Source organism: Cololabis saira, chromosome 14, assembly GCF_033807715.1.
Source record: "Cololabis saira isolate AMF1-May2022 chromosome 14, fColSai1.1, whole genome shotgun sequence".
In the NCBI taxonomy this organism is placed as follows: domain Eukaryota; kingdom Metazoa; phylum Chordata; class Actinopteri; order Beloniformes; family Belonidae; genus Cololabis; species Cololabis saira.
In genome coordinates, this window is record NC_084600.1 from 33,245,456 (window position 1) to 33,822,171 (window position 576,716).

Sequence of the window (576,716 nt, forward strand, 5' to 3'; positions counted from 1 at the left end):
GGCCGAAACCGAACAGGAAGTCGGCCATTTTGAATATTTTGAATTAATGTGGACATCTGAGCAATAAGTTCAGTCGGGCTCTGTGCAAAAAATGTTTTCTTCTACTCAGGGGTATTGTAATAGGTTTTCTGGGAACTGGGAGTGGGAATTGATGTGTGTTAACTGTAGTATGGTTTGATTGTATATGTGGGTAAAGACTTTGGGGTTATGTTTCTATGTTTATTGGAGTGTGATTGTCGCCTGTGCCTCTGTACCGTAACGTGCACCCAGGTGTGTTATACATCAAAATTTGCATCTTCATCCTGCGATGACGCACATTACTTTTCTCTTTCAAAAGCGTTACCGTGGCGACGCTAGACGCCAAAAAGCGCTATCTATCTATCTATCTATCTATCTATCTATCTATCTATCTATCTATCTATCTATCTATCTATCTATCTATCTATCTATCTATCTATCTATCTATCTATCTATCTATCTATCTATCTATCTATCTATCTATCTATCTATCTATCTATCTATCTATCTATCTATCTATCTATCTATCTATCTATCCACTATCTAAACTGAAGCAGTGAAAGTACCAGAAACATAGCAGATCTTCAGGGTAGCTGCACATACCTGGGATCCTATAAACAACCTCATGACAATTATGAAGAAGCTGGATGGAAGTCAGACACAGTCCTGATAATGATGTCAGAACCAAAGACCTGCCTTTAAGGAGCCTAGGTCTACCTCAGCAGACCACAGCTACAGCAGAGACCAGCTCTGCCACACCAGAGAAGACCCCAGCTACAACAGAGAGCAGGTCTATCACACCTGACGATTAGTGTGTGATCAATGACTCAGGTTAGTCAGGTGTGTGGTCAGATATGTGTGACGGTTAATAATCAGGTGATAATCTTGTGGACTTTGACCTGAAACTCCAACGACTTTCCCTCTCTGTCTCCCTGCAGTGTTCAGAGCTTGACCACCCAGAGAGCTGCAGGCGACATGGAAGACAGCTGTCAGGTAAAGATGATATTGATTGGTTGTTGGTCCCCTCAAATTTTAAGACTTTGATTACAGCTATTAAACTGATCATTGTGTGTGTGGGGCAGCTCGGTGGCTTGGTGGTTAGCACTGTTGCCTCACAGCAAGAAGGTCCCCGGTTTGACTCCCATGTCTTTCTGTGTGGAGTTTGTGTGTTCTCCCCGTGCTTGCGTGGGTTCCCTCCGGGTACTCCGGCTTCCTCCCACAGTCTAAAAACATGCGTAGTAGGTTAATTGGTGATTCTAAATTGCCCGTAGGTGTGAGTGTGAGTGTGTCTGGTTGTTTGTCTGTATATGTGGCCCTGGGATGGACCGGCGATGTGTGTGTGTGTGTGTGTGTGTGTGTGTGTTGCCTTGCAGAGGTCAGAGGAGATCAATGATTGACAGTTTCTTTGGTCCGGTAGTAAAAGTTTATTGAAACTGAACAGTAACAGTTGTATTGAGTTACATGACCAGAGGACACCTGCTTTGTCAGATAACATGGCCTTGCATCCGGAAGCTTCCAGATTACACTGCCAGCAGGAATCTTTCTGTATGGATTTTCCATGTTCTCCTGATGTTGAGTGTGAGTGTGTGAGGTTGTTTGTCTATTTGAGGTCCGGTGATGGACTGGACATCTGTCCAGGTGTACCCCTGCCTTTCACTGGAAGACAGATGAGATGGGCTCCAGCAGACCCCAAGACCCTAAATAGAAAGAGGCTGTAATAGACCATGGGTGCATGCTCTGTTATTTATTCACAGATCGGAAGCCAGGTAAGTGCTAAGTAGATAAAGTGAAGACAGCTAACACGGGCTGTGCTGGTCATCAATAGGTTTAGGTAACATTAGCAGGGTAAAATCATTGTTGCTTTGATTTATCTTAGAACAAATGTAGACATCCTTGTTGATCATCTGGTCATTCATTCAATTCACTTCAGTTCAATTCAGTTTTGTTTATATAGCGTCTAATACAGTACAAGTTGTCTCTAGGTGCTTTCCAGAGACTCAACATGACCCCTGAGCAATTATTACATGAACAACACTAAGTTGGAAGATTAATCAAAGCAGACATATCTGTTTGGTTTGGATTGAAGAATTTTTTATGCTAATTTTAGATGGTGGTGCACTAGCTGTTATGAAGAACTTTCAACAGGCTAATAACATTCCTGCCGATGGCTGTGATGTTGACTGGTCTCCCTTTGGATGGTTGTGTGGGCCTTCACAAAGGACAGAAATGATGTAGAGAGCAGAAGCAAAAGTTAGGCTAAGGAAACAGCTACACAGACTTATGCTACCGAGGCATTTTCATTTCAAACACCAGCTCCCTTTTCAAGAAAATGAAACTGCAGTCGGCAGCGACAAACATCTGCTGGTGAGATTTCAGCCTGCTTGTAATAACAAAGACCTGGATTCACTCAGCTATCTCTGACCGGTTTGTTTTTCTATAGCTCGGGGTGCTAAGGGGAGCCACGTCATTACACTGTCATGACGTGGCTCCCAACTGACATCACACGTCACTGCAAATGTCAGTTACGTCGCTGCGTTTGCATTGGCGCGAAAGTTCAAGCAACAACAGCGTATTTGCTCTAACACGGACTTGGTCCACATAGCACCCTGCATGGACCAAAGCGCTAAAAGACAGGTTGTCTACTCCACAAACCACTGCTGCTTTGCTGCATCCATATTAATTTGTCGCTTATTTGAAAATGTCGCAATCTCGCAGCATTGGTCTTAGTAACTCCACCCCCTCCTCTTACATAAGCGGTTCTTTCCTCTAGCCCAGCAAAGGGTTTATGCTACCTTGGAACCGTCTTTTTCTGGCCCAGAGCCAGTTCTTTGTCTGTGGAAATAGAAAGCCCGGTTCCTAACTCAGCACTGGCCCAGTGCTGATCTGGAAGACCAGATCAGTCATGTTCTGACAGAAGATTGAGCGAATGTTGAGAATGGTTGCAGTGTCTTACCTCGACCAAACACTCATATCTGCAGGTGTGTACATATGGGACATCCTGACACAGAAAGCAGTTCCTCGTCCACGTTGACGATTCAGTGTTGGCATGTTCATGACTGAACAATGTTACTGCATGTATTCAGTGACTTGTTGAGTTTGTTTGGTCATTAGAATCCAGGATTCTGCTGGAAAATATATTTGTTTTCATTCTTTGAAACGAGAAATTATAAAAGTATTTGACAATTTTACTAAAGTTTTATCTGCTTTTGCCTGAGATAGGATTAACACCTACAAAAAAAAACACATTCACCAACCTTTTTCTTCTAATAATAAAGTTTTTTATCACTCAGTAGTGACAAAACTCAGCGATCAATAGTGGCACCTTTCCCTGTCATTGTAGCTCCTAACTGATCTACCATGTGTCCATTGAGGCATTCTGTCATTAGGTCTTTTTCCATGAAGTCCAACTGGACACAACCAGAACTACAGTTACCACCCTCCTGTGGACCTTTTTAAAGTTTTATTCATGTTAACATCCATCCATCTATCATCTATAGCAACTTATTTCTATATAGGGTAGGGGGATCTGTTGGAGTCTATTCCAGCTCTCCCCAGATGAAATGCAGGATTTCACCTGGGGAGACAGGTCACCAGTCAATTGCAGGACCACATAGAAAACAAATAACCACACACACTCACACACACCCCTACGGGCAACTTAGAATCATCAGTTACATAACATGCATTTAGTACCCAGACAAAGCCCATGAAAGCCTAAGGAGGACATGGAAACTCCACACAGAAAGACTCCTGCTAAGAGTAGAACCAGGAACCTTCTTGCTGTAAGGCATAGTTCAACATTTTCTACATCTACATAAGAGTACGCACAGTCGCTCCCCTCCCAAAAAAGAAAAAGACGTTGAAATAGAGTAAGTAAGTAAGTAAGTAATTGGAAGGAGTCTGTTGACTCCTTCAAAAGGCAACTTAAGACCTTTTTATTTGTGCAGGCTTTTGCCTAATTGTCTTGGGGCTGTTATGATCGTCAATGTGTTGTCTTGGCCTTTTAAACTTAAATGTGTATGTATCTTTTAACTGTGTTTTTATTGTAACTGTGAAGTGCTCTGTGACCATGGTCTGTGAAGGGCGCTGTACAAATAAAGTTTACTTACTTACTTGAAATAGAGTATATTTTACGCAAGTTGGAGCTGATTAATGTTGAGCATCAGTCGTTCTTACAGACATTGCAGCACACTATCATACTACCAGACTTGAAAATGCCAAAATAGTTGGCATATTCAAAAAAGAAGAAGAAAAATCTACCAATTGTGTTTCCTGCGTTATGTGTCAATACATATAGTGAAAAATGTTTGAGGTGTATGTCAGGTGACATAGAGCTCTACGGAGGAGGGTTTGCGTCACGATTCGATGGAGAAGCATAAATTAGGCATACAGTAATACAGATAATTTAGGGAGGTTCAATGACCTGTGGACTCAACAATTAGTAAAGAGGGAAAGGGCTGAAAGAAGGCGTGAATTCTTCACTGTATCTGAACTTTGACTTGAATTTCTACCAATATATCTATTAAATAAAAAAAAGTGTACACTAGGCTTTGTCGTAAGCAATGCTTCACTAGGACTAATATCTGTGTTTGTCTCTGTTTAATAAGACTCATGATTACCCGGAGGAGGCGAAGGGCAACAGCAAAGCCAGGACCAAATTACCAACGAGAGAACAAGGAAAAAATGAGCCCGTGGCAGCAGAGCAGCCGGGGCTGGATATGATTTACACCATTGAAGATGTCCCGCCCTGGTACCTGTGTATCCTACTGGGACTACAGGTGAGACTGGCATCGAACTGGCAGTTGTGACTGGGAGTTGTAGGATGAGACTGGGGATTCTTAGTTTTGATTGACTTCTTTCAGATTTCAGTGACTCAGCAGCTGCAGGTTTAGTGACAATGAAGTTAGATGCTTTTTTGTTTTTATTCCCACCACTGAGAGCCTAGTAAGGTTTGATATTCCACTCATGTGGGAGATATCTCAGTTGTGTCCTTTATCCACCAAACCCGCATGCTCTACCCAGCCTCATCTGAGGCTGACTAATACTATCAGTAATTTGTGCAACACTATCAGAGCTATGGAAAGAAAATTGCATTAAACCTGTACTCCTGATGATCTCAAATACTTTCAGTCTCTGTCTCATTCTGTACTGTCATCACTAAAGCAAAAGTGGCTTATTACAATGATAAGATGTGCAGCACTACACATATACAGAATTATTTTCCACTTTCAAGTCGCTGCTCAACCCCCTAAAAGGACAAAAAGGTCCATCCCACTAAAAGGTCTCTGCTGTCTGTGACAAAAGCCCTAAGGACAACGAAAGCAGCAGGCCAATCCTCTGTGTTCATCCTTCCTGACCTTCTGCTGTCTTCAATACAGTTAACCACAACTTGCTGCTATCTATACTCTCAAACTTGGACAGTTCAGGATCAGTGCATTCTTGCCCCAAAGCTCAGTACTTGGGCACCTTTTTTTGGCCGTATACACCACCTCGCTTGGCCAGATTATTCATTCCCTGATCTGGCTTCTCATATCCCTGCTATGCAGATGATTCCCACTGGATGTTGGCCGTGTCAGTGAATCTCTGCATGAATCTCAGCTTGTCCCAGCTCCATATTTCACCAGGTGGTGAAAGGGTGGTGCAATATGGAGCTGGTATCATGTTCCTTCCGGGATCGGTTGGAAAGTTTACGGCTCTGTTTGCCTCAATACCAGATCCCTGTCTTCGTGGATGAAGGATCGCCACGTTCACCTAATCTTATCTAAGGCTGGATTCCTGGTCCTGCCTATCATTCCATCGGCTTCAACATCAACAGAAATATTGCCTCTACAGCTGTCTGTCCTACCAACTTTACAAAATACCTGGGTCTCATGTTTGATGACCATTAATCAGGCCTTACCTGACTCAATATTCACCTCAACTTATGGTAGAGATCATGGTTATATCCCACCTCCATTACTACAAGGTAATTCAACACCCATAAAACTTGTGATACATAACACCGATTGTTTTCATTAAACCTCATTAAATCAGCCCATAATATGATTTTATAATAATTACTCTCTTGTGATATATAGTCTAGATGACCATGAAACACATCACAAGCAATATGACCAAAATCAGTGGTATGTATCACAAGTTTTATGGGTGTTGAATTAATTAAACCACATTAAATCAGCCCATATATATGATTTTTAAATCAGCCCATATATATGATTTTATAATAATTACTGTTTTGTGATATATAGTCTAGATGACCATGAACACATCACAAGTGGTTTGACCAAAATCAGTGGTATGTACAAGTTTTATGGGTGTTGAATTCATAATATCCAATATCCAATATCAAACCAATTCAACCGCGGTCACACACACACAGATGCGCTGTGTGAGACACATTAAGCAACCCAACTGTCCTTTTTAAGCCACATAGATGTACTACTTGTATAACTTTTACCATTATACCGTTGTGCTGTTTATTGTGTTTTTGGAATTGATATGAGCGCGCAGCGGTGCGTAAAAGTATATATTTATTTGTTACAGGTTTGCCGGAGCGCGCTCCGGCTTGCTCCCCTCAAATTAAGCCCTGTCTAGGCCTATACAGTGGCACACTGGCACAGCAGCCCGTCATAACTATAAAATACAGTAGCCTATGCAGTTGGCACAGCAGCCGGCCATAACGCAACCCGCCACTGACTGATAGCACTGACTGATAGCTGTCATAGCGCGCCGGCAACGCTTTTTGGTATACGCTGATTCGCGTGATGATAAAACTAAAGTGTAGTTTAAGAATATTTATTTCTAAAATAGTATTTTATTCCCCAACCCAGTCCAACTTATTATTTATTTGAATAATGTGACAGGTTTTATTTTATTTTATTTTTTCATCATCCCTCCCTCCTGTCTGGAGGGGGGGCGGGAGCTGGGGGAGGGGGTGCGGTACCAAGAGGAGAGGGTGCTGCCGCACCCCCAGCACCCCTACTAATAAAACACAAGTCTGACACTTACCTGCAACGTGATCTTAGGGTCCGCAGGTGTTTCTTTCAACGTAGATGTAAAGGTTTATGCCCCTTCCCAGGCGTTGCACTTATCAGAAGAAAACTGACTGGGCTTGTCCTCTCTTCACAAAAGGAGATCTCAGTGAGATTGTTCTCCAAGTGGTTCTTCAATGATGGAAAAGTACCAGTGGAGACAAGCAGAGTCGTCCCTCTCTACATTCAAGAAGCTCTTGAAAACTCCCCTCCTCTTGTGAGGATGTGAAGAGTACTTCACATCCTAAAACAAAGTTATCTCTCCAACTTTTAACCCGCACCCCACACCTCTTACTCTGTGATTTACTGGCTTGATTATTTTTCTCATCTCAAAGTCGCTTTGGATAAAAGTGTCTGGTAAATGTAGAGTACAGATGTTCCCATCCTTCACTTTCTGGATTTTTCCACAGCATTACCTGACATGTTTCAGTGGCACTGTTGCAGTGCCATTTCTTCTGGCTGAGGCCATGTGCGTCGGTCGAGACCAGACCACTGTGAGTCAGCTGATTGGAACCATCTTCACTACTGTTGGGGTCACAACTCTGATCCAGACCACTTTTGGTGTCAGGTGAGTCTGAGTGAGGCGACTCTGAAGGCGTCATGTGAGACTAAGGGCCTGATTTACTAAAGGTTTGCGTGCGTAAAAACGTGTGCAAACTTGACATCACCCGCAAACCAATGTGCAAGCTGATCTATTAACAGCGTGCAAAGAGGACTGCACCTCTCAAATGAGCAAAATAGCACACACTGTTCATTTAGTACTTTTGCCCTGATGAATAATCAATATGGGGCGTACCCGGCAGAAATCGCTAAATACTGGGAGGGGAAAATGCAAATATGTCCATTTACCCCCCGCAATGAGATTTACCAAGCCTGAAAGTTTTTGCGGGGATTGTGATTGCGTCTGTATTTAATACGTTCGAAAGGAAGGTGCTAATCTGCCCAGCATTACGCAGGGATGCTTGTTGGTGCCTGATTTGAGGACTGGGGTGGGGATGGCTAAACTTATTGTGAGGATTCTCCACATGCAAAAGGAGAAATATTTTATTTGAATGTTAAATCGAGTATTATTCAGCAAAAGGTTGCCACAGGAGGCACATTCATTTTTTTATTTGTGATAATAAATAAATCACGTGTTTTCATGGAGAAAAAAGTGTTTCTTATTGTGCGCCTATACTTGTTCTGCAGTCATACCCCGATGTCGTGCCGTATTCAGCACCCCTGCCGTGAAAAGCACCCCCTCATCTGACAAAAATGATATTCTCATTCCGTGTCACGTTCTGTTTAGCGTCCAGTTTTGTGTTAATGATTCATGTTTAAATGCGCTCATGGATTCCACAATAGTCATACTTTCCCACAATCACAGTCACAGATAACAAAAATCGGGTAAATGGTTATTGATGTCATTAATTAATAGCCTGCTTACTGTGTTGTCTTCCATAATATTTGTAAATATATATAATATAAACTCCTAAGTATGTGTTTGTGTGAGTGTGTATATATAAATATATTGAAGTGTGAGTGTGTTGTTTTTTTTCTTGGTCTACTTATCATTGAATATACGAGGGGGTGCTTTTCACGGCAGGGGTGCTGAATACGGCACAACAATTTGCCTCTTCCACTAATATCTCTAACTCCAACTCGTCAAATTTCATTTTGCGCTCGCAAAAGACACGCAACACCTCATTTAAATACTGCGGTTTGCACCTGTTATCAATTGCGCACGCAATCTTAGTTGATCACCCGCAAAACACACAACAACAGCACGTGCAAACTTTTTCAGTGCACACGCAATTTAGTACTCTTTATTTAGGATCTTAGTAAATCGGGCCCTAAGTCAGGTGTTTCTGAGACACTCAGGTGAGACTGAAAAGTGTGTCTATGTTGTCAGACTTCCTCTGTTTCAGGCCAGCGCCTTTGCTTACCTGATTCCTGCTCAGGCAATCCTGGCTCTAGACCGCTGGAAGTGTCCCAGCGAGGGTGAGTCTCCTCCATTCATGATCTTCTTTCATGGAAACAGCCCAGTAATCCTGGAATTCTCTGGCTTTTATCTGCAGAGGAAATCTATGGAAACGGGACTCTTCCCATGGACACCTCACACATCTGGCAGCCTCGAATGAGAGAGGTACGATTCTGAGCATTTCTGGCTGGTTGGACCTGGACCTGGTGTGCTTTCAGAAGCTGTGTACACTATTTTTTTTTCTATTTAACGTTCATTAAATTAGCTTTGTCCCATCTTATCAACAGCTTTTGGTTTTATCATTTACGACCTTCATGGCAGCAGTAACAATGGGATTTTTGAAATGAAACCTAACTGAACAATAAAAGAATAGTTGATGGTCAGAAATTATTTTACTTGTTCACTCACTAAAGATTCAAGCATTTTACCAGAACATGACACTCCATGACTAAGTCTATGGAGTGTCATGACTGGTTCTCAGGATTAGGTGTTAGGACTGGATCTGCTGGCGGTTCCTCTTTGGAATAGTGCCTCTTGGTCTTCTTCTGGAAACCTGTGGACAATCGATTTTGTATGAGGAGGGCAACTCATATTCAAGAATTCCAGTCACCAGGTTCTGGACCAGGTCCTCTTGAGGAGCGAGCTGTTCTTCATAAATGTGCTTGTGTGTTCATAGATTCAGGGCGCCATCATCATGTCCAGCTCGATAGAGGTTCTGATTGGTCTGTTTGGGTTACCTGGTCTCTTGTTGGACTACATCGGCCCACTCACCATCACACCGACGGTCTCATTGATCGGCTTGTCCGTTTTCACCACCGCCGGAGACCGAGCCGGATCCCACTGGGGCCTGTCTGCACTGTGAGGCCTGTCTGTCACACCTGTGTGTCACACCTGTTTGTCTGTCTGTCACTTGTGTGTAATATTCTTAATGATTAAACACAAGTGTGTTGCTGTCTTCAGGTGTATCTTTCTGATCGTGCTTTTTGCACAGTACCTGAGGACAACATCACTTCCTGTTCCTGTTTACAGCAGAAGCAAAGGGCTGACCTCCACCAGAGTTCAGATTTTCAAGATGTTTCCTGTAATTAAGAACCAACAAACAGGTGTTGATATCATCAATGATCTCAGGAAGTGATGTCATTCATGTCACAGATCTTTCTTCTTCATGATCTCTCAGATTATAATGGCCATCATGTTGGTTTGGCTCGTGTGCTACATCCTCACACTCACTGACCTGCTCCCCACCGATCCGGATCGTTATGGATACAGAGGCCGGACCGATGCCCGTGGTGACATTATGACGTCGTCACCCTGGTTCAGGGTGCCTTACCCCGGTAAGGCCTGAGTACACACAATCATGGATAAGAATAAACCCTCAACAGGATGATGATGATGATGATGATGATGATGATGATGATGATGATGATGATGATGATGATGATGATGATGATGATGATGACAGTGATCTCCCATAGGCCAATGGGGGTTACCGGTGGTCACAGTTGCTGGGACATTGGGGATGCTGAGTGCAACCATGGCAGGTATTGTGGAGTCTATTGGAGATTATTACGCCTGTGCCCGTTTGTCCGGCGCTAGCCCCCCACCTGTCCACGCCATTAACAGGTGAGACAGGAACTGCTCTGAGCAGGCAGGTGTTACATTTGATTGTTCTTTTTTTCCCTTTCTTTTGAATGTTTTCTTTCCAGAGGGATCTTTACAGAGGGTGTCTGCTGCATCATCGCTGGTCTGCTAGGGACAGGAAATGGCTCCACCTCCTCCAGTCCAAATATAGGTGTCCTGGGTATCACCAAGGTATCTAAGTCCACATGACTGAAACGTATTGGTCCTGGACTAACTGGTCCTGTACTAAGTGATTCAGAACTTACAAGTCCTGTAATTGGTGGTCTTCTCCTTTGCAAGTCTGTGCTAACTGCTAATGTAATAAGTGGTCCAGGACCCCTCAGTTATTCGCTTTGTCTCAGGTCTCAAACTGGTGCAGAACTTATTGGTCCTGTCCTCAGTGATTCTGGACCTACTGGTCCAGAACTCACTGGTACTGTCATTTTGGGACATCAGTCTACTGGTCTGAAACACAGAGGATCACAAAGGACCAGGATTGCCTACAGACCCACATATGCCATCCTCATGTGTGCAGGTGTTTAGATATTTGATTCCTGGACTCTGTGTGCAGGTGGGCAGCAGACGGGTGGTGCAGTATGGAGCTGGTATCATGTTACTGCTGGGATCGGTTGGAAAGTTTACGGCTCTGTTTGCCTCAATACCAGATCCCATTCTTGGAGGAATGTTCTGCACCCTGTTTGGTGCGTCACAGGTCACACTTGTTCATGAAGCTGTCCTGTTGAATTGTTACATTATGTCACATTAATCTAGATGTGTTGTTATGTTTCAGGTATGATCACAGCTGTCGGTCTTTCAAACCTGCAGCTGGTTGATTTAAACTCGTCCAGAAACCTTTTTGTTCTTGGGTTCTCAATGTTCTTTGGTCTCACGCTGCCAGGGTACATGGACACGCACCCCAACGCAATTAGAACAGGTGAGTGCATATTTACCTTTGTTCTGGCCTCAGTTCCAACATTAGTTACAATTGGTAAAACAATCAACTTAGTCAAATCAGTTTCATCTTTTAGTATAGCTCCAATCCATAAAACACTCTAGCTAAGGATTTTAATATGTTCAAGACTAACCGAGTTAAAGAGCAACAAAACACAACTTCACTTTCTACAGATCAACTCTGAATATAAACTTTGGTGCTTCGCCGTAACCACCGGACTCCAGTAGAAAACTCCAAAAGTCTCCATAAGGAATCCAGATCCCTCCAGTTGTCAGAGTTGATCCTGAACCTTCTTGTGAATCCTGCTCTAGCCCTGTTAAGTCTTAAACATGACCACTTCTCTGGTTCCAGGTGTTCCAGAACTGGATCAGATCCTGACGGTCCTTCTGTCCACTGAGATGTTTGTGGGAGGTTTTCTGGCTTTCTGTCTTGACAACACAATACCAGGTAACACACACACACACACACACACACACACACACACACACACACACACACACACACACACACACACACACACACACACACACACACACACACACACACACACACACACACACACACACACACGCACACACACACACACACACACAGACAAGTCCAGGAATACTGTGATGTTCTACAATCTTAAACTTGCATCCATAAAGAAATAGATGATGTTGGTCAGCTTTTGCCATGAAGACTCCGTTCAGATGTAACACTGATGGAGAGGAACAAACATAAAACCATCACAGATGAGAAGAAGTGGGGGACATAGCTGAAGCTTTGGGAATTGAAGTTCTCTCTGACAGGGGACTCTGCCAGATGTTCCCAGTAGTCCCTCAAAATACGTTTAGGCCTACCAACTAGGATACCAGTCAGACTCACAACTCTGCTCCACTCTTCCCCCAAGTGTCCAAGAAATGTGGCTGCAAGTCCAATGACACTACAACAAAGTTAATTATCAATTTATGACCTAGGGTGTCCTGGTGGTAAAGGCACATGTGAACATCCTTATGCTTGAACATGGTGTTTAATATGGAGAATCCGTGATAAGCACAGAAGTCCAGTAACAGAAGACCATTCGGGTTCGTATCAGAAAGGCTGTTACAATCCCACCTTTCTAGTTCTCATAGTCATTTCCCACATGAGCATTGAAGTTCACCAGAAGAATGAGGGAGAAAAGAGTGGGTCATCTGAACAGTCAGAACCTTCACCAACTACAGGCAGAGGGAGGCTAGCCTAGTCATTCACTGGTGTGAACCCCAATGTACAGGAACTGAGCTAGGGGGGCAATAGGCATGCCCAGCAGGGCATCTTACGTTGGACAACTCCGGAGTGGAACAGAGTCCAACCCCTCTCATACCTCTTTTCCACCAAACTGGTTCCAGGGTTGGTTCTGGGCCAGTGCTGAGTTTGGAACCGGGCTGTCTGTTCCCACTGACAAAGAACTGGCTCCGGACCGGAAAAAACAGTAATAGAGGGAAGAACTCCTTACGTAAGCAGAGGGGGCAGAGTTGTTAAGACCAACGGCAATAGCAAGACTGCGAGAAGGCGACATTTTCAAATAAGCGACGAATTAATATGAATACAGCAAAGCAGCAGTGGTCTGTGTAGCAGACAACCTGTTTTTTAGCGATACGATCCATGGAGGGTGCTATGCGGATCAAGTCTGTATTGTAGCAAATACGTTGTTGTTGCTTCAACTTTTGTGCCAATGCAAACGCATTGACGTAACTGAAGTTTGCAGCGACGTAACTGATATTTACAGTGACGTAATGATGTGGGTCCCCTTAGCACCTGAGCTATGAAAAAACAAATCGGTTTTCAGCTGGTTGGCAAGTTGAACGAGTTGTGAACCAGCAACAGCACTGGCCGAGAACCAGCCCTGGAACCGGTTTGGTGGAAAAGGGGTATTAGGGAGATTGGTTCCAGATCCCAAGCCATGTGTCGAGGTGATTCCGACTGTATCTAGCCAGAACTTCTTGACCTCATGCACCAGCTCAGGCCCTTTTCCTACCAGAGAGGTGTCATTCTATGTCCCTGGAGCCAGCTTCTGTAGCTGAAGATTGGACCATCAGGGTGCCTGTGTTCATCCACTACCCAGCTCACACTGCACCCGACCCCTATGGCCCCCTATGATCTGAAACATTTCAGCAGAAACCTTTTAGATCAATAATGTAATCAATTAAAGACCAGCTGTGACGTGATGTTTCACATTTTCTTCCTCTTGTGTTCAGGTTCTCGACAAGAACGAGGTCTCATCGGCTGGAGCACCTCACACCCTTCCTCTTCTTCCTCCTCCTTCTCTTCCTATGACTTTCCTGTGGGGATGGGCATAGTCAAGCGGACACGCTGGCTCCGGAGGTTTCCCATCAGCCCCTCTTTCACGGGTTTCGGGATGTCTAATAATGCTCAGGGTCTTGAGCAGGTAGTGGAGGAGGCAGCAAATGAGGAAGAGAAAGAGGCAGACCTTCATCTGTCTGGCACCAAGGTGTAACTGTCAGAGCCCATCAGAGCAGCACATGATTGGCTTGAGTATCATGCTGATATCACCAGTTTCACTAATCAACCTCATTAACCTCATTGACTAAGTGTTGTTGTCTTAATAAGTCAGGGCAGCGCACCTGAGGACAGGTGGATCACACTTACACACCTGCTATTGTCTTTATCCTGAATGACAACCACACCTGGACAGTTGTTTCTTACTTGAGTCCTAGACTACTTCCTGTCCACCTGGACCTGATCACCACCAGCACAACAGAGTTTTTAAAAGTGTTTTCATAAGTCTTTATTTGTGATGTCACAGAATTAGTCAAAGTAAAAGAACAGACTGAAAAGACAATTAAAAACATAAATAAATTTAAGGACATGTAATATTCAGACTAATCAATGGTTGTGATCAGCATGACAGCATGAATGAATGTGAATTATTATTTTGACATAATTGTTATTATTTTGACATATTTTGACATAAGTACCTATTGTTTATTTTATGTTGATTACATAAAAGTAACATATACACACTATATATGTGTAGACATATACAGACATATTGTAGCTATATATATTTAAATGTTCATAAATATGTAAATATACCAATATAACATCATATACAAGCTGTCAGCTATATCCTCAATTATACATACATAAGCCTATATCCATTTGTGTGTATATACATATAAATTAATGGTTAAAAAATGGTGCAGTCCTCAATAAAGACAAACTAATGTTGTATGTTCACGTCTTAAGTTAATCACCAATTAAAAATGTATTGTATGGTGTGTACTATATGGTTAGCACATTCATATTGAATATTATATATATTTGTGAATGTAAGATGCGAGTAATGATGTCTTCTCAAGAAGCAGGAGATTTTAGAAAGAAAAGAAATGAGAAGGTTTTTTTCTATGTTAAGTTTTAACATCAAGACGAAAAATGACTTCAACAGGAAGAGGACATCTCAAAGTAAAATATCTGCTGGAAACAATAACATGATCTCTGAAATTGGAGACATCTTCATCTGATTGAAACGGACAATACACAGGAGTCATCAGAAACTCCGAAGGTAAACTTCTACTGGTGTGTTTTATCACTTGCAGTACCCAGTTGTGTTTCTGTTAAAACATGTGTGAAGAAACATAATCTAAATCCAAAACATATGAAAGTCAAATAAACATGTTGTATTTCTAATTTAATTAATCGTGTGAAAAATGTGTTTTAAAGGTATCTGCATGTCAGCAAAGTAACATTTCCTACAAATCCGTTGTAGAGTTGTAAAGTCTGACCAATGAGAGTAATATTTATGTCACTTTTCATTTTCTGAGGACCAGAAGGAGGTTTTGTTTGTACCTATGAAAAGTTCAGAACTGCTAACACTTTAGTAAATGCTGAAACATGCATATTTAACTCTGAGAACACTGCACAAATTCTTTCAGTTCACGTTTCATGAATAAGGCCTGTGACCGTTGTACCTAAAGGTAACATGGAAAGATTTTCCTGGTGACAGTTGTCAGGGAAACATGCTCAGATGTTCGATACTTAAAATAAACTGGTGCCCAGTACCATGTGGAACACCACGTATTTTAAAAGTCTTATTTACACCTAACAGCATGGATAAATAATTGAAATACAGCTTGAAATAGATTTATGAGAGAAATAATAAAGACAGTAAAATTGAGGTGGTTACAAGCACATTTGTGATGCTTCATTTTCATCTTGTTAAATTATACGAAAACTAAAAAGCAGCAACATTCGTACAAAATTGTGTAAAATAAAAATAATTAATGTGCAAACAGGTACAGTGAAATGAAATAAATAAAAGATTAAACAAATCTGCAAAATAAAACAAAACTGAATCTGTTTTACCCAGTTGAATGTTGTATTCTAAGCCTACGTATGACTGTGATGTCATCATATGATGTCATCGTGGTGCAGCAGGTGCCGTCATGGTGATGGGTATGCAGGGGGTGCACAGTGAGGACAGAGCCTTCAGCGGCTGGAACGGCAGCACTGAGAGGACAGTGGGGTTAGCACTGGCCACATGGAACATGGTTGGGGTGTGGCTAGGAGGGCTCACTGGGAACAGAGAGGGGTTGGGGGTGGAGCTGACTGCAGGTAGGTAAACCTCCACAAACTGTCCTGTTTCTGGATCCAATAGCATCTTCCTCTGCGGTTGTGGAGGTGTGACCACGTAAAAACACTGCCCACTGTTGGGGTCTAACATCAAGTGATAGGAAGGAGGAACACTGAGGAGGGCTCCAGGTCTGACTCCACAACCAGTGAGGTCAACAGCAAAGTCTTTGGCCACCTGTGCAGGTTTAAGATTACACAGAAATGGCTTCTGCTGCTGCTGCTGATATTGCTCCTGTACTGCAGGTTTCGTTGAGCTAGCGTGTCCATCCAGGTCTCCTGCTGTTCTGATCTGGTCTGGTTGGTTTGAATGATTCTTTATGGATTTGTTCTGATTCTCCTCAGACCTCCTCATTAGCTGGAGGGTTGCAGCAGGCGGGGTCTGTTGTAACTGGGTTTGTTTGTAGCTAAGGGGGCTGTGGACAAAGTTGACAGGGTGTAGGGCAGTGTTGTTAACACGGGTCAGGCCAGGGTAAAGGGCGGGGCTGCAGAAGCAGGGGTGGAGCACCGGCTGGGAGGGTCCTGGGGAAATCTCACTGGAGGAGTCCAGGACAGTCTTACAGGTGGAATTGGAGGCAGCTCCCTCTGATTGGCTGACTTCTAACACATCATTGTTCAGTGTTGGACTGGGTGGGCCTAGCACTGGGACATCATCGTTTTTAGACTTGCTCATGATTGGCTCAATGGCTCGTCTCTGCCGTGTGGTTGGATGACCGAACCCTTCACTGTGGTTCTTGTTTACTGATCTGCTAAAAGGTGCAGTAAACATGACAACACGACTTTTGACCCCCACAGCCTGCTGGTAGGTGGGAGGAGGGCTTTGCTCCTGGCTAATCATCTTCACGCTTGTTGATCTATGGGTGTCAGGCTTTTCTGCAGTCGTATTTGTGTATGGGTCTTTAACTGACATCCTTATAGAAAATGGAGCTTTAAACACACCTCCTCCTGGGCCCCCTGCTTGCTCTGCAGGTGGGGGCAGGGGAGGTGCCCCCTTCGGCTTCATCTCCACGTGCGCAGTTGCAGAGACATTCTGATCCGACTGCATCTTCCTCCAAAGGATGTTTTTAATGAAGCAGGATGCCATCTTGGTTTTGGTTTCATCCAGAGACAAAGATTTCTGAAAACGGCGGGAGTTTCCAGGACACAGGCCTGAAATGTGAGAAGAGAGATCAGACATCAGCCTGAAACCAGAACAAATTGGATAACATGTCAATCTGAAACCAGCAAAAGTTGGATAGATGTCAATCTGAAACCAGCAAAAGATGGATAGATCTCAACCTAAAACCAGATCAAACCGGATCAGACTGACCATCCATCCACTTAGATGGGGTCATGGGGGTAGCAGCCTAATCAGAGAGGTCCAGATCTTCCTCTCTCCAGCAACCTCCTCCCAATCTTCAGGGGAATAATGAGGTGATCCAAGGCCAGTCAAGAGATATAATCTTACCATGTGTCTTGGGTCTGCCACAGGACACATGCCTGAAAAACCTCCTGGCAGAGAAGCTGTGACTCTCCTCAGAGTCTCTCCTAGATGACTGAACTCCTCTTCCTATCTCTATGAGAGAGTCCAGCCACCCTGCAGAGGAAACTAATTTCTTCCACTTATGTCCTCCATCTGGTTCTTTCAGTCACAACCCACAGTTCTATAGATGAAGGTAGCAGAGGTGTCAAGTAACGAAGTACAAATACTTCGTTACCTTACTTACAGTTTTTCACAATTGTTTAAACACATTTATTGGAACATCAGACACAATGTGCACAACCTGAAACTCATGTTTCAGGTGGCTGAACCAATCCTGCTGAACTCCAAGCACATTTACTGATCTAGACTCAAATTCCCATTCCATACCACACATTTCTCACAACACTACACACAATTCCCAATATCCTGCACACTCTTCCTGAATTCCCTCTCTTGCTGTTCACACAGAACACACTGTCAATCACATTTCTAAACTCCAAAGGCTGTTGTGCAATATGCAACCAGCAATTTGACATTGAATTCATATTCATCGATGCAGCGGGGTTCAACCTTGTAAAAAGAAGGCGCCGAGGGAGGAATATCATCGGCCAGCGTGCCATCACAGAGGTCCCTGGCCAACGTGGAGGGAACATAACAATGTGTGCTGCCATGTATCACCACGGCGTCCTCCATCACCATGCCACCCTTGGCCCCTACAACACTGCACTTCTTCTAGCATTCCTGGACCAGCTCTACAACATCATTGTCCAGCCAGACCAGATGGAGGACACAGAGGTGGTCAGGGTCGTTGTTATCTGGGACAATGTCATTTTCCACCGGACTGCTCTGGTCCGTGAATGGTTCAGGGTCCATCCAGAAGTTGATGTCCTATATCTCCCTCCATATTCTCCCTTCCTCAACCCAATTGAGGAGTTTTTTCTCTGCCTGGAGATGGAAGGTATACGAAAGAAATCCTCAGAGACGGATCCCACTGCTGCAGGCCATGGAGGACGTGGATGAGGTCCTGTGGCCAGCCAGGGATGAAAGGCAGGATGCAGCCTAATACTCTTGTTTTGTTTCTATTTTCTGTCAAGTTTTCATCCACAGCTTGCTGTGATGTCCAGTGGACTGCACATTTTGAGTCCAAATACTGTAAAATATTATTTGTTGTTACAGTAAAGAATTGTGTTGTTTTCTATTTGAGTAGCCTATACATAAGAATACTATATGGTGATATATTCCATCCAACAGCTGAAGGTGTAACACTGATGATTGACTGATGATTCTACTGAGGCATTCATGTAGTGTTTTCCATTCATACTATAGTGTCTTCCATTCTGCACATCAGTGTTCAGTGGGTGCTTAGAAATGTCTACTCAAATGATGTATGTGTTTGGCATTTGAGAAGGAAATACCATTTAGTGAAAAGTTAACACTGTTTTGAAGGTAGAGTGTGCTTTTGCAAGAGAAGTGTAGGATTTTGCATTTTGTGTGTGAGTTTTGTCATTTGTGTTTAGAGTTTTGAGAAAGTGAGGTAGTCTATCAGGAAATGTGTTTAAACAATTGTGAAAAACTGTAAGAAGAATTTTTGGTTATCTATACTTCACTGGAGTAATTATTTTTCAGACAACTTTTTACTTTTACTCCTTACATTTTCACGCAATTATCTGTACTTTTTACTCCTTACATTTTAAAAACAGCCTCGTTACTCTATTTCATTTCGGCCTTTAAAAAAAAACTATCCAGTTAAATTGCTCCATCCGGATAGAGTGAATTTGGTTGTGGTTGTTTTAGATGTTCGTGTCCAGTTTTGTTCTTGCATCCATTGTCCTCAGATTCCTGCAACTAAACTTGGATGTACTTTCCAATAAATGTTAGGATAAATGATAACATGCCTCTGAAGTTAGAATTTTTGCACCATTACAATACTTATAGGCAACTAGTCCTCATATCTCCTGCTCTCTGAAACACATGTTAAAGGGATTGTGACATGAAAAACACATTTTTCTTGATTTTTTGTGTTTTGTTGGGTGTCTTGACATCAATTACACCCAAAAAACAACGAACTTTTAACATTCAGTGTATTGTGTGCTTTCTGGGATTTTCCGCATAACTGTGCAAAAACGGCGCATGTGGTTTGGTGGCGGGCCGTTACGTAACGGCCCGCTAAATCACCGCCCCCTCCACCCAGCTCCCTGCCTCCGCTCCTCTCCAGCGCACCATAAAGGCTGATTTATGGTTCCGCGTTACACCGACGCATAGACGCGACGCGCAGCATACGCTGAACCCTACGGCGTAGGCTCTGCGTCGATTTAACGCGGAACCATAAATGAGGCTTAACACGGAGCTGTTTAGAGTGTCTTTTGTTCTAATCACCGGAGGAAAACTGCTAAGAAGACCCGCGGCCACTGACTGGACTTAAGATAAGGGGACAGTGCTGCTTGCATGCCTTTATTTTTATGATTGTTTGCTGTGGTTCTCCCTGCTGCTCTTCCGTGCATGCTTCGCCTGTCGCTCCGACGCCGCTGTGAGCGTATGGTTGGGCTGGAGGAGGTTTGGAGGAGGAGCGGAGCAATGATTGACAGGAAAGGGGGGAAAGGAAGCATTTTTCACGGCGCAAAAAAACACTGTAATAAAAAGCCAGGAAAAGAGTACTAAGAGTGAAGTTTTTCTTGTTACACTCTTTTAGACACATTTGAGGGATGTTGGCCAAGACTTTTAATAGTGTTAAAAGCATGTTAAAAATTATGTCACAATACCTTTAATGCTCAATAGTACACATATATGGTTCTTTAATATATTTGCATTATACTAAGATGCATTCATTTTCAATGGCTTTTGTCCTTAATGGCTTTTTTCCCCCTTACATTACTTTTACTTTTATACTTTACAGTAAGTAGTTTTGAAACCAGTACTTTTATACTTTTACTTGAGTAAAAAACTTGAGTTGATACTTCAACTTCTACAGGAGTATTTTTAAACTCTAGTATCTTTACTTCTACCTGAGTAATGAATGTGAATACTTTTGACACCTCTGGAAGGTAGGAATGATCCACGTGTAAACAGAGTCTCAGCTCTCTCTTCTCCACAACACACTAGTACCGAATCCACATCACTGCAGATGCTGCACTGGAAAACCTAAACTTGAAACCTGAACAAACTGTATCCAACTTTAAACTGAAACCAGAATAAACCAGATCAGACCTTAGTTTAAAACCAGAACATATCAGATTAAACGTCAACCGTACAACCTGAAACCCTTTTTTTTTTTTCTAACTGTTGACACCACAAGAAAAAGAAAAATATCAGACCTAAATCTGTAACTCGAACTGTGTTGGACGTCAACCTGAAATCTGAAACCAGAACAAACCAGATCAGAATGTACTTAAAACCCAAAACCAAAACAAACAGGATCAGACCTCAACCTGAACCTGACACCAGAACAAACTGGATTAGATCCGATCAGAGATTAAATGCATTGAAGGTTACAGTTAGAGGAAAAAATAGGTTGACTGTTCCCACAGGTGGTTTAACAACTCAAATATTTCTCTCAAAGTTTAATCTGGTTCAAGAGTTCAGAGTACGACGGAGTATTAGGGCCAAACAAAAAAACAAAAAAAGGAAATTACGAGAATAAAGTCATAATGTAATGAGAATAAAGTCGTAAAATTACGAGAATAAAGTCATAATATTACGAGAATAAAGTCGTAAAATTACGAGAATAAAGTCATAATATTACGAGAATAAAGTCGTAAAATTACGAGAATAAAGTCATAATATTACGAGAATAAAGTCGTAATATATTATAAATATATAAATATAACTTCACAAGATGCTCAATATTCCTCATTTTAACACAGGGAGAGAAGCTCTTCCTGTTAGAGTTCTCATAAATTATATTCTCATAATATTACGACTTTATTCTCGCAACATTACGACTTTATTCTCGTAATGTTACAACTTTATTCTCGTAATTTTACGACTTTATTCTCATAATATTGCGACTTTATTCTATTACGACTTTATTCTCGCAACATTACGACTTTATTCTCGTAATGTTACGACTTTATTCTCGTAATTTTACGACTTTATTCTCGTAATATTACGACTTTATTCTCATAATATTACGACTTTATTCTATTACGACTTTATTCTCGCAACATTACGACTTTATTCTCGTAATTTTACGACTTTATTCTCATTATATTATGACTTTATTCTCGTAATTTCCATTTTTTTTTTTTGTCTTAGTTTGGCCCTAATACTCCGTCGTATTCAGAGACTTAACAGATCAACCGAGTCCATCCAACATTTAAAGGTTCCATATTCTGCGGTATTGATCCCGGATTATATTGATTAGTACAACAAATTTCTCAAGAAAAAAAATAAACACGTTAACGGCTTCAGGATGCAGGGTTTTATGTGCATTTTGTAAAGCGTCACCTTTGCTCTTCCCTGCAACCAGGCCCTGGTAGACCCTGCAGGTGTCAACATCACTGCCAGTCTTGGAGGATCTGTGAAAGGAGGTGGGCAAACTGTGCTGCCGTAGCAACAAATCTGGGTGGTGATTGGCCGCTTTGTTAACTTTTTCCCCATCTGGATGTCCCTCGATCGCCTGGACAGGTGGACAGGTGAAGAAGTAGATGAACAGATCAGTGAGCAGACAGTTACAACATGCAGAAGTCATACCTGGTCAAAGATGTTCTGTTCTTGTTTCCTCTTTAACTGAACCTGTCGTTTAGGGACCATCTTTAGCTCCTCCCTCTGCTGACCGTTCACCTGGATCACAGGGGACACGGGTTCTGTTAATAAGTTGTTTCTATTCATCTGTCTCAGTGGTTGTCATCAGGTGAGCTCATCATGATATCACCCTCCCTTTACAGGACAATCACCTGTGTTTCCACAGAAACGTCAACACACTCGAAGTCCGTCTCTGGACCAGAGTCTTCATCGTCTGATTGGAAAATGACAGAAGGAGAAAGGTGGAGCGACAGATCCTCCTCCGACCAGTCACTGGTGCTCCCTTCATCCTTCTCCTCTTCTTCATCATCATGGAGCGCAGTGGAGAGGACGCTGATGTAGTCTGCCTCACTCTTACCTGAGCAGGTGAGCTCAGAGCTTTTCTCCATCAGGACGAGTGAACGCTGAGGCAGCAGGTCAACACCGGGACAGCGGTGATGGCTGAGGACGTGTGTCCTCCCTCCTCCTGTCAGTCCACTGCTCATCTTGTACAGCTTATACCAATGTTGAAGTTTGTCTGGAGAGAGAGAGAGAGAGAGAGAGAGAGAGAGAGAGAGAGAGAGAGAGAGAGAGAGAGAGAGAGAGAGAGAGAGAGAGAGAGAGAGAGAGAGAGAGAGAGAGAGAGAGAGAGAGAGAGAGAGACTTGCGGTGCGTCCGAAATTCCATACTAAACAGTATATACAAGATTTATGAAAAAAATCCGTATACATTTTAAGTTTTCTAGTAATAATGTCAGATGAAGCGTTCCAAACCCAAAAGAATGAGCCCTCTAGCGTATCTCTCCTTTGCCTTGAACAGGCTGTGTGCTGCAAAATGTGCTGCAATTCGGTCCCGAATTTCCCGCGCTGGGCTGCGGATGTGACGTCACATGACGCTGCATGTGCGTTCTCCCCCGTTCTCCCGTGCCGGCTTCACTGTTGGCTGCAGTACCCCCAACGGCCGTCGTGGTGAACGGTGGCGCTAGAGAGTCTCATTTCTTAAAAGGAGCCTCATGCTCCTTTAAGTTCGGCACACTTTTGAGTAAATATCAGTAGTATGCATTAGTTTGGACGTACTACTCGGAGCAAAACGGCACTTCCTGCCATTGGGAGGGAGAGTTGTTACCATGGTAACAACTCCTGTCACAGCAGCAGTAGCAGCACCGCTCCATTACCCTCCGCTCTACCCACACAATAATGTGATAAATGATGAACTCATCTGGTTAATATCTTATGGAAACCAAAGCGAAATCACACCTAATTCCTCACATTTGAATTGTAGCGTGATGGTGCTGCTGCTGCTGCAGCTTTGCTTGGTACCTGGAACGTTATCCTCCATTTTTGTTGGTTGATAAGTATCTGCGCAGCACTTAGCAACCAAACACCGCTGCATTGCATTGGGGAAAGTTTCTGCTTAGCTAGTGTCCATCAATCCATACTAATACATTTCTCCGGAGTATGAGTATGGATAGCACATACTATTGTGTACGTAACAATGTTTCGGACGCACTAAAATTTCGGACGCAGCTTTGGACAGGTCACCGGTCCATCACAAAAAACATATGGACCAACAACACCCTAACCACACTCACACAATCCTATGAACAGTTCAGAACCACCAGTCAGCCTAATATGGACGTTTGTCTATAATGTGAGGAAACCAGAGTACCTGGAGAAAATCCCCCAAATTTGCAAAAATTTCAGTTTATCTTAGGTCTTCGGTGAACTTCCGTGGTGCAAAGGTCCAGAAATGCCCCCTAGAACCAGCCCCAGGTCCAGTATTACATACACACATGAACTTTAGTGGATATACAAATCTGCTGAGATGAGAAATTAAGTCTCTCGCATGCCACCCAAGAAACCTAACAGAAAGAGGAAACTCCTCGACTGCGGTGCCCCCACTCACGGCTAAGGCAGCGGGTGTCTGCTCAGCACTACAGCTTTAACCAGAGTCTCTCTAAGCAGGAGAATGAATCAGAACATTAACCGTTACCTCAGATGGTTGAGAAACAGTCTCACCTCAGACTCTGGTGGACTGAAACAATCTGGATCAGGACCAGCTTGACTTGTTAAAAGAGTTCCTGTTTGTGACTGAAGCTGGGGATGGTGGTCTGGCTCCAGCAGAGTTCAGGACCAGGCCCAGTAGGAGATCCTCTTCAGCTGAAAGAGTAATTGTGATGTTTTCTGTCTGCTTCAATTCCATCAATTCAGAGACAGTTCTGGTTCCAGATCTCTTCAAATGGAGCTGTAGCCGGGATAAGCGACATCGGATAAACTGCAAGGGAGAGAGATCGGTGCTGCTGACAGATTCCAGATGGTCGAGAGTCCAACAGATAAGCAGAGAGAGAGAGGGGTGTCGGACTGCAGCTTTCTATTTCTGGAAGTGACTGACAGACAAGGCTGCAGCATTCTCTCCCTGTTTATGTTAACCTCACTAACACCATGGAAATAACATACCATAAATGTTTACACCCTGTAAATATTTTTTTAATTGTATTAAACTCTGAGGCTATCAACAAAAAGACAAGTTTGAATTTCTTGAAAAAGTTAGTGGTTCAGTCCTAATACAGTTGAGCCCCAAGGCAGCCAAGAGGTCAGTAGGAAAACATGCAGTTCCCCGTCTGACCACTAGGGCCTGGAACCAAAGGACTAGAAGAACTGAACCCAGGACTATTGGAGATAGGGTTGCCACCCGTCCCGTAAAATACGGAATTGTCCTTTATTTGAGAAAAAAATGTTGCGTCCCGTATTATTATAATACGGGACACGATTTGTACCGTATTTTCATTAACTTTTACACCATATTCTAGTTGAATTATTGAAATAAATGAACCTTTACACATATTCTAGTTGAATTATTGAAATAAGTTAACTTTTACACCATATTCTAGTTGAATTATTGAAATAAATGAACCTTTACACCATATTCTAGTTGAATTATTGAAATAAATTAACTTTTACACCATATTCTTGTTGAATTATTGAAATACATTAACTTTCACACCATATTCTAGTTGAATTATTGAAATAAGTTAACTTTTACACCATATTCTAGTTGAATTATTGAAATAAATTAACTTTTACACCATATTCTAGTTGAATTATTGAAATAAATTAACTTTTACACCATATTCTAGTTGAATTATTGAAATAAATTAACTTTTACACCATATTCTTCACCTGTAGGCTATATTATACATCTGGGCTGATGTGGGACATACGTAGCATAGGAGGATATTTCAGTTGCTAGTATGGTTGTCTGTACAGTCATGCAAGTTCAATGCTATTAAAGCACTTTAAACTTTAAATCAAAGCATTTAGTTTTTTCATATAAAATAAACAAATTTTTATTCAGTTTAGAAGTTTTGGGGCTTTTTTTTTTGGCTCCTGCGCTGCTGAAATCAGGGCGTCCCTTATTTCTATTTCTGAAAGGTGGCAACCCTAATTAGAGATGAAACCAGGACTATTAGAGATGAACCCAGGACTAGTAGAAATGAACCCAGGACTGTTAGAGATGACACAAAGACTAGTAGAACTGAAACTAGAACTAATGGAGCTCAAAACAGGACTAGGAGAGCTGAACCCAAGACTAACGAAGCTCTATCTCTTTTTAACTGAACTCTGATTTACATGAAAGCGTTCATGTGGGGAAGAATGATGCCAACTTGCACCCTTTTCCCATGTTTGGCACCAGGGCTCAAGTCTTACCCATTAAGCTTGGGCTCATGCATTTTAACAAGTTCAACAAGCCTGCCCTCCATCCAGGACCTGTACCTGTGCAGAGTCAGGAAACGGGCAGGTAACATCTCTGCAGACCCATCACACCCTGGTCACAATCTTTTTGAACTTCTCTCCTTTGGGCAGCGCTACAGAACTCAGGACGCCAAAAACTCAAGACACAAGAGCAGCTTCTTCCCTCAGGCTGTGTCTGTATTAAACAGCTAAAACCAAGACTCAAACAAAAACTCTCCAACACAGATATTTATGTGTATATAAATGTATGTATATACATTTTAGTTTACCTACAGTACTGTTTTTTTAAGATAGTTTTTGTCATTTTTGTTTTATTTATCTTATTTTTATGTTTATCATTTTCATTGTATTATTGTTGTTGCTTATGTTTATATTTCCATTGTTTTTCTCTTTTTTTTCAATTAAGAGAGCAAAGGCAAATTTGTCGTGTGTGCTTTAAAAAAAAAGCGGTTCACACGCTAACATGCAACACATGACATTTCTCACACCGAGAAATTAACTTAACTACAAATCCCAACAACCCACAAACTAGTCAAAGGTAGAATACGCTAATGTGTGCTGAGCTCTCATACAGCTCAGAGCCGCTGTCTGGAGGAACCAACCTATTGGCCAATCAGAAAATAGAATTGTGTGTTACCAGGTAACGTCTAAGTTTCAGCTCCAAGCATTCCATGAATGTGTACAGGTAACCTAAGTTACAACACGCACATTCACACACACACATACACACGCGCACACGCACACACACATTTGGGGCTAAATGTGTTTTTCCTTTATTTAATGTTTTTGTTTGTTTGTTAAAAGCAAAGTGAGACCATTGCTGTTAAAGGGGCCCATTTGGTTTTGTTATTATTATTAGATTCAGATTCAGACGACTTTATTAATCTCTTTCGGAGGTTCCCTCGGGGAAATTGACAATTATTATTTTGGAATTTATTTTTATTATTATTATTTATTATTATTATTATTATTATTATTATTATTATTATTATTATTATTATTATTATTATTATTATTATTATTATTATTATTATTATTATTATCATTATTATTATTATTATTATTATTATTATTATTATTATTATTATTATTATTATTATTATACATCAATAAGTCAAATTATTGAACATAGCATGAATATTGTAAAGAGACAATGGCCACTACAGTGTTTTCCTTTGTTATGGAATTTAAAAAAAAAACTGTGTATTTGATATAGTAAAATGTGTTCTTGTTTCTTAAGAAGCTGGGTCAATGGGTCACTGGGAGAGAGACATCCCCCGCGCGTTACCATAGTTACCATGTATGTCAGGGCTAATGACACCTGCCTACAGCAATTGGAGGTCACTAAAGTTAACATTGTGTAACTATCCCCAAACTGTGTGGGGCCCATGTCATCGCTCCATCGCTCCATTTCCTATCATTTTCTGTTGGCCTGCCAATAAGTCATGTGACTGCCCGCAGCTGCCTTGTAAAAATGAACAAGGCGGCCATCCTTGTTTTTCTCTGTGAAAAATGCTTTATTTTAAGGTGGTTTCAACATATAAAAGCGTGTACATATATATATATATATATATAAATATATAAAAGGTAGCTGTAAGCCATTAAATTAAAAAAAAATTTAAGCAGTTCCCTTCCCACCCAATACAACAGTCCCTTTATACAAGAAATGCTACTGACTGAAGCTACTACTGATTTAATGCCATGTTGTGGTGGAAGCACCAGGCACTTTTCACTGGCTGAGCGGAGCTGTTGACAGATTCCAGCTTGTCCATGTACATGAGGTTTCTTTAGAACAGAAGAAGGTCTGCTATGGTGTTCAGCAGGGTTCACTGCTAGGACCAATGTTGTTTAGTTTACACATGCAGCCCTTGGGAAACATTATCCAGAAACAAAATGCATTTTAATCAGGATGGTAACACAGCGTTTATTCATCACTGTAATATGCAAACATTAAGAGCATTCTCTCCCAGGGTGATGCTGAAAAACTACTTCATGTGTTTATATCTTCTAGATAAGATTATTGCAATCTTTTATTAGCAGGATTTCCAAGTAATTCTATGAATATGAATCTATGAATCCAGCTGATCCAAAATGCAGCAGTGCTCCCCATAAAATTTACAATCCAATCCAAAATTCTGTTATTTGCATATAAAGTCCTAAAAGGCCTAGCTCCTTGTTATCTCCAAGACCTAATAGTACCTTATAAGTTATGTTCCTAACAGAGCTCCCCATTCTCAGAATGCATGTTTACTTGTAATTCCTAGAAGATCCAAATGTAGATTTGGAGGGCTGGTCTTATCCCATCAGGAAACATTTTTATGGAGCCAACTCCCAGTTTGGGTTAAGGAGGCTGACCCCACCTCCACCTTTAAATTCAAACTTAAAACGTTTCTGTTTAGTAAAGCCTCTAGTTAGTGTAAACTCTAGTGTGTTAGAGCCAGTAGTCATAGCTGCAGCTGCAGGACCAGCCTAGAGTAGTTGGTTAAACAGAGTTTCATCCTAGATGTGCTCCGCAGGCCCGCGGGCCCCCTCGGCCGCCGCCGGGTGGGGGGGGGGCCTCGCGGGCGGTGGGTTGCCTCCCTCCTACTTCTCCCCTCTGTGGGGTTGCCGGTGGCCTGGGTTCCGGGCTCTTCCTTGTCGGCCTCTGGTCTCACGGGTGGCGGGGTTGCCCCCCCCCCTCCCCCACTATAGATACACTTCAGGTGGAGCTTTGTTTGGTTTATTACACACACACACACACACACACACACACACACACACACACACACACACACACACACACACACACACACACACACACACACACACACACACACACACACATATAGTCATTTAGTCACATGCATACACACACACACACACACACACACACACACACACACACACACACACATGCATGATCATATACATACACACACACACACATAGACATACACACTGGCTTGTTCACCTGCATGCTGGCTCTCTAGTTTTTGGGTTTAGGTAGCGGTAGCGATAGCTTAGCTCAGACTGCGATCAGATCTCAAGATTTAGGTCGATTGCTGTTCGTGTTTTGGATGGCTCCGTGCCGGTTTCGTGCTTTGTTTGTGGTTTTTTTTGTTGCAGATTTCCAGTGCTTGACGTGTGTCTCCGTGTGTTCCTGCTTCCTGGATTGGCAGTGGATGTCGTCATCTTATTTGACAATTTTCACCTGTTTCAAGTACATTTTCACTTGAAATAAGTAGTAAAATCTGCCAGTGGGACAAGATTTATCTTCTCATTACAAGCAAAAAAATCTTGTTCCACTGGCAGATTTTTGTACTTATTTCAAGTGAAAATCTACTTAAAACAGGTGAAAATCATCCAGTGATGAGTCTTGTTTTAAGTGTAATAAGATTTTTTTTTAAACTAGAAATAGGACAAATATTCTTATTTTGAGTTTTTGCAGTGATCCGTTTTACTTATCCTGTGAAGGACAGAGTCATATTGATAAGTTCAGAAAACTGTTTTTTATTGTTGTGTTTTGATGTATTTGATGTAAGCCCAGTGGATATTTAAAGCTTACAGAAGGCTGCATTTAACTGCTGCTATGTCATTCCTGCCGTATTTCTGCAGGTGTTTTGGTCAGGGCTATTATTTGTAATAGATTATATTATTTGTAATCAGCACAAATTATCTGTCCCCATATGATAAAATCCACCATCCCCCCTGTTTTTTTTTTTTTTACAACTCGAGTACTGGATACCAGAGGTGTCAAGTAACAAAGTACAAATACTTTGTTACCTTACTTAAGTAGAAATTTTGGTTATCTATACTTCACTGGAGTAATTATTTTTCAGACGACTTTTTACTTTTACTCCTTACATTTTCACGCAATTATCTGTACTTTTTACTCCTTACATTTTAAAAACAGCTTCGTTACTCTATTTCATTTCGGCCTTAAAAAAAAAACTATCCAGTTAAATTGTTCCATCCGGATAGAGTGAATTTGGTTGTGGTTGTTTCAGATGTTCTTGTCCAGTTTTGTTCTTACATCTGTTGCCCTCAGATTCCTGCAACTAAACTTGGATGTACATTCCAATAAAGGTTAGGATAAATGATAACATGCCTCTGAAGTTTGACTTTTTGCACCGTTACAATACTTATAGGCAACAAGTCATCATATCTGTTGGGATAGGGATAGGGATGGGTTGAGGATAGGCTGACTGCTAGCGTGCTTACATATTTCCATAGCATCATTAACACTCAAATTCCTACATTTCTTTATAATAAAATAACTTACTGTTCAGACACTCATTCATACAACACTCAGAGGGCAAATAGTGGTCAGATAACATTACCCTTACCTAGGTCTGAATCTATGAGGAGGACAGTGTTTTACAGATCAGATGCACATTGGAACAGTCTTCCAGGTGAAATTGTTGACATTAAAAGAAAGGTTAGTTTTAAACAGGAACTAAGAATGTATTTGTTGACATCACTATAGTTTACATGATATGTATGATGTTGTTTCTTGTTTTTATTTGTGATTTGGTATTTATGATTCTATTTAGAATTGTATTTCTATGAATTGACTTTGTAATGTTTGAGTTTGTATGTTAACGTTTGGACCCCAGGAAGATTAGCTGTCGTTTTGGCGTCAGCTAATGGGGATCCTTTTAACGTCAGCTAATGGGGATCCTTTTAAATAAACAATAAACAATATCTTCTGCTCTCTGAAACACATGTTAATGCTCAATAGTACACATATAAGGTTCTTTAATATATTTGCATTATACTAAGATGCATTCATTTTCAATGGCTTTTGTCCTTAATGGCTTTTTTCCCCCTTACATTACTTTTACTTTTATACTTTAAGTAGTTTTGAAACCAGTACTTTTATACTTTTACTTGAGTAAAAAACTTGAGTTGATACTTCAACTTCTACAGGAGTATTTTTAAACTCTAGTATCTATACTTCTACCTGAGTAATGAATGTGAATACTTTTGACACCTCTGGTACTGGATACACCTCTGTTAAACTGGCCTTTGCTGGGTTTTTTGTTGCTGTCTGTAATGACAAGAAGTGACCGGGAGAGGTCAGTGTTCCGCTCAGAGACGGTCTGTGTCCGTGAAGGGCATGAAGAAGACAGACAGTTTTGTTCTGTTTTTTTAATCTTTACGCTAACTAGAATAAAAGCGAACACCTATAACCCCCGTGGCCTGTGAGCATCTGCCTATGAGAGACATCTGAAGACGCTACAGACTCGGGTCGGGTTGTGCGGTCTGGTCCGGACTAGATGCCTGACTTCAGGATCTCAGGGTCGCAGGTAAATTGATGATTGCAGCAAACCGACTTAAAACCTCTAAATTAAGCGCAAGCAGAGTTATTTTTAGACGCAGAATCAGAGGATTATTCCCTCGGAAATCCGGAATCTTCTGGTACGACGAAGGGACCAGAGCTTCTATTTCATTTCCGGGTTCTCTGATCAGCTGTTAGCATGTTAGCAGCAGGCGGCTAACAGCTGATCGGACCGGAAGCGGAAGCGGCGACAGAAGGTACGCATCAAGAATTTCGAGTCGCACGAGCCAACGGCGCTCATCGATCACTGAAATCAGAAACTTTATCGATCAGACGATGACAGAGATAAGCCGCACATGCGCAGAACTCAGGATCCTGTTCAGCCCGGGCAGCGTGCAGCTCGTTCAGGTGAGAGAGTCATTGATAAAGTGCAGCAGTGAGATCAGCTGGCTGTCATTGATCACTGGGATCAATCATGTAACCAGGGCCGGTTCTAGAACATGATGAGGAGGGCTGCATCTCAGATCAGAGGGGGTGCACATGCCTGGCACCTTATTCAACACTAAATTATAGGGGTGGGTATTGGGAAGGACCTCACGATACGATACGCATCACGATACTTGAGCTACGATACAAATTGCGATATCCCGATTATGCGATATATCGCGATATTCTACATAGTTCACCGAAAAATTTAAAAATGCATTACACATCTTAAAATCCAAGTTGTATATATGTACATCAGATGATAGTGATAATGCATTGGACAGACTGAGTCAAAACAATGTAATTCAAACTTGCCATTTTAATTATGCAACATATTTGCATGAAGAAACACAATGAAAAGTGCAGTGTGTGCATTATTCTTAGATACAAAATACTCAAAATAAAATGCAGTGTCTAACCCACACTGATATTGAAATCACAAAAATACAGTACAGCTACTTGCCCACTGACTTAAAGTGACAAAGATAAAATGCAGTGTCTCACCCACACTGAAATCACAAAATAAAGTGCAGCTAGGGGTGGGCAAAAATATTGATACGGCAATATATCGCGATACATACATTGAATATCGATATCGTATCGGGAGACTATGTATCGCGATATATTGCCGTATCAATATTTTTGCCCACCCCTACTAAATTATGCATTTTCCCATAATTTATAGCGGAATGATACTAGCAATACAAGAATATTTAAAGTGTATTTTAAATGCTTTATTGCAGCAATATTGCTGCAGAACAAAGACAATGTTACATTTAGTCTTGGCTACCTCACCCATCAGGCAATCTAGCAACAGATGTTTCTTACCCTGAAAATAAAACATAGAAATTCAAACTAATTTTATCTATACAGCTCAAAACCATCACTAAACATGACAATCATTTCAAGTGGAATGATACCAGTCAAACAGTAATAATTAAAGTGTCTTTCAAGTGCATTTTTGCAGCAATATCGCTGCAGAAGAAAGAAAATGCCACATTTAGTTTGGGCTACCTCACCCATCAGACAATCTAGCAACAGAAAATAAAACATAGCAACACAAATAAATATAACCATAAATATACAAGACTGTCTCAGAAAATTAGAATATTGTGATAAAGTCCTTTTATTTTCTGTAATGCAAAAAATGTCATACATTCTGGATTCATAAAAAACTCAAATATCCTATCTAAACAAAATAGAATATTCTGGGAATCTTAATCTTAAACTGTTCGCCATAATCAGCAATATTAAAATAATAAAAGGATTGCTATATTTCAGTAGATTTGTAATGAATCCAGAATGTATGACATTTTGTTTTTTTTAATTGTATTACAGAAAAATAAAGGACTTTATCACAATATTCTAATTTTCTGAGACAGTCCTGTAAACTTGCTTGCGTGGTTGTGCTTGAACCACTTCCGAACATCCATCGTTACTTTGTGTTAACCGAGCAGCAGAGAGCAGCGTCTTGCTGGTGCAGGAAACTGCTGGAAGCAGATGAGTGACGGACACTGGCTGATTTATGGTTCCGCGTTGCACCAACGCAGAGCCTACGGCGTAGGATACACGGGGACGTGAACGTACGGTGCGCGTCGCCGTGTACCCTACGCCATAGGCTACGCCGTCAATTTAACGCGGAACCATAAATCAGGCTTAACGCACGAGCATTTGTCAGTTTTCTTTTCGTCTTTTCAACTGAGCATGCAAACACATAAACTGAGGATGCAATGCATGCTGATGCACCCTCGTAGAACTGGGCCTGCATGTAACCCCTTATGTGTCAGGTCACCTGACACATAAGGGGTTACATGATTGATCACTGTGATATTCAGTATTTCCATCTGACTCAGGTGGAGATACTGAATGAATGAAGGCTGATGTGACAGGATCAGTCTCACCTGTCTCTGGGTCAAGGTCTGACCCGGTGTTCTGCCAAAAATTGATTGCCTGCCAGAATCTGATTTCTTCTGATTTGTGGCCGCGGGAGCGCGCACAGCAGCCCGTTGAGCGATAGCGCTAAAACGTCAGATTTTCAAGAATGAGATCAAGAATTAGATCAAGTCATATTTAGGCAGAAACAACTTTTCAATAATTGCATTTGGTCTTCAATCCATTTTTGGCAGGTGAAAAGGCCTATTTTGTGTTGTAATGGTCCTTTAAAAGAGTTAAAAGCAATCCTGTGAGCTCTAGTGTTTATATTATGAAGCTCAAGAATGAGATCAAATCATATTTAGGTAGAAACAACCTTTCATTAATTGTATTTGGCCTTCAATCAATTTTTGGCAGGTAAAAAGACCCATTTTCAGGGGAGAAATCAGATTCTGGCAGGCAATCACTTTTTGGCACGACACCGGTGTTCTGCCAATTTCTGCTCCTTTGCCAAAAAATGCTACCTAATGGTTTTCTACCTTTTTGTAGAGCTACAATTGTACTGTGTTTTACTCCCTAAACCACGTCCTTTTCCCCCCAATTGGCCCTATCACTTGCCAGGCCGTTATTGTAAATAAGAACGTGTTATTAATGACCTGCCTGGTTAAATAAAGGCGAATGACTGAATGAATATCAAATAAAGCCATATAATTGGTTTTCGTTCTCTCTTTATCGTATAATGTTCACAAAGTGTAATGCAATTCATGTCATGGGTAAGTGTATTTTGAAGGATCAAATACTCAACATCCCATATTATCAATTTTACATTGTGCAAGAAATTATGCAAACTTTGAATGCGCAGAACCACAAAGTAGCATTTCTCGGCAGGTAGCAGAAATTGGCAGAACACCGGTTCCTTCAGGTCAGGCCTGTAGGCTAATAAATCTGGAGCAGCAAACATAAGTTAAAATTCACATTAAAAGTCACATTAAAATTATTAAATGTGACGGTGCTGCATTACTGTCAGTAATCTGATATAAAACTGTCATAACTTGGACGTGATGGAGGCTGTAGGAGTTTTCAGGTGTATGATTCTCACTAAAAGTACGATTGGTTATTCATTGATGTACCGAATCAATATCTAAATAATGTTCTTATTTAATGTGCTTTCGGATAATGTCTGAGTTGTCCACATGTGAAGGAGGTCGGTCTCTCCTCACACTGAACCTTTTGCCCACCCCAGCCCACACCACCACACTACTTCTTCCTCATGGATACCTCAATTTTATAAGAACTTTATTTATCATTAATATCACTGCTTCTACAAAGCATTCCTTGTACTTACACCCACCTTACTCATATATTTTTTACTTTTTGCGTGTGTGTGTGTAAGTGTACTGCTGCTAACACGTGAGTAACACGTGAGTTTTAAAGTAAGTGAGTAATAAAGAAATATCTCATCTCTTATCTTATCTCATTCTTGTTTATAGGGCTGGAAGTTTTTAGTTTTACTCCGTGAAGTAGCAACGTTAGCACAGCGTGCTCTGCACACTTGACGTTGTCAACCTTCACTTAAAGCAAATGAGAACTTCAGCAGCCCTGATGCATTCTGGGAGTTTGTTCCACAGCTGAGGAGCATTAAAGCTGAACGCTGCCTCACTGTGTTTGGTTCTATCTCTGGGTACAGAAAGTAGGCATGACCTAGGGTTGTCACGATACCAAATTTCTGTTTCGATACCGATACCAATATGTATTTCGATACGTTTCGATACTTTTTGTAAAAAGGTGGAACACTCTCAAATGTCAATATTTTCCTTTATTTTAAAGCAGACTTTGGGAACAATAACAACAATGAATAAAATAAATAATTGGCATGGGATATTAAAATTTTCAAACCTTTAGAACAGTGAGAACAAGTAAAATAAAGCAATGCCATTCAAATTAAAGTCACCCATGTTAAATAAAATACTGTAGCAGCAAAAACTCCTAGGGTGGCTGGCTGGCTATCATTGTTTTTCATTTTTCAGGTTCCTAGCCAAGAAAACAAGAATGTCTACATTTTCCTCGGTCAGTCTAGAACGCCTTGGACTGCAGATATTCCCAGATGTGCTGAAGACACGTTCAGATGCACAGCTTGATGCTGGAATACACAGATACTGCCAGGAGCACTAGACTTCTGTAATTTGGGGAGGGAGGGGGTACAGTATTTTAATTAACATGGTCATTTTAATTTGAATGCCATTGCTTTATTTTACTTGTTCTCATTGTTCAAAAGGTTTGTGTTTTGAAACTATAGGCCACATGAAACATTAAATGGGCATAACTAGAAAAATAAATTGAGGCTCATTCTATCATCTACAGGACTGTCTCAGAAAATTAGAATATTGTGATTTTCTGTAATGCAATTACAAAAACAAAAATGTCATACATTCTGGATTCATTACAAATCAACTGAAATATTGTAAGCCTTTTATTATTTTAATATTGCTGATCATGGCTTACAGCTTAAGAAAACTCAAATATCCTATCTCAAATAATTAGAATATTCTGGGAATCTTAAACTGTTACTGTATAATAGGGCTGCACGATTAATCGTTAAAAAATCGCGATCTCGATTCATGCTTGAACGCGATCTCATTTCCAAATGACGACGATTTAAATTTTTTTTTTTTTTTTTTTTTTTAAAGATGGCTGCATAAAAAAAGGACTAGGCCTATGTTCTAGGTTGTTGTAGTCCTGTCATGGTCAACTATCATGGTGTCATGTTTGTTATATTTTGTTAATGATTGTGAGATTTGGAGAAACATCTACATTACCTTTCTCATCACCTGACACATATTGCACATAAATATTGTTAAAATTGTTATTGTTAAAATTATTTAAAGACAAGAGAGATGTTTATTGTTTTTATGTTCAATGTCAGCTGTTACAGCAAAAAGCAGCCAGAGGAATAATTTGTTGCCTCAGAACTACAGGATCTGTTACAAGTCCCCTTTCTGAAAGGGTGTTCAACTCAGGGAGGAACAAATATTGTTCAAAATTGTTATTATTGTTTAAATTATTCAAAGGTTTGTGTAAAGAAGACAAGAGATGTTTATTGTTATTATATTTTTGTTCAGCTGTTGCAAAGTTAAAGTAATAAGTGCAATACATTTTATATTGGAAAAAAATCGTGAGAGAATCGTGATCTCAATTCTAAGCAAAAAAATCGTGATTCTCATTTTGTCCAGAATCGTGCAGCCCTACTGTATAACAATTATTTCTGACTTTATCCACCAAAATGACATTTAAACCAGGAGGTCCTGTTGCAAGTATTTACCAGGAGCCCCACAGGTCCTCCAGCATGGAACAGCTGAAGGAGTCTGGTGGAACCAGCACCCTCAGTTAGTCAGCCTGCAGCTCTGATGCCAGTCAGCTTCCTCGACTACCAACTGATTCTGTCTTTTGTTGTGATGCTGCAGTCAGGTTCAACTAGAAGTTAACCTTCTGGTTAAATTGAGACTTTTCCGGTCTTAGTAGGACCCCATTGAGCTGCACAAAAGATAGTTACATGCTAACTGACAGTGAAACTGGGCCTGTGTGTTTGGGCAACATGTTGTTAATGTATAACAGTAATCATGTTGCCACCCCATTTTGAAATGTCTAGATTTGCCACGTTGTTCAGAATGAACTCTGATCATCCACCAGGAGGAGGCGCTGGTCCAGGGTCCAAGGGTCCTGGTTACCGGGGCAACAGGTCTTCTGGGCCGGGCCGTCTGCAGTGAGTTTCAGACTGGTGGGTGGATGGTCATCGGCACCGGATACAGGAGAGCCAGACCTCGCTTCCTGCGCTGCGATCTGACTGATGAGGACGCTGTCAGGAGACTTCTCCATGAGTACAAGGTAACTTTTACCTGCAGGACTATGGGGGGTTAGGGTTAGGCCAGGATCTGCAACAGAACTGGAAGAGTGTGTAACACTCTAAAATGTAAATACCTGTTCGTTATTGTTTGAGATGGTTATATACTGAGGGATTCTGCATGCATGAGTATAAAACATTCAAAAGGAAGAAAAGGAAACAATTGGATTTTAATGTGCCATGCACAGGTTATTATCATCATAACTTAAATTAGTTCAGCACTTGCCATTTGACAAAAAATAAATAATTGCTTACCCCACGAATCCCAACCCTTCCACACGTTTAAATTGAAAACTTCCATAAACAGATTCTTGATAATCCAAAACCAAAAGAAAGACTGCACCGATTCTCCAATCCCACATTGAGGTGAAAAATATAAACCATAAAAAAACAAAACAAATAAGGTTTCAGCAGATTCCAGCGTCGTTTAGCAGTCCGGGTCGTTCATCCACTCCTTCGTCCGGGGATGAAGCGCTCCACAGATCAATACATGTCGCATTTGTTGCATCTACGAAGAACCGATCAAGGTGTGTTGTTGCAGAAAATCCCAATCCCTGGCACGCACCTCTGATCTTCAGTGCTTCTGGGAAATTTTGAATTTCTGAAAGACACCCCCGCCCAATTGCTATGTCAGCCTTTTAGATACATTTTTCCAGTGATTGACTCCAAGGGAGTGCGTGTTTAGCTATTGAAGGGTTATTAACAATTGACTGACGACAGTTAATAATATCTTAAATAGATTGTCAAAATGAATAAATAGAAATGGGGCACCACCTGAATATCGGGAATTAATAACCAAACATTAATAACCAAACTATGCGTGCCAGCCTGTCACCATGGGAAGCGCTCTAGAGTAACAGAGAAAGGAAGGAGTCCGAACACAGGCATTTAAACCAGCAAATGTTACAAATGCGTTCAAAAGGACCATAAATGACTCCTCTCATTCAAATGCATAGACCAGGGCCGCTGTACATCAGCAGGGACTCCTGCTGGGGTTTGGGGTCAATCCCCACGAGAGGCCACTTCTTTATCACCGAGGTGTCATAAATGGAGCCCAGCCTGCTGGGGTTCTGTGTTATTTTAGAGGGTTTCTTTGTCGCAAACCATGTGGTCAGGCTTTGCTGCTGATGTTGGGCCTTTCTTTGTGTAACACATGGCTGTGGCCCAATAATGATCTATTCAGGGTTTACACATCACTCATCACTATTTACATTTAGTTTTTGGAGATTTTTTTTGTCTTCAATATAAACATTCACATTGTTATCTCTCATTTTGTTACACCCAGTGTGGCACTGTCACAAGTTGAGTAGGAGGAAGAGGCATCACATGACCTTCCTGGATCCAGAATCAGGGACATCACAAGTCTAAATAAAGTTTTTGAATGTGTTTCAGCCTGATGTGATCGTTCATTGTGCAGCAGAAAGGCGTCCAGATGTTGTGGAGAGACACACCGAAGCAGCAGTCAGTCTGAATGTGCATGCCACAAGCACACTCGCAAAAGAGGCAGGTAAGTAGTCGCCTAATGATTCAACCTCATGCCTTCATTTTGGTCTTCCTGCAGCACCTGGTGATGTCACTGTAGTACATGGTGGTGTCACTGTAGTACATGGTGGTGTCACTGTAGTACATGGTGGTGTCACTGTAGTACATGGTGGTGTCACTGTAGTACATGGTGGTGTCACTGTAGTACATGGTGGTGTTACTGTAGTACCTGGTGGTGTTACTGTAGTATATGGTGATGTCACTGTAGTACATGGTGGTGTTACTGTAGGAGGTTAGGGAAAATGATGGTAGGATGCTGCAGAAGGAGCTTCCAAGTAGTAGCAGAAGACTAAGGAGGAGACTTGACAGTCTTGTGACAAAGTGATAAAAGTGCAGTAACCGTGAAATCCAAGTTCCTACCAGCACCGACCCCAGTCAGTCTTTTTACCGGGTTCTGGTTCCGACTCTACAGATACTCTGCTCTGTTTTAGACGTCCTGTCCAGCAGCATTACGATAATCAGATCAAAACACTTCCTCACACAGAACTAACAAGTCAACCTTTGGGTGTTTGATAAATGCCCAAGTACAATCAAGCATTAGGGTGATGTTGAAATGGCATTTAAACATAAAAGATATCCAGAGTAGCAAAATATAAACACTTAAGAGTAAGAAAAATGTAGTAGTAGTGTCCCATAGAATTACGTGTTGTCGTAGTTCAGCATAATTCAAGTTCAGCAATAAATTTGCAAAATTTTCTACATTTCTGTTCTTTTCTGTCAAGATGGGTTGCTTTTTGATTTTAGAAAGTGGCTGCAATGAAACAAAGAGGGAAGTATTTAAAGGGGTATGAATACTTTCCGTTCCCACCGTATATCAGATTGGCCAACGTTCCGTTCCCACCATATATCAGATTGGCCATAGGCGCTGGAAGTTTCCAGGAAGTGTTTCTCCGATGATGGCGGCTGGTCTTTCCTCCTGCGGCCGGAACACTCCTATTCGCAGAAACTCTTTTTTTTTTTTCACGTCCCACTACCTTCAGTTCTGGTGTTGATTCTTAAAATACAAACATGTACATAAAAACAAAGACACAAAAAGGTGCCATACAAAAAGAGTGTAATGATACACTAACGCTAAACAAAGATTCACAAACTTTGCAGACTGCACAAAATTGCCCCAGAAACAATCCCGCACATAATAGCGGGATGCAAAATGCCAGAAGGCAAAGCATACATGGGATGACACAACCAGCCAGAAGTTATAGTGTACAGAAACATCTGCACTGAGTATGGGTTGGAAGTCCTAAAGTCAATGTAGGAAATACTTCCAATGCTGGTGAAGGGACAGGATCCTGTGGAAACCGCCCACAGAGGAATGAGTGATGGAGAAGGGTTAGTACTGTAGTCTAGGCTATGTATATGGATGTACTTTCCTCACTACATACAAACGTGGAAATACACACACACACATAGCTGCATACCGATTTATGTATACGGGTCAATGACGTGACGCCTATATTTTCTAAAACACATTTTTTTTTTCAATTCAAAAAAGGTTTAAATGGATAAAAAAATACCAAATATATGACCTACCTGTCCCACATATGGACTCACTTGAATTTTACAAAAAATACTAGTTATTTGGGATTTTGTTGTTGTTTTAAACATCAAAATGTCATGTGGTGCAACCGTCCGACCATGACTCTTGTTTTGAAAACTTATTTCAAATCACTCTAAATGTTTTTAAATCAATCTTCTGCCCTATCTGGCATGATTTCCAAGTGTCTTGTAGTGTGTAAGATTGCAACACATTTGTATTTATATTTCCATCATAATATACAAACAAAGTTTGACTGATGTCCATTTTATGAAATATCATGTGGCGCGACCATTAAAAAACAACAATTTTTGTATAATACTGAAAGCTTGTAAAAAAAAAAAGATGTCAAGATGTTAAGGAAATTAATTAATTTTAATATGAACCATGGTTGCACCACATGACCTTTTTTCAGGCTAGTGCCAATTCATTTTGACAAAAAACTCTGAAATCACTTAATTTAACATTTTTATATGAATTTATGTGTACACAACATTCTTAATGTTTGAACTACTGCAATAGATGATCTTTTTTTTTTATTATTTTAAAATTGAATTGTCAAATAATAATGATCATAAAGATGTGGCATGGAGGTTATATGATCCCATATATGCTGCAGTTTTCCCCGTAGGTAGAGTTTGTTTTTGTTTTTTATGGGAGGGGGGGTTGTTGAGATAGATGCATTATAAGGAGGCAGGCAGGTAGAGGGGTAAAAAATCCCCCAACCATTGATGGATCTGAGAGCGTGTATGTTACTGGTCATATATGTAACATGTTTCTGCAGGTGTGTGTGGAGCTCTGCTGCTCTACATCAGCACCGACTACGTGTTTGATGGGAGGAATCCTCCGTATGGAGAAGATGACTCCCCCAATCCACTCAACGTGTACGGAAGAAGCAAACTAGAGGGAGAGAGAGAAGTTCAGAGACACTGTCCAGGTAGGCCCGTCTACACCCGTTTGTCTCCATTCGCCTGTTTGTGTCCCGGTTGTCTGTGGTTTTCAGATGACCCAGGAAGTTGTTCCTGCTAGTTGAGGACACCATCCAACAGGACCTTTTATTGGTAGCTACCTGTTTGTAAAAAAAGAATTGAAACCTTTTTTTAACCAACATCAGATTCAAAAAACAAATATTTATTGAATAAGGAGCAGTAAGAGATGCATCTCCAACCTGTAGTACAGAAACTGTACTACAGCTCCAGATCTTCAGTTATGCAGTGAAAGCCAACATTCCCAAAGACCAACAGGAGCTGATCCACTAGGACAAAGAAGTCTACAAGTTTCTATATTATTGTTCTGATTTCAGTTTGGTCCAAGTAATTCTCTTAATATCCTCTAGCTCATCCAAAATGCAGCAACGTGAATGCTGACAGGAATCAACAAGAGAGACCACGTCTTTCCAGTGTTACTGTCTCCCCGTAAAACTTAGAATTCAATTCAAAATTGTATTACTTGCGGATAAAGTCCTAAACGACCTAGCTCTGCGATATTTGCAAGACCCAATAGTACCTTATGTTTCTAATAGAGTTATCTGGTCTCAGAGTGCAGGTTTACTTGGAGATTCAAATGTAGATTTGGAGTGCGGGCCTTCTGATATCACTCACCATTACTTTAGAACCAACTTCCAGTTTGGGTTAAGGAGGTTGACACCAGCTCCACCTTTAAAACCAAACTTAAAACATTTGTGTTGAGTAAAGCTTAGTTTGTGTAAACTCTAGTGTGTTTGGTCCAGTAGTTGCAGCTGCAGCTACAGGACAAGACTAGAGCAGCTCGTCTTAAACATAGCTTCGTTGTACCGTATTTTCACGACCATTCGGCGCACCGTGTGGAAAGGCGCATCCTCAGTTTTGTGTGTAATTTTTGGATTTAAAACACACATACGGCACACCGACTGAAAAGGCGCCGACTACAGACACGGAGCGCGCACACACGCACGCCGCAAAACACACCCGCGCGCTGCAGAACACATACACAAGCACACAAGAGTGCTTATTTAAAAATAGAGCGGGAGCAAAACTTAGTCCCGTCCTCTCCACCGCGCTAGCCTACGGCGTAGGGTACGGCGTAGGGTACGGCGGCGACGCGCCCCCCCGTCCTCTCCACCGCGTTATTCACCGGGATGTCGAACATGTTGGTTATGTGGCTGGGCTGGATGAGTTTGTCGGTGATGTGTCGGCTGCAGAATGAGCGGAAGCTCTCCATCTTTTCCATATAATCTGCCGGGCGCTGCTGCTGCGCTGGCACCGTGAAGCAAAAGCGAAAGCACCAAGACGGACCTCCATGAAATTGTTCAATTTTCATTTCTTCCGCCAACACTACGGCTTTCAGTCGAATGAAACGCTGAAACGCTCCTTCCACCCGCTCTGTGCTTACACCAACTAACCATCGTGTGTGTGTTCCTCCTTTCTCTGTTCTTCATTCTCTCTGTCTGTTTTCTCTTTTCCTGCTCTGCCCAGCTGGTCTCTGGCACGAGGGTCCCCCCTTATGATCCAGGTCCTGCTCAAGGTTTCTTCCCTCCTAAAGGGGAGTTTTTTTTTGCCACTGTTTGGCTTAAGGTTTTTCTCCCACTAGAGGAGTTTTTTCCTCCCAATGTTTATGTAATAAATAGAGACAACTTGTGTTGTAATAGACGCTATATGAATAAAATTGAATTGAGTTTGGAAACTGTAGACCTCCACAAGGAGCATGTTGCAATCTAAAATAAACCTATATTGCTAACCTTATTGTAATGCTCGATGGCTCAGTCAGATAACGTATGTGCTGCAACTTCAGGCGACTCAAAACAATAATTTCCAATACAGAGTAGATGAACAGCCTATTGCTTTTAGTGCGATAAAGAATAATTTGAATTCAGTCATAAAAAATGGTCATGGTATGAGATTGTGCACAGACATACAGGACTGTCTCAGAAAATTAGAATATTGTGATAAAGTTCTTTATTTTCTGTAATGCAATTTAAAAAAAACAAAAATGTCATACATTCTGGATTCATTACAAATCAACTGAAATATTGCAAGCCTTTTATTATTTTAATATTGCTGATCATGGCTTACAGTTTAAGATTAAGATTCCCAGAATATTCTATTTTTTTAGATAGGATATTTGAGTTTTCTTAAGCTGTAAGCCATGATCAGCAATATTAAAATAATAAAAGGCTTTGCAATATTTCAGTTGATTTGTAATGAATCCAGAATGTATGACATTTTTGTTTTTGTAATTGTATTACAGACAATCACAATATTCTAATTTTCTAAGACAGTCCTGTAGATTCTCAATAAAACGCCTTATTTTGGACACTATCGGCGAATATTTCTGATATTGGTATTAACAACTCCAACTTGATCCATTTTAATATCAATCACCAGCTTTAATGCCTCATTCAGGTTTATGTGGATTTTGTTACAGAAGAGACCAAGACTTTGGTTTTCTGGTGAGGAGGAGAAATCCATTTTTCTCTGGTTCCAGTAAACCAGGATACCAGCCTGTCCAAGTGACTTTCCTCCTCACGTGTCCCTGTTGCCCTTGGTTGGGATGACTCTCCTCCTCACCCGTGTCGTACACAGGTGCCCTGATTCTTCGTGTTCCCGTTCTGTTCGGGGAGGTGGAGTCAGTGACAGAGAGTGCGGTGACGGCGCTGTGGCTGACAGTTCTGGAGGCCACGGAGGAGAGCTACACATTGGACCACTGCCTCCAGAGGTTCCCCACTAACACTCGAGATGTGGCTGCTGTCTGCAGGAAGCTGGCTGAGAGAGCCAGACAGGTGAGTGTTGGCAGGCCCCCCCCCCCTCACCTATCCACCCACACTCACTGTTAGGGGTGGGTATTGGGAATGACCTCACGATACGATACGCATCACGATACTTGAGCCACGATACGATACACATTGCGATATCCCGATTATGCGATATCCCGATTATTATATTCTACATAGTTCACCGAAAAATTAAAAAATGCATTACACATCTTAAAATCCAAGTCTGTACATCAGATGATAGTGATGGATCTTAAAATCTGAGTTGCACGTTCATCAGATTATAGTGACAATTCATGGGACAAACTGAGTCAAAACAATGTTTTATTATAACTATACAAGCTAAAGTTACAACATATTTGTTTATGTTTTTCATATTATTTACATCATATGAAATTAACATTAAATTTAGTATGAGGTTGCTTTAATTATGTGGCAAATGATAATAAACACAAGAAAGATGGGTACTAAAACCAAGGACAGGCACAGTGATCAGTCAGTATAGATATAAATCCATAAATAAATAAACCTCTGTCCATTATTTTTCATTTTTTAAGGACAGGCAATTGTGTTATATAAAAAATAAATGAAAAATGAAATAAAACGTGAAATAAAACCGGAGCTCAGTGCAGGGCCCTCCCAGGGTTGGTAGAGAGTGGCAATGCCCAGGACTGTCACTTAGGTAGGAGCACTGGGTGATATAATGGGGAAAAAATCGGGGATAAAAAATATTAAAAAAAAAAAAAAAAAAAAAAAATCGATATTCAAATTTTGAATATCGATATTGAATCGGCTGGAAAAGTATCGCGATATATTGCCATATCGATATTTTTGCCCACCCCTACTCACTGTCTACTCTCCCTCTGTAGGACCCGTCTATCAGAGGAGTCTTCCACTTCTCAGGTAAAGAGCAGATGACCAAATATGAGATGGCTGTTGCCATGGCGCAGGCCTTCAACCTGCCATCCAACCACCTGATACCTGTAAGTGTCTTATTTCATCATAGCACAAACATTTAAATAGAAAAAGTATCAGCAAGTTCCATTCTTCTCTTTTATTTCAATATAAAGACTGAGATATGTGAGCTACTAATACTATACTTGTAGTACTACTGTGGTAGAGCTACTGCTAATAAAGCTGTGGCTTTGTTTCTGCAGATGACAGAGCAACCGCCCCCCTCGACTCCTCGTCCAATGAACAGCCAGTTAAACTGTTCTCGTCTGGAGCTGTTGAACCTCAGCGTTGAGCAGCGACCATTCGCTTCTGCCATCGGCGACTGTCTCTGGCCGTTCACCCCCGACAAACGCTGGAGACAGACTGTCTTCCACTGACTGCAGGGGCTGGACCAGGAATGGACAGCAGACACAGGACAAATGTGGGACGGATGGGGCGGCGGAGGATGGGATGGATGGGGGGGGGGGGGGGTCTTATAAGCGAGTAGGGGAGTCGGGGGAAATAAAAGATAGAATGAAGTTATTTCTAAAAGACAAAGCTAAAGGTTGATGAATTTCTCTAGCATTTATAGAGGGGGTTCTTAGATTTTTGTTTGTAGTTTGAAATAATGGAAAAGCAAAAGTTTGGGCCCCAACCAGGAGGAACAAACGGCTCCTCAGAGTCTTTCGTTTACTTTTCCCTTTATTCATCATGAAAAAGGTTCCTAGTCGTGGGCTGTCAGTGTGCTCCTCTCAGTTCGGATCACGGATTCTTGATTTTTAGAGCAGGAAACCGTGACGTCTCCGTTGCGGAGTTTCCACTGATCCTGCTCATTTTCAGGGTTTTTAAAAAGATTGCTCTCAGTTTGTTGATTTTTGACATAATCACTTATTCCACCTATGAAGTTTCATGAAAAACAAAACACTGCATTTCACTGTACGTTATTTTGTAATAATCTGAAATGGTTAAAAACAAACAAGGCATAACCAAACTCATTTAAACCAATCGCAATAGCAGGAGTGTCCAAACGTTTGTGTTTCGAGCTGAATTGTGAGTTCTATCTGCAGGCAGTTGGTCTGATTTGTTACGGTATAAACGAAAAATTCCAAGCTTTGTTTTTACATTTGAAAGGAAACTGGAGACAACAAACTGTGGAAGAAGAATGAAGAAAAATGCCACTGAATTGAAACTGAGCATCTGTCCGACAAATTACTTTGATACTGATTATCATTTCAAATACATCAGTGCACTGAATAGTAGAGGAATACCTGAAACTGTCATCTGATGTGGAAAATAAAATGTTTTAATGTAAATACATTGATATTAAAGATGTGGGTCAGTAAACCTGCCTCGTGATTTTTTGTTAATTGATTAGTTGATCGGACCCTCGCACCTATGGCCACCGCCCCCGAGTGTAACCATGTGAGGAACCAGAGCGGCCTCCCCACGTACAAGGGGACAAGGCAAAACTGGAGATGGGTGATGAGGTGTAAAAAGAACCTTGCAGAGCGTAGAATGCCAAAAAATAAGGCTTTTTATTATAAAAAGCACAAAGACATACAGGGGAAGGCAAAAACAATAGTCTTCAAAAATGGCACATGGGGCATAGCCTTGCAACAAGCTATCCCAAATCAGCAGAGCCTCTTCCGGTATGCAGCTGCTGTTTATAAACCCTGGCAGGGAGGAGAGGTTGATTGGACACAGGTGGGCTCCAATTGGCAGAACCAGGCACACCTGTGTGCTGCTCCCCCGCAGACCACGCCCAATCCTCCACTCTGCCACACACATTAAAAAAAAGTCAGGTGAGAAGGGGAGGGGTTGCTCACTTTCTCACACTTCCCTCCCCCTCTGGAGTCTCGCCAACCCCGTTGCGAGACAGGAAAACGGCCATTTCCTCCGGTTGCCGGCCGCTTCCTCCCAGTTGCCGAGGACACTTCCTTCCGGTATCCGAAGACGCTTCCTCCCGGTATCCGAGGACGCTTCCTCCCGGTATCCGAGGACGCTTCCTCCCGGTATCCGAGGACGCTTCCTCCCGGTATCCGAGGACGCTTCCTCCCGGTATCCGAGGACGCATCCTGCCGGTTACAGACCTCCTCCTGGTCACCGGGTCTCCCAGACTCCTGCTGGTCACCGGGTCTCCCAGACTCCTGCTGGTCACCGGGTCTCCCAGACTCCTGCTGGTCACCGGGTCTCCCAGACTCCTGCTGGTCACCGGGTCTCCCAGACTCCGCCAAACCCACGGCGTCGCTTCCCACCTCTTCTCTCCAGTTTTCAGGTGGCGCCAAAGATCCCACCACTGCCACCAAATGTGAGGAACCAGAGCGGCCTCCCCACGTACAAGGGGACAAGGCAAAACTGGAGATGGGTGATGAGGTGTAAAAAGAACCTTGCAGAGCGTAGAATGCCAAAAAAAAAGGCTTTTTATTATAAAAAGCACAAAGACATACAGGGGAAGGCAAAAACAATAGTCTTCAAAAATGGCACATGGGGCATAGCCTTGCAACAAGCTATCCCAAATCAGCAGAGCCTCTTCCGGTATGCAGCTGCTGTTTATAAACCCTGGCAGGGAGGAGAGGTTGATTGGACACAGGTGGGCTCCAATTGGCAGAACCAGGCACACCTGTGTGCTGCTCCCCCGCAGACCACGCCCAATCCTCCACTCTGCCACACACATTAAAAAAAAGTCAGGTGAGAAGGGGAGGGGTTGCTCACTTTCTCACAAACCACCTTCCTACACTATTCTGTAAAGTCCTGTCCATCTGTATTGCATGAAGTTGGTTATATACCAACACCATGACAGCCATGCCCTTCAATGTACACACATAAATAACTTCCTACAATATCTGACATTCCTCTAATCCTTTTGAGGGTAAAACAACCAACCGTTACAATATGCAATATACAGTATGCAATACTCAGAGGTCATCTGAGTATTGCAGATGACCTGCAGATGACAGGACTCCGACTTGTACGGGAAGTCTGAGGTGTGTAGAGAAATGGTACAGTCCCCTGTGGCGCTCCTGTGCTGCTGACCACTTGGTCAGCCAGACAACCATTCATGTCTTGTTCAGAATTGCCATGGCAACTCATAAAAATACAGCAGCAGTGCCAGCACTGCCACATACAAGGCAAGAGTTATTTTCCATGACAATGCATCGTCAAGGTGTGACTCCTATCACCTCTTTAGTCCAGACGGCAGAAGAAAATCCCTTCACTGTCAGCCATGCCCCCACTATATTTCTGTTTGTTAACTTCATCCAATTACTTTAATATTTGAAAAATATTTGTAATTATAAACCCATTTGTAAATCCATGTTTAATTGTATGTTGCGCTGATCTTCATAAACTTTTAATTACCTGTGTGTTTGTTTATTGCACTAAATCTCAGCTCCTAAAAACCTGGGGCCTCATGTACTAAGAGTGTACTAAGAGAGCACAAAAAACGTGCGTACGCCACTTTCAACGCTCACGGTCGGATGTACAAAGAATGACGTGAACGTAGAAAGCTGCGGTCCTTCACTCACACACCAAGGCTGTTGTACGCACTTTTCTGAGGTTTTGTCCGTTGGCGACACTCACTGGTGATGCAGTGAAGTGCAGAATATGAGGAAACATGACGTCAACAATAAATTCACGACCACGTGAAGGACATGACAGTCGGCCGCTCGGTGGCGCAGTGGGTTAAGCAGTGGGCCATATGCTGAGGCTACAGTCCTCCTCCTGCAGTCGCGGGTTCGAATCCAGCCCGCGCACCTTTGCTGCACGTCTTCCCCGTTCTCTCTCTCTACCCCTTTCCAGTCTGCATCTCCAATAAAGGGCCACTAGAGCCCAAAAAAACCTTTATAAAAAAAAAAAAAAAAAAAAAAAGTCCCCACATCACCAGATAAATTACACAAGAGTGGAGCTGCAACAATCTCACAATCAACCACATGATCTGAACAAACAACTAAAGGAGCTCAACGATGGAACCTGCAAATCCCGATGGAGCTTTGGCTCCGTTAGAGGAACCTGCTGATGGCAGGATCAGGAGCGAGTCCTCAGGCACCACACCGATCTGCTGGTCCAGGACTAAGACTGGACCATCAGCTGGTTCAGGTACCTACCTGGACCAGCTGCTCCGGTTCAGACCAACATGATGCTTCAGCTGGAGCTGCAGGTCGGACATCTGTCTGTCGTCATGACGACCGTATGGGAGGACTACTGATAAAAGCCAGATCCTAAACATCCCATAACTGTGTCTGGACAGAAATACATTAAAATTAATTTTGAAGCAAAAACCGCGTTGTGCCAAAAAGTGATTGCCTGCCAGAATCTGATTTCTTCTGATTTGTGGCCGCGGGAGCGCGCACAGCAGCCCGCTGAACGAGAGCGCTAAACCGTCAGATTTCAGATTATGAAACTCAAGAATGAGATCAAGTCATATTTAGGCAGAAACAACCTTTCATTAACTGTATTTGGCCTTCAATCACTTTTTGGCACGAGCTGTCTCTCCTCCTGCGGATGCAACACTCCGAGTTACAGCAATTTTGCTCTTTATTTCTCACGTTTGCACCTCGATAATCCCGTCGGCACAAATTGTCTTTATTTCTGCAGCGGAGGAATCAGATCGTAATGCTTCATGTTTTAAATATAAATGTATTTTGTTCACATTGTTATACTTATGAGAGGGGTGATCGTGGACATCCATAATGTGTAAGACTATTTAAAAGTGTACATTGGTCTTAATCCGTTAGTATAGCTATAATATGCATGACAATAAACAACGAGGAGCCGTTTTTCATCCACCAAAAATTCTGGTGTCGGTTCTTAAAATACAAACAAGAAAAGCAGAGTGTAATGATGCACTAACGCTGCCCATAAACATTAACAAACCCGTACGATCATAATAAAACCACAACTCTTCACCGAACGCAACGCAAAGCAAAGAACACCATAATTTAGGTGTCAAACTGAATCCCAGAAGGGCCGGTGTCCTGCATGTTTTAGATGTTTCCCTGCTTTAACACACCTGATTCTAATTAATCATCATCACCAACTTGTCATCAAAGTCTGGATAGTTCTGTTGATGACACAGTCACTTGTATCATGGTGCAATGAAGCAGAGAAACATCTAAAACCTGCAGGGACACCGGCCCTTGAGGACTGGAGTCCGACACCCCTAAATGCCCCAAAATGAATTATTTATTCCAGCTCAGAGCATTTTCTTGTTAGGATGAGCGGTTTTTAATGGATAATTATCTTCATATCATATTCAAACATATATTTGAGGGAGGAGACAAGGCGGAGTGTTGTGCTCCCGCATGTGCGCTCAAATCCACGCTGATTGGGATGTACAGAGAAACCTGCGTGGATTTGGGCGTACGCACAGCTTTGTACATATGAATTTTTGCGGTCTTGTTAATTCCACACACGGATTCACGTTGAAATCCACGCACTCTTAGTACATGAGGCCCCAGGACTGTGATGTTTACTTAGCTTAAAGTGGGTTACATAATATTTGCTTTCATTGGCTCATTAAAAGTAAAATGCTAAAATAAAAAGACACAAAAAGTATTAACACTTTCTTCCAGTTTTGAGCAAGTTGTTATACAAATTTAACACCATGATCTTACACACTTTTCCAGTACAGAGTACAGAGTAACCAACAGGTTTTGTATCCTATTGCAACTCATTTTTTTAAAGAAATTGAAATAAAAAAAAAAAAGGAATAGTTACTGATCTTTATATGTTTTGGGTTTGTGATTACTGAATTACTGTTGACAGCTTCCTGGGTGGAGGACATAAGACTGGATGTGTGTATGTTGAGACCTGTCTCTGCTCTTCTCGTGGGAAAGCAGGAAGTTGCTCGGGAGGGAGAAGCAACTGTAGTTAGCAGCTTCCCAGAAGGTGTCGCTTCTTCTGGATGTGTGTGCGATCAGTCAGGATGTGGTTAAGCCTTAAATGCTGCCCCTACCTAGTGAAAAGTCAGTCAATCTTGTACTCTGATCAGCGCTTGTAATGAATCCTTGCAAGTAAAAATTTGAAATGAGATTTCAGCGACTCTGTCCACTTATTTAATCTGTTTTTTAAATAAAATGTTGATTCCACAATTTCTTAAACCCCTTAAATAATCACACAATGCAAGCTGCCAATTTTAGCAGAGTGCTGTTACATTGACTGTAATTAAATCTAAACTTATAATAGTTCAAAAATGTTCATCATGTCTTAAGTGTTTGTAAGTTGTTTGTTCTTTTGTTTAGACATACGGTAGAACTGTGTAACATGCTTTCCCATGTCTGGGACACCCCACTACAGGAAAAATAGCACAGCGGGGTTCACGGAGTGCTTGGGTGTGAGCCGAGGGGCCGGCTACCACATGCCACCACGGTGTGGTTGGCCTGGTTGTCCTGGCAGACCTGACGGCTTTGGTGGGATGCCCACATGCTCTCAGTGAGACGCTTCTGAAGAAGGTGACAGCTGATCACCAAAACCGTCAAGGTAACATCTTCTATTTACCCTATGTCTGAACAATAGAACAAACAACTTTAGTTAAATCTAACCCATTTGTAATTATTTCTCTTCCTGTATGCTCCTTATGAGCCTTTCAATTATTTCTTATTCTAACATTACCCTTAAATATGAGCCAGGTTATCTCACACCTTAATGAGGAAACGCAAAAAACACAGTGTAGTTTTTATTTATTTATCATTCTTTTCTTGTTTTTTTTTTGTCTCATTATCTAGGGCAGGGGTCACCAATCCTGGTCCTCGAGGGCCGGTGTCCTGCATGTTTTAGAGTTTTCTCTGCTTTAACACACCTGATTCTAATTAATCATCGTCATCAGCTTGTCATTATAATTTATATATATATATATATATATATATATATATATATATATATATATATATATATATATATATATATATATAATTTTTATAATATTTATAATTAGAGTTTTCCTATGTTTGTACATTTAATTTTCTGTTTACAGTAGATGACGGGAGTGGAACTCTGTACAAGCCCTCTGGGCTTCGTTCCCTCCTTGCACTATTTTTTAAATTGTGCTAAATAAATAAATACAAATACATTGAGGTCTAAGCAATTCTCTTAATGACACAGTCACTTTTATCACGGTGCAATGAAGCAGCGAAACATGTAAAACATGCAGGACACCGGCCCTCGAGGACCAGGATTGGTGACCCCAGGGGCCTGTACTACGAAGCGGGATTTGGGGTTAGCGAGGTAACTTCAGGTTTAACCCTGGGTTTTCAGGACTACGACGGTGGTTCACTTCTTACCGGGGTACATCGCCATGGTAACTTATGCTGAACCGCTAACCTGCTCCGGAGCAGGTTATGTTCGAGATACAGATCGCCGGGTGTAAAAGCACCGCCCACTGACCAATCAGCTCTCTTGGAAAATGGCATGCCCTTTTGAAGAGAATCCAGTGGAGCTTGGTGCGCGGATCGTGAGAGGATCCCTCCGAAGAGAACGCATATTCAGGGACCACCAAAACCCCTTTGCTTTCCCTGATGAGTACTGAACGATCCAAAAAAAAAGGAAAAAAAGAAAAAAGAGGTGGAGGAGAAAATAAAAAATAAATCAATCAATGAATAAATAAAACAAATCATCACCCAAAATCCGATGTACAGTCAATCCAAAACTAATACCAATTAAATAAATAAATCAAGAAGAAATGAAAAAGAAGATGCATTTGTAAGGGGATAGCAAAAAAGGGATTTTCAATTTCGTCCCTCGAACATTCTGAGAAGTCACTTTAAAATACTAAATACCCCCCTCCTGAAAAAATAAAAAATTAAATAAAATAAATAAAAAAACCCAATTCTTTGGTACAGCATCAGCACAAGTTATCGGTCAACAACAATAGTTATAGAACCAATATATACAGGACTGTCTCAGAAAATTAGAATATTGTGATTTTCTGTAATGCAAACACAAAAACAAAAATATGTCATACATTCTGGATTCATTACAAATCAACTGAAATATTGCAAGCCTTTTATTATTTTAATATTGCTGATCATGGTTTACAGTTTAAGATTAAGATTCCCAGAATATTCAAATATATGTTTATATCCCTATGAATTTACGCATTTATACAGTCAGCGATCTTTTGCCAGCTGTCTTTCCTGCATTTTGCAGCTGCAACTGTGTTGCTTTTTGCCTGTATTCTATGCCTATACTCATCATATTTCCGTAAAATTATTGTTTGCTCTTCGCTACTGAAATAAGCGGCTCTGACAGCGGACTTCTCCATGCTTGCGATTGGTCATGCGCTGAAAACACCGTCCCTTCTATGTGCACGCGCTCATATCCAGATTGGAGAAACCTGGGTTGATATACCGAGTTGATAACCACCGTCGTGTGACCGCTTAGCGTGATTGCAATTGTCCGGGTTAGTGAATCTGGATAAGGAAAAGATATCCTGGATATGTTGAACTTGCTTCGTAGTACAGGCCCCTGATCTAGGGTTTCTGTTGGGTTTTGGGTTTACTTAACATCCTATTTTATTTTGAAGATCTGTTTACTTGTGTGGTGCTACTTGTTAAACTTTCATAGTCACAATCTTCCCTGATTGTTTGCACCTGTGTCACTTTTGCCCAGTTTGTGTATTGCATTGTTATCCCATTTCTCTTTGGCGCTCAGTTTGTCTGTCTTCCTGACTGTGGGGTTTTTCCAGTCTGTGGGCTCGGTGGCCCTGAGTTTTTTTAGTTTGTCTTCTGGTGGTGTACGGTTTGTTTTTTGTTTGGATTCGTGCCTACTAGAGATTTGTGTAAACATGAAAGGACTTTTCTGCACTCCTGACCATTCACAATTTCCTGCATTTAGGTCCTCACTTCACAACTAGTGATGGGCAAATAACGCCCCATGAACCACTGAGGCTTTCCAGCTGTTCCCCCCATGTACTCCAGCTTCCTCCCACAGTCCAAAAACATGCATAGTAGGTTAATTGATGTTTCCAAATTGCCCGTAGGTGTGAGTGTGAGTATGCATAGTTTTTTGTCTCTATATCTGGCCCTGCGATGGACTGGCGACCTGTCCAGGTTGAACCCCTGCCTCTCACCTAAAATTAGCTGGGATAGGATCCAGCAGACCCCCGTGACCCTGCAAAGGATAAAGCGGGTATAGATGATGAAGGTTTTTTTTAAACCTTGAATAAAAGCAATACAACCTTTTAGCATTTTTATTTATTTTTATTCAAAAACATTTTTTTTTTACCAAAAACCTGGGTTTCTTTTTGTTCTGCCTGGTCCCTCCTCCGTCCTGTCAGGATTTTGGGTTTAGTTAGTTCCTGTTTTACTTTGAAAGTCCATCTGTACTTTGATTTGACCTGTTTTACTTCCCTTACCCGATCTTGCCTGGTCATTTGCAGCTGTTTCTCATCGACTCCAATGAGTTTGTCAGTATATTGTCTTTTCTTTCCCTTCCTCCCTGCTGGTCCATCTGCTTTATTCTTTCTTTCATCTCATCTGTTTACCAACTTCCTGTTTGTAACATTTGAGAAGTTAACTTCTCAAATGTTACAAGTAAATTTCCCTGTCAACTATTTATTTTTATTTTTTTGCACTGAAGCATTATTTAGTCAGCACATGAAAAAAGAAAAAAAGTAAAAGCACTGAAATGGTTTGCCATTAAAGCTCATTATCCACTCATGAAAGTTGCTTGTATTCTTCAAGCGTTGACCCAGTGTGGATTTGACATTGGTCAGAGGTAAAGAAACAACACTACAAGCGCGTGCTATAAAGCTGAACGTGCTGAAGGTTAAATGTTGTGGCTCTCTCTGTAGGATAATGCATGTTCTCCAAAACTTTTTCATCATTAAATTGTAAATCAAAATATCCAGAACTGGGAAATTCTCTGTGTTTTTTCCATACATCATCATTTTCTTGCTTGTCCTCATTCTCCTCACATTTTCCTTTTACTCCTCTCTCAGGTTTGACTCTTATGCTCTCCAGTGATGGTCTGAGGCCTAGAAGAAAGAAAGACATGATTCGATGTTCAGCAATAGATGAACAAAAGAATGAAGGAGGCAACAGAAAGAACAGAAAAAAACATTTACCTCTGCATCGTTTGCACCACAGGGTCACCCTGGTGATGAGGTTATCCAGAGGCTGCAAAGAGGTCATCCAAATGGGAAGAAAACCCCAGTTCTGTAGCCTTGATGGCAAACAATCCGGCCTGCGTGCTTGGAGGAGGTTTATTGTTGCGACAGATATAATCACTATGATGACTGGTACGCCAACCCCAGTCATCACCTTCCAGCCAGCCATGGAGAGAGCAAACACCAGAGATGGGAAGATGAGAAAGCACAGGAGGAGGTACAGGACAGCAAACCAGCGGTACCTGGGTAAGCGTGGGCTATATTTATTTATCACACCCTTTTTATTCATTGTGATAATTAGTATTTCCCTTGAAATTGTGTGTAGAAATGATATTATTTATTTGTTTTTGATAGTAAAAAAAAACAATAGAAACTATTGGTCACCATACCTGGAAGTGCGCTTCCCGAGTGCACAAGCCATACGTATGGGGAAACGCATGACTGGTATAGGATACCACAACAGGATACCAAGGAAGTTAAAGAAAAAATGACATAAAGCAACCTGAAATAAATGATGATGTGAGGTTAAAACATGTCGTCAGAACAAATGAGACCCAAGGAAAAATAGGTGTCATCATGGACCATAAATTAAATTGGAAGATGCATATTAATCATGTCAAATCTAAATTAGCTAAATCAATAGCCATATTATACAAGGTAAAAGCTATGTTGAACCAGCGTGCTTTATATATTTTGTATTGTACTATGTTTATTCCCTACATTACATACTGTTTAGAAATATGGGGGAGTGCATATTTTACCCATACTAAACCGATCTTTATTCTTCAAAAAAGAGCGGTAAGGATTATCACAAAATCAAATTATAGAGAACCTTCAAATGAATTATTTATTAAATTAAGGGCATTTAAATTCATGGATTTAGTGGAATACAAAATAGCATTGATAATGTACAAAGTGTTCAACAGATTGTTACCTAGTAAAATTGTAAGCATGTTTAAAATAAGAGTAAGTAGATATGAGCTTCGAGGGAAACATGATTGAAAAACCAAAGTCTAGGACTAAAATTAAAGATCAATGTATTACTGTAAGGGGTGTAAATATATGGAATGCACTTGATGAAAAATTGAAGATGTGCCAGTTGATTCATGCATTCAAACATTTGTTTAAGTTTAATGTGTTTGAAAAATATGAGGGATCCAGTAGATGATACTATTACGGAATTATGTTCGGGATTGTGTAAACAATATGATTTATTTTTTTGTATGTTTTGTATGTTTGATCTGGATAAGTTGATCATGTGAGAAGGGTAGGCGTAAATAAGCAATAGCTTCAGCCTATTCCTTTTCGGTTAGGTCTCTCTTTTTTTTTAAGTGAACTAATGCTTTCAGTTGGTGTTTATATTAAGAATGACCTGACCGAAATAAATATATTTTCATTCATTCATTTTCATTCAGAGAAAGCTGTTTTAAACAGGGACAACGGTTAAACACTGAGAAAAGGCAGAACTTGTATGATCCATCAATGATTTATCGTCTAGTTGTCCGTGTCTGCATACCTGTGTAGATGCTGCGAGTCTATCTCCAGGACTGGCCAGGGCTGCCAGTAGAGCTGTAGTAGTGGTCCCAAGGTTGGACCCCAGGGTTAAAGGATAGACTCGTTCAATACTGATCACACCGATACCTGTTGGGCAAGGGCATCATAATTATTAATCTCATAAATAATCAAAGATTTACACTGTACCTATTTATTTGCTCTAGTCTAAATCTAATCATCAATCTTAGAGGGATGTATTATCTGGAAATGCTCTTCCAGTTGGAAAACACTCAGGATAACTTTAAGTCTTGTCAGGAGGAATCTCCCAGAATGCCCCCCTCCCATGTCCACGATATGATGAAGACATTGTAAAACATTAATAAAAGTAAGGCTGTGTTACTAGTCAGGATGTTATAAGCGAAAGCTCAGAACAGTACATTTTTAAAAGAACTGAACAAGTGTGAGTTAAAGGCTTGTTAAGACGGAGCCTCTTCTCTCTAAAATAGAACGTGGTATTACGACCAAACCACAAAACCTCTGGAACGATGTCCGTTGGAGATATGAGACCAAAGTGGATCTGTTTGTTCTCAATTTGTAGTGTCAGTTGCTGCCTGGCATTCATTGACCTGACCCTTAACTCTCATCTTGTTATAGTGTCAGGTGTTGGACTGTTTGGGTTTGACCGTTAAAGCTCGCTCACTTGTGCCTGGTTTCCGAAACTTGTGTTTTTAATATGAGACACCCTGAAATCCATTTATTGGTTTGATTATCCCTGAAATCTTCAAACGTTTGCAAATGTACGCTTGTTTTTCTGCTCTGGATTTTACCTCGACTATGTGAAAAGGCTGCACTTTGTGAACAGAAGTTAAATAAATGCACAGCCGTTTCCTTGCTTGACAACCTGCTCTCAACCCCTCCTCTAATCCTGGTGTTCATCTGAAGTTGAAATTAGTTTGTTTTTTTTCAACTGAGTAAAGACTGAATTAATTTTCTTATGTGTGTAAAACCTTATTATTGAAGGATGTACTCTCATTGACGTACTGTGTTCAACTAAACGTATTTTATAAACAGATTCTTTGCCAAAACATTTGACCTTTTACACTTATGCTGTACCTTTCCAAACAAAACTGCTCCATGTGACTGAAAGTAATAATGAAGTTAGCGACAAAAAGAAAGGACAGCGTCGCTGCAGTTTTCATTAGTCCAATGTTGAGATTGTATATAAATGACTGATAACAAATGAGGTAAGTGGAACAGTCAACAGAGGTGTATATTTTTGAGTATTACCTACGAGCGGAGTGATGGCAGATGTAAAGACAGAGCTGCTCTGAACCAAGAAGGTCATGCCTGCACCCACTAACAGAGCCATATACCCTGCGAGCCAAGTGAATGGGGAGGGGAAATCTGGAGAACAAGACGACAAAGAACTCCGTATTGTAGACATGATTGTCGTTGTATGTGTCTGTGTTTGTTGTTCACATTGGATTTTAAGAACTTTAAAAGTTAATGAATTGGGCTCAGAACTGCGTAATTGAAACTCTGAGGCTTTAGTCACATTACCTGTGTTAATGATTTTGTGAATTGCAGTTGCCACTTGGCCCCTCAGCAGCGAGTTTAACAGTTTAACCAGCAGGATCAAGCAGCTGCACAGGACCAGCAGGGAACAAGTCAAGAGGATCACACCTATAGCCACGTCTGACAATGAGCAGTCCACAAACAGATGTCCACCTGAGAAGAAGGCCATGTAATGACAAGAACACCGTGAGAAATATGACATTTTTCTACCAAAATGTAAAAAAAAAAAAAAAAAAGAGAGAATGCTTAGTTGTTTTCTCTATGGAAACGTGACTAACATTCAAACTGATATGGAGTCATATGGGGTTTCTGTGAAGTGAGTATATATTTTGATTATATTTCGCCCTTTTCCTGTCTGTCCATCATCCCTTTATGCTCATGTATCCCAGTTCACAGTTTGGCTTTGATTTTCTTCCAGTCATTGGTTTTATTTTGGTTCTGGTCTTCCTGCCTCTGCTATTGTTTCAATAAAAGACTTTGTGACACTTCTCATTCTCCTGCATCTGGATCCTTTGCACTCTTCATCCCCTGACAACAGAGTAATTATCTAATATTATTATGCACACATTAAAAAAAAGAGAGGAGTTAAAGATGTTTTCCGACCTTCAAAATCCAGAAACATTGATAAGCTAACAGGATGACGTACATTTGTATCTGTGTTCTGACGGGTTGCATGACCCACAGGATGTTTCATTGTCCTGTTAATGACAAACAGATAGAAGACAAATACAAAAAGATGACTGAATAATGCATTTGTCAAAATCTACACCGAGTACCATTGTAATTATGAGTGGCTCATATGTAATGATGGAAAATGTTTACTGGTAATATAATCTACATCACACCCTTTTTTTAACATCAATTTGTGTAGTATGAGTGTATAAAATATCTTCTCCTGGCAAAACATTGGGTATGAGTACCTTAAAAGTAGCGGTTTGACACCATTGTTTAACCAGACTCTTATTCCTGGCGCTCTGGTCTCCTGTGGCGATGGCTGTAATGACGGAGCGATCCAGCTACACAGAGACAGTCTTGTAAAAACATCTTACTGTGATGGTGTAACAGTTACTGCTATGAGTGCGCTGCAGTTTAAGTACAACGAGAGTCGGTGCATAATAGTTCAACCTTTTTTTCTTCTTTGGTTTTTCAAATAAATTAGTAGGACGTGATGTATATTTGTGTTCAGTGGGTTAATTTGCCTGTGGAGGTCTAAAGAAGTGGAACGAGGATCTTGTTTTTTTTTTATACCTGTATAGGTCTTGGCTTTCTTATGAGGTATAAAATGTTGTGAGCAATCTTTGTTGCATCAAAGGTTTATCTAAGGGACACTTTGCTTTTGATTTCAAACTTTCAAACTTCCCTTCAGGTTGATTGTTCACTCTTTGAATTTTTTTCAATCTTGTGTCCAAGTCTCTTAACTGCAGTTGGTTTCAGTTACTGTTTTGTAAAATGACTATACATAATCTGATTAAAATGCAGAGGTGTCAAGTAACGAAGTACAAATACTTCGTTACCTTACTTAAGTAGAAATTTTGGTTATCTATACTTCACTGGAGTAATTATTTTTCAGACGACTTTTGACTTTTACTCCTTACATTTTCACGCAATTATCCGTACTTTTTACTCCTTACATTTTAAAAACAGCCTTGTTACTCTATTTCATTTCGGCCTTTAAAAAAAACTATCCAGTTTAATTGCTCCATCCTGATAGAGTGAATTTGGTTGTGGTTGTTTCAGATGTTCTTGTCCAGTTTTGTTCTTACATCCGTTCCCTCAGATTCCTGCAACTAAACTTGGATGTACATTCCAATAAAGGTTAGGATAAATGATAACATGCCTCTGAAGTTTGACTTTTTGCACCATTACAATACTTATAGGCAACTAGTCATCATATCTTCTGCTCTCTGAAACACATGTTAATGCTCAATAGTACACATATATGCTTCTTTAATATATTTGCATTATACTAAGATGCATTCATTTTCAATGGCTTTTGTCCTTAATGGCTTTTTTCCCCCTTACATTACTTTTACTTTCATACTTTAAGTAGTTTTGAAACCGGTACTTTTATACTTTTACTTGAGTAAAAAACTTGAGTTGATACTTCAACTTCTACAGGAGTATTTTTAAACTCTAGTATCTATACTTCTACCTGAGTAATGAATGTGAATAATTTTGACACCTCTGTTAAAATGTAACATTGTGATGTAGAAAGAGTAGGCCAAATGTCCTTAATAGGTAATGTTTTCAGTGCAGAAATCCCATTTTGTGGTCATGAAGGATTTAGTGTTTGTGCATTATTTTTATTAATGCCCTTTGCTCTGTAGTTTAAGAGATTTGCCAGGCTCAGTACCTGGATTATCAGTTTAGTCAGTGGTTCAGTGAGGACTTTCAGAAGTTCTGGTGCATCTTCTCCGCTACTGAGCTGCAGCGTGTTGACCAGAGCTTGTGAGACTCGTCTCAACAACCCAGTCAACGCTTCCAGAGGCAGAAGTACCAAGACAGACAACCAGTTAAAGCAGTCATGCACCGTCGCTCCAGCAAACGCCCTGGGAAACCGTCATTTCAGATTTAATTCTATTTTGATATACAAGATAGACACAGATATAAATAAATACACAATACATAGGAGTTGTACCTTTCAAACTCCTCTCTCTCTGCAGCCTGCATTAGGGCCACGATGGTGTTGGTAACCGATGTTCCAATATTGGAGCCCATAATGATGGGAATGGCGGACCTCACATCCAGCACTGTCCAGAATGCCACAATCAGACAAAATATTTCTGGTATAAACTGATTTTAATCTGGTACACAAGGAATACGTGGGAGTCTCTTAACCAGATCCTTTGCAATAACGTGTAAACTTACAACCAGAGGACACGAGGCTGACTATGATGGAGGTCGAGGTGGAAGAGCTCTGAACTAACACCGTCACCAGTATCCCCACCACCAGGCCGGCCACAGGGTTTGACAGAATAGCGTTTTCCTGGAAAATATCCCCAGCTACCCTTCCTGGAAGAAGACAGTTGTTGAGAATCAAGTTTTTAACAAGTAACTAAAACAAACCCTTAGGCGCGTACCTCCAGCTAGTTGGAAGGCAGAGCTCAAAATATCAAGGGAGCACACAAAGATGTAGAGAAGAAGAAGGAGGAGGGCGATTTTGAAGGAAGTACATGCCACCCTTTTCACCCGCTGTGCTCTTGACGAAGTTTCCATCGTGGTCCTTAAGGGTATCAATTCGTGGTAAATGTGTGCGAGCTGAATAAGTGCTGTGACTCAGTCTAACAAAGAGGAGACGTTTCTTATTAATTGACCTTTGAATAAAGTATGACATCCAGAGAGACACATAAGTACAAAAAACTTTAACTTACCTTGAGTTTGGTGAGCTGATGGCTTTAGAGAGTCGAGAAAAAAGGGTTTTTGCCAATGAAAGAAAAGGACAAGACAGAATGAGACACAGAAAGATGAGAAAGGTAGAAGAAAAGAGAAAGGGAGGTGCTAACTTTTGGTGTTGATTAACAATATCAGTAAAGCATGGATGACTGTAATGGAGAGCTAAGTAGCACTTGCTCTTTTTTCTATTTCTATGTGTCTTTCAGTTACTGTGTGGTCCATATTGTTCCAACGGCTCAGTTTGTTTTCCCTTTAGAAATGGAATTAGGAAGCTGGAAAATTGAAATAAGAAACAAAAACTGCTGTATATAATAAAAAAAAGACTTTCATTGCAGATGACAATAAAATCTTGTGTAGTTCAGTGATTGAATAACTATGTGAACAATAATCTTTTTTTTTACATCCTGAAGTAAATCAGTTCCTTTGTGCTGAGCATTTTGTACCCGTACCATCCAAGTCTCTAAGTAAACACTTTAATTATACCAAAAACAGGAAAAACCTGCATGACTGATTATTCAAGAAATAAAGGTTGCATAGAAGCGTATTTTCACACGCTTCTAACAGACCTTATTAAGAACTATTCATTACATTCATGGATTTGCAGTTATGCATCATAATAAAATATCCTGCACTAAAGACACTGGATGTGTTAAGAAAGACAGGCTAGACAATTTTAACTCTGTCCTCCCCTTCTTACATTTATCCTTACCACTATGGGTAACACGACAGCCTTAACCACAACTGCAGCATGCCTGCAAACTGAAATGACCAACCAAGACTCTGGTGTTTCACAGTGCATCAGACCAAAGTGAAGTGGAGATGCTGAAGAGAAACTGGAAGCACTGGAAACAGAATCCAACATATTAGAAGTTTATGAACATGGACGGAAGTATCCGCCCTTAAACATTACATCTTGAATCTCCATGAGCTCGTTGTAGAAACTCACGGAAACTTATTTCTGTCTATACTAAATCAACCAGAATCAGAATCAGAATAAAACTTTATTGCCAAGTCAGACATAGTCAGACGAGAGAACTTGACACCGGTTAACACCGCTGGCACCATTTGTTCCTACGGACGCCATTTCTTGGAGGAAGGATGACACTGGGATGGAGGAGGGAAAAAAAGGCATCTTCACACTGTTATGTTATGAATCTTTATTTCGGCTTGTACACACTTTTTTGCAAAACAAGATGAAAAGGTGTAGGCTGAAGCCGTAGCTTATAGTGCCTACCCTTTTTTTCTTATGATCAGCATAAATATGAGACATTGACTTTACTCCGTGGAAACAAACAATACATAAAGAAGACAAAAATAAGTAAGACAAAATATAAAATTGACGTTTCACATTCTAGAATGTTTTTGATAGTATACTTTATAATTATAGTGTTTTATATTCATTTACAGTATTTTCTTTAAACATTTCCTTAAACTTGAAGATAGAACTACACATTTTTTAGGTTGTTATTACAACTATTCCAAATTTCTCTAGCCTTAATTGATGTACATCTCTTTTTAATACTAGTTTCTGCTGGGCTTTAAAGGAAAATATAACAGTTTTCTGCTCTACTATATCATGGAATTTTAAAGTATTATATTTAATAAAAAGATTAGTTGTTGGTTTATAATAGTCAGATCTATTAATTATCCTTAATCTTCATCTTCACACTGTGTATTAAATACACAGTGTCAAGGTGCAAAAAACAACTCGGCACAGAAAACAACACACAGCAAAACAACATCATAAAGAAAACTTGCATGGGTATGGGGGGTGGGCAAGTGGGGGGGGGGTCCCGGCACAGTTCATCCAAGTGAGGGCCGTGGCTTCGTGGCTCCAACCTGGAGACTGTGTTGGGGGGCTGATAAGAGGGGAGCTGGAGCCGGGGAAAGCGTTGAAAATGAGGGAGGTGTGGTTATCAGCAAGTGTGTGTGCGTGTGTGTGTGTGTGTGTGTGTGAGCGGTAAGTCTGTGAACTTTGCCCCAGAGCTACTCCTCAGCCATTGTCCTTGATGTTATCGAACGGCTCAGTACAGTTCTGATACAGGTCCACAGATCTCCTGGGGGAAGGGGAGGGCTAGTGGGGGCAGAGCATCTTGTTTTCATTCCTTCAGGGAGATTGTGACTGGATCGGCCTGCCAAGCCGCCCTTTCAAGGTCAGATTATAGAATCAACAACCTGCGATTCTGTTCAAGAATCGCATCCAGCTTGCAGTTTTAGTCCCCCAATGTCAGGATGTATTGACAATGAATGCACGGTGCACAGCATCATTGATTATCTCAGCTTAGAAGAGGTTGAGAGGATATGGAAAATAAAAATAGAAAAAAAATTACAAAGAAAAACAAACAAAAGTGCAGCATTTCTCACATTTGCTTTGAATTCTGTTTATTTGCAAATAGTATGAACCCAATACATTTGGGTTTGTTTTTTCAATCAAGTTAATTTAATATGTTCATTTACTTATATGAGGGTTTGTTTTCTCAGGTAACACTCGGGGGAAGGAAGGGAGGCGCTTGCTCTCCATGTTTTGTTCCAAATATCAACAGCGGTGACATCGTCCAGAAATCCCATACCCTGTCTTTAAGCCTTAACCTTGTGAAGAGGTGGCATCAAATTGGCTGGACTGGAAGGTACTGTATCTGGGAAACACCGTCCAACAGGGGAAATTAGTTCTGTGTTCTTTGAAGAAGAAATGGGGGCCCCTGCGCTCCGGACCAAAGGCAAAAAAGGATTCAGATTGTTAACAGCTACATGTCCAAAAGCCAGACTCTCTGAAGGTATGGAGTTGTACAAGTACCCTCAAAAAAGGTCAGCAGCACTGCAGAAAAGTACATGAGATTTTAAAGCAAAATGCGCTGCCTTCAAGATCCCATCTTTTCCAGGGACATCTATCTATTCCTCCAAGGAGCCAATGCAGAAAAGCAGAAAAAAAAGACTGCTGGAGTCGGAGTCAATCAAAGTCACTCTAAGAAGAAAACCTCTCGTTTTAACACGTTATGAAAATGTCCTTTCATCTGGTTGCATGTACAGACAGGTATTAACATAGTTAAAGGCACTAGGGCGGAGGACGCTCTTGCTCTGGATTGTGGTTTAGCTGGTTCAACTGTGCGTGCGTGCGTGCGTGCGTGCGTGCGTGCGTGCGTGCGTGCGTGCGTGCGTGCGTGCGTGCGTGCGTGCGTGCGTGCGTGCGTGCGTGCGTGCGTGTGTGTGAGAGACTCTAGAAGTATTGGGATCAGCTGCTTCCTACCTGTAATCATTCTGCAGGGCACATGCATTCATCACCGGGGGTTATGCTCTACTTCCCAGGCTACCTGTTCAGGTAGACGGGAAACAGCAGCCTCCCTGGGAAGAAAAACACTTTTTGACAATGAAGGATTATGCTGATGCCATTTCTTTTCTGGGCGAGTGGGGATGTTTCCAGCAGACTGTCTTTTTCTTGCTGTGTGCCAGCATCATGCCGAATGGATTTGGGGCTTTTAACCTCGTTTTCCTGACCGACACACCAAGTCACCACTGCCTTGTACCTGGGATCAACCTAACAGAAGACTGGCTGAAAAGTATCATACCAATAACCGTAAGTCATGTCCATAATGCCTTGTGAGGCATGTTGTTTTTATTCTGAGATTTAGGGATTCTCTCAAATCAGCCTCTGGCACTCAGTACCTTTTATTTAAGGTAAGCAAGTATAAATGACAACATATTCATTATTTTATGCACTTCTGTTTGCATGAAATGTTATTCCAAATACCGTACCTGCAGTTGTGTACTATACTGTGATACTTACATGTAGTTCTTGTAAGGCTACCAAATTTGTCCTCTAAAAGTTTAATGGACAGGAAAAGCTCTCAGTCTCAGAAAAGCTGAAGACCACAAGGAATTCTTGTTTCATTCGAAAGACGATAAACGTACAGTATTTCTGCCAGATGTCAAACACAATAATCACAACAAGCGTCTGCTCAATAAACTTAAAAAGGTCAGTAGTCCGTGCAATACTTGCGTGCAGGATAATACTTGTGCACACCTTTCCTGTTTCTGTGCAGCTCAGCTTAAAAAGGATCATGTTACTGAGTCCACTAATGCAGTTTTTGTTCTCACGATTGTGAGGTGGTGAATGGGAGAGAGGAGCTGAGCAGGTGCCGCCGGTACAGACTGGATTTGGTGAAGAATCTCTCTGCTCAGGGCTATATTCCAGGCAGGGACGTTAACCTCACTGATTTGGAGGAAGAAAGTTGCGTGGATGGGTGGAGCTACAGCAAAGACATTTACCAATCAACTATAGTGACCGAGGTGAGTTTCAAAACCTTGTTTTGCATCTCATTATTCAACTTGGTTATTTGTCTTGCAGATTTTCTGTTGGCGTCTGTAGCATGTTTTTCCACCTCTCTTACCCCCCCCACCTGCATTTTCTTTCCTTTTCCCCTGTGGGTTTATCCCCACAGCGTTTAAGTGTCTAAGACCTTCAGCTCACATTTTCAGAACAAGTAAAACAAACTGTCAACACATCACAACAGTTGTGGTGATTCATTGTGCATATATGTGGTGACAGTCTACAGTATATTCCTCTTTATGTCAGCATGACGACATCGTTTTCTCAAATGATGATTTATGAACTTCTGAAATTTCATTGACATTTACAGCATGGGAAGAGAGATGCACCCTCTCTTTTTTAAATGAATCTATCACTCAAGTCTAGGAACGTGACGTGAGCTTTCTTCTTTTCTTCATTTGAATTTTACTTAACCTTCTATTTTCCTCTTCTGTCATGCAAAGGAAACCTCTCATTGCCGCCAGTTATTACTGCTTTCACCATAAACTACAAACGAAAGGCCCCGAGACTAAAACAGGTTTTATCCAGATGATAACGTCAACTTTTCATGGGGGCAATGAATGGAAAATACTTTTTTATCATCTACTTTGTAACCAAATTTAAAAAGAAAACTCCCGCACACCTTCTTCTCACCGTATACTTGTTTATTAGGCTCAAGACTCACCTTTTTAAACTGGCTTTTAGCTGATTCCTTTTAGTCTTTCTTGTATATCCTTGTTTTAACTAGCTGTTCTTGTTGTTTTAACCCAGGTTTTATGGTTTTAAGTTGTTCTTATGCATGCTTTCTAGACCTACTTTTAGGATTTTATGTTATACTTTTAAACTCTTTTAGTGTGTATTTTAACTTCATAGCCTATCTTATCCTGCTTTCTTGTAGCTTTTAGCTCCAGTGTTTCCTCATGGGGAGCCTCCATGCTGGGAGTGACTCTGGCCTGCAGGGGTGTCGTCCTGGGGGTGGTTCTGGCCTGGATGGTTGTGGTGCTCTGCACCACGGCTTCACCGCTGTGGTGTGGACTCCTCTATCCGTCGGGGCCGGGATGGTCTCTGTGGAGGAACCCCTTGTAGCTGCGGGCTATGAGACCTCCTGGCGTGGACGGCTCCCTGATACCGTTTCCTCACCTGGATCCTCTGTGCTCAACCATGTCCACACCGATATTTATATAGATGCGTGTGTCTGCGTGTGTGCCTGTGTGTGTAACTTTTGTGAATTGTAGTGTGCTTGTGGCTTTCTGTGTGTCTGTGTGTGTGTGTGTGTGTGGGGGGGGGGGGGTTTGGCAATAATAAGTTTTATGTTTTTTAACATTTCATGTAAAGCACTTTGTGTTGCATTTTATACATGCATGTAAAAGCGCTATACAAATAAAGTTTGATTTGGTTTGATTTGATTTGATCACCCAGTTTAAAAAAAAAAAACACATGTATGTCTCCTGAAGATACCAAATGTGATAACTTGTCCGCTAAAGGGCTAATAGTGTCCAAGGTTGGGAGGAATCTTAGTTTATTTGCTCTTTGATGATGTAATTAGGTCAAAATCAGAGACTGTATCTAAATGACTGCATGAAGCCACAGTGACATCACACATTAGTTTTTGAACTGATGTTTTGAGGTTTTATGTTCAACTGCAGATGTGACCTTATTCGAGGATGCAGACTGATCATTGAAAACTACTAGTCGATAACAGGAGATTCTATCTTAAATAGTATAGTGGCCTTCACTCTTAGCATTTTTAAGAGAGAAATTGATGATTTGGACTCTATGTCAACGGCGTGCGCTTAAAAACACAAATTAATCTCGTTTGAAGCCGTCTTTTACGCAGTCTGTGGTGTTAAGTTCGTAATGCCTTTGTGCACTCTTTATTTCAGCTACGTGTGAATCTCTCTTGCTGTTTAGTTTGTAGTTTTATTTAGCAACATGTAGGGTAGAGCTGCATGAGCAAAATAACAACTGTGATTTACAATGATTTGAAATAAAATCATTGCTGGATGAAATGAAATAAAATCTGCCTGCAGCAGAGCAAGGATGAAAGGAAAAGCAGTTTGTAAATGAGGTGAGGCGAGACATTTGAGAAGTACTTCAAACTGGTGACATTATTTTCATGGAAACTATTTTTAAAAATATGATTTTAACAACTAATCATTAGCTTTTATCATGTTTGATCAATGATCACATACAGACTTTTGATGTATCGATGTTTCAGTTTGACTTGGTGTGCGGTGAGCAGTGGAAGGTGCCGTTCACCTCCACGGTCTTCTTCGTGGGAGTTCTGTGTGGGTCATTTTTCTCAGGACCATTAGCAGACAGGTAAAGAAAACACCAGCTCGGGGGTTTATCATCTATAGTAAATGCCACACTAGTAACTCACAGTCAATCAAGGAAATTTAACCAGTCTTTTTATAACATAATGCATCAATTTTCCTAAGCAAATCTGCCGATCACGTCCATCATGAAGGGTCCCTGATGCTGCTGCCTCATCCAGGATTTCCTCCTTTAATCGAAGGGCTGCTCTTCTCTCCGTAGATATGGAAGAAAACCTGTCCTTTTTGCAACCCTGGCAGCGCAGACAGTTTTTACATTCGTTGCAGTCTTCTCTACATCATGGATTATGTTTCTCATCTTCCTCTTCTTCAATGGATTGGGCCAGATATCCAACTTTGTGTCTGCTTTGGTGTTGGGTACATATGAAAAACATGACATGAAACATTTTACACACATCATTTTGTAAATAATAGCATGTCCAGATACATTTATCCCAAAAATAAAAGCAGAGGGAAAAACTGTATGCACCGTGACACTCTCTTATTTTTTCGCAGGAGCTGAGATCTTAACTGGAAACATCCGCATCCTTTACTCATCTCTGGGCACCTGTTTAGCGTTTGCTTTAGGCTACATGATACTACCTCTCTGCGCTTACTTTTTAAGGGACTGGAAATCCCTCCTCTTGGCTCTGTCTGTTCCTTGCCTGGTTTACATCCCCCTCTGGTGGTAAGTTTCCCATGACACATGCTAGAAGAAACGACCCTTCTGAAATGTTTAGTCACCATTCAAATCAAATCTGCATTGGCTCTTTCCACGAATCCAAAAGTGTTTAAATGGATCGATTGCAATTGAATTACATCAAACCGTAAGGTTTGTAATATTAGGTGTAAAGGAAAAAGGAAATTTTGGTAATCTATAATCAAACTGCCTCCAAAGGAAGGTTTTATGGACCTATGTCTTTCTTGATCCGTATTCTAAGTGTAGCTGGTCCTCTCAGTACATCTGTGTGTCTGTGTTCAATAATGAGCCAGGATCCTGCCCGAGTCTCCTCGTTGGTTACTTTCTAAAGGCAGAAATGAAGAAGCCGAGGCCGTAGTGAGGAAAGCTGCTGAGTGGAACAAAGTTCAAGCTCCAGCAGTCGTCTTTGAGGATTGTTATGTAAGTGCATGTTCATTTAAACTCCTGCGTCTACTGCTGGTTTTATCTCTATTTTCTCTATTTCTTTTTTTTCCGAAAGAGGTAAAAAACATTCAATAAATACAAACTGTAATTAAAGTCCCATATAAATGAATGTTTGAAGAGAAAATTCCCCTTTAGGTTTGAGGAACTGAAGCTTTTTGTTAGTGAGCGCCACAAAACACTTGTAGCTGTGCACTTATTCAGTCAAATGTGTAATAATGAAGCATAACAACGCCATTAAGGCTTGATTGTAAGATGCAAACAATAAATAAAGTAATTTATAGTGCATTGTGCCACTGCAGCTTGTGTCATGGTCTTTATAAACAGTTCAAGGTACCACAAGCAGCCAAGAGTCTCAGCAACAGCAGCAGTCAGAAAGTCTTGTTTTCTATCCCACTGCAGACGTAGGAGCTTTGTCGTTCGTCTGTCTGTTCCTAAAGTTACATGAGACCTAACCAGACAACTTTTTTTACTTTAGGAGTTAAAGCCTGGAACTTTTAAAATGTTGCACATCCTGAAACCTTTAGATACATTTGCAAAAGAAAAATACAAACTCAGTTACGTTAACTTAGTTTTGGACAGAAATGCACAAATAAGGATTTTTGTTGGATGTTTTAAATGTCATGCTTGCCAGCAATAAAGATGAGGCAAGTCGCCGTATTTCACAAAGGTTGAAAAAACTGTGTGAAACGCTTTGCAGATCTGGAGCTGTTACTGAACTTCAGTTTGTCTCTTGCAGATCCCAAACTCTCCAAAGGAAAACTACAGTGCTTTAGACCTGTTGAGGGAGAGCAGCATCAGAACCACAACGGTCGTCCTCTGCTTGGTGGCGTGAGTAAACGCTCTTAAATCCCTGTAAACCTCCACTGACACTGCAGGATTTACTGAGGCAGGGAAGATTACTCAGTTCAAAGTGAGGACATGCAAATGTGTTTCCTGAATGACATGGACACCTTCCACTTGTCTGCTATGTAATGTCTTAAATTGGGGTGTTAGATTTTGAATGCATATGGCCAGGCACGTAGAGCTGTGTTCCAGGTGCTAACTCAGAGTCCTAACTAGATAATATATACTTACAGTATTTATTTTTTACAAATTCATAAAAGCTTGGTACCAGAGGTAAAGCTGCCAGTACATATAAAACAAAGGTATAATACACATAGGCATGCACCTATGGACATGTGTATGTATATGTGTGTAGGTGTATGTATGCATGTACAGTATATATGCGTATGTATGTATGTATGTATGTATGTATGTATGTATGTATGTATGTATGTATGTATGTATGTATGTATGTATGTATGTATGTATGTATGTATGTATGTATGTATGTATGTATGTATGTATGTATGTATATGTGTAGGTGTGTGTATGTACTATTGTATTATTGTATTGTTGCTTATATAAATACTGTATGGAATTATATTTATTAATGACATTGCACTATTTTATAAAAGCTAACTTTTTTTGCGAAAAGGGTAGTTGTCATAAGCTTAGGCTTCAGTCTACACCTTTTGGTCCTTGGTTTTTAGTTAAAATTGTATAAAATTGTATATATATATATATATATATATATATATATATATATATATATATATATATATATATATATATATATATATATATATATATATATATATATATATATATATATATATACTGTGTTTACCAAAAATGATATATATTTTTTGTATAACACTGACGATTTACACCTGTACTTTGGTTTATTTGTGTTGTGGAAACTGAAACGACCAATAAACTAAACTAAACTAAACTAAACTAAATACTTGTCATCTTTTGACTGGAAGGAGAAATCCGAGGCCTGTGGATCAGTACCTAAAGCCATGACTGATTTTCTTTAGTCCGTGTTCAATAAATCGTTTTTTCTATTATTGCATTTGTCAGTTTTCAGTTATTTGTGGATGTGCATGGTGATAATTTGCAGTTACAACTCGTTTCATCCAATGCATTTTTATGCAGGTTTCTGTCAAGGTTCCCTTCAAACATCTTTACAGTCAATATTGTTGGTTTGCAGATTCACCCTGACTACCGGCTATTACAGCCTGAACTTTAACACGGCCCAGCTCCATGCTGACCCCTTCCTCAGCTGTTTCATCTCAGCAGTAGTAGAGATCCCAGGTTACGTTTCCAGCTGGATATCTCTGCGATGTTTTCCACGGCGGCCATCTGTCATTGGTCTTTTGATCTGCGGAGCAGCGTTTCTTTTCCTGATTCAACTGGTCCCAGAACGTAAGCACAAAATTGTTTGTTTAGTTTTCTCGTCGTTGTGTTTTTTTTTGTTTTTATCATCTATGCTGTGACACTCAAAAACTGTCTAGAGTTACTTATTTGGGTAAGAATGATGATTTTTACCAGTCGAGACTCTGTGGTATTCAGTGAGCAAATGTAACTTTTTTTTAAAAACCCTTTAGATCTATCCAGTCTGGCTCTCACACTGGAGATGATAAGCAAATATGCTTTTACCACCGGTTTCTCCCTGATGTTTGCCTACACCACAGAGCTTTACCCGACAGTGCTCAGGAACACAGCCACAGGAACAACTAACACTGTCGGCAGGTTGGGAAGTTGCATCACCCCTTTCCTGTTGAGTCTAAGTGAGTACAATGGGTTTCAATTTATTTGAATTTGATTTTAATTTATTTTGACAGTTAACCAGCTGCACCTATATATTTATACTAGGCCTTTATATCTTTTTAAATAGCTTTTTTTCTACTACTTTTTTTACTACTACTGTCATTTAGCAGGTGCTTTTATCCAAAGCGACTTACATCTGAGAGAACAACACAAGCAAGAAATCACATAGGAGGTTCCAGCTGGATAAGTGCTGGTCAGACTGCTGTGAGTCCAGTTGGACGCAGGTGCTGCCATGTTAGTGCTAGAATTTTTTTTTTTGTTCCCTTCCCACCCAACACAGCAGTCCCTTTATACAAGAAAGCTACGTCTAAAAAGACGTCATCATATGATCATCTTGTCATAAGTGCATGCAGTTTACTCGCTGCTGAGTCCTGCAAAGAGCTGGATCTTCTAACTAATTCTGATGAGCAGAGAAGTTTACTAGATGCAGAAGGGCTCCTTAAAGAGCTGAGTCTTTAGCTTGCTCTTAAAAGTAGGTCCAGACCCTGCAAACAAGACAGTTTGGTAGGTTATTCAATCATCGGGGAACAATGGAGGAGAAGAGTCTGGCTGCTGATTTCACACCACGTTGTGGTGGAAGCACCACAAGTGCGTACTAAAGTTTTGCATATACTCACACGTGCATTTATGAAACATGTTTATAAAGAATTTTCAGCTAATCTGAAGCTCCTTGCTCGTTTTAGGTTCATACTTTAAGTCCTTGCCTTACATCACGTTGGGGATTCTGACTGTCGTGACTGCTTTCGCTGCCCTTCTCCTCCCAGAGACTTATCAACAGCCTCTACCTGAGACTGTTCAGCAAATGCAAGAGAGACAGAGGTGAGTGGTTGAAGGCTATTCTTTCCTTTCATGAAGCTTTAAACCAATGCTCTAAACCTTTGTTGGTACCCCTAAAAATGAACAGCAGTCAGTGTGGCTAATCGGGGGTAGAGTGGTTTGATGAGTGCAGATTTAGCCTGTTCCTGAATGATAGGCATGGGGGGAACTGGCGACGCAGATGGTTAGGTGGTGAAATGAAGCCAGATTCATGTCATACTTTTAATGTCATCACATATCAGACTTATAGATCCATGTGCACCCAAGCCTGCAATGTTATAGATCTATGTGTTCCGTAAGTGAGCCATTACGCCTGTATTTGCAGTAGGTACGACGTTCATACATCATACTTCCATCTTCAAATGGTATGGAGTGGTGAATAGCACCAGAATGATTATTTATCGTGACAAGGTGTGTAACAATCAGTCCAATTGCTGAGTAAGAATATAAATTGCGTGGTGACAGCCGTGTGTAATGCTGCACAATGGATGCGCTGGCACTGCTTGAGGATCATGTAAATGGTAGGATCAGGATGGAGAGAGTATTTAGGGACCATGAAGATTTCCTGGCCGATGATGATGACTGGCTAATAAGCCGATTTCGATTCCCTAGAGCAATGCTCTATGTGCTGAACTGGGTCCAATGTTAGACAGACCGACCCGCCGGAATCGCGCCATCCCGATGCACATACACGTGCTGCCACTCACTCGCTTTCTTTTTGTTAGTGATGCCACTACTGTGACCACCAAATAATGTCGTTGTCCTGGCCTCCACCTCATCCACAAGCATCTCGATCTCGGTCTCTGTGAAATTTAGTGGCACGTGGCTCGACACGTCTCATTCATCCTGAAGCACAGCAGTGTAGGAAACAGACTGCAGGCAGGCGCTGCGCATGATCAGCAGGATCATTCATATGCAAAAACAGTCATGAAGTACTTTGCATTGACCATTCATGGTAGAACGTGGGCGTGTAGAAGGTGGGATATGAGGCGAATTCACTGTGTGGACTTTGATTTATAAAGAGAACATTGCGTGCAGATGTGCGTGCACACGGTTTTATAAATCAGGATTTTTTTGTGCGCACGCCATTTTCGGCTTTTGAGCGCATGTACACTTTTAGTATTCATCATACGCACTCTTTTATAAATGAGGCCCCAGGTTTCTCCATCAATGGGATTTTTCCTTCCCTGATGGTGCAGAAGACAAAGCTAGAATTCATGGGGCTCATATTGTGAAAGAGTGGTTCAGGAAGCATTAGACATTATTCACCAAAGAAAGCAAATTAACGTGACTTTGGACAAAAATAAGAAGCTTATTGAAACGACACCACAGCAAATGTGTGCCCTGATCAGAGCGAAAGGCAGTCCAACGAAATATTCACCTGTCTGACTTTCTTTTTGGACAGGAAGTGTATTAAGTTGAGGGGTATATCATTCCTGTTTTTATTTAGTAAAATATTTAGTTGAGTCAAAAAGTCTGACAAGAATGAAACCTGGACTAAATAATGTGGGTGCCACTAATGTTTGACATTTTCTAGTCGTTTCAAAGACGCACTGTGGTTTTTATGGACTCTTTCTTTCCCCCATAAGAGTATCAAGACATTTGTGGCAGTCTGTACAAATACATTTCCTAAAAAGTTAGAAATCATTGTACATTGTTCATATTCGGTTTGGAAACAGAAATCTGGAAAAGTTATAATTTTGTTACACAAAAATAACATTTTAAAATTGTAATTGATTAATTTAAAAAAAAACCAACAACTTCACCTGCAGGAATACCTCACATCTTACATTCTTTTAAAGTTGATTACAAAATAGTGAAAATTTTGATTTCTTGACTAATGGGAATTGAAACTCTTGACTAAACAGGGAAGTCTTTAGGAATTTACCAACCTTTAAGGTCCTTTGTTCAATCAGATAGTGGGGCTGTCTTTTGGTGAAAACATCAATAGTCTGAAGCATTCTCTATGTAGATGAGCTAAGTGACTTAATCAAACATGCCTGCTTGTGCTGATAATGAATCTGAGAGCTGCAAAAGCAATACTTATCTGACCTCCTCGACATTGTGAACAGACAACTGCAACTTATCATTTCTCTTCGTTACAGGTTTAAATGTCCATCATGCACCAGAAGAAACAAGAGCGCAACACCTAGGGTACTACTGGACAGTCCTTTATGATGAGCTGCTTTCCATTTGTTTCAAATGGAATACTGTTATTGTTGAGTTTCTTGCAGATGAATGTTACTGATGTATGTGCAAAAATGTGGAGTTTCTTGCAGATGAATGTTACTGATGTATGTGCAGGTGGGACCAAGTATGATACTGATAGTCACAAGACTGCAATAAAACACTAATAAATAAAAATTGTCATTACTTGTAAATTGTTGGTGCTCAATCATGAAACAGTAAAATCATAAAATGCTACGGTGTAGTTTAGAGGTTTGATGGAGACATGTGGAAAACATAAACTAACAGTACTTCTGAATGACCTTAAATAATTTGGATGGGTTTTTTGGTTGTTGTTTTTTTGTGTGTTTTTGCAAATTTCATTCAACAGTCACATCATATTGATTTAAAAAAAAAAGATGCAACAACTCTAGCGGTGCTAGACCCATGGTTGCTTCAGACAGACAAAGCTGGCGCAGGTCAGTGGCACACTGCTCACACGCAGTAAATCAGCAACGCTGAATTAGAGACGCTATCCTCAGTAAAAGTGAAGGCAGTCTTCTGCTGTGCCAACATGCTGTTATGCCCATGTGTAGTTTTAGATATGCCTCGCTTACATTGCTGGCTCAAAGGCGCATCAGCAGCCACATCAACTGTGAATCACCATTCCACCGCTTTAATTTAGGACGGATGCGCAATGACGGCACATCAGTTCCACCTTAAAGGTGTTGAGTGAAAAGTGCTGACGTTAGCACGTAGTGATGTTAATCCAATCGTTCTCAATATGTAAAAATGTGAAGATAAGGCTGGTGTCCAAATTACCACTGTTAACAGAAATCATACCTACTTTGTGATAAGAAATGAATGCCAGCTGGCTCACTTTGGGACAGTGGTTACCCCTAATTACATTACAAACTACCGGTAATTACATCAACAAATGTGTCACTCAAGCTGCTATCAAATGTGTGGAAACATGACCAGATCCCAGAGGTACTCATGACGGCAGTAGTCATACTTTTCCATTCATATGTTTGGGTCACAGGGAGAGCACCTTACTCAGAGTCAGAGAAGCCCAGACCTTACACCCTGGTTAACTACAGGGACTTTCCAAGGCCACCCAAGAAACATATATCCCTACATGTTGCCCTGAGTCTGCCTCAGGCCATCTTAAATGCCCAAAACACCTCATAAGGGAGGCGTCCATCCTGACTAGATAACGCAACCACCTCAAGTGACCTCTTCTGGTGTGGAGGAGCTAATATTAATTTTGACAAACTTTCCATTTTTGATAAATAAATTAATCCTAGTATAGAAAGGTCTCGTTGGAGTCATGAGTTAAGTTTGAATTTATATTCTTTAATTTTGTTTGATTTTTGTTTTTTGGTTATAATAGTTCCTAAGTATTTAATTTCAGATTTAAAAGGAATATTTGATATTTATTTTAGGGATGTATCATGGATAGCTAGAAGTTCACATTTTTTTTATTTTTGTGTTAGCCCTGAGACCTCTGAAAATTATTTTATTTTATCGATTACCGCACTATGGGAACCTGCTTGTGAGTTTTCAAGAAAATGGTAGTGTCATCTGCTGGCTAATAATTAATTTTGTACCAAAAATGTCTAATTTCTAGTTTTGAAGATAAATTACTAGTATTTCTGCAACTAAAATAAAAGATATGGTGAGATAGGACACCCTTGAGGAATTCCAAAATGAATGTTGACTCTAGTTGTGGTGCCTTTGGGTAGTATTACACAACTACTAATGTTTTTATGTAAACCTCATGAAATTAATACATTTTTCTCCAAATCCTAAATATTCAAGAACTGAAAATAAGAATTGGTGTTCCAACGAGTTGAAGGCTTTATACAAGTCTAAGAAAAGAATAAAGTCATCATCACTGATTATCTCCCTATATTCAATTAGGTCCATTACCAGTCTAATATTGTTGTGGATTGATCTTCCTTTTAAGAAGCCAGATTGTGATTCTGTAATGATCTGGGAGATCTTGGTTGAAGCTTGAAGACACATGACAAAAATTAGGTTAGTAATTTATATCTGAATTTCTGAGTGTAAAAGATCTTCTATTCTCAATAAATGTGGGGGTTTTATCTGGTTTGGAGATAGAAATAATCATTCCTTGTCTCATTGTACGGGGTATAATATAATTTTTTAAATTTCTGTAAATACTTGATCTATTTTCACATCTTCCCAAACATGTTTATAAAAGTTCCCTGTAAATCCATCCGGTCCAGGAGCTTAATTCAACGATAAGCGATTTACAGCCTTATCAAGTTCTTCTATTGTAATATTGTCGTCACACATTTGTTTGTAATTTTCTCCTATTTTAGGAATAAACCTTTCAATTTGGGTTAGAAAAATGTGACATTTTTGTTCAGAGAATACAAGTTGTTATAGAATTTAAAGGTCTCTGCTATTAACTTTTCATTATTGGTTTCTACATTATGTATTATTAAGGATTTAATAGCATTTTGTTGTCATCTTTTTTCCAAATTACAAAAGTAGGCAGTGTATTTTTCTCTCTATTCAATCCATCTGGCTCTTGATCTGATAAATGCTCCTTTGGCCCTTTGGATATACATTTAATCTAGTTTAGGTTGGAGGATTAGTATATTTTGTTTGTCTTGAGGGATTATTGCAATATATATTTAATTGCTGTATAATATCAAGTTATTTCTTAATTTGTTTACTGAATGAAATAGAAAATTGCCTGATCTTGTATTTTAGGAATTCCCAATTTTGGACTGGGCTATTTAATTCTTCATAGTCCTTTATATTCAGGATTAGGTGTCGTTTTTAAGAAGACTGGAGTTAAATTTCCAATATTTATTTGATCCTGGTTTCCAGTTTTGGGGGTTCATTTGTAAGGAAATAAGGCTATGGTCAGAGTTGATTTCATTGGTCAATAATTCACTTGTTACAAGCCAATAACCAATTCTTGATTTGCTATTTGATCCGAGCCATGAGAATTTTATTAAATTGGGATTGAGATGACGCCATGCCTCAACTAGATTTTGTTCTTTGCAAAAGTTGTTGAATATTGTATTTGGGTAACTTGAGTCATGTTTAGAAGGCTGTCTGTCATAAAATTCATTTTGAACAAGGTTGAGTTGTTTGTTGAGTAAGTTGATCCGCCAATTTCCGGTTTTATGTTTTTGTTTTGTGCGACTTCAAAGATCAGCGCCGCCTGCAGCTCCGGGGACGCATTACGCCCTGCGCATGCGCAGAACAGCCGCTCTAGTCGGCGTGGGGTTAGTGTGTTCGGGAGTATTTACACACAGACCACTCAAACGGTATCTACCAGGGTCTGCAATGTAAACTTTTATTATCCTTGCTATCAGTAACTCAATCATGACAGTAAGACGGAATTCGGCTTTGCTGATTGAGAACTTAAGGACAGCATTTGACACAAAAGTTCAGCGTTCAGCCTGGATCCGTTTCTCTAAATGTCCTGGCACACCCTTGATTTAGTTTTTTGTTTTTCCGAGTCATAGATGAAGTTTCTGAGACTACGTTTCTGAGACCATGCAGAGTTATGAAGAGAGCACAGCATTTCTGGGCTCCTGGGGACTTTTCCAGCGGAGTGTCTTCTTCATGCTCTGTGCCAGCATCTTGCCAAATGGATTTGGAGTGTTTTCTCTCGTGTTCCTGACTGACATTCCCCCTCACCACTGCAGGGTTCCAGAGGACAACTTGACCCAAGAATGGCACAAAGCTGCCATCCCAACAGAGGTAATTACCTTTATGACTTTATAGATGTTGAGGTGAATGTACTGAAAAATGTCCGATTTTGCAATAATACAACATGTGCAATAATATAAGATGTGCAATATCTGTCAATCTGCCAGTCTACCTCACAACACTCCACCTGCTTTTCTGCACTGTTTCTTAACTGTATATACTGTTCATATCCTGTGTTTATACATATTTTATACGTATCTTTTTGTATTTTTTTATATATTTTTTATTTCTGAGTTTTCAGTCTTTTTACCCCTCCCCTACATGTGTGTGCTAAGTGTACTGCTGACAACAAAATACGTTTCCCCACTGAGGGAGAAAATAAAGGATATCTTATCTTATCTTATCTTATTTCTTTTTTTCTGTACGTTATTGACAGTTTCAATTAACATTACAGTTATGCCAAAAAAAAAAAAATCAGCAGTGTTGTAACTGAAATGTATGAACAAAAAGTCTTCAAAGTGGATAAATGAACTCGAGCAATAGTCTAGCAATTTAATCATTCACAAGGCAGGTAAAAAAAAAAGAAGAAATCACCAGAAATTGTTGCAAAACAAATTCTACATGACCTTTTAGACTGATCGTTTGCAGTGTTTGCAAGTTTATTTGTATGGGACATTTCACCAACAAGGCAATTCAATATGCTTTCTATAATAACAAAAATGAAAAGTTAAGAGGGAAAAAAAACTGCTGATCTTGAAATTATATTTAATGCTGAAAAGCAGAAGAAAAGGCCAAAGCAAAGATAAAGGAACTAATGAAGTTCTTGGAAAACAGATAAACTGCAACTGTTTATCTTCTTGGGAAGATGGTTCAGGTGGTGCAGGAGTGGGAGGTTTTCTCTGCGTCATTGATACACAAACAAGAAAACCTGTAATATCATCATTAAAAAAAAACAGCTCGTAGAAGTATCTACAAGCCTCTTTAATCATGTTTGCATGTATTTGTCATTCAATCTAATGGAAGGTTATACATTTCTCAATGTAAAAAATAGGAGTATGCAGGCATTGGGAGGGTGGTTTTGAAAAGAATATCTATCTAATACAAAAATATGTTTACTGTAAAACTCTTCTGCTTCTGTTTCTGAGGTGGTGAATGGGGAAGAGGAGCTGAGCAAATGCACCAGATACAGACTGGATGTGGTCAGAAATCTCTCCGCTCAGGGTTATATACCCGGCAGGGACATTAACCTCACGGACCTGGAACGGGAGGGCTGTGTGGACGGCTGGAGCTACAGCAAGGCCATCTACCAGTCCACCATAGTGACTGAGGTGAGTCTGAGTTTGTGCGTACAAATGTCTGCTGAATGCAGAAAAGCTGCTGCAGAAAAGTCACAATGGCAATGCTGTTCATAAATGTCATGAGTGTTAGTTACTGTGTAATCAGACCTTTATACTTATACAGTTACTTTCAGATTATATTGACACCCATTATGACTTCATAGGTGAGAAACAGTCATGGAGTATAACTTTTAGTCTGGATAGTAGCTAAAGGGTTCTTTTGATCAACATCATTAACAACACTATTAACAACTGTTATACCATGTGTGCTTTATTCTTCCTTAAAGTAAAACGAATACAGTCGTAATGATGCTTTTATATACTTGTTAATAAGTAAATAGGGCAGATACATTAACACATTTAAACCAAGAATCCAGCAAACAAAGTGTTGATAAACTGTTTCGATTATCAGGAATGACAGAATAATTTAATATCATTCTTCATAGTTAATTGCAGCCATTGGTAGTTACTTTAGAAAGAAAGAAAAAAGATGAAGAAGAAAAATATTGGTACGGGTAGCTACATGTTGCACCGTGACTGTATTTACTCAGTAATTATCAGTTAAAAGGCATTACATATTTAGGACACTGACATGATGTTGAACTCTTGATCGTGAGCTTTAAATCTTGTTAGAGTTTGTGTCCCTGAAGGATAAATTCAACATTTACATTAATTTGATAAGATTAATTGGAATAGTGTTGTAATAACATAGTTATAAAAATGCAAATAGTCATTCAGACTTAAAAGGGAAGAGAGGGCAACCCGAAAAAAAATCAACATACTCTGTATATGTATGTATGTATATATATATATATATATATATATATATATGTATATATGTATATATGTATATATATATATATATATATATATATATATATATATATATATATATATATATATATATATATATATATATATATATATATATATATATCTCATCTTCACATCCACCTGACAACAACAGGTTTTTCAAAAAGCAAAATAGCCACCCTCCCCTACAAAGCCGGCCTTGCCATTTAAATTGCGATGGATTTTAACTCAAACTTACCAAATTGTTTTGTGCAAAAGTCAACATGATATAATGGTTATCACCAAAAAAGCCAGAAGATTGAACTTCCCCAGCCCCTTTAGGCCACTGCAACACTGCAGGAAACCAATAAGCATGAGGGGAGCGACACAATCAAAGAAACAATAAAACACTCATGGATGGCTAGCATGTGCATTATGACAACAGCAAGTCTAATAATATTACTACATTAGCAATATACAGTAATACATTACTCTCGTTTTTCACGCCTACGCATATACTGTACATGTAATAAATCTGCAGAATTGAAGAGCTAAATCAATAACTGTATCTTTATCACTCTAACCATTAGGAAAAATGAATTACCTGTGGCACGTGCATTTAATTGTCTTAACGGTTATGATGTGTTTCAGTTTGACCTGGTGTGCAGTGAGCAGTGGAAGCATCCATTTACATCCACAGTTTACTTCTTGGGAGTTTTGATTGGGTCCTTTCTTTCAGGACTCCTCTCAGACAAGTAAAGATCAAATTTACTTTATTGTTCATTTTTTCTCTCCCTTTAATGAAGTTGTTTATCTACCATGCATATTAGATTTCTTGCTTTGCTTTTGCCTGAAACCACTTCAGACCTTTATATTTATACCTGATTTTGTTCTTCTTTCGTCTTTAGATTTGGAAGGAAGCCTGTGCTGTTCGGGACCATGGCCATTCAAGCAGTTTTTACTTTTGCTGCAGTCTTCTCGCAGTCTTGGAAGGTTTTTGCCATCCTCCTTTTCCTCACTGGTTTGGGACAAATCTCCAACTATGTATCTGTTTTAGTGCTAGGTAAACATGGCTTTTTTATGCTTCCACTGCTGAACTAACTAACTAAAATAAATGTGAATAAATAATAGTAATTAACTAACTAAAATGTGCTGCACATTTGAGTTAGTTACATGTAGGGGCGGCTGAGTGAGCCGTGAAACTGCCTAATTCATTTTTGCAGTAGTGACCTACAGTAAGTCCTTAACATGCCAAAGTGAAATGGAGAACACAAGCAAAATGGAAAGAAAGGAAGAATTGTAAACTATTTCTTTCTTTTAACCAACATGAGGAATGTGTGTTCACTGGCCAATGACTTGGGTGCTCGTGGAGGATTATTACACCTTACAGACTACGGGCAGAGACAAAAGGACATGAAATGCTTGTTAATGAAAAACTGTCCTCAACATGTGATGGAACATCGAACCCTTTGATAGCCGATGGCCAGAGGTGGACAGAGTACCCCAGTACTTGAGTAAGAGTACAAATACTACTGGTCAAAATTTACTCCGTTAAAAGTAAAAGTAGCTCAGTCAAAATATTACTCGAGTAAGAGTAGAAAAGCACTTGCTTTTAAAGGTACTTAAGTATCCAAAAGTAAATGCTTTTAAATGTACTTTAAGTAAAAGTAAGAGTAAGAGTAGATTTCTTATTTTCCACATCAGTAAATTACTATATTTTTTCTAAATTAATTTAAGGATCTTTTAACTCTTGTTTCTGAGAATTAACTCTTTGAAACCAGCTGCACTGATGTGCTGCTTTTAGAACCACAATGTTATATAAAACCTGCAGAAACACCAAAAACAAATCAAATGAATGGAATCATAAGAGGACAGCAGATGATGCAGAGTTTATTAACAATCATGAACTGAAACCAAATGAACCTGCACCATCCAACTAAGTCTGGATCCCTCAAAGACCACTGCTTTACAAAAAACTACATCTCTGCTTTCAATAACTCAATGTTGAAGTCACTTAACTTTAAAGGAAGGACATGTACCAGTACAATATAGCAATATAGAGCATAACAAACTGTCTCCCCATTCAGCCATTCAGAGGCTCGACGTATTTCCGCTTTACGTACATCCCAGTGGAGAGCGTGCACTGTGATAGGTCTCCTCCTTTGACAAAAACAGCTTGTGTCCAATAGGATTTTAGGGAAGAAGAAAAAAGAGCAGACCTGAAAGTAACGAGTACTTTTCAGCCTTCTTAGAAATTTACTCGAGTAAAAGTAAAAATATTTGTCTTGGGAATGTATTCAAGTAAGAGTAATAAGTACCAAAGAAATCTAATACTCAAGTAAAGTACAAATCCTCTGAATATGTACTTAAGTACAGTACTCAAGTGAATTTACTCCGTTACTGTCCACCACTGCCGATGGCCTTTCTGTGACCTTTGCAACAGCCACATCCACATTATTTACTACATTTCTTTGTGTTTTCTCCTCTTTTTACATAGGGGTTGAACTGATGAGTGGACGCGTGCAGGTCCTGTTCTCCTCGCTGGGTTTATGTCTGGGCTACGCCTTTGGCTACATGTTGCTCCCCCTCTTCGCTTACTTTTTAAGAGACTGGAAACATCTCTTGTTAGTTTTGTCTATGTCTGGTTTAGTCTTCCTTCCCCTCTGGCGGTAAGTTGTACTTGTCAAAAACAGAATGTGTTTATTACAATTTTGCCTTACGTAGCATCTGAACCATCTCCTGTATTATGTTCCTCTTTTGAGAAGTACGAAAATGTATTTTCAGCCTCTGCGTTTAAGCCTTTCTGATCCAGACTGAAGCTTTTAATCTTGGTGTGTTGAATCCCGTGGCAGGTTCATCCCAGAGTCGCCTCGGTGGCTGCTCTCTCAGGGACGAGTGGAAGAGGCAGAAGCCATCCTCCGAAACGCTGCTAAGAAGAACAAAGTTGAGGCCCCAGAAGTCATCTTTGGTGACAAGACTGTACGTCCATATTGCTAAGGAGTTCAGCTGTGTAGGAGCAGAAGCAAATTCAGAGACACCAATGAAAATTGAGGAGAGCGTGTTTTGTTATCCCAAGAGTCACATGAAAATGCAGATACAGGAAACTAAAGTTTTTGTGTCTTGCAGGCAGGTGGGGCACAACCTAAGGAGAGTTTTCATATTTTCAAAATGCTGAGGACCAAAAACATTGTGTGCACAACCGCCACTCTGTGCCTCCTGTGGTGAGTTTCCAGTCAGCTGGTCAACCAGTGAGACTTTAAAGATGATTAGCAGCAACTTATTTATAACAGTACATTTCCCTGACTGATCAAAAGGTTAAGAATAAATTACATTTGAACTAGGGCTGTTCGATTAATCAATTTTAAATCGTAATCGCAATTATGTAATTAGAATGATGTTAAAACGTGAAAATCGTAAAATCGATTTTTCAAAAATTTAAATTTTTTTTTTTTTTTTTAATTATTATTATTATTTTTTTTTTACCTTGTCTGCAAACATATTAATGATTGATACCATATTAATGTTTGATGGAAATACCTCTCAATACCTGCGACAAGTGCCCCATCGGAGAGGCTCTTTAGTGTAGGAGGGGGCGTTGGAACATGCCACCGGGCATCCCTCAAGCCAGATGCGGTAGACCGGCTCGTGTTCCTTGCAAAAAACTTGCAAATGTGAATAGCAAATGTGATGACTGACATTACACACCTCTACCTCCTTCATGGGTTGCATTATTATTTAGCATTGCAAAGACCCAGTTTAGTTTAATTAGAAAATGTCTTGTTTTATTTAATTGGAAATATAACTTACTGTATGTTTGCAAGTGCTGATTTGCTGATTTTTTTTTCAGAGATAAAAATTTATATTTTATTATATTTTTTAAAACTTTTTTTCAACTTATTTTACAGAGTTTTGCACTTTATTCATTCATTTTTGGTTTAATAAGAGCAAAGTTTGCACTTAAAGCCCAATGGGGCAAATGTTCAATAAAAAAACAGCATATTTGAAATCATTTCTTTGCCTTTTGTCAATTCACAAAATAATCGTAATCGTAATCGAAAATCGGATTTTGAGAGAAAAAAATCGAGATTTTATTTTTGGGCAAAATCGAACAGCCCTAATTTGAACTGATTAATTTGATTTAAAAAACCAAAGGCTTGTTTGTTTGTTTGGTGCATAGATAAGGTTGACTTCACTAAATGCACAGGTGTAAATCTTTGGATCCTATTCTCCCTTAATCAGTCAAAAGTAAGTCTGGTGGTAATGATGATGATGATGATAATTATGTTTTTTGCATGAAAATGCATCTTTTCATACCAAGAGGCTGTTGCAAAAAGCTTTCAAGATTTTATTAAGGAAAAACGTTAAAGCTTTAAAGGAGATTCTCAACCTCAGTTCAATTAATAGTTGGTAGAAAATGAAAGAAGAAAATCATGAACATGCTTCACTTTGCAAAGCTGATCGATCAGCTGCTATGGAGACATTTGAACCTTACTGAATAATTTTATTACAAAATAAACTTATAATTTGCACATTCTTTCAGAGTAATGATTTCTTTCTTTCTTCCTTCCAGCACCATTTTAATACACTTACACATCATTAAAAGACATATTGATGTTTTGAACTTCTGTATTTTCAGACTGGAGTGGGTCTAAAACAGACGTCTAACAAACTCTCCCTTCTGCCACTTGTCCTACGTGGTGTCTCCAGGTTCAGTCTGAGCACGGGCTACAACAGTCTGTCCCTCAACACGCCCAGTCTTCACTCCAACCCGTACGTCAGCTGTTTCATCTCAGCCGCTGTCGAGGTCCCAGCATATATTTGCAGCTGGCTGGCTCTGCGCAGCTTCCCACGACGACAAATCGCTATGTCCATTTTGCTCCTCGTAGGGGCATCGCTGTTTATTATACAAGCGGTTCCTGAAAGTAAGTTAGAAAAAAAAAAAATCCCTGCATGCACTAATACAGGGGTCTCATACTCCAGTCCTGGAGGGCTGGTGACCTGCGTGACTTAGATGTTTCTCTGCGTGATTTGATTTAATGAATCATCGTCAGCTGGTCCTCAAGGTCTGCACAAGTCTGTTAATGACAGTCATTTGTATCAGGGACTGTTGAAACAGCGAAACATCAACGACAGGAGAGCGTCCCTTGAGGACTGGAGTTTGAGACCCCTGCACCAAGAGTAGAGAAGAATTAAGCAGAAAACCTATTTTTTATATTAATTTAAAACAGAATAACACCCAGTTAGTCTTCTACGGAGGAAATCTACATACCATGTTTGGACAAATCATCTCTTTTCTTCCAGGTTTATCAAATCTGTCCATGGCCCTGGAGATGCTGGGTAAATTTGGAGTTACAACAGGTGCAGGCCTGATGTTTGCATACACGGCTGAGCTCTACCCGACAGTGCTAAGGAACACGGCAGCAGGGATCTGCATGTGTGTGTCCAGGGTGGGGAGCTGTATCGCACCTTTTCTGTTACACCTGAGTGAGTAAACTGGCCTCAGAGAATAAATTACTGCAATTTCTAAAATCTTGATTCAGTTCTGCGTAGCACAAAATATATACATTATATTTACACAATACTCTGTATTGCTTCTCACTTTACCTGTGCAGGCGTTTACTCTAAGTTCCTACCGCATATAATTCTGGGGAGTCTGGCATTTGTTTCCGCATCTGCCGCTCTCTTCCTGCCAGAGACCTTTGGTCGACCTCTGCCTCAAACTATTCACCAGATGCATCAGAGAGAAAGGTGAGATGTTCGGAGAATACACGTGATTATTGCATGATTGTTCTGTGTCAGTCTCATAAAAACATTCTTGTTGAAAATAGAGCAATTCATGTTTTTGGCTGCAATCAGTAGTCGCAAACAAAGCCTGTCGTCTTTCATAACGTGTTGCACCACATACAGTATGTACACCACATACATACTGTACACGTGTCCTTTTCTTTTTCTTTTATCTATGTACTTTGTTTACTCACTTATGTTTCATGCCTGATCTTATCGTAATAACCCACAACACATTCATTTACAAACACCACAACTCACCAGTCAGCATGCTGCACACACTGTAGCCATCACTGTCTTGTATCTTTGTCTGCCCTGCACTTTCATCTGTAATTTTAATCCTCTGTGACAGAATCCAGGTTTCAGCTACTGTCAGAGCAGGCTGGTGGAGGACACGCTCACTCTTGCTCACACCAATGCAAAATTCAGTTCAATTCAGTTTTATTTATATAGCGTCTATTACAATAAAAGTTGTCTATTGGTGCTTTCCAGAGACCGAAAGCTTGACCCGTTAGCCATGATTACATAAACGACGGCAAGTAAAAACTCCCCTAGCAGGAGAAAAAACTTGCACAAGAAAACTAACATCTGCTGCAGGATTAAAATGCATTTATTTGACTTTAAATACATTTGCCAATTAGGTCACTGACCTTTTAATATATATCCAAACAGTTGCCATAAGGGAAAAAATTACTATGCTTTCTCTTATGAAATTATCAAAAGTTTGAAGCATTGTCTATGTCGGGGGTCGGCAACCCGCGGCCCTAGAGCGGCATGCGGCTCTTTAGCGCTGCCCTAGTGGCTCCTGGAGCTTTTTCAAAAATGTTTGACCTTTTTTTTCTCTTTTTTTCTTTTTTATTTTTTTCTTCTTTTTTCTTCTTTTTTTCCTTTTTTCTCTTTTTCTCTTCCTTTTTCCTTTCCTTTTTAATCTCGACATTTCGACTTTTTTCTCGACATTTCAACTTTTTTCTCGACATTTCAACTTTTTTCTCGACATTTCGACTTTTTTCTCGACATTTCAACTTTTTTATCAACATTTCAACTTTTTTATCAACATTTCGACTTTTTTCTCGACATTTCAACTTTTTTCTTGAGATTTCGGCTTTTTTCTCTCGACATTTCAATTTTTTTTCGCAACATTTCCACTTTTTTCTCGACATTTCGCCATTTGCCTTCATTCTAAGGCTTATACAACACTTTTTTGCGGCTCCAGACATATTAGTTTTTTGTGTTTTTGGTCCAAGATGGCTCTTTCAACATTTTGGGTTGCCGACCGCTGGTCTATGTGGATGAGTTAATGTGATATCTCTGACCTAAACATGCCTGTTCGTGCTAATAATGAATCTGAGGGCAACAAAAACAAAACTGTCTTTTCTCAACTTGTCTTTTCTCTTTTTTACAGGATCAAATGTCCATCATGCATCAGAAGAAACAGTGGCACAGTACCCGTGACACTACTGGACAATCCTTCATGATGATATCTTTTTGTTTGTTGTTGTTTTTTTTAATATTGAAAACGTATTATTGTTGGGTTGTTTCCGGATGTACATGCAGCTGGCACCAACTATAGCTGGCAGTCAAACACTAATGTCACCATTTATAAATTCAGAGTTTTGGTCATACAACAGTCACAGCCTGCACCAACACGCCTGATTCTAATGAATGGTCATCATCAGCTTGTCATCAAGGTCTGCACAACTCTGTTGGTGACACAGCTGCTTGTATCACGGTGTGCTGAAGCAGGGTAGCATCTAAAACATGCACCACTGACCTAAAGCAGAACCCTTGATCACAATAAGGTGTTTAAGTCTTTGCAATAAAATAACCCCAGCTTTCTAACTAGTGTCTGTTTTCAACTAGTGTTACTCATCATGTAGTGTTGTTGTTTCCACTTCACGCCGACTTACCTGCGTCTCTGTGTGTGTTTTTACGCAGTGTTTCCTTCATTAAACCCTCCTTTAATCACGTCTGCGCTTGTGTCCGCCTGCTGCTTTTAAAACCTGATGTACATAAATGAAGTTTGATTTGATTTGTCTGAAACAATCATCTATGCATGTAATGCTTAATGCTTAAATGTAATGCTTAATTACAAAGAGGAATTGACGGGTTTTCTTTATGTCATGTCATTATGTTACGTTATGTTATTTCAATTTATCAAATAAATAAAGGAACTATATACATTAACATATTACTTTATTTTTAGAAATGTCATTTTAATGAAAACATAAAAATACAGTATATTCTGTATTTTATATACACACGTATATCACTGGACACTTCATATATAAGGTGTTAGTGTGTATGTGTTTATGCACCACCAGTCCTAAGTTTATACACACCTTTCCTGTACATTTGATTGGGAAAGGTGTATTTAATCTTGGGACTGGCGGTGCATGTTTGTATAGGTAAAAACCAGGTATACCTCGTGGCCAGTGGGTGTATACTTGATGGCTGTACATATTTACGTGGACAACGACTATTATCAAGGGTTTCTTATTTGTCAGATGCCTAACACACTGAACACTCAAATGATGTCTATAGTACCAGGGTCTGAAATCTAACTTTTTATTACCTTTGTGATCATTAACCCAATGATGGCAATAAAATGAAATTTAGTTTTTTAATTTACTAAAAATGGTCTGACAGACCTTTGTTGTTGTTTTTATCTTTTTCTGCCTTAGATAAAGTTGCAGTCCGCAAGATTAAAACAGAAGAGGATAGTTACGCTTCTGACTATGCAGACTTATGAAGAGATCACAACATTTCTGGGCTCATGGGGACATTTCCAGCAGAGTGTCTTCTTCATGCTCTGTCCTACCATCTTGCCAAATGGATTTGGTGTTTTTTTTTTCTCTTGTCTTCCTGATTGACATTCACCCTCACCTCTGCATGGTTCCAGAGGACAACTTGACCCAAAAATGGCACAAAGCTGCCATCCCAGTAGAGGTAATAACGTTTATCTTTAGTATTGTAAAATGGAACATAGGCCATAGTGGAACATGCAGTCTGAGGCCTTTTTTCCCCTTCTTTCATTATTACTCCAACAATACAGCTATGCCAAAAAAATTAGTCAAATAATAGATAAAGAATTTCAGCCTTTTTTATTTCATACTATCAGAATACCAATGTTGTAACTGTGGGTCTACATGTATAAAAGCTTGGAAAAAATGATATTCATTAATTTGAACATTGGTTCAGTGTATTCATGTAGAATTTGTTAAAAGGTTAAATAATGGCCAGCAAAAAAAAAAAAAAAAGATAAGCTCTAAGACTCCACAGCACTTGTAATATTTGACAACCATGAACTTCTAAACATGCAAAAACCTCACGTCTCCAAAGGTTCAGTTGGCACAGTGAGTTTTTCTCTGCAGCATGGATGTGCAAAGGAGATTTCAGTGAAAAAGTCAGAAAGAGAAAACAATATATCATTATATAATAGTCAAAAAGAAAATAATCTACAACCCCAGGAAATGAAAGAGAGGTGGTAACTGAGTTGTGTTGAGTATGAAAGTGACAATTTAAGACACAGAGAAGAAGCTGATTTATACAACAAGGGTAATGATGTAAGTCAGATTACAATCCATTAATCGTCAGAAGAAACTCAAACCGAAGCATTTCTACATCACTCTCATAGAAATGATCCAAATGAATGATCAAAACCACTTTATGGTTTTCTTAATTTTTCATGCATTTCATTACAAGGTAATACATTTCAAACAGCAAAAACAGTTTCTGTGTTACATGGGTGGTTATAAATACCCTAGTTGCATAATAATATGTTTACAGAGAAGGTATGGACAAGAAAACTGGTAATAACGCTTATAAAGTGTGAGTCTCTTTTTCTTTCTCTTTCTTCTGCTTCTGAGGTGGTGAATGGGGAAGAGGAGCTGAGCAAATGGTCCAGATACAGACTGGATGTGGTCAGAAATCTCTTTGCTCAGGGTCACATTCCGGGCAGGGACATTAACCTCACCGACCTGGAACGGGAGGGCTGTGTGGACGGCTGGAGCTACAGCAAGGCCATCTACCAGTCCACCATAGTGACTGAGGTGATTCTGAGTTTGTGCGTACAAATGTCTGCTGAATGCAGAAAAGATGTTACTGGAAAGTTAAATCAGTCACAATGGTAATGCTGTTTATATACAGTAGGTCCTTAAGATGATTGGAGGTTAATTAGGAATCAGACTCTCATACGCCCTAAAAAGGTTTACTTGCAAATGTAATGAACCACAATGTCTAAATATTATTAATAACCTCCAACAGAAGTTTCTTTAAGTTAAATGAATGTATGCTTAAAGATGCCATTACAACAAATATACTGATAACTAACTTGATAGACTAACTAAAGGGATACATTTAAACCATAAATCTTCCAAACAAAGTGTTGATAAAAAAAACTCAATCATCAGAAACAACAGAATAGTTTTGTATTACCCTATAAAGCTAAACATTGGTAATTATTTTAGAAAGAAATGAAAAAACGATAAGAAAAATATTATTACTGCTCTGCAGCTACATGTTGGACTTGGATAGTATTTATCGCTGAAATGGAGTCAGAGTCAGAGTTGATCTCTTCATCATGAGCTCTTTCATCCTATTAAACTTCTTGCACTGCAACATTTACTAACTGCAATGAGACAGTTTGACAGATATAAAAAAAGCATTAAGACTCCCTCTAATCATTAGGAAAAATGAATCACCTGAGCTTTTGTTAGGATCATGCTGCACGTGCATTTAATTGTCTAGTGGTTCATGCATGGATATATTTCAGTTTGACCTGGTGTGCAGTGAGCAGTGGAAGTCTCCATTTACATCCACAGTTTACTTGACTGGATCCTTCTTTTCAGGATTTCTCTCAGACAAGTAAAGATCAAATTTACTTTATTGTAAAATTTTTCTCTCATCTTGCGTTAAATCAAGGTTGAAAACCTATTTATTTACTGCTGCATTTCAGTAATAATAATGCACTACAACCTTTATTTATTGCATCTCATTTGTTAATTATTTTTAACTTACTGTATGTCTGTCTGTCTTTAATTATTGCTTTTCAACTCTTTTCTACATTGGCACTTTTAAATTTGAGTTTCAAAACTTAATCATATTTTAAAATCTTGTAAATCCTGTTTGGATTAAAGTCCCTCAGGTTTGGGTCCTGTAAATTCTATTATGTTTTATATTATTTTATGTGGCTTTAGGGATGTGGAACGTCACCTCTCTGGTGGGGAACCAGCCTGAGCACGTACATAAGGTTGAGAATGTCTGGCTAAACCCGTTGATGTGGATCTCTGGAACTAGTCTCCTTGAGATGGGTGTGACCTGTTCTACTCTGGAGTTGGCCACAGTGAGAGGGGCCATGCAGGGTGGGCATACTCATTGCGACCTGCCTTGACGGCAGCACATTGGGGTTCAGGCCAGTAAATAAGAGGGTAGCCTTCCTCTGTCTTCTGGTGGGGGAATAGCTCCTGACTGGAATTTGTGCTTATGCACCAAACAGGAACTCAGAGTACCTTATTTTGGGGGTCTTTGGATGGGGCCCTGGAGAATGCCCCTGCTGGGGGACAAACGCTCACGTTGGCAGTGAAAGTGAAACCTGGACAGGCGTGATTAGAAGGAACACTCCCCCCTCGACCTGAAACTGAGTGGTGTTCTGATATTGGACCACAACAAGCACAATGTTACAAGCAAAAGCACTTGGCATATGTGCACTTGGCACCAGGACACCCTTGGTGCCAAATGGATGATCGACTTCTTGTTATGTCATTAGACTTGGCTATTGCATGTCAAGGACACTTGGGTGACGAGAAGAGCAGAATGCCAACTGCTGATGAGTTGGCTCCAAAGATGGGAAGGATGCCAGTCAGATTTTTGTAGGCCCTAACATTGTGTAAGGGTAAGCTGGGAACATCTGAAGGAGTCCCCCTGTCAAAAAGAGCCACAACTCCCATCACTGGCAGAGATTCCGCCACATCTTGAGGGAGGTGGGGGACATTGAGTCTGAGTGGACCATGTTCCATTCCTCCATTACTGAGGCAGCTGACCAGAACTGTGGCTGTAAGGTGGCCGGTGCCTATTGTGGCCCTAATCTAAGAGCAAGCTGGTGGACATCAACAATGTCCATCAAGTTGAAGGAGTTCTATTGGCAAAAACTCAGGTGTTGGAGGAGTTTGGAGAGGCCATGGAGAAAGTGCCATGAGCCACTGTGAGGTGAGCTCTCCTTTCTCTGGGGCTGAGGTCACTGAGGTGGTTAAGAAGCTCCTTCGTGGCAAGGCACCAGGGGTGGAGGAGATCCACCCAAGTTGCTTGAGGTTGGATGCTGTGTGGCTGTCTTGGTTCACACACTTTTGCAACATTGTTTGACCATCGGGGTGCCTTTAGATTGGCAGACTAAGGTGGTGGTCCCCATCTTTAAGATGGGGTAGCAGGGTGTATGCTCCAACTATGGATGAATCACACTCCTCAGCCCCCCTGGTAAGGTTTATTCAGTGGTATTCAGAGTATGGGGTGCAATAATCCCTTATTACAAATGTGTCAGAGTTTGGTCTGCATTGCTGACAGTAAGTTTAATTGGTTTCCAGTGATGGTTGCACACTGCCAAGACTGCTCTTTGTCACTGATCCTGTTCATTACTTTTAGGGACATACTTTCTAGGAACACCCGGAGAGTGGAAAGGGCCTGGTTTTGTGATCTCAGAGTTAGGTTTTGGGCTTTGGGCTTTTTGTTGGAGATAATGTTGTTCTGTTGGCTACAGTATATCACGCCATGACTTGCAACTCTCATTGGAGCAGTTTGCAGCCGAACATAAAGTGGCTGGGATGAAAATCCGCATCTCCAAATCTGAGACCATCATCCTCAGCTGGAAAATTGTGGCGTGCCCTCTCTGGATCAAGGATCAGATCCTGCCCTAAGTAGAGGAGTTCAAGGACCTCTGGGTCTTGTTCACAAGTGACGGAAGAATGTAACGGGAGGTTTTGGACCGGTATCCACAGTGATGCAGACACTACATCGGTCATTGGTCTGTCATGGTAAAAAAGCTGCTGAGCTGAAAGGTGAAGCTCTAGTCAGTCATCTTCACCTATAGTCAGGAGCTGTGGGTAGTGACTGAAAGAATGAAATCACGAATGCAATCGGCCGAAATAAGATCTCTATCTTAGAAATAAGGTGAGAAGCTTAGTCATCTGTTTCAGAGTAAAGCCGCTTCTCCTCTGGATCTGGAGGAGCTAAATAAGTTTGCTCGAGTATCTGGTTACGATGCCTCCTGGACACCTTCCTTGTGAGGTTTTTTGGGCACGTCCCACAAAGAAACCCAGGACAAGCAGGATAAGCTGTCTCTTACCCTGCCTGGGAATGCCTTGGGATCCCTCCCGATGAGCTGGACAAAGTGGCCAGGGACAGGGACAGAGAAGTCTGGGCTTCATTGCTTAGGCTACTGCCTCCGTGACCTGCAACTCTTGATAAGTGGTAGAAGATGGGTGGATGGTTGGATAGATGGATAGATCCAATTTCAGAATTGGCATCTCCAACGGATCTCTTTGGTGCAACTGTTATTTCAATAGCCACATCAAAATACATTAATGCAGTATAATATATGTTGAAACTGAGTGTTTTGTCATCTTACAGGCAGGTGAGCAACAAGGTAAGGAGAGCTATGATATCTTCAAACTGCTGAGGACTAAAAACATTCTGAACACCACTACCACTCTGGGCCTGCTGTGGTGAGTTTTGAGTCAGAGCAGGTCAATCAGACATTTTGATCACAAATTACGGTAACATTTCTGCACTATGTTCTTAAAACAAATGTTTAATAAATTCACCCTCTTATATGGTGTATCCAGATTCAGTATGTGTACTGGCAATTTAGGCTTGTCCCTTAACCAGCCTAGTTTTCACACTAATCCCTATATCAGCTGATTCATCTCAGCAGCTGTAGAGGTCCCAGCATATATTTCCAGCTGGCTGGCTCTGCGCAGCCTTCCACAACGAAAAACTGCCATATCTATTTTGCTCTTTGTAGGAGTGTTGCTGTTTATTATACATTTGGTTTCTGAAAGTAAGCAAACAAGAAGAAAAACCTATGACCATTTGCATGCACTCAGTTTTCAAGTTTGTCTCCTCATCCGTCACAGAAATTGCATGCGCTGCTGGCCCCTCTTTACAAGGGAGCCAGTGTGGTTTGACCAGGTGAGTCAGTTATCAGCGGTCCCAGGAACCTGATGCTGCTGACGAGCTCGACTGCAGAGTTGTTTATGGTGAGAAGAGTGTGGCTGGTCTGGTTCTTCCTGAAGTCCACGATGAGAAATACTAGTTACTAGTCTACTACTTCTTAACAGGCAGCATAACCCTCAATTAAGTTTAAAGAAAAAAAAAACTGATAAAATACAATAAAGACAATAACACTTGCTTATTTTCGGACTGCTGCATGTTGTTGGAGACGTGGACGATGTACAAAGCTGAACGGCCATTTACTCCCACAGGAAGGAAACACCTGGGTCAATGGGAGTGGCACTTCTGCGCCGGGATGACGCAATGCCTCGGCCAATGGCGTTGACTGTATTTTCTTCTACAGTTCAGTTTAACGCACTTGAATTATTTTTTTTAGTACATTTTTTTAGTACAAAATATAACTTTTATTCAGAAATTAATTAAAATGTGTTCATACTAACAACAATGATAATACTTCATGTCAATTCCTTGCACCTGTAGACATTGAAAAAAGTGAGCTATCCCAACGTTCGTCTTCAACTGCAAATTGATGTCGAAACGCCGTCATAAATAGAAGTCCAAATAGTTTACCTATTTTGCAGGTGGAGAAAAAGTCCATAATCTTGGACTGACTGACGCTGAACGTCCATAAGACGTCTAATATTTAGTGGGTAACTTATCCAGAAGCACCAATATTGCAAGGCTGGATAGAGGACATGTCGCAATAAGCTTTGGCATTCCAAAAATATTTACACAGGAATGATGCGCTCGCGCCTTTCGTGGTGACTACACCACCTCCTTGGAACTATAACTGCAGCCATTTGTGCATATTGTGGCAGTTAACACCTGTCTTTCAGGCGTGCTAAATATGGATGCAGAAACAGCCATTGCAGTCAGTTTCAGGTTTGGTAAATCACATTGCGTGAGCTACATTGATGTATTTGCATATACTCTGCAATATTTTGCACATTCTGGCAGGAACGCACATATTCCATATTGCACGCATTACAGTTGCAATTCTCATGTGGTGCTGCAGCACATTTTTGCACGTTTGCACACTGTGGCAGGGTGGAGGATTGGGCGTGGTCTGCGGGGAGCAGCACACAGGTGGCGCTTGGTTCAGCTCATTGGGCACACCTGTGCCCAATCAATCTCTCCACCCTGCCTGGCTATTTAAAGAGCGGCTGCTCGGCTCAGAGGGACACAGAGCTACTGAGTGTGCTGATACTCGTCTGTGTCTGGCTGAAATAAAGAATCACAATTTTCCCCCGAAACCCCGTGTCCTCTATCCTGTCTGGTGACCCCCGGTAGCACGAGATTGCTACACACACGTTTTTACACACGCACATTTCTAGTAAATCTGAGCCTTGGTGGGTTACAGTAGTGGTAATAACGTTTTTGTGATAAAAGTGGTTTATTTTTTTCCTTTTTTTTTGTCATTGTAGAATCAAAATTGTATCAGATTTAAGAATGACTTAACAAAACTGCAATTTATTTAAAAAAAAAACATACTTTTAATATCTTTTTCAAAGTTTATTTTATTATCATTATCAAGGGGTTTTTAAATCACAAACATGAAATAAAGTGAATTATGAAAGTGTAGATATCCCAAGATAAAAAGGCTAGTGCTTTATATGTGACCTGTAATAAAATAAAAACCTTTTTCAATGTACTGAACTGTGTCAACACACACACACACACACACACACACACACTAAAAAAATACAGAAAGTGGTACAGTAAATATCCTTCTTTTCACAGTATTTTGAATGTGTGGCAGGAAAAAAAACACTATTCCTTTGTTAAAAACTTTATAAACTAATATTCCCACTGCGCTGTTGTAGACACACGATATTCACATATCCAGTTGTATTTTAACAATGTGTTTAGTTATTTCTGTACAGTTTAATTTCACTGAAAAGTTCGCAGGGATCATCTGGCCTGCCAGTTGTTACAGGTGAAGCTTGTGCACTGACTCTTGCGCTCAGGTTTTTCCTTCAGCAGCGTTTTCCTCTTCCTCTGTGTGTGTGAGATTATAAGGTGTTTTCCGACAGCATCTTGAGAAACAAAAAAACAGAGATCCATTAACAGTAATATTTCACTGAACCTTGACTGGAGGTCAGACAGGCTTCTCCATGAACTATGATGTGTGCAGATGACCTTGTGATCTTTAGTGAGTAGGGAGCTGGAGGAACAGAACCTTGAGAGGTAGGGATATGCTTTAAGAGAGAAGACGAATGAAGGTGAGTTGCAGCAACACAGAACACGTCTAAATGAAGGAAAGCAGGTAGAATGGTGAGGAGTTGAGGTTGAAAAGGATGCAGTAGCTTATATACTTACCCTCAACTGTTGAGCGCAGTAGGAAGTGTGCAAAAGAGCTAAATAAGTGAGTGGACACAGTGGACTAAGTGTAGATGGGTGTCTTTGGTAATTGATGATAGAAAAGTGACAATGAAGGTAAAGTTTTACAAAACAGCACCACTTACCAAGAGACAAGAGTAGGAGCTGGAGATCACTGACTAATTTGTGAGTGAGAGGGATGAACAGCATTAAGAAAGGGCACATAAAATGAACAGTGAGGATTAGAAGTCTGGGACATAAAGTAAGAGGGGCTTGATTGACATGGTTTTGAAAATGTAAAGAGGGTGGATGGTGAATAAATCAGTAGAAGGATCCTACGGTGGAGCTAAGCAGAAGAAAAAAAGGGGGAAACCCCTTTTTGAGGTGGAACAAACTGTCCAGTTAGCTGGTGTGACAGAGAAAAATGCAGGAGACAAGGAAAGATGAAAAGAAATGATCCTCTGTGACAAACGCTTCACTGCAAAAACAGCCCCTTTAGAAATAAGCCTCATATTTCATAAATATAGTCAAAATTGTCTTTTTTTATTATTTCTTGTAGTTCTCTTGCTGCATTAGAGGGAAAGGTTAAAAGCAGAAAAAATGTATTTGTAACGAATATAAAATCCCACTACATTGACGAAAATATATTTTTTTACATTCATTTGAATGTCTTATCATGTTTTGTTTTTTGTTTTGTTTCTTCTTCTCAAAGTATAAAACAGATCACAAAGATAGCTTTCTTTTATTTACGTTATATTAGGAAAATTGCAAGCATCCTGACCCAAGAGGATGCAGAAAAATTGATACATGCCTTTGATACCTCGGGTCTGGAATATCGTAATGCATTGCCTTCTTGCTGTACAAACAGTTGTGTTAAAATCCCCTTATTGGTCCAAAATGCTGCAGCACAAGTACTAACTATAGAACTGGGAACTGTAGTCTCTTAGACCATCTCTTAGTGTTGCTGCTAAAGGGCCTTGGTTGCTGGAGGTACTCCCGATGTGCATTGAGCATCTTCACCCTGTCCCTCTTATCTCAGTTTAAGATTGTCCTGGATCATTTAATATCATTAACATGTCTTTCTTCTGTCTGTTTCCCATCTCTTTCTGCAGGTCCCACCGGGGTGATGCTGGTTCCTGCTACAACTGCTGTTCCTGTTTTTTCCCTGTAATTCTTTATGACGCACAGCATTGTAGTGCAGTTAGGAGTGACACTTTACAGCAAGAAGGTTCAACTGGACGTTGGTTCACCCGGGTCTGTCTGTGTGGGTTTTCTCCGGGTACTCTGGTTTGCTCCCACTCCAAAAACATGTCGCTTGGGCTAACTGGTACTACTAGGCCTAGGCTTTATTCACATTAACTATGATGCCATTTGATGTATTGGAGTAATCATAAGGATAATATGAATAATTATAGGAATCATTTGATCTAATAAATAAATCGATCTAAGAAATGTGTGTGTTTGGCAGTGAGAAAGCTGTTTTAATTGGTCTTTGGAATAGAAAGTACCAATTGGGGTGCTGCTGCGTTCCCAGATGTCTATATGAAGCAAGCATTGGCCCAGTGGACGGCTGGATGCTGATGTGTGGCACTGGCAGGATTGTACATAATAGAAAACAGCAGCTGTAGTTCAAGCATGTGATGAATGTTCTTGATATTTTCTGTTGAGGTGCACGCGGAGTATTAGGGCCAAACAAAAAAACAAAAAAAGGAAATTACGAGAATAAAGTCATAATGTAATGAGAATAAAGTCGTAAAATTACGAGAATAAAGTCATAATATTACGAGAATAAAGTCGTAAAATTACGAGAATAAAGTCATAATATTACGATAATAAAGTCGTAAAATTACGAGAATAAAGTCGTAATATATTATAAATATATAAATATAATCACAAGATGCTCAATATTCCTCATTTTAACACAGGGAGAAGAAGCTCTTCCTGTTAGAGTTCTCATAAATTATATTCTCATAATATTACGACTTTATTCTCGCAACATTACGACTTTATTCTCGTAATGTTACGACTTTATTCTCGCAACATTACGACTTTATTCTCGTAATGTTACGACTTTATTCTCATAATATTACGACTTTATTCTATTACGACTTTATTCTCGCTGTCATGGTTTCTCAGTTTGATTTGTTTTTTACTTGTTAACTCACTCTCCTGTCATTCCAGACCCTGCCACCCTCATCAGCCAGAAATCCACTCATTCCCTTCACCTGTGCTTCCCCTGCCCAGCTCCACACCTGGTTTCCCTCATCAGCAGTTCCCCTCATATACCGGCCCATTTCCACCTTCTAGTTTGCCAGATTGTCGAGTGTTTGTGCCTCACTTTCCAGCGTTCCCGATTTTTGATCAGTTTTCTGCCTGCCTGCCTGTCTGCGACCCTGCCTGATTCCGGTTTTTGGATTTTTGCCTACCCCCTTGGATTGTTTGCCTGATCTGCCTGACTACCCGGTTTTGACCCCTGCCTGCCTTTGACCCTGATTAAAGCCTCTTGGACTCTGATTGTGTTTGGTGTCGTGCATTTGGGTTCTCTGTCTTTGAGCCGTGACAGTACAATCTGGCCAAAAGCATGAACCCAGCCGACCCAAATCCAGATCCAGTACAGCACGCGCTGTCTTCTCAGGCTGCTGCTATTCAGCGTCATGAGGAGGAACTCTCCAATGTTGCCGGAGGACTTCAGGAGTTTGCCGCTCGTCAGGACCGGTGTTTAGACGCCATCCGGGAGCAGATGAACCAGCTTTTCTTTTCGACCCGACCTCCAGCACCTGAGGCTCGGCTTCCGCCTCCAGAGCGGTACTCCGGTGAGCCACGAACATGCCGGCCGTTCCTCACTCAATGCTCTCTCCTCTTCGAGCTCCAGCCGTCTTCCTATCCGTCGGAGAGGGCCCGGGTGGCCTTCATCATTTCCCAGCTCACAGGGAGAGCCAGGGACTGGGGAACCGCGGAGTGGGAGAGGCAATCCCCGATCTGTTCCTCAGTGAAACTTTTTTCAGACGAGCTGAAGAAGGTTTTTGATCACGTTACACCGGGGAGAGAGGCGGCTCGTGGTCTCCTCACCCTGGCTCAGGGGGGACGAAGTGTGGCCGATTATTCCATTGAGTTTCGCACGGTGGCAGCTGAAAGTAAGTGGAATGCTGATTCACTCTATGATGCGTTTTATCATGGTCTCTCTGATTCAATTAAAGATGAGCTGGCAGCCAGAGATCCGCCCATCGGCCTGGATGCCCTGATCGCCCTCGCCATTCGGGTGGATGGACGCCTCAGAGAGAGGAAGAGGGAGAGAGCCCAGTCCGTCGTACTCCGGGGGTTCCCTCACCTACCGGCCGCGGTTCCTGTCTCAGCTCCCCCGTCCGCTTCTAATGATTATCCGGAGCCCATGCAGTTGGGGCGGACTCATCTCTCCTTGGCAGAACGCCAGCGCCGCCTGCGGGAAAACAGGTGCATGTACTGTGGCCAGGTTGGACATTTTGTGGCTTCCTGCCAGGTAAAAGGGCAGGCTCACCAGTAATTCCGGGGGTGCTGGTGAGCCGGATCTTTGAGTCAGAAATGCCCTCTCGCCCTTTGGTCTTTGGAAGATTGACTGTAACTGGTCAGACTCATGTGGTGACGGTCTTCATCGACTCTGGTGCCGACGCCAATTTTATGGATAGTTCCTTGGCAGCCCAATTGGGAATCAAGCGGGAGCTCCTATCCAAGCCTGTCCCGGCCAACGCAATTGATGGGCGTCGGCTCTGCTCCGTAACTCACCGCACGGCTCCGGTTCACCTTGGCATGTCAGGTAACCATCATGAAACACTTACATTTCACTTAATTCATGCACCCAGTTTACCTGTCATATTGGGTTATCCCTGGCTGAAACAACACAACCCTCACATAAACTGGTCTTCAGGGATCATTTCTCAGTGGAGCTCTCATTGCCATGCTGTCTGCCTCAGATCTGCTCTGCCTGTCACTCCCTGTAACTCCCCTTCATCTGAGTTTCCAGATTTGTCTGAGGTTCCTCCAGAGTACATGGACCTCAAGGAGGTGTTTAACAAGGCTCGTGCCTCCTCCTTGCCCCCGCATCGGCCCTACGATTGCGCAATCGACCTCCTGCCTGGCACTTCTCCACCCAGGGGCCGTATCTTCTCCCTGTCCGCTCCAGAAACCAGGGCCATGGAGAAGTACATCAATGACTCGTTGGCAGCAGGCCTCATCCGTCCATCTTCATCTCCTGCTGGGGCCGGATTCTTCTTTGTGGATAAGAAGGACAGGACGCTGCGCCCCTGCATTGATTATCGTGGTCTGAACAACATTACTGTGAAGAACAGGTACCCCCTCCCACTCATCTCCTCTGCTTTTGAGCTGTTGCAGGGTGCCACGGTGTTTACCAAGCTGGACCTCAGGAATGCGTATCACCTGGTACGCATTAGGGAGGGTGACGAGTGGAAGACGGCGTTCAACACTCCCCAGGGCCACTACGAGTATTTGGTCATGCCATTCGGGCTCACTAATGCTCCTGCGGTTTTTCAGGCTCTGGTTAACGACGTCCTCAGGGACTTGCTCAATACCTGTGTTTTTGTTTATCTGGATGACATCCTCGTCTTTTCCAAGTCCAGGGAGGAGCATGTTCAGCATGTGCGAGGTGTCCTCCGCAGGCTCCTGGAGAATCACCTGTTCGTGAAAGCCGAAAAGTGCAAGTTTCACGCATCGGAGGTTTCATTCCTGGGCTCCATTATCAAGGAGGGGGGCCTCCAGATGGATCCTGCCAAGGTAAAGGCTGTTCGGGATTGGGCCTCTCCTTCCTCCCGGAAGGAACTGCAACGCTTCTTGGGCTTCGCCAATTTTTACCGGCGGTTCATAAGAAATTACAGCGCTGTGGCAGCCCCCCTCACAGCTCTCACTTCCATCAACTCCCCTTTTGTGTGGTCCCCCGAGGCGGAGAGGTCATTCGGTGAGTTGAAAGTTTTGTTCACCTCTGCTCCTATACTCACCCTCCCGGATCCCTCACTTCAGTTTCTGGTAGAAGTGGATGCATCTGATTCTGGTGTGGGGGCTGTCCTCTCTCAGCGGTCTGCTAGGGATCATAAACTTCACCCTTGTGCCTTTTTTTCGCGCAAGTTGTCTTCCGCAGAGAGGAATTACGACATCGGCAACCGTGAGTTACTAGCCGTCAAGCTGGCTTTGGAGGAGTGGCGGCATTGGCTGGAGGGGGCGGAGCTGCCGTTTGTCGTATGGACCGACCACAAAAACTTAGAGTACCTCCGTTCTGCCAAGAGACTGAACTCCCGCCAGGCCAGGTGGGCGTTGTTTTTCAATCGGTTCAATTTCACTCTCTCTTACCGCCCAGGGTCCAAGAACACAAAGGCCGATGCCCTGTCCCGCCAGTTCCAGGTCATGGAGCCCCAGGCCGCACCTGAGGGGATCCTTCCGTCTGCCTGCGTGGTTGGTGCCATTACTTGGCCTGTGGAGGACAAGGTCAAACAGGCAAGCTCTCAGTTTCCTGCCCCCAGTAATTGCCCCAATAACCTCCTCTTTGTGCCTGCCAGCCTTCGCTCTGAGGTTCTTCAGTGGGGCCATTCTTCACCCCTGGCCTGTCACCCCGGTGTCGCCCGCACCCTGGCGTTCCTTAAGCAACGGTTCTGGTGGGCTTCCATGGAGAAGGATACCAGAGAGTTTGTCGCTGCCTGTCAGGTCTGCTCCCAGAATAAGAGTCTTCGGCAGGCTCCTGCCGGCCTCTTACTTCCTCTACAAGTTCCTCATCGGCCTTGGTCCCACATCTCCCTGGATTTTGTCACCGGGCTTCCTCCCTCAGATGGTAACACTGTAATACTCACGGTGGTTGACCGTTTCTCCAAAACTGCTCACTTCATTCCATTACCCAAGCTACCATCTGCCAAACAAACTGCTGAACTGATGCTTCATCATGTGTTCCGTCTTCATGGCCTCCCCAGGGACATTGTCTCTGACCGGGGGCCCCAATTTACCTCTTGTTTTTGGCGTGAGTTTTGCAGGCTCTTGGGTGCCTCCGTCAGCCTCTCTTCAGGCTTCCACCCTCAGTCCAATGGCCAGACGGAGAGGATGAATCAGGAGATGGAGACGGCCCTGCGTTGCCTCACGTCCCGCAACCCCTCATCCTGGTCCAAGCAGCTGTTGTGGGTGGAATACGCCCACAATACCCTTCCCAGCACTGCTACTGGACTCTCACCTTTCCAGTGTTCCCGGGGATATCAGCCTCCGCTTTTCCCGACTCAGGAGGGAGAAATCACAGTCCCATCTGTCCAGGCCTTTATTCGCAGGTGTCGGCGAACCTGGCTGCAGGCCCGCTCCACACTGCTTCGCACCTCTGACCGGTACCGTAAGGATGCTAACCGGCGTCGCGTCCCAGCCCCCCAGTACGCCCCTGGTCAGAAGGTCTGGCTTTCTACCCGGGACTTGCCATTAAGGGTGGAATCCAAAAAGCTAGCGCCCCGCTTTGTGGGTCCCTTCCCCATATCAAAGGTTATCAACCCAGCAGCCGTTCGACTACGCCTCCCTCGTTCCATGAGGGTTCATCCCACATTCCACGTTTCTCGCCTCAAGCCTGTCAAGGAGAGTCCCCTTCAACCCGCCTCCAGGCCCCCGCCGCCCCCCCGGCTCATTGGGGGTGGTCCTGTTTACACGGTGCGGCGCCTCCTTCGGTCCCGTCGCCGTGGGAGGGGCTATCAGTATCTGGTGGACTGGGAGGGCTACGGCCCTGAGGAACGCTGCTGGGTTCCTACACAGAGGATCTTGGATTCCACTCTCATCCGGGACTTCCGCCGTGCTCATCCCGACCAGCCTGGTGGGACGTCGGGAGCCGTCCCTTGAGGGGGAGGTTCTGTCATGGTTTCTCAGTTTGATTTGTTTTTTACTTGTTAACTCACTCTCCTGTCATTCCAGACCCTGCCACCCTCATCAGCCAGAAATCCACTCATTCCCTTCACCTGTGCTTCCCCTGCCCAGCTCCACACCTGGTTTCCCTCATCAGCAGTTCCCCTCATATACCGGCCCATTTCCACCTTCTAGTTTGCCAGATTGTCGAGTGTTTGTGCCTCACTTTCCAGCGTTCCCGATTTTTGATCAGTTTTCTGCCTGCCTGCCTGTCTGCCTGCCTGTCTGCGACCCTGCCTGATTCCGGTTTTTGGATTTTTGCCTACCCCCTTGGATTGTTTGCCTGATCTGCCTGACTACCCGGTTTTGACCCCTGCCTGCCTTTGACCCTGATTAAAGCCTCTTGGACTCTGATTGTGTTTGGTGTCGTGCATTTGGGTTCTCTGTCTTTGAGCCGTGACACTCGCAACATTACGACTTTATTCTCGTAATGTTACGACTTTATTCTCGTAATTTTACGACTTTATTCTCATAATATTACGACTTTATTCTATTACGACTTTATTCTCGCAACATTACGACTTTATTCTCGTAATTTTACGACTTTATTCTCATTATATTATGACTTTATTCTCGTAATTTCCAATGTTTTTTGTCTTAGTTTGGCCCTAATACTCCGTCGTACTAAAAAGCAGTCTAGAGAAGAAAAACAGTTTCAGGTAAGCAATTTAAAAGCCTGACAAATGTAAAAGAAAGGGGAGGTAGGTTAATCTGATCATTTCTGTTTGTCCATTTATAAAATAAACAAGGCTGCATAAAAGCACATATAGTTCTTTTTGCTATTTGAAAGTAAAGCATGTGCCAAGATATACCAGCTGATAAACAATCCCGGAGACATGATAATGCTGTCCTTTATGAAAGAAGTGGGGGAAGTGTAGTTTTACCCAGGGAAGTCCTGCATGCCGGCGATTGTGTCAGGGAGAGGCATTCCATGGCTCTCAGGCAGCAGGAGGCTCAGCAACCCTGACAGAACTGTGAGACTTCCCATCAAGATGTAAGGCAGTGAAACGGAATAGCTTCCTGTGGCAAAAGATTGAAAGGGGGAGTGAGGGAGTGAAAAAAAAAAAACTTGTCTACGGAAGTACTAAAGACCAACCGCAAACAAAAAGACCTAAGCAGAGTCTGCTCTCTTGAAAAGGTTTCAAATGAGGGCTTTAAGGAATTACACAGGGGTGTGGCGTCTGTTCTGATTGCTAATCAAGCCTGCTTTTACGTTTTATGTGTGGTTCCTCCAAGAGCACAAAGATGGGGAGTTTAGATCAAATAAATCTAAATTGAAATTATGAGTGTCAGACCAAAGGGAGTGGTCCTGCACAAACCTGGATAGAAGGACCAGTATAGATAACAGATGAAAGGCTCATATTAGGGCTGGGCGATATATCGAGATTTTAATATATATCGATATATTTTCAAACGCGATATGGTACGAGACAATATCGTTTATATAGATTTTAAAAAAAAACATTTTTTTTTTTTTTTGATTTTGATATAGCTTATTTTGTGACAAATTGACTTGAATGTTTTATTTGAGATTTGCACAAATGTTTTGTTATTTGCACAACTGTCAACCTCAATGGAAAAGTCTGCCTGTTACTGTCTACATTGTATTAATTACACAGTGTATTTTAATTGTTATGCAGGAAAGGGATATTTGTTTTATTTTATTCAAGAAGCATTTTTATGCAGGCAGTTTATTTTTATTTCATTTGTTTTATACATTTTGATATTGTGCAGACCTCTGTTAATAAATGAACCTGTGTGACATTTGGCACGAGGCTTTGTATTAAAACTGATTGTTTTTTTAAGGGTTTGCCTCAGAAAAAAATGAAGCTAACAGAGATGCTATGCTATAATGCTTTGGGGGAAACCCCAATTATGGCACAGAAAAAATATCGAGATATATATCGAGTATCGCCATTCAGCTAGAAAATATCGAGATATGACTTTTGGTCCATATCGCCCAGGCCTAGCTCATATATACAAAAATACTGTATTTCATCAAGCAAACCAGGACATCCCTGAAGTCGACGCAGGATATGAGTAAATTTGACAAATATGAGTACATGGAAATCAGAAGAAAGTATTGATAATCCATGGTTTATGACATCAGTTGTGACTGCACATGCATGGAGCAACATTCACTCCATGTGCATAACAAAAAGAGCATTCTTACGTAAGTAAGTGAAGAACGGAGAAATGATGCTGCCCACTCTGGAAGCCATTGAACAGGCACCGATAGCAGTGTTCCTCAAGACGGTCGGGTAGAGCTCAGCAGAGTAAGGGTACACAATAGCAAAGGCTAGCGTCACTGCAAACTTCCCCATCATTTCAAGCGTGATGGCTAGATAAATCAAATCTGCAGGGAACAGGATATGACATTGTTCAAGGTTAAACATTAGTTACTGGCTAAATAAGCCGAAAAGATGATTCAAATGATCAGAATAAGGTTCATATTGAAAACACTGCCAGGTACGGTGACCTACACCCTGGTATGAGCTGTATGACGAGTAGCAACAACCCTCCCGTCATGAGAGTTGAAAAGAGACTCAGTCGTCTGGAACCCCAGTGAAACATAACCCACGACATAATGTAGGCTGGGATCTCCACCACTGCTGACAGGAAACAGTTGAAGTATGAGTTCCCATGGAGGTTTGCCGTGTTCAGTGAGAGAGCGAAGTATGCAATGGTAAGGGTGTTCCTGCAGGGGAAACACAGAGTACAAGCAGAAAATCATAAAATGTTTTTCCGTGCATCTCAAACACATGGTATTGGTCAGAAACTGAATGAAAGATGTTGAGTAAAGTTGAGATATGCTGCTAAAAGCTTACGCTGCAGGTGGACACCAACATGATCAACTGAGTGATGCCCATCACCCCTCCTCTCTTTCCTTTCTCAGTTATTAATTATAAGTATCTCATAACCATAATTTTTCTCCATCGTTCCTGTAGTTTGTTGTGCTGGTTTACCCCCTCCTTTTCTCTTCTGTGCATGTTTGCAGGCCAGAGCTTCAGGAGCTGCACGCTGACCTGCAGCCCGCCCCTCTGACCACCTCAGTTTCTGCTGTCTACACCTGTTTATATAGTCTTCCTTTTAGTACACCAGTTAGCCAGTCTGTGTCTCTCCTCTGTCTGTTCTTCATTCTCTCTGTTTGATCTCTCTTCTGCCCCGCTGGCCTCCGGCAGGAGGGTCCCCCCTTATGATCCAGGTCCAGCTCAAGGTTTCCTCTCTCCTAAAGGGGAGTTTTTCCTTGCCACTGTTTGGCTTAAGGCTTTTCTCCCACTAGGGGAGTTTTTACCTGCCATTGTTTATGTAATAATTATGTAATAATTTGCTCGGGAGTATTTTCTCTTTCATTCAAGAGCAAAGCAGGTACGTTGCATCTGACATAATGAGACAGAACCCGTCTTAAATACCTTAAAGATGGTACATAAGATTTTGCATTAGTGCTGTCTTCACAGATGTTCAACGTGCATATAATGTGCCATAATGCACCCATGACATGTACAGGTTTTTAAATTTTGCATTAAAAACAAGCTGGATTGTCTCTCTCTTCTTTTGCTATCCAAGATTTCCTAATACGTTTTGTTAATCCGACTACATAAGTTTTCCATTTTCTCCCCCAACTGTCTTTGGGCTTGGTAAAAGTGGTGACGCTCCATCCTTTCAAGTCACTGCAAGCACAAGAAACGTATACACATATACTGTGCAATTACAAAAAACCTCTTTTTGATCTTAGCGGCAGGCTTCAGGGCACCTGACAGATCATTATTTATTGTTAGTCAAACAGGCTGACATGTGTCTGAGACGGTGCGTGAACAGGCACAAACTGTGTGTGAATAACAAGCAACAGTGTGTGTGTGAACTCAGTGTCCGTTTGTGAGTGCTTGGTTGTGTGTAGCTGTGTTTGTGTGCGTGCGTGTGCGTGGTCAGAGTATGGAATGTGGGGGTCAGCTGGGACAGCAGGGACTCACCAGACTAGCCACAGCGTGATCGACATCCAGCGGATGTTTGGGGTGCGAAGCAGGTCACAGATGTTGTGGGCCCTCCTCCCTTCAGACTGGACTTCATTCTGCGGGGAGGCAGGGCATGAGGAACAACAAACATTTAACAAGCAGAGCTATCCATCTAGAAATAATGTAATAACAGGGGTGCTTTTGAATCTGTGGCCACCTGGATGAACACGTGCAATGTACATCATATATTTAAGAAGCTTAAAGTTCATCATTACTAGAACTGTAATTGAACTGAAGGAGTTAAGGTTTGCAACAATTAAGATGCATCTCAAAAGTTGCCAATCCCACATAAATCACAGCAAGGGTAAGTAGTACAAAGAAAGCTAGATGTATGAATTAAAATGTTTATATGCTTCTTTTTTGGATTTAAAATGTTCCCGTGCACCAATCCAGAAATTACAACATGCATGCACAGATCAGAGAAAGCTAACCCATGCTTGAACAAATTGCACAAGCAACACTTCCCGACCCCTGCGGATGGGTGTTTACAAAGAGTAAAGGTCAGGATTTGAAGTAGTTTGGTTTCTGGAGAAAAGTTCACTTGTCGGGTCTTATGACACAGAGGCCAGGAGGATGGAGGAGCAGTCGATGTGTCGAAAGAGAAAAAATACAGAGAAAGACAAGGGCATTACAGTTCATCAAAATCCTTTCCTTTCTTTACAGCTGACACTTTTCTCCTTAAATCCTAAATTTCCACTTTGAAAGAAGTCCTTTGTGTGCACCCTTATTGCATTAAACAGATAATGTCACATGCGACAGTTGCCACATTTTCATTACACGACTATAAACAACAGATACACGGGAAAAGCTTCTTAGGTTGTCAAAAGACTGTCGGAAATCCTATTTTAACATGTTTCTAGAAAAAAAGTCCCATGCATGTTCTTCTGAAAACTGCATGAACATGATGTTTGAGTGCAGCAAAAGTAACCCAGCCGCTGGAGATCATTAGGACCAACTTGGACTTCTTTCTTTCCACTTTTCTTAAAAAAAAAATGTTTTTAATGGTTTTACCATAATTGGCTTACGTAATGATGAGTGTGATTAAGGCAGTTCTAATGTCCAATGCCTCGGTTCATTTATCTAAAGCCTCAAAAATTTGGAAACCCCAACTTTTTTATGGTGCTTTTTTAATTCTGGAAATTACCAAAATAAAACAAATATATAAAATAATTAATTACTCTTGGCTAACAACGTTTCCATTAAAGAGAATGTGCCGCATTCGTCTTGACATGTCTGTCGACTGAGATTCAGGTTAAATTATGTGGAAAAAAAACGGTAAAGGATTAGTGTGAGCAGTGAACTCTGAAAGGTTGGTCAACCTTTGCTTCCCCATCACCAGAAAAAGCTGTCTAAGCTGTCTTTATGGTTAAAAAACAACAACGTGAAAATGAGCTGTGTCACATTAGTTGTTCGACACTTTGGACATTTTGTTGTCATTATGCCAACTTTGGTTGAATAAATTACAGCTCTGATTTTCGTCCAAAGGAGATTTCCTCCAACCTGGACAAACAATGTTGATGTGTACGTGCAGTTGGATGTGAGACATGTGTGTTTGCAGGATATCTAAGAAATACAATGTAAGGAATAAGGAATAAGGAAAGGTATAAGGAAAACTTACAACAATGTTGATTTTACATGCTGCAGAGTCAGAACACTGCTTTCTGGGTTTGCATGTTTTCTCGAGCTGCAGAGCTTCCTCAGCCACTGCCTTTCTTCTTTTTTTTTGTTGTTGTAACTTCTGTCTTTACTTCCATTTACTACTACTACTGCTACTACTACTACTACTACTGCTACTACTACTACTACTACTACTACTACTACTACTACTACTACTACTACTACTACTACTACTACTACTACTACTACTACTACTACTACTACTACTACTACTGCTGCTGCTGCTGCTGCTGCTGCTGCTGCTGCTACTACTACTACTACTACTACTACTACTACTACTACTACTACTACTACTACTACTACTACTACTACTACTACTACTACTGTCATTTAGCAGACGCTTTTATCCAAAGCGACTAACATCTGAGAGAACAACACAAGCAAGAAATCACATAGGAGCTAATTCAAGGAGCTAATTTGAGCTAAATACCTTATTGATAAATAAATTAAAATGAGTGAAATCAAACAAAATTCCCAATATAAAAACAATGGATATTATTAAAAAAAAAAATACTTATGGATAAATGTATTATTTTTGATATTTTGTGTCTTTTTATAAGTTATAGATTATGACTTGTGTTTTCCTGACTTTAAAGCATTTAGCTGATGCATGTCTTTTGAACTTTTTCCCTAAATCATCAATGATATCCTTCCGGCAGAAGAGTTTTTGCAAAATAATCTTGACAGAGAGAGAAATTGGTCGCATTTTCAGAACACAGATTTTCTCAAGCGCCAGTGGTACTGATACATATGTTACCATGTTTACCAAGTAAATTGTGTTGACAAATTTAAAACATCTTTATCACAGCAGTGAGGATGCTCTCACCTGCAAAGACTTAAAGATGACCTGTGGAGGCTCAATTTTGTTCTTCTTAGCAGCATTTCGGATGACTTTCTCGGCTTCTGCCACTCTTCCTTGAGAAAGCAGCCAACGAGGCGACTCTGGGATGAACCTGCCCCGTTACACAAAGCAGAACCAACAGTGAGGGAATACGGAGGTTTAATTCCCAGGTACTGAAGCACATGTGCAGGACGAGTGCTGGCAAGACTTGCTTTTTGCTTTACTCTGATTATCATCACTGGACAACAAAAGTCAAATCCAAACGAGACATGCTCTCACACCTTCATGGAGTTGTCACTGGTGTATATATTTATGAATGAAAAAGCTGCAATCTATCTGTAGTGAATGCATTTTTGCAGGACTTTAAATTACGTTGGTGATGTAACAGGAGAAAAAAAGGTGAGGCCAAATAAATAATCAGAATGTGACTTGTTTCGTGTTGCTGAAAGGAACAACAACCTTTCAAAAACAAAGTGTTGATTAATGTCTTAATGTATTAATTAGTGTCTTGTTCAATGTTGTACCCCTTTTTCACCAAGGATACTGTTGTTTGGACTCTGCTGAAACCAAGCTGGATGGTCTCAGAACCCTCAGCAGTTTCCCCCTTTAATGAGCCTCTCACAGTTTCCCTGTACCAACCATTTACATTTATACTGGGATGGCTTAATCTTTGAGTCAAGTATATGCTACAGGCTCGATCAGCAGGGTTTCCACGTCTGGCTAAATACCCAGGTCTGACAACCAATGTACACATCAGGATTGCTACGGGTCTCCATCACATTTGGCTGCTGAGTTTCTGCTTCTGAGGGCCACAAGATCCCGACTATTCAGTGTTTAGGTAAATGTTAAACAGTTGGAGAGGAGTGCCGGACTCCTCCCCATCTTCTGAAACACTCAGCTTCCCTGGAAAATGCTTTTCTAATATCAAACAATGTGAGCAAACTTGGGTTTTCTTTCTTAATTGTTTCTGGCATCGACTTACAAATTCAAAAGGGAAATCATTGCAAAAATTAGGTTTAATATTTTGATCAGTTATCTGACCATTTTTAAGGCTTGAATGGTTTACAAATGGATGCGCCCTCTTGCCAAAACATTTGAAAGATCCAAATTTAAAAGAAAATTAGAACTAAAAGTCTAGAACCCTGAGAGTAAAAAGAAAGAAAAAAAAGAAAAAGATAATTTATTCAACTATGATTTGGGTGGCTAATTATTAACCACATGCCTGTAAATAATTTACTTGTAAATTGTGATTAGTTGAGTGGACTGTGTTGGTTTCTGCTGTAGTGACAATGACAAGAATGAAATTCATGAAGCTTAATTTGTTTTACAATTGTATTAACAAGCAAACGACAAATCTAGTCTAAAAAAAAGTCTCAAAAGTTCAAGATGCAATCCATCAACATACTTGATGACTACAACTGACCAAAAAAGTATTTTACAGATATCTTAATCAGAGAAAAAAGCCTTAGGCATGAAAAATCATGAATACAGATTCAGCAGTTAGAAAAAAAAATAAAAACACACACAAACACACGTACCTACCACCAAAAAGGCATACAGAGGCAGCTTGGCAGCGTCAGGCTGAGGAGAAGCATCCTCCAGTCTCTGATGAGGAAAGCGATCAGCGGCAGAAGCATGTACCCCACAGCGAAGAACGTACATACTCCAACCGTGGAGAAGATTGTTCGAACGCGTGGACCAAGTATCTCCGTTCCTTAAAGTTCAAGTTCAGGCACAGTTTGAGGCACACTCTTATTGCATCAAGTCGTATCATTTCAATAAGGGATTTTACTAGTGCATACCTAACACAAATGCAGCCACATAATTGCTAATCTGCCCCATTCCGGCCACAAAAAAGAGAGCACAGAACACGGCCCAGCTGGGAGAGAAAACCTGGATGAATGTGGCAACAGTTTGGAGCGCTATGGCGACAAACATCACCAACTTTCTCCCATATCTGAATTCACAAAAACAAAAAAACAATGGTCAAGTGAACATGATATACAGATGATTGAGCTGTGATAATTCACACAATGTCTCCTCATGAAAGAAAATACTTTATTAACTGTGTTACTGGAATAGATTTACAAATATGTCCCATTTATATCTGAATTTCACTCTCTTTTTAAGAATCAAGATTGCTTCACTGTCCTTCTGTAATATGTGTGTGCATGTCTGTTGTTAACTGCATATTTGCTGCACAGAGCCCTCCCGCTCCTATCTGCTTCTGTCCAGCGTAACTGAAAACTACGTTGTGATGAAGGTTACAGCAGCTGTAGGGAGAGTTTTTTTTCTCTGGAGCGGGTAGATATGAAGGAAACTACAAGTCTGGATGAAAGTAGATGGATATGTTGCGATGTGTGATAAAGCAAGCCTTACCTGTCATAATCAAGTACCAAACCTCAGGTATTCTGTAAATTAACTACAATATGTCAACACTTATCCAGAGGAGAGTTTTACAAAAAGTAGATCACTGACAGAAGTAGTGATTGATTGGACTAGACATGTGGGGCTCAAACAGGAAACAATTAGCTTGCAGTGGGAGTTGCCTCTCTTTTGATGAGCACCAGTATAGGTACAAATGTTTTACCTGTCAGAGAGCTGTCCAAAAACAAATGAGCCAGTGAGAACACCGCAGAAGTAGAAAGACGGGGTCAAGGGTTTCTTCCAGCTGTCATCACACACCAGGTCCCACTATAAAACAGGTCACACAAGGAAACTTGAAGAATAGAAAAAAAATGTTTTGTTTGTTTGTTTGTTTGTTTTCTTAATCCAATTTTTTTGCTTTTTTTGGCTGAGGAAACACACACATACAGAGATATAGATATACATATGTGTGCATATCCATGATGATATTTAAAGGGTTTTGCACAGTGGATCATGCACTGATACAAATATTGTGCTTGATCTACTTTAAAAAAATAAGTCAACTTTTTGAATGAGATTATTATGTAGATCAAGAAAGACTAGTCTTTGTATGAACTACTTAATTTTTTGTATGTAAATAATACATTTTGCAAGTACAATCAACTAAATTGTGTTAAATTTAATTTATTTATCAAAATTAAGTTGACTTTACTTGCAAAAATTAAGTTGACTTTACTTGCAAATGAATTTTGTACATACTTAAAGTTAAGTAGTTTATACAAAGACTAGTCTTTCTTGATCTACATAAAAATCTCATGCGAAAAAGTTGCCTTCATTTTTTTAAAGTAGATCAAGCAAGATATTTTTCACTGTTCTACTTAAACAAATAAAGCATGTTTCATATAAAGCATGTTTCATTGGTCAATCTGCTCAATAGATAAAAATTGTTAAAGGAAAACACATTGCTTGTTGTTTGTGTGTAAATGAAAAGAGTGCCTGGGATTACATAAATACTGCTTGTTAAGGAAAAAATGCACAATGTCTTGTGTGTTCTTTTTGAACAAATGCAGATTTGCAGAAGTTCAAAACTAGATGTATTCATGTAAAGCAACAAACTTCATTTTTAATTGTTCATATCACAGATTTAAATATGTGATTATATGATTATATGATGTATTTTTTCCAGTGTGGTGTGCTACTTGAGAAAGGCGGGCACACGCACCTCCGAGACGATGGTGGACGTGTAGACGCTGCGGTCATACGTCCATCCGTCCCCGCAGCTTTCTTTCTGCACCATGGACAGATTCACGTCGACGCCGGGCAGCAAGCCTCTGTGTGAGAAGCTGAGCAGCTCCTCCAGCTTGTATCTGGAGCAGCTGCTGGGGACCAGCGGGCCCCCGCGGCCCCCGCGGCCCCCGTCCTCCTCCAGCGGGATGCTGCTGTTCCTCCAGGCGGCGGTCAGGTTGAGGCGCGCCGGCACCACGCACCGGTGCGCCGGCGTGTCCGCCAGAAACACGATGGCCATGCTGCTGAACCCGTTGGGGATGACGCTGAGGCAGAGCAGTAAAAACAGCTGCTGCTGGAAACGTCCCCATTCTCCGACGAAGGAGGTGGAAGCATCATAGTCGTTGGCTGCGGTGCTGGATGCAGGCTCCGCGGTCATGCTGGAGGAGAGTTAACAAGCACCGACCGATCAGTCCACGGTGGACATTTCTGAAGCAGGGCTTGTGCTTCAGCTGCAAAACCATCCCACTCGCCACCCACTGTAATACTTCTTTTTAACTTAAAGGGACAATCGGTAGCTCGGGCGACGAAAAGGTGTGTGGGGGGATTCTAGTGCCCATGATTGAGGGGGGGGCAATGATAATGAAATGATAAGACAGAAAAAATAACGACACTAAGTTATTAACTATCATACAATCACAAATGTTTTGGAAATGTCAACGCCTGCAGGACACGGTAATGGTGGTCAAACATACTATTAAAAAACACATAATTAGGGCCCGAGCACTTGCAGTGCGAAGGCCCTATTGTATCTGTAGGTATTGTTATTTTTTATTCTTCTGACGAAAGGAGGGCCTTTTTTGCCCCCCTAAACGTGCCCAAAAGTCACCAAATTTTGCACGCAAGCCAGGCCTGGCGAAAAATTTGATATTTAATGGTTTGCATTAATGGGCGTGGCAAAATGGCTCAACAGCGCCCCCTAGAAAAATTTGTGCCTCAAGCCCCACAATACGGTTTGACGTACATGCACGAAAATCGGTACACACCTGTATCATGAAGTAACTTAAAGAAAAGTCTCTTGGAGCCATGGCCGAAACCGAACAGGAAGTCGGCCATTTTTAATTAATCGTGTTATTTTGGCGAAATGTATGCCATTCCTTCGGCAGTTAATCCGGCCTGAACCTTAACGTGCACCCAGGTGTGTTATACATCAAAATGTGCATCTCCGTCCTGCGACACCACGCATTACTTTTCTCTTTCAAAAGCATTACCGTGGCAACGCTAGACGCCAAAAAGCGCGCCCCCTCTTCATCTGATTGGTCCATATTTGATAATTCCCCAAAAGTCACCAAATCTTGCATGCAAGCCAGGCCTGGCGATAAATTTGATATTTCATGGTTTGCATTAATGGGCGTGGCCTAACGGCTCAACAGCGCCCCCTAGAATACTGTTCTCTGCCATAACTTTTGAATGGTTTGACTTAAAGAGTCGTGGGTGGTGTCATGGGACTTGGTATTGAGTCCTTGAGCATAATTGGTGAAAATTAGCCCCGCCCCTTCTTCTGATTGGTTGTCCCTATTTTCTGAGTATAACTTTTGAATGGTTTGACATAGAGAGTCGTGGGTTGTGTCATCGGACTCTGTATTGATTCCTTGACCTTTATTGGCCTGAATTAGTCCCGCCCCTTCTTCTGATTGGTTGTCCCTAATTTCTGCTATAACTTTTGAATGGTTTGAAGTGGGTGGTGTCTTTTTCTGATATGCGTATGGGGGATGGTGGCCATGAGTGCGAGGGCCCGTTCATCGCTGCTTGCAGTTTTAATTGTATGTAAAATAGCATCATAAAATGTGTTGGTGGCCCTGTAAAGATTATTCTAATGGGGCCCAAAATCTGTAGCGAACCCCTGATCGGGGTAGTCCTACTGTAGGCAGCCCTTAAAGGGGACCTATTATGGCATCAAATACCTATTTTAAAGCAGCACAACGTAACTTTCAGCTTTTCTGAGTTTGGCGGCATCTTTTGGACAAAAGCGGTAGTGTTTTGCCAGAAAGAACACTACGTTTCCCATGAGCACCAGCGCGTACTGCCGGAAAAACTCCTGTCCCGTTGCGTGCATTTGTTTTGAGAGAAGACGGGACGCTTTTCTGTTTCACCAAGTGAACAGACGGAACGCAAAAAAAAAGATGTTAAACTGCTGGAAAGGAACTGGAATTTACCGGGATACCTTAAACAAGGAAGCCAGGGAGCAGTATATGGAGAAAATAATGATTATTAACGGTCTGGATCCATATGAAATCCTTACTAAAGTTCTGCACAACCCACGTCTTAGGCTACCTTGTTTAGGAGTGTTTGGCAGCTGCTTTGGTAAATGTTTGACTCGCCATGTGTTTCAAAAAATTAGTATAATAGTACAACATACAGTACATGTTTTGTATTACTCTTACTTTTCTTTTCTTTTTTTTGACTGCTTTGAAGAGGCTCCGAGGCGTGAGCAATATTTTTTTTTCCTCGTGAGATTATTTTTTTCCTCTGCAGCTACAAATCAAATAGTTAATGTTTTCCTCAACAAAATTAATCGCACCGCAGAGAGCTGGCCAACAACTGCGTTTAGCTGGAGAAGTGGGGAATAAAACCCGTTTGAATGATCCAACCCCGGTCTGTGAGTGTTTGTTTGTGGTTTAATAAACCTGTGTTTTGATCCGACGCCCGTCTGTGTGCGTGTTAGTTTGTTTACTGAGGAACGTTATGTTTGGTCGGACTCGTTACAGCCGCGATCCAACCGAGCCGACGACTCTTTTACTCTTTTAATTAGTTATCTCAGATACTTGGCCTCCGTGGTTCTGCCTCCGAGCAGGAAACCGGTGAAAAGTTAAACCATTAGCGATCTTTTCCCCACGTCTGTTGTAAGGAGCTGCTGCAGCCACAACGCAGCAACGGGTTACCAGCTTCTGCGGAGCTCTGCGCTCCAAGCCCCGCCCATTTTCGTCTCGACTACGAATCACGAAGGAGGGGGAAGTGACGTATGCCGTAAAGGAGTCAAAGCCGTAAAAATGTGTAGTTTTTTAGTGTGGCAGGGTTCCTACCATGCTCCTCAAAGTTACATAGTGCCAGTGAAGGTGATACAGACCCCTCAGACCATGACAGAGGTGTCATTAAACCTGTTGTAAGTTGATGTACCATCACAATGACTCTGGAAATATGATATTAAGGTGGAAAAGTTACGTAGTGTCGCTTTAAACAGGCCTTGAATGTCTTAAAAACAAGCTTTTGATTGTTTTTGCTAAATAAATTAGAAATTCAGCCTCTGAGCCACGTCTTTATCTTCCCATTCTCTAACCTCATTCTCTATGCGGGATTCTGAGTGGGCGGGGAGGCTATGATAATGAGACACTGTGCTGATTGGCTGCCTGAATGACGCCATACACCGCTACGGAAAAATGGCGGAAGCTCCGGCCGGCAGAGTTAGTTTTGGGCGTGGTTTCACCTATGTAAATCGCATTTTCGTTACGTAACGAAAGGGAGCAGAATCTGAACGGCTCGTAGAAGCCACATCACACTGGACGGCTCATCCGGACGGCTGTACAGACACTGCAGAATTTGGTTGCTTTCCTCCTTCTCTGAGTTGGCAGGCTCAGGGGAGACCACTTTATATATGTTAAAGTAAGAGAAAACGTGTTTTTCATAATAGGTCCCCTTTAACATTACTTTATTTTTTTTGGAAACTTCAACGCCAGCAGGACACGGTAATGGTAGTCAAACATACTATTAAAAAACACATAATTGTATGTAAAATAGCATCATAAAATGTGTTGGTGGCCCTGTAGATATTATTTTAATAATGTTGGTTCAAGCGGGAGGGGATGGGGGTGATACTTAGTGCTGAATGGATAAACTCCCATATAATTTCCCATAGACTGACCTTTCAGAGCCTTCAGTTTCATCTTTACAATAACACATCTTTGATATTACATAACATGCTCACGCAAGTCATTTGATCAATCACAATCAAGAGGGTAAATGATGCTTTCTTAAATCAGAAGCTACTAAACTGTGTTGTGTCCGAAAAAGAGAAAATATCCAGTGAGTGGCAGTTCTGTGGTCGCAAATGCCTTCTTGATGCCAGAGGTCAGAGTAGAATGCCAAGGCTGGTTCCAGCTGATAGAAAGGCAACACTAACTCATATACTAGTTACAACTGAGGTATGCAGAAACGCCGAGAGCCGCAGTCACAGGGGAGGTCACAATTGTCCCTGGCAAGGTCCCACAACAGAGGCAACAACCCAGGCCCCACAGAGCCACCATGAGGCCCCCAGCAGAGATGGGCCCAAACACACCACATAGTGAAGTTAGTTCTCATTTGGAGTGAACCAGCTTTCCACTGCATTTTAGAGCAATGAGGTACCATGTCCAGGTTAAAAACCACAATGCTTAGTATGCTCAAACTTTGCATAAGTTAACTTTTAGATTGTAAAGTATATCTAAAACACAGTTTGTGATTTGTGAAGCCTTTATTCTACTTGTAAAAATTTAAAACAGGGCAATTTCATTGAACTTAAATGTATTTATTCTTTTCTTTGTATGATCGTCATTGTTTTGTCACAAATTTCTCTGGATGTCTCTTCGTAATCTACTGTTGAATCTTTGGTTCAAAGCTGTTGATTGAACTTTAGTTTGAAGTTGAACCACCATATTTTAAATTCAGCTGGTCCAGTGGCCAGATCTCTGTCAGGTGATATAGAAAGTTGAACTGCATTGCAAGCGTTGTGTAGTTTTATGTGGTTTCTTCTCAGTTGTCTGGCGAGGCATGGGCAATGGTTCAGGGAACAGTGCTGAACAGGGCAAATTATTAGTTACCATAAATCTTTAGGATGCCAGCAGGATGAAACATTGGTCAGGTGAAGACAGCAATCAGCAGATAACAGTGTTGCTCCTTGAAAATGAATAAATCAAAGAAACATTACCACCAATTAAGTTGTCTACTTGTGTGGATGAGGAAACTGGGATAGATGGTGATTAAGACATCCAACACTGTTCACCACATAGTGCATGTTCCAATGTACAAAATGTTAAATACACAATATTTATATGTAGCCTTGTTGCTTTATAAATTGAAATTGTAAAAGAGAAAAGATTCTGATCCACTTTCTCAAAGGTCACTTTCAGATCAGTGAAATTTGAAACATAGTGGTTCATTATTAATATATGGTTTAATCTACTTGATAAAAAAAACATATGTACCAAATATTTGTGAGTTTTCTATTTTATGCAATTATTTTGCAACCAAAACAATAAAATAAAACATTTAAGGTGGCCATTTCTGGTTGAATAGATGTGGAATGGTCTGAGTTTTTTGAGTATCCAAGAAAGGGAAGCACACTGCACCCTATTACCACGTCTAATGTGACAAATTACCTTTCCCCCAAGATAACAATACAAGACCTTTCTCTTTCTTACTTCCAGGATTACGTTCTTTACCGTCTTGTCCAGTGCCTCTCAACCTCACACTGAAATACCAGATGAGAGGAAATCTTCTGCAGTTGTCAATTCCTGAACACCTGGTTATATGATAATTACAAAACACTTCTCTATAGCGGAAATGGGAATACTTTTCCTGAGAAAAAATATTAACTTGTTGTAAAGAGGTAACATAGTTGAGGAGTGGATGGGAAAGTTGGGTAACACTTTCCCATCTACTCGTAGCAAAATCTGCAACAGCCCTTATAAAGATCCCTGAGTATATATATTTTAATGTTTTTATTCTGTATTTAAAAAAGTACATGGACACATGAAGTAAATTAAGTTAATTCTTGCAAAAGAAACTGGAAAATTCCTTGAAGTGAATTATTGTTTACCAAAGATGAAACAATTCAGGTGATATGGCACACCTGAAGGAAGCAAACCTCTTTTTCTGCACATTTAAAAACAATGTTGTGTTAACGCCAGTGGGATTATAGTGGAAACTGAACATTATACTTATACATCAATTCCCTTACCACCTCCTAAAACAAAATTTGCAATAGCAATCACATCATGAATAAAAATATGAAAAATAAACTTGCATTTTATGTGAAAATTTAGTAATTTTTTTCATTTACCTTGTTGCTGGCTTGACTGTTGCTAAACTGAATTTCTTCAGTTTCGATCCTATTTTCTCACCCTCTGTGAGCTCTGCAAACTAGACTTATTATGTTCCATGACTCATACATTTTTACGGTTATATTGTTAGATATCAGCTCTGGCCCTTTCAAAATAAGAAATATAACCAAACTTTCAAGTGCAGCTCTTCAAATTATTATTCAGTCGTCAGTGGGTTTAATATTACGGGGTTTTATAGTCACTCAGCAGTGTGACCGAGTAGATCACATGGTGTGAAACATCTGCGTAGTCTTGTCCCCCTGAAACTGCCATGGGGTGACAGCAGGGTACCTGTAAATTCAAACAATTTCAGTATAAGATTTGAATATCTGAAGAATACACAATTGGTTAAGTGATTTCCATCAATTTGTTGTCTTTTTACTTTATAAAAACAGTGAAATATGATAGAAGTATATGTTGTACGTGAAACAGTTTCTCAGCCATTTCAAGGCACAACTCCACAGAGTAATCAGACTGCGAGTTGAGACGTTGATGCAATGCACACTTTGATATTCATGATGACTGTAGAAACCCTTCCACAGCCTAAAATAAGCTATTTTTACCTTCTTTTATTTTATCGCAATACGGAAAAACATTTATAATCACAGTTCAAGCTAAAGCATTTACAAAAATCTCTTAGATAAGCAAACAATAAATAGACCTGAGAGGTTCGGATTGTAAACGTGTGTTAAGAGACCAGTCAAAATCGGGTGTCAAAACACAGGTTAATGATTACGCAGATTGTTACGGTTTCTGTTTACAAAAGGGAGGAGGACAGCAGACAATAACGCTTTTGAGCATGCACTCACCTCACCTATCTTTATTAATTAATGATAAAATAAGACCACTTTAACACAAACAGAGGATACAGTGACCATTGTTTTATAGACAGTTCATTTCAATGTAATGATCTAAAGTTGTGATGTGTTTAAATCTTGGTAATGTGACTTAAAATAACATTTACTGCTGCCTTTAGTTGATCTTGTTCTCTTTAAAAGAAAATTCATGCTGAGCAAGATAGACAACGATCATAATGTAGACACCTCTTCTGTCAAAACTCTTCCTCTAAGAGGTAAACGTTCGGTTACATAATACGGCTATTTGCTCTGCGTATCCTGTACATTTTGGTCATGGTTTCCAAAAAGAGTAAAGCATACCACTATTTGTTCAGCAGTAATTTTCTCTCAAATAAAAACACAAACACAGTGGATGTTTACTACGAAAGACATCCAGCTGTAGAGGCTGCAGTACACGGCAAATAATTTTACATTGTTGCATGTGAGGTCTCCGTGAGCAGAAATAATGTATGTGCTGATATAAAGTGCATAAAAATGAAAAAATGTGTAATAAGTTGTTAGAAACAGCCGCTTGAATATTTTTTATGCACACAATGTGCATTTAGTGAACATATTTCTGTAGTCAGCTGAAGATGTTGAAATGCGAAACTACGTGTAGTTTTTCATGGTTTGGGTGTTTCGTGGTCTATCTTTGAGATAGTAAAGCAAACACGCGATTGATAAAGTTACTGCTGAATTTTCCATAAAGCCTTGCCTCTGCAGTGTGCCTGGAAATAGTCTGACAGGAGCTCTTATGCTACTTAGCAACATTTAGAGTACAGGCACGAGGACTTCTTTGGAGTATTTAAAAGTGTGGAATGCTGTGTGGAGAAAAGGCCGCTTAGGGGGGGTTGGGTGCCTACAGTAGATTAGCCATTCAGGAGCTTACAATTATTTTACGTTCCCTAAATGAAATCAATGAGTCAAGGGGATTGCGTGATTTAATCTAAGATAATTTCATTACTGTCTAGCCTTCAGGAGATTTCAATTTGTGGTGAAAATTTGCGCTTTCGGAAGGAAGTTTAATTCTCTCTCAGGCCTGGAAATGGAAAAGTTTTTATTGTGACTCCGTCCCACTGAGGGGACCAGCTCATTCTACCCTACAGAGAGCTCAACCCCATTTCTTTGAAGACTTTAAGAGGAACACCACATCTCACACTCTGAAAAGCAGGAAATATTTTCTTTTTCTTTTTTCTTTTTTTTTTTTTTTAATACAGAATGGGAGACTATGATGTAGAAACTGCATTTCTCGGACAAACAGGTCCATTCTTCTGGGCCACGTTCTTTCTCTTAAATACAGTTTTTGTGTCAACGGGATTCAACGGACTTTATATCATCTTTGCTGGAGCGGCTCCGAAGCACCACTGTCTCATTCCAGATGTCAACCTCACCGAGGAGTGGAGAAATGCCATCATCCCCTTTGCAAAAGTGGACGGCGAACCAGTTCAGAGCCAGTGCAGCAGATATAAACTAGATGTGGTTAGAAATCTCTCCGCTGAAGGATATGTTCCTGGAAGGGACGTTAATCTCACCAATCTGCCTCAGGAAGGATGTTTAGATGGATGGCACTACAGCAAAGATATGTACCAGTCCACTATCGTCACTGAGGTCAGTATAGAGGTACACCTGTGTCCGTTTCTGTACACTCTGAGTGGTTTTTGTTCATAACTCTTATTTTCACCTCTTTCACAGTGGAATCTTGTTTGTGACAACCAGTGGAAAGTTCCCTTTGCATCCTCAACTCTCTTTGTGGGATACCTTCTTGGTTCCCTAATCTCAGGACAGCTTTCTGACAGGTATTTCTTCCTTGATTGTGACTAAATCTATGAATTAAACTATTCTGAATAGATTATATTATTGAATCAGAGCATTTATCACACGTTACAGGTTTTATATTCTGTCTTTCTGCTCGTAGTTGTTAATAGCTGCTATTTGGGAACAGAAAAAAAACTAACAGGTGAACAAAGTGTGGTGACTGTTGCAGCCGTGGGCTGATTAGCTCTCATGAAAGGCAACAGCTCCATCTACTGTTGAGTCATCGGCAGATAAAGTATTACTAACGTGCCCTGCTCAAATTAACCTTGTTGTATCTTGACTGTTTATATTTGTTTTCTTCAATCGTTTCCTCTGCAAAAGAAATGAGTATCTCGTTATATTTTCTTAATGTACCGCATGTGTGAATATCCATAAATTACTACTTTTTTTGTTATACTTCAGGTTTGGGAGGAAAAAGGTTGTGTTTCTGTCTCTCGGTGCCCAGTGTGTCTCAGTCTTGGTGCAGTCCTTCTCTCATTCATGGAGGATGTTCTGCATCATGTACCTCTTTGTTGGCGCCTCACAGATCTCCATTTACATTTCTGCATTTGTACTGGGTAGGAACGTTGAATATTTAAATTAATTGATAATATCATCATATTTAGTTTATAGTCAGAAATGCTGTTTTTTTATGTGTTTCAGTCATATGGTCTGAACTGAATATTCATGATTTTATCTCTACAGGTACAGAGGTGTTGAGTAAAACTATGCGAGTTCTCTTCACAACCCTCGGGGCCTTCCTTTTTTATTGCATCGGCTACATGACACTACCATGGATTGCATACGGCATCAGAGAATGGAGGACGCTGCTTGCGGTTCTGTCTGCAACATCTGTGGTTTACATCCCACTGTGGTGGTATGTGTCCCATAATCCCATACAGGATTTCTTAACTAACATTCTTGGAAAGTTTTCATCTTCATGCACACCTTGAAAGCAGACAAAAACATTGACCGTGCAGGTTCATCCCAGAATCGCCCCGGTGGCTGATTACTCAGGGAAGAGTGGCAGAGGCAGAGGTCATTGTGAGAGATGCTGCAAGGAAAAATAAAGCTGAGGCGCCGCCTGTAATCTTTAAAGAATCTGAGGTGAGCGTGATGTCCCATCACTGTTCTGTAAAAGCCTGATACTAAAACTGTGATGCCCATTTCAACCAACAATTCTATTAACCAATAAGGCAATTAATCTCTTTTAAAATATGAGACCACAAACATGCTATCTTAATCATTTATCTTATCACGATACTAGAGTGAGACATACGTAGCTCAAAACCAAGTGTAAAAATGAGACTGCAGAGACCAGTGGATAATAGTTTTCCTTGCCTTTTGTTGTTTTTCTTTTATAACTTAGATATGACAAAAACAAAAAAGCATATGTTTAAAGTTAAAAAGAAAAAAAGAAAAGCCCATGTAACAGATACTGGCATGTACGTATGCTACATACAGAGCAAGACTTTTAATGGTATTTCATGGGAATGTAGATATTTTATCAAAAGGTAATTTCTTGATCCCAAACAGCTTGAATCAAAAACTGAAATTGAGCCGAAGTCAAAAAATGATGTCTATAATCCTACCCCTAAAACAATTTGTGTGCTACAACTGTCCACAAACAAAACTGCTTAGAATATATTTGAGATATTTGTATGAATAAAAAAGCGTTCTTCTTCCCCACTTTGGTTTTAGGTGCAGGATATGCCCTGTAGCAGGGTATACACCATGATCGATATTCTGAAATCCAAGAACATCAGATGCATCACACTCATGTGTCTCCTTTTGTGGTGAGTGCGGCTGAGATCAAATGAAATATGTCAATCATGGTTTTCAAACCTTCGTGGCTCAGCGATGATAGAGATGATACAACCTGGCTCATTCAAATGCAAAGGAACAACTAAATATGAGTTTTATGAACGCATACTCCTTGTAATTTACTTAACGAAAAGTTCCAGTGCCCTTCATACTGACAATGTGTTTTTTTTCTGTTTTCAGGATGGCAATCAACATTGGATATTTTGGTTTATCCCTAAATACGTCTAACTTGAGTGGCAACCCCTTTATGAACTGTTTTTTGTCAGCTATCACTGAAGTCCCTGCCTATATTGTTTCTACTTGGCTTCTCCGGAAATGCCCAAGAAGAGTACTTCTGTCAACATTCCTCATCCTCGGCGGAGGAGTTCTTCTGCTCATCCAGTTCATTCCTGACAGTAAGACTCCAGACTTCCACCAGAATTCACGCCACATTTCTTTCATGCCAGTTTAGTTTGCTTATAAATGTCATTATCAACGGCAAAGCTTCAAAATTATATAATTTAAAAAAAATATTACGATATTTGATGTAAAGAACCTACATATTAACTTAAATATCTAAGTATACATGTGTATGTCTTTTAATCAAAAGTTTACATTTTATAATAAATTAATTGTTATTAAAAAGTTAATTAATGCTTAATGTTGTGGAATAGAAGAGGAAAGTATCTACAAATAGAAGAATGAAAATATAATTGAAATATTATGAACTAAAACACTGTAGTTGTTTTATACATCTAAACAGACTATGTCCAAGAATCATATCTTTATTTGATAGACTTTATCTGATATGGAGGACAGTGTGACTTGTCAAGATAACACAAGATACCAACCACATAAAAACAATCTTTCTGTAAGAGCACTCCCTTTTGTATCTGTATCAGCGATGGCATTGATATTATGGACACTAGGAGAGGTACCATCAAAAAGAAACAAACAGAACAGTGCTTTTAAACATGGAACTGGTACCAAATAAAATCTTTGGACAGTCCAAAGGAGTGCACTGTCTTGTTGGCATTAAAGCCAACACTGAAAATATGACCTTTGTGATTGTTCTCCACCATGCAAATCAGGAAGTAGAAACAACTCCTCTCTCAGACCATTGAACCCATTTTCACCTGATAACATACAGGCCAAGATGAATTTCACAATTCAATTTAATTACCATTTACCCTCGTCTGTTCTGGAGAAACCTCGTGTACATGAACAAACTGGAATCTGTCAGATAGATATGATTTAAACAAACCTAGGGCTCTCCCTTTAATCCCAACAACATGCTCTAACCTGTGCGGTAAAATGCTGATCTACAGTGTCAAAAGCAGCACTGAGGCCCAGTAGAACCAGTATAGACACTAATCCCTTATTATAAGAAGGTCATTCATGACTCGAAAACGGTGCTGTTTCTGTGCTATGATGTATTCTGAACCCTGACTGAAAAACTTCAAATAAATCATTAATGGGGGGAAAAAAACAGTAGAGAAAAGATAAACCTTGACCCCAATTAGTGGTATCTCTGGCATCAATCATATCTTTATGATCAAATATATCTTTATCTCCATGTCTGAAAACGGTCTACTGCCTTCAATGAAATCTTTATGGCATCTGTCTGCACACTTATTCTGCTGTCTCACTTCCCAAAACAAATAAAATGAAGAACCCAACATCTCAACGTGCAGTACATGGCTATAAAATGAAGCCCTTAAATAAGATTGATACACTTGTGATTATCCAAAATCAACTTAAAAGAGTCAATGCAATCAATTGTGTCTTCAGATTTTAATCACATATTTAAATGTATAAATATCATAAAGCAGAATGATAACACTTTTTATTTTGATTACTTTTGAATGCAGAACTTTCTATGTCTCCACAACTAATGACATAAAAGAGCAAATCATTCCCACTTTTCTCCTCAGCTTTTCATAATGTCGCTCTGACACTGGAAATGACTGGGAAGTTTGGCTTCACCATGGCCTTCAGCATTGTGTACATCTACACCGCTGAGCTCTACCCAACTGTACTCAGGAATGCCGGCATGGGATTGTGCTCCTCAGCTGCTCGCATTGGCAGCATCACAGCTCCCTACGTCATCTATTTAGGTACTGGAATGCCATGTCTCTTGAAAAGATACTGCATGTTCACTGTAGTGATATCATAAATTGACAAAAAGATCTACGCAAGATAATGTTTCAAATATAATGAAGATTTAGTTCAAAATAAATGTATACCATTTTCTAATATTAACTTTTTTTCCTTTGTCATTTGAAGGCACATATAACAAAGTGCTACCATATATTTTAATGGGAAGTCTCACAATGGCCTCTTCAATGGTGAACTTCTTCCTTCCGGAGACCCTTCATAAGGATCTTCCAGAAACAGTTGAGCAGATGCAAGAATATCGGGGGTATGTCCATTCTGCCTGAGTTTCATTTGATAAGAGAAATGCACTAAATCAGTCAAATGAGCACAGTAGTTTAACTAACTGTGCTAACGTACGCCTTGTTCCCTGCACTAATATAACTAATGTGTTAATTTGCCATACTGTATGTAATATCTTTGTATTTATTTCAGGTTTTGTGGTGGGCCCAAAAGGAAGAAATATATTCAAAATGGAGCAACTTCCAACTCATCCCCTCTACATGAGACCAAATCTGACACACAGGCTCTCACTAATTAATTTATCTGGTCTTTTTAACAAAAAAAGAAAGTTTCCCTAATAAAGATTATTCACTGAAATCATACAAAAGTTATGGGAAATCATAAAACCCACTGACAAGTATTATTACTTTTTGTCTCTCCTTAGCTGATATTTGTTAATTCAATATGTTTTCTAGATGCAAAGAGCAAAACGGATTTGTTTTTCTTTTTTGTTTTACAAAATTGAAATACATGTAAATGATTTCCCACTGATTTTTATTTTTCATATAATACCTACAATTCAAAAGTAACATAAATCCTCTCAAAACAGAAATTCAGTTTTTGGGTGTTTTCTTTCCCTAATCCATGATTATAAGATTTTAAGTGAAAATGGTTGTGTTTTTGTGGTTGCCATCTGCAAAAAGAAGATCAATTTTATGGTTTTTTTCTGTGACATAAGGAATTATATAACTCACATGCCTTTACAGTAAATATGAGATTAAAGCCAACAGTCGGTAGCATAAAGACTCGAAACACTTAAACAACCTACAGTTGACTGAGCATTAAAATAAAAGTAAAAAAAACTCACCTGACAGCAGATGGTTTGGTAATTTGCTGAGCTCAATTATTCAGGTGTGTGCTCACATAAAGCCAAGATGGAAAGACGCAAGCAATGGTCTTAGAGAAGCAATTGTCGATGCATTTTAATCTGGAAAGAGTTATAAACCTATTCTGAACATTTTGGAGTTCAACATTCTACATTTCGAAAGATAATTCACCTGTGAAAAGCATTCAAGACAGCTGCCAGTGGACATCCCAGTAAATTTACCCCAAGGTCAGCCCATATAATTCTCAGATATACAATTATGAGAAGAAGGTGCAAAGCCATGACAATAAAACAATAAAAATGACGGTTCCCTTAATGCACTCATGTGTCTCAGATGGCAGAAATCCAATGAGGAAGAAGAGAAATAGAAACCATGTTGAAAGGAGAAGCCCTCATGAATGTTGCCTCTGTCCAACCACTGAGACGGAGACCACAAGCTACAAGCCAATTGTCATCCAAACTAGACCTAAACTGCAGAAAAGACGTTGATGCAACTGGATGTATGACGCTGACTTAGGGACCATTTAAAAAATTGCGATTCCCATATGCGCTTTCGGCACTCCGGGTTGTAGCCCCGCCTGTTTGGGACAAAATCCCGTCTCACACACACATACTGCAAGCCTTCATTCAAACTAGCATCAGCTCAAGCATGCACATATATAACCGCTCATTTATACAACTATGCCCTCACACATACACATATATAACCTGATCAGCTCCCACATACACATATAAAACCTCTCACATACAATACTGTTATTACTGATTCAGATGCTTATAGTGTCTTGTATGTATGAGTGTGAAGTTTTAGTAGTATGTATGTGTTAATTTTCACTAGTTTATAGGGGAGATGTTGCTCATGTGTGCATGTGAGTTGATTTTATGTCTATGTTACTTTGTTATAGTAGTATGTGCATGACTTCAGAGGTGTGTGTGAGAGTTAAAAATGCTTTTTGTCCTATACGGCCCCTCATACATTTCAGCCTGTGCCCAAATAAGTTATTTCATGTTTCATGTATTTAGTGCATAATGTCATTACAGTCAGTTTTTTTTCTTAGACAGCAGTACAATGACAAATCGAATCGGTAAAATTGGTTTTATTCATTTTTTCATTATTATTGTCCATGATATAAGGAACACTGAGCAAAACCTCTCCTGCGTCACTGTCCCTTTGGACTTCAATCCCCTATAATAGTTTATGGATAGCCGTAGCTGAGAACTTTATCTACAATTGCCCTCTTGCATTCACAACCCAGGAATCAAGACAGCGACGCTGATGAGTTTCATTACTGTTTTACTTCTTCTTGAAAATAATTAACTTTTTCCTTGTTCCGTTAAATAACTGCTTTTTTTACCTACTACATAATGATTCCTATTTGTTTTGGAAAAAAAATATCAAAGTACGTCTTTTATTCACCACTAATACAATGTGCCAAAGGTTAAGGGGTTACAACCTTGCTGACAGTATGCTTGTAACTCTATAACTTCTCACATTTAGACAAACCACAGAGAGAGAAAAAAGCTGAGCTCAGCTCTCCTGATCCCATGGTCTTGTAACTCATCACACAAGAATGAAGAACACTCTCTCTTTTTCAACTTAGTGCTCACAAACGCTTGGCGTTTGTTTTTTGAATCCTGTTTTTTTTTATTATCTACTTTCTTTCTTTTTTAATAACCCAGGATTTTTTTTGAAAAAATGGGCTATGAAACAATCCGAGACTATGACTCCATTACATCTTTCCTTGGATCTTGGGGACCCTTTCAACGCACAATATTTTTTACACTGGCCATCAGCATGTTCCCGAACGGTTTTACTGGTATCTACATAGTATTCGTTGCTGATACTCCACCACATGAATGCCATGTCCCTGAAAACCACAACATCAGTGAGATGTGGAGAAATGTGACGATCCCCATGGAAACAGTCGATGGCGTTGCAAAGCGCAGCTCGTGTAGGAGGCTAAACTTGGAAGCCGTCAGAAACTATTCCCAAAGAAATATCATCCCAAATGTGGATGTGAATGTGACTGATATTCCCTGGGAGACGTGTCAGGATGGGTGGACATACAGCAAAGACATTTACCAGTCCACTATTGTTACAGAGGTAAGCAACAAGGCAATTGGTTCATTTTCCTTTTCTTTGTTTATGTTATGTTTTATACATACAAACACACACACATATATATATATAAGTGAGCTTCTCGAGAAATGAAAGTTATTATTTCTATTCCTATATGTTAATTTAAATTAAGAGTTTTGGTGGATTTTTTCATGAATTATTCATGAATTGTTTTTATATCTTATTTTTTCATATGCATATCTTTAGCTGGGATAATCTCTGGCAGACCCCCGTAACCCTGTACAGAATTAAACGGGTATAGAAAATACCCTTATGACCTCGGCTACAAGAAGCTACTAGTAACGTCTTACAGGCACACTTATGATAAAGTCAGACTAAAGTTATCTTCCATACATAAATCCCTTTAATTATCTGATATTGGATCTTCTGTCTTCAGTGACATAATAATCAAATTAAATGTAAGAATTAGTTGTTTCAAATTTAGTACAAAATTATTAAGACTCATATTATTCAAATAGTTAGGGATTTCTAGTGTTCCAGTCATAATGGGTTCAAATAATACCAATAATCTTGAAGTCATTCATAATGCATAACATTTTTTTAATGCATCAAATAACTTAGCATTATTCAAACAGAAAGAGCAAAACACCAAAGAAACTGAATAAGAAAATGTCTCCCTAAAGTCAATGCCATTACTGACTTGTCTATATAACACAACATTTATCTTGTATTCTTAAACTTGTATTTACATTGCTATTCTTTTGTTACCCTTCAATCATGTTGATGAATGAATCAATGATTAAGTTAATGATCAAATGACTGGAGCCAACCTTTTCTTTTTTTTTTAAAAACAATAGTGAGCTTCTAAAAAAAAAAAAGTTATTTATTTTCCTACAGTATATATTAATTTAAATGGACAGTTTTTTGTTTTTCATAAATTTATATTTTATTATTTTTATATCTTATTTTTTATGGGCTCCGGCAGACCCCCGTGACCCTGTACAGGATTAAACAGATATAGAAAATAGATGGATGGATGGATGGATAATCTCTGTAACTCGGCCATAAGAAGCTACCCTTCAACAATAGTTATGTCTTACAGGCATGCATACTTGTGATGAAGTCAGTCTAAAGTTTTTAACTTCTCTCTCCCATACAAACCCCTTTAATTATGAGATATTTGGAAATACTGGATATTTCAGTCCTGCGGGCATTGATGTGATAAAGTTATTGTTATAAATTGTAATAAAACATTTGTGACTATATGTTAGTTAATAACGTAGTCTCATTATTTTTTCTGTATTATAATTCCATCATCATTAGGGTTTCTCTGGGGCCCCCCCTAAATCATGGGCCCCTAGAATCCGCCTCCTTTACCCACCCTTTTTGACGCCCCAGCTAACATTAGATAAGAAAAGAATGAGACTTGGAAGGAGGAGGGGAAAAAAGGCATCCCACCCTGTGTCCTGTAGGAAACAGGGTGCAATAAAAAAACCCCACCTCAGCACAAAGAGCAACATACCCAGACAACAACATACAGGGGGCAGCAAAGGCATTGAAGTGTGGAAGTGGAAGTACGTTTATAGTTTTATGCATGTGTGTGTGTGTGTGTGTGTGTGTGTGTGTGTGTGTGTGTGTGTGTGTGTGTGTGTGTGTGTGTGTGTGTGTGTGTGTGTGTGTGTGTGTGTGTGTGTGTGTGTGTGTGTGTGTGCGTGTTTGTGTGAGTAGTACGTCTGTGAACTCTGTTCCAGTTTATTTATTTCAGCCAAAGTCCTTGATAGCGATAGACTGAGGTAGCGGGGGCAGAGCATGTTGTTAGCGTAACATTCAGGGGAGATTTAAGATAAGCAAGCTGTGCCAAGGACAGGCAGCCGGGTACCCAAAAGCCATGACATTGTGTTGTTTTGGGTCAGGCCGACTCCAGTAATTTTACGTCTGCCTTAAAGTCTCTCTGCAACATCATGGCGACTCAAACAGCAGAATTTGTGGTCAATTTCCGCCAAACCGAGCTTTCAACTTCTCCATTGTTTTTTCCATCCCGCCAATGACTTTGAAAACCGCAGCTAGCCTGCGATTCTGTTCAATAATCGCATCCAGTTTGCGATTTTGCTCATACAGCGCCTGAGAGAAAAACTCAAGCAAGAAATCACATAGGGTACAGCAGTCCAGTTGGATGCAGGTTCCGCAATGCGAGTGCTTTTTTTTGTTCCCTTCCCGCCCAACTCAACAGTCCCTTTGTACAGGAAATCTAACTCATAAAAGACACCATCATATGATCATCTTGTCATAAGTGCATGCATCTTAGTCAGTGCTGCAAAGAGGTGGATCTTCTAACTCATTCTGATGAGCAGAGAAGTTTACTAGATGCCGAAATGCTCCTTGAAGAGCTGAGTCTTTAGCTTGCTCTTAAAAGTAGGTACAGACCCTGCAGAATGGACAGTTTGGTAGGTCATTCCACCATTGAGGAACAATGGAGGAGAAGAGTCTAGTTACTGATTTCACGCCATGTTTTGTGGTGGTAGCACCAGGACTCTTTCACTGGCTAAGCGGAGCTGTCAGGAGGGAGTGTAGCTCTGGATGAAGGAGTGAAGGTAGGGTAAGAATTGTTTGGTAAGTCAGAAGCAGAGCTTTGAAGTTGATGCGCAGTGCAGAGAGATTAGCAGCAGAGTGACATGAGCTCTCTTGGGTTGGTTGAAGACCAGGCGTGCTGCTGCATTCTGGATCATCTGCAGAGGTTTAACTGAACATGCAGGGAGGCCAACCAACAAGGAATTGCAGTAGTCAATGCATGACATGACCAGAACCTGAACCAAAAGCTGTGTCGTATGTTCTGTCAGGTAGGGTCTGATTTTCCTGATGTTGAAAAGAGTGAATCGGCAAGACCAGGAAACCGAGGCAACATGGTCCTTAAAGGTCAGCGGGCTGTCTAACATGACGCCAAGATTCCTAGCAGAAGACGTTGGCACAAGTGTGGTGGAATCCAGCTGCACGCTTATCTGAGGAGGTAAGGAATGATTGGCTGGACAGACAATAAGCACAGTCTTGGACAGATTTAGCTGAAGGTGACGGTCCTTCATCCATGCAGAAATATCAGAAAGGCTGATATTTGCATTGAGACGGCCGTGTCGCCAGGTGGGAAGGAAAGGAGGAGCTGGGCGTCATCGATATACTTGGCTGTAGTAGGAAAAGCCATTAGAGCTGATGATTTTACCTATTGAAGTGGTGTATAGTGAAAAGAGAAGTGAGCCAAGTACCGATCCCTGTGGCACCCCTGTTGCCAATTCATGCGATCTGGACACTCGTCCCTGCCATGATACTCTGAAGGATCTTCCTGCAAGGTAAAACATGAACCACAACAGGACAGATCCTGAAATGCCAAGCTTTGAGAGTAGATAAACCCTGTTATAAGAAATCCATTTTATATATACATCTTCAGCATCCTCGACTGACTGTCCACAATTTTCCACTTCTGCCAGGAGTCCATCGTGTATCCGGCAGCAAACGTCCCGTCGGGGCTAGAGGGCTCCCCTCTGCCCAGTCTTCTCGTCAAGATAATTTGGTCAATTGTGTTTAGAGACCAGCGGACCAATTACATGACCTTAAACATTTCAGAGGATATGCAATGTATACTGACAAGACAGCACAAGTCAAAGAGCAGCAGCAGATGAAAATAAGGAGGGAAAAACAGAAGAAAAGCAACCATCTTCGCCAGGGGCAGGAAGAGAAACTGGTTTTTGGAAATGTACTTGCGTAATTTTATTGGCTCCAGCTCTAACCAATTTATATTCGTATTGCTCCATGGATTTCTTAGTGTGTAGAATCCTTATTTTCTGAGTAAAATTTAGATTTTTTTATTTTTAATTAAATGAGTGACAAATTGTCTAATAGTCAGCAAAACAGTCCAAAACAATGAGCCAGTCTGGTATGTGCCTTTTAAGATGTGCTTCCAGTAACAATGGGGCCAAATTACAACTAAAACACATCATTGCTTGATTTCCTCAGTGCTAGAACACCTTGTAAGTAAAAAACAAGGGCAAGGAGTCGCTTTACATTTACCAATTAATTATGCGTTTACAGAACAGAACAGGGGATATTTGATCTTCTGTCTCCAGTGACATAATTATCAAATTAAATGTAAGAATCATTTGTTTGAAATCTATAACAAAATTATTAAGAACCATTGTGACGGAGCGGGCCCGTCACTGACGCACAGCGACGCAGACATCCAGTTTGGGGGAGATGAAACGTGTCAGGCAGCTCATCTACACGCACGCACACTCCACCACTCTCTAACGTCCTTGTAAATATATGGTTACTGAAACTCACCCATTATCACCCATTTCCATTTGTTTTTGTTGAGGGCTGTTTCACAAAAGTAGGATTCAGAAATCCAGGATAAGAGATAAATTCAGGCTTGACATACAGTGGCACAATCAGTTCATCCTGGATTCTATTCATCCGTTTCACAAAAACCAAACCAGGTACCAGGAACCAGTAGGAGGTGTGGTTTGTCAGGGCAGGTTAAGTAATTAACCGCCATACTTCTCACCAGATGAGCAACATATTTTGATGGAGGCTTATGAGGAAATGCACTGCCATTATTATTATAACTAGGATCGCCTCAATGTCTAAAGAGCCTAAAATACACACTTTCTAACCACTAGCCCATTCTTAATAATGTTATAATCATATCATTCAAGCATTTACCTTTGCTCAGGTTAACAGCTTTAGCTACATTTATAAATGAACAGTGGAAGTATATGTAGCTAGCTGACTCTATATATATAATCCTATAGGATTTTTCGTAGAGGAAGGTTCTTAAAGGTTCTTAAAGGTTCTATTCTTAAAGGCAGAGAGAGTGTGTCCGCCTTTCGGACCAAGAGACTGGAAGATTATTCCAGAGGTTAGGGGCCGGAAATTTGAAGGCTCTGCCTTCAGTTCTGCTTTAAAAATAAAGTTTGATTTGATTCAGTTCTGCTCTTGGAGACTGTAGGAACAAGCAGTCCTGCACGCAGTGGTCTAGCAGGATAGTAGACTATAAGTTATTTGAGGTAGGATGGAGCCTGACCATTGAGGACCAAGTGAGGAGGAGGACTTTAAACTATATTATGGCTTTAACAGGGAGCCAGTGTAAGGAGGCTAATATTGGGGTGATATGGTCTCTTTTCCCAGTTCTTGATAGTGCATGAGCGGCGGCATTCTTTCAGACTTTCAGTCTTTCAGACAGTATTAGTAGTAGTAGTCTTGCATTAATGGGCGTGGCCCAATGGTTAAACAGCGCCCCTTAGAAAATGTTGTGCCTCAAGCCCCACAATACGGTTTGATGTACATGCACGAAAATCGGTACACACCTGTATCATGTCACAACTTAAAGAAAAGTCTCTTGGCACCATGGCCGAAGCTGAACAGGAAGTCGGCCATTTTGAATTAATCATGTAATTTTGGCGCAATTTATGCCATTCCTTCGGCAGTTAATGCGGCCCGAACTGTAACGTGCACCCAGGTGTGTTATACATCAAAATGTGCGTCTCGATCCTGCAACAATGCACATTACTTTTCTCAGCATTACCGTTACGATAGACGCCCAAAATCGCGCCCCCCCCCACCCCCCCCTTCATCTGGTTGGTCTATATTTGATAGTTCCTACTTTCTGCCATAACTTTTGAATGGTTTGACATAAAGACTCGTGGGTGGTGTCACCGGACTCGATATTGAGTACTTGACCATCATTGGCATGAATTAGCCCCGCCCCTTCTTCTGATTGGTCGATATGTCATAGTTCCTATTTTCTGCAATTACTTTTGAATGGTTTGACATAAAGACTCGTGGGTGGTGTCATCGGACATGGTTTTGAGTCCTTGGCCATCATTGGTGCAAATTAGCCCCGCCCATTTTTCTGATTACAGAAATACAGACGGGCATACATGTAAACACTTTGGTATGTTACTTCCAAGTTATTTGAGGAGCTCGTTTGTGATTGCTTGAAGGTTTTTTTCTGTATCTTTTTAGTAGTTTTACTGTTGTTTTTTTGTTTTTTTTGGTCACTTCTACCTTGCCTTATGGAAACCCGGCAATAAAGGCACCACCGTCCTTTGGCTTTTTGTGTGTTGCTTCAAACAAGAACCCCACGACAATCATATTATTCAAATAGTTATGGAGTTCTAGTGCTCCAGTCATAATGGGTATACTTATAATACCAATAATCATGAGGTTATTAAAAATGCGTAACATTTTTTAATGCATCAAATAAGTTAGCATCATACAAACAGAAAGAGCAAACCACTGAAGACACTCCCTAAAGTCAATGCCATTACTGACTTGTCTATATAACACATACAGCATTTATCTTGTATTCTTAAACTGGCATTTACATTGCTACTGTTTTGCTACCATTCAATCATGTTGATTAATGAATCAATGATTAACTTAATGATAAAACATGTGGATTTTGCAGTGGGACTTGGTATGTGATAACGCATACAAGACTCCTCTGACCTCGTCCATTCATTATATTGGCGTGCTAGTGGGAAACGTTGTATCAGGCCAGCTGTCTGACAGGTATGTAATGAATAAGACGGTCTTTGAAATGTTGTCAAACAGCTTATTGCACTGGTTCATGATAAAAGAAAATGATGAAGCATGGCTCAAAAGCATTTTGTCCGCAGGTTTGGAAGGAAGCCAACACTCTTTGTCATGATGGCCGTTCAGAGTTTGGCGACCGTAGCACAGATCTTCTCACCAAGCTGGGAGATCTTCACCTTCATTTTCTGTCTTGTGGGTGCTGGCGCATTCTCCAACTATACCATTGCATTTGTGCTAGGTATGTTTTTATCCAGTAAGCAATTAAATAATCTGTTTAGGTAGTGTATGTGTGGCCTGACTGCTGTGTTGCTTCATTTTAAGCTGGTCCCCAATACACAAAAACATGGCCAGACAGGGACACCCTCCATTTCCCCTTTTGTCATACAACCAATCACATTTTTTCCTGCAAGGTAAACAACAAAGTTGGCTGTTACGATATGACTCCAAAGTCAGATCATATAGATGGGCTGTTTGCACATTGCAACAATCCGATTTTCCTCAATTTTGCTAAGATACAACATCCTTTTGCTGCTGCTGGTGCATCCAGATCAGTACTCGAGTTGAGGGGGGATGAGGGGGGATGGCATCCCCCCTGAAATAAAAAGGGTCAAAATCATCCCCCCTTTCCATCCCTTATGTCATTTTATCAATGAATGTGGTTTTACTGCTATTTCAACATTTAGAGTCATCACCAGAAAAAGAACACCAGAAAAATAAGTTATTCGACAATTTTCACCTGTTTCAAGTACATTTTCACTTGAAATAGGTAGAGAAATCTGCCAGTGGGTCAAGATTTATCTTCTTATTACAAGCAAAAAAATCTTGTTCCACTGGCAGATTTTTCTACTTATTTCAAGTGAAAATCTACTTGAAACAGGTGAAAATTTTTGTTTTTTCCAGTGATGAGTCTTGTTTTAAGTGTAATGAGATTTTTTTACTAAAATGAGACATTTTAACTAGAAATAAGACAAATATTCTTGTTAAGATTCTGAGTTTTTGCAGTGATCCATTTTACTTATCCTGTGAAGGACAGAATCATATTGATAAGATCAGAAAACTGTTTTTTATTGTTGTGTTTTGATGTATTTGATGTAAGCCCAGTAGATATTTAAAGCTTACAGAAGGCTGCATTTAACTGCTGCTATGTCATTCCTGCAGTATTTCTGCAGGTGTTTGGGTCAGTGCTATTATTTGTAATATATTATATTATGTGTAATCAGCACAAATTATCTGTCCCCATATGATAAAATCCACCATCCCCCCTGATTTTTTTTTACAACTCGAGTACTGATCCAGATGGACAATTTCATTGACTTGCACGAAGGCTGTCACCACAATTTGATTGACAGAAGCATTGACGCTGGAAAAGATGCACTTTTCTCAACCATTAATGCAATATGACAAGAATGACCCACATTTCAGCATAGCAACACTTGACATCACCTCATTCAAAGTCAGCAGGCAGCAACATTGTTGACACTTCTGTTGTGTCCAGGGGGACAAACTTTGTGACGAGGTGAAATAAAACCAAGTAATTTTGTTTTATTCACCTTTGTTCTGACAAGTTGTTTTTTTGTTTTTTTTTGTGTGATTCTTACAGGTTCAGAAATTCTCAGCCCGCAAACCCGTGTGGCTTTCTGTTCCCTTGGCTGTTTTGCGGCTTCAGCCGTAGGGTACATGTTAATGCCCGCAGTTTCATACTTCCTCCGTGACTGGAGAACGCTCCTGATTGCAATGGCCGCCGCTGGTTTCATCTACGTTCCTCTGTGGTGGTGAGAACAGTCATCAAAAGCCATTACATTACATGTTTCTCTTCATTTAATTGCAATTGAATGCAATTATTTTTTTATTTATTTTTTTTATTATTAGATAAATTATTTACATTTCACTCAAGAAATTTCTTTTTGAAATGTGCACCCTACAAAGATGCTATTTCAGGTCAAGCTTTCCCCTTGTTACGTTGCTGATAGGGGAATCATCTAAGGCATGCTTGCGGACAGAGACTTCTGGATTAGTCACAGTCAGCGTCCAGAAAAGCTCAACATTTACCCTAATACAGTAAAGAGTGAAAGCAAGATAGAAGCTATAGGTGACTCACAAGGCTTCAGTAAGGACACACCTCTACAGTTAGGAGTTCCAGTTTTAGGATGATTTTGACTTGTTTTGCAGCCACATGGCCTAAGTATTGGGAATTTCATCAATAGATACATAGATACGCTTCGCCACTTTGAATTGTTTATTGAATTATGTTTACTGTTTCTGTATGTGAACTGGAAAAGAAAAAAAAAAACAAATAAAAAGATTTGTAAAAAAAAAAAAAAAAAAAAAAAATAGATACATTTTTGTCCAAACGTCTGATTGACACTAAATATACAGACAGTGCTGTCCCTTTCCTGTGTAGTCTGTAATGTTGCATCACCGTGTTTCTGCAGAGGCCCAGAAGGGAGGAGGCAAACACGACTGTACCTCTCGAAAGCACATCTGTTGTCTTGCTTTTTATTTTAGTTTTATTTAGTTTAGTTTTAGTTTCTCTTTCACGGTAGGAGAGGCTGATCTTAGACCAAATTAGAAACTTTAGTGAACATAACGGAACCATCACGTGACATGATACTTCAAGCCTAGAAAAATAAATAAAGGCCACAGTTTAATTTATCTATGGTGAAATATCTAATTAAAATATCTTATTTCACACTTTCAACTTTCTGAAATTATCCCCCACATTTACAGCAATACACTCTACACAGTAATATGGGATGTAGGAAGAATTTACAGAAATATTTCTGCACAGAAAAATCCTGAAGTTGGAAAAACACAACAAAGTGGAATCTTTAGTCTTTAAAAAAAAAAGAACAGTCTGAGATCTGTAACTGGGATCAAACCATTGTTCCTCCAAAGTGTACAGAACCCCTTATGTGGGTATATAAATCCTCCAGTTTTGAAAAAAGCACCAACTACACTGGACGTCTTCAGCTGCCCTAAAATTATCCTTCAATTTCAGGTTATTAAATGCTTGTATTTTTACTTTTTCCCAACTAAACCACTAAAGATCAAACGTGTTAGATCAGTGTCTCCCAACCTGGGATCCGGGCCCCCCCTGGGGGGTCGCCAGAGATCTCTGGGGGTGCGCGAAACTTTATCTGCTTTGAGGATATGCAGTTGTAAAAATTATATTTGCACATGTTAAATAAATAAAAAAATCATAATAACACACCTAATGGAATACAGTAATCCAAGTCTGTATAAACCCACTTAGAAATATGTTTTGGTCATTTTAAAATAATAAGTTATTTATCAGGATAAAAACGTATTATATCATTATTCAACATTTAATCATACTACTACTCCGACAGGTTGTTAAAGGAAAAATGTAAAAAAAACTTTGCTCTTATATTAAAAGAGACATTTTTCAGAAATATTTTTATGTCCTTGCAATTATTTTTTGTGCGTATTTTATACATTGGTGACACAAAATGAAGGTGAGAAAAACAAAGTCATATGTGTACAGGGTAAACCAAAGAGAAATGTATCAAAAAAACATAATTAATGTTCATTTTTTCAATTAAAGGTTTGTAACGAGTAACTTTACTCTTTTGCTGCTAATACGTACGGGTCGGGGGGCCCGTTTGGTCTTAGACACAAGTAGGGGGGGGGGGCAAGGAAAAAAGGTTGGGAACCACTGTGTTAGACGACTGTGGTTTTATATTTCAAAAACAGATCCCTGCTATGGATTGTTTAATGTCAGCATTGCTAATATGCCATCTGGTTTGGTTGTCTCTTCAGCAGTTGGTGTTTCTCTGTCCAGGTTTCTTACGGAATCCCCTCGCTGGCTGCTTTCTCAGGGGAGGGTAGAGGAAGCTGAGGCCATCCTCAAAGCTGCGGCAAAGCGGAACAAAGTAGAAATTCCCCAGCCTATTTTTACCCCAGCTGAGGTATTCTAAGTTTATCAGCACAAACTGTATCATCCTAATCTGTACATGTGAGTAGCAAACTGCTGCCACTCAGGGTGCTTCTCCAGCAGGAACACAGGAACACATTGTCGGTGTGTCATTTGTTTTCCATTTGAGCACACATTTTTGCAGCAGTCCTTGCATCAGGTGTTCCTGAATAGAAAAAGACAGCTGTTGAACTGAAGTGGATCATCTGGTTCTGTGTCATTGTTGCTGTTCCCTGAACCACTCGCCCACCTCTTTCTGCCGCAGAGAAGAAAACATGCCCCACCTGACCAGGCTCCAACACTCCTCAGATCTTTGAAGTTAACAAAAAGAAAAAAAAACGTGCATCACTTTTGCAGTTCAAGTTGTTCACTTTCTGTTCAGTAATCTGTTCTGGCTAATTTTTAAAAGACCATGTGTGTCAGAACTCTCATGTATTTTATCTTCAGCTGTCAGTATTTACTGTGACGACCCACCATCCCCTTGTTTACGCAGGTTGCAAGTGCTTTGGCTATGAAGGAAAACAAAGTGAATATCATGGACATTGTCAAGAGCGGCAACACTTTATCTATTACATTGTTGTGTGCAAGTCTTTGGTATGTCTTCCATTTTCTTGCATCTTTCCCTTTTATTAATGCTTACAGCAATTCTCAAGTGGTTTATTACACATAATCATTACAGTTGCATCCATAATTGTTTGGCTTTTGTTTGTATTCATTTAGTTTTTCAGTGCATCTAAGTTTTTCTTCCTGAATCTCTCGCCAGGATGATCATCACCATCAGTTACTTCGCTTTAATTCTCAACACCTCCAACCTGCACGGTGATCCCTACTTTAACTGCTTCTTGTCTGCTGTGACGGAGGTTCCAGCATATCTACTAGCCTTGTTGCTGTTGCATTACTGCTCCAGGCACCTCTGTCAGTCTTCCACACTTTTCCTCGGCGGGGTTATGATCCTCTGCGTTCACCTCATTCCAATAGGTAATGCTCAAAACTTCCTCCGCACAGTTTGTATTAACCCTTTAAAGCTTGATAATATGAAATAATTCCCCAAAAAATGCATTTTATTTCCCATTGGTTGATTCGAAGTGCTTATTATATGCTGAAATTAAAAACACCCCCTGTTGTTTTGTGGCATTTGACTTTCGATGTCTTTAGCATTTCCTGTGGTGTCATAAACTGTTTTCATTCCTGTGATTTAGCTGGTGCGGCTGTGTTTCTTGAGATGATGGGAAAGTTTGGAATAACGGCCGCATTTTGCGTGGTGTATTCGATCACGTCAGAGCTCTTCCCCACTGTTATCAGGAATACAGCGATGGGCTGTTGCTCCATGGCTGCACGTATCGGGACCATCCTTTCCCCCTTTATCATTTATTTAGGTAAGAGTTTTGTGGCCTGAAGCAGGGTAATGAAGATCTGGGCAATAGCAAGCAATATGTGAATAAAGAGACTGTGACATTCACATGTTTTAAACCACATAATTTATCTTTTTCTTGCATTCAGGAATTATGAATTTGCATTTCCATTTTGGTTATTATGCATTTTTGTGCATCCCGCATGACATGTTTACATCCTTTGTTTTTAAAGGAAGGTACTACAAGATGTTGCCTTACATATTGATGGGCGTCCTAGCTCTCTGTGGTGCTGCCATCTGCTTCATACTGCCAGAAACATTTAGGAAACCCTTGCCAGAGACCATATCAGAAATGCAGAAGATATGCGGGTGAGTTTGTGCTAAAGCATCCAGCTGCCCTGAGACGGCTGTCACGTTTTACCAGGCCTGCTTAGACACAACCATTTTTTTTCCATAGTTGCTTAATGCTTTTTTTGTGTTAAACAGGAAAACGGGAGAAAAGAACGCTGAACCTGGCGAGAAAATGTCCATTTGCCTGCCCAAAGAAACAAAGTTATAGTTATGTGGTCTATTTGTGTGGCCCTCCTTTTGGGTTTGTTCTCTCTTTGTGTGAAATATCTCTATGAAAATGTACTGACTGTCTCACACCATCTTCATTAGGTTGATTTTTTTTTTTTTTAAACTTACACATACTGTATGTCTATTCATATTTAACTGAATGGAAATGTGATGTCACTCAGCTTTTAAAATTTGATCAGCATGAATATTGTGTAACTAGACTCAGTTTTTCACAGTTTCTAATTTATTCACACATTAATCAGTTACTAATGTTAATATGTTACTAATATTTAAAAGTTCAGTATTTGATTATCGTTTACCTTTCCAGATAGTTATAGCGATGTGAACATCATTTTGATGTCCTCCTTACGGTGGCATCTCCAGCTTGAAAAGTCAAGTTGGGCACAACAGACTGCAGCTTCTCATTTTTTGTGACGCTGACTACAACTCAAATATGCTCAGTATTAAATGCAGGGTTTCCGCTACATGTAAATAAAATAAAAATAAAAGCCAAAAATTAAAGCCACCATGTCTTCAGAATTATGATCTTTTTTTCAAATGTTACAAATGTAAATTATATTGTATGAATGGATCCATATAAACATAAAGTCTAGATTTGTGCACATTTACAGACCATAAATATGATAATATTCCTGTGGCAGGGTGGAGGAGCGGCAGCCACTCGGGCTGATGGGACACAGGTGTGTCCCGTCAGCCTCTCCACCCTGCCTGCCTTATAAGGCAGGGCTGGACAGCAGCAAGGTGGGGGGAGACTGAAACTGAGAAGCTGCTGGCCGTGGTGCTTGTGCACGTGTGTCCTGGGTGATTGCAAATAAAAGGGTTCTGCACTAAACTCCGTGTCCTCCCTATCCTGTCGGTCGGGCCCCGTAGCACTCGCCCTGCTACAATTCCGTACTGATGGAAGTAATCCCAATATTTTATTGTCTCTGCATGGGGCCGTCGCCCACAAAGGCATCTTACCCAGCGTTGACGCTTATCTGGAACAAAGATTTGTTGCAGGTTCTCAACTGGCCGCTACAAGGTTGCTACAAAAGCGAGTCGATCTCCTCCTCCACGTTAAAATATTCGACTTTAGAGCAGAAATAAACATATTTACAATCTGGTTCAGAAATAACGTTTTGATCTCAATCGTTTGATTTCACATCCATGACAACTCTGAGGGGGGTGAATTTTTTTGTACCACGCCAGGAGAGTTGATATCAAACAATTCATTATTTCTAATATGATTGATTGGCAGATGGCTCAGCCAATGGCTAGCCGTTATCATTTTCTTCATCTGTAATTATTATGCTCCCAAGCTTCATGAAGCAACCAACCATTTGTATTAACCCAGCGTTGGCTAAACACAACGGTCATTTTTAATTTCACCTGAGTGTCAAATGTTAAATGGTATATCCTGCTTTAAACATCTGATGGCAGTTCTACAGATATACAGGGGCTCCGTGGAAAGAGCTGAGACCAAAGCTAACTTTGATTGGCATCCAGTGGGCGTGTTCCCGTTGGCTTGCTGAGCAACATGGCTGCGGCCCGTACGAAGAAAAACTGGCTTCAAAAGCAGTTTTCAGAAACCAATGGTGACCGAATGCTTCGTCCACTGTTATATACAGTCTATGGCCCCACAGTGATCTACTGAGACAGTGTTGACTCAAAGTCAGCACTGAAAACTCTTGTTAATGTGAAACAACAACACTTAATTTCCAAAGGTGTTCCCATCTAGAGGCCAGGTCAGGTCATACTTACATATTTCCATTGAATTATTAACACTCAGACTCCTAAATTTCTCTATAATAATATAATTTATTGTTCAAATATTCATTCATATAACACTCAAGGGGCGAATAGTGGTCGGATTATGTTCCCCTTACCGAAGTCTGACTCTATGAAGAGGACAGTACTTTATAGATCAGTTGCATATTGGAAAACCCTTCCAGGTGAGATTCGTGACATTAAAAGAAAGGCTGATTTGAAACGAAGACTAAGGGCCTGATTTACTAAAGGTTTGCGTGCGTAAAAACGTGTGCAAACTTGACAGCATCCGCAAACCAAAGTGCAAGCTGATCTACAAACAGCGTGCAAAGAGGACTGCGCCTCTCAAAGGAGCAAAATAGCACACACTATTCATTTAGTACTTTTGCCCTGATGAATAATCAATATGGGGCGTACCCGCCAGAAATCGCTAAATACTGGGAGGGGAAAATGCAAATATCTCCATTTACCACACGCAATGAGATTTACCAAGCCTGAAAGTTTTTGCGGGGATTGTGATTGCGTCTGTATTTAATACGTTCGAAAGGAAGGTGCTAATCTCCACATGCAAAAGGAGAAATATTTTATTTGAATGTTAAATCGAGTATTATTCAGCAAAAGGTTGCCACAGGAGGCACATTCATTTTTTTATTTGTGATAATAAATAAATCACGTGTTTTCATGGAGAAAAAAGTGTTTCTTATTGTGCGCCTATACTTGTTTTGCAGTTGTCATTACCCGGTGTTGTGCCGTATTCAGCACCCCTGCCGTGAAAAGCACCCCCTCGTCTGACAAAAATGATATTCTCATTCCGTGTCACGTTCTGTTTAGCTTAGTTTTGTGTTAATGATTCATGTTTAAATGCACTCATGGATTCCACAATAGTCATACTTTCCCACAATCACAGTCACAGATAACAAAAATCGGGTAAATGGTTATTGATGTCATTAATTAATAGCCTGCTTACTGTGTTGTCTTCGATAATATTTGTAAATATATATAATATAAACTCCTAAGTATGTGTTTGTGTGAGTGTGTATATATAAATATATTGAAGTGTCAGTGTGTTTTTTTTTTTCTTGGTCTACTTATCATTGAATATACGAGGGGGTGCTTTTCACGGCAGGGGTGCTGAATACGGCACAACAATTTGCCTTGTCCACTAATATCTCTAACTCCAACTCGTCAAATTTCACTTTGCGCTTGCGACTATATCCTGCTTTCCATCCACTCTCCATGGCGCAAAGTTTGCACCGCAAACCGTAAGACGCGCAACACCTCATTTAAATACTGAGGTTTGCACCTGTTATCAATTGCGCACGCAATCTTAGTTGATCACCCGCAAAACACACAACAACAGCACGCGCAAACTTTTTCAGTGCACACGCAATTTAGTACTCTTTATTTAGGATCTTAGTAAATCGGGCCCTAAGAATGTATTTGTTGTCATCACCTTAACATCATATAGCGTATCTGATTGAGTGAGATCAATACATAAAATTATATATGATTTGTATGATGTTTTTCTTTATTTTTTTTAAATGTACTTTATGAATTGAGATTGTATGTTTGATTTTGTATTTTATTGTCTGGACCCCAGGAAGACTAGCTTTTGTTTTGCCATCGGCTAATGGGGATCCTTTTAAATAAACAAATAATGAAATACTGACATCTGGGTTAATGTTTGCTTATGTCGCCGTGACATCTGTAGACACATGACACATCACATTCTCTGTATTGTAGAGAAGGCCAAACATTGTGCTTGTACATGTGGATGTTGACCAAAGGCCTTTCAGCTCCATCCTCTCGATCAGGAAACCCTTCAGTGAGCTGGCATGAAAAGGTGAAATTAGGTTCCCACCAGTGCAAGCAGTGAGCACTTTAAATGTGTAAGATTTCAATCAAACTGTCAACATTAACAGTTTGCCCTGTACTGCATGGCTAGAGGGTCACTGATATGATATTCCAAGTTCCCTCTGGAGTCCGACACAATGAGGACCCTGTAGGCCCTGTAAGGGCAAAATATAATTTTCCTGGACTGGACTATGTAGCCATATGAGATTCATAGTTAAGTAAGGTAAGAACATAGAATATTAAAATACATTCTGAATCAAAGGCACATACTAAAACTTATTATACAGAAACCTGGCAATCACAGTCTTAAAGTTAAAAAGTGAGTTACATAGAAACAGTACTAGATCTATAGTCATTTGAGGAACAAAAATAGAAGATGACAACAGTTTCTTTGCCACCTCTGTGAACAATGGTCTTCGTCTTTCTACTAGGAAATAGTACACAGCTCTCATACCACCTTTGAACAGAATGGTCAGTAATAAGTTTGTCTTACACATTTCCATTATCTTTTTACTGAATAATGTGCATATGCGAGGCTTCCACCAAGGTGTTTTACATCTCAGACAAATGAGGAACACACTGCGAGGCAGCCTGACTCAATCTACTGCCTTTCTCTCCACCTAAATCTCTCCCATATTGCCAGACTTTTTCCAGTTTTCTACTCCCTCACCAGGAAATCCAAGCCCTCCACTTATCAGCTTGATCCCCTCCCCACAACACTGGTCAAATCCTTTCTCCCCAGAAGATCGCTGGCTGCTCTCTCCCCTGCCTGGATGACATCGCCGGCTCTCACTACCTCAGTAGAGCAACAAATGTTGTCAGAGACCCATCCCACCCACAAACTGTTCAATCTGCTCCCTTCTGGTCGGCGCTACAGGTCCCACAAGATCAGGACAAATAGACTCAGGGACAGGTTCTTTCCCAGAGCAATCACTGATTTGAATACAAAATGAACTAAATAAGAAACTTCAACTCTTTTACTTTTTCTTTTTTTTATCATCACCTTCTTCATGCAAAATCGTGGGCAATACTCCCCACACAAATTGTATCTAAACATATGCTCTTTTTACTTTGTTATTTAAATTGCATTTTATTTTTATCCTGCTATTCAATTTTTATTTGTATTTTATTTTTTATCTTTACCAATGCACCAAATGGAGAGCGCTCCTAATCTCGTTGTATACTGGATGTACAATGAAAATAAAGGCTTTACTTATCCATAACCTCAACACACCTCCAGATTGCCACTCCGGCCCGGTCCGTCAGATCCTCACCCTCCGTACACCTCACTGTCCCCTCTGGACGCCTCAGCCCCGAGGACAACAGAGCTTTCAGCTGCTCTGCTCCCAAACTCTGGAACTCCTTACCACCTGACATCCAAAATATCAACTCTCTTCCCATCTTCAGATCCACACTCAAGACTCATTGTTTAAGATTGCCTACTCATCTTAGTCCAACTACACTGTCCTTCTTTCTGGTACTACTGTATATGCTGATTTTATCCATTGTTGTTGTTGGGTTTCATGAAAGGGGATTATAAATATAATGTATTATTATTACTATTAATATTATTGCCACAAGATGAATACATTTACATTTTCCTAATGCAGACCTTTATAAGAGAGCGGCCGTTCTCTTCAGTTTGTTATTTAAACGATGATAACTGTGGATTGCTTCACAAGGGTTAATGCCTAAAGCCTGTGGGTTGCATTGTTTTGCATTTTTTTAATATATTGTTTTTACCTTTAAGTTTTTCACACATAGATCTACATTGGTGTTAGAATTGTGATTTTTATAGAAGCTGTCTCGTTTAATTGTATAAGTTACATAATATTTGAAGTATATAATATAATATAATATAATATAATATTATATTATATTATATTATATTATATTATATCATATTATATTATATTATATTATATTATATTATATTATATTATATTATATTATATTATATTATATTATATTATATTATATTATATTATATTATATAAAATAATGTAATAGCTACCATGTAGTTGTGTCTTTCTGCTGCAGCTTGCACACAGATAAGTTATTAGTTATTAGTATCTAACAGTTAAAGCCGTGGAGCTGCACATATGTTATCTACTGATACAAAAAGAGAAAGGGTATCCCTCTGCATAGGCGAGACCAAATTACAAGGCAGTGTTTTATGGAGTTCGGGGCTTCTGTTCAGTTGGAGTAAGTCTGAGGCCTCAACTCTGATTCTGTAATTATTCTCTGCATGTGGTAATCAATATAATGTTTGATTGATTCAAAAGAATAGGAGTCTGTTGTCTTCCTGGTAGGTTCAAACACTTAACATTCGTATCATCAAACATTCTGGAGACACGAGAGACACGGACACAGTTAAGTATCTTTTTGACTTGCGCAAGGAGAGCAGTCGAGACGTGTAAAATCTCAAACTTACTCTAACCCGTCTCTGCTGCTTCCTTTGCTTTTATTCACTCTGGGCACTCCCTAGTTTACATAGCTGACTGCGCCCCTAAAGGGAGGGGAAGGGGAGTGGTCGCAGTCAGTGGACAGGTATAGATTGTTTTTGTTCTTGTTCGTTAGTAACAAGAAGTTTCCTCTTCTCTGCAGACTTCTGCTTTATGCTGATAAACAGGAAACCTCTTGTGCAGCACTTTTTAATCACTTAACACAGCATTGTTTTATCAGTGTGTCACAGGCGTAAGCAAATTATCATACGTTCTGTTAATAGCGAGCATGAAAACTTACTACTTATTTACAATAATTCCAACACTTTCTATTAAAGTTATAATGATCCTGGGCATAAGGAGATATCATCCTTCAACAATGGGAAAATGATGGTCTCATGATGAAAAATATAACCAATAAAAATTACGACTTCTACTGTTTATATTTCTTTGTTTATATTTTTCTTGAAAATGAAACCCTGACATTATATAAGTTGTGATGATATTGTGTAAAAGCTGTGAGACACGATTATGTGGTTTGATTGGGACAGTGGGACATTTTTGGCCTCCAATGACCTGAAAGAGTAGTAACCACTAGTGAGAACAAATATCAAATACAGTTTAGTGTCAGTTTTGGAGTAAAACTGTGGAATGAACTTTACAATTATTTGAAACTGAGTCAAAGTTTTTTGTTGTTCAGAAAAAGTTTGAATTGTGAAATAATTATAACTTACAAAATGAATTGACTGTGATGATTCACTGTTATGTATGTATTTTCTTTGAATTACTGTTTTCTTTTTCTTTGGACTTTATACAGGATAGGCAACAATGATGAATGAGCTGCAGCGTATTCCTTTTTTGACTATTGACATTTGTGTTAAATGATTTTGGTGTATCTTCTTTACTATGTTAACTAAACAAAATAACTATGACTGGTAGATTTGGGGGGGAAAAGTGTGGAAAAAATATGAATCTGTATGTTTTTATAAAAACAGGAAGGCCTACATTTTAATATAAATTTTTCTTAAAGTCAACTATTCATCTGGGACAAATGTACTTCCCTTAACATGTGGGCACGTTAATATAAACCAAATGAAAGTATTATTTGGTTTCACTTTTGTTTCTTTTCATTCTGTATTCAAATTGAAACATATATGTTGGGAGCAGAGGTCGTCAGCGGTCTGGTTTGGATATATCAAGCAGGAAGGCGTCATCTGTTGCCGGGAAGAATCTTTCAGTCCAGTTATGACATGGAGCTTTAAACGCAGGCTGTTTATAAATGGCTTCTTCGTTGGTTATTTTTTAATCTCTGCTTAAAAAATAAATCATAGCAGTTGGATTTACGGCACATTGGTTTACGAATATTATTTTGGTGTACAGAAGTATAGAGAAAAGAGAAAGTGGTAACAGCAGCCGAGGATTTGAGTTCATGACCATTCTGTCTTTCGAGGTCGATCAAAGCAAAAGTGAAACCAAATATGAACAGTTGTTCGTTTGGGTCTTTCTTCAATTTGTGGAACCATAACGGCTTTTGCGGATGGATTTAAACCAGTTTTACTTCCATAAGGAAGAATGTACTGGACGCAAGACTTGAGGTGAGTTTTCTTTTGATTGTTGACGGTAATTTTGTGATGATGCTAAAACAATTTCGTAATAGGTGTGATGTTGCCTCACATACAGAACGAAACGTTTTCCCCTAATAATGGATTAAGATAGTTTTGAAAAGATCATCATCATCATTAGGCCTGCTACAATTATAAATAGATCAGTGCAGTAAAATACCAGTATAACCTATTTGGAAGAAAAAAATCCTTTTTTGTGTTTGAGTCCTTTTTATTGTAAGCTTTTTTATTTATTTATTATAAATATGTATTATTGATTGTAAGTTTCGGTTTGTCATATTTGAAATGTGGCATTTATATTCGATGTAAAACTAGGCTTTAAAGGCTAAAATTGCTCCTAAAGGGCCTATCAAGGGATTTCCCCAGACGTGAATAGCCTGTCTTTGAAGAAATGTAGGCCTACAATAACACAGTCTCATAACATATTCAAATTTCGAAATCAACAAATTTAATGGGTTTTAAATGGCTCATTCTATATCAGTAACTTTATTTTAAAAACTGCACTTATGTCACATGTCGCTTCGTGTTCCGTTGCTCCAAAGATTTACATAAGCCTTCCGTAAACGTGGCGCAGCCTACTAAATGTCCGCTAGGTGTCGCCAAATACGTGTTCGAGTTTCCGCTATGGTTTATTATCCAAATTAAACGTAACAATGCTATCCGTATCTGAATTATGATTGTTAATTGGTCTAGCGTTATTTTATTTTTGTGTTTTGTTTTTAAAATTGAATTTGAGTGATGTTCTAGTTTTAGTATGGTCAACGGATTCTTCCATTCTTTATTTTACTTGTTTGCATGTTTTGTATAAATAACTGAAGAAATATAACAAAAAAAAAAGCTTTAGTCCCAATGGTATATGTTTAATTTAAATAAACCAACATTTTTTGGAAAATAATCAGTGCATTTAATGCATTTAATAATCAAATAACTTAAGGTTTTGTGATAGAATATTATTGGTACATTAATATTGATTTAAGTTCTTTTTTTTTAATCTTTGGAAGTTTTTTTCTGATATTTCCTGAAGGGGTTGCCTTTCTTTTTTCACTTCCCTGACGGCCTCATCTAATGCAGGGGTTTTCAGTTCCGATCCTCAGGCCTCCCTCCCTGCCCTGCATGTTTTAGATGTTGCCTTTCATCAACACACCTGATTCTATTTAATGGTCCTCATCAGCTTGTCATCAAGGTATGTACTTCTCTGTTAATGACACAGCTCCTTTTATCACGGTCTGCAGATGCAGAGTAGCATCTCAAACATGCAGGACAGGGGGTCTGAGCACCGTAATTGAAAACCCCTGATCTAAAGCATAATTTGATGCATTCACTGTCCCTCCTCCTTGTGGACCAGACTATCTTAGTCTAGCCTTCCGATTTCCAAGACATTCAGCCCTCGTTGTTCTACTGATGGGGCTTAATCATATTTATCCTACTCATTCCTGAAGAAAATCTTAACATTGTAAAGTCCGCCAGCTCTACTGCCTGTCTCTTGATCAGCGCTGCCATCAGCAAGCCACATGGAAGTGTCTCACTATCGTCTTGTAAACCTTTTCTTGTAGTTATTTTCTTCCAGTTTTTTTCTTTGTTTTTAATCTTCACATTTTTACACACTCGCAGGTTCTTTCTAGGACTTCTAAGTCTTCTCTTTGACACAAATCTCCACCAATCCAGGTTTTTTCCCTCCTGTCACTTTAAATCACAATTTTGAGGTCGCTCTCTGATTTTTTTTTTTTTTCTGGGACTCAAATTCAAACGGTCTCATTTTTACTAATTTATTTGATAACTTAATGAACTGATTTCAAATAAATAATAGAAACAAAAACATCTAAAGCACATTCATTTTAGAATGAGCAGTGAACAACTGAGTTTATGTCATCACCATTAAGTTATATATTACACTATAACAAAGCTATACAATTATAAATCTTATAATTCACACAGTGCTGTAATGGTAATTTTCTTCTATAGTCTCAATAATGAACACCAGATGACGCCATTGGTCAAAATATGGAGAGACTGTGTTGGAAAGTGATTACTAGATGGCGCTAAAGGCCTTTCCATGACAAACCTGTGCTCCTTGCTTATTTTCTTTGAAGTAAAATGAAGCATTTCAGCCTTGGTGTAACTGATTTATCTGTTTCTCACCAAATCTTTAGAACTTAATTCTGTGTAAAAGAGCATTTGACACAATAGATAATCAAAGAGGCAGTTCTGTCTGACATTTTTTGGCCAAGTCTCTGTGTATCTAAAATAGTTTTAAAGAGAGGCAAACAGGAAAAGCAGGAAGTAAACATCTCAGTGTGGGGGAGTGACACAAGAGCTACTTTCAACCTGACAGGCCTCGCAGGGTATTTACACAACAACGTTCTAATTATATTTGTCATAAACAGAATCATTTTCAAGATTCCTCATATAATCGCCTGGCTTAACTTCTACCTAGAGACTGCCAACCAGAACTAATGTTGCAGAACAGCTCCTATCCAGTAGGCCATGTGTGCAGGCCGACAACACAGATGCATGAGAGTGAATTGTGCCTTTGTCTTGTTTCTTCCGAATTTCTTTTGCACCCGCATTCCTCTTTTATCAGTTACCATCAAATGCAATGACACTATCTGCCTTTGAGGTACATAGTAAATGATACTGCACAGGATACTTCACTGATCTGGGCATGGGAGAAAGGATTACGTTTCAGGATGTCAAGAATACTAACTTCAGTCATTTTATACAACTTTTCAAACATGAAGACAAATCATCTCTTTTCAATACATGTTTGCTGTGTTGCATGATTTCTGGTAAACCTCAAACGACTGAGGTGCAGGCCACATCAGTTTACATCAAATCTGAAAAGCTCAAGAATGAATCCCTGCCAAGTAAGGCATTCAAGAGAGAAAACAATTGGAATGACTAAAATGTCATTTCATGTCGCTTTTTCTCAACTTATATAAGGTTAGAAGATCCAGAATAATCAGTATGTTATATTTATTTATCCAAAAAGATAAGCCAGTAAACCAGTAAATCAGTTTCTTCTGCGATTGTACAGACTGACCTTTAGTATACCTCTTTAGTAGCCAAACACTTTTATGTCATTCTTGCTCCTTTCTGTAATTCTTGCATTACTTAAACCTAAATCCCACTTCACGGAGACTCAGAGGAGTATAACGTTGTCCTCATTTACACGTCAGAATGAAGCCCAGTTTGGCACTCAGGAAGGAAAACAAAGAAAAAAGAGGAAATATTCATAAATTAAATGATTGTGAGAATACTTAGCATGTACAAGGGTTGCTACATTTTTCTAGAAATGTCCTGCTGTAAAAAAGCAAATGCTGGATTGCACCAGAGTCTCAGTATTTGTGTAAGAAGACAGGATTTCCCAACTGTTGAGGCATTTCTTTGAAATGCCTCAACGTTTACTTCTCAATAGCACCACCTTTTGGTTGGAAACGAGCACTGGCGGCTTCTCCAAAGTCACGTGATTTATAAGAAATCGAGCCTCAGTCTTTACTAGGTCATACTTTGGCACAGAGTCTAACAGGGACTGCAGATGCTCTGAGTCAGCTTTATTTTTCCTTCTTCAGTTAACTGCATAACTTTATGCCTCTTATCTGAGGAGTTACACGTAGGACATGTGCACATACCCTATGATTAGTTCATCTGTCAGCTCTGGAGTTTCATGTTGCTTGTTTATAAGAACTGGGAGAGTTTTGGTTAAAGCATCATGTGACTTCAGCATCTGCCAGCAGTGTCATGATGGGGGAAATTTTACTTAGATGCCTTTATTGGGGTTTTGAAATTATATTCAGATTTCAAAACAGTCAGATAAAGTTCCTCTGTTGAAAATCAAATAAAATAATGCTTGTTTTTGGCTTGACAAGTGTTTGTCTTCAGAGCGATTCATGTTTGTACCTCAGAATAAAAAATACAATATGAGTTCATGAGGGCCGTGATTGGTTGGAGTATCCATCTTTCATCAAACTTCCTTTTACAGGTTGTTTGCTGTTTTTTTTTTCTTTTTTTTTTTCATTTTTCTTTTCAAGTTCTGGTCACCCTTATGTTTATTCCTACCCTTATTTGTTTTCTTCTTTCATTTGTTGCCATGGAGTCAAACCTCCTCACCTGTGGCCACACCCTCAGAAAACGGGGAGGCAATTGAAGCGCATTCCATAAATGGCATCACGGCATCCGCACTTGAATACGGGCTCTGGCGCAAACAACTTTTGCTAAGTCAAAATGAAAAACACACATCTTACTGAAAATCTAAAACCACTGGTAAATTTTGAAAGCAGGAATGGTTTTAAATGATGCAAATGTAAGGGTTCCAGACCTGCAGCCATGTTGAATCAGCTGTCTGCATGGGTCTTTACAGCATGTCACGAGTATGGGGACAGATGTTGCAAAGTGGTGCAACCAGTGACAGTGTTAATATTTACAGTGTGGAATTAAATAGTTACACGGGTGGGGGTAATGGTATGTCCGGTTTTGCAGAACAAGGCACATGTCAACTCTGATTAATAGCAGACTACATTGTGGGGAATGGCTGTAGCTCATTTCTTGACTGCCGTTAACGTTAACAGTCTTTTTCTGTGCGTAGCGTGCACAGGAATCTGCGTCCTCAGATAACCTTGATGCTCATAAATTACAACACATATTGTATATAGCTTTACACTGTGACACGTAATTATCGGTTGCTGTGTGTAAACTCTGTTAAAGACCGCCAGTTAAAAGCTTTTAGGCCTTCTTGGATTAGAGAAGAAAACCTTATCCGGTTACAGATGCCACCCAAAATACAACTTGAGTAATTCAGAAAGTAATTTCTAATACACACACACAGACAACATTTTAAGGATTACACACAAGCAAAAAAAAAGAAAAAAAACCCACAGTGTGCAAGTTCATCCCACAAGGAAATCAGCGACTAGTCTTTGATGGTTACAGAAAGTCAGCTGACTTACTAAAGTGCAAGGCTGCCTCATTCACCCTACAGCCACTGGCGTGTGTTATCTCCTCCTCGCCGCCCTCCTCATTCAATGCATGCATATAATAATCATACCTCATCTACTTTTCTCAGCAAGATAACTAATCTTTACAGACTATCGCTGTCAAATGTGCCTGATAAAAACAGGTATATTTCACATAAATCATTTTTAAAAGGTTTTTGTGGCACTAGTGGCCTTTATTTAGAAAGTAGGTAGACAGGAAATGAGTAGGGGGGGGGGGGGGATTGCAGTATAGAGCGACAGGCCAGGACTCGAACCTGCGTCGCCCTTCAAAATGAAAAAAAAAAGAATTTGAAGGGACTTTTGCATTATTTATGTTTTTGGTTGAGCCAAAGATTTAAGTCCACCGTAGGACGGACTTTACGGTCTGCTGTAGCCTGACGTGCCCCGCAAACTTGTCCTTATACACGCATAGTTACCAGGCAGAACAATGAATCATGTTTTAGGAAAACACAATAGCACTGCAAAGAGAATCCTGTCATGATCACGTATGAGTTATGATGCTGGATAAGACTCCACACATTACCTATATACAGCGTTATAGTTGCTGTTTACAATTATCCCTTGTTTGTGATGCTCTACTAGTACACCATTAAACTTAAACTTAAACTTAAACTTTATTTATTTATATAGCACCAAATCATACAATATGAATGCAACACATGGTGCTTTACACACAGAATAAAATAACAATCCGAAAACACAATTTAAAACATCCCATACGACCCCTACCCCGACCCCCCACGCGTACATACACACTCACTCACACTCATACACATGTGCACACACTCACACACACACACACACACACACACACACACACACACACACACACACACACACACACACACACACACACACAGTAAGTGGACTGGTGACATGGCTTAGCACTAACGATCCAGGTGAGGAAAACACTACCTATGGGTGGCCGTCCACACTGAGAGGCATCACCGACCATGACCACAAAGAGCATCGCCACAGAGTCCCCCCCAACCCGGACAGACCGGGGCAGACCCCACACAGAAGGTGGAGTCAGGCCTGAGGGATCCCCATGACGACACCCCCATGGGCGGAGCAGGCACATCTCCCAGTGTGGACGACCCCCCTGAGGAAACACTGGAGCTAAAAACTAAAAGATTAAAAGAAAGTAAAAAATGCCTAAAAGTGTAAAATTTTAGAGAAATCTATACAAAACTTAAGATGAATAATAAATAACATAAAATAGAATAAAAGTCATTAAAATGGATTAAAGGTTTAAAGATAATAAAAGAGCTAAATAAATAAACACAAATAGATGAAAAGACTAGGTAAATGAGATCAGATAAAAGCCAAACTAAAAAGGTGTGTCTTGAGCCTCCTTTTAAAAATATCAACGTTCTCTGCGGCCCTGAGGTTCTCTGGCAGGCTGTTCCATAAAGAAGGGCCATAATGGCTGAATGCAGCCTCACCGTGGGTTTTGGTCCCGGTTCGGGGAATGGTTAAAAGGCCGGTGCCAGAGGACCTCAGGGTCCGTGAGGGTTGATACGGTAAAAGCAGGTCAGATAAATAAGATGGCCCAAGACCGTTAAGACACTTAAAAACCAGTAAAAGAACCTTAAAATCAATCCTGAAGCGGAGGGGGAGCCAATGCAGCGATTTTAAAACAGGTGTAATGTGCTCCCGCCCTCTGGTCCTCGTCAGCACGCGAGCGGCTGAGTTCTGTAGTAATTGTAAGTTCTTAATACTCTTTTTAGGAAGACCAGAGAGCAGGGCATTACAATAATCTAAACGACTAGAGATAAAAGCATGCATCAGTACCTCCGTGCTGGCCTGAGAGAGAAATGGGCGGACTCTGGCTATGTTCTTAAGATGGTAAAAACCTATCTTCGTAATATTCTTTATGTGTGGAATAAAAGTGAGCTCAGAGTCAAAAATAACACCCAGGTTCTTTACACATTGCGAAGGTTTAAAATCTTGTAGTTTTGGTAAAAGTTTCTCTCTCTGGCCTTCGGGACCAATAACTAAAACCTCTGTTTTGTCCTGGTTGAGCTGTAGGAAATTATCTGCCATCCATGACTTAATATCTAAAATACAGTTAAAAAGGGCGTCAAGTGGCCCTGTGTCATCAGGAGACACGGCGATGTACAGCTGTGTGTCATCAGCGTAGCTGTGGAAGCTGATGCCGTGTCTCCTGATGACGTCCCCCAAGGGAAGCATGTAAAGGTTAAAAAATACCATTAAATACCAGGACGCGGTCTGGGCTGGGTCCCTGCTACAGTACACCTATATCATGGGCTCGACACAAGCACCAACCATCTAACACCATCATGCGGCGCTAAGTTTGTTGTGGTTCCTTGACTGGCGACTAGAGGCTGGCTCCAAAAGGGACTCAATCTCAATTGACCTCCATGTTCAAATATCCAACATTACAACAGTAATAAACACATTTACAGCCTGGTTTGAAAAACCGTTTGGTCTCAATCATTCGATTTCGCATCCCTGACAACTCTGGGGGAAATTTATATTTTTTACCACGCTAGGAGAATTTATATAAAGCATTACATTTATTTCTAATAGTTGGCTCAGCCAATGCCTAGCCGCTGTTTTGCTGTAAATGTCTGCTGGGAGCTCGGGAGATATTTAGGCGGGGGGCTCAGTGAAGGAGCTAGTAGCCAAAGATAACTTTGATTACCATACCGTGTGTTTCAGCCGACTTCCTGAGCAACTTGGCTCCGTCCCATACTAAGAAAAAGAGGCTTCAAAGCCACTCTTCAGAGCCCAACTCATACGACTTAATGCTTACTCCACTGTTTTTTACAGTCTATGATTGTACCGCACCCATTTTTCGTTTCCTCCGCCATCGCAAACCTTCCTCTTCCTCCACTTCATACATGTTATTTTACTTCTCCTCCTTCATTTACTCAACATCTGATTGGATCTCACTGTCACTGTGCTGTATCTGATGTGTTGTTTCTGTTGCAGTACGTTTGCAGGATTTCTAATTCCCCTTATTATAAACAACTTTGTTTTTTTTTTCTGGTGACAATATGTTAAGATATCAGAAGTTGCGGTTTGTTTTGGGCTTGTTTTCCAGAGCAGTGGGCTGTTTAAGGCATGAACCCACCTGCCGCTTCTCATTTCCCATGTGTAAACTCTTTACACACAGCATGAACCTCACGTCACTGTGCTCGAAATATAACCAAACTGCTGGAGCGGGAAGCACCGCAGCAGCGCCTGGCAGCTCTTTACATAGAGGCTTTTCAGTCTCACACACTGCACTGTATACAAACGGGCTACTTTTAACTGTAACAGGATATTAAAAAGGGTGTCTCTGTGAGTCACCTATATCTCAAAGTGGGCAAGAAATTGCTCTCGTTCACTCTCTCAGCCCCTCCCTAATCTGTCGCCCCGAGCCAACATGACTAATATTTGAAATTTCATTGATTCATATTGATCTGTACTCTTTTCAAGAAACGGGTCGCCATTTCATTGCAGGTGTTAATATGTTGTTTTGTCCAAATTCTGATCGTATCATCAAAATGTTGCAGCTGAAGTTGAGTTAGTTTTTTCAGTCTTCTCTTGTGCAGTTTGGTGACTCTTGGCCAAATTTAGCCATATTTTGAGTTCCCAGCTGATAACAACTGCAGCCAGTGTGCTCCTCTGCTGCTGTAGCCCATTTGCTTCGACTTTTGTTGTGTTTTGCATTCACAGGTGGTCCTCTTTAAACTTTAGTTGTGATGACAGTTGCATTTTATTTTTTTTGCCTTTGCATCATTTCTTGCCAGTCTGGCCATATTCTTCCAAGTTCTGATATAAACATGGCATTTTGGCTCAGGGAACTGCCACTCACTGCATCATTTCCCTTTTATTCATCCTCTGTAAACCAAAGACGTGGTGGTGTGAAAAAGAAAAACACACAAAATCTTAGTAAGTCAACAGTTTCTATGATATTCAGTCCAGTCCAGTCCAGCTGGCACCAAAACGAACCACCTACCCTGTTCTGATGCTCTATTTTTATAGTTTAGAACAGGAGGAGCTAATTGTTTTTAAAATTTAATTAATTTCTTTGTATTGAAAAGTCTGCACAAACAACAAACAAATGCAGAGATTAAACATGCACAACTCTTACAGTTACAGGATGTGGCATCCTACAAGTTCACAGCAAGTCTCTTTTGCTCTAACAATTACAGACATGTGTTAATATTAATCTGCTGACTTACTGGAAATGCTGTTTGTTTCTCTTTTCTCTCTCCCTCTGACACACACAGTCTCTGTTACTCCCTCTTACTCCTCCCTCTCCGTAGTACACAAAACCACAAACCTTCACGGACATGAAGAAATCCAGCATCAGTATCAGTGTATCGTGCACTTGAGCACCGAGGTGGGGTCTCAACCGGTTCGTGTCACAGAGGGGGGGAAATCTATATGTTTTTCATGCTGGTGTCAGTTTATGTGGTGCTAACGCTGGATTACATTTTTACCCTTAATGTTCTGGATTCTCTTAGTCTCACAACTTTAAGCAATGATATCACACAGTCGTATATTATTGGAACGAGACGTGCGAGGATTGGAGTCCAATTTTAATGTCAGCTATTTTATTACATTGGTATGCAGATCCCTAGACTGGATAAACTGTATCTCCCACTTTGAGCTAATAATTAATTTCCTAGACGAAAAGATCCTTCACACTCTCCTGTGACATAATAGCCCCAAACTTCTGCTGCAACAGTGTTGCTCCCACCACATAACATTTGAGTTGTGTCTACTGAAAAAAAAAAACAATAAATAGACACAAATTGCAACGCAGTAGATGCATTTCTCTCAGTCTGGATAATTAAAACTCAAATAAACGTGTTTGCCAGCACTTACACTGACTTCAAACATGAAACACTTGTGCAATGCAACAACAATTTGACATGTAAACTATGCAGAGAGTTGTGCAAGGCTTGATTTTGGTGGGATTATGTCCCGTCATGCAGTGTGCTTTGGCACACTGCATAACATTTGTAAATAAACAAAAAGGAAAATCAAGAGCTCTGCTGTAGCTTTTATATGTGCCGGAAAGGCTTTAGAAGACTATTTGTGAAGGGGAACGTGTTTCCGGTTATGAGACCTATGTGGGATGTCAGTTTAGTAGAGAGCGCGGGGTGTACAGTCACACGGCCTGCAGACACAACTTGCAATGTCTTTGTGGTGTTGACTTCTCTTACCACAACTTCGCCAATTCGGATTCTTTCTCAGTGACTCATAAAGCTTGGTTTATTTCATGTTGCAGTTCCTTGTTTGTTCTTTTTAAGGAATTGGGGGGACTCGTCATTTTAATTGGTGCATAGGATCACAGGCATACTGTAATAGATTGTATCAGGCGGTCTTTGGAGATCATGGCATATGATGCAGTGTTGGACCTTCACAACAATAAGGTCCTGAGCAGTGGTGTAAAGTAACGAAGTACAAGTACTTCGTTATTGTACTTAAGTAAGATTTTTGAGAATTTGTACTTTTAGTGATACTTTCATTTTTTTACATTTACATTTTCAAGGAAAAAATCGTACTTTTAATCCGCTATATTTAAAATTGGACACGTCGTTACTCGCTACAAATTAATCTTACATTAAATGAAAATGTAAGCTATTGCCGTGAGAACTGCACAGCGGGGGCTGATTTATGGTTCCGCGTTACACCGGCGCAGAGCTACGGCGTAGGGTACGCGGCCACGCACACCCTACGCCGTAGCCTACGGCGTAGGCAGACAGGAAGGAAGTGGGGCGCGTGAATTGCCCGTGGTTGCCCGGCAGCGGCTCCGTGACGAGACACCTGGGGCGGACGGGGCGACTCGGCCTCCAGACGCATCTCCCGGGGGAGTTGCGCCGCAGAGGCGGGCCGGAAGGCCGGAGGAACCGCCGTCGTGTCGAGGACCGATGAGGACTGAGCAGCAGCCGACGCGTGTCCATGGGCACCATTCTTTCATTCCACCCCTTCTAAGGTGGTTTTGGCATTTAAAAGTTCAATCAGTTCAAGAGTCTCCTTCATCGTTGATACTACAGGCTGGGGGTGAACCTGTCAGCGGGGCCAATGGGGTACAGCAGCAGTGATGAGCAAAGGGAGAAATGAAAATGGGGTAATGGAAACAAACGCTAAAGGAGTCAGAATCACCATTATTTAGAGTTGTAAGCAAATTCTTGGAATAAAGCCACTTTCGACAGCATGACAATGTTGGGACTTCATTTCTTTGCAATCCTTTTGAAAATAATTTTGTACTTTGAATTTTGTACTTTGTACTTTTTACTTTTGTACTTAAGTACATTTTACACCATGTACTTTTGGTACTTTATTATATTTAATTTGAGGTACTTTTATACTTTTACTTAAGTAATGTTCTTAATGGGTACTTTTTACTTTTACTTAAGTAATTTTCAAGCAGAAAATTTGTACTTTTACTTAAGTACAATATTTTTGTACTTTTTCCCCCTCTGGTCCTGAGGACTTTCATATTTCACACTACATACTGTAGATCAGTGAGGAAATGTGGTCTCGTCGCTCTGCTCTTCAGATACCCAGCTGGACAGATAGATGTTATTCATCCAAAATTAGGAAATGTAAGAAAATATTTTATTTTACTACACGTATGTTATAAAATCATGTCTCCTGTAAAGAAAAGTCAGACATCCTAACATTAAACAGAGTGAGTGAGATGCTTGTTCTGCCCTTTTTGTCTATACTGCATGTGACTGTTTGATGGACTGGCAACTTCTCCAAAGGAGTACCCTTCCTCTCACGTAATGACAGCGGGGATGTGCTCCAGCGCTCCCACGGCCCTGAAGAGAAGGTTGCAGGTGTAAGAATCAGCGGCTGAATGCACTCTTGCACTCACGGTAACAGTTGTGTGCCTACGTGGGTGTTGGAAAACCATAACAATACAGTTTCTAAAAAGACAGTTTACAGCTTGATCTGATTTTGTGGCAACAAATGATAGTTAGTTGCTTTAGGTTTGCATGGCCTATTTAAAGATCAGTCAGTCATATCCCATCTGGAAGTGTGTTCCTTCCTCCTAATCAGAACGGCTGCATGACCCCATGTTCATGCTGATTTGTGATCAAACTGTTTATTTGCCTCTCTTCCTTACACTTAACTGTCTCAGAATAGAGTTTAAGGGTCACGCCTACTTTCTGTACTCAGCGCTAGAGCCAAATACGGTGAGGCAGCGTTCAGTTTTTATGGTCCTCACCTGTGGAACAAACTCCCAAAATGCACCAGGGCTGCCTAAACTCTCATTTGCTTTAAGTGAAGGTTGAAAGCCTTTTTATTTACTGCTGCATTTCAGTAATCTCCCAGAATGCACTACAATGTTTATTTCTTGCTCTCATTGGTTTTTTAACGTTTTAACTTATGTCTGTCTGTCTTTAACTCTTACTTTTTAATGCATTTTAATAAATATAAATATAATAAATTCCCTGTATAAATAAAACTGACATTGCCTTGCCTTAAGCTACTTTATTTATTTATTTTCTTTCTTATTTGTTTTCATTCAGCCTTAAGTTTTTGTTCATGATTTCATGAAAGATGTTTTTTTGACTGATGAGTGCTACAGCTTCTCATTTGATAAAATTACACGTATTCTTTGTCTTCAGTCTCGTGTCTCGAGTTTACTTGGGCTTCACGTCTTCATATTGGAAATGTTCCAACACCATTTCTTTCTTTCCCATACCTGGTCTTTGGGTATAAGCCAAGACTGAGTAAATTAAAGCAAATTAAAATAATATTTTTCTTGAATTAATGTCAAATAAAGAATATTTATCAACTGAAGTAATCCAGGAAATACAAATTTAAAGTGGACATACAAATATTTGAAGTAAAAAGGCCTTTTATATTTTGACATTTGAACATGTTGGGTGTCAAATATCCGTGATCAAGCTGGTGGCCTGCAGCTCTTTAGTTGAAATGTTAAAAAACCTTTTGTTCATTGTTTCTGTGACTTTCTGGCTTTCTTGGTGACGTTTCATTCGTTTCGAAAAGATTTCAGTCTTTCTGTTTGACTTGATGAACTTGTGTTTTGTCACATGACATCTCCTTAAGACTTAACAAGGTTGCTCATGTTATTTTAGGAATATTCAAACTACCTCTGGAAACCACTGTTTTTCTTGTGGGAATGTTCAGCCTAAAATAATGAGGTTATAATTTTATAATTATTAACTGAACGCTTACAATAGATAGCTAGCTCTATTCAAAAACTCATGTGGTGACTGGAAACAGGTAGTTACAAGGCAGTATTGTGTAACTTCTTATGCTGTCTTTTAAAACAACAAAGAAAAAATTGGATTTTGCTCGTAAAAACATCATGGCAACAGAAGTGAATATACTGTATACCAATACTGGTATTGGTATTGGACCGACTTTGTTTTATATGCAACTGATGAACCAGGAAGATCAGTGGCTAAAGAATGGACGTAAAATGAAGCTCATGCACACGAGTAAAATGTCTGATTGAATGAGATCCTTAAAAGAGAAACACATGTATGAAAAACTCTAGAATCTGATGAGAAAGCAAAAAAAAGCACTTTTCTGCTTGTTCTTGTATGTGCACAAGTAAACAGTTAAAATTTTATGTATCTGGCCCCAGGTGGCATTGTTCATAGTTTTATCGCTGTGTGTGACTGAGTGAACTCCCGTGAGCCATTGTTGGCTTTCAGTGAGAGTCATTATGAGACTGCTGCTGACTTTAATTTTGGTAGTTTTATTCTCCCTGAGGAGCTTTCAGTCAGTCAGACAACTAAAGGCAAGGCAAGGCAAGTTTATTTGTATAGCACAATTCAACACAAGGTAATTCAAAGTGCTTGACATCAACATTAAAAGCGGCAGGACACAATTAAACAGTAAATAACAAATAAAATGAAATAAAATGATAAGAAAACAGGTGAAATAATAAAAAGCACAAGTTGTTAAAAAGTAAGGGCAGTAGAGTACAGCAGGTACACATCACATTCTTAAAATGGCAAGAATTACGTTTCTATACGGTGAAAACGTACAAAGACCGGGTCAAATACAGTATTACAAAAGTAATCTGTAAGAATTCGTAAGGTGAATTAAACCAATTTGACAATTCTATGCCACAATGCCTGTTTTCATGTCTTATTTCACACAACTGACGAGAATTATGTTTTTTATACGGTCAAACCGTACAAAGACCAGGAAAAATACAGTATTATAAAAGTATTTAATTTAAGAGTACGCTTAAATAACAAATAAAATGAAATAAAATGATAAGAAAAGAGGTAAAATAATAAAAAGCACAAATTGTTAAAAAGTAAGGGCAGGAGAGTACAGCAGGTAAGTATTTAATTTAGGATTACGCTTCAGTAAACAGTAATGTTTTTAGGCCTGATTTGAAGGAGCTGACAGTTGGAGCAGACCTCAGGTCTACAGGAAGTTTGTTCCACCAGTGAGCAGCAGAATAACTGAACGCTGCCTCACCTTGCTTGGTTCTGGTTCTTGGGAACCACAACAAACCAGATCTAGATGACCTACTGTAAGTATGTTAATTGATTTAAATCTGGCCTTCCTCCTCTAAAGCTTCATGGGCCTACCCGATCAAAACTTTACATTACTGGGGTTTTTTGTAATTAACAGAAAAACAATAATTACTCCTTATTTGACCTAATTAGTTGCTGTAACAATCATTTTTATGTCCACATAGTAACCCTCTGTGATCAAACACACATGGCAAAGTTTTGTGAAAGTACTCGAGGCTCTCCTGTTGCTCAACTTGATACCCACAAATTCATAATTTTGTGCAGTTAATGGAAATGAACAATTCATTTGTGAAGATATAGCTCTATCTGCACAAAGTAGCAAGAGATTGAACTATAAACAGGTTGGATGTTTTCTTGAACCTCGTTACATTGAAGTTAGTCATCAGACAAACATCTGTGATCACTATTACTCACGCCTTTAGGCAATTAAAATAATCTTCATGTGTTGAGTAACAGACATATAGGTCAACAACAATGTTTTATCAAAGTAAATAACATCGCCAAACCTGAAAATCCACCCGTCGTCGTTCATCTATGTTATATTTGGCTCTGACGTTCATCCAGTTTTGTCAGTTGACCCAGGAACATTCTGAGCCTCAACCTGGCATGGCACGAATAGTCAACACCCATGTGACTTTTATTTGTTAAGTATGTAGTAAGAAAAACATTTTTAGTTTTTAGTTAAATCTAAATGCAAAATCTGCATGTTTTTCTGGATTTGGTTCTAGAAAAATAAGAGACGATGCAACGTTTTCCACAAAAAAGCCTGCTGTCTCGTCTTCAACAAAGTTGTACATCCAGCAATATCTGTGTCGTCCCTACGTGAGGGGAATGCAGGACGTGTTTAACGTTTGGGTGTGGTTCATTAACAACCCTGAAACAATCATTGACCACCATTAGCCCCCCCACACAACCAGAACCGCCCCAAACACAAGCAGCAGCAAGAGGCAACAAATGCAGGCATGCAGGTATCCAAATTTCTAGTTCATTTTCTTGTTGCTTCAACTTTTAACCAAAATGTTTGAGCACGTGATGTACTCAAACTATAAAATGGGATTTGGTACAACAAAATGAGATGTTGCCTTTTTTCTCCCCCTTAGTCTGTCCAATGTTGACCCAGTCCACTTGCAGCCCCCTTTTTGCTGATCCATCGCTGATCCATCACTGATCCATCTCACTCCAGTACTGCAGACATGACCTCCGTGGGCAGCCACAGATGAGGGCGCAGTTATCAGAATCAGAATCAGAATCATCTTTATTGGCCAGGTTTGAACATTGTCCAACGAGGAATTTGACTCCGGTAATTTCGCTCTTTAGGTAGTAAATAAACAAATAAACAAATGTGGTATTTCTTGACATATATACAGATAAACATCTAAGGTGCAGCAGTTTGAGGGAGAGAAAAAGAGACAGCTCTGAATAAAATAACGTATTTACAATTATACAAAAAAATTATACAAAAAATACAAAAGTGAGAGGTGCAGCAGAGTGAGGCAGACATGATTATTACCGAAGGTGCTTGTTACAGCATGTAACTGATATTGTAACTGATATTGATATTTGAAGTTGCAGTTGCTATTGTTATTTTTATTGCACGTGTTGGTTACTCTGAGACTGTTAGTTGTGGGAGTTCATCAGAGCAACCGCTTGAAGAAACTGTTCCTGTGTCTGGAGGTTCTAGCGTACAGAGCTCTGTAGCGCCGTCCAGACGGGAGGAGTTGGAACAGACTGTGTCCTGGGTGTGAGGGGTCTGGTCCTGGTCCTGGGTGTGAGGGGTCTGCAGAGATGCTACCTGCCCGTTTCCTGGTCCTGGACCGGTACAGGTCCTGGATAGATGGGAGGTTAGTCCCAATTATCCTCTCTGCAGACCTGATTGTCCGTTGCAGTCTGTGCCTGTCTAGTTTGGTGGCCGATCCAAACCAGACATTGATGGAAGTGCAGAGGACAGACTGAACGATGGCAGTGTAGAATGTGACCAGCAGTTCCTGTGGCAGGTTAAACTTCCTTAGCTGACGCAGGAAGTACAACCTCTGCTGAGCCTTCTTCCTGACGGAGTTGATGTGGGTTGTCCACTTCAGGTCCCGGGAGATGGTGGACCCCAGGAACCTGAAGGAGTCTGTGGTGGGGACTGTGCTGTTGAGGATGGTGAGGGAGGGGAGTGGCGGTGGGTTTTTCCTGAAGTCCACTGTCATCTCCACAGTCTTGAGCGGGTTCAGCTCCAGGTGGTTCTGACTGCACCAGTGGACCAGCTGTTCCACCTTCTGTCCATACACGGACTCGTCACCCTCCCGGATCAGGCCGATGACGGTGGTGTCGTCCGCGTACTTCAGGAGCTTCACAGACGAGTCCCCTGAGGTGCAGTTGTTAGTATAGAGGGAGAAGAGCAGTGGTGAGAGGACGCACCCCTGGGGGGCGCCAGTGCTGATGGTCCGGGTGCTGGATGTGATGCTCCCCAGCCTCACCTGCTGCCTCCTGTCACTCAGGAAGCTGGTGATCCACTGACAGGTGGAGGCAGGCACGGTGAGCTGGGTGAGCTTGAGGTTGCCTGCAGGGCATGGAGCTGTTCTTTTGAGCCCTGTGATGTTCTGCAGACCTCTCCACACAGAAGAGGGGTCAGGGTTGGCAGAGAGGCGATTCTGCAGCCGTTGGCCATAGGATCGCTTCGCTTTCCCCTCGTCAGCGTGTTCTTGGCCTGTTTGAACAGGGCTCGATCACCGCTCCTGTATGCATCCTCTTTGGTTTGGCGCAGCTTCTTGAGGTTCGGTGTGAACCAGGGCTTGTCGTTACTGTATGTGCAGAAGGTCTTGGTCTGCACACACATGTCCTCGCAACAGCTGACGTAGGATGTCACAGTGTCAGTTAGTTTATGCAGATCTGAGGCCGCAGCTTCAAAAACACTCCAGTCCGTGCAGTCGAAGCAGGCCTGTAGCTTCAGCTTTGACTCCTCTGTCCACTTCTTCATAGTCCTCACTACAGGCTTAGAGGTTTTTAGTTTCTGCCTGTAGGTCGGGATCAGATGAAGCAGACAGTGGTCAGAGTGTCCTAGAGCTGCGCGGGGAACAGAGCGGTATGCGTTCTTGATGATGGTGTAACAATGATCCAGAGTCTGCGTGTCCCTGGTGGGACACGTAACATGTTGCCTGTATTTCGGGAGTTCGTGAGTGAGGTTTGCTCTGTTGAAATCCCCCAAAACAATAAAGAGTGAGTTCGGGAGTTTTTTCTCCAAGGCTGTTATCTGGTCGGCCAGCCGCTGCGTGGCTTCAGTCACACACGCGTCGAGTGGGATGTAAACGGCGACCAAAATAAAGGATGAAAACTCCCGCAGTGAATAAAAAGGTCTGCAGTTCACAAAAAGTGCCTCTAAGAGAGGGCTGCAAGAGTCTTTTAACACTGTGAACTGTATGCTGTGGTCAAAAGCAGCGGTGATCCATTATGCAAACCATGTGCTGTTGGATGAAGATGGTTTCATAATGCCTCTGCATTACTCAGACAGAAATTATGAGCAGTGTGTGTGGGGGGGGGGGGTATTTGTTGGTGAATGACTCAGCTCATCCAAACTAAAACATCCATTAAGTAAAACTTTTTCCAACTTGAAAAACCAGGTCCAGATGATCTGAGGGGTCTGGAAGGTTCATACTGGGTCAGGAGGCCCCTAATGCACTCTGGTCCTGGACCCTTCAGAGCTTTAAAGACGAGCCTCAGAACTTTAAAGTCTATCCTCTGATGGACAGACAGCCAGACGTTGGTCTTGGTGAGGACTGGAGCAGCAGAGTTCTGAATGAGCTGCAGTTGTCTAGCTGACTTTTAAGGTGGACCGTAAAGATGCTGTTTGTTTTTGTTTAGCTGGAGAAAGTTGTGTCTTACAACATACGTTTACAATTCATTCATGCAGTAAAAACCAACGTATGTTCAGTAACTCCACGTTCACTGTAAAGCATCCCACACGTTTTTAGTCAAAAAGTAAAGGGAGTAATATCAAACAAGCATGTATTTGTGCAGCATATTTTTATTCATAGTGCTACTAAAGACCCCTTCATCTAGTAAACATAAAATAAAAATGTATGCACGTTTCTAGATTTCTTCAGATTACTCTCACAAGACAGTGAATAAAAGACACTTGGTTAACTAATATTGGCCTTAAAAAGGATAAAGAAGTGATGATGGGGTCAGTTTCATTTCTCCCCACCTGGAAGCACAGTGTAGAAAAATAATCTCTCCATGCTGAAATCCACAAAATGTAATTTCACCAACCATAAACAGACTAAAATGACAACAATATCACAATAGGGATGAATAATTTGTTTTAAAATGTTCATCTGAATAAAAAAAAGATTCCTCAACAACCTCAAGATGGTTTTCCAGCTTAGACATTGTTATGAGCCGTGATGAATACGAGTTATTGTTCATGTCAAAAAGGCTCAAACGTGGTCTTGAGATCACGGATAATCAAATGAATAGTCTTCATCTGCCGTAAGCATCGCGTTTGAATGCCATGACTGATCGAATGGTCGGATCTTTGACCTTTGCTTTCAACCCCGGAGAAATGCGCCGTTACACACAGCCTTTAGAGAGAAAAGTCATCACTTCAGCAAGTTGCTCATTTTTTACTGAACTGTGTAAAAAGGGGCAAATCCACAAAATCTGAAGCCGGTTTCAGAATAATCTTAAACCGGTTTCAGAATGCACGACTTTGTCTGTCGCTTGATTGCTGAGATTCGCCGACCACCATATTGCTCTCTTTCAAGCTGCTGTCTTGTAGTCATCACGGTGTTCACACTATGTGACGGATTAGTGACGAGCAGTCACACATTAAGTGATCTGACAACAACTCAGTCCACCAGAGACTCTTTCTGGCGTCAAGTTTTATCCCAAAAAAAGATGTAATAAGTGACGCAGTAAATTATATGAAACTGGATCTTTTGGGGGAAATGATCAGGAAAAGCTCTTTTAAATGATTTGTTACCATCTTGGTTAATTTTCTTCATTGTTGTTTCCTAGTTTAGTGTAGCACAGCACCCATAGGTATCCCTTTGTCGTGTGAACTGAACTCCATGCCTTGCTTTCTCATTGGCATTATCTCTGATATGGAATCGCCTGAGGTCTGAATACGTAGTTTGCTAAAAACCTGTTTGGCAGGAGATGGCCCACCCTGCACCTTTCATTACGACTGAATAACTATCATATTGTTTTACTGCTTATAGTTTATATAAATCATCTTTGTCTTTACAGGTAACTTATGAATCTTACGCTATTGAAGACAAAAGCTGTACTTTAAGAATCTGTTTTTAAAGCTAGAGTAAGCAATGTTACATAATTTCTCAGACAGAACTGCTGTTGTCACATTAAGGGAATACATACACACACACACACACACACACACACACACACACACACACACACACACACACACACACACACACACACTCAGAATGCATTTCATACCATGTCATGGCTGCAGTTTGCTCTATTGAAGATCAAATTAAATAATTAGCTTTTGATTATATATTTGTAATAAAAATATAATGCATCCAATGCATCTGGTTGCATTTGCCTTTTACTGCATTCAATTGTACATGAAATTATTTATACACACACACACACACACACACACACACACACACACACACACAGGGGCGTCAATTGGGTATGGCAGCCGCCACACCTTGGCTTCAGGGGAAAATGTAAATGTTTGTTTTTTAAATACATTTATGGAATTACTCTGTGTCTATTTGTATTGATTATTCTATTATTTAATACATATAAAATAACTACTAATGCAAATCAGAACAACATGATCGATTTCACTAGGTATTATCTTTCCCAACACTTACGGATGCATATTGCGTAAAGGCGCATTGACTGAATTGATAAACACGTTGTTAAAGTGTAGTGTTCATAGTTACATTAGCAGGATGTGAGTGAGACTGGATTTGAAAAAGTTCAAATTATTTTGACCACACAGATCAGCTCCATAGACTTCTGTGATGAGTATTTGCTGGGCATGTTGATTGATACTCTAGTTAAGTTCTGTGACTCTTAACCTTGCCATACCTTAGCTTTGTCTGAATTGACGCCACTGCACACACACACACACACACACACACACACACACACACACACACACACACACACACACACACACACACACAGCAGTGTATAATTTCTGCTTTTATGCAAAGAAGAAATACTGTTACCTATTCATATCAAGAGGTGCAGCCTTTAGCTACAGTCATTCACGTTTAAATGAAATTGATCTCATTTAAACAATAAATATACCGTGTGTGCCCCAATGTTTAGCAGCACGGTGGCTTAGTGGTTAGCACTGTTACCTCACAGCAAGAAGGTTCGACTCCCTGGCCCGGCAGGGTCTTTCTGTGTGGAGTTTGCATGTTACATGTTGCATGTTCTTCCCGTGCTCGAGTGCATTCCCTCCGAGAACCCCAGCTTCCTCCCACAGTCCAAAACCATATAAGTTAGATTGATTGACAATTCTAAATTGCCTGTAGATGTGAGTGAGCGACAGACTGGTGACATGTCCAGCGTTTACCCCCCCTGGCCGTTGCCTGTAATGAGCTCTAGCAGACCCCTGTGACCCTGTCCAGGACTAAGGGGGTACAGAAAATGGGTGGATGTGCAGACATTTAGAATGATATTGTTTTTTTGCTGCTCTAGCTATGATGTACATTTTTGTAATACCAAGACAAACATGCTCAGACGGGTTTGAAAATAAAAAGATCAAAGGTGATACATTGGGTGGCGAAGGGAACAACTAAGGGAAGCTCGTAGGCTAGAAAAGCTGAAACTAAACAAATACTTTTACTTAAAAGCATTCCCTCCATTCTATTGAGCCACAGATTACCGAGAAAAAGCAGATTGAATTTTGATAGCTTGAACTGGGAGGAGGCACACGGCAGCCGGTACAAATGCTATAAGTGTATGAAGCAAATAAGTTGGCATCTAATTATATATATATATATATATATATATATATATATATATATATATATATATATATATATATGTGTGTGCACAAAACCCCTTTGACTCCAAAGACAAGTTTTTCCAGTGTTTTCAGTGTAGACAAGAATAAAGTCAAATCAATTTGTGTGTTGAATCAACAATTTGAAAGCTGTGTAAACAGGCGATGAAGGCGAGGTGCGTGCAGCGCAGATATTCTCTGGCATGGCAGTCTGCAGTGTTTATGGCAAATTAACATTAGCAAAGTCTCCGTATCCTACACCCTCATAGACTTTATTTTGACCTGAACCACAGTCTTATCAAAAGTTAATACAACATTTTTAACTAAACATGTTGAAAGTTAAGCTATGTAGCTTTTTGATCCTGAACTTTAGTTTTAAATGGCAGATTTTTATTTCTAAGTTGAGACATCTACAGTATCTATTTTATTTTTTAATAATCTATAGAAATGTTAGCTCAAAATTTATGTGAGCTATATGTACCTGGTATACCAATCATAAATTATTGAAATTTAAACTGACACCTGCTATATCAGTAGCAGTAGCACCTTTAAGGTGCAGGCATAATTAACTACCGTATTATAAACCAATGAATGAACAAAAATAGGGATTTGTTGTTGTATGTTTTTACGTGCCTTGGCGTCAGATTGATGCAGAACCTGTAGCAAAGCCAACATTGGTGACTGCTGTCAGTATGAACCTTGACTTTACGTCAAGGTTTGGCCTAGTCTGTGACGCCCAAATGCAATGAAATGTTTTATTTGTATTTCTCGAATAAAGGTAAAACGTAGCGCATTACATTCACAGTGTTATTACACATTTTGATTGCTTGCTGTCCCAACTTATTAAGTCTCGTTACAGACAAATTACTGCAAAGATTTACATTTATATGCATCACAAATTTTTTTTTTACTTATTTTGCTGCAGAGGATTAAAGATGCACCATCTTTGGTGCCAAAGATGGAACACCATCCTCTTTGTTTCCTCCTTTTTTGAGTGTGTGACGGATATCCGGTTCTCCACACCAATTTGGACCATAGCCTGGACTCTTCTCCTCAGACTTACCTGAAAAAGAGACATTTAATGGTTCCTGTGAATTTTTTGGAAGATCCAGCAGCTGAGATCAAGCTGACCTTCACCTGCAAGTTGAGTCGTAGGAGATCACGTGACTTTCTTAGACAAGATTGTATTTTTATGCACCTTAAAAGTAATCAAAAAGTCCTTCAAATTAAATTGAAATTGATATTTCAACCACAAAAAAGTATTATATGCTACTTTAATCTGGACCAAGGACAGCTCAGAGTACAACAACCTAAGGCACCTTATAAAGATATAAATTGATTGATTTATTGGCTTTTTAAATAGTTTTGCATCCCTTTGGGACAAACTTTAAAATCAGATTACAAAAACTGTAATTTGACATATTTCTATATTTATCATGCCTAAACATGGGTGAAATGTAAAATGACCTGTGCAGTAGACTTTTGACACAACTACTAACTGCAGTGTGGAAGTTGTTGAAGTATTAAACAATGAACATCAGCTTTACCCACTGAGGAAATAGCCGTCAGTGTCACGAGTAGTAAATCTAGGGAAATACCAAACCGGCCTGACTTTTACCCCGATGGTTAGAGTGTAAGCTGCAGGGGGAAGTAACTTCACAGTTATGAGTCTTGCGCAACTGATAAAAAGCAACGCTGAGTGACTCAGACAGTCTTAGAAATAAGCAAAAGCTGAGTGAAATTACAGTTGCCTGTTGAGTCCCTCTCTCATATACCCCCTCCCCACCCCAGCCCTTTCTTGTGGTGAGGCGTTTTTCACCTCTTCCTATTCACTGCACGGGCGTACAATTTTTCTATGCATCTACAATATTTATGTGTAGCGGCGGCCTACAGAACAGAGCTGGTTGCGTGGTCCTGGTCCTTCTTTAATACGGTTAAAGACATTAAAACTGTCAGGAACCCGTGCACCACTGTAATATCTGAGAGTAGATTGGTTTAGTTAACCAGCACATGTGGAATGGGTATGGAAGGGGTAAAACAGGCTGTTAATGGTTACATTACAAACTCAGTCTTCATCCTCCACATCACTTCGATAGAATCAACGCTTTGGTAGTAAAATTAATCTCAGCAGCTGAAGCACTTCCTTGACACTGTTTTCCATTTCTTTGCCCCACCCTCTGTTCGACCGCCTGTGTCGCTGTGGTGAATTTTTATCACTACGCCACAGATATTATTACCACATTACAGAGGGGATGGAAGTAAAATACACAACTACAACAAACACATCAATAAGATATCACGCTCAGAGAGTACTAATGATACAGTTGACTACTTTTTTATGGAAATATGTCAACTTAAAGATGAAACGGATGTTTTACTACAAGGTTTTTTTTACACTTTGATTGAAGTTTTTACGTTTGCTGATTGTTTACGCAAAGGACGCATAAAAATGCCTTTTGGCTGAATTATTCTTCATCTCCTGTCTGTTTTTTGCTGCATTCTCAGTTTAAGTATAAAAATGGGCAGAACAGGAGAAAAGAGAAAGAAAGTACAAGATTACAATACTGTAAGACTAAAAAATGTTTTTACAAGAGGAAAGGAAAGCTTCATATATTGATTTTAATTCACACTGCAAAAGGGGATGTCTGTGATTTTACAATAATTTAGACATTAATAATCAGAAGTGACTTTTTGAGGCCTTGCGTTATTTTTAACCTTTTATCTAGCATCTGCTCAGACACTCAACACATCAATTCTAGACATCACATCTTATGAGTGACAAAATCAGAAAATGACGTACTCAGAATCAGAATCAGAATCAAAAAAGGGTTTATTGTCAAGTTTGTTAAACACACACAAGGAATTTGTTGTGGTGATTGGTGTAATACAATACAAATATAAAAGCAAATACTCTACTGTATCTGCCTGCATGTTTAAGTTGTCATGGTAACAATAAACTAAGTGGTAAATGTAACTGGAGCTTTCATTGAAGCTCTAAAGGTTTTGTGCTGTCAGAAGGGGCTTTGAGCTTGATGGAAGTCAAAAGTTTCTTACTGCGAGACGCCGCCACGCTTGTCATCATGTTGCTCTTCTGCTAAGCAGGGATTCTTGCGGAATAAGTTTCTTTATGTTTATCCACCAGAAAAGATCTGACTATTTGATTATGTAGGGGATATGCTGTTGTTGTAACATAATATCACACCATGTATGAATGAATGAATGAATGAATGAATGAATGAATGAATGAATGAATGAATGAATGAATGAATGAATGAAAAACTTTATTTCGAACATGCTCAAAAAAAAAAAATATATATATATATATATTTTTTTTTAATATATATATATATATATATATATATATATATATATATATATATATATATATATATATATACATACATACGGTACATATATTTAAACCAAAGAACAATAGTTAAATAATAATCATGATAAATACAGTATAATACAAATCATAACAATCATAAACAAAAACATGCCTCTCTGGCTTTTTTTTTTCCTTTTTTGCATGCTTGAAATGGAGCAGGGAGAAGTTGAAAAACGTATTTAGCCCTGCCCCGGTTATCCACAACACAAAACATAATTCGCCACCCTGGCATACACCAGGAAAAGAGGATAAGATGACGGAGAGGATTTATTTAAGAAAGCTTTCTCCCCACACATTAATTGGCATATTCCTTCTCGCATGATTAAAATGATCTCATGACCCTGGTGTTTGCTAATAAAGGTGTAAGTAATTTGTGGTGGAATTTTTACTTTACGGTTCACAGACACGCCGCATTCGCACTGGACGGAAATCACAAAAGTCCTCTGTAATTATTACAAATTACCCAGATAATCGAAATCTAGTGGCGAGTAGTCATCAAAACTTTCAATTTCCATCCTGCACTTTCTCTCTCAGAATTTTCATTTTATACATTCCCTGGATTGTTTGACGCTCTTGTAATAACATTATCCCATTGCACCTTCTTTTTCTGTTGTTATTCTAAAAACATAAATAATAAATAAAACTCTTCTAAAAGGTGAAGAACGCTGCAATACCTCTGGTCTTTAACCATCTAAAAAAGGGTGCATGTCACGCCTCTGTTCTTTTTTTTTTTTTTTTTTTTCGGATATTGTTTTCGGATATTGTTCAGTGCAACAATCCACATAAATTTAACCAACACCAAAAAATAAGTAACGTTCTAAGTTTCTTGATGTTATAAATTCTGAAATAACTCAATATGTTTTTTATTGTGTAAAATACAGCCTCATTTTTACAACAGATTTTTTTTTATGACTATTTAGATTATTAATGCACACATTGTTTGAAACTGAATAAAATAAAATATGGAACATGATTGTATTTTTGTTTTTTGTATTTTTAAAATGGAGAAATGGCTCAGACCTCCAGTCAGGCAGCTTATCGGCGCGTGCCGGTGCTCCTGCTGGGAACGAGGAAGTGGCAACCGAGAAACTTAAAAGCCTGACGAAACTGGTTTAAGTGTGGGAATGGTAGAAGGTTAATCAGATAAATGTTGGGCAGCTTCAAAAGTAATTCAACCTCCCAGCTAGTGTCGTTTTGGTTGCTCTTCCTGATTTATTATTTTCCGCTTATGTCAGTTATTTTGGTGAAAATACAACGGACCTGACAGACAGCTGCAAACAGTGCTCTGTAGCTGCGTTATAGTGGTGAAACATACACTTGACATAGCTATATTATGATGACTTTCTTCTTTTGCCTTTCTAATTTTATTACCAACATGTTGACTTCTTTTTGTGTTGACAAAAGAGTTTATGTGTTGGCATAAAGTGGGTGCCATTATTTTCTCTCTGTGGATGTCATGGTTCACATACCAACCGCAGCAGTTAAAAAAACAACAAAAACAACTCTTTGTGTATACATGCTGAAAGTATGTGTAGCATCTGCGAGGCTGCGACGATGTGTGATGAGGCATGTACTCAAAGATAAACCTTTTCGTTCTCTTTCTTAAGGACAAGCGTCTACGATGGATCCAAGAATCAGGGGCTCCTGGGGGCTCATCACCTCATCAGCAGTTGTCCGTCTTCAAGAAATAAGTCTGAAACAGAGACACGCTGCAGGACTTATACAAGTATTGAGTAATGGCATCCTCGGGACATGGAGGCCAATACTTCATTTTGAGTAGAGGATTGAACCCAACAGAAGGTATATGTGTGTATTTCCACGGCCATCATTCATCACAGGTTTTTATCGCTGGACTTTACCCTCAGTGGGGAAAATATCACCATTTGAGCCGCCATAAACTGATTATATCAAATGTTCAGTAGTATCAATATGCCTTCTTTAGTTAATGATTATTGCAATTTACTTTGCTGCTCAGCGGGCATATTTGGGGAAATATATAAGACACTAATATGTTGTTCAGTAAGCATGTCATAAGCTGCTACTATCCACATCTTCATGTAAGCCGGTTATGTCATGTTAAACTTGTTCTCTTGATATTTTTTTTATGTAACTGGTTTGACTGTTCACTTCCCCTTGTGCTCAACATCATTTAGTGATTACACAGGTGTTTAACTGGTTTTCAGTATTTCTAATTCCCTTTTCAACAAACAAGATCATCTTTCAGCGCAAGTAAATTGCAATACGCTTTTAAATAGTCTCTAAAATTGAAATTACACTATCATCCATTTATTTATTCATTTATTTATTCATTTATTCATTTTCTATTCTCGCTTAATCCTACACAGGGTCCCAGGATTCTGCTGGAGCCTATCCCAGAATATTACATTATCAACAACCTTATATTGTTTGCCTTTAAGTAGTCAACAGATTAAGTATGCTTATGCAACACGGTAAAAAGCATAGTTTTAGTCCTGCATTGCAAATTTCTCTTTAGCCTTAACTGTTATATTTACTTTCAATATAACAAGTAGCTTCTCTTCTCAGTTTTTTTTGTTGATTTTGACTAAACTTTATATTGAAGAATTTAAAACTATAACTGTTATAGCACTGAATGTTGCAGTTACAGGAGAAGAATTCCAGAAAATGGATAAATATACTTCCAAATGTTGTAAATTTAGCTGAGGAAAAGTAAAGTTCAGTGTAGAATAGAAGTTAAAAGAATCATAAAGTCAGTATACGTTCTTCACCCAATAGCCTGAATGAGTTGGTGTTTTCAGTGAGATTCCTTCCTCATCCATCGCTATCATTTCTTTTCTGATATATGAAGCAAAAGCCCACAACCGAGTCAGTCAATGGTTGCTTGATTTATGACACCGCTCTTCTGATTCCTCTCTTGTTTGTTATTTAATCAAAGCAAAAAGTGTCACATGTCAAAATAAAAGGTGAATAATAAAAAACAAAGTTTGAATATGTGTATATTGGAATGTTTCATGTATGTTTTTTTGCTTTAAGATAATGATTTACATGTACAGTAAAGTTTAATGTAGGTTTGTCGTGTTATTTCGTTTTCTTTCTTTATGTCTTGTTTTTAACAGTATGTTTTAAATGTATTGTTTTTTAATGTGGACCCCAGTAAGACTAGCTGTGTTTAAGGGCATAGCTAATGGGGATCGTTACAAATAAACAAATAAACAAATGTGAAATCTGTAGTTGCTGGTGATTTCTGGGATGTGGGAAGGAGGGAATGTATCTTCACGCTTTGACCTAACCTTGATTCAAAGAGAATGAACTATTGAGCGAAACTCCCCATCCACTGTAACGCAATAAACCAGGAAGCAAATGCAGGTGCAAAACAGGAGCTTTTGTGTCAAACAAGCCTCAGCAGGTGCAGATGTCATGTCCACAAACGGTAACACCAGCGAATTAAATTGCCTTAATTAAGCTTTTTTTCTATAGGCTAGGACTTGTACTGAATTCTGATGGAAAATGTTTTCAAAAGTGATTACACCCCGACCCTCCTAAAATGGCAGCTGCAGTTAGGTGCCAGCAGCCTGCAGGGCACTGCCTGAGATACAGCAGACAGTGACAGATACTGTTAAATTATTAACACTATAATGCCAGTTGCGTCATATTTGATACATGCATAAGAGACATAACCAAAAAAGGAAAGCAAAAAGTTTTGACAAAGCAAAACAATTCTATAAAAAGAAAAAGAAAACAAATACGACAAAATACATATACGTATCTAATGTAGTCGTAATTATAAGAAAAACGATTCTTTGGAAATTATCATATACAATATTTCAATATATAATTAACAACTCATATGCCAGGCATTAAAGCGTTAATTGAAAATACCATGTACAGTAATTGTTTTTGGCACAACTATGTGCAAACTGCAGCTACTTCTAATCTGGCAGTTTAATAGGAAATGTGTTGTTCTCCCTCCAGCAGGCTTCAACAGAAAGCAAGCATGAAGTCACATGATTTACTGTAAATAGGTTTTACCCAACACTTAGTCCAAGCTATCAGATGTTATCTACGTTTGGAAGGGATGTTTGTTCTCACATTCTCCTCTCAATGCTTGAACAAAGACTATTATGACTTTATTTATTATTACTTTTATTTATTATGACAAGAGCTGCAAAACCGTCTGCCGACAGTTCAAATGCTTAAAATCAGCATGATCGAGGTGGCTGAAAATCCCCACATGAAGTGTGTTTGAAGTAGAAGCCTCTTCATGCAACTGACAGCCACCAACAAACACTTGGACAAATCTGACCAAACATTATCCCATGTTCTCTAAAGGAGCTGTAAATATGCATTTATTCATAACTCAAGTCGATCCACAGTAGTGCGCCTCTTGGTAACTGTTGTCGCGTTAAATGTTTTCAGCAAGTGTAATATAAAGTGACACCATTGGGGATTATGGGGGAATGCCAGATGAAGAAGGAAAAAATATATGATGCAACTATTTGCTTTTTATGGTTTTAAAAGAGTGTATACCTATTTTTTTTTTAAAAAGGGACATGTGACATGGGGACTTTTGGGTTTTCCCAAGTTCTCCCTGTCTGCTCACATGTTTTTATAACACGCAGATGTCACACATTTAGAGCAGTAGAGTTAAAAAGAATAATAATAAAGGATTGGAAGTGTGATTTTAAATGCTTGTCCATTGTTTTCTGTTTTACGATTCTGGGGTATATTATTATTATTTTTGTTACGGGCAAAATAATTCTCATCATTTATCCACTGTTTGTTGCATCTTTGGAGCAAAGGTCATCTTTACTAAACTGAGGCTCAAACGTCTATTAGAGATCATCAAACAACACTTCATCTGACTCTGGTTGCACCAAAAGATGGCATTCAATCACACACTTACAAGAGAATTTTTTTATTATATTATTTAAAAAATACAAACACAATATTTACAAAACGTGTGAACATTAAAGAAGTGCTTTCACCAGAAGTGGATAGATGTGTAATGGGAGGTAAAAAGTTAAAATGCCTTATTTGTCCACTAACAAAATCTTAGTTGCACAAATAACGGAAACAGAGAGAGTGTATATGATTATTGTTAAGCAATGCACACTGATTACCGGGCAAATGCTAACAGCAAGGAGTTCTACCAAATTTGCAATTGAGGTAGACATACTTCCTAATTATTAAGGGTTATTATGATGTAATGCAACTCCAGATTCTATTTTTACAGATGATTACACAATGAACACCAGAAATGCTTTGAACCAGTCAAAAGCATGAGCAGTGCACAGCATCTTCTTCAAACGTAGCAGTGTCCTTAAACGCTTCACATATTGGTCCACAGAGGTGTGAACGACTCTCCAAATGGCCACCAACAACCAGCAACATGGGAGCTCCTGGCTGCTGATTTAGCTTAACGTACGGTGGGAAGATCAGTTGATTGAAGGGTTTGGTTTCAAATGCAGGAAGATGGCAGCTGGGAAGAGCTCTTTACAAGTCCAAAGTCTCAAAGTAAAGTCCAAACCAGCTCTGTAAAGACCTCACAAAAGCATTGGGAACGGGTGAAAATTGTTCAACCAGTTGTCCTCTGAGGGGTCTAAGATGTTTGAGTTCAGCGTTGTGTACTGCGGCGTTTCGTCTAGTTCTTCGGCTGCAAGACAAGCACAGAAATCCATGGTTAGTGAAAGGGAGAAAAAAGCCCTGTCATTGATTAACACTAATTTAACCACAGCTACAGGAAAAAAACGGATTGTGTGTTCTTAATTTCACATCCTGAGTAACAGTGACATTTCATTTGTGTAAAAAAAAAACAACATCTGCATTGCCACCACAAATTGTAATGTTCAAGCTGCAGCTAAATGGACGTCATCAAGATGCTAACTCTTTTCTAACTTTTTTTTACCTGATGAAGAGTCACTCCACTGGCTTTCTGGACTGCATGATTCATTGCCCAGGAACCCACTGAGGTCTGACCTGCACCGCCATTGGGATTCGTTCTCCAGTTGCTTGCAAATCTGTAAGAGCAACACCAGTCTTAGTTATTGTGCCCAACTGGAGTTTTTCCCACCAGTAGTCTTTAACAATCAACTTTATAGTTTTGGGTATGACTACAGAAACCAAAACAGGCAGAGCAAGACACATATGGGTGTTCCTGTCAATGAAAAAGGCATGCAGGTAAAAGTGGGACATAAAAAATGCGTACTTACTTCAACAATGTCTGATGAATATTCGTAGTCTGGAAGGTCACAGCGAAGGAAGACAGGGAGAGAAGAAAGGGACAATATGAGCATGATGCTGCAAAATTAAGCCATCCATGTGATCTTAAGTTAGTGATTTTTCAAGTCTGAAACTTTAGTTCTTGGCTTACCAGAGCTGTGCTCAGGGGAAACCTCAAATCTGTGGGGAAAGCTGGATGAAAAGGGGGCTGACGCGATCTCCACCGACAAAGACCAATCGGGAACTTCAGATGGTATCACAAAAGGGAAAGCTGCAACAGCACAACAACCCCAGCACTAAGTATAAGTCACTCATAATGTTTCAGTTATTGATCCTAAAATACGAGGCAAAAATGCTGTTTCAGTATGTGTCTTCTTGCTCACCATCCGGGTCTGTCCGCACTGTGCTGTCGATGGTGTTTTCCTGAGGGGACATGGTCTCATCTGGCAGGCTAATGGGAGACTGGGTGTCACTGTAGTCTGTGTCATCCTCCGTCTTGACTGCTGCAGACTGCGGAGTCAAAAAAAAAAAAAAACAGATTCAGTGAGACTCGGGAAGCAAAACGTAAGACTTACTGATTGTACATCACTTTTATTTTCAGCACAGAAACTATTTACATAACATCATCTAGGTCAGTGGCATCATTTGAATAGGCCTTTGAAGCGACAGCACAACATCAATTGTATTTACCTTCTTCCTTGACTTTGACTCCCTCGCTTTGCTCCGTTTATCTGTGCAGAGAAGAAACATCACGTTAAAACTTACACCTCTTAAAGTAGTACTGCAGAACAAACTGATTTCATGAGTAACACCAGATGAACAAGCATCAGATGTTAGAAGACATAATAATTATGCTTCATCAACTTAGGTGGTTTTCTTACCTTTACATTTGTGAACAGCAGGCAGCATCCTGAAGACCCTCATGGCTCCGTGACCTTTGTTTATGCTCTTATCTTTCACTTCACTGATGTCAGGCAATGAGTTCATAGCGCAGCGAAAGTTGGCTTTCCATGTCTTGGGATCACAAGCTTGACCATCACTGTATTTCCCTGCAGAAAGCAGTCAAACATGATAGTTTTGTTACATATTTCATCATAAAAATATGTATATATACACTTTCTTTTTGAGTATTCGCGCTTGCTCACCAGTGTGAACGGCCCATAGTTTGAACAGAGATGCGTCTTTGGCCATCTCCCAGCCATGTCGGGCTGCATGTTTCCAGGGAATTGAAAACATTGTTTTCTCCTGTAACAAAGAGAGGAAACATTGAGTTGAAAGGAGAGGAGCAGGTGCACATTAAAAGTAAGATTAATTCAGAATCTAAAATATTTAAGGGGGCTGTAATTCATGTAGGAGGAAACAGCTCAGAGTTTCCACTTGTATGTCCTCAGTTATGTAAAATATGAATGCAGGAAATAAAAACAGGAAATAAAAACAACACAATAAATACATATTTTTAGCCACAATTTTTTTTTTTTAACAGAGCACAACATGTTTTTGTCAAAGTAGAAACTCTCATTTCTAACTTTGGGTTTGCCTAAGTTTCCAATTGTGTCTCCTCTGTACAATACCGAATCAAATAAGTATTTCACGTGTGCACAATTATCATTTCATTACACTGGCTGTAGATAAACCTGAGCCCGTCTCGTGTGCTGCGAGGCTCTCACCTTATCTATCCATGTCAGACCGTCGATGGCGTTGGATTCGATCATCGACTCCAGCCACGGCCGCATCCTCATCCTTGACACGGGCATGTTGGCCTGAAACGCGCAGGGACAGAGGAAATGAGTGCAAACTGTTGACAAACGAGCAACGCTTTGTGTGACATATATAGTGTAGTGAGAGCATCTGCCTCTTAACAGTGTAGATTCAAGGCTGATTTATGGTTCCGCGTTACACCAACGCAGACCCTACACCGTAGACTACGCCGTAGGGTGCGTCGATTAACGCAGACCATAATTCAGCCTAGACCGCAGCGGGGTGAGCAGGAGTTCAGCAGGCGCTGCGCGGCGCGCACTGGGGGCGTTTGCACTTTTAAAAGTGTTCAGCAGCCAAAAAGCAATGAATGAATGAATAAAAGTTCATAAAAGCCCCATGTGCAGGGAATTGTAACGCTTTCCGACCCGAGCAAAAACCACAACAAAAAAGGTTCCCATGTGCGCTTGCGCTCATTTTCAGTCATATTTGAATAGAGTTTTAATAAAAGTAAGACATTTGGAGACTCGTCCGGAAGCATGCACGGGGGAGATAAAGGTGCCAGCACCTTCTCCTGCCATGCATGAGGAGGATGCACGGCATCCTCCACTGAATCAGTTACTGTCGATGAAAAGGTTCAGGTGGACGAGAGATAAGCAGTTTTCCACCATGAAAAAATAATCCAATAAAAATAATCCAATGCAACATTTTCGCCATCAACCCGCTCTGGAAAGCCGTCACAAAATGAATGTCAGAAAATGCAATCACCAACTAATTATTAATGTCATTTAAGTATCATATCAGGTTACTTACAGACTACTTTGTGTTTGAAGAAAAATATGTGCAGAAAAATAGTCCGAATGTTGCAAATTGTGATTCCAGAGCAGTTTCTTCTTGCTCTTCAGTCACCTTTGTGCAGGACTGACAGAGTCCGGTGAGTGAAGGGGTTTTTATATGGTACAAGTAACGCTGGTATTCCCCGACTTGTTGGTCGATAATCAACACTGCAAAAAGAGTCCACGCCTTCAAAAACCAATGTCTGGCGCGCGCTGCAGCTTCAGTTTATTGAAAAGGAGTTGGAAAAAAGAAAACGATATTTAATGCAACGGCGTTGTAAGTATTTACTAGAGTAAGTTTATCTTTCTGGTGTGGGGCGTTTTCAAATTTCAAAAGATGTTTGATAACTTTAAAGAAAGGTTCAGGAGTTGAAACGTATTTAATCCGGTAAAAAGACACTTCTTCAAGCACAAGTGAGTTGCACTGCAAACATGTTAACCTGTTTATATATTTGCTTTCATGAGTGGTAGTTTAACAAGAAAAACTCTCATTTAAGGACGTGCAACATAACAAAACATAGGAATTTAGTTGGGACAGCATCGTCACTTTTTACAGCGTGGTGCGCATGCGCTCGTGAGCGCTCTCATTCCTGCCGCGGACCTATTTCCGAGAAATCACGCTGTTACAGAGCAAGAGGGAGACGGGGTTTATAGTATGTTACTGCATTTAGCCAGAAACATCCCAATCACACTGAATGGCCTGAGCCTGATATTAACATGTATTAATCCATCCTGCAGACTTCGTAGGTGACATGCTTTTTCGCAAACATTTAGATGTCTGCTATGGATATTTCATTATTATTCATTGTATTACAGATCAGATGAGATCAAACCTGAGGTTTATTGTATTTTTGATATATCAGCCTGTATAAAGTACAAAGTTAAAAGAGGCTGGGGAATTTGAATGGACATAGTTCATTATTATACACTGATTTTATGCTTAACATGTGATAATTGCAGGTGTTTTTTATATTGCTTGCATAAGTCTCTATAAAGTAGGAAGTTGAAATAGCCTGGAGAACTTGCATGAACTTAGTCGTTATTCATATGACTATATACTTATATGGTGTACTGCACGTGACATGTAAGGTTATTTTTATTATAATACCTACCTAATGTTCATTACAGTAGAAAATTGTAATAGGCCCATTCATTCTTTTAAGGATAGAATCATAAAAGTGAGAAAAGGCCGTGCACACTGGCACAAGCACGTTCTCCACGTGTCAAAGTTCACTGCAACTGGCATGATCAACATGTGCACGACCAGCCTTTGAGATAAACAGCAGCCAGTCTGAGAAGTGGAGCATTTACAAGAAATGGTGTAGTAATTATTTGTCGCCGCTGAGGGCAGTGTAGGGAAGGGATTTGGAGCAACTGTCTGAGGGATCATCAGATGTGGGCCAAGTGCAGTCTACGGTGCTGAGGAAGCACACACGTCAGAGGAGGCGGGGCTGCTCGGGCTCGCAGACAAGTTGTGCAAGATTTAAACATGACAATAATTCATAAAAAATATAAGATATGCATATTAGGGGGACAAAGACGTTTCTTTAACAACTTCTTTGTATATATGTATGTACATGTATGGATATGTGTGTATATATGTATGTACGTGTATGGATATGTATGTATGTATATATGTATGTACATGTATGGATATGTGTGTATATGTATGTACATGTATGGATATATGTGTATATATGTATGTGCATGTATGGATATGTGTGTATATATGTATGTACATGTATGGATATGTGTGTATATATGTATGTACATGTATGGATATGTGTGTATGTTTGTACATGGATATATGTGTATATATGTATGTGCATGTATGGATATGTGTGTATATATGTATGTACATGTATGGATATATGTGTATGTTTGTACATGGATATATGTGTATATATGTATGTGCATGTATGGATATGTGTGTATACTGTATATGTATGTACATGTATGGATGTGTGTATATGTATGTACATGTATGGATGTGTGTATATATGTATGTACATGTATGGATGTGTGTGTATATATGTTTGTACATGTATGGATATTTGTGTATATATGTATGTAGGGTACATGTATGGATATGTGTGTATATATGTATGTACATGTATGGATGTGTGTATATGTATGTACATGTATGGATATGTGTGTATATATGTATGTACATGTATGGATGTGTGTATATGTATGTACATGTATGGATATGTGTGTATATATGTATGTACATGTATGGATGTGTGTGTATATATGTATGTACATGTATGGATATATGTGTATATGTATGTACATGTATGGATATATGTGTAGGTATGTCATAAGTAGATAGGTATGCATGTAAATGTGCATATGTTTTTTGTGGTTGTTAGCTATTATTCATTTGTTGTATTTATTACAAGGAAAATGTATCAAACATGTCAGACAAAAGATATTTTGAAATGTAAGAAGGGGGGGCATTCATAAGCCGAGGCTTCAGCCCTGACCCTTTGGTCGTGACCTAAGTTTACATGCTTGGTGGTGACCAATACATTTTTTTTTCATTCATTAATTCATTAATTCATTAATTAATTAATTCATTCATTCTTTAACAACAAATTGCAAAAGAAAGACTTAAAATGACTCATGGTGATCTATGTGTTTTATTTAACTGCTTAGCCTAATTCCTATTTTTTATTGTGTTTTATTTATTTGTCTTGTTTTATTATTATTATTATTATTATTATTATTATTATTATTATTATTATTATTATTATTATTATTATTATTATTATTACTATTTTTGATTGAACCCCCTGCCGTGTCCTGCTGATATCTGGCGGTTATCTCAACGTGTGAGCGAACAGGGAGAATTTGGGAAAGCCCACGGTCCTCGTGTCCGTGGCGGGGCTTCCCGCGCGGCGCGCGGCGCGTTCACGAGCCCTCGTGCCTGCCGCGCCTCCAGAGCGCGCGCCCGCAACACTGGAAGCGGATCTCATCGCAGGGAGTTTTCCGGCGGAGTTTACATGGAAGTACATCATCTTCGGAAATTCCCACATTATAGCAGGTAGAAATCTGGACTGCGAGGGGAAAATCATCCCGATTTTCCAAACTGCTTATTGCTTTGCACAATAGGCCTGATGATCTGAAAGCACTCCGGCAGCTACTGTCAAAGGGGACTAGGAATTGCAGATGAGTTACATCACTGGAGCTGGGGCAACACATGCGCAATTATTATTAATAGTAGTAGTAATAGTATACGCTTAGTTTAGAATAGTTTGTTCATTTAACCGGATGAGATGAAAAATAGCAATTTAAGCAATTCAACACATTAAAGTTGTTTATTTTCTGTAATGCAATAGAAAAAAAAAATGTCATACATTCTGGATTCATTACAAAGTAAGATTCCCAGAATATTCTAATTTTTTTGAGATAGGATATTTGAGTTTTCTTAAGCTGTAAGCCATGATCAGCAATATTAAAATAATAAAAGGCTTGCAATATTTCAGTTGATTTGTAATGAATCCAGAATGTATGACATTTTTGTTTTTGTAATTGCATTACAGAAAATCACAATATTCTAATTTTCTGAGACAGTCCTGTATATCCGGACATCATTTGACAGGTCAATGGCTTCAACAAGGTTTGGAGCTGATTTCATAACATGAGATTGATGAACTGTGAGGTCACACCCGAGCTGACCGCGTTCCTGTTGCGAAGTCATTCAAAACATAGACCCTAGTGCACCACGAGCTTTGCCAAGCGTAGCATTACCCTTCAATAGCAATATCAAGTCATATCAAGGCTGCATGTGCCATTTAGCAAGCATAAAAGTATACTTTTTATCGTGTATGCGCTCAACATTCATAACTGACTTGACGCCCGGTGTCGTACCAAAAAGTGATTGCCTGCCAGAATCTGATTTCTCCCCTGAAAATGGGTCTTTCTACCTGCAAAAAATTGATTGAAGGCCAAATGAAAGGTTGTTTCTGCCTAAAAATGATTTGATCTCATTCTTGAGCTTCATAATATAAACACTAGAGCTCACAGGATTGCTTTGAACCCTTTTAAAGGACCATTACAACACAAAATAGGCATTTTCACCTGCCAAAAATTGATTGAAGGCCAAATACAGTTAATGAAAAGTTGTTTCTGCCTAAATATGGCTCTATCTCATTCTTGAGCTTCATAATCTGAAAATCTGACGTTTCAGCACTATCGCTCAATGGGCTGCTGTGCGCGCTCCCGCGGCCAGAAATCAGAAGAAATCAGATTCTGGCAGGCAATCACTTTTTGGCACAACACCGGCTTTCCAACCAAACCCGTAACTTAAACCCGCACTATGGTGCATGTTTTAAACACATGATAACATTCCTTGCACTTTACGCGTGCCTTAGCGGTGAATCTGGTTATTTAAGCCACCTGAAAGGATAAAACAGTAACTGAGCCTTTGGCATGAGGCAATCTGTTGAGCATCCAATATCCCCCTGGACCATCTGCTTTGACAGCTCCCTGATCAAGTCAGAGCTCTGACACGTCTCATGCCACACCATAACAGTGTGACCTCACACAGGTAGAGGACAAACAGTTTTTAAGGCAAAATGTTGTTGATGTTATGTTATTAGTGTTGAGATCAGCCTAGCTGCTTCTCACCGAGTTTTTTCATCACATAGAGCCAGGACAAGATATAAGTTTTAGTAGTTTCATTTAAGCAAAATCACCCGGCGTTATAGTAATACAGAATGCATTCTGGAGATCATGCCTGCAGCACATTTTCTGCCTCCGAAGTGATCTGATTTGCGTGGGGGCCGCAGACTGAATATAAAGCTGCACCTTATCAGTTCAAACCAAGGCAGTTCCTTCTCCAAGGCCATCTTGGAGCCTGGCATTATTGCATAGTTTTTATAAGACAGCAGAGTTTAATAAGTATATGAGGACACGTGATGATATATGAAATAGACATCCAACATTACAAATGACTTATTTGACATTAATCTTAACTAGAGTTGTTTTGTTATCGTAGACAAAGGTGTATTAGGAGGAAGAGGAAATAAACCAGTCAGTTGGTCATGGCTGGTGGTGCAGGGTTTCACGACTTTAGCGCCCCCCTCGGCCAACTCCGTGTATTGTTTCTGAGAGCTGCAACAAAGCTATGGATTACATCACCCGTTTGTTTCTCCTCCAGCCAACGTGTTTATGGAAGCAAATATTGAGTTAAAACACGAGTGATAGCTCTGACATATGTTTCAGACCATCATGACTCTTGGGCTGGGAGGTTTATTTAGTTAATTGTGTCCTAAGCAGAACACAAAAAGGAAAGAAAACAATTTAAATAAGCAAATTGTTGCCAGGAGGCACAAACTTGTTTGTTTACCAAATGGTTAAAAAAACATCAGTGTCCATATCCTGTCATTCCTCGACTAAATAAATGAATCTCTCCCTATTCACCCTAGTCTGTTCATCATAACCTTCATCCCTTAAGAAGTACAAACTATTCAAGGCTTTGACCCAAAGGTCCGTTAGACTGAGTCCAGTCTTTCACTGTCTTGCAAATCAGTACATTTCAAGCCAAGCAGCCGAACAAGATTCGATTTCATTGGAGTTTGTGATTTCATCAGAGTTAGAAGTATTCCTAAAAAGGAGTTAAAAGACACCTGGTGTATCTCTCAAAGTTGGCCCTCTAAAGGAAAAATGGTCAATGATTATTGGGATGGCAATAAACCAGGTCACAATGACATCACTCTTTTAATGGACTTTTTTATCAAGTTGTGTAATAAAGGGTTATAAAAACAAGTACAGAAAATGTATTAAGTATCTATTTTAAGTCAGTTTTGTTAATTGCCAATCCGCATAGTTATTGTAACATAACCCTGAATAATCTGCTTCAATAGTTATTTGCTGGGTTTTGTTCATTTTCTTTCCTTTTCTATTCTCTCAATCGTTATGGTTACAGAAATTTTTGTTGAAAGCCTGTGACATCACGCAGCTTTTTCCATGAGGATTCCTTTAATCCTTTGGCTGATAGGAAACCATTCTAACTCGGAAAGACAGCCAATAATGCAAGCAGTTTTTCTAGAGGATTTCTCATCAACCCCCCCCCCCCCCGGATTAAATACAATTCATTACTCAGGTCTGTGATAATGATACATCGCCAAGGAGGAAAGGCAGTGATCTCAGAGGACCAATTTCGACTGCTCTTTAGTTTATGAAGGGTTAAAAGGGTGAACAATTTAAAGTATATCATTCTTCACTGAGGCAAAAGTACTTTCAAACGGAAAATGCATTAGGATGGTGATCAACAGGAGATCATACAACAGGACTATGATTAGCCACACCAGCATATCTAGGACAGAATATCTGAAAAAGAAAATAATCAAGACAAACCCAGTCCTAAACTGGATTAGATGTGGATTGAATAGGTTGTCCTTTAAGTCCCATCAGAGTCAAAGTGTCCTTGGGTAGAGAACCGAACCCCACATGACTCCACAATAGGCTCATTTGGGATATATATATATATATATATATATATATATAATATATATAATATATATATAATATATAATATGATAGTAAAGAAAGCACTGCTACTGTATATGAAGCATATAGGACCAAAGTGCTGTTTGAGTGTATTATAAACACTTGTGCTTGTAGAACCTAGAGGAAAAGATACTATACCTGCAAACATTTACAATTTGGTTCTACAAGCTATTCATTACTGGAACGTTCTTAGTTTTTTCACACACTAATTTGCATGCTGTCTTATTTTGTATGAAATAATGATATATTGTAAGGTGTGATGTTCTATTGTACAGCTGGGCGTGTATTACAGGGACTGTAAAATCTAGTAAGGACCAGATATTATGTCCTGATACACAAAATTCTAAGATTACAAAATGCACGACTGTGTGTAAGTGCCTAATTAATTAAGGAACCCAAACTTTTTCCTCTTTTTATTGATAGTAAAATAAATACGGACTGGCTTTCAGATTTGTACATGCAGTTGGTAAATATATGCCTTTTTCCTTCATATTTTTTAGTTTTTTTTTTTATGGTCAAATTACATCTATCACAATCTCCCCTATGACTAATAAGGGCCAGTCCCAATACACCCCCTACCCCTACTCTTCAGCACTACCCCTAAATTTTGCGCATTCCCGTGAGGGTAGTGGTGTCCCAATTCCTCTTTGCATCTAGGGGTAGTGGCCTTAACGAGGGCTAGTGTGTATGAATCTACCCCTTCACAGCGAGGGATTTCAGATGCTGACTTTGCGACCGAGGGCCAGAAAAATTTCCCAGAATGCTTTACGTTATCATTTGGAGTCTGAATCAAACAAAAAAACATGGCGGACATTTCTAATTTTTTGTGAATAAAATCAATATTTTGAGTTAGTTTCTGCATAAAAATGCATTTTGATTACATTTCTAGTAAGAAATATATATTTTACTTTCATAATATTCACTCAGTGGATGTACATAATCACTCGCTTGCCCGTTGTTGCGAAGATCTCGCCAGAATAAAGGCTGATTTATGGTTCCACGTTACACGAACGCAGAGCCTACGGCGTAGGTCACGCGGCGACGCGCGCCATACGGTGCCGTAGGCTCTGCGTTGATTTAACTCAGAACCATAAATCAGCTCCCGACCCAGAGGCTCTTCTCATCCCGAAAACATCGCAGCAAATTTCTTAACAGGCGTTATTTGGATCAACTGAGCCCAGGTTGGGGATCTTAACGGTTACTTTTACGCTTGAAAAAATATTAAAACGTAATAAAGTGGCATATTAACAGCGCTACAGCGGAAATTAAAACAGCTTCTAGCTCTCAGCTTCCTGATATGGTGTGACGTATGTGCAAACGTAACTATGCAGTCGCTTACGTACCCGAACGTAAACCACACAGTTACGTAGCAAGTGGTGTCCCAATCCCTAGGGAAGATTACAAGGGCTTCATTTTTAGGGCTAGTGGTAGTGAGTGAGGGCTAGTGGTAGAAAGTAGGGGGTGTATTGGGATTGGCCCTAACATTTGCCTATATGATAATACTCCACATCGTACCATTTAAAATTCCTGTTGTGTCATGTTTTGGCCACTAAACAGGCTTTGCTAAACTTATCTTTTTTTCCTTTGTGTGCACTTTGATTTCACTACAAAGTAAAAAATAACTAACCATTGAAATGTGATGTCCTGCCGGCAGATCCTGGGTAATTTACATTTTCAACTTCCTTTAGGTAAATGGACATTATTAACTTTAACCTCAGTGGCCACTCTGCTGGGTTTTCAACCTCATCTTGAATGAACAGCTTAGCTTTGTTTTTTTTTCTTTTTTTTGCCTGTGGGTTTGTTTGTTTTTTTTGGTTTTGTATGTTGTTGTTTTTTTTACTCTGCTGAAAGGCAAGGATTACCGGCTCTTACTTGTAATGTATTAAATAGGGTCAGTGACATGACAGCAGCACAATAAGACGGCAGACATGTTGTTCACCCGGAAGACACATTGAATTGGGTTTTTTTTAATGACCTTGTTTTCCAAAATCCTGTAATGGGAAAAAAAACTAAAGTCATAACAGAAGGATTTCCGGGGCTTTCACATATTAATGTTTTTACACTCCTGCTACATCTTTTCTTTTCAGTATAGTCCTCATTTCTTGCCCTTTATTTGTGTCTTACAATGCTGCCAACGCTCCGTGTTTCTATGTCAGCCTTTCTCAAGGTTACTTTAGTTCAATGGGAGTGTCTAACTGTACCACGTGATGCTGATACAAAGTTACTCCATGTCACAGTGTGCTCAGCTGCAAGGGTGGCGTGATGTGCCAAATATTCCCTTCAAGGGTTTTTTTTTAGGCAAAGGATACATTATCATGACACATTTTGTTTGATCGCATTTTAAATAAATCAATAATTTGAATGTGCAAAAAAAAAAAAAAAAAAAAACAACCAGCAAACTATTATGGGTCCTCCTCATACTAATATATTTGATTATTATTTTAATCAATCAATCAAATTTTATTTATATAGCACCTTTCATCCAGGTACATGAAATACAAGGTGCTTTGACATTTTGATTGAAAAATAAGCATAATAAACAAATAAATAAAAACTGGGAGACCAAAAAAATAAATAAATAAAAAAAAAACTGGGAGACCAATGCACCCTGACATACAATATAGAATATATAAAATTTATAAAAAGATAAAAGTTCAAGGATTAAGGCTAAAAAATAATAATAAAAACATTATAAGAGATAGATAAATAAATAAAACAGATACCTTTAAAAAAATGTTAAACAGAATAAAACTATAAAAATGTGATGCTACATAAAAGCCAGACCAAAGAGATGAGTTTTTAGTCTACGTTTAAAAATGTCCACATTTCCAGCTCCTCTCAGATCCTCCGGCAGGCTGTTCCACAGTTTTGGAGCATAGTGGCTAAAAGCAGCATCACCAAGTCTTTCATCAGTCAAGTATTTTAAGGCAGCTAATGACTCACAAGTCAAGTTCATGATTAATAAAACAACGTTGGGAATAGAAAATGTAACCCTCAATAATCTTGTTCTGGATCAGATCATCCACCTGGCTTTATGCCGCGTTCCATTTGTCCTCGGAAGTGTGGATTTCCCAGTTCCCAGTCGGAATTTTCAACTGGAACGGCCCTCGAAGTGGGATTTCCCACTGGGGAAGTGGGAGAATCTTCACCACCCCCGAGTTCACATTCCAAGATGGCTGCCCCGGTTGTAAACAGTAGAAGAGAGCTCCGTAAAAATTCGTAGCACTTCATTCTAGTTTTGGTCACACTAAATCAGTCGTATACAAGTATTGTTCGGCATATATATGCTGCTATAGTGTAATTTACATTTTTCCTGTGGTATATGCGAACTACAAACTTGTTTACACTACTTTGTAACTGGAACGCTGATAACTCGGCTGTGACGTCAATACCAGTTCCGAGTTCCGAGGTAAATGGAACGCAGCATTACACACAAACCCTTGTGTCTGCCATTGCATTGATTTATGGTTCCGCGTTACACCAACGCAGAGCCCTCGCCGTAGGGTACGCGGCGACGCGCCACCGTACGGTGACGCGCCGCCGCGTACCTTACGCCGTAGGCTCTGCGTCGATTTAACCCGGCTCTGTTTATTCACTCAACACGTGCAGTTTTTTCAGGCGAAAGCTACACAGTGAGACCTGCTGGACATCGCCATCCCCGTCCCGAAACCCCACCGAGGTGGGTCTCAGATGTGCCGTACCCCCCCCACCCATCCCTAACTGCCCTCCCCCCCCCTCCGCCTCCTTAATCCCCCAGATCGCCGGCGACTTGCTGCAGTCGCTGCTGCAGCTCTGAGCCGCTCCTGCAGCCACGGCCACCGGGACTGCATGAGAAAGACATGCTCGCATTCGTTCTGGTGTCTGGGTCGCTCTGGATTATATTAGGTGAGTCTTGAACAACCTTTTTTTTTTTCTTTAGTGTTTTTGCTTCATTGTTTGGCTGTAGCTTTTAGCCGGGTCGCGGCTGAAGCGACGCACCTGCCTCTTGGCTGCGGCTCAAGCGCATCGTGAGTCACTCGAGCTGCTGTGTCGGCTTTCCTCACTTTACCGACTAGCTGTGGTGCTGCTTCTTTTTTTTTTCTCCTATTTAAGGATATTTATCTGCAGCTGGAGTCTCGCCATGCGAATGAATGAATGAATGAATGGATGACGCCGGTGACATTTTGAATTGTTCTCAGACAAACACGTGTATAGGCTACTGACAACATTAATGTAAGTCTGAAGTTATCACTCTTGTCTCTTTTATTAATTTTACTTCAAAATGTTCTCCACAATCCTCGAAGTAGGGTATTTAGGGGTGACTTTAGGTGTGCTTTGGGTCGGATCAGGTATTGCTTCATGGCCAGGTTGCCATGCGGTAGCATTAATGCGGGCATCCTATAAACAAGTGATTTAATCTTTCATGTCAAAGGTTGTTTTTTTTTGTCTTTTTACAGTGAAATCCAGATTTTAATCTTATTCTTGCTATTGTGAAGCAGATGGGAAAACGTGTGTATTCAAGGCCTCCCAGCTGCTAAGGTCGTGTGACATTGTGCGTCGAAACCGGACACACGTCATTTAAAATCCTCCTCTCACGTCTTATCTAAAAGTCTCCGAGCCGCCGAAGAACGAGGCAGCACAGACAGCCACCTCCCGTTCTGGTATGCGGAACAAAACATGGCCATTGGCCGGGAAGCCGGCTGTGAAAGTCAGCATTTTGTGTGAGAATGTCCTCCGCCATAGCTGGCTGATGGAGGGAGGATGAGGAGGATGAGGAGGATGACGCGCCTCAGAGGAGGACGCTGATTGGCTGGAGCTGTCCAGGAGCGACGGGTGCTGAAATCCTGCGGCCTACCGGCAAACTGGAGAGCATGCTGCTGCCTCAGCTACACCACCCCCACCCCGGTCTATACACACCAGTATTTAGCGGTGCCAAGGGCGTAGGTTTGCATAGGGACGGTAGGGACATAACACTACAAACTTTTCAGCAGGCTCAAATTGTCCCCACCAACTTTTAAGCAACCTTATTTGCATTATATAATGAGTTCCGATATATAGGTAATTTAGATTGTCTTCCCAAATGTTGTAAGGATAGAATTGACCCTACCATTATTAAGTGAATTATTTTCATTATGTTCAGACTTACATTTACCCCTTTTCACTTGCTGAATTTGCCGGTCCATTTTTTTTCCCTCAAACGCACGTTTGATTGGCTGATGACTTGACCATTTTTTCCATAATTGCTCAACCCACTGATGCATTTTAGAGATGAAAATAAGGGAAAAGAAGGTGAAAGAGACAACCAATTAAAGCAATGTATTACTTTTGTGGTGAAGGACAATGTAGGCTAACATGTAGTTCCATATATAGGTTAAGTAGTAGTTAAGAGATTATTAATAATTTTGTATTTATTGTGTATTTTAATATAATTTAAGTTATGTTCAAATATTGCAATTTAAATTGCTAATAAAATCATGGAATATTCTGGAAGTTTTCAAAATGTTTCTTTAGTAGTTTTTGAAAACAAAGGTCTGAATCGAACCGTGTATCAGGTAAACCAATACACATGAAAGTTAGTATAAGTCAATACAGATTTATTTTGCATTGATCATTTAGCCTATCAATTAATTAGGTTCATATTCGTGACAAATGGAGCCCTGACCCCCGTTCACCCAATCTGTTTGGTCTTATTAATGTCCCGTCCCCAGCAAAAAGTGAACATGCAGGTTATTCTGTTATATCGTCCCTACCAATGTTGAGACCAAACCTACGCCCTTGGCCGACACCACCCCCACCCCGGTCTATACACACCAGTATTTAGCGGTGCTGAAGCTGAGCAGAGCGGGGACAAGCTCTGGGGCGAGATCTTTTTTTACAGAATACAATTCTTTTGTTGCAGTTGTTGGTTTCAGGGTATTCTGGTCTTCAAATGAACTGCAGACAGGTTTTGCACCACTAGAATGCTAGGTGGTGGGATATGTGCAGGGGTGCACACAAGCCGGTGTTCTGCCAATTTTTGATTGCCACGACCATCATTTCTTGCACGATGTAAAATGGATAATATGGGATGTTGAGTATTTAATCCTTCAAAATACACTTACCCATGACATGAATTGCATTACACTTTGTGAACATTATACGATAAAGAGAAAAAAACACAATTCTATCGCTTTATTTGATATTCATTCAGTCATTCGCCTTTATTTAACCAGGTAGGTCATTAAGAACACATTCTTATTTACAATGACGGCCTGGCAAGAGACAAGGACCACTTGGGGGGGGGGGGGGAAGACGTGTAAAACAGTGAAATTGTAGCTCTACAAAGGTAGAAAACCATTAGGTAGCATTTTTTGGCAAAGGAGCAGAAATTGACAGAACACCGGTACTCGAGGGCTAGTCTACTGCATGTTTTAGATGTTTCTCTGTCTTCAACACACCTGATTCTAATCACTGGTCGTCATCAACATGTCATCAAGGTTTACACAACTCTGTTGGTGACACAGCCTTGTCTCTCAGGGTTGTGTTGAGGCAGGGAAACATCTAAAACGTGCAGTATACTGGCCCCCGAGTCCCGGCTTGTGTGCACCCCTGAATATGTGCCAGCTTTGATAGGAATTCATCCATTACAAAGTACTGTAGGTCCCCACTGCATGGTTGCTTAGTGGCCAACATCCACTAACAGCTGGCAGTTTACCTGGTGCATTAATATTAAAGCTTAATGTTGCAAAGGTGTAACGCTTGGTATTTAAAGACTGAAGCAGCCAGTCAGGATAAGGGACTAAAATAAGACCACAATGTATTTGTTTAGTTAACAAAGGAGGAGCTTAGAGGGACCTCTGGACTGAACTCATGACATCTCTCGCTTGTCATCACATCCTAACACCCTGCTGCTTTTCAGTATAAATAATTTATTGTGATCTCCATCTTGTGTAGTTCCACATAGCATGTAAACCTATTCTTTTTCCTGCCTCAATATTTAATTGGAACTGGTTTCATGGTTCCCAATGCCCACCAAAAGAAAACTGACATGTTTAACATATTACCTTTTCTCTTTTTGTCAGTGTTATGGATGATTGTTTTAATGGAATGGAAACTGAAACAAGAAGTAGGAAAGTAAATTGTTTAAATTTCAAACCTGGAAGTTAAAGATGGCTTGCTTGACTGCATGGTATTCGGCAGCATTTTCTCTTCCTGTTTCGTAAATGTCAGCTGGATCTAGTGATGCAGCTTTATCAAGCCAGGAACAAAATGTCTTACATCTACATGCATGCACAGATGTATAAAGTAATACAATCAGCTAGTTTTATTGTCCAGTCATGGTGCCACTGGAGCTATATGGCAGCTTTCCCTCTGAGAACCTTCCTGCCATTTCAGCATTCCTTTAATGGTAAGCTCCCCCTAAAAGTCTGAACCGAATGTGCAAACCTTTTCCTTATGAATTAAGGCTTTTGCTTTTTATGTTTGTGATTAAAAATGTAACTGTCAATTGAAACCTAGCAATGGTTCCCTTTTTTAGATGGCAAAAAGTGTAGGAAGAAAAATTAAAAATGAGGAAGTTGTCAGAATTTGATGGCTCAGAAATGTAACAGTTCATGTAGTTGTCCTACAGCATCAAATACGGTTCAGTTTCAGACGGAACTGTCAGCTAAATTAGCCATTTTGTTCATTTGAAATTACACAGGAAATGAATAAATATTTGTTGTGTTACAGTCTTGTTGCCCATTAAGGGTCTTGATATAAAAAACTGTCTTTCTTTGCAATTTGTTAGACAATTTAAACTCATTATTGCTTCGATTTTATGTAAGTCTATCATTTGTTTAAGCTAAACAAATTAAGTATCAACTGTGAGTGAAAGAGTCTATTTGCATACATGTGTTTGCGCATGCATGTGTATTTTTTTTATCATTGGTGGCTCCTCTTTCTCTCTCTCTCTCTTTCTCTCTCTCCCTGTATCACTTCCATGTAGTGAAAAACAGTGAGCCTGCGCATTTAGTGACGGAGACAGAGAAGGGGTGGAGGGAGGGAGGACTGGGTGTGGTGAGTGTGCAGCGTCTGTTGAGCTCAGGGTGGTGTGATACGGAAGCCAGCGAGGCTCAAACTAGGCCAGAGCACATCTCCTCTTGCTTGCCTCAGCTTAATCTGGCCAGTGCCAACTAGAAGGTAATCACCAGTTTGCACAGGGAGATGTAATATCTGCCTGATGCCCCCCCGGCCGACACACAGCACGCGCATACACACACGCACCTGCTCAGACACACATCACACCTCACCGGCCGCCGGACGCCTTTGTAAGTGCCTACACCACAGCTGCTTTAATGATCCTGCACTGCAGTTGCAGTTTAGATCTCCTGCTTGCTTTGCTCCTTTTTTAGTTTGTTTGCTCATTAAGTCTCCTTAAGCATAGCAAAACCTTCCTCAAATGATCCCTTATATTTGTGTTTCTACATCTTGTTTCTGTTGCTGAACTACATGAATGATGCTTGCAGTTGTCTATTGTGATGTGTCCCAGCAGTTATCTTGTAGAGTCAGTGACAGGAAAAGTTGTGGTTTTAATCAAGGAGGGCGGTTTAAGTTGAGAAATGGACTTGAGCGATAAAGGAGGTTGTTTTAAGAACAGCTTTGGAAAAAATTAGTTTTTAAGCAATCTTGTTTTTGTTTTTTTTTTAAAGAAGAAGAAAATAATTTAGAGAACAAGAGAAAGGTGAGCAGGTAGTCTTTGTGATAAATAATGTATAAATAGAGTGCTGTTGTGAGGTTACTACTGGTCATCTGTCTTTGAGCTAATAGGCTGTAATCTGGCCACGCTGGAGTCTAATCATTGGTGACGGCCCTCGGATGGGCCGATGGGGCGGGACTTAAGGCAGAAAGGTTGGGTTCCCTCTACCTTAAGCCTCAGAGGACACAGGAAATGCCCATTCACCAGCCTTCGCCACTGCAGAGCTGCCATTATACTCACGCTGGAGAGAAATCTTTGCTAATTGGATTCTTCCTGGAAGAGAAACATCCAGGTGTCACAATAAAATGCCAACGCTCGCCTTTAACCCACTCTGAGACATTGCTTTAAAAAAAAGAAGAAGAAGAAAAAACTCAAGGTTGTGATTGATATCATCATCACAATAAACAACATTTAAAAAAAAAAAAAGCTTTTGTGCCTTGAAAACACTAACAATACATTGAACTCAGTTTGAAAGTTAAAAGTACTCCTGGAGCATGACGGATCAGCCCGTAATGGGTTGCTTTCATACAGAGTTTGATGGGTCAAATCTTTCTTGCAGTCGTGTAATTTTACTGGCGGTGACTCTGTTCGCTTTTATGGTCACGTGTTCCTTCAGCCTTTGACAAATTTTGAGGGGAAGTAACGACCTGGTACAAAATACATTTGTGGAAATGTTTATAAAATGTATATAAGGGCTGTCATTTCCTAAATGCTAAATTATGAGGACGACAACACAGTGAATTTTTCCAAGTTCCATGTAATTATTATTTAAGTTCTGTTCCTCGGGTGACGTTTTCAACCCCCTTTTAAGTGCGTGTTTAGCCTCTTGAATCTCAATTCACAGATTAGAATAGTGTGTTATTTTCTGGTAATTGTGACCTTTAACCCCGGCTCTAGAAAAGGCCTGTATGCTGCTGACTTCCACTCCTGTAGCCCGCCAGCATGTATGAAAAGTTCCAATGTTTATTTTTACCCAGCTGTTCCTGCACAGTATGTGCACTTAATGTTTCGTAATAGTTATGATTTAGCCAGTTTTATGTTCCCTCAGAACGGTTCCTCTCGTCTGTATTTCCGGCCAAGTATACACTACTATACGCTTTTATCCAAAGCGACTTATGTCTGAGAGAACAGACACAACATTTCGCCTGGGGAGCAATTAGAGTTAAGAGCCTTGCTCAGGGGCCCAAGGTGGTTCATCTTGGTTGCTATTCCGGGGCTTGAACCTGGATCCTCCAGACCCAAGCCCATAGAACAAAATTTTACATTTAAATATCGAGGTTGGTTGATGCTGATCCTGATCCTGTCTCCTGAGAAAGTTGACAGATGGTTTAAACGGAGATCTTGTGGAGAATCCTGATTAGCATTACTGTAGTCACTCACACATACAGCTATATAGCACGCCTGAACAGGGTGAAGTGATACGGAAAATAAAAACTACTGAATGAGTAGTTTAGTTTTCAACAGAGAAACTTGGATAAATGTCTACTTGTTTGCCGTATTCAGAAGTCTGTAGTTTCAAAATATGAGCGTGATTAGAAAAATTTGACGGTGTAGGTTAACTACAAGTCCTGGGCTGTGCTGACATCCCGGGAAAACAATCAATAAAGCATCTTAAATGCACCCTCGCCTAAATCAGTATCAGATATCAGGTTGTACTTAAACCACACCGAACAGAATGACACTTGAGTTTGTTTGCCAGGCGTTGTATCTCGTTAAATGGGATTTAGTACAACTGGTGCAGCAGATCAGTTTTCCTCCATTGATTAAAATGAAATCTGTGTGCTGCTGTTGAATTTTTTAAAAGAAATACTGACTTTGTACACAAGGAGCATTTTTAACTCGTCACTAGAAAGCAGAAATAAGGTCAAAGAGATCTGGTAATCATGCTTTAGTTGCACGAAGGTTGCCTGTTTGAGCAAGTCTCTCACCAGTTGGTGGTAACCAGCTCACCGAAATGGGATGATGTTCTTTTTGGTATCATTAATATCCCAATTTTCTTTAAAATGTACTTATTTATTTTGCTATGACAAGTTAAAATGTCAGCTATCAAAAAAGGAAATTGATCTACACATAAAAGTGGCGATAATACGTCAATGCATATTTTAGTAGCAGGATGTATCTATGTTACCGTGATTTATTGTTTGCATGTTCTGGCATACTTCTGCTCTTTAACGTGATAGTACTGAAGTACTGAAGTTGCTTGGTCCTACCTTATTGCATTAGAAAAGCTTTAGGTCTGTTTGTGCAGACTTACTGAGTTAAGCTAAACTCCTGTAATCTAACTATTATATCCTCTACTATTAAGATAAACATGCTTTTCATTCAATGTTGGCACTAAAGCATATCATCATAGTATTATCATTACACGCTTCAGTGACTCTCAATGACTACAGCCAACAAGGAAGCGGCCTCCCAGTCACATGGAAAGACAAAGAGAAGATTGAGTCTGCAGGGAGGGAAGTTGATGCACGGTGTTTGTTTGTAAACCGAGCACCTGGAGCGTGGACGTGCCTTGGCTGAGCTTTCAACACCCCTGGACTAACTCAGAAAGTCTCAATGAGATTGCATAATTTATACACATGTAATCCAGTGACTGAAAACTTCAATAACATCAACGCGACTGCCACATTTAAATTCATCAGCACAAAGCCTGAGGGGTTAATGCAGTAACATCCGTATCTATTCACGGCATGATGTGTTTGATTCCTCAAATTTATGAACACAGATGTCGTTGAGTTCTCATGCTGATTAACGTGCCATCATTGGAGGGAAGGCTGTTGGCCTGCTGCTCTTCTTTTTTTCTTTTTTTTTCTTCATTCCAGCTGAAGCAACAGTTCTTGAACCTCAACTTGAAACCTTGTCTGTGCTTGTTTGGATGTGTGTGCCCCCCAGCCGTGCATCACTGAGGTTACTACAGGACAGAGAGCAGGACACTTTGTTGAGAGACGACACCGTTTATGCAAAGCAAGCATGCAAATGTGTGCGTGCGGCCTCATCCCTGCTCCTGAAAGAAATCTCTTCCAAATCAGGTTTCACATCCCTCTCCAAGCAGTGGAGATTCATCCTGCGGGTGGAGGGAAAGACCTGAACCTGAACTGAAGGGTTTGCACCTCCTTTTCAAATGAGAACACTGACTAACGCATCTTAGAGGAACCACTTGACTTTCTCTCTTTTAAGCATCATCTTTTTAACCTATAGTCATTTTCCATTCTGAGGCAAACAGTTTGTTTTGTTTCCTTAAGGCGCTCAGCCAAGAGTAGCCATACAAGTGTAAAACGGAGAGGCAGGAAAAATTATGGACATGTTTGCATCGCTCTCGGAGCCCAGTTAGGGGTCAGTTCGATTTATTTCAGGGCAGGAAAACTTGCTGCCATGTCTTAAACTCGAAGGTCGGTAAGTTTGTTGACGCCTGCTAGTTCTGCATCAGAGCTCAGGCCTTGACAAACAAGTGCAGAGTGGGTGTTCACAAGTCACAGCAGATGTGGATTATTTGAATGTGCAATCTTTCTTCAGCCCGCAAAAGCTGATGTTAGGATTTTACAGTGTAAACGCTTTAAATCTTTCAGATTTTCAAAGTCTTGCACGACTTTTGCTGTTTTTGCAATTATGTTTCTGTACTTTTAGTGCTAAAGAGATCATGTCACGCTTTCTTTTTAATTGAGTATATTACTTACATGTGTAATTGGGCCAACCGATATGCCTCGCTATCAGTTAAGGGTTTACTTCCCTTAATTTACTTAATTCACTCAGTACATCTGGTCTGGTGACTAATTTCACGCTTAAAACAATGTGCCACATGTCACCACCATAGCATCACAGCAATGTGGTTCATATAAAATGTGATAAGAGGTGCTGTAACAACAATAATGTGTGGGCTGACCTGAAACAAGTAGCCTACATAGTAGGGCTGCACGATTAATCGTTAAAAAAATCGCGATCTCGATTCATGCTTGAACGCGATCTCATTTCCAAATGACGACGATTTAAAAAAAAAAAAAAAAAAAAAAACCCCTTTTTTTTTTTTTTTTTTTTTTTTTTTTAAGATGGCTGCATAAAAAAAGGACTAGGCCTATGTTCTAGGTTGTTGTAGTCCTGTCATGGTCAACTATCATGTTGTCATGTTTGTTATATTTTGTTAATGATTGTGGATTACATTTGGAGAAACATCTACCTTTCTCATCACCTGACACATATTGCACATAAATATTGTTAAAATTGTTATTGTTAAAATTATTTAAAGACAAGAGAGATGTTTATTGTTTTTATGTTCAATGTCAGCTATTACAGCAAAAAGCAGCCAGAGGAATAATTTGTTGCCTCAGAACTACAGGATCTGTTACAAGTCCCCTTTCTGAAAGGGTGTTCAACTCAGGGAGGAACAAATATTGTTCAAAATTGTTATTATTGTTTAAATTATTCAAAGGTTTGTGTAAAGAAGACAAGAGATGTTTATTGTTATTATATTTTTGTTCAGCAGTTGCAAAGTTAAAGTAATAAGTGCAATAAATTCTATATTGGAAAAAAATCGTGAGAGAATCGTGATCTCAATTCTAAGCAAAAAAATCGTGATTCTCATTTTGTCCAGAATCGTGCAGCCCTACTACATAGTTTTGAGGCAAAAACAAAGAAAGAAAGATCACAATGGTACGTTGCAGGTGACTCGATTTCAAATAAATAGTAAAATTGAGTCATTTGTGAAAGTATGTAACACTCTCCTGATCCCTGTTTTAAAATTAGATTATTTGTGGTAACGCGTAATAAAAATGAAACGATCATAAGTAAATGCATTTTGATTTTTGCTGGGATTACTGATGGTAGGTTGGAGCCTATTGTTGGCGGATGTTCAGACCTCCTATAAAAGCAAATATTTGGGCTGGTGTGGTGAGGGCTCACACAATGCCCAGACGGAAACGCGGAAGTGGTGGTCTCTGAAAAGCAATGTTGATGCAATTCAGTGTGGAAAAGGTTAGAAAACCATTCTCAAACAACCTGGAGTTAAAGTTTTAAGAGTTCTTGTTGAATAAATAGTGGAAACGTGAATAAAACATGTTCTTCATTCCAGGTGGTATTATTTCCCTATTTCCCATCCCAATAATATTATGCCTACTATGATCCGGTGATTTTTATGTTTTATTTTTTTAAATGCAAACACAGGATATAGTAATTTTTAAAAGTAATGCGTTTCATTATTAGTGCTATTTGATCTCCAGTGATATGTTCCCCTGTAGTACGATGTGTACTGAGTTGTTTATTTAAGCAGCAACATAGTGAAACAAAAACAATCATATTTCAACTCGCTCTAAATTCAGTAACAGATCAGATGTTAGATCAGCCCTATTAAAACCAGTAATGTCTGCAAACGGGGCGTTTATCCACTCCTCTTCATCGTTTCCGGATTGACATGGAGCATGTATGGATGCAGAGGTGTGCTTTTATCAACCAGATACAGCTTTTGTTATTTTCCAGATCTTTGCACACTGGGTCACGGAGTCTTTTATTGAGAGCCGGTCCAGGGCTGTTTGCCCCATTCTGCTTCCCCGCCGTCAACACTGCGGCTAGAACTGCAGCCAAAGCAAACAAAATAATCATTGGAGACAACCCAAAACAATCCTGGGATTCAGATACCACTTTGAACCATTTTAATTTACATATTTCTACAGTGATGCGTTTAAAATGTGTGGAGACAATCTGGATTTAGATTGAGTCACTTATTCTTGATGGCCAGCAGTTGCAGGAAACTAATAAACTTCTCGACTACGATGGTGAGTCATTTGCATCATACTTCTCTCCCTTTTTAAGAGACAAAAAATTCAAAAGTCAAACCTTTTTCTTATAATATCAGAAAACGTGTCAAGCTTTCTTTATTATTGCCAACAAAACATCTTGTATCCTAAACTGTAATGTGGAGCAATATAATATAAGAAGTGGAATATAAATAATGTAGAAGACGGCTGTGACGGAAAATAATAACTATTGATTTACCTTTTGTAGCTACTGAAATTAGTGTATTAAACACTACTTGAGTGTATTATAACAATATGGTTTTAAAAAGGGTCATTGTTTGTCTCTTACAGTTGCAGACTGGTTTGCACTAGTCAAGTAGATATTGTGGAGTGAATTGGTGGATTGATGAATTATCTGTGAATTTTGTTTAAACTGTTTATAACCATGTTATTCTGTCTTAATGAAGTTAAGCTCAGAAACATGCAGAGTACTCATGCTTCCCAGGAAGTCAAAAACTGTAAATAGGAAAAGGTTGGGGGTTTTTCTCGCTGTCAGTTATTGTTGGAAGTATTTGCAAACATGTTTCTAACGTTAGGAAAGCCTATTTTTCCGCTCTGTTTCAGCGAGGCTGTCCTCAGAAACATCACCATTATGTGTGTTTCAATATATTGGGACTAATTCCTCCTGAATAATGACATTTGCATGCTAAAGAGAGAGCTAAAACACCAGGTGGAGTGGCTTATTTATTCAGGATATAGTCAGGAGGCACACATGACGAGTCTGCCGTGTTTTCCATCACTAACTTATGTTGCTTATGATTTACCAACACTCAAACAGCTTCAATTCCCCAATTGTCATTCCTGGAACTGCAGACATCTTTAAAAATGGACACCAAAATAGAAAACAAAAAGAGGAAATATCCGTCTACTCTTACGGGTTGCAAACGAAGGGGGAATCCTGCAGAGTTAAAGGCACAGTAGCATTCTGGTTTCAGACACATCAGAGGGACACGGTGGTTCTCTGGGCACAGGTGGTAGTTTCAGTCGCAGCAGAAACTTGATGATGCTTCAGGTCCGGGTAGTTGTTTGGGGAAGAAGTGTCAGGGAATTCACCAGGGAGCGCCTGGTGGTACTATCCTGTAGAGGTGATGAGCTTACAGCTAAGGAGTTGTAGAGTATGACAGGGGGTTGTAAAGTGTTGGTTCTGCTTTACAAAATGTAGAGATGACTGGTGTTTTCTTTGCACATGCACGCTTGCGTACGGGAGTTTGTATCGTAGTACAACTTGAATGTTAAAACATTATTTCATACAAGTGGACATTTTATCTAGAGAAAGCATAAGGACCTCTTTTTTTTTTTTTTTCTCTCTTTTCTTTTTTTTGGATATATTATTAATGTGCTAACCCACAAGTTTATGTTCATGTTTTTCTACTTATTTTTATTAGTTTTTGCACGGTGAATATACAGATAATTTTTGTAATCTGGTAAAAATGTGCATTTGTAATAACCTTAAAATCCAATAAAGACAAAATAAGTGACAAAAAAAACAAAACATTATTTCATAAGTTTGGTATGCAAAGATTATGTTGGGGGTTACTTTATAAAATGCACTACATTAAAACCCTTCAAGATGCAGAGGTTCCTCGTTTGACTTACGGCGTGGCAGGTTGACAGCGCACAGGCTCAAACAGTGCGGTATGTGGCCTCTGAGTCTTTGGATGACCTCTCATGAGAACAGACAGATCTTGTTATCTGCTTCTAGGAGACATCCTTTTTACCTCCCTGCAAAGATACAGACAGTTTTCTTAACAAATGTTCCCAAAACAGACCCAGTTTTTATTCAAGTCACCTGCTTTTTTTCTTTTAATGAAAAGAAAACACTCATCCATTAAAAACTAATATTTAGTTTATATTCTTTCATTGGCTGATTGCACTGCAAAGTCGTTCAGGGTCAGGTTCTTGGCGTGGGCAGTCAGAAATTTGGCACCTTAAAGAGTTAAAGACAAAGGAAGCTGCCTTCAGCATTTTTTTAAAAGACTGAACTTTTAGCAGTTTGTTTTCATGACCTTCAACTGTGCACAAGGCACTTAAACATGGCCTGCATAGGTGCTGATCAGTACCAAGTTATCATGTTTATTTTTCAGATATAAGGCTTCTTGCATTCCAGCGTCTCCTCTGCAACGTAAAGGAAAAACATGGTGACTTGAAATAAAGGCTGAAGTGAGCAAGGCAGCGTTCCCACAGCCTCAGATAATTCATACTTCTCTCTTTGACTGTCTCGTCATGTTTGAGGCGGGTTGTACGTGCACGTGTGTGGGAGACGAGGAGGAAGTAATTCTGATAGAGCGTGAACCGTGGGAGAGAGAGAGCGCTAATAAGCCGCTCCTACACTAACAGCGGGAATGTTGGGTAAAAAGTCCTCACTCCACTGATTTTCAGATATTCATTTTGGTGGAGGAGTTGAAAGGTCATGAAACACTGTTTTTCAGATGAGTGAGCCAAATAATTTGAAATACAAGAAAGAGAAACCCGCAGACGGGTGTTTTGCACGTGTGCTACTTTATGCAAGTCCGTTAACTTCCGCTGAAAATATCAAAAGCTTCCTTCGCCACTTCCGGGCCATGTGCCTTCAGATGTGAGTAATGAGCTGCTTTTGACTCTTGCGCCATTTAATGTGTCATTATTACATAATTTAATCACACATTTGTACACCTTCTGCTTGCAGTCCCAGGTAACGTAGGTGTACTCCTGGATCTGTAAACCACTTGGGTTAAAAGATGAGTAAATGTACAATCGTAGGGTAACTGGAGTCAGTGTTTTGTTTTTTAGTTTCACTGTGGGCAGCTGCTTACATTTTCACATCAGTAATTTTATGCTGATGTTTGCAGGCGACTGCCACCTGCCAGACAGTGGTTCAGCCTCTGTCAGTCCCTCGTCTTCTTCTTTAGGGTTTTTTGTTTTCTTGTACCGTCAGCAGAAACCATGGTTGTCTGGTCGTCTGTAGATGGCAGTGGGTTTCCTGCTATGCTGCCAAAACATGCAGATCAGAAAAAAAGTGAAAACCTTTGCAACTGACTTGTTAAAGTTTTTTTTTTTTTTTTAATATATCAGTTCATAGACTTTAAACTTTGGACAGTTTCCTGTTATGTTCGAATTACCTATGTAACCTAGTGAGTTTTTTTTTTTTAAACATCCACCAGGACTCTCTAAAACAGGACTGACTTTGTGGGTTATACAAGAAATCGTTGAGATTTTGATAAATTTGCACACGTGGTACATATATAAAATGATTTTTTGCCCTTTTGGTCCTTTTCCCTGCAGAGCTGAGTTCAACTCTGATGGAGAAGATGCAGGCCCAGGAGATAATGAGCAGCCTGAGGATACCAGAGATGGACGAGCTCAGCCAGTTCTTCCGATCCCTTCCAACGTCCACGCTCGTGGGCATCGGTGCTTTGACTGCCGTGTTGGCGTACTGGTTTGCCACCAGACCTCGTCCCATCAAGCCTCCCTGCAGCCTGAGGCACCAGTCTGAGGAAGTGCCGGTGAGACTCCCACGTGCACCGTGCTGCAGATTTGAATGCACACTCATTCTACAAAAATGGATGAACTCAGTGGACGTTAGCAGTTGTGTTTTACTTCCCCTCCCAGAAAGGCGTGCCTCTTCTTGACTCATAGCAATAGGCTTCATGAGGAAGGAAAGAGTGCATTGGGTTTGAAACAAAACAAAACTGCAAATATGCTCACAACCTTGCACACGCCACAAAATGTGTGTGAAGTTGGTGAATAAAGTCTGGGATATGCTTGCAGTTCAGACCGCGTACGCATCATGGCCGCCACGCGTATCCTGCGTTCATTTGACGCGTCGACGTGCACGTTCTCAAAAAGACACTGAACGCGTACGCGACCTGCAGTTCTCGCTGTGGCCGCGAGTGGAGCTGGTCCCGGTCTGATACCAGCTGGTCCCGGTCAGATACCAGCTGGCCACAAGTGACGACGCGGAGGTCGCTGGCGCCGTTTCCTTTGCCAAGATCGCAACCAAAGCAATGTTATAATCTCCTACATCAGTGGTTCCCAACCTTTTCCAACTCAGGGCCCACTTTTATGTCTCAAAAATGTTCGCGGCCCACCTCCGAACTTTTTAATTCTCCCTGTTGCTAGCCGGCTATCCATCTTTATACTCCAGTTTCAGGTATCAGCATAAAACGTAAATAAGTCAAGTGCAATGCAGTCCCGCTGCAAAGTGGTCCGACCGATCACAACAAAAGTTCCTATCGCTCATTTGCTTGTCACATGTCTAATACTTGAAGGAAAACAAAACAAAATAATGAAAATAATATTTAAACATTTTTAATATCATTTTAAACATACGGTAACTGAGTTTTAACATTTAAAACATTATTTCTGTGTATTTTTATATAATTGTATTCCCCCCCCCACAAAAATCATACTTTTTTGGAATTGATTTGGCAGCCCACTTGCAATACCTTCGCGGCCCACCAGGGGGGCGCGGCCCCCAGGTTGGGAATCACTGTCCTACATCATCCAATGGTGTCATGTTAACTTGTTTGTTGTTCCAATCCGCTACTGCTACTAGCGCTGCTACTAAATATTTAATCACTTTTACAACTGTTGCTCTGCTTACTGCCCCCTATCGGTCACCGCCGGTATGGCGCGCTCTCCTCGCGTACTACACGAGCAACGTTGTAGTTGGTGGTGCACGCGAACGGACGCAAACGCAAGCACCAACAGCAAGTATATCCCAGGCTTTAGACTAACCTGGTTCCCTTTAACCACCATGCCCCAAACACTTGCTGACAGGTGAGGGTGACGACACTTGCGGTCAATGCATCTTTTCACCTAAGGATGTATTTAACTCGTTAACAGCTTATAGCTCATATGACTGTTGCAATTGAAGTTGAGTATAAAGCATAAAACTGTGACCCTGAATCGGTTGGAGGTCTCTGGGGTCACGGCCTCATGAAACACAGTTTCCTCAAATCATTTTTCCATTATACACACCTCACATCACAGAAGAGGTTCGGAGAATTATATGTAAAAAAAAAATAAACGGATACAGGCACTATGACTCCACGTGTTAGTTTTGATCATATCTGCATACGTCTAAATGGATGAGCCCCCCCGCGGCGTTCCCACAGGAGGGTCCTTCAGGTCTGAATGGTTTGAGCAGTGAAACTACAGTTGAACAAAAAACTACACTACAAATTGCTGTGCGTTTTGAGTTACGAGTTTCATAACCTGCTGACTACTAAATCTAGTCATCTCAAAGTTTGCTTCAACCGTTTTTTTTTTTAGTTTTTTTTTTTTTACTTCTCACCCAGAATCCATCAGCAGTAAACACCCCGGGGGACAAACTTTAGTCCAGCTCAGCTGGGATATACAGGACTGTCTCAGAAAATTAGAATATAGTGATTTTCTGCAATTACAAAAACAAAAATGTCATACATTCTGGATTAATTACAAATCAACTGAAATATTGAAAGCCTTTTATTATTTTAATATTGCTGATCATGGCTTACAGCTTAAGAAAACTCAAATATCCTATCTCAAAAAATTAGAATATTCTGGGAATCTTAATCTTAAACTGTAAGCCAGAATCAGCAATATTAAAATAATAAAAGGCTTTCAATATTTCAGTTGATTTGTAATGAATCCAGAATGTATGACATTTTTGTTTTTTTAATTGCATTAAAGAAAATAAAGAACTTTATCACAATATTCTAATTAGAGTAGAGGTATTTAAGAAGGGACAAGGGAGATGGATCATCCATCTGTCTGTCTGTCCTTCTGACCCAGAAGAACTAGATTCAAAACTCCTCGTGTTCACAGAAAAAGAAGTGGCGCTCTGATGTTTTCTTCATATTTTGTCTTTCTCCTCCGGTTTTTGTCAGCATGAAGATGGCGGGCGACGCTCCATGATGGGCGACCCCTCCAAACTCCTGGCCCATTACCACGACGACGCCAGGACGATGTACGAGGTGTTCCAGAGAGGCCTCCACATATCTGGTGGGTTGGATGTAAGGAGGAAAACCAGAAGAATCATAGCAAGCTGGTGCTGGTGGCTGACTGTATAAATTCATAAAGGGCAGCATTTCTGTCTATTTTCTTCCACCAGTAAAACTCCCAAGAGATTTTTAGAGTAATTAAAGATCGAGCATCGGCTTGTGTAACATAAACATAAAATAAACATACACACTCTGGCCAGAAGCCATAATCTGAACCCCTGCAGACAGGAGGTGAACACGGTCTGACAGAGTTGGATGCTCGCTGTGAAACCACCAATTATATCTCTGCTAGAGATACAATGTCTCTTCTGGTTTCCACGGCAATGGTCATCTTTGTGTCACAGCTCACAGCCAAAGAACCTAAAATTGAGCGATTGATTCAGCATATAGGCTTCCAGCTGCACCGGCTCCATTTATACACGACTCTTGTGTTTATTTATAAACCATTTAAAGATTAGAGTAGCGAGTGGCAGAAATTGAGTGTGGCCTCATCATACAGATGATTTGTTTTTTGTTGTTAGATGGCATGCTAAAAGCACAAAACGGCTCACAAACCACACTGTAATGAGTCTATTATGTATTTGAGGCTATTCATTTGATCCTCGTAGTTGTGTCAGACGTGGTCGTCTTAGCCAGCATGGTGGATTTTTTTAAGTTTTTGGTTACAGAGTAATATTTGATTTTGCTTTGGTTGGAAAACGAAAAAGGAAAAAGTTCCTGGTTTTAGCTCCCTGTGTGTTCAACAGGTGATGGACCCTGCTTAGGCTCGCGACTGCCCAACCAGCCTTACAAATGGATGTCCTACAAAGAGGTAGGTGCCATTCAGACATTCAGGGGACGGTAAATCTCCGCACTTGACAAGCTGAAGTCGTAGCTGGGAAAATGACAAAATGCATTTAAAAAAAAAGGTGCTCAGGAGCCGCCACAGTCGAATGTCGCAAGATGCGTCTCGTGTGGGAACGAAGCGAAGACGTGGGCTGATCTTTGTTTATCGTAGTAATCCAGCAGCTCATCCGCATTTTCACTGATCGACGTGTCTCTGGATAAGATACCGGATGCTGTAAAGGAACAAAAGACAACGTAATAAGCGTACAGATGCGCTGTTCTAGACAGACAACCACCACCTCAGGAGAGCGGAGCTGGTATCGACGACAAGGGAAGAACGGCAATTTTGCAGAACTGAACACGGGTGTAATGTTATCACCTTAAGGGCTACAGAAACTTTTATTTCAGGTGACGGCTCCTGCGTCCTGGAGGACACGTCTCCGGCCCGGCCACTGTGTTGGGCGGACCTTTTTTGATTTTTGATATAATCTGTCATTTAACTCCCAGATTGTCTGAAAACTCCCCTCATCCCTTGAAGCAGTTTCAGGCTCCAGCATCTCTGAACACAAAAGCTCATGTTTTGGGGAGTCAGCAGGTGCCTGGAGGAAAATTTTATTGGAAAAGGTGTGTAGAAGTCGGAAATGGTGTCATCCTCGACTGTGTTTTTTTATTTTCTTGTTTTTCCTGCCATCCCTCCTCCCACCCCAGTTCCCGGGATAGCTTGACAGATCTGGGCCTGCTCGATGAAGCCGATGCACAATTAACCTCAGATGGAAAAATAAGTCCTGAGACCGCTGGTGAGAAGGGAGACTAGTCATCTTTGCTCTCCAAGTGCAGGAACATCAGTCATGTCTTCTTTTATGTCTTTCACAATCGCGGGTACTTCTGGCGGCTCTGCGGTTTACGTAACAGTTAGATTATCTTTGCGTTTCTCCTCAGGGGAAAACTCTGGATGTTTCCAAAAAGAGTCTAAAATTAGGCGCGTGACCTTTTTCCGCTTTTTATTGTGAAAGAATTGTTGAAAAATAATCACGGGTGTCCTCTTTTCTTTTTTTTTTCCTTATTTTGGACATAGTCATCATAATCATCCAGATTGCATCATAATCATCCAGATTGCTCATTACGATCGTAACCAAAACTCCTACCATGTATTCTCCAAGACAACTGAATGAAAGTGACGGTGGTGTTCTCGTTCCCCAGGTGACGGCCCGGGCGGAGCATCTGGGTTCGGGCCTCCTGCACCAGGGCTGCCTGGCCAACCCCAACCAGTTCATAGGAGTGTTTGCTCAGAACAGGCCGGAGGTGACCGCCGCTCTTTAAGCTTCTCTAATGATGATGATGATGAAGATGCACTCCGACCATTTCACCTGAAGGTCCTGCTTTGTTTGCTTACGTTTTCTTCTTTCAATGTGTGTGATTTCAGTGGATCATCTCAGAGCTGGCGTGCTACACCTACTCCATGGTGGTGGTTCCACTTTATGACACATTAGGCGCGGACGCGATACGGTTCATCATCAACACCGGTAGGCACACGCACCGCCAAACACACCTCAGTACTTAGAAGAGGAAATAACTACTAACCTCTTAGGTGTTCAAGTATGTGACTGACTCGAGCAGGAGCTTAGTTTAGTTTAGTTTATTTTGCACATAAAACATAACAGTAAAAAAACAAAGGTCTAATGAAGCATTGTGCAGGAGAGGTGGAAGCCAAAAAGGCTTATGAAAATGCCTCCCTTTTATAAAACAACAATAATAACGGCAAAAGCAAAAATACAATATAGAAATAGATAATATAAGACAGAAAAAGACAATTTAACATGAAAAAGAAAAACATTACTGAATTATTGAAAGATGGAAAAAAAAATGAAGGAAATGTAGTATAATTGCATGAAAAAAAGTACAATTTAAAAACTCCAGATGCGTTTCTGATCTTAACTAAAAAAAGATTTTTTTAGCTTCCATCACAGGACCTCCCTTCACTGGGGAAAGCTTTGTTTCTTCTTTTAAAAGACGACAGATGCCGTGGAAACAATGCCAAAGGGGCTACCGAATGTGTTAATAGGAAAACTGAACTGAATTTACCAACGAAGTCAAGAAAAGAATGCACATTATTTATTTATTTTCATTCAGGAAAACATGTCTGGCCAGTTCAAAGAGCACACTGTTTGTGTTCTCTGCTGCTCAGTGTATCTAAGTGAACCCTGGCCTGCCAAAGTCAGGTCCTTCATTATAGCGGGATAGGGTCGTCACCAGCTTGTCTTAGGTCCAGTTCAAAGTGGCCTCAGCATGAAGGAGACAAGAATTGGCATTGCGCGTCCCTCAAATGTCGGCCGGCTCCGTCACACGTGGTTTGAGTTTCTCGTTACAGCAGTTTTCTGCGGCTCCTTCTCGGGATGTTGCTATAGCAGCCTAGCACTCTTCACTGTGGTGCCACTCAAAGTGACAAAACTTGCTTATAATTTTTGAAAATATCCATGTCTGTAGATGCTATTTTGGTATGATAACCCTTCCTGAGTGGCAGCTGTATCATCCTTTATTTGCATGATAAAGACCAGTTTGTGACATTAACCTAGTGGCTGTTATAGTTTCATAGGAGCCTAATGATGTTCTTTTAGTTTAAGACTCACAATGACCTGTAACAATGATATAGTATGGGTATATTATACATTTCCTGAATCCTTATGGTCCTGTGAGTATTCCAGTTTTTGTATTGTGTGTCTCTGTTGTTCCTAGATAACACAGGGCTAAAAGATAGTATATCTTTTAGGCGAAAATTGTGTAAAAATGTGTGTTTATAGTTTAAAGAGCTGCAGTGACCTCTATGTTGGTCAGAAAGATTCACATCTTAGCTTGAATGAATGCTTAAAAGGTCCCCTTTAAAATGATACCAAAAACAATATTGAAACATTGACAGATATCCTGTACATGAGTCTAAACCAGGATATACACCAACATCTAAAATGTAATTTTCTGAAAGGGGTGGGTAACTTCATGAGCTGATAACTATGATACAGTTGTCACTCAGGAAGGGTTATTGTAATAAAATATAATCTATAGACATGGATCTTTTCAAAAATCACAAGTAAGTTTTGTCACCTTGAGTGGTACTGACAAGTGAAATTTTGGGCTAAATGTCTTTAGTGTCTCATCAAGATGTAAAGTCCACTTTTATTCCTGATTATAATCCAGTTGTGTTCCACTTCAGTCCAGTTCATAAAGCCTCAAACAGAATCACTTATCGCCAGCTGGGATACAATATTATAACCATTAACTGTTTACTTTGTTCAAAAATAAGTAAGAAACAGATTGTGGATTATCTTATTCTTTGGATGTTGTCCATCAAAAATCTGTTCAAATTTGCACTGAATTTCCACTCCATCTTTGCTTTTGTTCTTTTTTGTTGTCATTATTTTGTCTGATATTCACACAAGGGTGCATGTGCACTTGTGTGCTTGCTTAATTTCAGCTGACATCTCTACGGTCATCTGCGATAAAGTGGACAAAGCTCAGGTGCTTCTGGACAACGTGGAGCGGAAGGAGACCCCCGGCCTGCGAAGAATCATCCTGATGGACGCCTTTGAGTCCGCCCTCCTGGAGCTGGGGAGGAGCTGCGGCGTCCACGTGCAGAGCATACAGGAAGTCGAGGTGCAGCATGCACAAACGACACTCCCAAACTCTACACAACTCATTTCAGGAAACTGCTTAATGCAGCCGATGTGAAACATATATTTTAAATGATGAAAGGAATTACGGAGAACACGTGCTGGAAAACAGTCAGCCGCCTCAGTGTCTCCCAGAGCTGTCAGCTCTGTCACCTACACCTTTCTGGGAATAGGTGACATTACTGGATTGCAAATTAAAAATACATGCCCAAAAAATCGAGAGCACCATCTGACTAGATTGATTGATTGATTGATTGATTGATTGATTGATAGATAGATAGATAGATAGATAGATAGATAGATAGATAGATAGATAGATAGATAGATAGATAGATAGATAGATAGATAGATAGATAGATAGATAGATAGATAGATAGATAGATAGATAGATGACTTTATTCACCCCCAAGGGGAAAAGTTTGTTGTCATAGCAGTCCGGTATAAATACAATAGAATAGTAGAATAAAAACAAAACTGAGGTGGAAAAGAAAGGACACATGGACACTTGAAAAAACACAAGATAAATAAATAGGTAAGGTGCTATGGCAAGAATCAGAGTGCAAGGTGACAGGCAGATTCAGTCCAGGTGTGTGATGATCGTGGCTCTGACAGACGTGGATGAGTTATAGAGTTTAATTGCAGTCGTTAGGAACGATTTCTATGGCTTCCGTGTGTTTTTTTTACCTGAGGTTGTATCTACCACGACAGGTGTTTTATTGGTTATACAGTGGGGCAAAAAGGTATTTAGTCAACCACCAATTGTGCAAGTTCTCTCACTTAAAAAGATGAGAGGCCTGTAATTTTCATCATAGGTTCATTTCAACTATGAGAGACAGAATGGGGGGAAAGAATCCAGGAAATCACATTGTAGGGTTTTTACCGAATGAATTGGTAAATTCCTCAGTAAAATAAGTATTTGGTCAACTACAAACAAAGGAAGATGTCTGGCTTTCACAGACATCTGGCAGTGGGAATATTTGCACAACTGGTGTCTGACTAAATATTTGCCCCACTGTAAGTGTAAACGGTTCACTGTAAAAAGTATGTTGCACACTGATGGCTACAACTTCCTCATGTAGACTAGTGACGGTTAACAGTCCCGAATTTGACTACAGTATCATCCCCTGTGCATCGAGCCACAACAAACGGAGGCTATCTTTAGCCTTGGTAGACATGTACGCACGGGCCGGGTTCATGCCGGGGGAGATCTTTATCCGCCTTTGCGCTTCTTGCTCATTTGCAGTAACATTCCTCTGCTGTTTATTACCAGAACTGAGACGATTTCATTAGTTCTCTTACAACGGAGAGCCACATGAAAGTGATCCAGTAGATAATTGCGTTTGTCTCCGCAGCAGTTGCAGGGAGACAAGATTTCAGTCACACACGCAGATAACCATCTTTTTCTGAAATGTTCAACATTTATGGGATGGCCGGCTATTTCCCCACATTGTAGCCGGAGCCAGTGAGCCACCAGGTCGGAGATAAAAGCACTGGTTGATCTCTGACCCACTTTCAGAGATTTAAGATGTCAGATAAGGCAACATGCACAAATGTTGACATCTCCATTTTTTTAAGAAATGACTAGAAGGCTTAGTGGTTAGTACTGTTGCCACAGAAACTAGGTTTGACTCCCAGAGGTTGCATGTGTGGGGTTTTTCGTAGGGAACTCCAGCTTTATACCCAATCCAAAAACAAGTATGTGAGGTTGATGGTGTTTATAATTAATCTGTGATGAACTGTTGACCAGTCCAGGGATGTACCCCTGAAAAGAGCTGGGATACGGCCGTATATTCCTCTTTTTTTTTCTTCCATAAAACTATACATTCTAGTCTTGAACTGCCAAATGAAGACAGAAATGTCGAATCAAAACCAGTAAATCCAAACTGATTTATTAAAGGTGCCGCGGGGAATCACAAAATAGCTGTTTGATGATGTCACTGTCAAACTATTTATGCACTCTCAGTGATTTATAATTATTTTCATGGTGTTCTGTTACAGGCTCTGGGCAGAGATCACTACAGGAAGCCCATAGTAAGTACAACACAACAACTTTTTGTCACAATTATGAATAAATGAAGTTTTAGAAAATTACAAAAAGAGACGTATTCCCTTTCACAGCGTCCCTTTCTTGTGTTTAAGAGGAAGTGTGCATCATGGTCAGACTGCTCGTCACATGCTATGACCACTCCGCAGCATTTTCCCAGCAGCCTTGCTCAACTCCACGAGCAGTACCTGGCAACCCACTGGATGTTCCCACTGCTAACTAGTGTTGTAACACGTGCAGGAGTATTATCAGTACTCGAGTTGTAAAAGAAAATCAGGGGGGATGGTGGATTTTATCATATGGGGACAGATAATTTGTGCTGATTACAAATAATATAATATATTACAAATGATAGCACTGAACAAAACACCTGCAGAAATACTGCAGGAATGACATAGCAGCAGTTAAATGCAGCCTTCTGTAAGCTTTAAATATTCACTGGGCTTACATCAAATACATCAAAACACAACAATTAAAAACAGTTTTCTGAACTTATCAATATGACTCTGTCCTTCACAGGATAAGTAACATGGATCACTGCAAAAACTCAAAATCTTAACAAGAATATTTGTCCTATTTCTAGTTAAAATGTCTCATTTTAGTAAAAAAAAAATCTCATTATACTTAAAAACAAGAGTCATCACTGGAAAAAACAACAATTTTCACCTGTTTCAAGTAAATTTTCACTTGAAATAAGTAGAAAAATCTGCCAGTGGAACAAGATTTTTTTGCTTGTAATGAGAAGATAAATCTTGTCCCACTGGCAGATTTTTCTACTTATTTCAAGTGAAAATTTACTTGAAACAGGTGAAAATTGTCAAATAAGTTATTTTTCTGGTGTTATTTTTCTGGTGATGACTCAAAATGTTGAAATATCAGTAAAACCACATTCATTGATGAAATGACATAAGGGATGGAAAGGGGGGATGGCAGTTTTACAGGGGGGATGATTTTAGCCGTTTTTATTTCAGGGGGGATGCCACCCCCCCTCAACTCGAGTACTGAGTATTATACCATACATTAGCCTCTAGTAGCTGGGGAACCTCGTCTGGTCCTCCAGGTGGTCCCATCCCTGCCCGGCTATTCTGGACCATTTCTCTAACGTGGAGCAAACTGATAACATCTTATCGCTCTGACTGGATCCAAGTCTCTCCACTTGGCATCTTGGAGATATCGTCACTTGGAGAGTGACGATATCTTGAAGACCGTGGAAGGGAAAATCCAACAACACTGCAACTCGACTTAATAAACAAACTCCAGTTTACGTACCGTGTCCAAAGACTGCTGTCTTGGTCTGATCAGGAATGAGGATGCTGCTTCGGCTTTTCTTTTGAGGGCAAATATCAACTCCACTGATTTACCAGCTAAACTCAAATGACGCGTGTCAACTGATTTTTAAAGTAGGAGCACAAAAGTAAAGAAAGATCTGGTGCCTTTTGAAGGTTTTTTTCATGGATCTGCAGTTCATCCGAGGACATGCTGGGTAGTAAAAGGCCAAACAGCTCTGCTACTGGTGCGATGGACAGAAGAGCCGGAGCCATGTGGCTGCACCGATGGGAATTTCAAGCATTTTTATAAAGAGGCAGCAAAGTTGTCCTTCTCATATTGATGCTGAATTTCTTCTGACCCATGTCCCTCTTTTCTCCACAGCCACCAGCACCAGATGACCTGTCCATTGTGTGCTTCACCAGTGGAACCACAGGTAATACGCGCTTTTACTCGGTACTGGAAGTCACTCAGGGCGGGCAATGCAGCCTAGGAAGTTTATCTGTGCACCACATTTCAACAACGAGGCAAGTCAAGGTGCTTTACATGGTAAAACTGTGAATAATATCAGGAGTGAAAGAGGAAGCAATTTAAAAAAGTACAAATAGGAAAAAAAACTGTCAAACCATCCATCCATCCATCCATCCATCCCATCTCCAAAGTGAAGAATGCATTTGATGTTTTCTGTTAGAGCCTCCGTGATTTTTTTTTTACTAGAGATGGAAAAAAAACAAGTATTTCGGAAGAACATGGCAACCAGTCAGTACAATGTAAGGTGGTCCGTGCAGATGTACACACATGTGTAACCAGAGTGGCTGCGGGTCCTTAAAAAGTCTTAAGTTCCATTTTTGCTAAATAAGGCCTTTAAATGTCTTAATTTGTGTTAAATCTCTTAATTTTAGAGGGAATGTATCCAGTCATCATTAAAAAGTTTATTTCATCGTTTTGAGGAGAATCTCCAGAGGAGGTTCTAAATCTGTGTTGCCAGGTTGGGCAGGTTTCAGCCCAATTGGGCTGAAAAATATATATTTGGGTTGCTTTTCCTGGTTTTTACTAAATATTCATCCATCCATCCATTTTCCGCCGCTTATCCGGTCGCGGGGGCAGCAGTCTCAACAGAGATGCCCAGACTTCCTTCACCCCAAACATTTCCTCCTGTTCTTCCGAGGCGTTCCCAGGCCAGCCGAGAGACATAGTCTCTCCAGCTTTTATTAAATATTTTGGAGAAATTATTCACAAAAAAGTTGCTATTATGGCAGAGAAAAGTAGAAACATACACAATAAACTCACTGATATTATATTTGCTTTAATCTACTAAATTTAATTGTAGTCTTTGTTTGGAGCCTGACGTTGTTTTGGGCTATTAAGTGGTGTTGTGAAGCTTGAAATCCATTACGCCTTTAATAATTGGCGGTTTTAACAAAAAAAAAAGTATGATTCAGGCTGGTTTTTCATTATTTTGGCGGGTTTTACATCGCGTCTGGGCTGGAACCTGTTAGCCAGATCTGGCAAACTCGACCTCAGCGCTGCATTTCTTAGTGACTGTCTTTTTGGTCTTAAATTTGGTTTGAACATAACATAAATTACAATCTAACTGAGGGTTATACATGTACCGGTAAACCTAAACGTGGCACGAGGCTGAACTGCTTCTCAGACGCAGGCTTGCGTCTGAATTTGGCCACCTGACCTGCTTTTCAGAGGAATCCAACTGAAATTTACCAAAATGAGTAAAAAGAAAAAAAGCCCAACCAGAATGACTGTTTAACCGGTTCTGTCAGACCCACAAACAGTAAAACGACCTAAGCTGCTCCCGTCCACCACCCAGCAAAGCTTCAAATGGTGCTTTTCGGGGTTAATGATGTGCTGAACTTGTAAAACACACACACACACACACACACACACACACACACACACACTTCACCTACTGTACATGTGCTCCATGCTGATAATGCTTTTATAGGGAAGACTATAAAACTTATGTTGGGTCCACTAATTTCAAATACCATGTTACATATGAGGCTGCACACACACTTCCATTTATACGCTTTTCATTATTTCTACAAATGCTAAAAAAAGCAGAACACACACACACACACACACACACACACACACACACACACACACACACACACACACACACACACACACACACACTAGTGTGTAAAGGAGCAAGGGCAGGGCTTCATAGCTGTGAACTCTATGCTCTATGCTTATTGCATAATGCTGCATGTCTCTGCAAACAGGAAGTTGGCTGAAACACAAAGCAGCTGCCCTTTGTTTTACACAGTTGAAACCATGTGACTTACTGGAAACAGCATGTCTCTACCATGGAAGTCTGCAACTGCTGCAGACCCATTACACCCATACTGAGAATAAAATCCCTCGCAGGTTGTTGTTGATTAAAAATGTATCTAGTGATTGACTGTAAAATGAGCTTTGCATTGTTCAGAACGCCACTTACATGTACGTTACCCTGTTTTAGTGTCTGAAGATGTTTAATTTGTGCTTTCATGACAGACTGCCTTTGGCCTCTGAGCGGTAAAAAGTTGAAATTTTGTCTGGGGGAGTTTACGTTTTGGATAACAGGAATAGATAGAGGTTATTTTGCCCCTTCTTCATCGTAAAAAAATGCCCTCCCTGGATTCCCCAGCATGTTGTGTCATGTAAGGTGAAGGCACAGTAAAGATTCAGAAGGAGGAAGTAGAACAGCTTTTCAGGAGGGTCTCATCCGCAACCGGCAACAGCTACTGGAGATAAGCATACGGAGGAGGTCATTTAAGGACTCACTGGTGTCATTTTACATGCCAGCCCCAGCAGCAGCAGCCCCTGCGTGCAGGATCTGGTGAAGACGGTGCCACCTACTGGCCTGAGACAGCACTGTGGCCTCTGTTTTGCTTTCCATACGTCGCGCTGCATTGCTGCAAGCCGTCTCTATTTGGGTCTTGGCTCACCGGATCGCCCACGACTGTCTGGGACTGTTCTCAAAAGAGGAGCGCCTGATATCAGAGTTATTGCTTCATATGAACCTCAACATATGCCGCTGCATTTGAGTTAATCAGTGGGACAGAGCTATAAACTGACATTACTGCCATTGTTTTTAACTCTCACAAGAGGCCCGTGGAGCAATAGGTTGATTTATTCAGATATCTTGTATGACGGTATTGTGCAAAGTGAGTGAATCTAGTTTAGTAATCGTATTAAATCATTTTTCCAGTGAGAAAATATGTACATATTTAGTTTCTGCTTTGAATGTTACCCATTTTGGGTAACCCACCTAATACGGTCCCCTGCAGTGGTGGACAGTAACGGAGTAAATTTACTTGAGTACTGTACTTAAGTACATATCCAGAGGATTTGTACTTTACTTGAGTATTAGATTTCTTTGGTACTTATTACTCTTACTTGAATACATTTCCAAGACAAATATTTTTACTTTTACTCAAGTAAATTTCTAGGAAGGCTGAAAAGTACTCGTTACTTTCAGGTCTGCTCTTTTTTCTTCTTCCCTAAAATCCTATTGGACACAAGCTGTTTTTGTCAAAGGAGGAGACCTATCACAGTGCACGCTCTCCACTGGGATGTACGTAAAGCGGAAATACGTCAAGCCTCTGATGGTGGCTGATGTGGAAAATAAGAAATTTACTCTTACTCTTACTTTTACTTAAAGTAAAATTAAAAGCATTTACTTTTGGATACTTAAGTACCTTTTTAAAAGCAAGTACTTTTCTACTCTTACTCGAGTATTATTTTGACTGAGCTACTTTTACTTGTAACGGAGTAAATTTTGACCAGTAGTATTTGTACTCTTACTCAAGTACTGGGGTCGAGTACTCTGTCCACCTCTGCCTGTGCACGCCCAGAAATGCATTAGAAAAAACATTTTAATGGTGTAAAATCAGTCAAGAGTTTCAAGACATGAAGTGTGAGCTAAATTTCCCCTGAACAAGCATGCTTTCCTCTATCAGATGCGTTTAGACCTCCACTTGGACGACGTTGCTCTTGTGGCTCTGCTCACGGCGTGAGAGGACGCTGTCGGTTCAAACATTTACGGCAGTTCATAGTGATAAAAGGAGTTTGCAGAGTTTGCAAGACATGCAAAATGAATCAAACGTGCGTGTGAACGATGTTATTTCCTCCACATGGATAGGTGTGAGCACCTCTGGCCAGTGAGCTTGGCACACCTGTGTGATCTCCCCCTGTGTTTTGTGTCTGCTGCCCACAGGAAACCCTAAAGGAGTCATGCTCACCCATGGAAACGTGGTGGCAGATTTCTCCGGCTTCCTCAAAGTGACAGATGTGAGTAACCGTCTCTCCTGTTCACTTCCACCGAAGTCCTCCCCGTTATTTAGGGGTCATTTGAATAAACTTGCGACTTTGTACCTCGTGATTTGTTGGTCGGAAATGCTCGCTTTTTAGATACAACTTTTTATTTCAAGTTACTGTGTCCTCTAATCGTTTCCTTCCCCGTGTGTCCTGCAGAAAGTCATCTTCCCGAACCAAGACGATTGCCTCATTTCCTTCCTCCCACTGGCCCACATGTTCGAGAGGCTAATTGAGGTAAATGCACTGATCCAGAAGCTGAGGCTGCAGGAATGCCATATATGTGCCTTTTTTAGGGCGTGGGCAGAGGAAGAGACTCGGTATGAAGTATGACATCGTAGGCAGGAGTTAATTTGTGAGTGCGTGGGCTGGAGGAGGAGATGCTTGATCCTCACTGTTCCTCTCCTTTCTTCAGTTTCGTTTCCCAGAGCAAGGGACGTATGCCACACCTGTGTTTTACAGATGTTTACTGCGCATGCGCCTAAAATGCCCCTTCAAAGTGAGAAGGGTTTTAATGATATTATTTAAAGTGATCAGGTTAGACGTGACATCACAGGTTATATCTGCATGCACAGGTGTTCTCTCCATTTTATCCCTCTCTAAGGGTATTCATGCCACACAATTCCCTGGGGAATTTTTTGTGTCTTTGGACTAAAACGGGATTTAGAAAGGATGATTCACTCCTAGTTTTTATGGGCTTACAACATCTACTCCATTCAGTGGAAAAAAGCAGGGGGGGGGGGGGTTAAGTTTCATTTTTAGTCAAGAGTTCTGGCTCAGTCTTTGTGTTTAAAGGAAACCACAAACCTTTCCCAAACCTTTCCAGACTTTCCATCCATTCTGTTTTGCCTGGAGGTGTTTTTTTTATTATTATATTTTATATATATTATTTATTATATTATTTATATTTATTCATTTTCAAAGGGTCAGACAGTCAAGAATTAAACGGTATTACAGAAATATGCACCCTCTTATAAACACCACCCAAAACATGGAACACACTCTCCACACAGACAAATCAAAGTAGAAAAGTAACAAAAAATAACCGTAAAATAAAAAAGTCAAAAAATAAGTTAAAAAAATTTAAATAAATAAATTAAAAAAAAAAAAAAAAAAACGGGGGGGGAAACTTAAAGAGCTAAAAGGCGCACCTACCAAAATTTGTGAACATAAATAAGATAAGTAACAAGTAAATAAGTGCCTGGAGGTGTTTTGAGGGGTGCACCCGCCCCCTGATATGGGATATGAAATGATCAGAACCTCCCCTCTTGAAGGAAACTTTGATTACCTGGGATCAAGTGTGAGAAGTCCTCACCTGTGCTGCACAGCGAATTAAAACCTAACTTCAAATATGAAACGGCCCGAGGCTCCCTCGCTTCACCTGTGTGTGTCAGTTGGAGCTGCGTCACGTTGAACCAGCCCGGTTTGTTTGGACGCAGAGTGTAAGTAGCGTGAGACTCGGCGGCAGGAAACCACCTGCTTTCCCCAGACTCGAGCGCAGCAGATTCAATAGTCTCACACACATCCCCATATCTGTTAGCTGTCATGTCTAACAGGAAGGAGGGAAGTGCGGTACTTTATCATTCAGACACTAGAAGTATGAAACAAAGCAACAAGCTATTTTGTTTTTTGCAACTGTTGCTAGACAGCAGTCCTGATCCCAACCCGTTACTGTCCGGATCTGAGGGTGTCATGGTGGGAAAAAAAAAGCTTAATTCACAGTAGAGTTCCCATCACTAAAATGTGCACGACATGAGTGTTGTGTGTTTTTATCAGAGTCTGAAAGGCTTAAATACCTCTCAGCAGCACGACTCGCGTGTTCTTCCTGTTTGGCGGGAGATCGGCAGTATCACAGAACAAGAGTGCGAAAGTGACTTTGCTTTGCTTACTGAGTCACTTTATGTGCTGCTTATTTGAGCGGATCCCCTGGCTGAGCTGCTCAAACGTACTGCAGGAATGTTGCATGAAAAGTCAAGCCAGAAATGATGCCTTTGTTGTCGAGCACCTTTTTGTAACACGGACGTAGAGTTGTGACAGTTGCCAGGATTATAATAGTAATTAAATCCAGATTTAATAAGTATCTAGATTTTACAAGTCTTTTTTTTACTTGTATCATAGCATGTGCTCGTCATTTAAGTGATTGATGATGCGGCAGTGTTCTGAACAACTAAACTGTGGTTAGAACCTTGTGTAACGTAAGATATTTTGTGGATTAACGCATCACTGGTCACTGGTGTCATCCTTTTCTGCAGGAGAACAATTTTCTCTCTTATTCCTTTAGGCAGTGAAGTACATTAAGTCTGTGCTCACACCGCCAGCCCATATGTTGATTTTCAGATATTTCGTTATATTTTTTTAGTGTATCCACGGGGAAATGTGTTCTGTGGAAATTTTCACAAGTTTTAAGAAAGCGAGACGGGCGAGGCAGCTGTCTCTGCCGGAGACCCTTCAGTGGGGCGAAGTGTCCCGGCAGGATGGATGTTACATAACGAGCAGCGAAGGCCTGCAGGCTGAGGAATCCTGTCACGGAGGGGATTTTTGTTTCACACATATAACGCTACTTTAAATCCTGCTTGTCCTGCCAGACCCTTCCCACTGAGACGCATTTCTACATCCACACGCACACACACACACACACACACACACACACACACACACACACACACACACACACACACACACACACACACACACACACACACACACACACACACACGCCTCCGTATGGGATTCAAATAGCCCCCAAAAATCCTAAAATGTAAATGTTTTATTTTTCCCGATACATTCTTCTCAAGATGTTTGAACGCATCTTTACACAGTTTTGAGGTGCTTTATTACCTCCATGTTTTCATACTTTAAACTTCCACTAGTGGGGGTCATTGTACTTCTCATTGGTTGATTTCAGCATAAGTTCATTTTTTATTTTTGAAAATAATTAATAACAGTGGATTATATAAAGTTACAAGTTATGGGTGTTACCAAAAATAGGGTAATTTCAATACTTTTGTGTTACAAGTTTTTCAATTGTGGGAATTTCTAGGAAGAACGTTTGAAAGACACGAAACAATGAATGTTACCGTAAAAGTTCCTCTTTTTCTAAATGATGTGAAACCTGTGAAAAATGACAGCTGTGACTTTTACGATAAGACCAATGACGTGTGTGTGTCATGCACCAGACCCAATAAATGGTTCATTTTTTTTAATCAATGAAGTGTTCTTAAAAAGTGCCGCACTAATTACAAGTAGAGTAAAATAAATACAAGTGTATATATAAAATGAGGTTGTTTGCTGTGTTGCAAAAGATGGTTGATGGTATTTGTATGACGTCTGTCTCCGTAGTCTGTTGTTTACTGCCACGGAGGACGGATCGGGTTCTACCAGGGCGACATCCGTCTCCTGCCGGACGACATGAAGGCCCTGCGACCCACCATCTTCCCCGTGGTGCCTCGACTGCTCAACCGCATGTACGACAAGGTGAGATGAGCAGATGCGGGGGTGCCGGAGTTGGAAAAAGAGAGGACACTCCCATCTAAACACTTCTTGTTGTCTGTTTCTTGTCCAGATTTTCAGCCAGGCAAACACCCCGTTGAAACGGTGGTTACTCAACTTTGCTGCCAAGAGAAAAGGTGCCGAAGTTAGCAGTGGAATCATTCGCTGCGACAGTATCTGGGACAAAATCTTCTTCAGTAAGATTCAGGTGACTAACGTCTCCCACCCTCACTTCCAACTCATGCCCAAGCCTCCCCAGGCGGTGGGTAATAATGAAACTGGAGGATGGAAAATGTTTTTTGCCAGCCACATCAGGAATGATGTGAGTAATGGGGGGGCAGTCAAGTGGCTGACTCCACCCCCTAAAGATGGCTGCAATGACCAGAACTGTAAAAAAACAAATAGGGGGTTTCAGCATTGAATCCTTTTTGATATTTTGACTGAATCATCTCACAGTCATTTCATCAAGACTTCAGGAAACTTTGTAAGTTTTAAAAACAAAAATAAAGTATCTTTTATCTTTCTGCTTTGTGTAGGCCAGCTTGGGAGGAAGACTGAGGATGATCATAACAGGAGCAGCTCCTACCTCACCCACTGTCCTGGGCTTTCTCAGAGCTGCCCTGGGATGTCAGGTCCGACACACACACACACACACACACACACACACACACACACACACACACACACACACACACACACACACACACACACTGCATCTATGTTTATTTAGTCTTTTTTGAAGTATCAAGCTACCACATGAAACTGTCCCTCAAATCGCCCCCTTACAAGGATAATGAAACTGTTTAAATAAATCTAAAAAAACACAAAAACAATTGCAATTCCTCAATGTCTCTTGCCAAGAACCACTTAATTTATCACTACTTGCAATTTATAGTATGTTTTTTAGTTTTGTTTTCGTCTTTGTTTTTTTGTCTTTGCTTACTTGTTACTTGTCCAATATATCCATTCTTTTTCAATGTTTGAACCCGAATTATTTGTTTTGTTTTGTATAAAACCTCCTGAGTCGAGGTTTATAAAAGGGTAGGCATAATAAGCCTTGGCTTCAGCCTATACCTTTTCGGTGCCACTTAAAATATTGGACCTTTTTTTTATGTTGTACTATGTTGTATCCAAATGGACCGAAATAAAAAAAACTCAAATCAATCAAATGTCAAGTTCTAAAAACACACACCATGTACCACCAAATAATAACAGTGCACACACAGACACCGTCATCCTGATCAGCGGCCTTCATGGAGACACTATGATTCTTTACACAAAGCTCTCCTCTGCTTTACGTTTCTCTGAGTTTAGGTGTACGAGGCGTACGGCCAGACAGAGTGCACGGCAGGCTGCACCTTCACCACACCTGGAGACTGGACGTCAGGTCAGTGTCTGTGTTTACGTAAGATAGCACAGCTGGGAATTAGTTTACTCGGCTTGAGTTCCCGCTCAAAGGTCTCGAAAATTTATGACGGTGGATCATAATTTTTGGGACTCAACAAGGTCATTGTGCGCATGGAGCTGCCCGCGTAGTAGAAGCTCCAAGCTGGACACTGTAGTTTGGTGTGTGTGTGTGTGTGTGTGTGTGTGTGTGTGTGTGTGTGTGTGTGGGGGGGGGTGTGGTCAATCAGTCATCTTCTGGGTGGACTGCCTCTCCGAGGAGGGTGGGTTTGATGTATTCACTGCAGTGTGCGTTGTGATTGAGAGAACACTTCCCCGGCCAGGACGGTTTCTAACAGGAATTGCTAGTTGAATGTTGAACTTGGAAGAGTTCAACTTGATGAATGAACAATGAAAAGGTTTCTCAAGAAACGCTGGAGCTTGTGGTTAAAGTAAACGCTTTGTTGACGTTTGAAAGGGCTTAGTAGGTCATTCACAGCAAATAACATGATCTTTATTTAAGTCTGCAGGAGGGTGCAGATTAAGGTGATAAGTAAAGGGTGTAGTCGTTCTAAAAATAATCGCGTTACATTTGTTACAAACAGTTTTTATTCTTTTACTTTCTTACGGCATATAATTGAGTTGTTAATTAGCAGTGTTGAATATTTGAAATCTACTGGTTCTGCTGGAAGCTTGCGAGGGTGTTTTCAGATTGATTTGTGTGTGTGATATTATTGCTTTGAGGTTTAAAAAAAAGTCTTTAATTGTAATGCCTTATTTAGATCATCAGCAACAGTGATACTAAAAGAGTCCACAAAGCTGTTTGTGGAGCAGTTTTTAAAGATAATTCCCCAGCTGAACTTGCGATTGAGAAATAAATCCTCTCCTCCATCGCCTGATGGAGACTTTGTCAAATAACTGCACTGAAAGCCTGACAAGGAAATCAGGTGGTTCCCTTTTGTGTCACATATTTTTAAGGGTGGGGAAACCTGAAATGAAGACGGTTAGTTGTACATGAAAAATACCACAAGGTATCATAAATGTGAAAAATATGTTCCTCAACCAGTTGTGAGGCAGTAAGTTAAACACCTGCTGAATGGACTGGGATTGAAACGTAGCCCAGTACTGCCCCCTACTGGCCAATATGTTTGCTATAAGGTGAATTCGTTTTTTAATATTTGTCAGAGTTTTATCAAATACATGAAAAAATGAAACGACTTTCTTAGCAGAAACAAGATTTGTTCAGATTTTCAAAGAGTTTTTGTTTATTTTCTGCACGAACCAATAGGTCACGTCGGGGCTCCGCTACCATGCAACCTCATCAGGCTGGTAGACGTTCCTGAGAAGAACTATTTTGCCTCTAAGGGAGAAGGGGAGGTGAGTAAAATGACCATCTAGATAGAAAAAAAAACAGTTTGCAATTATTCATTGGGGAGTTTACAAATGTATTTTATTTTATTTTTAATCTGTGATTCAGGTTTGTGTGAAGGGACCAAATGTGTTCAAAGGCTACCTCAAAGACCCGGAGAGAACAGCGGAAACTCTGGACGTAGACGGCTGGCTCCACACGGGAGACATCGGCAAATGGTTGCCTGTGCGTTCGCAGCTCACGTCACACTTTAAACATTGTTATAATAGTGGTTTTACTAGGAAATTTAGAGTACGGTGAAGCGTTTTCATCATGTTTGTGTTTCTTTTCTAATCACATTGAAATTCAACTCCTGCAGAATGGCACACTGAAGATTATTGACAGGAAAAAGCACATATTCAAGTTGGCACAGGGGGAATACATCTCCCCCGAGAAGATTGAGAACATCTACATTAGGAGTCAACCTGTGGCACAGCTCTATGTACATGGAGATAGTCTGCAAGTAAGGACACAGGTGTACTGTGATGTCACAGAAATCTGAATATGGAGGGGAGCATATTCTTGGTTTTCCCTTGGTTACCTGAAGTTATGTTTTCTCTGCTTTTTCAGTCCTGTTTGGTAGGAATTGTGGTCCCTGACCACGAAGTTATGCCTGAATGGGCGAAAAAGAAGGGCATCTTGGGGACTTTCAAGGACCTATGTAAAAACACGGTAGGCTTAACCATCCCTGGACCATTTATACTGCCATTATTACTAAAGGATAACAATAAAACAGTCATTTATCATCTTTTTTTAAAAGGCATTAAAGAAGGCAATCCTTGAAGATTTGGTCCGTCTGGGCAAAGTCAGTGGCCTCCACTCGTTTGAGCAGGTAAGAGGACAGTATTCAATTATTTTACCATCAAAATTAGTTGTAATATTTAATTTCAGGAGTTTTTATGTCACTAAAGGTTTCTGCCAACCATGTTTTCTTTTCAGTTTAATCTAGAGACTTGCAAATAGTAGGTAAATTTAGCCTTTAGCCATTCACTTTCCTGATGGGTGTGGTGCCCAATTGAAAACAACCGTGATGTTTGCCATCACAGTGATACCAGAGGCAGCTTCTTCTGCACCTGTTGGGACTACAAAGAACTGATTTAGTGCTTTGTTCATATGAACAGAAAGAAATGAATTGCCAGCTGTGGATGTATCGTTCACAGCCTATGAATTCTCAGTCTAACTTTTAAGTAGGCAAAGCTATTTCTGGTAGTGGCAGATTTAGTCTGATATGAAAGTACTTCCTCATGGATACAGGCACGAAAATATTTTGTCATCTTGTATAACCCTCTTTTTTTTTTTTATTCTTTTACCACTTCCTCTTGAAGGTGAAGAACATCTACATCCACAATGAGCTGTTTTCCATCGAAAACGGCCTCCTGACTCCGACGCTGAAGGCCAAGAGACCAGAACTGAAGGAGTTCTTCAAGACAAAGATTGACGACCTCTACAGCAGCATCTCCATGTGAAGGCTGGCTGATCTCATTTTTCCTCAAGCATCCTTGACACAAAGATTTGCTTTGACCAGTGAGCTGCAGTGGGACAAAGATGTGCCTCATGAGGCTGATCATTCTTTGGGAAAGTAAACCAAAACTAACCCAACTGTGAACAATTTAAAATGACTATTAAAAAATAATCAATTAAAGGAACAAATAAAGTGACAAACAATGTACATTGTCATACCAATTTCCATCTTATTTATGCATTTACTGTCATAAATAGATGAAATTATATGTTAAAAGGACACTTATTTAGGTATTTTAATGAATTAGTTTTTTCTTTGTGACATGACTTCAGAAACCAAAAGCAAAGTGGCGGGTGGAGTTTAATTGTTGTCCGGCAGAGGGCAACAGAAAGCTGCATGTTTTGTGACGAGCGCTTTCTCTTGCCATGAGGTGCCACTAATCTTTGCGTTTTGACACGTCATCAATGCCAAAATGAGCAACAATGAACTTCCCAATCAACAATAACGAAGTCACTTAAATAGGTTGTCCTTTTAACAGATTTTTTTATCAGCTTAACTGACACAGTAAACGTATACACAAAGGAAATATTTTATATTGACATGTGCATAACATTTTTGTTTGTTTTTATTTAGGCATGTTAAATTTTGCCCTACAGTCCCACCTTCTATTCATCCAAACAAATCACAGCTTAAGTACCAGAAGCAGAAAAAAAATGTCACACTAGATCAATGACCAGTCCATCTTTTTTTTTTAACCCCCCCCATCACCCTCTACTCTCCTGCATCAGTTTAAACCGTCCAGCCAATAAACAAGTGTACACTAGTAACTGAGTCGTATATCAGGAAGAGTGATGTCCTTGTGTATAGAGTAGCTCCAGGAGATATCTAAGTGTGCACCTTTTTGTAGGACAGTAATGGACATCATCCCTGGTGTTAAAACAGCAGATTTGCATTCAACCAAAAGCAAGTTCAAAGCAGTGCCCGTGGGCAAAACTACCTAAAGTTAAGGTAAAGGTTAGGTACGGCCCTGACAGTATGCACTGAGACAAAAGAAATGTACATCCTGCCGTTGGAGATCAGAATAGTAGCTTCTGCCTTTCAAATCATTTTTCTATCTGCACTGTTTAATGAGGAGAATCACGGTGTCAGAGCTACATAAAAAAAAAATAATAATAAAAACCAAAAAAAAAAAAAATTCACCCATTCATGACATTAACACATCCATTGCAGTAAGTCATTGCTACATGGCTGTAGTCAAACATTCAGCATGCATGTAGTTTGTTCATGTAAAAGACTGACCTAAAGTAACAGTCACTTGACAGCTGGTGTAGTCACAGCTTTCCTTTCCCCCATCTCTGCACAAAGAGATGTCAGGTTAAAAACAAAGAACTAATGCAAAACCAGGGCTCAGGGCAATGCATGCAGTTTGTCCTGCAATGCTGGGACCACTGGCATTTAAACTTGGTGGTTAAAAAAAAACAACAAAAAAAACAGTCTTTGTGGTTATTAAAAGGAGGTGGTATGCAGCTACTCACAGCCACAGCTGCAAGTTCGGGACTGTGTAACTTAGGCCAAGGCGATAACGAAATCCACGCTAGAACAAACTTTAAACAAAAGAAACTTTTCTTTTTTGATGTTGTTGAAGGGGTTTACACGTAGAAGTAATGTACACGCTTTTAAAGTTGATTTCAGTCCAAAAGCATAAACAGTGCAGATGTACATAAATGAGGACAACTAGATGTATACATATTTACAAAATGACCCATTTAATGGTTCTCTCCTCTCTTTTTTTTTTGTTTCTTTTTTGCGTGTAGTATGATGAATTGTAGTTATTTATTTATCTATCTTTTTGGCTGTAAAATGGAATCAGCACCATATCCTTGTAATGACTGAGTGCAGCAAAAAGGGACGAGGGAGGGTGAGGAATGGGACACGGGGATGTGAAATAAAAGAAAAAACTATTCTGGAATGATTTTAAACTTGTGCCATGTGTCTTTTTTTTATGTGTTTTCAGAACACAAAAAGTTTTTCCTGTGTCTCTACTCATGCTCACATGAAAAGTTATCAGATTGTTTAAAAAAAAAAAAAAAGGTACGATGAGCTGAATGTTGCCACTGACTTTGACTTGCATATAGTGTGTATATATTACATCATTAAATTGGTCCATCCATTACATTTTAACCTAACCCATCATGGGTGGGTAGATTTGTCTACGGATGCAAAAGGTTACAAGAATATATTAAACTGTACGTAGCTTTACAAGGAAGATAAGAGCATGTAGTTTTTTTGGTACAGTTGTCATGGATGTGAAATCTGGCTATATGAAGACCAAAATAGTTTTTTGAACCAGGCTGTAAATATGTTTATTTCTATTGCAAATGTGGACATTTTAACATGGGAGTCAACGGAGATTTACTCACTTTCTGAGCCGCCCCTTTTTCCTTCTCCCTTTTCCACATTGGCTTCGATCTGGAAGTTAGATTGTAGGCTGATACAAAGTGGGTTTGGACATGAAATGGGTCAAGAGAACCTTTTATGGTTTCACTTTTGTGGGCCCCAAATGGGAAGTCTATGGGGCCGAAATATACAGGACTGTCTCAGAAAAATTAGAATATTGTGATAAAGTTCTTTATTTTCTGTAATGCAATTTAAAAAAAAAAAAACAAAAAAAAAAAAAAAATGTCATACATTCTGGATTCATTACAAATCAACTGAAATATTGCAAGCCTTTTATTTTAATATTGCTGATCATGGTTTACAGATTAAGATTAAGATTCCCAAAATATTCTAATTTTTTGAGATAGGATATTTGAGTTTTCTTAAGCTGTAAGCCATGATCAGCAATATTAAAATAAAAGGCTTGCAATATTTCAGTTGATTTGTAAAGAATCCAGAATGTATGACATTTTTGCATTACAGAAAATAAAGGACTTTATCACAGTATTCTAATTTTCTGAGACAGTCCTATGAGCCCCCCATGAGGGTTAACTGCACTACATGACCATGAGCTGGGACCTAAAGCAGTTTTGGGAACACCCCACGAATCGGACCCCAAATCCACATAGAGCCAACATGTTGTCTCTTTGCATGAACACACCTGATCGAAAGTAATAGTCGTCACTTTAAAAGTACATCCAGGTTGACGAACGTGGTAAAGTAAACCCGCTATGAACTTGTCAGGTAATTTGACAACTCTCTTCAGGTGCGCTTGGTTGCCAAGCAACGCGCAGAACGGAGGGAGTTAAAATCAGCATCCAGCGATGTATTCACAATTAAGAGTAATAGGGCAATAAATTAAGAGTCTCCTTGGATGAAAATGAATCGATATAAACGAAAAGAGCGCCTCCGTCGTGGTGGTTGTCCTTACAAACAAGACACGCCGATGAAGTTGAACCTGAGGACAAAAAAAAGTAAGAGACTGACGTCCAAGCACACAGATGCTATGTTAATCACTAGAAACTACCTGTAATTGTGTCTCTACACGTTTAAATCCAAGGAGCTTCTACCGCGGTTGAATTGGTTTGATATTGGATATTCAAAGACATCCATTTAACTTGTGATAGATACCACCGATTTTGGTCATATTGCTTGTGATGCGTTCATGGTCATCTAGACTATATATCACAAGAGAGTAATTATTATAAAATCATATTATGGGCTGATTTAATGTGGTTTAATGAATTCAACACCCATAAAACTTGTGATAAATAACACCAGAATTCACAATTCAGAATTGTGACAGAATTCATTAAACCTCATTAAATCAGCCCATAATATGATTTTATAATAATTACTTTCTTGTGATATATAGTCTAGATGACCATGAACACATCACAAGCAATATGACCAAAATCAGTGGTATGTATCACAAGTTTTATGGGTGTTGAATTCATTAAACCACATTAAATCAGCCAATATATATTATTTTTTAATCAGCCCATATATATGATTTTTTAATAATTACTGTTTTGTGATATATAGTCTAGATGACCATGAACACATCACAAGTGGTTTGACCATAATCAGTAGTATGTATCACAAGTTTTATGGGTGTTAAGTTCATCATAAAACCACATTAAATCAGATTCATCATAAAAACACATTAAATCAGCCCATAATATGATTTTTTTAATAATTACTCTCTTATGATATATAGTCTAGATGACCATGAACGCATCACAAGCAATATGACCAAAATCGGTAGTATGTATCACAAGTTTTATGGGTGTTGAATTCATCATAAAACCACATTAAATCAGATTCATCATAAAAACACATTAAATCAGCCCATAATATGATTTTTTAAATAATTACTCTTGTGATATATAGTCTAGATGACCATGAACGCATCACAAGCAATATGACCAAAATCGGTGGTGTATCACAAGTTAAATGGATGTCTTTGAATGTCGAATATCCAATATCAAACCAATTCAACCGCGGTGGAGCTTCTTGACATTCCTGCTTCTGAACTTGCAGGGAAGAAGAAACCTCTTCCAAGCAAACGTTATGACACAGTACATGAGGAACCTGAGGTTGACACAAGTGATCTCCCTGTCAAACCTACTGACCTAGTGGTAAGCTGGTTGATTTGAGGTGCAGATGTCACTTTTTTCCTGTGAATACACATAACACATTGGTGTAGATAGTCTATTTTACTCACAGTTACTAAGTGGATACCAGTTGGGACATTGGTTGTAGCTAAATTCCCATTTAGTTTTACTATGACTCTAATTTTGCAAGTTGAAAACTGCTGTGGTGCCGCAATATCTCCTTACTTTCCATGGTCGCCCTCTACATTTGCAGGTTAGCTCTGGGCCAGCTCATTGTAAAATGGGCAAATCTGTGTCCTGTTTTGGCGACCCTGTATCTACTGGGGACTCCAGAAACCGAAATATGTCACCCCTCATCATACCAGTTAATAAAGGATCATACAGCCATAATGTGTCACAAGCAGGCCATCCATCAGTTCAGGTAACACCCACCCAGGACACTCTCAGCTCAGAGGAGGATGATGACAATTGTTATTCCTCTACCTCAACAACTTTGAGCAGTCTTCCCTCCCCAGAGATCTTCAGGAAAGAAAACACCGGTAAGAGTACATGTGAATGTTTTATTTATTTATACTGTATGTATAATCACTATTTATTCTAAAGAATGTATGTATATATTTTTTTTTTTTCTCATGCCTTGTTGGGGCAGTGGAAATGCTGACCTTCCCTCATAAGGAAAAGTTGCCAGATCTTCAAATAAAAAACTCCACCTTGCTGGATGTTAGCCACGCTGAGAACATCCTCACTCTTCATCCACCCAACCTTTCTAATATCATGGGTAATGGTAAGATAAAATTGAATAAACTTTTTTTTTTTTTAATATTAAATTAACAAAGCATCCAAAAGTATTTGCTGTCAAAGTGCTGTGAAGATTGTTAAACAGTTAGCATCCACCCGGTCACAAATGCCTTTCTGTCTCTAGATGCCTCTACGATTCTTGCTGAAAAGAAATGTGAAAACAGGTGAGGATGCAAATAAAATTCCTCTTTCAACATCTGACATGAGAACATTGAGTGCTGATATGTTAGGATGAACAGCTGTAGTGTGAATGGCCGAAACCCAGTTTTTTTCTTCCTCTCCTTAAAGCCACCATATAAACCCTGAACCTGAAAGTAAGATAGAAGCGGGGGGTGAGTAATTTAATGGCATGCATAACTTAATCAATATTTATGTTTTTTGTCTTAGGTTCTATCAGTTTCAGCTGAATGTGACCTCTAACAAGGTGTTTTTTTTTGTTTTTTGTTTTTACTCCTACAGACAAGTCCCTTAGAAAGAAACACTCACCAGAAGTAAGAAAACTTCCTTGGGGCTTTTTGTACTCGGATTCAAAATGTTCTTTCTTTTTTCGAACAAAAATAAGGTGATTAAAGTCATGTTGAAATGTCAACTTTCTCCCTAGCCCACAGTGGGAAGGCTTAAGCTGTTCAGGAAAAAGGTTTGGTTTAAAAGCCCCGTCACCACGATGACCCTTGAAGCAAAGCAAAGTCCATCCTCCATTCACACCATTGCTCTGCCCTCCTGCCCTCCAGAGCAGATGATGACTAATGCAAAGACACAAAAAAGGAAAATAAAAAGTGAATTCAGCTCCAGAGAAGAAGCATTACCTCCGAGGGTGAAAACTGGTTCAGAAAAAAACAAGTTCTTTGTCTTTGCCAGTGACAATGAGAGAGATGTCTTTTTTCAGATGATGAGAGAAAGGTGTGCCAAACTCAGAAGACATTTTTTATTTCCTATGGCTTTAGAAACACAGAATCCTTTTGTGCCGTGAAAACAGATTGGAGTTGAGTTACACTTTGCACTGGTTAGTTTATTTCAGAAGGTAATGGGAAAAGATGCACACCATGGGTAGTTGGTTAGTGATTACAGAACGGGTGGATGAATTGCTTTTTCATAGAGCTGAGGGGAATTTAACTTTTGTGCTCAAAGTGCTCACTCAAAACCAAAACAAACAAACAAACAAAAAAACAACAAAGAATAGTATTTGTGAACCTTGATATAGGGTGTCCACACCGAGTCTAAAAAGTTAAACCCGCCAATATGTTATTTAAGAATATTTAATGACTGTCTAATTGTCTTTGTTTTACTGACATTTATTTATATTTAATACAATCCATGGTCCAATGTTTGCACCAATTTATGCAAATAGTTATCAAATACATTATTATTCTCAATACACTGTATTTTCGTTAAACTCGACTCACTGTTGGTGCTGTTTTGCGTGTATATTGTAAATTACCACTAGATGGCGTGTTTGTACTTTTCATGATTTTTCTTGTCTGTTTTTTCATTTCTGTTTTGACTGCAAAATATATCAGCTGTTTTCAGTGTCATTGGTTTGATGTCAATCTGAAAGTAAGCTAAAACTAAAATTCAAATCCAGTTAAATGTGTCAAGTCTTTTTCTGTTTGTATTCGCATGTCTGTCATTCTATACATGTACACGTTTATGAACATTAAAAAAATAGGCTAAATCTAACAGAGTGGTGACTTGCGTGTATATCTGTCGCTGAATACTTTTAAAACCTTATTTTTTCTAGTTTTGTACAGTCCTCTACACAGTACTGGAGTTGAGAGGGGATGAGGGGGGATGGCATCCCCCCTGAAATAAATCCAAATCATCCCCCCTGTAAAACTGCCATCCCCCCTTTCCATCCCTTATGTCATTTCATCAATAAATGTGGTTTTACTGCTATTACAACATTTAGTCATCACCAGAAAAATAACTTATTTGACAATTTTCACCTGTTTCAAGTACATTTTCACTTGAAATAAGTAGAAAAATCTGCCAGTGGGACAAGATTTATCTTCTCATTACAAGCACAAAAATCTTGTTCCACTGGCAGATTTTTCTACTTATTTCAAGTGAAAATCTACTTGAAACAGGTGAAAATTGTTGTTTTTTTTCTAGTGATGAATCTTGTTTTAAGTTTAATGATTGTTTTACTAAAATGAGACATTTTAACTAGAAATAGGACAAATATTCTTGTTAAGATTTTGAGTTTTTGCAGTGATCCATTTTACTTATCCTGTGAAGGACAGAGTCATATTAACCGCAGTTGAATTGGTTTGATATTGGATATTGGATATTATGAATTCAACACCCATAAAACTTGTGATACATACAGGTACCACTGATTTTGGTCAAACCACTTGTGATGTGTTCATGGTCATCTAGACTATATATCACAAAACAGTAATTATTAAAAAATCATATATATGGGCATATATATGGGCTGATTTAATGTGCTTTAATGAATTCAACACCCATAAAACTTGTGATACATACCACTGATTTTGGTCATATTGCTTGTGATGTGTTCATGGTCATCTAGACTATATATCACAAGAGAGTAATTATTATAAAATCATATTATGGGCTGATTTAATGAGGTTTAATGAATTCAACACCCATAAAACGTGTGATATATTAACACCGATTGTTTTCATTAAACCTCATTAAATCAGCCCATAATAGGATTTTATAATAATTACTCTCTTGTGATATATAGTCTAGATGACCATGAACACATCACAAGCAATATGACCAAAATCAGTGGTCTGTATCACAAGTTTTATGGGTGTTGAATTCATTAAACCACATTAAATCAGCCCATATGATTTTTAAATCAGCCCATATATATGATTTTTTAATATGATTTTTTAATAATTACTGTTTTGTGATATATCGTCTAGATGACCATGAACACATCACAAGTGGTTTGACCAAAATCAGTGGTATGTATCACAACCAATTCAACCGCGGTGTCATATTGATAAGTTCAGAAAACTGTTTTATTGTTGTGTTTTGATGTATTTGATGTAAGCCCAGTGGATAAATTATCTATCCCCATATGATAAAATCCACCATCCCCCCTGATTATTTTTTTTTTTACAACTCGAGTACTGCCTCTACATCTTTACGTGTCTCCATGCCCAAGCAGTTTCCTACAAAACATCAACACAGCGAATCTGGTTACCACGTGGTACGTGACCAAAAATATCAGCCAATCAGGTGATTCCTTATAGCGGCCGCCGCGTCTGGCGGACCAATCAGAGCGCTGTAGTGGGTTACCGAGCAGCTCCTGTGACTAATGCCTGTCATATGACTGACACCCATGGAGACAGTTACAAGGAAAACACTTTGCTGCTGGATTTGAAAGAAAAGGGAACCTGTACCGAATTTATATTTGGTACAAAATGCCTCCAACTCTTTTCCAAAAACTTTTTAACAAGAGAAACGCGCTTTCATCACCGCCCCCGAGGTGCAGCAAAGAGGACCCAGCGTTCAGGTACGTGTGTGTTTATGTGTGTGTGTAGGTGTGACGTTTGTGTTGTCTGGAAGAATGTGACATTTTTTTGGTGATTGTTTTTTTTTGAGTTAGGGGGCAACTTGAACATGAATCCGGCTGATTTTGACACCAGGTGATCGCAGTTTAAGCAGCTTAAGCGCTGCAGAGGCGGCGGGCTGCCCTCGTCTTTGTTTCTCCTCGTGTTTCTCCTCTCAAGCATGCGTGGCAGCAATAAAACACCGAGGCACCGCTCCCTTTCCCAGGCTTATCTCCAGCTGACAAACGAGCAAATGTACAAATTACTTCCTTTTCGTGTGTGCTTTGATGGTCTCTGGCAGTGCGGCCAGACAGCAGACGAGGACACGGTGTGCCCCGTCTACAAACATGTGGTAGCTGCAAGGATACTTCTTTCTGCGTCAAATCGACGCAGAGCCTACGGCGTAGGTACGCGTAAGTTATGCTGCGTTCCATTTACCTCGGAAGTCGGAACTCGGACCTTGGAATGACGTCACAGCCGAGTTATGAGCGTTCCAGTTACAAAGTCAGAAAACAAGTTTGTAGTTCGCATATACCACATGAAAAATGTAAATTACACTATAGCAGCATATATATGCCGAACAATACTTGTATATGACTGATTTTAGTGTGACCAAAACTAGAAAGAAGTGCTACTACGAATTATTACAGAGCTCTCTTCTACTGTTTACAACTGGGGCAGCCATCTTGGAATGTGAACTCGGGGGTGGTGAAGACTCTCCCACTTTCCCAGTGGGAAATCCCACTTCAAGGGGCGTTCCAGTTGAAAAATCCGACTGGGAACTGGGAAATTCCCACTTCCGAGGACAAATGGAACGCGGCATTACGCCGTAGGCTCTGCGTTGGTGTAACGCGGAAGCAAAATCAGCCTTCAGTCCCGGCTGCTGCATCTGCCTCCATGCAGACCATCACAGTACACGAATAACAGCTGCACTGATGTACAGCACACTTGCGATTAGGTTGTGCACAGATAAAATATAGTACTCGGTTCTGCACTGGGCTTAACGAAAAAAAACACCATCATATACTAATTTGCACCTATGGTGCTTGCTGCGAATGCAAGATGGCAATCGTGTACATAATTTCAGGACTCTTTGCAGATGTTTTATGTCGATTATCACAATAGACGTGCGTTTATTTAGATAGATAGAACTTTATTCATCCCCGAAGGGAAATTCAACTGTCCAGCAGCTCATCAAAACATAAAAAGCAACCCCACTTCCACTCAGACAATAAAAGCACACTAATATTAAAATAAACATGAAATATAAGGTTAAAAAAATAAAAAATAATAATAATTATGTTTCCATCCATAAGACAGAAAGAATGGCTTTTTAATATTAGTCTAAATGGAGTATTCAAAATGCATATTAGGAGCTAATTTTGTTGCTGAGATAATCTCTTGCATATTTAAAGGCGATTTCAGACATTTAATAGCAAAATGTCTTGTTATATGTAACTGGAGATTTCATGGTTATAAATCTTAATATTTATGGTAATAAATATTTTAAAAAATCACATTTTAAGGGAAATGTTTTCTTAAAAATATTATACACTTTGATTTAGATTTCTATATAAGGCAACACGTGCTAATGATCCTCTTTAATGTTATTATTATTATTATTATTTGTAGATTTTTTGGGTGTTATTACTGTCAGTATAGTCTTAAATCTCTTTTCTTTTGGCCTACTTTCTAATGAGGATTCAATGAGTTTTTATTCTCATTCCAACACGTTAGACATAACATAGAATGAAAATTGTTTCTCTAGTCCCAGAGCAAACCCCAACAAAAAACAAAAGTATATACAGTAAATAAAATAAAAATTAGAAAACAAATAAATATTACAATTTTCAAACAGTAAAAAACAGCAGGATGACAATAATATGACAGCAGCGATAAAGTGGCAAAAACGTGATAAGTCAGCAAAGTGTGGAAAGAACCTGGAGTTATTCAGTTCAGATGCTCAGTGTACAAAATTGTACAAATTATTTCTTACTTAAAACCTTATTACGTCATTTGGCCATCTAAACATAAACAAGAAAGCTGATGTGTAAATTTTTTTTGTCCTAATGTGAGAAATCACTAACCCTGTTCTGTCTCACATCTATGACAGTACTTTGACATATTACAGAATTTGACAAATCAGACACCACACAGGGTTACAGTGGCCCCTTGTAAACCGGTCGTTGAACAGTACTGAAATATTATCTGTGATCATTGTGTGCTCTAAGCACCAAGAACAAATTTTATACAGCTGAATAAATGATCACATTATCAGACCATGGTTATTATTGCAGGCTATAAATCTATTCAGGAAAAGCAAAGCCTGGACTGCAATGTCACAAAACAGCACAATGCCATGTAAGAGCTTTTTGAGGTGACCCGCTTGATTGAGCAGTGCATCAATGAGCTAGTTGGTAGAACTAAATTATACTTTATGAATGCCAAAGGGAAACTTATAATAGTGTACTTTATACACATAGGGTTGGTTTGACGTCTCTGCGTGTGTTGGTATGTTCTTGTGTGCATCAGGTCAGATATTCAAGCAAGTGTTCTTAGTAGGTGTGTAAATAACTTTTCATTGGAAATTATGGCTGTCAGTGGATATATTTACCAGTGGGCATGAGAGCTCATCTCCTTGTGCTGGTTGAACTTTGGCCCATGTCTGCTCCGGAGCACGTTTCACGGCCATAAAGGTGCCCTGCAGCCAGCGATATAAATGTTGTTGGTGTGTGTGTGGCCTGTGTGGGTGGAGGTGGGGGCAGCTGGCATCCGTCCGAGAGCAAACAGACAGGCAGCAGGCGTTTCTGTTAACTCAGTGGTCAGCTGTGCTCTTCATACCTTTGGCATAAGCTCCTCCATTCATCAAGCATGAAACAGCTCTGGAGGGGGGAAATCTGTGTGGAGAGACGGTAGAAGAGGCATTACGAGAGTCTACAGACTCAAGTGGACTCCAGAGATGTTAGATACTTCTCTGATCCTCAGAAAATAATGTTTATTTTTCATATAAATCCTTCTGTTGCTATTATATGTAGAGCTGCCTAAAGTGTCAAGTCTGCTTGAAGTCTGAAGACTTCTAGCAGGTTGTGATTGGAAAATGTTATTTCTAAAGATTTCAGATAGATGTTTTGTTGAAAGCTACTCCCTTATCTAAGTTCTTAATCTCAATCTTGTTGCCTTGCATAATGCATCCCCCAGCCAAAGCTCTGTCAGAGCTCATCACCACAGCTTCCAGAATACCACACAGGGCAGCAGGTTGGCTCACCCTCGGAGGAAAGCCTGAAAGGCCTCTCCTGTTCCCCTAGCTGCACCACTTGACCACGGACGGCATACTGTACATTACACTGAGAGTTTTTGGCTCGTCCGTTGGTCCAGTCAGAGGCTGTTAGCCTGTAGCTTTGTCTTCCACACACAAACTTAGATGTCTTGTCCTGGCAGCCTGTTGAGGAAACTTCCCTCTTGATCTGGACCATGCAGCTCTATATGAATCTGTTTATACTGACAAGTGTCAAGGAGGGAATGGGTTTAAGTCGGGGGTTGGCAACCCAAAATGTTGAAAGAGCCATATTGGACCAAAAACACAAAAAAAAGAAAATATGTCTGAAGCCACAAAAAATGAAAAGTCTTGTATAAGCTTTGGAATGAAGGCAAATGGCGAAAGGCGAAATGTCGAGAAAAAAGTCGAAATGTTGAGAGAAAAATTGAAACGTCGAGAAAAAAGTCGAAATGTTGAGAAAAAAAGTCGAAAAGTCAAAATTTTTAGAAAAAAGTCGAAATGTCGAGATTAATGTTGAAGTAAATTTTGAGAAAGAAGTCGAAATGTTGAGATTAAAAAAGGAAAAAGGGAGAAAAAAGGAAAAAAGAAGAAAAAAAAAAAGAAAAAAGAAGAAAAAAAGGAAAAAAAAGAAGAAAAAAAGGTCAAACATTTTTAAAAAAAGCTCCAGGAGCCACTAGGGCAGCGCTTAAGAGCCGCATGCAGCTCTAGAGCCGCGGGTTGCCGACCCCTGGTTTAAGTAAACCGACACAAACTTTAAAAACTTTACAATCAAAAAATATATAATTTCCTCACATACATCTTTTGAAAACATCTAATTTAAAGGCTTTATGTAGTTTCAACATTTCTAGGAAAAATATTTGACTTTCCTGTGCAAAGTGTTTTATTGAAGCCATGATTTATTGTTTTTTTGTTGGTTATGAAGTGGTCATATTTACCTAAACACTGGTGAATGCAAGCACCATATACATTTATGTTAATTGCATTAGGATGTATCAGCAACTCCCCCCAACAGTGGAAATGCATGACATACTGCTTTAGTTAATTTTATGCAGCTTTTGATTTATTTATTGTCATATTTCCTTTGCTGATAGTTCAGTAGAAGTAACATCTCAGGTTCCTGATTGGCATGGCATCCTTCCTCCACTGCATGCTTTCATAACGTGGTGTGTCATGTGAGGCTTTCATCAATCTTGGCCTGTCACATTTGCGGAATGATCACATGGCTGCCTGCTTAGTCACTGGTACAAAGCCATGAGTTGGATAAAACAAGAGGCATTTGTGTGTGTTGATAAAGTTTGCGCATTTTAACAGTGTACTAACTCCTTGGAGATTAGTGCAATTACTTTGTTGTAACCTGTTGTATCCTGTTTGACCACTTTTCTTATACTATTTTAACCCCTTAATGATATGAGTCCTTCTGTCAGTGTAACCTGTGAGTTATTTTATCCGTACAATCTATCATGTGTCTTTCTATCTTACAGTTGTGTTGTTTGCTTACTCTCTGTGTGTCACTTTTATATAGGTAAGCTAAGCACCTAAAGTGTTACAAAAGAAGCAATGTCTCGGGTTTTGTGACACCTATTAGAGATGTTACAAATTGCAACCAACTGGATACTCCACACTTGTCTTCCAAGCGTAAAACCAGGATTTATGTGTGCACAGGCTGCAGCTGTCACAATTCTCATTCACTTTGAATGGGATGTTGACTTGTTTTTTCCACTTTAAATGTGGTCACGTTGCCTACTTTGCCTGTAACCTTTTGAGTGAAATGTTAAGAAACGTTCTGATGGACCTGTTAAAGTGTCTGTTCAGGTGTTAGTCCACAAATTGTACTTCTGATTGTCATAAAAAAGAAAAATCACATACCTTTCACTCTTGCCTAAAGGAGAAACTGTGATGGATGGGGAAGAATAGAAAAAATGTATATATGTCCCTTACTAGTTCGATGATGACAGTGGCTGTCATCAGGTTCCTATTAGGGCTTTTTTGTGTTTCCACATCAGGCAAAGTTGTGTAGCAACTTGTGTAGCAACAATGCAATTCATGGTGCTTTACATGATGAAAACCGTTCTTAGAACTGTAGGGGTCATGGCAAAAATATATTGCGTAGAAATCACATTTAGATGCGTTCTGAAAACTGAAATATGCAAGCCACGTCTTTTAGAAGTTGACTCATCCAAAAAAAAGCAAAAAAAAAAGCTTTTGCATGTTCTTGGATGTTTTTTCTGTACAAAGTAGGTTGAACATTTCAAAATCCGAACTTTCGTAAGTTATACACTCTGCATTTAAGATTTATGTTCTTCCTTCTGCCTCTTGTGTTTGTTTTTACTGTCATACCATTTAAGGGAAGCAACCCATTGAGCAGACAGTTATGTGGCACTGAATGTTCACAGATAATTATTTCTGTGAATAGTTTGTCTGTTGGGAGCATGAAAACCAGACTTAAAAAGTCGACTCCATCACATCACCTAATTAGCCTACTTTCAGTTTCTTGATAAGCAAAAGGAAGAAAGAAATGACAAGGGGGGCAGTAAGGGTTGACTTTGTCATAGTTACAGACTTATGTGGCTGGACAGTGTTAATGCTTTGCTACCAGGCTGAAAAAGTCATATGATGTGTCCTTTTGATAGAAACATCTTACTTTTTAAGGTGTTTTTTTCTACTTGCAAAGCACATTTGGATGCAGATTTCCTTCTCATGCAGAATTGATCGCATCACCTGATTGCAGCACAGTTTCTACCACTCCCATTCAACTCAAGAGCTTGTTCATGTGATTCTCTGTGAGACACAGTCATGCACTCATTACAGTCAGCACTCCCATCATTCCCTTTCTGTCATGAGCTGCTGATTCAGAAGTTGTAAAACAGGAAATGGTAAGAACCAACAAATAAAGAAAGGTGTACAGTTGAGATGATCATAATGTGGGTTTCTAATCATAAGCATGTTCTCTCTAAAACATGAATGCATTTTTGACTGATTGGCCTTTAGATTTATTTTGTGATTGCAGTAACCTTTTTAAGCCTCTTTATATAATTTTTGCCACATGCTTATTGGAATGCAGATATCCCTGATCCTACATAATGCATAGGTAGGAACATCAGGTGCTTTCAAAAAATATAAACAAGTCCCTTCTGCAGTTTCGCTAAAGGTTATATATTTTACATTTCTAATTGAAAGAGAGATTTGACTTTAGACAGATGCATATGTGAAATGTGGTGGTTTTTGTTTATTTATTTAAGCTTCTATGTCAAGTGTTTAGCGCATTCACACTGGCTTTACAGCATGAATGCCTCATCTTCAGCTTGAGCCACTCTACTGCCACATGTCATGTAGAATTTTGACACAATGGTTATTTCTGACACAATTAGAGTAGCGCATAGGTAGAATAGGTCATCTCAGCAGCAACAATACACCTACCATTGCAGTTTCAGTCTTTGTAGCCCCAGCAGAGCTGACTGTGGCTTTACACATCTTCAGGAACATGATTTTCGTTCTCAGTTTTAGTCTCGTGCATTGAAACCCTAATGACCTCAAACTTGCATTTCCAAAATAATTATTGAGTAATTTATTGTTTAATAACAGCGTTGGGCCTTTTGCAGCAATAATGCCATAGAAAGCTATTAAAAAAGCTTAACTTGTCCATGGGGGTGGGGGGATGTTTTGAAAAAGGGGCACAGAATGCTTTGCAGCATACAGCCGGAAGAACGTCACACTGCTTTGACTGAAGGGATGTTTATGCAACTGCCCCTATGTCTCTGACCGACGCATGCATGCACAGATGTTTCAGTGGCGGTGGAGAGGGAGCCAGGGCTCTTTGAGGTCAGTATAGGCTGATGTCAGACTCACAACAGTCTAAGAAACTAGACTGCATTGTTTCAACCAGGGATGGTGTTGTTCACATTTAAGCAGTTCAAGTATTCTCAGATACTGATGATTGATTCCCCATTTATTTTTCTTATGAGGGAAACCCAGGCTTATCAATACTTCATCTTTAAAAAAAATACATAATGTAATGCTGAATGAATAGTAAACAACTTTTAAGAACTGTTAAATGAAGCACAGCAGATTATAAATACTCTACCATGCTTGAAGACGTACCCACCAATAGTTTTGTCCTTGGCTGCACCCTAGTCTGTTCTGTTCTGCCATTATTATAATAATGATAATAATAATAATACCATGGATTGTATAATTGTTGGAGGAAACAAATTTTCTTAGTTTCTTATTATCCATCCATATTAAGGTTAGATTCAGTTACAGAATAGGCTTTTAAATCCCCAAACCTAAACGTTAATCCTTCTCCAGATGGATTGTGACATTCATTGATATGCATGATGTTTTTGAAAACTGTATTATCTGTTTTGAGTTTTCTTTTAATTGATGAGTAGCTTTAACTGATGTCATTGGGGGACACTTGTTACCTTATGTTTTTATACCAGGAATTGTATTTTGGTTGTTAAGCCAAGAGTGATTGACCTTCTGTACAAGAAAAATCTTGATTATGCAAATATTCTTACTGAGGATAAAGAATTAGAAAGTGCAGTCTGTAGTTTTATGTTTAAGCTATTGAAACAATAGGCTATACATTTAGGTGGTGGCCACTGGCCACACTTTACTTATATGTACAAGAAAACCCATAAAGCATAAGCTTAAGCTGACTAATGGTGAAAAATAGTATGGTACATAAAATCTTATGTTTCAGTGCTCCACCCTCTGAACTCCTCCTTACTTCTACTTCCCTACATTTGTAAGTAAGCTGATGCTTTCATTTAAAAGCAAAAGGGTTTTCTTTTTACAAATGCAATGGACATCTGAGAAGCTTTCCTTGCAAGCGTCTGGCATCTTTAAGCTCTTTGTTTCCATTTGTCTTCTAACACTTCTTTGTTAAGAGGAAGAATTGTAAATTTACATTTATTGGACAAAGAAAGATGGAAAACGAGTGAGAGAGGGGCAAAAAGAGAAGGGATTAAGAAATGACACACAAACAAATCCCCTCTGTCACTCTCTTATCACAGCGCTTTCTGGCTGTCAGCAGTCCAGCCTCGCCACTGGTGCTGCCTCTGTAGTGTCCAGCGCTCACAGTGTTTCTGGGATCACCTGATAGTCTCATGTTGTTGTGTGAATTTAGTTCACCGCTATTCTTAGACCCTTCTTTGGCTGGCAGAGGAGGAGAGAGGAATAGAAAGAGGGAGAGGGCTGAGGAAAGACTGGGAGACTCGCAATGATGCTCAGGTAGGAGCTGGCGATAGTTATCCTGACTTGCGTGCATTGGAGTGTGAATGTTGATGGTAATGAAAGGTTTATGGACAGTACTTGAGCTCTTTTGGTTCTTTCTTTCTTTTTTTGCACGAGTGTCAGCAGTCTCTGCAATCCAACGTGTCGGCGGACATGCAGTTTTAAGTAGCAGGGCTAGAGTTTTTGTCTTCAGCTGCAGGGTGGTGAACCGAATTGATCAGAATTGATCAGCTGCAGTCGCGTGGGTTACTAAGACTGCACTGAAACATTCCTGTGATTTTTATCAAATACATTTTTGGGTAAAAATTGAGTTCCAGGAGTCTGTACTTTAAAGGCTGGTCCCATCATACTTTAAATCGTGGCTAAACAAGATGATGCATCACTGACTGAAATCAGAGCTCTGCTTTTATTCCCCTTTGAAGTTTTTAAAGGAAGAAAGTAACTGGAGATTTTTTTCTATTCAAGATCAACAGGTTGTTCAAGAGAACTGATACTTTTCACACCTGTGTTTCTGAGAAATTTTAAGTAACCACTGCCAAAGACAGCCGAGATCCAAGCGGTACAAGTATGTAACAGTCATGAAGTCATGTGCTACTTTTATGAATGACTCCCCTCTCTCCTCTCAGTACTGTGACTGTCACACGCTCACTGATGGATACTTCCTCCTCCGCTCTCTTTCCGCCCTGCCTCTGTTTCTGATGTTTTCTGTCTTTTATCACAGGTTTTTGCTTTCACTGACTTTTTTTCCCCTTCATCTTTGCATCAATTTTTCCCCTCTGTTTAGTGCCTCGTCACATTAGCTGGCTTTTATAGTGGATTATTTATTTTCTGATGTTACTGTTGCTTGTTGTTGTATTTTCTTTTAATCCTGCTCTTTTTTTTTGAATCCCATATTTTATTTCTCTTGATTTTTCTTTAATAAATGTGGTAATGATGTTCTTATGTTTGTTTCTTGTCTCTCATGTTTTTATTAGACATCTTTGCTTCTCTCACTTTCTTTTCTCACATGTTTTTTAAAAAAAGGAGAGTGGGGTGGGAGGTCAATGAATCTCATACAGTTTCTAGCGTGACAGGAAAGTAATTGCCTTTTTAATTTAAAATTAAAAAAAAAAATTCTATATTCGTGGCGAAGGTATGAATGGATTTACTTAACATATGAACATTTAACACATGGCTTTTGTTCATTATAGATATTTTCAAACATTTGAACTTGAATGAGATTTGATATTTAGGATGTATTTAGGTATCGTGTATTACATTAAGTCCTCAAACTGGGTAAGTTTGGGCTATTAAAGATGTCTATTGTATTTTTAGTGTTTGCGAAGCAAGCAATTTGTAGGTAATGGATTACCATTGTTTTCATATGATTATTATTATTTTTTTAATGAATGTTGTTGTTTTATTTGTTTTTGTTTTTATAGAAGAAGACCTGGCACTGTCAGTGCGGTCAGACAACATTACTCAGCCTGAGTTAAGACGATTTAAAAAAATATGGTATTGGTAATTTTTTTTTCTGAAAGCAGTTTTAAAATGGTATAAAATAAAATACTTTACATTTTATAAATGCTTTACTTGTGATATTTTGATTTGCACATGATTGGACAATTAATCAAGGGAGGCACATCACAAAATTCCTCATAGAATCACAGGTTTTTCACATCATGACATTTGGACAGTGCAGTTATTTAATTAATAATGGAAGATCAGAAGCCAAATGAATCCATCACTGCTATCCATGGCTGTCTATTAATGTGACTGCAGCATTTTTGACTTAAGATGTCTTGAAAGTGATGCATGTAGGTCTGACAAAACCAGATTGTCTTTGCAAAATGTTCTGGAAAAACCCCACAGGGGTCATTTGGACACAACAATGTCACATTCAGTTGCTGCCCAATTAATGGAACATGGTGCATGTCTGAAAGGGATGTCGTACTTTTCACGACGACTCCTCCATTTGCTCCTTGGTGCATGATAGAATATATTTCCCTCCGAAAAAGTGGGTCATACTTTGACACCAGCATTTGATAGATAGCATCTCACAAACACAGGCATGATATACATGGATCATCTCTCTCTCACACACGTAGCTAAGGATCAACTGGTATTCCCTGGCCTGTCAAGGCTTTTGAATGTGGGCTTGTGTATGTTTGTGTGTGTGCTATTTTGTTGGCAAGTCAAGTGGACTTAACTGTTCCTTTTTACCCCCACCCATTTACTATTAGTAACTGTTTAGGGATGCTCTCCGTCCCCCAGTAAAAGACTATATTTAGGTTGAACCCTGTCTACCTCTGAAAGACGCATCTGTCTTTTGGATCAGACGGAAAACCTTGCCCACCATACATTTGGTCACCTCTTTTGCCCTTTGTGTGGACCATTTATTGTGGCTAAAAAGTTGGTTAAATGGTCAAGTTTGATGGATAATGCAAGAGAGAATAGCAGAAAATAAAGACTCACCATGAAAAATTACATTGTGTTGATGTCCTCTGACTTAGCTCATTTAATAGAAATGTGGACTGGGTACGCCAGTTCCTCGTCAAATGTGACTCCATGTAAAGCAAGAAATATGTGCCTCTGCACAAAATTATCACTCCAGGATATTTATGATATTTATGTGGAAATACAGACAGACATAAAAACAATGATTAGTAATTATATATATACACATACACACACATACTGTGTATATATGAGCTCCTTTGAGTGGCTGCTTGTTATCTGGGTATGATGCAGGTCTGTGGTGGTAGGTTAGCAGTACGTTTAGTGGCACGCTTTGTGGCTCCCCACCGTTTGCAGTGTGAGTTGGATGAATGGCAGCTGTGGCATGGCCTCAATGGACCCTGCCTTGCCAAATGGGGTGGGTGGCAGTTGTAACAGTGTTTATTACAAGCTTGTAAGTACATCATATTTACATTTTCCCCTCATGCTTAGCGTCTGAAGAGTCTCATTCACCCAGGTTATGGTATGTTTAAGTACTCAACCAAGGCAGTTGCAGTAGTTAATGGTTCCTAAAAAGTCCCACCCGTAATTTGACTAATATGTTAGAAACTTAAAATAATTTTTTTTTTGTATTTTGCATACTTTGATTTGGTCTGTATGTATAAGGAAATACTTTTAGTACTGTTTATAAAAGGTATTTGTAATGCAATGTGCAGGTACCTCATGCTGGATTGCAAAAAAAGAGAACGCCAACTTCTGAGGAAAGCTTTTCTTGTTTTTGTACCTGCAGCTTTTGTGGTCTAATGAGATTTGGTTTTGTTGGGATGAAAAGTGGGTCAAAGGGCCAAATTTGATGAAGAATACAAGACAATAGCACAAGATAAAGGAACCCTAACATGAGAAACTGAATAGTGTACTACTGCTACGTCCACTCAGATTACAAATACAGGGAAGCCCACAAATAATTTTGGAGTGACTGTGTTAAGATCTGCTAATAAACAAGTCAGACATTGTCTGAAATCATATTTCCTGCTAAATCTGACCCAGCTATAATATATAAGGACATGACATATTACAAGTGTGTAGGACGACGGAGTTGTTATGCGCCAGTGCACTGTTAATAGTCGCTAAATGTATTTATCTTTTTTAGAGAGCTGTGGTCATCATTTTGAATTGTTGAGTAGCTATCGACGAGGACATGCGTTTATCCCTTATCTGCACAGCTTTATCAGTTTATTTGTACTAATTTAGTGAAATAACTTTTTCCGTCACATCTTCCATCCTCTGATTCCCTTATTTTTTACCCCTCTTTCCACTATCTCTTTTATTTAGCTGGCCACTTCCACATTTGGAGCCCAGTCAGATCAGGCTGATAGTGTACCAGGACTGCGAGAGGCGTGGCAGAAATGTCCTCTTCGACTCCAATGCCAAGAAAAAGGGCACAGAGGAAGCCCCCATTACCGTGAGTCACTTGTTTATTTTGTGCACATCTGTGTATGAGTGTATTGTGTTTAAGAAGCCCATCCTTGTCTTGATTACCGTTGAAATCAAATCAAATTATCAGATAAACTGTTGTTTCTTTTTTCTTCTACTTTTGGCCCATTTAAAAGGTTTTGAAAGATTTTAAAGAGAACAACCAAGAAAACAACCAAGTGAATAGTTGAACTAATTATTATCATTTCAAAATCTGCGATCAGTTTTCAGGGCATTTCCTAAAGACAACATTTGTAAATAAAAGCAATTCAGTGGTAGAACAAGCCACTTCGGGTTAGGGCTGCAACTATTCTGATAGTCAGTCATTGACTATTGAAACAATTGATCGACTAATCGGATTATGAATTTCATAATTATTAAATGGCTCTTATTAAGTTCTCAGCTTTTACATTTTTCATGACGTTGTTTAAATGATGGGCTGATAAAAAAATAAAAGATAAGAAGAATGGACAGTTCATTCAAAAATACATTTTTCAATTAACTTTGCTGCCATTCGGCATGGTGTTGCATCGGCACATGTGCAACAGAATTTACAGGTTTAAAATATGATTACGTTTTGAAACTCAAATTTAAAAGTGCCAGTGTAGAAAAAGAGTTGAAAAACAATAATTTAAGACAAACAGACATAAGTTAAAAAGAATGAACAAATGAGATGCAAGAAATAAAGGTGGCAGTGCATTATGGGAGATTACTGAAATGCACCAGTAGGTAAAAAGGTTTTCAACTTTGATGCATAAAAGCTGAAAGCTGCCTCACCACGTTCTCAGCAGAGATAGGAAGGGAGGTAGATGCCTGATTTTGTTAACAAACACACGTGGTGACAATCACGTCTGAAAGTTACTCTGCATAATGCAACTTTCAGCAGATAGGAAGGAAGGAGATGCTTCATCCTAGGGCTGGGCGATATGGACCAAAAGTCATATCTCGATATTTTCTAGCTGAATGGCGATACTCGATATATATCGATATTTTTTCTGTGCCATAATTGGGGTTTCCCCCAAAGCATTATAGCATAGCATCTCTGTTAGCTTCATTTTTTTCTGAGGCAAACCCTTAAAAAAACAATCAGTTTTAATACAAAGCCTCGTGCAAAATGTCACACAGGTTCCTTTATTAACAGAGGTCTGCACAATATCAAAATGTATAAAACAAATGAAACAAAAATAAACTGCCTGCATATATAGAATAAAAATGCTTCTTGAATAAAATAAAACAAATATCCCTTTCCTGCATAACAATTAAATTAAAATACACTGTACAATTAATACAATGTAGACAGTAACAGGCAGACTTTTCCACTGAGGTTGACAGTTGTGCAAATAACAAAACATTTGTGCAAATCTCAAATAAAACATTCAAGTCAATTTGTCACAAAATAAGCTACGGTATATCAAAATCAAAAAAAAAAAAAAATATATATATATATTTTTTTTTAATCGATATAAACGATATTGTCTCGTACCATATCGCGTTTGAAAAGATATCGATATATATTAAAATCTCGATATATCGCCCAGCCCTACTTCATCCTGTTGCATTTTCGTGTGTGTCCTTTCTCGTATGTTTGTGTAGGTTTTTATTCATCCAGGTCATTGTAATTTTAAATAATTAAACAGAACCTGTAAACTGTATTCCTACCTGATCAACATGTGAGTTGGTTTGTTTGGTTATGTGAATCAATGTCTGGATGGATGTGAAACTATCTTGGGGAGAACCAGCCTTGTCTGTGTTGATGTGGGTCTAACCTTGGGCCACCTCCACTATTAATGTTAGTTGGACAGCAATGTGGACAAGGAAGACCAGTGATTATAATAGAAAGGTGCCCTCTAGCATCACATGTTCAGTCCCACAAATGTTGGCTTAACACCTCTCCCCCGCCCCCCTTTTATCATTCATATATGCACACCTTGAGTGATGTGACCAAAATATTTAACAATTTGAGCAGTTATACATCCTACAGTTGACAATGGCCCTAATGACCCACAAAAGGAGTGGGCTGGTCAGTGACTCGCAAGCGAGTTTGATGACTCACAAAGTATGAATGTCCCACCAACAATCGACAACTCCACAGCAGCCAGTTAAAATGGAAGAAGCCTTTGAATCAGACGTTAAAATTATTAAAAATAAATCAATAATAATTATATAAAGAGGCTATATTGCCTTTTATTTAAACACTCGTCAATAAATCAGTCTTTTTTTCCCTTCCTTCCCCACATGTTCATTGTTGTTGGGTCTTTGTTTTAAATATGATTAATGTGACTAATATTTTCCTAACGCTGCTATGGGCTGGTGTTTGACCCTGACCGGTTTGTTCTGCTGCTCTTATCTCCAATAATAATAGTCTCAGCTGACAACCCGCGTGTAAGCAGCATTCTTTCATCCTCACATGACAGGCGTGTCACTCACTGTCTGCCTTTTTCTCTCTCTCTTGTCTCCTTATGTCTCTCATCCTGTCAAAATGTTCCCTCATTCTGTATTTGTTTTCGGTTCATTTTATCTTCTTCATTTGTTGCTTTTTTCTAATGCGTGATTACTGTGTTTTCCTTTTCTATATTAATCTGTTCATCTTCTATTAAACTCTATAGCTTTTGTCCACGAAAACATTTGAGGATTTCTATACCTTCCTACATACGGGATTTTTCAACCCCGCACCTCCATTTCTTTTAAGTCCGGTTTGTCTTTAACATTTAAAGCCTCACATTTCACTGGTTTTTTTTTTTTTAAGTTTTTGCCATTATACATCCATCTTATATGTATGTGCACAAGTCTTTCTGTTCCTCGTTTGGTCAGTATCTTTACTTACAAGCCAGGAGTTTTCCATGTCACTGGCGAACCCTCTTTCACCTGTGTTTCAACTTAAATGGCATTAAAGTAAAGATCTTATGCTTGCTGTACTTTCTCAGTTTATTCCCCAAAATATACTGAAGCGCTAGATTTCAATTGGTCTGGTGCCAAATAAAACATCAGACATTTGCTGCTTTTATTCAAAAATTAGGACTTAAAAAAAATGTACTTCCACAGAAACAGTGAGAAGATTCAGTACAGTATGTGCTTTAGTGTTTTAGTATGCGTGCTTGAGCCAGTGCCAATATTTTTGGTGCATTCTGCAAAGTGGGGGCTTTGCCAGATACTTTCATATCACATGATTTCTGTTTTTGCAGCTTGTTTTAAATTAATTAAAAATACACCAACAACTTGAACATGCATAACAGAATGACTTAGAAAAACAATGACAAGGCAATAACTGGAGTTATATCAGATAAGTAATAAAGAATCTGCAAAATGAGAAGACAACAGAGAGTGGTGTAGGTGTAAACTGTAAGGAAACGGTTGCAGAATTCAAAATGAAAACAAACAGAAAAACCCCAAAAGGCTTTATAAGAGATGGAGAAAGCTGCTGGAACAATAAAGGGATGTAGTTGGAGTGGTGGAGGGAGGGTAGAGGGAGAGAGAGAGAGAGAGAGAGAGAGAGAGAGGGAGAGAGGGAGAGGGAGGGAGTCGTTGCAGCGCTGCTCAGTCACGAGTTCACTAGGAGTCATATGACTAGCAGTCACATGCTGCTGGACTGTGTACAGACCTCACACTGCACTGCAGCAGAGCTGCTCGCACACCCATGTGCACACTCAAACATACACTCACTCAGTCACAGTGACTTCATGAGGGCATACGTGTCTACATGCACGAAGGTCATTTGTGCAAATTAGAGAACATAGAAAAAGTAAACAATAACTTGAACATAATTTGACCGTAATCTTTACATCACAATGAGGCGATATTTATCTTTCTTGCTATGTTCTTGTTTTCCTGTTTCTCTCTAATTCTTCCTGCCGTTGCATTGGCTGCAACTCTAGTGTCAAGCGAGCCATTAGAGCCCAGCTCTCACACACTCCCTCACTCTCCCGCCCTTGTCCACCCTCTCAAATGCTTTCCGCCTGAATAGCCTGCCAAGTTAAGAAGGCACATGACTCAGGCTGATTGAGCTCACATTGCTGTTATTTTGCCATTTTGCCAAATGCCTCTGGATTCGGTTTCTTTAGGTTGAATTCATTTTTATATTTCCATGAAAAAGTTTACCTTTTAACCAGTAACTTCTCCTTTTTGTTTTAATTTGAATTTATTTGTGTCTGCATGAATGTTTTTAGTAATTTAGTTATTTACAAAAATGAGAAATGTAGGTGGTGTAAGGGTTCTTGCAAAAGAAAAGGGGAGAAAAACCTACGTAGTATTTTTATTTTCGTCTGTTCATGGGTGCAAATTAAGCAGTAGTGGATAGTGTTTCACAAAGATCAAAAGATTATGCTTTGAAAGAAATGATATGCAGTCTTTAGAGATAAATGAATGTGTGCTGGTTGGAGCTTGCGTGTGAAGTTTTAGTTTTTTTGTTTAACCCACAGAGCACTGATGGCCAGGTCAAGATGTTTGGGAAATGCTGCCAGCTCCGACCTACAGGAGGCAGCAGCAGTTCCCTGGACAGCTCATCCTCCTGCGCTTCTGAAACCAAGGAAACCAAGGAGCAGGGTCTCCGCTTCCAGGTAATGCACACAGCCTCCTCTGCAGTTATGTGTTCTTGCACATGTACTCAAGGCACACTTACGGCAGTGATGCGCAGGTAAGATTAGAAACAACCCGCAATCGCCCAACATTTTCAGCCAACCTGCGCGCAACCTCAAATTTTGATGAACCCGAACCTCTACGCAACCCACAGATTTTTCTTTAAAGAATAAAATCAATGAAAGTAAGCACTTAAATGAACAGCAAAACCGAGTGTTGATATGTTAATGTGCCATTACGCATATGTCGTGCGCCAGAATGATCACAGGGCTATAACCCAATGTCCAGACTATAAAAAGGGCTTTTTGTGACCAATTCTTGGATATATCTGAAACATTTGGTGGCTGTTACTGGCATTTAATTTCAAAATAAAAGAAAAAAAGGGGTCTTGTTTCCCTGCGCTAAGAATAATCATGGTGTGTCTTGACCTAAACGTCCAAACACTGATGATCCATCAGACCAACAAATATGATCTTGATTCACTATTTCCTCAAATTCTTACTAGACTTTACGTATTCTATCTGTGCATATTTTTGTTTTGAATTAGCCCATTTTCAACTTTTCCGTGGTGTCTCCATCACCTGCCTGGTGTCACACACGCTTGCGGAAACTCGCGCTGCATCCTCGTGTCAGTCAGCCAAGGTTGTTGTAGTATTTATGACTTTTATAACAATTGCCTTTTTTAAATATGCTTGGAAATGTTTTAAGTATTCATTTTCAAAGTGCAATAAGTATTCCAACCAGCCCGACCGAACCCGACCCAAATATCATTCTGCATATTTTTGTCTGACTCGTCACCACAGGTGACCGCGGTCAACCGCGCAGGTCGGATCAGCCCGCGCATCATTGCTCAGCGGAAAATAGGACGGGCAGACTGTCAGATTCCTGCGGTGTTGTAGTCAGTTGATTGTTTTTATTGGAAGGGTAACAGCAGTAAAAGATTGCTTTCCTCTCTAGGGATCGAGGTGCTCATCTGATGTGGTAATGCTGGGGGAGATGATGTTTGGCTCTGTGGCCATGAGCTACAAAGGCTCCACACTCAAAATCCACCAGATCAGGTGAGAAAAGTACAGACGAGGTAGAAGAACATGTGTCTTACAGTGGTGAGGCATGTACAATATATAAAATGCAGTATAACAGACAGATGATCTCCATATCAGATCACCCCCTCAGCTGATGTTGAGTAAGGTCTTCACCGCCAGGACAGGGGGCAGTGTATATGGCAGTCTCAACACGTAAGTACAAACACTCACACACACGTCTCGCTCTGATTCTTGTGTTTCTGTTATGCAACAAAAAAACACACACATACTCTCATCTTCCACTCACATGCATCATGTGTCTTATTTTCCTTTGTGTTTATGTCAGTTTAGGAAGCTTTCTTAGTTTCTCTGCATTCAGGAACTTGTCCTCTTGCATACAGATTTTAAAAATAAAGTCATCATTGGCAGTAAAAGAAACTGTCATGTCATAATCATGTTGGAGATTAAAAAAAAAAAAAAAAAAAAAAAAAAAGCTCCACAAACTCTTTCTAATGATGATTGGCTTTCTGTGTCGTCCTCCCACAGGTTACAGGACAGCCTGGAGTTCATTGGGCACGACAGCAACACCTTAAGGCCAGAACAAAACACTGGGGCCAACAGCCTTCTAGGGAACATAGGTAACCATAGCAACCCAGTATCATACTCAACCCGTCTGATCAACAAATGATAGTTGCTCTTTGTCCTTAAATCATTTGAAGAAAACTTATTAGCTGAGTAGTTCACAGTTCAACATTTTTCTGGAAATCCATGTGATAAGTTTATTACACAGCGGATGTGCTTGGTTGGTAGCAGGTTGTTGTTTCTCGCTTCCAATACCTTTCAGCATCCTTGTTTAAATGCAAACCATGTTGGAAAGCCTCTGCCAAGAACTCTCTTTTGCTGCGCCACTAAACTCGTAAACATTTGGAAACCTTCACAAAGCGTTCGAAGACACATGATTCCTGAGCAAATGGACTGAGTCAACTCCACCGTCACAGTGCTGGCACTCTGTCTTTCTTTGGACTTCATGCCTCCACTCATTACTGCTATTAAAGTAAATATAGTTTTCAAAAGCAGGCTTGAAGGATAAAGTGCATCTAATTAAAGATGAAATGATTTGATATCTAATAATGTTTTTGAAGAACAATGCATAGAACCTTTGGTAAATTCTGCATTTTTTGTGTATTTGTTCGTTCATATCCTCACAGAAAAAACAGAAAAGCTTTAGTTCTGCATATCAGAGTTGGAAACCCTGTTTTTATAAATACACAAGTATTGATAAAGACTGCTTTTGATTAGCTGTGTTTTCTGTGAGTGATACAAGCTCTCTTGTTTGTCTAACTTACCAACAAAAATAATCACTGTTTCTTTCCAGACTGTAAGCTACTGTAACTAACGAGAGGGTTGGACAACAGGATGCAGCCAACCTTTCCTCCTTACCCAGTCACTAATCATGGTTCATGTCTTTCTTGTTTTCCTTTCCCTCTTCTTTTTTCTCTTCCATGTTTTTGTTTCGTGCTGCGCAGGATTTTCTCAGCTCTGCAGCCCTCGACGGGCCTTCTCTGAACAGGGCCCGCTGCGGCTCATCAAGAGCGCATCTTTCTTTTCAGGTTGGCGCTTCAAACTGGCTGCAATTGCTGTGTGCCAGTTGTTTGTGTGCATAGAGGCTGTAGGCTGAACACTAGCGGCTGCTCGGGGACGTGACTCAGTGGGTGCATGCCTATGTAGTGAATGTTGCACTAGGAATAATGGTAGTGGTGAAAGCATGCAATAGTACATCATGTCTGCAAATAACCTGGGTCATATAATCAGTGCTGGGGGAAAAAAAAGAAACATTTGATGTGGTTTTTTATCCCATGTATTAAGAGTGTACATAACTAAGCCACTGGGTTTGGATACACAACACAAGTACATAAAATTCACCTATAATTTTCTTATAAGTTTAGAGTTTAAACTGTCCAGGTGACAGTTTAAACTGTCATCCGGTGTCACACACACCTTCCTGTCCTTCGTTTTTACTGTGGCTGTGCCCCGTATGAAAACTTCAGCTGTCAGCCATTATTTATTTCCTTTTTTTCAAAGAAATTATAAATATACCAGCCATTATAATTTGACCCAGGTATATTGCATGTGCACAAAATGCATGAGGGTTCACTGGTGTCAGCTACTGTAGTATTTTCTTTTCTTTTTGGGTGTTCTTCTCGCATACTATGATCAACATGTTTTTGTGCCTGTTGCATTTGAAGTTTTTCTTTTTTTTCCTTTTAAGAATCTATTAAGATTTGCTGAAATGTGCATGAAAAGAATGGGATATTGTTTCTGACCTTCATGCAGCTGCACGTAGACATCCTCCAAAGTAGCAAATTCATAAATGCCTTTCAATTATTTATCACTTAAAGGGTACAAAAATAAATAATGATGAATAAATAAATAGCACTAGTATTATGTTGAACTTTTCTCAACTTGTTAATGTTGTAAACTACTTATATTTAAGGAACAATCCCATTTCTGATTACTGCCCAGTAAAGTAGCTACAATGAGATCATACAGCCTTATAAGGTTAGATTTAATTGTTTTATAACCATAATGTCACATTTGCTGCATACTTCCAACAGCCAACCCATGTCTGGTTGTAATCTTGTTCGTAAATCATCATTGTAAAGAAATTGACCTAATTTCTTTACAAGATAGACAAGATGGGTTGTCACCTTTTGAATAAAAGACATTTCATTTGCTTTAGTTTCACGGTTGTTCAACAGTAATTTCAACCAGTCTATTCTCCTGTGGAGATCTGTCGCCTTGGTCTCTAGCCTTTCTGTTCGACTCTGTGATGCTGAGATCAGGGCTGTATTTACGCCACGCTATCTGTAACAGTCTCTTAACACTATCTTTTGGGTCGTTGTCATACTGCTGAATGAATCTAGGAGCCGATCAGACACCTCTGTGATGGTACTGCAGGATGGGTCAGAATCAATAGTTGTACAGGGCTTACAACTCCAGCATAGCACAGTTTATTCACCTTGATTGGAGAGCTCATCAGCCTCAAATATAAGTGGTTATTCTCGCCTGGATCTCCCAGCTTTGTAATGGGCATAAATCCCTAATAGCGCATTCATATGCTGCATTTGTGGTTTTAACACCTCTCTGTTGTATGAGGAAGCATTAATGTTCTTTCTGTTTAACTTTATAACTTTGATAAGAGAACAAACGGGTGTGGTCTGTTCTGAAAAGATAAATCAAAATTCATGGTAGCTGATGTTGTTGATGGTAAGTGAGGGGTTGAGCAATAGCTTATCGTAACTGTAGTGCCTTTCGTCACGGTTTTACTCTGCTTATATTACTTCTTCACGTTTGACTCATAAAACAAAGGGTACACTAACAGCTTTGCACTTGCTGTAGTCCTGAAAGGTTGGTGCTGATGATGTGTGAGATATCCCCAGAAAATCCCTCTGATTGGTGATAAGAGCATCTTTAGTATTTTTTTTTTAAAATCACACTTATCTGTTTTTTTTCTTATTTTTTGACTGTCCATTATCACTCCATGCAATTTTCCTTCCCACTTTCTTATCATCTAACCCAACGCATCCCTTTTTCCCTTCCACCTCTTCTTCCCCTTCCTTTCCTTCAGGCCACAGTCATCCCATGGACATGCCGGGCCGAGGTCCGTACGACGAGAGGGACAGTGGCATCGCCAGATCAGGTACGTTAATGAGGCTAGAAGCCAAAGCCTGGATTGACCTACACTCAGTGCTGCAGCTAAGCCCTGAATGGTACTTAGACTTTATTTCTTGTCGAGAAGAACTAGTGAGTGGAACAGAGAACATGCGCAAATGTATTTGCAGCCCTCTATTTCCACATCCAACACCCTGGGTTCCTCACAGCTTTTCTCATGGTTTGGACTCGTGGTTGCAGAAAGTGCGTGTTACAGCCAAGTGCCTCTTTCTTTCACAACCACTTCCCATGTCAGTACGGTTGACCTGCTTTGACTTCCCTCAACAAGGTCAAGATTTTAACAGTTGCAAAACCACAATTTAGTTCAGTTGGTGGCGATTACGATACATGCTTCACACTTTTATGGAAGGAAAACGTAAGTTTATGTATGCATGATAACAGTTCCTTTTCTCTCAAATTCTTGCTACTTTTAGCAATTTAGTTATTTATATATAATATAAAATTTGGACACAATAGTAGGCAGAAAGAAAATGATGCTTAGTATAATAGGGGATGTTTTCAAATCCTCCAGAGACTGGGAAACCTTGTCCTGTGGAAACTGAGCTTTACCCCGCCCCCCCCACCCCCCTCCACAAACATCACATCCCCTTGGCACAACTGGTATTGCACTTTCTGCTCATGCACAGGGCACATGCAGAGGATTAAATATAGTAACTCTCTGAACCCCCGGCCAGTAAATAAACTTCTAATTTAAGCTTTGTCCCCTCTTCTCCATTTTCTTCCAGTCATTCCCTGTGTTTCCACAGTAGAGGTTTTATTAGTATTTTGGTTTATCTGACTGACATGTATATGCATGCATACATATACCTTCCCCCTGTGTAGCTTAGTTTTCTCTTCCACGTGACACACATTCACGTTTCTCCACCTTAGCTCTTAAACTCTGCACACAGTCACAAGATCACACTCCATCTACGTGGTTCATGTGACCATTGATCAGCGCCTACTATCTGGGTTGTAAATAACCCAGTGATCAGGGGCCTGCACTTTGTGTTTTGTGTGTCCATGAGTTGTCATTATCATGCCAGGCCTAGTTTAAAGCTTGATTGCTCAACAAATGCAGCATGTTACTGATATCAAGGTGACTGATATGTGAAAGCTGTTCAGTAATAAGAAGCTGTGTTTAGGGAAAAGGGAAAAATAAGTATTTTGCTCTTGTTAAAGTGTTTTTTTTTCCTGTTTTATAAGGAACACTAATCGTTTCTATTTAACTCTATGTGACCGACGTGTCATTGAGAATGAGTAATCCTACAAACCTGCTGTCTGATTCACTCTTGTCCTTTTGCTCTTTTTTCACTCACCATTACCTCCTTCTGTCCCCTGTTACTCTCCTTTTCTTGAGTTGTCTTTACTCATCTCTCCTCTCCTCTGTTCTCCTCTTAGCCTCTCTGAGCAGCCTGTTGATCACTCCCTTCCCGTCCCCCGGCTCCTCCTTGACCAGCAGCTGCGCGTCCAGCTACCAGCGCCGATGGCTCCGCAGTCAAACCACCAGCCTTGAGAATGGCGTCTTCCCTCGATGGTGAGCCGCATGTAATCATCCATCATAACAAAATGCTGGGAGGTCATTTAATTCAAATTAAAATGCACACAAATGGAAGCAAACTGAAGATAATCTTAAAACCTACGCAGTCACATAGTTGAGCACAAGCAGCAATTATTTTAATTATTGATTTATTTGAAAACTCTTGCCTGAATATTGGTTTTAATATATTTAGCTTTTAGAAAATAAAAGACCTGAACAATGAATTCATGGACTATCTATGGAAAAGGACCAGAGTCATAGTAAAAGAATAAAAATTGGTGGTATTGGCTGAAAAAGGTACAAATACTGACTTTATACCCAGTACGTTAAGAGAAAATGTAAGAACTCAATCCCCCACCTTTTCTTTTGATTTTACTGTGGCGTCTGCTTGTTCTAACGAATTCGTTGTTTGACTGTGAAGCGCATGTAAAATGTCCCACTTAAAACGATAATCTGAGGGGAAGAGACGACTTCCGCAACAGTCTCTGCGTAACTCTGGCCCAGCTACCAGAGACCCTGCGCCTCTTCCCTGTTCAGGGCCTCCGTCTGGCTTTTGTGAGGTTTATCCTCCAAGGACTTCCTCAGAATCCAGCAGGCAGTCAGGAAACTGACACACACTACTGCTATGTGCTATAATCGTGTTCACAAACGCACAGTGCTGTGACTAGACAGGATGCTGTGTTTGCCTGTTAGTGTAACCTCAGCTGTCAGACTCGGAGCGTGCGCATCTTCCAGTTCAGCAACACCAGAGCTTCTCGTTAACACCTCCAACAGCAAAAGAGTCTCCTTTTTAAAAATAAATATATAAAATGATTAACATAGGCCTATATATTTATTACACTGCAGCTAAAGTACAATAGATTTACTTAGGTTTCATGAAAGATGAGCTTAAGCCTTTTTTTTCTCAATTTGCCAGAATTCCAGCATGAGATTTTCCTGTCAGAGTTGTTGCACCCATGTTTCTGCCTTTGTCTCTGCTGTGAAGTCGACTCTGAACTCTGCTCTGATTAGGTCAGCGGAGGAGAGCTTCAACATGTCCGATGAAAGCGGGGGTCCAAGTCTCGGCGTTGCCCGGAAGAAAAAGATTGCCATTGGAGTCATCTTCACATTGTCCCCCAACCCTGAGGAGAACAGCCGCTTCCAGGAGTTCTTCTTCTCCCACTTCCCTCTCTTTGAAAGCCACATGAACAAACTCAAGGGTGCCATCGAGCAGGTAAATTGATATAGAAATGTATCTTCTGCCACTCCAGACACCATAGCAGGGTCGCACACAATTGCAAACGTCATACCCTTTGCTGCCGTCATGGGCAGAGTTATTGTCAGCTCAACCAGTCAATTGTAATGGCTCGTGTTTCTGTGGTTTTGGTTTACTGGTTGCACAGTGTTGTTGGCACTGTGCAGCTCTGGATGACTTCAGATTTTGTCCTCAATCCCGCTTTCCATCCCTCCCAGTCTTCTCCCTTACTTTTGACAGCTTCAGTGCCAAATATCTAAAAGTCCATGTGTGCTGTTCTACTTTCAAGGCCATGAAGATGAGTCGCAGGTCAGCTGATGCCAGCCAGAGAGCTTTGGCTTACAGCCGGATGGTGGACGGACTCAACGAGTTCAGGTGGGACAGCATCTCATATTCACTCACACTGCCAGAGAAATCAGTCTGAAGTGATTTATCCCCCCCTTTCCTCATGGCGTCAAGCTCTTACATAGTGGAGGAAAAATCTTCCAAGCACAACATCTTAATGGTTTCTCAGAGCACAATGTTCACTTTCTTTTTACTGCATATTTATTAGCAGACTAGGTTCCCCCCCCCCCCCCCCCCCCCCCCCCCCCCCCCTTGGTACATAGCAAACTCTGCACGTCATATAAAGTCAGGAAAAGATGTGACATTTAAAATCTGTGTCAAGGGAATTTATGCAACTCTTAATAGTAGCTTGCATCAAAAAATAGCATGATTTATCTTTTTATTGAAATATTTAGGCACTGCAAGTGTCACATCTTCCTTAATGTATTTTCCCCCATTTTTTAATATCACAGATTTAAAATTTCTTAGTCTGACAGTTTGCTGTAAAAAGAACTCACTATAATATAAAAGATTGACGTTTATTATGCTTATCTGGCAATGATCCCGCCATAAAGAGATGCTGAAAGGTGCAACAGGGAGGGAAAGGCCACATGGAAGGTAACAGAGATGAAGCGATTCTGTTATACTTGTCTCATTAATGTCTCAGGTGTCCCAGCAGTTAATAATAAATAAATGCTCCTGATTAAGAGTAAGGGTAATCTTATAGTGGTACATGTTCTTTTTTTCTGTTAAGTAATGATTACAATTAACAATATGCCTATGTAGTCTAATAATTAATACTGCATGTCATGTCAAGTAAAATAAATAACCATGGTGCATTCTTTAGTGCTTTGGCTGTGTTTAAGAGTTTTTATTTAGACTTTTCAGAAGCATCAGTTCCAAGAAGGATTTGCTCTTTATTTGTATTGATATGAATTATACAGTCATTAGTTTATTCTAGCCAGGATGCATAAATAAAATGTTTGCAGGCAACTGAAGTGTTTGCCAATATTGAATGACTGGTGCGAATAAAGCCACCAAACCTGTGTAAGTGTTGGAACATGCCTGTCTGCACTGCTACTTTCACTTGGTACATACGCGCTGCCAAGCAGTTCCCCCCGTTTTGAGTTCTCTGCATTGCTTCAGTCATATGCCTGTTGACACCTGGTCTCAGCAACCCAAGCCTCCAGAGTAGCAACCCTATCTGCCTCAGACGCTGGTCACAAGCAAGCACCAGAATAGTAAACACAATGTGTGTGCCAGCAGGACAAACACTAGTGCCCGGGACTTCGAAAATATCTGTAAGATCTCACCCCCCAGACAGCAGCTAAATTTACACAAAGCTACCTTTGCCCTAAAGAGGTTTTGACTTAATGGAACATTACAGAAGTAAACTGGAATAAATTCCTTTCCTCGATGCTGATGTGGCTTTGACGTCATTGGAGGGAGGTTCGTGCACGCATGCTGCCAAAGATAAGCGGTGCACTTAGCAGTGGCATCTACACATAAAAGTCACACCAGGCCACTTTGGGGTTATGTTAGGCTCGAGTTAGATTTCTGAGCAAACACTTAAGACAGGGTTCAAGTTAAATCATCCTGTGTCCACACATGTACAAAAGTAAGGTGCTTTGTAAGAAACCGTAGAGTTCATGTTGCTGGTATTGACATACAGGACTGTCTCAGAAAATTAGAATATTGTGATTTTCTGTAATGCAATTACAAAAACAAAAATGTCATACATTCTGGATTCATTACAAATCAACTGAAATATTGCAAGCCTTTTATTATTTTAATATTGCTGATCATGGCTTACAGCTTAAGAAAACTCAAATATACTATCTCAAACAATTTGAATATTCTGAGAATCTTCATCTTAAACTGTAAGCCATAATCAGCTATATTAAAATAATAAAAGGCTTGTAATATTTCAGTTGATTTGTAATGAATCCAGAATGTATGACATTTTTTTTTATTGCATCACAAAAAATAAAGAACTTTATCACAATATTCTAATTTTCTTAGACAGTCCTGTATACTGAACTGAAACAAGGCACAATTTAACATGTCACAGTGTCTGTTTCATCACAATATCCACCCATTTTCATACACAGGCTGCTGGTATGGATAGTACCTTTTTATAAGTGCTGTGGAATAATTTTAGCAACAAGTATCTGTATCATAACTTTGATTCTTTTTATAAGGTTATCAAAATTGGCCTGTAAAACCAAACACGTTAAATGGGGTCAGAAATGCTGCCCCCCACCATGGTTGGGTAATTTAAGTTTGGTCTGCCAGCTTGACACATCATTTTAATTTCCCATCACAGAGGGGCAGTTTAAAGTTCACCTGAACAGCTGCTGCAGAGAAGCCGGGACTGGGTTTCGCTGCTTGTATGCCGGGACCTTTGCACAATGGCAGGCTCTTGGTGCACGATCGTACAGCAGACACTGCCAGGTCAAGTGGGTTCCTAAAAAAGCCTCAGACCAATCAACCCGTTCATAATGCAGGAATGACTGACGCATTATTAGGTCATTTGAAGCTGTACTCCAAAGGCAGATCATCTCTGCGGTCTTGCTGACGCAAAGAGAGAGAGGGAGTAGAATTAGTTGTGATGAGTTGCATCTGGGTTCACTGTTGGTTCCTGTCCACCCTTTGCTGTGTTTCCCTGATAAATTATTCATGCTTAAGAATTACATCTGTAAGCCTTCAACTCTCATTTGATGGTGGGATCATTATAATATAAACTGTACAAAGTGTTACAGCATTAAGGTCTATGATGAAAAGATTTTCTCTAAACATCAATTGTTGTTTTTGCAGGACAGTCACAGAACTTTGTGTCAAAACTGTAACATTACAATGTGGCCACTTTTTTAAATGTTACCAATTTGAAGTCGTGTTGAGGGTTGCGTCAGTAGATCGCTTAGTTGTTCAAGAACGTCTTGCATTCGCTGTATTGCAAGACTGTTTAAGTTGATGGTTTTTCACTCATTTTGTTGTTGATGGTTTTTGATAAAGTGTTTGTACTTTTATAATATTTAAGCTCAAAGGAGCTCAATAATTTTAACTGCTGCACTTGCAGCATTGCTTACTTTCACAACGAGACCCCTGCGTTTTCCCTCTGTGTTCAACCTGTCTGTATCTCTCATTGCACTGGCTTCTTCATAGGTCAGAGGTTGCATGTTAACTTTGTTTTTACAGCGTGAGATCTCTGCAGGAAAAAATTGATCAGCACATGGTTTTTTAGTCCTCATCAGCAGGACCTGGAAGTCTTTTATGTTGGCCAAAGATTACAAGATTGAATTTTGATAATTGTAGAGCTTCAGAATTTCAAAGCCACTGGATACGTTATATATTTTAAAGATTCTCCACATTATTCAGGCTGCAGAAATTGCCCGCTGGGCCTGTGTGAAAGCTTGGCCAGTGGCTGAGACATTCTCACCACTGCACCATGTTCCATGGAAACTCCGGTCCTCGTCAATGAACAAATGCCTCAGCTGAGCCACATACAGACTGATATACATGCCCGCACGTACACACTCTGTACATACCAAGAGTTGTCTGTGTGTCAGAGCATGCAAGTTTGCCCGGCTGTTACAAACACACGCACACACACGCACACACACACACAACGAGGGTCTCCCAAGGCCTGAGTGTAGACAGTGAAGCTCTGTGAACTGAGATCTCCTTTGTTTTCCCTCACAGACAATAACGTGTCTGTTTTCCCTCTGTCTGTTTGCTCTTTTTCCATCCTCATTCCCTTTTATTTTTTTCCCCCTTCATTCCCTCTCCCACTTTCATCCCTCCCTCCCTTGCCATACCTCATCTGCAGGATGACCATCTGTGACCTCTACACAATGCCCCGCGTGGCTGAGCCAGTCTGGCTAACTATGATGTCTGGAGCGTCAGAGAAGAACCAGCTCTGTGGACAATTTATGAGAGAATTCTCTCTGCTGATGGAGCAGGCCTCCAAGAACCAGTTGAGTATATGCTCAAGTCCACACCAGAATCCCCACTAGTTTCCCAAAGTACTGGCAAACTGTCACGCCTTTTAAATGTAGTATCTCAAACTGAGATCAAAGAATGCTTCCGGTGCTGGCGTGGCTGAGTCAAACCCATACACAGCACAAACCGATCATGCGTTATTGTTTTCTTAAGGCAAAACAGGAGTAAGAAAAGACATGAAGCAAGCAGGCGCACAGGCACAAAGAGAGAAAAATGAGCACATTTAGAAAATTGTCCACATGCACTCCATTTCCTAATCGCACTTCAATGACAATCTTATCAACAGAGAAACATACAGATTGACACATACTATTCATTCTCTCCCGAACAAATGTCTTCCTTACACTTGGTAACACTCAATCACACAGTGACTGCTTCACTCTTCTTTTTTTTTTCTTTCATTTGCCTCAAAATGAGCTGTGAATGAGAAGATCCCTGCCAGTAGAGCTGCTTATTGTTGCCGTTACAAAGCCCCGTCAAACCACAGTTAATTGTATGTGCAGTATATGAATTGGTATCACAGGCTTTATTGAACATGGCACTCGTGCTGATTTTAGTAGGATTCACTACACAGGACTGAACTATTGCAGCAAACTGACCTTTAAAAAGTAGGAGGTTGTACAGGACATGCTTAGTTTTTTTTCCCCCATTTACTCACAAATAGTTTTTATTCCTGAGGTCCAGTTCATGTTTCCATAGGAGAAATGTATATTTACATCTTGCTTGTTCTATCCCAACATTTTTATTTATTTTTTTTTCTTTTTTTTCTTTTTATAATGTTGAGATCAATCAAGGAAATTGAAAAGAAAAACAGTTTTATAAGTATATTGTGGCTTACGACTTAAAGTCCTGCATTAAAACTGTGAATAAAACTGATGGAAGTTAAACCAGAACACGAGGATTAAAGTCCATGATTAACCTTAAAGATCTAACAGTTGCAGATACATGAAAAAGGAGTGTAAATTCAAATGCCAGCTACATCTTTGAATAAGCACTATGATCGTTTTCATGAAAACATTTCTAGTATACTAAATGGCCCAGTGAGTGTGACTGCACATTGAAAGCTCTCATGATCTCTAAATCCCTTCGTGCTCAGCAGTTGTATGCTGGGAATAGAAACTGTCTCCTTGGTAACTATTTGTCCTTCCTTACATCATGATTTTGATATTGTTTAAAAGCATGATGTCCTTTTTCTTCTGAATAGAATTGACTCAGTGAGGCATCATGTTTCCATGGGAACAGTCAGCCTTGCTATATCACGTCTTATCTTTTCCAAGATATCTCTGTTCCCGTGACTGAAACTGCTGCTTTCACTACTGTGTTCTGGCACGTGGAGAAACTAGACTTCCCTGACTGTTTTAGTCATGAGACAGGAAGAGAAGCAGACACTTGTGGTTTTGAAGTGAATCATGCTAATGATGTGTGTGAATGAGTTTGTCTTCAGTTTGTGTGTGGGTGTGTGTATGTGTATGTGTGTGTAAAGAAATATTTAATTTGTCTTGCAATGATCTAAAGTTTTATTTGTAGTGATTACATTTTTCTGTTTGGGAAAACCTGGAATTTATGTTGGGTGGTAATTATCTTCTTATGACTAATTTTCTCCCAATATTCATTCTAGATTCCTCCCGGCGCTGTTGACAGCCATCCTGACCAACCATCTGGCTTGGGTGCCCACCGTCATGCCCAACGGGCAGCCTCCAATCAAGATCTTTCTTGAGAAACACTCTTCCCAGAGCGTTGACATGCTGGCAAAGACACATCCCTACAACCCACTCTGGGCACAGTTAGGTGAGAATGTTGAACACAAATGCACAGACTAGGACTGGGCGATATATCTCTCTATTTATCTGTGTTGATTTATACTGATATATTTTTGCACGTGGTGTAGGATTATATAGTACCCTTTATACAGTACTTGCATTATGATTGGTAGAGTTCCTGTGGCTGTTTCCTCTCGGTTGGCTTTGAGTCGGGTAGAACTGATAGTTTTCTGCAATGTCTGTGAAAACAACTGATGCTCAATATTTATGAACTCCAACATATGTAGGATATACTTTTATTTGCTCCGTTGCTATGTCTGAGCTACATTGCTGCAGAATAAAAACCTACACTGCCACCTAGTGGTATTTGGTGTCATTACAGAGCAATTCAGAGGTATAAACGCCAGAGAACGCGTTGACGCTGTGCGCTGTCAGAAAGCTGCTTGGTAGAGGTTTGAATCAGGTTAAAGCTTAATAATATCTGAACAACAGGCCTTGGGTGATGTTTATTTATGTTGTAAGAAGGTTTCAGAGACATCCCTATGATTTCATTTATCCCTTAAAAGGTTATTTATTTTGTACAGATTTTATTTATATTGGCAGCTGCATATGTTTGCTTTTTATTCTTCATTTTTATTTTCCTTGTTATATTTTTATTGTCCTTGGATTAAGGTATTTTTAAAGGTAATTTATTTTTTCTTTTATTTACATAATTGTAACCAAAATATTGTGGGATTGTGTACTGTCACTGTGTAGAGTTTGCATGTTCTACTGGGCTTTCATGGGTTTTCTCCAGGTATTCAGATTTCCTCTCACAGTCGAAACACGTACATATTTGGCTGGTAATTGTACATTTACCTGTGCGCGTGCGTGTGTGCGTGTGTGTGTGTGCATGTGCGTGTGTGTGTGTGTGAAGGGAGGCAACTTTTAACCCTTTAAAGTATTGCTATGCTGTAACTTACAGGAAGTCATGGGACTATTGTTTTACTGTGGACAAAGCTGCACTGATTGAAGTCTCTGCTGTTTCTGTAAATGAGTTTTGTTGATGTGTGAAAAGATGTAGCTGGCTTCATGGATTCATATAGAAAGTAGTGTCACACAAAGGTATCGAAGCCAAAACCAAGTTTCCAGTCTTTTTTAAATGTGTTAATGGTGACACCTAATGTTCATAATTGGGAACTGCAATTTAATGGCTACATTTTAAAATTATTTTTTTTTAAATTTTATTTAATTTTTTTTTAATGTTAAGTTTAATTATTTTACTCTCATAGATCACAGACAAGGTTTTTGTTGTAAATATGCTCAACTTTTGAAACTTGATACGTTTCTAATAATTGAATACTTATCTTTGAAGATTTAAAAAAAATGTTATGGGAAACATAAAAATCCAACGCATTTCACTTCAACAATAAGGCGATTCAAAGTGCTTTACATTAAAACATCATCACATAGTAAAAAATAAGAAAAAAAAACATGATTTAAAAATAAAGAAAGGAAAAAATAATCCATAAAGAAAGAATTTAAAATATGGTCAAGTTTTGAAACTCAAGCTTAAAAGTATCAGTAGAGATTTGGGAACACTGTTTTAGGGAACTGTTTTAGCTGATTTGAGGCTTTCTCAGAGTTTGTTCCAGACATGTGGAGCATAGAAGCTGAACACAGCTTCTCCATGTCTGGTTCTGATTCTGGGAACTGATAAAAACCTGGATCCAGATGACCTGAGGGGTCTGGAAAGATCATACTGGGTCGTCAATGATGATGTCAATACATCAAAAGTCCTGCTTGACAGTGTTTTGTCTTCTCTTTGTCCGTATTTCTAGGGGACCTATACGGAGCCATTGGCTCACCTGTCCGGCTGTCGAGGACGGTGGTGGTCGGCCGCCGACAGGAGCTGGTCCAGAGGCTCCTCTACGTCCTCACCTATTTCATCCGCTGCTCAGAGCTGCTGGAGACCCACATGCTGGACAGTGCTGAGGACGAAGCCATCGTCATGCCAGGCTCCCTCATCACCACTTCCCTCAGGAAAGGAGAGGTGGAAGAGTCGGACTATGTGCTAGTTACCGTCCATAAACCTAGCGGGGATTACCTGTCCCAGGGGGCCAACAGCCAACAGAGTATGGCTGAGGACAGCAACTACCCTTCCGACAACAGCCTGCAGAGCAGCACGTACACGGACATGGAGGTGGAGCGCAGCTCCTGTGAACCACCCAAAGAGGAAGAGGAGGAAGAAGAAGATGAAGTGGAAAGCGGCGAGAGTCAAGGGTCCAGCAGCAGTGTGCTCCGGTCGGTTCTAAGTGAGAGCAAAATTCCCGTTATCAAGACTGCAGAAGTGGATGAAACCGAAGAGCTGTGCAGGGAGTCTAGCAGCCCCGTTGCCTCACAACCGCAACCGGAGACGGTGCTGCACATCGGCTCAGTTTCCCCCAGAGAGAGAGACTGCATGCTGGATACAGAGACAAAGGACGACTTGAAACTTGCTTCTCCATCTGTACTCTCATCCCTTTCCTCGAGTGGAACCGTAACCCCCGTCACCATAAGTGGTAAAAACAATGGATCTGAGGCTGGGACGGGCACTACGGTAGGGAGCCCCCCCACCCAGATGCCAGCTCCTCGATCTTTGGGAATCCAATTGGAGAAGAAGCCGCCAGATAAGAATGTGGTCGGTGCACCAACACTATCAGTGACGATAGGAAACACGCCGTCAGGACGCATGGTTTTGATTCCAACACAGGAAGAAGAACCAGCAGCAAAAGTCACTTTCCTCATTGGAGGATCCATGTCTCCCGAGTCCGACACGGAAAGTCGCAGAAGGAAAGTGGAGGAGGACTTCAAAAAACACAAACAATTCATGGACAAACATCCGCTTCACTTTGATCTGTTGCATCAGAAACAGCATAATCAAGAGCAACATTTTCACGCGGAGCGGGGGGCGCATTCAAAGACCAGCAATACCTGTGTGTTGGAGGACCAAACCAAACAGACCAAAGCAACTCCAGCTCTGCAGCGGGTGTCCAGCAAAATTCCCGAGTGGAGCCTGAACTGTGTGGACAATTTCGATGATTATTATAGTTGTGAGGCCCCTGTTGAGGCTAGGACTATAAATCATGTGGCCAAACAGCAGGAGGCCAGCACCACGGACAATATACACAAACATTTGCTGAACCCCTCGGGTAACCATGACCTGGGGGATCACAGCTTTCAGAGCAGGGTCAGGGGTCCGACTTTAGACATCTGTTTAGGTTCAGGTACTGGGGAGGTTGGGTCCAGCAGAAAGGTAGACGCTGTGTCGGATGTTCGAAGGAGGTGCAGGTGTAGTTCCACCGGCTCCTCCGACACTTCCTGCTGCAGGAGCTGCCCCTTTGAGCAGGAAAAGGACCTCGTGTTATCTGTGCCTGTTCCCCAGGATGGAAGCAACAAAAGCATCAAGGACCAAAAGTGCAAGATGACACCTCTCAATGACTGGGAAATACCGCGCAATGAGAGCTCGGACAGCGCCTTAGGAGATAGTGAAAGTGAAGAGACGGAAGACTGGCAAGAGGAAATGCTGGTTCCCTTCCCCGGGTGAGTGGACACCTCCTCACAGCTGTTTGCACACTGGGCTTCAGGCGTTTCAGTTGATCTTAAGTGACTTAAATCGACCATTTAAATAAATCTCTCATGTCTTATGTTTGATTTTCAGGTCAAAGTTGGTGGAGAACTACTCTAAACCAGCCATTGCTAATTTTGGCCGGTCCCTCTTTGGAGGCTACTGCCCCACCTACGTGCCAGACTTTGTACTACACGGGGTCCCCAGTGATGAGAAGCTACGGCAAACCCTCATGACTGAATTAACGCATGCTGTTCAGGTAAGCCACAGCAAGGCTTGTATGGGCAGAAATATGTGCCACTAGAAACTGAATTTGAATCATTTATATTTGAATTTGAATTGCTCAACTCACGTGGGTTCTTTGTATCTGCACTCGATTGCTGTTCCTCCAGAAGACCCGGATGTCTGGCACAGTAGAATTGAAATTGAATTTCAAGAACTGAATTTTAATTGTGAGAGCTGAATGTAGATTCAGTTTTTCGGAATGTAGATTCAGTTTTTCAATGCAATGATTCAAATTAAACAATACAAATTCAAATTATGTGATTCAGATTCAGTTTTTTAATGCAATGATTCAAATTAAACAATACAAATTCAAATTATGTGATTCAGATTCAGTTTTTTAATGCAATTATTCAAGTTGAGCAATTCAAATTCAAATATAAATGATTCAAATTCAGTTTCTAGTGGCACATATTTCTGCCCATAGGCTTGCTCCTTATGGAGCTTTATTTTTTTTAAGTATCAAAACAGAATACAAAATCTTTATTTCACATGAAAAGTTAGGTGCAACCCAAGCAACATTTACACTTTTTTTTTTAAAAGGAATCCTGACTAATAAGAAATGTTTGCTGTAATATAATCCAGTTCCTTGTTATTTCTTTTAAAGAACACATTAAATATTTTGGGTAATTTAAGAAATATATAAAATATTGATATTTAACTTTAGTTCTTAATACCATCAACTGAAAAATGTGCTTATTTTCAGTGACACACAAACAGGACATCTTGTACTTTAGGTGTTTCTACTACTCTAATGCCACTCAGTAAAGTGTGCACAGGAGCCGCAGGTTAATTGTTCTCAGAAATGCTCCGATAAACCTCTCACCGTTTCCCACACAAATCTTTTGTAGTGGATGTTAAACTTCTCGCTGTTCTCAGCCTCTTCAATTACACCACCCTTGAAACATAATAGCCAGAGTCAACGCACAACAAAACTGAATGCCATTGCGTAACAAATTCAAATTAATTTAACAGTCCTAAAGGCTCTTTTTTTTCTTTTCTTTTCTTGCCAGTGTGAAACTGTCCTCACTCCGTTTCCGTTTCTGTATTTCATCTCTGTTTTTCCTCTGTAGCATCCTGTGCTGGATGAGCCCATAGCCGAGGCCGTCTGTATTATAGCAGACACTGACAAGTGGAACGTACAGGTGGCCAGCAGTCAGAGACGAGCCACGGACGCAAACAAGCTGGGGAAGGAGGTTCTGGTGTCCAGCCTGGTTTCCAGTTTATTACAGTCCACTCACCACCTCTACAAACTCAACCTTTCACCCAACTTTGTATGTCGCACTCTTCAGCCTTTTCACTATGACTCCTAGACAGATGGAACAGATTTCTTTCATAGTATTGCATCATTTTGATCTCTGTATTGAACCAACCATGCTGCTCTTTTTCTTTTCTAAAGTGTATCATGCACCTAGAGGACCGACTGCAGGAGATCTACTTCAAGAGTAAGATGCTCGCTGAGTATCTGAAGGGCCAGACGAGAGTCCATGTGAAGGAGCTGGGCATGGTCTTAGGGTAAGCAGTTAACTTTTACTCTCAAGTCAGGTTTTTTAAAGTTTTTATGATCATTTTCACAAGTTCATGTGCACGCAGGTGTAGAGCAGTTATTTACTAAATGGTTATACTTTAATGGAAAACTAAAATTCAGTTTTATATTAGAGATTGGTATGTTCCACCTCTGATCCAGTAGATATGTGGTGTATATTGGTTCTCATACGAGCACATGATAGATTCATGATATGCTACCCAGAGTTATTATCGTTCACAAAAACGAACGAAATAACGAAAACTAAAATTGAAAAAACAATTTAGTTAAGTGAACTAAATAAAAACGAAAATTAAAAGACAAAAACGATAAATAACTGAAACTATATTGCGTGTTTAGAAAACTAACTAAAACGAACTGAATTATAGATATAATTTCCTCCGTTTTCGTCCCTGTCAATATAAGCCTCTTGGTATGATCAATTTATTCCGCTCTGGCCGTTTATCTCCAACTGGCAGCTACGGCACCTTAACGCCTCACGGTGCGTGACGTCAAAACTAAAACTAAAACTAATAAAAACTAAACTAAAATTAAGCATTTTTGAAAATATAAAAACTAATAAAAACTAGCAAACCCACACTAAAAACGAATTAAAACTAACTGAATTGAAGGAGAAAAAGTCAAAACGAAATAAAACTAAACTAAAATGAAATTAAAAATTCAAAACTATTCTAACCCTGATGTTACCTTTACCTTTACCTAGAGTGTGTATGGATGTAATTTTTACGTTTCTTTTGACAGCTATCATCTTTGACTCTGCATATTCCTCCTTATCTGTACACCTTTAGCATCAACGCTCACAGAGTCTCATTTTTTTTCCAAAGCCTTGCAAATTATGCTTTTTTTTTTAATTGTTTAATGTAATTTTGCATAAAATTTGGTGACTTACTTGCACAGTTAATGTGGAGATTGTTGCATGAACTATACTTTACGCTTAGAAAATGGCTTCCCGGTCTAACCTTAAACAGCTTTTGACGCTTTTTGATCTTGTTGTGTTGTCTTCCTAGAATCGAGTCCAGTGACCTGCCCTTGTTAGCCGCAGTGGCCAGCACTCACTCCCCCTATGTTGCCCAGATCTTGCTATGAGACTGCACCAGCACTAAGGTCCCACGCCTGGCCAGACCAGTCGGACTCGGGTTTTGTGCCGTTCCGGACCCTGAAAGCGGCTGTCCACGCTGCACAGCTGAACCCTGACATGGCTTCCCTACACGTGTGCCTGGCCGATACGGGATTTAGTTTTTTTTTTTCGCCCTGAGTCTGAGCAGTGTGTATCTTCACAGACCAGAGTGTCATCTAGAGCTGGTGCTGACCGTCATCACCGCTGCTGACTTCGGAGCAACGTGGGTGTTGCACCACAGGGTGGAGGTAGAGACCAGAGAAGGAGCGAGGCTCTGCTGATGACTGAAGCTTCCCTGAAATTACCTGAATGTTTCTTTTAAAACAAGACTCTTTTTATTTTGGAAACAAAAGCCAAAGACTTTATTTTTCCAGGTGCAATTGAAATTTTATAAAACCTTCACTTTAGTAACGATGGATTTTATTTCTTCAACTGCTTTCTTTTCCTGTACAATCTTAAACATGCCTTCATGAACCGATAAACTCCACGTTCAAAGGAAATGGGGACATTTGTTGTTAATTTGAGGTAAAAGTCCTGGGAATGATCAATCCAGTGCCAGTTATACCACTTTCATTCTCATGTTTGTGTTTACAGGCGTCATATATTGTTATATCTCAACAGTTTATTTGGTAGACTAAATTAGTAGCCCAAGTTACTATAAAGGTTTGTTTTTTTTTGTTTTTTTTTCCACAAATTGGCACTCACCAGGATTTTGAATTATAAAAACTGTTGTTTTTTTTAATGGCTCAAAGTGGTTTTCAGATTCCTATCATTGGTACAGCACTACCTCAGATCTTCATATGGGCAGTGGATGATTGACAGTTGCGCCATAGAAAACCCTGAGGTAAACTATATAATATTTTAATCGGAGGAATTTCAGCCTTTCAGACTTCTTGCTGTGTTCTCTGAAAAAAGGGAAAGCCGTTTATTTTCTTCAAATGGCAGAAAACGTTTCTTTCTTTCATCAGTGTGATTGATAATGGTCCCTTTATACTGCAGAGTAACCTGCAGCCCATGTTGTGTTTTTACAACCAAAATGCTGAAGTATTTTCACACTTTTCTAGTTCCATCACCTTCGTATGATGTTTACTGCCTTATCGTGGTTGTGTATGTACTGGATAACACTATTACAAGCTTGTTTCTGTAACAGTTCTTAACACAAACTACTAGAGGCCATGTTTTTCTTTTTGTTTCTTTACATTTACAGACATTTTAGTTGCTATGCAAGCGGGATGCAGCTTGTGGAAGTGGAGCCTTAGTCTCTCAGCTTCTGTTTGGGTGTAAGGTGGAAGCTGCTGCAGGAAACCATGGGCATAAATCTTTTCATTTGAGCCTTAAATAAAATAAAAAATCTTTCCATCTAAACCAGAGAGGAACTTCTGAGCTTCAGATACATGCATGTATCCTGTTCTGTTATTGTACTGGGCTTTTTAATCCAGCAAATTTACTTTAACCGAAGAGGGGTGCAGGCATTTGAATCACATGACAAATCACAAAGCCTGCTTGGGTTTTGAAAGGAAATAAAATGGTCTATATTCATAGAAAATGACCCTGAGCAGTGGACGGTGTTTGTAAATCCAAACTGCACCTCAAATACGACCGATGTCTTAATGAAGAAGTGGCACGAATGCTTTACAGATTTATTCATAACTCATTTTGCTGTTTGAGTTGGTAAATACATGCTTATGTGTATTGAAGATGCTCCAGTATATCAGCCTACATTTTGTACAAGCCAGCCATTATTTTTAAGATGTATGGATTTATAGGTCTGCTTTTTTCCCTCTTTGTATATGAATAAATTATTTAGTTGCCTGTAAGTGTAACAGTTTGTGTAAACTGTACATACTCAGTTTATTTCCATGTATTTGTACAGAATGTCTTTTACGAATGGTCACCTGAAATTATTTTTTTCCCAATTTTCTGGGAATGTTGTGCAATAAAAATGCTGAGAATTTATGAGCGTCTGAGAGTTTGAGTCAAAGAGAAAAGCGATGCTGGTATCTAAGTTCTGTATCATGATGTGTGAAAATAAGTGCTCACAGAGGCGTTACCAGGGGTGACTGTTAAGAAAATATGACTATATTTGGGTTTGTACCTGTTCAGAAGTCACTGAAGCAACAAGAGGACCGCGAAGCTTTGAGTCACTGCAGCAGCTTCAGCTTTCTCTTTTTTTCCACGTTGGATTAGTAGCTGTGGTTTCCTCACTGTCATTGCATTCCTCTGTTTACCAACTCCAGTAAAGACATTTAAATATAAATATTTTAATTTTATATGATTTGATGACACTAGTATAATCTGTGGTTTTGACATGGATAATTAAAAACAGTAATAATTAGCAGCAAACGTTTATTACAAAACCAAAAAAAAGGAGAGATTTGTTCAAATAACTAGTGGTTTGACTTCCAGTCAACATCTGGGCTCCACGTTTTATCCAGCATTGAATTCACCGGCGGCCTGTGACTCCGCCCCGCTCTGCTTTAGTGGAGGTAAAATGAATCAACACAGTTATGCAATAAAGAAAGGAAGTAAAGAGTGCCCATGATGATTGCAACTATACTGGAGGGGTGGGGAGGAATATGTAGACCCGCTTTCTTGTATTTCACGACCACATGGTGCCATGAATCGGTGATTATCTAATAAAGCGCTTACTTCATCTAACGTGAGGGTGAAAAAGAAACAAACAGAACCCTGTGGTATTTTTTATTTGGGAATTTACAACATATGTTCTTCAAAAATAATGCGAAAAGGAAGTGTATAATAAGAGAAGAAAAGCTTTTTCATGAAATTGCGGTAATCTGATTACTATGACTACTCCCCGTTTTCAGTGGCGAACAGGACCAGAAGCGAGCGTGACGTGTTGCATTTGAGTACACATTGACAAGGTCGTATAATTGATCATCAAAATAGTTAAAAACTGGATTATACAGCAATGAACCTAACCCCTTAAATTTGAAAATCCCAATTATCTATGGTATTATTTTGAATAATTTATTATTTTTGTAGAATTGAGTTTACGCAATATTTAGTAAAAAAAGACAAAAACTTTTTGTTTGTGGATAATTAATGTTTAGACATTTCTTTAGTAACTTTAATGATGGCCCTAACCTACATTTGCTCTAAAAGACTGAAAGAAAAAACAAAAACAAAACAATTTTCAGAAAACAGGACTGTTACAACCAAAAACGTAATAATGGCCAATAACGTAATAACTGCCAATAACGTAATAATTTTGGCCATTTCAAATGTAATAAGGCCAATAGTGTAATAAAACTTTTGAGCCAATAACATAATAACTTTTTGCCGATAATGTAATAAGGCATTACATTATTGGCTGGTTATTACGTTATTGGCCTGGTATTAAAAAATTATTACAAAATTATTACATTATCGGCAAAAAGTTATTACATTATTGACTCAAAAGTTTTATTACATTATTGGCACATTATTACACTATTGGCTTTATTACATTTGAAATGGCCAAAATGATTACATTATTGGCAGTTATTACGTTATTGGCCATTATTACGTTTTTTGGTTTTAACAAGGACAAAACCACGTATTGACAGGGCAGCAAACCTTAAAACTTCAAGAAACATGTCAGGGCTTATTCATGTTTTTCAATGTTTATTTTTTTTCTCTTCTGTTTTGTCTATTTCTTTTGTTATACTTTATCTACCCAAATGGAAAATACAAAGAGAGTTTTCTGAAAGATATAAAGTTATTTGAATGTATCTTGTTAATCTTCTTTTCTATTTTCTACTGGGTTTAAAAAAAAAATCAAACTTGTGTTTTGTGTAATGTTGGCGTATCTTGCAGCTCGAGCTACAGTTTAAAAACAAAACAAAACATTGTGTCTCTATCAGAAGTGGGTAGTAACGAGTTACATTTACATGTACTCCGTTACATTTACTTGAGTAAGTTTTGGGAAATTTTGTACTTTTAGGAGTAGTTTCAACTATACTATTCACTATACTTTTTACTTTTACTTGAGTAGATTTGTCAAGAAGAAACTGTTACTCTTACTCTGCTACATTGAGCTCGTTACTTTTCTTTTTTCCCCACCACGTACGCGTCAATCTCCTGACATCACTGAGTGAATCTTTGGGGAAAATGTTTGTTTTTGCATGTTTTGTCACATATACACAGACTCAAACACACACAGAGTTTATATGAGTTCATGGGCTTGTTCTAGTTCTGCCTGGTTAAAAAAGAAAAGTACTAAGGCTTGAAATTTTGTGCTACTTGTGCTTAATTTATTTTTTTATTCTTTTACTATTTTAAGTACTTGAATTTACTTTAAGATTATTTTAATTGAAGCTATTTTTTATTAATTTTAATTAATTTTATTGATTTAATTTGCCTGAAGATGATTATTTTGTACTTTTGTCTGTTTGAATGGTTGTGTTACAAAAATAAATCAGACTATACTCAACAGTTACCCAGTACTTGAGTAGTTTTTTCACTAAGTACTTTTTTACTTTTACTCTAGTAATTATTTGGATGACTACTTTTTACTTCTACTTGAGTCATATTATTCTGAAGTAACAGTACTTTTACTTGAGTACAATTTTTGGCTACTCTACCCACCTCTGGTCTCTACAGGACTGTCTCAGAAAATAAGAATATTGTGATAAAGTCCTTTATTTTCTGTAATGCAAAAATGTCATACATTCTGGATTCATTACAAATCAACTGAAATATTGCAAGCCTTTTATTATTTTAATATTGCTGATAATGGTTTACAGTTTAACAAAACTCAAATATCCTATCTCAAAAAATTTGAATATTCTGGAAATCTTAATCTTAAACCATAATCAGCAATATTAAAATAATAAAAGGCTTGCAATATTTCAGTTGTTTGTAATGAATCCAGAATGTATGGCATTTTTGTTTTTTTAATTGCATTACAGAAAATAAAGAACTTTATCACAATATTCAAATTTTCTGAGACAGTCCTGTATCAGCAATATTAAAATAATAAAAGCTTGCAATATTTCAGTTGTTTGTAATGAATCCAGAATGTATGGCATTTTTGTTTTTTTAATTGCATTACAGAAAATAAAGAACTTTTTCCACAATATTCTAATTTTCTGAGACAGTCCTGTATACAAACTGAGATAGAAATCTCGTCCGTGCAAGTCATACGCCAGTCTTGATTCCGACAGACTTGAACGCAGCACCACGTTGGGGCAGCCAGATGTCGTCGAGTCTCGGCAGCGCTGCGGGAGGAGGGATCCGAAAATCTCAACTCCTGTATGGGACTTTCCTGAGCTACCGAAGTGAATAGTACATCAAAGATGTGCCGAAATAAAGCCAAAAGGTCACATACGTTCGACTTTCTGTCACGCTTTAGCGTTTTTTACCTCTCCTCGGACGTAGTGTAACAGTGAGTTTGTTGAAAATATTTTCCCCTCTAGAAGTGGAAGGAGTTCCCGGTCGGTTCGTTTGGAGTAAACGCCTCGCATGCTCGGCTGGGCGAGGACAAGATCCACAGGGATGTGAGTTTTGTCCAGCCTTTTTCACCCGAAAGAGCGTGTAAGTGGCATAAAAGTGAAGATCGAGAAGGAGAAATAACGTGACGTGGACCGGAGCCAAAGTAATGAAAATGACGGGAGCCACGGAAACTTCTTTCAAGCTGGCGTTGAAGAAGCCGCCCGCGCTGCGGACCGCAGAGGTAAACAAAACCAACGCTCCCCCGATCAGCCTTTTCTAGCTAATGTTAACCAACACTTGGAACCACGTTGGGGAAAACTCCCCCGACCTCAGCTGATGGTGAAGTTTAACCAAAAAGTTGAAGTCACTAAATTGCCTGTTGGTTTGAAATACCCTCCTAATTGAAATATGTAATCTCAGTTGTATTATGATTTAATTTGTACACCATGTACACGCCTACAGTCTGAAAAACAACTGCTATGTAGTTTATCTGTGTGGTCAAGAAAATGTGAACTTTTTCAAATGCAGTCTCACTCACTGCAAAAACTCAAAATCTTACCAGGAATATTTGTCTTATTTCTAGTTAAAATGTCTCATTTTTAGTCAAAAAATCTCATTACAATTAAAACAAGAATCACACCAGAAAAATAACTTGTTATTTGACCATTCTCACCGGTTTCAAGTAAATTTTCACTTGAAATAAGTAGAAAAATCAGCCAGTGGGTCAAGATTTATCTTCTCATTACAAGCAAAATAATCTTGTTCCACTGGCAGATTTTTCCACTCATTTTAAGTGAAAATCTACTTGAAACAGGTGAAAATGGTTGTTTTTGAGTCTTGTCTTAAATGTAATGAGATTTTTTTTTGACTAAAAATTAGACATTTTAACTAGAAATAAGACAAATATTCTTGTTAAGATTTTGAGTTTTTGCAGTGTAAAATAACTAGTGAAATCGATCATGTTCTGATTTGCATTTGTAGTTATTCTATATGTATTAAGTAATAGAATAATCAATACAAATAAACACAGAGTAATTCCATAAATGTATTTAAAAAACAAACATTTACATTTTCCTTTGAAGCCAAGGTGTGGCGGCTGCCATACCTTGCCATACCCAATTGACGCCCCTGAATGTCATTCGAGCAGAAGTAAAAGTAAAGTGGTCAGATCCAGAGATGGGTGTGTAAAAGGGTTCAGTGGGACCTAAACTGGGGATCAGGGACGTCTCCAGAGATTTGGCGCTCTTTTGATTCAAAACTTGCATGACAAACTTAGTTTTACAAGAGTGAACCTGAAAGGTCTGTCTCGGATAAAGTATGATTCAGCCCAGTTTTAGCAAGCTCTTCCATCACAGAGCTCATGCATTAACCCAGGATGAAGTGTGTAAACCTTAAGCTTGAGTGACGCCAGCAGCATTTGATCATTGCTGTTTTCCCATTCTTCCTCCTCCTCCTCCTCCTCCTCTCCTCAGCCTCCTCCCTTCATGAAGCTGTGGAAACACAGCTGGCTTGTCATTGCTTTAGTTGCACTCTTTTCCCAAAAATAGCCCCTGCTGTACTCCCTTCAATGTTCAGCTGCTTCTCAAGAGATTCGAGGAAGGAGCACTTTTTCAAAGAGCGATCAGAAAATGTTTAGAAAGAAAGCCTTGGGGTTGACTCCTTTTTTTTTTTTTTTTTTTTTTTTTTTTAAAGAAAAGGTCTCTTTTCAAGGCTGCAATTCTCTGTTTGTTTGTGGGTGTATGGTTGAGAGAAAGGCTCTTTGACACTTACAGAGGGCTTTTGTGCAGACCCCGACAACTACGTTTAGTCCATAAATATACGGCATGGAGACAAAGTAAGACATTTAGGCTAAATTCTGGGATTCAATGGAAAACTTTGTTTCTGCCTCACTTCATTCACTTTTAAGTGGCTTTACTTTAATGTCTATGGTACATTATGGCCACTTGGAGGACAAAGTGCAGTTTTTCATGATAATATTTACATGTTACTTGCATTTCATTTAGTTTTTGGCAGTGATAAACTGCTACAGTATACATCAGTACTTTGAAGGAACACCACACACTGGCATAAAATCATTAAACACACCCTTAAGCAACCACAAAAGCAACATGTCAAAACTCATGACATTCTCTCGATTAATTAAGACTACAAGATGCAACAGGTGAACGGTGGCGAAATCCTCAGACCAGATTTCTCACCGTCCACATGATCCATGAAATGCCATTGAAAGCTGGACTGGCTAGATGCCACTGTGGTGCACATCGACGCTGACGCAGGTCTCCTCTTGTTTTAATGTTTTATCAACATGTTTCTGTAGCTACTGTGTTCTACTGCTACTGTGTTCTGCTTCAACAAAACAGAGTAGATTATGTGTAGCTGTTGTACGTCAGCATGAACCTGCTCAGGAGTACAGGTGTGTGACTGAGCGTTTCTGTTTCCTAGCAGCTCAGGGGATGTTGGGGATGAACACGTGAACGCACACAGGTTTGACTCTACACAAGACCTTTAGGGACTTGTGTCTGAAAATACCACTGGCACTGTTATAATTGGTGTATTGTGAAGCAACAGTCACTAAAGTTGTTTTTAAACTTTTTTAATAATTTAATACTTGGCAGCATGCAAAAGTAGCATTACACAAAACTTTATTATCCAGTTTAGAGGAAATGTGCTTGCAGTCATGCAGATTTCTTCTTCTGGGGTCTTTCATGGACTCCTGCATATGCTGTCTATTAAAGGAGACGTCTGTCAATATTTCAGTCAGCTGTCTTTGGAAGGATGGAAAGGTGCATTCAAACAAAAAACTGAATAAAAAATTAGGATTAGGGTGATCAGAGAGCTTTCCAAATGCATACATATAATTGCAAATAGGGGCGGGCAAAAATATCGATATGGCAATATATCGCGATACTTTTCCAGCCGATTCAATATCGATATTCAAAATTTGAATATCAATTTTTTTTTAATTATTTTTTTTATTTTTTTATTTTTTTTATTTTTTTCCCATTATATCACCCAGTGCTCCTACCTAAGTGACAGTCCTGGGCATTGCCACTCTCTACCAACCCTGGGAGGGCCCTGCACTGAGCTCAGGTTTTATTTCACGTTTTATTTCATTTTATAATTTATTTTTTATATAACACAATTGCCTGTCCTTAAAAAATGAAAAATAATGGACAGAGGTTTATTTATTTATGGATTTATATCTATACTGACTGATCACTGTGCCTGTCCTTGGTTTTAGTACCCATCTTTCTTGTGTTTATTATCATTTGCCACATAATTAAAGCAACCTCATACTAAGTTTAATGTTAATTTCATATGATGTAAATAATATGAAAAACATATACAAATATGTTGTAACTTTAGCTTGTATAGTTATAATAAAACATTGTTTTGACTCAGTTTGTCCCATGAATTGTCACTATAATCTGATGAACGTGCAACTTGGATTTTAAGATCCATCACTATCATCTGATGTACATATATACAACTTGGATTTTAAGATGTGTAATGTATTTTTAAATTTTTCGGTGAACTATGTAGAATATAATAATCGGGATATCGCATAATCGGGATATCGCAATGTGTATCGTATCGTGGCTCAAGTATCGTGATGCGTATCGTATCGTGAGGTCCTTCCCAATACCCACCCCTAATTGCAAAGGCTTCTTGAACCCTTGTTTTATTCACACAATTTATGTCAAAACAATTTACGTTTGTTTTGTGACATTTAAGCAAGCTGAACCTCTGGCTCCACTATTGCTCCGCTCACCAAACGGTTATTCTGAAGTATGGACTGAAGAAAGAGACGGTTTTTAAGGAGCTCTATGAACTACATTTGGTCTCAATTCCTGCTGTTCAAAACAACACGAGTGGAAACCTCCCCCCACCAGTAATGAGAACTATGAAAGCAATGCTGTGACTGGATGCTTTTATGATTTATTTGTTGTAAGCAAATATGCAAGGTGCTCAATAGCTCCTTGCTAGTATTTATTTATTTAAACGCCAATGATTTCTATTTTCAAAGAAAGCATACTATACAAACTGGATTTTGAGGAGCAGTAAAACTAAGGATGTTCAGATGTTTCTATTACTCTTAAAACTACACAAAACTGGAATTTTGAACAGGAAACATTATTATTGAATTATATCAATTAGGGCTGTTCGATTTTGCCCAAAAATAAAATCTCGATTTTTTTTTCTCTCAAAATCCGATTTTCGATTACGATTATTTTGTGAATTGACAAAAGGCAAAGAAATTATTTCAAATATGCTGTTTTTTTATTGAACATTTGCCCCATTGGGCTTTAAGTGCAAACTTTGCTCTTATTAAACCAAAAATGAATAAATAAAGTGCAAAACTCTGTAAAATAAGTTGAAAAAAAGTTTTAAAAAATATAATAAAATATAAAGTTTTATCTCTGAAAAAAAAAATCAGCAAATCAGCACTTGCAAACATACAGTAAGTTATATTTCCAATTAAATAAAACAAGACATTTTCTAATTAAACTAAACCATGAAGGAGGTAGAGGTGTGTAATGTCAGTCATTACATTTGCTATTCACAATTGCAAGTTTTTTGCAAGGAACACGAGCCGGTCTATCGCATCTGGCTTGAGGGATGCCCGGTGGCATGTTACAACGCCCCCTCCTACACTAAAGAGCCTCTCCGATGGGGCACTTGTCGCAGGTATTGAGAGGTATTTCCATCAATCATTAATATGGTATCAATCATTAATATGTGTGCAGACAAGGTAAAAAAAAAAGGAAAAAATCGATTTTACGATTTTCACGTTTTAACATCGTTCTAATTACATAATCGCGATTACGATTTAAAATCGATTAATCGAACAGCCCTAATATCAATTTCCCAAAGATCCCATATACCGTAACACCAAAAAAATGTGGTTTTTCTGATGATTTGAAGAAGGAATGTTTTGCAGAACTGCAACAGAAACACCTTTCTTTGCATGACATGCCTAGTAGTGTCATATTAGCTAATTTCTAATATGATTGATTGACAGTTGGCTCAGCCTATGGCTAGGTGCTATCACTTCCTCATCCGTAATCGTCATGGTTCCCCGCTTAGGGAAGCAACCACCCATTTGTATTAATCCAGTCTCGGGCAAATGCAACGGTAATCTTTTTATTTTGCCATCGAGTCAAAATGTTGAACTCTATATTCCGCTGTAAACGCCTGACAGCAGCTCTACAGATGTTTCCGTGGGGTTCAGCTGAAGGACCTAGGAGACAGCAAAGCAAATTTTGATTGACATATAGTGGGTGTGTTTCTGTTGGAAGAAGAAGAATGGTCCTCAGAAACCAATGGGTCACGTGACCTAATGCTTCATCCATTGTTTTATACAGTCCGCGTTCCCTCCTTGCCTACCTTTCTCATATGGTGCAGTATGACAAGTCATGCTGGGGTGATTTATCGTGGTTTCTGCTGCTCCCAGCACAGATCGGACTTTATGGGAATTCCAACCAGCACAAAGCCGCAGGCTCCCAAGGGAAAGTGTAAGAGAGGGGGAGAAACACACACTTAAGTGGCGACTTGTTGCTCTCTGAGCAAGCGTGTGAGCCGCCGTGTACAGAACAGGACAAGCAGAGCAGTGTGTGCTCAGAAATGAATTTCAGCAGAGGTTACAAAAATAGTTCAACATGCTTTTATATTATCTAATTTATCAAACTTTCTCGTTACTTTAAGACATATCAGCTGTGTATTTGTTCTGCTGCGTCCTTTGTTGATTTCTCCTCATTGGCAGGTAAAGGGCACTCACAGATGGCAGTGTCACCTTATTTGTTGACGAATCCATATTTAATGTAACCACTACATTGTGATGGGTTAGAGACGGTGACATGAAGCCCTGAAATACTTTAAGACAGTCGTTTGCTATTTGAAATAACATCTTCTGCCCTGCAAGAGACCATCCTCGACTTTCTTGCTCCCTCACTGTCTGACCTGCACTGCTGCGAGTTGCATGTTTGAACAAACCTGTAACCAAAACGCAGACAATGTCACGCATGATTTTTATCAGACAACACTACATTTGTAAAATCAGTCACTGCTGATTAACTGTTGCATTCACAGATGGTATTTCAGTCCATGCTGCCCTGTCCAGTACTGGAAACGCATGAGGGGAAAGAAAGAAAATAGCTTTGTTAGGAATTTGGTCTCATTAACACACAGGGCTGGTGGTAAGGCTGCAGCTAACAACTATTCTGATAGTCAATTAGTTATAGGTTATTGAAATTATTTGTTAAGTAATTTGATTATTAATCTCATATTTATTAAATGGCTCTTATTTACCTCTCAGCTTTTGAATTTAGCATGAGGTGGTTTTAAATGATGTGCTAATTAAAAATAAAAGACAAGGAAGATGAACATTTTAATTCAAAAATACATCTTTTAATGCTGCCAGTCACTGTGGTGTTGCATTGGTCCCCACCATATTGTTTACCTAGTGCAGCACATTGTTGCTTGTGCAACTCTCAGCAGAGATAGTAATGGAGTGTAATGTCTCACTCTGAAATGTTTTTTTTGCCGACAATAGTCGTCAATTAAATTCATTGGCGGCTTTTTTTATTATTGATTTTTCTTTTTTTTTTTCATTGACTAATCGTTGCACCGCTAGCTGACAGCGTTGCCAGTAGGTAGAATGGAATCAATTAGTATATTGATATTATATCTGAACCTCTTGAGGGTTTTTAAAATGTCTTTATTTTTAAGTACACATTAAAATATGTCGACCAGTCACATCTGGGGTGGCCTCAGTTGAGCCAAATCGAAATGACACCTATGTTCCTCTTTTCAAAAGATACAGTAAATGCCTGTTTTGTGGCAACACTGAAAGCTCTCTCGTTAGTTTGAAGTGTCTTTTCTTGCGCTCAGCTGCTTGGTTACTGCAGTTCACAGACGACTGTAGGAAACAACAGTCTGCACCCAATCAGGTGCAAATGTTTATTAAGTATGATTCATGCACATCTCTGACCTTTTTGAGTTTTGATTTCTTGAACTTTTAAGTGCAATGCCATTTGTCTGTTACTGTGGATATCGTTCATGTACTGGCACATTCAAACACCAGCAAACCACCAGACGGAGGTCCTGGGGCTGGTCTTTTAAAATGACTTGTCGTATTTAACGTATAATAGGACAGCTGTTTTTTAAATTTATTTTTTAAATATATAATCACAAAGAAGGTTAACCCCTAACCTAATTTATGAAAAGATTTGACATTACTGGTAAAAGTTTGAAGCAAAATCTCAGATTAACAGATCCTGAAAGCTGGCATGTCACGGTCTAGGGGTTCAAATCTTTACTAAAAAAAAAAGGTTAATTTGTTTTATTCTTTCTCATGTGCTACTCGGCAACTGTTAGATAAAGAATAAATGTATCAATATAAAGTTGGTATTTGTAAAGATTTTGTAGAAGTTTGCCATGAAGTCGCTTTGAAAACAAACACCATGTTTGTTGTTTCCTCTTGTAGTGCAAGAAATTCTCTCATGTGTGGTTTCAGCATCTGTTGATGTGAAACTAAACCAGTGCACTTGCTGTCTAGGTCACACATTTCTTTATTTACCACATTTAACATCTTTTACCTGACACACCAGACACAGAAGCCTTTCATTAGTCTTTCGGCAAGGCACGGTGTGCAAATAAGTGAAAAAGTGCCAACATATAAGGTGATGAAGAAAACTAAAATTGAACAAAAATAAATGATAGAGCGACAGAAATGAGACAAAACTAGGTTATAAGCAATGGAATAGAATGTGGTTGTGGTGTAGCGTGCATGAGAAAGATTAGCTGTCTTAGTGAAAGGGTTTGTGAAGTCGAGGACCCTTTTAAAAGTGGCGGAAGAGAGATGAAGTTAAAGTGAGATAATCTAACAGATGCTTTATAGATAGAAGGGAAGTGATATGTACATTTAAATTTAGAAAAGCGAAGAGAAACGTGCCGCAGAAAGACCTGCAGTGACGCAACATCATAACATCAGAGGTGTTGGATTTTACTCCCTTGGTTAGTATTAGCTTGGATGGTCTCTCATTTTTTGCACTCAGAAGCGGATGTTTTTATTGGGACGACCATGGTTACACATGATCGCATCTAACCACACGGCAAACACTACATACCGGCTGTCTTCTTCCTTATCTGAGATTAAGCCATATCCAGAAACCTCTGCCGCCTTTCTGTGCATTGTTGATGTTTGGCTTCGTCCCTGGGAATATGGTTGCAGGTGTCATTTTTGAATGCAGCAGTGAACCACAGAGTGTTAATGGTTTTCTGAGGCCGTGTTATGTTGATCGAAGTAGCATTGGCAATTTTGCATCCAATTTAAAAACATCCATCCATCCATCCTAGTTCCATTCAATACAATCCCCAGAAGTCTTTATTATACAGCTTTATGTTAGATTTGCGACATACCAGCAAGAGACGTACTACGTTGGCCAAGATGATACTGATGCCAAATGTCGATACTGGCCTTTAGATCTGGAGCCGGACTCATAAAACCTCCTAGTAAAGTGAGTGAGGTTTGAATAGCATTTGAAGAATTTACCATAAAAGTTAACACTCGGTAAATATAACAGTAGTTCTCCAAGTTTTCTGGCCCTTAACAAAGCTGCTGAAGGGAAAAACTTCAGCTCAGCCTTGTAAGGGGTTTTCTCAAAGCTTCTCACCAAATAATTCTATTTCTAAACCTCTGAAACTAAAAACACAAAGAAAAAAAAAGATCTGAGAGGTTAAACCTTTTGCTGAACTTGTCCTTATAAATCAGTAAGTGTCTTTTAATTATAATCGCTGTCAGAGTTGAGTCCAAGTTGTTAAAGAAAAATCTGAGTCAAGCACAAGTCCAGTCCAAATGACACACCTGTCGGCTTTTTCAACAAATGCACTGCCTTTAAAACATATTTTAAACATCTCTAAGAATACATGTTTGTGATACGTTTTAAAAACGAGGTGTGTGTTATTGCGTTATTGTATTCAGTCTGTCTGTGTCCATTTAAAAACACATAAGCACGTTACAGGTTTAGCCCCGTTTTTAGCATCAACAGGCTGCAGCGACGGATCTGCATCATAGCAGCAGGCGTGTGTGGTAAAAGTCAACAACAGTGATCCTTGAAGGCTTGAATCCTTTTCCTGGTTCTTGAAAACATTTTAACTTCCACTTTTTCAGTTCACGTTGACTGACAGGGAGTTTTGATCTTAAAAGCTTCAAGCGTCAAGAAAAATAAAATGCCTTGATTTAAACCTTTGAGGATCACCATGACCTGGAGGACTAACTCCGGCCCCACTCGCAGCCTATGAAAGTTTCCTCTACCTTTCTGCCCTTTGCTCCTGATATAAACTAAGGAAGAAACATTATTGTATTTTATTATGATCTTTCTGGATGTTCTCGCCAAGTGATGATCAAAGTTAGAAGTTTTCCCCATAATCTCCTTAATGGTTCTTTTATAGATGGAGGACTTTTTACCACTACATGAGAAATCAGTAAAAGCAAAGTGGGCAGTGATGATTTAAAAGTCCAAATACATTTGAGGCACAAATCCAGGGTGATGGTGCGTGTGTGCGTGCGTGCGTGCGTGCGTGCGTGCGTGCGTGCGTGCGTGCGTGCGTGCGTGCGTGCGTGCGTGCGTGCGTGCGTGCGTGCGTGCGTGCGTGCGTGCGTGCGTGTGTGAGATATAACAAGCCAGTAGTCACAGAAGTCAGTGAAATCTAAGCCAACTATGTAAATAATCAGCATGATAAATTAAAACAATCAAAGCGTGTCCGTGAGCTTTTGTGTTTAATGGTTTTGTACCGCCTTATGCAACAGAACTGTTAATTACATGTACTCATTCTCACATTATTTGAATAAATTCTATGGTCGGACCTTTTCAAGTTTCCATCTACAATCCTGCATCACTATTAAATGTAGAAGGTCGGTTCCAGTCGTAGCGCTCTGTATTGCTCTTTAGTTTTTTTGTTTTTTTTTAAGATTTTGGAAAATCTGAGGTGACTGCAGTGAATGAATTATTTACTGTGTTGTTATGCTGTGCGGTTTAATAATTTCTGAGGCCGCAGCCATAAAAAGCAAAAACTAGCTAATCGTCACTGATCTGGGGATTATCTTATGAGGAGAGCTTGGACTGCGGTTACAACCCTCAGATCACAGAGCTGTTGTCAGCACATAGTCTGCAAGACAGGGGAAGGTGCGTCAGCCAGTCAGATGAAAACCACCCAGCACTGAGAAGAGGACTTTCCAGAGAGTGTTTAAGCTTGAAAGGTGCGCTGGAAGCAGTTAAAGATGAAATTTGCAACCTGCACGGGGACATTTTTGTCATTTTCAGACCCTGACAACTTCAAACACACTCAACCTGAGGATGATTTAGTGGAGCGTGATGTACCGTAACTCGCATTGACACTTACTTTGACAACAGAAGCTCCCACATTCAAGACACAAACTGCGTTTACATGCACTCAATAACCCTTTTAAAACCCGAATATTGGCAATAACCCGAATTTGCACAACCATGTAAACACCAATAACCCCTTTGAATAACCCGAATTTGCTCATATTCCGGTTTTTAAAAACCCGAATATGACCCCTGAGTTACTCCTTTTAAAACCCGAATATTCGGTCATATAAACGCCAAACGGAATATCCCGATCAAACGGAACATGAATTTGTTTTCTGCGCATGCTCTGTTTGCAAGGAATCCTGGTCTTTTGAGTCCAGGAAGTTCTTATAAACACGGAGAAACGCAAGACCACGCCACACTTTTGGAGTGAGGAGGAGACTAATCACTTCATAAATGTAATGAAGGATATGAACATTTTGACATTTGTAGGCGGTAGAAAGTACGGGGGATAGTGAGATTTACAAGAATGTGAGCGAAAAGTTGCGCGAAGCAGCATTTGTTTTGAATTTGGATACAGGAAGAAGAAGCGGAAATGGCGCTAATTGCGTCATCACGTTCTCCGCGCGTTGCTAGTTTGATCGGGATATCCCGAATGATTAATTACCATGTATACAGGGATAACCCTGTTTGCTCACGCATGTAAACGGAATATTACGAATGTTTCAGTAACCGGAATATTAGCAATAACCCGAATTGACTGCATGTAAACGTAGTCACAGATGCATAGACATATACACATGCTAATGAAAACACCAAATTACCCCCCCCTCCCACCCCGGGCCCCACAGACACTGAATAAATGGCAAGGATGTAAGACTCTGAAATGAATGTAGTATGAGAGGATTCTCCAGGACAACGGAGCGTTTCTGTTGAAATGGTTGAGTAAGCAGAGCCGTCCTCTGACCCGGCTCTCTGAAAGCTCTCCTTGTGGATCCAATAAAGGTCCCTCCTGACTGAGCTGAAGGGCCTGTGTACTGGGAGGCAGACAGACGCTTCAAAAAACCGGGGGTGACTCAAGTTTTTGTTTACGAGTACTTGGTTGTCTCCGCTGTGAGGTTTGTGGCTGCTGGTTTCAGAGATCTGCACATCAGTTCACTTTGTGTACTCTGTGTTTGGCAGCACTGGCAATTGACAGGGGCAGGGCTACAGGGCTACAGGGCTCTCTGAGTGAAATTAATGACTCATTAAGTGTGCATTTTCACTAAAGCCTGTTAAAAGTGGATTTTAATGCCCTCTTTGGCAGCACAAACTGACTTAGGAGGGTTACGGATGAGGAAATTATTGCATTGATTCAGCAGTAGCCCTAATTAAGACTTTTTCTTTTTTTCCTTAAGGATTTAATGTGTGAAAATCAGTTTTCTGACAGAGACATTTATACATCTTGACTGCATTTGTAAGTGCTGCATCCACAGATTTTTTTAGTTGCCTGTATTTAGTCATTTAATTCTTATAAGGCAGTAAACTCATTGCAGCGTGTGTTTACCAACCTAATCCTCTCGTAATCCACGTCTATTCTATACACATTTGTCTTTAAGCTCATGTTTAAAGCTCTTGCAGGTAATGGCTTGGCTTTTTGAAAGCCTGTTTTGAGGTCCCTCTTTCACACGGCGGCTCACAACAGCAGCGGCACTTTGTTCCCGCTGGGTATTGTTTAAAGGTAAACACGTCAGCTTTTCCTGTGGGTGCACCAGCCTCGGAGCCCAGCGGACCAGGCTCCCCACCGCTCGCATGTTTACCCTGATGGGCACGCACAACCATTGTCACATGTCACTGCTACCGTGCGTGTGTGCGTGTCTGCAATGTGAGAGGTGTAGCTGCATTCCACACATGACAGCAGGTGTGGCCAGGCAGGTATTATAAGCTCTGACATGCTTTGTGCAGCGGGAATGCAGATAAAAGCTGCAGATAGACTCATTTTACATACTTTTCTTCAGTGACAGTGTTGATCATTTCCTTTACCACAAATTGAGTGGTAATATATATATATATTTTTTTAAGATTTGTTTATTCAAAAAGAAATCCTGTACAGCATTGCTCACAGTAGAGTACAATACAAATATCTTTTTTCTTTTTTATAACCCCCCAAAACACAAATATATATAAAATAGTAACATATTACAATAATATATTATAAAGGTAAAAAAAACAACAAAAAACTGCAATAGACAATATTACCCCAAGAGGAATAAAATAAAATTGAAAAACTAGAAAAAAGAAAAAAAGTGCCCCTCCCTCCCCTACTGAGTGGTAATATTTTAATAGTTTTTAAAGTTTTGAAATGAGTCAGTAAAAAAAAACAAAGCGTGACGTCAGTATTGAAGTCTTAAATTCTGCAATGTCACGTTGTCCATGTCTTCAGATATTCCTGTTCTGCCTGCTAGGCCTCTGGTTGGTGGAGCTCCTAAGAATGACCTGATGATTTTATTTCTGATGATTAATATTACTAACAGTAAGTACTCAAGAGCGGAAAAACCCGAGGTATTCCTGTGACTTCTAAGTAATCACATGCTCGAGCAGGACCACGAGTGTGAAATTGAAAGTAGATAAAATAATTAAAACTTGCATCATAAAAACTCATAAAGTTCAGTGATTATTACCCAGTCATTTCATGTATTTTATTTCTCCCTCTACCATCAACTCGGTTGACGCTTCAGTGAGACTTCGAAACGCCACCTCCTGCACATTTTGTTCTGGTACTCAGAATCTGATGCTGTTTTGTTTTTTTTCTTTCTTTTTGAGTAGACGTGATCATGCAGCTCCGTGTGTATGAAACCTGTAGCCAGAATTTTATGAGCTCGTACAAACTGTCTGGAATGTGTGTCAGAAATGTAAAGCTGGAGAGGCTTCCGGCTATGCATCCATGTGTGCTGTATGGATGCATTTGAACGGCATCTGGTTATGTTATACATTATTATATTATATTGTATGCAGCGCAATATTGATATTTATATTGATTATATTGTATGCAGCGCAACTTGAGGACAGCGCACCTTGAGTACTGGACATTGTGTTGGCTCGTTTAAGTGAGTTTGGTAAGCAGCACGTGGAAAGCTTGAGAAAAGAGAAGGTGTACTGATAGGAAACTTCGTAGACTCTATTTTTACGTCTTAAATGCCTGACATCATGCTTTACATCATGTGTTCACAAACACTTGGCTAAACGACTATTCGATTCTGGCAGAGACGATCCTTTCTTGCCAAGGTTAATTAAATTTAAACATCTGATCTGTAACATTGCTCTGACTATTGTAATGTTGCATGAGCATAAAGGAGAGAAGGGACTTACCTACAGGTTCAAAACATGCAACTTCTGCGCTCGCACTGTGTGACCTGATCACCATGATCGGTTTTAGATCTATAAAATAAGTAGCAGTGATTGAATGAAGACACAAACGTTATCAATTACAGGTAAAATATTTGCTTCATTAACCTCAAGAGAGTTTTCCTGTATTTCTTTCTTTTTTTTAAAGATTTTTTTTGGCTTAAGTGGACTTTAACAGTATTAGGACAGGCGAGGGAGGGAGGGAGTGGGGACTCAAACCTGGGCTGGCTGCCCGCCTCAGGACTGCCGCTTCTGGACACGGGACGCCTGCTCAACCCGGTGAGCTAACTGGCACCACTGCCAACCTGAACTTCTGACGTGCTGCAGATCCATGTGATTCATGTGATCGCCCACAGAACAAATTGTCCATTGTTCAGCCAGTCAATCTAACGCTGTAATTACCCACAAACTACAGTGCCAATCAATGCTTTTCGCTTCTGCTTTCTTATTTTGTACCTTTGTCTGCATCTTTGTTTTTCCTGTTGATGTAGAAATGTAAGCAGCTGCTGAACGTGCTGCTTACCAAGTGTAATATTGAGGTCTGTGAAGTTGGCAGCTGTATTAAGCAAAATAGCGGTGTGTCTATCTTGTTTGTGTGACTTTATAGTTTTTATTCACACGTTTTACAGATAGACAAAACAGTTTAAAGATCCACCTTAACAAAAAACATCAGACAAATAAGTCGTTGAGAAAGTCTTACATGGTTTGAGTCTCTGTTTTTAAAAGTTTTGGTGTGTGCTGCATTTTCACTTTTTTGGAAGCGACGTTGTAGATCTTGGCTGATTGCTGGGGTAGAAGGCTATGCGTTTGGACACACCTGCCCCACATCCTCTCAAACTTTATACATTGCTCAGCGTTTTCAGCCTCAGACTACAGGACTGTGGTCTCGCCAGGAGGTTCCAGCTCAGTTACTATTATCCTTGTAAGAGGCCACACACTATGAGCTGTTTCTGACCTTAATCCACAATGTAAGAGGAACTTTAAGAGAGGTTAAACAATCTTTCTTTAGTCGGCATGTAGATAATGAATAGGGGTGGGCAAAAATATCGATATGGCAATATATCGCGATACTTTTCCAGCCGATTCAATATCGATATTCAAAATTTGAATATCGATTTTTTTTTTATTTATTTTTTTAATATTTTTATTTTTTAATTTTTTTTTAAATATTTTTTATTCCCGATTATTTTCCCATTGTATCACCCAGTGCTCCTACCTAAGTGACAGTCCTGGGCATTCCTACTCTCTACCAACCCTGGGAGGGCCCTGCACTGAGCTCAGGTTTTATTTCACGTTTTATTTCATTTTATAATTTATTTTTTATATAACACAATTGCCTGTCCTTAAAAAATGAAAAATAATGGACAGAGGTTTATTTATTTATGGATTTATATCTATACTGACTGATCACTGTGCCTGTCCTTGGTTTTAGTACCCATCTTTCTTGTGTTTATTATCATTTGCCACATAATTAAAGCAACCTCATACTAAATTTAATGTTCATTTCATATGATGTAAATAATATGAAAAACATATACAAATATGTTGTAACTTTAGCTTGTATAGTTATAATAAAACATTGTTTTGACTCAGTTTGTCCCATGAATTGTCACTATAATCTGATGAACGTGCAACTCAGATTTTAAGATCCATCACTATCATCTGATGTACATATATACAACTTGGATTTTAAGATGTGTAATGCATTTTTAAATTTTTCGGTGAACTATGTAGAATATAATAATCGGGATATCGCATAATCGGGATATCGCAATGTGTATCGTATCGTGGCTCAAGTATCGTGATGCATATCGTATCGTGAGGTCCTTCCCAATACCCACCCCTAATAATGAACCTTCATCACACAAGCATAGCAGAAAATTAACTTTAAAAACCTTTTCTTCCCTCAGTCTGCTGCCTACTATGAGGGAATATAAATTTGTTTCAGTGGTTTCCGGTTGGCTCAGTTGAATAAAGGTATTGGTGTGGACTTCGATTAGATTGTCAAAATGATTTTTTTGTGGTTAGCTTCAACTTCCGACCCAAAGAAAAACAACTGTATGACTGAATGAATAGTTGAGGTCGGCCATCAGCCACCCCTTTGGGAATAACTTTGTCGAAACTTTAACATTGAATTCTCTGCACATAAAAAAAATATATGAAAAATAAAAGTGTGTTAAGAAATCAACCAGTTTTGCTGATCACAAAAAGTCTACTTTTTATTAACTTTATAGGTGGAGCTAGCCAAGTTTTTAAGATCCAGCATCATCTGCTGCATCATCACATCCACTTAACTCTGACTGGAAGCCAGTTGCTCCTATATAGTACGATTAAATCTGGAATGCTGACAGGAACAATGTTGTTGGAGGCCTCCTGTTTGAGTCCACTCTGGAAACACTTAGTCACTGTCCACATCACGGCACAAAACACAGCCTGATGACCACTGCCCCCCCCTGCTCTCCTTTGAGCCCTTTGCCCCCAATCTCCTCTACTTCCAAAACATTTGAAGCGGAAAACATATTTGTTTTGCTTTGATGAAGAAGATGGTTGTTTTAGACAACAGTTTTTGTTTTTGTCATAATATCTTTTTAGCGAGATGCGACACGCATCTCATTCACGCTGAATTCAGCAGCTTAAATCACATCCTTGTGAAATGTGAAAATATATTGCAGGTGTAGTTAACTTTGTATTTGAAGATAAGAGATCTTGATGCAGTGTTTTTGTTAAAGTAAAAGCCCGACACTTGCTACAAGGACTTGTACTTACAACATTCCTGTCCTGGAGACTGATGCCAAAACCATTTAGAATGCTATTCAACCTTCAAGAATGAAGGCGGACTGGATGTGAATTTTACTCCACCTTGTCATTTCTAAAGCTTCATGTGCTCGGTCTTTAGGATTATACGTGCCCTAAAAGGTTTGTATAGTAACTAAGAGTCCATTAGATGCAAATTTGGCCTGCGTGGAATTCAGTGGCATCCACACCTGGAGGTGTCATCCAGGGAGCGGGGTTTTGCAACACAAAAGCTCTTATTCCCGCAGTAGTTTGTCATCATTTGGAGCGTCACTATAGTCCTCTCAGGCCCGAGGTGGTTTGGTTTAGAAAGGCCTAAACAGCTTTGGCATGCAAACGTAGATAAGTTACTTCAAGTTATTTTGTAAACCTGATACATTTTTATCAAGTACCAATTTGGCAGTCATTCTATAACTTTATTTTCCGTTCTTTTCATTTTCCGGCTTGTTTAACATGCTCCCTCTCATGCTGTCATTCATCTAGTCATTTTCATTCTCGCCCCCCGTCATCGCTCAGGTCGCTTGTTTTCTTTCTCACTCCACTCCTTTTCTGACAGGTTTGAGACGTAGGCGTAGCACTCGTCTCTGGAATGCCGGGAATGTGAAAAACGGGATTCCGTGAATTTCCTGCCTGCCTCACAAACACGGTCGTGTTCAACGGTGAAACATGGCAGCCATTTGATATGATATTGTTCCTACGTGTAGAATCATAAGCATGTCACGTTTTTATGTTGAATCCCCTCATTTAGAGAGATACTTTTATCGTGTTTGCCTCTCTGGAAATGTGAACTACGTGAAATCTCTGATCGGCAGTGGGGAGTTTGTGGTCTTTAATGTGTGAAAAACATTTATTAGTGAGAGTTGGAAAAATAAAATGGTTTTTGAAGTTGACATGTTTCAGGTCACATGAGTTTACAGGGCAGCTGGTTTACTGCAGACACAAAAGTGGCTTCATTAAACAGGTATTCCTTAGTGGCATAAAGTTCTTCTTATAATTGTTCCCCCTGAGTTTGGCTATCCGGACAATAAAAGTGGATGACTGCTACCTTTTTATATTTTTACTGGATGCTACTTTTGAAGGCACCGCAACATAATAAAGTCATACTATCTGATGTCATAAAAATAATATATTTAACAACCTTGGGTAAAATTGTTGCACAATTTGATGATAAAACTTACCTGAAATGACGTAAGAAGTTACATCCTGTTACAACAAAGGTAGCTTTCTTAGTTTAACAATTTGTTTTAGGCCCTGTCGAGACGTGGGACGTGGGTTTAAACTATCTACAGTAACTAATGTACCATATTTTCTGCACTATAAGTTAATTTAAAATCCTTAAATCTAACTAATGTACCGTATTTTCTGCACTATAAGTTAATTTAAAATCCTTACATTTTCTCAAAAATCAGCAGTGCGCCCAATAATCCGGGGCGCCTTATGTATGAATGTTGTTGAGCTTACTGACCTCAAACCTGTTTTATGTGGAACACCGCGCTCAAAAATCTGTCAAAATGTTTTAGTGCGACTTTAGTAGCTATGAAGGTTGATTGATTGATTATCCGACCATTCAACGGACACATTATAGACGGTCCTTGGTTGGATACTGGTTGCCACGTCAGACGACGTTAGATAAGTAATTATGTAGCGCTGGCAAGCAACCATCATCCAACATCTAGTAATGTTACCTTTCTGTAATTAGACGACAAGCCAACGTTACGTTTTAGCGTAAACCCAATTTTAAAATCTGTATCCTATTCCAATTTTAATCAAATGTTGGAATACAATGTTGTTCCAATCTCACACTAACTTCAGGTGTCCCTCATCGCTGGCAACGATGAACCAATCAGAGAACAGGACGTAGTACGACGCTTAGCTCCGCCACTTCTTATTTGTGGATTCGTGGAAGACGAATGATTTAAAATGCAAGTTTATTTTTCTTTATTAGTTACAGCTGAACGATGTTCTGAGTTTTTGTGAATAAGTTGAATAAAGTTCGCCTCACCAGACTGCTTTGTGCGTCCAATGGTCCGCAAAATACGGTAGTAAAAAAAAAGATGTAATAACTTATTTGTGGTTATTTCTGTTTCACGTTGCTTTAGATTAAATTTTTCCTACAACTAGAAAGCCACATTATAAAGTCATTTTTAAATGTCACTTTCAATATATGTATATACAGGACTGTCTCAGAAAATTAGAATATTGTGATTTTCTGTAATGCAATTACAAAAACAAAAATGTCATACATTCTGGATTCATTACAAATCAAGTGAAATATTGCAAGTCTTTTATTATTTTAATATTGCTGATCATGGCTTACAGCTTAAGAAAACTCAAATATCCTATCTCAAAAAATTAGAATATTCTGGGAATCTTAATCTTAAACTGTAAGCCATAATCAGCAATATTAAAATAATAAAAGGCTTGCAAATATTTCAGTTGATTTGTAATTAATCCAGAATGTATGACATTTTTGTTTTTTAATTGCATTACAGAAAATAAAGAACTTTATCACAATATTCTAATTTTCTGAGACAGTCCTGTATTGTGTATATATATTTCACTTCCCTTTTTCTGAAAAGTGCAAGAAGACCCCCAGAGTTTTATGAGAGATCAGTTTTTATTTATTTTTCAAGATCTACAAACACCAGGATGTGATATTAAAGCGCTTGATAGTGTTTTTGAATTAAGTTAGTAACTCTTCCCCCTTTATACAGATGTCAGGAAATGCTCTTGCAGCACTAAGGCGGTTTTCCTGAATGCCTGTAGCTCCCCAACAACAATAAACAATAACACTTAGAAGAATTTCGAGTCTGAAATGGAGCAAAGTGCTTGGTGTGTTGTGACCTGATGGTGTGGCAACATAAATAATGACACAGCTGCTGTGTGAAGTATCACTGACTGATTAGAGCGCCACAATCTGTCAAACTTTTTCCAAGAAAACATTTGGAAAGAGAGGTGGCAGGAAGCTGGAATGAATGTATTGAAATACAGGAACGTCTGGCGGCTGAGGTCGGCAGCGAAATGTTCTCAGTGGAGTAGTGTGAGCTGCAGTCATGTAATGACATTGTTGAAACATATATATTAATAATAATAATAATAATCATTGTTGCCAGAGTAGCCGTGCACCACAGACGTCCATGTAGGTTACCGGCTGTCGGCAAATCAAACAGCTGTGGACCTGTGGGACGTAGATATGCTATCAGGGATTTGAGAGGCAGGTGACAGGAGCTGTCAGCCGGGAGAGTGTGAAGAAGAGGATAAAGGTTCCTCTGTGTCCTTTGTAGTAAAAATAAGTGTAAATGTTGGCTAGCATTATTTAATGGTACGTAAAGGTCTATTTATTGATCGCTTTTCTTTATACTGCTGTGTTCGGGACTTGCAAATAAACAGGATTTGTTTCTGAGGCAGCATGTTTCTCAATTGTGTTCAAAGCTCTCGTTATTCCACCACTTCTTCAACTTCTCTTCCATGACAATGCTTACAGCTCTTAATGTCCTTTTTTATTCTCTTCCAAGTTAAACAGACCCCATCGGCTCCGTTTAAAACATGGCAGCTGCAAAGTGCTAGTTGTTCTGTTTGGCCTCTATAACCTCCCCTCCAAGCCCCTAATGTAAGCATTTTTTGCTATGAGCCAGCAAACACTTGGTGCAATGGTTGCAGCGGTGGTTGCAGCAGTGGTTGGAGCATAGATTTGAAAAAAGAAAACAGACAAAGGGGTAAAAAGGTTCTCAGTTTAGCTGGTTCTGAACTAATACTGAAACCTCTATGGTGGAAAAGAGGTCAGAGAAGGCAACAGTTTACTAGGTGAAAGTCCTGATTTTTACATTGTGTGTGTCTTAAATCCAAGAATATCACTGGACAGAGAAAGTTAATTTGAAGTATCGTCCATATTTAGTGATTTCTGCAAACTTATGATCAGCACTTTCCCCCTTTTGTAGATGATTTAAGTCCCGCTGTCTGAAGTTCTCTTTCATCTTTACTGTGCAGGTTGAACATTCGTCTCCCCGCATGCTTCCAAACCCTTTGACACAGTTCACAATTACGTTTATCAGATCACAAATTGGCTGCTCGTTCCAATCTTATCAGTTATGTAATGCCATTAATCATAATCCAGTTTGTTCAAATGTGAAGTCACAGGGCACTGGGAGAAGTTCAAACCAAGTCACAGTACTTTTCTTGACACACGGTGCATTAATGCATCTGTGCATGTACTATCCATGAGACTGTTTTACCCAAAAATGTACCAACTTCACTAAATGCAATGATGTTGCTCCTGTGAAAGTTTTTCTTTTACTTTGTTTTCAAAATATAGCAAATAAAATATTCATTTGAGGTTTGTTTATACAACTTTAATCATAATTTTTAACTTTTATCTTAAAGGGATTAATACTCCAACATTAGATGCACACAGGAGCTTGTTTAAAGAACTTTGTTGAGTGTTGCAAACATAGATATATTGAACTGTATTGTGTAAAGGTGTAGCCTCCAAATGTCAGGTATATTATAAACATACAGTATCTGGGCCCAATCAAAAGCTGCCGTATCTTTCATGATTCAAAAGCATCTACATTTTGCATTTACTGTTGATTAAATTGAAATACTGCCATTATTGAAATTGGGCACTAAAATCCAAACTTGATTTTCTGTTCTCGTCTATTTTCTAACCAGCGTTCCTATTTGAAGTGGTTTATCAGTATGTTATGACAGTCAGCAGTAACTCCCAGCTGGAGTGCCGCCCAGTCCAGATCATCGTTAAGAGGCAGATAAACTTCAACTATTGCCGAGGAGGGGATAGATTACACGGATGTGCTGTAGAGTCGGAGCAGGCAGCTGATATGTAGTCGTGTCAAAGGAATACATGGAGACAGATTGATCTATGCATATGGAAACAGCTTGCACACACACATCCTTAGAATATTAAAGTGAGGTCAAGTTTTAGTGATTTCAAGGATCATTTACAGTATGGTACAGAAGAAAATGAGATGACTGTGCAAAACAGTGAGTGGTATGATGCTACAATGAGTTTTGGTACTTCCATTTTTGTCTTTGGATACTGCTGTTAACATGCACAGGTATTTGGGCATTTGCTTTTTCAGAGTTTTGTTAAACCACCATATTAATACTCACAAATGTTTGACCTGCTACTGAACGATCTCACCAGCTAAAAGTGACCATGGGGTCCCCAAGTTTCTCTACAGTATTGATGCTCTGCTATGGATGGATTTCCTCCTTACTGGAGTGGTCTGGACTGCATTAGCCCAGTTTAACTGGTTTGCAGGGGAGGAAATATTTTTCCAAATGTCAAGAAAAATTGGAGTGAAAGTCTTTTTCTTGTCAGCCTCTGCGGCTGAACCTTCAGTAAGATCGATGATTAGTGAAATGGACTCGTGTCTATTGTAAATTATGTCAGGTCATGTGTACCTACAGTTAAAAAGAAATCATTCATAGGCAGAGGTTTTGTGTGGCTATTGTGTCGGTGTAAGGTCTGATATGGCGAGGATATTGTGATTCAGCATGAGACACCATAACATGTTCCATGCAAACATAATAAAATAACATGTAAATGTTCATGAACTGGGTTGCCAATGGTCACGCCCTGCAGAGAGTGTTTTATTGTAGCATCTGCGCAAAGTTCACACTTTCTGGTCTAATCCACAGCTTAAGTACCTCTGCTAAATCACTTTTGAACCCCCTGACCCCCAGCCCCAACATAAATGTTAGCTTTGAGGCCAAACCCTTAATTTACTCTTCAAGGTATTAATGCTGTTTCTTTTTCCCCTCCATCTAATCCAGAATAATGGAGCCTGAATCATATTTGTTTATTGTCAGTGGCACAACTTTGCTGATGTGTGGACTGCTCCCACCAGAGAACCCATGCACACCTGGTTTCCACACAACCCTGGGGGCATCAGAACCATCTGAAGCTCCCATGAAATTTAACTGTATTGAAATGGGATTACGTTTTCCTGAACCATAGACGAAGTAAAGCTATCTGGCCTGGTTGTAAGATTTTTTTAAGATTTGATGATGCTGCTTGCTTCTGTTTTTGATTGATGATGCTGCAGTGATGGAGCAAAGCGGAGCAGAACTGCTTGTCTGAACTCATAGGTGAAAGAGATACGCTTTCCAAACTTTACTATCTGACAGCCCGCCTGTGGCTACGAGGCCTTGGAGATGACTGTTGTGTGTGCGCCTAGTGGGTGCATGCATTACCAGCTTTGATTTGACTGCTGCGGTGTTCGTTTACAGTACAAGCTTCTTCACGTTTCCTCATTTTCTGTTTGTATGTCGGCCTAAACTCAGCAGTCCACCCCCAGGGTTTGCCTGCCAGCTGAAGTCAGTCTGGCCTGCTCCTTGACTCAGAACTGTGCGTTCTGTCTCTGACTTTCACTGTTTCAAACAGAAATACCTAATCCTCTGCGGCCGCTGCGTCCTCATCCATCACTGGGACCAGAAGAAATGGAGATGAGTAGTAACGGAGGAAGTGGATGGATGAGTTAAAGAAACAAAAACGCAGCTGAAGATGAAGAAGTGATTGAAATGCTTAAAAAAATCCAACAAATAAGTGTTCAAGCATACAACAAAGCTCTCTTCTTCATGCTTGGGTCTCGATGTTATAATTATGGCTCGAATTGCTTGAATTACACAATTCAAATGTCTAAGAGAGCAAGAATCATTCATGATTATCGGCAGCTTCATTGTGATTCTGATATTCTACATTGCGGCCATCACTTTAACTTTCTTTAATGTTCTTCAATGTTGCCTAGCAAGCTGTTAAACAACAAGCGCTAACAAAAAAAAAACTTCAAATGAAAACAGAAGTTTCATTGCAGACATTAAAACAAAACAAACAAAAAACCCCAACTTCCTAAGACTACTAAATTCATGTCTGCAAAAGTAACTGCAGTTTAGATTACACAAAGCATCAGATTTTCCATTTCTGTGTGTGGCAGTGTTTTTGTGTGTATGTGTGTGGCTGTTTGGTTTGGCTGGTGAAAAGATGGTAGCTTGTGTGCAGCTTTCTTGGCCAGACTGCTCTTTACCCTCCTTTAGTGAGAGCAGAAGAAGCTGCAGACATTCCCTATCCAGTCATTTTAATCCAGTACTTAAAACATGACAATCTGAAATGTTTTTTCATAAGGTAGTTTACATAAAGCTGCAGGGGTTGACTTCTGCTAACTTCTAATTAAGTTTTTTCTAAAGTGGAAGTAATGCCTGCTGTTGCATGCCCATGACTGGTATTTTCATGGGTGTCGTTTTTCTGGAGCGCCACAAGTTTTGACGTCGATGTGTGAATCAAGTCTGGTGCAAGTGCAAGTTTTTCCTGACCGGCCATGATTTTTGCCTCTCCCTCTTCTCTTTCCCTCCTCCCCGCTGTTTCCGTAACCCATTCCACCACCAGCACCACGACTGTCGTCACTGGGCTTTTTATGAACACGACTCCAGAGTTTAATAGTGTGGGAACACTCCAGGGCTTTCTCTGCGCACTTTTTCTTTTCACTGTTTGTGCTCGGCAGACATCGTCTAGTGTCGGTCGGTGCTTGAAATGATTTGCTACAGATTCACGCATGTTTAATTCTGCTAAATTTCACTGTGGTTAAAGCTTTAAAGCATTCTATAAGAACAGTTTCAAGCCCCCCACCCCTATCTTGCCTTTTTAGCTGGGAGAAGAAGAAAAAAAAAGTTTTGCCTTGTCAAGTAGAAAAGAGGCTAAGCTGCTGGCAAAAATAGGAGGTTTAATTGCTTCAAGTGCACTTGAAACCTCACATTGATGCTGACAGTAATGAGGCTTTACTGCACAGTGGAGCAGGGGATTTTGGTGAGCTGCTTGTTGTTTGAACAATGATCCAGATATTAGTTATGAATGGACTGGGACATTAACGGGTATCAGTGCGGTGTCAGCAGTAAAGCAGTGTAGCTGGACTCTCTCCTAGAGAGAGAGGGTGACAAGTTAAGTCATTGGGGAGAGACTTCTCTCATCAAGAGAGAGGTTAGGTTGGGTTGGGCAACTGGACAGGATGCCCAATGCACCCCCTCCTGGGATGTCCAATCACAAGCAGGCCCCGGGATACATTTAGGACACCCTGGAAATATTATATCTATTGGCTGGTCTGGGATTGCAGTGTGTTCCTCCAGAGGAGCTGGAGTTGTGCCATACTATTGTAAACATGGCAGATAAACTTAGACTGTGGTCTGCCAGGACTCACTACAAAGAATTGTCTCATGGAGGATCCTCAAACATCCAAGCTTGTCATCTCTTGGTTGGCTCCATATGATAAGGGGTGTGTTGTATATGTAATTATCTAAGTATATGTATTTCTTTCTTCTTTTTTCTTTTAAGTCTGTGTTGCCACAAAATGTGTCTTTGCACATTCAAGACACCCAAACTGCCATTGTGAAACCTATTAAATGTCATTAAATGTCGCTGTTGTTAACATGATTGCATATCAGGTTTTGTTGGTTTTCTAAAGCAGAACTGGTGCCTCCAGGTGTATTGCAACTTTAGCCTTAAAGAGGACATATGGTATTAAAACAAATAACTATTTTTTTCCTTCTACTTGAGAGCGTAGATTTGGGTCTCAACCAAGCACAGACATTCATGTGTCATTAGAGGACACTGTTCTCCTCATCTTCGGGAGCTTCTGACGAGCTGACATTTCTGGCTACCGTCCCTGTGTACGTTACAGGAGCTGAAACGGACCATGTCCGTTGTAGTTCTGCTCAGAGGTGGGTAGAGTAGCCAGAAATTGTACTCAAGTAAAAGTACTGTTACTTCAGAATAATATGACTCAAGTAGAAGTAAAAAGTAGTCATCCAAATAATTACTTGAGTAAAAGTAAAAAAATACTTGGTGAAAAAACTACTTAAGTACTGAGTAACTGTTGAGTAACGTCTGATTTATTTTTAACACAACCATTCAAACAGATAAAAGTACAAAATAATCATCTTCAGGCAAATTAAATCAATAAAATAATAAAATAAATTAAAATTAATAAAAAATAGTTTAAATCAAAAAAGTAAATTCAAGTACTTTAATAAATAATAAAATAATAACAATAAAAAAATAAATTAAGCACAAGTATCACTAAATTTCAAGCCTTTGTACTTTTCTTTTTTAACCAGGCAGAACTAGAACAAGCCCATGAACTTATAGAAACTCTGTGTGTGTGTTTGAGTTTGTGTATATGTGACAAAACATGCACAAACAAACATTTTTCCCAAAGAATCACTCAGTGATGTCATGAGATTGACGCGTACACGGATAAAAGGGATAAAAGAAAAGTAACGAGCTCAATTTAGCCGGAGTATAGAGTACAGTTTCTTCTTCACAAATCTACTCAAGTAAAAGTAAAAAGTATAGTGATTCAAAACTACTCCTAAAAGTAGAAAATTTGCCAAAACTTACTCAAGTAAATGTAACGGAGTAAATGTAACTCGTTACTACCCACCTCTGGTTCTGCTGGTATGTTTTGAAAGGGATCAAGTGTTACAGATTATTATTATTATTTTTAATGCGGGCTTTTCAATTTTGGGAATGTAAAACTATTATTTATTCATAAAGAGGTTAATTCTTTCTTGGAGAGGTTGCTTTAAAGCAGAGGTTTTCAACTGGTTTTGTCCCAGGGACCACCATTATAACCAAGAAGCCACTCGGGGACCACTGCTTTTGGGGATGTTTGTTTTATTTTGCACCTTGCTTTTAAATAAGAGTACGGGCCTATATTGCCTATTTATTTGCATCAGTGTCTATTTTTCTTTGCACCTTTTGCTATAAAAAAAACAAAACAAAAAACAGTCAATGAAAATATAATAAATAAATAAAAAAAAAAAAATATATATATATATATATATATATATATATAATAAAATATAAATAGGAAGCAAAGAGGGCTTATAATATTACAAAGTTCACTCTCACTCATTTGACATAATTTGGATGGGTAAATTATTCACAAAAATGAATAGTAAATGGAAAATAAATTGAGTCTAAAGAATATATATATATATATATGTTTAAAATTATTATTGTGTTCCATTTACCGGTACAATTTCACGGACAACCTGCAATACCGCCACGGACCAACAGAGGGCCACGGACCACCGGTTGACAATCCCTGCTTTAAAGTATTTACAGATTCACATCTCTTAAACACTTTGAATCAGTTCACCAAGCCACCTTTGTTTAGTTTCTAACTTGCAGACCACAGGGTGGAGTATTTCTTCTCGTCTCATCTCAGTAAGTTATAGCACATATTTGAAAATCGGTGTTTCGCTAGACTGAAGATATTTTTGTAAGTACCTATTGGCCCTCTTACAACATCCCTCACTATAATGTTGACAGAGTCTCGGGGACCTTGGAGTTAATGTGATGTAAATGTTCAGGGCCGTTCAGGAAGGCAGGATGTTGGCGAAGCTGTTTGTTCTTCCAGCTTGAATGGACTTGTTGTATCGCCTGTCGACAATATCCACTCTGTGTTGGTGACAGAACCAGACTGCACATTCTGGTGGAGGTGGGAGTGGGCTGGCTGGCAGTTGATTGCACAGTCTACCAAGCTGGAGTTCATTCTTGACAAGTCACAATGAATATTTTCGCAAAGAAAAACAACAGCAGCCTGTTTTTACTTGCCATCAAAGGATTGTGAGGTTGGAATTACTTTATTGGTCCCCAGAGTCACTATGAGTACTTAATAAGGCAATCATTAAGAGGAATAATATGCTAAAATTAAAAGGTTTTTTGCACAGGAGTATTTTTTTTTTTTTAATCCTTACTTTTTTACCCCTCCAATGTAGGAGTGACTCCCCAACTCTGTTAATATGCCGGTTCTTGAAAGAAAGGCAAGAAAGATGGAGGCTGGGATGAAAACCTTCTGGCATTCTGCAACAACTTGTTTCTGCTTGACTGGTTCTAGTTCTGTGTTGCTGACATTTAGGTTTTCTGATCAAGTTCCTGATCATTTGTCAGGTTTAAGGGTGAGAGAAACGCGACACTCTGCTGTTAAATGTGGACTAATGTGCTTCACCAGATTACTGGGCAATGTCTCTCCGTTTCATTGCTGTCACGTCCCTGCAGTATTACTGGATGTAACTTATAATAATAATAATAATAATGATGATGATGATGATGATAATAATTAATAATAAAGAGCTTGTTGTCTTATTTCCTCATCAGTAAATTTGACCAGTCATTCTGAGACAGGTTGAATCTGTCAGTAGATGGATGGAGGACATCTATCTGTTTGGATAAAGATTCATAGCAGGTTATCTGCCAGGAGGTGGCAGCAGCACTGTAGCTATACCTGAGACACACACAAACACACGCACGCACACACACACACACACACACACTAGCCCGGCTGAACAACCTGCATCGCTGATCAGCTGTGTCTCCATTTATTTTATTATTGTCGGGGCATATGACATGTGGCTGTCAAACCACTGTCTTCTGAAAACTGCATTGTCCAAGTCAATGTTTTTGATGGTCCTGAAACTCAACACTTGTGGTTAAAGGGGAAATGACAAGATATTGAACACGGATACAGTAGTTTACTGTTCAGAGTTGGCATTTCCTGAAGCAAATTGCTTTAGATTGTGTTTTGTTAAAACTTGAGTGGTGAAATCTGACTTTAGTTTGTATTTTTGGTCATTTGCGAAAAATATAAAAAGGTCAAAGGAGATTTCAAATACTAAAATCCTCCACGGAGACTGAGTTACAGCCTCTGTTGGTCTACAGGTCCTCTGGTGCAGTGCGTGTATTCCCAATGCATTTTAGAAATGGCTCCATTTTTAAAAGCGTCTTATAGACTAAGGTAATGCATCATTAATTTATTAATAAGGCCCATAAAGTTCATTGTGGACAGTGGTATTTTCTTCTGTCTGTGCACTCAGTGCTTTTCTTAATGTATTTTTAATCATTTATTCTGATGATATAATATAATCAGGTTGAAAGTGTGCATGCATTCAAACACAGTGATACAGGTGGAGAGAATTGTCTCTCCATCATTAGGCTTGTGTTGTTTTGGAAGACCACTGGTCAGTGACTCGAATCTAAACTGTTTTATTTGACACTGCTGATGAAACTGACAGAATCCAAATAGATGTCATCCACAGAAACTGGATTAATACAAGTTTTGCCCGAGTACTTTATCTGAAATGCTCAGCCTCAGTTGGTGAGGAGATAATGGATGGCTCTCCTGAGGTTTAGGCGTCCTAATCACACATGGGGTCGTAAGGCCACCTCATTAGGCTCTGGGGAGGACAGAGGGGAGGCCAGAAACTGGTGAGGAATGTTGCTTTTACGCTCCTGAGGGAGGACAGCATCACACCGCAGCACTGCACAACGCATGCCCTTCAGCCTAATGAAATTAGAGTCGCTGCGGCGATAGTTGACCGTTGCACTGTTTAGTTTTTTCACTGTTCAAGGATATTTTTGTGTTCCCGATATCTCAGAACGGTTGCAACAGAGATGCATGAATGTTTACATGTCATTACTAATTTATGCACATCTTAAGATCAGCAAAAAATGGTGCAAAAGGTCAATATTGTATTTAAAAATAAAAAAATAACAATACTTCCTGCCAGCAAAGAACAACTTATGTCCTGCTTATATTTTACAACATTTTTTTCCTTTTTATTGTATCTTGTGTAGCTTGGTTGTTTTGGCACTTTTTTTTTGAAAGTATAGGGATTTCCTCCCTTGTGTGGTCCAGCAAAAGCCAGACCGGAGCCACCGCACCCCAGGTTCTGGCCCAGACCCGGTGCTGTACTTACCTGGAGAGATCCGAACTACCGTGGTGTGTTCATGGTACAAACCTCCCTGGGAGATCACAGAAGAGCAGAGATCCCATCCCAGGATGCCCTGCTTGCTGTCTGTCTGTGTGTCTGTCGGGGGATATTGATGACCCACTTTCTGCTTGTCAATACATGATAGGGGAACCTTTGATGTCATGGCTGCTCATTTGTTATTGCAGTAGTTGTAATTGTTGTAATAGCAGTTTAATTCTAACAATAAAGAAAGTGGTGTCAGTTGAGCGGTGTGTGGCGACATTATCTGCAGAACTACTGGTCAGCGCTACGATCAGACTTGTAACTTTATGAATCTGCTGCACTATTTAATATAAGAAAATCACTAACAAGCGGAGGTCAGGAGGATATTGGGTCTCTGTGGCTTCCTCACACCCCCACTTTCCCCACCGCCACCCCAGCTAGCACCTCAGGGCTGTATGTTTCAACATGTGCATGCTTGCTGTATCAACACGCACACACACACGCTCGACAGAAGTGCTTGCAGCAGCATTTCTTTATCATGTTTACTAACCCAGTTAACAGTGAATTTAAGTCGCTACACTTCCACCGCATCTGCTGTGAACCAGGATTCTCCCTCCTCTGCTCAGCATCTCTACTTCTGGATCAGTAAATGGAGGGGTTGACTTTTACTGTAACACAGTCGGCCAGTTCAACTTCCCAATTAAATTTTTACTTGGATCTAACAGGCCTTTCTTCATTAGGCCTTTGGAAAAGTTAGTTATACCTGAAGATTTGCAGTTTTAATTGTCTTAATTGAAACTCATCACCACCATATCAGAAATGACACCATCCACGACTCTATGTCAAAGCATTCAAAAGTTATGGCAGAAAATAGGAACTATGAATTATCGACCAATCAGAAGAAAGGGCGGAGCCAATTTGCACCTATTATGGTGAGAAAAAGTAATGTGCATCGTCGCAGGATTGAGACGCACATTTTGGGTGCACGTTACGGTTCGGGCGAAGAAGCAGCCGAAGAAATGGCATACATTTTGTCAAAATTACACGATTAATTCAAAATGGCCGACTTCCTGTTCGGTTTTGGCCATGGCGCCAGGAGACTTATCTTTAATTTGCGTCATGATACAGGTGTGTACCGATTTTCGTGCATGTACGTCAAATCGTATTGTGGGGCTTGAGGCACGAAGTTTTCTAGGGGGCGCTGTTGAGCCAAACAGCCACACCCATTAATGCAAACCATTAAATATCACATTTTTCGCTAGGCCTGGCGTGCGTGCAAAATTTGGTGACTTTTGCAGCACATTTAGGGGGCAAAAAGGCCCTCATTTCGTCGGAAAAATAAAAATAAAAACGAGAGGGAAAAAAAAAAATCCTACAGATACAATAGCACCCTCAGTGCTTGGGCCCTAATGAGAGGTGAAGCAGATCGGATGATCTCGTTACAGTGCAAAGTTCTGGTTCTGCTTGAAACGTAAGGTCCTGGTGTTCATCTGGATCTCACTCTGACATGTGCCGCTGCCATCGTCCAGCCAGCCCGAGGGATGTGACAGATCAAATTTAATGATGCGGCTAATCGGTAGATTAGTCCACTGTGAAACAAATGTGGTTTGTAATGCTAACATCTTTTACTGATGATTTCCTTCCCAGGAATTGACCAAAGTTTAATGAAATATGTGCCACAAATTAAGAAAATGTCCAACCTGTCAGTCACATTAAAAAAAAGTCACTTGGGAGACAGAAATTAACCTGACCTCCTTATCTTTTATTATCCTATCACTCCCTCCCCTGTTATTTCCTTTTTTCTCTCTTTTTTTCATGGGGTTACTCTCTCTGATGCCCTCCTTACCTTTCGCACTTTCTCTCCTTGTGCTCTTTCACCTAAACCTTCCTTCCTGTGTCACACTGAGCCAACAACACATCAAGTGTGTTGGTCAATTCCTCTGTGTTTTGCCCTGTTTTTTCAGGGTTCAGGGCTCAGATTGGTTTACTCGGGAAAACATGTTAACACATTTAAAAAGATGTGCCTCTCTTCACCGGCTGCAACCATATTAAAAGTCAGGATTGTTAATGATATCTCAATTACACTTGTATTTATTTATTTACAATCCACCTGTTGAGCTTTATTCATATTGATGTCTTGCATTCTCAAATTGCACACATCTACTTCAAATACACTCAGAATTAATTGGATCCACTGATAATATTCACTTTAAGTGTTGGTCACATCCGTGCAAACTGCATCAAGTGGGGTACCTTCATTTATGATGCAGAGGTCAGATTGGGGTAAATGTGGTGGAGTGCAATTCCTTAAATTAGCTGTATTACCAAACTACTCAAATTTTTGTGATTCATGCTTTACTCACTGCATGTATCTTGTCCATTTAAGTGGGTTTATAATATCCAAGTTGTGGCTGGATATCAACTTTCAGAATGTTTTTTTTTTTTTTAATCACACGCTGCTGAGCTTTGCATTCCTGTCATTAAAAATATCAATATAACTTTAGTACTACTTAACGAAAACCTTGTGTAACCACCTCTTGTTTAGTGTTTTCAGTGTTGATGTTCCTTAATATTTCAATTTAGGTGCTAATTTATTATGTCGTATAATTTTGTATAGACTACAAACATTTGCATCTTAGAATTACTAAAGGTTTCACACCTCTAATTAGCAATAAATGTTAAATAAATGTTTATGTTTCACATGTAATGTTACACGTTTATGCATGTAATCCAGCATTTTGTTGGGGCTTACATTGTGAGGACCTCTGTGGAGTTCCTGGGAGTGGTTTATGTTGGGATAGACACTATAAACATGCACTTTTTTCTGTCCATCACTACTATTGAATAAATGGAATACACTTCTATACCCTGCATGGAGGTTTAGTCATCTTTGCAAGGCAAATATTTACTTGTGTCTTGCTCAGTCACACGCTGTTTTTCTTTTCCAGTCTCTTACCTCCTCTGTCGTCCTGTACGCTATCGCTCCGTGAACTGGTTTCATCAATACTGTTGTGCGACATGGCCAAACACAGTTGTTTCAAGTTATGACTAGGAGAAAGGGCCAAAATCAATTTGGTCATTTTGAGCTAGATGGCTTCCAACAGGTAATCAAAAGTTCCCCAATTAAAATTGATATTTTAATATGGAAAAACTCCTTTTGTGCTTATTCAAAGCGCGGTACAGCGTTTACCTGACCGATAACCTCCTAGTTCAAGCAGGGCATTTCAGTGGAACAGAAAAAAGTGTATTTAAACGATGTAAATGCAGGATGTTGGACCTGATTAGTGATTACTGAAAGAAGAGTATCAGAGCGCGTTAGCTGCGGTGTAAAGGAGAATATTTTTGGAAAACTCAGAAAAGGTCAGAACGCTCCTACACATGTCTGCACAATGAGGATTTCTCTACTTCCTTGATGTTGAATTGTGCAGTAAAGCTTCTGTTAATTATTACACCACCGCTGATATTTAATTGCCATGTTGTGCTGTGACGTCCTGACGTCTCCATCAAGGCACAACATGGTCCATTACACTTTAACTGCTAAAAATGTAACTCTAAATGTAATGCTCCTGGAGTAATTACACACACACACACGCGCACACACACACACACACACACACACACACACACACACACACACACACACACACACACACACACACAGTTGTTAGTGTTTGTGCCGAGTTATTTTGGCCACCATCTAGTGATTTATCTATTTGTTTATTTTCATTTCACCGTAAAAGCTGCAGTAATGATTTGTGTCTTTTAATCAACTATTTCCCAAGTGTGAAACTATCTCTATGACTTGTTAATTTTACATTTAACGATGTGTGTGTGTGTGTGTGTGTGTGTGTGTGTGTGTGTGTGTGTGTGTGTGTCTTGCTCTGCAGTCCACCTGTTTTAAAGCCTCCGTCTTGCCGTTTCAAAAGCCACTCTGTTTGTTTGATCCAACACATGCTCCTGAAGTCGCTCTCTTGAATATATACTTTGTCATCCTCTGTGTTTTGACAGCTGAGCCCGATAGAGGACTATTTTAAGGTCGCGGGTGGTTATATCTGTGCGTGTCCCACTCCCGTCATGTGAGAGCATAAGTGGCGTGCCAGTCTGACGGCTTTGAAGGTGTCAACTTGACAGGCGGTGTTTGGTGTAGGCCCAGTGGCTTCTGTCAGTTCACGGCATCTGATGTCATTTCCACGGCGCCCAAACATTCCAGTCAATCTAATCTGTTGCAAGTTTGGGATTATTTAAATTCCTGACACCAACCAACTTGGCAGTTTGGGGATTTTAGAAAAGTGTAAGACGATGCACTCGGACTGTAATCTTTTCGTTCGTTAAAAAGGTCATAACAATGTTTGTTGTGTGGAAAAGCTACAATATTTAAGAATTTATTAATGGATAATTTTTTCTATCATTATTGATGTCATTGCTTCTTTGTTCTGCAGGATCTGCACACCATCTACTGCCGCCTCTATCACATGGATGTCCTCTCCCACCTCAGGGAACACCAGCTGAGGTGAGTTATTTCCTTTTCTTCTCAAAACATGGAAAATAATATCTCAAAACAACGTTCAGAGCAAACACTTGAGCTTGAAGAGCCACTGTTAAAAGGACATTCAGATTGGACTGAAGTAAAAAAAAAATTGGTAGTTAATCATCTTTGAAGCTGTCAGACAGTAGTAACAGTGTTTTCTGAGAAGGATTAGCCTCTCTCGTAAAATGGGTTCATGTGTGACGGGCTGCAAGAGCAAGAAACGTATCGAGGATGTCTTTAAAGATGGAACGCTAACAGATTTGCCTGTCGGGTTTCAGGTCGATGTGTACCTCTGCCAGGTATGAGAGACATGAGGCTAACCACGTCCTGTTTTAGTAAGTACACTTCTCACACTAAGCTGCTCCAATCTGCTGCATTTATGCTGTTTTTCTTCTCTCATCTCCTGTCCTGTTTGACAATCACTGCATCCATCACGTCCAGCAATATGATCTCAGGCATGGATTCAGTGGGGATGAAGATTCAAGCCCACCGTGTCAACTTTTTAAAATATTACCAGCAAAATAAAGTTAAATTACTTTTTTATTCAGCATTTTCTTATGTACTAACTTGGTCCTTTTGTAACTTTACATCTGTTTTCTCTACAAACTGACAATCAGTGTAACACAGAGCCAAGCTTGTTGAAAATATTAGCATTCACCCTGGTGGTAAAAATGGGTAATCAGAGCATCGTGTAACATTATCCCCATAACAGAAGTGGCAAAAGTATGGATTTTTATTGGTTTGTTTTTGCTTTCATTATACCTCACTGTGCATAAATGAAGGAAACTTAATGTTTCCAGTAAGTTTCACTTATCAGCTTGGAGGAAATGTATCAGTTTGTATAGAAGAGCTTCATCTCTTAGATGTTGGTAAATTTCCACACTGTAGCTCATCCCTTCAGGTTTTACTTAAACTTTTCTGTTAGATTAAGGAAAGGTCTTTGAAATTCAACAATCTTCTGCCTTCTCCACATATTCTTGAGCAGACAGATGGACAGCAGTGTTAGGTTTGGAGACTGGTGACCTTCTACCTTTCCACTTCAGTCTCTTTCACTACGTAGCCCAGAGCTAAAATACTTGTAAAATGGTTTGCGACCTTTTCAAGTAGTAAAGTAAATTTTACACTGCTGAAAAAATGTAAAATACCACTTTGAGAACTTACCAATTCATAGAGGGAAAAAAATGTATGCGGGATATCTATACTGATATGGACTGGAATGAAAGGATGCCACATCATTTGATGGAAATAAAGATTATCAACCTACAAAGAGCTGAATACAAAGACACCCAAACATCAGAGTGGAAAAAATGATCCGGCAGGGTGGTCCAATTTCCTAAAATTTCATTACAGCAAATAAAAATGGTATATAGTAGTTTGTAGGCTAGAGGATGTTGGGCCCTCAGGCAACCCTCACGAACCCTCACTGTTTGTTTACTCTGAGTTAGTCACACCAGTGCCCTGCTAGAGGTCATTGTGTAGGGCCCTGGCAATGCTCATCCCATTCCTCTTGCACAAAGGGGCAGATACCGATCCTGCTGGTGGGTCAAGGGCCCTCTATGGCCTTGTCCAGCTCTCCCAGAGTACCTGCCTGTGTCCTGGAATCACCTCCGTGCTCTTGAGACTCTGCGACACAGCAAACCTGTAGGAGTTGAACTACCTGGTTAACCTCTGTAGCGTCATAGTATCTAATGCTACCAGTAATGACACCGGCCCTAGCAAAAGAAGAGATAAGGAGGGAAATGTAATGGGCCTCCAACTGTAATAAAGACAAACACACACAAAAAAAATATATAGTTTTGTGAGTTGAATCATTGTTGGCCCTCTAGTGCACCTGTGGTTAATTTCGTTAACACCAGAGCGCTGGAACTGATGAACAACCCTGCTACCTAACTAGCCAGATCAATATCCCAGACGGTGATGCCACACGCTGATTAAAAAGTGTATTATTATTATTATTATTATTATTATGATTATTTAGCAGCATGCTTTCACGTTAGCCACTAATCCTAGTTGTTCACATACTTTGACCACTGACAGATGTGTAATGTGATGTATTATTTTCTTTGAGTGATGTATGATGCAAGTATAATTTTCCTGTGTCCATCTAAGTACTGCTGCCTGCAAGTGAAGTACATTTTATATACCGCACTTTTCACAGACGTGAGTCACAAAGTGCTGCACAAGGCAGATACAAACAACACAAAAGATCAAATGGAGGACATTAAAAGCACAGATCGACAACAATATTCAGGTTTTTGGGACCACAAGTCCCAAATCTGTCTGCGGTCTCTCTCTGTGAAACTCACAGTATAATCACTCCAGCGAGGCCTCGGTCTGCCCAGTTGTCTCATCCCAGTCAAACACACCTGAAACAGCTCAGTGTTGCTCGAATCATTTGTAATGATGCAGATATGCAGACGTGTCTGTTAACAGGCTTTTAATGGGATTTTATTTGTAATGAAGAGAAATGTGCACTCTCCAAACTTTTCTCTTTTCAAACACACACAAATGGGCTACTTTCAACCTTCTTAAATTTGAGCAGATATGCTGAACAAGCTGTCATGTGCTTATTAACATTTATAATAACATCTTCACACAAGTTAAAGAGGATTCTACATTTGTTGCCTCTGAAAACCTTTTGGTCTTTTATGGAGGTACTACATGTCACATGCAGGACTCCAGCTTTTACCTTCCATTGCTTTATACCATCTATTGCTGGGTGTGAATAAATGAATATGGAGGAGATGGATGAGGCAGATGGTGTTTTAAGGAAAAAAAAAAATTTTCGCATCATACACCAAGTGGAGGGAAACTTGTCAAAAAGAGGGTGGAGTAGACACCAGGAATGAGGGATGAATGACAAGCTGGAAAGAGGGTTGAGGTAATGGATGGTTCTGACAACGAGATGAAAAGGGAAAGTAAGAAGTGGCAGCCAATGAAAATTTGTGAGGTGTTTTAAAGTGGGAAGGTGGGTGGGGGTCGCATGCAGAGGAGGAGAGAAAACAAGGCACGGGAATGCTAAGGAGGAAGAAGGAGGACAGAATAGCAATGTCAAGACGGAGGTGAAATGAGAAATGACCTGACGGGAGACAAAAAAAATAAAAGGTGTAATAATGATGAGGGCGGCTGAGATGTGGAGGAAACGTGAGGGATGGGAGGAGGACGGAGATGGATGAAGAATGAGAGACAAGCTACATATGTTGTTGATGCATTATCATGCCCCCTGTAATCCCATTAGACACTCAGTGGATTAATTTAACATTAAATAAATGAGCACACACATGCTTTCTCTCTCTCTCTCTCTAGACTCTTCCTGCCTCTCTACCAGAGGGAAGTCTTAAGTACATTACAACCCAGACCAAAAGCAGCTGCCATGTTCGATTAGTCTTTGGTTTCACACAGACGGCAGATGAAAGCAATCAAGGTCTCTTTAGTGAAATGAGAGTAATAGTTGATCACATGGACATCACGTATGTACCAATGAAGAAGAAACTAATATTTACACATGCTGATGTGGAATAACAGTTTAATTTCCAACTAGTTGTTGTTATTAACAAGATGCTTTTAGTTCCTGGTACTGGTTAAAATGTTTATTTTACTATTATACTGTTTATTGTCTGGTGGCGTGAATGATTTCTTTCAGCACCTTTCATTCCAGACATTTTAATAAACCGACTGCAGATTCTCACCACTTTGCAGCAGTCACTCATTGTTTTATGGCTCAGTAGTGCTGACCTCTGAAGAGTGCTTTATTGCTCACGTGAGACACAGGACTTGCGATTCGGCGCTGGTTCAGAGATCTTGCTCCTGCTCTCAAAGCCTTAAAAATGTCATGCCTATGTCTCTTGCTCGCAATATAATTTTTTTCTGTCTTTAAATCAACCATTTAATTCAGTTTTCATGTCATTACTTCTTAAAATGACACTTAACAGCAAAATTAACCCAGAAATTCAAAGCACAAGTCCACTTGTCCTGCAAGTTCCTACGGGAGGAGTTTCATACTGTGGACTGCAGTAATGAGTGTTGTGTTGAAACCGTGTTCCTTCTTTCTGTTCCAGCCCAGACAGCATCGCTACCTGTTGGTACATCCTGCTCTCGGGGTCCGTCTTCGTCAAGGAGCACATGTACCTGGCAAGATGCTGGTATGTACCTGCAGTCACATATGCATTAATTCAGTATCAGCTGAACTGTACACTATAAATTAAATCTAATTCCCCGCAGGCGTCCTCTCTCCTGTTGACTTGTCTTTTGACAGAAAGTATAATACATCCTTACATCGTCCAAGTTACGGGGGGCTATAACACCGGTGTGGGAAGGTAGCATATTTGAGTCCTACTGGACTAGCAAGGTTTTTTTTTATTTGATATACTCATAGCAAAATATCGCTCTGTCCTCCAGAGATCAGTAAAAAAGAGAGAGAAAGTATGAAGCGCACGCACACACACACTCTTAAAATACCTCGGTGTGAAGTGTTGCACCTGTTTAAACACTGGAAATGGTTTTAATTTGAGAAACTCTGTTTACCTTCACTCTGCTGTTCTACTTGGACTGCGATAGAAGTCGTTCACGCCAAAAACTGAAAGGAGGGGAAAATTGGTCTTTATTTTTTTGGTAATAACATAAAAGAAAAAGTGAATCTTGCTGCAAATTGATGACGGCTCACAGACCAGCATGCAAACATATTAGTTCCTGTTATTGTGGACTTCTGTCAGAGTAAGCAACTCTTTGAGTGAAGACAAACCGTGAAGAAGTTTCAGGCACTTTTCACAAGTTATACAGTTTTGCTGTTGTAGTTTGCAGTATTCATCTGAATATCTGCAATCTGGAGCTTATTTACCGCTCCGCCACCAATCAGCAGTAACGGAAACCTGTCACTCTCGTGGACAGATTCATTTTTGGCACCATATTTTCTTTTGCATGACCCCGGCTCTGAGCAGATTGAGGGCATGCCGTTTTTGTCTGAAACTTCTGCAATTCTGTGTCATCTTGGCCACGACTTTTGTCTCTCTTTTGTCTCTCTCTTTTGGGCAGTGCACGAACCTTCCTCAGTCAGCATCAGGGTAAAAGATAACACCAACCCCGGTGTTTTCTGGTGTGATCATGATGTCGAATGTCATGCAAAAAAGGCTTAATTAGAAAATGGCATATCAAGTTTGTTTTCATTTGTGACTTCATCTCAACTCAGTTAGATGAGGTGTAAAGGGATGACTTTTATAGGGGACTTGCTACCATACAAATGAACTGACTTGTTTTGAATTGATACATTATAGTCAGAGGCGTCAAAACTATTCACATTCATTACTCAGGTAGAAGTATAGATACTAGAGTTTAAAAATACTCATGTAGAAGTTGAAGTATCAACTCAAGTTTTTTACTCAAGTAAAAGTATAAAAGTACTGGTTTCAAAACTACTTAAAGTATAAAAGTAAAAGTAATGTAAGGGGGAAAAAAGCCATTAAGGACAAAAGCCATTGAAAATGAATGCATCTTAGTATAATGCAAATATATTAAAGAACCATATATGTGTACTATTGAGCATTAACATGTGTTTCAGAGAGCAGACACGTACAAACCAATAGGGTGTCGGAATGGTATTATGTTTATACTTCTCATCCAACCACAACCAAATTCACTCAATCCGGATTTTAACGGCAATTCGCAATCCGCAATTTAACTGGATAGTTTTTTTTTTTAAAGGCCGAAATGAAATAGAGTAACGAGGCTGTTTTTTAAAATGTAAGGAGTAAAAAGTACAGATAATTGCGTGAAAATGTAAGGAGTAAAAGTAAAAAGTCGTCTGAAAAATAATTACTCCAGTGAAGTATAGATAACCAAAATTTCTACTTAAGTAAGGTAACGAAGTATTTGTATTTCGTTACTTGACATCTCTGATTATAGTGAGAGTAGATTATGTTTTTGTGTTCTTTCTTTTATTATTTAACTGTTTGAATATCATCAACAGTGGCAACAATGTAACACAGAGCACTCAATAACTGGTTGTGCCAGAGAGAAAAATATGGTCGTCAATAACGTTGGGGGAGCTTGTGTGTGTGTGTGTGTGTTTGGTTGTGTGTGTGTGTGTGTGTGTGTGTGCGTGCGCGTGTGTCCAGTGTGGGTCAGTTGATAACTGAGTGAAGGGTGGGAGTGTGGGGGACGTTTGGTGCCATGCAAAGAACCAGAGGGTGTTGGTGGGTGTGCATCTGTGAGCTGGAGTACTCGTAGCAGCAGGGGAGCTTGGAAAGGGTCATATAGGGAGCTAATAGGGGGAGTTGTGTGTGTGTGTGTGCGTGCGTGTGCGTGTGTGTGTGTGTGTGTGGAATGCGGAACCCCTGGCAGAGCAGTGGATGACCATGTGTTCCCGAGCAGCCTGCCCGCCTGGAGCCCAGAAGCACATCCAGGCAGGAAATGAGCAGAGTGCACACACACTTACACACTGGCAAACACACACCTCATTGGAGCCAGCAGACAGACAAGAGTGAACACAGATGGAAGAACTCCTTTCTCAGTTAAAGACAAAGTAAAAGCATGAGAGTCAGCTTCTGCTTTCTGAGGAAGCTTCTCACTCTGCGCTCAGGCGCACAAAACGAGCACAGCTGGATTTGGTGCCGGATTATTTGAATTGTGGATAATATGCTGGATGTTCAAAGACGTGGACCCCTGGTATTCCCACTCCCGGTTAGTAAATCTAAAGTTTCTGTTTCCCTCCATCTGTCTTGTGAGACTTTTACCATAATGTCACAGTGACTGAAGGCTAATTGAGTGGAGATTTTTCAAAACTCCCTCGCTCTTTCTTTATGCATTCTTCAACTCGCCGTGCTTCATTTCCTGCCTGCCATCGTTTAAACAACAGGATGGCCACAAACTCCCCACGGCACTGTGGCAGGATAACCTACAACTGCTGGGCCTTTTAGCTCTGAAAACACAGGACAAGCTCCTGCGTGTTATCTTTCTTTATCTGCACTGATTATCTTAAAGAGATGGAGTCCCCGTTTTTTTTTTGGTTTGTTTTTTTGGTACAACAGCCGCCGTTAAACACGTCCGAATAACAAAGTATTTATGCTGACGGCTGCAAAATTATTGGTGAAGCAGAGAAAAAGGAGGAAGTTCTGGTGATAAGAATAGACTATAAATGCACTTTTTGATCTCTGATCCTTTTGACAATGGGCGGGGAATGAAAATAAATCCAGTTGAGACTTTAGTAAATGAAATACTGTTTAAATAATAAAAATAAATGTTGTTGAAGTTGAGCACGAATGAGCCGCTACATCATTACTTGCAGTCTGGCTGCAAATTCTTGTGTGTGCTGGTGGTCTGGTAAAGTAAATGACTGTTGGGGCGGCTCTCTGCTCTTGTTTAACATTTGTGCGAGTCAGCAGGGCTGCTGTTGGCTAACCAAGCATTCAAGCCTCAGAGACGGAGAAGTTGGACTGGGTACTTGTTAGGGGTGTAACGATACACTAATCTCACGATACGGTACAATACACGATATTGAGGTCACGATAACGATACAATATTATAGCAGTATTTTTTTAACAACCTTGAATGAGGAAAAATTGTCTTTTATTTGAAAGACACAAAATACAAAACAATGCTGTGAATTTGCCCTATTGTTCCGGTTTGTAATGCTTTATAACTGTTTAAGTTTTAAAGAGAAAGCCAGGCCAACTATTTTCCAAGTCAAATATTTTGCCACAAACTGAATTTTCTCTCATGTATGATTTGACTTTTTTCTTTTCCAGAAATTTAACAACTACAATTAAATACATAAATAAAAGTAAATAAATAAATACATACAATTTTACATCATAAAAAAGATTGATTCATGCTCACCTTATACGTGTAAGAGATTTATTTTTGTTAAGAAAGTTATTTTGGTAATTCAGGGTTCATTATTTTATAGATATATTCTTTATATTCTGATGTAAATCAGGGACTATAATGACACTAGTCAGTTTATCTGTAGTGATTAGTCTGTTTTAGATTGGGCGGAGTGATACGCCACAGTACGGCACTAGGTGCTTTTGTTGGTGTTCTAAAATCCTACACTGTTGAGTGGACATTAAAGTACACTGGAACTCAGCGGAAGTTGTCCCCGTGTTTATCCTACTCACGACCCGAAAAGGGTTTAATTTAATAAGGTAAGGCTTAACTCTACACCAGCCTTACATAAGTAAAGGTTCAGAGCTCAAAACCCCGCAAGAGCCCCGTGATCGGGACCGCAAAACGGTACTAGTTTCTTCTGAGCGGAGTAAGATTTTGGTCCGCGGGTCGAGGCGTGATCGGATGTGCGTTACTAATCAACACAATAGATTAATATTAATAACCCAATATCGCGATACACTTTGTCACCTCCACGACACGTATTGTGACATTTTTGTATCGTGAAATTTCGTGGCACGATATATTGTTACACCCCTAGTACTTGTATGTACCAGACTGCGGTTTTCTTGTCTTACCGTTGGGGATAGTTGGCTTAGAGGCATTGATGCCATTTTAAGACGATTGTCCTTGTTCATGCTCAGCCACACACGTCGGTGGCAATGCAAGGTATTTCATTACAAAAACAAACAAACAAAAGAGAGTGGAGGGTTACAAGTGATTTTCAGAAGTGGCAATTTTGTAGCAGGTGGCTTCCTACCATGTTTCCTTCAGAATGATAGCATTTGTAATTTTTCTGTTAGTTTTCTTTCTTTTTTTTTTTTTAAATAGTGATGTACGCGACCATTATCAGTTTACTGATTAGAAGCAGACTCTTTTAAAAAGAAGTTGCTCATAAAAAATGCACGATCATGCACATTAACACCAACTTAAACCAAATAAGCCAGGCTGTGTTTTATTTAAAGTTGAAGTACATGATGTGTCACACGTGGTGGTCATAAGAAACACTGTAACGTTTTTCTATAAGACCGACGAGCCAGAAGCGGCCGCCCCGGACTCAACTTTTATCCACTGAGCGAGACTGCAGTTAATTTTAATGTCTGCAAGTATTGGCTATGTTTTTTGTTTTTTTTTGGCAGACGTGTAAACAGCTGTTCACGTAAAAGATGTCTCATACTTGTACTAAAATGAGAATAAACGCTTACATGTTTTATTGTTGTTTGTGTCCATTAACTTACAATCCAACTGAGGCCTTTTGCTGGGATGTTTAAAGCTCCGGAGTTGCTGTATCTCACCGTCATTGGAATTAATTATCTTCAAAAACATTCAAGTGTGATATTTTTATGAGTAGAAGTGAAATGAAAACAACATGTTGTCATCCATATAAACTATTTATATGGTTTGTGAAAGAAACCTCTTGTAAATAATTTAACTCTGACATTTTTGGCACGCTGCTCTTCATGTCGGGCTTTAGAAACAACCTCGGGGTGAGCGTGTCTGTGTGTGGCCGTCGTTTCTGTGCAGGCTGTCATGGTTTATGGGCCGTGATGCTGCAGCTGTCACTGGATCAGGGCTGAACCTGTTCTCCTTTCTGCCTGTAACTTGTCCCTGCAAGAGGAGAGGGGAGAGAGATCATTAAAGTCATGGACCACACAACCAAGTTCTGCCATATGAGCAATAGTTTTTAAGTTTTTATCAGAGATAAAGGAGGAGATGCTATTCTTGCTGATGATGTATGTTTGAAGTTTGAAATTGATCAAGTCAGGGTGATGTGATTTGTTTGTGAATTAAAAATTGAATGTATCCCTGCTTTATTTTGCAAGGCATGATTGCAAAGTGAACCATTGAATCTTGAATTTGGATTAGTAGTAGAAGGCATCAGTCCATTTAAGGTCAGTGAGTTGGAATAAGTTGGAGAAAGGAGAAAGGGGAAATGTTGGCGTGTGAAGCACTCAAGTCTGTTTCTGTCTTACGGACGTTATCGTCACAAAAATAATACTTCTGATCTGATGTTTGAGATATAGTCTTCAGGATGATGCTACTCTGAGTTGAGTCATAGACCTAATAACCACCTCCAAATCTGGACCTCTCACTCACCTTTACAACCCCATATGAGTTTCAGGCTCGACTTCACACAAAGTTGACTTCACACACTCAAGTGAAATCTCTCAAGCACAGAAAATGAGACGTGTTGTTTTTTTTCCCTCCTTTACAAGATTCCCCCCTTTTTAATTCATATATAAAATGTAAGTAAAAGTACAATCCACAAAGCTTTTTTGTTACTGCTTCGCAATTCTCAACCCTTCTGGGACAATGTTTTTTGTTGAAGTTATGAAACAAAAGTTGAATATTCAGAAAGAGCGCTGAGCTCTGCGTATGGTGCAAAAAAGGGGCAGAGCTTACCAACATCGAAACATCTTCCCAGGGGTCAAATACGGCTGAGGGAGCATCATGATTTGGGCTTGCGTCGGCTCCCTCGGGGCCTGGACTACTTGGCATTAGTGAGGGGGGAAATGAATTCCTAAGTTTACTAAAGTACCCTAGAAAATAATATTAGGGTAGATGTCTGCCAGCTGAAACTTAGTAGGAGTTGTGTGATACAGGAAGCAGTGACCCCAAGCTAGGAGGTAAATCCCCCACAGAATGGCCTCAGAATAAGAAAATCCTCCTGGAGTGGCCACCTGACCTTAACCCCACAAAGATACTGGAGCTTAGTAAACTTTCAGTATCTCTAACAAAACAATGAACCTCAGCATCAGAGTAATCCACCACAGAATTGTTTCAGAAAAAATGAAGTCTATACCTCTCTCTCTCTCTCTCTCTGGAGATGTATGCAGAGATATTTCAGTGTGCTATGTGAATCGAGGATCAACATGGCTCATATTGTGGATTTCCACCGTGAAACGCAGATTTACATCGACTGACAACAGACACCTATCATGTTACAGTTCAGTCGGTGCAGCAGCATCGTTTGTGGCTGCACATGCATCCACACATCCTGGTTAGTTACTAAATGTTGACTGATTCTTCTATCGCAAGCATGTACCTGTTAAAAGAAAACACCCAGGGTGACACGGACATGTGTGCCGCAGTTGTCATTCACAATCTCTGCTTCGTCTTAAACCCCTTCATCAGCAGCAAACTGTGTCTCTCTGTTGTGTTTCCAACACGAGCGATCCCAACACTGCGTGAGTAACTAGACGGTCTTGGCAGGCTTTTTGCCGCGCTGACAGGGGCCAGGCGTCGTGCCTCAGTGGAGTGAAGCGAGATCTCTGAGTCGAGCTGACCTGGAGCTGAAGGGCTCCGAGGGAGAGCCCAGCCCAGCCCACTGCTTCCCTCCTCAGGGCAGCACGGAGTTACAAGCTCATACAGACGTTGTATTAATGTCCTTCTATTTGTTTATTTTCTAAATTCATCCTCATCTCTTTTCTCTTTTTATTTATTTTTTCACAGATGAACTTTTGACCTAAGAGCATACGATTTCTGTAGCATGGAGAAATTTAGGTCATTTGAGCTGAGAATAACAACTGATGTGTCAGCAACAGATGTTTTTAAACCTCTTGAAATCGTAGGAATATTTTCCTCAATTAAGTCTGGTTTCTGATCTTAATGGACCGAGGCGGCAAACAGCTGGATCCTTTAAAAGGGGACCAAAACATATCCTAGCCTGAACTAAAGTAGTCGTGACGTCTTTGCCTCTACTTTTCTATCCCTGGCAGTGATGTCAATGCTGTTAAATTTAGAAAAAAATCAAATTAAATGGCATGGACGGGTTGAACCGCTTTCTACTTTCCAGGTGATCCCTGGCATGTTTGTAGATACAGATTTATTCCTCTTCGAGTGTTGCACACCAAGGTCTTGGCACACGGCAACACTTCTTTGAAAATGTATCAGAAATATTTGAAAAGAAGATGTTAAAAAGGATCCTAAATTTGATGGTGATTGCTGTCTGCGCCGGCGTGAAACTGCGATTCGGCAGGAAATAAGATGAAAGTTTGCCTTTTTTTGACTTCTAGAAAGACCAGCGGTAAGAGGAGGGAAAGAAAGGATGAAAGGGAATGCAGAATGAGATGTGGCAAGAAGGGAAGAAAACAGCAAAGCCGGAAATAAAACATGAAAGCCAGAGATGCAGTGGCGTGAACAGGACAAAGAGGCAAGGGAAGGAAAAGAGGACAAATAGGATAAGTACTGATGGACAGCCATGAACCGGATAAAAGATTTAGGAGGAAGGAAAATATGGAGAATTGGCACCATATGTTCAGAAAAAAACCAAAAAAAGCAAACCCGACGATAGAGATTACCAAAGGAGGTGATGTACACGAGGAGGGGGGGATAAGTCAAAGAAAGGGGGATGCGAGCCAAAGAGATGAGACTGTTTTTAAAGACAACACAAGAGCTTAATGGAGTAGAAGACATAGGTGTGAGAGCTGGCTTTCTCCCAGTGCGGCACGCTTCCACGATTAAAACCGGCCGCCTCCACGGTCCTTCAACAATGCTGAATCAGCACTTTTACGCACCAAAGGGGAGGGAGACATGTTGGCAGCCCAATCTGTTCTCCGGGGTTCACCACACTCCCTGATTGAGCTGTTCCGACCGAGGATCTCTCTCTCGCGCACACCCTTGCACGGTGCGTGGGAAACACGGAGACATGAGTAATTGCTGCATGCATAAACACAGGCCCTCGCTTTGGGAGGGATTTTTCACAGATGTGACAAGCCTTAAAATTTAAATCGATTCAAAACACTGCCCCTGGATGTCTTAACAGCTTCCAGGATGGCATATATTTCAGACCTAAGAACGCAAACTGACTTTCTGTCAAAAAGTTGCATTCTTCCTCCGGTAATCCCATGGAGGTTGATTTTATGAATGATGATGTGCAGTTCAGTGTCCTGCCAAAGGAGACTTTAAAATAGTAGTGGGACTGGAGATCAATCCACCGATCTTCACTTCCACTGATCCACGACTGCCCTGAAAGTATTTTCTGACGGATGTGCGCCTTCATGTTATCATGTGGTAGCATTTTGTACCAACGCCTCTCATCAAGTCACCAACAGATTCTTGTTGTTACAAGTTTAGAGAAGGTTAATTGCTGACGTTGTTTTTAGTCTCTGTGAACTGTCAGAGGTGTTTTGAGGTGTTAACTTCCTTTTTCCCCTCCTTCATAAAGCTCCGACAGAGCTGCACTCCTCTAACGCCAGTAAAACCACGCCGCATACTGCTGACCGCGTTGAGGTGTCTGATGAAAAGGCGCACACTCTCTTCTAACGGCGGTGATGGACCTTGATGCTCCCATGTGCAGTAAAAGTTTTATGAAGATAACACTGCAGTAAATCAGTGGAATTGCTCTAGAAATTAACTTCAGCCTCTTGGGGGCACCTTAAAACTGCATTTACAACAGTTTGAATATTACGGGCACTAAAATGTAAAATTCTGCCCTTTTTAATAGGTTTTAGCTCATTAGATCTTAGCAGGATTTATTGCTGTTGACACACTTTGGCTGTGACTTGGATGCAGCAAAGTCAGGATCACCAGATGCATAAAGCTGTGCCCCAAATGAGCGTCACAAATAATTTTGAATCAAGACAGGCTGACAGAAAAGCACGATTTTTCGAGCTGCCTGTGAGCCTGGACTTTTCCCTTTTAAATATCTCAATCTTTGCTGAAGTGGGTGCACATTGATAATCGGAGCATGTAAGTGCAGTTTTTCACGTGCGTTAGAGAGAGGTACAGTGAAATCAGTATATCATCATCAACCAAATGCAACACTAAAGTACTTCAGTGCAAATGTACTCTACTTTAACATCACTCTTGGATCATTTCTATTCAGTAAATTGCAAAAATCGGACACACAGCGAGTCTTGAAAGCTAATCTTTGCATTTTGAGGGGTGCACAGATACTTCTTTGTGCTCTTCAGCCTCAACAGATGTTACTTCTCTGGTTTAAACATCGTTGAGTTCTTACGTGATCTGCACGGCCTCAGTATCATGTTACGTTTAATGCGGGGCCAGCTTAATGATTTGGGCGATTATTATGATTTAATGGCCTACAAGGCTGATGTTCATCTGTGGGTGGGCAGATGTGAGGAAATACATCTGTCGTCATTAGTTTTTATTTTATACTAACTTTTTTTGTATGTGTCTTCTTGTGCTTTCTCTGCAGTTTTGGCAAGCAGCTGGGGGGTAGACGCGGCTGTGAATGCATCACTTTGGAGCCATCAGAAATGATTGTGGTGAGTATAGAAGTGACAGTATAGTCTCAGTCTGCCTTTGTCTCGTTCCCTGCGTACCTCACTTTCATCCTCCCACCCTCCCCTTCTCTCCTCTTTGATATTAGTCCAGTTTTCTCATCTTCATTTGATGTCTGCATTACTTTTTTTCTATTTGATTCTTCTTCTATTCATTCTTTTCTCCCCGTCTTTCATCATACAGCCTCGTATGAGGATCATTTTGCACTTTCACAGACAATTTTGTCTGGAATTGGATTCATTGTGTTGTATGCATTTATTGACCCGCAGATTGCCGCTGATACTCTGATTACTTGCCAGTTCAAAGCCAGCTTGATTGGATGAAAGGCGGGAAGGTTCTCTCTCGGTTCTCTCTTCTCTCGCATGGCCATAAGAGAAATCACCTTTACAGGGTCAAAGGACTACATTTCTAAATTTAAGTAAACAATTGGACATCCTGTATTGGCAGTTTTCAGTATGAGAAAATCTAACGGGTTTGCATAGAGACTTGTACTATCACTTATATTGGGAGAAGGTTGTATCTAAGTACTTCATTTTATTTTGAAGATGGGTACATAGAAAACACATGTGAAGTCTGCTCTGTGGAGCTGTAAGTACTGAATATTGGGTATCTTTTATTGGAGGATGAACAACTGGGTATTATAAAGCTGAGCTTTAGTCAATCACTGATGAAGAATATTATTTGCTTCGGTGCTTACAAGTCTGTCCCCCTCCCTCTCCGTCTGTCATGCTGTTCGGTATCGCTTCTGCCGAGCCTCTATGAATACAGGAACACATTTGGCATCATCTGTTAAGAATTACGTCAGATAACTCGCAAATGTTACAAAAAAACATTTTCAAGACAATATAATCTGAGATATTTGTTGCTTTGACTGTAGAGAGGGACAATTATTACTGAGGTACGGTGATGAAACCTTTCCATCATTATCTGTTTATTTACAACTGACACAAGGATGTGCAATATCTTCTTGTGAATGTTTTTCACTTTTACCCCTCATCGACCGTTGTTGCAACACAATAATGAAGACGTTCCTATTTAGTACCCCCTCCAGGCCTCTGTTGGGAACAACCCGCTCGTTTTGAGGAAGTCCTTCTTCCTCCAAAGATAAAAAAGAATAAAACTGAATTTCTTGCAGAGAAATGAACCCTTGATTTTACTGGTGCATGAATTGAACAGTCGGTACGTCTAGACGATGTTACAAAACGGCCAATTATTATGTTAATCAGACAAAAACAAGACCGTTTTTTAAAACGCATTATAAACCATGTGACCATGAAACCTTTATTTCTGGAAGTAGGCAGACCCCGGTGAAGCATCTGAGGGGAGAAGTACCCGAGCATGTTTGTTTTCAGATCGCTCCACAGTTTCCATCCTGGGGAGTAGCAGGAGAGACCAAGAAGCCAGTAACAGGGCGCATCTCATTCGTCTACAGAAGAGGAGGGATACAAAAAAAATCAGAAATTCAATGCTTGGCACTTGAAATATTTGTGACTTGTTCTGCTTTGTGAAGGGGAGCTTATTCCCACCTTTCACAGCAGAGCTGGCCGTACACAGTCTATAAATAGACTCCTCTCCCATGCTTTTTCCACTGGGACAAAGGCAGGGGTCTACAGCTATGATTTGACCTAAGTGTGCAGTTTGAGAGTTTGAGAAATATGGTTTTACACCTTCATGTGAGAACAACACCTTAAGGTTTCACGGGGGTTACGTGGCACACGCCGCCCTTGAAGTGGAGACTCCAGGAAGTTACTGATCAAAATGTTGAAAATGAGTAAGCTGTTCCTGGATAATTACATAAGCGTTTATAGTTATTATGTAGATTTTAAATCATAAAGGAGGGAGTCGTGAGCAAGGAAAGTAAGCTGAATATAGTTTATTTTCTTTTAAATGAGGCTCTTTCAGATATATGATTGTTGAGTGTGAAGAAAAGACAGAAAGGACCAGAAATGAGGAAAGAAAGGAAGAAGTAGTATAAGAAATGAAGAGGAAAAGAGAAACTAAAGGAGATGGAAGGAAGTAAGAAAGAACAGGAGTTGTGGATCAGAAGGTGATAAATAAAGAGAGGAATGAGAAAAGGATTAAGAAGAGAAAAGAAACAGAGGGACAGAGTAGAAGAAGTTGAGATAAAGTACGAAAGAAAAAGGACAGAGGGACAGAAAAAAAAACAGATGTAAAGGGAAGGTAAAGAGAGGGGGAAGAAAAGGCATACAGGACTGTCTCAGAAAATTAGAATATTGTGATAAAGTTCTTTATTTTCTGTAATGCAATTTAAAAAAAAAAAAAAAAAAAAAAAAAAAAGTCATACATTCTGGATTCATTACAAATCAACTGAAATATTGCAAGCCTTTTATTATTTTAATATTGATGATTATGGCTTACAGTTTAAGATTAAGATTCCCAGAATATTCTATTTTTTTGAGATAGGATATTTGAGTTTTCTTAAGCTGTAAACCATGATCAGCAATATTAAAATAATAAAAGGCTTGCAATATTTCAGTTGATTTGTAATGAATCCAGAATGTATGACATTTTTTGTTTTTGTAATTGCATTAGAGAAAATCACAATATTCTAATTTTCTGAAACAGTCCTGTAAAAGAACCAAAAGGAAGGTAACAAAGAATAAAGAGACTGGTGAATGAGTAAAAAATAGATGAATGTGATGAAAAGGCAGTTGAATTACGGAGCACCGACAGCCTTCGGGTTATCAGAGATGAGTCACAACACAGCTCAGACTCGGAAAAGCTAAGAATTAATTAGAACCAACCAATTAACCAAAAACCCCTTTAAATCAGCTTGGTACAGGAAATGATGAGCTCCGGCAAGGAAATCTGAAAATCCCTTCAGCTCCCCAGTTCACTGCCACAGAGAGAACTTCTTCCACGTTCACACAGCATGCTTCTCTGTATCCGTTCAGCTCTGTCACACCAACTTAAAGACTGTTATCATATGGCAAGAAATGTAAGGGCTCGATTTTACAGTGTGAACGAAGGGAATCGTGATAAACTAAACTGCTCCTTTAGAGTCAGTTCGGTGACAGTCGCTACAGTCCGAGAGTGGTGGTGCCGACCATTCTGAAGGTAAGCTGGTGAGATATTGTTTGTGAAGTAGAAATGTGAAGTAGGATCCTGCAGGAACAGAGTTCAGTCAGCTCGGCTGCAGGGGGAGCAAAAGACTGAGCCGGCTTGATCAGAGGAGAAAAAAACAAAAGGGGGACTAAAAGTTGTTTGAATTCAACTTTCCTCTGAATAAAACAAACGATGCACCGTGTAGGTCTCTGAGGAGGAGTGTTTAGACACCGGCAGCAACGAGGCAAAATATATCAAATAGAGCAAACGGAGGATGTCAGGTTTTTCACATATGTACGTATAAAAATGTGTTTAAGTAAACAAAGTATTTACTTTTTGTCCGAGGACTAGGAAAGGAGATTATGAAGAGGATGTTACTATCTATTTACATTTATCAGTTTCCTTGAGCTGCAACTCAGCAGTACAGCAGGGGGGTCAAACTAATGTGAAGGAAACAACAGGATGAAACTTGTTTCTCAGCTGCTTACATTTCACATTTTTCTTCATTTTGTGCACCCCGCTCAAAATGAATTCCTCAACGAAAAAGAAACTGGTTATTTATGCGTTTTTGCTTGTTTCTGTAGTTGTTTATGTAAGATCATGCTTATTTTATCTCTTTTGATGCCTGAAATACATCCCAAGCTAAAATATTGCTGCGTCTTTCATCATCATACATGAAGTGGTCAAGAAGTCTGATTAATTGGTGCTCTTTAAAAGATTAATTTAAGAATATTAGGGACTGTTCCCGTCTTCAATTGGTCTGTAGCAGTTAATAATGGCTGTGAACGGCAGTTCAGATCGATTTTAAACTGCTGTGTTTATTTCACCTCAAGATGTGCTCATGTTCTTTCTTTAGAGGGCTATGACAAAAACGTAGTGTAAATATTTATGCTGTGAAAAGCTGTGTCAGTCTACATTGAGGCTTGACTCTTCTAGCTGTTGGGTATCAGTCTTCGACATTTCAAAATAATATTAAATGTCACTTTTGCCTGATATGCAACTATCCAACCGATACCCTCTGATTGAACGCTTTAACATTTTCTGTTTGATGATTCTTACTTGGGAAAACTGTTTTGACAAAATGCAGTAATGGATTCATGCAGATTTCAGGCAGAAGTGACTTATTTTGAAAATAACTGAAAAACCAGGGAGTGAGCTTGAACGAAAAATAATGAATCATGGCAAGCCAATCGAAAGAAGAGGAGACCGTTGCCACAGTGGTTTCATCTCTGTGAAGCCCCGTGCTTTAAGAACTTCACCTTCAGAAAAAAACGGAAAAACCTGCATTACACTTAGGGACACAAGTATGCACAAAGATGCACGTGTTTCAACTCGCACGGGCAGAGACACTGTGGGCTAGTCACACTGCACTTCAGCCAATCAGCTAATTGGGGCCTTGGGAATCGTAACGGGAATGTGATCTGTAGCTGCCGTCATCACTCTGGTCACAGGATGGACAGAAGTGACATTCACAGGCTAAGTGGGTGGCGTTTGTGCGAGTGTGTGTTCGGAATGGAGAGAGAGAGAGAGATTAGGACTGAAAACAGAGCAGCGTGAAGATAGGAATAACGGATGTAGAAATAAAGCAAAAAAAATAAAAGGCAAGCTGGCAGGAAAAACATCAGATAGAAAGGAATGTAAACTGAGGGATGAGTCAATGTGAAATACATCACAGAGGAATCAGGGAAGATGGTCGGTCAGGGGATGGATGAGATTTGTATTTAGTAAGGCAGACACACACACTGAGGCGTAAAAAAAAAACATGGCAGACAAAAGCGTGGGACCTTTCTAAACCCCACTCCCCCCCACACCCCTCTATCGGTCTCATGAGGCTCATTAAAGCAAGAGGACATTTTCTGCTGTGAGCAGGGACACAGATTGAAATACTCGCCCCTTCTACAACTATAATTTGGTGTTTTGTCGCTTAGATTAATGGTTTAATGGCATCGAACCTGAACTACTCTCACTGCTTTAGATACCGTTATTGCAAAAATTATCACTGTATTTTTACCAAAATAGGAACTGACCGCCGCCACTGAACTTCTTTAGACTTTGATAGTTTATTTAAAAGCTGTTTTCTGATTAAAGTTTTTTTGTTGTTTCGAGGTGAATGTAGCGGAAGGTTATGCAGACATCTGTTTTTTCTGCCACTCTTTGTCTCATGCGTTTATCGCAGCACAAACACACCAGTCATACAGTATCTTTGTCAGGCTTTGAGGCCTGTCATGGGTCTTGTATTCAAGATTTTTTTGAAAGCGCATGACCGACCCGAGGAAAGAATACACCCCGGTCACTAACAAAGGCGCTTTTTGTGATGTATGTTCACTATGACGAAACTTTTGCCTCCCATACCAAGTGCTTTAGCGCACATTTACACTGGGGAGATTTAAAGGACCCACATATACATCTACTGCATAAGGAAAGAGATGTAAATGTGAAGGTTGCAAAGAGGAAGTTTGACAACAAAGATTTGTGTTGCTGTGATTGAGAAAAGAGGCATAAATATTTCAGTATCCTGGACATAGCCAAGGAAAAGCATCAGTGGTGAAACCCGACGTTACCATCTCCGAAGGGAAATTAATTGTTATACACACACATATATATATATATATATATATATATATATATATATATATATATATATATATATATATATATATATATATATATATATATATATACTGGGATCTAAAGGAAATGTTTATGTTTGTCCTGTTTTACTCCAAACGGGGACTGTTTCAACCAGACATTGAACTTGAGCTTTTCAGCAGGTGGAGCGGGTCTGTCTTCTCTGGTATACTGACTGCACTTATTACATTCACTGTTGAAGAATTGAAAAGAGCAAACAAACCAAATAGTTGGACCTTGGTTTTAGGCTTTGAGGTTCAGCATCAGTCCAAAGTTCACTAGGAACGTTTTATTGCCATTAAAATAACATGAAGTTGTCTCCCATTAGCACAACCTCTTGCTGGGTTTAGCACATTTTCTGGCTGTTTGATTGTAGTTTTAAACATCAGAGGCTTGATAAAGTGGGAATTTTTCTAAACTGTAGCAGCTAGTGTAACTATATTGGTCAAGCGCTTAACCCTAAGTACACTAAGCATGTAAATGCAGAGTATGAAATGCTGGTATCTGAAATGAGATGCAGTGATGGTGATGGTGGGGAGAAGAACATTTTTGCAGCTGACCCTGTTGGTCATGGCTCCTTCATGGCAGCAGCTCATTGCTGTGTTGGATGTTACCACCATTCTACAGCCAAAATTTCAACCAAACTCAGCTCTTAAGTTGCATATATTGTAATGCAGTTTCCGGGAAAAAAAAGAATAAAAAAATTATACCACGTGAGAACATTTTATTTACTCTTGATATAGAACAAATAGATTGTTCAGTTGTTTTCAACATTTCAACAGAAAGAAGAAAGTCAAACTCAAGTTGGGGTAAAGTACCTTTTAAAAGGCATCAGTTTGGTAACGTGTGATCATTTGTTGAACAATAAAGTCATTTGACAAAACGAGCGTATTGACTTGTTATTATGTAACGTGAAACCAACAAACACATTCTTTGTCTGACGGCGTCTTCAGGGAATGCGTCGTATGGCCGGAATCTGTGTGCTGCGCTGCTTTTTTCTGCCTGCTTAGGAGATTTGTGTATTTACGGTTTCCTGGAGGAAACCGCCGGTTGAATGTATTCTCTGTGCGTGTGTCAGACGGCGACGGAGCGAGTAAGGAAGCATGTGAGCGAGTCAGCATGCAGCAGGTTGAGCAACTGTCTTGAACTTTTGGGTCCTCGGACAAAGACGTTTTTGCTCAACTTGAGACAGAAAAAGATGCAGCACTCATTTTTCTTAGTTCATCATTGATCCTTTACTCATTTTGTTTTCGTTTTTCTTCGGTTTTGGATGGTTACCCCAGAGGATATAATGACAAAAAACCTTTTCTTGTTTTTTTTAAACTTTGGGACGCAACCCTTCTATTCATCTTTTGTATAGAGGGGTTTTCCTGCTCTGTCATTCCATTCCCTTTTGGTATTTCCTGCTTTTATGTGTTGTTCTAATCCCGTCCTTGAGTCCAGATGAGTGTGCTCCGCTGGCACCGGTTGTCTGCGCTCTGGAAGAGCTGGATATTCAGCCAGGAGCCAGCAGAAGACCAGGACCAGATCTCAGAAGCTCCTGGGCATGAAGAAGAGCCATGCGAGAAAGAAAGCAACACAGTCGAGGTTGACGGCTCAGACGGGCAGAATCCAAAAGTAGTTGGAAGCCAAAACTTGGATTATAAAAAGCAAAACTCTCAAACTGACAACCAAAACGAGGAATGTATACAACTGAGTGTGGTTCCCAAGTCTGAAGTGCTGAAACGCAGCTGCTCCGAGCCGTGTTCCCAGGTCTCCATCTGTGTGGATCGGTCGTTCAGTTGCCCCCACGGACCTGCCGGTTCTCTGTACCAGTCCCAACGAAGCGGTTTTTCTGAGGACAGTGTTGACTGTGTATTACAGGTGGATAACGGCAGCGAAGGGGACGACAGCTTCCTACAAAGAGAGGGGTCCCAACGGCGGTCTAGGCGGCGCTTTAGGAGGGTAAACCCCAGAGGAGAGCGGGAACTTATCACAGATGGCCAGGAACCCGCCAGCTACAACACTGTAAGTCAAACAGTTACTAGCAGTCAAGTATTTACCTGTGGTGTCTTTTAAACACTGTCTTTTCACCTGAACACGAATAGCTGGTGAGGTTTTACTAGTTTATTCAGTAATTGCCATTTATCTTGGGAAGGGTCTTTAGAGTAATAGCTGATTTCAAATATCACCAAATATCAGTTTGTTTTTCTGAAATCCCGAAAGTGCTCTTGGCCTCTGTGTACTATCTATATAATAGTGTAACATACTTCCTGTAAATGTATACACAGATAGAGGCTGGCGTTTCCTTCCCATTTAGAAATGACTTGATGAAAATATTACAAAATCCGTGTTAATTACACAAGCTTTTTGGCAGTTTGTGTGCACAGTAGCAGCAATGAGCATTATTTTCAGAGTCATTATTGTGTCACTAGTGTTTCTGGTATAATAAAAAACAGAATTACGTTCAGTCCGAGCAGAAGGCCGGTTTTGTGGCTTTGTGTTTTTGAACAAATTCTGCAGAAGAAGTATTGAGACTATGTACTTTGTTGCTCATGTGAGGGACGTGCTGTGAGCTTCCCTCCCGCTGATAGGATCACTGGGGCCAGCATTGTGTCAGTTACAGTTTCAGCTAATCATCAGATGCCATACATTGCCACACACATGCACGCACACACACACACCCCCATGCACAAAGACACTCATATAGAAACTGCAGCACAGACTGCAGAACTTGATTTGCTCACACATTTGTCCCAGCTCATGCACACGTCCCTTGGGTGTTACATAGGGGCTTAATGGAGAGCTTAAAAGTGCCCTCTGTTGACCCCACCTGCCTCTGTAGTCTCCTGGTGATTGTTCCACTTTTCAAAATTACATTTCGAGCCTTCAGCGCCACCAAATCCCACCACATTCTGGTCATTGGCTGTGTTTCTTGAGTTATGCCTACCCTCGGTACCGGCACATCAGTGCTGCAAAGTAGCAGGACAAAGACAAATGTGTGTGTGCTGAAAATATATTGGATTTCTAAAGGGCACTGGGAACGTATGATAATGTGACACAAGATCACTGGGCTATTGACACGAGTGGGACTTTGGCATAGTCGTGTTTCTAAAGACTGAAACGTACTTTCCGGTACTACCTTCAAACTCAAATGCTCAGATGCCGATTCGTATACCTTCCTATTCTGACTATATTTAGTTTGTTTTCCCTTGTTTGTGTGTTTGGGGTGGGTATCTGTTGGTGTCTGCCATCCTCAGGAATATGTCAACAGTCAGGTAGGAATTAATACACGTTTACAAGCATTAATGCTCGCATTCAACTCTTCATACATCTTAAAGTATGTAATCAGGATTTTGAAGTGTGTGCGTGTGTGTGTGTGTGTGTGCGCGTGTGTGTGCGCGTGTGTGTGTGTGTGTGTGTGTGTGTGTGTGTGGTGAATTGTGTGTGTGTGGTGAAGTGTGTAGGTGAGTTGCTCCTGATTCAAGCACCTGTTGTTTAGAAACTGTCATTTTGAGGCTGCCGCACACACTGCTGTCTGTTGACACTGTGGGTGGCAGATAGGAAGAGGCTAACAGGGGTCTGAGCAGAAGCATGCTGGGAACGACGTGTGTCTGGTTAACAAATGGAGGATGTTTCTGTTCAGTTTTCATAGTTAAAATCCACAGGTGAATAGGGATTTAAGAAGCCTCCTGAATGGAATAATTTGGACTTGAGTCACATTATTAGCACATATCATTGTGCGTAAGAATGTGATTTGTTTCTTTCCACGTGCACCGTTAGTCAGTTTCCTCCACATTTACTGTGCTGTAAAATCCTCCCCTACTCTCTGAAGTAGCTGTCGATAAATCAAGATCAAATTGATCTTTATTGGCATTTTGCAACATAAATCAGTGTCTAGTGAAATGTTTACCTAAATCATAGAGCAATAGTTGGAAAAAAAAGTTCCCAAGATTTGATTAGATCATGATTCAGACTGTGTCGAGACTGAAAATTCAAGTCTTGGCGTTGCTTCTACTGCCGTTGAATGGAAGAACACTTTTAAGAAGTAGTTCCTTTTACTGATTGATTCTTGTCATTTAATCAATCAAGTACCTACAGCGATACAGTAGTTGTGATTTTCTTGACTTTCTTCTTTGGAAATGGTGGGATCCTCGTTTGTGGTGTTTTTTAGACAGGCAATAAAGGTTATTTGTTCACATGCTCAGACACACACACACACACACACACACACACACACACACACACACACACACACACACACACACACACACACACACACACACACACACACACACACACACAAGAACTGGAGCCTGTATTCTGGCAGTGGATCGGAAGATGTTGTTTGGAGGTCTTATTGAACCATAATAACATCAGTATCCATTATCGCTGCTCTGGTGTCAGCTGTCTCTCTCTAATGAACAAAAAACAATTTACACAAAACATCAGAAAAAAGAATAAACAGTCATTAAAGGTGACCTATTATGGCATTTAATGTATATTTTAAACAGGCCTTGAATGTCTTAAAAACAATCTAAAGCTTGTTTTTTCTACATAAATCATAAATCCAGCCTGTGGGCCCTGTCACTAGTTTTACCGCTTCTAACCTCTTTTTCTGCGCCTCATTTTTAGGGAAGGGGGGGGTATGATAATGAGGCTTTGTGCTGATTGGCTCCCTGAATGACGTGTAGCAGGGGAGGAGAATAAACCCTCGCTCCGCCAGAGCAGCCCGAGCCTGTAAATTATCACAACACTGAATTTTCACAAATGGAAACTTTATTGTTAAAAAAATAAAATATGAGTTGTATATAAATAACATTTATGCACTATTTAAGCCGGATCTACCCGGCGGATGCTGAACGCTGGCCCCGGAGCCACACCGGGCGCCCGGGAGCAGCGCGCATCACCGCGGCTTTAACGGGGGAATCTGACTGGTTCCGACCGGCCGGGACCGCAGGAACCGGCCTGGACTGGTAGCAGGGACTCCCAGGGACCGACCAGCGGAATTTCAGCCGGATCTACCCGGCGGATGCTGCGCGACGGGCGCCGCAACGCCACGGCGGGCGCACAGATCGCTCCGGAGCGCATCCTGTGCGCATCGTCGGTTACCGGTGATCAAACCGACAGATTTGCCTGAAAATCTCGGAGGGGGAAGCTGGTCCAGCCTGGGACAGACCCCCGAGGACCCAGCTCCCAAACCACCCGGGAACCTGGATCATTTAACCCGGATCCGCGGCGTCCGACTGGCTGAAGGATGGAGCGCTCCAGCAGCGGAGAGAGCTGGTTGTGGGCGTGGTTTCAGCAGCGGAGGCTGAACCTCTGGAAATCTGCTCCCGTCGTGACGTCACGACGGGAGCAGATTCTAATCGGCTCAAAAAAAAACCACGTGACACTGGGGGACTCTGTCCGGCGTGGGTCAGAGACCTTGCAGAAATTCATGGTATTTTGTCTCCCCTGTGCTGGAAGGGTGAGGGGAGACCACTTTATATATGTTAAAACAAGAAAAAACGTGTTTTTCATAATAGGTCCCCTTTAAACAAAATCAAAAAAGAAGTAAACCTTCATGCCCAAAAGGGAGTAGGAGGAAGTAAAAACTTATGAGGTCCTACCCCTTGTTTTTATTTCAATTTTACTCGAATACAACATAGAAAAAATAAAAAAAATATAACAGCAAGCTTTACTTTATCAAAAAAATATACCTATTATTACATTATTACAAATATAAAAATATTACAGCACTTCATTACAATATTATACCTGAGCATTCTAAATATTATACTATTATACATTGCTCAAAAACAAATTAATATGGAGAAAGTTTCTTCCTGTCGACATCAGATGTCTCACTGAGTTACTGACTTTTGCACGCCAGGGAGATGGATAGTTGAACCCATCACCTCATTTGCCCTGCAGGAGCATCCTGCCTGAAAGGCTTTTACAGCCGGGCTGCTTCACAGCATCTCTTTATCATTCATTCAATGCAGGTCCAGCTATATTAGAAAAAACCCAATGAGTGATGTCATTGTGATTCAGAATATTCCTTGCAGACTTTGAATTGACTAAAACATTGTAACTTCCTTTACGTTTTGTATTTTTATAAGTTATATTGAAGCAGTTTCCTCTCGTCTGTTTGGAGTGTCTCTACACGTTACACCGGAAACACAAAACGTCTCTCGTCTGTGGTTAGCTAGCTTCCTGTGTCGGAATGCAAAACGTCTGGCATGTATGCTGCCAAACAAACAGTCAAAAGATTTATTTCATCGCTCTGTGCAACCACTCTGTTTATGGGCCTAAGATCCATAAACAGATTCTTTTTGCTTGAGTTTGATGTTGATGCGGCTCGAGACGAGTGCGGTTCAAAAGCAAATTCTCTTCAATGCCGTCATGATGGTGCGTTGACTCACTGAGCGGAGATGGCCACAGACCGGAAGCAACCAGTTAAATACTTAAAACCACAACTCTGAACAATAATAATCCCAACAAGCAGCGCAATCAGGCATTTATGGCTACATAGCCTTTAAATGTGACTTCTTCCTTTAGTTCACACCAGCCGTTCAGGCAAGGCGAGTTTATTTCTATAGCACATTTCATACACAAGACAAAAGTGCTTTACATAAAAATATTAAAAAGCGTGCTTAGAAGAAAGATGGACACAAGTTTAAGAAAGAAAAAAGTTATAGTGCATTGTGGGAGATGAGGAAAATGCAAAGCACAGAGATCTAATGACTAACTGAGCCGTTGAGCGTTTTAATCATGACATGCTGCTGTTCAACACAATAGAGAACAGTGCCAAAATCCAGAGGTTTGCAGCTGGTTATTTATTAAACGTAGTTTGCATACTTGACATATTTTCTGTTAAGCTTTGTTACACAAAATGTCTTTGTTCTTTTTCTCATTAGCACCACATTTTTGCTTGCCTTGATTTCACCTGTGTCTGCTGGATAGAAGCCAGACGTTCTTATTAATGGATGGTTGGCTTGTAAATGTTTTTTTTTTGTTTAATTGGTCATTTAGTTATAAAACCATGAATACTCTTCCCCATTTAAAACTGACCTTAAAGTAGATTAGTTCAAAATGGACAGTAATTGTTCAAATAATGACTTATTTTTAGAAACACATTAGTGGTGACTTTCTCATAATGACGCTGTTGCTGATGGTATCACTTTATGTTGATATAATGAGCTTGTGCTCATCGGGGAGCTGCATTACTCAAGTTACCCTGATGTCACCGCTGACAGTTGGGTCAAATCTGAGGTTTCATCTCACTTATAGATGGTAAATCACAGGTGTGACTCATGGGCATGCTTTGTGGCGAGACCCCTGTCTGAAGAGTGAAAATGACCCTGCATCATCGTTCAACATCAGATCTGAGAGTAGCAGTAATGGAATGATGGAAAGAGCCCCCTGATTTGCTGCTCTTTTGAAATATATAAGATAAATCTGCTAACCTGAATGGAAACAATTAATTTGCTTGCCTTTTGTCTGATGAAACCTTAGTTGAAGAGGCTGGTTATGTACAGAGCACTTGCTAGGGAAATCAGTAGAGCTGTGTTGCTGAAAGAGTCAATTTCCTGTGGTGGTTGTGTTGAAAATGGCTTTGTGTATGTGTGCATGTGTGCGTGCATTGTTTTGGAGATCAGTGTCTATACAAGACATTCAAAAGTGGTTTGTCTTTTCTTTTTTCTTTCCCTTCTGTGTCTGTAAGAGTGAATACATAAATGTATTTGTTGCTGTGCAGCGTTCCTTCTTCTGCTGTACTTGTGCAGAACAAAGATATTCTGGGCTGCTTTGTATTTTAAAACATGCTGATTTACTGCATCCAGTCCTCTTTCTGGGCTCATCTGGGCTCATCTGGTCTCATTCTATCAGAATTCAGGTGGGGGCCAGTTCAGCCCCAGGGGCCTCTTGCCATTTCTGCCACAGCTATACCAAGTGGGGCCCCGGGGAAAAATGGGGAGTCAGGAGTAGTGGCTCTGGAACCGAGTGAGAGCCACAAGCTCAAAATCTTATTTTCTCACTTAGAAAGTGTTCAATCTTCTTTGATTGGTCAATTTATTTATTTTTTAAACCCTTTTCTATGTTTGATATCTGCCTGATGTAGTTCCCCCTCTTTGTTTCCTTTCCCTGAAAAGATTTATTGTATCTTACTTATCATTATCAAATGTTAAATATTTGCTCAGTTGTATTGGATGGAAACGCGTGCGGATGGAAGTCGATTGGGCCACTTTTGTTAAAGATTAAAAACAAGCTGTAAAAAGTTACAAACTTTTACTTTAAACTATTTAATACTGGTGACTCTGCAGCAAAACGCTCAAACTGTTTTAGCTGCACAACTTTATTTTGTTGTCAACCTCTTTCACCTCTGGCAAATGTTCTTCTCTTCTGTTTCTTCTTTCTTCTGTCTTGTGAGGCACAGATGAAGTAATGGCAGTTAGAGGAAAATTAGAGGAGAAAGAAAGGAGATACAAGAAAAGCTAATGGTAATAGGAAAGTAATAATAATAGAAATCCCAGTTTTTCTTTAAAGATGATTGTTTGCAAAGAAGTAGTCTGGAAGATGTGTGTTTTTCTGAAAGATTTCTGAAAAGACATGAAAAGCAGAAAGATGCGTTTTCAGTTGGGATGAAGTAAAGAGGCACAAGCGTGAAGGTTGTGAGAATGTCAAGTGTGGATTTAATGGCAGGATGAGATGCGAGAACGGGAAGATCAGGAGGATGAAGGGGGGGATGTTGGAAGATGAGGTGACTAAGAGTAGATGTTACCTGCAGTTTCCCAGGCCAGACCTCCTTCCACGTCTTCTTGTTTACTCGTCTGACAATAAAGCTTCTTTAAAACTCCAAGCACAAGTTTCTTTTCATACTTAGACATCCAAACAGCTGGTATGGCGTAGTTCGGTGATCTGGTGCAGATCGATAGCTCGTTTACTTGCTCGTTTGCTCAAAGTACTCGGCCTTGGAGTGTCTCAGTCTTCAAGCATCCAATGAAGGGCCTGCCTCTGGTCTCCTGCTGCGCCCCTCATTTAGTGGCTAAACACATAAACATACGACGGTTTGTATAAGTTCCCAAAAACACAGAGTTTTGAAAGGTAGTTAGTGACATAAGTAGCAGTTTTCCTTTTGTATGACCTGTTTTGTGAATAATTGAGAATACCCAGGTCCGGAGTTAATTTCAGTGTGTTTGGTTTGCGATTGCATTACAGCTTTACTTATTTTTTTTTTTTTTTTTTTTTTTTTGTGATCAAATTTTTATTTCTTTTTTTCCTTTTTCTGAAAAAACAACATGGTGCAAAAAAACACCAATACATAACAACAAAAAATGAATAGATAAATGTAATAACAAAAAAAAACAAATACAAAACAAAAAAAAAAGTAATGCCCATATTATTAAGTATAACAATGCAAAATTAACTCATAAATTAAGAGCAAAAATAAATAAATAAATAAATGAAAATAAAATCACAAGCTTTACTTATTTTATTTTATTATTTTTCCCCATACAAGAGCATCTAAAGTCATTACTAATGTAAAAGGTTGTTTGCATTTAAAATAGCCTTCAATTGTCTTGTAATCGGCTGCGCCTGAATCTTGCAGGAATGCTGACAGGAGTACAGTACAGTGCGCCGGGCAACGCTGCTTACCAGTGGGATACTGTCTGTGTCTGTTGTTGCTTCTAATTTTAGGGATTACATCACCGGTGCTAAGATGACAACCTTGATGAACTCCTACTACATATTCCTCCCTCCCTTCTCTTCTCACCTCACTACCGTCTACTCTCTTCATCATATCTCTCTACTGTTTTCTCTGTCTAACCTTCACCTTCTGTTTTGGGGAATCTGCTTGTCAATATTTTAAAACTGTCCATTCTTTCCCTTCACTCTTTAAAATGAGTAACAGTTTAATGATTCTCTTGTTTATTAAGTCAACAAAATCTGAACATTGCAAATGAGCACACGCTTTCAGCCATGATGAATGATAACTTACATCCACAGAGAAACAACAGCCTCTACTCTATCTCTCCCTTGTCTCTTCTTCACCTTGTTAGAGTCAAATGGCATTCCTTCCCGTTCATCCCCTCCCACTTCCTCCTCTGTCTAAATTTTTCATCCATGAGTCTTCTGCTACAACCAAACCTTTTTTTGTCTCTTGCGTGCTCGTCTGTGACACACAGTTTCCTCTTGTTTGCTTTACGTGTATCCTTCTCTCACAGTAGCACTCTGGGTTTTACACACACCATGTGATGATGCTTATCCTTTGTGATCATCATGTCAGGCACCACTTGTCATTTTTTTTTTTTTTTTTTTCATCAAAGGAAACTATGTATCAAATTCACACCACAGTTGAAAGTGTTTGTAGCTGATCAGTGCTTGGAGCTCTCTGTCAGGCTCCCTCTGCAGGGACTAGTCGGAAGGAAGGGCTGGTTTAAATAGCAGGAATTCCTGTTCTGTCCTTCAGACAAACAAATACACACACATGCACAGAAACTCCTACCGGCCTATGATTTGATAGCAATAGTCAGCTGTATTTACCTTGTAGATTCATTGTGGAGGATGAGCAGAGCTTGTCAAGACCTGCATACAAGACATGTTCAAGTTTGGCTTTGAGCAGTGATAGCTCTGTGTTTGCCAAGCGAGGCTTCGGTATTTAACTCACTACTCGTATATATGATCTGTTTCCATCCAGGAACACTGTCAAATTTTCTGGAAAATGTGTGAATACTTTCATCTGGATATTCTCTGCGGTTTCACTTCACGCATTCACTTCAAAACAGGAGATTTAATACTTTAGATATCTGAACACATGGAAATATGTGAAGCAAACATGCAGAGCCTTCAACCGTCTCTGGAAAATTTCACGGCTGTTGTGTGAAAACACTTATCTGAGCTGTAAACCGTCAATTGTTCTGTGTAAATTTGAAAGAAAGAAACATACTTTTTTTTAATAGAGTATAGAGACCTTCCACTTTTTACACTCACTTTAAAACTGTCACTTTGACATTAAATCCAGACTGCTGTTGAAATAAAATCTCTTTTAAGCTAACTGCTTGGATTCTTTTTGTTATCAGCCTTTTAAATCAGAACTTTTTTGCTGGTTTTCTTCTTCTTTTGGTAAATCACACTTGGTTTCCATCCAAATTTACTCACATAAGTGACATATTCTCGTTTGGAGAATTTCAGTGGACATTTGATACATGAATCATCACCAGTAAGTTTGTTAGCAACTGACCCATGCGCAGGAGAAACGTGGCGTGCACTGTCTTGAAACACCGTTGTGTTCTTTGGACCAGGCATGGAAGCTATTACGGACGAGCAAAATATCAGCCAAGAGATTCGGAAGTTGGCCGTATTTTGGAATCACTGTATTATTGATGATTTTAGGAAAAACCAGACTTATTAGAGGAGTGCACTGTCTGTTTGTGTATGCTCAAGTAGGGGTATGATCACACTACTCCTTTAGGTACCTGATTTGCTGTCAGCTGTGTTTGCACCACTCTGTGCAAGCATGGGAGATTACACAAGTTAGTGTGTGTGTGATCCCATGGGGCCACTTGTCCCCAAAGCATCAGGTTAACTGATAAACGAGAGACGAGCGCTCCAAAGTACTCGCATAGCAAACCAGACCGCATGCACAGGATGTGATGTGTGTGTCTAGCCAGTGCAGGCTGCACAGAAACGGTGACTGTCTCTTGCTGTTTCCTGTCTATGAGCCCATCTAAAGTGGGTTTTTTATTCTTTGTAGTGTGTTTATGAGTTTAAAATTCAACCCCCCGTTTCAAACTTTGCATACCTTTCTCACTTTTTGACCCTCTTCTTTCATTCCCTGACGCTTGTGACATCTCAGTAGTGCTGTTTCTAAGTTAATTTCTGTCTGCTTGGCGCTTCAAACCCTCACCTGATTTCACCCGGCAGAAACGCACAAACACAATCGCAGACAGGCTGTTCCAGGAAGCATTTCCTGCATGACGTATATCCGGCTCTGTGTTTTGCACACAGATTCCACATCTTCATGTGCAGTTACTTAAATGATTGTGTGAGAAAGTGGGAGTATGTTAGACTCGCGAGACGAGATGATTGACATTTAGAAGCCATAAAAGTGTTTCTGCTAATCTGCTAGCTTTCCCTCTCAAGGGGATATAACACATGAATGCATCTGCAGTGTATTTGTGGTGGTGTCCTTTACTTTTGTCTTATTGTTTTAAAGCTTTTTATGCATTTTGTTTCTTTTAATCTCCCTGTAGCTCTTTGTCCCTGTGGTATTTTATTCTGTTAATTCTTTTCCAGAAAGCCACATCTTCATGTCTTCAGGTGTGATCAAATGATTGATTTTGGCAGCTCTCCTTATCCATTATTTTCACCGCTTTGTTGTGTTGTGATGCACAGAGCAGCTGAGGACAGCCGTGTCTGCAGAGATGGTAGTTTGCATATAAAATATGTCTTATTAGTTACACTGAACGAGTGTCTTCTGTCACTGCACAATCCCTTCACGTCAGTTAGTGGTGCACTTTTCTTTGCCTTAAGTTACTACACCATCCTGTACAACCAGAATTGTTGTAAAATGCATCAATATGTGGTTTATCTTCTAACTTGTCAGAGAAAGAGCATGCAGCTACTTTTCCACTTCAGTATATACAGTATTTTGATCAGCTTTAATCCTCTTTGATGTGCAGAGAATCACTGCTGTATTTGTAGGTTTTTCTCTTTCTTTACAGTTGCTCTTTGTCTTTTCTTTTATCGTGCATGTTCTTAACAAATCAGTGGGTACAGAGATTGCTTTGCATGTTTCCTGCCGTCTCTAATCAGTCATGTTGCTTGAACATCACAGTAACCTCAACACTTCCCGGTACAAAAAAGTGAGTCGTAATCTGCTGATGTTGTCTTGTAGTCTGAAAGGTGCCTGTAGAAGTAGAATGTCCTAAGACAGAGCTGTCCAATTTCAGTCCGCGTGGGCCACTGTCCTGCATGTTTTTCGATGCTTCCCTGCTCAAACACATCTGATTGCATCACCACTAGCTTGTTATCAAGCTCTACACAAGTCGGTCCACTACTTTGATCCAAGTGTTGAAGCAACATCCAAAACATGCGGGACAGCGGCCCCCAAATACTGGAATTGGACCCTCTCCTCCTAAGACATGAAGCATGAACATCTTTCACATTTTCTTCGCAAAGTAAAACAATACATAATTCTTGGATCGTTCTTTGATGAAGCATTGCAGTAAACGCTTCTGCTCCGTGTGCGTGTCTGTGTATTTTATCAGACTTGGGGATTGGATATCAGGGAAATTAGAGAAGGTATTACTGTGCATACTTGCATGCAAAAGGCAAAAACACAATTTGAGCTGCAAACACACACACACACACACACACACACTGTTGGCAAGGCTTTTGTTTCTTCTTCAGCCTGAATCACACAAAGACTGTATACACTCACTGACAGACCCCTCCATTAGAGCCGGAGTCTTTAATCCATTCAAGGTTCAGTAATTTCATTCATGTGTAATGGTGGGGGGGGTGAGGAGGATGTGTTTGTTGGTCGGCCTGCATTTGTTTCATCTTTTCAGATGGCTAACCACCTTTATTCTGTCCGTTGGTCTTTCTGTGCGTCTGTCTATCCAGCTTATCTGTTTCTATCTTTCTCTCTTTCCCTTCTGTTTCTCTTGTGTACATAGCTCTCCTCTGAAGGCAGGGCTCCATGTGCTTGCGTCTGATTGGCTGCAGAGAAAAAAGATGATGTCATCCCTGTTTGGGAGGAGGGGTGGGTTTCTCCACACACGCACAGAGGAGAGTGGATTGAGGGTAGATATCCATATGCAGAGAAGCAATCAGAGAAAGTAAAAATGGCAGCGTGGAACGATAAGGAAGTGAATGTTGTAGGAGAGAATACGGCATTTGTATTGGGAAAAAGTTGGTGGTTTGAAGTGCAGCACACTGTTTGCAAAAACTGGGGTTAGGGGTTTAAGTCATATTAAGAGAAAAATCGCAGGGATAGGAAAAATACAGAGTGAGGGAGCTAGGAGAAGATTGTGAAACAAGATTTCACCTGTGTTACATTTCTCTCAATAACCTTGCAGCTTCTGTCGTCCCTGCTCTTAGTTCTTCCTCCTCTCTCATCTGTGTCTCAGCATTATGAATGCTACACTGTACAAGGTAGAGGATGTAAGAGGACCAGATAAAGATGGAAGGTTAAGTGGAGAAAGGCAGCGATGTTTCAGATGAAACTCTTAAATAAAGTATTCTCTGCATCAAACCTGTTAATGTTTTTATAGAATCCTTGAAAAAGATGGGTTTAAAGTAATTTAACATTATCCGGATCAGTTATCGTGTTTTCTAAATTGCTAATTGAATTTGCAATGTAACCTAACTGTGCTTTTATCTTTGAGACGAATGTCATCATGCATGCTTTATCAGTCACTTATATTGATGTGGTCGCTTGCGTGATATCCCCTGGAGGAGCTGTTGTCACCTACAAGTGTGGTCGAGACATTAGCAGGTATGTGCGGCGGCAGCATTTTTAATGAGCTGCAAGACTTTCCTCTATTAAAGGTAAGGTTGGATGCTGCTTTATGTCACTGGTTCACCAATCTCAGCTGCAGTTGTTTTACTTGGTAATAAACCTAGTTGTTTCTGTCACAGTTTGGTTCGTTTTTAGCAGCTCGAGTAGATGCTTCAGTAGCCCAGGAGTTTGACTTAAATACTGTTTTTTACTTTCGCTTTACATCTGGTTTGCATTTTCCCCTGTCAAACGTTGTTCGCTGAAGTTTTTGCCGACAAAATAGTCTTTCACATGCTGACATCAGCAATTTTTTTTTTTTACGCGCCTCCCTTCGTGCAGCTCTAGGAGGTCGCCTGTTAACTTTCTGATTCCCAAAAATCAAATCAGTTGGTAACGCCTGCACGAGTCTCCCAAGAGGTGTCATCTGTGACTTAATCAGGTAATAACACCTGATGGAGGTTTTTATTATAGAGGCAAAAAAGAGCTTAAAAAAATATTGTTTTTGGTTGTTTTTTTCTAATTTAAGATCGGTGATTCGAATAATCATGCAGGTGTGTTTTTATTTTGTGTTAAGACAGTTGTTTACAACAGTAAGTTTTTACAGTACAAATATTTATTAGGCATGTTAAAGGAACATTTGCCCCTTGTCGATCCAACTTTCCTGGGTGGGATAATGCGCGTGCTGCCCGAAGGGGAATAAACGGCTTTCTGGATGAATTGATGATCCTGTGAGCCAGAGTTCTGCTTTAAATCATCTACAGTTACAGACAGTTCAACTAAATGCCCTTATTACTTCAATATTGTGCCCAACAGGGTACTGTATGCGAGTGATTTACTGTACTTACTGATTAATGTGCCTTTCCAATAAGTCAAAGACAATATTCTGTGCTGCAGATCTTCCAGAGTCCTGTGTTTTTTAGAGACCTATTGTCAGCTCGTGCTATTGTGTCGCACGTTCATATTTGGGAAAATAGCCCCAGCATCTGTCATTGTATCTCTTACGGGCTCTGTGATTTATGCCCCCCTCCTTTTTTGTAATTTATGCATCACACTTACCAAGGGGAGGGGTAGCCTCAATACACCCAGCTTTATGTTACCACAAGATCAATAGAGATATTCCCTTGCTTTCTTCTCTATCCCCATCTCTCCCATTCTCCCTCTCTGTCCGTCTCCCACTCTCTCATCCACATCTGCTCAGCAGCCAATCCATCTAATGCAGTTTCCCCCTGCTCGCCTCATTTGTGCCACCTCCCCATCCCCTCTCTCTCTCTCTTTCCCTGTCTCCCTCCCTCTTCTGCACAGGTGATGTCATTCTTTTTCAGCTGGATTCCCCTCCCTTCTCCTTCCTCTCCTCGCTCCCACTCTCTCCATTAGCAGCCGGCTCTCCACAGCGCAGCATCCATCCACGGTAGCTTCTCTCCAAAGGTGGGAGGGAGAGGAGGAATACCGGCGTGAGGTGTGAGCGCTAAACGGGGATGAGAGCTTAAAGCTGGGGTAACAGGAGCAGGATCACTGGCCCCTGGAGCTGCACCGCTGGGTCCCTACATGTACCGCTGGAGCTTCACAGAGAGAGAGGGAGAGTTGCAAAGAGCCGGAGAGTTTTACAGATGTAGACAGTGCATGAGGAGCAAAGAACTGCAGGCAACAGTCAAGGCTTTTGTGGGGTGAAGGAAAATTGTTTGGAATACTTGAAGCAAGACCAGATTCGTCTTCCTCTGGGTCTGCAGATGCACAGACAAGCCCCTTTTTTATTCAGCATTGACTCATCTTTTAAGAAGAACCTCTGCTTCCTCCTGAAATAAAGTGTCTTCAAGGGGACAACATTGACTCAATGAGCTTCTTCACTGGCCTTTGGACAGAAATATCAACTAAACTTGCATGTTAAGTTTAATGGCTTTATCTTTCACCATGCTGCCTCCTTCTTTTCTGGATAAAGCTTTGAATATTCTGCAGAATATATCGACTCCAGGAGTGTTGTGAGCTTCACTGTTGCAGTTCCATTGAATTTTACATTGAAGACAACGCTTTGCAAGGAATAATCTGTCTTGACGTAGCATCTCCCAACACGGTGACGTCTGACAACCATCCAACTGCTCTTCGGCCTTTAAACATCATTGAAAGACTTTTTCTTTTCTTTAAAGACCCCCTTCTGGACATTTTTTCTTTTGCAGTAAAGAGAGTGGCGTCAGCACTTGTTTTCCTCCTTTACTTTTTTCCTTCATCTCTTGCCGAGCGGGGGGAACTTCCCCTCACTGGCACCCTCCATACTGTGGAAATGGCTTTCCTGGTCCGTTGCTATGCCAACTGCTTGCAGCCATGGTCCTCCAAAGTAAGCAATGTCGTAATCCCTTTTCTGTCCAGTGCCTCTGGCTTAGGATGCCACCGCCTCTGCGAGTGTGTGAGAAAGAGATAGGGTGGGGATCAGTGAAAAAGAACTTGATGCATTTGCATATAACAAAATACGTATTTATCTTTTTAAGCCACACTTGCATGCCCTGCCTTTTTCTTTAGCTAAAATTTCAACTATATTGGAAAGTAACCGTATCCACAGACACTGGTCTTTTAAAAATGAAATGATCACATGCACAAAAATCCAGTTATCATCTTTATGTAGGAGATCTAGAAAAGCAGCTCTGTTCCATCCTTTTTTTTTTTTCCTTATACAGGCTTTAGACTCCAGAGACGATATACTTTATCTCTTCTTCGTATTAAAACATTGTCCTGCACAGCACAGTGACTGAAGAGCTGTGATTTGTTGAAGGCGTTTCACCAGTGTTTTATTATTCTCAGAAGCTGTCACAGCAACACTTCTGATTAACTTAAGTCATTTAAAGGTTTCCCAGAATATTGTTTGGAAAGCAAAGCGCTCCGGTTGTGGCTGAGTGATATTTTTTTGATATTCTTTTTTCTTTTATATTACACGATCAGACAGGTTTTAATTTATTTAAATTTTCCACATGAATTTGCAAGCAATGAAGATCCTGCAACAGCATGGTGTTGTTGCCATGACAACACATGATGTATATCGTATATACACAGTATACATGTTTCTATTTAATTATTTATTTATTTTTTTTTTTTTTAGAATTGGTAGTAGCTGCATTTGATCTATCTGGTCTGCCCGTGTCCTCCCAGTAGTCGGTGCTAAACTGGTGATGATGTAGCTGTGTGTATAATTAACAATTTGATGACCTAGTTTTAGTTTCTGAAAATAATCTGCTACAGTTAGCCTCTGGTGAACTTTATGATGACGTCGGTAAAAGCAGCTCCACTGCTCGAAGTCTAGCTTGCATCTTTTTTGGGTTTCATTTTTTTATGTTCTATTTTTGTATCCAAAAAAAAATGTCTGAATGTGATGAAAGATCAGGTGTAGAGCTGCATGTCAGGACCGCTCAGCTGTGGTTGTTCCAGCAGGAGTTCTGCATAGATCCTTAAATGTCTGTCATTCTGGGATCATCTGTGCAGGTGTTGAAAGCCTCAGAGATGCTGTCTTGATAATGCGTGTGCGTGTGTGGGCTTGCCGCAGTGGGTCATCATGTTTTTGCATATTTATTTGGCATAGCTTTTTTTTTTTTTCATTGGATCCCCTTCCTGACACAACCATTCCCATTTAGCCGAGTTTGGGTCCAGCACCATGAGTAGCTGGTGCAATGTGGGATTCAGTGACTTGTCCAGGGCACCTGGCGGGACTGGGGATTGAGTCAGTGACCTTACCCACTATACCCACTTTCTATTATTCAGTTGATTACTCCAACTCAAAAAAATTCTACAAGTACTGAAAAATGGCACTTTCCTAAATCCCAAGTTGATGTTTTCTGTTGTTTTAGTTCAATTATCAATCTTAAACCAAAAATTTTTATTTTACTACAACCCTGCACATATAAAAATGTCAAATCCCTACAGGTAACCAAAAGAAAATAAATAGAAAAGTAGCTTTTATGATCAGTTAAATGTCTAAGCCTCTGTTTAATTCATCTGTTGTAACTTTTTTTGCTTTCTTTCTGAGTAGGTGACCTTTCTGACTTTTATTTCTTTAATCCTTGAATCTCCGCTGGGTCTGCCCAAGATTGGGGTTTTGTTCCATCAAATGTTTCCTCATTAACTTGGCTATTAACTATAATTTTTATAATTACTGGCCCGTCTACGTATATTTATTCTCCATGCAGAGTTGCTTAAGTTTCATCCAGCGCGTCCTGTTTGATGTTCACGTTAATTGGCCAGCGCCTGTGATGAGCCCACCTTTTGTAAAGGTTAATTAACTTTCCTTTTTCATCCCGTTTAGCAACTGGTGCTCTGTCAAGGTACAGCAGCAATCAGAAGGGCTAAAGGAAGTACGGCAAAAGTGAGAGTATGGTCAGCAAAGGGATTTAAAATCTCTCAGACAATGTTGAAAATTCACAAGGGGCGAGGGCTCGATATGATTAGAAGTTTGAGAGAGAAAAAAAAGGCAAATAAAGGAGGACTCATAAAAGTAAATCAATGACTATAAGAAAGCCTCCAAAGAGTTGGGTTTTATTCCAGAAGAGGTTTTCACTTTTTTATAATTGACTGCCTTCACAGAATGGCAGCCAATTATTTTCCCCTAAGTCTGCCTGGTTTGATAGTTTTGGCTGCAAGAGCTGGCCGGGGCTGCTGATATTTTTCATAGCAGTAATCTTGGATTCATCTAATAGTTTAACAGCACCCCGTGTAGCTTTGCAGTGACTGGATTTAACGAACCAATCACGCTACGAGATCTAAAGCATAAAAACATAGTAAGCTGGTTGTTGGACTCAAATGAATAATTTAGTTTTGCTTCTCTGCAGGGAATCGTGGCTCCCACTTGTTTTTTATTTTTTTTATTTCTTTGTTGCAGAATTTCTACATTTTAGTTTATAGTAAACTTGAACTGGAGGCTGTATTGTCATGGAAAGTGCACCGTTTACTTTGCCATCAAGCAGCAGCGTACCAGACTTGTGTGTTCTTATTTCTGACATCAGAGAGTTGCTATTGAAATATCGACTGGGTGGCTGGAAATTTGGCATCAGATGACAGGCGGCAAAATGTAGGCCAGCGAAGCCGCTTTGTGAGGCCAGGATGGCTTCTCATCCGAGACGTTGAGCGTTTATGAGGCCTACAGTTATTTATTTCTTTCATAAACAATCCAAGACTTTAACAGGTCTATTTTTGTGGGGGCTGGGGCAGTTTTGTTCTTTAAGGATGTTGAAACTCATTGTGTAGTCGTACTTTTTTTTTTTTCAAATCTTTTTTAATCATAACCTGCTCGTCCCGGCACAAAACAATCAAGAGGACTTTCCACAATGTTACGTGGTTTACTCTGGAGCTTCTTCATGTGTGGACTTTTTTTTTTTCCTTTTCATCCCTTTCTCCCCATTACTTTCCCTCCCTTTTTGTACCTTTTCTTTCTCTTAAACCTGTCTGTTGCCTGCTACTGCTCCATCTTTTGCTACTTGTTCACCTCCTCTTCTTCTACCTTTCCATTTTTCCTGCCCCATCTATTATTTACACATCAATAACAGGCCCTGTTGTTGTTCTTGCCAACCTGACATTGCTGCTGCTGATGTTATTGTTTCCCTGGTGGGCTGTATTCTCACTTATCTGCTCCTTCCGCTCATATAAATCACACCAACTCCCTCTCCAACCATCTGCATCCTCACAAGTTCAACCTTTGCTCTGTATCTCTGGACCAATTTGCACGCCTCGCTAAGTGACTGTCCAGACTTCTTGTATTTCCTTTGAACTAATTTCTCAGCTGCAGATATCGTGGGTATAGTCCATCAGGTCCAGCCTCAGTCCAGCATATACTGCTACCTTTGCTTCCCTCAGCAATCAATGGACCTTGCTGTATACTGGCGTTATCAGTTTGGCTGGTTCCATTTTCCGTTGAATAGTAATGGGACTGTTGAGGGATTTTTAGGGGAAAGCTTTACTTTGAGGATGGATTTAACACCAGGGTAAAAAGATTCAGGCTTGGCAGCTCTGAAAAAGTGACAGGTTGGTGGACACAAGCGCCTGGCGCAACTAAACAAGTGCCACTTTTGGAAATTCAGTAAGCCACCAGTGCAGTATCATGATATGAGTGTCTGAGGTGTTCAGATGAACGGCTAGTTTTTAAATTAGTATGGACATTTTGAAAGTAAATCAAGACTTTCCGTTTAAACAGGTCTCGCCTTGAGTTTCTGGTCAGCCATTTATCACCGGAGCAGAGATACAACAGTTACTGTTGCTTCATTAAACTGTCCATCCCCTTTTCAGTGGAATAAGGAGCTGAATTAATCCCCGGTACAGTGTATTGACTACTTTTTGGGCTCTGTGTCCAGACAGCAGAGTCAAAATAAGAAATCAGCAACGCATCGTGTCAAGATGGTTCTGATGGTTTGATCATGCCTCAGATTAGCAAGAATTATCAAATTATTTTCAACCAGGTATGCATATACCTATAGTTTTAGAGGAAATCATGGTGGAGGTCAAAATTCCAAAAATTGGTCATTCAGCGAGATATATCATCATCAGTCAAATCAAATCTTCATAACTACTTCAGTTTGTAGAAAATCAAGTCAAAATAAGAATTGTAGCTTTTTCATAACCTCAATACAGCAATTTCTTTCTTTCCCTTTCTGCAATGGTGTTTCAATAACCCAAAGAGACAAACTAAGTTCTGGTTCTAGAGCATGGCTTTTATGATTTTAGGGGGTTTTAGTTGGTTGCAGTTCAGAATTTGCGCCTTTAGGTGTCGCTCTACGTACACATTGCTGGATCTTTAACTGGAACGATGACGGTGATGAAGAAGGACCGCATCATACATTAAATGTAGTGATTGTTGGACCATTCCCAAAATGACTACATTTTTTAAATTACTTTACTTTTACTTAAAACGAGAAAGAAGAGCATACAATTGGAATAAAACCGTAACTTTTTAAACACTTGAATGGTACTTTGATGCCCAAGGCTTCTAAAAAACAATAGCCTGTACAGTTGTTGTTGTTCCAGACCAAAGGCAGACTATAATAGTGTATTTAGTGACAGTTAGAAAACAAACAGTCTGCTTTGGTGGTTGTCATCGGTAACTGTGTTGTCCGTGTCGCTTCTGAAATAAAACCCTGCTGCTTTCATCATCTCACAGAAAAGCCTTTACCTTATTAGAAACTGCTGAAACCAAGAAGTCGACTGTTGTCTTTCACAAAGCGCACTTTCTGCTGTAGCTGTCTGCATCATCACATCAACAGGAGATAACAGCAGCTAGCAAAAAAAAAAACACTAGATAGTCGCCCTGTGACTCCCAGGATGCATGAATGTGTTGAGAAAACCGTCTCGTTGCTCTGAGAGGATGGTCTGGGTGACCAGGTGAGGTTAATGCCACTACCTCTTCACACTGGCCTTGGCTGATTTAAGCTGACCTTAACCTTAAACTGCATGCAGCCTGACAGGTGAAATGACCAAATCCAACCGGGAGTTAAAGTAATGTGGCCTTTGAGCTTCAAATGGTGGGGAGAGGGGTCTCGGTCCAGATAAAAACAAACACACGGAGGCCAAGAGGACTTGAGCAAGCAACAGTAGAGAGAGAGAGAGAGCTTTTAGCATGCCAAGGGAGGTCTAGAATATCATATGAACAGGAAGTGGGGGTGATAAAGATCAATGTGGATTGCATTTAGCTAGGCCGTGACCTACTCTCCTCCCATAAGTCATAAATTACTACCCGGGCCTCAGACATTGACGTTCATTTTTTTTTTGTTCCTCATTTCCATGGACTTCTCTTCCACATGCCTCTTACAGGTTGTAAGTGTGGAATTTGCATGAAACATTATGTCATCTGTGTAAGTGCAGTTTTCGGTGTTTGCATGACATAAATTTTAATGCTCCGTTATACAGTTGACATCCCTGAAGTCATCATGCTCACGAGAAAAAGAAATGGCACATTTTTCATTTACATTCTATTTTTTACTCCTCCTTTTACCTTTCTGCTACAAAATCACATATTTTAATTGAACATTTATGATACTTTAGTTCAGTGTTGCATCTATGAAAAATTTACACATGAATCTATAAATCAGGATATCGGCCTATGGAGAGACGTATCTGCCAAAGAATTTCAAAGCCACGATGCAGTAAGACAGAAAACAGAGCTGCTGAGTGTTTCAGTAGACACAGCGGCATAAAAGGGCTCATGTTGCGTCTTTTTTTATGGTGTAATTATTGGCTTTTAGCGACGATAGGCCAAATTGAGTGAAAAGCCCACTCAACATTACAAGGCTGAATGGCCTAAAAATGAAACCGCTCATGTGCACAACACACTCATTCAACACACTCATTCATTATCCGTACACACTTAGACCCTTGCATGTGCACTTCAACTTGGAGGTCCCTCACTCTTGGACACAGTTTAATAGTCTAAACACACAAAAACACACACGCACACCCCCAAATACTACCAAACTGTAGCAAACACTAATTATCAAGCACGTGCAGGCGTACACGTAAATGACTCACCCTCAGTTTATATGCAGACTCCTCCTACCAGCTCTGTCAGTCCCCACTCCCATCATGCATGCACACCCAACTGCTGATATTTCACCCACTCAGGGCCACTCGCTCGCATTATCTCACTACTATTGATCCACATCCCCTCATCTGGCCACACAACCAGAGAGCCTTTACTGGATAATTTTCAAGGGCATTTATAAATACAGGAGGGGGCTGTTGGTCGACTGCTCTTTGGCTGTTTGTGAATTTGTGAGGGAAGCAAAGAGGAGACTAGTGTGGAGGAAGCAGATGGTGCAGCAAAGATGTAGTGAACTGATTAAAATAATTTGCTTTTAAATGTGTTTTTTTTTTTGCTCCTTTTCCAATTCCATCCTATAATGACATGAAAGTGCTAATCGACTAACAAGAACAAGTTCTTTTTATTTGTTGAGTTGCACATTTCTGATTTCTTTTATTTCCTATGGGTTCAGTGGAAGTTAGGCGGTGAACATGAGGCTAAAGGTTCCGTCAATCTCAACTGTGTTCCTGAGCATCAGCAGGTTTCTCCTAACCGGAATGGAAATAATAGCCTTTTTTAACAATATGAGCAGCAGTTTATGTCTTACTGACTTACTGTTATCAGGAGTGTTGTTGAGCAGGATGATAAAAAAGCCATTGACCTCTGGAGTTTAGGATTAGTTACAAAAAAAAAAATAATAATTTCCTGTCCAGCCTGGCAGTGGAGCTAAATTTTTAGTTTGCTCCGTTTGGTCTGGCGTGAGTTGGTCAAACCAGGGGAACTAGATCCAACATAAACAATAACACTAAAGAGGGTGGAGATGCCCCTCATACTGGCCCCTGGGTCAACTTCTCGGGGTACCAGGGGCATTTCTGTGTGTGTGTGTTTATATGTGTGAGGAACTGTGGAGGGGGGCTGCAGGGCAGGAAGCATCTGTTAGAGGGTAGGCACGAGGTTATGTGTTGTATGTGTCTGTACTGTATGTATCTGCGCACATGTGTTTGCATCAGTGTCGGAGCCGAGTGTTTTCCCCTCCCCTCCTGTATCCGGCAGAGCTGGCCGTGGCCCACCTTCCTCTGGGGCTCCGACTGAGACGCCTTGTAGCTTCCTGTAACACACAATCTGCACAGAAGCTGTACAGACAGTACAAACGAAACAAAAGAAGATTTTGGCAAACGGACCAAACATTTGGAGGCAAGCGTTTCACCCCCGAGACCTTGTTTACAAACGGGTTTGGAGGTTCGGCGCTTGTACTACTCACCACTGAGTTATTATTCAGACGTAACAAACCGAACGCCGCCCAGAAGATGTGCACGTGAGACACTGGGGCTCCATCAGTGAAGGTAACAGAAGTGCGTGTCATCCTCTTAGCTAACGCAGATGAAACTATTTAAATCCAGCATCAGTCTTTATTTAGGAACAGAATGTAGAAGAAATGTGGAGTTGCAGGATGTAGAGGGGGTGGATGAAAAGAAATGATAAATGAAGAAGGAAGTTGACAGATGGGGAGGACGAGACTGAGGCTGATTTATTTCTTCTCTCCTTTTTTTTTTTTTTTTTTTTTGAAAGACAGGCAACGTCAGACAATCCAATAACTTCCAAGAATGGCCGTCACAAGGGGAATAATTAATTCTGACTGAATCTTGTTCGAATTGTTGGTCTTAACTGTTCTGATGAGTTAAAGCTCAGACACTCACGCTGCCTCTTCATGCACCCCGGTGCTGCTGCCAGTGGAGGAGGGCAGAAAAACAGTGACAAAAGGATTATTCCTCAGAAACACTTTTTGATCAGCAACCAATGCCTGCTTCCTGCCGTTAAACACACACACACACACACACACACACACACACACACACACACACACACACACACACACACACACACACACACACACACACACAAACACAAACGCAGTTACTCATGCCAGATGCTACCTGGAGGGAGTTTCTACTTAAACCTTGTTATGATTTTCTGTCCTCCAGTGAAGAATACCTGCAGGGGTGCCAGCGCCTGCCAGTCACTCCTCTCACTATGTAAACCACCAGAAAACTGAAGGAGCGTTAAACATTGCGGGGATGAATGAGAGCTCAGCCAATGTTGATCTCCAAACTGCTCGGTTTCATTTACGTGATGGGAAGCAGGCTGCAACTTTATCATCACTTCAAACCCAACTGTCTACTGGGATGTTGCCTTTTCTTTTTTCTGTTGTTTATGCCTTAACAAGTTGGCAGGAAGTTTGCACAAAAAAGCCAATTTTGCTTTTTGATTTTCAGCTCCAATTTCAGCTCCAATTTAATTACGAAGCCAAACACGAAGCAATTGACCTCAACGACACAAAGAAATATTGACTAGGAAAGCAGGGGGAGTTATTTACTTTGATTGTTCCCAGTCCTGTATATTCCTCTTTATTTCTAGTTGAAATGTTGTGGAATGATGTTTATCCTGCTTCGGAATACAATATTTAAACAGCAACACAATCACCTATGAGTAAATGATCATTGTGTTGAGGAATTTATATTCTGTGCAGGATTCATCTATAATGCCAACGAGGACAGAATCTTAACGTACATACAAGAATTAAAACCCTCCCTCCGTCTCTGCCCATCCCTGCTTGTCGTCCTGTTCCAGTGCTTTCTCTGGGTCTCTTTCCAACCTCAGACAACTGGGGCAGAAGTCACAGGCCTTTGGCACTGCTGATGCCATTCAGCATCCCGTCTGTCACAATACTGGCACAGCACAGCGTCGAAGCTGCCAGCTAACGGTTGTTGATCCACTGCAGAAAGCTGCCAGCCAGAGTCTGTCCAGGCCAGGAGCTTGCCAGCCAGTGATTGTTGAACCCTGTGTCTCACTTATCAATGTCTGCCAAAGCACAGGAGGACATTTCTTTTGGTCAAGTGAGATAAAGCTGAATTTCAGAGAATTTTTGAGGTAGTTTGTTGCTATGCAAAATACTCACCTCATTTTGAGAGGGAAAAAAATGATTTGATGTTGTCCCACTTAAGGCCTTTGTTCTTGGTGTGTCCTCACTTTTTCAAACCTTCCTCGCTGAAGTCTCTCAAAATATTCTGTAGGGGAACTTGGTTTGTGCATCATTACTGGCAGTTGTTTCATAATGTGCATTTCATAATCGTATCAACGGTACTGTAACATGATCACCACCTGAATATTTTGCTGTTTTGTTTTTGTCCTTTTAACCACTTTAAGGTCAGAGTGCTGGTTAAAGAGACATACAGTATACTAGATTTGATGTTCCTCTCAAGTGTGATTCAAATCTGGTCATTTAAGTGCACAAGTGCCCCCCCCGCCCACTTTCTGGAATCCCCCCAGAGCTACAGAGGGCATAATTAGCACTCATGTTGACAAGTTAATTGGTCTTCACACATTTATCAGTGGATACCCATGTAATAATAAAGAATATACATCTTATAGTGCGCTTCTTGTCTTGGGGTCTGAAGATGCTTCACACAGCTACACTGACCCATTTACACACATCCATAGCTTTTCTTTTTTCTTTTTTTTTAATTATACATGTAAAATTCTTATTGTAAAATGAACCTTCACATACCAGTGGTCACCAAAGGAACTTTGACCGTTGGACTGAAAGAGCTGGTAATTCAATCTTACGACTAGTGAACCAAACACTGTCTGGTGGACCCCAGAACCTCCCGACGTTGGAATAAACAGAAGCATCACCCTAATATGAGAGTCAGTTCTCCGAACAGCCTAAAAGTCTTCCCTGTGTTTGATCAAGCGCGGAGGGCGTCTATCCTCATGAGCTGACTTTTCTTTTCTCTTTTCTTAATGTGTGCTGCAGTGGAATCAACTTGAAGCAGTGGTCACACACCTCAGTTTGACTTTGTTAAAGATTTTCCTGCAAGTGAGAGCCAGGTTTTTGGGAGTTTGGTCCAGATGCAGTGGATTGGTTTCAGTGTACGAAGGTCAGGAAGGCGCGTGTGAACCACAGAGAGGAGAAGGGATGGGGGGGTTCAGCTCTTGTTTGTATATTTGCACAGACACACGTCTCCTATGCTTGACAGTATTTGAGTCCTCATCTCCTCGTGTGTTCCCCTGCTAACTCCAGCCCCCGCCCTCCTCCCTCTGTTACATGTCTGTCTTTGCAGTTGTCACCTCCAATTTCAGCTTCAATTCATTACATCTCCTCTTGCTCCAGCTGGTACACACACACACACACACACACACACACACACACCGACTGGTAGTCTGGACTGAGGTAGAAGTGGAATCTACAGAGAATATTGGAGACTTTTTAATCTTCCTCCTTTGCCTCACTCGGACCTCAACACTACGCTCACCATCTGTATTATTTTCTGCCTGTCTTTGCTACCTTGAGCTTACCTTTACTTTTTCTCTCACACACACACACACACACACACACACACACACACACACACACACACACACTAACACGATTCAGTCTGCATTTGCGCCTGTCGCCTGTTTACTTCCTCTCTTTAAGCCTACTCTCTCTTTGTCCAGGTGCCTCAATTTCCTCCCCTTGTCCATTTGTCTTCCTACATTGTATTTTAATCCAACCCCCAGTAAAGTTGCCAGTAACGGAGAGGATCGCTCTCAGGCGTTCAGCCTGTTTGATCAATTCGGTTTTCATATTGAAAAATCAGTACACATTGGTCTGCATAAAGGTGTTGTTCTTCGATGGGGATGTTATACAATTCTCTGTCCATAAAAGTGTGTGTGTGTGTAGATGTGTGTGCATGGAATATCATCTGCGTGTGTGTATTTCATGACATCGTCCACTGCTTACCACATTAAAGCCAACAGTGGCCTGGATTGATCAAAGCTTTCTCCAGCACCACAGGCTAAATCTAGAGCTGTGTGTGTGTGTGTGTGTGTGTGTGTGTGTGTGTGTGTGTGTGTGTGTGTGTGTGTGTGTGTGTGTGTGTGTGTGTGTGTGTGTGTGTGTGTGTGTGTGTGTGTGTGTGTGTGTGTGTGTGTGTGTGTGTGTGTGTGTGTGTGTGTGTCCCTTTTCAGACATCAGAGCCTGATTTCTCACCTAGCTAGTCTTTTGAGACTTCCTGCAATCCTTTTACTCATTTTTGAGAAGAAAGTAGCGACAGGGGAGCTGCAGGGTGGGGGCTGCAATACGGGAGGCAGACAGACGGAGACAGCAGACATAGTTAATTACCAAAAAGACGAGATGGGCCGAAACAAGATAATGCAAAGAAATGGAGCAGAGAAACCACGAAATGGGAGGAAATCAGATTCAGGCACCAAGTTAAGTGCTGTATGAAAGAGAGGCTAACTCATTTGTGTTTGGAGACAGCAGCAGCATTGTTCTCTTGTGCAGAGGAGCATTGCTGCCGTCTGTGATGTGGTTTCTGGTTGTGCCAACCTGCTGTGTGAAGTAAATCAACACAATGACAGCTGTTATGAGTGAAGACATGCAGTCGACAAGGCTCGGCCTTTTAATGTGTAAGAATGCACCAGAGCGGGGAAGCCCTGCGTGGAAATCACCCCACTTGAATCTGGGATGTTATTTGCACCTCTGACACATCCTTAATTAGAAATATGTTGCCAGTATTGACCCACAAAGGGATGTAAGTAATTGTTTCAAGATCCCCTTATGCAAACACCATTGTGAGTACTTACACATAATAAGAAGAGTCATGAACATGCTTGCTCACTGGCGTTGTCTCTGCACCCGCGATGCTTGTTTAACTTGGCTCTCTCGGTATGTGGAGGCGGTTTGTCACTGCTGACATCTACAGGCCAAACATGTTAGTATCAGGTACCCCAGCAATGACCTCATTATCTGTCACCATGCCTGGATTTACCGATCGCTGAGGTTATTGACGAGGAAGAGCCAGAACTTTCGGCAAAGCAAGGCAGCAGAAATGAGCTGGATATGTGACTTTGGTCAAACCTTCTGTCCATTTTATGAATCAACTCGACCCAATATAATTATGATGGTATCATATTAGATACTACTCCAGTTAAGTATACAGTTTATTTATTTAAGATTCTTCCAAAGATTGGATTTAAATCCTGCAACACTGCTGGAGGCAGCAGTTCACTTAATTGTGGTAAAGTGTCACACCCACACAGTGCTGCTCCTTTGTTGTTGTTGTTCTTTGTTTGCTCCCTTACACCCTTTTACTTTGCATACAAACAAAGCTTTACCATACAAAATCCTCAAGAAAAAACACCATAACGATATCTTTAATACTTCCACAACCGCGTAGTTGTCTTTCAAATATTCATCGAGCTTTGTTTGTCATTGTATGTTGTACCGGGTTTAATTATAACCGTCATCAGGATTCATCAACCAAATCATATTTTAATTACTTAGCTGTGCTGTTGTTCCTCTTTCCTACATATCTTTATGTATTTATTTTTCTGCTTCTTTGTCTCTGTCTGCCGTGCACGTCTTTGCGCATAGTTTTATCTCTGCTCCATCTTTGCCGCTATAACCTCTCATTAATCTCTTTGGTCTCTGTGTCAGTAGTTATGGCAGTATCTGACTTTGCAGAAGACTCCCCTTCTTCCTACTTATCAGCAGTTTTCAGTTATTTCCTGCTATTTCATTTTTAAATAGCCAGAAGCATGCAAATAAACCTCTGCAAAATACAAGGTCTAGTTTGAAGCAGTGCATTACTTTCAAGCTAAACGTAAATAAAGGCAGTGTTGTAGTATTGGAGAATCTGCATTTACTTCTTTCTGTGCATCGTTTGTGTATTAATGATTTGCCATCTTAAACTAGTCAAATCTAAATATCTTCAAGATCTCTAAAAGCCAAAACATCTCTGTACATGATGGCCTACAACGCAGCAAAGATTATCCCAGCCAATTAAATGTGTTTGGGGAAATGTCATCAGTGTAGCCAGTCTGGGCCGTAGAGCCCACTTTAGTACGGGGTAAATGGGTAGACAAAGCCTTCAGGCTCGCACATAATTGATCTCAATCTACAATAAAACTATCATTTATTGATGCTTTTTGTTTGTTTTTTTGTTACAAGAACTTGAGTTGGTTAAATTGAATTGAAATTGTGATGACTGAATTACCAGACACATATATGGGTAGATGTCAAGATGCTACTTGTGTAAAAACATAACTGAGCGTTGCAAAATTATGATCCGCTTGACTCGTGTTACGAGGAAATGTCCAACCCAGCTGTATTTTTCTGGGGCTAAAATGAATTGATAAGTGGACGTGTGGGCATAGAGTTTCCTCTTTCCTCAAAGATTCTTCTAATTCCAACATTCTTTGCTGTATCTTGCTTAAACTACATTATCACAGCCATATCATGATGGATGATTCTTCCAGTGGACGCTGCAGTGAAAGCTCAGGCCCCGTTTACACGTAGCCGGGTATTTACAAAAACGGAGGCGTTTTCATGCGTTTTGGCCGTTCGTTTACACGGAAACGGCGGTCAAAGTCACCAAAAACGATCATTTCTGAAAACTCCGGCCAAAGTGGAGATTTTCAAAAACTCCGTTTTCCCGTTTGCGTCTAAACGGAGGAAAACGGAGGAAAACGGAGATTTAAGCTTCAGAACGTCACATTATGCACCAGAAACTCACCAGCGTCATGTGTGCGACCTGTGTTTACAATTAGTTTGGCCACCGTCAATATTTTCTTGTATTTTACCTGTTTAATATTCTAAAGTCACACTTAAAAGTAACTCCCCCCCCCCCGTCCAGCCTCCTGCTCATTCAAGCCTGTGAGCGCGTCAGCCAGCAGCATGAAGCCTTATGGTTCCGCGTTAAATCGACGGCGTAGGGTACGCGGCGACGCGCAAGGTACGTGCGCGTCGCCGCGTACCCTACGCCGTAGGCTCTGCGTTAATGTAACGCGGAACCATAAATCAGCCTTAACTGGAAGTTACACACGTGTCATTTGTTGATGTTTTTCCAGGATTCTGATTGGCTTGCATGACGTTAAGAGCGTTTTCATGCGGGTCCGTGTAAACGAGGATTTTTTTGAAAACGTAGAGGGGAAAATATCCGTTTTTGTAAATACCCGGCTACGTGTAAACGTGGCCTCAGTGTTCCCATCAGTCTGTCCACTCCTTGACATGATAAAATCGTACAGCTGAAGGAACCTTACACATTTATATTTAATCTCCTGACTCTCATCCTTAATGCATGAGGAGAATGGGAGACCCCATCACCCCATCCCCCTCCCCCAGGTTAGGCCTGCTGGGAGAGGAGAAGAGGGGGATTAGAGTAGGATTAAGTCAGTGAAGTGAATGGCCACGAGACCTCCACTTCACTCGACTCCTCCCTTCCACCCGTCACTCCAAACTACTCCCACAAACATTAGGGTACCTTTCTTCTACCACTCTCTGCTCTGTCACTACATCTAAAGACACGCATCAGAACCGATCTGCAGCCCGTACAACAACAAAAGAGGGCGTCACAACTTGTGGCGTAGAGACTTTTTAATGGATCTTTTAAATGTATCGCTTTTTCCCTGAGCCTTATCATTTCAAACGTATCTGTATAACCATCAAAACTCAGAAAATCCAGTCTTAGTCAGGATATAAAGGAGGATAAACTTGTTCTTGTGTACTCTTAACAGCGTGACGCAGACATTGACACTTTATACATAAATGACACTTTATATACACTTTATATATAAATAATAACACGATTATTTATGATGTCAAGACTCTTTTCTTTTCTCTTTTCACTTTTTTATTTCTTTTGTAAAATTTGTAATTTTTTATCTTGTACTTTTGCATAATTCTTGTCTGTAGAAATTGTAAATAGGTCATAATTATTCTCACTACCTCAAACTGCTGCACCTTAAAATGTTTATAATTTTTGTACATAGAAATTCCACATTTGTCTATTGTTTATTTGTTTATTGTTTACCTTTAAGACCATAGAGAGCGAAACTACCGGAGTCAAATTCCTTGTTGGACAATGTTCGAACCTGGCCAATAAAGATGATTCTGATTCTGATTCTGATTTTTGTCAGGTATCTTAATCTAAGTGCCCCCTCAATTAGTTCTAGCCCAGTAAAAATTATTTATATTCTAAATAAAATGTGGTGTACTCGAGGACAGGTGTTGTTGCTATGTCTACGCCAGTATTGCTCAAATTAGCTTTTAGGAACTCTACATGTAGTTGTCATGTTGAAAGAAGATTTTTTTCACGACCCGTTTCGGTGAGAAAGTACCAATCCCGCTGGCCTGTAATTGAGAATACCTGTTGGAAGAAATTTGGCTTAAATAAACTGTCAGGCTGCCATCTTGCAGAACCTTTAAGTGTGTGAGGAGGGTTAACTCATGACCCCAGTTTTATACATTTTCTCCCACTAAAATCGTGCAGTATGTGTGGTTGCTGAAAGGTGGTGGCCCTCTGAAACGCAGAACCAACGCTATATTTGCCTCATGCTGCCCCAGTAAACTTACGGATGGATGTGCGATTTTTCTCTCTTTAACTCTGGTGTTGGATGTTGTTTTTGTCTTTCATTAACTTCTCCTGGACTCTGAATCAGGCCTGCAAGCTCTGACATCAGCTGCTGTTTCTGAGTCCTGCTCAGTGTACTACAGCTCATAACTGCACCATCACACTGAAATCAATATGTATTTAACTTTGATGAAATTAGCACTCCGTCTCTGTCCTCCCCGCCTGCTTTGTCTGCCTTTTCTCATTCACAGAGAAACACTGCAAAACTGTAATGAAGGGTGCTGGTTAAAAACCAGGCTGAGAGTGCAAAGCTCTGTATGTGTGTGATTGGATGAACTTAAATCAATATTACGAGCAGTGTTAAGATAACAAGTTGTCTCAGGCTCGATATGTATATCTATCACGCAGTATTAAACACTGCTATGCTTAATAGGAAATAGATTTCAGTTTAATACTCCTTCATTTAAGACCAACAAATCACTCACCGGCATGTGTTTGTGTACTTGTTACGATGGCACACTTTGAGATTAAATCCTTCTATTAAAAGAATATCTTTATTTTACTAGCTCTATTCAAGTGTCACCGTGAGACATTTTCATTTACTTCCGAGTGCACTTTGTTGTGTTTGTCATGATGACATCACAGATGAAGAACAAGCCGTAGAACTTGTTAAAGCCGAGCTCTCGTGACTGCGTGTGCTGTGGGTTTGAATGTAGGAGGACTTAAGTGCTAAACGGGTCGTACAGTACGACAGGCCTATTAGGAGAGAGTGCTGAGGGGGCTGCACCCCCAGACTCAACATGTTTAATATTGCATGTGAGCACCATGCTTCTTCACAGCCTCAAACAGCTCCCAAGCTTCATTTTGGTTTGGTACATACATGGTTACGTGTGCAGCGGTTGGTGAGGGTTTCTTGATGGTCTAACGTGGCCATGGAGGAGGTGTGCTGTAGGTTTTCCTGGTGCCGCAGGAGGACATCCTCCCTCACCCTGATCCTGCCCCATCTGGTAAGACTTGAGTTCATAGGCGGTCAGGCTTTCTTGTGGAGGAGAGAGGGTCGGTGTAGGGGGAAACCTAGCTACCACACTTTAAAAATATTACATCATATGTTTCTAACACCTGTATAAACATGTTAGTTTCATGTTGTCATCAATTTCACTTAACTGTGAAAGACATGGAATTTTTCACAATTCCTCTGAGTATATCATATAATTACTGCAGTTTAAGTGTGTCACATACGAGAAATGTGATGTAACGTGACGGATAAGGTTAAAAAAATTTTGATATAACAAGAAATGTTTACCAGCAGCCTAATAAACACTTTAACATATTTTAACAAGCAGAAAGCATATTTAAATTAACATCTAGGCATTTAGTATTATTATAGCTGTTATCCTTAATAGCAAATCTGTAAACTAGCCCTAATGTTTAAGCTCATGTTAAATATGTTATTGTGTGATAGCATCTTTAAATAGGGTAGGGTCACGTGGGGTTTTTCAGTGTTTGTAGCTGATTATTCAGGAAGCAGTGGAGCTGATGGTTAATATATGATTACGACATCATGTGATCCCCATTTGATAAGAAATACTAAAATATATTTTGGAAATGAGACATGAAACTGCTGAGCTCAAGTAGACAAACATTATCTTTGAAAGCTTTAACTTTAAGGCCAATATGCTTCTTTTTTTTTCTATGTTCTTGAAGCGGTTTCATTGTCCATCGTCAGTTCTCGTTGCCTGGTTGGGAGTTTCAGGCTTGTAAACTGTTTTAGTCAAATGTAAACAACCGATCCTCCGCCCGGTATTTGGTCACTCTAATTGTTTCAGATGGTTTCGTCTCAAGAATCAAGGTGCGAATGGTTCAGAAACCTGAGAAGGAGGTTCAAAGCTGCGTTATTGGTATTTGTGGTGGTATAACCTGAGCCCCTCTGCTCTGTGTAAAAACGACCCAGAATGACCAAAGACCTACACTGGCATATCCAACACTTTTGTGTCTGCAACATCTCCATTTGTTCAGGCTGCTTTCAGTGCTTATGGATTGATTTACGTACGTACTTACCTCACAGCTTTGTTCTCAGAGGGAACTCATCAGCTGGCCAACGCATTTGTTGTGACCCTAAAAGACATCTTTGTGCAACTTGTCTTATCATATTGAAGTGAATCCAATTAAACACATTTATTCAGAGAGTTTGTTGTGTTTATGGTTGTTGGATCTATTTGCTGCTTTATTTGCTTGGCATTTTCATTTGTGTGTGTTTGTGTACTTAACAAGCATGCTGATGTAGAACTGTCCGGGTGTACTCTGAATGTGAGAAAGTGTTTGCTTCTTTTGAACTCATATCCATTTCACTCTCTCTTTTTCCCCTTGTTCTCCATCTCTGTCTGAACAGCTTCCTGCTGACCTGAATAAGATGCACTTAACAGACCACGCCCACCACCAGGTGATGCACATGGCTCCCAGCCAATCAGGATGCAGCATCGCCAGTGATTCAGGGAGCAGCAGCTTGTCAGACATTTACCAGGTGAGTACATAGTTGCTTGTATAAATGACATAACAAATCATCTTCTTTTGGGGTGTTTTGATTGTCCTTCCTGACTAATTGAAAATATACTTTTATATTTTCTAATTTAAAATTCTTTAAAAAGAAAAAAAAAAGCTTCAGATGAATAAAAAAATGGCGTTTTCTCTCCCGTTACCACTAATTCATGAATTGTAATAAATTATGAAGCCTTTTTAATCCTTTTACAAAGCTACTTTCAACCACTGTGCATCATCTCCTCTGGAAAATGGACTTTAACTCCGAGCTGGTTCACCTCATCTTGATCGTCTTCAGCTCCTTCTGCTCACCTGTCAGTCGTCACTTAACCTTCCATGTTTCCTCATTATACTCCCTCTCTTCTGGCTAATTATTGCTTGTGCATCCTGGTGATTCGTCTCCCCTGTACGTCCTGCTGTGGACTGAAGGTCACATGTAGGAAATTAATCTAACCTTTCAAGCGCCATCTTTACCTGTGTTGCAGGTGTGTGACTTGTACAGTCAGTGTGGATGGGTTTGTGGTCATCAGATCTTTTATAGGCGTCATACCATGAAGGATAGCAGAAAAGATTAAGAGCATGACAAGCGATCACAAATTATCCTGGTTAGAATAATCTTAATGGCTTAACTTGGGCTTCCGTAAAGAATCTTTGTTGAGTGGACGTCTGTAATATTATTTAGAATATAATGGAAAATGTTATAAATAAGTCTTTTACAAGGACATATTGAAACAGATTTGAGGCACTCGAGGCATTTTACCATTTATCTTGTGTAAATCCTAATAAAAACAAACAAAAAATGTCCATCAGGCACAATAAGAGCTTTTATCTGCAGATTAAAGAGCATTACAGTGGTGTAATACCAAGGCTGGCTGCAGGAGCACAACGCTTTAGGTGGTGTTTACCTGACAGATGGACTTGTTTGCTGATTTATATTTTAGTGTGAATACTTGGCACCACTTCTTGTGTGGATATCAATTTAAAATAATACAGTTCTCTAAGTGGGCAACACAGTACCAGTAAATAAAGTCTATGAATGCCTGCAATCACTCTTATCAACAGCTCAATATAAGTGCAGCCGGCGTGAAAGATGACGATCCCGAACAATCAAGGGAGAACCCAATATAAAAAAAACAGAGTTTTTCTCTTTTTGTCCCTCCTTCAGGTTCATGTACATGACTTTGATGGAGCTGGCACAAGGCAGACATTTACAGTCCACTCGAGCACTGGAAGCCGGTGGCCCTGTGAACAAATGGGGTGTAAAAGTATTCACCTTAAAGTCCCTTAGCCTTTTGTGACTGCGCCTCTCCTTTTGCTTCAATGTTTGCGTCTTTCCACCGTTGCATCCAGAGCCCGTCCAGGAGCTCTTTACCTTTTACCCTCTTTCACTCTCTCCGCCTCACTCTTTATGTGACATTTCCGAGGAGTCGCCAGACGTGTGTTCTGGGATACAATGGTCCTCTCGAGTGTGGGATGTCTAAACAGCTGCAAAGCAGTAACGCTAAACGCTAAAGCTTTTCTTTACCCTTCACTCTTCCTTCCTTCCTTCCTTCCTTCTTTCCTCCCTTCCTCCCTTCATCCAGTATTCTGCAGATGTTTGTGAATACACGTATGAATGGCAGAAGAGGTTATTTTTGACACCAGCTTGTTAGCATTGCCGGCGTTTGCCAGGGGAAGTGGTGAGGTCGCCTCGCTAATGAGCAAGTTTATGAGGTGGTGTGATCTATGGGCACAACCGGCCACAAAACGAAGGAGGTTTGTTTCGGTGAGGAATGTTAGCAATTACAGCAACTTCTCTCCCTCTTTCACTGAGGTAGGAGGCAGGGGTGTGTGCTAGGAGCCACATCAAATGAAAAATCGACAAAGTAAAATATCACCTTCATTACCCAGCATTACAATATGTAGAGCATGATCTTGTTTTATTAGGTGCCAGTACGTACTATACGTTTTACTCTGAATTACAGTGTATTTTGAATAAACAAGCAGATGATTGAGGAAGAAAAATATCTGGTCAAAGCCCAATTTATAAAACGAAGAAATGCCATGCAGTCAGAGAAAAATCTGGATATCTCCGATATTTCAGCGTCCTTCTCTCCTCCCTCTGCAGTATCTGCCACAGGCGGTCCTCTATGCGCAGCTCGTCTGTGAGCGATCATAGATTGATGCGGCTCAGGTTAACTGAGGTCAGACATTTTAACACAGAGATCAGATCTTTTCATTCTCAGATTAGGTATTTATCACACGGATCTGATCTTATCAGCTTGTCACTGACTCGGCTCCGGTGTTTGTTTAGAGCTGTCTCAAAGAGCTGACCTTCCAGTCAGCCGTGGACCTCGGCTGTCAGGCGGCGCACTAGTTTTGTTGTGCTTCTCCCACACGCTCTGTCTCTTATTTGAATGCTTCGCAGCTCATTTTACTCTCTTTCCAACTTCTCAGCCTTAACTCACTTGTCATCCCTCTTTTGCCCTTTCAGCTCTTGGCTACTGTACATCCCAGACTTTTACTCAAACCAGCACTTTTCACTTCTCTGCTCCTCCACCACACCGCGGCAGTGGTTCTTGTCGATCTGATGGCCTTTATCTTGAAGAAATGTGCTCCTGGCTCAGAGGGGTTCAGAGACCGGGGGTATTGGATTGAAAGGGCAAATCCAGCATGTGAAATGGACTTGGCTCTCTGTGGCTCTGAAAGATGAAGGCGGCTGGGATGAAGAGACGTGTCTGTTTTACACTGCTGCTCTTTTATTGTCCACACAGGGCTCATGTCAAACCTTCTTTTCTGTTGTCCTCTTACTGGCAAAATAGGGTATTTCCTCCAATGGATGGTTATATACCGTAGATGACCAAATAGTCGCCCGCGCGCAAATACGCGCCTGTGCTCTAATAGCCGCCGGGGATCCGAGCCCATTTGGCATAATAAACGCCGGTTCAATTAAACGCCCGGGCGACTATCGGTAATAACCTGGTAATAACACTGTATTTGCATTGTATTGTGTACAGTATCGTTCATACTGCTCTGATCAGCTCCGTGTGTCGCCGTTACACAGACAAACTGTCTTTGTATATCAGAGCATGTGAGCGGAGTGGAGCGGCGAGAATTTCCGCTCCTCATAAAGGTTGTCACCGCTCTGCTCCGCCTTCTTTATTATTTATAATTAAATTTTTCTATATATATAAAAATCCCAAAATATCTGTAGCGTTTCTGATTGGGTGTGTGCACTGCGAATCATTTCAAGTTGTGTCTCGGCGGAGGAACCCGACGTCCCAGCAAAATGAGAAGAGAAAAAAGAGTTCAGCAGACAGCGCACACACTAAAGGCTGATTTATGGTTCCGCGTTACACCAACGCAGAGCCTACGGCGTAGGGTACGCGGCGACACGCACCGTACGTGGAAATGCGCTCTTTTTTTTTTGCTATTAAAACATGATTTGTAATGTGAATTTGCAAAACTTAAACTACAAATAATAGTTTTTGACGTAACATCAGAGATTGTGCATGCTCTCTGTGAAAGGATGAGTCAAATCGGGTCGCAGCTGCTTCAACTGTGATTCCTTCACGAGGAGCGTCCAGGATTTCAAACACGCTTGATTTTCTTGGGACCTCACGATTTGTGATCGGGAGCTCGTCGTGAGGTGTTGTGTTGTGTACAGTGTGTACAATTTTAGTTCCAGTGGTACTATGGTGATCTCATATGTTCTTTGTAAGTAATGGTCTGGTGCTGCTCATTGCAAAAATAAATTGTAGCCTGGTGCAAATACCCGCCTGGTTCTTATAAACGCCTGGGGTCCAAGTGGATTTAGCATATTAAATGCCCGGGCTACTAAATGGTCATCTACGGTATGTACCCTTTTGACTTTTATCTTGGTCTTCATATTGGTGCGATGATGGTTTTCTTTTTTTGTAGAACCTATAGTGGTGTTATACAGTGGATAATTTTGCAAAATGCCAGTTATTGAGTTCTTTTGTGATCGTAAACCTTGCTGCATGACAAAGCGAAAAAGATGCTCCGCCAAGTCAAATTCATTTGATAATCACAGGTCGTTTATTCTCCGGTTATTTTATACATTGTTCATCGGTGTGATGAGGATTTGTGTTTTCCTCCGGCTTGTCTGTTGACATATATTAGACCAAATGAATTGCCTCCGGTGTGCTGGGAACAGGAGAGACTGAGCAGCTGCTCTCTTTCTGCGGTCTTCTCAATGGCTTGTCGTACTTAATTAATGAAAACAAGAGTGGACCTGAGCCTGAACTTGGGATGGGCCATGGACTCAATCACCTCGCCCCTGAGAATCCCGTAAAACCTTTTGGGTGCGCTCCAGATCTCTAGGGAACCTAACAACTCGACACTATTGCTCATTAGAGAGTCCATCTTGCAGTGTGTAGGCCAAGAAATTAGCTTTGTCCCAGCAGGTACAGCAGCTCATATATCCCATCTGAAGCTTCTCTTGACACTCAACTACTGAAATTATGTTAGCGCATGTGAGTCTGTTGCAATGCATGGATGGAAAAGTTGTTTGCTTGATCCTTGACTTTAAAATTGTTGTATATTCAACTATGAAACCTGAAGGAGCAATTGCACATGAATAGATTTCAAAAAGAAAGAAAGTGGAAATTGGACACTGGCACAAGCACAACTACATTCAGCTGTTCAGTACAGTTTAAAAGCCCTATCAATATCTCTTAGACACTGGCTCTCTGTGATTCTTGGAGCAAAATATACTTGGATTTATCCAGTACAACGTGTCAGCAAGAACAACAGTGAAGTGAGTGAGTTCTCACATTAAATAAGTGCGTCAGTTAGGTTTTATTACTCGAGAGAGAGTTGAAGTCAGACCCACTTTGCAACTCAATTGGCTCTTAGGAGTACCTGTAAAAGCCAACAGATGGCATGACCCGAAAGCTCCCGTGCACTTTCACATCCACATTCTGCTCACCGTCTGTCAGCCTGCACATGTGGACAGATGTAGGAATATTAATGCTTACTGCTGGACTGGAATATCTGTTTTTGAGGTGATTGGGTTTAGCTGAGGGTTGCAGTTACAGCTGCTCACTCAAAGGTTGTTTTTTTTGTTTTGTTTTGTTTCAATCATGAATCATGCATCAGTAAAAATACAAGACGAGAATCAAAACGGAGCTGGGAAATGGAAAGCATTGATTAACAACAGTTCTCATCCACTTTGCCCCGTCTCTTTTGTTCCTGTCGATGTCAGAAAATGACAGGATATATTTGAAATCACCTCGAATTTGGCCAGTTTTGTTACTCAAAATGTCTTGTGTTTCTGTCTAGTCATGCTAATTTCTGTTTCTGTATAGAATTGGTCATTGAGAACTCTTAAATCTGCCCTTTGATGTACTTTTTATGTGCTATGTTCTTACTTTTGGGGCCCAAAGAACGGTTCTAAATCATTTGCACTATATGTCTAGAATCCTATAAAAAATACATAAAAAGGGATTTTAATAGTAAATACATGGTCAAGTATTCTGCGGTTCAGTCCTGTAAATAAACAGCAGCGTTGTTTTCTCCAGGCCACAGAGAGCGAGCTCGGAGATGTGGATCTGTCTGGACTTCCAGAAGCTGCAGTGGACAGCGAGGAAGAAGAGGAGGAAGACGAAGACCTGGAGAGAGCCTCGGACACCCTTTTGGGACGAGATCTGGTCCGAGAGTGTCTGGAAAAAGATCCAGCTGACCGCAATGACGACGACATTGGTCAGTGCAAAGTCTTTGCTGCCCAATTTGATCCTTGCCTAAAAGACCAAGACTAATTTTCCCTAAATTACAGACTACGATACTCTCGAATGAATGATCCTTTGAAATAGTTTACATCTACGTGGAATTGCTTCAAATGACCTTTAAAAGGCAGCTTGAATGAATATGGATCTCACTGTTTAATACTAGATTTAAGTAGGCCTGTGTTGAAAAAATCGATTTTCCGATTCTAAATCGATACTCATATTTATTCCTAAAAATCGATTCTTATGTCCAAAGATCGATTTTTTTTTTTATTTTTTTTTTTTACTCCATCATTACATTTTCGCCCGGGGGAACTTTAATCCCAGTAGTCGGACACAGTTTGTCATGACACTTCTGAAAAATGCCAGGTGCTTCATGGCAATATGTGTGTCTGGTGACAGAATAAATTAGACAAGCTAAAATTATTTGTGTACTGCATGAGTTGTTGCAATTTCTTTCTTTTTTTGCACTTTACATGGATATTGAAAGGCCTATTTGAGTTATTTATTTCTTAGTTATTTCACAGTAATTATTGTGAAATTATTATTTCACTAGTTATTTTATAGTCATATAATTCAGGCAATAGCTCAAAAAACATTTTTAATAACACCAACCCAAATCAATATCGGATCGAATCAATATCGGATCGAATCGGATCGAATCAAATCGTGAAAATCGATTCTGAATCTTAAGAATCGGAATCGAATCGATTCTTGACATTTGAATCGATCCCCAGCCCTAGATTTAAGGTCTATTTTTTGATTTTAAGTGATGCTTTCAGTTATTCATTAAGCACATAGAGGGCAGATACATAAGTGGCCCTGTGTATTATAGATCACCCTGTAGTGGTGTCTAAACAGCAGTGTCCTTCCAGTGTTTATTTTTAAGCTGGCAATCAGAGATACAACCTCATTAGTGGGGCCCAGCAGGGTCCTGGAGGAGAAGGTGACCACATCAGAGAGCTGGGAGAAGTTGTAAAGGCCTGGCCTGCTGCGTGCCTGCTGGGGGCTTTGCCATTGCAGTCAAATCACATTCAGGGGAAATGCATAATGCAGAGGGAGGTTGAGGGAGCAACATATCCAACAAAAGTTGAAACCTGGCTCCCTCAGGTACAGTTGTCCAGAGTATTTCTATTTTTATTTAAAGTGTGGGTTAACTGAAAATCAATATGCACTCTGAGTTTGTCACATTTTCAGAAAAGTGTGGTATTAGTCGCTGTGTTGGGGATGTTAGCAGGAGAGGGAAGTGAGTCATTCTCACTGAGATACGCTGTTATTGCAGCACATCAGCTAATCTGCTAATCTGAAATGGAAGCTGGTAAAACTATCTGGATAAACGTGGGGCAGGTGTTGGTGGTAATCTTAAGTTCTTTTTCAAAATGGCTTTGCTCAAAATCAATACGCCAAATATCCACTCAGGAAATGTTCAACCCTCAGACCTCTGCAGCGCAATATTAGCTTTACACGAAATGAATCCGTGGGATTTGTTTCTCCAACCAGTATGCACACACATAGTCCTGCACGAGCAACTGTAAAAGACTGTTGATTTGGCCCTTCACCCCCCTGAGCTTAAACCTTATTCACTGAGCTGGTTGGCAGCTCATCCAATATCTGTGCTGCTGCGTTTCATCTTCAGTCTCTGCAGAGTTAATCTGCTTCTTCTCACTTTTCTGCACTTTATATTGACTGACCAAGTTCTGTTAATTCTGCTATGCAGGGAAGAGGGACGCATCCTGTGACAAATGCAGAGCTTCATCTTGCAAGTTGTTGCAGATGGTGTAGTCTGGTTGTCTGAGGCTAAATGAATGGTAGCAGGCCTACTAATAGTTTTAGTGCTGGTTAAACCCCTCCTACTGGTTACAGACCTGCTGTTGAAATTCTGTTTTTCATTGATTGTTTTTATTTTATTTTTTAACTCCTCAATACAGTATAATTTCTCAACATGTTTTTAAATAAGCTATCGCCTGATACATATAACATGCTTCCATGCAAATTCCTACATTTACCGGTACTTTAATGAATTCTGTGTATCCCATTCAGAAACTATATTTATTTTTCTTTATAAAGCTGAAAAGTTATGTTTTGTTGGTTTTGAAAGTGGGTTGTAATGAACAGCCACCCAAATCGTTCACTAAATGTTGCTAAGTGGCTGATAAAAGGGTAATTTAATTTAAATTATTGACAATTACACATCTTTAACTAGTAGATGCATAAAAAAGGAGTCAAAAACTAGACAAAGGAAAGAAAAACCAGGCTCTTAAACCCGTCACCACCTAACAAGTTGGAGTTCCATGAAAACGTAGTTTTCTCTTTGTATGTGAGAAGCCAGATGTCGTGAGCATGATCAAAAAGTGAATGTAGTACAAAGTATATAGAGTATGTAAGGAATACTACGATGGAATAATTCCTTGAAGCCCCAGGCAACACCTCACGAGACACAGTCGTGCCACCTTGATCGATACAGACACGAGGGATCAAGAATACCTTTAATGCTTATAATTAAAGGTATTAGACGTGGAAGAACCCACATATCCCCTCTGCAAAGACGCTGCAGCGTTCTGGAAGCACAAAAATATCTCAGAAAATGGAAAGACAATGGACACGTGTTCTGCGATCAGATGGGTCCGTGTTCAAACTTTCTTCTTAAGGAAAGCTTAATTTAGCTTTCTAATTGCTAAAAGTCTGAAAAGCCATCCAAGTTGTTTTCATAAGGCAAATAAAAACCTGCTAAAGTGATTTAATGGTCTGCCAGTAGATGGGAGACCAGTGAAAATCACAAGGCAATCATCCTGTCACATATCGGTATCAGCTCAATAAATCCTTAAATACACAATTACTGTGTTCATGGTCTTTTTTTTTTTTTATGTTAATGTTGTACTAATGCACCAATCCACCCAATTAATGCCTACTTGCGTCATTTGGACCAGTCCGTGCACAGTGGGGTTGTTTCAACCAATTGCCATACAGTTGCATCAACCTCATAATAAGAAAGTCTTTAGCTTTCAAAAAGAACCTATAAGATCATCGCTGTGGAATCTACACTATTCATTGTGGTGCAGCACAAAAAATAAGGGGAACTGCTTTTTAATAGTTTCCAGAACTATGTAAAGTACTCCAGCGGTTGGTAAACATCTATTGAAAAAGCCAGAGCCAGCGTGTTTGATGGACACTGTCAGACCCCGACCTGCGGGGCTTCCAACTGTCAGTGGTTGACAGCACAGTCATAGTAACGATTCTGGTTTGGCATCTTTGATTTTCATATCTGATTACGAGATGGAGATGAAGACACGTTGTTGGTTTTTAAAAGACCCCTGATGCCCTCTTTCTTGGAGCTTTCCTTGGTTGTACCAGTAAATAAACCAGCGTTTAACATTTCACTCCTGAGAGGTGTTGCCTTTGTTGGACATTAACAATGAACACTTCATGATTCACAACCCGCTCGTCAGTCAATTTCTAACCTTTCTCTAATTAAATTTTCTTATTTCCTCTCACTTAACAGAGCAACTGCTGGAGTTCATGCATCAGCTGCCTGCCTTCGCCAACATGACCATGTCGGTGCGGCGGGACTTGTGCAGCGTCATGGTGTTCGAGGTGGTGGAGCAGGCAGGCACCGTCATACTGCAAGACAAACGAGAGGTATGAATGCACCCAACAGGAGACTGAAACCATTTTGAGTTGATTTATGATTACTGCTGGTGCTCATTTAACTTTTCATATTCACTTTTTCTGCATGCCCCACTTATGTTAATTACCAACAGGGTAATTATTAATTGTTGTTGTTAATTATTGTTCATATAATCACAGTAACGCCTCATATTATGAGATATTATATTACTCAAATGAATAATGTTCCTATTAAATGAATGCATTTTTGGTTAAATGTTTTAAAGAGTTATTGAATGTTGAATGGGGAAAAAAGGACAAAAAGAGGTTGAGATATAAAGGAACATATACACATTCACTGATGCTTGTTTCCTTGCTCACAAATGCACACATCCCCACCATCGCCCCATCCGTCCCAAGCTAATTCGCATATATAGGCCTGTATGCGCAGAGCCGCTGGAGTGAGGATGTCCTGTCAATCACTTGAGTGTCTACACAGCTAATTAATTAAGTTACACGCCTGAGAAACTGGAGCTCCATCCCCGGCATTTCCAAACGGCACCGTTGGAACAAACAAGACGATAAATGGCAACGAACTGCCTGATGCTAAGCCCAGGAAAACAGGAATACACACCAGCAGCAGGAAATCATGAACACACACACATGTATGAAAGTATATGTGAATAGGCAAGGCATCAGATATGGGTGTGTGCCTGCATGCTGTGTGTCTGTCGGGTTGATTGATGGGCAGTTCTCCTCCACTCCAGTGTCTCTCTGTGGACTCGTGTTGAATGTCAAAGAGAATCACTTGGATGCAGCCAGAAGTCAGAATGACTGGGCTGAGTGAGTATGAGAGGGAAAGCACAATAAAGTCTTAAGTGGTTTAAGAGAAAGTGGGGAAAAGAGAAAGAGAAAAAGCACTTGAGAGGGCTGAAAGGAGGAGAAAATGGACTATCGCAGAGCCAGCAAGGTGCTGTAAAGACTGAGACCTTTTTCTTTACTTTGTCATATTAGAAATGATAATTGTGACCAACTGTTCTCCCAAGGCTGCAGGCTGCTGTAAATATTCATGAGGTAAAGCGAAGGGATAAATACTATAAGACGTATTATATTTACGTGAACTTGGGAGAAACAGCCCCATAGGACGATTTTGTTTACAATAAGGGCCCACATGTGGCTGATTACCCTTCCTCCTCTCACTTATCACCATTTCATCACAGATCAGGTTTAAGGACAGCCTTAGGTGGGATGAAAAATTAGAAAAGTTGATAGAGAGAGAAAGTGGGAAGCAGTGAGGGTAGAACTGGAGATTTGCTTACTGAAAAGGAGCGAGAGAATGAAAAATGAAGAGAGTTGAGAGTGAGCCGAGGACTCGCCCACCCACCCTCCATCATCCACTCATGGCAGTACTTAGTACTCCAGTCCAGCGTGTTGTCCAGGTGAACATCCCAGTCCTTGTTCCTACATCATCCCTTCCATGAGCCTCCAGTCCTCCACGGATATGCCCCAGAACCATGGAGTTATATGGGTATTTAAGTGACCAAATGTTTAAAATGATGATGATGGAGGTTTTTAACAATGCAGGACATAGGCGTGCATGTACATGTGCATGACTTAGATGGCGAAAGACCACAAACAAGCAAGAGTAACATATTGTACTCACACCAGTGTATCATTGATCACACCTAAGCAGCAACCCCCCCCCCCATATATCATCTCTGTGTATCTGTCTGCAGCTGGACCTCTGGTATGTAATCCTGAATGGAGCAGTTGAAATCAGCCATCCAGAAGGAAGAGTAGAGACTCTTTGTATGGGAAACAGTTTTGGCATCTCACCGTCATTGGACAAGCAGTACATGATAGGAGAAGTTCGCACCAAGGGGGACGACTGCCAGGTAAAGATGACCATTTGCTGTTTGAGCTGCTCTCTGCAGGAGTAATCACCGTAAACCTACTGTGAAATAGTCAATAACAACGCACTTGGTGACACTTATCGTGTTATTGTTACTTAGTTTGGGCTAACTTTTAGGCTAGACTTGTCCTTATGAAGCTAAATCTGTGTTACAGTGCAATAATATCTTGTTTTCATTTCTTCTTTTGTTTTTGTTAAAGAGCAGAATCTTAATTGCAGAATTGCCCTCTGTAAAGATGTGGGAAGTTCCTTTATATATATATATATATATATATATATATATATTACCTCGCAGCTTTCTCAGTCAAACAGTCCTAATATAGTGCAGTAGATGAAAAGTCCCTTCTCTTACTTGCAGGCTTTCTGTCTTACTGCCTAGTTCCTCTCCTGCACACATCATTTCCGTTCCTCAGATACAGAGGAAGTTGCAGAGGTAGAGCTTGCTGAGACAAATACAGAAACTAATGATTTAGAGAAGAAGAAGTCACAGAGTCAAGTCCAAGTGCTTTCTGTTCAGTGGGATATAATGGGAGGTTTGTCGCGCTCCTGCGAGGATGCCTCTGCAAAATTGCAAGCGGCAATGATTTGAAACCATCACTTCCTCTAAAATTGATCTTTAATCAGTTTTAGTTTAGTGAGGTAGTGCTGTTGGACGTTGTTTTCTCCATAATTCCTTCTCTTCCATGCCTCTCGCTGCACGCCCTCATGCTTTTTCTGTGCTGCTGTCTGAGTACCCGGTTGTGGTGCAGAGCAGTGTTTTGCTCTACTACAAGTTCATCCGCTTACCCCATGTCATCCTCGACCAGTTTGTGTGCGTCGCCCAGGAGGACTACTGCCGCATCCTCAACCATGTGGAGAAGAACACGCACAAGGTGGAAGAGGAGGGGGAGATCGTGATGGTGAAGGAGCACCGCGAGCTTGATCGCACTGGGACAAGGAAGGGGCACATTGTCATCAAGGTTTGACATTTTTAACAACATCTTCTGAAAACTGTAGTGAAACTTCTGAAGACAGTGAGGTGTGCTTGTAGCCCTTTTAACTGATAATACTTTACAATATGTTTATTAATCCATGAAAACATATATAACTAGTGGATAAAAATGAAAATATTGATCATTATCTGTGAATAGGCCTGGATGGATACGTCTTCACACCGTTATCTTTTTATCGTTCATATTCTTTATAGTTAGAATACCCCAGATCACGTACTTCATTAACACTGCATTCACTGTTTCTAAGCACCTCTTCTTTTAAGAGTTAACTAATACTTCCCCTATGAAACCGACTATTCTTGGCCACAGCTACCACTAAACTGTGAACTAACAATATTTAACTGAAAAATTGCTCGTCAAATTATTTGTCAAATGACCTGTGACCTACCGCGAAGCAGAGGTGGAAAAAGTACAAAAATATTGTACTTAAGTAAAAGTACAAATTTTCTGCTTGAAAATTACTTAAGTAAAAGTAAAAAGTACCCATTAAGAAAATTACTTAAGTAAAAGTATAAAAGTACCTCAACTTAAATATAATAAAGTACAAAAAGTACATGGGTTAAAATGTACTTAAGTACAAAAGTAAAAAGTACAAAGTACAAAATTCAAAGTACAAAATTATTTTCAAAAGGATTGCAAAGAAATGAAGAATCCAAGAATTTGCTTACAACTCTAAATAATGGTGATATTATTCTGACCCCTTTAGTGTTTGTTTCCATTACCCCATTTTAATTTCTCCCTTTGCTCATCACTGCTGCTGTACCCCATTGGCCCCGCTGACAGGTCCACCCCCAGCCTGTATATGCAGTGACAACATTAAGCAACCCCAGCTGATAAAGGATGAGACTTTTGAACTTTTAAATGCCAAAACCACCTTAGAAGGGGTGGAATCAAAGAATAGTGCGCATGGACACGCGTCGGCTGCCGCTCAAGGCTGATTTATGGTTCCGCGTTACACCAACGCAGGCCCGTACCCTACGGCGAAGCTCTGCGTCGATTTAACGCGGAACCATAATTCAGGCTTCAGTCCTCCTCGGTACTCGACGCAACGGCGGTTCCTCCGGCCTTCCGGCCCGCCTCTGCGGCGCAACTCCCCCGGGAGCTGCGGCTCCTTCTCGGTATATTCACGCGCCCCCCTTCCTTCCCGTCCTCCTCATGGTTCCGCGTTAAATCGACGCACACCTTACGCCGTAGCCTACGGCGTAGAGTGTGCGTCGCCGCGTACCCTACGCTGTAGCTCTGCGCCGGTGTAACGCGGAACCATAAATCAGCCCCCGCTGTGCTGTTCTTTAATTTGTAGCGAGTAACGACGTGTCCAATTTTAAATGTAGCGGATTAAAAGTACGATTATTTCCTTGAAAATGTAACGAAGTAAAAGTAAAAGTACAGAAAAATGAAAGTATCAATAAAAGTACAAATTCTCAAAAATCTTACTTAAGTAAAATAACGAAGTACTTGTAGTTCGTTACTTTACACCACTGCCGCGAAGTGGCAGCGTTGACGATCTCTCCGTTTTCACACCGACATGCTCTTAAACAGGATGTCACCAAACTAACTTTGATGCTTTCTAAAGTGTAAGTCATGTTTGGTCTCAAAACGACGGCTCTGGTGGCAGAGTGGTAGATTCTCCTCTTGTTTTCAGTCAGTTAAGTTTACTGGCCCCTGTGGTTGTTTGGCTTTTTGTGTACGTCACCAAACGGATCACCAGAGTCCATGTTAGGACTTGGATACAGCATGTGCTTGATCGTCTGCAGAGCTTAAGTTGTCATTCTTGGTGTTGACATACCTTTAGACTGGTATTTTAATGTATTTCTCTGTTAAAAAATGAGATTTTACACCGGTACAGAAAGATGACCTGAAGGCTTAATGTTAAGATAATAATGTTGCATAAGCAATTTTAATCCAACGTCTTGGATTAACACAAAATAAATTCAAGTTTTTACCCTCCGTGTTTCTCACTTCTCCGCTCTATACATCCCAGCATGCTTTGCATCGATCTGACCCCCACACCCATACCCTCACATAAAGCCGTTTGCAGGAATCTCAGTGCAGCTACTCAATGTTCTATGTCGGCCGTTACAAGGCGCCGCTAGCGCTATTAGTGTTTGCCGCAACCTTTTCTTGTACACTGTACTGCAGAGCCTTCCAAAGCCTTTTGATCCTTTTCCTAAAGCTACAGAGGCAGTGAGGTATCGATCAGATAATGGGCCTGAATGATTCTCTCGGCTACTGCTCAGAGAAAAGCTGTCGGTTCTAAAACGCATCCAGTGGAGATGAGTCAATCCACAAGCGTTCGCATTTCCGCTTCTCTTTTCTGACTTTGTTCTTTTTGTGTCAGACAAAAGTGGATGCCTTTCTGGTTTCTGTTCCCTGCCCAATGAATCGCTTCCCCAAGAGACCTTTGCTATGGTGATATTACCAAACTCACTTGGGAAAAGCGTTGTTCACCTGTCGTAAATGTTTTAAGTCTTATGAAGAAAACTCCAACTAGACATCTGTGTATCATACTTGATGCTTTTTATTCCTATTAAAAAATCCAAAGTAGTCATGTCCATGAATCTTATATTTGCTTTTGTTTGTGTTCATTGTTTTATGAATGGATGTCTGACAGCTCAGTTCAATAAATGCACAGTTAAAGTTTGTCCTTGTCACTTTTATGATTAATGTTGACATAATGTATTCAGACGGGTGTGTGCACGTGTGTTTGTGCCCGCCTGCCTGACTCCATGTGTGTCTCCTCCATAGAGTATGTGACCTTTCTGCAGTCTTACATGTGTATGTATGAGGGTGCAGTGTCCATTGCAACTTATACTCACGCATTTATTTTTCACCCCAGGGAACTCCAGAGCGACTGATCATGCACCTGGTGGAGGAGCCTTCGGTGGTGGACCCCACTTACATAGAGGACTTCCTACTGACCTACAGAACCTTCCTGTCGAGTCCCATGGATGTCGGGAAGAAGCTGCTGGAGTGGTTTCAGGTGGACAGCCTGCGCGACACGGTCAGTATGCAGGCTGGTGAGAATAGTCTGTCCAGTCCTTCCCTTCTCGTCCGCCACCGGAGGTCTAATTCAAGGTGATAGGATGCAGATTAGAATTAAAAACGTGAAGAACGATGGAGAAGTTTGGAACATATGTGGAATGTGCAAAAGGCCAAACAGTCTACTTTTGAGGGATGTGATTTGCAAGGGATTACAGCATGTATCATGTTCAGCAGTGGTCATGATGCCCTTATCAGCTCTCATAATGTTATTTATTTATGCACGTCGATGGAAATTCATGTGTTGTGCCGCTCACATGCAGATCAATACAAGTACAGCAAGCTCAGCTCTCCTCGAGCCAAGTAGCGATTTTCTTCGTGCCCGACAGTCCTTAAGTCCATAACAGCTTCAACCTAAGATTAGTCTTGTCCTGTCAATAGTCTTTATGCGGTCGTCATTCAGACTTATAATCTTTAGCTCCTCTTAAACAGGATCAAAACATATGAATGTTAGAGAAATCAGGAAAGAGAAAGGAAGACATGGGAGAAACCACAGATTGAAGGTGAATTTTGTTATTCAGTGTATCGTAAAAGTTAGAAAAAGGGTGATTCTTAGACCTCTCTTTATTTTGTTTTTCTCTCCGTTACTGTAACATGAAATAAAAGTCAACTGTGCTCACTAAACAGCCTTTTCTGTTTTTGTCTTTTCCTACTAGTTTTAATATATATATATTTCCAGAAAATAGAGACAGATAGTTTTGCAGTTTATCAGCGATATCAGTGTATATGATCAAGTGTTCGGCATGTGAGTGCAGTAACTCTATTTAGAGCACTGAACTTGACATTTACCCTCCGACTGTGTTCAGAGATAACTCGCAGTAAAAGTGCAGTGCAGCATAATGAGGCCTCTGATCCAACACCAACGCTATCGACAACCTTCAAGAGCTTTTAAGAAATTGTTTGTCAAAGCAGCTCTTTCACAAATGGCGTCAGGTCTCTGAAGAAATAAATCATGGGGGAGAAGCGTCCTGATCAAAACCATCATTGTGTCACAGGTAACGAGAATAGTGTTGCTGTGGGTCAACAACCACTTCAACGACTTCGAGGGCGATCAAGCTATGACGCGCTTCCTGGAGGATTTTGAGAAACGTCTAGAAACCACAGTAAGATCAAGTAATATTCTAAACTTGAGTGTGTTGAAGCTTTATCTCTGTTTGAGATATGTTTAATGTTGTAAGTTTTTACTCGGCTTGATTGTATTCAAAGTGTCGTCTCTAATGTGCCCATTAAAGTTTTTACTGTCTTATCAACATCGTAGAGACAACAGCAAATTCAAATTTCAGTCTCCTCCAGTTGCTAACTGTGTCATTGCTCCCTCCCCGTCCCCCTGTCAGAAAATGAAGGGCCATTTGAGGCTGTTGAACATTGCGTGTGCAGCCAAGGCGAAGTTGAGACAGATCACGCTGCAGAAGGCATCCAGGGAGTCGCCGCTCTACTTTAGCCTGCAGGGCGGCAGTGAAAGAGGATTTGGGATCTTTGTTGAATCGGTGGAAGAAGGAAGCAAAGCTGCAGAGACCGGACTTAAGCGGGGAGATCAGGTGAGACCACGTAGTGTGAGTTCATATAGTAAACGGCCAGTGGGGCTCTATGACACCTTTTTGCAAATAACTATAAATAATGAGCAAAAAAATACATTATATTTGTAAGTGAATCATTTTACTAAAACGTCAATGTAAAGTAATTACATAGAAAAGAAAATCAACACTGCAACAGAAAGGAGTCACACACCACCATTTGTCTAACAGGGAGTAAAGTCTGAAGTTAAAATTAGCTGAAAAAAGGGAAAATACTTGATCTGCAGGATGCAAATAAGGGAAACCACCAAAAAACACCTGCAAGCACATGATACGTAACTTTAGTAATGATATTACTTGTTGAAGTAATGCAGCAAGCAATGTTTCTTTCTTTTGTGTGTTTCAACATAATAAATACATAATAATTTATGATGTTGACGGTCCAGTTTATTGCATTTATATGATTCCATAGATAATAGTTGCCCTCTAATGAAGCCATCAAGCCTTGCATCAAGCACAGAATTACATAAGCTACTATTATAAGTGGCAGAGCAAAGTATGACACAGATCAGCTTGTTTGCAAGTAAACCAAGTCTAACTACTGAACAGGAACTGGTATTTTTACCGCACCAGAAAAAGAGGCGTTAAACAGCCACCTCTTGTACAGAAGCTTGATGATTCTCATCACACTGAGGCCAGTTTTCAGTCCCAAGCAGTGGCTCTCTGTGACCTATCTTTCCTAAAAACTTAAATAAAAGAAAGTCAACCTGTATATTCATGCTAAATGTCTACACACCATTTTCCCAAAAGTAGTATTGATCTTTTACCCGTTTGTAAAGTTTTAGATTGTACAGTCTTACGACGTGATCTCTCCCCTGGGTGAGAAGTCAGCAGTCTTATTTATAGCCTCTCATGTGACCGTGTGGTTAAACTGTGTAGTAAAAGACACACCATGTTTCCTTGCTTGTGCAGGTCTTTAGTGCAGAAGTAATGTGTAACGCCACTTTCTTAACAGTTTGGATTTCCATCCAGTTCATCAGGGTGTAAATTACAAGTCAGAGTTCTTTTGTTAATAAAAAAGACAGGAACAAAGGGACCTATTACTTACTTACCAATATAAAATTTATTGCACTTATTACTTTAACTTTGCAACAGCTGAACAAAAATATAATAACAATAAACATTTCTTGTCTTCTTTACACAAACCTTTGAATAATTTAAACAATAATAACAATTTTGAACAATATTTGTTCCTCCCTGAGTTGAACACCCTTTCAGAAAGGGGACTTGTAACAGATCCTGTAGTTCTGAGGCAACAAATTATTCCTCTGGCTGCTTTTTGCTGTAACAGCTGACATTGAACATAAAAACAATAAACATCTCTCTTGTCTTTAAATAATTTTAACAATAACAATTTTAACAATATTTATGTGCAATATGTGTCAGGTGATGAGAAAGGTAGATGTTTCTCCAAATGTAATCCACAACCATTAACAAAATATAACAAACATGACAACATGATAGTTGACCATGACAGGACTACAACAACCTAGAACATAGGCCTAGTCCTTTTTTTATGCAGCCATCTTTAAAAAAAAAAAAAAACATCGTCGTCATTTGGAAATGAGATTGCGTTCAAGCATGAATTGAGATCGCGATTTTTTTTAACGATTAATCGTGCAGCCCTACTTGCAGGTACTTTTCAGTAACACTTTTCTGACAACTTGGCAAGTGCAAAGTGCCGGTGAAGTCAGAGTGACTCCTCACATCCTTATTTGACTTGTGATATATTCTGTGCAGTAAAGCTCCTCTAATAAGATGACTGTGGCGGCGGTGGTGGTGAACATTAGTGGGTTTCAGTTTATTTTCTGAACAGCTACACCATAACAACTACCAAACTGAGTTGAGAACGAGTTCACTGAAGTTAAGTGGGTTTGTGTTCCAGATCATGGAGATCAACGGCCAGAACTTTGAGAACATCTCCTTGTCCAAAGCCCTCGACATCTTTAGAAACAACACCCACCTCTCCCTCACAGTCAAAACCAACATATTTGGTGAGTAAAGTTGTAGATCAGATTAAGTGGTAATTGTAGCAGGTATTGTTGATAATAATAATATGCCAAAAGAATTACAATGCAGTCAGGCACCAACCAGTCTTCTGCTTTCATCCATCCAGTGTTCAAAGAGCTCCTTAGTAGGATCCTACACGAGAAGAAGAATGGGGGCCCTCACATCCCCAAGATCCAAGAGAAAAAAGGGAATCGCTTCTCCATCCCCGATCTTCCTGGAGACATGGAATTCCCTACAGACCATAAGAGCACTCGGAAAATGAAGGCCAACACTGTGTCGGGAGGGCGAAATAAGATCAGAAAGATGCTGGAGAAGACGCGTTTCAGCATACTCCCCCCGAAACCCTTCAGGTAGGATGCTGCATGCACCGGCTAATGAGGATAGACTGGATGCAATGTTCAAGGCGTGGTTGCAAATATAGTGGTAATTATGGTAATTGACTGTGGTGGTGACGCATGGATATAACCTGGAATGAGTGGGATGTCAGGGAGGCTCTCTGGAGTTCTTTGCAAGATTATAGAGCTTAATTTCAATCTAAATGATTTTTAAAGAGGTGGAGTACTTTTCTGCCTGTTCATTACTTGTTTTTGCTGTAGAAAATTGTCTTGCCATCTGTGGATGTCTGGCTTTCATGTTGCTTTTATACACCAAACACTTCATTATAACTCCAATAATCTCCTGTGTTGTTTGTAAAGTGCTGGTTTGCAGTCTATCCCATGCTAGAGATTCACAAAATTTGCTGTTAAATTAAATCCGCTGCATGATTCCCTGCTATATGCAGCCAGTTCCATCCATACTAGTAATTGAGCTGGCACCATCTGGGGCATTTGTGTAGATGAGGCTCACATTCAATATTTCCACCTGTAACATGGTGATACAGACTTGATTTCATTTCTGTATTTCATGCCTCTCCAGTCCTCATTTACCTCCACAGTGTGTCAGTGCCGGAGAGGGAGCAGACGCTGCTCTAGCCCTGTTAATTAAGGCGCTAACGTGCAGTCTAACTCGCACACTCGCAGACACTGTCATGCTTATCATCTAACTTTGCTGTCTCGGTTAACAGCTCAGCCTTGATTGTGTCCACAAAGCCACACAGTTTGCACGGAAACTGAATGTGTTCAGTCTCGCAGCACACGGCTTTTGTGATCCGATTGGGTGCACAGCTTCCAAAGGCTCTCGGCTGCCATCAATTTATCAACCAAACAAAGACTTTTACTGCTCTTTCTTTCAAACGGGTCTTTGGGTCAAAGGAATTAATAGCTGATTAAATGGCCTGTAAATGAGAATGGAAGTGAGACATGGATTAAAATTGAACAGGATTCAGCAAAGCAGGGTAATGTGGGTAATGATGCGAGGAGAGGACATTGTGCATGTTGTCAACTATGTGTGTGTCCTTTGTGTGCTTATGTGTTTAGAGGAGGTGCAGGCTGGTCTGAGCACGGTGTAGATTAAAATGCCATGCCCTTTTAAGTTTATCACACACTGGATCCAGTGGCGTTTTTAAAGGAGCATCAGCCCTGAGAACGGTGCAGACCTGTCTCATAAATGCTACAGTTCTAGATCTTTACTTAGTTTGTAAAACATATACCAAATTAAGTTGTATTGACATGTTAGAGGAAATTGTGTCAAATTTTGTTGGGGGTAGAAAAAAAAAACCTTGATGGGAAAACTGATGTTTGTAAAGATTTTATATAGTTTTTCCATTAATTTATCAGTGTAAATAAGGCAATTAAAGAGTTCTCCCTACATTAGGTAAGAGGAAATATTGATTAGATATTTTCACTCACCTGCAGCATCGAGTCATCACAATTTTTTCCCGATTTTTAGCACAAAATTTGTAGACTTTAAAAACGGTCTGTATGGCAAAAAGTGACTATTTATAAATATGATGTGAAATTCAGATAAAGATATTTAAATAAAGATGCCTTGCTTTTTATAATATTTACCACAGAAAAAGGTTTGACGGATAAATCCCTAGGGGAAATAATTTTTCACATTATTACCTAATTAAAAAAGATTCATGTTTATGTGCGATATAAAACCAAACGCCTCATAAACACAAGATGTATTTGATCAAGCTCGCAGTAAATTGTTTCTTGCCCAACACACCTCAGTCAAACAAATGGATCACGAACAGACAAACGAATCATTTATACAGGTGTGTTATTGTGTTAGTGAGCCCACACACACTTTTGTGATTATGTTAAATGTATAATCTGTTTAGTTTCTTACAACTTTTGACGTCTCACGTTTGTCGTCTGAAACCCTCCCTCACATTTTTCTGCTCATTTTCTTTAACAAACCTACCAAAAGCTTAGTCTGTTGTACACTCAGCCCGCCTAAGAAGTTGTTTTGGTTTCTAAGGGTGTGAGAGGGTGATGTGTTGTCACACAGCTGCAAATGTTTTGCTGAATCACCTCAGTTTTCTTTTTTTAGTTTGTGCTTTTTTCACGCTTTTAAATGTTGTCTCTCTCCTGTCTGTCTCCGCTGCTTCAGGGGCCTGTTTGGGTAAGACCTTTTGTGTAACTCCCCATCCTCCAATTACTTAGCTGAGCATCCATCTTCAGCCGTGCACAAAGCAGCAGCCAGCCGCACAAACACACCAACACACAAACATACAAACATACTCATGAGCTTTGCTGACCTTCAGCAGCCTGTCTGGAGGACTACACCTTTTACATGTGAAAGTGTTCACAATTCCCTGGAGAGAAATTCCTGTTCTGCATCTTTTTTCTTTTTCTTCTCTGGACTCCTTTAGAGTGAGATGTTCATATATTGATATTTTAAGAAATATAATAATAATAATAATAATAATAATAATACAGTCTTGAACAGACTTCTAACTAAAAGAGAGGTTTGCTCATGTGCTTTCTTTAATTAATCATTTTTATGAATTCATATTTCACATTAGAAGGCTTTTAAATCCAGATCCCCAACTGTTACAGTTTTTGTTGTTTTAAACTTATGGATTCACTTAATATCTTGTCTCATCATTCTGCAGATGCTTTATCACAATGGCAAAGGAAAAACAGGAATTCAGAGTTATTTAGACTGAAGAGAACGTAAACGTTGAGCTTTTTCTGACATAAATGCTAACTAATATATGTGAATGTGTATATGTATAATAAATGTGTGTCAGAGCAGCAGTTGGGTAATATCGTCTGTGCTCTGTGACACGGTGATGGCAGCATCATGCTGGGTTTTTTTTACAGTTTAATTTGTAGTAAGTTCACAAAACTTTCCAGTTTCTGCTTTGTCGTTGTGAAAACTGTATGTAGATTGATGAGTAGAAAGAAGAAAGAAAGAAAGAAATGTGGAAATGGACATCAAATGTTCCATCTCTGGGCCACTGTCTTCACCTTTAACATTATTACAGTTAAATTACCTGGCAACGTTTCTGTGCAACGTTATCTTTCGAGCTGAGTCTCGTCCTTATCCTCTAATTTTCTTTTTCCTTTATCCCCCGGTTCCCCTTTTAACAGCCTTCCCGTCTTTTGTTCTGTTCTGCCCGTGTGTTAAGTATGTTACCCGTCTCCTGGTGATTGCCATATTACAGAGGCTTCACTACGCCGGCGCACAGCCGTGTCAGAGGAAGTCCTGGATTACTTCACACACAACTACTGTAGCTGTAATAAGACTGTAGGCAGAAGGAAATGAACTCTTACCCCCTCAGACACAACAGTCACCAGAGGACGCTCAAAATTATAAGAATTTATATATATATATATATATATATATATATATATATATATATATATATATATATATATATATATATATATATATATATATATATATAGTAATGTCCGTGGAGCATGTTTACTATTATTTAATTAAAACATTATTTTTTATTTTTTGTACCCTTTGTCTGTTGTCTGTTGTGCTATGGACCTTGTGTCCTTAATAAAGTTTATTATTAAAACAGCATTTAGGTGATGATGTCCCAGAGTATTTTACTTGGTAATAGTTCATTTTTAGTTTGTAGTGCTTGAATTTCAGTGAGTTGCCACAGTTTTATAAGAAAATGTCACGAAAGCTTTAAATTCTTCATTTCAAGTTATAGTTAAAATGCAAACACACAAAGATGTAATTTAAGTATACACAACAACACTCCTCATGTGATTTGTGGTTTTTGACATTTGTGACGTTCCAGTGGGCTGCTTTGTGTCGTCGTCTTGTGTGGACATGTTTCTTTTCATCAATACTTATTGTCACTTCCTGCCAGTCCTGAATCCTCCTCGCAGCTGAATATCCGAAGACGGATGCGTTATTGACATTTTGTCGTGTTATTTTGCAGGAGTGGACATTTCGATTAAATCTCAGCTTTTCCACTGTTATGAGTTGTATTTTTTAATATGTTCCCATAGTGGAAAAAAGGTTGTTTTTTCCTTTCCTTGACTTAAAACTCATAAGAGGAACAAGCTATAAAGAGAAATGTCCACTTTTGCAAAATAAAATTTTGTATTTGATGGCATAACTTTACTCGTCTCTCTCTTTTTCTCATTTTCCCCCGTTTCATCCCTTTGCATCTTCTCTCCAGCGATGGCGGCATTGGCCAGTCTCAGGATGACAGCATTGTGGGAACCAAGCAGTGTCGTCACAGCGTGGCCATCATGCCGATTCCCAGCAACCTCTCATCCAGCAGCCCAGACCTGCTGCAACCGGCAACCAGCGTCCTGGACTTCTCCAACCCCGCCGGTAAAAACACACAAGTTCAATCAAAGGGTCCCTGTATGGAAACGGGTGGGAATCATTGTTCAGTCTGATCTTGTGGCATTAAGAATAACTCCAACCTGCTAGCACACCTTCATCTAAACTTCAGACTTCTGTGATACACTTGGATTTTAAGTTGATGAAAATGAGTGGATTCAATATTCTTTAACTATAGCAAAGGGGAATTTATAGAAAATGTTTCTGTTGAGAAGTTGCATCACAACAAGACAAAGACCTGAAACTGTTGAAATAGTACGAGGGAAAGAAAAAAAAAAAACAAATAACCCAGCTTGCTCAACAGGAACAGACTTTTGCTGATTGATGATTTGATGGTTAGGTAATTTTTATTTTAGCACGCATGTTGAGGAAAAACAACTACCGTATTGGCCTGAATATAAGACAGGGTTTTTTGCATTGAAATAAGACTGTAAAAGTGGGGGTCGTCTTACATTCGGGGTCTAGACGTTATACCCATTTACACCGATAGATGGCGCCAGATATCTTTAAAGCGAATGCTGAACTTAACTCCCCAGGCCAAAGCGAACCCCTGTCACGAAGAAGAAAAATAAAAAATAGTATAAGAAAGAAAAGAGAAGAAAATAAGAGAAGAGATAACAGAAAGTGGAGAAACGTAGCGACAATCTGGAGAAAAGTGGGTGGAAGATCGGCAGGTTAACCGGCAGCTGAGGAGAAGTTATGATGCAAACTTCAAGATAATGATTTCAAATAGTCAAAATAACATGCTTTTTCTCTCGAATATATTGTTATAATCATTTGTTTCAGATGTACTGTCATTATTTTCTGTATAAAAATTGAATTTGGTGTTCAAAAAGTCTTTCTTCAAACTTGAGTCTTGAAAAAGAGGGGGTCGTCTTATATTCGGGACAATACGGTAAAACCTGCTTCTGACAGTGAAACTGAAACTTGAAAACAGGATTAAACCAACACATCTAATCAGATTTGTGCACTTGACTGCGTGCACTGTGAACGTTAAGGAAGCAAAGCTTTCATTACTCTGGCTGGCAGCTGTTTCTGACCTTCCGTGGCCTCAGTCATCGCCGAGCGTTTCCGGTGTCTCGCTCGCCGCTGAAGGCTTCTCCTCTGAAGCTGTTTGTCACACTTGACCTGGCTCGTCACCCCCACCCAACAGTCCAACCACTTGTGGAGTTAAGGACTCCGGCGCCGAGAGGCACGGTGCAAAACAAGCTGTCATCTTTGAGCATAATAGTGAAAAGGCAGCTGTATGAGGAGAATAAATTGTACTTCCACTTTTATCTTGCTTTCTCCTTTGAAAACAAGATTAATCCTTTAAACGTTCACTTGTGCTGGCAAAGCAACAAATATCTGTCAGGCGTTTAAAGGAAGCTTACACATATCCTAGAGTTGTTTCTTTAGTTTCTGTCAGACAAGAATTAACCTCTTAGACAATTAGTTTGTTAATCCCTTCCTGTCCATGGGGTTTCTATCCCATAATTATTTAAGCTAACACGGAAGCGTCCCTGTGAAAGTCTATGTTATGACTGTTTGTGTTGGCAAACGACTGAAAGGGACTGCAAGGGGGGGATGTAAAGATGAAGGAGACAGAGGAAGAGACATTATGGTCTTGATTCACTTCACTTGTGACAGAAATACAGCCCTGCCTGTAGATCCATAGTTGCTGGACCTGTGTGACGCACGTGTTTGTTATACTACAGTACAAATACACCTGCCACGTTGTCCTGTAGTACTCCAGCCTCCTATCAGATGGAACAGTTGAGCACAGAACTGCAAACAAAACTTGTCTCTCCAGATGCTCTGCAGGGCTTGCAAATAATCCCTGCAAGCGATTAAATAAACATAGATATCTGAAACATGCACAAGCCAGCATACAGACTACGTGCGCACACGTCTGGCTGTTGGTTTATTTAGATTTACTGTTGTGTCTTTATCTAATTTTCCTATTAGATGATCTGCAGAGTTGTTGTTTTTTCAGGGCCCGTGATGGTTTCAATGTCATCATTCATTCTTTTTTGTGGAAAATCCACATCCATTTTCATGCAAAAGCTTTTTTTTTTTTAAACGACAAACAAAGACAACTTATTTGAACAATGGATTGTTTTTCAGGTCAGAATATTACAGTTGTTCTGTTGTGAAGTTTATAATGACTCGCTAACATTTAGTAGACCATGTGATTACAATTCAAAGGATGAAAACAATCAATAATCAGAATGAAAATAGCACCTTGTTCATCCAAGCCTTTACGTTGCTGATGAACTTTTACGTCGACGATCCCGAGCTGAGACGCCCAGGGGGACTGCAGGGCTGCTCACACCGTAGTTTTCTTCTCATGCACGCAGCTCTGCGTGAAGCCTCATAGATCCTCCGTTTGCTCTTTGTTATGCATCTCTGTTTCTCTTTTTCTTCTGTCTGTCTTGTCTCTTGCTGTGATTTTGAACAGATGCTCTAGTGTCGACATGTTGAGTCATACGCCGGCTCGCTGTTTTTCCGTGAGCAGATTAATTCTGCAGTAGAAACTCCACTGACCCCCCCCCTTCTGTCATGATGTTTCCAGCCTCTGTGCATCTTTTTTGTTCTACAGCTTGTAATTACTGTTATTTCTCTTTGTCTTTCCTGCTTGCCTAGCCTTGGGGTTGTACTGTAAGTATAAATATCTTCAGTGTCACTTTCTCGTTGCACCCTGAGCCCCTCTGCATCTTGTTAAGTCTCCTTTGTTTTCCTCACTGATTTTTCAGTCTGCACACACGTGCTTTCGTTTTCTTTTTATTGAGAACACACAAGTATCACGTTGAGGGCTGTTATTTGGTTTTCATGTTTTAAGGAGTCAACTTTGGGGTGAATGTATCATGTTTATCAGCCAAACAGACTCTGATGTTTGCCTGCAGATGCAAGATGAAAATGAGCACAAATGGTTTTGGGTCCTAATGCGGTTTTTATCCAGATCTTCTGTTAGTTTGCTGACAAAAACTCAGCTTTATCGCTCAAAGACTTGATTATTATTAACCACCGAATTACAGAGGCATTCCTTATAAGAAATTGATCAAGAAGATTTTAAATAATCCTTCAAGGCCCAACAATTAGGAGCTAGTCTTAATTACAGTAGGTTAGTTCCAACTACTAAACTGCCTTGACCTCAAAGTGTGAGGGACAGGTCTTTTTTTATTATTTACATGTTTTTAAATGTGATTCATGGATGCAGACAGTATGATTGGGTTACTGGGGGAAGCTTCAGCAAGCAGTATAAATGAGTATGACAGGGGGAAGACTCTTGATGCTTTCGGGAAGTGTGTATCGCCCTTCAGTGCTGTGTTTGCAAAAAAATTTAAAAAAGGAAGACCCTGTGTAGAAATGGTGTTTGGCTTCAGTCCCTAAATAGATTCTCTGGTGTTGATGAAAATGAATGACACTTTATTAAAGATGATAATTGATTGGACGTGTGGCTGGGTGAGCAGTGTTTGTCCTCCTGAGTGCAGGTCAGGTTGCTGCTCATCCACAGGATTAAACATGATTAGCCACCCAAGGATATGATAGCCAGCTATTTATCTGAGAGCTTCACATTCTCCAATCACAAATCACAGCTAATGAGACAAAAAGCATTTAGGTTTTTTAATTAGCTCGCTTTAACAATCCTGCAGCACATAAACAAAAGCCCTCTTCTACGGCAGCACAGAAAGAAGAGGGAAAGCTGCAGGATCTGGTGCATATCTCCATCGTCACCATAAAACTCAGTCAGCATTTAACTCTCATCAAAGGTCTTTATGCCTTGTGATAGAAACCAACAAATGTAAACGGGGGAAAACCTGATTAATAGGTTTCAAATTAAGCTCTTATTCAGAAATAAATGTGTTTATGTTCCATGAAACTGATTTACAGTGCACCTTTTAAAAAAAAAAAAACAACAAAGGTTAGAATAACAGAATACTAAAGAACTGAGCATCCAAACAGAAAACAATCTCATGGCAACGGTAACAGGACACCAGAAGCAGCAGCTCGAATGCTTCTCTCGAGCAAAAAACACCATGTCAGAACAGGCATTTCAGTCCTATTTACAGACACAGATGAAGCACATCCAACACGAGGAATTGATTGACCGTCCACATTCAGTCGAACGGTGTCGTTATTGGTTTCGACTTCAACAGTTTGTCGCGACTTATTCTGCTGCTGTAGTGATTTTATTAAAAATGTCTTTGTCTGAACACACACCGTGGAGACGGAGAGAGCACATGTTTAAAGGGGGAGGATAATGGCGCTGTGCTTTAATCAATTTCTTCTTGATCAACAAGAAGTGATGCTTAGTCACGTGCTTCAACGTCATAACTCAAACACAGCTTTTACTTTTCCCTCTCGCGGCTTCGCCAGGTCAAACTGAAAGAAAGGAACATATAAAAACACGCAAGTGCGTTGCATCACTATAACGTCTTCATCTTGAAATGACACTTGACTCTGTGTAGGGCCCATGACTCTTTCTTTTGAGGCGCTCTGGCTGTCTGTGACTAATGAAGCGTACACTCGGACGAGGGATCTTTAACGCAGCAGAGGAACCATTTCCATCATTAAACGGGCTGTTAGTAAGTCGCGTGCAGCTGCTCCAACATCAGCAGCTCCATTAATGTCCGATTACAACTAGCATTTACACTTTATTTAGGTTTGATTACACCTTTTTGTTTTTTGAATATGATTGAAGCTGTATTTTAATTTAAAGCCATTAAATGGTATTATATCAAATTAGACAGCTTACTTACTATTTACATTAAAATGGCAATGTTTGAGGTTCCTTTTTGCCAATCTTGGCACTAACATATATATGCAGACAGTTGTAGGGAGAGAAATAAAAGTCCCTCTCACATAAATGTCACAGCAGAAATATTCTTATTAGATGAGGGTCAGAAAAGGGATGAGGAAACGAATGCAGAGTTGATGAGTTGTGCAGGAATTCTGCTGCCTCGGCCTTTCCGGCTTCTCTCATGTGCATGTATTTACTCATTTCTCTGGGTGGATCCGTCCCCCTTTCTGTCTCTTCTTCAAATTTGATCATTACATAGATGAGTTTTATATACCTTTTTGTATATTTATGCAGAAATTTTAAAGCAGCAAAATATTCAAAAGTTTCAGAGATCAGAAGGAAAAAGCAGCTCGGTGAGGAAATGAAGCAAAATGCAAAAAGACTTAAAGAATTACAAATTATAGAAGCAATTGTCACTTGCACTAAATTCGACCCGTCCGACGCTGTATGTCGTCATGAAATATGGTTTTCATCTGTACTTTCAAGCATGTCCCCAGCGCCAGAAATAGCTTTTTAGTATAATAACAAACATGGTTATGGTTGTAAGTGTGATGTACACAGAGTACAAAATTAAAATCTGCTGAAGGGAAATTGTGGATAAACTTTGGTAGAAGCATAGAAATAAAGGGGGCTCGGTTAGCAGGCAGCTGCCATTTCTAATTACTGTGCTGTGGAAGATGTGTTGTTCTGCACCAACACCGCCTACTTTCAAGGTGCACGAAGACCTCAGAGCTGATACAACCTGATACAACACTTTCTGCATATAAAATTACGTTATTGTTAGCCTGCTTTCAGCATGACGGTTATCGAGGGTATAAACCAGGATTTATGGCGTTAATGGTATACTTAACCCCTAAAAGGGTTTTTAAACTCTTTCAATTCAGAATAAATGTATACATATTATATAAGTAAAGTCATATTTAAGATCAGTTTGTATTATAACAACTTATTTTTTCATTAAATAATGCATTTTAACCAGAAAATGCAGTCAAAATCAGCTGTTGTTATCAACAGTTGGACCTACACTTTTGGATCCTCTATATCTTCCTCTCTGCAACATTTTAGGGATATTTGTTTTATACTTATACACTTTGCTGAAGGATCATCTCCTCCTCCTCCTTAATGCATCTGCAGCTGAGCTTTTTTCACTAACAAGTAGGAAGATACTAAAAAAAAATCTAGTTAATAATATTTACCAACCATTTTCGGGAACACTGTTGGGTTCATGAGTCTCGGATCCACAGTTGAGACGTTCGTCTCGTGAGCAACACAGTAAAGCTGTTTAGACGGGGGCACGAGTCTTGTCTACTGATGAAATAATGACATTTGCTTTACTTTAACTCTTCTTAACACATATTCAAACAGAAACAATTCTTAAAGAATTATATTATGGTGAAAAAAGCTGGATTAAATAAGCTATTTTTGCATTATTGAGATTTTTACAGCGTTCACTTGTTAATTATCTCTCCTGTCCTTCCTCCGTCTTCCCCCCTAGACATCCCAGACCAGGTCATCCGGGTGTTCAAAGCGGATCAGCAGAGCTGCTACATCATCATCAGCAAGGACACGACTGCCAAGGATGTCGTCGCCCACACCGTCAATGAGTTCGGCCTGCTCGCAGCGCCTGAAACCTACTCTTTGTGTGAGGTATCGGTCAGCCCCGAGGGAGTCATAAAACAGCGACGCCTGCCCGACCAGCTTTCTAAACTGGCTGATCGGATTCAGCTCAACGGCAGGTGAGCAACGTGAATATTACACTTGTGTCTGATATCATATTTTGCAATAAAGGCGAGAAGCTTGTCATCTTGTACTTTATAACCATGTAAATCAGTGGCTGTAAGCAGATTTTGTTTCCCAATTTGAGCTGAATGTTGGTATACTTTTGAGTATTTCACTTACAGTTCAGACAGGGACACCTCAACGCGGTTTCACGGTCAGGAAAGCGCATTTGTTCAGAAACAAAGGCACTTAAATCTGATCCAGAGTGGAGAATTTTGGCCGAAAATCAGCTGGAAGTGGAACACAGATAGTGAAACTTTATATAGACCCTTGTTGCGTTTTTAAAGCTTGAATGACTAAAGTAAGGCCGCGACCCGTAGCGTCTGGGTTCAAACAGAGACACGAGTCTCACAAGCCTACGTGTTTTATGCATCTGTGACTTTACAGCTCTCTTCTAAAAGCAAATGTCATCCGTATCCCTTACAGAGCTGACTCCAAACATTGTACCGCGTGCTTAAGTTCAGCTCTGTCGGGAAGTCCATCGTGTCCAGCACATTTACAACCCTCTGAATGCTTACCTCACATCTGAAAAGCAGGCAGAAATTCAAAATGGCATGCAACAGCTGTGTGGTTGGAACTTATTTTTCGAGAGTGGAGCTGAAATGTGAATCATGACGGTCAGCACATGTAGCTCACACAACCACGCTGTTGGACAGTTTAATCCTATCAAGCCAAGACTTCTTTTCTTCACTCTGTTATCTGTATTTACATTTGCGCATGTATTTCCTTTTATCTTAGCTTTTCTATCTTGTTGCAAGACGCTTTCCCTGATGAAAGTTAGCAGGACATGGAGGAAAACTGGACTGCAGCTCCAGAGTCTTGACTCCTCCATCAGCTTTTCAGTCCTCTCCCTCTCTCCTCTCCTCTCCTCTGGTGCCTCATCGGTCCCCTCCCTACTAGGCTGGCATGAATTTTTCATCCTCTGTCAGGGGCGGAGGCCTCTCTAGACAACATGGCATCTCTGGAATTATTCATGCACACGCTCACATGTACACAAGCGCATACAAATGTATTGATACAGTCACCTTCTTCTCTAAACAGTCATGCATATGCAGTCGTTCATAAAGGGCTTGCTCACAATTGTTGAAATATGTACATAAACTGAGCATCCATATCTAGCTGCCCTTCAAACTCAGAGTCACGTTGGCTCATGTGGAGGATGGCAAATTGACAGTATTTTTGACATGCGTGCAGGCTCTCGTGCACTGTCACGTGGATGTGTAGTGTATTCAACTCCCTAGTCAGAAGCATTTGGGTGATATATTTCTTCCTCTGTGTATCCGTGCTCTCGTGGTGATTGACAGAGCGTGTTAGAGGAGGGGGGGCGCAGGGCGAGCCAGTAGCAGTCCTTGTTCACGCTGCCATATTTCACTAACATACAGCTCACGCTGCCAACAGCTCGGCTCCAGTAGCTTTGATTCACACTGTAGTGGCAATTTGTCTATATTAAATTTAGACTCCTCACATCTTGTCTGTTGTCCTCACTTCTTTTCTTTATTTAGTTTTTTTTCTTTCTCACTCTATGACCCCTCACTGTCTGGCCTCTCTTTTCCTTTTCTCTTCATCTGATTACTCCTCTCCTCTTGTCATCACTCCTCCTTCAGTCCCGGTCTTGTTTCATATGCCCTTATCTTTTCCGCTGTCCTCGTCTTCCCCGGCGAGTTACAGAAACACCTTTATCTTCCCTTATCACTTTCGCTGCTCTTTATTGAATCTACAAACATTGTAAAAGTCATGAAATGTCTAATACGTGATTTCATGTACAAGTAAAGTTGTTTTCTTTTATTTCCTCTCGTGGCTTGTAGAAAACCTGACCGTGTTTTTATGTTTTGTCTGGAATGTTAATTGGGCTTGATCACGTCACAACCCGCGGTTTCTCTTCTGGCAACGTGAATGCAGAAGTTGGAGCTGCACACATGCCAGCAGCCTCTCCTGAGGATTGCCCGCTCTGGGCCTGAGGTTCTGCGTGCTCAGATGACCACACTGCAGCTCCAGAAGAGTGGAAATGGTTGGGTTAGATTTATAAACATGGAAGCACAGAATGAGGCAATGGTGGTCTAATGTTGAGAGTTTTCCCAGAAAACTCGAGGAGATCAAGTTGCTCAGATGCCATTTTCTTCTCCTCTGTTTTGCTGCGAGCTTCCCTCTCTCCTCGTTCTTCCCTTCATGGCAAAATATTACTATGATCTATTTAAAGTGAAAAGCAATGTTATGAGAGCATTCAAGGCAGTTATTTATCTTTCTTTCTGCTTGCTAAGACAGAATATTTTCATTACAGCAGATATTTTTACCTGCTGTGCTAAAAATACATGAGAAGATGTTTTAATTTATTTTAGATCAAGTATATCTTGTACCCTGTTCTGTCACTCTGGCTCTTATAATTCAAGCATGACTGCCTTTTTTTTTTTTGTTCTGACTGTGTACCGAGAGAGTTATTTCTGACAACACCAATGCTCATCCCACCATTTTATGCCTCCTCCCTGAAGGTATTACCTGAAGAACAACATGGAGACGGAGACGTTATGTTCAGACGAGGACGCCCAGGATCTCCTCAGAGAGAGTCAGATCTCTCTGCTGCAGCTCAGCACCATGGAAGTCGCTGCCCAGCTCTCCATGAGGGACTTCGAGCTCTTCAGGAACATCGAATCCACAGAGTAATTGAGATTTGGACATTTTATTTAATTCATATGATTTTGCTAAACTGAATAGGTTCTACTTTTTCTTTTTTTTTTTTTTAACCTTAATTTCTGCGTTGTGTCTCTCAGGTATGTGGATGACTTGTTTAAGCTCGACTCCGCCGCTGGAAGTAGAAACCTGAAACAGTTTGAGGAGGTGATAAACCAGGAGACCTTCTGGGTCGCCACAGAGATCCTAAAGGAGCCCAACACCCTGAAGAGGATGAAGATCATTAAGCACTTCATCAAGATCGCCCTGCACTGCAAAGAGTGCAAGAACTTCAACTCCATGTTTGCTATCATCAGGTAGGATGGGTGCAGAAGGTGTGTGTGTGTGTGTGTGTGTGTGTGTGTGTGTGTGTGTGTGTGTGTGTGTGTGTGTGTGTGTGTGTGTGTGTGTGTGTGTGTGTGTGTGTGTGTGTGTGTGTGTGTGTGTGTGTGTGTGTGTGTGTGTGTGTGTGTGTGTGTGTGTGTGTGTGTGTGTGTGTGTGTGTGTGTGTGTGTGTGTGTGTGTGTGTGTGTGTGTGTGTGTGTGTGTTTATGAGGCGATGGCACATTCTTTCATTATTTTTCCTTTTATCTTTTAAATCGGCTCCGGTTTTTACAGACCACACGAAGTCTGCCTCTGTAATCTTCCAGCATTTAAACAAGTCCCATAACAGCAGTCACGCACATTATTTATGGAGATTATAGAGTCCCTGTGGTTTCTGTGGTTTGGCTTTGGATGGCTGTTTGGTCTGGAGGTGATAATGCGGTCCTTTTCATGAAATAACACACAAAAAAACATGAATATTGAAATGAAAAGTTGGAGATCTGTTCGTCATTCCACACAAGATATTCCAGGAATACCCAGCTAGAACGACAGCCTGTTCCTCACCGGCTCCTCCAGTGCAATAGTATTATTTCAAATAAATAGTTAAAGAAACTACAAGCTACTTAAAGTGACCTTCTTAATAAACATCCACACTGAGCTGTACACTTCCAATTTTGTATTTAGATAAGATAAGATAAGATAAGATAAGATAAACCTTTAATAGTCCCACAGAGGGGAGCAATTCCTAAATAATATTTTTTTAATTAGGTGAGTTCATGTATTTTTTTAAATTATTTTTTTGGTTTGTATAAAATGTTTTTGTCCCCTTTGCTGATTATCGGGTTGTGCAAAGGTCTCAGAAATTTGTGTATCAAATATGATACACCTGCTATTGAGGGGTTAAGCTCATTTAAGTCTGAAAAGTCAGGTGTGGGAGGAAGGAGTTCATCATCATATAGTTGTCCAATAATTATCTGTTTGTGTCAAAAATGTAATACACTGAGACAAAATACATTTAAAAAAAAAAAAAAGGCACATGCTCCTTTCTTGCCTCAGAATCCAATCAAAAAGCAGGGGCCACCTCAGGGGCTTTCACAATTTCATCTTCTAATTTCCCTCCGGAGCCCAGAAGGCATCAAGACTGTTGTCTGCTTCATAATCTGGAAAGTAGTGGGGCAGCTTAGCTAGAAATTCCATAACCATTGTGCATTTTGTGATAAAAGCATCAAATTTGGTACACTTGTAGCCAAAAGCATAATGAAAAAAATTTGATATGGAGCCATCATGGATTTTCATTATGGCGCCCATTTTTCAAGATGGCCGCCGGTGACCACTGTTTTAGATACAATTTCATATAAACAATGGATAACATGTGATAGAAACATCAAATTTGGTACAGTTATGGCCAAAAACATGAAGAACAAAATAAAGATATGCAGCCATCATGAATTTTCAATATGGCTGCTATTTTTCAAAATGGCCGCCATTGACAACTGTTTTTAGGTCAATTTTCATCTTAAAAATTGACATAATGTGATATTGAGGCTTTAAATTGAATTTATCTACTATGCATAGCACTTGGGAACTATCGTTAAGATAATACATTTTTCAAGAAGGCGGCCAAGATGGCAGCCAACTACCTGTTGCAATATAGCTGCATATACTCGTCTGATTTGAGTTATCTTTGAGTCGATTCACTTTTTTTGGGGGGTGAAGTTCAAATTATGAACTTCACTATTCCTCAGAAGCTACAATTCAATACTCAAAATATGTCATGACAATATATTTTTCAAGATGGCGGCCATGCCAGTAGCCTATCAAAATTGTAGTTGCATTACAATTGCATTTATCAGATTTGGATATCTGTTAGAGTTAGGGTTAGAGTTCGGGGATTGTGTGTAGAGTTGTGTCCATTCACATTTCTATGAAATAAAATTGCACAAAATAGTTGGCTGTGGGCCTCACTGACAACCCCTCAGCACTGCTGTGTTGGATGGTAGCAGGACCAGAAGTTTCCCGAACCATACAGGAGTTTGAGACTAGCTCCAAGAAACCAGGAAGACCAGATGACACACGTCACCATGATCAAACAACAAGTGTCCAAGTTGCATTCATCAAGGATGTACGCTCTCTGGTCAGCGCAGTGGAACACCTTGGAAACCCCTTTGAAGAGGAAAGCAAGGACCTCATTGCAAAAGAAATTGCTGGGCCTTCAGCTGTTGAGACAGTCAGCAAGGTGAAGCAGACAAGACAGCACCAGTTTGAAGCTTTTACTAGAGAGTGTCTTGTGAAAAGAACAAAGCCAATAGATGATCCCATACCAAGGAATAAGCTGATGGTGTTTGGGACTTCACCTGTGAGGAGAGTATCAAAAGACAAGCAGAAATTGGTCTCTCTCAAACAAGACATGCAGCTCTTTTCAAGGCTCTTCATTGCTTACCAGACCAGAGATGGAAACCTTCATGAGTTCTTCAGACACGAGAACCAGCCATGTCCCCCAGCACTATATAAAGGGGGAGGCATTCGCTTCGGAATGAAGAGTGATCTTCTTTCATGCCTGGAAGCTGTTCATAGTGCATATCTGCTGGCATCTGATGGCCCCAAGGTTACCTGCACTATTGTAGATGGGGCAGCCATTATCCAGATGCTCAAATGAGTACACCCAAGAGATCTTCATTCCATATCTCAACAGAAAACTTGGACATGTGACCAGGCTTGATTTAGTGTGGGACCGCTACTTGTAGTCCTTGAAAGCTGCTACAAGAGCAAAGCGTGGAGAAGGGGTGCAGAGACGTGTGGTAGACTCTGCACCCATTCCCAGGAACTGGCAAAGCTTTCTCAGAGTTGACAACAATAAGACTTACTCTCAGATGCTCTGCTCAGGGAGTTTGTTGCTGGACAACAAACAGCTTGTTGTCACAAATGATGTAGATGTCCTCAGCAAGCCACCACTTCAGGATCTTTCTTCAATTGCTCCATGTACACATGAGGAAGCTGATAGTTGCATGTTATTACATGTGGCCAACGCAGCAAGAAATGGCCATCAGAAAATCATGATACAAACTGTTGATACTGATGTTGTAGTGCTGGCTGTCCCATGAAATAGCAGAAGGGCTGGGGCCTGAGAAGGCACGTGCACTTCCAGTGTTCCATGCATTGACGGGCTATGACACTGTATCCAGCTTTGCTGGCCATGGGAAGAAGACTGCATGGGCTGTATGGACTGTCTTTCCAGAGCTTACACATGCCCTGTTAAAACTATCTTCTGCCCCAGATGACATACCACAGGAGGTAATGGCTACGATCGAGAGGTTTGTTATACTGCTCTATTACCGAACCAGCCCATGCACAGAAATAGACACGGCAAGGAGGAAGTTATTTGTGAAGAGGCACAATGTGCTGTCAATCCCACCAACAAAGGCTGCCCTAGAGGAACATGTGAAGAGAGCAGCTTACCAAGGAGGGCATGTGTGGGGCCAGATGCTGGTGTCTACACCAGAGCTACCTTCACCATGTAGATGGGGCTGGTCTAAGACATCTGAGGGCTACTATGCACCGTTCTGGACATGCCTACCAGATGCTGGCCAATGCAGCTATGAACTTGTCTCCTGCCAATGTAAGAAGGGTTGTGTTAGGCGGTGCAAGTGCAAAAAAGCTGCTTTAAAGTGCACAGCTCTCTGTTACTGTGAAGGGGAGTGCTGAATAGACTTTCCCGCGCTGGACCTAGTTAGACAGTATTGCATATTTTGAGTCTTGATTTGCAGCTTCTGAGCAATTCTGAAGTTCATAAATTTGAATTCAGAATCATAAAAAAAAAAGAAAAAGAAAAAAAAATCTCATTCAGAATCATAAAAAAAGAAAAAGAAAAAAAAATCTCCTCCTTGAGCTACCACCTTATCGTGGTGGAGGCGTGTCTCAATGATCCTAGGAGCTATGTTGTCGGGGCTTTATGCCCCTGGTAGGGTCTCCCAAGGCAAACAGGTCCTAGGTGAGGGTCCAGACAAAGAGTGGCTCAAGAAGTCCCCTATAATGAATACAACATGGTAGATCAATTCAACTTATATTCTCAATATCACATTATATCCATCATAAATATGAAAATGTATCTAATGCAGCCATCTCATGATGGCTGCATATCTTTATTTTGTTCTTCATGTTTTTGGCCATAACTGTACCATATTTGATGTTTCTATCACATTTTATCCATTGTTTATATGAAATTGTATCTAAAACAGTGGTCACCGGTGGCCATCTTGAAAAATGGGCGCCAAATTGAAAATCCATGATGGCTCCATATCTAATTTTTTTCTACATGTCTTTGGCTATAAGTCTACCAAATTTGACACTTTTATCACAAAATGCACAATGGTTTTGGTTATCTGCACCACTAAAGTACTTTAGCCGGCGGAATAATTTCTGCTCCCTTCTTATTTCTCGTTGTAAAATACATTCAGTTTTCTTCCAACTCTGTACATCCAGATGTGAGTGTTCAGCTCTTACACCTGGTTTATCTAAATAATGACAGCTAATTAAAAATATCCTTTCGCTGCCGCTGCTGTATACTGACACAAAAAAACATCTCCATTTCTTTTTTTTTTTAGTGTTTTAGTTTTGTACTACAGTTCATATAATCTCCCTTTCGTACAACTGCTGGTGTCTCTTCTTCAGTAGGGAGCTCGTCCACTTGTTATGCTGGACAGAGCTTGTGTTCACTTCCAGATGAAGGGGCTCAGCAGTATGGTGATCCTTTGTTGACTGCTGTAAGGAGGGACTTGAGAGCAGTAGTGTCTGACCTCCACGTCCCTCCTACACTCCTTTTCACAGCAGGATGTGCATGGCACATATGGCTCTCTGATGCATAGCCTGCCAGGCGACAGGAGCACAGCTGCTGCTGCAGTTGGAGCGTCTATGAGAAACATGACATGAGAAGTCTGTATATAGTGCTGAAATAAAGTGAAAACTAAGCCAAGCTCAGCAGGTTTCAGAGCTGTTTCTGCAAACAGTTTACTGTGTGATTTAGGGCTGGGCGATATATCGAGATTTTAATATATATCGATATATTTTCAAACACGATATGGTACGAGACAATATCGTTTATATCGATTTAAAAAAAAATAATAATAATAATTTTTTTTTTTTTTTTTTTTTACATTTTTTTTTTTTAATGATTTTGATATAGCTTATTTTGTGACAAATTGACTTCAATGTTTTTTTTGAGATTTGCACAAATGTTTTGTTATTTGCAACTGTCAACCTCAGTGGAAAAGTCTGCCTGTTACTGTCTACATTGTATTAATTGCACAGTGTATTTTAATTTAATTGTTATGCAGGAAAGGGATATTTGTTTTATTTTATTCAAGAAGCATTTTTATTCTATATATGCAGGCAGTTTATTTTTATTTCATTTGTTTTATACATTTTGATATTGTGCAGATCTCTGATAATAAATGAACCTGTGTGACATTTGGCACGAGGCTTTGGATTAAAACTGACTGTTTTTTTAAGGGTTTGCCTCAGAAAAAAATGAAGCTAACAGAGATGCTATGCTATAATGCTTTGGGGGAAACCCCAATTAAGGCACAGAAAAAATATCAAGATATATATCGAGTATCGCCATTTAGCTAGAAAATATCGAGATATGACTTTTGGTCCATATCGCCCAGCCCTAGTGTGAATGAGCTACATGAGTCTGCTCGGTTTATATGGCCTTGGTGTGTTTTTGGAGGATAAATTATAAATTGTAGCATTGGTGTTAGGCATACATGCTAAAACTAAACTCTTCTTTCCTCTCCATGCTTGTTTCCATTTACCCGCTCCTCATTTTCTTTCCTCTCATTTTCCCACCATAACCCATTTATCTTCTGTGCCCCTCTTCTCCCTGCCCTCCTTGCATCGCTTCCTTCTCTCGCACAGCGGGCTGAACTTGGCACCGGTGGCTCGACTGAGGAACTCGTGGGAGAAATTGCCCAGTAAGTACGAGAAGCTGTTCGGGGACCTGCAGGACGTCTTCGACCCATCCAGGAACATGGCCAAGTATCGCAATGTGCTGAGCAGCCAGAGCATGCAGCCACCCATCATCCCACTGTTCCCCGTGGTGAAGAAGGACCTCACGTTCTTACACGAAGGTAGAGGATCTCTCATGCACTGTCCTTTAACTTGTCTTAAATAAGCTGTTAGAGAGTTAAAGTTCAGTTTCTTTTGTTCACTTCACTGTTGCCTGCTTCCTCTGCGTATTTGTGAATGTCAGACTAAACTAACTTACTTCTGCTAAAGGATTGCTCCTCCTCCGTTTTAACAAAAGTTACCCAAACAGACTTCTCCTTAAAGACCTTGTCTACATAAAACAGATTGATGACCTTGTTGGGACTGAAACACAAAACTTCCCTATTTGTGCAAGGTGCAAAAAAAAAGAAAACTTACACTTCCCTGGGTGATTAAATATTAAAGAAAAGACATTGATCTCCAGCAGGAATGACAAATAGAAAGACCAGGAAAAGGAAAAAAAACGTATTTTCTCTTTGAAGAATGTTGTTGCAAAATGCACCAGAATATTAATCATTTATACGACGTTAGCTGCTAACTGTGTGCTTGTTGTGTCTGCCTTGTGTTTATGCATGCCATTCTGTCCTCTCAGGCAACGACTCCAACGTTGACGGTCTCATAAACTTTGAGAAGCTGAGGATGATCGCTAAAGAGATCAGGCACGTAGTGCGGATGACCTCGGCCAACATGGACCCCGCCCTCATGTTCAGACAGAGGTTCGTGGTCGCGATTCACACAGAGACTCGCGATAACTTTTGTTTCATATTTTACGAGGAAAGGGATTACTGTAAGTTTGCGTAGTGTGATTATCTCCTGTTACCTTTTAAATGACCAACCAAGGTGGTGTAGCAAAGCAGTTCAGGCTTCCTCTGAGCTTCCTCTGTCTTTTACCTCTTCTTGTTTCCCATCAGACAGACAGGATTAAAACTTCTCAGACAAAGAATGCAAACTTTGCATTATTCTAATTTATGTCAGTATTCAAGATCTTTTTGGGAAGAAATGGGAACTTTGTGCTACAGATTGAAGACCAAAAAAACATCATTCAGAAACGAGGTGAAAAGCCAGGCAATGTGATGGTATCAGTTCTCCCACCAGAAGGGTTTTCTTTTTTATAAGCAGTATCAGAGCAACATTTGCATACCTGCTCCCGAGAGGAAGTGGAGATGTGTGGAGATGTTTATTAACAAAAAAATGGAACAAGTTGCTGAAATACAAAAAAAATAAAAGTTAAAATCACCTGTTTTTCTTTTAAGCTTTTTATTTTCCCGTTGTAATGAAGAGTTTTGGTTATAAATGTACCTCTGAAGACGGCAAATGTTGGCAAAAAGGGAACCACACCTATCATACCCCCACAAGACAACCTAGATCCCTCACCAGAGGCATCAGGTGCTCCCGTGACGACTGGTCCCATCAATCCCCATTCACTTCCTGCCTGGTTCATGGCTCTCTGTGTTTCAGTTGCGTTCCTTCGCCAGATTGAAACCACCTGAGAACACAAGACATGGATTGAATGGAACTGGAGGTGGAATTGATGCCAGCTGCAGTGTGTGTAGTTGCATCACTCAGTTTTGTGCGTCTCTCACAGTCTGTCACTGCTGCAGTGCATGACTGCCCCCTGCAGACACTCCCTTCACAGTACAAGATCCAGAGATCTTAGACGAACGCTTCCACTTAAATACGTACATTCTTGGTATCAAATAATTTCACATAAAAATCTGAAACTCAACAGCTGTTGTTTATATTTCAAGACACAAACAAGACCATAACACTTTAGGTCCATATGGGGAGATGTCCCATGTCTGCTGTCCTCCCATCTCCCAAATCATTTCCTGTTTGTCTGTGGTGGCATGAACTCCACATAGTCTTGTCTCCTCCTTGCCCAGTCCTTGAACTTGTCCTTAAGTCACACTTCAATCTTCACACCTCTTGCTTGCAGGAAGAAGAGGTGGAAAAGTTTAGGGTAAGTTTGTCCCAGTTACCCGTTTCACCCCGTTTCTGCCTGGACCAGCAGAAACTCTGTCCACCCTGCATCCCCACTGCCATAAGCTCTGCATGTCTCCCCTTACCATATCCCGGATTTGTCTGCCTGTGCTTCCGTGTGATTAACCCTTTCATTTGCAGTGCCCATTTAAACAAACCATACAGATGTTCATCATTGACCCATTACCTGTCTGCCATGTTCATAAGAGTGTGTATTTGAGTCATATAGTAGCTTGAAGTAAAGCTTCTTTATGGAGTAATTCAACTGCAGGAGCTGATTTCAAATTATTGTCCTGAAAATAATGCAAAGCCATCCTGTGCAGGAGCCATGAATGAGAAGGTGCATGAACCAAACCTTAACAGTTCTTCCCCCAAGGTCCATTTATCCTTTCTGGGAGCTTTTTGTCGAACGATATAATGGTCTTCATAAGCAGATGGAAGTAACCTGTTACAAACCGACCGCTTGGGTTTAAAGTGAGCTGAGCTCATTGTAGATACTGACGTGAATAAGCTGCAGGCTTAATCAAAAAAGAATTAGAATCATTTGCATCCATCCGGTTGAGAAACCTGTCAAAACGGACTGCAAAAAAACAAAAAGGCCATTAACTGTGATCCATGACGGATGGATCACAGTTTGCCAGGTTATTCAGAACTTACACACATTTAAAAACCACTTCACATACACACACAAGGAAGCTTTCAGTTATGGCATATGATGCAGATTACCATGTCTTTGCGTTTGCAGAAAGCGTTTCTGGTTTTTATTGTATACGGGTGAACATGGCCGAGGAGGGCCTGTGCTCGAGCTTTGGGGAAAAAAAAAACATTTGTTATTTTAAGACAAAAGAAAACACAAGAATTCTAAGAATATTATATATCACTGTGACTGGAAAGAAAGAGAACAATGCCATCTGCTAATGAAACATGTAACGTGATTGAAAACTTCTGGAGAACGACTAAATAGACCTCTGGGGAGGATGTGTTGCTTTTTCAATAAGTCAGACAGGACGTCTCAGCTGTACTGTGGTCTTTGTTGGACGGGGTCTGCTGCAAAGAGTCAAAGTAAAAAAAAAAAAGTACAAAAAGTATTTGCAGATACTATTTGACTCAGGTTTGGCGTGTCCACATATCTGCATCCTGGCATAATATTCCCCATGTTGAATATTGTGCGTCCGTCGTTTCCTAACCCTTTTTGCCTCCATCTGACAGAACTTCCTGCTGCTCTGTCCTGTGACAGCATGGCACATTAGGGAGTGCTCCTCCCCTCCCAGTTGCATGGTCCCGTTTTAAAGTCCTGTGCTCCAAAGCAAAGCAGATGTACAGATGTTACAGTAAAAGTGAAATTAGATTGAAAACAGTTGCCTTTCTTGATTTTATATTATACAACTAACTGACATGTATCTTTTTATTTTTTTCCTCTCTCAATCCACCGCTTTATCTGATTCATGCATTTCTTCTCTTCCTTATCTTCCTCCATCCAATTTGATGACTTCACTCTCCTCAATATTGCTCCTCTTCCAACCTCTCTGCATCCTCATGGTCCTTCTGCCTCCACCTCCTTTCCTCTTGCTCTTCCATCCCTCCTCCTCCTCCCCCTCATCAGGTCTTTGAGTCAGGGCAGCACCAACTCCAATATGCTGGATGTGCAGGGCGGAGCTCACAAGAAGCGAGTGCGTCGCAGCTCTCTCCTCAACGCCAAGAAGTTGTATGAAGACGCTCAGATGGCCAGAAAGGTGAAGCAGTACCTGTCCAACCTAACGGTGGAGACGGACGAAGAGAAACACCAGATCATGTCCCTGCAGTGCGAGCAGTCTCACAGCGCCCGTAAGTAGCAGACACTCCGACCGTTTCTTACCTTTGATCTTCACCTGGTAAGCTGCGTCTTTGCGACTCTCCTGCAGAAAATGCATGGAGAAAGGAGGAGTCGGCTTACAGAAGCTGCTCTCGCTTCCTCGTGTAACACGTCTCACTGCTCAGCTGCAGCTGATAAAAGAGTCTTTGATCCTAGTCATTTTATTATCAGAGTTGTAGATGAGGGAGGAACCTTATCATTTAACATACGTTGAAATGATCATTTGAACCGAGCACTTAGAGAAGAATCGGTGTGGAAGGTAACATCATCTAAAGTTACATGTCCTGCCTTCGGTTGCAGCGGGGAAGAACTTGAGCGAACGGCGATCCACCAAGTCGGACATGTCGCCAGTGTCTCTGCGATCAGCTCTGCCCTCTGGGAAAGCGCAGAACAGGGTGTCGCAAGTCCTCCAGGTCCAGGTGCCGCTGAATCCTCTGCGGAAGAAGAGTAACGCCAAAGACATAGGAGTCTCTAGTGAGTACACCTGACTCACTGCCATCATGTTCATTTGAAGGTGCCTTTTCATCCGTTGTAATTGTTGGAGAATAAAGCTAAAGCATTATCTTTTAATGGGCACCAGTCAGTTTTATATATTGAAAAAAGCCCACTACAAGTACCGTATTTTCCGCACTATAAGGCGCACCGCATTATAAGGCACACCTTCAATGAATGACGTATTTTAAAACTTTTTCCATATATAAGGTGCACCGCATTATAAGGCGCACTAAATATATGGTAAAATACTAAATTCTATAGTGGCTGGGGTTGAGTTACGTATCTACCTGATGGAGCTGCGCTACAGGAAATGCTACAAAATCCTACAGCAAATCCCCCCCAAAAAAAAAAGAAGAAGAAAAGTACCGTATGTCAAACTTTATTAACAAAATAAAAACCAGCTTTGCTCCGTCTCGTCAAAGTCGCCATTATGCGAGTCAGTGTCGCTGCTGTTGTCTTGAACATCTGTGACGATTCCTGACGTTTTTAGCGCCATTAATTTGGTTCCTACTAGGGGTGTAACGATACACTAATCTCACGATACGGTACGATACACGATATTGAGGTCACGATAACGATACGATATTATAGCAGTATTTTTTTAACAACCTTGAATGAGGAACATATGACTGGAAAAAATTGTCTTTTATTTGAAAGACACAAAATACAAAACAATGCTGTGCGTTTGCCCTATTGTTACAGTTTGTAATGCTTTATAACTGTTTAAGTTTGAAAGAGAAAGCCAGGCCGACCATTTTCCACAAACTGAACTAAAAGTAAATGTCAGGTTTGCATTATGCATCTTCAGTTTCATACAAGTACAAATATTTTGCCACAAACTGAATAGTTTCTCTTATGTATGATTTGACTTTTTTCTTTTCCAGAAATTTAACAACTAAAATTAAATAAATAAATAAAAGTAAATAAATACATACAATTTTACATAATAAAAAAGATTGATTCATGCTCACCTTATAAGTGTAAGAGGAGATTTATTTTTGTTAAGAAGTTTATTTTGGTAATTCAGGGTTCATTATTTTATAAATATATTCTTTATATTCTGATGTAAATCAGGGACTATAATGACACTAGTCAGTTTATCTGTAGTTGTTAATATGTTTTAGATTGGGCCGAGTGATACAGCACTAGGTGCTGTATTGATGTTCTAAAATCCTACGCTGTTGAGCGGACATTAAAGTACACTCGAACTCCAGTAAAGGTTCAGAGCTCAAAACGGGACTAGTTTCTTCTGAGCGGAGTAAGATTTTGGTCCGCGCGGCCGCGGTCGGATGCGCGTTTCTAGTCAACACAATAGATTAATATTAATAATCCAATATCGCAATACACTTTGTCACCTCCACGACACATATTGTGACGTTTTTGTATCGCGAAATTTCGTGGCACGATATATTGTTACACCCCTAGGCGACACCAACTACATTACCCACAATCCCCCTGACTACAGTAACAGAAATTACCGTAATGATCATATATAAGGCGCACTGCATTATTAGGCGCACTGCCGGTTTTTGAGAAAAATTAAAGGCTTTTAGGTGCACGTTATAGTGCGGAAAATACGGTATATATTGTACAAAGCTATAATGTATTTCAACACCTTATGGAGTATTTTTTTTATTTTTTCAGTTAAATTACATGCCAGTGAGAGTTTTGCTAAAACACAAATTCGTAACTGAAACCTCAGGATGAATTATTCAAGCACATGGGGAAAGCTGTTTCATATGTGGTTGAGTTGTGACTCTCAGGTTTGTAATCTTTTTAAAACCTTTTTTGTGTGCTTTTTTCATCCCTTCAGTTTCCAACTCTCCGCAGGTAGTGAAGAAACCTCCAGTTAACTCGTCAGACGACTGGAACAGCAAGAGACCATGTGATGACACCGTTTCCATGGTTTCATCCCTTCACTCCAGCCCCACCGTGTCGCCTCAGGGGTCCCCGCGGAAAGGTACGCAACCGCAGCTTTTTACAGCGAGCTGTGCTCGACTCCACTTGCTTCCCAGCTTTAATGCATCCTCACAAGCCTTTCGTATGACTTTCTTTCAGTGGGAGGTGTGGCAAAGTCTCACAACTCCAGCCAGATGAACTTATCAGGATCTTCATCATCACTGACCAGCGATGCCAGCACAAAGACCGGCACCGTCAGCCTGCGTAGCTACGGAATAGGTGGGGCTCTCCTCCACAAGAGGATCCTACTGATGACCGGGCAGCACAGCCGAGGGAGCAGCAGGGAAAGAGAGACAGAGCTGGAGGAGAGGATGCAGGAAGAGACAGTTCAGAGAGGCTTGTGTTCATCAGAGCAAAGGAGGGGAAGATCCAGGCAGCAGAGCAGTCAGGCCCCCCACATGGATGCAGGGCACGTTTTACAGAGGCCAAGCCCAGGAAGCCCGTTACCGATACGCATGAGAACCCATAGGGGGCGTCCCGTGTTCCACACAGGGTCTCCACTCAGCCCAGCAGGGTTGGGAATCATGAGTGTACCGATTTCTCCCCAAGCCAGTTTCATGACACCCAGGCCCCCAGAGTCACCCATCAGGAAGAGACTGTTGTCACCGTTGAGGGCACTGAGGAACAGGAGTCAGTCCAGGCAGAGACCTCACGAGAGCAGTGAGGGGGAGGCGGGAGAAACCTCCTCCCCTCAGGATGAGACACAAGCAGACGCAGAGCAGAGAGCCAGGAGATCAGTCAGCCCCAACCCCTTCCTGTGGCTGTGCAGAAACAGACACGCAAGGAGAAAGACAGTCTGAGCCACTTAGGGCAAAATGGGTTATAACAGGAAAAACTCTAGTTTATATTGGTTGAGATTCAATCCCTAGATGTGCTGTGTGTGTGTTTTTTGATGTAACTTCATTTTTCAGCACAGAAGCATAACATAAATGAGCCTCAAACCCGCCACGAGTTACAGAAAAGTAATGCCTTATTATTTTCTACGTGAATATTTAAGAGAATTATGAAGCAGATAAAAGAAACTGGCTTTTTGAAGCAGTAACAAGCACTAAAAGACCCAATTCTCTCAGGTTTTACCCATCGCTTTTTTGTTTTTTTTAGTTCTTTTTGCATAATGTAGTTTGTTTATGCTCCACAAAATGTTTCAGTGTTAAGCCAAGAGTTGTATTAACTTTAATGTTTAAATCACAAACAAAGGACTTTTGTCACTGAGATGGTCCTTACTGAGTTAGAAAGTTAGAAATGCACTTTTCTGAGACATCAAACTTGACACTTTATTGTTGTTAACTTTAGGTTGTGGTCCTTTTTGTTTGCACGTGCAGCATTGAGCTCTTTTCTGGTTCTGCAGATTTTTGTGTTATAAAATGTAAACTGTTACTTACAGGATGTCTCGTAATCATTCCCAGCACAGTGTACACAGCTTCAGAGCATGTTCAGCTGCACATAAGTAGTCATAACTTTCAAGTCTTTGCAGTTTCCCAGCTCACCTGCTGCACTGGACAAGTGCTAATGATCAGTAATGACAGGGGTTCATGAAAAAAGGAGTATTCTTGATTAAAGGGTGATTTAAAGTTCAGCTGTCTGTGGGTTTGACTCCAGAAATCATCATAGGAGTGAAGTTCCCTTCATTCATGTTACTGCACTTTGCCTTTCACCTCACATCCTTCACATTTTTACTTCTCCTCCATATTTCAGTCCACATTCTCCCTCCCCTTTTTAACCATCTGAAATTCCCCTCTCTCCAGGTTACGCTCTCCTTCCCGCTGGTAAAGCGGACAACCTGTCGGATTCGAGTCACAGTGAGATTTCGTCCCGCTCCAGCATCTGCTCGGTGGACTCGGTGCCGGCCCCGGGGCTGGACGAGCGTTGCAACAGGACCTGTACTACTGCTCCTACTACTGCCACTGTCCCTCCTGCTGCTGCTGCTACACCCACTGCAGTTCCTGAGAGCGCGGCCGCATCACATGCACACTTAAATGCTGATTACAGGCAGCCCTGCACAAGGTCATTAGTTTCATTTCAGCTCATTTCATGAAGATATTATCTACCTGTTTAATTAATTAACATTGAAAAGAATATTTGAAACTTGACGGTGGACAATTTGCCTTTAAAGAAATAGGTTATCTATTTGCCCTCAAGGTCTTTACACTTCATCATTGAGACGTGTTAAAATATTGTCAGAACGGGGAGACCAGAGATTCGAGGACTGAAATGCTTTCAAGCTGTCAACATGCAAAGTTTCTGCTTTTTTTCCCCTGTAAATGACTACGTTTACATGCAGTCAAAATTCGGGTTATTGCTAATATTCCGGTTACTGAAACATTCGTAATATTCCGTTTACATGCGTGAGCAAACAGGGTTATCCCTGTATACATGGTAATTAATCATTCGGGATATCCCGATCAAACCAGCGACGCACGGAGAACGTGATGACGCAATTCCCGTCATTTCCGCTTCTTCTTCCTGTATCCAAATTCAAAACAAATGCTGCTTCGCGCAACTTTTCGCTCACCTTCTTGTAAATCTTGCTATCCCCCGTACTTTCTACCGCCTACAAATGCCAAAATCTTCATATCCTTCATTAAATTTATGAAATGATTAGTCTCCTCCTCACTCCAAAACTGTGGCGTGGTCTTGCGTTTCTCCGTGTTTATAAGAACTTCCTGGACTCAGATTCCTTGCGAACAGAGCATGCGCAGAAAACAAATTCATGTTCCGTTTGATGGGGATATTCCGTTTGGCGTTTACATGACCGAATATTCGGGTTTTAAAAGGAGTAACCCAGGGGTCATATTCGAGTTTTTAAAAGCCCGAATATGAGCAAATTTGGGTAATTCAAAGGGGTTATTGGTGTTTACATGGCAAATGCATGTGCAAATTCGGGTTAATGCTAATATTCAGGTTTTACTAGGGTTATTGACTGCATGGAAACGCAGTCACTGACTTGTTGCTTCGTTGACGCTCTGGATCCCTGTCAGCTCCTATTACACTCCCACCCGCAGCACAAGTTACATGTTATCAGAGCTGCACCATTTGTAGATGCAGCGGACACACTCGACCGCCGCTCGGTTCGTCTGAAGGACGCTCGAGAACAGAAAAACAATCTGAGCCACTTTCCTCAAATAATTGACAGCAGGTATTTTTCCCCTTCCCCTCCGCGGTGACTCCTGCAGAGATCCACCTCAGACCTCGCCACAGAAATCCATCTGCCGCCATTCGCCATTATTCCCATTTCCTCCCCCTGCTGCATTCCAATTATGTCTTTCTCTTATTAAAAATGGGACAACAGGAAGTCCTGAAAAATACTTTTTATTGGCCTCACAGATTTACTGCCGTGCTCTCTCCCTTTTATCCACGAGCCAGGTGTCAGTTTTCACGCAGAGAGCTTTTTAATCCGGCCGAGTAAACAACACGGCTTTTTATTGTCTCCCGTTTGTTTATAGTTCCTTTGTAATCAGGTTATTCTTTCTCATAAAGAGGAGACCAATATGCCTCCCTATCTGATGTTACCTCAGCAGCCTCGCTGTATAACGCCAATCTGTTCTATGAAATATGGCTCGGTTTCATAGACGGCTGCTCTGTCCTGTAAAATAACGTCAAAGAATCAAGTTGCTGGTTTATAAAACGCTGCCAAGGAGAACGCTTTCTCTCCTTACTTTCCGTCTTTAAGCCAGACGTTGTGATCTATTATGAAAGACAAACTGTCAAGTTGTTTTTTTCAATCTTTGTTGCATCAAAATGTGTCCTTTTTCATTTGTATTTATTAAAGGTATAGTCTGTAATCGTATTCAAAAGCATTTATTGTTATACTGGGTGAAATGGTCCTTCCATCCTGAGAGTAGCCAGTGAATAATGTGTTCAGAAAAAGGAAAGAAAAAAAATCCGACCTCTCTGACAGCTTTAATCCTGTAAAAACTCTGACCAATCTGTTTTATTGCGCACCGAATGGCACGGATTAGTCAGAGGACCAGAGGATTGGCAGGGGGGAAAGAACCAATCAGATGCCTTCATTTTAAGTCCCGCCCACGCCCCCCTCTGTCCCATGCGCGCACTTGTCACGTCGAAAATCATCCCGGAAAACTTCACACACTCGAGTCACGTTTGCTGAAGAATGGCGCAGAAAACGAGAAAACGCAGCCAAAAATACCACCTCCCCAGTATGGGGGTCCGTGGGGATGGAGGCGTCTCCATCCCGGCAAGGGCGGAGAGCGCCGGTGCGGGTGGCGGTGCGCTGCGGTGCCGTGCAGGCTCTGTTGCCACGGCTAAGCCGTAGGGTACGGCGTAGCCTACAGCGTAGGGTACGCGGCGACGCGCACCATTCTGCGTTGGTGTAACGCGGAACCATAAATCAGCCTTCAGTGTGTGCTCTGTGTGCTGTTCTGAACACTTCTCTGTTGTGCTCATTTTGCTGGGACGTCGGGTCCCTCCGCCGAGACACAACTTTTGCGGTATGCGTTCATTGTTGTGTCTAAAAATGATGCGCAGTGCCCACCCAATCAGAAACGGTACAGATATTCTGTGATATTTTTTTATATTTATAAAAAAAATTTATTATAAAAAAAAAAAGCATCCCCATAACTTTGATTGGGTGGACAGGACGCACGTTTGGGTGGGCACAGCCCACCCCTGCCCCCCCCTAAAACCGGCCTCGCTTACAGGTGAATGAGACATGGGGTAGTTTTGTTGAAAATGTGCTGTCCAAAATGTCCAGGGAAACTCGACTCCTGCAAATGCGCGTTCCCCAAAGTTTGTGGGGGCGTGGCTTTGGACGGAGCACTGACGGGAGTAGGGATGGGTTAAAAATATCGATATATTGATATTTTATCGATATGCATGTGTAGGAACGATTATCGATACATGAATCCAAGTATCGATTTAATTTTTTTTTTTTTTTTTTTTTTTTTTTTTTTTTTTTAATCCCGATTTTTTTCCCCCATTTTATCCCCCAGTGCTCCTACCTAAGTCAGTCCTGGGCATTGCTCCATCTACCAACCCTGGGAGGCCCTGCACTGAGCTCAAGTCTCCTCCTTACTTGAGGAGTGAGCAGGCCGCTTCTTTTCACCAAACAGGGTGGGGTTTCTCTGGCCGGACGTAGCGCGTGGAAGGATCATGTTACTCCCTTATTGTAACCAGAATATCGATATCGAATCGTATCGTATCGGAAATCGTGTCGCCTTGGGACCTAGTGTATTGGAATCGTATCGTATCGGGAGGTCAGTGATGATACCCAGCTCTAGACGGGAGGGGGAGGAGGGGGTGGGGCTTAGAGGAGGTGCCACTTTCAAATCTTGCTAGCTCTCCAACATCACGGACTATACCTTTAACTGATGATGTATTGGTAACTGTTTAAGCCGTGCATCAACAGGCCAGTGAGGTTTCATGTACCGACTTGTGCTTCTAAAATTTGATATTTTTCATCATTAATGCCTCATTTCTCTCTGTGCTTTTTAAAATCTGCAGTAGTTCTTCGTCGTTGGCTCGAGGGTGCGTGGCACGAGCGTGCACCTTCAGCTCCTCCATCTCGACGGAGGAGCTGACCCCGGAGCACGGCTCCCTGGACCTGGTAGTGGACAGCGGCCGCGGCAGCTGGACGTCCTGCTCCTCCAACTCTCACGACTCCTTCCAGAGCCTCCCCGCCTCGTCCTGCCGGCCCTGGGACCACGGCATCCACGGCCACCCGCTCTCCCTCCCTCACACGCACTTGGGCTTCAAGCACACGCAGCCGGCCAGGCCGGCAGCGGAGGCGGAGGGCGCCAGGCCCGCGTGGGCCGGCGAGAGCCCCGTCAAGCACCACTCCAGAGACTCCAGCTCGGATCTGTCCGCTCAGGTGCGGCAGAGCTGGGCGTCGTCCAGCTCGCTGTCGGACAACTACGACGGGAACTTTGGCACAATTAAGCGACGAAACACCTCAGAGCACCCCTCCTCACCGGCCAATGACGAAGGAGGGCAAAGCACAGACCCCGTCTACAAAACGGTGACGTCAAGCACAGAGAAGGGCCTAATAGGTGAGGGGGACAGGTTGGGAGTTTGATTCCCTGTAAACTCTGTAGTCGTCTGTTGAAGGAGTTTAATTCGTAGCAAACCATCAGCTTTTACTGAATCTGATCACAAAGATAGCCGTCCATTCTTTATTTCCACCTCACACGGAGGTGCTGAAGTCAGGTCTTATTTCAGGGCAGCTGTTAAAGCTTTGTTTTGTCCCAGTGAGCAGCTGGTTAAGTGATGCGTTCCCAAGATCCTGGCTGTTGGTTTTTACTCTGACAGGCGTTATGGATCATACTCAAAGGCTATAATGTAAATCTGTCTGCAAGAGGCTGCACTTTCTTAAGTTTATGAGGACAATAAGAGTCTTAGTGTATTTTTGTAGACTCTCAACACACAGTGTGAGAGCCGGCGTTTATCCCCTGCCTGAACGGTGATACAGATAGATGTTTACAGAATGTTTTAGGTCAGTCTTTGTTTTCCTGAATTATATCCAATTTATATCCAAGGTTTTGGGCTGTTGGTTGGACGGATATGATACTGTAGGTGTTTTTTGTTCTTTTTTTTTTACTATTTTCTAATACCCTCGCAACATCCGTTAATCCATTAATCTGATGATTAGACCAGACCAACCAACGGTTGTTAGTTGAAGTCTCAGCTGTGTCTGTATGCACTGCAGCCATCCCTCTCATTGGTTTCATGGTTTCTTTATCATTTTGGACACGTTAAGTCATGAGACGTTTGTAAAAACATCATATTAATTTATTTTTCCATTATTTTCTTTTGTTTCTTCCCTCCACCCGCATGTTACTCCTCCCGTCACACTTTCCTTTTTCTTTTCTCCATCCTTTTCTTTTTCATCCACACCTCCATCCAGTGTACTGTGTCACCTCCCCCGCCAAGGACGAGCGTTACCGTGCTCCCCCTCCCACCCCTCCAGGCTACCAAGGTCTGGCTCTGGGAGATCTGGACGGAGTGGTGGGAGGCCCGGGAGGTCTGGTCCCGCGGCCCCCCCACCTCAAACCTCCGGACTACAGCGTGGCCCTGCAGAGGAGCAAGCTCCTGCAGAGTCCGGCGGCGGCCGGAGGTCTGGCCGAGGCCCGGAGGCTTCACTTCCAGCACCAAGACGGCCGGACAGCCGGCTCCAGCGAGGGCCACTCCAGACCCGCCAGCATCTGCTGCCCACCGAAGGACCTGGCCGAGAGTGAGGACGGTACGTCCTCGCCAGAGATCTGATAATAGTCATGTGACATCATTAAACATATCACTTACTAGCTGATGTCGTACAGTTCTACATGTCCGTTAGCGCTGGGCGATTTTGGACAAAAATAAAATCCCGATTTTTTTTTTTCTCTGAAAACCCGATTTTCGATTTCGATTTCGAGTTTTTTGGTAAAACTACAAAAGACAATGGAATAAATTGTTTCAAATATTTTATCTTTATTTTTAAAGAAAAATAGAAAACAAATGCAATTGAAAGATACTGTAAATCCTCCTTGAGTTTAGTAAAGTGACATTTACAATTTTCTTGACCAAACAAAGATGACTATGAGCTCTGTCTGTAATGCAGCCAGCTGCAAAAAAGGAAAATCGATTTTCCGATTTTCCTTTTTTTAACATCTTCTTGATGAATAAATCCGATTTAGATTTAAAATCGATTAATCGCACAGCCCTAATGTCCGTATATCTTCATGTATGAACCCATTAAGACCCGTGTGGCTCTTTTAAGACCTGAGGGTTTACTGAGAAACAGAAAAAGGACCGTTTATTTCTCAGCCTTTGAAGAAAGTAGGAACCTGAGCTGGAAACGGCTACATAGCATATATTGATAACATTAACATGAATTATTGTGAAATACACTGAGATTTCACGCAAAAATGTCCCTGTACACTTTATTTAATCTTTCTAGTGCCGTGTCACCTCCATGACGTCTTTGTTAATCACCATAACGCACACCTGTGGTCGCTTCAGGTGTTGAATAGGCATCAAAGGCATTGATCATTATGACCTCTGACTATTGATCATTTTATTTATTTATTTATTTATTTATTTAAAGGACAATGTTCAGGTACATTAAAAAGATGGCTGCACCAGAGTTAGCCACAAGCTAATTTCCATCTGTAGTCCTTGGCAAACAAATACTACACATTAGGGTTTACAATGACAGTGTTCAAATACAAATACAAGAAACAGACTACTGTACAATGTCCTGAAACCACAATAAAATGTTAACATTTAAAGCACTTAGTGCAAGTACAAAATACAGACTGATTAAAATAACATAGATTAGAATAATTGAACCTAAAATAAGGTTGGGTCAAGATAAATAAATCAGAAAATCCAAATGCCATCAGATGGTACCCACAAGGGAACCATCTGATGGCCAAATACCCGTACCCGTATTTTCAGTAGTCGGTAATCCATCCATCTATTCTCTGCTTCATCAGAGTTTAATTCATATTTATTTTTGATTATATCATTAAAGATAAATTCTATACGCTGTTGTAAAAAAAACAACAAAAAAACCCATCTCATTTCAAGTTTTTTAATTACTACATTTTGATTAAAGTGCACTTTTCTCGTTCCAGATGAACAGGTTTCAGCGGTTTGAAGACAGCAACATGACGCGCGCACACACACACACACACACACACACACACACACACACACACACACACACACACACACACACACACTCACTCAATGATGGACCAAGTCGTGCTGTTCAGGTTCGGACTAAGCTAGCGGCCTGCCGTCATCACGCGTCAGAGCACATTCTCCAGGCCCCGCCCACTGACCGCTGGGTCACGTGACCTGTCTCCACCTCCCAGGACTCGCACTCACAATGTCTTTCTGAACTCATTTCACAAATCAAAGAACGATTTTAGACACTTTTTATTTTGAAGAAAGAAAAAAAACTCTCGAACAAAGCAGGAAGAGGCGGTGTGACGGATCGCTCGCAGCAGGTGGACGCGGAACAAAAGAAGGAGCGAGGGACAGTAGCGACGCCTCATCGGAAACAGACCACCATGTACCTCCATTCTGTGCTCAGAGCTCGCTTGTCTAAAGCCGTTTCATGTCGTTTTTACAGTTTAATATGTTGTACAGCAATTGCAGCTTGATGCTATTATTTTGTAAAGTGATATTTTTTTTTTCTTCCTCCTTTCAGTTTCATCTCTGAGCTTTGCTAAGTTTATATGTGAGAACAGTGAGGAGGAGCAGACGAGAGTGAACCATCGGGGATTTCTTTCTTTCTTTCTCTTTTTTTCTGAACTCTGTCAACTTAAAGTAAGATGAATGTAAATTGCTGAGAGAGGGAAAAAAAAACAGAGCAATTCTTTAAAGGTCTCTGTACTGGTCAATATCAAACTGGCGCTGACAAAAGTATGAAACACGAGTTTAAATGCATAGAAAAATACAAAAAACCTGCAGCGGAGGACACAAACGTCCTCAGAGCCACAAAAAAAACCCTCAGTATATATTTCACTCCCTCCTCGTGTGCTGAAAAGCAACAAATCCCCCCCCTCCCTTTACAGAAAAAGGTAAAAAATAAGAGAGAACCACGTCGTCTATGTTCAGCACTTCCTTTTCTTTGCTAGGCTTGTCAGAAAAAGAGACAAACGGCATCTCCCGGGCGGTTTCGGTCTGACACGTTGAGGTACTTTAGCTGCATGCTGCCTCCTGGATGTTCTATAAAATCTGTATAATAACTTGTTTTTAATGAGCTGAAGAACAAATGCCTCGCTGCTTCCGTCGAGTAAAAACGCGCGTGGTTACTTTATTGCAGCAGCTGTAATAAAACGATAAATTATCACTGCGTGGTTGCACAACGTGCATGCACATACTCTCACCTACACACACACACCGGAAGCTAAGGTCGGTGTGCAGTAAAACAGTGTTTACGCCCAAACGCTCACACATTTTGTTTACAGTGTTTTATTAGACTAGTCGTCTATGGATTTACGAGCTGGAGCGAGTTCTGCTCCAGGTTTAGTGGTGGCGTTGTTTGTAACGCGGCAGGAACACGCGGACGCAGCGTGACCTTGACCTCGTCGTCTCGGCCTCTTCTCTAAAACAACGCCCAGCGACACCAAAGTCAGCAGGTGATGCGTTTTAACGTCGGCCTCGCGCCTCCATTCTGTGCTCGTCCGTTCAGTTTGTAAAATATTTAAAAGGACGTCCTTGAATATTGTTGATTTGCATCGATAGTGAAAGCTAGTTTGTACCTTCAGGCGGGAGACGTTTGCCCGTTTGTGTTTTTCTAGCAGTTTGGCGGGGAGCTAACTGGAATATAAAACTTCTCCTCATGTTTGTTGGTCTTGTTTTGCTTCTTTTGTTTTGCCACACAAACTTGAAATGATTAGTAATATATACATGGCATATATATAAATATATATATATATATATATGAATTTATACATATATTTTTGCTGTTTAAATTAATGCTAAGTGATGATGTATAGAAAAGAGCGAAGATGGTCCTTTATAAAGGCTATTTTTGAATATTTTGTTATATGAAAACAGAAACCAAACCCTAGGTTGTGATTGCCCGCCTGCTGTTTGGGGGCAGGAGTCTTTTAAAAGAGTTTGTGTTGGTTCTTGTTTTTTATTTTTCATGACGTTCTCTCCCCTCACTCTCTGTCGCTGCTGCCGTTTCTGATCTAAAGTGTAATTACTGTCGTGTTTTGGGTGCCTTGTGGACTTTCATCTGTGATGTGTGTTTTTTTTTTTTAAATCCCGTTTTTTGTTTCGGTTTTGGGGTTCAGCTTACGGTTCAGTTTTGGACATAGGTCTTTGTTTGCAGTTTTGCCTGTAGAAATGCGGGGGCCCCTCGCGAGTCCCCCGCCCTCAGATTCCTGGCTCAAGACGGGTTTATCCAAACTGAGACGGGATGACTGAGACAACTCCTTTCAGGCTGTCACAACACAATCACAACTGCCGGGGTGCCATGTTTCCTCCTCCTCCTCGCCTCTCTTCACCCCTCTGTCAGCTCAGCTAGATGTTTAAATTGAACTTGTCTCTCCGCTCCGCTCATCTGTTATTGTGGATCAGTCTCCCCTGTCAAAGCCGTTTTTGACCCCCATTGGTCTCATGATGACAGCATCTCTAAACACTGTTACACATCGACAGTTCCTCTGTTTTTGCACAAATGTCTTCCTGTTATTCTTAATCAAAAGAAGTCAGTATTAATTTTCTGCAGCAAATGTTTTAATTTTTTTGGACAATGATGCTTCCGGCCGTTGGCTCAGATGATATGAAGGGGTTTGAGTTTCCGTCAGCAATCAAAATATGTGATTACCTGCAATCAAAAAAACTAAGTTTCGTTTCCATTTGAGCATAAAATGGATCTAAGTCACCTCACATGTTTTGGAGGAATCAAAGGATTCAGTTTCGTTCCTCCACAATGCTCACTGCTTGTGTTCTTGTTTTGTAATTGTCCCTTTAAAGCTGAATCCCCCCCAGTAGTGACGCTTTGCTCCTTTCCTTCTCCATGTACAGTCTGAGCCCGACGAGTCGGTGTTCCTACTTAAGAGCGGAGACGCCGCCTCTTTCTGATTGTAATTTAGTCCCTTCTCCGTCATCTTTTCTGGAACGCAATAAGAGAGATGTGAATGTGTTTTCGTGTAGTGACCCTTCAGCATTACAGCAGAAATGCACAACAATAAGCTTAAATGTGGCGAGTGAGCTGTACAGTCTGTACAAAGAGGTATTAACTCTGTGGCTTCAAGTTTGCTTTCGTCTCACGCGTATAGCTGTTGTAACTTATGTCTTTTAGAAAGACAACATGATTTTTGCTTGTACGCTTTTTATGTCTTTTTTACAAGTGATTGTAAATAATTGTTATATTTTTGTTTAAGAGAATGTTTAAAAAGGAATAAATACCTTGTATTTCTCTGAGTCTACTGATATGAATTTGGACGATGAATAAAATGTTAAACTGGACGAGTTTAGGCTCTTTTTTTGTTGCTGTTGGTTTATCGGACGTGGTATTCCTGTAAACGTGGAACATGAAAATTTATTCAAGGCTCATCTGATCCCAGACACAAAAAAACGAAAACATTTAGTTATTTAAGTTAATTTGGTCATAAATGGGGCTGGTGGCTGCACTCAGGCTTTGTGACCAGATGATGGAGCCAGATGGAGAGTTTGAGGATTATCGGTGTTACTGGGGGAGCTGGATCTTCCTCCACTCCAAAACTAACCTGAAGATATCTTGAGAGCGATAGTTGAGTTTTAATATTTGTAGTGTTTCTGTTGTTTTGAAGAGGAGGAGCCTGAGGTCTCCTTGTGCTGCTCACGCCTCCTCGCCGGCTGCTGCGTTCAGCACTTCATCAAATCTGATCCGAGCTGCAGAGCGTCACCCTCCGCTCAAGGTCAGCCTCTTTTTATTGCTCATTAAAGGTTTGCTGTCAGGTGGAGAGGCGGCGGGGTTGACCTCCCTGCAGAGCCTGTTTTGGATGCGCTGGCGTGCGTGTCCCTCCAGCAGATGAACCAAGCACTGATCAACCCCATCCTTGTGCTTGTGAGCATGCAGATGCTGGACCTCACCAACACTTTATTTTTTGTTTCCAAACACAGATGATATAAATGACGGCTATTTATTTGAATAAATGCAACTTTCAGAATATCATGAAATACAATTCTTCTCCTGGGCTGCCCGTGAAGGTCGCAGCGTTGGAAGCTCTGAGTGTCTGCAGGTAGCAGATGATTCTTGAGTTTCCAGCGTAGCCAAACAACAGATTCCTGGGATAAAAACCGGATAAGAGATAAGGGCAGAATAGAAGAACATGCACAAGAACTGTAGAAAAACCCATCCGACTTGATCTAAAAACACAACAAATGGACCCAGACAACTGTTCCTACATACGTGTCCCTAACAGGGCCCATAGGGGGTACCGGGAGTTACGATAGATACACACAGTTACACACGTTACAGATAACGTGTGGTGTAAATCTAGTTATGAAGTGTTGGAAAATGACATACTAGCCTGATTAATTAACCACTATTTTGTGGTGGTGGGGTTTGAGCATGCAGATCTGCTTTTCCACAATGTTTATAATTACATATCAGGTCACCAGAGTTAAAGTGTTTTAAGTATCAACACACTTTCTTCAAGTCCAAGTCCAATTTGTTCATGCTTTACCTATTTTTTCCTGTCATTGTTTATGGTTTATTGCCCTTGCTTTTCTATTTTTGAACACTTATTTATGGACATTTCAGATTAAATTATATCAAATAAGAGACAATGACCCATTTAATAATACAGTTAAAACTAATGTACATCAATGGGCAGTATCTGTGTGTGGATTGTGGTGCGCCAGTCTGGACAAAAAGTTTTTGTCTCTGTCCAGGCCCGGCCCCTAATGATCTCAGTTTTGCCCTACACACATCAAACTTATGTGGGTGTTAAATGCCCCCAGATGTGCTCGAGGCCGAGGGGTCGTGTGTTAGGACTTATACACAACTCTGTACCAGATGTGTTATGATCCTGCTGATTTCTTCATGGAGTCCAGGTAATGTCTGCATTTCTGGTGATGGATGAATATCCATTCAGTCTCCATCTAAAGTGGACAAACAAAGTCAACAGGGTGGACATGTCCCAACATCTGGATCTCCAGGGGATGTGTTTTAGGCATGTCTGCGCATTAACGCATCACCATTGAATACTTGAAGACTTTTAACATCAGGACTCATTGCTTTCTTTTTCTTTTTTGACTTACCTGTGATAAACAAATGTCTATTTTTACAAATAAAATAGGGATTTATTTAGTTATTTCCCACAGCGATGGGTCAGAGGGGAAAGGGGATTCATCTAGCTCAGGGATCAGCAACCCGCGGCTCCAGAGCCGCATGCGGCTCTTTAGCGCCGTCCTAGTGGCTCCCTGGAGCTTTTTCAAAAACTTAAAAAAGACCTTTTTTTTTTCCTTTTTTTCTTCTTTTTTCTTCTCTTTTTCCTTTTCCTTTTTTCCTTCTTTTTTCTTCCTTTTTCCTTTCCTTTTTTTATCTCAACATTTCATATTTTTTCTCAAGATTTTGACTTTTTTTCGACATTTCGACTTTTTTCTCAACATTGCGACTTTTTTCTCGAGATTTTGACTTTTTTCTCTCGGCATTTCGACTTTTTTCTCGTCATTTCGACTTTTTTCACAAAATTTTGGCTATTTCCTCGACATTTTGACTTTTTTCTCGACATTTTGACTTTTTTCTCTCGGCATTTCGACTTTTTTCTCGACATTTCGACTTTTTTCACAAAATTTTGGCTATTTCCTCAACATTTTGACTTTTTTCTCAACATTTCGACTTTTTTCTCAACATTTCGACTTTTTTCTTGACATTTTGACTTTTTTCTCGAGATTTTGACTTTTTTCTCGACATTTCGACTTTTTTCTCGGTTCCCAGTTCTAACTAATATAGAAACATGCATCATGTGTTGCCTTCATTCTAAGGTTTATACAAGACTTTTCATTTTTTGCTGCTCCAGACATATTTGTTTTTTATGTTTTTGGTCCAATACGGCTCTTTCAACATCTTGGGTTGCCGACCCCTGATCTAGCTGGTCTCCTCATTTCAGAGGGAATATTCCACGACGACACGAGATCAAAGATCAGCTGGGTGTGGAGTTGGTCTGGGAACAAGTCGAGCCTCAAATATGGATCCCAAAGGAGAGAAAGAGCCTCAGTGGACGGATGGTTCGGGGGGGCAGCCACTCTCAGCTCTTGTAATGGTGTGACCCGTATACATGTCTGTGCGTGCATGTGTGTGTGCACGCATGTCACACCTCTCCTGTGTTTTGACTTTGAAGTTGTGACTTTGTGGGGAGCAGGAGGTGCGAGAACGGAGACCTTGCCGCCGGAGCGCCGGAGCACACGTGGGGGTTGAGCTTCTGGCATATTCCCGTCTAAATGAAAATTTGTGAAGCAAAACAGTTTGGAAAATATTCCATCACCTGCACAGCCTCGGCAGCCCTGCCCTTGGGCTGAATTCATCAGTGCGCGTTTGCCCCCCACGTGTGAAGGCACACATTTCCTCTCTCAAGAACAAGTGGAGGGAAGGAGGCCGTTTCCAGCAGCAGAGGGGATCATGATACAGCCCTACCCTCATCCTTGTAGTGTCACTTAACGCCGCTTGCTTTCTTCCTGAATCTGATCCATTCACCGTCTTATTGCCCCTCTCGGATATCAGCACTTTCTGATCCTCCTCATAAGTCAAAGTGTTGGTGTCATGTCTGAACAGCCCCCCAGCTGTTCCTCCAGAGCAGGTTCAACCACTTCAAACCCACTAACATCTACATTTCACTCTCAACATGGCATCAGCTTCAGATTCTGCTGCATTGCTTTTTAATGTGTTTACTTTTATCGGTTACATAGAGCAGAAAGTCTGGGGGGGGGGTAACACTCTGGATGATGCGTGTCTGCACAATTACCTGTGTTATTTATTTCCAGCTCACTAGAGACAGAAGTGAGACACCGGTTCATTAACAGCCTCCGTTGGCTGTGAGGTCTTGAGTTGAAAATATCAACAAGGTCTCACGACAAAAGATTTGTGTGTATTTTATTTTTATTTTTTAAAGAAACTGATGCCTCACTTGTTAGTTTTGGTGGTGCGAGTAAGAGAGAGCGAGATTATTATTATTAAAAAAAAATAAAAAATAAATTCCATGTTGAAATTCTACAGTGTAAGAAAAGGGTCAGCAAGTCGTGCAGCTGAAAGTGTTGTTGAGATGCTGGATCTGTAGTCACGTCTGTGTCCAGGCTCATCCCCAGCCAGTTTCACAGGCCATAAAAAAAAATATTGATTTATTTCATAGAAGTGTCGCTTAAAATTCTCAGCGTGTAGAGAGGAGAGGCAGGAAGCCGAATGCAAAACGTTGCTGGGGGAGAGAAAAACAGTCACATAATGTTGCTCAGGTGCCGGTTCTTCTTCAGAGTCCCAAGCCTGCCTCTCCGGAGCAGCGGCGTGTTCGTCACACGTTGAGGTGACGCTCTCCGCGGTTGTTCTGGCCATTTGTCATCGGTTCTCAAGGTTTCCAGCAGCTTGTAAAAAGGGTTGCGTCCTTGCATCTGGCTGTCCTCAAAAAGTCAGCAGCCCAGCACAGATAAATGACCTGACAAGTAACCCCATGTTTAAAAGGCCACGAGTAATCCTTCAAGCTCCTTTTTGTCTAAACATTTGAACTTTTTTCCTACCGCACTTAGCTGTCAGTACGTTTCCCATAACTCTGTTTACTCTTGACACTCAATCATTCAAGCATTCATCCTTTTTTAGGGGGGGCGGGGGGGGGGGGGGGTCTATCTATTTTATTACTCACCTCCAAACACAATAGTTTTCAGTATAATTAGAAACAATTTGACCAAATCTCAGGGGCATCAATTGGGTATGGCAAGGTATGGCAGCCGCCACACCTTTGCTTCAAGGGTTAAATGTAAATGTTTGTTTTTTTAAATACATTTATGGAATAACTACAAATGCAAATAAGAACAACATGATCGATTTCACTAGTTATTTTACACTGCAAAAACTCAAAATCTTAACAAGAATATTTGTCTTATTTCTAGTTAAAATGTCTCATTTTTAGTCTAATTTTTTTTTTTTTTAATCTCATTACATTTAAGACAAGACTCAGAAACAACCATTTTCACCTGTTTCAAGTAGATTTTCACTTAAAATAAGTGGAAAAATCTGCCAGTGGAACAAGATTGTTTTGCTTGTAATGAGAAGATACATCTTGACCCACTGGCAGATTTTTCTACTTATTTCAAGTGAAAATTTACTTGAAACAGGTGAAAATGGTCAAATAACAAGTTATTTTTCTGGTAATGACTCTTGTTTTAAGTGTAGATTTTTTGACTAAAAATGAGACATTTTAACTAGAAATAAGACAAATATTCCTGGTAAGATTTTGAGTTTTTGCAGTGAGCGAGACTGCATTTGAAAAAGTTCCAATTTTCTTAACCACACAGATCAGCTCCATAGACTTCTGTGATGAGTATTTGCTGGACGTGTTGATTGATACTCTAGTTAAGTTCTTTGACTCGTAACCTTGCCATACCTTAGCTTCGACTGAATTGACGCCACTGCCAAATCTATTTCGAAATATACCTATATAGTTGTTGTATAGTCATTTATATTTCTGAAGTTGAGGCATGAGAACGAAAACCAATGTTTGGGGAGCCTTTAGTCTCTGCTGCTGTTCCACGGACAACCACAAGGGGGCAGTGCTGCTTCATAGGAAAGTGACCCCTGCTTCTCCGTGCTGCCAGGCCTGAGGCAAGATGGGTGAAAGAGGAGCACTCCTGCCCCTGGACCCCGGGGATGAGCATCATAGCAAGGGGGAAAATGAAAAATACAAATACGCCGTCTGCGGTGGAACAATGAGACGCCGGCCCGCAGGAGGTGGCGATTACATCTTCTTAAATTATCTTTGCTCTCTGTGTAATTTGTGTTAAAGTCTCCTCTTATCCTGTAACAAGTCAGTGTTAGTTCCTTTCATCCTAAAACCATGTCTGAAACTTCAAACAGACCTTGATGCAATACGAAAAAAAAAAAAAAAAAAAAGCGAAGGGCCAAAAGGGTCTCGCTTTTCTCAAAAGTCCTCATGAATACGCATACACGCAAATACATGCAGATGAACAGGGATGTCGGTAAGAGATCACTCAACCTACTTTTCCACACAGAAATATGGCCCAAAAACATCCTCTGATTTTCACAAATTAGATAAAAAGAGCAGGAATCTATCTTTGCACGCAACCTGTGTGACTGCAGACTGGTGGAAAGCAAACTCTTTATAGATGGTTTTATAACTTTCGCCAGCATGATGAGCAATAACAACTCTTTTTATGAAGTCCTCTGTATTTGTCTTCGTGTAGTGCTCCATTTTTATTAACGTGCTAGAATAACAAGCCTTTTTATCATTCTACCTTGTGTCATGAAATTGCAGAGCAGCTTTACCTCCAGATACTAAAAAAAAAAAACAGAAATCAGACATTTGCATAGAAAACATAAAAAAGGTAGTAGGATGTAAGAGAAAAGACGTTCAAATGTAATAAGGCTGCTTCAATAAGATCAACAAAGTACTTAATGTAAAGTGTTCCACTTGGCGGTGATTATTTACTCAGAGAAAATAGTTGAACATGCAGAGAAGTTTGGAGGAGAGGCAGAGGGAGAGACCTGTGTTCCCTACCTGAGGGCAACAGACGAAAACCAGGATGTGGAAGGTCCATCAGAGGGTATTTGTCTCTGCTGAGGCAGCGGGAGATGTCCTACAGGGAGAGCAGAAGGCAGCAGGCGACCTCCTGAGATCTGTTGATGATGTGCTGAAGCCTCCACCCCCTCCTCCTCCTCGCTTCAGTGCAGCTCCTGCTTCACAATATGATAGAGTGTGTCAGTAAAAGGTAAACAGCAGCTTTTCACCGAGCCTGCTGTTCCTCAGCGCTCTAAGGGAGTGCAGTTGCTGCTGTGTGGTTTTAATGACCGCTGTGATGTTAGCCGTCCAGGAAATGTGGACGGAGGTTCACCAGGAAGTTGATGAGTTGAGACGGACGCAGGTCTGCACTGCATTTCCAAATTTGACAACGTAATTACTGAAGTTAAAGGATGAATTGAAGGAGACAAACATGACCTCAGGGGAACAGCAATGTTTGACACAACAGCAATAAGAACAAATACAAAGGGCAGATGTATATCCGTTTTAGGAGTAAAACTGTGGAACTCATTAGACAACGACCTCAAACTAGCAAATTCAATAAAAGCATACAAGATATTATTCAAAGCAAAGGTAATGGACACATATATAGAAATACAATAAGGAAACAAAGAAGAATGCACACATGCATGAGATGAAATGACAACTTAAATTGGTTTAGTCGGTTTCCTTAGCATCTTTTCACTTTCTGTTTTCAGAGCTATCATTATTATTATTATCATATCATTGCTATTATTATTGTTATTACTATTATTATTATTATCATCATCATTATTGTTATTATTATTACTATTATTATTATTTTGTGTAGACTTATGATACTTCATTTGTTCTTTTTGTATATTCTATTCAGTTAAAAGGTGGGCAAGATAAGCTTTATGCTTCAAGCCCAGACCTTTTCGGTCAAATAATCACAATGTTGACCAGGGAAAAACCTGTGTTATCTTGTTTGTTGATTTTTGTTTTTGATTGACCAAAATAAATATTAACTAACTAAGACTTCAACACAAGGAATAACCTGAAGAAAACAGTTCTTATGTGTCTCTCAGTGTGTACAAGCAAGAATAATGCATATGCCTTTGTGTGTGTGTGTATATGTGTGTCCGTTTGGTGGAAAAGGATGGATATGTTCGATGTTCGATCGTGTCATCCACACTCTTGACCTTCTCCCCCCCATTTGACCGGGCTCATTACCGGAAAATGGCATACAGCTACTTTACTCTGTCAACCATAACTCCTTCCAGTGCATTAGTAGCGCTTTAACCTTGCATACAGAGGAAAACAAACACACAGATGAATCCACATGAGGATGGACAAAGTTGACTTTTTTGTGCTTCCTCAGTGGGAGCAAATGGAGAGTGGTGAAGGGTGAAGGGAAATGGGGAAAGGCTTGGGAGTGGATGCTGAATGAAGATGGACGAGATAGGTGATGATTTGTGTGTGTGTGTTTGTGCGGGGGGGGGGGGCGCTTGCAGAGCAATGGGGAGAATAACCAGAGGGAGAGACAAAAAGGGGAGGGAATGGGAGGGAAGAGCAGCGACCAAGAGTAAACTCTGCGGTTATGCTCAATCAGAAGTAGAGTAAGTTGGAATTGTTTGCAGATTTGTTTTTTTTCCCCCCCCCATAACCCTCTGCAGCTGCCATGTTTGACATCCATTATTTTCAAAACCTGTGCTCACCCACAGTGACATTTAAAATGTACATAAAGAATAGGACATGGACCAAATGTTTAACTTGTTCAGACATTCTCATTTTCTTTGCATGTTTGAAGAGCATGTGTTATGCATTTTGGATCGCTCCTCTTTCTTTGTGTGTATTAATGTTTTGCAAAGGTGCACCACAAGCACAGACAATATACTCCTGAACTACCTGAAACCCCTCGTTAGAGCTCCAGAGTTGTCTTATATTACTTTTCTTCCACTACATTAACAATAATATGCAAAACCTAGTTGTTGGCCTAAAATATAGTTGGCCCTGGGGGTTATTTGTTACAACTTGGACTGAAATTGAGCTTTTAAGAGCGAAGGTAATGCTGCAATAATGTGCAGTATGAGAAAAAAAACAACATGTTTGTTGAACATTAGAGCATGTTAGCCTCACTTACATATAACCATGAAAACCCAAATGAGCTCAGTCAAGGCTCATTAAATCTATACAGAGATGAGAAACAACTAAAGATTCCCATTAAAGTGTGAGTATCTGTGTGCACGTTTCACACACTATTTAAAGATTCAGTCAGCCGTATGCGCTAGCTCTGGTAATCTGGGACTGCAGCACCAACATTTTACTGAATAGTCCCAGATTTATCTTAGACAGAAAAAAAATATGTAAACACAGATCTTGTGGATTTGTGCATCAACCCCCAGATGCTTCCAGGACAATATGATATACAAGCGGAAAAATGTCATATAGTTGCATCTGCTTCAGACTACCTGCACCACAGACCATTCAAGCTCTGCAAATGCACACTGATACGCTCTGAGATCATAATATGAGATCTGAGATTGTATAAACAGTGTTTTTTTATGATCTAGGCTAATTACTAGATCATAAAAACATTGTAGAAACAATGCCAGCCTATGCAAACACATCTTCATTTAACTCTCTGGATGAATATGGCCATATGGTGCTCATTTTTAGTCATCTAACTTTCATCTTTGGTACCTCCAGAGTAGCTTTGTGCCCACCATTAGCTCCAAAAGTCTGCAATTACTTCCAAATAAAAAAGCCAGAGAACAGCAAAGAGAGACTTTGTGAAAACAAGAGGATTTGGCTCCAGTGTTTTGTGACTGGCTGGCTGATTGGCAGAGTTAATGGCTCGTGCATGAGCTCGGCTGCTGCTGCTGGTCAGGCACGAACGTTTTCTACATAGCACATTATCAATGTTACTGTTTCCATATTTCTGGTAACATGACCCCTACACCTCACATCCTTCCATGCATGTTTGAGATGAAGTCAGAATATAAGACATTATGGATTATGTCGTCTTTCAGTCACTAAGGATCTATATTGTTTCCTGTATGAACCCGTGTTAATAGGTGCAGATACGAGAAATGTGGTAAAATGCTGACCCAGTCAGAAAATGCCAAGAAAGGGGGAAGCTAATAGAGCTGTCACCAAAACTACTTTGACAACTGCGGGTGCTATATCCACGTTTGCACATAAATGCACACATACGCTGCTTGCCAACACCACACAGATAATTCACTTTCCACCTCCAGTTCAGACTCACAAGCCTCTTGTGTTGGGACAGCATCAATTTTAAACTTTGGCCTCTGCAAATCCGGCTGCATACTTGGCTTAAAACAGTCCTACATTTTTTTTTGCTGGCTCAGAAAAGAAACTGCATCCTCTGCACCACGGAGAGTCAACTTTCCCTCATGACCAAAAATACAGTTAATTTGGAGATAAGTTGCAAAATGCTTAGTAAGAAGTACTGATGGGCCCACTGGGATGAAAACACACTTGATTCCGGCTGCACAGTCATAACATGCTCTTGTAAAATCCCAGTAGAAACTCTTGCAAGGCACACTGCCTTGAGAAAATGACCATATAAGGAAGTTCTGCCCACTATGATGTCATAGAGAGCTGATGTTTGAAAAAAGTATTTAAAAGAAAGCATTGTCAGCACTCAGAAAATGAAATATTTTGTGAATAAGATATATTTGAGCATATATTTCATGTCTAAGTCATGTTACTAAGAACAATAAAAACAGTGAAAAACGTGGCGACTTTTAAACAATGCGTGGGGGAGTGGAGGGAAACATGCAGCAAGATGATATTTTTTTAAATTAAACATTCACACATTGTTCTTCGTAACCTGATGAGGTAAGACCTGCATGCAACTTTGCAGCACCACAGATCCAAAGCTGGAAAGGAGGAGATGGAGTAAAAAAAAGTAGCGGGAGCACCAATAAAGAGGGGAGGTGAGGGTGAGTGAAGGAACAGGGTTAGACATGCAGGGAGAAAAAGAGAGAAGGAGCGAGTAGCAGAGGGAAGATCTATGAAGCCCCCCCATGGAGGAAACTGGGGAGAAGTTGCAGAGAAATGGATGAGAGAAGTGATGGGGGGTGCTTGGTGGGAGGCCCCTCCTTTGAACTACACTTCAGGAGAGAGAAAGGGGGAAAGAGAAAAGAGGGATGGAGTCATCTCAGAGCATATCAGAATGTAGCAGAGCAGATTAAAGACAGAGAGATCACAACAGAGTTATGGGGGGAAAAAGTAAACACTAAAACTTCTGCGATGCTCGCAAAATGGGGGGAGGAGAAGAGAGGAGAGGGAAGGAGAGGAGACGGGAGGAGAGGAGACTGAATACCTAACCTCCTCCAGTGCTGCTGAGCTGCAGCCAGGTCTTTGATCCTGTGCTTCATTTTTAAGTCCTCTATAGGAGACCTTCCCAGTCTGATGCACAGGATTAAAGGTCCATTCCTGAGTTTATTTTGTGCAGGAATTATTGTGTTACATAGATTCAGTTTAAACTGACCATCACTACAATTTATAACGTGGCTTGTGGCATTTGTTTTGTTTAAACACCTGCAGTGTGACGCCGGCTGTTTAAGGCTGCCCGTCGTCCGTCCTTTTGTTCTTCCTCACTTGTAGCTGTCAGGATGGGGAAGTTGGAATAAGAGTCACAGATTCTTTCTGCTATTTTGTCCTCACTCCAATGTGACTCTTTACACCTTTTGAATTGAACAACCATTAGCGCATGCCAAGGTACATCAGTAGCTCGAGTAGTATGAACATGTTTTGAATGGTCATGTCTCAGCTCTTTGAGCCTCCTATGAAAAGGTTCCAAAAGATATAAATCCCAGTTTGAAGCATCACCAGAAACTATTCCAATCCACAGTAAAGGTTCATGACGTTGGTGGATGACTGCAGGATCTTTCTTCTGGCTTTCTGTGGTGAAAGAAAACTCCCTTCTCAACATCCAGCCTGGTGGAGGAGACTCTCCGGGAGGCAGGCATATCATTATCCAAGACTAACATAAAGGGAATACTTCATCAGAGCAAATGCAAAGGATTCACTGTGGGGGTGTATTACTGTATTAAATCAAGAGTGTATTTTTTCTAAACTTGAGCGCAGGGTTCTTTGTTTTTATACTCAGCTATGGTGCTTTCTCCCTCAAAATTGTGCCCCCACACAAAAAAAAGTCCCTGCTTGTGTACAGATATGCTCTACTTCTCCTCTGTGCTTCTGTATTCAGATTTAGTCGTCCGTGTACAAACATCTTCGAGCCTTTGTCCTTGAATGCAGGCTTTTTCTGTGCACTCGCGGAGGCTTTCCTCTCTGATGTTTCACTGTTTGCTCCAAGACTGTTGTGAAAAACCTGGCCGAAAACCCTCCAGTCTGTGTGAGCTCAAAACGAGTCCCCGTCAAAAGACGGAGGTGACAGCGGTCCGTCTCCCTTTTTACTGTTAAACTGAGCTCAGCAGATGAAAAGAACAGGAGACCAGGAATCTTAGGGAATATTATGTTTTGATGATGCTGTCAATTCTATCATCAGCAAATCTGCACTTATGGTTTGGAAAAACACACACACATACATACACACATATATAAATATATACAGGGCCGCCGCAAGGGGTGTGCAAAGGGCCCAAGGGCCTCGCGCTATGGGCTGTTTTTTTTTTTTCGTTTTTTTTTCCTTCTTTCCCTTATAAATATCAACAGTCACGTTCCATTACAGACCTAAATGTGTACTAGTCTGTGCATATCAATAAATATATGTGCAATGATGTGCTTGCTGATTGATGTCGCTGCACAGCTGCGCGTGTCTGTTGTTCAATACAACTGCGTCAGACCAAGCGCAGACACAAGGTGCTCTGATCCAGACGGGTGGAGTGTGTAACAAACTGTCACACAATGTCGAGAGAACGAGACAGATTCAGGAAATTTCCATCAGGGAATGAAAAAAGAAAAAAACTAAAGAAAATGGAAGAGTTTAATGCCTCTCTGAAAGGCTCATTTGATAAATTTGTTACAAAAATCCCCGATCCGACCGGGTCTCAAGCAGCCGCGGCCTGAGGCAGTCGAGGCACATATTTTTTGTTTTCATTTATTTAGCCTCTATAATTTGAGAAGATTACGACTTATATGCATAAGCATGTTGTTAATGTGTTAACTCATGGGGTGATTTTGTTTTGTGTAGAACTGGAATGAATCACACACTATATAATGTCAGTTGAGTTAGGCCCCCATGTCACTAATATATAAGTCGCTCTCAGTAACAGGCTGATTTGATTCATGTAAGATTATCTGTGTGTGAACAATGTTGTAATAAACAGGCATTACTATAAAAAATATCTTGACTTGTCATGTCTCGTCAATGCAATGCTTCATAATGAAACGTGTGTATGTGTTTGTATCCAGTATTTTGCTAATTGGAGTGTTAAAATTGCGCAAATAGACACCCAATCGAACCCGAAAAACCCCAACATTTCGCACGAGGGCCCCCCCCGGCCATTTCACACAGGGCCTCGCAAATCTCCCAGACGGCTCTGTATATATATATATATATATATATATATATATATATATATATATATATATATATATATATATATATATATATATATACAGTATATAAAATGTTTGTTCTTACAGCCCCTTTTAAGCCTATATGACTCAAGAGTTTGGTTCATTTAAAAAAGCTGAGCAGTTCTGCGATGGATGAAATTATAATCAGCCACCACCAGAATAACGGATGAAAAAAGAGAGGTAGGAGCAGCTCATGGCCCGAGCAGCCAAATAAATAACGAGGTGTACAGGGACTAGGATGGTGTACTGTCTGCTCAGATTCAGCCGAATACGGTCCAGAGTGACCCAGTCACCATTTGCTCCAGTTGTGTTCAACACTTACAAAACTCTCAGAACTTTTACAGGTTTACGTGAGTCTAGGACCTAGACTCTAGCATGGTTGCTAACACCATGGTTAAGACAGGTCACAATGTGCTAAATAAAGTCATTCAGTGTTTTCTTTCTTTTTTATTCCTTACCTACAGTTTCCTGGGAAGGAAAAACATCGAACAATCTGCAGACTACTTAGCCATTTCTTTGAAGGCAGACAATTGATTCTTGAACTGCTGAAACAAGCCTCACCTTTTTTTTTTTCTTTCTTTTTTTTAAACTGCAATTTTGTGGAAACTCAAAAGGGAAGCTTGCAAATGTATCTGTCTACAAGGCTGAGAGACTGGACAGTAGATGACACCAGGTGGGCTGATGATGTGACTCCAGTGGCAAAAATCCCAGCTTTTGCCACATTGGCCTTAATATAAAAACATGACTTCATGATCTGTGCACTCCTTGAAAACACCAGGCCCCTTTAAACTATTCACAATATCGACATCCTCTATTTTTATCTTATTTATTGTGGTTTACTGGCTGTTAACTTGCAATTTCAGTCAGTTTTAAGTTGAAAACTGACACTGTAATCTTTGCTAACGTCGGTAATGTACCAAACACAATGTTCCTTACTTTTTGTGCTAAGCTGATCATAAGAAAAAAAGGGTAGGCACTATAAGCTACGGCTTCAGCCTACACCTTTTCGGCAAAGGAAATGTTTTTTTTATTACCGTTTCATCTTATTTTGTAAAAAGTGTGTACAAGCCGAAATAAAGATAAAGATTCAGTTTATATACAGTATATTACGGAAGAGTATTAGGGCCAGCAGGAGAAAAATACAAATAATATTTTAGAGGAGGAAGATTTTTTTTTCATTATGCACTTTGAGAAATGTCGAGAAAAAAGTCGAAATGTCGAGAAAAAAGTCGGAATGTCGAGAAAAAAGTTGAAATTTCGAGATTAATGTTGAAGTAGAATTTCAAGGAAAAAGTCGAAATGTTGAGAAAAAAGTCGAAATGTCGAGAAAAAAGTCGGATTGTCGAGAAAAAAGTCGAAATGTCGAGAATAATGTTGAAGTATAATTTTGAGAAAAAAGTCGAAATGTTGAGAAAAAAGTCGAAATGTTGAGAAAAAAGTCAAAATTTGGTGAATAAAGTTGAAATGTTGAAAAATTTCAACTTTATTCACGAAATTTCAACTTTTTTCTCGAAATTGTATTTCAACATTAATCACGACATTTCAACTTTTTTCTCGACATTACGACTTTTTGCACAATAAAAAAAAATCTTCCACTCTCAAATTTTTTTTCTCTTGCATGGCCCTAATACTCTTCCGTAGTATATAAATATAACAACAGCAGCCCTTGAATTTTTGTAGCAACGTAACACCTGTCAAACAGTCTTAGAGGAAGCAGGCGATGACAAGAGTGCGATGAGTCTCGAAGGATGTTAGGAGTAGTGCGAAGACGTCCTCGTCCGTTCAGACAGAAACGTCAACACATTACAGGGTTTTCATCCGTCTGTTTCACAGAATGGCCCGACTCTCTGGTCTGAAACCAGGCAGAGGATCTTCTCCGGTTGACAAAAGCAGGCTGCTAATGATCTTCCGTGCTGCTCCGTCGGCGGGGTTCTTCAGTCTGGCGCTCAGCAGCTGGAAAACTATGCTGAGATGCAGGAAGCCGGTGCAAGTAAAAGTTTCCCCAGGTGTCTGCAGATGGAGGGTTGCAATTGTGTGGAGTTGATGGACCAGCAGGAGTCCTCACCTGCGTGAGCTTCTGTTAATTAAAATTCTACAAAAAAAGTGAGATTACACTGTGACAAGTGGTGGTTCCTTCTTCTTTTTTCTTTTTTTAATGGCATAAAGGAAATTGAGTAGAGCACAGGCATGTACTTCATTAAAATTAAGTCTCACTGTTTACAATCTTAACTAAAGTCTGCAACCTTTAGATAGAGACATATGTTTGTCCTATTACAAAACCACAATAATTTAACTCCATTTATAGTTTTAAAGGCCTAAACTGAGGTGACTTTTTCAGCAGTCCAACGCTAGTGTACACTGAAGTTTGACCGAGACAAGGCTTCTCCGCCTCCTCTCGTTCATAAAGATGCAAATCATCTGATGAGATCTTTATAGCTCTCTGATTTTTTTTACAATCACTAAAACTTGTTTGTTTATTTCAGATGCTCAGTTTAATTTCTATGTACAATAACTAGTGTTTAGTGTCAAAAACCTTGAAAGTGTTGAGTTGGACGACGATAGCAAGTTAATTAAGAGGCATGTTCTTCCCCTCCGTCAAGAACGAGGCTCTTAATTAAGCGTCACAACTCTGGAGCCTTGAACAAGCATCTGTTGCCTCAGCAGCAGGGCGCTGCTGCTCCTTATCCAAAAGGACATCGCTGTCTTACTTTTCCTTTTTGAAAAATAAAATACCTCTTCAACGCACAGCTGAGTTGCCACTATTAATAATCAAGCCCTTTTATGATTCTGTCTGTCTTGCTGCAGCTTCTAAGTCTATAGTAACTTCCAGAGCATACTTGCATTTTTAACATTGCACATTGTAATTCTTGGTCTTTAATGAACAATCAAAAGAACAGATGACTAGATCTGTTTCTGCTGGCTTTTCTTTTTTTTTTTTGTTTAACAATCATCTGATCTTGAATGTGAATGTGGATTAAGTCTATGGTTTCATTCGTTTTTCCATCAAGGGAGGAGAAGTGGAGGTGGTGGAGGGGTCGGTGTTCACCTGGACGACAGGCTGGACTGGAGATGCAAGACTGATGCTGGTCATAAGTAAGGACAGAGCAGACTCTGGTTCTTAAGGAAGCTGACTGGCTCTGTTCTGGAGCGGATACTTTATGAAACGGAGAAGATGGTGGACAACCATGAGCCTCCTCTTCACGACACAGTGATTCAGCCACTGACTCAGTTGGAGGCTCACTATGTTGTTGTCCCCGCATCAATAACTTTGTTTCATCTTCTTCCCCCTAAAGTTGGTGTAGATTCTTTTGTTTTCAAGGCATGCTGACAGCTCCTGAACTTCCTAAGCTGTCTCGTTGAAAAGAAATAAACTGTAGTGGGGTCAGAGGGCAGCACGGTCGGTCGTGTTGTGGTTAGCACTGAAGGCTGCACAGCTGCAGTCTCCCCGCATGTTCTCACCAGGCCTCCGAGGGCGTCAGGTGCTCCGGCGTCCTTCCACGCAGCGGCGTCAATTGGGTATGGCAAGGTATGGCAGCCGCCACACCTCGGCTTCAAGGGTTAAATGTAAATGTTTGTTTTTTTAAATACATTTATGGAATTACTCTGTGTCTCTTTGTATTGATTATTCTATTACTTAATACATATAGAATAACTACAAATGCAAATCAGAACAACATGATCGATTTCACTAGTTATTTTACACTGCAAAAACTCAAAATCTTAACAAGAATATTTGTCTTATTTCTAGTTAAAATGTCAAATTTTTAGTCAAAAAAAATCTCATTATATTTAAGACAAGACTCAAAAACAACCATTTTCACCTGTTTCAAGTAGATTTTCACTTAAAATAAGTGGAAAAATCTGCCAATGGAACAAGATTGTGTTGCTTGTAATGAGAAGATAAATCTTGTCCCACTGGCTGATTTTTCTACTTATTTCAAGTGAAAATTTACATGAAACAGGTGAAAATGGTCAAATAACAAGTTATTTTTCTGGTAATGACTCTTGTTTTAAGTGTAATGAGATTTTTTTGACTAAAAATGAGACATTTTAACTAGAAATAAGACAAATATTCCTGGTAAGATTTTGAGTTTTTGCAGTGAGCGAGACTCCATTAGAAAAAGTTAAAATTTTCTTGACCACACAGATAAGCTACTGTACATAGCAGACTTCTGTGATGAGTATTTGCTGGACGTGTTGATTGATACTCTAGTTAAGTTCTGTGACTCGTAACCTTGCCATACCTTAGCTTCCACTGAATTGACGCCACTGCTTCCACGGCCATGAAACACGCACAAACACGTTTGTGAGGTTCATTACATTACAATTACATTACATGCAGGAATACATGGTTGGCTGACTGGTGATCAAGCAGCTGGGATAGACTCCAAGGCAAGGCAAGGCAAAAGTTAAACTTAGCAGCCTCCTGTTGAGCAGGTACAGAAAATGAATGTTCATATTTATGAATGACTGTATTTTGTATTCCTAAGAGTTGAAAGCTTTAGCTCAATAAAAAATTCAATTAAAATGAAACCAACTTTAAAATGTCTAGGTTTAAAGTTTAAACAGAAAGTATTTAGCAATTATCACAACAGATGTGTATTCTTTAGGATAAAAAAGGAAAAGTCGCTTCATCAATTGTCAAGATTTGTATTTTTTCCAGACCAATAATCCAAATGGTGCCAGGGATTATTATTCATAAGCAAGAGCCTCTTACATTGGATCATCGCCAGCTTTAAAAAAAAAATTAACTTTATTTCTTTTTGTGAGGGAAATGAAAGAAACCTTTTAATTTGATTAATGACATTAAGAGAGCAGCATTTTGGCCTCAGAGCTTTATGAATCCCGCCCACTAACCCAACCTGAAGCTCAGCCTGCATTAGTTAATTATTATTTTTTTTAAATATCTGTCTGCAACTACAGCTGGACAAAAGTATTTCAGGGCAAAATAAATAATGAACCAAATTATTCAGTTAATGGTAATGAGCTCAGCGTGGAGGAGCTGCTAATCCGTAGCAAGGCCATATCATGAGCGTTTTCATACAAGGAAATAAAAAAGATCAATAAACTATGATTCTTCAGAAAGAGCTGAGCTGTTATAAAAAGAAATGGAGATAAGCGCTTTTATAATATTTAGAGAAGTTTATGTATAACATTTAAAAGAAAAAGAAGAGAGGGAAAAATAATGCATTATGTATCCCATAAAAGACACCGATAACAGCTTTTTAGTAGAATTACCCGAGGACATTATAGAGACATGAAACAGATGCATAAGTCCTCTTCAGCTCTTTGTGGTCTCAGGAGCTTAAAATAAAATAAAAAAAATAAAATAAAGGTGTTTGGCAGTTAATCATTTAATACCTGAGACACGAGGAAAAATCAAAGGAAAAGAAGTTACCTAAGTTACCTCTGTTTACTTCGTATAAACGTGTCAAATAAGATTGTGGAGAACTAAATGTTCAAAACAACAGCAGAGATTATTAATGCAGATACTTATACAGATGCTGTTGCGTGGGTTATCTTACTTGTGAATGCATTACCTACGCTTCGCTGTCAGGTACTTCCCTTTGCTCTGTGTAGTTGATGTTTGGGAGGCATGCAGAGTAATCTGTGCTGCTAATTGACGTTTTAGTTCAAATATTGAGTTATTAAACAAGTTGCATTGTTTCTCTGGTGTGTATTGTTGTGCTACCTGGGTGTTGCTGCTGCTGCACTCATCCTGAGCTGTTAATAATCTGATTAAAACATGAGCCCCATTCATCACATCTAACCCTGTGTTGGATGTTAAGTGGGACTGTTAAGTTTAATCATTTGTTGATCTTTGAATCTTTTAGAGATCATAAATTCTGTAGTTCTGGTAATAACCCACACGGCGGTTTGTGTCCACTCCCCCCAATTTTTTTTTGCTGTGCAGTGTTTCAAAGAATGTTTATTAAAGTCACTCGGCAGCTGCTCCTGTGTTAAGCAGGGATGTATAAGTCCCATGGCGCATGCTTTTCACAAACATTTCTTACTGTATAAGTAGGTCCACTCTGGCTCTTATTGCAGCAGGAAGGGGCTCTGCCTGGCCATGTGATACTGAAGGAGGATAAACTTCTGTTTTTCCTTTTTTTTTAAATGCAAACTGAAAGCACCACACTCTTTCTTCGCTGTTCTTGGCCTGCCATGGTCAGAAAGTCATATTTGGCTCGGTCCGGTCCGGGGCTCGGTCCCGGGGCTCGGTCCTTGCGCTACCTGTTTGGGACGAGGCCCTACTGCCATAGACATATATACATAGACGCCTCATCGACAGCTGCTGCCTATTGGCCCTGATGAGCCGTGGGGCCACCATCTTGGACCATATATATATATATATATATACATACATACATACATACATACACATATATATATATATATATATACATACATACATACATACATACACATATATATATATATATATATACATACATACATACATACATACATACATACATACATACATATATATATATACATACAGTATATATATATATATATATATATATATATATATATATACACATTATATATATATATATATTTATACTGTATATATATATATATATATATATATATATATATATATATATATATATATATATATATATATATATATATATATATGTATATATGTATATATATATATATATATATATATATATATATATATATATATATATACATATATACATACATATATACATACATATACTGTATATATATATATACATTTTATATATATATATATATATATATATATATATATTATGGCATGCCGTTCAGGAAATTAATATTTGAATATATTGAATGAAACTCCGAATATATTGAATGAACATTGAATATATTGAATGAACCTTGAATATATTGAATGAACCTTGAATATATTGAATGAACCTTGAATATATTGAATGAAACCCTGAATATATTGAATGAAACTCCGAATATATTGAATGAACCTTGAATATATTGAATGAAACCCCGAATATATTGAATGAACCTTGAATATATTGAATGAACCTTGAATATATTGAATGAACCTTGAATATATTGAATGAACCTTGAATATATTGAATGAAACCCCGAATATATTGAATGAACCTTGAATATATTGAATGAAACCCCGAATATATTGAATGAACCTTGAATATATTGAATCAACTTTGATATATATTGAATCAACTTTGATATATATTGACTCAACTTTGACTGACGTCATCATTAACGCCATCTTGAACATCATATTTGCTGCTGCTGCAAAATATGAGCCAGTCAGCTCCAATCTAGCCACAGAAACCAGAGAAAAAAATATCAGTATCATGTTATAACATGAAACATTTATTGTTAGAACAATAAACGTTTCACGTTTATGTACTATTAATCACGTGATAGTGTGTTGTGGCTGGAGTCGGGCCGGGCTGAGTCTCATGTGTTCCGGTTGTGAACTGGCATCACCACGACCCAAAACATGGATAAAGTTACTCCACTGTTGAGCTTTCTACGAAATCGCGGTGTACCAGAAGAGTTTCTCTCACGCATGGAACAAGAACATGTAAGTGTATAAAACTTCTTGTGAAAACTTTATTTCACTGCTGTCAAGGCTCAGTCATGCAGCTAGTATAACCTAACTTAGTCAGCCAGCCAGGGTTACCGGGTAACACCGGTACTATGCACAGTTTTGCATCCCTGCCCTGAATTACCATGTGATTTCTATCAAACTTTGATTTTAAAGTGTCATTACTGAGTGTTAAGGGGTTGAGTTGCCGCGCGGTGACGCAATTCTAGCAGGGATGCAAAACTCGGCATAACACCGGTGCAGTTACAACAATTACCAGGAGAAAGAGATGCTGGTTCTTCAGGTCCTCTGTATGGACCGAACTGAACCTACATTCAACCAGAATGACCCAATTTATACAAGAAACCACATTTAACGTTACGTCAAAACAATCAACAGTTATTGGGCTACTTATAAACTGTTTATCCCATACATACACTCCAACATCTGCCAAGTAATCTGTCAACTATTTAGCACTTTTAAAACAGTATTACAAAGTGCACAGATTTAAGCTTCAGGCCCCAGTATAGTTGTTAAAGGTAGCCAAGTGTGTGAGTGTGTGTGTGTGTGTGTGTGTGTGTGTGTGTGTGTGTGTGTGTGTGTGTGTGTGTGTGTGTGTGTGTGTGTGTGAGCATGCACATGGCAGGATTCCCACAGTGTCCCCTCATTTTCTCCTCCTCTCCTTGTACTCTCTTGCTCCTCCTCCTCCTCCTCCTCTCCCCATCACTCCTTCTCTTCCTCTCCTTCTCCCCATCACTCCTTCTCTTCTTCTCTTCCTCTCCTCCTCCTCATCACTCCTTCTCTTCTTCTCTTCCTCCTCCTCCTCCTCATCACTCCTTCTCTTCTTCTCTTCCTCCTCCTCCTCCGCATCAATCCTTCTCTTCTTCTCTTCCTCCTCCTCCTCCTCATCACTCCTTCTCTTCTTCTCTTCCTCCTCCTCCTCCGCATCACTCCTTCTCTTCTTCTCTTCCTCCTCCTCTCCCCATCACTCCTTCTCTTCTTCTCTTCCTCTCCTCCTCCTCCTCTCCCCATCACTCCTTCTCTTCTTCTCTTCCTCTCCTCCTCCTCCTCCTGGAGTAAGAGCCTCATTATTGCGCCCTATGATCTATATATTGTTCTGCTTATTTTAAACTACTATTAAAGTCATGGAAATTGCGTCAAATATTATGGAAAAGTTTAGCAAATTAATTGATAAAACTGTGGGAACTGTGGTGGGAGGATGTTGTCTTGTCTTTGAGTTGTAATAATTCTGTCTGTCTTGACAGATTGGTGCCACAGTCATTGACTGTATGGATGATGACACTCTGGCTGGAACATCCCAACATATGGAGATCAGATATCAGGAAGACGCTTCTGTATGGAATATCAAAGGTGCAAGTGCAAGAGAACCAAAATAACATTCACTGCTTGAAAAACTAAAGAAAAAGATGGGCATTGATGGGAATGATGATAAGAAATCTGATCAGGAGGAGACTTCTTCTCCAAAGCAGAAAATACGTTATCGAAAAAACAACAGATCGGCTGAAAAGAAAGACCAGAAAAGTTGAGTTAGGGCGGATTCATGAAGGTAAACAAGTGAGGAAATGTAAAAGAGGCGGAACAAGGGCCATTGATGTACCCAAAGAATCAATAAAAGCTGACATGTTACAGTATGCTAAAGACCTTTTTTCCCACACGGAAAAAAGAAATTTGGAAAATTTGAGACATTTAGTCATGACATATTAAACTATCAGGAGGAAGCTGTATTTGATGAAAATATCACAGTTGGGGAACTGTGCACGGTACTAAGGATGGCGGAAGGAATCAATATGGTTAAGTCTATGTTTTAGACACGTCATTTTGTGATATTATATATGATATAAGATGCATGTTGCTACAATGCTTAAATGAAAATAAATGAATAGTTGCAGCTTTCAAAGTGAATGTTCACTGTCATTTTTGGTCTTTCATAAAATTTCATTTTTCTCTTATGTTTATTCATAGAAACCATATCAAATTAAGACCTCTCTCGTTCTATATGAACGAAAATAATGACAAGTGCATGACAAATGTACTTGATCTATAACATGTTTTATTTATTCTTAAATGATTTTGACATTTTTCATATTTTGGCATTTGACAGAAATCTGTCAGTAAGTGAGTGTTAGTAGTTTCACTGATTATTTTCATCCAAATAAGATTTAAAACAAATCCACATTGGAAACATGAAGGTTGACAAATGTTTTTGGTATCAACAGTGAAAAAATGTCTGTTTTATATCATGAAAACAAAAATAAAGGGATACAAACAACACAACAGTCTCAGAGTTTGGGCAGGAAGAACCTCTTCTCATGATGAGCAGGACACAGCACTGGATGAACTTTACTGCCGCGTGGGACTCAGGAGCCTGGCCCCTTTTTGATAGTTTTAAGTGAGCAGATGTGCAGTGCAGGCAAAATATTTTGTTAAACCCATTTAGATATTCTCTTTTTCTGCACAGATTAAGACGTGCAAACTGGTCTTATACATTTTCCATCTGCCAAACTGTTTATCAGCAAGTTGTTGCATATGACAGCAAATGTGTTGTCACCCAATTATTATTTTTTCCTACTTAATGCAAATATTTGTAAACAAACAAATATCCATGGTTATTTAAAGTTGATAATTTCTTTGAATTTAACTGGAATTTGTGTCTTTTTCATTACCAGTGGTGTTTATTGCACTGTGATTGACGGTGCAGAAACAGATGTCTTTAAAAAATGAATATAGGATATATAGAATATAGGGCTGTGGAAACATAGAGCTGTGGAAACACGTAGACACGCTCCCGCACAACCAGTACACTTTATTTCAGTCAGCAGGTCAGAATGCTTGTCTGTAATTTCCAGACAAATTTATAAGGCTTTAAGTATGTATGTTCTCAGGAAGGGTGTAAGAATTTCTCTGCCATTATAAGGCAACACAAGCTGAATACAGTTTCATCACAACTTTGTTGGCATTCTTGTTTACAAGCCTCCACTGCTTCCCGAGAGACCTCTTTCAGGTGATCTTGTCCTCCAAATAGACGAGGGATGGTGTACATAAGAATTGGACGTCCATTTGGAGCTACTGCATTTCTGCTGTTGTGGATAATGTGGGTATTCCATAAATGCGCACCTTGCTGCAGCTCTTCCTGTAGAAGAAAATACCAGTAAGAACAAAGATTAATGTAATGCTTCCTGTTATGAGTCAATATGATACATGCAGATATGTTCTCTTATGGACACACACACACACACACACACACACACACACACACACACACACACACACACACACACACACACACACACACACACACACACACACACACACACACACACACACACACACACACACACACACTTGGCTACCTTTAACAACTGTACTGGGGCCTGAAGCTTAAATCTGTGCACTTTGTAATACAGATGTAGATGTAATACAGATTACTTGGCAGATGTTGGAGTGTATGTATGGGATAAACAGTTTATAAGTAGCCCAATAACTTGATTTTGTTGTAATGTTAGTAAATGTGGTTTCTTGTATAAATTGGGTCATTCTGGTTGAATGTAGGTTCAGTTCGGTCCATACAGAGGACCTGAAGAACCAGCATCTCTTTCTCCTGGTAATTGTTGTAACTGCACCGGTGTTATGCCGAGTTTTGCATCCCTGCTAGAATTGCGTCACCGCGCGGCAACTCAACCCCTTAACACTCAGTAATGACACTTTAAAATCAAAGTTTGATAGAAATCACATGGTAATTCAGGGCAGGGATGCAAAACTGTGCATAGTACCGGTGTTACCCGGTAACCCTGGCCGGCTGACTAAGTTAGGTTATACTAGCTGCATGACTGAGCCTTGACAGCAGTGAAATAAAGTTTTCACAAGAAGTTTTATACACTTACATGTTCTTGTTCCATGCGTGAGAGAAACTCTTCTGGTACACCGCGATTTCGTAGAAAGCTCAACAGTGGAGTAACTTTATCCATGTTTTGGGTCGTGGTGATGCCAGTTCACAACCGGAACACATGAGACTCAGCCCGGCCCGACTCCAGCCACAACACACTATCACGTGATTAATAGTACATAAACGTGAAACGTTTATTGTTCTAACAATAAACGTTTCATGTTATAACATGATACTGATATTTTTTTCTCTGGTTTCTGTGGCTAGATTGGAGCTGACTGGCTCATATTTTGCAGCAGCAGCAAATATGATGTCCAAGATGGCGTTAATGATGACGTCAGTCAAAGTTGAGTCAATATATATCAAAGTTGATTCAATATATATCAAAGTTGATTCAATATATTCAAGGTTCATTCAATATATTCGGGGTTTCATTCAATATATTCAAGGTTCATTCAATATATTTGGGGTTTCATTCAATATATTCAAGGTTCATTCAATATATTCGGAGTTTCATTCAATATATTCAAGGTTCATTCAATATATTCGGAGTTTCATTCAATATATTCAGGGTTTCATTCAATATATTCAGGGTTTCATTCAATATATTCAAGGTTCATTCAATATATTCAAGGTTCATTCAATATATTCAAGGTTCATTCAATATATTTGGGGTTTCATTCAATATATTCAAGGTTCATTCAATATATTCGGAGTTTCATTCAATATATTCAGGGTTTCATTCAATATATTCAAGGTTCATTCAATATATTCGGAGTTTCATTCAATATATTCAGGGTTTCATTCAATATATTCAATGTTCATTCAATATATTCAAATATTAATTTCCTGAACGGCATGCCATAATATATACACTGTATATATATATATATATATATATATATATATATATATATATACACTGTATATATATATATATATATATATATATATATATATATAATACATAAACATACGTACATGTAAAAACACGACTATATGATAGAGAAGCAGAAGCATATTGTGAAAAAAACTCCGCTATTTTGATAATATGAAGAAACAATGATATATATATATTTATATATGTGTACATCTCCATATTACTGCGACACACCTGGCTCCAATTACTGGGTGACGAACAGAGATGCGCAGATGCACTGATTCGCTGATTAGTACCAGGTGCGCAGGAAACGCGACCACCTTAAACGTGCGCGGAGACCAGTGTCGGTAAGTTGTTTGTGAAAGAAATTTGAGACGAATATTTTGCAATGTTGCTGCAGCAGTTTATCTAGATCTTTTTGACAAATGTCATGAACTTCGTTAAAGTTATTCCACATTGGGATAAGATTTTGTAAAAGTCAAGTGCTGATGATGATAGGATTAGTCTATTACGTCCTCCTAATCATTTTGAACATGTTTTGGTTTGTTTTTTATTTATAAATATTGCAGATTAAGATTCCCAGAATATTATAATTTTTTGAGATAGGATATTTGCGTTTTCTTAAGCTGTAAACAATGATCAGCAATATTAAAATAATAAAAGGCTTGCAATATTTCAGTTGATAAATGAATCCAGAATGTATGACACTTTCGCATTACAGAAAATAAAGGACTTTATCACAATATTCTAATTTTCTGAGACAGTCCTGTATGTTAATAAAATAAATTAAAAAAAAAAGACGTATTTTTGCAGCCAGGCTGCAAAGGGCCCGGTCATAGGCCCCGCCCCCGGTCATAGGCCCCGCCCCCCCGGCCCGGCTCTGATATATTCCGCTACCTTATATTATGTATTACTTTATCATCAACGTTGGTAATTTAAAATAAAGAAAATGCCGCTGTAGGGAGTGATTGATGTCATGGACTACTGAAACTCACCTGCCCTTTTTCTTTTCTTTCATGAGTTGTAGTTACTATAACTGGTTGTAAGTAATTGGGCATCACTTTGACTATCATAGTTGCCAGAAATTGTGCGCTGAAACTGTTTTTGTTCCTTTCATAAAGGCTGGTGCAGCGTTCCCGACGCTGCAGAAACTAAGGAAGCACTGAAGATCCTTTCCTGAAAGGAAACTTGACGAGCTTTCATCACAGCTGCCTCCTGGATGGCTCCAGGCGGTTTCACACGGTGAGAAACCTTCCCAAGCTCAAGCCACTCCTCGATTGAACCCTAAAACCCAGTCCTGGCTTTGCTTTGTGGCGTTTGACGGTCAGCCAGCAAGAGCCTTAGAAATCACAAGTAGTTCTAACTACAGTAGATATTTCAGCATATTTTTAAAGCAGATTTACAAATTGTATGTTTTTGTAATATGATTTTTCTCCGTTCTGTGCACTTAAATGACATTTTTAAAGAAACTCGTTTGCCACTTCTGCTGTTTCTGTCTCCCTGAGCACTCCTTTCAGTTTCGGCACTTCATCACATGGCCGGTACTCTCTGTAACTTCATTAAAGCATTGGCATAAAACATTTAACGTGCTACTCTCTAAAAGCTTCCAGGGTTTTCTTTATTCAGATTAGATTTTTCAGAGTGAATGAGAACATGCAGCACATAATAATTCAAGTTGAAAATCAAGAATTTACTCATTTGGTCTAAATTCAAACAGGAAATGAAGGCAGTGAAGTTGGCATCACAAACAAGGATCCCTACATTAATGTACTCGCATAAAAATGGGAAGCTCACATGACGCTCCGCTCTGAACTCTTTCTTTTCTCTGTTTTTCCTTTTTTAAGTGGAAAAATGTTTGACTGGGATTTTGGATTGATGGATGGTAACAGCGCCTGGAGGCAGCAATTTCAGCTTGCCAGTATATCTTTGTTAACAAGAACGCATCCTCCCGTGCACGCAGCGATGCTGGTAGGCTTACATCTTGGTTTTATCGTTAATATTTTTCTCCTTTGACTGGACCCTCCTGAATAGGCAGCGACTGCCGTGTGTGTATGACTTTGTTTGTTCTGAACACGTGGCCCTCAACGAGAGGGAATGATGCTGTCAGCCAGGCAGCGCCTGTGCTGTTGAGACGTTAGAAGCAGGACGATGGACGTCTCCAGAAAGATGTTCATAACTTTACTGACTGTGTGACTGCGTCTGTTTTAATGTCTCCGAATGCATCATTTACATTTGTGTTGTGTACTGAGGCACGCCACAAGCAAGAAGCTGGAAAGGTGAGCATCTGTGATGAGTATCGGCTGGAAGCCCCAAAGTCTAGATAGGAGATGCCGCCAAGAGTGGTGAAGGGTGTAAGATTGATAAACTGTTGATGGCTCGCCACCCGGACACTGGTGGTTGGTTTAGAAATCCCAAGTGACAGGAACATCAAGAAGAAGGAACACGAGAAACTGGAAAAATACCAAGGGTTAGAAAAAGAAATGGAAAAGGTATGGAAGGTGAAGGCAACAGTGATGAATGCAGCACTTAGAGCTGTGACCTCCAAACCGGGAGAGATTTTTCTTCTTTTTTTTTCCCTAAATGCATCAGCTTTTTCACAGCACGTATACTCAACATCAATGAGAATGCACCAGGTTGTGCAGGCCAGCGCCTCCTCGAGCAATTTGAGTTGCTGTCCGGAAGCGGTCTCGCAAGTGTTGCAGCCGGATGTAAGTGCACCGATGTGCAGGCGCATAATGGTTGCGTGATAACACCCCAGCCGGCGGCCATCTTACCTGCAACTCACGCCAGCTTGCAGCATGCCTAATGCACGTTTTCGTTCGTCACGGCATACTTGACGTGTTGGAAAGATTTGGTGTTTTTTTTTTTTTTTTACCACTCAGGATGTGGGCAAGCAGCCAGATCTTAAAAATCCTCCACTAACCACTGATGAACACTATCGGTGGATTTACGGCAACATTTGCTCATGACATGACAAACTTAACTCAGTAACTGTGCTGACAAGGATTTTTTTTTTTGGTCATAAGGTGCAGATTACATAATAGTCATGATCTGTGGTAATAGTTAGTCCCACACAAGATCACCCTATAACATGATATATCTAGTGGTGCGTTGTCTTTGATGTTGAGCATACATGATGCATGTACTGATGAGGGGAAAAATATATTTGAATGAAGGAATGAATGAATGAATCTTTATTTCGGCTTGTACAGAACAAGATGAAAAGGAAGAAAAAAAACAACATTTCCTTTGCCGAAAAGGTGTAGGCTGAAGCCGTAGCTTATAGTGCCTACCCTTATCTCTTTTGATCAGCAAAAATATGAGACATTAGCTTCTACTCAGTGAAAACAAACAATACACAAAGAAGAAAAAAAATAAGTAAGACAAAATATACAATTGACATTTCACATCCTAGAATGTTTTTGATAGTATACTTTATAATTATAGTGTTTTATATTTATTTACAATATTTTCTTTAAACAATTTCTTAAACTTGACGATAGAGCGACACATTTTTAGGTTGTTATTACAACTATTCCAAATTTCTCTTGCTTTAATTGATGTACATTTCTTTTTAATATTAGTTCTTACTGTCGTCATCTCAAACATGAGTTTCCCTCAGGTCATAGCGGGTTTCTTTTATCTGGAACAGGTCCTGAATGCAGTTTGGAAGCAGTTTCTGCTGGGCTTTAAAGGCAAATAAAACAGTTTTCTGCTCTACTAAATCATGGAATTTTAAGGTATTATATTTAATAAAAAGATCTTTATACTGATTTATACTGATATTAGGCGACACCTGCCAGGGGAGATCGGCCTGAAAGCAGCTCATCAGTCGTTTTCAGTCTAAACACCCTCATCATTGTTTCTAGTCTCATGTCCCAGACTAGAACCTGTAACGTTCTGTTGGGGCAGAAGGCACTGCATTGTCTGAAGAAGAGATGGTTATTGTCGCATGTGGCTCTTACTCTTTGTACGCTTGCTTGGTTTGTGTACTGGAGTGTGAGACCTTTCGAGAGGCAGGTGAAGGTGAGGGATCATCTTGTCCAGCTCTGTGTAATCAGACTGAGACGATATGCTTAAGGTCAAAAACAACACTCTGTCTTGCTCTCTCTCTCTCTTTCTCTCTTGCCAACGCACTCTGTGCACTGCACACGCCGTTTTTAAAAATTAAACCATTTAGTTTCTCTGAGTCATTTTAGTGCAATAGCCCCTTTCTTTCAGCAATAAAACGCTATTGATCTGGTTGAGTGCGACTACAGTTTCCAGTAAACGGCAGTCTGATTTCTTATGGTGGTCCAATTTATTCTGTGAATGCCTGTTCGTGTCACCTCAAGTCTTTGTCTCCTCGCTGGGAAGAAAATGGTGTGTGTGATCACATTTCTACCCACCTGTATGTGACGTTAACTTCAGTGATCATGTAGAAATGAGTCAAAGAAATTGCGATTTGATGATTTTTGACTTAAGTGTTTTACAAATTTCAACAACTGCTAAACCAATGCTGTGAATGGTGTCACACAGTTAGGCTGAACAATGCTGTGAGTGATTTTATTTTTTTTATTTTTAGTGCTTAACTAGCTGATGATAAAAAAATCAGTTGGATTTGGTGATCGTACCCTGACTTGTGCACGGATCCTTGTTTGCCTGTTGAGGCATAAAGAAACTGAATTATTTGGATGAAATTTTAAAGTTTGATGGAAAGTTGATTTAAGATGACGTGTAGGTGTGCATGCAGGTGCATCCCTTCTATAGTTGTTTATTTGAGGCGGTTATTAGTCATTGATTTATAGGATCTAGCAGGAAACATGATCTTTGCAACTTAAAACATTCTGCAAGACTTTTGCAGATGAGCTGTCTTTTCCTTTTTTTAAAATTCAATTCTCATTCACTTTTATTCTATTCTATTTTTTCATTGTCATGTTTCAAGTGCTTTTCCATGCTTGTATGTCCAATATTTGTGAACTGTAGGATCAAAGTGAGATCCTCCTCCACTGTTTATTTCCGGGGAATAGTTGACCTTAATCATCGAGTGTTAAGGATGAGGATTTAATTTGACTTCAGTTGAACAAAATCAGATTAACAATCTCAACTAAAGTTGTTTTTGAAGGTAGCATGGAGTCTTTTGTTGAACATTTGCAGGGAGAGCTCGCTTACGCTTTTAGTATAGAAATATATATATATATATATATATATATATATATGTAGCGCTTTCTGCCACAACACGTATGAGCAACTCCTCTGCACTCCCCATCTCTTTTGTCTGCTGCTCTTATGTGACATTTCCAAACGATCAATAATGTGTTTGTGTGTGACATTTGCAAGAAGTTCATAATTTTATTTTGTCCATAGGTTTAATAGTTTTGTTCAGAGTGTACCAAAGAAGGTTGAACCACTGATCCAGACTCTGCACAGGACATGTGCTGATTACACCCCGAGTGTTTTTGTGCTTACTTCCCACAAATCTCTGCAGCCTTCTAAGATGAAGTCATGAAGCAAATACCAGAAAGCTCACGGGGCCGTGGAAAAGGAAATTATTCCATGACTTTGAGTTGGAGAGGTTGTGGCATTGTCAAGCTTGCCGCGTGTACGGGGCGCCTAACGTTCTTGTTATACGAGTCAATGAAGTGTTTACCATCACAGGGGTTCAGATGTAAACATTAGGGGAGATGTTTACTGGAGACCCGGGTTGAATGTTTCACTGAAATTTGCCTTTAGAATCATATCTAATAAATCCATATAATCACAATTATTTTTCTAAGTACAAGTGTCTGTGAATACAGTAGTACGAGGTTTTGATTTGACTTATTAAATTTTTTTGATGGGGGGAAGGGGTCAACGTATCGGCTTAGAATACTGATTAATTGTATTTATTTATGTTTTGGTCCCTGTGGAACACGTTGAGGGTTTCCTACAGCCTGCAAGGCACAAAGTAACGCGTGGAGTAAAGACAACTGAGACGGCGTCACTGCTGAGCATGCTCAAGGTTTTGACACTATTAAGAGAAGCCAGTAAAACGCGCCACCGGCAGAATTTGCTGCCCTTTTTTGTTTATAATTTAATGTGCAGTTGAATACAATTCATAAAAAGAAAAATAGCTATTGGCCAAAAAATTGGAATCGCCAAAGAAAATGTGCATCTCTACTCCAGATTATTTTGATTTAACTGTGACTGTAACTGTTTCAATAGTTATATTGAAATATATTTTTGTAATATTTGATGTTATAATTTAATTTTTATGCCTCTATAACAGTTTTATCTAACCCTTAAAACTTACTTTATAAACTAATTGTTAAAACTTAATTTTTTATGTGTGTGTGTGTGTGTGTGTGTGTGTGTGACATGGTATAGAAGTAATAGACGCCCTTGAGCGGAGAGCTGCCTCAGACCTGTCGCTAACAACTCTGTGAACCGTTTCCTGAAACCTCATAGATTTGCCCGTAATACTAAATTTGATCAGATAACCACCGTGTCTCAGTCCTCATTGTAGACGTTATTCAATATTTTTGAATAATTCAAATGAATTGCATCTTTCCAGACCCATCGCTGCAACTGCTTCACAAATTTCTCAAAGCATTTGGCTGTTTATTTCTTTAGCAGAAGAAAACAAACCACAGGGTTTCGGTTTCCCCAGACTCTCCTTAATCAAATCTTAACTCGCAAATTAAACAGGACCAGACAGAAAATAATGCGAGCAGTGTTGGCTTCATAAAGAATGCACCTTGCAAATCAAATGCGGGCATGTGTGTATTAAGGGATCATACTTTTTTTTTTTTTTTTTTGTATCCACTCAACATGAAGAAATATTGCTTTGTGATATTCCTTGACCTTTATTGGAAAATATCCATGTTACAAATGAGATTCTTGGAGGTGCCGTCAGTCTGAGTTGCTATTACTTTGATTAATGACTTTGTGGTGTGTGAAGGTGGCCGGGGTCAGACTGCGCTCTTTTGGGTTTCGGCACCTTCGTTCTACCAATTAGGAGAAACAGGCCGAGGGCTTTGGAAAAGGAAACAAGTGAGTGGAAAAGGGCCAAGATCAGGCGAGAGAGCACATGAAGGGAGGAATAACAGTCTTGGCGGGGTAATGTTTCAACACTGTCAGGGCAAGAAATATCATTGCTGAAAAGAAATTGCAGTTTTATTGACCCTTGGATGTCGGGTGTTGTGTGTTTCTGTAGTTAATGCTACTTCTGTCTCTCCTCAGAGACGGTATTGTAGTGAATCGAATCAGTAACTGCTGTGGCCCACTGTTCACACAAACACACAGAAGCCAAATAACCAAAGTTTACCATGTCTGCAGTGCTTAGACGACCTGTTATCCATTTCCTGAGAGACGCCTGGCACCGCTGTGAAGCCACACAATCCACCGTGCATCACAGCAGAGTGACTGACTCGTAAAAATCATTAGTTCGCTGTAAGATAAACATCAGAATAGATGGATTTCTAGCTGGCTTAAAATTTTAATCAGCTGAAATACTTCATCTAACATATTTCAGGGTTGCGCACAGAATAATCAATCACATCTCAGGACAGCATCAATAAACATATTTTACCATCTGCTTCTGCATGAACTGAAAAGCTGATTGGGCGAAGTCTAAACAGTCAGATCACATCCCACAACCCAGACTGAGAAAGTGTTGGTCGTCTTTTTGTGTACGACGGTTGTCGAGAAACTTATGATATAAAGATGAGTAGAACAACACAAACTCAGGATTTTATATGAATGCACTCCAAAACTTGGAGCAGCATCCCACTTTTTGTTTAATAGGGATACTTATTTGTTTTCCTTCATACAGCCAAATATTTTACATAGGAAGCAGCTTATAAGGGATATTGGACTTGCAGAGGAAATGGATTAAAAAGAAAATGCAACGACATTCTTTTATCCATCTAAAACTATCTCAGTTGTGTAAGTTGGTCTCGAAATGTGCCCGTGAAGCAAAAAAAGGGTTAATGCCTGGGAAGGCTTTGATTTGCAAAGTAAAGAATTTCATAATGGGACTTGAGACTCGAAAGCAGCTGCTCAACTGTCATAAAACAAAAATACAAGAGTTGTTGAAGCCAAGTGTGAGGTGAGGAGAGGGGTGGAAACACAAAACAGCCTGTACATATTCCCTCTTAACCACGACTGTCTGCACATTTGAGTACACGTTTATTTATACAGTCTCTGCAATCGAGCAGGAGCGATACGACGTGCCGGATCTGAGGTCTCTCACTTCACCTGAGTGGTGCCGTGCATCTCTCCGTGTTTCTGGCCTGACGGGGCGCAAACGTTCACCTTGCAGAGAGCAGGTGAGAAAATGAGTCAGGTTGGGAGAAAAGATGTTTGCGGGGAAAAAAACAAAGCTGTTATTCAGAAATCCACTGCAAACGCTCGTTTCTAAGTGAACAAAGAAACAAGCCTTGTTTAGGAGACTACTTCAGATTGTCCTGCTGGTTTAAAGGATTCTAGTCAAAAAAATGTTTCATACCCCATTAACAAGGATAATTTTGCTTTTGCAACGTGAGGATTTTTACAGTGTGCAGTTCAACTTTTACTCAAACAAAAGAGAATAAAAGGAGGAATATGGGTAATTGATGTGAAGCCAGTAGACGAGGAAAGACTTAAGACTCAGAGAGCTACCGTTTGTTCCTGGTGACGGATCATCTGACACAGCAAATCATTACGTTGTAATTTTAAGTTTAAGAGAACTTTCATAAAGCTTTCTGTAAAAATGAAATTGGTTGCGTTTCAAAAATGAAAGAACGGCGAGTGAGGACGTCCAGAGAAAGTGGGAAGACCCTGATGAGGAGCACCAGAGCTCGTTTCCACTTTGCCTTTGGCCTTCCCAACCACCTGCCAAGTTCTCGCCAAACACACTGGACTGTATTTATCTGTCTTTGATTCCTAAGACTGGTTTTCTACCATCAGTTGCGTCTGCCACTTCTCTTTCTTACTGAAGCACATAAACTCACTTAGAGTCTTTCATGTCACCGATACCCTGCCTCCCGAGTTTTCTTCCCGGCTATTCATCTCAGTGACATTTTTCTCTGACACTACAGCACAAGACACGCCTGAGACCTCTGCTCTGTTGTCACAGTCATACTTCATCTCAGAGTGGCTTTGAGGGCACAGTTCTTTATTGCTGCACCCTCCTGAAAAGGGGAGAATGGTAAAGTACAAAGGTGAAGTGTGGAGGCTAGCTCATTAACCACAGCTGGGAGATGAGGTACAAGCTTGCCGAGAGGTGGAACGGGTCACTGATTTGATCCAGACAAAAGACAAAATGTCAGTCAAATACTCGTAATTGATAAATGCAGCTGGATCGTAGGAGAGGGGAAATTACTCGGTTTTAAAAAATGGCAGCGGTTGGTCCTGTCATCTGGATGCTAGATGTTTCCTCTTTTGGAAGAGTTTATATGCTCCTCTTGTGGCCACATGTTGTTTTTCCCCCCATTGGTTTTTGCTGTTAAAACAAATGCGTGCTTGTACGGTTAATAATTGATGATCCTGCATTGTTTGTAGGTCTTTGTGTGTATGATTTTAGACTTGAGACGAAGTAGCAACATGGCCAAAGGCATAACCAGCATCCTGCCTGATGACGGAGAGCCCTAGTCGGGGTCAAGTGCTTTGTTTTGGGGTCCTCCTACCTTTCCACGTGACACATGCTTGAAAAGGAAAGCCTGAAGTGGAGCTGCAGCACTGATGACACCCTAATCCATAAAGGAAGTCAGATATTTAACAGTATCTCTTAATTCTCTCTATTTTGCCATCAGGTCCTCACAGCAAATTTAAGTCTCTACACCTGTATAGGAAGGATTGGGTCACTCTGAACATAAAATGAAGAAGTCCCAGTTGTGCCAAGATCTGAACTCCTTCAAAGTCTGACACTCTTTTTGATGGATAATAATAATAATAATGCATTTAACTTGTAACGCACTTTCCATTCAATGAATCTCAAAGTGCTACACTTAGACCATTATTCATTCATACACATTCTCACTGGTGGTGGTAAGCTACGTTTGTAGCCACAGCTGCCCTGGGGCAGACTGACAGAAGCGTGGCTGCCATTCCGCGCCAAACGGCCCCTCCGACCACCACCAACATTCATACACATTCATACACATTCACACGGGGCAAGCTGGGTAAGGTGTCTTGCCCAAGGACACTACGACAGTAACTGGGATGGAGCGGGATTCGAAATAGGGGATAATAAATTAACTCTTAATAACAGTCACGTTGTTGATAACGTGACTGAGATTACTTTGTTTCTACACCGTTATTTGGGATTACTAAACAATCAAAATACAGTGCCAACTTTACATATAACATTACTTTTTAAATGTTGGTTATAGTCAACAATTTGTTTGAATCCAGCTCCTGGATTAAACGAGCATGTAAAATGTTAAGCGCCAATAACATAACAAGCTGTGAATAGATTTGGCATGTTTGCGCTTTCAGTGAATTCCTAACATGGATGAGAATAGATGCTGTGATTTTATTTATTTTCAAGGCATTGACATGGTTTTAATGAACTGAAACAGCCCGATAACCCATTAATCTCTAGTTTGATTAGTGAAGATGTAATGGCAAGAGTGTAAGCTAAATGTTGTTTTTTTTTTTTTTTTTATCTTCAGTGTCCTGCTGATCAATATCCAAACACTCGTACTTCATCACAGAGCTGTCTTTTTGTCCTGCATGGCAGAGGAGACCTTTGTTTCCTCCGATTTTCTCATTATAGACACATGGCTTGATATCAAGGTTCTCCAGAACCACTTAGCTCACTTTCTACACAGAGAACAGCAGAAACGTCCTCTTGGCTACTTGTCTGTGCAGTCAACCGCTGCCAAAAACAAACTGTCTATAAATGAGGGAGTTCTATACGACGGATCAGTCGAATGCCAGGGCTTCTGACCATTATAGTTCTCTAATCTTCTTTTCTGAATAAGATGGTGTATAATAAATCTTATTTACATGGTTACAACTGGAACTTGCACTGATTTAACCCCCACCCCTCTAGATTAGATTCTTTAAATTACAGTTTCAGAATTTTATTATAAAGGCCAAGTGTGTGTCTCTCAGCTGCTGCGGTATTAGATTTTGTTATAAAGTTTGTTTACTCGGCATATACATACATTTATTCAGTCTGATGCTCTGAAGCCTGTCCTATGGATACATTTCAAGGTTCTGCTTATAATATGTAAAGTCAACAGTCGTATTGCCCAGGCGTTATTTGCTACAGTTGAAAGGCTAATAAACCCTCCTGAGTCGGTGGCAACTGAAGTTCATTCCACTGTGGCCTGGAGTAACTTAGCCAAGTTTTTCAGACATAATATAAAAAGATATTTGACAAGCGCTTGGTACATCAACAGCAGGTTCAAGATATCTACTCTATCCACCGATCGACCGGTCTAAACACCACATAACAGTTTCATCCCATTTAAGCTGGGCATACACTGTGCAATATTTTAAATCGTTTGATTCAGCCCCATCTCACACTGCATGACTAGATCGCTGAGTTCAAAAGTTCACAGCCCACGATTTATGGTCTCACATTGTACGTCCCGATGCTCTGATGTGACCCGTCTGCTCACACTATACGATCATAATCCCCACATCGGACCTCTGTGTACTGGAACTGCAACGTCAAAAAGAAGTGGAAGAGGAGGAACCCCGAAGTGGGAGACACCGAAGATGCTCAGCAAAAACAAACGCGCTGCCTTAAACCTGAATTATGGTTCCCCGTTAAATCGACGGCGTAGCCTACGCCGTAAGCTCTGCGTTGGTGTAACGCGGAACCATAAATCAGCCTTTAGCAATTTGTGCCATTCTGTGTGGCGATAAATTAAAAAAGATTAGACAACGTCGTGATTGGACAAGGAATTGGCTGGGCAGACGTGTGGTCTTTTTTTCTGCTACTAAAACAGGATTTGTAATGTGAATTTGAAACACTTTAAACTACAAATAATAGTTTTTGACGTGACATCAGAGATTGCGGATGCTCTGTGCGAAAGGATGAGGCCAATCGGGTCGTAGCTGCTTCAACTGTGCGATTCCTTTACGAGGAGCGACCAGGATTTCAAACACGTTTGATTTTCTTGCGAGCACACGATTTGTGATCGGGAGCTCGTCATGAGGTGTTACTCTCGTCGTTAACCCACGTATACTGCACGAGGCACGACCAACGATTGGGTCGAAATCCGGCCCGATCCAAAAAATAGTTGCACGACTGGAAAATCGGTTCAAAACGAGCCGACAATCGCACAGTGTCTGCCCGGCATTACAGCAAAGACAAGCTTCTATGCTCCTCATGTCTGGAACAAACTCCCAGAAAAAGCCTCAGATCAGATGAAACACTCAGTTCATATAAGTCCAGGTTGAAGACTCACCTGTTCTCAGTTGTTTTGAATAAAGCTTTAAATCTGTACTGGAGGTAAAAACTAGCAACAGATATAGACAAAAGATATGATTTTTATTTTCTGCTGTACGATGTTTTAATATCTCCGTAAAGCACTTTGACTCTCCTTGTTGTTGAATTAAAAAAGTTGCCTTGTGTAATAGCAAGACCTGCTATTGACATGTTCTACCTGCTCTTATTGACCAAGAAAAGAAACTCAGGGTCAGTTTAGTTTGCTTTTGCCCATTGGCGCTGGAAAACATTTCTAGTACACCCAGAAATTAAGTGACCAGCTGAAGCAAAAAAGAGAAATATCCAACTCCCATAGCCATGTGTGACCCCAGAGTCACCGTCGAGCCTTTAACTATGAGAAATATTTATAGCGACAGCATGACAAGCGTAAAACGGAAGGCATCATAGGATTTCACTCCTGTCCTCTCTGATAATTAGCGGTTGTTGTGCCAGTGATGAGAGTTCACAGTTGACGAAGGGTGTGAGCAACTGTACTTTGTTTTCGTCTTAGATAAAGAGAAGTGACACCGGCCAGTGTGTCATAACGCCCCCGCTGCTGTAACAGCGTATCGAGTGGCCAGCTTTGTCAAAAGTTGGTTTTTAAAATAAAATACATTTTTTTTATTTATTTATTTTTTTATATGGGTTTGTACACTGAGGTGGTCCGTAAGCTCCTCAGTGGCAGGGCACCGGGGGTGGATGAGATTCGCCCTGAGTACCTCAAGTCTATGGATGTCGTAGGGCTGTCTTGGTTGACAAGCCTCTGCGACATTGCATGGAGGAAGGGGACAGTACCGTTGGAGTGGCAAACCGGGGTGGTGGTCCCTCTTTTTAAAAAGGGGGACCGGAGAATGTGTTCCAACTATAGGGGGATCACACTTCTCAGCCTCCCCGGGAAAGTCTACGCCAGGGTACTGGAGAGGAGAATTCGGCCGATAGTTGAACTTCGGATTCAGGAGGAACAATGCGGTTTTCGTCCCGGTCGTGGAACACTGGACCAGCTCTACACCTTCCGCAGGGTGCTCGAGGGTTCGTGGGAGTTTGCCCAACCAGTCTACATGTGTTTTGTGGATCTGGAGAAGGCATTCGACCGTGTCCCTCGTGCCATTCTGTGGGGGGTGCTCGATGAGTATGGGGTCCGGGGCCCTCTATTAAGGGCTGTCCGGTCTCTATATGATCGGAGCAGGAGTCTGGTTCGCATTGCCGGCAGTAGATCAGACTTGTTCCCGGTGCATGTTGGACTCCGGCAGGGCTGCCCTTTGTCACCGGTCCTGTTCATAATTTTTATGGACAGGATTTCTAGGCGTAGCCAGGGGATCCGGTTTGGGAACCTCAGGATTTCATCTCTGCTTTTTGCAGATGACGTTGTCCTGTTGGCTTCATCGGACCGGGGCCTTCAGCATGTGCTGGGGCGGTTTGAGGCCGAGTGTGACGCGGCTGGGATGAGAATCAGCACCTCCAAAACCGAGGCCATGGTTCTCCATTCGGAAAGGGTGGCATGCCTTCTCCGGGTGGGTGGAGAAGTCCTGCCTCAGGTGGAGGAGTTCAAGTATCTCGGGATTTTGTTCACGAGTGAGGGAACGATGGAGCGTGAGATTGACAGACGGATCGGTGCAGCGTCCGCAGTTATGCGGTCGATGTATCGGACCGTCGTGGTAAAGAGGGAGCTGAGTCGAAAGGCGAAGCTCTCGATTTACCGGTCAATCTACGCACCTACCCTCACCTATGGTCATGAACTTTGCGTAGTGACCGAAAGGACAAGATCGCGGATACAAGCGGCCGAGATGAGTTTCCTCCGCAGGGTGCCTGGACGCTCCCTTAGAGATAGGGTGAGGAGTTTGGTCACCCGGGAGGAGCTCAGAGTCGAGCCGCTACTCCTTCACGTTGAGAGGAGTCAGCTGAGGTGGCTTGGGCATCTGTACCGGATCCTCCTGGACGCCTCCCTAGGGAGGTGTTCCAGGCATGTCCCACCGGGAGGAGACCCCGGGGAAGACCCAGGACATGCTGGAGAGACTATGTCTCTCGGCTGGCCTGGGAACGCCTCGGACTCCCCCCGGAAGAGCTGGAGGAAGTGTCCGGGGTGAAGGAAGTCTGGGCATCCCTGCTGAGGCTGCTGCCCCCGCAACCCGGGAACGGATAAGCGGAAGAAGATGAGTGAGTGAGTGGGTTTGTACACATGCTAGTTTTAACAACTATTACGGGTCAGCACTGAAAAATGTAAAATTGTTCAACTACTTGTTTGTTACTTTTCCAATGGTCCATCCACTATCATGGCTTTCTCTATTAAATGATGATAAACTGAATAAAAGGAAAGTCTTGGTGACTTGACACTGAAATGATGAATAGGCGCAGTCTCTACAGTTCATAGTTTCTGAGTTAGGAATGGGGCAGGGCTCTGTCTAGGGTCCTCTTCTATGTTCAAGGGATCAACTACATCCTTCTTTTTTGTGACCAGTGCAAGCAGACTTTTTTGTGACCAGTGCAAGCAAACTCCAGCAACTATTTACGATAAGTTGTGGTCCACGATGCCGTTACCAAGGTTATTTCTACATTAGTGTACCATCTTTCTCCTAGCCCCAGACAACAGCAAACCTCCTGCTTATCTGGATTGTTTTCTCCTTATTAGCCAAACATGCTAATTTATTTAAATGGAAAAATGTTAACCCTTGCCACACACGCAGTGGATCAAAGATGTGGTGCTAAATATCAAGCTGGAGAAGATCAGTTGTGCTCTGTAGCTCAGCCAAGAGATTACACTCAACCTGAGACCCACTTATGAACGACATCAACCAGATTTGGATTAATGAACTTACATCATTTTGACCTTTTACAGGGATAAATGATGATGCACCTTTTTTATCTCCCCTTTTTGGGTTTAACGTCTAGTGAGTGTCTGTTCCCGTCATTGTAGTTGGTTTAACTTGTGACAAAATGGAGCAAAAAAAATCTATAAAAATAAGGCACTGCATGACGTTCTTCTCACATACTGTATGAAATTAATAAATAGTCTTGGATGGTACTGTTATTATATTTTTGTACAGCAAACGATGGAGTTGGATATGTGAAAGTACTTCGAACAAATGTACCAGGAACGTGTAGCAGTTAGTAAAACATTGAACTGCAAATGATGCAACACATCACAGGAATTCAGATGTTGCAAAAAGCGTGTTTAACTCTCTCAAGCATGTCTAATTCACTGATTCCTGTACAAGGATTTTAAACGGTCCTGACCTCACATCGGATCTTGGAGTGCTGCTGCAAATATTTTGGCTTTTACCTTCTCTGAAGTGCTCACTTCAAAATCTCCCCCGAATGAAAGTCCTTTCTTATCTGTCCTCATGAATTTTAATACAGACACACAGATTACATTTCTATAGATGCACGAAAACCAGAGGAAAGGAATTGCCAATATTCAGATTGTATGCATTTGAAAAAAACAGACACACAAGAAACGTTATTGTTTCTATGAATAGATCAGGAAGTCTGCGAATACATAAAAGAAGAGGAAATTGTTCCTCTAAAATCTGAGGAGTGAAAATAGTGAATCCCAATATACAGCATCTCCTTTCCGAGAACTCGAAGGTCATGAATATATGTTTTGATTTTGTTGCACTAAATTTTGAAACGACGATTACGGTGCTGCAGTCAGTTCTGCAGAATATCATTTTATGGAGATCTCTTTGATTAAGGACAAGAATGAATCATGCTCGATTACTTTTACCTAATGCTTATACGAGGAAAGGCAAGTCCTCTCTTGCAATTCATATTTATACATTTATACTTACTTGTGAAGTCATCTCTGAAACTCTAGCTTGTGTCCTAATCTCAAATCTATGTACTTCATATTATCCACACCTCTCGGTGAGCAGCGTAGCTGTTAAATAAGACGCGTAGGTGTTAATAAAACGTTCTTCAGTGGCAACAGCTGTCTTTTTTTCGTTCTGGCGCCGCCTAAAAGATGCCCAATTATCTTGGTTGATATCCCCAGAAGTACAAATTATCTCAAACTTCCATTTTTTTGTGCCAATGACCAGAGGTCACCTCGTCCTTCAAGACAAAATCAAGTTGCACTTCGTCACCAACCAGCAGCAGTGTCAGGAGATGCTCTGCTCCACTTTTGAAAACCAGCTCAGGGACCAGTGAGAGCATCTGCACTCTCGCAGCCAAAAGCAACGAGGCAAAAGGCTGCCGGTCTGCACTCAGACACAACACACAGACCCTCTTTTTGTGCAAACATGGAAGGACATAAACCCACCTTCTGCCCCTCTCATCTGCTCCCTGTTGGCGTTTTTCAAGTTCAAGTACAACTAGAAAAATAAAGCTGTTTTGTGTTTTTATATATATTGTGGTGGTTTCTTCAGTTTCTGATACTGAATTACTGACTCCTGAGAGAAAAGGATGGAAAATTGCAACGAGAGGCTGTAACACCTCTTCCCCATCTCAGTGGAGGTTCAACTCATTTTCCACAGTTTCACCCCCCTTTGGGGGTAATGGTGTTCTCTGGACAGGCCCACATGCCGAAACGGGCATGTGACGGTATGATTTGCCACAAGGGGTTATGTGTGTTTGTGTCATGCGCTCCCACCACTGCTCAGCACACCATTTAGATTACTTTCACCTCATCAGCTCACACACACTCGGCGAAGACCTTCAGGACTTTTTCTCCTGAGGTTACATGTTTCCGCTGCACCACATGCATCTGACTTTGGAGAAATAGAATTTCTAACACAGAAACAGTTTTTAACACTTTTGAAAATAAATGAAATACTTTGCTACCTAACAAATATTCTTTTAAAGTAAAATAGTAAAAAAAAAAAAAGCCAACAAATAAAAAAAAGGTGTATTTGTATGATTGTGATCAGAGATCACTTCCTAGGAAATCAAAGAATTTTAAGGGTTTTTTAAGAGTTTTAAGAGAACATATCATATGTAGCCGGAGAAATCCTAAAATAAACAATTTTACATTTGTCAAAAAACACAGTTTGGACTCAAGTGGTGAAAAAAGGTTATTTTCTCAGTCCTGATTTACTAGGTTCCAGAGTGAAAAAGCATTTTTCATAACATTTGATTTAATCATCAGAATGATTTCATAAATGTGGGAAACCTATGTGAAATCATCAAATAACGTACAGACAATAAATAAGGCTGGAACATTTAAGCACAGTCGATCAGTATATCTGCTTCATGATGTTCTACGAAGACCCCCAGCACTTGAAGCTGAGACAATTTTAACAATTTTTAATCACACCAAACAAACAAGAAGAAACTTGGCTTTGAACCTATAAAGAACATTTGCACATAAAGAACAGCATCCTATCATCCAGGTGCTGAAGATACCGCAGCTGCGCTTGTACTCGCTGCCTTTAACAGCGTCAGTGCTTCTGCTTTTTCAGTTGCAACTCAGTGAGATGTACTGAGGCTTGGACGGCTTCAGTGTAACAGCACAGTCTTATTAAACACTGAATGAATGAATGAAGATATATTTATTTCGGTCAGGTCATTCATAATATAAACACCAACTGAAAGCATTAGTTCACATAAAAAAAAACAGACCTAACCGAAAAGGAATAGGTTGATGCTATTGCTTATTTACGCCTACCCTTCTCACATGATCAACTTTTTCACATCGCAACATACAAATCATAATACAAAAAAATAAATCATATTGTTTACACAATCCCGAACATAATTCCGTAATAGTATCATCTACTGGATCCCTCATATTTTTCAAACACATTAAACTTAAACAAACGTTTGAATGCATGAATCGACTGGCACATCTTCAATTTTTCATCAAGTGCATTCCATATATTTACACCCCTTACAGTAATACATTGATCTTAAATTTTAGTCCTAGACTTTGGTTTTTCAATCATATGTTCATATGTAACACTGTGTATTTCCTTTTTTCTTTCTTTCTTTTTTTTGACATACTTTTCTACAAATGTTGCTCATCTTTTTTGCAGGCTGAGCAGTCTAAAAGACGTGTGGTTGCTCCCCCATGCTATTATCTGGGGTTGTCGAGTCTCAGTTAGGTCAGGTCAGTTGCTGACATAAATATACTATAAACACATTTTATTCCATCATGGGATGGGCATGTTCCGAATAAGGCTGCAACTAGTTGTTATTTTTATACTTGACTAATCTATTCTTTTTTCCACGTCATTAAATCCTTGTGCTATGGCAGTAAAATGACAGCGCTATAGTCAAAGAGTCTGCATTTCACCTTTTATGTCTCTCTGGTGGTTATTGTGGCAGATGGTGGAAGCTTTACTGCCCCCAGTAGTTCTTAAGGCTTAAGATCCTTGGTGGCAATTTATCTGGTTTTATCTGATATGCCAATGCTACCAGTCAGCATAAATCAGCATTATTATGTCAACTAAACGTTGCAGTCCTACAGTACTGTGGTCCATCAGTTACAGTACCAGCATTCTTCAATCTTTGAGTGTGGTCCAGCTCTCCCCCGTTATCAGTACAAGGTCTTGATGAAGATTTAATGCAACTCTGGCTGGAATATTGTGACATTGCATGGGTTTATTGAAATGATGCCAAAGTAGTTGCATGTCATCATCAAAACTAAAAGGGGTCCCACAAAATATCAGGGTGTGTAGTTGGAGCAGCGTCAGCGTGACGCCTGACTGCAGGGCCACAGCTTCACAAAGTACTACTCTCTGAGCACCAGTCCTCCAAGGTTGAAAGCAAAGTAATTCAAGACCATCAGTCTTATCACATCCATTGAATAAAATTAATATTTTCTGTTGCAATCTCATGCTGCTCTAACCTCTAAATGACACCGACCCCCTTGGTGGCTGAGCACTGTCGCAGGAGCGCAGAGGAGACAGACTATTAGATGCATCAGGAGTTGACATGCATGGCTGCTTCACTTCCCTTCGTTTTATGTGTCATTTCGGCTTTAAGAAATCAAAGTTTTGGGTGAATGTGTCAAAATATACAAGCCGGAAAACTGTCATTGTATTAGGGACATGCACTTTGTAATTTATGATCACTCATGTTATCTCAGCCAATAAACGAAGGATCCCTGATGACCCTTTTCCTGTTTCCCTCTTAGCAGCTTCATTTACATACGGAAATGCAGAGAGCAAAATGTTTTCTGAGTTATTAAGCATTTACAGTTTGTCTGATTTGTGACGGATCAAGGAGAAATGGATTTATCTTGTCATCAGAACTCGTTAAATTTAGTTTCCTCATGAGCACTTCACTTTTATGGATAATGGACGCAGAAAGTGGATATTGATCTTTAGCCTTAAATGTTGAGTGTGTAGCAAGAAACGCAGGTCTGGTGTTTTTTGAAAATATTTGTAATTTAATTAATAACTTTACTCGTCATGTGCTGTTTCAAAGGAAACCCATTCAAACAATTATGTTGGGACCTTTTCCAGTATTAATAATGGTAAAAATCCCATTTTATCCAAATATCGGTGGAGTGCATAAACCCCTGACCCTACCTTGTAAGTCCATTGTCTTGCTTATATTGTTGCACAGTTATGTGTATCTGTTTAAGTAGACTCTTCATGGCCTGTTGGCAATTCTTATTTTTTCAAAAAGCTCCAAGTGAAAAGCCATTACCTTCATACAAGCTATAATTAGGCAACTTCTCCTCCAGACAGCCACTCCCTGCTGTAGGCAACGAGAAGGAAGACCTCCATAACGGTGCATTGACATAATGATGAGAATATATGGTGAACTCCAGATTTCGGAGTGGCAGGTTTGACTAATTAATGTGGCAGCTGACATCACCGCAGCCTGTTTCGTGATCAGCAGAGAGGACAGGACAAGGACAGCAATATGAGTATGATCAAAAAGTCAATGTGTGGCTTGCTCACCACCATAAGTATAATTGGATGCTGCAGGAAGATTTAATAAATGCACAAGGAATTTTCTTACACATGATCAGATGCACAATGATGTATTGTTGTGTATGTTAACAGCTATTCTCAGACAAAATACGGAGGGTGGCACCATTTGTCATACATACTGCTTGGAAATGATATCTTAAGATAATTGGCTCCAACAGATACTATAGGATGTGAACTATACTGGATATAAGAAAAAATAGTCAATTTTTTAGACAACAATTTTCACATTTACAATTCTCACTGTTGAAACTCCAGGAAGCCTTGTCCGCCCCATAAATCATGTCTATTTCAGCCTTTTCTTTGCTCTAGAATTTGGAAGTCCTAAATGACCATTTTGTTGGATAAGCTTTATTCAGGAATATATGCTAGATTTCCCATTCTTTCCCACCCTCCGTGTTTGTGCTCCTTGATTCATTCCCTCATCAATTAAGAGGAATCTATGGTGATAGCCAACCTCATTAAAGTTACAACCACCAAGAAAGAACTCATTTACTGCAAGCATGTGCACTGGTATCCAAGATCAATATTGGAGTAAAAGAAAGGGATGTCTAAAAGTTTGATGGTGGTGCAGCTGACACAGGGGAGGGAGTAAGAATGAGTACAATGGGAGGAACAAAACCCCAGCTAGGTTTGTTGGACCTACTGCTACGTACAGTACCTCCTGATTTATTGGTTTGATAATGCCCAACTGCATGCATGTTCCCTTTAATCTTGCCTGCCTTCTTTTAGATCAAGCAAGGTTGGGCTCTTAGAGCTCTGAGGATATTACAAAATGTGTCACTTCAACTTTTCTCAAGCAATAGTGGAGAATTAAGCACAAGCAGAGTTTCTGTGGAAGAAGATGTAATTTAACGAATGAAATGTGTTTATGTTTAGGGATTCAAAGGATTTTTGGTCATCAAATTTGACCTGTGTATCTCTATTCTCCCTGCTTAACTGTTTCTGTTGCTTCGCGCTCTAATTTCTGCAGTACTGTATTCATAAAAATGTGGTTTGCATTCATAATAGTGCATTAACACTTGGTTTTAAATAATGCTTCAACTAGAGCAACGGAAAAGAGGGACACAACGTGTGATGGACAGTTTTTTATTTTTTATTTTTAAATTTTTTATTTCTACCAGTACCACCAGAACCCGAGCTCGATAAACTCCCAAGTGATACGCCGCTGAATGAGGATTATTTGTCACAGTTCTTGGGTCAGTGTCACCCTTTTCATTCGGTGTTTTCAATAATGTTGCCGTTAATCGTTTTGCACTGCGATGGGTGATTACCGAGGTAATTGTTCTCCTGGCTCCACCAGTGCACACACGGGAAAAGCAATGCCTCCCTTCACAATCTTGCTCGGTTCATAGACGAGCTGAACAATAATAATGATCACGTACGGGAATGATTTCCCTTATTCATAAACAAAAATAAGCCTCTTTGGAAAATTGTGATTATTGTAAATATTTGTAACCTCGACCAAAAAGTAAGTAAAGCATTTCTTATCTTTTTTTCTTGGACGTAAAAAATAAAGAAATAGACATGTAAAGTGTGTACATACCTTCATATATACATATATATATATATATATATATATATATATATATATATATATATATATATATATATAAAAAAAAAGTGTGTGTGTAAAATCTTTTCACAACCACAAAAGCGCCCAGCATTATATTTCATAACTGGTAGGATATTAATCAGTAGTGGGTACAACATTATCTAATACATGCGTGCACTTCACTTTAAACCACATGCATTTGCTTGAGGATGTTACAGGGACAGCTGGGAATTCAGTTTGCAATAAAAAAGTAAAGTTGTTCTTTTTGTCAGCCAGAAACGCATGTTCACCCTCTCCTCTAAAACTTCTCCTTACATCATTGTCCAAAGTCATGGAAAGATGCATAAATTACATAAATGTTGTATGAGAATTATCCAAACTTGGCTGTGCTTCAAGGAACGAGACACGCCTACAGCTCACTATTCTTGTCTGTCAATTTACTACTGCTTTTGTCGGCTTATGCTGCGTTAAACTCGTGCTGCTTTGAAGGATAAGCCTCTCCAGCAGAACAATTCATCTGAGCAGTAATTATATAACCTGAACTAGACATTATAAAACTGAATAATGTTGGGATGGAGCTTTTCGTCAGCTTCAACACATTTATTGAGGTATAATTATTTTTCAGGAGTCTAAAACTGCATTTGGTCAAAGTACAGTTATTTAGGTAACTTAAGCCTTTAAATAAGGGGGACTTTGTGCCTTATTGGCAAAATTGAATCTCTAAGTCTATGTTTCATCCTTACTTCACACAAGAATCTGATGTCAACCTATCGTGTTATTTTATTTCAACTAGCAATAGAGCTGTCATAAAAACCACATTTCATGCAATAAGTTTTAATGAGGCTTTACAACAAAGTGATGACACCATGAACTTCATTAAATTATGCTCAATTTACCTTAAATATGGCATACAGTTCATAATTTAATAGTCTTTTCGATATCAACGTGTGTATTTTTAATTATGAATATAATGTTTTTATTTTTAAAATTTGCAGAAGTTTGTAGGCTAAACCACATACAAGGAAACAACAAAAGATTAGATATGATTCAATGTCTCTATATAAATATAAGCAATGAATTGCAGTACTAACCAGAAGTGCAAAACCTGTCAATTTTTGGATTTGTAAATGAAGGAAATCTTCTGCTGCCAGCCGTCCCAGCAGCCCAACCGAGGTCCAGTATCCCTCCCATTTTAAGGGTAGTCTAAAATAACTACTGCACCTGTCAACCACTTACAAACTACAATTGGGTGCTCAGAATCTGATAGGCCTACCTTTGTTGACACTGGAATGCTGTGGACATTCCCATGTATGTAATTCCTATAATAGAGACTAAAAGAAAGCACATTTATTTATTTTACTCAGTTTATATACAAATCGATTGTCTTCAAGTGAAACATTTACATTTTCTTTTAATTTGTCGTTTTCCCTCATGAGACTCTCTGGCATTCACAGACTGATTAAATAGACGCATGTTTCTGTGCCTTCAGTCGCGCTTTTGCTGCTGACGGCCATCGTTCCTGCCCCCGTGAGAGACATGAACATCGCAGCTTCAAATCTTACAGAGCGCGTAACTGTGCCCCCTCCTGCTCCTCTTTAGGAAAGTACATTCGTTATCCCATTTTTAAAGATATTTACATGAAGTTTTCTCTCTCGTTACATCCATGTATCTCTCTGACTTGATGTTCCGAGTTTGTTGCCACTAACCTCACGAGAACTGCCACCCAGGCTGCAGCAGAATTGAAGAAAGTGGTGAAGTGTAGGCCAATAAAGAGGACATAACCCTGTCCAAACAAGTAGATAACTAATTTGGACCACATGTTGAGTAAATGCGTCTTACAGCATACAAACATGTATGCAGAACAAAATGGGGTGAAAAAGCAAATGTTTAAATAACTAAAAACCCAAGAACAGGAGGAAAAAAATAACGCTGTGTATGAAGGTCAAAATGTTACTAAGAAATAGAAAGTACTTCAGTTGTGACTAAGCTTTTCAGATAAGAGGTGAACCATTTTCATGAACCAGGACAAGAAATCCAGTTACTTTCTTTTTTAGTAGATAGGATTGCCATGACCTACAGTAGGTGACTGAGAGTCTGCATCTCAAACGGGGGGGGGGGGTCAAGGCAGGACTCTCATGTACACTTTGTGCTAAGGCTGGACTGGGTGTGTAAGTGATATTTATGGGAAGGTGTGTAACATCAGTCATCCATGTAATTTGATTGGCTGATTGGCTCTTGAAAAGTGAACTTTTCTCAACTTTAGGCATCAACCGATGCAAGCAAAGTGAAGCTGTAGACATGCACGTTTCAATATGCAGCAAAAAAAGTAGTAATTTTATGTAAAGTACATTAAAGGTGTTTTTGTTTTGTTATTTTCTTAAACATGGACCTGTGAGTGTAGAGTACTGAAGAGTGTAGTGAAGACATCGGGTATGGAACTTGGAGAGGAAGAGTGGTGCAGGCTTTAATGAGGGCCAGTCCATATCTCATCTCCCTGATAAGATCTCCTCCCAAGTGCGCACTATGGCAATTATGGGCTCCTTATGGGACCGCAAGGTGAGAGCAAACAGCATTCCTGGCTCATCAGTAAATGGGAGGCCAGCATGAGTGAAACGGGACCCTGTGATTATTTAGTCCACAAGCTGTTAGAGCAATGGCTTTTTAATCGTTGCTAATGGAGTTCCCACTAACTTAAGCACCCCGTGGGAGTTTCAAGAGTGACTTTGGGCCAGTCCTTCCCTGGTTTCTCTTAGTGCATCTATCACTTAATGATATCTTGTCTCACATGCTTTTTCTTTTTGTCTGTTTCCCCCACCTTTACTTCACAGCCCCTGGACAGCCGTTGTGTATTGGAAAACGGGTGGCTGTTTATTTTTAATGTGATGCTCGCTCTCCCGCCTTTTTTAAAAGCAAAGGCAAACACGGTAGTGCACTCAGCAGCATGCAGACTCTCCCCAGGGCAACGTATTAGCTGCTGAAGTGGCCATTTAGAGTGAAAGTAAACCAGTCGAGGGATGACAGGTGAGCTAAGCATTTTGAGTTTGCAAACACCAAGGACACTCCCCCCTCCTCTATGTTTCTCCTGCTATAAAAAAGGCAGAAAGGGAGGATTCTTTTCCACATTCAAATTAATTTTTTCCCCCTGCATCTGTCTTTTTGTCTTGTCACTCAATTTTAACCGAGCCTGCCACAGCAAAGGGCATCCTGCTGTGGTGCTCTTTCCTGCCAATCTGCCTTGTTTTGTCTCCCTCCACGTTTCCACCTGCTGGTGCTGACTATGTGTAGAACTACATGAGATTTGAAAGGACTTTGTGTTGCCCCACCCATAACCAAAATGCTCCTGCTGTGTTCCAGGTTGAGCACATCTTATCTAAATAAAACCAGGTTAGGAGCAGCGAAGACTCAATGTCAAGAGAACTCAAAGCATTAAGATAAAAATGTATCTTCTTGAACGGAGTAAAGAGAAATTTAAAGTTTTACCTCGCATGAAGGTGAATAAGTTGAGCTTCTCTGTTGACATTGTTTCTAAGACAGGTTTACTTTAGCTCAAACTTGCTTTAAAGATTTTTACTAATGAAGCCTTCGACTTGCAGTTCAAGACTGTCACTGTCGTTGAACCATTATGGTCCTTACGAAACTGAATACTTTGTATACATTTTAAATTGATTGAAAAAGAAATAAAACTACAAGCCCGATTCAGGAAAAAAGGGATGATAATGAGACTTTATTCTTTTGAGTCTGTAAATTATATCTCTTGAAACAATTCTTTTAACTAAGTATGTGATATTTCTTATAAAAATATTATATTACAGCCAATAATGCTGGTTCTTGGATTGTGTGTGTATGTATATGTATGTGTGTGTGTATGTATGTATGTATATATACATATATATATATATATATATATATACATACACAAACTATCAATAGAACATCAGATATTGTTTCATAAAAATGTGAATATGTCTCTGAAAAATTTGACAAATTGTGTCCTTATCATGAAAATGTCCATTTATTCAGACCAAGTAAAACTTCCTGTACCACTATTGTAAAAAATAATAAATATAAAATATATTCAGAAGTGCTGTCAGCTTACAATTTCCACAAGATTATTAACACTTTGAACTATGCAGTTCACGGTTGAGTAAAAATACTTACCATGACGGTTAACTTCTGGTCCCATGCACGTCCACTAAGACATTTTTTTTTGTTGCAAGCTACTACATTTTAAACAATTAAGTGTGCCTATCAAAAAGTAAATGAAACTACAGTTGACACTAGAGAAGATAAAACTACAGTTGACACTAAGAAGATAAAAATACAGTTGACACTAGAGAAGATAACTAATTTCCTACCTAATAAACACAGTACGCTGCCTCTGTACACATGATCTTCAGCAAAATGGTTCTTGTTCATACTCAGGGTGACTTCTTTACAAATCTTCTCCATCTAAGCCCAAGAGAAACACTAATGCACCCTAGTGCATTAGAGCACTGCTACTAACTCATCAGTGTGTTTTACATGCTTGAGTGGGCCTCTCCCCTCAGGATTACAAGACCACCTGGGGTTATTTGTACTTTTGCACAGTTATTATTATTTTCTTATATCCAGGGATGGAGCTTGCAAGGAGGTCAAAGTTATGCTCTTTTCTGAAACTTTTGAAAAAGGACCCCAATCAATATGACTTTTTTATGGTTTGTTATGTTAACATTAACACTGGCTGTATAAAGATGATACTTGAACAACACAAGGAACCAGAAGCATGACATTTGTTGTGGTTTTGTGGGTTAAACTACATGCATGCAAAAAAAGCACGACTGTGCATCAGCGTTGTTCTCTCTTTGTATAATAATGTATCATAAAATGTTACATAAATGCTCTGATTCCTGCTCTTATTTGTAAACATGAATGGAGCTGGACTCTTCTCTAGTCATCAGCATATTAGGATGTTGTTTGCAGCCAAACTAAATATGTATCATTTTATTCAACCAGGAAACATTCTTATTGACAATAACATTTCTTGTTCAAGAATGATAAATATGAGGCGAAAAAAAGATGTACGGATAAGATGTTGAAAAGTGCCTTAGTTAAAAACATTGGGCTGTGGGAGGTTTATCTGCAGCTGATGAGGGAACACGTATATTGGATGGTACAACCTTGCCTGTGGATGATGAGGGGAAACATTGATGTACAGATGGAGCTCGCCTGACTGTTTGTCTTTTTAAAAGACCCCGGAAGTCTAAAGCATTTCATAAGCCAACTACCATCTGGTACCAGGAAACTCTCTGAACCCGTGTTCTCTGTGTAAAACCTAACTGGGTAGGATTCTCAACACTGAGCTGCAACTACTTATCCATCCATCCGTATTCTGTATTTTCGATACCTGCTTCATCCTGTTCAGGGCTGCAGGGGGGCAGGAGTCTGTCTCGGGTCTCGTTAGGCCACAGGCAAGTTACACGCCAGACTTATTGCCAGGACATCACAGGTCCTCACATAGATAAGCTATGCATGTTTACATTCACTAACGCAAGTGAATGAATGGAAGGAAGCCAGACTACTTGGGAAAAGGCTCAATAATAGATAATAGGTTCTTAAATCATCTTGCACTTTTTTTCAATTTTCAGTTCACCACAATAGGCTTTCGGTACTCCAAAGATTTCTACATATTATGTGTAATTTGTGCATCTTATTTAAAAATGTATTAGGTACCTACACCTTCACTGCATAGTCATCCTTTGTATAAATGAAAGTGTGCTGGAAAAGTCACATGCATGTTTTTTTTGCATTTTATTGTGAGAAAAAGCCTCTGCCCATTATAGGTGGTAGTGACACAAGGTGGCTGCAAACAGCCCTGGTTTCTAGATCCTACTGTGAGATACGTCTTCTATTTTTCTCAGACTTGATGCCAAGTGTAGCTCAAGTAGTGAGGATGACACTGGCGACAGTATTGGATATGTACAGTATGATGAAGATCAGAGAGGTCTGACACTGGAAACAGGACACAATATTTGGTGTCTTTGAAACTTCACTGTCAATGGAGGAGCTTAGCTTGTGTCATCAGCTGTTCAAGGTAAATATATTGCATCGAGCAGGGAGAGCTGGGACCTAAACTGAGGACAGTTTCATATGGTTAGAGTACGGTAAAAACTTGTAGTAATGCTAAATTAATGGCTCACTGTTAAATGTATAATGTCTTTATGATATTGTGATCTTACCTGGTCCTGACTGACTGATTCAAGGACGGAGAGGAAGGAGAACCCCCCCCCCCCCTCTCGTGTGTCAGGCTAAGGACTTAGCTGGTGTCTATGGCTTTAGGTTGGGCTTATCTGGCACAAAGAACATTTGGCTTGCTCTGTATGAGTCCACCAACTGCACAAAATATGCATACTATACTTGCGCTTTTCCTTGGCACAAATCTCTACAGCTTAGCTTTTTTTTGTTGATGAATCAGAGCTTGGCCTCATGAAATTAGGTCAAAGACAGCATTTCTTTTTTGTTTGTTTTGCATTTTAAAACTGTGCCCATTTCTAAGGTACTATTGCCAGAAAATAGCCAAATGTGGACTTGGCAGTGTGCATTTCTGGCCCAAATGATTTCGCCTCCCCTTGTTTTTTGTACCGCGCTTTATAAAGGTGGCTTGGCCACATTGGTGGATGTGGAGAGGCCCGACAGTCTGACAGCTTGGGGAAAATGTATTGCATGCTGTTGGGGATTTTGTCTTATGAAATTTAGAGCAGTAAGTTGAAATTACATTCTCATGCTTGTAAACTGTCTTTTTAGATTTTGACAGTTATTCACTACAATAAAAATCTCAAACATGAAACCCATAAGTGTTCTGAGGAAGCTATTTTCTTATGTTGCAGGGGCAGCAATCAGTTCAGTTGGGAATGTAAGATGGCAATAGTGAGAGCATCTCAAGTGGAGCACCTTATTTTCTTTTCTTTTTCATGTTCCTGAACAATGGCAGCCCTAACCAGCAGTAGCCTACTTTAAAAAAAAAAAAGGAAATTACAGTATAATTCCAGGTATACGGTGTTATCTGTTTTAATAATCTTCCCATATATGTTTTGTGGCAGCCTTATTGAATATCCTCAAGAAATATACTTTATGTGCTCAGAGACCATATCTGTTACATCATCTTGACTGCTGTACCGAGATATTAGAAATCCATACACTCAAGATGTGATGTATGACTTCACCACCTCAGAATTGACTGGAGATTCTCTGTCGCAGTATTCTTTTCCAAGGAAAAGGAAAAAAATGTCACAGCAAAAATTTGAATAATTTGCGCATTTTACCTTGTGAAAAAGGTCAGATTTATGAGGCTGCTTAAGGAAGGGATAATTACTCTTGATGAGGGTTGGTAACATATTTGTGGGCTGATGTGGTGAGGCTGGAGGCAATTTGGCCAAATTTTAACCATGTACATGTCACCACACTCACGGCTGAGAGGGATGTCTCTTGTCTTATTACTGCCATCTGAGTAAATTAGCCATGAAAGGGAACATATACGAGGCCCACACAGGCCTAATCAGGTAACAGCCCAGTCTGCATTTCTATGCTGTCGACTGGGGCTCATTTTCTTTTCATTTCTAAATTATGAAAATATTATTTTGCCAATACAGTTTAGACGTGTACCATCAATATGACAGAGAGTTGGGAACACATCTGTAAAGGGTGATTGGCATATGCACACTTTTTCACCCACACACCCTGCCTCCATACGTTTTCTTAAACGGTTCTGTTTCTATACAAATATTGATTATTATTTTTTTTAATTTATTTTTTATTTTTTTTGGTGCTTGTCATTCTATCCATCCATTATTCATACCGGCTTATACTTATTAAGGGTCACAGGGGTCTGCCAGAAAAGTCCTGTCAGTTCTCCACTGATGCAGAGCTTTGTTTTTGAATCCTGTTTATAACTTTTGTGTGTCTATAAAAGCTACTGAAACACTTGACAACATTACATGACAAGCTTTAGGAGACATGGGGCTTAATAGAATATCGTTGCAGGAAATGAGACGCGAGAAGTCCCGTTCTAGTTCTTGACCGTGAATATGGGTTCAGTACATGTTTGTTTTGCAAGTGTTTATACTTGAAATAGTTACATACAGTACACATACTTCCAAATTGCTTGAACTTTCATAAAAGCTTGTGCGGGTAACTTTTTATTATTTGATCTCTGTAGTAGGTATATCGGTGTAATTCTGACATGCATTTCAAATCCGTGCCAGCGGACTGCATGCCTGTGTGAGAGCGTGTGTGTAGTTTGAGCGGGTGTGAAATGGAGTGACTAGATAACCTCGGTGTTTTACTGCCCATCCCAAGATAGACATTAGTGGAGGCCGTCCAGTAACTGCTGCATATGCCACCCTAATCTGTTTCCCTTGCTGTGCCAGGTGTGCAGACAGCAGGCACTTTTGCAAGGACAGCCAACTATATGAAAACTCCACTCAAGGCAAAGCTTGGGGGCGCAGTCGCATAAATCTTCATGTAATTATGTCGTAAACAGAGACGGAACAATAAAACTTTGTTTAGATGTGTGCTGAAACAGAGTGGGAGGCGTTATCTTGCGCAAATGGCCTCCTGTTGGGCCGCTGACTTCCTCGGCTCCCCGACATCATGTAACTACACGTGGAGGTGATTGAATGCTGATGATCTTTGCCAGAAGATGGATCGGTCCACAGCATCCTCCACTACCTGTCCGTGCTGAGTATCCATCTGATGTTTAAATGATGGTCACCATTTAATTGCCACTTATTCAAACAGAAATGGCCATGACAGATTTGTATAGTAGCACTGTTTTTTTTGTTTTGAAAGTTTATACCCATGTAACGATAACTGTGGACACTGCATCAGTTCCCTCCTCGGTAATGTCTCATCATGTCAGGTTAACTGTGAATTGGCCTTACTGAACACAGCAACATCTCTGAAAGCTTAGTTGAGATGTTATAAATTTAAGTAGCATACGTTAAGAAAATGCTGATTAACAATATTAGTTTTGGGCTGTATCGCCATGCAGCTCTGCATCTGTGAAAACGAAAGTTATTTGACACAACTGTCTGCTGCTGAATCAGAGGTAATACTGCATTTTTCGTCATCTAACAATTGCCTGGTCTGTAGGTTACATGGTTATCGCTGAACCTTTAAAAATGAATCTCTCCTTACAGTTCTTGTTGTGTTTGTCTGGTTTTGATCATCCTGTTACATTGGCCCATAATTCCTGTCGGCCCGTGCAAAATTCCCACTTTCCTTGAAAGGCTGTACATTTCAGTGTAGTGAATATGCTCAGAAGTAATCTAGTTTTCACCTGAACATCAAACAAAACTCTACTATGATTTCTCAGAGGAATCAATCATCTTTTTATAATGTTTGCTCAGACATGGGGGGGGGTCTTTTGAGCTTCTTCCATACTAACCCATTGTCATGTTTTCCAACACAAGGAAGGAGATGGGATTCGCATGACATGTATTGCTCCAACGTTGTAGATCACCAGCTTTGAGAACTGCATTGTATGCCTGTGTTTGAGGTTGTGAAACACTTCGGGGCTCTTTTGTTGATTATCTCTCTGAGATTGTGTCTCTCTATTTTGCTGTCTCTCCTTCTGTTGTAGCCAAAGAGCTTTACAGTGTGCATTCTGACTCCTTGCTGCTTTGTTCTTCGGATTATCTGACACAACTGCAGCAAATGTCCATATCCCCCCCCCACAAGATAAAGCCTTTCGTATGATCTGATCAAGTTTTTAGATCTGTGCATGTTTCTGAACACACAAATGTGCTTTAGTTCAGATGTGTACTCGTAAATTCTGTCTCTTCTGTAACTTTTTATACCTCAATGAAACATTTACGACCTTGAGGAAATAAATTGAGATACTAAATGTAGCAACATGTTAAAATCAGTACTCTGCAGTAACTCTAATTCCATGAAAACGCTGTATGGCATGCAGGACAGGATGGAAGACTTTTCTGTTTTCTGTTTGCTTCATTTTGTTTCTTTTTTTTCCCCATCCCAGTCAGGAAGCACATCATGACGATGCATGTTTTTAAAGAATCCCACTGTGAATGAAATACGAAATAGCCACAAAAAAAGCAAAATAAGAAACCTGTTAGATAAAAATACTTTGTGGAGGAACAACACACGATATGAATTGAATTGAAATTCAGCTCTTAAGATCATTTTACCCTAAATCAGCATGGTGGCCTTAATCACCCAAAAAACAACAACAACAAAAAAGGATATTTTCAGCACTCTATGCTAATGCATTAACTGACCCTTCCCCTGAGATATATATGTATGTATGTGTGTATATATATACATATTACAAATGTGCTGATTCTGATCACCAGCTGATTAGTCTGAATATGTGTAGTACATACTTTATTTTATCTAACTGCTGTCAGTTTACTTGGTTCATTGTCATTTATATTTCAAATCCTCCTCTGCAATACAAGATCCTCAGTGGACATACATAGCCCGTATTCAGCTCACTATAACATACCATAGGCTTCCTTATTGATAGTTTATTGTGGCTCAGGGAAACCAAAACAAAATAAACTACCTCACCGATCTGAACATTTAGATGAAGTTGGAGCTCCCATGTCTTATCTATTGCTATGGAAACGGAGGAAAAAGGTGTCCTATCTATTATATTCTCACGTGTGCCTTTTTGTCTTTGTATCCATAACAAAGCAAAGTTACCACCTGGCTCCGACTACGGTTCCAACTCTCTCTCTCGCTCTCTTTTTCTTTCTGTCACTGTCTTTTGATGCACAAAATGCACCCACACCAGACACAGCCAGTCTACACTATGTTGCCATGTCGTGAGAACTATACTGCTTGGATGAAATACAGATAAACCAAAACATATAGTGTATCTTTCTGAACAGCCAGGCCCAGCAACAAGAGATGCTGTAATAGCAGCAGGAGCTTATTGTATTTTAGGTGCAGGGGAGGTCAGTCGCGCCAATCCTGTTCTTTAGGATGGAACTTGGTTTATTTTGCAGCTTTTCCATGGATCCTTTGTGTGTTCTGGACTGCTGCCTCTGATGGCTTAAAGTTATTAAATGATAAAACTGTGAATGGAAATTTCTTGCATGGTAACTATATAACATTTGACCATGCTCTCTGGGTCTTCTGCAGAAAAAAGCTTGATGGCTTCAGGTTATTTATTTATTTTTAACTTTTTGTCTTGACCTGGTTTCCTTTTGGTTTCACAGTTTGCAGGTCTCGAGTGACACACAGCAATTTTTAAGTTTCATGGAGCACTTTAAAAATATGATGCAGTATTCTTACACCTCCCAATGTCTAAAAATACCCCGGTGGTGGTTTTGGTACTTCCTTCGCTGTTTTGATATGATCTTGAGGTGGATTTTTGCAGGTAAATATGCATCAGTGTCTTACTCTTGGATCAAGTATCTCCCAAAAATGCCTTAAACTATTTTTATAAATGCAAAAGAGTGGGGGATTGTAACGCAAAACAAAAGGAGACAAAGGAAAAAAAACAAAGCAACAGAAACCTGGAGACGTGCGATCAAATACTATGTTCATTACTTGACTTTCTTGAAATGAAATATGCTCCATATTTGTCAAGTAATGAAGTTATTATTTACAAATGCAGCTGTCAGAACCCGAGAGGTGCTGAAGGTGTGAGGATCAGAGACATAACACTAATTACTCCATTTGCAATAAAATGATTCAGAGACTGTCTCCCCTTCTTGGAGTTACTGGAGTGCAGCTAATGAGCTCCATGCAAATTAGAGCTGGCATTTTTTTCTTCCTAAAAGAGCTGAAAGGTGAGGTGAAAGAGTCAAAAGGAGGGACAGGCATTATCGTGACATGCACGAGGCCACTTTCATATCCACGTCTCACATCTGTGGCCTTGGGGTGGGGAGAGAAATTAGAGCAGAAAGAGGTCAAGAGATTGTAACAGGAAAGAACTGAAGATGGGGTATGTAACAAAGAGGACAATCTGAAAGAAAGATTTCAGATTTGGAGGAGAAATAAGATCATGAGAGAAGCATAAAGACAAAATGTAAGATGGATATTGGTCACTTGGCCATTAATCACCCGCTGGTGAGTTTCCCACTGTGGTTCTGCTTTTTAATCGACATTAAAGAATACTGATATAAGCAGTACCCGGATCTCCTCCTCTCTGTTCTTCCTCTTCACATTTGACCGGCAGGGGCTGTGATAGACATGTAGTACGGGATTATAAAGCGTCCCATTGTCATGTGTCCAGTAGTTGCAGTGACCTTCCTGTCTCAGGGATTTAGCCTGTAAAAACTATTGTTTCTGTAATGGCACCATCCATGTAACAGTGAGTTCCCTTAAAAAGGGGTTAAAGCTTAGTACAGTCAACAGAGCCAGAAATAATAGTCTGCAAATTCTTCCTCTGTAACATGGTTCCTATTATTAAATTTAATTTGCCAACTGATTTCATTTGCACAAACACAATCTAATTCAACATGAAACAAAATCTCTCCTGCCAGAAAGAAACATCTCTGCATTTGACACGCATGCATAAATTAAATAACAAGGGCGTTTGAATCAGAACCAAGGACATGTCAGACCACATCAAAAGATAATTGGGCCTAATTCATAACACCAGAGAGTCAAAAGGCGCCAACAAAAATGATAGATGGGAAAAACGAAATGAATCTGATAGATTCTCACATTTGGAAAGCGTACGTTTTCTATCTCGCATCCCAGAACAGTGTTTCCTCTTATCCTGTGAGAATAATAGCATCCCACATGGACGGAGTTGATATTGTGTCAGCCAGCGCCATCTCGGTTATCAAACAAATCCCATCCAGACTTGATGAAATGTATTATAACCTGCTGATAGCTCAACACGGGTTACAGATCCACTCCTCGTGAACAGAACAAAGTGATTCCATGGGAAACTTCAGCAGGATATGCAGTGCTTTTCATTTTTTTCAAGGATGTTCTAGTGGCTCAACAGCCTTTGTGATGAAGTTTAGTGGGAAGTGAGAAGTTTTAGTGAAGACGAGGCACACCTCTGTATTTTCCTCTTCCTTCTCTGCTGCATTCCCTCAGATCCATAAAGAGAGAGAGATTGCTGAGAGGACTGAAATGTCTTCCTAATGGAAAACATACTAAAAGTGTCTGTTGAAAATCTGCATGTCTTAGTGCAGGTGTTTGTGCAGAATATGATCCTGGTCTGGTGAAGACACGGGTCTTCCACCTGCGCAGGTTTAGTCTGTGTGTGCGTAGCATTTTGCATTTCTCAGCAGGTCCAGGTGAAGTTAATGTTTGTGTGTATGTAGCTGTGCTCATAAAGCTCACTGATTTGTAAAAAGCTTGCAGAGGTCAGTTAGTGCAGAAACGTCATGGATGGCTGTTAATGGAGAAAGATGAAGATGAGAAAAGAACTGAAAGAGGGAAGGACAGACAGATGGGCTATTAGGGAAGATAAAAGAGGAAACGTGGATAAATATAAAGTAATTGACGGCAAGATGACACACAAGGAGAGTTTGTAGGCATCAGACAGTGCAGCCAGCATGTCAAGGCCCTTTCAAGGACATGCAGCTTCTTCTGGTCCTCCTCCCAGCAGTAGAGATGCTTCTGGTTCCAAAGTTCCTGGGTTCATGTCCTTCAAGATTTCTACCTTGATCCGGCTGAACTGCTCATGCTTTGTCTTGATGATAAGTGTGGCCTACACGGCCCTCCTAATCCATCAACAAAAAGGTGCATCAGGAGGGAGAATGCACTGGCAGACATGCTTTCACCATTGCTTCAGTTTGTGTGATTTGCTCACCGTGCTGCAGTCTAAGTTCTGCCATTTAGCTACTTATGTTTGTAATGACAGTAATCATCATACATTATTTAAAAAATGGTTCCCCTGCAGCTCTGCCTGTAACGCGCATGTAAGCCACAGAGTAATGAGTAGTATCAAAGACTGTGACCTTCAATGCACTATCCCCTTTAATTATAGATTTTATGAGAGCCCCTTTTGTACAAAACAGTGTCTCCATTTAATTATTGTATTCCTTTAATCTTAAAAAGATCCTTTTCAAATAGTGAAAATGGTTTGATCAAAGCAAGTAAAGCTTATTGTTGCTTTACACCTGCTTCTCAGGTTAATTTATCTGGATTAATTCCTTTTTTTTTTTTTTTGATTTGGGATGTATTCATGTGAATATAATTGTCACGTTACGGAAACTATGCTTATACTTTTCCTCCCCATGATGACAAACCAGCTTGCAATCTTGCATCAATTTGAAGCAACACAATGACCTTAAAATATTGTTTTCTAAAATTTTAGCAGTAGATGTCTTACTTACTTACTATTCAGAATACAAGAGAAATGGCTCACCACCACACACCGCCATCGTCTTCAGCAGGACTAAGGAGCTTTGCCAGCTGAAGCGTACAACCTCCTTTTCAGCATAAATCACGTCTACTCGAAGGTGAAGCTGGCAGGCGGCTAAGATGAAGCTATCTAACATGACGTTCTCTGAATAGACGTCAGAGAAACCAAGAAGGGTTTTTTCAGAGAAGAGAAAGACAGTGATTGAATGAGAATCCAGAGTCACCACTGAACTCTCCTCCCCGGAGGGGAGAGGGCCCAGATCCCAACATGTTTATAGACAAGTTTACGCGCCAAAACACGGGCGCTGCCATTCCTCTGCATTAATGCATGTCATTTCCGGCGGGAGGGGTTTGCGCAGCGTTTACCGGTGTAAACACAGCGGCGTGGACACGAACCTAAAGCAAAGACTCGCTGCTCGTGAGTTTTTAATGTCGACAACTATGTCTTTGTCATGGGAACACGGTTCTACTACTCTGACTGGAGATGGCGTTACTCTCCCCACCCGAATTCAGTGCAGAACTGGGATGATAACGTGATGACAGCAGCAGAACTGACAGCAGGATCTGCTCCTACTTCCTGCAATCCGCAATGGACAATCTGAAAGTTTCTGAGGTTTATCAATATCTGCACAGAGACAAAGTCGGTTTTATCATGTCATACAAACATGATCGTTTTGTTTATTTGAAAGCAAATGTCGAGCCTAGCCAGTGTTTGAACAATGCGTGGCATAAACTCTGGTGCTGTAACTGAAGCTGGAGAAGTCAAACCTGCGTCATGTTCGTGTTGCTGGACCTGGAGATCGTGTTCCCATTCAGCTGCGATCTTATGGAAGGTAACACGATTATTTGACATATATGTCTTCATTTTTGGTATCCGAACTACATCATAGTCTACTTGGCATTTTTTTTTTTACTATATCTCTCTAGGTAGAAAATGCTGTGAGACGGGAAAACCGGGCTTGCCTGCACTGACTGACAGAACAGCTGGGTCTGAAAGAAATGCTGGTCTTTAGAATATTGTGATTTTCTCTAATGCAATTATAAAAACAAAAATGTCATACATTCTGGATTCATTACAAATCAACTGAAATATTGCAAGCCTTTTATTATAATATTGCTGATCTTGCTGATTTTGTTTTTTTAATTGCATTACAGAAAATAAAGAACTTTATCACAATTTTCTGAGACAGTCCTGACTCCTGTATGTGCGCTTCAAACGGCACAACAGGAAGGATCTTTACCAGCCGCCACCAACTTCACAGCCATCTTCTACCGCTCCAGAACAGGCACAGGAGGTGAAACTCTGTAGGACCCATGAAGAGTGGAGGAACAGCCCTGGGAAAAGCCTCCTGCAGCTCTGCCTCCCGCCATCACCCAACCAACTTTTCACACATACTCCCAAAAATTGATGATTTTGTTGAGGGAAGGTTACAGTTCTGCAGTAAATATCTCAGCATTTTAAAACCAAAATGAGCAGCCTTATTTAGGAACCAACAGATGTTTGTACTGTGAAAATAAAGTTTGATGAAACTTAATTTCATTTCATTATTGCACTGAACTGCGATCATGAATGATAGGCCTTATCTTCCTTAGTGTGTTACAATGTCTTTTAACAGTTCATCATTCATAGTAAGCTCATACTGTACATTAATAATGGATGATTTTTGAGTTTTGAAGAAACTAAACAAATGGCTTCAACAAGAAAATTCATATGTTTAATCTTAAAAGGAATAAAAAAGTAAAATATGGGGTAAGGGAACTGTCAATCGAATTTGTGCACATAAATCAAATGTGTGCATATTATTCTACAGTTATGCATAAATAAAAAATTTAAATATTTGTCAAATTATACATATAGTGTGTATTTTCTCTGTAATCCGTGTTCATAATCTTGTAAAGTTGTAACTTTGAGTTGTATTCGCACAGAGAAAATACACTACATATTATATGTATGATTTGACTTAAATGTTTACATTTCTATTTATTTATGCACAACTATAGAATATGCACACATTTGATTTATGTGCACAAATTCAATTAACAGTTCCCTTACCTCCATAGTAAAATACAAAAGCATCCCACACAATTACATCACTATAAAAACTATTCATAAATAATATTAAAAAATACAATGCACACAGTATCAGAGCTGTCAACTGATCACCACCTGGTGGTGAGTTGGATGCGCTGGCGGAGGGAGAGGTTGGACAGACCGGGCAGACCCAAACGGATTGTGAGGGTCTGTTGGGAACGTCTGGCCGAGTCCTCTGTCAGGGACATCTTCAACTCCCACCTCCGGGAGAGCTTCTCTCGGATCCCGGGGGAGGCGGGGGACATTGAGTCCGAGTGGACCATGTTCTCTGCCTCCATTGTCAACGCGGCGGCTCGAAGCTGTGGACGCAAGGTCTCCGGTGCCTGTCGTGGCGGCAATCCTAGAACCCGGTGGTGGACACCGGAAGTACAGGATGCCGTCAGACTGAAGAAGGAGTCCTACCGGGCTATGTTGGCCGGTGGGACTCCGGACGCAGTAGATAGGTACCGGCAGGCCAAGCGGGCCGCGGCTCGGGCAGTCTTGGTGGCAAAAACTCGGGTCTGGGAGGAGTTCGGGGAGGCCATGGAGGAGGACTTTCGGTCGGCCTCGAGGAAATTCTGGAGGACCGTTCGGCGCCTCAGAAGGGGGAAGCAGTACTCTGCCGGCACCGTTTATGGTGCTGGTGGGGAGCTGTTGACCTCGACTGGGGACATTGTCGGACGGTGGAAGGAATACTTTGAGGATCTCCTTAACCCGACTGACATGCCTTCCACTGAGGAAGCAGAGGGTTGGGGCTCGGAGGCGTGCTCATCCATCACCCAAGCCGAGGTCACCGAGGTGGTTCGTAAGCTCCTCGGTGGCAGGGCACCGGGGGTGGATGAGATTCGCCCTGAGTACCTCAAGTCTCTGGATGTCGTAGGGCTGTCTTGGTTGACACGCCTCTGCGACATTGCATGGAGGAAGGGGACAGTACCGCTGGGGTGGCAAACCGGGGTGGTGGTCCCTCTGTTTAAAAAGGGGGACCGGAGAGTGTGTTCCAACTACAGGGGGATCACACTTCTCAGCCTCCCGGGGAAAGTCTACGCCAGGGTACTGGAGAGGAGATTGCGGCCGATAGTCGAACCTCGGATTCAGGAGGAACAATGCGGTTTTCGTCCCGGTCGTGGAACACTGGACCAGCTCTATACCCTCCGCAGGGTGCTCGAGGGTTCATGGGAATTTGCCCAACCAGTCTACATGTGTTTTGTGGATCTGGAGAAGGCATTTGACCGTGTCCCTTGTGCCATTCTGTGGGGGGTGCTGAGTGAGTATGGAGTCCGGGGCCCTCTACTAAGGGCTGTCCGGTCTCTGTATGATCGAAGCAGGAGTCTGGTTCGCATTGCCGGCAGTAAGTCAGACTTGTTCCCAGTGCATGTTGGACTCCGGCAGGGCTGCCCTTTGTCACCGGTCCTGTTCATAATTTTTATGGACAGGATTTCTAGGCGTAGCCAGGGGCCGGAGGGGATCCGGTTTGGGAACCTCAGGATTTCATCTCTGCTTTTTGCAGATGATGTTGTCCTGTTGGCTTCATCAGACCGGGACCTCCAGCATGTGCTGGGGCGGTTTGCGGCCGAGTGCGATGCGGCAGGGATGAGAATCGGCACCTCCAAGACCGAGGCCATGGTTCTCGACCGGAAAAGGGTGGCATGCCTTCTCCGGGTGGGTGGAGATGTCCTGCCTCAGGTGGAGGAGTTCAAGTATCTCGGGATCTTGTTCACGAGTGAGGGAACAATGGAGCGTGAGATTGACAGACGGATCGGTGCAGCGTCCGCAGTAATGCGGTCGATGTACTGGACCGTCGTGGTGAAGAGGGAGCTGAGTCGAAAGGCGAAGCTCTCGATTTACCGGTCAATCTACGCCCCTACCCTCACCTATGGTCATGAACTTTGGGTAGTGACCGAAAGGACAAGATCGCGGATACAAGCGGCCGAGATGAGTTTCCTCCGCAGGGTGGCTGGACGCACCCTTAGAGATAGGGTGAGGAGTTCGGTCACCCGGGAGGAGCTCGGAGTCGAGCCGCTGCTCCTTCACATTGAGAGGAGTCAGCTGAGGTGGCTTGGGCATCTGTACCGGATGCCTCCTGGACGCCTCCCTAGGGAGGTGTTCCAGGCATGTCCCACCGGGAGGAGACCCCGGGGAAGACCCAGGACACGCTGGAGAGACTATGTCTCTCGGCTGGCCTGGGAACGCCTCGGACTCCCCCCGGAAGAGCTGGAGGAAGTGTCTGGGGTAAGGGAAGTCTGGGCATCCCTGCTGAGGCTGCTGCCCCCGCGACCCGGTAACGGATAAAGCGGGAGAAGATGATGATGATGATGATGATGATGATGACAATGCACACAGTATTTGCTGTTTATCTTTATTTAATGAACAACATCACTTGTGTAGCAGGCTCGGCCTCAGGCAGGCTGACAGGTTTCAGGACCATCTAAAAAGGGGAAGAGAAAACATGGATGGAGCAAAATTAATGCAGGCATAGAGTCCTCTCACTACAAACATCACAATGGTAAAAATTGTACCGTTTGTGTTGTACATTGTACTCACACACACACAATCATCACAACAGCCTGCCAAATTGCATTATATTTACGTTGCACTGCAAAAACTCAAAATCTTACCAGGAATATTTGTCTTATTTATAGTTAAAATGTCTCATTTTTAGTCAAAAAATGTCATTACACTTAAAACAAGAGTATTTACCAAAAAATAACTTATTTGACAATTTTTACCTGTTTCAAGTACATTTTCACTTGAAATAAGTAGACAAATCTGCCAGTGGGAAAAGATTTATCTTCTCATTACAAGCAAAAAAGTCTTGTTCCACTGGCAGATTTTTTCACACGCACGCACGCACACACACACACACACACACACACACGCATTGTTTGTCCCATCTCAAAACCATCAACTGCCTTATAAAAATACCAGTAGCAATGTTAGTGTATGACAACTTCTTCATAATTAACAGTACTGTCAGCTTCACAGCTAAAGTTGCTGAATTTACCTCAGATCCGTGTTTTTTCTCCGGGGGGAGGCAGCGGATCCGCCGGGTGAGTTTACTCCTCCTCTGGCTGGGGAGAGCGATTATAAACCAACCACAACTCAGGGAATGGATTATCCTTTGTTGTTTTTTTGTCAACAAAGTGGTGTGAACAAACAAAAATGTTGCGCGGTGGTTTTTTAGATTTAATGCATTCAGCCTTCAGCCAGGTCCTTGGCTTCCGAAAAAAAGTAAACAACAGAGCGCATGGACGTGTCTCTTTGTAGCTGGTTTGTGGTCGCAGCACTCTCTATCTGACCACTCGTTCAGGTGCTTCCTCGAGTTCTTACATCCAACTGCCGAGACATGTCGTTCCCGAACCACTTTTTTTCTTTGAAATATCCATTTTGTCCCTCTTTGTCAGAGCAATGTTGCCACTCTGTGCAATGGTAAACCGCTAGAACGGAAGTGGATTGCTTAGAGGGGAGGAGTTTAGGAGGTAGAGCGGAAACGGCTCGTAAACTTGTCTATAGCCTCGTTGATTGTACAACCCTGCGAAGTTTTTGTGCAAGACCGTTAGTCATCAGTCCTTGTGGAGATGCACAGATCTAAGTGTAACCAGCCAGTCTCAGACTAGAATTAATTTAGTAATTATTCCAGTTTGTTTTTTTTTCACGTTTCCCACTTTTATCCGTAAGGAAAAACTAAAGCCAGCATCGGTTGGTGTTGTCTTATTCATCCTTGGCAGTTATCCCCCCTGTGGCAATGACTGCACTCAAAGCCTTAAGTGCATACATTTCTTTTGTTATTGTTTTCCAGCTTCCAGATATGCCCAGTGCTATTAGAGATTATTCAGGTTAGCGCTTTTCAGCAGCTATGGATAGGAGTTGCAGTTTCCATTGAGAGGTTTATTTCACTTGTAAATGGTTTATTTCAGTTTGTTAAGATGGAATTCAAATCCTAACCATTTGCAAGCAGATTAAAGTCTATTGTAATCTTACCTTTGATTTATGTTCTCCCATCTTTATATGCTATCCCTTTCAGCTCTGATTTTGACTCCAGCTCGGTCACGAGTTTGTGCCGTTTCTCTGGGGAACGGAGCCTGATTATATAGTGCTGCAGAAACTGTGTTTTGTTGGTTTTGGTTTATAATTGGCTTGGTGCAACAATCTGTGTCACTTGATGGGGCACACACACACACACACACACACACACACACACACACACACACACACACACACACACACACACACACACACACACACACACACACACACACACACACACACACACGGCTTGACAACTTCATTGTTTTTATGGTTTTGAGCAACCAACCCTGTAAAACCCTGCGGAAGCAATAATCTTTGACATTTTCAAATGAATTCCTGTTTTCCTATCCTCTGTGACACATTGATGTGACACAGTACTGCCTGAACCTTCACAGATTTTTAACATTTATTCTAATAAAGTTTTTGCATCTGGAAATATTTTTTGGCGTGCAGAAAAGCGCTCATATAATGTCCTTAGTAGCATCTCTCTCTCTGCAGCAGAGTCCAGTGTTTTCTTGGCTTTTCCCTTCATATTTCAATCTGGATGCAAGTATTTTGTCGATCCGCTGATACATTAGGCATTTTTCTTGAAGTCCTAGTTGACATTAGCCTGCCAGAGTGGGGGGCATTTTTGAAGGGTCATCTGCTGATCACGGAGATGACTCATATGAGGTCAGGATGGAGAAGGGCTTTGTCGCTCTTTGTAATGTCTGCACTGTTCCTTCCTTTAGTTGGAAGGTCCAGCGCGCTAGCAGAGCTTAATCACAACAATTCTGAAGTCTTTCTTGTTTCTTTGAATCAAGTCCATAAAATAGCAGTATAATCTGGCCTGGAAGAATCTAAGCCTTAACTATACAACCCCCCACTGAACATTAACTGGATATGACATAGGGCTGGGCGGTATGACCAAAAATGTATATCACAGTATTGTTTTTTTTCATGTACAACTGGGTGTTAACCACATTTTCTAATCATTTGGAAAGGAATTGCTGCAGTAAATTGGCTTAGAATGGCCTATTTTACTGTCATGAGGAGGAAATATTGTAGAAAAACATTAATGTCCACGCTAGTATAAATACAGGTTTGCATGGCCTCACGTGTGCCTGGCGCTAGGACCCTGCGGACACATGGTGTGTCGTCGGGCTGTGTTTTCCTTCATGCTTCCCTGCAGCGTCACATGCAAACACAAACGCACGTACCTGGCAGAAAGATTTCTTTATATCATGTTGTCTGTCGCCCGCGATATTTTTTCTTTTTTTTTTTTACGTTCCGCCGCGTGGCGGAACGTAGCGCCGTGCGGCGTTCCCAACGTTGTGTGCGCTACTGTACATACTCACCGGTATTACGGTATATGAAAAATTCATATCATAAGAAAAATAAACACCGGTATTCGGTATGGACCGGTATACCGCCCAGCACTAATATGACACATGACATATCTGACTGTTAGTTAAGAACTGATAGAGAACTCCCTTCAAGGACACCTAATAAAGAGGAAAAGAGAGAGGGAGAGAAACAATATAATCTGATTCAGCAATGTTAAGATTCACTGTTTCTTACATTGAGTGGAAACCCCCCCAGTTTCCACTCTTATACCTATTTTACATTTTAATGTTTATCTTTCCCCCTCTCTGATCCATTATCACCTCCCCTTTTGTCCTTTCTCAACTGTATTTCATTTATCTCAGTGTGCCCTCAAAGTACTGTCAGTATCGTGCTGTTTCCCCTCTTGCTGTAAAGATGAAGCTGCTGTTTGTTGGCATTTCCTGACATTTCTGCTTTTTTTGTTTTGTTTTGTAATTCAATCATTACCCTTTTAGCAGGCACTCAGAATTTGGCTAAAGTCAGTTTGACTTTGACATTATTACAGATTGTTGTTATGGCAGAACAAAAATAGTGTACTGATTGCCTTGCTGCTGCTGGAGGTGAAATCAGCTGATCTTCTCCTTGACCAGCTTTTTCTGATGGTCAGACAATCAGTAAGTGAAAAATCAATTTCTAGATGTTAAACTTGAATTGAAGCACCCTCCCCCTCTTTTTCCTTTCTTTCAAAGGTACACAATATCTTCAGTTTTGCTCTTCAGCTTATAAGATGCAACAAATGAGGAGGAGGTTGGTGTGGATGGAGGTTAACAAACAGTCACTACCAAAGCAGGGTTGACCTACTGCAAGTTTAAAGATTTTTAGATATTATCAATAATTCTTAACATTATTATTGTGTTTTTTAACAAGAATATTAAACGTTGATATTATTTTCAGTTTTAAAAAAGAGTTTCATTATTTTTGTGACATTGCAACAACTTGATTGTTTTATTTAATTTGTTTTTTTTCTTTGGGCCACTTGAGAAAAAAAATATAAATGGAAGCGATAATAATCGTGTTAATTACAAAAACCATATACATGCACACGTTTGCTTGATTAAAGTATGTATTAAATAAATTGTAAAATTAAATGTATTAAATTTACATGTTTTAACAACACAGGGCTGTTGCAGATGTGCAGGCTTTGGCTGATGTTCGTAATTAAAAAGTTTCCAGTAATTACCTGATTAAAAGCCAAGTGATTAATTGTATTCTTTGAGAATATAATCAGTTGTTAGTCCTGCAGGCATTCGTAGAAAAGTGTCCACAAAGAGCTGCAGGTGATCTCTTAACCCTCTCAAGGAGATAACGAGAAACTTTACCCAAAACACCATTTTCTCTTTTGTCATGTTTCTGAAAAGGTTCATCTGAAATAACCAGATGGATATCCTTATATAGTTAATAAAAAAAAAATATATAGGAGAAAATGAAAACATTGTTATTTGTATCTGTGATTGCACTGTTATCCCACTTTCTATTTTTACCATGAATCTTGTTTCTCTCTCCTCTCAACCTTACACTCTGTTGTCAACACATTCAAATGCAGCTGGAGGATGTGCTACACGATAATGAGTCTCGCTTGCCCCTTCCTGCCATCCGTGCCCCACATCACACAACCTTAGTTTCAACTTTGTGTATTTCCTGTCACTTCCTCTCCATCACGCTCTTTCGAAATCGTTAAGTCTGTTTGTTTTGTCTTATTCTCCCTCTTTTTTTACAAGTTAATCCAGGTCGAGTTATTGATGGATTGAAATCTGAATTGGCCAAAAAAAATTCCCAAATTTAAAAAAAAAAAAAAAAAAAAAAAAAAACTCTCCACCTATCAATTTTTTTTATTATTTATATGCAAAGCTTGTTACCAGATGACCTTTTTCTGAAAAGTGTTTAATTGGCGTGTTTGAATTCTCATTGAGAAAAGATTTTCATGTACTAATTGGCCTCGGTGGAAATCCTCATTAACAGTCAGACCTGTATACCCTTATTGTAGAAATGTGAGGAAGAATTCAGCTGCCTTTAGGCTGCTCCACATGACCTTTTACCTTCACTGATCAACATTGTTTACAACAGGACTGATGGGAAAAACCTCATCCTGCACGTACAAAAGAACTCCAACCATCTGGTCTACTCTTTTAACAGCGTCTTGTCTGCTCAGATGGAGTCCTCTACTTGAAAAGGTTCATATGCTGGATGCAAAATGACGTCAGGCTTCCTTTACGTTGCATGGCTAGATATGTGTTAGTATAACATTGTACATACACAACAACAAAGGGGGGAAAAATAGGCATTAATTACACTGAAATTGTGTTATGATTACTTTTGGTATTTTGCAGGACAATAATTGCTGTAATCTTAACCTGCAACTACTCGCACAGCTACATTTTTTTTTTTATCCACCACACCAGTGCAGTGCATGTATTGAGTTCTCAAATGCAAATGCTTATTCATTACCCAGTGAAAATGGTAAAAACAACCAAAAAGAGAGAACTCCTATGAATTTTAATGCATATAGGAAAATAGTCAGAATGTTTGGACTAAATCTCATGAGCTTAATTCAACATACCCACTCTGACCAAATTATGCCATAGACATTATATTATGACCTCAGGGGATTGTGTCAACTTATGAAAAATAATGCATCGGTTTTCTCTTTTAACATCCAAGTTGAGATAAAATGAACCCTTTTTTCAAAGTGCAAGAAGTGCAGAATCTAACTAGAGACTGTTTGTTGGATTGTTTGTGTTTGAAATTGCCCGAGGTGATGCAGGGAAGTTACACAACGGTGTAAGTGGGGGGGGTCTCAGAATAGTGGATACAGTTATAATGCTTGTAAAAATGTATGAGTAACCATTGGTTCAGATACTGCAGATGAGCTGTCAAGGGTCCATCATAAACTGGCCAGATGGCTTCGTAACACAGCTCTACTTCAGCAGCAGGTTTAAGTGAGACCAATTTGATCAGAAATCAGGTACACAGAAGTTTACCTGGAGAATAGAAGAATGTAAAGCTCTATATGGACTTCAAGTAACCCGTTTAAGCTAGGCTTGGTGGGAAGAAGTCTTTTAATCTCTCTGTGTAAATTGGCTTAGTATTCCCCATGATTCAATAGCTCACAAACTGGTGTCTGGTGTATACACATTTCAGACATGTGTGACATACAGTATTTGTGTGTAGAATACTATGGTATACAGAGGACTTTATGATTGGCTTAAATAGTATCAGATTCCTGGGTCTTGACCCTTCCACCACTGTACCGGACAGCTAGTATGAAGGAGTGTTTGGTTTTTGCACAAAGCAGTGCCTCCCGTCCCCACTTTGGTCTCAACTCTCCAGAAGACATATTTTCTTGTGTGGTTTGTTCAGTTGCAGCTTTGCAGACATAAGCTGTGCTGCCGTGTTTTTAAAAGATTATGCTTTATCCTGGCAATCCCTTCAAACAAACCATATAGTGCAGTCTTAATGTAATTAACTTTATCATTTACCAAGGAGATCTTGGGTTTTCTGCAGTGTTGGTGGGTGTTGCACACATGGCAGTGTCTCACTTTGAGGTGAACTTGCTGCATGATCCAACCTTCAGAAGATGGAAGATCATTCTCACTTCATAATTATGGATGCTTAATTAATGAGGATTGCTTTGTCTTCCTTCCAGACTGATGGCAGGAGCGTTGTGCTAGCACATACCTGAATTCTCCAGACTAGCAAATATAGAGATGGTCACATTTCTGATGAGTTATTCTAAGAAGGGTTATCGCAACAGTTCATCATCAATCATCACCACCACCTTCCTGATCCTCTGATGTCAATCGGATGAGGTATCGAATACAATAAAATAGATGACTTTATTCATCCCCAAGGGGAAATTTTGTTGTCATAGCAGTCAGGTATAAATACAATAGAAAAATAGAATAAAAACAAAACTGAGGTGGAAAAGAAACGACACTTGGACACTTGAAAAAACACAAGATAAATAAATAAATAGGTAAGGTGCTATGGCAAGAGTCAGCATGCAAGGTGACGGGCAGATTCAGTCCAGATGTGTGATGATCGTGGTTCTGACAGAGGTGGATGAGTTATAGAGTTTAATTGCAGTTGTTAGGGACGATTTCCTGTATTGTTCCTTAGAGCAGCGAGGATGGATGAGTCTGTTGCTGAAGCTGCTCTTCAGCTTGCCCAGTGTTTTGTAGAAGGGGTGAGAGGGATTGTCCATGATAGCCAGCAGTTTTGCTAGCATCCTATCCTCCACCACCTCTTCCAGGGTGGCAAGTTTAGAGCCAACAACAGACTTTGCCTTCCTGATGTGTTTGTTCAGTCTGTTCGCTTCCTTTGCCTTGATGCTTGATGATCCTTTTTTTTTTCTCTTACTGGTGCGACAATACTGGACCAGATTAACTTATCCCTAAACTTAGGATATGTACCACACATTTTCAAAGTTGCAGTAATTAAACCTTTACTTAAAAAATACATCTTAGCTAATTATAGACCAATTTCCAACCTTCCATTTGTATCTAAAATTCTGGAAAAGGTAGTTTCAAGCCAGTTATATGACTATTTGTATAGTCTGTTTGAAGTTTTTCAGTCAGGGTTCAGAATGCATCATAGCACAGAGACAGCACTGGTTCGAGTCACGAATTACCTTCTTATGGCCTCAGATAAGGGATTAGTGTCCATACTGGTTCTACTGGACCTCAGTGCTGCTTTTTAGATCAGCATTTAACTGCACATGTTAGAGCATGTTGTTGGGATTAAATCATATCTATCTGACAGATTCCATTTTGTTCATGTACATGAGGTTTCTTCAGAACAGTCGAAGGTCTGTTATGCTGTTCCGCAGGGTTCAGTGCTAGGGCCAATCTTGTTCAGTTTATACATGCAGCCATTGGGAAGTATAATCCAGAATCACGGCATACACTTTCATTGCTATGCTGATGATATGCAGCTCTATTTGTCTATGAAGCCAGATGAAACAGAACCGTTAGGCGTCAAGGACTAGATGTCCGGAAATTTTTTGCTTCTAAATTCAGATAAAACAGAGGTTATCATTCTTGGTCCAGAGCATTTTAGGAAGGGATTAGATGGTGTTGGGATGGCTTCCAGTGCAACTGTGAGAAACCTTGGTGTTGTTTTCGATCAGGATTTGTCGTTTAAACCATATATTAATCATGTTTGTAAAATAGCATTTTTCCATCTCCGTAATATTGCAAAGATTAGGAAAAACCTCTTGCAGAGTGATGAAGAAAAACTAGTTCATGCGTTTGTATCTTCTAGACGAGATTACTGTAATGTGTTATTAGCAAGATGTCCAAGTAATTTGCTGAATAGGCTCCAGCTGATCCAAAATGCAGCAGCGCGAGTGCTGACTGGAATCAGCAAGAGAGACCACGTCTCTCTAGTGTTAGCGTCGCTCCATTGGCTACCCGTAAAATTCAGAATCCAATTTAAAATTGTATTACTTGCGTATAAAGCCCAAAACGGCTTAGCTCTGCAATATTTGCAAGACCTGATAGTGCCTTATGTTCCTGGCAGAGCTCTCCATTCTCGGAGTGCAGGTTTACTCGTAGTTCCTAGAGTATCCAAATGTAGATTTGGAGGGCGGGCGTTCTGCTATCAGGCACCATTACTATGGAACAAACTTTCAATCTGGGTTAAGGAGGCTGACACCACCTCCACCTTTAAAACCAAACTTAAAACGTAAAGCCTATAGTTAGTGTTTAGTAAACCTCTAGTTGGTATTAGTAAACCTCTAGTTAGTGTAAACTCTAGTGTGTTAGAGTCAGTAGTCATAGCTGCAGCTATAGAGCAAGACTATAACAGTTAGTCTCAAATATAGCTTTGTGGTAGATATGCTGCTATAGGCCTATGCTGCAGGGGGGCACCGACATGATCCACTGGGCGGTGCCTCTCACCCTTCTCTTCTTCTTCCCTTTTCTTCTCCTTTTCCATTTTTATTTATTATAAGTATCTCATACCCATCATTTTTGTCCATCGTTCCTGTAGTTTCTTGTACTGGCCCCCTTTTTTCTCTTTTGTGCATGTTTGCAGGCCAGAGCTTAAGTCTGGGAACCCTCCGGCAGGAGGGTCCCCAGACTTAAGCGATCACGGGACTCTTGCGGGACTCTTGCGGGGTTTTTGAGCTCCGAACTTTTACTTATAAGGTGAGCATGAATCAATCTTTTTTTATGATGTAAAGATTGTGTCGTCCCCAAAGGTGGTAGCGGGATGAAATGATAACGGGTTTCACCTTAAGGCCGAAGGCTGGGAGCATGTGTCTGAAGCTCTGAGCACTGTCAGAAGCTAAATAACAGTCATGTTGCATTTGGAGTTAGGCACTTTTCATAGTTTATTTTTACTTTTTTACTTTTATTTATTTATTTAATTTTGGTTGTTAAATTTCTGGAAAAGAAAAAAGTCAAGTCATACATGAGAGAAACTATTCAGTTTGTGGGCAAATATTTTTACTTGTATGAAACTGAAGATGCATAATGCAAACCTGACATTTACATTTAGTTCAGTTTGTGGAAAATGGTTGGCCTGGCTTGATCTTTAAAACTTAAACAGTTATAAAGCATTACAAACTGGGTGCTGCTGAACCACAGGCTTGTATCATGGGGAGAGCAGGACCAGGTTGTGATCTGACCTGCCCAGTGGGGGCAGAGCAGTGGAGCTGTACGCATCCTTTTTTAAAATTCTACTCTATTGTATTCTTAACATTTGCATACAGCACGTCTAAAGTCTTATTTTCACGGATGGTGCATGTTACAAACTGGTACAAGGTTTGGAGTGTAGGTGAGAGGGAGACGTGGTTAAAATCACCTGTGATGATGATGAAGCCCCCGGGTGTACTGTCTGTAATTTTGCAGTCACAGCGTGGATGGTGTTACACGCTGCTTCTGAGTTTCCAGACGGAGGAATATAAACAGTGATGGCGATGACACTGGTAAACTCCCTCAACAAATAATATGGACGTAGTCCGATGGCAACGACCTCGATGTCTGGGCTGCATATGCTCTTTAACAGTAACGTCCACAAGGTGACACCAGCGGTGTTACAGGCATGACTCCCAGTGAACCGAAAAGACCCAAGCGCAATTAGCAGAAGTATAAAGTGACCAATTCTTTGAAAAAGCATCTCGCCGTAGTGAGTAGCAAGATACCGTTCAAAAATGCAGGACAACAAACAAACAACAAACGCAATCAAAATACAAATCACTTACAGAAATACCCGGAGCTACAACAGGCTGCCGCTAGGACGTTGCCATCTAAGGGAAAATCATATACTAAGTTAAAAAATACAGGGGAAACAAAAATAAATGAATAAATTGCATCCAGCAGACTTGGTGAACTCCCTTGCAACCAGTAGCAAAGTCTGTGTACCAAGTACTGCTGTTGCAAGGTCAGTGAGGATGTATAGAGGAGAGATTTCTATAAGAGATTGAGGCTGATTCAATCGTACTGAAATGCACTGTCTGTATCTCAAGCATCACAAAACTTGGTTGTCCATGACATAGACCTCTAAAAACTGTTTTATGTTTCATATTTACCAAATTTCACCCTGATGGAGGGGAGGAAACCTTAACTGTTTGTAAGAAATATTACCACATCTTTTTCTTTTAATGGGATTTTAAAAATGACAGGAAACATCGATCAAAACCACCTTTAGGCTTAATAACATCACAGGATGATGACTTGAACTGATTCTACTTAGAATAACAGCAACTTGTTTTAGAAATTTGAAAACATCATTTTACAAGAGAACAAGCAAAGAATTAAGCACACAGGGGAAGCTGTAGGTTTATGTTAGTATTGAGTGCAGGAGACTTGCTCATGAACACTGGAGATTTGGGAATACATAATGAAAACCATAAACAATTCAAGATGTCACTAAAAAAGAGAAGCAACATATGAATCCACAATACTGTAATCCCTCGCTATAACGCGGTTCACCTTTCACGGTCTCGCTGCCTCACGGATTTGCATTGTGCACAGGAAGTGATGAAACGGTCTCCCCGCTTCATAACTTCCTGTGTGTCAATAACGTTATGGTTTAATATTGTGGCAGGGTGAAGGTGCAGCCACTCAGGTGATTGGGCACAGGTGGGCCCCATCAACCTCTCCACCCTGCCGGGCTACATAAGGAGTGGCTGCACAGCAGCAAGGGGTCTCTGCTGAGGGTGCTGGTGCACGTGTGTCTGGGTGAGGAAATAAAGATTGAGTATTTCTGCACAAAATCCTGTGTCCTCTGTCCTGTCGGTCGGCCCCAGTGGCAACGAGCTTGCTACACTGGCGCCCAACGTGGGACCCGAGAGGATGGAGGAGGGATGCGGGGAGCGGGCCCTGGAGGCGCTGGCCCAGGCGCTGGCAGCCCTGGCAGCCCTGTTGCAGGGCCAGGGGGAGCAGCAGCTTGCAGCGCTGGAGGCGCTGGTGGCGCCGCAGCAGGCAGGCCGTGAGGCAGAGGCTGCAGGCCGCCAAGCGACGGCTCCTGAGGCGGTCCCAGCGACGGCGGGACCCGCAGCGCAACCCACCCCGGCGTCGCGCCTGAGGTTCGTCACGGAGACTGAGGCGGAGACGTAGGCGGAGGTCACCAAGATGGAGGTCGCCGAGACGGGGGTCGCGGAGATGGGGGTCGCGGAGACGGGGGTCGCGGAGACGGAGGCAGAGACGGAGGTCGCTGAGGCGGAGACAGACCAGCTGCTGGAGCAGTGCTGCGTCATGGAGGAGGCGGTCCTGGGCGTGGGGCTGTGCTGGTCTCCGCAATTTGAAGCCTTGTATAATAATTGTAAAAAAAAATAAAGGTTACCACTTCACGGATTTCACCTATCACGGGTTCTTTTTGGAACATAACCCCCACGGAAAATGAGGGATTACTGTATCTGAAAAGGACTAGGGAGAAGTATAGACTTGTTTATTTCCCACCCCTTCTCCATTACTCAGCCTTAACTCTTATTTACAGCCCAAAATACACCAATGCATCCACTCTCATGATTATTTACAAATTTGAAAATGAATACACAAATATAAAAATAAGAGAATAAGATATACTATTTTCACATTTCTAGAAAGAAAATTAAAAATCGAAAAATAAAGTGGTCTCTGAGGCTTCCATGATCAATATATTAGACGGAACAGGAACAGATTAGAGCTTGATGAAGTGCGCACTTACAAGCACTGTAGTGCTCGTGTTTTTAATCTTAATTTAATTATGTGTCTCACTTTGTGTTGATTCAAAATATCAGTTCTTTATCTTCCTCTATGAGATGATGTGAACCATCATTGGGACTTTTGAATGAAACAATGGTGTAACTTATGACTGAATAGTTTATACACCAGCTTGTACACACAGTTGTCCTAAGATTATCCTTGTCAGTTTGTCTTGATTTTTGTCTATATGGTGTTTCTAATATTTAACAAAAGAAGGTGCATGATACATTTCCCTTGTACAATCCATTGACACATTTCATCATTGTTCTTTCTAAATGTGGAATGCAGGTTCAGGCAAACACTCAAATACACTACACATCATTTACTGTCTGCTGAGACAGTCCTGCAGGTATTCTTTTATTATGGGCATGCCAAGTAGTGGCATGACCATATTGCAATCGTCCAGAATGGCCCAAAGGGCAATGTTGCTAGCATTTTGCTAACGAGCTAAAGTCGCAAAAGTCCCACTGCGCACCAGCGGGTGTACAGCATGACCCCGCTCTGATGTGGAAAAAAAAATCCCCAAAAAATAAAACGCGCCCGAAAAAACGAGAAAAAACATGAAAATGAAGGCGTTATAATGGTATATAGGAAGGTTTCCCTTTTCTTATTCCGCACGCTTTTTTCGTCCATTAATACGCCCAAACCGCAACGTGCACCCATGCATGGCATACATCGTTGGATGCGTCTCCATCGTGCCTCGATGGGTATTACTTTTCTCAGTCAAAAGTGTTACCGTGGCAATGCTAGATGCCAAAAAGCAAAAAAAAAAGGCGAAAATTCGGACGCTTATTGCTCGGCCGAACTTTATTGTAGAGACATCGTTCAAATTTACAAACACTCGGCCCGATTGGCACTAAAAGACCGTACAACCTCATCATGCTACGTATTACGGTTTTTGTAATATTTAACTTTCAATTTAAAAAAATGTTCCATTTGACTTTGGACGCTTGTTGCTAGGCAACAGGTTATCGTAGAGACATCGTACAAATGTTCCCCAACTCGGCAGGCTGTGGACTTCAATATATTCAAATTTCATGAAGCTGTGATTTAAGGAAATTTTATGTCAAAATCCATGCCAAAGGCCCCGTTCATTCGGATTGGGTTTTTTACCATGGTGAAAAAAAAAACCTATCCGTTAACGTAGCCTGAACCGGAACGTTCACCCATGCATGGCATACATCGTTAGATGCGTCTCCATCGTGCCTCGATGGGCATTCCTTTTCTCAGTCAAAAGCGTTACCGTGGGGATGCTAGACGCCAAAAAGCGCGCCCCATTATTAACTATTGGGAGCACAGGAATGAATGCAATACAACCGTAAACACCTCAAACTGACATAGAACCACCTCGAACACAACCACTACAGCCCCAAACCAAAGCAGCAAGAGAGGACGAATGGGCGGTAGGGCATGCCCATATCAAAATTTCCTGAAATGTTGTAGTTTTTTTTATAATGGAAAGCGTTGAGGCCTAAGCAAACAGACCTCATCAGCCTTCAGCCCACAGAGAAAAGGTCTGATCTATTGACCTTGTATATATCACTGATTGGCCAGTGTGTGAGTAAGAAATGAGAGCGCAGATTGGGTGCAGATAGTCAGTGTAATTACACTGCTGTGCAAGACATACTCTGCTTGTGTAAATTGGAAAAGGTATCTCAACCACAGATTCAAAGTCCGAGCCGTAAACACACAGATCTAAACTAGTGTGGCTCACACAAAGTTACTGTCTTCTTCACTAAACTCAACTAGTAGATCCAGTCAAGTGGACAGTCTTACTTTAGGCTTATTTTACATAACACGTTTGCTGAAAACTTTAAAAATAATAATTAAATGAATTTGAAATATTGTCTTGCTTGAATACCTTTTCTCTCTGCTGTTAATCTTCCTTGTATATCCATTTTAGTATGCTGTATACAACACAGGGAAATTTTAGATTCCAAACTTTAAACTTGAAATAAGTTTCCAAGTGTTTCATTTTAATATCTCACCCTCAGCTTGAGCTCTAACACAAGTCGTTTGTAGCCGAGTGTAAAGAGGTGGAGATGAGAATCAACACCTCTGAATCCCAGTCTGTGGTTCCTGACTGGGGAGGTGTTATGGGCATAGACAGCCAGGAGAAGGCCCTAGGATGGAGTCCCTGCGATGGGGGCCCTGGGATGGAGGTACCTCTCTCCCTGCCTTCGAAAATAACCTGGATAAGCAGAAGTGGATGAATGGTCTATATACACCTTCCACAGAAGTAAGATGTATCAGAGCAGATCTCGGTTTCACTTTTCAAAAAATAAAATAAAAGATAAAGAGGTCTCAGAGGCCTCCCGATGAATATAATAGAACAGGAACGGATTGGGGTTGATGAACTTCGCGTCTTGGCGTGATTTCTGAACTGGAAATTTAGCTGTGATGGATGAAGTTTCACAAGTGTCGTACACAAGAACACAATTGCAGACTAGAATACAAATTTTGGGGGGGGGACTTTCATCTTTGCCTTTTCCTTGCATCATCTTCACTCACACTTTGCAAGATCAGTCCACATAAGAGCTAAAGAAAAAAATTAGTCGGGGGGGGAAAAAGTAGAGCTGTGTGACTCAGAAATAAGAAGACCAAGTGTCTGTTTTAAAAATTCCTATCAAGATTTAAATTAATGATCAATAACTGATTTCGGTTGGATGATGTATGTTTTAAACATGAGGTGCTCCAAAGGAACCATGAGGCAATGCGGGGAAACTGCCCAAATACGCAGCGTTTATGACTCTTCCGTGTGTCAGTGCTCGACTCCCCCTACTGAATCAATCTCGTCCTGTAGCTGAAATATTACAAATTATTACTGAAGTGCAGCACAGAACACATTTGTTGGTTTTTCTTGATTGTCAATATTATTAGGGCCCGAGCACTGACAGTGCGAAGGCCCCATTGTATCTGTAGGAGTTCTCATTCTCGTGGTTTTTATTTATCTTCCGACGAAATGAGGGCCTTTTTGCCCCCCTAAACGTGGCCCCAAAAGTCACCAAATTTTGCACGCAAGCCAGGCCTGGCGAAAAATTTGATATTTAATGGTTTGCATTAATGGGCGAGGCAAAATGGCTCAACAGCGCCCCCTAGAAAACTTTGTGCCTCGAGCCCCATAATACGGTTTGACGTACATGCACGAAAATCGGTACACACCTGTATCATGTCGCAACTTAAAGAAAAGTCTCTTGGCCCCGCCCCTTCATCTGGTTGGTCGATATCTGATAGTTCCTACTTTCTGCCATAACTTTTGAATGGTTTGATATAGAGAGTCGTGGGTGTTGTTGTTATTAAATATTATTATTATTATTATTATTATTATTATTATTATTATTATTATTATTAATAATAATAATATTAGTATTAGTATTAATAATAATATCATCAAATGTACATATTTTCATATTACATTTTCATTATAATCTCAGGATGTTTTAACTCTTGGAAAAAAAAAAAAAAAAGACATATCTCCTCAATCTCAAAGTGGGGAGCTGGATAGCTCAACCAGTTGATCAGGGGCTCACGGGCTAGTCCCTCAGGACCAGTCCCTCAGGGTCGATGGGAATCACATCAATTCTAGTCAAGGAGAGTGGTGTCACGGAAGGCGCCGTGGCGTGGTTTAAAAGCATACTAGAAGAGACCGTCCACTCTGCTTCGCTAAAATAACTACCAAATCCAATTCAACGCTGGACCATGGTGAAGCTCCAATATAATAACAGCACATGGACTTAATCGGGAAGAGACAATCTGTTGAAGTTTCACATTAGAACACTAAAAGTGTGACTTGTACATTTACGTTAACCTGTGGAGGATGTGGGTAAGCAATTCAGAGGGGTTGAGAGGAGAACTGAACCATCAGTTTAGAAGGTGAAAAGCCAGTTTTTAATGTCACCACTCTTGCTATTTTATGGACGATTTCATAAAGAGCATCACAGAACAGCATTCACATCTTCAAACCTGCAGACTAACCCACAAATCTCAAATGATCTCGAGCCATTTTAGATGGATAATCTTACAAATACAGATGAGGAGGCTGTGCTCACAGGCAGAATCCTCCAGAAAAAAAACAGGATGTGGAAAAAGAACAGCTGACATTTTTCAGTAGTGTCTGGAGTGGAGCCTTTCGCTTTGTGTTGATCTTTGTATTGTCTTCAAAGTTTTCCATGAATATCCGTTTGTCCGTCTGGCACTTTTTAAAATCTGTTGCAATGAGTAACTGTGACAACGGGAGCATTGTTCATACGGGAGGGCAGCTGACCGAGCTTTTGGAAGGTTATCAAATACCCAGGCTGTGGCCCCAAATCCCAGATGAGTTGAGTTCAGGTTGTAGGAGCAGCCTTGAGACTTCAAGTCGAGTGGTAAAAGTCAAAGGATTAAGACGGCAGTGCTTGTTAGTGATAGATGGTGTAATTGTGAGGATGTTATAATGAATTGGTGTCTCTGCACCCCAGATATTTAGCTGCTAGATGTGCTAGATGTCTGTTCATAGAGTCTCAGTATTGTTTTGTCTGTAGTGTGTGTCACACCACCAGCTGCTGTTGACGCTGCATGTGACACTTCCACCTCCGTTGTTCAAAGAAAAACTGAAAGAAACAACATTAAATGGTACATGTGCTCTTGAGTGCGTGCGTGCGTGCGTGCGTGCGTGCGTGCGTGCGTGCGTGCGTGCGTGCGTGCGTGCGTGTGTGTGTGTGAAGCCTAACAATGTAAAAATAATCATAGTATAATGTAGTGTATAGTACAGACCAAAAGTTTGAACACACCTTCTCATTCAAACAAATGGGGAAGTCTGTCCTCACTTTTGGTCTGTACTGTATATATGTAATTTAATATAGTAAGTATAATGACACTGTCACTTTGTTTAAGACCACCATGGTCTGAAAATAAGTCATTGAGAGTGTCTCAGATTCGTTGTGTGCTGTGACATCACAGACTTGGATGATTTTTGAAAAATCTGGTGCCTTCACCTATACTCCCAATTATTCAGAGGCAAACTGTGACCAAAAGTACCCCTGCAGAGTTTCTCGAGTTTCCTTTGAAGCGGAAGAAACTCTGTAGGGTGTACATTAAGGCTGCAGACTGTGATGCCCTCTGTGAGCCATATGGAGATGCATCAATGCCAGGAGTGAGTGAATGAAAGACTACATTAATTTCTTAGAAAACACCATCCCCACCAGGTCAGTGATGTGCAGTATTCCCAGTAACATGGTGTGCATCCCCAGCCACCTGAAAGAGCAGCTAAACAAGAAGCTTACTCCCTGGAGAGAGCGCTTTCATAATGAGCTACTGGGGACTAAAGTCGAGCTTAGACCAACTATGACAGTATACAAGAGAACAATCTCTAACAGAACACTGTGGTCAGGGCTAAAAAAACATAACGGGCTTCAGGGAGAATGGGGATCAAACTAATGGAACCCTGGACAGAAACAAGCCCGTCCTAAACTATGTTCATGGTTAAAATTTAAATGTGTTTCGCGAATATTTGATTGTACCCAGAAAAAATATCTATACTGTATCACATTCTTTATAAAGGGATTATAACTCTGAAATCATAGCTGTACTAATAGTATAAACGTGTTTCATCAGTCAAAGCATTGGTAGTTTTGCATCACAGTAATTTCTTGAACCTCTTAGAACATGATACCTGCATTTCTTGAACATAAGAGAATACTTTGATCACGTATTCGGTGTCAGCAGATGCCGGATACACGAGTTTGGATCCAAATCAGCATCAGGAGAGAGGTCTGATCAATAAATCATACATAAAGAATTTTATTAATTGAGGCATCAAATGACTACTTTCAGTTTCTGTTGAAAGGAAGATTACGACATTTCACAAGCGCAGAATCACAGTTCTGTCAAAGCTCGCTCTGAAGGGGGTTGATGGTGTGGGTGATCAATACCAATCACTGAGCAAATGCTTGTGAGAGGATGGATCGGCTGGGGGTCTCCACCAGAGGCAACTTTAGTTTTCTAATTCCAGCCACTTTTCATTGAGCAGCAAAGGTCACATGATGTAATACTCTCATCTCGTGAGGAAAACCACTTGAAGCGGTGTCAAAGCTGTGACTCAAAAAATTAAGTTCGACTTCATCTGTGTTCCATTATTCAAAGATGGTGCAAGAATGGAAATTGATAAGTCTAATACAGATTTTTATTTACCTTTTTATTTTATTTCCAAGTTATTTTCTTCCCTATTTTTTCCCCCCACTCTTTTTGCTCATTTTCATCTTGGACTCCAGCTAAACATCTTTTTCTCAGGCTGAGTTTGTCCACATTAATGCTGTGGAGTCAGGGCTGGAGCGCTGCGGGGTGTGAGCAGAAGATTGGCCAATACATCATAAACCCCATCATGGAGTGGACCCATTAAGTCGGCTGTTCTGAGGTTCTCTGGGTTGTGTGTTTGCAGGGGGCTTGCCATCTGCTCCTGATCTATCATTTTTATCTACTATGTCTAATGACGATGGTATTTTCGTTACTAGCTGGGTTAAACCATCAGGCTGGGTCATCTTTGGGTTTAGAAAAAATACAATCTCATGTAGGGCTGGGGATCGATTCAAATGTCAAGATTCGATTCCGATTCTTAAGATTCAGGTTTATCACGATTCGATCCAATTCGATTCCGATATTGATTTGGGTTAGTGTTATTAAAACGTGTTTTTTGAGCTGTTGCATGAATTATATGACTGTAGTTATGCAACATATTAATACTAGTATTATATTGAGATTCAACAGCAAGTATTGGCAACTAATGATGCCAGAATGCTGATATAATTGCTTTTGGAAACATTGTGTGGGTCAGAATTATCAAACAGATCCAGGGCAGCAAACAGAGGTAGGGCCGTATGAAATGTTTTTTTTTTTTTTTCTCACATTCCGTTTTTATTTTTTCCATTTTTTTGATAATTTGGTTTTTAACATGTTATGCAAATGTAACCCCAATATGGTATATAAAGTGATGAAATATAGACAATTAATGCAATTATAACTGAAAACTTTAATGTTTTCATAGCTTTAAACAGATTTAAAGGCAAAAACATGGCAGTACTTATTCTCGTGTCCAACAAAACATTCCTTTTTTGGGCATAAACAAAAAATACCAAAAGTAATTTGTATGAAATAAACTAAGAGATAAATGACTCAAATAGGCCTTTCAATATCCATTTAAAGTGCAAAAAAAAGAAAGAAATTGCAACAGCTCATGCAGTAAACAAATCATTTTAGCTTGTCTAACTTATTCTGTCACCAGACACACAGCTTGCCATGAAGCACCTGGTATTTTTCAGGTATGTCATGACAAACCGTGTGTCCGATAACAGAAGAAACCAAACAAGCTATAGTAAATATAGATATTATGAACTTCATTGAACTAATATAACATTTTGAAATTTAAACTGAAATATCCAAAGCACTGAACACTGGTTGTGCACAGTTGGGGGTGTGTATGAATATGTCCGTGTCCGTGTGTAAGGTGTCTGGCGATTCAATGTTCTGCAAGTTTTGCCAGCACACGGTTGACCGGACACGGAAGGAGCCGTGCGAGGATCACTTACAGAGTGAAACGCATAAACGTTACAACACAAAGAGGCTGACCATGGTGTACTTTAACAGCGACGTCTGTAATAGGTGGAATCGTAATTTTGTATTACAGTATGTTACGTGCCGTAGTGTGTGTGTGTGTGTGTGTGTGTTTTTCTTTTTCTGCTTGTTGCAGGAGCTGCTGGGACGGAGCCTCGCAGCTGGTGCCCATCTACAATCAGGAGATCAGGAGGCTTCGCAGGTGTGACAATCAGAAGACTACCATAAAGGAGAGTGGACTGGAGCTGCCGGGTGGCTGTCCTGTGTGGACCGTGCTGTCTGCTGTGTTCGGTGTCCGTGGAGCTTCAGTGCTCCCCAGAACCGCTGTCTCACCACCTTGCGTTCTGCCAGTGTGTTTTTTTTTGTCCTAGGTGTATCCTACAAGTGTGTAGCAAGTTTAATTTGGTTCCTAGAGGCCGGTGTTCTTCCTGAGTTTCCCTGATCGTGCTTGGTTGTCCCTCCTTTTGAGTGGATTGTTTTTTGTTAAATGGTTAGTCCTTGTTGTCCTCGGTTTTTAGAGGATTGTTTTGTTTTTAACAATTTTGAGTCCTTGGTTATTAATAAAATCCCTGAATTTTGTTTACACTCCCAGCCGTCATCTTTTTCCCTTCCCGGGAAATTTCTACTATTGTTGCTCCTGAACCTCCTAGACTGTTCAGTGCGTAACAGTACGACCGACTCCTCGACTTTGTAACGTTGGCTCTCCCAAATGCAGGAGAGCCGAGATTACAGGACAAAGCATCAATACAAGGTCATAACTGCAATCATTTTTACAGGCCGATTGACACAGTAGAGATGCATCAGCACTTCAGTGAGCGCTGCACCGAACTTGCTTACTTTCAGGCTGATTTGAATTTAAAAAAGAGATTCCACGATTAAATCTTGTATGCAGCTTTTTCAGTGGAGAGTTGAAAAGTAAAGAAAACCACAACAACATCAAAACCCTGTTCACTTCGACTCAAACTGAAAATGCATGAGCTGAACTACATTATGTGCATGGCGCTCTGATGCAGATGTGGAGTGGGATCATTGTTTATTTACTGTATAGTGGCAGAAGTGCGTCGTTTGTTTTTTGTCATGTAAATCTATTGTAATTTTTGTCATGAGGAAGTAGTTTCATCCTTAATTGATGTTCGGACCCTTTGTGAATGCTGAAAACAGCCCTATTCAATTTGATGAGCGTCCCCGGTCTCTGTGCAAAGTGAAATCTGGTCGGGTGTGGTGCGGGTGTGTGTGGGGTTCTCTTGTGTGAATCACCGCTTCAAACAGAAACTGATGATTAATTTCAATAAGATTCATTATTTTATCCTTGTTCCTTTTTTTATTTAAGGGATAATTTCTGTACAACCTGGTGTGAGCAAGTTTAAAAATATAAAAGTTTGAGAGCAGATGGCTGTTTGCACACAACAGCGTCTGACAGCAATAACAATGTTTAATATGTGTGTTATGTTGGCAGGTGAATGTGTATTCATACCAGTGACTGCAGCGCATGTGAACGCATGCTCAAGCAGTTTGTGCACACCTGTCCAGGGAAATGTGGGAAATGACCTTATAATTAGTGTTGTTCTCAAAATGAAAGGTATAGTTTAAAAAAAAAAGGCCTCTTGGCAGTAAATTAGTAGCCTGAAAAACAAGCAATATTAGAAATATGCAGGTTTTAGACAGGTTGACGTGCAGAAAATGTCTTTTCTTAGTCACAAATCTGTCGAAAAACACAAGTTCATATCAGTCAAACAGTAATTGCTATCTGTGGTGTTGCTGCTGAGACTGTTGCAGTAACGGGATGTTTAAAGGACGCCAACTGTTGGAAGCAGAATAATCGTGACAGGACAGAGATTTTGTAGGCGAGTCTCCGTTTTCAAGCAATGGTGGGATTATGCTTTTCCAGGGATGAGTTTAAAGGGGTTTGACACACAGATCCAAAGTACTGAAACAAAAATTAAGTTAACCACAGTTGATCTGAAGTCCCATTCACAACTGCTGATCCAATTCCAGAGAAGTTTTTAATCCCTCAAAGCTTTAGCAAGCACCCTACATCTAACTTCATCCTAAAATATGCTCATATCTCCTTCATGTTTCTTCCAACTCTGTCCATCTGTCTCTGTTTTTCCCTTCATCCACTGGTTCATTTGGGTTGTGTAGACTTATGTACCCATCAAATGAGTAGCATCTCTGTCTCTTGATGTAATATGAATGGACGGTTTTGTCGCTGGGGGGGGCACAAGCCACTCTGAAAACATGTGAGAAATAGGGGAGGCATGAAGAGAGGGATGAAAAATCAAAGCAAAAAGCTGGGGGAAGTGAGGCATATAATGGGGTGGTTGTTCAAGATGGAGTGAGAAGCTAAAAGAAAAACAGTGCATTAGCTGCAAACATGCAAGTGAGAAGGTGGTGGAAAATGTAAAGGAGTGAGAGAAAAGATGAAGGGAATTCATCTTCTATTGTACGCTTTAAAGGAGACCCTGGAACCTCCTGACACACGAGAAGAGATCCTGAAATGTCAAAACGCCAAGAATAAAGCTATTCACAGAAATGCAATGACAGTTTACACATACGACTGACATACAGCTACACTTTACTTGTCAGCTGTATCCTGACACGGTCTTTGTCTTTCAAAACAAAGAACATTTAAACCTATACAGTACAAGATGTGGTATGAAACAGAGGCTTGACGTGGCTTCAGCAGTTGCAAATTCACAACCAACATGGGTTAGAGAAAAAGTGAGTAAGACAAAAACTGTCTATTTATGATCAACAAACTCCTGTCAAACTAAAAGGTGGAGAAAAGTCAGAACCTACAATCGTTTAAGTTGAGTTCAAGTTACTTTTGAGCTAGAAAATGTTCATTCGGCGTGTTGAGTGATTCGGAAAACTATTTTCTGTATTGTTTTTCTATATTCGCAACACCACATTTTTGTATGTTTTCAGTCATTATTTGTAGAGATATTTTGGTTTGCTTTGTTTCTTTGAGGTTTTAAATGTGCACATTTTAATGGACTGCTGTCATCAGCCTTTTTAATTGGGTTGAGTGCTGGACTTTGGGCAACTGAAACACCTTGTACTTCCTCCCCTCTTTTTCTACCTCGTTTTCTCTTGTATTGCTGATCTGCCATTGTGCTTGGGATCATTTGCCGTTTGCTTGGCCTGATTTCTGCTAAACTTTATCTGTTGGACAGATTTCACATTTAATTCTTGAATAGTTTGGTATTCTGAATTATTTGCGCTGACTGCATCCAGGTCTTGACAGTGTGTGTATCCACAATCGGGGGTTCGGCTAGTGTTTCAGGCGCCGGATCGTTGAAGTGTGTGTGCATCACCCTACAAAAGAGGTCTTCAGGAGCCTTTGGGGGGTGAAAACCGTTTCTGTAGTAGAAGAGGTGCTCATATCTGAGGCACTACCTGGGAGGGTTCTCAGTTGATTGCCAATTCTATTAGCATGATTTTACGTTCAGCCCTCTCACATTAACATAAACCACGTGTACACATCTCATTTGAATCATTTGGAACAGAAACATTTAGTTTTAACTACATTTGATGAAGATTACAAGAAAAAAAGACACTTCGTCCTGAGGCTTTTGAAGCTTTCTCTTCTGCAACCTGCAGCATTCATCTTTTTTGTCCCCTTTTGTGCATTTGGCTGTTTGCGAACAGCCAACAAGGTGCATTGGCACAGTATCGCCATCACATGGTCAGCGGTGGTATTTGTTTGGTCAACCCCTGTTCCCTGTTCGAGGTTCCCATCTGGTAGGTTTAATGAAAATGCCCCTTACCTTTTTATTTGTATTATTTTCAAACATAATGCTTTTGAATATGACCAAACATCTCCACTTTGGTCTTTTTTATGCAAGATACTTTTGACCAGCAGGACCTGGATTCTGCATACCCTCAGTAGAAACAGTAGATGTGCGGTTAGCGCTTAACACACTATTCATTTATCCTGTTTTTGTTCAACTGAGGCGTGATTAACCTACATTTAAGTCCTGGTGGACCTGAGGACTTAGTTTTGTCCTGATTTATAAAGTATAAGAATTAAGAGTGAAAATACCTTTTCTTGTCACTTTGATCCCTAGACCCTCCCTTGGGTGAGCTGGGAAGATTTCATTTGGTTAAAGTCTGCAACTGTGCCACTAGATGTCACTGAAGCCAAAAATTGATTGTTGGCTATACTTGCTGTAAAGTTTCTTTTGAGATTTTTGTTTTCTTTTTTCGTGACATTTTTCCTTCAGTCTGGAAAGAGGAAAAAAAATATTCTAAATAAACTTTTTAAAAACAGGACAGCAATGCAGACGTATGTTTACACCTACGTAAGATCTGATGCAACCAATTACCCTTAAAAATCACACAATGACAAGACAATATGAAAAGTAATAGAGGCAATACCCCATGATAAGAGTGTTTGGCACAGTTACAGAAATTCAGGAATTTATTAAGAAGTGTTCAAGTTGTGAAGTTGATAATTATTCCTTCAGAGGAAATGTAATGAGTGTTACAACCACAAAGATTTACTGATCGGTGTGCATGAATAAACCACAGACTGCAAACTGTCTTCGTGGCTGATTTAACTGACACAAAATTAATTATCAACAATTTTGATAATTAACTGTCATTTCATAAGGCTTCCAAACACTGGATGTCCAAAACTGTTACTTTTTAAGGATATATAAAATAGAAAAACTGTATCATCAAAATAAGTGAGCGCTGTGGTGTTTAGAGATGATTAAAACAGATGTCTTCGTTTAAATTCAGCTCTGCTTTGTGGATCACTTCCTTCCAGACGGAGGTTCTGTGGAGATGTCAGAGTTGCGGATTCATCTAATTGAGTTGCAAACTTGCCGTTCCTGTTTGCTAGTTAAATGTTGGTTAGCTCCACTGAGATAAGTAAAGTTTTTCCATTGGGGCATTTTGCAAACAAAGTAACGCCATGGAGTTGTTGAAAAATAAACTTCACTCAAGCGAGTGTGTGTCGCCGCTTGTGCAATCCTCTTATTCCAAACCTTGTTCTTTTTAAGCTGGACAAAATGAAACTCAGTGCTGACCATGTTAGCCCCTTTATTAATCCAATGTGACATTTTAGAAAACAGGATATTTGAGAAAAGCTGGATTACTTTCTGATTCTTCAGCTGCCTTGCTGTCTATCCTCTGCTGGCTGTGGCTCCTTGTTCTCTGTATTTAGAGAACCCCCAGTGGACTGAGCGGCGCTCTTAGGGAGAAAGCATTAACATTTATATAGAAACATGAGACCATTGTTCGTCGTGAGATAAATGTAGCATTTCCCTTTCTCTGTTTTAGATGGAACAATGGGGACAGAACTTGGCAAAACATTGTCCACTGCCACACAGTAACCCTGCCTAATGGCTATATACAGCAACATAATTTCCTTTATTAGGCTGTCTCTTAGACTTCATTGTTGTGTTGCTTGTATGTATGAGATGACTCGGGGTCCAGGGTGTGCGTGTCATGTTGTAGAGAGACTGAGGATGTGTGAGGAAGATACGTGTCAAGTCTGTTTAAGAGGATCAAAGTCAATGGCAATTGGAAAGTTGCACACATGGAAAAAAGAAATCCATTGTGAGAGTAAAGGGAACAAATGCTAAATCCAGAAGCAGGAACAATGCAATAAATCATGTGAATAAACCTACCATCTGACCACAAGGGAGCACTAATAATCTGAACCCAGTGTGCATAGGAGAGCTATGTATTGTTTCTTTACAAGACTCTCACTGGTTTGATTTTACTTTTACATGTGCACGTTCCTTGTTCCCTTTATCATCTTTTACCTTTTGTCTCTGTTTACCATCTTTGTACCTCCTGTTTGGCTCCTCCCACATTACACATGTACCATGTTACGGTGCCAGGCTCGGTAATTAATTTAGACCTGGGACAGTTTTGTTTTTGAGCAATATCACCATGACATGTTTGCTGAGTAAGCTGGAGCTGGAGCAAATACTAATTCCACTTTTTTCCACCCATGAAAGAGGAGAAAGTATGACACCTTTCCAACATGTAACAGACACAAAACGTAACACCTAACTGTGATAAAGGTGCAGACTGCAGCATAAATTGCTTCTGCAGCTCGTACAACATAACAAGTTGGGTGGGTTCATGCATTAAAAGATTTGGGTCTAATTTACCTAAAACTAGTTTGGCAGGTTTAGGCAAAAACTTGACCTACTTACGGTGAGACCAAATAAACGGTTACATGTAGGCAACAAACTTGGTTTGACGGAATTAGGAGAAACTACTTGGCTAAGCTTGGGTACGAGAAACAACATTGAAGGTTAAAGTGGTGAAATAACTGGATAGATTTATGCAAATTAAGTGCATAGGGAGGTTCAGAGAGTGAAAGTACTTGGTTTGATTGAGGCAGCAGTTGCCAAGGTCTTCACAGCACGAGAGCTTAAGTAGAATTGGGTTGCGTAAGTTTTGGGCTACAAGATGAGTTGGAGCAGTTGAGGAAACGAAAAAAAGATGAGTCAACAAGAATGATTTAAGCAGCTGAGTGAATTGATTAGTCAATACAAAATTACTATTTGGTTACGTTTAGGCAAAATAATTATAGCTTAAGTTTAGACAATATGAGCCATACACTGTTTCTTCTGCAGGAAACAGCTTCTCTAGTACCCAAATGTTTTACAAATAGTAAATTTATCAAGTCAAAGTGTACTTTGTCAATTCACTATATAATAAGCATTTCACAGACACCTAATGTGCAATTTAAACTTAAATTTACACACAAACACACACAAACCACACTCATCAGCAAAGTACAGTAAAAAATGCATCAATATCAACAATAAATAGATGTATAGGCTTCCAAGAAGAAGGAAGTACTGAGGTAGCTGCTGCTTGGTAGCTGAAATTAGATTGGTTGATGACATTTCTGTTTATTTAGGAAACTATTATAGTTTGTGATAGACTGATTTATTAGATACAGAATGTTATTACTGGTAAATTGCCCTTTTAGCTGGCATTTATTACCAATACAAAAACAACTCCTGTAAAGTAAAATAAAAAAGCATGTATTCAGTTGTATCTTAAAGTTTACCCAACAGGGATAACAACGGACTACCCACTGAGTGACAACAGAAAGCTGATGTATGCTTTATACACTCACTACAGGATCACAGCTGCTGTGGTTATCTCTGACTTACCTTGTACCTGTTCTCATCTGACCTACGCTTTCTCAGCCTGAAAGGTGTATCAGCCTCCTATATCTGATCCTCTTCCCTTGCGAGGGTTTCTTTGTCAGTAGCTGTGCTTTCCCACATTTTATTGAACCAAACTCCAGGCATGTGAGGAGGATTCCTCAGATAAGCTATCAGGTGCCAGCATCACAGAGAGAAGCCATCAAGCCATGAAATATGTGTCTGGCTGTGAGTCAGGATGATGGCACTGCATGCGGAGCGAGAACCATCGAACACATAAAAAACAAACTATGCATTAGCATATTCACAGAAATAGATACTTTTACACACTGAGTGCAGTGTGAAGGGATGCTGCTAATTGTATTGCTTGTGCAGATGCATAATTACGCAAGCAAGTGCCATCTTTTTCATGGTGTTTAATTTACAAACACAGATCCATGTCACATCACTGGAAGTGCAAACCAATGTTTTTAGTTTTTACCAGGACATGTTGTGTGACCGTAGGTCAATCAGTGACTTTTTCCTCGATGTACATTAAACATAAATTTGCAACATTAATGTACCACAGATGTCGTCTGCTGGTGTTTTTAAATGTAAAGTTGCTGGATAGTTTTTTTTTCACACATGAATAGCTCATGACTTTGCTGTTACGTTCTGTTGTACTTGTTTGTTGAAGACTTGTTAATTTTTTGTGCTTTTGTGGCTCTGTGTTGCCCAGGAAATCATGATAGACATACCTTTGCAGTTTCAAAGATGGCAATAAACGGATTAATGCATTTCTTTAAAAAATAACATAGAATTGTGAGTGGCAGTCACACGTAGGTACTTTATCACCATTTCTACGTAAACTATTTCTCCTGCAAAAAGCATGTGTTGGACATTTTGCTGGAGTCTTAACATCACTCTGTGGTTGCCAAGATTGGAGAAGGAAAGCCAGATAATAACAGGCAAAGTCTTGTTTCTAGTTATCCTCTCTCAAACTGAGCATCGTTGCATTTTCTTTTTTAATGAATATTATCAAGTCAATAAAACATATCAATTACTGAGCTCTGGGGCGAGACAAATATTGGACACAGGGATGCTGCCTGATTTCCAGTCTTTGTGTTTCGCTAATCTATTATAGTTAAACTAATACATATGAACATATTTCATATGTTTTGCAGCCTGGAGTGTGTGTGTATGTGTGTCTGTATAGTCTAAAACGGGGCCAATATCCACTGATTTCTGGCATAAATGTGCTCCCTCAGATAAACCGAGGCTCTGTAGATCTGGCTGTCCTCGAGACTTATGTCTTAGTACAACATTTCCTCTGTGTTACTCAGGATTAAGTTTCATTGCTGATCAATGACAGAAGGAAAGCGTTTCAGCATTATCAGTTTCATGATCTTCAGTGCCACTGTCGAGGATTACTGTGTCCAGTAATCTCACCCTACACATAATCCCAGCCCATATTCTTTCAGAAATAAGTACTAGCCAGAAAACGTATTAATTTGAAGACTTGGACATTTGTTGTACTCTTGGAGGCATACGTGGTCCTAATAAGAACAGAGGGAAATGAGATGCACATACTACACATTATTATTCCCCCATACTATTGCCAACTTCAGCTCTTTTTTATTTGCCTCTCTTCTCTGTACAGCGTGTGAAAATGTTGAAAGCAGGACCACCAGGCCTTTAGGAATGAGAGAAATAGATAGCATAATTCAAGAGAGAGCTCAACAACTCCAGGCTGCTGGACCGCATTAGGCTTTTTATTTTCTTTCTTTCTGTAATTTGGGTCCACATATATGTGCAGCTGCAGAAGTATAGCCACAAAAATGGGGAGACAAAAAAAACTGAGAAAAGGTGAGCGAGACAAACAAGAAAATAAGGGGGCGAATAGCTGGAGAGAGAAAGAAAATGGGAGAGGGCTGGAAAAATAAATATTGCTTTCACTGAATGAGGTTGGGCTCAGATGTTGGAACAAAAGTAGTTCTGCTCTTTTTGTTTGTAATATTTCCCTTCAAGGCTTATCATGATAACCGAAGGGGCTGCTGAAGATGGTCCCATGCTTGATTTATTCTCATTATTATTTGCTCTTGTTTGCTAAAGTGCGGGATCTTTTCCGGGTTCATGAAAAACAGTGATATGGAAACATGATGGTGCAGTTTGTTGTGGAGATGCAAAGCTGGTGTTGGAGGAAGATCCCAAAGCTTTTATCTTTTCTTTTTGAAGCTATGCTGATAGTCACGTTTTGCATGACATTTGCAACCACGATTCTTGCAAAGCATGAGTGCAGCAAAACCTTTCCATTTACAATAGTTGATCTGACGTTTTATCACATACTGTTGCCACATGCTCGAGGAATTTCATGTCCAAAAGCCGAAAGGCAGTCATTCAGCTGGGGGGCCAACGTTATAAGCTGCTGCTTAGTCCCATCTGTTGTAGGGCTCTCTGTGCAGCTCTGCGCTGATGTGCCAGCATTCAGATGGTCATTCAGAGTGCCAAGGTGAGACTTTTAACAACCTGCTCGTCTTCCATCACCACAAATGGGCCACTCAAAAAAAGCCCACGTTGGAAACAGGCCCCCCGTTTGATGTGCAAACAATTGGCAAAATGCTGGAAAAGTGTAATACTAATCTGGTCGCATGAGAGTAGCCTTCACTCTTCAGTTAGTGGATGTTGCAAGCTGACAAAAGATGGTAAATTGTGTCTGGGTTTACTGCAAATGGTTTCTCTCATTTACAAATGATCATAATGAATGAATGATGGTCTGTTGTTTCATTTACTTGTGTGCATGAACAAAATATTTAAGTTAAAGTGCCCATCTGTCTATACAGGACAGCCTTTTCACTAGTATCAAATATGGTCATGTTAACCTTGGTTTTCCACAGCTTCCTTCGTGACATTTCGTTCTTGCTTGTGGATTGATTTCTAATGTTTCCTGCTGTCATCTACTGATCCATAAAATAATTATAAGAGTCAATACTCATCTCAACGACTGACCATAAACACTATAGTTTTCCCCCTTTTCTATTTTTTTCTGCCTCTATAAATGCCCTATCAACTGCTCTCATCTGGACCGTATATGTGTTGATTTGACATTTCCTCTTAAAAGGCCACAGATGGATCATTATTTGGAAACTGGGTGCAGAGAGATGCTGCTGCACAAAGAGAAATGAGCCTTGCTGAGCCAAGAGAAGCAAATCTGTTTGCATTTACACGGCTGCTTTTGTGCAACGTAAATATTCCTTTTAATATCACATGAGGTAACAATTTATAAAAGTGTGAAACTTCACGGTGAATTACAAACAAAGTCATCAATCTGTTGCTCTCTTGCCTCGAGGTGAAAACGTTTTTTTTTTTATATTTTCTGGCTGATTATATGAAGGCATTTTTACTTAAAATATGTTAATCTCTTTACAGCAAGAAATATATCTTCAAAAAAGTATCTTAACGATTTTGACAAATTTTAGTGAAGTAAGGACGGGTCTTTCTGGTCGTAGCCCGCTAGTTAGGAGATCAATCAGCTGCACTGAAGACGCACCTGATCATGATCAGTAATCATACGTTGCTGCATTTGAAAGATAAGCTAGATCCGTTTAGTGATACTAGGGATACAAGTGATATGTTTTATGCACATTAGGGAAGGTTATGAAAACGTATGAGGTCCGCAGAGATTTCATTCAATTTGCTCAATTCAGGGAACTCTGATCTCGGAGACTACAATCTTTTCTATAATAAGCATCTTAGATAAGAGAGAGAAGAAAGAAAGAAAAAAAAAGCATGGCAGAGCTCTGTTTTAAGATCCAAGCTAAGATTAACCATCGTAGCTTTGTTGATTTATTTATTTTCCTTCATACCTTCAACCTCAAATCCTCTTGCCTGTGTAATTAGGGCCCGAGCACTTACAGTGCGAAGGCCCTATTGATGTATCTGTAGGAATATTTCTGTTTTTTTTTCCGTTTTTTTTTTTTCTTTCTTCCGACAAAATGGGGGCCTTTTTGCCCCCCTAAACGTGCCCCAAAAGTCAACAAATTTTGCATGCAAGCCAGGCCTGGTGAAAAATTTTATATTTCATGGTTTGCATTAATGGGCGTGGCCTAATAGCTCAACAGCGCCCCCTAGAAAACTTTGTGCCTCAAGCCCCACAATACGGTTTGACGTACACGCACGAAAATACACACCTGTATCATGTCGCAACTTAAAGAAACGTCTCTTGGCGTCATGGCTGAAACCGAACAGGAAGTCGGCCATTTTGAATTAATCCTGTAATTTTGGCGCAATTTATGCCATTCCTTCGGCCGTTAATGCAGTCTGAACCGTAAAGCGCACCCAGGGTGATCTAAATAATAATAATTTTAGATACACATTGTTTAAAGGAGCATGAGGCAGGATTGAGGCAGGATTTATGAAAAAAATGTGTATACGTTTTAAGTTTTCTAGTAATAATGTCAGATGAAGCGTTCCAAACCAAAAAGAATGAGCCCTCTAGTCTATCTCTCCGTTGCCTTGAACAGGCTGTGTGCTGCAATTGTGCCTGGAATTTCCCGCACTGTCCTGCGGATGTGACGTCACATGACGCTGCATGCGCGTTCTCCCCGTTCTCCCGTGCCGGCTTCGCTGTTGGCTGCAGTACCCCCAACGGCCGTCGTGGCGAAGGGTGGCGTTAGAGAGTCTCATTTCTTAAAAGGAGCCTCATGCTCCTTTTAAAACAGCCAACAGCAATTGCATCTCAGGAAATGTGACTAGAAAAAATAAATAAACTGTTTTCAACGGTTTTCTTGTAAGTACCAAAAACATTTGGCATTAATAAAAATAAAAAATAAAATACTTTGGCCACAAGTAACAGAATTTACAGGCATAGTGGTCTTCTCCTTTGGGATTCTTTGTGGCATATAGGAGGCAAAACATTTGAACTAGAACGAGTCCATGCATCAATAGTTGTTTAAAATGTATATTTTAGCTCAGCTGCTAGCTCGGGGCTACATAATGGTGCTTTGTAGATGAATTTGTCCATGCGAGACTGTGATGATTTACTGAAAAAGAAGAGAAATAATAATTTGTTAATTGACTTACTAAGACTAAATTATATAGAACAGTAGGTTCATGGCTGTGCATTTAAAAACCCTGAACTTACACCGGTGACCAAATTCACTGCCTTCACTTAAAAAACTAAGGATCTTACCAAGAAATGTTCTCATTTCTAACCTAAAAATGCCATTACACCTGATAACACACATGACTTAAAAGGTTAGGTCTTTTCCCCACATGTTTCAATTGAACTTTCATTTGTGTCAAGCAAATTTTAAGTTCTAGTTAAGTTTTAAGTTAAAGTCTTGATAAGATTTTGGGTTTTGGCAGTGTGGCAAAATTCTGAGACCTGCTGTATTGGAGCACATTAGGCACCAGTGCTACTGTTTTATCCATCAATGACTACAGAGCTAAAATTGAAAACTACCCAGTTAGCTTTATTACGTTTTTATTTTTCACCCTCATCACTCTACAGCTCTGTGTTTTTACAGATTAAATGCATCGACAGTAGTCATAATCAATAGAAACCTAGCTTTCCACAGGGCTAACGTTATGTTAGCAAGGTACCGTAACGTTAATCTCATTAATTAGCGCTACCTTAATTTTACCTTGTCTCGGGTGACGGTCCTCCGCTGTCGGAGTAAACAGGGTGTTGGTGGAGATGCTGCAGCATTGAGGATGTACTGTTGTGGTATCAAGCTCTGTCTTACAGTGAAGATGCAACAGTGTTTGCCTTGGTGTCCAGCTTGAAATGCTCCCACACTTTTGACATTTTCTGCCTTTTCTTTTAGTTTAAACCAAACATATCCGCCGCCTCTTTCTTCTTCCTTTACGTGTGCGGCGTCACGCGTTGTGCCACATTAAACATAGTCCGGGCGAAATACCCTGCTTTGAGCTGGCAAAATTAAACGATTCCTCGAGGCAGAGAAGATTCCTCGATCATTTTTTGTAATCGAATTACTCAAATTATTCAACGAATCGTTTCAGCCCTAATTAGGTAGTAGGGGTGTTCAGACCTTTTCAGTAAGGTTTCTTTAACAGAAAATTTTCCCAACAAATAGATATTGAGTTTTTCTCTTTATGTGTAGATTGGAATATTGAATTAAATATGTAACACATTTTTGTTGTTGTGATTATTAGTGCAGAGTTTGGATTTCAGTCATTGTGATGACGTCTACGTGCCTAAATGCACTGATCTGCTGCCGTGTTATTAGAAAACGAGCAGTTGAACAAGGTTACCTAATAAAGTGTCTGGTGAGTGTACACATATGCCATTTTAATTAAGTTTTAAAATTGGGATTTACATAATACACTTGTGTATCCATATCCTTCCTCCTGCTTCCTCCCCCCCTTTCACCAGCTACATTTCCGGAATTAAAACATCCTTGAAAATTATATTGCAGACATTAATTTCTGGATTGCAGGCAGTATGACGGAGGTAAGAGACAACAAGGAGGCACAAATCAAACAAATTAGATCCACCTATTATGACGCAAATCCCTCAATGCAAGAGAAGAAAAGAATTCTGATATCAGAAATTGATAAAATAAATGCAGGTTGGACTGCGTGGTTGGCTTAACTAAAAGCATCTGAAGTGGATGATTCCAAGTCTATAGTAAAGGGAAAAAACCCTTTACAACATTCAGGCAGGTTAAAAGCACTCTTCAGGAGGTGGAGGGATTAATATCCAAATCTATTATGAAGAGAATACTTGAGCGGAAACAACTAGGACTTGTGCCCACAAAGCAGCCACTCGTCATAAATCTAGGATTTGTGAGGTCATGATTTTTCAGATCCCTCTAAGAACCATAGCAACATGCTGTAACCTGCTCGTTAGACAGATCTCATTTTAAGGTAATATTCACTTTTTCTTGGCATTGCTTGCAAAATAAGAAACTTGGAGAGTAACCTTTCTCAACAGCGAACCTCTGACGTGTAGCGCCACTGTCTGCTGATGGTGTTTCATCGTGAAAATAGAACAGATTCTCTGTCAGTTTTCTGTCTCTTTCATGCCAGCTCAGTGTGCCGTTTGTAACATGGTTCAGCCGTGACTGAAACCCAAAGCGGACATGGTGGATAACTGCCGCAGAGCAGAGGGACGCCTCTGGGATCCTCCTGAAATGAGTCGAGTTTCGGTGGGACCACTCTAGTCGTCTGAGGTGCCCACAATTCACGATAGCTGGCGGGACGCTTCCACACCTGGTAGGCCCGAGATGTGTGACTTTACCAAGTGTCGTTGTTAGGATTTGCCAATGACGACAGTGAAAGAGAATATGTCAGAGAGAATCTCCAAACACCAGAATTAGTAAATAAAACTGCTGGTCACGCCTTTTAAAATAAAAAAGAGAAATGACAAAAGCAGTTTAGCAAGTATGCGTCTTCTTTAAATCCTGTATTGTATGTAGTGCAAACCTTTTTTTTCTACCCAGTTGCCAGAATCCGGCATTAAAAGTTTAATTTTCTCAAATCTCGGAATACATTTAATCTAAAATTGATTTAAAAAAAAAAAGGGTCAAATACTAAATTGTCAGTGAAGCTGACAAATCACAGTGAATAATGTAATGCACTTCAGCTACAATACATCATACACACACACACACACACACACACACACACTACACACACTGCACCCATCACGGTCTTGTGCTTTGCATCAATGTTTTTAGTCCAACAGTCAGGAATTAAACTGTTAATAAAAGATTTCGATCATAATGTCAGAGGGCTGGTGAAGGACACACCCACTCACCTACATAATACCATCAATAATAGCTAAAATAACATTTAAACAGTTTTTTGTAGTTGATGGCCCATATACTGCATATCTATATAAAACAAAATACATCATATAGAAACAGAAAAAAAATCAGCTTTGACTTGATTTTCATTTCTTGTGTGGGTATTCATGCTTTAAAGCAGCACAACGTAACTTTCAGCTTTTCTGAGTTTGGCGGCATCTTTTGGACAAAAGCGGTAGTGCTTTACCAGAAAGAACACTACGTTTCCCATGAGCACCAGCGCGTACTGCCGGAAAACTCCCGCGCATTTTCGTCTCGACTGCGAATCGGGAAGGAGGGGGAAGTGACGTATGCCGTAAAGCAGTCAAAGCCGTAAAGATTTGTAGTTTTTTAGTGTGGCAGGGTTCCTACCATGCTCCTCAAAGTTACATAGTGCCAGTGAAGGTGATACAGACCCCCCCAGACCATGACAGAGGTGTCATTAAACCTGTTGGAAGTTGATGTACCATCACAATGACTCTGTAAATATGATATTAAGGTGGAAAAGTTACGTAGTGTCGATTTAAGTCCAAAGTGAGAAACTTTGTTAACTTTTTTCCTGTGTAAGACCATGTTGACATAGCTATTGTCAAAAGGCCTCATGTTGCTCAACATAATCAAAACAGTTTTCCAGTCACCTTCATGTTCCTGTCTTTCAATGCTTATGTAACAACACATATTGAGTTTTAGTTGTCAATTTATGAATGCTTGACTGCTTTTAAAGCGGTCATCGGTTTGTTGTTGCCTCATTGACAGATTATTGTCCCTTTTTGTACAAGTTTGACTTTTTATAATGAGCCAATTTAATTTGTTTGTTGCTAAAATGTCTCAATGGTCTGCTCTTTGCGGACACTATGCTGTTTATTCTTAAAGGTATTGTGACATCATTTTTAACATGCTTTTAACACTATTAAAAGTCTTGGCCAACATCCCTCAAATGTGTCTAAAAGAGTGTAACAAGAAAAACTTAACTCTAGTACTCTTTTCCTGGCTTTTTATTACAGTGTTTTTTTGCGCCGTGAAAAATGCTTCCTTTCCCCCCTTTCCTGTCAATCATTGCTCCGCTCCTCCTCCAAACCTCCTCCTCCTCCAGCCATACGCTCACAGCGGCGTCGGAGAGTAAGCCAGGAGCGACCATGGATCTATGAGCGACAGGCGAAGCATGCACGGAAACGCAGCAGGGCGAACCACGGCAAACAATCATAAAAATAAAGGCATGCAAGCAGCACTGTCCCCTTATCTTAAGTCCAGTCAGTGGCCGCGGGTCTTCTTAGCAGTTTTCCTCCGGTGATTAGAACAAAAGACGCTCTAAACAGCTCCGTATTAAGCCTGATTTATGGTTCCGCGTTAAATCGACGCAGAGCCTACGCCGTAGGGTTCAGCGTAGGGTGCGCGTCGCCGCGTACCCTACGCCGTAGGCTCTGCGTCGGTGTAACGCGGAACCATAAATCAGCCTTTATGGTGCACTGGAGAGGAGAGGAGGCAGGAGCTGGGTGGAGGGGGTGGTGATTTAGCGGATCGTTACGTAACGATCCGCCACCAAACCAGGTGCGCCGTTTTTGCACAGTTATGCGGAAAATCCCAGAAAGCACACAATACACTGAATGTTAAAAGTTCGTTGTTTTTTGGGTGTAATTGATGTCAAGACACCCAACAAAACACAAAAAATCAAGAAAAATGTGTTTTTCATGTCACAATCCCTTTAAAGCACATTCATATGATTGGGAGCTCCTCAAAGACCCATGCATGCAGAGATATGCAGACTGGGTGACTTGGTCCTGTAGTGCAGAACACACACACACACACACACACACACACACACACACACACACACACACACACACACACACAGTGTCCCTGCAGGTTCAGATCCCACCTCACACTACATGTTCTTTGATTTAGCTTCAACATTCAGTTGAGTAGCAGGTATAGAAGAGAGACAAAGGCAACATTATGAGGAAGGTAAAAGAACAGTGGATAAAGAAGAATGAAAAATGCGAAGGAGATGAGTGACAGAAGGAGATCAAGTGACAGTGGCATTTGCTCGGCTTAATTGGAAAGGATGAGGGATTCTGTTTTGGGGCATGGAGGGTATTTGGATTTGGACACACACCAGAGTCCTTATAGACCTGTCAAACACACGGCTTCAGAATTTTTTTTTAAATACGCTGTTATTGGGAAAAGGAAAAAAAAACAGAAAATCAGATTTTATTTTTTATTTCTTTGCCCGCTCACAGCACATACTTAAAATGCGTGGGGGAAGTTGCTGTGTGCCTCACATGCCTCAAGAGACTTATGACTTTGGTTTGGTATCTAACTTTATATCATGGAAATTCTCGGTCTTATTGCAGAATTCCAATTAAGGCTGGGCTTACGAGGGCAGCTGAGATAACGATACAAGACGGCTTCTTTAACCCTGCGATGTATTAATCCAAAAAAATCTGCGCATGAGGCTTCACATAGGAATCTTGTTGGGGAGAAGAAAAACATCTCAATCAGTCTCTGCTCTTAACTTAAAGTGTTCTTTGACTGGAAACAAATAAAATGAAGGGAAAACAAAACTAATGTTATTTACACCATGCATTTGCTGTTAAATTATTGACATAATTTGATATAGACTGAGTAATTATTATTGTAGTTTTTCCTAGTAGACTAATCATACTGTAATTTTGATTACCAGGTTGAAAATATCAAAGAACAATTTCAAACAAAATAATTCTGGGAAATTTTGACATGTGCCATCCCAACTGCCCATCTGTTGCCTCTTGTTGTTGCAGCTTGTGTCCGAGGTGGTTGTGGTTGTGTTCAGGGCGGTTGTGTGTTTGAGGTGGTTCTGATTCTGTCTGAGGTGGTTCTGGTTGTGTTCAATGCACATAATAATTTCACTCCACAAGTCCACCAGTCAACATGCTGTTAAGTGAGATACTGTGAACCTCAAATGTCAACCGAGGTCTTTGATTGTCGGATTAATTGGACAAAACAAACTATATTCTGAAAAGTACAATGATTAATTCATACTCATTATGTATTGAACTACACATAAAAATCTGTTGTTGACCTAAATAGAAATCTCTTTCCGTCACAATCCAATCCATTACAGAGGAAATCTGCTTGGTAGGTTCTGTTGTCCATATAACATGGTTGCATGGTGAGGTTTGAAGAGCAGTTAAAGAACATTTTGAAATGTGAAAGATAAGAAATGAATCATTTATTTATCAAATATCAGGGAATAGTTGGGCATACATTATGATCACAGAAAATGCTCTGGCAATGTCTCGTATGAGCAGCAGGCCAGCGAGTATCATACTTCCAGCTTATGTTATGATTTTAATGAAATATGCTGTATCGTTTCACAAGAGTAAAAATTTGAAGAGTTGGAGGAAAAAAGCTAAATCACAGGCAAAAGTAGCAGACCAAAATTCCTTCCATCTGTTATCTATTTTTCTATGATAAGAAGATTTAACCCCCCCTAAAAAGCTATTTTAAGGCTAATGCTTGATAAAGCTAAAGCATGCGAGCTGCTTCATTTCAGTAATTGAGAATAACATGTTAATTCTTCCAATTAAATGTGTTTCTCATAGTAACCTGCAACCGTCCATTCGTCTTTTTTTCTGCAGTCTAACGCATCATTTTCAATCTGTCATGGATTTCATATTGATCTCTTGTTAATTAGCTGGAATTCTGTTAAAGATGGTGCATAATATAATAAAGATTTAGAAATGATCCCAGAAGTTAAAACCATTTCCAGATAAATCCTCAGTATCTTAAGAGCAGCTTGAGCAGCATCTCCCATGCACTATTTATTGATTACCTTGTCTTTTGTTCACTGTCTGCGTTGCTGTTATTGTTTGTTGTTATCACTATTAACAAACTACATTTCTAAACACTTTCCTAAACAATGTTACAAGGTGCATAACAAAGTAGAGCATGCTCTCTCATGATTTTTCCGTTGTGTAATTTAAATAATTTCCTCTACAGCTGGATTAAATAGTTTTGTTAAATTATATCCCAAATGATATCTTGTTTGTGATAGTAATGTGCTTGCTGACACCTCCAACTGTCTCTGTGTGTTTGAAATATTTGTCACTTCATCTCTCACATGCAGTTGTCTCCCACTGCCTTCGCCTTTTGATAGCTATGTTGTTTTCCTCATGTTCTCACAGCATTAACTTTGTCTGGATAATCCTCCGAGCAGCAGGGTTTATTGTGATGCTCGGGTGACATACATCATTCAATAAACCTGTTAAAGAGCCCCAAAAAGCCGACAGAAGAAGGAAACCGAGTAAGAGACAAAAACTACATCTATCATTTAGCCCCTAGACAAGATGGATGAAACCTGTACCTTATTATTTGCACCTCCGCCCCAAACCTCCCCAAGTGTGGGTTATTTTTCTTCTCATAGGGGTTTGAAGGCATTCATTTTTCAAAACAAAGGAAATACATTTTTTTTTAAGTTAGAAAAACAAATTAAAAAACGTAAAAGTCTCTGTTTTTCTCTGTTTTTCTTAGGGTCGTCACATTTCCCTGCTGAATAAAATCACTGGATTGACATTCTGCTCACTGGTATTATGTTATGACTAAATAGTTTACAAATAATAAAATAAGGGTCTACAGTTTCAGAGTCTTTTTTTTCTGTCTGTTTACCAAGATTAGAACAGAAGAAAGTCTTTGGGCTGCAGGTGAGAATAAAAGTCTTACCCAGTCTTTGACAGTCCTGTGTGTGGTGTTCAGTGTCACGCTCTCAGCGAGCACATAAATATCCCCAGTCTTCTTTTTTGGACTAGCAGGCATAGTCTACAGGTAAAGCATAATGTCAATCTCTTAAACTTTGTCTTATTACCGATGTATTATGACTCCAAAGTCAATATCTTGTATGAACTTAAACAGTGGAAGAGTGAGTTCAATTAACATTTCTTTATCAGTCTATGATAATTCCCCCGCCAATCAGCTAGAATCAGCTGGTTTTAAGCTTGATTAGACACAGCACCAAAGCTAATGCTGCTGTTCTTGAATTTACACTTGAGCACCAAGAGAGTTGCAAGATCATATGCAAAGTGACAGACAGTTGCATCACAGCCACGCAAACATGTGCCAACGCGTCTGTAGCCAACTCGTGCTACCGGGGTCAGCCGACAGAAATGAGGACACGAGATTTATCGGAGAAATGGTTGACTTTATTTGTCACCCAGACACACACGTGCACCAGCACACTCCGCAGCCGTCGTCTCCAACTCCGGCAGCTCTGTGTCATCCCCCTCCGTCTCCAGGGCCGCACACGACTGAAGTACACAGAGAATGATGAGACACACCTGTGCAGCGTCAGCTGTTCCAGCCGCGTCACCTGTGCGCTGCTCCCCCGCACTCCCTCGCTCCCCCGCAGACCACGCCCCAATCCTGCACCCTGCCACAGCGTCATTTAGACGGTCTTTTATAAGATTACAACAAGTTGATGCCCTGAGAATCTGTTTTCTCACATCATAGGGATAATAAATGCGTCAGAATGATTTTGAAACACAGTGAAACCTCAGGCATTAAAATCAATTTATCAGTTATTTCCCTCCCTCTTCCTCAAATAATTAAACAGTATTCAACTGGGATGCAAAGTGTTAAATCATTTCTGAAAACAGGAAACAACAGTGTTTGTAGGAGATGTGATCTCGATAAAACAATCCTAAAGGGCTCATTGATGAGGTGCAAAAAGAGGTGTGCAAGTGTGAGACAATGTGAAGGCAGAAAATAAAAAACATATTAAAAGTTGGAATGTGCAACCTGTGCTGTGGCTCTGAGATTAGTCCCATCACTTTTTAATGTCATTGTAGACGTATGAATCATTTACACTGACCTACCAGTTCCAGTTTGATTCTGAGACCTAATTCTGTTGCAAAACTAGCACAAGATTAATTCCACAAGATGGAAATGAGCTTCTCCAGATCAGGTGTCAAATAACTTTCAGAATTCAGAAGTCCATTTGCCTTCTATCTACTCTTTGAGGGCGGTCCTAAAACCTCCTTAGATTAGCCATTTATTACTGAATCTAGAAAATGGCAACAGTGTATGTGCTGCTGCAAGGACAATGTGTTAAATTATATGTAAGAAAGAACAAGGAAAGGGGCTGTTTTTCTAAGCTTGGGCTGCATGTCACCAGCCGAGCTCTTCAAGGTTAAAAGTGTCTGATTCCAGTCACCAGGGGAACTTTTACTTCAGACTCCTGCCTTTACTTGTATGTATTTCATGTCAAATACAGAGCAAAGGATGTAAGATTGTCTGAGGATTGTACTTGGTCACTCATGTGTGCCCATGTGTATCTAGTTGAGTATGTGTTGATGGGACAGTGTGTAATCGTATTCAAGGGTAACAAGTGTGTCTATTGGAAAGGATGTGCAGCTGTTCTGCCGTTCACAGATGACTGCCTGTTTGTATTTGTGTGCTATCACTGCTGATGACTTATCGACTGCTGTATTCAAACCCATATAAACTGACACATCCTTTGTCTGGAAAGGATCCAAGATTGTAAGCTCTTGTAATTACAAAGCAGGCAACATGGATTGTCTTTAGTCTAATTAAATTACGGAGGTCAAATCTGAAGAAAAGGAGCAATAAGGCCATGCTCTTTTGAATGCTGCTCGTTGCTTTGTGTTTGTTTAACTGCCTTTTTTTTTTTTAAATCAAAATATCAGATTTTTATTCCCTTTTTCATTTTCTGAAATGTTTTTCTTTTTGCCTTAGAGTCGAGTTATGGGTGCTTAGATCAATTGGATTCCAGTCATTTTCTGCAGATATTTGGTCTAAATGACTTGTCTGATGTTCAGTAAAAAGGCTGATGGAAAGAGCTGATCAGTTTTTCTTTTTTGTGGATCAATAGTGATTCCCACAGATTCGTATGTGGTGGAATTAAATGATCATTTGTGGTTTCTGTTGTATGTTTGCCGGTCTGTTTGAGATGATCATCCTGTTGCATGACCCGATTCATGCATATGTTTAACTGCTGGACAGATGGTCTGATTTGACACTAGAATACTTAGGTATTCTGAGAAGTTCAAAGTTGACTCGCTGAGTGGAAAGTGCATCTGTACTGTGGCTGTAGAACAATCACCCCTTCACCACATCACTTGATAATTAATACTGCATACTTTTGTGGCCAAACATTTACACTTTGGTCTCATCTGTCCAAAAGACATTATTTCACAATTTTGAGATGTTTATTTGTGTTTTTTGCAATTTGAGGAGACTGATTTTCAAGCTGACTTGCTCGTATGTCCAGTACTGCAAAGATACACAACCCTTTTAAATGTTTTCCACTCATGAATAATCTTTCTCCCTGGAGAATGATGGGTTACAAATTGTTTTCTCAGAAATTCCCAGATTGATAGGCAGGGATAATTTCGCCTGAGATCATCGCTGATGTCTTTTCTCTTTGGCATTGTGTGTCCGTGTTACTACATATCTAAATGGTTCAGACCAGCAAACTGCCAAAATGTCTAATCTTTTAGATGGGAGCTCCCTTGGCGTTGGCCATTTAATCAAGTGCCTTTGATTTTCAGCACCTAGTTACTAATTTTCCTCTTAATTAATCTTAAGGCCAATTAATTTTTTATTTATTTTTTTTAAGGTCAGACCTTTTCATTTTAATTTCCATCCAGTCATTCACAGCAACACTAACAGTGCTTCTTATTATATCAAGTCTGTAGCAGCAGAACGCAAGTAACATTAATTTATAGAGCACCTTAACCCTAACCCTAACCAGTCACAAAGTGCTTTACAACAATAAACATACTAATTTTAAACTGATAGTGTAAACATAAGGTTCAGTTCATGGATGTAAATGTACAAGTGGTGGATTATAAAACGGCAATTATCACCTTTTTCTATCAACATCCTCTCGTGGCAGTTTGGCCGACATACTCTGGCCCTTTTATCCAACTCCTTGTCCACAGTGCTTGGTGAGACATTTAAACTGGAGGGGGAAAAAAAACGACACAGACACTTCTCAGGTTTAATAATGCTCACAGTCTTTGGGATTTCTTGACTTTGCCACAGCCATCTCCTCTGGCTCTTGATTTCCTGCCTGATCATCTCATCTAGTGACACACTCAATCTGTTCTCAGTATTGTGGGGTAACGGCCGCCCAGCACACTTGGCTATCTATTTATCTTGTCAGCACAAATTCTTCACTTTTCCTCTTACCGGCCTGGTTCCTCCCTCTCCATCGCCGCCCCTTCTTGATTTCCCCTCTGGTTCGCCCACTTTTTTTTAATCATGAATGTTGTCATGCTGCATCGCCGTGACTCTCTCTCTCTCTCTCTCTCTCTCTCTCTTTCTCTGACGTGCTGTCCTTTTAACGTCGTCTCGACAAACAATTTTCTTTTTAACACATTTGTCCAGCAAATGTGGTCCGGACTAATGAACGCTCAGTGAAACAGACGACATAACAATTTAACTAACTAATATCGGCTGGCAGTGGAAGTGATGCCTTACTTTACGCTGGAAAAACCTAACCCCACGCGAAGAGAAAATGTGGTCTACTGTTTTACTGTTGTCCAATTTGTCCCTGTCATCAGTGCACAAATACCAACAACTCTTCTAATTGTCATTTTAGCACAATTAGCAACAACATGACACCAGAGGCATTTCACTTTCTCCTGCTATCACTGCTAAAAACTGGTTTGGCAGCCACATTTTATATCTTGCATTTGAACAAATTTATAGCAGATGTGTAAAGTGGTTTTGCATAAGGTGATAATTTGATTCTCTCATCACTTTCAAAGGCTTTGAAAATCTGGCAGAGCTGCTCTCTGGCTTCACTCTGGAGCAGATTATGTCCAGTCAAGTTATTTATTTTTATTTTTTTTTCTGTCGCACAGTAAAAAGCAGCAGAGGTCTGTCATTAACAAACCAATTATCATTCGCTGTGTTGTATAACTGTTCATGCAGTATGGGTTCTATTTTTAAATGGTGTTAATGTTATTAAATAAACATAAAACCAATAAACTGTTTGGCCCCCTCTTGATAGCACTGATCTGAAACCAGTATGTCTCTGTCACAACTTTGCAGGGAAAAGCTAATAATCAAGCATAATTAGTTTTCTCAGGTGCAGAAAATATGCTCTTTAAACCTCACAGGACAATTTAGCCGAAGCTGGAAATCGTACTTTTCCCTCTGTTTAATTTGCTGGCGTGTTATAACACTCGCGGCCCGCTTTGAAGATTACACCTGCTTATGCTGAGTAGTCTGCACAGAAACATGTGGATGTGATGATCTTGACAGGGAGTTGAGCCACAGTTTTTCTTTGCAGCTACGGTACCGTCAACCAATCAAAAGCTGCCAGGGGAACGGAGCAAGATTTTTTTTCTGTCGTTTAGAGTGCCTTTTTTTTTTTTTTTTTTTAATTCCCGCAGAGCTCCTGACAAATTCGGAAGCCATTCAGCAGCACTGTATCCTCACTTTTAGACTTGGCTTTTACAGCTGCCACGGAGAGTTCCTGTCTCAAGATGTCATCATTAATTATCTACAGAGTTTTGTTTCCATGAAAACTTTGAAAACTTTTCATATCTCAGAGAGATGAAAGGGAGAGCTGTAAATGTGTCAGCGTGTTTGATGCTTGATTTTCTCATTTCACTCTTGTTGAGGTAGAAATCTAACCTTAAATTAACTGTATTCCTCCGAGTATCTATGTGCTGAGTATGGAGAAAAGATCAAATTTCCTACTAAGGGCAGAGTTTTTTATTAAAATTACTTTACTTTTTTTGTAGCCAGTTAAGTAATCTCTATTCTATGTCGCTTCAATACAGTCTCATTGAGGACTTATCTCTGTCGAAACATATGAAATTAATTTTTGCAGCGTTTGGCCTATAATATGTTTTTCACACATCACCACGGTTCTGGAGGCCATACATAGGTCACTGTTCGTTGTTTTTGTGCAGACTTTGTGAGCTCACCTGGACTACCCTGCTCCAGCTGACTCTTTGGGGACATCTAAGTGCTACAATTTCTTTTACAAAATCTATTAGAGGACCCCCCCCCCCCACACACACACACACACACACACACTCTCTCTGGCCCTTTACTCTTGTGTTGTATTCCTCCGTCAGAACAGTGGAGATTAGATTTGAAAGTGATTTTTAACTGGTTCTCTGAGCCTCAGATGATGCCTGATGGCCAGCGGTTTCCATGGAAGTGCTAATAACCTCTACGATGCCAAATTTATTAGTATGTGTATATTTGAGGGAAAAAAAACAAAAAAAACTGATCAGTGCTAACAAACCTTTACACCCCTCGTGATGTACAACATGTACAACATATCATCTCTTTCCTCCACTCGTGGTTCATGTTGGCAACCTCATTCAAGTAGTATTGATTGTCTAAACTTCATAATTTCTGCTCATTAGACAAAAGCTATTTTTCTTTTTAGTTACATAAATTTATATTGCCAGACGGGCCTATGTTGTTGTGTCCCGTCCCCTTCTGTTCCGTCTTTTATTCCTCCCCAGAGACCACAGTATAATGCAGGGGTACAGCTGGGAGAATGCCATGCTGTCAGCACATCGGTGAAAACATTACTTTCATTAGGGCCCATTATATCAGCACAGACATTCTTGTTAAAATGTCATTTGCTAATTCTTTTCTGTGCATATTTTCCGCCCGGCTGTCCCGGCAAGATTAACATGTCATTTATTGTGATCTGGAAGAAAGCAAAGTTGTTTAACAATAAGTAAACAAGGGCACAGAGCACTGTGTTATTTTCTGCACTGAGCACTAGCATGTTTAGCTTATCCATCAAGGCAGAAGGCATCAAAATGTCTGGTTTAGGTTTTTCCATGACATCATTTGTTTTTACAGTCACAGAATTTGTTGTTTCCTCAAACATGATGCAGTCTTTCAGTCACTGCTCTGCAGAAACGGTACAGAACCTACTGAAGTGGATACTGTTCGGCCTTGTGAATAACGTCTTCCCACTAAGACTTACATTTCAGGATTTCTCTGTTGGTTATTTTTTTCTTTTTAAACAGTTTGCATGCATGCTACAGGGACTGTGAAGCTGTATGACATTTTTGAGCTAATTGCTTCTAATAAAATGCAAGCATACTCAGAGTGTCAGTGCTGATGTTAGTAGAGTGACTCAGGTTTAACGTGATTGGCTGGCAGGGATTTGCTTATTTGATGAACTTGAAATCTACGTACAGAAAAACTAACGAAATCAAAACGGCCTCATCCGAGAGGAATTCAGAGGCCCGCTGAAGACAAACGAACATGTCAGCAGTTTCTCTTATCAAAGCTAACTTTGATTTGAAACTGAAACAGAGTGTGATGGGAGCCTCTAATAAAGTGCAGCAAGAAGAATATTACTCCCCACTTCTGGGGTCATGTATAAGCAATGATTTGCAGATGTGTGGGTTTTATTGCATAAAAGCTTAACGGGAGAACATTTGAAGATTTTTAGACTTTACAGACACTACACTCAGAAACTTGTTAAGCCTGACTTGAAATGAAAAAGAATAATTTATTTGACTTTCACTAAATACTGTTTTCAAATGGCAGTGGCTCTATAGTCAGATGGTGATTATCACTAATGTATGATGTAAAACTACAGTGGATTAGATTTGTCTGTTCCAGGTTTCCTGAGATTTGTCGTCAATGCATTGTTTTTTCACTTTAAGCTTCCGTGTGTAAGTGTTAAATCCCATGTGCCTTTGCTGTCCCCCCAGTGACACACGCACACGCGCGTGCATGCACACAGAGTAGACGGCTTACTTTCTGGATAGCTGCCTGCTGAAGAGGGATAAGCCTGCAGCTTCAGTGCTTCCAAATCGGATTGAGCACGTGCCAGGTGCAGAGCACATTTCACTGTCTGCAGGAGCCTGCAGACTACCTTCTCTCCTATTTATACATTTAACTTAAACTGAAAAACAAAGAAAAAAAGATGCATTTGCATCGGAAAGATGACCTGTTTTTGTCTCAGGAAAAATTAACTCAAACATATTGTACCAGAAGTTAATTAAAGCAGCACTTTGCTTTGACATTTAGAATCCATTAATTATAATCAGTATTGTAATTTGTTGTTACATATGACTTAAGGCATAAAACTAGCATTAAACCTTAACAATATGTGAAACTTCCTCCTAACAGTTAAAAGCTATTAGAGCTGCACTATATACTGGTAATTTCACATCATATCAACATCACAAATACAAAATATTCTAAGTGCCATTAATTCACACTTTCAACCTAAATTCTAAGGCAGTAAGGTTTTATTGGCTTGTTTAAGTACATTATTTACATTTAGGTACGTGTGTGTGTGTGTGTGTGTGTGTGTGTGTATATATATATATATATATATATATATATGTATATGAATATATATATATATATATATATATATATATATATAAAGAACAGTAAGAGCAGTTGCATGCTAAGAACCACCCAGTGTTATTGTTGATAATACACTAACACTGGGTGTGAGAGCAGTGAAACTGTGAGACCTCAGATTTATATCCTGGTCTGAATACAGCTGGATTGTCATCAATATATCACAGGCTTTGTTTTGTGCGTTCAACAGAAAACGGATTAACTCCACTCTTTCTCTTCCCTCAATTAGGAGAAGCCCCCAACCCCAAGCGACGTATTCAGGCACAGAAGAGAAAAAGAGAAAAACTGAAGAAAACATTTGACTGAACAAAATAATTGATAATTGATCAACATATTTTTTCCCGTGTATGACCGCAGACGGCACCACGGTGGGCATAACACCATTTAACAGCATCTCATGAAGGCTAAGATGCCTCTGATTCACAATCCCATAATATATAAATGACCACCAGGAAATAACTTACTTTAAACTTTAGTTGTCACACTTGGGTTTTCCCTCTAGCTGTTGTTGGATGGGAAATTATTAGGTGTGTATTTAATCCTGGGATGAATGTATTATAGTTAGTTTTTAAATAATGGTAAATGTTTTCGACATGATTATTAGGCATATGCCTAAACAGTAAATGCAATGTTTTCATCATAACATAACATCTGCTGTAAGCACATACATGTGCAGTTTAGTCATCTGTGTTCCTGTTAAACAGAACCAGCAGGCTGAGGTTGACAAACAGCCCGGTACCGCTGCTGCTAAAGGAGGGAAAGCGCCTGCTGCTCCCTGTGATTTAAACAGGTATTACGTATCTTTGCCTCTGAGAGCAGACCAAAAAATAAACATTACACAGTATTTACAACAGTCCATAAAACGCCTTGGTGTGTAGGAAGGGGGATTAAAGTCTCAGTGGCTGCACAGGTTCACTGGTGCAAGTTTCACTTTTATTCCTGTCACTCAGATGGAGGGCCCGGCGTGAGGGGGTCGGCTCTTTCCTTCGGCCGCTGACGAGGGCCTTTAATCGAGCATGTAGTGTTGCACGTTTTCACATGGATGCCTACATACTGGTGCAACAAATCATTTAAACCAGCCCCAAGCTGTGTCTGCGAAAGAAAACTGAGCTGATCCTTGACCTCAGCACACGTTTCTGAGATGGCCATCGTAGTTGTGGAATAGTTGTTGGTTAAAGGTAAATTTAGCCGTAACCATTTAACACAGCATTGCAAACTCCAGTTCTCCCATAAAACTGACAGATAATATGGAGATTTTTATTTTCTTCATAGCAGTTATTTTCTATAGCACAAATAAACCCCTTCCCAAGCCTTTAGGAAGCTGCTGCAACGGCAGATTTAATGTGAAAGTTAACTTCATGCCACTGAGTGTGAGTGTCGGTGTGGGACAGCTGCGGTGTTTCTGCAAGCTGCCAGCGCCTCGTATTTCCACAGCCTCCAAAACTGCAGCCCAGAAATGACCTGAATGACGGGAAAGAACGCAAGCGGGAGACGCGCGCCTTCAACACAGAGATATGTGTAAATATCTCTGTTAGAAGATGTCACTGCGATGCTGACTGGAACAGCTCTGCATCAGTAAACACAAAACAACTCCATCAAGTTTACAACCCAGAATAAATTAAGCACACGACTGTTAATTGAGTGATTTTCCAACCTCAGTGGAACATGAACTTTGAGCAGTTATGTCATGATTATTAATCTGTTGTAAAACACCAAAGGAGGAGAGAAGGAACCATGTGTTACTCCAATGTTGAGGATGAATTATACATTAATATCGCTAATGGCTGGTACTGTACCTGGCTAACAAAGCTATGTTTTTCTTTGACATAGATTTATGAATTTGACGAGGGTCACAAATTACTTATATGTATATACTTAAATAAGGAATCATAGTTGGAGAGCGGGTTACTAATAATCAGGAAAAATCAAGTCAGCACTGTGGTTGATTGCTCAAAAACGATTTGGTTTCAGGTCGAATAGAATTAAACACGACCTCTTTGCTTCTAGAAATGCATTGTTTCATCGGGAGTGAAACTCTTAACTTGAGTTTTCAGATTTGCTCCACTGACACCTCAGACATAAAGACGCCGCCTGCCATGTGGACTTGTGACATCTCATATTTATGGCCGTTGTCATCTTTTACTCCAGCTCGAGCTGCTGATGCACGCTTGTTCGATGACACACGGTTGCTTTTTACTTTTTCAGCAGCAGCAGCCCTGGATTCCTACCGCTGTCTTTACTGACAGAGCCTAAACGTGGCTCTACTCGACATGCTCATACCACACCATAAAATGTGTTTTCATGTTTTAGTCAAGACAGTGGACCACCATGGGGAACGCTGACGGCAGATTCTCAACCTCAGTTACATAACTTTCATTTTATACTTTTTTTTTTGTAGGCTTTATGGCAAAGCCGTTAATGACTGAGCTCCACATATTTCCTAGACCTCAGAGTCTCACAATGTCCCAGAAGAGCCTTTCGCTCTCTAACATCAGGATTACTTGCCCTGCTCGAGTTTTAGAATCAGATTCAGAATCTGTTCATTGGTTTATAACCAAGTCATTTTACTTTACAAAGACTTCGCCTTTGTCTTTAAGTGCAGCCGATGTGCTGCTACATGCCAAGGCTGGTACGAGATCTCCCATGATGCACTGAGCACCTCTCTTCCACCTGCATCTTCCATGTCCATCTGCGATTATGCCGTTATTGCCGTCACAAGCTCGCCATTTGTCTTTCATCTTTTTTTTCTCTACATTTAAAATGTTGTTTGTTGGAACTTTTTTTCTCAAGTGAAGTTTTGATGCAATCCTTAGTCTTTATGCTATTTAATTAAAATACTATTTAATTAAAAATTAAAAAATTAAATTAAAATGTAAGGAATAAGAATATAATCACATTTAGCATTCCTTTTGTAAACGGATGACGTTTATTTATCTTTTTAACCAGATCCCCTGAGATGGCTCATTTAAAAAGAAACAGTTTTTTATGAGGGACATCTCATTCAACCCAACATCTGTTTGAATCAAATGATGATATTTGATGCATTTTAAGGTGTAAATGACGCCTTTGTGAGGGTCTGCTCTTATGTGGGCTGTTTTTAGGGTGGGGGGTGTGACACGAGTGGAGGGGGGGCACAGGTTTGGCAGCAGTATATAACATCTGGTTTTGTTCATATACATCTCCCAGGACAATAAAATGCTCCACTGCTGCCATATGCTGTCACGCCACAGTACAGTTGTTGTCATGACTACGGTTTAAAACTTTGAATAATCTTGAAGTGAATGATATTGCCTTGAGCAGGATACGCAGTCAGTTATGTTACATCCAAAGCACATCCTAAGAACACGCACATGAATGTGTTTAAGCTCTGATTTATTCAGACATGGTTCATTTTTATGTTCCTTGTTGATTCAAACATGGCAATAACTGACAGCCATCAAATCAAGATCAACGCATCAAGTGAGATGTGTTGCTGAAGTGTTTGTAATGACTGTAGTACTCAATACCAAGTCAGATGACACCACCCACGAGTCTTTATGTCAAACCATTCAAAAGTTATGGCAGAAAATAGGAATTATCAAAATCGACCAATCAGAAGAAGGGGCGGGGCTAATATGCACCAATTATGGTCAAGGACTCAAAACCGAGTCCGATGACACCACCCATGAGTCTTTATGTCAAACCATTCAAAAGTTATGGCAGAAAGTAGAAACTATCAAATATGGACCAACCAGATGAAGGGGGGGCGCGCTTTTTGGCGACTACCGTCGCCACGGTAACGCTTTTGACTGAGAAAAGTAATGCCCATCGTCGCAAGATCAAGACGCACATTTTGATGTATAACACACCTGGGTGCACGATATGGTTAGGGGCCGCATTAACGGCCGAAGAAATAGCATAAATTGTGCCAAAATTACACGATTAATTAAAAATGGCCGACTTTCTGTTTGGTTTCGGTCATGGCGCCAAGAGACTTTTCTTTAAGTTGTGACATGATACAGGTGTGTACCGATTTTCGTGCATGTACATCAAACCGTATTGTGGGGCTTGAGGCACAAAGTTTTCTAGGGGGCGCTGTTGAGCCATTAGGCTATGCCCATTAATGCAAACCATTAAATATCAAATTTTTCGCCAGGCCTGGCTTGCGTGCAAAATTTGGTGACTTTTGGGGCACGTTTAGGGGGGCAAAAAGGCCCTCATTTCGTCGGAAAAATAAAAACAAGGGAAAAAAAATTCCTACAGATACAATAGGGCCTTCGCACTGTCAGTGCTCGGGCCCTAATAACGTGTCACACTGAAGCACAAATAGTGTTTAGTCCTTGCTGGGCCTTTGCTCTTCATTGGCTCCTGAGAGAACATTGATCCTTGAGTTGCTGGATGTTCCACTTGGTCCATTAGCCAGTTACTGTGTCTGTTCGGTGTGACTGAGGCGTTTTTAACTGCTCGCTGTAGCTGAAAACGGTCCCATTATCGAGTGAATGGAAATGGATAAGTTGTTGAGAGTTCAACAGTGAGCTCAAGCAGGCTATTAAGCTGAGGTGAGCGACACATTTGATCACGTCGTTTTAAAAACATTTAACTGCTTTTAAAGGACATGAATGTGACCAACTCAAGGCAGGACAAATAAATAAATAAATAAATCATGTCTTGGCTCAGAAGCAGATGCTGAGTAGAAGGTACTGCACCTGTATCACTGACACTCTGCAGGTAAATCTCTGCCTACTGCAGCTGACGTCTCTCATTGTTGTGTGCACCTTAAATATCACGCTTCAAACTCATCGCTGTGGTTTATTATTGTACTTTCAGAGAATGAAGCTCTGACAGCGTCCTCGCAGAATGGGCCTGGTGTTCTGATGGTGCACCGTGACAAGCTTCAGTAATGCTGCAGACACCAGTCTGGTCTCCTGTGTCTCCACTCGCCTCAACAATAATACACAGAAACTGACTCCTTGTCTTTGTGCGATTCAGCTCCCAGGGTTGGAGGATGAGGGGCTTTGTTGACCACAGTCAGCCTGAAATATCAGACTTATTGCAAAGAGCCTAACATTATTTTGCTTTAAACATTCAACAGGTGGTATTCCATAGGTATTCCAGAGGTTTAAGTTGAAGTTTTCTGAACCTGCATCAACTAAACCTGGGCTGTCTGTCCTACAGTGGACAACAAATGAGCTCAATCTGTTGCTTCACAATACAGAAAGACACCTGCACGTCTGCCGTGTCCGTCATTCACCAGACCAGCAGATGATTTAGATGATTCCTTTGGTTTTTGGACTCATTTTCACGATGCCGTTTTAGTGAATATCACAACATACAGTAGGTAATGGTGTTTTAATGGACCAAATTCAAAAGGACGAGGCACCAAAGAGAATTAAATATAGAAATACAATTCAAAGTTGTAAGAATTTCCTCTGAATCAATCGATTCAATATCATTAAAAAATACTTAATTCGTCTCAGAAAGGAAAGTAATTGTTGCAGTAGTCATGATTTAAGGGGGTCCGTTGCTGTGGGATCTCAGGAAGGACCTCCTGTAGCGGTTTGTGTTACAGCGGATTTGAAGAAACGTCTGACTGAAGACTTTGCTGAATCACTGCGTGAAGAAGAGGCTCAGGATTGTCCACCATCTTCTTCAGGCTCTAAGCCTGGATGGAGTTTGGCCCATTTTAATTGTATTTTACATCACACTTGTGCACACACCCCCAGAAATGTGGCTACACTGAGGTGCTTCCATACTGGCGTCTTGAAATGTTCAAGCATCATGTTGACCCGTCAGCACCACAACGTGTGGTTTGTTAGATGGCCGTGTATCTATTTGCTTTTTCCTGCCAGGCGGCATGTGCGCGCCGTGACGACCCATTAACAGTAACATGTATAAACTGTAACCCCCCGCTACTAGGGACTAACTCAGCCATTTCACATCCTGTCAGGAGACATTATAAGAAGAAACTATAGTAGCATATTCAGTCATTAACCTTTACTTTTGGTGGTAATTTAATTTGTTAAATTGATAATTCTTAACTAATCTGAATTCCTTACTATTTTTAATATTAATTTACCGTGCAGCTTTTTTTTATTTGTTAAATGAGCTTGAGGCCGGATTGTGGCAAGATTTATGAAAAAAATCCATATACATTTTACGTTTTCTAGTAATAATGTCAGATGAAGCGTTCCAAACCCAAAAGAATGAGCCCTCTAGTGTATCTCTCCGTTGCCTTGAACAGGCTGTGTGCTGCAAAATGTGCTGCAATTCGGCCCCGAATTTCCCGCGCTGGGCTGCGGATGTGACGTCACATGACGCTGCATGTGCGTTCTCCCCGTTCTCCCGTGCCGGCTTCACTGTTGGCTGCAGTACCCCCAACGGCCGTCGTGGTGAAGGGTGGCGCTAGAGAGTCTCATTTCTTAAAAGGAGCCTCAAGCTCCTTTAACAAAGTAATTCCAACATCGCAACTCCTAATGAACTGCAGCAATTTCCTTCAGATGAAAGTCTGATGTAACTTGAATAAATAACTATATAAACAGGAAGTAATCCTGAAATCAGCAGTGAAATTGAAGCGTCATCTTGGGTGTTTTTTAGTTTTTCTGGGGGCTGCGGTACGTGTGGTTTCCTGTCCTGCCTTTTTACGATGGTGGTCACTTTTCCTCGTGTGGATATCCGACACTGCGCCAACAAACACGTTTCTTTCCTTCCCAGACTCTATTGACTTCAGCACTCGAGAGGTGTTCTAAGTCAAGTACACCCACCTCGAATTTCTGCATTTTCTTCATTTTTTTCCAGCGTCTGTGATTGAGCATCCTCAGAGGTTCATCATTATCTTTCTGAGGTCAGATTTTTCCCACACGTTGCGGGTGTACCTGCTTAACTTGGGTTCATGGTCTTGCAGGAAGCTCATCGATTAGACGAGAAAATTACCCAGATAAAGGAGGAAATACCTAATAGTATGAATGTGTAATTTGCTCCGTTTTGGGAATGTCTAACACACTTTTAAAGATCAGTTCATTATCATCATTAGTGAAACATCCAAACACAACGTGGAAGCAAAAATACTTTTCTTTTCCTTTTAATGCAGTTTATAAAAAAAAAGGAGGATCCAATAATTGTAGAAGGGATCATTTAGGATTTACTACCCTCACCCACATCTGTTAATTGTGCTGTGCAAAAGTCTTTTTTCTTCTTTCTTTGTAAATAATGCATTAGAAATACCTCTCTGTGTGTTTGAAGTAGACGCAGTGGATGGTTTTGCTACAGCAGCAGCTGCACTGATTTGAGACCATTTCCTGATGTTTGTTTTTGCTGATATGAGCTACAGTATAAACTCAATCTGTACCAGTAATAGTTCATTTTCAAGCCTCATTTTATCCTGAAGAGAGAACTCCTTATTGGGTTTGAATAACAGCTTCGTTGGAGTGGAACAAAAAGAAATTAAGATTTTCCTGAGGCTCGTATGAAACGGTGAACCCTGGTGGGAACAGATGTAGCTTTTGTGCTGAGCTCAGGCTCTCTGCCATCTCAGCCTGGACCGCTTCCCAGATTATCCCACTCTACGGGTTCCTTTTTTTCACGGGGTAATTAATGAGGCTCTCAGGTAACGTCAACACCACAGACGCCCCTAATGTCTGAAATCTGAGCGCGTAAAAGCTTTTCTGAACTGCATCAGTTGGGCAGATCTTTGTCAAAGCCGTCGTCGGCTCCGGGGACGGAGCGTCGCTTAGTGTACCACTTTGATCCAGACTGAAGACTCTTTGCTAGGTATTGAACGAGAAGCCATTGAGTTGTGTAAACACGTCCACCTCGAGATCAGGCCTCTTAGATGTGGTGACACCCGTCACTTAGTGTAGGTGGAGCTGGGCAGGAAAAGTGCTCCTTTCTGGCTGGCTGGTAGGTGTGAGTCACCTCTCTGTATCTTTTCTTTGCAAATTGGCACCCCAAACTGCAAGCAAGTAACCATAGCAACACTGAAATTGACTCTAAGGGGAAAAGAGGCAAACTTTAAAGACAGAAATGATGATTTGAAGTCTAGCTACTTTTACATGTAAACAATCTGCTCAGTGTGAATTTTCCATTATATATTTTTAAAATAACCTCTTATATTGCTTCCTTGCAGAGTGTTAGACACATTTGGTGTCGGTGGTATCGCTCGCGTGTGTAATTATGCTCACGGGCGACCACCTGTAAATGCACTCAGGAAGCTCTCAGACAGAGTGAAATGTGCTGGCTCGCTGTGACTCGTCTCAAACCACGCAGGGAGGTGTGAGGTTGCTGCTGCTCTTCCAACCAGATGTTGGAAAGGTGTAAATGCATCTGTCTCTTTAGGACACACACATACAGACCTTTACTCCACTAAAAGGAAATCTTCAGAGCAGCTTTTCTTCCTCGTCTTCAACGTCGCTCACGGAGGAGATATATTTACCGTTTCTTTTCACACCTTTCTTGTTTTTTAACCTTTCGATCACACGGAGAAGTGTTGGTCTCTACTGCCGCACAAGTCTTCAGTGGGACACTAAATAGGGTATGGGCATAAAAATGATGGATATACACAGTACTCGAGTTGTAAAAAAAAATCAGGGGGGATGGTGGATTTTATCATATGGGGACAGATAATTTGTGCTGATTACAAAAAATATTATATATTACAAATAATAGCACTGACCAAAACACCTGCAGAAATACTGCAGGAATGACATAGCAGCAGTTAAATGCAGCCTTCTGTAAGCTTTAAATATCCACTGGGCTTACATCAAATACATCAAAACACAACAATAAAAAACAGTTTTCTGAACTTATCAATATGACTCTGTCCTTCACAGGATAAGTAAAATAGATCACTGCAAAAACTCAAAATCTTAACAAGAATATTTGTCTTATTTCTAGTTAAAATGTCTCATTTTAGTAAAAAAATCTCATTACACTTAAAACAAGACTCATCACTGGAAAAGACAACAATTTTCACCTGTTTCAAGTAGATTTTAACTTGAAATAAGTAGAAAAATCTGCCAGTAGAACAAGATTTTTTTTGCTTGTAATAAGATAAATCTTGTCCCACTAGCAGATTTTTCTACTTATTTCAAGTGAAAATCTACTTGAAACAGGTGAAAATTGTCAAATAAGTTATTTTTCTGGTGTTATTTTTCTGGTGTTATTTTTCTGGTGATGACTCTAAATGTTGAAATAGCAGTAAAACCACATTCATTGATGAAATGACATAAGGGATGGAAACGGGGATGGCAGTTTTACAGGGGGGATGATTTGGACCGTTTTTATTTCAGGGGGGGATGATTTTGACTGTTTTTATTTCAGGGGGGATGCCGTCCCCCCTGATCCCCCCTCAACTCGAGTACTGGATATACACTGACGAGAGATGCTTTGGAATATAGTTTACATGCATTTCACAAGCCCTAAAAGTGGGTGAATCAAATACGTAGGAAAACGCTTTATCAATAAAGGAAAGGTTTCTGAGCCTTTTCTTTGGAGAGATGTGATCCTCCAGTCCTCCAGTCCTCCAGGCAGGACAGCATCTGCGCTGCCATGTTGGATTAATCTCCTTTCATGAGATTAATCCAACCCTCACCTTTTTATGAGTCTCATTTCACCGTTTTTCGTCACCATTTTATCAGATTAAGGTTACGGACTGTTCCAAAACACCAACTTCACTCCTATTTAGTGTTTAATTGGTAGGACGACTTGTGGATTAAAACCGTCATATCGGAGGACTCAGTCTCGCTTTGATGGTAGTTGTCATGACAAATTTTCAGAAATAAGACTTAACTCGTCTATTTATGGTGTCAACTATATTCCAATTAAACTGCAACAAAACAAGCTTAAGCTGTGACACATACTGCCTTGTTACCTGGGTTCCTGTTTTCTTTCTCTTTTTATTCAACTTACTCACGTTGGATTGTTAAAGTCTACACCCTTTTCAGACGGTTTTGTAATCGTTCCACCGCCAGATCAGCATCAACGAGTCGTTCTGAGATACGTAGACACATACTCTGCTCTGTGCAGTGATGCAAAGTCACAAAGCCATGTTGTGAAGATTTTCCAGTGAAGAAGCAGGTCTCTGAAGTAAAAATACACATTTGAACTGAGTCAAAAATGCAAGACTTCGAGGTAGATGCCGTGTTTTGCTCAGTAAATAATTGTTTGGGCTCTTTCATTTACTTGTTTTCTCCTCATCTCCACCTGAACGTGATTTTCAGATGCTGTTTATGAAGAAGTAACAGTCTGAAATGTTGAGCAACCAATTATATGTTCATGTGTTGTGTATCAAGTGGAGCTCCACTTTAATATTATGGAGATAAATCCATGCGTTAAGCCAGTAGATTAGCTGTAATCTACTGGCTTTAACATGATTTGTGCCATAAGGGACCAGAGGAAGTGCAGAAACCAGCCTGTAGTTTCAGTTTAGATGACCTAGCTGCTGCAGCTTTTGGATCTGATCCTGGATCCGTTTCACTGTTTGATATTCTGTGTTGACCTTGTTTCTCTTTGATCCATGTTATCCTCATGTACGTCCATGTGCTGTTTTCATTCTCTCTGAGTTGTTAGCTGTACTTGCTACTGAAGATAGAAAAGCTTCACTAACCCTTAGTCTGCTTGTGGGGAGGTACGTATGTTTAATTTTTTTTAGCAAGTTAAATACAGTTGAAAGGTTAAAACTAGGGATGTCCCGATCCGATCACGTGAGAATCGGGCCTGATCATGTTGTTTCAGACTTGATTGAAATTGGACGCTGCATCCCGATCAGGGATCGGATATGTATTTTATTCTCGTTATTTTGACCAGCGCATTAAACAGATGATGGAAAAAAATGCTAAACAACTGGTGAATCAACAAGCAACAGGTCCACGTAATTTTGCGCGACAACGCTGCTAATATGAAGAAAGCTATGAGTGAGGTGGGGGTGCGGAGATTTCAATGAAGTTGTTTGTTTGTGGTGATCTGCGCATGCGTACAGCCGGTCGTCTTCCTCAGCTGAGCGTTCAGGACAACGCCACTGGCTGTGTCGCACGTTCTTGCCGACTTTGCGTGCACAAGGGCAGCGTGATGGACAACCTGCTGCTGCGGGGAAGACTGTAGGTCACTTGAAACACAAACGTTTTATTCTAAACCAGACAAGGACAGTAAGAAAGAGTACAATCTAAAAAGCACATTACTGCCTTACTTTATGACACCTTTGCACTTGTACTTGTGGCATGTAAATGTGTTTACATGCCTGCTATTTTAAGTTGAGCTGCTGTTTTTTAATTTAATCCAAATTTATGTTTAAATTTGCACTATTTTTACTAGTTAATAGTTGCACTATTATTACTTGATTGTTCAAGCTACCTCGAGGAAAGCTGCACTGTTTAAATGCTACTGTAAATGATAAAATAAGAATAAAATGAAAATGAGGGACAACCTGGATCTGTTTGTTTTGCATTTGATCACCTTTTTAATGTGTTACGAAAGTATCGGATCGGGACTCAAATGACTCTGAATCAGATCGGGGCCAAAAAAAGCTGATCAGGACATCCCTAGTTAAAGCCTGGATGTACAATACAGTTATTATTTTTCGGATGACAGTCAGTTAAAGTTAGTTTTAGATCAAATATATACGATCGCTCGCTGCAGCTATGGACGTGTTGTTGCCGTGGCCTCAGTCAGACAACAAATGCCTCCTTCCTTTGTGTTCCGAGTCGCAGGGAATGGAGGCGGCCGTGAACAAGGTGGTAATTGTCAGTGTGATCAGATCCCCTTACCTCACAGATGTTTGTCTCCAGGAAGCCTTTTGTTCTCTTTCACCCTTTTCCGTCACTCTGACACTGATGGAAAGTGTATTGACAGCGCCTTTCGGTATCAGCGTGTTGCTATTAATGACCATGGATTGTCTGAGCGTGTTAAACCAGGAAGACAATAGAGTTCATCAACTTCTACAGGAGTGAAGGCCGGCCAGTGATGAGGGTTGGGCGTCATGCCAGACACTGGGACTCGTCAAGAACGTCATTACTTTTTCTTTAAAATGCTAGATTTTGCAGTATGTAACCTCTACATTTTAAGTGGACCTTGCATCGGGCATTTACTTTATATTTTATTTAATCGGCTGACATTAATAACTGAGCCTTTTTTAATCAGAAATTGCCTTTTTTTTTTTTTTTAGCATTTGAACATAAAATGACTTAAAATGCTTTTTTTTTTAAAGGAAGAAATAACATTTTACCAAAAGTGAGCAAAAGCAAGCCTTTAATAATATTTCAAAGCTCCTGAAAAGAAGCATTTAATTTGAGGCTGATTTATAAGGAAAGCAGCGAGCATCCACTGGGGAACGTTTATTCTCCAAATCAATCCAGTTCACTGCTGTTGCAACACAGAGTCCTTGAGTCTCAGAATAAGTTATCAGAATAAGTTATCACGACATGCAGATCCTTTCTCTGAATCTGTGAACATGCTAACAAACAATGAACAGATACATTGACGAGCGATAATGGTAAAATCCCCGTCTTCATGCAGCATTCTGTAGTGGGACACACACACACACACACACACACACACGATCCTGTGGGTGCTCAATCGGATTAAGTTTTATGGAGTTTGGATGTTTTCAGTCGTACAACATGGTGGGTAGTGATCTGAAAGCACCACAGATGAAGGATTTCCCTGAAGAAATGTGTCTTTTATTGAGATGATTAATGCTCCTCAACTTCCCTGTCAGCGGAGGATCAGTGGATAAACTACAAGGTGATAATCCAATCAGAGTTAGAGCTGCTTCATTTCTTTATATCATTTAGGAAATTATAGTGTGATGTCACGCCCATGTTTTAGTCTTTTGCAAAAGCCCATCACAAAACCTGATTTGCAAGCATTGTTTAACATATTGAAGACTGAAGCAAATGCTGAACCGCAGAGATGCAGAGATTATGATCGTATCTATGTTATTGATTGTGGGGCTGGCCTTGCACCAGAGGGATGACTTGATTGTTGTGTGGCTGCAATCTTGAAAAGCTGGTCATGGTTGTTGGTGATTTGTTAATCAATTTGAAACTCTTTAAGCAACAAAGACCTGTAAATGAAATGCATTTGAGGAGCATTTTTCTAATCCGGTTGACCACTCGAGCTTCTTTTGCACATCCACCTGTCCACATGCACAATCATGAAGCACCCTCTTAGTCTGTGGAGATCTGTGCAATTTCATGTGACTCTATGCAGTGCTTTTTCTACCATGCACACACACTCACACGGACCGACGTTTAGTGTCTTGCTCCAGAACACTTCAACAATCAATGCTGCAGGAGGTGTTGCAGCCGCAGTTTCTAGTAAGCGACTCTTTATACGACACAGAAAGATTTTTACAATATATTTAATTCCATTTTTTTCTTACAAAACAATTCCCTCATAAACCAGAACACACAAAATGCATAAAGAAAACTGTACAGTCAGTTTTGCCATGTCTGAACGTGTTCTAAACATGAACAATATTATCTACAACAGTGGTTCCTATCAAGGTCTATCACACCAAGCGGTTCAGCTCTGCAGCTCCTTACTTCAGGGTTAAAGAAGAGGTGCAGAAATAATCAAGTGACAATGAGGGTAGATCCACACAAACAACGTGAGTTGGCCAATAATATCTGCAAGCACAGGTACAGTGTCTTTGCTCTTGCTCTCCTTGGCTCTAGTAGCGATGACTTGCTGCTGAATGGACAGACGTGGCAATGAGAGGGCAGAAAAGTGACTTTTAACCATGTGCGGTTGTGAGGAATCACTCGGAGGTCTCTGATAGTCATGTTTAACACCGGTTTTCATTACATGCATGTCTCAGCGCTGCCCAATACAGTTGGATAGTCATTTGGGAATCACAACGGAGCAGTTTTTAATGGGACAGTGACTTCGGGGAGCGTTACTTTTCTTTTCTTTCATCCAGTTAGCATAAAAGAATATCAGACATTTCTCTCCTCAGTGCAACAGTGGTCTAAGAAGCATCGACAACATCGTGTCAACGCCTTCACAATCTCCTCAGACAGGCTTTCAAGCAAGAAACGTTTTCATGGCAGCCAATACCAAAGTCCCAAGAACGACAGATCTGCTTCGCTCCTGTGCTGACTTATAAGTCGGGGGTTGGGGTGGGGGGTCGCTTGTTTCTACCTTATATTTTGCATCACGGTGGGGAGCTACAGGCACAACCACGGATTAATATTTAATTTGGGTTGCTGTTTGTGAGGACGAGACGCACTAAAGGATACGTTCTACTTCAAACTAAATGTGCTCAACTTGGACTTTGACATCTTGGTCTGTGGTCACAATGATGGCTTTAAACTTGCTTCTTTGAAACAAGTTACACTCGACAGGAAAAGGCCAGCAACAGCTAAATCTCCCAGGCTGTGAGTATTTGTACTGATGTGATGAGATCTCGCTCCAGTCACCGAGTGTTACCGCTACGTGTGATGTTTTTTGAGGGAACAAGTTCAGACTGGGCAACTGAGCCGGATTCACTTCAACTCAACCTTTTATTTCAGGGGGTCAAATGCAGAGAAATGTTTTAAAAGCTCCCAGAATGAGAAGCTTTTCTTCACAGCAAGTGTGTCTGCTGCACTGAACAGTTGTCTATGGTTGCTTGAGACAAGTCTTTTGTATAATTTGAGTTATCAGTTTTTGGACATTTGCAGCTGACCTTCTGAGGATTTTTCGCTCTCTGAATCAACTTATTGATGACTTTTGTAGCCTCTAATTTAAAATGAAAACAAGGAAAAGGCCTTTGTCCATTTGTGAAGCAGCACTGCTGTCAGGAGGCAGAAATCCTCCCATGTTTTATGTCCAGTAATTATTACAAATGGGGGTAGGCAGCAGTGCTGTCTCACTGATGATGATTAGCATGAGTGGCAAACAGAATTACAAAGAGGATGTTGCATTTCAACAGCAGACAGAAAATATGAGAGTTGCTGGTGTTTGTTCAGTTGCTGCCTCTTTTTAACAGTTAACACAGCATGACACTTATGTTATGACATCAGTAGTCCTGTTTTATGTAACTTGTATGTTGCTAATTCATATTCCTGTTTTTTAAACAGCTTTTACGGTTCGGTACGGAGTATATTTGATTTGGATGACGACTAGACAGCTACTGATAAAAATATCCATCTCTTGTTCATTACAAAATGAGAAGTGCCAAATGTACCTGACTAGAAGTTTGGTGTTTGATCTGTGGTTTCTTTCTGAGAGGACTTACAAACGCTCACAGCCCTTTAGATGGTAGAGCTGATGCTGCTTTGGTTCGGCCTCGGCATATGTAATGGGTCAGCGTGAACCGGAGTTATTACCCTGAGGGAATCTGCTAAGTGGCATAAGTGGCATTTTCAGGCTTCACAGCACAGAACTGTGCTGCAGGTTCAGAGTAAAAGTGAAAGACGGCAGGGGACAGATTATACTGTTGCAGGAGACCGGAGGATGTACTGTTCATTTCCTCTGTGACCGAAACATCTATTGTCGACACCTAATGGACCACTAGGACTCTTTGGATAGACAACATAAATAGAGGGTATTACACGTGTGCATAAAGCCAACCTCTGCCCGTATGACAAGAATGAAAGCTTTCAGAAGGAGAGCACAGTACAATACCATGACAAAAGCCAGTAAAGAGATGGTGTTGGTAGCATTTCAAAGGACTCAGAACACGTACACACTAAAGGCAGACAGGACACACGGTTAGTTTTGTGGTGACTATATGCAGCACTGGTGAAAACAACAAACATTGTCGAGATAAATAAATTGGAAAGCTTTTATTCTAAAAAAAGTGAGCATTGTGCATAGTTCATAGTTTAATAACCCCTCTTTAGATACCTATTCGCTGTGATAACATGGAAGGAAGTGCAATAATGTACAATTCTGTATAGTTAAGTGCACGTAGATCACTGATGCACTGAACGGCATTGACACTTTCTCCCAACGGAAATATCACAACAAGTTTTCATAATATTTTCTCAATTACTCTATTTTTAAGTGTACTTTTGTTACAGCGAACCCAGGCCTGTGTTCCTGCTCGCTCAGTCCCAGGGTTGAGTCCACAACTTATTTTCACATACATCTTAATAATAAGTAATTTGGCCTGATCTGTTTTCGTCCTTTTTTCATTTATGTCTTTTGCTAATTCTACGTCTCTTAATCTCCTGCTTTTTTTCCTTCTTTTTTATTCATACCTCTCCAACCCAGACAATTGTGTTTCCTCTCTTGATGTCTGACACCTCGCAGTGTGGCGTTCGCTGTTTGGCATTGAGGACAAAGAGAGAGTCGACCGATGGCGTCACCATGTACTGTCCGAACAAGCCGCCGGAGACCACCACTCTGTTGGGGCTTCCCCAGGGCCAGGCCTGGGGGGGCAGGGGCTCCTTAAGGCTCTGGAGAACCTCGGTTCGGCCCAAAGACAGATCGGCAAAGAGCAGGTCCGTGCCTGTGCCCGAAGTGGCCACGACCACGTGCTGGTTGGGCTCCGTGAAGGAAGGCTGGAAAACCAGATCGGACACATTGACGGGCTTGTCTATTTCCTGGTTCAGACCCAGCTCCCCCCGGAACGACATCGTCTGTACTATCAGCTTTGAGCGATCAGGTGTCACGATGTAGCGGCCGTCTGGTGACACGTAGGCCGGGCCGGTGACGTTCAGGTTGGGACCGATGGCGGTGTCCGTCACGCTGTCGATGAGGAGCTGGGACGGGGCGTGCAGAAGGCTTCTGCTCTGGCACTGGATGAAGTAGAAGCCGCTGAGGTGCGTGTAGGCCATGCTGACCGGTATGCAGCTGTAGTTCTTCAGGCTGATGGTCTTGACGCGGTGCAAGGTCTCCAGATCAATCTTGTGGACAGCGGGTTCATTTTTGAGGAAGACAAAGGCAAACCTGCACCGATAAAGTTCAAAAGAGAGGTTAATTGCATTTTGAGATTTTTTGGGGAAGTGATTAATAAAGATGGAAATTCTCATTAGAATTTTCATTTGGCCTGTTCTCCTTTACTTTAGGAGTACGGCCGTGATGAGCGTGATTTTAAGGTCGGAGGTGGCTGAATGTGGGCTGATTTACCTCACATGAGTGATGATGAGGTTGGTTGGCGGGATGAAGAAGTCGTTTACCCTCTGGAAAGCTGTCCGGATGGCATGATGAACCTCCCCCACACTGGCCTGTGGAATTACCTGTAAAGACAGATAGCAAAGAAGTTCTCTGTATTAAACTTGGATGCTGGATGAGCAAATTAATGAGCTACATCTTCAAAGTGTTTCATTTGATCCATAACATTTTTTACACATTAGCTTCAATGCAGCAGTGACGACGAGAGGTGAAGGCAGGATGAACTGAACTGTAAATTTGTCTTAAATGCATAAACATGGGAACCTTTTGAATGTGATTTGGAAAGAATATTTTATTAGTTCAAAGTGGAGATTGCTATGAAATGGTTTCTGAATGACCTCAGATCTATTAATGGGTTTTATATCGACTGCGTGTGATCTCAGTGATATATAGACTCTTACAGAGAGTAGATCCTAATCTCTACACAATTGTGTTCTCTAGGAAACAATAGAAGGGAAATCAACAATACAACAGTTGAACTTATATTATATTACTAGTTGCCTCATATTTATGGAGCTAAAAATAAGACTGGATGAGTCTGTTAAGGTCAATGAAATCCCTGTAAGGGATATGGTCATATATCTTTGATCCAAACTAAGTGTTTTCTCTGCAGAGTTCTGATTAATTCAGGAGGTAATCTGTGTTTGGTCAAAAGACTAAATTCTTGTCTGAAGTAAAAATGATATTTAAAAATGTTTTGAGCAGAATGAGCAAAAGGATGTGAGCTGACCAGAGCAACGTTGAACTTGCATTGAAGTGGTATATGTCAACATGAGAAGCTATGTATATGTATATATATATATATATTATATATATATACTTTTTTTTTCACTAAAATGGCGTGCTGCTCTAGAGATGCATCAATTTATTTAGTTGATCAACTACACGGCATTAAAGCTTTATCAGAATGTCCCGCAGCTAGCTTCTATAAGTGGAATCCAGGCTCATACGTCAGGTCCAAACCACCAGAGCTTGTTCAGGTGACAACCCATATATCCTGAAACAGATAAACATCTGCAGTGTAAGACTTGAGCTGATGATATGTGGCCGTGTTTCAGTTCCCTGCACAGCACCTCCATTCAGTGACGCCTGTCTCAGGAGCTCAAACCGCAATAAACGACTCATCTCTCATGACATACTCCTGGCACTGAATCAGCACGTTTGTGGCGGCAGCGGGGTGCAGGGCATGCACTCTTTGATGCACTTCTTATGCTAAGCCCTGTCACTGACACATACTTTATCATGCAAGCCTTCATAATCAGGTCTGAGCCACGGAGGAGGGAGGTGTTTGATGGGGCTGGATTTACCCAAAGAAAACATTCAAATCTGCGGTGTCACTGCTTTGGCCGTGACATATGTTTGCTTCTGCATACCACTAAAATGGAGCTGACAACACATGGAATCACTTTTATGGTGGTTTTACTGAAACTATTTAAAATACAAGCAATTCAAGAACCGAAAAACATCACGTGAGGGGTTTGCAGGCATGGGCGTTTCTGGTCCCACCTAAAAACACTGAAGAGAAAAAGAGTTTACCCATAAACATGGCTTTATTTACTGTTAATGGTCAGCTGAAAACATTCAGGGACCAAGATGGTGGCCGTGTGTACGTGGTCAGATTTAGCTTCACAGCAGTTTTCCAGGTTTTCATACTTCCGCTCTGCTGCCATAACAAACTCTGCCAGCTCTTGTTTTTCTTTCTACAAGTATATAATCCCATTTGCCATCACATCTCTTCTTGATTTTCTGAAAACCATATTAAATGGAAAACTCTTCTTCAACTCTTCTTCTTCCCTTTAATTTTTGAGCTGCGACCGGAAATCCCAGGCCTGCAAACCCTGCTGAGCTCCCATTGGTGATAGGTATCGCCTGGTATGATTTATGGAGTTCACAACTGCAACATGGCATGGGGAAAAGCAAGGACGACAAATCAGACAGGCTTTTTAGACAATCAGGCAACACATGCACAATTAACAGTCATATTTTTAAAGGCCTAAGCTGGTAACTAATGTTTTAGAGCTTGATTGTCTTAATGAGCATTTTATTGCATCTGTCTTGTTTGTTGAAGGTGTGAAAACTGCTGAGAGCAGCAAAATAATAGCCTTGGCCCAGCCCAATGTACAGACAGGAAGTCTTCTCAAAAAAGATTAACACTGACCTTAAAGACGTTTTTGTCTACTCGCATCGTAAGAATGAATCATCCTTTGTGCCTTTAAAATCATTATGCTTCCTTTGCTACGTTGTCATTCTGCATCGAGACACCTGATGTATGTTTTCATCTTTTGCATGCAATTGTTTAATTAAATCTACTGAAATGTGGATAATTTCTCAAGTCTTATTCTTGGTAACTTTGACACTCAGTTTCAGTCCAGTTATTCACCTAGTTGGAAAGAACGTGTTAAAGAGCATTTGATGGTTTTTTCCACAACAGAAGGTCTCTATGTTTTACAACATTAAAACTTGATGAAACATAAAATAAGCTTGTTTCGGAATAGGACAACACCAAAACTAACTATTAGATCAATAACAGGTAGAGAAGAATGAAGAAGAAAACATTTAAAGGCAAATTAATGAAGAAGTTCTGAGTCTGACCAAATATTTATACATCTCAAGACTGTTACAGCCTCTTCTCCCTCTCACTTTGACCGCTCCATGTTAAACTCCGGTCTTTGAAATTATTCTTGTGTATACAGCTAGGCAAATGCTGCTGGTAGGTGTGCAGGGAATTTCTTAGGCACGAAGACCTCAGAGGGGTAAAAAAACAAAACAAAAATATTTTGATATTGCTTGAAAGCTATCTTTTAGCTTGATGCCTGTTGGGGAACAGAGTTCTTGTTCTTGCTCCCTAAAAATAGCAGTTCAAGCTGCAGAACTCTTAGCAGTTGTCTTTTTCTGCATCATCCTAAATATCTCCATTCCATTTTCTACAAAATACACAAGCCAGTGTTTTCCCTTTTTTTTTTTTACTGCTTGCAAAACATGAAAATAGCCTCGTTAACAAACAGTCATTACAACAGTTGCAGAATGAAATGATGGGAGTTAATGGGGTTCAATGTAGAATCATTCATGTACTATTATGGAGCTGCTGTGGTCTGTGAGGCTGCAGGTGCTCTCCGTTTAATGCCACAGGCCTCCCTTTGTTATCGCTCATCCTCGGATTTCATATCCTCACACTCAGCACGAGACTCAATTGAGTTTTACTCTGCTTCTGCCTCACTGGCTGACCTAATGCCTGAAGGGGCTTGGTTCTGACTGAGTAGTTTTTCCTTTTCAATAGCATTCACTTGGCAGAAGAATTGAGTATTATTGCTATTTTCTTTTCTTTTTATACGTTTTTTATCGAGCTTTGAAAAAGATGGAGTTTTATCAGATACTTTTATGTATTTGTGTCATTTAGGAAATTCAATATACTTTTGAAGGTTTTTTAATAATACCTTCTTGTGTTGCATGCTGCACTACATGTTTGAACTACTCCTCCCGTCACTCCTGGGGAGCAATAAAGTGCTTAATAGATTCTGTGAAAGACCTAAAATCAATGTTGGATACAGAATTTAAACTTAAATTAATAATGTTACCCTCCACAGCTTTGTAGGTGTGAGTATTCTGGTGTACTACTGATCAGATATTCATCATATCCTGCAATTTGTCTGCAATCTCCTGACTATTGTGCACATGTGCAGACTTGATACCATCATGCAGCTCTGGTGTGTGCGTGCACAAGGTAACAACAGCACGTCTGGCAGTTGCATATCTTCTTGTCAGGTAGATGCAGACTGACTGACAATCTGAAAGGCCATGTCTCTCTCTGCCTGGCAGATTCCTCCATTTGTCTTCTATAATGAATTGACAATCACACTCCCTCTGATATTTACACAGAGCTATTGAACCATCCTTAAACTCGGCTGCTTAGAAATACCACGTGCAATGAGATGAATGCACACTTGTGCACATTAACACACCGAGCGCTCCAACAGAGAGCCACACTCATACACATGTATGATATGCTGAAGCGGAGCCGTGCCTCTGGTAACGACAGGCTGATGCCGAACAGGTCAATTTCTTTCGGTCCAAATGATAATGACATTATCAGACCATTTATGTGTGGTGTGATCCATGTGGCCTCAAATCCATTATGTGAATTCCTCCTATTCCATTTTTGATAGATTCATGCCCTGCTCACTAATTATTCATTACTTCCAAACGAATGCCGGGAAAAGGGAAATTAATGACATGAAAAATATCAAACTGGTAACTGCAAAGCTGCTTTCTGCGTTCATTTCAGATTAGATGAGAAAATAGTTTTGTTTGCGATTAAAAACATGCTAATAGATATTTCCGCTCAACGATGACAACTGATGGTTCAAAACAAACTCCACCATAATCGCCATGAGTGTGAAACTTAACTACAACAAACAAACAAAGACTTGTACAAAATCACATTTTGTGAGAGAAAGATAGAATAGAACGGGTCATGTAAGTGCAGTCTGCTTGGCCACAGAGATTGTAAATTACAAAACCGTTAAAACCCACACACAGATGGCCGTCTTTGCACTATTTATCGTTGCCAATTCATAGTGGCACCTTTTTAGATTAAGAACAATGACTGCTTAAATATATTTAAAGAGAAAACAAAACAACCCAGAAATAATAGTGTACCTTATCACCATGGACAAGAATCACTTGGAGAACCATTGACTAATGTAACACTGCTGATTATAAATTTATATAAAACCATTACTCAAAACCAACAATTGCGCTGGAAAAATACTCAAGTGATTTTCTGACTGTAAAATGAGTCATTTAGCTCAAAACATTCATTTAGAGACCAATAATAATTTCGATTATGCAGCCCTTGTAATGAAAAGATGCCTTGTGTCTGGTGTCCCTTTGGAGCACCGGTGACTTCCTGTAGTGGGAAGCGGCAAAACAATACTCAGATTTGTGTTATTTCACAGAGTACAATGCAGTTCCTCTGTGGCCGTACTCATGGCAGCGTCCTCCACATCAGGAGCGCTTCGGTACCGGCCCTTTTAAAAGCTGCAGCAGCCCGCCTCACCTGCAGGTACAGTTGTGGTTCCTCCCTCTCCCCTCCACCTCCCTGACCCTCTCTGCATCCTTATCTCTCTTCCCTCATCGCCCCCGGTCCCCGGAGGGGGATTAAACACAACCACACCTGTGATCATTTCTCATTTGTGAAGCCTCCAACACCGGTGCTCCAAAGGAACACCAGACACAAGCCCACAACTTTTCATCTATGACTTCTTCTTAAATGCTATATAAAATACATAGATTAGAGGTCGCAGTGCTATATACTTCACATAAACAAGGATGCAGGTTCACAAGCTACTTCAGTTATTTAGGAGCCACATTTCCTCACTCGGTAAAGAGCCTTCAGTTTTATAGATTATATGTTCCCAGGACTGTAATTGTTTTTGAGGGTCAAAACACACACATACCGCAAGAGTATGTGTATAAATGATGATTTTAAATAATTGGATATATGCTATAAAATTATTTTTTCTACAGAATAATGTGGCAGATTTATTAAAAAAAAAGAAAAAAAGGGAAATTGCTGACTGAGCCCCAACAAATTAATGAAATGATCCAAAATGAGATTCTTGAGTTGGATAATTAGACTAAAATCACTTAAGCCATTAACAAGCAAGCACTCAATATGTGTTTGTTTTTATTCAGAGGTCTCACGCATGTTTGAGCTTCTTACTTACCTGAAGTGTTGGATGTGTTTTGTCCATATCCCCCCATGTTAGAATCCACACCTGATCATGCGACTTGTCATAGAGCACTTTCACTGGAAACGGATCAGTTTCAACTGCCTAAGGGGGACAAAGGAAATGTAGGGGAACAACAAGAATTAATTACATTTTAAGTAAACAGAAATGAAGCTTAATTCCTGTTATTGGAAACTCACAACAGTCCAGAGGAAACATGAGCATTGAAACCAATTAAACTTGTGCCGACGTAGACATTCAAACTAAACCTACAGTATTTAAGACAACTCTGAGTCACTGCTGGACTTGTGTGTCCACATATAGTTATTTTAAAATGTGGATCTGATCCCTTTGTCTTTGTTAAATCAATGCCCCAAAATAATTTGTATGTACCTTTTTCTGACAGGTTTTACATTATTTCAGTGACCATTTCCCAAATCCAAAATACTTGACCGATGCTGGTGGGTCAGTGACGTCAACTAGGAAGATAATGAAGCCACTTTATCTGAACAAGAAAATCAACACTAAAGAGATAAACTGGCCTCAGATGTGAGTGATTTGTGAACCAGTCACACCGTGGGTACCTGCTCACATCCTGACTAGCTACACAACGTGCAGCTGACGACCCTAACTATTTACAAGAAGCATGAAAGTAAAATTCAATTCCTACATGAATGAATATTCCTTCAACCTTTTCTAAGTCTGAAAGTCCCAACCAAGGCTGAAAAACCTGTGGTAAAATTAAAAGAAGTCAAAATTTAATGATCCTAACAGGGAAAAGAATCTGACTAAAATAGTTATAAGTGGTATGAGAATATACCCTGAACCCCTAAAAATGTAGTGAAATAGAAAGCTGCAGGATTGTAGAGTCTATGGGGACCTAATGATGGGATGTGATACTGATAAGCCCAATCATTTTAACAGCTGCATAGGTATTGTTTTCCTGTTTGGTTGCAGCAGCCGTGTTGCTTTTAACTAGAATTCATTCACTCAACTCTCTCAACTTGTTTATGTTTACAATCGGTCATTTTGTGCCAACACCACCTCCACCCACGACTGAGACATCACATAGTGTCATCTTGATTGTTTTCTCTGGGAAGGCTGATAACTAAAAGACACAGTGGGGATGTTTTGGTCAGCTCTCTTTAAACTGCATGGATTTTGGATATGTTGAAGATGTGTGCGGTCAAAAGAATTTAATCTACTCCAATATCAACAAAGTCAGCAAGTTAATCGTGAAAACATTTGGATGCTAAGCAGAAAAGACATAGAAATGGAGTTTTCATTTTATTGCGAAAGTTGGAAACATTTAAATGAATGTCTAACACATACTGTATTTGCTGAGAAGACAGAAATTATAGACAGTAATCTACATACAGGAAAGAGAAGGGAGGCAAAAAATGAGATGGGAGAGGTGTGGCATTTACTCAATCTCAGATGTGGTGCAATGTCAACAACAAGGAATAACACAATCTATTAGTCTGCTTCTGGCTGAGTGGACAAGGAGCTGCTGACACTCTCACCAGTGGAGCAAGACCGCCAGCTCCGTGTTCAGTAATGGGAGGTCCGGCCCTCTGCTCCGTACCGGTCAGCCAAGTGTCAACTCAGCATGTGCCTTTGTACAGTCTGAGGGGAGGGTGCATGTGTGGGCCTTTTAAAAATCCTGTTCAGATTGAGATGGCTGTTTATTCAAATAAATATTGATCAGAAATTTCATTTATTTTTTTTTCTTCCCCACACATGATTTAATCTTATCTTATCTTATTTCGGCTTGGCAAATCAAAAAAGCTCTGACGCTTGAATAATCTTTTTTTTTTTTTCTATTCCCTCCTTGTCCATTTTATAACAGTAATGTATAAAACTTTCAGTTTCTTCTTCTTCTTTGTCTTGATAGTTGCTTTCAGCAGGAAGCTTCAGTTAACACATTTAAATACCGTATTTTCCGCACTATAAGGCGCACCACATTATAATGCACACTAAATATATGGCAAAATACCGTATTATAGTGACTGGGGTTGAGTTGCGTATCTACCTGATGGAGCTGCGCTACAGGAAATGCTACAAAATCCTACAGCAAATGCAAAAAAAAAAAACAAGAAGAAAAGTACCGTATGTCAAACTTTATTAACAAAATAAAAACCACCTTTGCTCCCTCTTGTCAAAGTCGCCATTATGCGAGTCAGCGTCGCTGCTGTTATCCTGAACGTCTGTGACGATTCCTGACGTTTTTAATGCCGTTACTTCGGCGACACCAACTACAGTAGCTACAATCCCCCTGACTACAGTAACAGAAATTACCGTAATGATCATATATAAGGCGCACTGCATTATATGGCGCACTGACGTTTTTTTTAGAAAATTAAAGGCTTTTAGTTGCGCCTTATAGTGCGGAAAATACGGTAAGCTGTTTGGTTCATGACATTTACTGCATGTTTGTGTCTTTGTACCATAACAAGTCAAAAACTTGTATACCAAAGCATCCAGTCTAAAGGCGTTTTTAGATCAGAACCCGCTGTTAATGCTGGATGATGAACGTGTGGTTAACGCACATAAACGCAAGGGGAAGGCATTGAGAGGCATCATCCCCGTAACATAACGTACGATGTGTGGCCGTGTAGAAGGACGTATTAGCTCTACGTCAGACAGGATGGATGTACATCGGGATGAGTGTTTTTTGGCTGTCATTTTTGTGGCGGCTTGTTCAAACAAAGGACCATGGACCTTTGTGGTTCTGGACATATCCGGCCGTCCTCTATGGCGTCCTCAGCTCCGAAGCTGAGTAGCACGCAGATCTCCTCATCTCCCCAGTTACTCATCTTGCAAATATAGACCCTACCTCTGCACTACCTGCTGTTGTTGTTAATCTCATCAATTTATTTTATTTAGAAAGAAAAAAACCCAACATCCCTGGTTAGGTGATCAATAAATCCCTCCCACGACCGGCCACCCCGTTAGTTCTTTTTACATTAATCCTGACCCACGATTAAGTTTACCTTCGGAGGAGAGTTATTGGTGGAGCAGTTCAACAAGCTGTCCCACGTGAATCAATATAAAAAGTCCCAGGCGACACACACTAGATCTGCATGTGAAACGCGGAGTATCTGCCAATGTAAAAGCGGTAATCTAGCTAAGGATTAAACTGGAGGTTCAGAGAAATCTGAGTATACATGTGCGAGAAGACAGTGGATTATTGAGTGAGGTTTTCTCTCATAATATCTCATATTAATTACTGTCTACCCACCTGGGCCACTGCAAACTCCACTACTCTAAATCCGGTCATATCCCTATACAAACAAGCTCTCAAAATCCTGGATAAAAAATCAAGATCCTTCCATCATTGCACAATTCTCAATAAATATGGGCTTCTGAGCTGGAACAATCTTGTAATTTTCAAAAACTGCTGCCTCATATACAAAATCCATCACAGCTTAGCTCCGCCGCCACTTTGCAGCCTTAGAAAATGTAGATCACCTGCAACAAGTGTCACCAGAGGGGCTGCTAGAGGTGATTGTGATATCCCATTCAGGAAAACTGTATTTGGTCAATCAGTTTTTACCTACAGGGCAGCTAATGAGTGGAATACAATCCCTCAAAACACAAGAGTCCATCCATACAGCTCATTTAAATTTTTTTTTAAGAAATGGCTAATCGACAGCCAAATTTGTCAACACTAGTCCCTGATTTATCCGTAGTGCAGGGTCTATATGCTTGTTGTTGGTGTGAAATGTATTGTTTGTGTATGAATACTGGCCTTGTTTGGTTGAGGGATGTAGATACATTCCTGTGTTGCTGAGGGGGAATGAGAGCGTGTGATTGCTAGTGGATTGGATAGAGTGTGTGTGTGTGTGTGTGTGTGTGTGTGTGTGTGTGTGGGAGGGGAGGAGTTATGTGTAATGTTGCTTTCTAAATATTGTATCTATAACATGTCTTTGTTTTTGTCTGCCATTTTTTGCTTTTACTACTACGCCTTGTGTTCCTTCGGACAGGGGGACTGCCAATGGAAATCTTCTGTTGTGTTGTTGTGATGCCGTGACTGTTATTGTTCCCGCGGCTCGTCACTTCCTGAAGGGGGAGTCCTGGGGTAGTCACTAGCTCGGTTCAGCGTACCGAAATAACTTGGATTAGGACCGCATTATCTGGCACTAAAAGCTCGATCTCAAGAGCTTCAGTTCAGTTCAACGACAGCCTGACTAAGGCGTATACATGGCTTTTAAAACTTCGATATCGGTTGGATTAACAGTTCGACTTTCTGTTAGTGCATGTAAACCCACTGAGTGTCATGACATGTTTATAAGTTGTGATAATATAAGCTTAAATATTTGTTGATCAATAACACAAGGCTTTCATATTTTCCCTGGAGGAGGGAAAAACAGTTAATGCAAACTTTAAGGCAAAATAATGTCCAGGTTCATGAGAGAATAAAGGTGATGATCTGTTGGCCTGTCCTGCCTCTGTTACCCCTTTTACACCAAGCTGGTTCCAGGGCTGGTGCTAGTGCTGGTGCTAGAGCCGGTTCGCGGTTGGTTCTAAGTAAGAACCGTTTGCTTTTACACAGCTGGTGCTAGCCTGCAGCTGGCCAGAGAGCCACGTCATCACGTCACCACGCCCCCTCGTTTTCATCCCCACCCTGATCAGGAAGCTGAGAGCCAAAAGCTGTTTTAATTTCAGCTGTAGCACTGTTAATATGGCACTTTATTAAGTTTTAATATTTTTTCAGGTAAAGTAACCCTTTAAGATCCCCAACCTGGGCTCAGTTTATCCAAATAACGCCTGTTAAGAAATTTGCTCTGAAAATGTCGGAATTTCTGGCTGACTGCGGGCTCCGGAGCTGATTTATGGTTCCGCGTTAAATCGACGCAGAGCCTACGGCGTAGGGTACGGCGTACGGCGCCCGTCGCCGCGTAACCTACGCCGTAGGCTCTGCGTCGATCGTCACACCATATGAGGAAGCCGACAGTTAAAAGCTGTTTTAATTCCTGCTGTAGCGCTGTTAATATGGCACTTTATTAAGTTTGAATATTTTTTTCAGGTAAAGTAACCCTTTAAGATCCCCAACCTGGGCTCAGTTTATCCAAATAAGGCCTGTTAACAAATTTGACTCGAAAGCCAGCAGCCCCGGGGGACAGCAGCTCCTCTCCTCTCCTCAGGAGATCCGCCGTAGGCTCTGCGTTGGTGTAACGCGGCGGAACCAGAACGGCGGGCTGGGAGGCGTCCCCGCGGGCCGGGAATTTTTATGAAATAAATGGATGGAGCTGCGCTGCATCGGCGGGCTCTGCAGCCTCGCGTCCAAGCGTCCCGGGGCTGGAACGCTCCCCCGCGGGCTCGGACGCGAGGCTGCGCCGCTGCATCGGCGGCACGGAGCCCGCAGACGTTACTGTTGGTGGTGATTGTACCGTAGACCACTGCTGCTTCTGTTTTACATCCATTATTAAATAAATGGATGTAATAATAAAAGAGTCTACTAACTTAACCACCGTCTTCAACGCTACGTTGTTTAAAAACGGCGCGCTTCCGTGTTTATTCTGCTTTGGTTGTTCAGTAACACCGCCCCCAGCCCCGCCCCCAGCCCCCGACGTAACTGGTTCTTACGCTGGCCCAGCAGCTCAAAGGGGCTGGCGTAGCACCCGTTTTGAGAGCCAGGAGCCGGCGCTTAGGCTGTGTAAAACCAAAGAACTGGTGCTAACTCTGGCTCTAGCCCAGAACCAGCCCTGGAACCAGCTTGGTGTAAAAGGGGTATGTGTGACATAGACAAAGTAATTATTTGCATATAGATTAAGTGACTAGCAGCAATGCATTTTAATACAAGGTGGGGACTGAGATACCCAGAGTTCACTCACCCAAGATGCACGTTAATACCAGGCAGATTTTAAACTAAATTCAGATAAATGGCACTGAACACTGCCTGGTGAGAGCTGTAAGGAGCTTTACCTACAGAAAGAAAGTCCAGGTTAAGAAGTATTAAAATAAAAGATGCAAAGTTTTTTTTTAGATGAGCTCCTGGAGGTCACCCGAGAGTTTTATTTACAAAAATAGAAATAAAAATGCAAATGTGTGCCACAGAGGATCACTTTCATCCTTTACGTAAGCAGCATTATTTCAAACTGCTTGAACAAATTCCTGTTAGGCCTCTGATAAGAAAAACATAACCAAAGCCTACATGACAAATGTAGGTTTCATCTATCTGATTTGCTGCAGCCTAAAAAAACCCCCAAAACATTTAAAGGAGCTTGAGGCTGGATTTATGAAAAAAAATTGTATACGTTTAAATTTTTCTAGTAATAATGTCAGATGAAGCGTTCCAAACCAAAAAGAGTGAGCCCTCTAGTATATCTGTCCGTTGCCTTGAACAGGCTGTGTGCTGCAAAATGTGCTGCAAGGCTGGGGCCGCTTTTCCCGCGCTGCCCTGCGGATGTGACGTCACATGACGCTGCATGTGCGTTCTCCCCGTTCTCCCGTGCCGGCTTCGCTGTTGGCTGCAGTACCCCCGACGGCCGTCGCGGCGAAGGGTGGCGCTAGAGAGTCTCATTTCTTAAAAGGAGCCTCATGCTCCTTTAAAGTCTGACAACATAACGAGAGGTTTAATTTTTTTCTAAACCATCTTTTTTTTTTGTAATTAGCTGATGTGGGAGATCTTGCTTGCACAGGTTTGACACACCAGCGTTAGGGAGAAATATAAAAGGGTGCTATGTGGAGAACCATGGAAACCTTTATTGTGTTCGTACATTTAGATGTGTTGTGTTTGGGATCTAAGCCTGCGCTGCAGAGGATCCAGGAAGTATGACACACAAAAAGGGGTGAAACATAAAATCAAATGATTGACACCTCAGCACTTTTTTTTTGGTTTTGCTCTCCAAAGCCTGCAAGATTTAAGTGTATGGCAAAAAAAAAAAAAAAAATGTAGCTTGTATCAGTACTTTGTTACAACACCATTACAGTTCAGTAGCACAAGTATTTGCTTTCTATGTTTTAATACATATTGCTTCTGTTATCAGACACCTTGATGAGTCAGAAATGAGTGTTAATGCTACACAAACAGTGACTTTATAAATGTGACATCATATGAAAGAATCACATTAAACACAGCTCACAGTCCGGCTGCAGCTGTGTAGAGCAGGCAACAATGAAGAAGGAAAGGCTAGTACTTGTTACAGTGGTGGGTTCACTTCACTACATTTAACTATACTTTGTTTTTTTGTTTTTTTTTTTGGGGGGGGGGGGGTAAGATATGGTTCCTAACTTAGAAATAATGAGAAGAAGTTGTAAATGTGAATTTCACCTTGGTGCAGGTAAATAATGAAGGAAAGAAAGGAGAAAAGATGTGTTGTGAGTGAACAGCTTTTTAGGTGACACCTATTGGTGGGAAATTATCGGGCCAACCCTGCTTACAGGATGACAACACCTTGGTAGTAGTTAGCTGAATGTGCCCCTTTGTTCAGGACACAGTCTTTCTGCATCTCTGAAACACCATGTCAGTACATCTGTAAGGTCACGTTCAGGTTGCTGGCACTGCACTATGAGCCGTTGTGGATGCGATGTCCAGGTGTTTGAAAGTTCAGACCAGTGTTCCCCAACCCTGGAGCTGGGGTATCCCTGGGGTTCCCCTGTCTTGCATGTTTCAGATGCGTCCCTGCTTCAGCACACTCTGGTACAAATGACTGTCATTAACAGGCTGATGACGACCATTAATTACAATCAGGTTTAGGCCCTCAAAATTATGTATCTGTGATGTGTATTCATCAAAACATCCCAAAAATCACTTTTTACAACTTCTGTTTCATTCTTAAGACCGGCATAGTGGCGCCTGTCGCTTTATAAATGAAGCGTCTCTTTCCTTGCCCCTCTCATCGATGGAGAGACCCGAAGTGAGAAAGACACACCGCTGAAAACTTTTGTAGCAGGAAACAAGGCTACCAGTTCTGACAACACAGCGGTTCAGCTGTACATGTCTGAACCGGAGTCAGACACTAGGAAAAAATAAACCAACGACTCTGTGCAGAGGGGAGAATCGAAAGTCGATTTACGGGAGAGAGCGATGTCGGCGGCAGTTTTGTCAGCCGTAGACACACACACACACAAGCCAACAACGGATATTCTTTAAAAATGAAGGCTTTGACATAACAGATAAAAAAGAAGAAAAGAACGGAAAGTGGAAGTTGCATTAACCCCCACAGCCAGGGAGGCGGGGGCAGAAGGATATTGGTGGGAATGCAGTTTGACAATGTTTGATGGAGGAAGAGAGCAGACTGGGCAGCTGGTGGGTCATAATACATCAAAGACTCCTTCCTCCGCTGCATGAGGTGAGCTTTGACACCACTCTCACTGACTTGAATGGACACTATTCTCAACTTTCACTTCACTGTACTTTTTATTCTTGATTCTGCATTTTTTTTATTTGACCTTTTCTTATTTTAATATCTTGTTTCCTCATTGTTGTAACTGCTGCTGAGTCCCCAAATTTCCTCCAGGATCAATAAAGTATCCATCTATCCTTGTATCCATCCATCCTGTTGGGCTTTAGAGGAGATTTGAATCACGTACATGGAGAGGTTAATTTTTAACGTTGAGAAGCTCATTTCATTTGAAAGCACTCTTCTTTTTATGTGTATTATTCTAAAAAGAACGAGATATTTGCCTTCAAATATGGTGTTTCCACATTACGGGCTTGTCTTTGCTCCCAAGACCTGATTTGACTGTATCTTAAATCCAAACATAAATCCACAGCTGGGTATCGGAGCTATGATTGATCATCACAGTTAGGTTTATAATGACTTTTGAAAACTTGAAAAGTCTAAAATAAGTGTCAATTTTAGACCTTAATGTTGGCAGTCTTTATGTTTATCTACATTTCTTAGGTTTATCATGTGATGAATTGTTTGGCACCGCTTGTGCTCTTAGCTACCGTCAGTCTTGGCCAGGTTACTCTTGAAAATTAGATTTAAAATTTCAATAATTTTTCTCCTTCTTTAAATAAAGCTTAATAAAAAGAAATAAACACAAAACAACCATGTGATCCTCATGTAAATCTCAAAACCTTTGAATTAATTTGTAATTTCACGTTTCCCACCGAGGAGGCAGTGGCTCCACTTTTCAAACGCTCCAGGTGAGTCCTGGAGATGGAGCAAAACCACAGCAAAGTTGGACCTGGGCACCTCACTCAATTTTCAACTGAGGTATAAATTAAAAAGCTGGTACCATTTTGTATTATTAGCACAATGGCTTAGTGGTAAGCACTGTTGGCTCACAGCAAGAAGGTGGGAGTGCAAGCGTGCATGGTTGTTTGTCTCTATATGTGGCCCTGTGATGGACATGCGACCTGTCCAGGGTGAACCCCTGCCTTTCCCCTGTAATGAGCTGGGATAGGCTCCGGCAGACCTCCGTAACCCTACAAAGGATTAAACGGGTATAGAAAATGGATGGATGGATTGTTTAATTCAAATAAGTATATGAGAGGAATTAAAATATTGATAAGACTGCAACACTGGTTTTCACATAGCTGTTATTTGTTGTGTATAAATCTTATTTCATGTTTGTATCTGAATATTAGGGGTGGGACGATATGGGTAAGTCCCAATTCGATACTTTGGCGATATGTGGCCCAGGATATCGATAATATCACGATATTTTCGATATTCGATATATCGATATATCGATATATCGGTAAGAGCGATATATCACGATATATGGGACTGAAAAAGAAAAAATACCTTTAAAATAATAAAATAATAATAAAAAGGAAAACGTCTGTAGTTATGCATTTATTCAATAATACAAATAATTATTGTGAAATAAATAAGAAATAAATAACTCAAATAGGCTTTTCAATATCCCTTCTTTTCCAATATCCTTTTAGCCTGTCTAATTTATTCTGTCACCACACACACATATTGCCATGAAGCATCAGGCATTTTTCACTCATGTCATGACAAACTGTATCCAATAACAGAGAAACCAAACAAGCTATAATAAATATAAATAATATGAACTTTATTGAACTGAAATAACATTTTGAAATTTAAGCTGAAATATCCAAAGCACTGAACACTGGTTTTGCACGGGTGGGCCGGGCGTGTGTCTGAGTGTGTAAAGGCTGATTTATGGTCCCGCGTTACACCAACGCAGAGCCTACGGCGTAGGGTACGCGGCGACACCACCGTACTGTACGCGTCGCCGCGTACCCTACGGCGTAGGCTCTGCGTTGGTGTAACGCGGAACCATAAATCAAGCTTACCGTGTCTAGTCAATGATCTGCAAGTTTTCCCAGCACACGGTTGACTGGACACGGAAGGATACGAGCGAGGATCACTTACAGAGTGAAAAGCATGAACGTTACAACACAAAAAGACTGACGATCATTTACTTTAACGGCGTCTGTAATGGGTGGAATAATTTTGTATAAAGGCTGAATTATGCTTCTGCGTCAAAACGACGCCGTGTCTACGGCGTGTGGTTTTTGTACACGCAGAGGACACGCCGTCACATGCGCCGTCAGTGACGTGCACCTCCCGAAAATTGTAACTACGCGTCGAGGAGACGCAGACCACACGCAGACCGAGAGGGCTGTGATTGGTTCGTTTGAAAGCGAAGCATTTCCGGTTTCCGGTTTGAATCAGTAGTGAACTTTCAGGGCTTTTTTCTTCGTTTATATGTGATTTTTTTTGTTTTTGTTTTTTGCACAATAGTTGTCCTTATTTCTTTGATTTACTGTGACCGGAAAAAGTCGGATAAACCATTCAGAAAAAGATCGCTAACTAGTGGCCGCGGGGGGTACTGCACCGCGACCAAATGGAGAGACGGAGAAGTCTGAACAGTTCGTGACGGTGTCACGGGTGCGCCGTGTGCTCTTCGTGTGTGTGACGCAGAACCATACCCGCACCTTTACAGTACGAGCCGCTCTCCTCACGTGGAGCGCGAGGAGAGCGGGGTCCGTTTCTTAACGCAGCGCAGCTGTCTGTGCGAGCGGACATTAACGCATATGGCAGCATAAACACCGGCTCAAACAGCAAGTTTTCCAGCATTAACAGTGCTGCTCAGCCCGCTGTCTGTACGGAGTAACCCGTGGTTCTGTATTTTCTGAGCAGGTTTCTCAGGCGGCGTTTGTTTTGCTCACGAGGGCAGCGGGGGCGGGCGGGGCAGAGCTTGAACAATAGTGCGGTGACAACCGCGTAAACCATTATGTGTGTTGTAATAAAATATCGATATTAGCCGACAGTATATCGATTATTTATTGAAACAGAGAGCACAACAATATATTGAAATATCGATTTTTTTTTCCCACCCCTACTACTGAATATCTCATTAAATCTGGACAATCCTAGATTAATGCCTGCACTAACTTGGCACTAGTGATGCACCGAAATGAAAATTTGTGGCCAAAACCGAAACCGAAAATAATAATAAACACTTGGCCGAATACCGAATAATACCGAACAATGGTTCTCCGCAGTTTTTCATTTATTTTGCCAATTTTTGAAAAAAAAATTGAGAATGATCTTTCACAATCTCTAATAGGCTATGTTCTGCTCTTACATCTGGTGATGCTTGTAAGTCCCGTTGTTGGGCATGTGTAGGCTATGTTAATGAGACAGGTATTTGTGCAGCCTGACGAGAGGCTCCAGGCTGCAGAGGGTCATGATAAGCCCCGCCCCGGCCATAAGCCCCGCCCCCCGGCCCGGCTCTGATATGTTCTACTGGCGAGAGGGTTCTCGCTCCTGGGGATGGGGACTTCTGACAGATAACCATATAACTGTTGAGCGGCTGCGCTTGTCGTCTGCATCTGGGTTATTTTCTTAGAGGATCTCGTCATATCAGACGGTGAGGGTTTGCGCACCACATCGGGCCCTTTTCTCTGCGCTCCCTTTCTCTTGCGCTGTGCGTCCCGTGACCGTCTCCATCACCAAGCGGTTTTCCAAATCCAACTCAGCCTGGATCATTTCTCGTGTCCTCTGCTTTTTCCCCACATCCAAGTAATGATCTGACATGCTGACATGTTTGCTGCATTTAACACCGCACGCCCCTCACTCACGCTGTTCGCTCTTTGATTGCGTCATCACACGCCGTTATTAATTGTTCGTTTTTTTTCCCACTTATTCCACGGAACACCGAAAGTGTTTTTTTTTTGCTATTTTCGGCCGAACAATTTCGGTTACCGAACAATCGGTGCATCACTACTTGGCACGTGGCAAAATATGCCAGTGGGTGGGAACAGGAAACAAATTGGAGATTTAGAATAACCATATTTTAGATTTGCATGGCTTGTGGTCTTTTTGTGTTTCTCTCAGTCTGATTGGTATAACCTTCTGGAGAACAAGAGGAGGGTCTTTTACTTGTCTGTGCCCAGAGGGCCTCTGTTTTATAATCCCTCTATGCATTAAATTGCACTTTCATTCCTGGATAACAAGGTCAAGTAACAGGTTTATAACATTTTTGCTCTGCTAGCTGCTCAGTTTGCTCCCTAATCCTGTCTTCTCAGATTTTTTGCTCATATCCTTCCTTCCTACTCATATCCTTCTCCTGCCTTCTTCTCCTTAAGTTAGGGTTATTTCCTCTCATCCTGCACCTCAGTATAAATGATTCTGACCCTGGGAAGGACCCTGAGGGATTCAGTCTCTAAACAGCCGTAACAGGAAAGATAAATGGCAAGGCAGCCAGCACCCACCTGGGTACCATATTGTTTCTAACGCTTCAGGTGCTTTTGATTTATTTTAGCTTGCATATGGCCTCTTCAACTGTTGGCAATTTGAAGTGAGTGCATCGTAGATGGTGATGATGCTTGGCATGTTTCCAAACACTGACTGCATTAGTTTATGTTGACAAGTGTA

The 576,716-nt window shown here is 40.4% G+C and overlaps 14 protein-coding genes and 2 long non-coding RNA genes across 32 annotated transcripts in view; 11 read left to right on the forward strand and 5 right to left on the reverse strand.

Annotated features, from left to right (window-relative positions):
* Positions 1-959: 959 nt before the first annotated feature.
* Positions 960-15,690, forward strand: slc23a1 (solute carrier family 23 member 1). 3 transcript variants are annotated; one of them, XM_061740487.1, is made up of 14 exons: positions 960-1,011; positions 4,626-4,796; positions 7,460-7,617; positions 8,941-9,029; positions 9,107-9,174; positions 9,686-9,867; positions 9,970-10,090; positions 10,187-10,343; positions 10,485-10,632; positions 10,716-10,821; positions 11,201-11,330; positions 11,420-11,563; positions 11,933-12,028; positions 13,801-15,690. In XM_061740487.1, the coding sequence occupies exons 1-14, from the start codon at positions 994-996 to the stop codon at positions 14,058-14,060; spliced, it is 1,848 nt and encodes a 615-aa protein (XP_061596471.1). In that variant the 5' UTR covers positions 960-993; the 3' UTR covers positions 14,061-15,690. The 3 variants fall into 3 exon arrangements, with proteins under 3 accessions (XP_061596471.1, XP_061596469.1, XP_061596470.1); XM_061740485.1 differs by lacking the exon at positions 960-1,011 and adding an exon at positions 1,475-1,596; XM_061740486.1 differs by lacking the exon at positions 960-1,011 and adding an exon at positions 1,540-1,784.
* prob1 (proline-rich basic protein 1) lies at positions 14,525-24,692 on the reverse strand. Of its 2 annotated transcripts, none has more exons than XM_061740483.1 (5): positions 24,392-24,692; positions 22,547-22,911; positions 22,344-22,433; positions 22,098-22,269; positions 14,525-17,341 (listed from the first exon to the last, which is right to left on the reverse strand). In XM_061740483.1, exons 2-5 carry the CDS (start codon positions 22,877-22,879, stop codon positions 15,984-15,986), a joined length of 1,953 nt encoding a protein of 650 aa, XP_061596467.1. In that variant the 5' UTR covers positions 22,880-22,911; positions 24,392-24,692; the 3' UTR covers positions 14,525-15,983. The 2 variants fall into 2 exon arrangements, with proteins under 2 accessions (XP_061596467.1, XP_061596466.1); XM_061740482.1 differs by having other exon boundaries at positions 24,366-24,692.
* A 6,508-nt stretch (positions 24,693-31,200) lies between these two features.
* On the forward strand, positions 31,201-45,865 carry mat2b (methionine adenosyltransferase 2 non-catalytic beta subunit methionine). Of its 3 annotated transcripts, none has more exons than XM_061740490.1 (7): positions 31,201-31,413; positions 37,390-37,625; positions 39,034-39,148; positions 41,502-41,654; positions 44,278-44,474; positions 45,335-45,448; positions 45,623-45,865. In XM_061740490.1, exons 2-7 carry the CDS (start codon positions 37,527-37,529, stop codon positions 45,794-45,796), a joined length of 852 nt encoding a protein of 283 aa, XP_061596474.1. In that variant the 5' UTR covers positions 31,201-31,413; positions 37,390-37,526; the 3' UTR covers positions 45,797-45,865. The 3 variants fall into 3 exon arrangements, with proteins under 3 accessions (XP_061596474.1, XP_061596473.1, XP_061596472.1); XM_061740489.1 differs by having other exon boundaries at positions 37,431-37,625; XM_061740488.1 differs by lacking the exon at positions 31,201-31,413 and adding an exon at positions 31,625-31,793 and having other exon boundaries at positions 37,431-37,625.
* Positions 45,866-51,712: 5,847 nt separating this feature from the next.
* Positions 51,713-61,785, reverse strand: LOC133459370 (sodium-dependent phosphate transport protein 2A-like). Its single transcript, XM_061739263.1, has 13 exons — positions 61,650-61,785; positions 61,438-61,581; positions 61,208-61,319; positions 60,923-61,118; positions 59,490-59,585; positions 59,216-59,267; positions 58,555-58,722; positions 58,282-58,398; positions 57,017-57,141; positions 55,890-56,002; positions 55,459-55,742; positions 55,274-55,368; positions 51,713-51,838 (listed from the first exon to the last, which is right to left on the reverse strand). Exons 1-13 carry the CDS (start codon positions 61,783-61,785, stop codon positions 51,713-51,715), a joined length of 1,764 nt encoding a protein of 587 aa, XP_061595247.1.
* A 3,388-nt stretch (positions 61,786-65,173) lies between these two features.
* LOC133460025 (solute carrier family 22 member 4-like) lies at positions 65,174-75,546 on the forward strand. 3 transcript variants are annotated; one of them, XM_061740494.1, is made up of 11 exons: positions 65,174-65,533; positions 66,064-66,246; positions 68,484-68,587; positions 68,804-68,958; positions 69,097-69,268; positions 69,574-69,700; positions 70,461-70,552; positions 71,760-71,974; positions 72,157-72,339; positions 73,063-73,198; positions 75,301-75,546. In XM_061740494.1, exons 1-11 carry the CDS (start codon positions 65,327-65,329, stop codon positions 75,371-75,373), a joined length of 1,647 nt encoding a protein of 548 aa, XP_061596478.1. In that variant the 5' UTR covers positions 65,174-65,326; the 3' UTR covers positions 75,374-75,546. The 3 variants fall into 3 exon arrangements, with proteins under 3 accessions (XP_061596478.1, XP_061596479.1, XP_061596480.1); XM_061740495.1 differs by having other exon boundaries at positions 72,244-72,339; XM_061740496.1 differs by lacking the exons at positions 73,063-73,198; positions 75,301-75,546 and adding an exon at positions 72,487-73,051.
* Positions 75,547-78,625: 3,079 nt separating this feature from the next.
* LOC133460024 (organic cation/carnitine transporter 2-like) lies at positions 78,626-89,143 on the forward strand. The gene is made up of 11 exons (XM_061740493.1): positions 78,626-79,111; positions 80,206-80,388; positions 81,841-81,944; positions 82,098-82,252; positions 83,687-83,858; positions 84,042-84,168; positions 84,316-84,410; positions 85,897-86,111; positions 86,491-86,673; positions 86,802-86,937; positions 88,376-89,143. Exons 1-11 carry the CDS (start codon positions 78,905-78,907, stop codon positions 88,446-88,448), a joined length of 1,650 nt encoding a protein of 549 aa, XP_061596477.1. The 5' UTR covers positions 78,626-78,904; the 3' UTR covers positions 88,449-89,143.
* Positions 89,144-89,151: 8 nt separating this feature from the next.
* On the forward strand, positions 89,152-99,058 carry LOC133460026 (uncharacterized). The gene is made up of 3 exons (XR_009784082.1): positions 89,152-89,919; positions 90,840-91,022; positions 94,591-99,058. It is a non-coding gene; the product is annotated as an uncharacterized LOC133460026 (long non-coding RNA).
* On the reverse strand, positions 96,693-114,977 carry LOC133460021 (solute carrier family 22 member 4-like). Its single transcript, XM_061740491.1, has 10 exons — positions 114,536-114,977; positions 113,537-113,640; positions 112,749-112,903; positions 112,489-112,660; positions 110,932-111,058; positions 108,387-108,484; positions 106,899-107,113; positions 106,589-106,771; positions 105,300-105,435; positions 96,693-97,229 (listed from the first exon to the last, which is right to left on the reverse strand). The coding sequence occupies exons 1-10, from the start codon at positions 114,974-114,976 to the stop codon at positions 97,157-97,159; spliced, it is 1,704 nt and encodes a 567-aa protein (XP_061596475.1). The 5' UTR covers position 114,977; the 3' UTR covers positions 96,693-97,156.
* A 7,279-nt stretch (positions 114,978-122,256) lies between these two features.
* On the forward strand, positions 122,257-128,083 carry slc22a5 (solute carrier family 22 member 5). Its single transcript, XM_061740492.1, has 10 exons — positions 122,257-123,115; positions 123,200-123,303; positions 123,725-123,879; positions 124,007-124,178; positions 124,282-124,408; positions 125,003-125,097; positions 125,306-125,520; positions 127,039-127,221; positions 127,391-127,526; positions 127,694-128,083. Exons 1-10 carry the CDS (start codon positions 122,726-122,728, stop codon positions 127,797-127,799), a joined length of 1,683 nt encoding a protein of 560 aa, XP_061596476.1. The 5' UTR covers positions 122,257-122,725; the 3' UTR covers positions 127,800-128,083.
* A 1,525-nt stretch (positions 128,084-129,608) lies between these two features.
* LOC133460027 (solute carrier family 22 member 4-like) lies at positions 129,609-143,724 on the forward strand. Its single transcript, XM_061740498.1, has 10 exons — positions 129,609-130,470; positions 136,901-137,004; positions 137,112-137,266; positions 138,629-138,800; positions 140,831-140,957; positions 141,456-141,556; positions 141,726-141,940; positions 142,162-142,338; positions 142,547-142,682; positions 142,800-143,724. The coding sequence occupies exons 1-10, from the start codon at positions 130,063-130,065 to the stop codon at positions 142,870-142,872; spliced, it is 1,668 nt and encodes a 555-aa protein (XP_061596482.1). The 5' UTR covers positions 129,609-130,062; the 3' UTR covers positions 142,873-143,724.
* Positions 143,725-180,297: 36,573 nt separating this feature from the next.
* On the reverse strand, positions 180,298-184,258 carry irf1b (interferon regulatory factor 1b). 2 transcript variants are annotated; one of them, XM_061739151.1, is made up of 10 exons: positions 184,126-184,258; positions 183,285-183,377; positions 182,763-182,862; positions 182,499-182,666; positions 182,308-182,348; positions 182,001-182,127; positions 181,769-181,888; positions 181,608-181,636; positions 181,304-181,415; positions 180,298-181,051 (listed from the first exon to the last, which is right to left on the reverse strand). In XM_061739151.1, exons 2-10 carry the CDS (start codon positions 183,369-183,371, stop codon positions 180,942-180,944), a joined length of 894 nt encoding a protein of 297 aa, XP_061595135.1. In that variant the 5' UTR covers positions 183,372-183,377; positions 184,126-184,258; the 3' UTR covers positions 180,298-180,941. The 2 variants fall into 2 exon arrangements, with proteins under 2 accessions (XP_061595135.1, XP_061595137.1); XM_061739153.1 differs by lacking the exon at positions 181,304-181,415.
* A 2,864-nt stretch (positions 184,259-187,122) lies between these two features.
* Positions 187,123-232,943, forward strand: acsl6 (acyl-CoA synthetase long chain family member 6). 2 transcript variants are annotated; one of them, XM_061740501.1, is made up of 22 exons: positions 187,123-187,194; positions 194,422-194,549; positions 208,404-208,624; positions 210,992-211,106; positions 211,852-211,916; positions 213,131-213,232; positions 213,354-213,453; positions 215,397-215,575; positions 217,591-217,623; positions 219,287-219,338; positions 223,125-223,198; positions 223,382-223,459; positions 226,562-226,696; positions 226,785-226,919; positions 227,248-227,343; positions 228,026-228,098; positions 229,383-229,471; positions 229,572-229,688; positions 229,822-229,965; positions 230,073-230,174; positions 230,263-230,334; positions 230,828-232,943. In XM_061740501.1, exons 1-22 carry the CDS (start codon positions 187,154-187,156, stop codon positions 230,966-230,968), a joined length of 2,292 nt encoding a protein of 763 aa, XP_061596485.1. In that variant the 5' UTR covers positions 187,123-187,153; the 3' UTR covers positions 230,969-232,943. The 2 variants fall into 2 exon arrangements, with proteins under 2 accessions (XP_061596485.1, XP_061596486.1); XM_061740502.1 differs by lacking the exons at positions 187,123-187,194; positions 194,422-194,549 and adding an exon at positions 198,834-198,931.
* Positions 232,944-236,609: 3,666 nt separating this feature from the next.
* On the forward strand, positions 236,610-236,971 carry LOC133460316 (uncharacterized). The gene is made up of 3 exons (XR_009784101.1): positions 236,610-236,647; positions 236,775-236,806; positions 236,917-236,971. It is a non-coding gene; the product is annotated as an uncharacterized LOC133460316 (long non-coding RNA).
* Positions 236,972-239,632: 2,661 nt separating this feature from the next.
* On the forward strand, positions 239,633-278,915 carry fnip1 (folliculin interacting protein 1). Of its 2 annotated transcripts, XM_061740499.1 has the most exons (18): positions 239,633-239,805; positions 252,123-252,252; positions 256,679-256,816; positions 257,793-257,893; positions 257,996-258,070; positions 258,404-258,495; positions 259,384-259,467; positions 261,486-261,557; positions 262,970-263,105; positions 264,120-264,321; positions 264,632-264,717; positions 268,496-268,642; positions 270,287-270,456; positions 272,249-273,989; positions 274,108-274,273; positions 275,370-275,570; positions 275,696-275,811; positions 276,850-278,915. In XM_061740499.1, the coding sequence occupies exons 1-18, from the start codon at positions 239,714-239,716 to the stop codon at positions 276,926-276,928; spliced, it is 3,828 nt and encodes a 1,275-aa protein (XP_061596483.1). In that variant the 5' UTR covers positions 239,633-239,713; the 3' UTR covers positions 276,929-278,915. The 2 variants fall into 2 exon arrangements, with proteins under 2 accessions (XP_061596483.1, XP_061596484.1); XM_061740500.1 differs by lacking the exon at positions 259,384-259,467.
* Positions 278,916-282,185: 3,270 nt separating this feature from the next.
* LOC133460030 (rap guanine nucleotide exchange factor 6-like) lies at positions 282,186-428,253 on the forward strand. Of its 7 annotated transcripts, XM_061740507.1 has the most exons (32): positions 282,186-282,633; positions 316,108-316,178; positions 316,475-316,531; positions 320,255-320,338; positions 330,235-330,304; positions 337,878-338,021; positions 370,745-370,876; positions 376,413-376,593; positions 380,116-380,252; positions 381,956-382,114; positions 382,938-383,090; positions 385,960-386,124; positions 387,158-387,265; positions 387,497-387,700; positions 389,622-389,730; positions 389,853-390,096; positions 394,287-394,444; positions 397,082-397,096; positions 400,735-400,975; positions 403,505-403,672; positions 403,784-403,999; positions 409,920-410,131; positions 410,641-410,764; positions 411,985-412,008; positions 413,632-413,852; positions 414,181-414,354; positions 416,189-416,335; positions 416,434-416,553; positions 418,080-418,338; positions 421,795-422,339; positions 423,194-423,529; positions 424,905-428,253. In XM_061740507.1, exons 1-32 carry the CDS (start codon positions 282,559-282,561, stop codon positions 424,925-424,927), a joined length of 5,076 nt encoding a protein of 1,691 aa, XP_061596491.1. In that variant the 5' UTR covers positions 282,186-282,558; the 3' UTR covers positions 424,928-428,253. The 7 variants fall into 7 exon arrangements, with proteins under 7 accessions (XP_061596491.1, XP_061596493.1, XP_061596492.1 ...); XM_061740509.1 differs by lacking the exon at positions 411,985-412,008; XM_061740508.1 differs by lacking the exon at positions 397,082-397,096.
* A 126,182-nt stretch (positions 428,254-554,435) lies between these two features.
* The window catches only part of fstl4 (follistatin-like 4), a 242,900-nt gene continuing 220,619 nt past the window's right edge, over positions 554,436-576,716 (reverse strand). Inside the window, exons 14-16 of the mRNA XM_061740511.1 lie at positions 563,896-564,003; positions 558,125-558,234; positions 554,436-557,944 (exon numbers count right to left, since the gene is read on the reverse strand). Of these exons, the coding sequence (XP_061596495.1) occupies positions 557,248-557,944; positions 558,125-558,234; positions 563,896-564,003 (915 nt within the window). The 3' untranslated portion in view covers positions 554,436-557,247. The remainder of the gene's footprint in view (positions 557,945-558,124; positions 558,235-563,895; positions 564,004-576,716) is intronic.

Excerpts from the sequence above, each read along its gene's own strand:
- slc23a1 (XM_061740485.1), top strand. The coding sequence starts at position 1,480 with ATGACCAGAGGACACCTGCTTTGTCAGATAACATGGCCTTGCATCCGG. Across the intron at positions 1,597-4,625 it reads ATGTTCTCCTGATGTTGAGT|ACTCATGATTACCCGGAGGA; the intron begins GTGAGTGTGTGA and ends CTGTTTAATAAG. Across the intron at positions 9,030-9,106 it reads CTGGAAGTGTCCCAGCGAGG|AGGAAATCTATGGAAACGGG; the intron begins GTGAGTCTCCTC and ends TTTTATCTGCAG.
- prob1 (XM_061740483.1), bottom strand. The coding sequence starts at position 22,879 with ATGAGCAGTGGACTGACAGGAGGAGGGAGGACACACGTCCTCAGCCAT. Across the intron at positions 22,434-22,546 it reads ACGTTTCTGTGGAAACACAG|GTGAACGGTCAGCAGAGGGA; the intron begins GTGATTGTCCTG and ends CCTGTGATCCAG. Across the intron at positions 17,342-22,097 it reads GGTTGCAGGGAAGAGCAAAG|GCCTGTGTCCTGGAAACTCC; the intron begins GTGACGCTTTAC and ends CTCACATTTCAG.
- mat2b (XM_061740488.1), top strand. The coding sequence starts at position 31,722 with ATGACAGAGATAAGCCGCACATGCGCAGAACTCAGGATCCTGTTCAGC. Across the intron at positions 37,626-39,033 it reads GACTTCTCCATGAGTACAAG|CCTGATGTGATCGTTCATTG; the intron begins GTAACTTTTACC and ends AATGTGTTTCAG. Across the intron at positions 45,449-45,622 it reads CATCCAACCACCTGATACCT|ATGACAGAGCAACCGCCCCC; the intron begins GTAAGTGTCTTA and ends TTGTTTCTGCAG.
- LOC133459370 (XM_061739263.1), bottom strand. The coding sequence starts at position 61,785 with ATGGAAACTTCGTCAAGAGCACAGCGGGTGAAAAGGGTGGCATGTACT. Across the intron at positions 61,119-61,207 it reads GAGAGAGAGGAGTTTGAAAG|GGCGTTTGCTGGAGCGACGG; the intron begins GTACAACTCCTA and ends ACGGTTTCCCAG. Across the intron at positions 56,003-57,016 it reads GACTCGCAGCATCTACACAG|GTTGCTTTATGTCATTTTTT; the intron begins GTATGCAGACAC and ends CATTTATTTCAG.
- LOC133460025 (XM_061740494.1), top strand. The coding sequence starts at position 65,327 with ATGAAGGATTATGCTGATGCCATTTCTTTTCTGGGCGAGTGGGGATGT. Across the intron at positions 69,701-70,460 it reads TCGTCTTTGAGGATTGTTAT|ATCCCAAACTCTCCAAAGGA; the intron begins GTAAGTGCATGT and ends TGTCTCTTGCAG. Across the intron at positions 71,975-72,156 it reads GATTCAACTGGTCCCAGAAC|ATCTATCCAGTCTGGCTCTC; the intron begins GTAAGCACAAAA and ends AAAACCCTTTAG.
- LOC133460024 (XM_061740493.1), top strand. The coding sequence starts at position 78,905 with ATGCAGAGTTATGAAGAGAGCACAGCATTTCTGGGCTCCTGGGGACTT. Across the intron at positions 83,859-84,041 it reads GTCTTCCTTCCCCTCTGGCG|GTTCATCCCAGAGTCGCCTC; the intron begins GTAAGTTGTACT and ends ATCCCGTGGCAG. Across the intron at positions 86,112-86,490 it reads TATACAAGCGGTTCCTGAAA|GTTTATCAAATCTGTCCATG; the intron begins GTAAGTTAGAAA and ends CTTTTCTTCCAG.
- LOC133460021 (XM_061740491.1), bottom strand. The coding sequence starts at position 114,976 with ATGACCGCGGAGCCTGCATCCAGCACCGCAGCCAACGACTATGATGCT. Across the intron at positions 107,114-108,386 it reads ATCACGCTGTGGCTAGTCTG|GAACACCCTTACCATTGCAT; the intron begins GTGAGTCCCTGC and ends TTTCCCCTGCAG. Across the intron at positions 105,436-106,588 it reads TCCGTTCTTCACTTACTTAC|GAAGCTATTCCGTTTCACTG; the intron begins GTAAGAATGCTC and ends CTTTTGCCACAG.
- slc22a5 (XM_061740492.1), top strand. The coding sequence starts at position 122,726 with ATGGGAGACTATGATGTAGAAACTGCATTTCTCGGACAAACAGGTCCA. Across the intron at positions 123,880-124,006 it reads CATTTCTGCATTTGTACTGG|GTACAGAGGTGTTGAGTAAA; the intron begins GTAGGAACGTTG and ends TTATCTCTACAG. Across the intron at positions 124,179-124,281 it reads GTTTACATCCCACTGTGGTG|GTTCATCCCAGAATCGCCCC; the intron begins GTATGTGTCCCA and ends TTGACCGTGCAG.
- LOC133460027 (XM_061740498.1), top strand. The coding sequence starts at position 130,063 with ATGGGCTATGAAACAATCCGAGACTATGACTCCATTACATCTTTCCTT. Across the intron at positions 130,471-136,900 it reads AGTCCACTATTGTTACAGAG|TGGGACTTGGTATGTGATAA; the intron begins GTAAGCAACAAG and ends TGGATTTTGCAG. Across the intron at positions 138,801-140,830 it reads ATCTACGTTCCTCTGTGGTG|GTTTCTTACGGAATCCCCTC; the intron begins GTGAGAACAGTC and ends TTCTCTGTCCAG.
- irf1b (XM_061739151.1), bottom strand. The coding sequence starts at position 183,371 with ATGCCCGTGTCAAGGATGAGGATGCGGCCGTGGCTGGAGTCGATGATC. Across the intron at positions 181,889-182,000 it reads AGTGCGGACAGACCCGGATG|CTTTCCCTTTTGTGATACCA; the intron begins GTGAGCAAGAAG and ends GTGCTGTTGCAG. Across the intron at positions 181,052-181,303 it reads GTGGAGTGACTCTTCATCAG|CCGAAGAACTAGACGAAACG; the intron begins GTAAAAAAAAGT and ends CTTGTCTTGCAG.
- acsl6 (XM_061740501.1), top strand. The coding sequence starts at position 187,154 with ATGGAAGTACATCATCTTCGGAAATTCCCACATTATAGCAG. Across the intron at positions 208,625-210,991 it reads ACCAGTCTGAGGAAGTGCCG|CATGAAGATGGCGGGCGACG; the intron begins GTGAGACTCCCA and ends GGTTTTTGTCAG. Across the intron at positions 223,460-226,561 it reads TGTTCGAGAGGCTAATTGAG|TCTGTTGTTTACTGCCACGG; the intron begins GTAAATGCACTG and ends CTGTCTCCGTAG.
- fnip1 (XM_061740499.1), top strand. The coding sequence starts at position 239,714 with ATGCCTCCAACTCTTTTCCAAAAACTTTTTAACAAGAGAAACGCGCTT. Across the intron at positions 273,990-274,107 it reads ATGCTGGTTCCCTTCCCCGG|GTCAAAGTTGGTGGAGAACT; the intron begins GTGAGTGGACAC and ends TTTGATTTTCAG. Across the intron at positions 274,274-275,369 it reads AATTAACGCATGCTGTTCAG|CATCCTGTGCTGGATGAGCC; the intron begins GTAAGCCACAGC and ends TTTCCTCTGTAG.
- LOC133460030 (XM_061740504.1), top strand. The coding sequence starts at position 337,458 with ATGAGTGTGCTCCGCTGGCACCGGTTGTCTGCGCTCTGGAAGAGCTGG. Across the intron at positions 383,091-385,959 it reads AGGGGCACATTGTCATCAAG|GGAACTCCAGAGCGACTGAT; the intron begins GTTTGACATTTT and ends TTTTCACCCCAG. Across the intron at positions 413,853-414,180 it reads CGAGCAGTCTCACAGCGCCC|CGGGGAAGAACTTGAGCGAA; the intron begins GTAAGTAGCAGA and ends CTTCGGTTGCAG.